The sequence below is a fragment of the Artibeus jamaicensis genome, unplaced genomic scaffold, assembly GCF_021234435.1.
Source record: "Artibeus jamaicensis isolate MK-2021 breed Jamaican fruit bat unplaced genomic scaffold, CSHL_Jam_final contig_465, whole genome shotgun sequence".
Lineage (NCBI taxonomy): Eukaryota > Metazoa > Chordata > Mammalia > Chiroptera > Phyllostomidae > Artibeus > Artibeus jamaicensis.
This window is the reverse complement of record NW_026521843.1, coordinates 34,611,154-35,187,869: the sequence shown is the minus strand read 5'-3', so window position 1 is coordinate 35,187,869 and position 576,716 is coordinate 34,611,154. Positions and strand designations below refer to the sequence as shown.

General features: G+C 39.1%; 9 protein-coding genes and 1 pseudogene across 20 annotated transcripts; 3 read left to right on the top strand and 7 right to left on the bottom strand.

Annotated features, from left to right (window-relative positions):
* Positions 1–71,266: 71,266 nt before the first annotated feature.
* On the bottom strand, positions 71,267–100,636 carry CUNH2orf73 (chromosome unknown C2orf73 homolog). The gene is made up of 5 exons (XM_037158440.2): positions 100,380–100,636; positions 96,702–96,909; positions 88,382–88,535; positions 72,474–72,589; positions 71,267–71,678 (listed from the first exon to the last, which is right to left on the bottom strand). The coding sequence occupies exons 1-5, from the start codon at positions 100,403–100,405 to the stop codon at positions 71,364–71,366; spliced, it is 819 nt and encodes a 272-aa protein (XP_037014335.2). The 5' UTR covers positions 100,406–100,636; the 3' UTR covers positions 71,267–71,363.
* A 17,657-nt stretch (positions 100,637–118,293) lies between these two features.
* On the bottom strand, positions 118,294–330,738 carry ACYP2 (acylphosphatase 2). 2 transcript variants are annotated; one of them, XM_037158443.2, is made up of 6 exons: positions 330,649–330,738; positions 322,973–323,052; positions 321,112–321,175; positions 223,553–223,569; positions 221,991–222,100; positions 118,294–119,127 (listed from the first exon to the last, which is right to left on the bottom strand). In XM_037158443.2, exons 3-6 carry the CDS (start codon positions 321,128–321,130, stop codon positions 119,013–119,015), a joined length of 261 nt encoding a protein of 86 aa, XP_037014338.1. In that variant the 5' UTR covers positions 321,131–321,175; positions 322,973–323,052; positions 330,649–330,738; the 3' UTR covers positions 118,294–119,012. The 2 variants fall into 2 exon arrangements, with proteins under 2 accessions (XP_037014338.1, XP_037014336.2); XM_037158441.2 differs by lacking the exons at positions 321,112–321,175; positions 322,973–323,052; positions 330,649–330,738 and adding an exon at positions 234,025–234,346.
* LOC119058944 (eukaryotic translation initiation factor 1A, X-chromosomal-like) lies at positions 244,541–244,990 on the bottom strand. The gene is made up of 2 exons (XM_037158445.2): positions 244,787–244,990; positions 244,541–244,735 (listed from the first exon to the last, which is right to left on the bottom strand). The coding sequence occupies exons 1-2, from the start codon at positions 244,988–244,990 to the stop codon at positions 244,541–244,543; spliced, it is 399 nt and encodes a 132-aa protein (XP_037014340.2).
* Positions 330,739–331,215: 477 nt separating the features above from the next.
* Positions 331,216–429,594, top strand: PSME4 (proteasome activator subunit 4). Of its 3 annotated transcripts, none has more exons than XM_037158439.2 (47): positions 331,216–331,477; positions 354,677–354,817; positions 355,434–355,550; positions 367,966–368,010; positions 369,871–370,020; positions 371,192–371,255; positions 371,832–371,906; positions 373,037–373,159; positions 374,926–375,018; positions 375,566–375,831; positions 378,152–378,338; positions 379,277–379,366; positions 380,079–380,143; positions 380,418–380,568; positions 383,129–383,227; positions 383,456–383,525; positions 385,009–385,076; positions 385,725–385,940; positions 386,499–386,656; positions 388,105–388,200; positions 396,165–396,220; positions 397,055–397,111; positions 397,327–397,382; positions 397,474–397,572; positions 398,998–399,060; positions 399,194–399,289; positions 400,253–400,384; positions 404,426–404,635; positions 405,634–405,770; positions 406,476–406,529; positions 406,828–406,957; positions 407,591–407,672; positions 409,012–409,165; positions 409,732–409,801; positions 410,711–410,836; positions 411,563–411,715; positions 413,630–413,734; positions 414,303–414,394; positions 415,422–415,553; positions 415,901–416,109; positions 417,829–417,914; positions 419,586–419,714; positions 420,615–420,770; positions 422,404–422,566; positions 426,015–426,148; positions 427,265–427,403; positions 428,137–429,594. In XM_037158439.2, exons 1-46 carry the CDS (start codon positions 331,248–331,250, stop codon positions 427,397–427,399), a joined length of 5,520 nt encoding a protein of 1,839 aa, XP_037014334.2. In that variant the 5' UTR covers positions 331,216–331,247; the 3' UTR covers positions 427,400–427,403; positions 428,137–429,594. The 3 variants fall into 3 exon arrangements, with proteins under 3 accessions (XP_037014334.2, XP_037014333.2, XP_053522854.1); XM_037158438.2 differs by having other exon boundaries at positions 422,404–422,578; XM_053666879.1 differs by lacking the exon at positions 367,966–368,010 and having other exon boundaries at positions 422,404–422,578.
* Positions 429,595–432,625: 3,031 nt separating this feature from the next.
* Positions 432,626–439,682, top strand: GPR75 (G protein-coupled receptor 75). 4 transcript variants are annotated; one of them, XM_053667107.1, is made up of 4 exons: positions 432,626–432,890; positions 435,383–435,937; positions 437,291–437,536; positions 437,622–439,682. In XM_053667107.1, exons 2-4 carry the CDS (start codon positions 435,844–435,846, stop codon positions 439,031–439,033), a joined length of 1,752 nt encoding a protein of 583 aa, XP_053523082.1. In that variant the 5' UTR covers positions 432,626–432,890; positions 435,383–435,843; the 3' UTR covers positions 439,034–439,682. The 4 variants fall into 4 exon arrangements, with proteins under 4 accessions (XP_053523082.1, XP_053523083.1, XP_053523084.1 ...); XM_053667108.1 differs by lacking the exon at positions 435,383–435,937 and having other exon boundaries at positions 432,627–432,890; XM_053667109.1 differs by lacking the exons at positions 435,383–435,937; positions 437,291–437,536 and having other exon boundaries at positions 432,629–432,890.
* A 20,094-nt stretch (positions 439,683–459,776) lies between these two features.
* ERLEC1 (endoplasmic reticulum lectin 1) lies at positions 459,777–486,555 on the bottom strand. Its single transcript, XM_037158452.2, has 14 exons — positions 486,241–486,555; positions 480,813–480,917; positions 479,318–479,398; positions 478,700–478,777; positions 478,494–478,557; positions 477,776–477,810; positions 475,232–475,455; positions 475,012–475,141; positions 470,129–470,290; positions 469,478–469,537; positions 465,359–465,483; positions 463,939–464,016; positions 463,283–463,358; positions 459,777–460,671 (listed from the first exon to the last, which is right to left on the bottom strand). Exons 1-14 carry the CDS (start codon positions 486,400–486,402, stop codon positions 460,600–460,602), a joined length of 1,452 nt encoding a protein of 483 aa, XP_037014347.1. The 5' UTR covers positions 486,403–486,555; the 3' UTR covers positions 459,777–460,599.
* Positions 486,556–486,569: 14 nt separating this feature from the next.
* Positions 486,570–576,390, top strand: ASB3 (ankyrin repeat and SOCS box containing 3). Of its 5 annotated transcripts, XR_005084338.2 has the most exons (12): positions 486,701–486,864; positions 499,472–499,516; positions 504,817–505,025; positions 515,203–515,361; positions 536,950–537,062; positions 538,202–538,337; positions 542,552–542,729; positions 544,787–544,984; positions 555,960–556,217; positions 560,324–560,457; positions 574,441–574,583; positions 574,693–574,781. XR_005084338.2 is itself a non-coding variant. In XM_037158451.2 (11 exons), exons 3-11 carry the CDS (start codon positions 504,830–504,832, stop codon positions 574,896–574,898), a joined length of 1,578 nt encoding a protein of 525 aa, XP_037014346.2. In that variant the 5' UTR covers positions 486,570–486,787; positions 499,472–499,516; positions 504,817–504,829; the 3' UTR covers positions 574,899–576,390. The 5 variants fall into 5 exon arrangements, 4 of the variants coding, with proteins under 4 accessions (XP_037014346.2, XP_037014343.2, XP_037014344.2 ...); XM_037158451.2 differs by lacking the exon at positions 574,441–574,583 and having other exon boundaries at positions 486,570–486,787; positions 574,693–576,390; XM_037158448.2 differs by lacking the exon at positions 574,441–574,583 and having other exon boundaries at positions 574,693–576,390.
* Positions 487,762–500,828, bottom strand: CHAC2 (ChaC glutathione specific gamma-glutamylcyclotransferase 2). 2 transcript variants are annotated; one of them, XM_037158454.2, is made up of 3 exons: positions 500,609–500,828; positions 495,717–495,752; positions 487,762–490,903 (listed from the first exon to the last, which is right to left on the bottom strand). In XM_037158454.2, exons 1-3 carry the CDS (start codon positions 500,741–500,743, stop codon positions 490,520–490,522), a joined length of 555 nt encoding a protein of 184 aa, XP_037014349.2. In that variant the 5' UTR covers positions 500,744–500,828; the 3' UTR covers positions 487,762–490,519. The 2 variants fall into 2 exon arrangements, with proteins under 2 accessions (XP_037014349.2, XP_037014350.2); XM_037158455.2 differs by lacking the exon at positions 495,717–495,752.
* Positions 517,122–517,387, bottom strand: LOC119058951 (guanine nucleotide-binding protein G(I)/G(S)/G(O) subunit gamma-10-like; annotated as a pseudogene).
* Positions 539,513–540,540, bottom strand: LOC119058948 (glyceraldehyde-3-phosphate dehydrogenase-like). The gene is given in 2 exon segments (XM_053667110.1): positions 539,513–540,000; positions 540,003–540,540. Coding segments are annotated over 2 exon segments (942 nt in total). The 5' UTR covers positions 540,472–540,540; the 3' UTR covers positions 539,513–539,527.
* Positions 576,391–576,716: the final 326 nt, after the last annotated feature.

The following is a 576,716-nucleotide window of genomic DNA, read 5'->3' as shown; positions in this document are numbered from 1 at the left end:
GCCAGGCCTGGGCAGAGAATGTATCAACTCTCTCTAGAGGAGTAGACACAGGAACAGCAACCCCCTGTCCAGCCACAATAGTTTATTGTATCTCTTTTTCATCCCTGCATCCACCCTTCTCTACATCCCCACTCTCTTCCACCCCATATGTCTGGGCAGGCAGCCCTACAGTTCCTCTCATTTGAAGCACTGGCTTAACTGTTTGCTTCCAAACTGAAAACATCTGATTGGCTCAGCTTGAGTCAGGTGTCTATGTCCAGCCCAATCAGCTGCGGCTCAAGAGGATGGGTGGAGTCAGCAACAGTACAAATAAGCCTGCAGGTTGGATCCTTAGGATGGAGTGTATGAGAGGTTCTAATTCAACAGGAGGTAAGCAAGTGCCCTGAAGGTAGGTCTAGTCACTACCCAGTTTGTACACATATTTAATATTTAAAATAGAATATTACCTCTTTACCTTTGCCTTAACTTTTTTGAATGATGAACGGTTTGGGCTCAGGTTTCACATCTGTGCTTGTTCTGTTGAAAATAGTTCACCCTCATTTACCAGAAATCATCATCATGGCAATATCCTTATCAGCCTCCCTCTCCTCATTAATACCTTTTCTGGCTTTCTAATATGGAGCCATACCTACAGCCAAAGCTCAGTAGTAGGAAGAATCATGGTTGAGAATCCAGTATGATCACTACTTAGCTCTTTACCTGGTTTAAGCCTATTTGGAACTTGCATAGAAAATGACTATTGTCAACTTAGTTCACTTTTAGGCTCCAGGCCCAAACACAGCTCTCACTGAATTTACTTGGCTTGTCTAATATGTAAAACAATAGGCTATTCTACACTCTGAAATATCATAAACCTCTCAGTTCATAAATCCCAGACTGGGATATCTGAGGAATTTTTGGCAGATCCACCAAGAAACATGGCCAATCTAGATGTTAGGGGAATTTCTTGAGTTTCAAGCCAAGCAAGGACATTAACACTTCGCCCATATTCCAGAGGAATGCAATCATTTTGTACAGTTGGACAGTCTTTAGAGAATGGAAATATTGCTATTATGTATTTTAAGAAACGTGCATTTTCTTTCCCTGACACTTGTGTTCATGAAGAACAAAGCAGTCATTGCAAATTCAACTTGGGTCCTGGCTTACTCCGTGCAGCCAGATTAGATTAATTTTCTTTAAACTTCTTCTTGCTAGAATGACTAAAGGAAAATTCTGTACTGAAATCAAGATGCGAACTCGAGTTCATTAATTCCTTCCTTCATTCATTTTCTCCCATCCAAGTACTAACCAGACCCGACCCTGCTTAGCTTCCGAGATCAGACGAGATGGTATGGGTGGTATGGCTGTAGACCCTTCATTCATTTTCTGTTTGGGGCACAGCACTAGATACTTGTGTGCCCTGAGATAAAGGGCACAGTCTTTTCCCTCATCACATCGCAGTCCAGCAGCGAAGATAGATCAAAAACCAGAAAAGACAGTGCAGTGGGCTGAGGGCGCTAAGTACACATGGCTAAGGGATGACAAAGCAGAGGCTCCTGACTCAGCCTGGGTTGGGTGGGTGAGGAAAAACTTCCCGATGGAATATAAAACCTGAGCTGACTTTCAAGGTTTGAAAAGGAGTTAACCAGGTAGATGAAATTGATGAAATGGGAAGGGTGATCAGGCACAGGGAGAATGTAAAAGAGCATGATGCCTTATGGGTACTGACTATGGCTTATTTTGGGTGGAGTTTAGGCTAGGAGTATTATGGATAGGGCTGGAAAGGTCGGCCTGGGATGCCCCGGGGTCACAAAGGACTTTAGGCCAGGCCGAAGTATGGGGACCTTATTCTGGGGTGATATGGAGTCTTCAGAATATTTCATTTTTAAGAAAAACTTTTATTGAAGTGTAAAATATATGCAGAAATGTGCACATACGATAAATATTCAGCTTAATGAATTTTCATGAACTGAACACAGCCGCATAGCCTGAAACTAAACCGGAATGTAACAAGAACCCCTAAAGCCCAGGCTTGTTCCCTCCCAGTCACTACTCCCCTCTCCAGGGGGGACCACCAGCCTGGCTTTGTTCTGCCTGTTGTTATTGCTTTTTTAAACACTATTTAAGTGGATTTTCAAAGTATGGACTCTTTTGTGTCTGGCTTACATCAACAAGCATTATGTTTCTGAGAATCATCCATGCCATCATGTGGAGATATGGTTTATTCAATCTCATGCTTGTCTAATCTATGCATGAATTTGCCATAATTTATTTATCCTTTCCGTCAACACTGGAGCTCCTTCCAGTCCGAGGCTCTTACAAATAGTGCAGTTGTGGGCATACATGTCTTTTGGGGAGTGTATATATGCGTGTCCGCTGGATAGGATACCTAGGAGTGGAATCCCTGGGCCCAAAACTAAGTGTATGTTCAAGTTTATTGGATCCTGCCAGTTTTACAAAGTCGTTGGACTAATTTGGAGTCTCGGCAGTGGTGCATGAGAACATTCCAGTTGTTCCAGTTTCCAGCAATTAGCATTGTTTGTCTTTGTCAATCTAGCCATTCTGGTGCGTGTGTGGTTGCTGCAGACTGAATTGCACCTCACCCCCTCAGATTCACATGCTGAAGCCCTAACCCTACACGTGACTGACTGCGTTTAGAGTTAGAACCTTTACAGAAGTTATTAAAGTCAAATAAGGTCCTGAAAGTGGGGCCTTAATTTGATAGAATTAGGTGTCCATATAGGATGGGGCAAAGATAGGTTACAGCTGAGTACATGAAACAGAATTTATTCTTATACTATTATGTATTAACTTGTAATTTTCCATTTGGACAGCTGTAAACCTACTTTTGCTCCTCCCTGTATAAGAAGAGGAAGAGATATATTTCTCTCCCCCCACCTTCTCACTCTCTCCCTTCCCCACTCCACTCCACTCACAGACAGAGGGATGGCCATGTGAAGACGCAGAGAAAAGACAGCCATCTGCAGGTCAGAAAGAGGTTCCTTACCAGAAACCAGCCCTACTGGCACCTTGATGGTGAACTTCCAGCCTCCAGACTGTGAGAAAATAAATGTTTCTTGTTTCAGCCCCCCAGTCCGTGGTATCTGGTAATGGCACCCTAAGCAGACTAATAGAGTAGACTCGCACTGTAGTTTTAATTTGTATATTACTCCTCAAATACAAGAGGGAAGTTACCAGATTTGCACTCTAGCTGCAGGACCAGAAACAAGGAGACTGATGAGAAAGCTAAAGAAATAATCTAGGCAAGAGTTTGAGAGCCTGAACAAACTCGGGCCAGTTGGGTTGGATAGAAGGGGTTTTCTTATTGGGTAAATAAGAAAAAGGCAGATTTAGCGAATTAATTAAATATGGGAATGTAAAGGAGAGGGAAGTGCCAACTTAGTATTTTGTCTAAGAGAGGCCCTGGAGTCAGACTATGTAGATTCAAACCCCGGCCCTATCATTTACTGGCTGTGTAACCTTGAGCTACATATTTTGCTATACTAAACTTCCATGACCTCAACTATAAATTAATGAATTAAAAAAATAACTTCCTTCTAAAGTTACTAAATGAGGTCATGTAAAGTATCTATTTGTAAAAAATTAATATAAATACCAAATATATTTGATTCAGCCTTGACTAAAATTAGAGCTAAAACCAGAGGCTAAAATTCATTTATTATTAAAATATTCTATTTTTTATTATACTTGCATGAATGAAAAAATTGAAGTCTGATGAGCACTTGCTTTCTATTATTTTCTTTGTGAGTACATACAATTGTTGAATACATATAAAGGTTGTACCCTATTCTAAAGGCAGTATCTTAGTGATGTCAAAATGCACTTTACTGAGGATGACAACAAGATTATATCTTTCCGTTTTCTTCACCCATATTAAGCTGAAGAAAAGTATAGGAGAAAATAGAAAGTCCTCAAAGCCGGTCTTTTGCTCAGTTCAGGGCAAGGGATTAATAAATCAAAGGACTTGTTAAGTGACTTTGTGACGGATCTTTACGTGGTAGGTCAGGGCACAGAGAATGACTCCCCATTTTCAGGCTGAGGTGTCAGGCTAGAAGGTTTGATGCACATGGAAATAAGGGTGACCTAAGGGAGTACCCTGGCCCCACTAGCTGTAACTGCAACACAATACTTCTCCCTTGGTAGACCTGAGCCCCTGCAGCAGAGAGCCTGCGTGGAACTGCTTGCTGGGAACCAGCTCCTGTCAGAGTGTCCCGTCAGTTATTTCTGAGAGTGTCTTGGAACGCCTCTCACTGGAGCTGCAGGAAAGTCCCTCGGGTTCTTCTCCAGCCTGCTAATTTTGTTGCTTGGCTGCCGCTATTGCTACTGTCATTGACCTTCGGAGATCCCCACTCCATTCAGCTCACTTATGAGTGACCACTGCCTGTGGGTCTCCATTCCAGCCTCGGAAATGGGCTGTCCACTCTCGAGACTAGTCAGGGTCCACAATTGCTGCCCCAGTGCAGCATCTCGGGAAACTGGCCCCTTTTCTGCCTTTTCAGCCTCCATATTGCTGCTAAATCAGAAAGTTGGTGTTACCATTCACCATTTCCACATACTATTAGCAGTTCCTCTGCTAGGACGACTCTACGCTTCTCCACATCTCAGAGTCAGACTTAGCTGGTCTTAAGTCCTAGACCTTTTCTGTAGTTCAAAGCATTCTCCGCCTCCCATTCCTTGTCCTAAGAGAAATCACTTCACAGGACGATAGAGCAGAAACATACATTCTCTGCCGGGAAACACTCCATCCCACACACCAGCAGATGGTCTTGTTCCATTGCTCCAAAACTAACATGTATTCTGCTACGATGAATCTTATAGCAAAAATGTTGGGATTCTTTGCAACCTTTTTATTAAAATTCAAATAAATTAAGATTACTGAGTTTATCTTCCTCTGCTTGCCGTAACCAAGGGAAATGGGAGGGTCTGGGAGGCTTTTTGTTTTCAAGACGTTTCCAGGAGGAGCATGTTGGGTGGACGGCCTCTGGATGCTCGATACCAACTTTTTTTGTTTGTGCTGAGCACCCAAAAAACCCCTGACTGCTTATTGCATCAAAAGGTAAGATTTTTGGATCTGTGTTCTGAATCACAAATACTATACAGTGTTTATTTAAAACATGGTAATTTCTATTAAAACTAAGTAGGAAGAATAACTTTGCTCTTATTGGGAAGTCAAAGCCAGCCACGAGTATTATTTTCCACTTCAGCTCTTCGGGGGACCCCTTGTTCACAGTATCAACTTACTGAACAAGCCTCATTTCCCGACTGCTGTTCAAAAGCTCAAGAGACACCCCCGTGGCTTAGGGAGTGAGCAGGAGAAAATCTACTCCTTTCCTTCATTAGAGGGAGTGAGGGTAAGGGGAGGGCACTGCTAATTGAGTTCTCTTATTGTTTGATTTGAGTGGATTATGTGGCTGCACCCTGCAGAGCTAGAGTTCTGAATGGGAACCATGATGAGTCCTCTTATTATTGTTGTTTATCTGGTGAGCCAACAGTGAGCCCCTGCTTACCACCCTCCAGGAACCTGCAGGTCAGTGAAATGGCAGAACACTTAGTCCTTATTGTTACTCACTTACATGTATGACTGCAGTCACCCAATGCTCCCTCTGGGCCCGGAATTAATAATTTCCTAAAATGGCATCTCCCGGGCTGTGACACTCGTCCCAGCCTCCCCTCGTCCCCCTCCTTCGGCAGACACTGGCTGGCTCCTGCCCTCTGAGCTCAGACTCACTCTCTCCTTCTCCCTTTACAGCTTCACTTCCAATTGCTGTCATTTGCATCCTGCCAGTTCTCCATAACCAGACTTTCCTCTTCCTGTGAAGTAAGTCATCTGAGGAAATTATTCACATTTCCATTTTTTAAACTTTATTTGCCTTCTCGCATGGGTATTATTCCTGAATAAATTGGTTCAGCAGTGAAAGTGAGTAACACTCGGTATCCCCTGCCTCACTTGGCTTTGTGTTCTGATTTCTCCAGTAGACTAAACATTTTTTCCAATTGGCTCTGTTATTTGTGCCTTTTATCTTATTTCTTGAAAATATTTATTTTCAAAATAATTCACAGTAAAATAAGGAAATTCTACTTTGTATTCTGTGTAACATAACCATGACACTAGATGTCATCATCATTAGTATGCACCAATTTACATATTGAAATGTTTTAATTCACCAGTTTCTTCCTTAGTACTGTATACACACACACACCCATATACACAAATACTTGCTTATTTCTTTCAGATAACTTACCTTTTTTTGTATGCCTACTCTTATAATTAGTTAGTGTGTAGGAAAAATTCCAAGTAGCATGTTAATGCCAGGTTTTTGAGGTCACCTACTCACCTACACACTACACTAACCTACTGGGGAATATTTATTGGAGAGCTTTACTTGGCTATAGATGTTTAGAGAAGTACAGACTTGGGAAACTTGACTATAATTGCTCATTGACCTTGAACCAGTCACCTAAGTCAGTGGTTCCCCACAATGTCAGTATTGTCGTCTCCAAAGGGCCTTGGTGCAATGGGAGAAATAAAGTCAACATAGGAAGTTTCCATAAAACCAAGTTAATTTGATTTTTTAAGACCATGAAATTTTTTAAGACCAGATATTTTATACTTTTTGGACATTAAATTTCCTTTATTTTATGACATGATGGTGATGGTGATAGTAGACAATAAATTTTCCCCTAATATCTTTACTTGACAAAATAAAATAAAATGATTGTTTTTTGCTCAGATTCTGGATACTCAGGGATTACTGGCATCTCAAACCTGGAAAGTGACTCCTTCCTAACGTTTTTGAATTTGCTTATTTCCCTCCTACTACCCACCATCCTCATCCTCTGCCCTCCTCACCATCCCAACGGCATTTACTACCCCCAAGTAAATTTTGAAGTTCAAGGTCCGGTGGAGAAAAGAGAACATGAAGTTTTCAGAGATGCTGGGTCTGCTCAAATTCCAAGACAGATTCAACCCAGTCTTCCTCCACCTAATCAGTGTAGAGTAAATTAAATGATTTCCCATTAACCAGATGAGTGAACTGTCAAACATTCCAGCCATCCCTGTTTTAGACCATTGCTGTCTTTAAAGCATGTTCTTTTTTTCTTCATGGGTTTGAAAAGCATTTAGAGAAGCAGCACATTTTTACATTGCTCTTTGCTGGGGTAATGGCTGTGGAGACAGCCTGCAAACTGTGGAAGCCTGCCGCAGAGAATGGACTTACATGCTTTTGTATTATAGTCTTTATTGTTGTTGTTCTATCTTTGTACATCATTGGAGCAAAGGCATAAGACAGAACAAAAAACATTGGATTGGAATTTGGGAAAACCGAATTCTACTCCAAACTCTGAGCAAAACAAAATCTCCTTGAATTTCAAAACTCCTCAAATAAATGTGTTAGCTTCTAATATGTTAAAGTATAATTTTCTTTTTTTTTTTTTTCAAATATTGACAACCTTCTTTTCTTTTTTTTTTTTTTTTTAAGATTTTATTTATTTATCTTTAGAGGGGAAGGGACAGAGAGAGGGAGAGAAACATCAATGTATGGTTGCCTTTTGTGCATCCCCTGCTGGGATCTGGCCTGCAGGGAACCAGCCTGCAACCCAGGCATGTGCCCTGACTGGGAATCGAACCGCGATTGTCTGGTTCGCAGGCCCGCACTCAATCCACTGAGCTACACCAGCCAGGGCAAAGTATAATTTTCAAAAGGGTAAAAATCATATCTCTCAGGTGAACTTAATATGAATATATAGCAAAGATTTTATTTATTGAGGAGAATTTTAGGATGTTAAAACCAGTCCAAAGAGCGCTAGAGATTGTGTGTCTGTGTCTCTATGTGTTTGTGTGTGTATTATTGAATTTAAAAAAAATTATAAGCTTGGCAAGTTAGATAAATAAAACTGACTAATGTTAAACAGGGCAATACAATTGTAGTCTTTACACTTGTGTACTCTCTCTTGGACAGAAATTACTTGCTTATTCACCAGGCAAAAGTTTTCAGGTCAGCCTCTGCACCTACAGAGTCGTAAAGGAAGTAGAAAACCAAGGCTGGCACAGGACTAAAAGAAGGTGCGGTAATCTTTTCTGCCCATTTTCTGCCAAACGGCAGACCATTTTTCTGATAATATATATGAAAATAATATTGGTTAGCATTTCTTGAGCACTTACTATGTGCTGGGGAACACTTGACATGTATTTCCTTTTTAGATACTCAGCACAACTGTACAAGGCAGACACAGTTTGTAAATCCCCATGTTAGGGGACAGAGAATTGAAGCTCAGGATGGTTAATTAACCAGCCTAAAGTCACATAGCCCATAGGTGGCAGTGAAGCAATCAAACTGGGGTTTTATTCCTAAATCTTAGTTTTAACTCCTACCTAGTATAACTGTTATAATTAAGGGTCAAAAAGATGAATGAATGCTATAAAGATCATGAGTGTGCTATAAAATAAAAAGCATAATTGTTGAATCTAGATCCTTACTGATGACTAAGGCTGTAAAAGTTTTGCCAGCCCAGTGCAGAGGGAGACACGTTAATTATGGAAAAGGTCTGTTGTACCTAGAATGCCTCTGAGATTTTATCTTAAATCTCTTATTGAATTGAGTAGTTTTCTTAACTCAGCCTACTTTTTCTTTCCTCCTTTTTTTGGACAGTGGATTGAGACGTCTCTTAGCCCATTTCTACTAAGTGGGTGGAGAAGAGTCTCCACACTGAGACCTCTCCTCATCTCCCTCTGTGTTTGCTTTTCTCCACCCAGTCGAGTGGAAAGAACACAGGTCTCAGAACTGCAGAGGCCTGAGCCTGAATTTCAGCACCAGGATTAACTCAGTGAGGCTCTGAGTAAGCTACTAAGCTGAGCTTGTCTCGGAGCCTATGTGACTGCATCAGAATCCCTTGGGGGGAGAGGGGTATTGCTTATTCCACATGCAGGAGAAGGTCCTGAAGAATCTGAAATTTTAGGTCCTAGTTGGTGAAACAGCAATATTGGTACCTACCTCGTAGGTGGTTTTGAACATTGATACCTAGTAGGACATCAGCAATGTTAGTTCCATTCTTCCCATCTTATTTCCATTTTCTTAATAATTTGCCATTCTCCTCCTGTCCCTCCCTGTTTGTTTTCTTCCTTCCATTTCCCTTTTTCCTCTTCCTGCGCACGCACCCCCTCCTCTCCAGTCCCCTTCCTTTCTTTCCTTTCTCCTCTCACCACCATCTGTTCCCTTTCTTCCCTCCTCTTGTCCCCACCCCTTAGGAACTTCTGGGGCCTTTTTCTATTCCAACTCCCACTTTATTAATGAGAGAACTGAGAACAGAGGGATACACCCATACCCACATATTCACTGCTCCCACTAACACATCACCCGGCAGCCTCTGTGTCTGAGCTTTCAACACCACGTTATAACTCTTCCCTTTCTCACTTCGCAGTGAATCAGGAGACTGGGAGAAACAGGGCCATGAATCACTGCTGTGGTTTGTGAAGAGTGAGGTAAATTCTTCTAACCACCGAGACCGCTAACGAGGAGTGGCGCGGGGACAAAAAGGTCAAACTTCACCAGCAAATGTGCAGTGTTCTCCTGAGCTACTCAGGAAATCACACCAGACGCAAATTGCAAGGAAACTCATCTGTGGTCATTTCCAGAGACGTGCGGCTTTTACACTCAATGTCCCTGGGAAAGGAACAACACAGTGTCCTGCAGGAGATAAGACTGGAGAGGAAGAGAGATAATGAACTTGGTGAAGGTGGCCAGAGACTAAGCCAGCACACTAAGCATACCTCCTGTGAAGGCCAGAGCGGAAAATGAAAACGCACCCCCAGATTTCCCTTGCATGTGTTGGTCCGGGAGGGGGTGCTTCCTGCCCCGCCCTCGCGCTCTCGTGGTGCCGGTTTTCACTGGCCCCTTGTTCTGGGCTCTAGATACCAAGGAGGGAAACTGGGAGGTGGGAGCTAAGACGGAGCCCACCTCAGGGAGGGCATTCAAGTTAGAATAGTTACCTTGAAAGCCCCACAGAGCAAGCTACCTGTTCTAACAGATATTTTACACGGGTCTGTGTTTAATTCCCTGTGTTATCTCTGAGACTTTGGCAGGATGGTGCGGACGAGTGTTCAGTTACGTGCACTCTGGGAAGGGCCAGTATCCACACTGGGGCCAGAGCAGTGAATAGTTGTTGCCCCTGCTTATGCAGGCCTGGGAGGACCGCAGGGATTTGGGAGGCTTCTCAAAGGGCAAGGTGGGGGACAGGCGAGTCTTACAGGCACAGCAGGCAGAGTAGTGGTTGCCAGAGGCTGGGAGGAACGGGATGTGACTGCCAGTAGGTAGAAAATGTTCCGGAATTAGAGAGTGGTATTGTTGCACAATTTTGTAAATATATTAAAGGCATTGGCTTGTATACTTTAAATGGGTGCCCTTTATAGCATGTGAATTATATTTCAATAAAAATTTTTTTGAGGAAAAGAGAAAGCAAAGGTGAATTTGGGAGCAATGCTTAGGTTTGTCAAGGCCAGCTACTTCTCCCCATGTATCCTGCCTGCAAATCATAAATATTTGAAAGTGTCATATACTTTCCATAATTTTCATTCTCATGGTGGGATAAAGGTCCTCTGTGTATCACAATTCACAAGGTGACCTTTCCAATGTTGGTGATTTAGGAATGTTCCATTTTTGGCTACTGTAGAGCTCTCTTTCCACTCACTCTGCCACAAATCCTCGTTATCCACAAACTTCCTTCCGGAATTTCCATTCCCACAGTGCGGGACTACACACTGTTCCTGTTTTAACTCTCTGTGCCTTTTCCTCGTAAGCCCCCCGTTGTCCCCTCAGCCAGCCTTCTCTCTGCTCACCCTCCCCCATTGCCAAATCTGGCTCATCTGGCTTCATCTATGTTTTTATTGCTGGACTTACTGCACTATTTTGTTATGTTTTTATTTACCTACCTAACTCCTCTGCCAGACTGTGAGGCCCCTGAGGTCAGATACAGTGTCTTTTTAATTTCTGATTCCCTGTTGCCTCTGCTCGGCAGGTGGAAGGTGTGAAATATATGCTAATTGAATTTCATTGAATTGCCAAGACTCTGAAGAATGGTGCGGAGTGTGTCCCTTTGCTTCTGTTGAATTATTCTCCTTAGTGCTAGTTGCAAAAACTGGAATTACTGGGTCAAAAGGCAGGGATGTCTCTCCATGCTTGCCATAGTGCTCTCTCAAAGGTAGCACTAATTCGTAGCTTCCTCTGAAATGAATGAACGTGCCAATATCACTGCCACCTTGCCCGCCCATCATTTAAAACAATGCTAATTTAGTAGGTGTCGAATGACATTTCAAGGCTGCTTTAATTTGCAATTCTTTGATCACTCCCAGGGCAGAAGATTTTCTCAGGTGTTTATTTACTGTTTCTTTTTGTCCTTGGGGGCACTGTTCGTTCATATTCTTGGCCCATTCATATATCAGAGTAAAGAAATATTGCTAATACATTTGAATAAAATCCCATTTTATTTATGATGTTATAGTCTGTCATGTTTGATATATATTTTTAATATTCTATGTTTTGTTTTCTTATGTTTTACTGTTTTTTATTGTACAGAAGAAAAATTTATGTATATATTTACCTATCTCTTTTTTTATGATTCCTTATAAAGTGTCAAGAAAAAAAATGTTCTTCCTCACAAATCTGCTAAATCTGTTATTCAATATTCTGTAATTTTCTCATAATAAAATATTAACTCATTAATCCATTTGGAATATATGGAGTACTTAGCTATTTTTTCAAATGGATATCTCTTATCAAATGTGCCTTATATGAGTTACAATTGTGTGACTCCAAATAGCAGTGGCTAAGTACGTAGGGGTTTATTCTTCCCACTTACAAGAAGTCCAGAGGTCGGTAGCTGCCCTGACGTGTACCTGTGGGGTTTTAATTTACAGGGTGCCAGTGACGACATGGAGAGATCAATGCCACTGAAAGAAGAATTTAGTACCTCCGTGTCCTGACTGAAGAGGGCCCGCTGTGCCACCTGGGACCACAGGAGACATGTCGGGTGGTGGTCAGAGCCCGAGTTAGGGAAAACCTAGGTCCGAGTCCTGATTGGTGTTTCCAGGGAAAGGCAAAGGCAAGGCAGGGCAGACTGAACGGTTGAGGATTGGCTAGTTTGACTGGCTCTGGTGGGCGCTGGGCTGCGGGGTGATCCCTAGTTGTCTGGTACCCGGCCCTGATGTGATGCTGATGTGATTTAGGGCAGCGGAGTTATTGCCTTGGTGTGTGACAGTTAGGTAAAGGGGGTGGTTGGCTTTTGTGTGAGAAGTTCACTTCCCAAGTGAGTAGTTTACCATCTTTCAGTGCTGACTAGCTGTGGGAGGGCGGTCTCTCCCTGGACAGCAAGTTCTTAAAGATATCAGAAACGTCATAAGGTACAGAAAATTTGAAAACAGATTAATGATTAATATAGTAGCTTCTGGCATCTTTTCAGTGTCTCAGTGATGTTGGGGCTGGAAACTCTGAAATTTTCTTGGCCTTTCCTTATGCTTATGGCCTCATGGTTCCAAGGTGGCTCCTGTTCAAAGTAAGTGTGTCCTGGCTGGTGTGGCTCAGTGGATTGAGTGCCAGCTGATAACCAAAATGTCACCAGTTTGATTCCCAGTCAGGTCACATGCCTGGGTTGCGGGCCAGGTCCCCAGTTGGGGACATGTGAGGCAACTGATCGATGTTTCTCTCACACATTGATGTTTCTCTCCCTGTCTTTCTCCTTCCCTTCTCTCTAAAAAAAAAAAGTAAATAAATAAAATCTTTAAAAAAATGTTAGTGTTTCTTTTCCAGGCCTTCCTCTCTATCGGTTCTCTCTCTTTTCCACATCTTTCTCACCTCTGAACCAGTAGCTGTGGCTGGGGGTGTAAGAACGGGCATGGAATTGTGCTAGTTAGCTTAGACTTGAGTTGGGGGGTTAGTACGGTTCCCCCCAAAACACATGAGCTTCATGTAGAAGGTTTAGGTATCCCCCCTCCCCAACCTCCTCTACCATATCAGGTCAGTCACCAAGAATTGGACCATGGACGTTGAGAAGGCAACCACACAGTCTACCAAGCCTCAGACACCACTGTTTCCAGGACGCCTGCCCTGCAACCCTAAGCCCAGGGTCCAAGTCCTTTTTATGTGCTCCTCTAACATAGGAGATCACACCCCAGTAGATCTGCCTGTTTACCTATAGGACCAAAAGGGGGAAAAATGTATTCATAGTCCCTTGGCATCTTCCAGAGAGGAGATTTCTCATTAATAGGAGGAACTTTGACCTTTGAGATGTAAGATTGAAGTGGTCTGATAAGGAAGGAAGAGTCATACAGTGTCCTGCAGGGCAGACACTGGGCCAGAAGCCTGTCACTGGACTGGGAGACTGGTGGTGGAGAGGACAAAGATGCTAACAGGGACTTTCGGAGAGGAAGTCTCTGTGTCGTGAAGTATAAACCCTCTCCTGGGCATCCTTCAGTTAAAATACCCTTTTCTTCCTGGCCTAAGAGAGTGAATTTACTTTGGGAGGATGAAGAAAGGGCAAAGGTTTGCATTCAAAGTGGCAAGGCAAGAATGAGGGTGGGCTTTGGGACATCGTGACATTTGAGTTTTGCCCCTTTGTACTCCTCCCTGGACTCCAGGTTCCACGAGGGCAGGGGCCTGCTCTTCCTTGTTCACCTCTTCCTTGTTCAGTGACCAGTGCACAGCAGCTTAGTAAGTATTGGTGAATGAATGAATGAATGAATGAATGAATGAACTTGCTAAAATCAGAGAAACCTCTGTCAAATCCTAAGTATACCATTTTATCATCAGTAGAATGGGGAAAACAATAATGACCTTGTAACCTTTTGTGAGATATAAGTCTATTTAATAACCACAATTACCATTGTTACCTCTTTCCAAATTCTACCAGCTAACCTACAAATACTACTACTAATGACAACAGCTAACATTTATTGAACATTTTCTTTGAGCAAGACCTCTTGGTAAGCACTTCACTTGTGTTACTTCCTTTCATTTTAACCCTCCCAACCACCCTGTAATTACCCAGATGTCAGCTATTCCTCCAGAACATCCCACATGCCCACCATCCAATAATATCTGCTGTCACTCACAGCACCAAAATCTGCATAGGAAAAGAACGACTCCTTTGTGGCTCCATTATTTGCTACTCCACTCCCTGGAGATACACAGCGCAGTTGCTCTAACAAGATTAGATAAAATGTAAGTGACTGGCAGTTTACATTCAATAATGAAATGTGATAGATTCATGGTTGTTGTAGCAACGAAACCCACATGACCTGAGAGGCAGACAGGGCCTAAGCCTGTGGTCACTAGTGATGAGAAAAGTTGAGGGTGGATTTATGAGCTTCAGGAACTGGGCTTTACTTTCTGGCAGGCTCTATTCCTGGAAACAGCTGAAAATACTGAGGGCTAAATTCAGACTCCTGGATGAGTCTAAAAAACTGCCTGGTGAACAGGAGGAGAGGAAAAAGGGACCTTGTTCCTGTTCATATAGGTCCTCTTGGTATACGGAGTTTGTCCAGAAAAAGTCCAGCCAGTGTTAACATACCAAGAATGGTGTGCACAACTTGGATGAAACCTGGCAGCCAAGGAGAGCGGACTAGAATGCACATGTGTGAACAATGACAACTTCACAGTACTAGTCGGGGGGGGCAGTAGATTCTGTTCAGTGGGCATACTGTGTGGTCATCATATTAAAAAATGACTGAGTGAGTAGAACAACAAATCTGCATCAAATTTTGTGTTAAGCCTGAGCGTTCCTTTGCAGAAACCACAGAGGAGTGTTCAAGGCTGCAGCTATGAACAGCTGGTGATTGGCAGCTTTATCATGACAATGCACCCACTCATGCACCACATCTCATGCAGAGTTTTTTTGGCAAAACATCAAATCACCCAGGTGACTCAGCTCCCCTGTAGCCCATATTTTGTGCCCAGTGACTTCTGGCTTTTCCCAAAACTAAAATCACCTTTGAAAGGAAAGAGCTTTTAGACCATTGATGAGATTCAGGAAAATATGATGGGGCAGCTAATGATGATTGGGAGAACCATGTGAGGTACCAAGGTGCCTACTTTGAAGGGGACTGAGGTGTCATTGTCCTATGTACAATGTTTCTTGTATCTTGCATCTTCTCAATAAAGGTCTCTTAATTTTCATAGTATATGGCTGGACACCTTCTGGACAGACCTTGTGTTAACATGTCGAGATGTTAGTTTTCTCATTTATAGAATAGGAATAATATTATCTGATTCCTCATTTCCCAAAGGAATATGTGGGCGTTCAATGAAGGGATGCTCAGAATTTCTCTGTGGAAAAATGCTACAGGAATACCAATTATTTCAGTAAGTAAGTATATAGGAGCTCCAGGCACACTCTAAGCTGTTGAAGGGAAGACAACACCCATTTAAGATGACTTTTCCATGAGTTTCAGATCTGCGTTGTACACTGAAATCTCCGAAGTTATACATTTACAATTCTACACACATATGTAGTGTGTATATAATGTATAATAGATATACTCTTGCTGTCCTGGGTGCTCTTAGATGCAGAATCGTGTGTTCATTGCTGTTCTTAACTCCTTAGATTTCTGACTTTTCAGAAAATAACAAGTGATCAATTTGACATATTGTCATTTGCTTTACAAGTCAAAGGGACTGCTCAAACCTTAAAGCAGCTGGTAAAAAAATAAAATGACACAAAAAGCTGACTTTAAGGATTTCAAATCCTCTAGACTAAAATAACTCCACTGTGCAGGAAAAGTGGTTTAATCATAAGCAGTAGAAGATTTTAATCAAGAGTCTAATGGGCCCTGGCTGGTATGGCTCAGTGGATTGAGCGCTGACCTGCGAACCAAAGAGTCACTGGTTTGATTCCCAGTCAGGGCACATGCCTGGGTTGTGGGCCAGGCTCCCGGTTAGGGGTGTGTGAGAGGCAACCGATTCATGTATCTCTTACACATGGATGTTTCTCTCCCTCTCCTTCTCCCTTTCCTCTCCTCCCCTCTCTGTAAGAGTAAATAAATAAAATCTTTAAAAAAAATAATGGGACAGTTCCAGGGACACAGCAGTGAGGTCATCTCCAGATGTGCACCTGTGGAAGCTTTGACTACCTGAGTCCTCTTTACTGGGGCCCAGGTGTAGGAGGTTGTAGTAGCTGGAGAAACTTCTGGGGTGTCCTGGGCAGAGGTGGATCACAGTTGTCCTCCCCTTGGAACGGCAAGGGAGCCTACATCACACAGAGCTGTATGGGCCCGTGTAGACCCTATGGGAGCAGCCACCCTCTGTGACACTGTGGCAGCTTCTTGGGGGCTGGTCCAGCTCTCTGCTTCCCTAGCTCCTACACCAGGTCCCATGTGGGGTCCAGGCAGTGGTTTGGCTACTACCCAGGGCAGCAGCAGACCAACCCTGGGGTTCTCCAAGGACACCTACACCTTTTGTATCAGGGCATGGCAGAGAAAAAATAATGTCTGATGAGTTAAAAAGTTACTCAAGCCTTCATGCCTGAAGACCCCTGGGCTAGCCTAAAATCAGGAGCTATAGTGGATATAAGCCAACAATACAGCAATACCTGAACATTCACTGGTAAGAAAAGAAGATACTTTTGTTAACATTTCTGAAATTTTGCTGGAAGCTTCACGTGTCAGATCTTGGACAAAACTCTCACTTTTGCACTTATGTTGAACCTCGATTGGGTGACTTTGATTGAAATTAGTTGGGCCTTCTTGGTGTTTTTCATCATATCAAATATTGTTCATATTAGAGAAGGCATATGGTAAGATAATTTGCAATATTTAGCTCTCTGAAAGTGCCTACCACATTTTAGATGATTTACAATTTTCAAACATTTAACATTCTTGGTTATATAATGAACATTTGTCTTTTACTCTTTTTCATATGCTCTGAAATAAACCATTTTTTCTAAAAAAAAAAAGACTGATCATGATATAATGATGATGATAATGACTGTCATTAGGTTTTGGTGGTTAAAAGGAACAAGCTTCAGTTACCTAAAATGAGTCCACTGACATGGGAGTCTCTGTTTTCTAGCCATGAGCTTTGTTGTAACTGCTTCTAAAAGTTTTATTTATTTATTTACTTTTAGAGAGGGGTGAGGAGAAAGAGAGGGAAAATAACACCATGTGTTGTAATGACAAGGAATTACGGCAACTGTAAAAGCTGCTACCAGCCGATTGGTCCTTCTTTACATAAAGACAGATCTACATGTTGTCAACATAGCACTTTGAAATAGTCCAGGGAGAGATGGTTGCTGGAATTGTTTTCAGTGGCTTTTTATGCATCTTAGGCATTTGGGAGTTTCCCAAGTGCATAATTGCGATCAATTCTTAGCCTTCATCTTGCTAGACATTTTGGGAGCATTCGAGTGGTTAACTGAAACAGTGCTTGAACAGTTTCCTCATCTGGCTTCCAGGGCCCTGGACCCACTAGGTTTTCTTCCCCCTTCTCTGGCCACTCCTTCTTATGACCTTTGCTGGGTCCTCCTCATCTCCCCTCGTCTCCCTTGTGAAACAGCCTCTCCCCTTCTCCGCCTGTGCTCCCTTGGTGATCTCATTCAGGCTTGTGGCTCCAACTACTATCTATATGCTGGTGATTCTAAAATTAAACCTCCAATCCGGCTCCTGCTCTAAATTCCAGACTAATATATTCAACTGCCAACTCAACATCTTCACTTGAACAACTAATCTTATGCACTTATGCACAACTAATCTTATGAACTTCTGATTTTCATCTCCAAGCCTGCCCCTCCCCCAGTGTTCCAAAATGCAGTTAAAGGCACTACAGATTCACTTGGCCAAGAACCAAGGAGTCATCCTGGATTCCTTCCCACCCCCCTTACATGCCACTTTTTACGTGTCATCAGCAAATTCTGTTAGCTCTAGCCTGAAAAGGTACCCAGAATCTGATAGCTGTGCACCAGCTCCATCACCTCTACCTTAGCCCAAACCCCTGGCACCTCTCACCTAGACTACTGCAATAACCTGCAACTGGTCTCAGCTTTCATGCTTGCATCCAACATCCACAGCCGATCTAATCTCCAAACAGCAACTTGTGATTCCTTTAAAATGTAAGTCATTGCAAACCCAACTACCTTCCCTCCAACTAGGGACACAATCCCAAGTTCTTACCTTGGCCTGTGAGAGCCTGTGGGATCCTGCTTCCAGGTTTCTCTCCCTCACTCCAGCCACACCAGACTGGTCCTTTTTTCAGCACATCCAGCATGCTCATGCCTTAACACCTCTTCACCTCCTCCCCACTCAGTCCAGAAAACCATCCCCCCAGATATCTGCATGTCTCATTTCCCCACTTCATCGAGGTTCCATTCGAAAGTCACCTCATCAGAGAAGTCTTCTCGGACCTGCTATTTGAGAGAGAGGCTCCTTCTTCCACACATTCTCTTATTTTTTCATAACAGGTAACCTTCCTTCCTGGTTTAGGACTTGGTCTGTTGTGTTTAACGCTGCACCCATTGCTTACAACAATGCTTGGTACACAGGAGGTGCTCAATAACTGTGCAATGAATGAATAAATCAATATAGTTACAAATGCACATTTTAGGACATGAATAGATAATTCACTCAGGAAGAAACAGTAACAGTAAGAAAACACCTTGGAATAACAATCAGAGGAACAATCTGTTCTTCCTTCTGCCTTGCTTCAGGGGCTCATGTGAACCAGCCGCTGGCGGGCTCTTGTTTCCTGTATCCTGTCTGCTCAGTCAGCGTGCTGCTTCATGCTCTGATCTCTCTGTGCACTCCCCACACTGTGGCTGCACCGTGGCTGCAGATGCACCTCTGCAGTCCTGTCTCAGGCTCTCCACATTCTGTTGACCTGTTGGGGCCCTTTTCTCCACTCACACCCCTGTGCCAGTAATATCAAAGATTAACACATTAAAAGTAAAGTAACAGATTGCTTTATGCTCATTATTAAAGCCATACATTTTAAATTTATAGTTAGAAAAAACATAGGGAGAATATAAAAATCTCTCTCACTCTTCGGAGATACCTTCCAAATGACTATTAACATTTTCTGCATCTGTTGATATGATCAAGTGATTCTTGTTTTTGCTTTTGTTTATGTGATGTATTTCATTTACTGATTTGCGAATATTGTACCATCCTTGCACCCCTGAGATGAATCCCACTTGGTCATGGTGTATGATATTTTTAATGTATTGCTAGGTGCAGTTCGCCAATATTTTGTTGAGGATTTTAGTGTCTATGTTCATCAGCGATATTAACCTGAAGTTTTCTTTCTTTGTTGTGTGTTTATCTGCTTTTAGGATTAGGGTGGTGCTGGCTTCATAAAAAGAGTTTGGGAGTCTTCCATCATTTTGGATTTTTGGGAATAGTCTGTGAAGGATAGGGGTTAGCTCTTCCTTAAATGCTTTGTAGAATTCTCCTGTGAAACCATCTGGCCCAGGGCTTTTGTGTGACGGGAGTTTTTTGATTACTGCTTCAATTTTGTCTGCTGTTGTTGGTCTGTTCAGGCTTTCTGCTTCTTCTTCATTCTGTTTCGGAAGATTATATTTTTCTAGAAATTCATCCATTTCACCTAAGTTTTCAAATTTCTTGGCATACAGTTCTTCATAGTAATTTCTTACAATCCTTTGTATTTCTGTGGTGTCAGTTGTAATCTCCCTCTTTCATTTCTCATTGCATTTATTTGGGTCCTCTTTTTTTCTTGATGAGCCTGCCTAAAGGCTTGTCGATTTTGTTTATCTTTTTGAAGAATCAGCTCCTGAATTCATTGATCCTTAGAATTGTGCTTTTAGTCTCTATGTCATTTAATTCTGCTCTGATCTTGGTTATTTCCTTCCTTCTACTTGCTCTGGGCTGTCTTTATTGTTGTTCCTCCAGTTCTTGCCAGCGTAGGGTTAGGTTGTTTGTTTGAAATGTTTCTATCTTCTTTAGGTAGGCCTGTATTGCTATGAACTTCCCTCTCAGGACTGCCTTGGCTGTGTTCCATAAGTTTTGGGTTGTTGTGAGATTATTTTCATTTGTTTCCAGAAACTTTTTGATTTCTTCCCTAATCTCATTCTTGTCCCATTCATTGTTTAATAGCATGCTATTCAATCTCCATGATTTTGAGTGTTTTGGGTTTTTTTCCTTGGAGTTGGTTTCTAGTTTCAGTCTCTTGTGATTGGAGAAAATGCTTGATATGATTTCAATTTTCTTGAATTTGTTGAGGCTCGTTTTGTGTCCTATCATGTGGTCTATCTTTGAAAATGTTCCATGTGCATTTGAAAAGAATGTGTATTTAGCTTCTTTTGGATGAAGGGCTCTATATATATATCAGTTAAGTCCATTTCATCTAGGGCGTTGTTCAATGCCATAATATATTTGTTGATATTTTGTTTGGAAGATCTGTCCATTTTGACAATGGGGTGTTAAAATCCCTTAGTATAATTGTGTTGCTGTCAATATCTTCCTTAAAGTCCTCCAAGATTTTTTTAATGTATTTGGGTGCTCCTGTGTTGGGTGCATATATATTTACCAAGTTTGTGTCTTCGTAGTGGATTCTTCCCTTCGGTATTATTAAGTGACCTTCTGGGTCTCTCTCTATGGCCCTTTTTGTGAAGTCTATTTTGTCTGATATGAGTATTGCTGTTCTGGCTTCTTTTCCCTGTCCATTTGCTTGAAAAATTTGTTTCCAGCTCTTCACTTTCAAAATGACTATTAACATTTTAGATTAACTCAGCTTCAGGTAAGAAACTTTCTTGCCCCAGCTATGGTCATATGAGATCCACCTTGTCTGGTTTAGTCCTTTGGTCTCCCAGATAGGATAAAGAAAAATAATGGAAATAATATACAATGAAGCATGTTATAATTGGTGAATCAACAAAAAGAAAAAAAGAAGCATGTATAGAATGACTGGTACCATGTTAGTGAGGTTGTGGTTTTTTAATCTGTATATCACTAATAACATATTAAACTACAACAGTATTCTGGTTGCATGATACTATGACAATATTTTGTTATAAAAATATTCATAGCTTTTTTACATTTAAAATAATCTACTGGCAGAAAAAACTTACATGCAAAAAGATATTATTATAGATAACCTATTTTAGCCAAAATATGGAAAATCATTTCTGAGTTTAATAATGGAGAAATAGTTAAGTAAATTGTGGTGTGTAAATCTTAATGAAAATTACATTTCCATTAAAAATTAAAATTATGAACAATATATACAAAATAATTATGATGTAATATTAAATAAAAACAAAATCAGATTTTAAAATAGGTAAAAATATTTATGAATATGGACAATGGAAAGTGAGTAGAAGAGAATACCCCCCCAAAAAGAAAGTACTGTTTGTATATATTTACTGCTATCATTGTTTGATATATATCTTTTGTTTTATTACACAAGGCCACAGCGAGGAAATAAAAATATGTAATCAGTGGTTCCTCTGTAGCAAAGATGGATGGCCATGGTGTGCCTAACAACTATTCCCAACACCCTCCCTCTTTGCCAGTCTCCCACACAAAAGGTTGAAAATGCTGAACTGGATGTCCCAGCCCCCTTTGTGGCCAGCGCTTGCCATGTGACCCATTCCTAGACAGTGAAATCCAAGGGTAAGCCTTTGGGGTGCTGCTGCAAAAACATTTCTTCCCTGATAAAGAAGTGAGGCCCATGAACAAAATCCTTTTTGCCTTTGCCATTTTGCTCTGACTTTGTACTTATGAGGACTGATTCTGGAAGCTGTGACCACCATCTGGCAATATTACCAGCACTCTGAGTAGGGCATGGAGGGATGATAGAAAAGACCCTAATACTAGACAACATCACTGAGTCACTGAACAAACTCAAGGACAGACTGTCTCAAGAATTTGTTCTTTCAAAGATTTTATTTATCTATCTATCTATCTATCTATCTATCTATCTATCTATTTATTCATATTTTTTTAGAGAGGGGGGAAGGAGGGACAAAGCGAGGGAGAGAAGTATCAAAGCACAAGAGAAATATAAATTGGTTGCCTTTCACATCTCCAGCTGGAGATTTGACCTGCACCCCAGGCATTTGCCCTGACTGGGAATTGAACCAGCAACTTTTTGGCTCTCAGGCCAGTGCTTAATCCACTGGGCCATATCAGTCAGGGCAGTCTCAAGAATTCGTGATAACAAAACAATAAATGTCCTTTTGTTTTGAACCACTATTAGGTTTTTTAGGTTTTCTGTTATTTGCAGCTCAATGCATTCTAACTGATACATATTCTTTAAAAAATACTTTATGTATTTATTCTTAGACAGAAGAGAAGGGTGGGAGAAAGAGAAGAGAAACATCTATGTTTGATTGCCTCTCATGTGCCCCCTACTAAGGACCTGGCCTGCAACTCAGGCATGTGCCCTGGCTGGGAGTTGAACTGGTGATCCTTTGGTGCACAGGCAGACACTCAATCCACTGAGCCACATCAGCCAGAGGTAACTGATACACATTCTCATTGATACAGCTAGGCAAAAATAAGATTCATTGGCACACAGAGGTATTCCTAGTGTATAGGAATGAAACAGTGACAGGAAACATCACAACAAATGTACAGTAATTTAAAAGAACGTCACACTTTAGCCTTGGCTGGGTAGCTCAGTTGGTTAAAGCATCTTCCCTATAGGCCAAGGTTGTCCATTCACTGTCCAGTCAGGGAACATACAAGAAACAGCAATAAAAGTGTAATTAAATGGAACAACAAATTGATGCTTCTCTCTCCCTCTCTCTCTAAAATCAATAGATAAAAAAGAGTTTAAATGAATGTCACCCTTTTACAGAAGGGAGTAAAAAACCAAAAATACATTAAGTACTTATTTGTTGTAAGTTTCCCTGGATCTATTAATATCCTTGGTAGAAAAAACATTATTTAATATTTTTTGGGTTAAATAAGACAAGAATCTGGACATCTTTTCTGATATGTATGTGTTGGGAAGCAGCCAATTAGGACATCATATTGTGGTTGTTTTCTTCCTCTTGACAGCCTCTCATTTCTGTCATCCGCGTGGAACACTTCTACACTATGTAAGGTGGGGTCCCTGGGGTCTGAGGATGTGCTACCTGGGGGGTGAGAATGTGACTCCTTTATGGACCTGGTGTCTGGAGTCCCTTCAACTCATCCTCCATCTCTCCTCAACACAAACCTGGTTTTGAAGATGATAATGAGTTTCTGAGAAGGGAATCGATTGCCTAAAAACTAGAGAAGTTGGTGACAAAATACCTTGTTATAAATGAACGCTTTATTAGAAACACAGTTCTCACTTATCTTAGTTTTTCTAAGTGGCGAATGACACAGCAAGTTAGCTGACTCTTAGTTTAAACAGGAAAGCTGAGAGAATGGACTCTGCGCTTATTGTCAATGAGGTGGGGAATCCTTGGTTTCATATAGGCAGTGAGAGTGGATTTTAAATAGCACGTAAGTGGTAAGAGTGAAGAAACTGGCTGTGCCCCACCGTGTTATTAAATGACGGGGGGCAGGGATGAAGTGACCACAACACGTGTCATCCCTGTGGTCACTGGCGTTGGTCTGGATGCTTGGGTTGGCTGGGGGGTAGGGGCCGAGACAGGCTGAGGAGCCTCTTTCACCCTTTCGTGCTTCATGAAGTTCCCTCCTGAACCTGCCTGGGGAAAGGGGTTTGCTCTCAGTTCAGATCCCAATTATCTGCCTTAATAGCAAACCCTTTCCAAAGTGTCTTCTACAAATGTCTGTCTATTTTGTGTTTGTTTTCCCACATAACAAGAAACCCAGGAGCAGGCCGATGCTTCATTAGCTCAGCTGATGGACATTACCACCAGGCACTTGGTCTCTCTGTCTGTGTGTCTGCTGCTCCACCCTTAATGCACCAGTTGCCACCCTCGGCTCTTCCAGATCACAAGATGGCTATGTCTCCATCATTTCCAATCCAAGGCCTGAAGAGAGGAGTGGGAGCACAGGCCACTACTAGCTATATACACTTTTAAAATCTGGAAAGCAGGAAAATTCAAGAGGCTTCTGTTTATGTTACTGGTCCAAATTGTGTCACATGGCCACCCAGGTGCTTGAACTTATGCAAAGTGAGTGCAGCATAATTTAGCCAAAGTGTAAAGATGATAAAGGTAGTAAGACCACTCCAAAATTACTTCAAGAATGGACATTTGGAGTTGACAAAACACGAGTCTTCAATATTGCACTGAGTGAAAAACAAACTGCAGAGGAGAGAAAGATTTCTAAAAACCTCTTTCCCTTCCTCTCATAAAAAGAACATTGGCAATCGCCATTGTCAAGCAGCTGTGTTTGGAAACTGCTCTTATTCATCTAAGTTTGGGGTTATTTAAGATCTTGTACAAGTCATGACCCGTATACCTAAGTCTGATCCAAAAGAAACTCTCATGTTAAAAGAAAAAAAAAAAAGGCATCAGATTCAGGAAGAGTTCAGCCATGGGAACAATGCCGAGATTTCCTAAAGCGTTTCTCAGATCTCACCAGCTCTGTGCATAAACATGCATGTAACCAAAATGTAGTTTTGCGGCTTCCGGGCAGCTCTCGTAATTTAAAACACATCCTTTAAAATCAACACACCCACCCATGTAGAAGAGTCAAATAAATTCTCACTGCTTGGCTGGCCAAGATCATTGTTTTTCCTACGAAGGCTTCTTCTTAACATGTCCTGTAAATGTGGGGAGGCTGACTGGGCAGATCAGGGGGTCCTGGTGGGCCCTGAACTGCCCAGCTCTAACGGAAGACTGGCAGCAGGCACTCCCAAAGGTGAAGGTTGTGCCCTGGCCACTCGGTGTTCATTAACCCATCCGGAGGTTGTTCACATCAGAGAACCTAAAGCCAAGTTGCTGAAAAACCTTAAACTGCTCTGAGCACGAGAAGGAAAGCAGATGATACTCTTGGTTCAAATTCCAGGTGTTTGGCTGAAATAGAAATGGTGTAAGTGTGATTGGGGGTTCCCCATCCAGGTGAGACTAAGGGATAGGTAACCTTGACCTTAACAGTTGTAGTCTAAATTCTGTTTCCTTTAATTGCCAAAGTGGACTCAACCAAGTCAAGTTAATGTATCCATCAGAGTTTTGCCACAGAAGCACAGTCTCTAGGGTGACACCATAAGGAACCTATTTTAGGGATTTGACCTTATTCACTTGTGGGAACTGATGAAACAGTCTCTGGAACTTGAAGTTCGTAGGCAAGCAGTCGGGAAGGAAGTGGGGGAAATGAAGACACACGTGTGAGGATGAGGCAGAAGCTGAAAGGATGTCTGGGCCTTGAATTGGACTCTCAGCTACCTACAAGTGTCCAGGTCTATGAGGCAGGTGACCTGCAGGATCAGCTGGTGACTCTGTCCCATGGAAAAGAGTGTACCTGGCCTTGGAGCCAGAGAAGCTGACATAGGAAACCTGGTGGGACCTGGAGGAGCTCACACCAACCAGAAGAGCCACCAGATCTGCAATGACATGAGTGGCATTTGTGCCCCATGCCAGTAGCGTCCTTTGAGCACAAAAAAATTATGGCAGCCTCGTTTCTGCCTTCTGAATCTCAAACAAAATTTCTCTTCTGACCCAAGCCAAAGGTGCACAAAGCAGAATTCTGGGAAATGTAGTTCCAGCTTAGCTAAATTGACATACCACAAATCCACCCTAAGGGGAAGAAGGCAGCTGGGTAGACTGCAGAAACATTAGTATCCTGCTAATGTTTCCAGACAGAAAACTGGTTGTACTTTATGGTCAAGTAACCAAATTAATTGAGGGTGGGAAAAGGCGAGCATTTTCACGTTACATGACAAAAACAATCTGAGACGGAGCTTATAAAAGCTAAAAGTCCAGCATAAATTATTCAAATTATCAAAAAGATACTGAGAAAACGAATAGACACCTTGAGTAGAATAAGTGTTAAATGCAATTGAATGGTCCCAAGGAAGGAATGAGCATCCTTGAGGGGTCTTTAGTAGCAATAGTAGAAGCAGCTTCAGGGGAGAGCTTCACCCACACCCCTTGGAGTAAGGAGCAGAGATGTATGCGCAGGAATTGAAACCAGGGAGTTATTTTCATAGTTTCCCTATGCAGGAAAGAGACTCAGCACTCCTAGTCAACTCGTCAACAATCTGTGTCTCTAGAGAGGGAGTCTCTGCTAAATACTTCAAGGGGTAAGCTGGGGCAGTGTACCCTGATTCATGATTGGCCAGTCTTGTCACATGATCAGCAGTTGGGGGGCCCAGTGGTGGGTTTCTGACTGGCCTCCTAGAGTTCTTTTTTTTTTAAAATCCTCACCCAAGGACATTTTCATTTGCCTTTTTAGAGAGTAAGAGGAAAGGAGAGAGGGAGAGAGAGACATAGATGCACTGGTTGGTAGCCTCGGTGCACATCCGGACCAGGAATCCACGCCGGGGCCTAGGATCGCGCACTCCCAAACCTGGGGTGGCACGTGCCTATTCCCAGACTGGGACGAACCCACAACCTAGGTTTGTGTCCCGACCGGGAATTGAACCCTAAATCTTTTGGTTATGGGAGGACATTTCAACCATTGAGCTGCACCGGCCTCCTAGAATTCTTAACACACACTCTCTCTCAGTCTCTCTCCCTCCCTCCACCCTCTGATTTCTTAACCTCCATAATTTTCTCTAACGGGAAACTAGAGTCTTGAGTCACATTCAGATGTGTAGCATGAACCACCCATTCACTTTTAAGAAGAAATAAGGCAGTTCTTTAGAACCAATACTGTGATAACTGCTAGCGACAGACATTCTGAAATGTTTCAGAGACATATGGAAGATGTATATTTAGCTACAGAGGCTGATGTTATTTGCAACTGTCACTTTTTCTATACATCATTAGGCTGTGCGTACTGCTAATTGCATATGTACAGTCACCCTCAAGTGCACGTACCCATGACCTCCTGCCCTTGTTATAAATATTTCAGATCCACGAGCTTCTCATCTGCAAAAACGACTGTGATTCATCCTTTCCTCCCTGGGCTGCAAACCAGGTTGCTCCTAACAACTTGAATAGAAAGCCAAGGCCTATTATATAATTTTTTATAATAATATTTTAAGGGGAGTGGAATTTAATTAATATAAATCGCATAAAATGTGAATAATGACTTCTCATTTAAAAGGGAAATTAATGCCATGACAATTTTAACTAAGAGGAAATATATATATATATGTATATTTTTTAAATATACATATATATATATTGTAAAAAGATAGGCACCTTGTTGACCCTATAAAGAAACAAAAATTTCTCCCCGATATCCTGCATTACCTCCTCTGAGATCATTGTTTGTTTCAATGTTCAACCAGAGCTAGCTCTCTACATTTACTAGGTGTTAAATGTTATTTATATCGACTGTTTGTCAGTTCTGTAACTTCTGACCCATGCAAACTGGAAACATCTTCAGAGCACAAAACATGTATCAATTATTGAACATCTCAATGACATAAAAATATTGAAATATTAATACACAGACTGTAGTGCTTAACCCAAATATCCCATGGGTTATTTCAAGACCTAATATAGCTCAAATCAATTTCTATCCAGGGATATACATGGTCACCCTTCTAAGATTCAACATTTTTTGACATTAAAAATAGAATTTTAAATAAGAAATGGAGGCTTGTAACTGCATAAGGTCTCTAACTTGAAAGGGATTAAGATATATCAAGTTTCATCTGAAATGGAAGGTTTCTTATATGGGCCAAAGAGCCGAACAAACCTGCCATTTGGTAGGAGCGGCTCACTCCCAGGACAGCTTCCTTTCCGGGGCAGAACACCCACGGCTCCCCTGGTGTGAAGGAGCCCACAACGGAGGTCAGCCGCAGACCGCATAACTGCCCACTGCCTTCAGAAACCGAGTCAGGGGGCTACAGGTGTGTTTTTCTGATGAAAATATAACATTTGAAATTTCACACATAGGGTTTAAAATATGGCGCTCTTTCATTGGATTATGGAGTCAAAACACAAATGCACCGAGGCACCCAAGTCCAGGGTGCCTTCACATGTAAACAAGACAGAATGTCGTTGCCTGTCAAGCCCTTTATTTTGAAACACAAGTGTCAATTTTAAAAAACCAGTTTTATTGTATTCAGGTGATTGCATGATATGTTAGTGTTTAAGATGAGATTTTTGTCCAGTAAAGAGTCAAGTGTTTTTTTTTTTTCTTTTTTAAAATACTTTATTTTTAGAGAGAGGGGAAGGGAGAGAAACGTCCATGTGTGGTTGCCTCCCATGTGGCCCCCACTGGGGACCCAGCCTGCAGCCCAAGCATGTGCCCTGAATGGGAACCAAACCAGTGACCCTTTGGTTCACAGGCCTGTGCTCAATCCACTGAGCTACACTGGCCAGGGCAAGAGTCAGGATTTTTAATGAAACTAAATCTGAAGTAGTATTTGAGACTAAAATAATAAGCATATTTAGATGTTTTGAAAAATCTTTCCCCTTTATGTAGTGTTATAAATAACATTTGCAACTGCACTGCTTTCTTTGTGCACAATAAAAAAAAAGACTGATTTAAGAAAAAAGTGGGGGGAGCGGGGGTAGGTAAAGGCTGTAGAGAGTGGATGTGGTCAGATGAGGGGACTACTGTGCTACTGCGTCTCCAGAGGTAACTTCCTGGTGACCTTTATTCTTTGGAAGAAGTTCTTTGATAACAACAGGCTTGTCTTCCTTCCCTCTACTCTTTTCCTTCCTCCCAGCAACCAAACGGAAAGGCCCTTTGAATGAACACTTCCCCTCTCACCTTTAGATGCCACCACCTGGACAGGTGACGCCCCCTGTTCCTTTTCCTTTTTCCCTAGCTCCCTCCGAAGAACACGGATGCAGTTATGGGTAAATTGTTCATTTTCAAATCCATGGCAACTTAGTTTAATAAAATAAAACAGATTCCTTTCCGGGTAAAAGCAAGGCCCTCACTGAGTCTGTGAGCAACTCAACCTCTTTCGGGCAGCTACGCTGACTCAGAAGGCATCCCGGTGCCCCTGTGAACTTGGAAGGCAATGCAGCCCGGAAAATCCATGCCCGTGTAGCTGGTGCTCTTCAGCATTGTACTCTCTGCAGTACCCTTGGCCCCGAGAGGCTTGAAGAGCATGGACTATTCCTGTCGATGCCTTAAGGGGGAGCAGGACAAGGTATGAAACATTCCCACCACCCCAGAAGCTTCCCTGAAGACACCATTTTTGATGGCCTCAGACACCAAATGGGCTCTGGGTAGCTCCAAAACTAACCAGAGGCCTCCAGTTTCAGAGAGAATCACAGCAAAATGGTGTGATACTGGCAACCCCCATCCTCAGCAAAGGATCACTAGCTACAGAAGAAGATTAAGCCTCCCCTGTCCCTCCGGAAGCCTCTTACAACTTTCTGAGAAGCAAGGGGGAGGCAGTGCCAGAGCCAGGTCCCATCCCCCATACCACACACACACACACACACACACACACACACAGAGCACACTCCAAGCCTACTCTGGAGAAGAGCTTTGAATCCCTTATGAGATTTGTTTGGACAAATTTTTTTTGTTTACTGCAAGTGACCCAAGAGACGTCAAATATGCCTAAAATGACAGTAAGGGATGGAAAGGATGATTTGACAAGACAGGGTTGAAAGTGGTGATTAAAAATATATATATATATATAGCCATTTTCTGACCTGGCTGGTGTGACTCAGTGTGTTGAGTGCTGGCCTGCAAATCAAAGGGTCACGGGTTCAATTCCCAGTCAGGGCACGTGCTTGGGATGCAGGCCAGGTCCCCAGTAGAGGGCATGCACCAGGGTCAACCACGCATTGATGTTTCTCTCTCTTTCTCCCTTCCCCTCTCTCTCAAAATAAGTAAATAAAATCTTTAAAAAATAAGAATAATGCAAACATACTATTAAAAATATATAAAGCAATTTTTAAATATTTTCTTCAGGTGGAGGCTCCTCAAATAAACTGGTTTTCTAAACATATAATAGCTTAGTTTCTGCCATTTTTAAATGTAGAGATAAAACAACACCATAGAGAGAAAAAGAGATGGACAAAAAAGCTTAAACTTTTTTCGTTCTCTCCCTGAGGTTGTTTCGCCTGTCTGCGAAAAGGAACATCGCAGCAGCCTGGGGTCACCGGGCACAGGGCGAGGATTCGGGAGACCGGGTCCGAGGCTCCGGCAACAACGAAGCTGCAGCTGCTACAAACCCACTGCCTCCCCTCCCTCGGTTTCCTCCTCCATCAGACCGCCCCACAGCACTGGTTCCCCAGCTGCTTCCAATTTCCCCTTGACTTGCTTGTGAATGACTCATAACCTGATCTTTTATAGGGGCCCGAGCATTTGAAACACATCAAATGTAGCTTAAATATAACTCAAATAGTTATCCCAAATAAAACACCAATCATATAAGTAAAGAAATTCCTTCACTGCAGGGTTTGTATGTTCCTCTGGAAGTCAGATTACATCTCTCCCATGGTCCAAAGTGAACTTACCGAGTGCACATTGATGACGCTACAGGAGCCTGATGTAATTGATGGCTGTGCAGGGGTCACCTGGGACCCCTGGAGTCTCCACCCCATCTGCAAGTGCATCCCACCCCCCAGCAGCAGGCTTCTCTGCCCCAGCTGTTTGACATCTCAGCATTAAAGCCCGACAGAGAAAACACACCCAGGCACCTACTGCAGGAGACGCTCATGGCTTTTTTTTCTCTTAAAAAGTTTTTAAAAAGTTAATTACTATTTCAGATGAACAATAAGGTAAAGGTAAAAACATAACAGCACACATTGACCTATACCCAAGTTTTTAAGTTGTTAACCCTTGACCACATTTGCTTCAGATAAAAAACAATAAAAAAGGCCCGCCAAGATGGAGGTGCCTTGCCACTTCCATCACGTAAGACCTTTCACTTCCTCACGCAACCGAAAGAAGAATAACAACCAATCTGAAGTCAATAAACAACCAAAAGCGCCAGAAAATCAAACTGCATGGAACTCTGACAACAAAGGAATTAAAGAAAAAGTCAACCAGAACAACCAGACCAGTAAGGCAGCGGACTGAGCTGGCTGACTCAGAAAAATAGTGGTGACGCGGCCTACCATGGGATGAGGGCTGAGCGCTGAGCTTGGCGGGCTGCACACGAGGGGCTGACTTAAGGGGATTCAGAGGTGGCTGTGGTCTATGGAGGTTGTGGCCATAGGAGAAGCTCCGAGTCTCACCCGAGAGTCTGTGGAAAAGTGCGCTAGAGCTGAGGAGGCAAGCTGCACTCTTCCCTCTCTGGCCCCTCCCCCAGAGGCGTGGCAACACAACAAAGAGGGCTGCCCCGCCCTGGTGAACACCTAAGGCCCTGCCCCCTTACAACTCAGCTTCGCTGGTACAAAGAAATAGGGCCCAAATGAAAGAACAGAGTAGAGCCTCAGAAAGAGAGCTAAGTGAGGAGGACATTGCCAACCTGTCTGATGGAGAATTTAAAGTCCTGGTAATCAAAATGCTCACAGATCTGATTGAGCTTGGTCAAAAAGTAAAAAAAACAAATGAAGGATACCCAAAGTGAAGAAAAGCAGAATATTCAGGGAACCAACAGTGACTGGAAGGAAACCAGGACTCAAAGCAACAATTTGGAACAAAGGGAAAAAATAAACATCCATCCAGAACAAAATGAAGAGACAAGGATTCAAAAAAGTGAAGAGACTCTTATAAACCTCTGGGACAACCAGAAACATTCCAATATCTGAATTACAGGGGTGCCAGAAGGAAAAGGGAAAGACCAAGAAATTGAAAACTTACTTCAGCAAATAATGAAGGAAAATTTCTCCAGTCTGGTGAAGGAAATAGATTCCAGGAAGTCCAGGAAGCTCAGAGAGTCCCCAAAAAGTTGGACCTAAAGAGGAACACACCGAGACACATCATCATTAAGTTACCCAAGATTAAATATAAACAGAGATCCTAAAAGAAGCAAGAGAAAAGGAGAGGATTACCTACAAAGGAGCTCCCATTAGACTATCATCTGATTCCTCAAAAGAAACCTTGCAGGCAAGAAGGGGCTGGAAAGAAGTATTCCAAGTCATGAAAGGCAAGGACCTACATCCAAGATTGCTCTATCCAGCAAAGCTTTCATTTAGAATGGAAGGGCAGATAAAGTGCTTTCCAGATAAGATCGAGTTAAAGGAGTTCATGATCACCAAGCCCTTATTATATGAAATGTTAAAGGGACTTATCTAAGAAAAAGAAGATAAAAAATATGGACAGTAAAATGACAACAAACTCCCAACTATCAACAAATGAGCCTAAAAGAAAAGAAAAACATTGAAAACAAAAACTAAGCAAACAATCAGGCAGGAAAAGAATCAGAGAAATGGACATCACACAGGGAGTTCAGTGGGGCAGGGAAGGGAGGAATGGGGGGAAGGTACAGGGAAGGAGAAGCATGGTTAGTAGGTATAAGGTAGATGGGGAGAGATAAAAATGTTGTGGGAAACAGAGGGCTCGAACTTGTACAACATGTGGACGTGAACTAAGGGGGTGTGGAATGCTGGAGGGTTGGTGGGGCAGGACAGAGGGGGGATAGAGGAGGAAAAATTGGGAAAACTGTAATAGCATAATCAATTAAAATATTTTAAAAAAACAACAAAAAGGAAGGAAGGAAAACATTTTAGTTGCAGTTGAGATGCCTCCCCAGTCTAAACTGAGAAGATATGTCCTCTTCCTAAAGGTAATAACTTCTCTTATTGTTCATGTGCAGTCTTCCTTCTCTCATGTTTTTATCAGCATCCCACACATTTGTTTGTGTGTTTTACATAAAAGGTATCATACTGAAAACAACTTTTATAACTTGCACTTTTCATTCAACACTATGTTTTAGATGAATCTGTGTTGGAATGTGTAGCTGTTGTTTTTTATACATTTTAGCTGCATGTGCATTTCATTGGACAATGGTGAGACCACGATGATCTGTTCCACTGTTGGAGAATGGAAACCTCTCCAACCTGTTCACATTACAAACAGTGCTGCAACAGACACCTGCGTATACCTCCTGTATGGAGTGGCAAGTACCTGGAGGGAAAATCAAGTCCTTGAAGGGTGCGCACACCTTCTACACTAGAGGATAATGCAAAATTGCTCTTCTAAGTGGTTGTGCGAGTTTACACCCCATCTGTCATGTATCAGAGTTCTTGCTGCTCAACATCCTCGCTAACTATTAGTGTTACCGAGCTTCTGGATTTTAATCATTCCGATAAGTGTGAAATGGTAGCTACCATTTATGCTTATAATAGGCATTTTCCTGACTGCTGGAGAAGGTGGGGATTTTTTTCATGTGTTTCTTGGTCTTTAGAGGCTCCTCTTTCATTAACCATTTAGATCCTTTGCTTTTTTTTTTTTTTTGCGTTGGGTTGTTGCCTTTTTCCTATTGATTTGTATTCCCTGATGTTTGGGGATAATCATCCTTTCATGGTTGAAAATATGAGTTGCAAGTATGTCTGTGTGGCTGCCCCTCTTGTTGGAGTGGTAGCAACTGAGGCTTGGGTTTGGAGCTGGGGATGGAGAGGAAGAGTTAGTTTTTCACTTGGCTTTGGCTCTGGCTCTTCAGCTGCCTACAGAGGGTCCATTAGGTCCAGCCTTGCTCACTGCAGTGCTGCAGTGAGATTGGGGGCTGAAGCTCCTGCAAAGGTTACTTGTTTTGTTTTCTCCTCTGTGTACCGCATGGGGGGGGGGGGCACATATAAGGAAGGGATTAGGATCCCAATGATCAGAGACCTATCGCCGCTACTGTACATTCAATTCACCTGGGAACTTCTAAAAGTATTGTGGATAAACTGGCCTTACTCCAGGACAATTAAATCAGAATTTCTGAGGGTGGATTTCAGGTATCAATATTTTACAACTTTACAGGTGATTTTAAGGTGCAGCCAGGGTGTCGAGCCTCTGCTTTAGACTAACACCCTCTTCACCATGTCCCGTGATTATTTCCAACACTTTGAACTTTAAATCAAAAGCCTGAGGATTAAGGCTTATTAATTAACTATGGGGAGAGGTTAAGAGTTCTAAGATATAGAATAACAGCACATGTATTTTTAAAAGGCCAAGAGACTGATCACCATGTGATTACAACAAAGCTTTCAAACTACTTGCAATGTTAAGGTCAACAAGCTAAGGAGTCTGTATTCCCACTCTCCACCCACTCCATTATTTGATCTTCTTTGTTTTGGCCTTCTCAGAAGACAAAGATGCTCAGTCTGTAACATTTTGGCAGCTGGCAGGGTGGTCCCTGGAGCCTGAAGGCTTCCTTTTTCTAAGGGTTGCAATGGTGACCCTGGGTGACTCACAGTATATTTCTGTCCTGATTACTCCCCTCTCTATTTTTCAGTTGATTACCCCCCCCACACACACACACCACCCCACTCAGGATCTTTTCTGCTATGTTGTGCTGCATTTTAGTTCCACAAAGGAGCCTCTGGCACTGACCACCTTAGATCCCATTCTCCAGGGCATCTGTGAGCCTTCCTTGGCTTTGAAGCCTTCCTGGAGGTTACACCAAATGTTTCCCTTGTACGTCTCAGGAGAGAAGAGAGGTTCTTGGAAGATGCTGGGTCTCAGAGGACGAACTGTTTCCAGATTTCCCTTTCGCATTGGCAGACTGTTCAAATGCAATCCCAGGAACCCTTGGAGTACACGAACAGAAGGTAACTGGACTATTTTCAAAAGGACACGTGACTAAACTCTTAAAAGAAAATGCCTGCTGAAAAGAGTCACTAGATTCTTTTTTACTATTGTCTATTTTACTGTTAGAAACTCACTAATCAATTACGGAAGGCCAGAAATTTCACTGTACCCATCTGCCGGGTCTATACTGACTTCATGGTTCATTCTTCACCATTCCTACCTCAATAGCATTAGTTTATTTTTTTATTTTGATTTAATCTTTATTGTATTTTTTTCCATGATCATTTAGTCCCCTTAAGCCCCCTGCCCCCAGCAATCAGGACATTGTCGTCCACGTCCAGGAGTCCTTTCCCCCTTTTTTTTTTTTTTTTTAGAAACTTTTTTTAAATTAATTTTTTATTGATTATGCCATTACAGTTGTTCTATTCCCCCCTTCATTCCCCTCCACCATACACCCCCATCCCCACCATTACCCCCCTTTAGTTTATGACCATATGTCTCAAGTTCTTTAGATTCTATATTTCCCATACTATTCTTGCCCCCCCATCTATTTTCTATCTACTGTCCATGCTACTTATTTTCTGTACCTTCTCCCCCCCTTCTCCTCCTCTCACTCCCCCTGTTGCTAACCCTCCTTGAGATCTTCATTTCTATGTTTCCACTCCTGATCTAGCTGTCCTTTTAGTTTGCTTTTGTTTTAGGTGTGGTTGTTAATAACTGTGAGTTTGCTGTCCTTTCACTGTTCATGTTTTTTTAACTTCTTTTTCTTAGGTAAGTCCCTTTAACATTTCATATAATAAGGGCTTGGTGATGGTGAACTCCTTGAATTTGATCTTATCTGAGAAGCACTTTATCTGCCCTTCCACTCTAAATGAAAGCTTTGCTGGATAGAGCAATCTTGGATGTAGGGCTTTGGATTTCATGACTTGGAATACCTCTTTCCAGCCCCTTCTTGCCTGTAAGGTCTCTTTTGAGAAATCTGCTGACAGTCTGATGGGTACTCCTTTGTAGGTGACTGTCCCCTTATCTCTTGCTGCTTCTAGGATTCTCTCCTTCATTTTAATCTTGGCTAATGTAATTATGATGTGCCTTGGTGTGTTCCTTCTTGGGGCCAACTTCTTTGGGACTCTCTGAGCTTCCTGGACTTCCTAGAAGTCTATTTCCTTTGCCAGGTTAGGGAAATTCTCCTTTTTTATTTGTTCAAATAAGTTTTCCGCTGGTGGCTGTTCCTTTTCCCCTTCTGGTACCCCTATAATTTGGATGTTGGAGCGTTTAAAGATGTCCTGGAGGTTCTTATGCCTCTCCTCATTTTTTTTTTTGAATTCTTGGTTCTTCATTCTTTTCTGTTTGGCCATTATTTGCTTTCTTCTGGTCCATTCCACTGATTTAAGTCCCAGTTTCCTTTTCATCGCTATTGGTTTCCTGTGCAATTCCATTCATTTCAATTAGTTTCACCTTCATATGTTTGTCTAATTTGTGGCTATAATCAACCAGTTCTGTGAGGATCCTGATCACCAGTGTTTTAAACTGTGCATCTGAGAGTTTTGCTATTTCTTCATGGCTTAGATTTATAGGCTCTGGGGCTTTGAGATCTTCTTGAGCCATTTTCGGTCTGTTCTCACCCGTTGAGTATGAGGAGCGGAGCCTTGGACTCCCAGGTGCTGGGTTGTGACTCTGTATGTGGGGGCGTGGTCAGAGCAGGGAAATGGCAGCCCCCTCTGCTGTCTCTCACAGCTGGGTGAGGAGCAGCGTCTTAGGTGGTTCACCAGGGCTGGGCCACTCAGAGTTGCTGGGTTATGACTCTGTATGTGGAGGCAGGGTCAGAGCGGAAATGGCGGTGCCCTCCGCTGCTGTTTACCGCAGGGACCCGCTGGGTCCCGTCTAATCGCCCACTCCCTCGCTTGTCTATCCGTGCACGAATGCACAACCACAGCCAACCCGCAGCCCTGCTCCCTCACTGTTTCCCCGCGGTCGCTCGCTCGGTCACTCACCAGGTCCAACCCTGTGCCTAGATTCCGTGCGCCTGAGTCCGTCTGACCGAGTTTTCCTGTGCAACCCCGCTCTGCCAGCTGCTGGTTTCCCCCCTTACCGGTCAGACTGAAGAATTTGTTGTTATCAGACTTCCAGAAAGTTCAATTTTCTGTGTTCTGGCTGTGTTTTCTGTTGCTATTATTTAATTGTCTCTAAACTTGGTTGTGTGCGAAAGCACGGCGTCTCCACCTACGCCTCCATCTTGGCGGAAGTCCTTCTTTTCCCTTTTAACAGCGTTCATTTAAAACTTCACCTACAGCGATGCTATTCAGCCTCTTCTGTGAGCCTTTCCTCTTCCCTTGCTTTCCATTTCATCTCTTAATTTTTTATTTTCTCGAAAAACTGTTGTCCTTTATCTCATGCTATTTGCTTGCTTTGAGGTTTGGGTTTCTTTCAAAACCAGTTTTTACAGGACTCCCTTCAGAGGGCTTACCCACCCTGTAAGCAGTGGTGTTACCTCAGAGGGAGTGAGCGGGAAGGGGACAAGAGCATTCACCTTTTCTTTATAAAAATAGCTTTCTTAAAATAGACACATTTTACTTTAGCAAAAAGAGTTTTAAATGCTGTCACAAATAAAACTTTTAAAAAGTGCACCCCTCATTGGAATTTAGCAACCCCACCCTGTGCACAATTTGTGATATGTGTACATATACATATACATATATAAGTGCATTCATGTTTGTAAAGCGTTTAGGACACTGCCCAGCACATAGTAAATAAAGAAAAAGAAATATGTGTGCCATCATTTAACAAAAGCAGTATTTGCATTAGGCCTGTAAGCGAAAAGAAATTCCGAGTTCAGGGTGAGATTACAGTGCTCAGACCAGCGTGGAATGTATTGCATTGCGGATGGGTAACTTCTGTTTGCTTTGTTCTCATTTGAGAAACTGGAATGAGTTACAGTTAAGGAGCATGCTGAGGTTTAATTCGTTCCATAGTTCCAAAGTGACACAATGCATGATTTAAAGCCAGATAGCCTGTCCAAACTTTTAGTCCTCAGTGGAATTGTCTGTCTTTGATTGATTACATAGGACCAGGGGTTCCGAACACCTACTGTGACTGACCCAGGGCTGAATGTGCCCAGGCGGATGGTTTGCTGCATTCCCATTATTTTTCTGGTTCCAGTCAAAGCCCTTGGATTCGAGTAGCTGTGGGATGGATCTGGAACTCCTTGGCTGCTGCTGGACCTGGCGTCCACTGCTATGGCCCCAGATGGTCTGGGCTATTTCCAGGCCAGATCAGGGCAACCTGAACCCTGGTCATATGGTCAACTGACATGGGCTGTGGGCCTGATCCATGCTTCGGTCACCTATGGAACTGCAGCTGGGCTCTGAGCTAGGCACCGTGCAGGGTGGGAAGTGCGCTCAACCAGGAGCAGTCACAGCCGGCATGGCCTGCGACAGTCCTTCTCAGACTCCTGCCCAGCAGGGAGCTCAGGCTGGGCCTGCTCTGACTTCAGCTCAGTGGGTGCTGCTGCCCCTGGCTCAGCTTTGCTTTTGGCTCAGTTGAGTTGACGTCAGTGCCGCTCTCCCAACTTAAAGTTTTCCTTGAAGGCAATCAAAAATTGGAGAGAATTTCATTTGCAATATAATTTTTTTTGCAAATATATCTTTCTAATCTTAGTACTTTGTAGCAGTATTTCTTTTTTTATTAGAAAAAAATTTCTTAATTATAATCAACCAAAAAAGCTTATGCAGTGTTTACCTTGGTGGTTGGCAATGCTGCTCTTGCTTGCTTTTTTTTTTTTTAAGTGTAACTTGCTTTCACTGGAACGGGAAATTCCGCAGGGACTTATGAAAAAGTACAGGGGCTTCTTTTGTGTTCTTAGGCACTAATTCAAAGAATTCAATTGCTCATGGATCAATAATGCTACAACTTTTATAACTTCTGAGAGAATTCATCCTGCTGGGCTTTCTTTAAGTTTAAGGGAGAATATTTTTATGAGGCTTACTTTAGTGGGGAAGAATTAAGTGTGGATTCATGATTGCTTAGGGAGGGATAGTTCTGGAACTTTCCAAATGACTCCATTCAGAGTGAGAAGCCAAGTCCAGCCCCCGGGACTACACACGCATGTCCTTCTGGCTATTCTAGCTGTGGAGGGACGTCCGGGAGCACCTCCTGTCCGGAGACAACTGGTGAGGGCGGGGGCCAGTCAGTAACATAAAGTGAAAGTTTCGTGTGCTCTTGCCAGCCTTGTCCCAGGCCTGAGTTCTCACCGGGTTCCTTTAGCCTCCTGCCGCCCCTTGAATCAGTGCCCTGTGAGGCTGTGGCTTCCCAAAGGGACAGGAGTTTATTTATAGTGACTGCAAAAACAATCAGCCAGGCTGGAAATTAATTGTATGCACGTTTAATATATAAAATAGCTAAACATTTCAACTTCATTCTCATTTCATCTCAGTTCTTCAAAGACATTTCCTGGCCAAAATATCGATTGTAATATCCAGACATGGCCTGGGCACTGCTCTCTCAACTGTCTTTATTAAGGACAGATGTGCTTGTGGTGGAAGAGTGATTTCTCTTACGGGCTGTGTTCATCTGATAGCATAGCAGAGACTCAACATATATTTGCTAAATAAATGAGCAAAGAATAAGGGATGGGTTCAATTCCACGGCAAAGCATTTACCAAGTACCTTGTATGTCCAGGGAGAACGAACACAGGCAGCTGCTCCCCAGTCTGGCCAATGTCACCCTCACACTAGGGGGGTCATCCAAACAACTAAGATGTGATTCCCCTCTCTCCCCCACCTAACCAGGTGTTCTGTGAGCACAGCTTAGGGTGAGTTTCTGTGTATTTACAATGGAATCACATACCTGCATCAGGGTTACTCAGCTTGGGCACCACTGGCATTTTGGACCAGATAATTCTTTGCTGTGGGGCCTGTCCCGGGATGTTTCACAGCCTCCCCGGCCTCTCTCCACCAGATGCTGGCTGGCTACCCGCTGCCCAAGTCAGAACAATGAGAAATGTATTTGGACATTGCGGCATGTCCTCTGCGGGGAAAACCGCCCTGTGTTGGAAACCAGGAATCTATACAAAAGAATAATATATGGTTATACCATGTTAAACAATCCTAAAATTACAAAAAGTCTCAATAACCCCCCTTTTCCCTCTTCAGTGAAGGTGTTCTGTAATATTCTGTTCCAAGGAACACACATTGAATGCACTTTTCTCTGAGAAGCAAGGCTTTGTTTATGGGAACAATAAGTGTTTTAGGGCAGAGATATGTACTTCAAAAAACTTACAAAAATAATATTTTATTTCTTTTGAAATAGAGTAACAGAAAAAGGAAGAACCAAATGGTCACAATCCTCATTCTGATTAACTCTAACATTATAAAGGTGAAATGATCAGTACAGGTGGCAAAAAAATTAACAGAAGAAGGTAAAAATAGACAACAAACTTCTCCCTCCTTCTGCTCCAGTCCCCCTTCCCCGCCGCAAAGCTAAGTACTTCCAATACTTTTTATTTCCTTAGAAACAGTTTGCAGTCTGAAAAGTTTATGCTTTTCCTTTGGAGGAATTGAAAGAGACACAGGTGTGAACTTGAGGTGGAAACAGGGCGGAGACTTGAAGCTCAGCCAGTTCTGAACAAGGCAGAAAGGAAAACCTGGGCTTTACTTTCATGAAAAGAGTCTGAGGCTATTCATTACTTATCTCTCCTCCCTCAGAAGGGATAGTCTTCCTTTTCTCAGGGTGCCCTGGCTGCATATTTTGGAAATTTAGCTGTTTTTAGTTTAAATCTGATAGCGTTTTCACTCACAGAGCCAGCTCGCTGAGACTGTTCTCTTGGCAGAGAGTTCTGTCCCCATCTTTGTTAAGGCTGACCTGTCGCGGGGGTGCCAGAGACTCATTTAATGCCCTTTTCCCTCAGCACACAGGGCACCCACTCTTTCACTGCATTATCGTGCTGTTCTGGAGTGAACAATTCGGCCTTTGTTGTGCCGCTGAGGTTCCCGGCCAGGCCCTCTGAATGGATGCAGGTTTCTGGCGAGATGGGCACCCAGGGTACAGTAGTTACTGTCCTCTCCTCAAAAGGTGCCCGTGGATTCCAGCAGCTTCGCTTAATGAGTCGGCTCCTCACAAAAGTCCTGAATTTGTTTGATGTCTTAAAGCACTCTCAGCTCTTTTTCTGAAAATACAGACATTATGAAGAATTCTCTAAGCATGCTTTCCATCCAGTGAATGAATCTCTTTATATGTCCCAGCTGCTAGCACCCGAAAGTTCAGATGCATATGAGTCAAAAGGGGCATTTGTAGGAGGAAGAGAATATTCCAGGACAACAGTGTTTTGATTATTTGTGAACTTTCATGACATTTCCCATTGTAACATATTACCATTTGTTCACTCACTTATTCATGCAGTCACAGACATTAATTAAACAACAACTGTATGCGAGAGACTTGGCTGGGCGCTGTGTGGGACCCAGGGATCGCAGGCGGGAGCAGATCAGGGCGGCTCTGAGCTTGAATCTGGGGATCAAAACACTTCTCAGCTTTGCCCTTCTGGGCTATGTAATCTTGGGCAAGTCACTTAACCTCTCTCCATCTCAGATTTCACAGCTGAAAAATCAGAAAAATAATAGAATCAACTTTACAGGATTATGGTGAGAATTAATTGAGATATGCTGGCAAAGCCTGTGCTACAAAGCATATTCTAATCACGATTTTGATGTTTACTTAAAAAAGAAAGCAACTTGTAGACTAAATGAAAAACAGGTATTTATGCAGTAATTCTATCTTATGTGGTAAAGAATAAGTGCTACGAGAAATAAAAAGGAGGGTGTATGAATAGAGTAAGTGGCACTAGCTACTATAATAAATAAGCCCCAAGCCTGTGGTACAGCACAATAGGAATGTTTTCCCAGCATGAAATTGGACATGCAAGTGATTTGGGCATCCTGGCTCCTTCCAACTTGTGGCCTTTGAGAGCTTCAGAATCGTTCACCTCAAGGTGCATGAGTAGACAAAAGGAGAGTATGTGTGCAATGGTGCTGGGGATGTTATATATAACTAGGCCTAGATATTAGTTATCTACTGTGTGACAAATTGCCCAAATTTAGAAGCTTAAAACAACTCAGTTTCTTTGGATCAGGAATTGTAGAGCACTTAGCTGGGTGGGGCTGGCTTTGGGTCTCTCATGGGGCTGCAATCAAGATTTGGCTGGGCTGCAGTTATCTGAAGACTTGAATGAGGTTGGAGCAACCTCTTCCAAGACAGCTCATTCACATGGCTTTTGGCAGAAGGCCTCACTCAGCTTTTCGCTGGCTGTCGGCCGAAGGCCTCAGTTTCTTGCCTGTGGAGCTCTGCGTTGGGCTGTTTGAGTATCTTTACAATATGGCAGGGGCTTCCTGCAGAGCCAGGGATCTGGGAGAGAGAGAGAAAGAGTAAGGAGGAGGCTCTAATGCCTGTTGTGATCTAGCCTCAGAAGTCACATGCTGCCACTCCTGTTATATTTGTTCATAGAAGAGAATCGCTGTGTCCGAGCTACATTCAAGGGACAGAAAATAAGTTCTAATCCTTCCCTTCCTCCTTCCTTCCTTCCTTCCTTCCTTCCTTCCTTCCTTCCTTCCTTCCTTCCTTCCTTCCTTCCTTCCTTCCTTCCTTCCTTCCCTTTTCCTTGTAGAGAAAGAGGAAGGGAAGGAGAAAGAGAGGGAGAGAAACATTGATGTGAGAGAGAGGTATCGATCGGCTGCCTTTCCAAACACACCCTGACCAGGACCAAACCTGCCACCCAGGCACTCGCCCTGACTGGGAATCAAAGTGGCAACCCTTTACTTTTTGGGACAATGCCTAACCAACCAAGCCATGCCGGCCAGGACTCAGCTCCAAGTTTTGAAAGGACAATTGTCAAAGAATTTGAGGACCAAATATATATTGAGTACAGAGCTCTTGAAACCCTTGGAATTTCTTAAGTTATAAGCAGATAATGGCAAACGGAGTGTTTTTGGTTATTTATAAGAAGCCCCTGTCAACCACACTTGAGTTTATTTTGATGAGGTGACTTTTGGAAAGCCCCTAAGGATGGGGGGAGGCTGGTTGCCACAGAAACCAACCACGTGATTAGAGAGCTGGAGGTTTCAGCCTCATTCTTTGCAACCTCCAGTGAGGAGAGAGGGACTAGAGGTTGAGCTAATTACCAGTCATGCCTACATGATGAAGCCTCCATAAAGATCCATATGATTTGGGGTTCAGAGGGCTTCCTGCTTGGTGAACACATCCATGTACCAGGAGGGTGGTGCGCCCCAACTTCCTGGGGACAGAAAATCCTGTGCTTGAGACCTTTCTGGACCTTGCCCTGGGCATCTCTTCACCTGGTTGTTTATATCCTTTATAAGATAATAAACTGGCAAATGTAAGTAAGTGTTCCCCTGAGTTCTATGAAAAGTTCTAGCAAATTATTGAACCCCAGAAAGGAGGGGTCATGAGGACCTTGATTTATAGCCAGCTTGTCAGAAGTGTGGGTGACGACCTGGGATGTGCAGTTGGCGGCCTAGTGGAACAGGGCCCTCAGCTTGTGGGAGCGCAGTGCTGATGCCAAGTAGACAGTGTCAGAACTGGATCCAACGTGGGACGTCCAGCTGGTGTTGGAGATTGATAAGTGGGGGGGAACCCCACATGGTGGTCACAGATGTGAGCAGAGAAGGAGAGGCAAATAGGTTTTTCCTTCATAGGTTCTGATTCCTCCTTTGCTCTTCACTAGCTGTGTACCTGGGGCAATTTACTTAGCCGCTCTGGGTCTCAGTCTCCTCATCTCTGCAATGGGAACAATAATAGTCCTCTCAGTGGTATTGGGAGGGTTTGAGAAAACGTGCGTAAAATATGTAGGACAGTGAATGGTAACTCCAGTGATCAATGGAGCCTGTTTGTGGTGAATGAAGAAATGAGCCGAGACAGTTCTTAAAACTTGCTCAAAGTTATATAGGGAGGTAGTTAGGATTTGGATTGGAATCTCATGCCAGAACCAGTATGAATAAAGGCACAGAGGTCAGAAATATTACCTGGGTCTGGGACAGAGGTGGCAGAGGAAGGTCTGGGCAGAGAGGGGTGGGCCAACACCAGCCCAAGAAAGTAAGAGAGGAGCTGGAGCTTGAGGCAGTGGAGAGGATCTTCACAACGAGGGCAGGGTGGTGGTTTACGCAAACACATTCTGAGATTCAGTTGCAATCAAATGAACGATAAAATTAACACAACAGACTTTGAATCAGGACTAGGAATAGTCACTCGGCCACCAAGCTCCGTGGAGAAAGATCTACTCAAAAGCACCCAGAGGCTTTTCTCATGATTCTCAACCTGTAGTCAGGGAAACAAGGGGACTAAAAAAAGGTGTCACCAAAGAAACGCTGTTTTGACAATATCTATAAAAGAAAGAAGGAAACCATCTATGTGTTCCAGGCCACATTCCCATGGTAGTTCATGTCTATGTGGGTGATCACACCCACACAGCCCGGGTGTAATTGTGTGTGTGTCAGGGCCGGTGTGGAGGACCCACACCTTGTTCATGTGCTCCTGCAGTTGAGAGAGGGGTGTAAGTACATGGGTCCCCTGTGGTGTCCCACAGGTGGCTGAGAAATTCCCAGGGGCTTTATTTTCTTTCTGAAAACTCCCAAATTTACACTGAAGCCCAAACTTCTTTTCTGAGCTTCTGACCTAAATCTGACCTGCTTAGCAGACATTTTTATTTGGATGTCACATAGAGATCTCACACTTCACATCCAAGTCCAAAATCATGATTAAGAACATATTCCTTGTTAAACTATTTTAACCTAATTTTCAGCTTTTTAGTAAATGACACATCTATCCAGGTATTCAATCCCAAAATCTGGTCACTGTTTTTGTTCCACCCCCTGCCTCATGAAGTCCTATGGTTTTAATATGCCAGATGGAAGGAGCAGTCTTTTTATAACCTAACCTCAGAAGTAATGTATCATCACTTTCTGTGGTGTTTTTTTCACTAAACATAAGTCACTAATCCAGACCATACTCAAGGAAAGGGGATTCCACACTTGGGGACCATCCTAGAGGCTGCCCACGACACTCCACACTTGGGGACCATCCTAGAGGCTGCCCACGACACTCCACCGCTGTTGGGCAGGCGTGGCGACACTGCTCTCATCCTCCCGCAATGCTCCAAGCCTCACCAGGAGTGTCTCTTCTTACGTTGCCACATGGCCTAGTGGAAGCAGTTATCAATGTTTCTTGTGGATTCCAGTGCTTGGCTTAAGGCCTAGCAAGGACCAGCTGATCTGTACTGAATTGTGTGTCTCTAAGGCATGGCCAGAGTGTATAAACAGTGCTGAAGGTTGGAACTAAACTGAGTTGCTTTTTGAGATTTTAGCCTTATGGCTAGTGAGCTGTGGAGTGTCATCCCAGAGGTCAGTTTGGGACAATATAGAAAATATTGGCTGGAACCTGGGATCTCGAATGCATGCAAATGGAAGCTGGTCTGAATAGGAGTATGGTAGTACTGAATAGGCAGTATGTTGTCATGGAAAGAACTGAGGTACATGGGTCAGATGGACTTGCTTTGGAAGCCATCCTCAGTTCTAACTCATCGTAGGGTCTTGGGTAATTTGTCTCCTCAATATGGTAGTGTCTGAGACTTATCAGTGAAAGAAAATAATAAAATCTACCTTTAGTGGTGTTATGAGAATAAACACACATACCTGGTATATGAGGGACACACGACACATTTCTCTTCCCTTTTTTCTAAGAGTCTCAAACTTTAGAGTAGATAAGAGTCACCTGGGAGATGCTGGTCGGGCCTTATGCCCAAGAATCTGCTCCACTAGCTTGTACGTGGTGCCCAGGAATTTGAATACTCAGTCAGGGCCACAGGTGAACTGATGAGGTGATCATACAACCACACTTTGGAAAACACTGTCCTACAGGAATTCGGAACTGCAGAAGAAGTAGAAATCAAAAATAAGGTCTCAAATGAGTATCAGGGGTCCTTTCCTGGCTATTCGATTTCCCAAGGAGATGAGGAGGGGTTCTTAGGAGCAGCCAGATTACTCCTAGAGATGTCAGTCCCAGGTACCTGAAGCCAATAAACCCCATTTATAGCAGAAGCCTTGGTTTTAAGTTGAATCAATGTGATCTTATTGTGTAAGGTCAGATGAGGACACTGAGGGCCACAGAAGTTGTACTTTGTCCAAATCCATAGTTGTTCATTCATTTGTTGATTCTTTGATTCATTTATTCATTTATGAATTGAATTGCCTGTTGCATGAAGTTACATAAAAGTACAATACATGTTTTCTTGCCTCAGAAACAGATGCTAAATATGACTGTTTGAATTTCTACAAGGGACAACAGTACAGAATGAGGACAAACCAAGCAGTGTCAATAACAAGTTCTATAGCTATGGGAATTCAGGAGGTCTGCATCCAGCAAGGTTTCCCAGAGCCTGCGGGAAACTGGCTGGGATTTGAAAAGGAGCTTGAATCTGAACAGACAGAGCAAGGGAGGGGCACTCCAGCTTCCCCTTCATTGAACGCTGCTATGTTATTTATTGTTTTGCAAGTTGTCATATATTCTTTAGTCGGTTTTTAGATGTGTTACTAAGTTTTCTAGTTGTTCAAACCAGCACCTTGCATTATATGATTAATTATAATATACTTTATTTCCTGGAAAAGCTGGGCACTTCTTTTCTAGACAGGATTTTGTTTTGTTTTGGGTTTTTTTTTTTTTGGTGATTTCATTTGTGTATTTACCCCAATATACTTTAAAACAAATTTCTGATGTTCAAAAAAATTCCATCCTCATGAGAAAAGGGTGTGATTTGATTAAGTCATTAAGGAAGAATTCAGATTGCTGCAATCCCTAGTTTTCCAATTTAAAACAGTAAAAACTCCTTTCAGGCTCACTCAGGTGCAGGCCTAGTGCCCTGGGTAGGCTTGTGCAGCTGCAAAGCCCTGCGAGGCGGAGAGTTTTCCCAGGAAGGAGCAGTGCTGGTTTTCCAACCTTGGCGACTCAGAGGAGCATTATTGTCACAAAACCAGGACAGTTCTATGTCTAGAATCTTCTACTCCACAATGGCAACTCTAACTGGCAAGATTAAACTACAGACCGTTGCCAGGCAGCAGAATGATAAAGTCAGTGTTTCTCCCAGTCTGGTTCCCGAATCAGGTAAAAAAGAAAAGGAGAGCAGGGCCCGCCTGCCTAGTCCTGCAGCTCTCTCCAAACAGCTCCAGCGAGTGACTGGGCGGCCGGTTCTGTGGAGCTGCTTGTTAAAGAGAAAGGTGCTGATAGGCATTTAGCTTTTGTAACAGGACAAGTGATTTACATATGTCAGTCCTTCGACCGCACACCTGCTCTGAGTTTGTATATGTTCTCTCCCTCTTTCATCACTTTGTTTTTACAACAATCTTGTAGGTAATGTTATTATATAATATGTAATATAAAACATAGTAAATAGAGAGTCAAAGGTTAATTCATTTGCACATGGACACACAGCAGTCACTGATCCATTTGACTTGAACATCCAGGCCTTTCCTCACCTACCATACTGTCCAGCACCAACACCAGCACCAGCACCAGCCCAAGGAGGTGTGAATACAGACACAGACATCAACATACAGATGCCTCCTAACTACATACAAACAGACATATATATTGTCCAAAGCGTAGGGACATTTGCATTTCCATTACGGAAATAATGGCTGCGATTTTTCCAGGGAAAAAATATCTGTAACATCTTGCAGCGTGGCCGTGTCCAGGAGTGCTGGAGCCGGCTTGTATTGGCTTGCAAGAGCTAGTTGTTAAAATTTCAGGAATTTGGGAGCCAGTTGTTATACACAGTCATTATTATAAATTAAATTATATAAATTTAGGATTAAATAAATCATATTAAAAAGAAATATCATACATGCAACTCATCACTTCTTATTTATTTTATTACACTTTACTTTTACCTTTGCTCTTGAGGTTGGAGGTACTATATGATAGTATGCTATTGTGCATGTCTCTTTCCAGCTGGCATTCGGTAACATTGTTTCAGTATCTGAAATTGGCCGTGGAGTTGTAGCTATACTGTAGAAATTGGTCATTATTACAAAGTAGGGCATAGCTTCTCCAGGAGAGCTGGGTTTCAAACATTTACCAATGCATTACTGGGCAGTATCTAAATACCCTAAATCAGGGTATACACAGTCCACACAGAAAAATGAATATCTTCTGTAAGCCCAAGAGTTTATCCACTCAGCAGAGGCTTACCCAGAAGAGCAGAAACCAGGAAAATAGGAGGTATGTTGGAATACCGGTCAAATGAGTAGGAAAGACTCCTGACATCAGAAGAACACCCTGTCATTCACAAAACTGAGGCACGCAGACTCTGTGTGAGCTGCACCCTGGTCCTGGAAGGTAGCGAGTGTCTTTGCCCTCAAGGAAGACCAAACCTAGTTTCTTGTGGTCATAGTGCCAGGCTGATAGAAGCCGGGGAGTGTGCCTAATGTTTTTTTTCCAGAATCCTTTGTGCTTTCTGGGCCTCCATGCTGGTGGCCACACAGTGCTAGCTGTGGCTGGGAAGGCGTGTGAACACATTCACAGCAGGTCACGCTCGGGGCCTGGCGTCCTGCTGGCTTCCTTTAATGTGCTTTGAGTGCCTCCCGACTCTGGCACTGCCGGCACTGCCAGCCCTTCGCCCCCATGAGTGCACTGACTGACACTGCAAGACTGGCACCAATGGTCTGGTTTACCTCCATGGGGATGGAATGTGTGAAAATGAGGAAGACAAAATAATTGGGAAAAGGGTCAGGAACAAAACTCAAAATCACATCTCTCTATTCTAATGCCAAGAGGAGGGGTCATAAAGTGACCTTGAGATTTCAAGGTAAATACGGTCTATTAAGGATCCTCATAGCTTGGTGAGTTGATGCTCATGGAAGTTGTATAGTGAAGATTTCTTTAGATCTCTCTTCTTCAATTGTTTGTTAAAGATTTAAAAAGCAATTCATGTCACTGTAAAACTTTGAAGCAATATTCAAGCATGTAAAGCTAAAAAGCGACTTACCCCTGTAGGCCTGCTCTCTGGGGACAACCACACTGTGGCGGGTGTCCTGTCAGAACTTGATCTGTGCACGTGTGCACACACACTTATCTGCATCTCTAAAAATACGTAGGTGAAATCCTGGATCATGCTGTCATTACCGGTAGTTTCGTGTCTTGCTCTGTTCACAGTTACCTTGGAGAAGGTCTAGCTCATACTTTGAAAGTATAATAGAGAATACCATTGTGCAGATGTTCCTTCAATTATTTGCAAATAAAATAATGTAGTAAATAAGCATCCATGTAAATACATTCTTGCACAGTTATTTCTGTAGAATAACCATTAAGAAATAAAATGATAGGATAAAGATGACTGTGCATCTACAATTTCGATAACTTTTGTTGAGTTGCCCTTTAAAAGAGTTGTACCTATTTATACACCTACAACATTAAAGTACCTATTTCTGCCCTCATCCTGACCAATACTGAATATGAGCAATCTTACATTTCGGCCCATCTCAGGTGAACACTTGTATCTTGTTCTTATTTTGCGATTATCTGACATTGTTACTTTTTTTGTATTTCTTCTTTGAATTGCCTATTCATGCCCTTTGCTCATTTTCCAATTAACTCAAGTTTATTTAACAAATTTGTATGAGGTCTTCATATAAAGCCTTTTATATCTTTATATATTTAAGATATCACTATTTCATTACATGCTACAAATATTTTCTCTCATTCATAGGCTCTTTTATGGCTAAATCTGACCTGTTCCTTCATGGCTTCTGAGTTTGGGGGTCTTCTTCTGGATATTTTTAAATGCTGGTAAGGCGATTGGAAAGTCGTAGGGAGAAAAAAAGTCTTAGAAGTTTGATCAATGCTATACAAAGATAGCCAGCACTTAATACTTCACTAGATATTCTATTATATAAGGAAGCAAAACAAAAATATTTCTTCAATAAGATTAATAAATGTTTTTTACAGATGAAAGATGAAAATGCAGGGCAGAGAACCGCATAGCTTTCCATGAAGCCTTCTGTGAGGCCCAAACAGGAGATGGAAAGGGTGTCTTGACATGTATTTCCATTTGCCCTGGAGTCAAAATTTCGCACCGGCTTAATCTGTCTCTGTCTGCCACGTAGAGAGAGTAGAAAGAGACTCTGAAACCGGCCACGTACTCTGTGTTTGAAAAGTGAGCACCACTCTCCAGCTCAGGCTCATCCCAGCTTTCGTCTCCTGCTCATGTGTTGGAAAACATGTGTAACATTTCTCCAAAGGGACCAGAGTGTGATCTGGTTCATGTTTAAGTTCTTTAACTGGAAACAAACTACCGTATTTTGTTGTGTATAATGGGGTTCTGTGTATAATGTGCACCCCTGTTTTTAGCCCAGACTTTCAGAAAACAATCATTGTAATATTTCAATTTAATCATTTATTTATGTTTAGAAACACTCAATTATTGTGTTTAGGAGTATTATTTTGCATATGAATATTGTTATTGCCTTCTAGAGTTATGCTTTTAATGCACAAGCATAAATAAAATAATTAAAAACACTTATATAGATATGGAATTAGTACTACCCATGTATAATGCACATCCATATATTTCCCTCAAAAATTTGAGCAAAAAAAGCGTACATTATACATGGCAAAATGTGGTATGCTGTTATTTTGGGAAGAATTAGTTATTCTGTTAAAAACTTAGGGTATATCCATTGGTTCTCTAAGCATTAATTTGCCTTTAATTAAAATATTAAAATTGTTATGCTTCTTTTGCCCTGAGATAATTTTTCTTTTTACTTTAAATGCCACAAATGACCTAAGGAACTGTGAATGTCCAAACGATTATTAAATATTATTCCTCAGCTAGAGAACTCAAATTTTATGACTCAAAATACTTTGTTTTAAATAGGACTCCTGGTACATGGGTATATAGTTGCTTAAAATATCTCATAATAGAATGAGACAAAAAAAGACTTCCATTTTTAGCATTTTAAGAATATATGAATGGCAAAACAATGCTCAGATAAAACTGTACATCCAGTTACTATGGACACCACTGAGGGTAAGAGAGAAAGGAGCATTGCAGGAGGCATGTTGCAGAGCAAGACGCAGGCTAAGATGATTGGAAAGGAGGCAAGAAACAATACGTCTGTTCCCAGAAATCCATATGCCATTGCCCAGGCAAGGGGCAATAATGAAAGTGAACTTGCTATCTAACACCCAATAATAAATATGACCTCATGGGCATTCCTGAGACTTGATGCAGAGACTTAAGGATGGAATAGGAGTGAAAGAATAGACTTTGTCCAAGAAAAAGAAACTATTGGGAAGATGAATGTATGAGTAAAAATTTAAAAACTCAGAACAGTGCTATGTGGAGACTGCCTGGGTACACACAGAAATAGAGAGGGTCAGAAGCAGCACAGAGGTGGCCAGCACGCTGACCTGCCTGACTTATTAGACTTCCACTGTTCGACCATTACGCTGACTCTCTAGCCCAAGACACAGTTGTAAGTCACAGATGCCACCTAAATTCTTTGTGGAGAGGTGACCTCTTGGGGACTCTACTTTAAGAAGACAAACTGTTGGGCTGGCCAAAAAGTCTGTATTTTTTTTCCATATAATAAAAGGCACATTTTTCATTTCCACCAGTAACTTCATTTACTTGGATATTTTGAGTATGTGGGCTCTGTCCTATGTGGTATAGCATTGATTGTTCTCAGTGTTTCGATTTGATTGCTATCAACTTCAGCTGGTCTATGAGACTGAAGCTTGGAGCTTCATTCAGTGAGAAATCTCTAGCGCAAAATTTGCGAACCACTTCTGACGTGTTTGATCAGTCACAGCATCTTCTCTATACACTGCACAAATCTTCTGTGTTTCAGTGGCATTTTTACCTTTCTTGAAATAATGACACATAATATGCTGAAAATGTTGTGCATTTTCTTTTATCTTCAATATTAAAACGGCTACACAAAAATTCACCAATTTTGATTGTTTTTTTAAAAATGCATGTTGATATGACAGCTCTTACAACACAATCTAACAAAATTGTCTCAAATGAAGTTAAAGACAACTAAGTGCTACTAGAACCATCTTCCAGAAAAACCAAACAAATTTTGGTCAACCCGGTATATTAAGACGATGATTGTTCTGTGATTTAAGGCAGCAGCAGTGCAGACCTGAGAAACACTGACTATATACTGTGTGTCAGACAGGCTACACAGCAGGCTACACGGTAGGCCCTGCAGACGCCAGGCGTGAGACAAACAACCACAGCGACACGCAAACTGGGAAACAAAGGAAGGTGCAGGGAGCAGCAGTTGGCTCTGACTGGGGTTGGTGGAGGCAGAGTCTGAGCTGGGCTGTGGAGGAATGAGAAAATGTTCCAGACGGGGGTGGGGGTGTGTGAGGGCCAGGCAGTCCAGGCCGGGGGCACAGCATGGACAAAGGCACAGCAGCCCAAATGTGCCTGGCATGTTCCGGAAAGAGTGGGTAGCTCCAGGTACGAGCACGGGGCTCTGGCCTGGAAGCATGGCTGCTGGAGAGAGGCCCCCTGACTGTGAAGGTCTGTAGGTCCTTCTGGCAGCAGTGGGGAGCCTGTAGAGAGTTTTCAGCAAGACTGACACTCATCAGACATAGGCGAGTCTGCACAGACTGATTCCAGCAGCAGTGAAGAGAAGGGACGGTAGGGTGTGGGAAGCTAGCGGCAGGCAGGTCAGTGAGGAGACCGTCGCCTGTAGATGAGGGGAGTGCTGAGGTCCTGCACTCATACGGCAGAGGCAACGGACACAGGAAACAGGAAACAGATGGACAAAATAAATCTTGGTGACTAATTGAGATGGAACATGAAAGTTTCTGATCCATTGGGTGACCTATGATGTCATTAACCAAAAGGCAGAAATATAGCAGGGGGAACATAGGAGGCAGGGATGGGTCTGGCTTGGGACATGTGAATATTCCCGTTATCTATTGCAGTTCAGTAAACAACCCCACATTTAGTGGCAAACAATAGCCATTTTATTATGAAGTGGGTGGGGCGCATCTCTGCCTCCCAGTGGAAAGTCTCCCCTGGAAGGACCGGGGATGACTCATGACGCTGGGCCTGGAGGAGCAGGACCTGCAGGAGCCTCTTCCAGGGAGACTTTCTCACTCCTGTGTCTGGCACCTGGTGAAGAAGCCTGGGTGGCTGGGCCCGGCCAGGACTGTGGGCTGAGACACCTGTATGTGCCCTTCCCTTCATGGCTGCCCCACAGAAGTCAAACTTCTCAAATGGAGGCTTAGCACCAGTGAACAATGGGCTTTTATGATGTCACATTGGACATCTGATGTCATCTTCAGCCTTGGTCTAGTGCGACTACTCACAAAGCTCCCCCAGATTCAAGGGGAGGGAGACACAGACTCTTCTGTCCGTAGGAGCAAGGCCAGAGCGTTTCAGGCCATGCTGGACAACCACCGCGGTAAGTTTGAGGGGAAAAAAACAAGAGGGCAAATGTGAGACACCAGTTGATGCCGAGGACCTCAGCAACTGATTAAATATTAGGTACAGGGGAAAGGAAGCCTCGAAGATGAATATACACATTAATATTGCTCATGTTATAATATCATTACCAGGCTAAGAGGGAAGACTTGGAGTCTTCAGACAGCCTGGATTGGAATACTGGCTCCATTGCATACAGATGGTTTGACCATAGGCAAGTTAGTTACTATCTCTGGGCCCCATTTTTCTTACCTGTTGCCCCATTTTAGTGGGTATAACATCAGTAACCTAGCTCACAGGGCCGTTGAGGGTTTTAGTTAAGACACCCGATGTTCAAAGAACAGCACCAAGCACACAGCACCCTCAGTGCATGCCAGCAGCTCTTACTGTTTACGAAGCATTGTTTCCACATGTATTATCTAATTTATTTCTCACTAACACCGCCCGATGATGTAGTTGTCCATATTATCATCCTTTAACAGACGAAGGAACATGACCCTGAGTGGTTAAGTAACATTATCAAGGTCACACAGCTGGAAAGTGACAGAGCTGGAGCTCGCAGACCTGCTTTCCTGCTTCCCCAGAGCCGGCTCTTCCCACGGCAGCACAGCTGCTCCCAGGGCAGGAGCACACTCAGGCCCCCTCCTGCGCCCACCCACGGTGTGGGATTAGCTGCCTGGCAAAGCTGCTGTGTTTCTGGCGCTGATGTCGCCCTTCTGGGAGATGCCCCCGCGGCTGCATCGGCCCTCGCCCGCCACTGGCATGTCTGAAATTCACTAGAAGCAAGAAGCAGACAACTGTGACAGCAGGTGTGATTCCTGCGGACACCCAGCTGCCCCGCTTGAAGTCTCCAGACTGTTGCTTGTGCTCCGGAGTGGGGGTGGGGCAGGGTATAGCCCTTGTCCCAGAGCCAGTCAGCACCCAGGACTGGACACATCAAGGGCTGGTGCGCTCCCTCCGCATCCAGCACCAGAACCGATGCCGGGCCCAGATGTTCCTGCCCTCTTTCCTGACTGGACTGGAAGGCCCGGATGGCTGCTGGGAGAGTTCTGAATGAAGACAGGCCAGCCTTCTGCCCCCCAAATCCAGTACAAGCCAGCAGCCTGGGGAAGGCTGTCAGTCCCCAGAAGTGGTACTCGCAGGTTGGGCCTCTCACTCCACGGCTCTTGCCATGGTTAGCACTTTTCCCTGTCTCAACCCGCCCCATCCTCCATTCTGGGGACTCCTCATTGAACAAGGAAATACTCAGAACAGTGACAGGTTTTTTTCTTCCTCTTTGAACAGCCTAAAACATTGACCCCTCTGTGAGAAAATGAGTCAACCAACCCAAGCCCCTGAAACTGCCTGGAAAGGAACAAGGTCTCCTGCTTTCTGTTAAAGGTCACGGTCTAGGCCCTAAGGAATTTTTTCTGAATTACAAAGCAGGAACAGATCAAATGCCTGCCATAACACACTTCAGAAAACAAGGAGCAACCAGAAGTTCCCATTCATCTAAGGAATCCTTGAAAATCCTGCCTTGGGTGGAGCGACATTTGGTAACAATAAAAAGTTCACTTGGCGGGTGGCCCTGGGCGTGGCCAAAGCTCCGGGTAGACTGTCCCCTCCAGGGAGCGAGTCTCCCCTCTCAGGGCCTTCAGGAAGTTCCCAAGAATGTCAGGAACCCCGTCTGGTGTGGGTGGGTTCCAGCCCGCCTGCCTCCCGGGCTTCCTCTCCACCCACATCACAAAGGAAGGGGCCTCTGAACCAGAACCTTCTTTTTCTAAAGACCAGTGGGGCTGCTTCACCTTTCCCCCAGCTGAAGCCCACTGGGGTTAGTTAAGGAAGCCGCACCAGGCAGAACCGCTAACAGATGTGTGTGTGTGTGTGTGTGTGTGTGTGTGTTTCCAAGAAGCATTTAGTTTCCTGCCCAAGTCAGATTCTGAGAGGTGGGATCCTGGACCGCAAAGCCAAAAAATGTCTCCTCAGCTGTCAGGTCTGAGTTAACAAACCTGCCACTCCCCTTTACATTTTTTGAAGCACTAAATTAACAACTAATATGTGTCATGTTCTTTCAAAGGAATATGCAGAGTACTTTTTATTATTCACATCTCACCATTTGCTCACCATTCTTGTAGAGGTGGTAGGAAATTTTACCTCCTTTCTCTCTGCCTCATCTGAAAATGTAATTTTGACTTTTTTGGGGGGGATAACTGGAAGCACTGAAATATAACATAGGATGAAAGTAGGAATAGAATTACTATTTTTGTACTGTGAATTTACTGGCAATAATGGCAGAAACAAGATGAAGACAGGAACGTCCCCACTTGGTGATTCTGTGGTGGGATGAATTCACATTCACTGTGCTCGGTGAATTCTCTGAGCAATTCTAACAACTGTGGTGCAGTTAGTGTGGGAGAAACGTCAGCAGGACGTTGACTTAGAAACTACCCTGTGGCCTGGGAAGAAAAATTTTAATATATGTATATACTTATAAAATATGTTTTACACTTATAATACTATATGTGAATATAATTATATTGAAATCTAAACATGTAAAATATAAATATGTATTATAAAATAAATGCATTTGGACAAAGCCAAGGCAGGGTAGGATTGAGGGTGGGAGGTGGGGATGGGTGGGGTGGGGGATGGTGATGGGGGAGAGTGGAGACAACTGAGCTAGAACAACAATAAAATTTTTTAAAAGAACAAAGAGACAGAAAGAAAGGGAGAGAAACATTGATGTGAGAGAGAAGCATCAATTGGTTGCCTCTCACAAGCACAAAAATAAAGAAAAAATTAAATAAACGCATTTGGTAATATTCTTCTTTCTCCCTTTAAAACCTTCCTTTCCTAAAGCATGGAAGTGGTCTAGTTATTTAAACAAACACTTTTATCTGCTCATTAAAATTTTCATAGGATCATGACTTCAAAGATGAGATAATGAAACTGCACATCTGTATGTTGCTTTATAAATTTAAAGCATTTTCAAATCAGTTCTCTTCTCCAGTTTGATCCTTAAGACCACCTGTGACTTAGAGCGGAATAGAATCGTTCTCGCTTCATGGATTAGAAAACTGATGTTTATATAGATGAGATGACCTGTCTGGAGGATGGAAACTAGATTTTTTCAGTATTTGGCTCAGTGTTTGGTCCAAGCTGCCAGAGATTTTCAGCATTTTTTTTTTTAGCCTCCTGAGAGGGGATTACTATTAGATGATACAAGTCAATATGTCTGTAAGTCTAGGCTCATTTCACTTCAGACAGACAAACACATGCACATACACACTGCCCATGGGAAGTCTCGAAAGTTTTCTCTGTCAGTTTGATTTTATTTTTCGGTAGGCTGACGTTGTAAGTGCCTTTTTTTTGAGAGGAATGTTATTCCGTGCCCTGGTGTGATGGTTGAGGTCTCCTGAGGCCAGGTGTGCTTCATGTGCACCAAGTGTGCAGTGCAGAGGCGAGTGAGGGGCTTTAGGGTCATTGGACAGCTCCCGGGGAGGCCGGGCCTGGTTTTCAGAGGACTCAGGTTTTCCAAGAAGGGTGGTATTAATTGAGCCATCCTATTAGACTCGAGTTGGAATTAGTAGTTCCAGGTAAGGCAAGGGTACATCAAAGCAGGGTGTAACATGGTTAAGGAAAAGCCCCCAAGTTCACTCCCGGTGCTCTCCTGACCAGGTCCTACATGTAGGAGACAAAGGGGGTAATAGACAAGAGGTGTAACCCACTTCCGTGGGAGAACCCCTCCCTTGTGGGTCCCCCTCCCAGCTGGGAGGCCAGTGTGTGCTGGGAGGCTTAGGGGGTGGACGCCTGGGGCCTAAGGTCTTAACCTGACAGCAGTGGTATTTTATTTGTTGAGCCCAGTATTTACAATATTTCTGAACTACAGTATCTTTAGGAGGAGCCTGGATTCCATTGTCTGTTATGGGTTCAAGCACCACCTATTGCCTTTCTTTAATAAACAACTTTATATGATATACAAATTCACATTCAATAAAAATTTACCATTAATTACAGAGCAATTTCATCACCTCAGCAATAAACTTTGAACCCATTAGCAGTTACTCCCCACTCCCCATATCCTGCATCCAGGCCTCCAGCCACTGCTAATTTACTTTTTGTCTCTATGGATTTGCCTATATTGGACATTTTTACTCTATATGGAATTACACAACTTCTGGCCTTTGGCATCTGGCTTCTTTCACTTAACATAATATTTTTTTAACATTTATCCATGTAGTAGCCTGTATCCATACTTCGTTCCTTTTCATGCCTGAATAATATTCCATTGGATGGATATACTGCCTTTTGTTCATTCACCCATAAATTGATAGACACTTGAGTTGTTTCCACCTCCTGCCTATTATGAACCAGGCTGCTATCACATTCACGTATCTGTGAGTGGGAGTGCCTGGTCATATGGTAACTCTATGGTCAACTTTACTTTTTAAGGAATTGCAGAAATGTTCTAAAGTGGCTGCTCTATTTTATAATCCTACCAGAAATGAATGAAGGTTCCAATTTTTCTGCATCCTCAATAACACTCTTGTCCTCTTTTTGATTTTGCCATCCTGGTGGTTGTGAACTGATACTTCATTGTGAGTTTGGTTTACATTTCCCTCATCCCCATGATGTTGAGAATCTTTTCATGTGTCTATTTGCCATTTATATAGCTCCCTTGAAGAAGGGTTTATTCAAATCCTCTGCCCATTTTTTTTAATTGGGTATTTCTTATGGTGTATAATTCTTTTAAATTAAGTTTATTGGGGGCAACATTGGTTAATAACAGTATATAAGTTTCAGGGGTACAATTCTGTAGTATGCCATTTGTGTATTGCAATTCTGCGCTCATTACCCAAGTCTAGTCCCCTTCCGTCACCACATATTTGATCCTCTTTACCCTCTTTACTGTTCCCCTAAACCCCTTCCCCTCTGGTGACTACCATACTATTGTCTATGCCCATGAGTTTGTTTGCTTGTTGATTTCTGTTTTATATCTCACATATGAGTGACATCATATGGCCCACATTCTTTTCTGTTTGACTTATTTCATTTAACATGGTACCCTTGAGACCCATTCATGTTGTCACAAATGGCAGTACTTTATTATTTTTATGGCTGCATAGTATTCTGATCTATATATGTACACCTCTTCTTTATCCAATCATCCATCGAAGGATACTTATATTTTTTCTATGTCTTGGCTATCACGAATAATGCTGCAACGAACATATCTTACAAATAAGTGTTACAAATTTTTCCGGTAGATACCCAGAAGATGGATTCCTGTGTCAGACGGTAGCTCTAGTCTTAATTTTTAAGGAACCTCCATACAGTTTTTCACAGAGGCTGCACCAATTTAATTCCCACCAGCAGTATATGAGGCTTCCTTTTCCTCCACATCCTCACCAAGTTGTTTGTTATCTTATTGAGAATAGCAAATCTAACAGGTATGAAGTGATACCTCATTGTGGTTTTAATTTGCAGTTCCCTTACAGCTAGTGAAGTTAAGCATCTTTTCACGTATCTGTTGGCTGGCTGTATGTCTTCTTGAGAAAAGTACCTGTTTTAAGTCTCCTGAATTAGGCTTTTTTTCCCCTTAGTTCAGTTTATGAGATGTTTATATGTTTTAGATACAAATCTCTTACATGTTTGCAAATATTTTCTGTATTGGTTTGACTTTTCACATTTTTACAGTGTTTCCTAAAGCACAAGTTTTTAATTTTGTTGAAGTCCAACTTATCTATGTTTTCCTTTGTGTGTGTGTATTTTGGGTGTCATATATAAGAGACCATTACCTAATCCAAGGTGCTAAAGATTTATACTTATTTTTTTTTAAGACTTTTATAGTTTTCACTCTTACATTTAGGTCCATCTTGAATTGATTTTTGTTTGATGTAAAGAAGAGGTCCAACTTTATTATTTTGCATGTGGTTACCCAGTTATCTAGCCCCGTTGTTGAAAAGACCATTCTTTCCCCATTGAATTGGCTTGGCAGTATTGTTGAAAATCAGTTGAGCAGAGTTGTATGAGTTTACTTCTGGAATCTTAATTCAATTCCATTGATCTATATGTTTATTCTTATATCAGTATCACACTGTTTTGATTAACTGTAGCTTTGTAGTATGTTTTGAAATTGTGAACTGTGAGTCCTCCAAATTTGTTCTTCTTTTTCAAGATTGTTTGTCTATTCTGAGCTCATAGTATTTCCACATGAATTTTAGGATCAGCTTCCATTTCTGAAAAAAAAAAAAAAAAAAAAGGCACCTGGGATTTTTGGTAGATCTTGTGTTGACCCCCTAGATCAGTTTGGGGAGTGTTGCCGTTTTAGCAATATAAATTATTCTAACCATGAATATGTAATAGCTTTCCATTTATTTACATAGTCTTTAATTTCTTTTAACAATATTTTGTAGTTATCAGCGTGAAATTATTATACTTTTTTGTTAAATTAATTCCTAAGTATTTTACCTATTTTTGAGTGAACATCACAAAGTTAAAACACAACAAAGCTCACTGTTCTCCCAGAGATTCAGCCATTTTTTATCGAATCAATGTTCTTCCAATTGTTGGAAGTCTTTGGTTAATTCCCAGAGTTCTGAAAGTTGCTTTTGACAACTTTTTTCCAGTGTTCTAATTTCCTTTATGGAAGACTGGATTTGCAAAAGTCTTCTTTACTCTGACATACCAGGCACCAGAACTGCTTTATTTTTATTTATTTATTTTTAAAGATTTTATTTATTTATCTTTAGAGGGGACGGGAAGGAGAGAGGGAGAGAAATATCAATGTATGGTTGCCTCTCGTGCATCCCCTGCTGGGAACTGGCCTGCAACCCAGGCATGTGCCCTGACTGGGAATTGAACCTCGATCTTTTGGTTTGTAGGCTCAATCCACTGAGCTACACCAGCCAGGGCTGAACTGCTTTATTTTTATTCCACTGCCTTTTTTCTACCCGTGGTCTTCACATACTTGCCTGGTCTCTAAGGACATTTGAGTTTAAGCTAAGATATGGAGCAGGGGTGTCAGACTCATTTTCGCTGGGGCCACATCAGCTTCGTGGTTGCCTTCAAAGTGCCAGATATAATTTTAGGACAGTGTAAATGTAACTACTTCTGAACAGGTAAGCAGGAGCTCAGCACTGCTGCTGGGTAGAAACAAGATTCCAGGCCTGATAAAACAAGGTTCGGCCTCCGGGCCTTGTGTTTGCCACCTGTGATATAGAGGCAGGTTACTGGCAAACAAAAAGTTGTGCAGAGAAGTCCCTTGGGAGTTCATCTTGGTGGCTGTCAAGGTTATATTAACAGACAGATATACTGAGCAAATATCCCCATCGCTGAAGCCACAGGTGTTAGAAATTGTTCCTCAGTGATTGGAAATGAGAAAGTAATGAAGTGTCCAATAATGAAGCATATTTTTCATGTTCCTTGGTAGAGGCTCAACCCAAGAGGACCATCCATACACCCCAAATGTATGGATGACAAATGCATTTCAAGTGTCACCTTTAATCAATTCTTAGTTTTAACCTGGAGCTCAGTGTTAAGAAAATCCCTCGATACATAGGCCTTAGTGGCAGTCACCATATGGGTCAGGGCCAGCCAGCAAATCGTGGCCACTCACAGGGGTGCATGAGGGGAGTTTAATAAGGGAATTACTTAGGAAGCTATGGGAAGAGTTAGGTCAATAAGGGAGGGGGTTATACCATCGGCCAGAAATACTGATTACCAGTCTGAGGCTTAAATGTACTTTATTAGGATTGATTAAATAAATGAGAATTTCAGTGATTAATGTAGTTAGTTCTTCTTTTGGCCCTTTCATAGTACCAAAACTGAGATTAATTATAGTAGAATCAATACTTTGTCCTTAATTTTTTCAGAATTTCTTGATTGAAAATACTTGGGAACATTTTTAGAACTAAACGAATGCAATTTATTATTAATCTCTCCTATCAACTATTTCAACTCCATCTAATATAATGAGAGAGTTCACATTTCCCAGGAGTTTCACTATGTACTTCATTGTCTTGTTTAATCCTCACAGCAAATAAATCAGCATTGCAAAGTCTGAGAGTCTCCACGACTGCCCTCATTCTGACACCAACTGTAAATTCAAGGGCCCCCAAGAGGACCCTCAGGTTTGATAATTTGCTAAAAGGACTCACAGAACTCACTTGAAGCTCTTACACTCAGGGTGATGATGAATTACAGCGGAAGGACCCATGTTCAAATCAGCCAAGGCACGAGGCACACGAGGCAGCGTCCAGGAGAGCTCCAAGCGTGAGCTCCCATTTGTCCTCTCCCGGTGGAGCTGTAGACAGTGCGCACCTCCCTCAGTAATATGTGATGATGCACATGGAATATTGCCAGCCAGGATGCTTACCTGAGTTTTGGTGTCTAGAGTTGTTACTGAACTTAACCATATCATCACGGTTGACCGTCTGCATGGCCACCTTAGTCTCTCTCCTCTCCAGAGGTCAAACTAATACTGTGTGGCCAAGACCCCCCACAATAAATCACGCTGTTAGCATAGACCAGCTGGCATGGCCTAAGGCCCCCAGGTAAACAAAGATACTCTTATCAGGCAGGATATTCCAAGGTCTTAGAAATCACCTTACAGGAGCCAAGGGCAGAGGCCAGGCCCCTCTTTGAGCAAGGTTAATCCTTCACTATACAAGAGTGTGTTGGGGTTGTAGAGGCCCAGTATAAATCCTACAGGCAGGCAGACTTCTAATAGGGATTTCCTTTTGTTCTTGTTGCTCAGTGACATTTTTAGTGTATGTAGGAATTACTACACACAAAATTGTATATATTGGACATCATGGGCTAAGGGCAGTTTGACTACAGGCTGACCCTTAAACATACCTTCTATGTCCAATCCAGCCACAAGAAAAAAAAACACTTAAGCTGCTGTTGCTATAAAGAAACAAACAAAAACCAAAAGCACCTGGAAAATGAAATTGTTTTTATAGAACTTAACTAGAAATGTAATTTCTGTGAGAGCTACCATTAAGATTCTAGCCATGAAAATCACATTAGGTCATACTCAACTCGTTTGCTTGTGATTGTGAAACAAAGAGCTAAGATCCCTGGGGAACATTTTTGGGTGTCTCCTTCTAGTGCAAAGTGAACTAGAGACTGAGGAAATCATGTGACCTATGAGGTTATTTCAGAGGAAAACATTAAGCATCCTCCAACTACAGAATGAAACCAGATAGTTGACAGCATCGTTTGAAGAAACTGCTGTAATGAGGATATGCACTCTTCCCAAGGCATTCGGCGTGGTTATCCACCTTTGACTTTGGTGGGGTGGGAGCAGCTCTGGGCTCTGCCTTCCTGGCTGGAGTATTGTAGATCATCTTGATATAATCTATCAACCCAAAGCATTCTCTCCATAAATCTTAGTACATTAGCAATGAATTTCTGTAGTGGAAAGGCTTTTTTCTTCTTCTTTTTTTTTACATTTTGATTTATGGCATGCCCTTGGCTGGGGCCATGTTGCTGGGAGAACAGTGACTCTCACTAATCATTGCATGCAGCCTGTTCTTGCATCATGACTACAAATGTCCGACAAAATATTCTGTTACCAATAAATATGTTTTATTTGACACATTAGTAAGTGCCCTTGTGAATTTTCTTTTTCAGAAAAAAAAAAAGCACAACTTTTGTTGCACAATAAATCGAACCAATGGCTTCCAGACTTTGTGACTTCATTTACCAGGAAAATCATCAAAATTTTTTTGGGAACTGACAGAATTGTCAAATGCTTTCTTTTGCCAAAGGAAGACACTAGAAGGAAAAAATGTCCTGATATCTAAAATCAGAATCAATTCACACACAAAAAAATGTTTTTTGTAGGTTAAAACTTAATTTGATCAATGTGATTTGTCTTGTTTTCTGCTTATATCCTTTAATTTCTCCTTAGGTCCAATATCAGTATTCTAAATGACATCTTCTAGTAGTTATTTCAAGGAGATTTGTGAGTAACCAACTCTTAGTCATGGAAACAGGAGAGCATAATCATGAACACCATGGAGTCTGGAGCAGAACGCCTGTGCTTGACCTTGGGCAAGTTACCGAACCTCCCTGTATCTTAGTGCCATAATCTCTAATATGCTAATATTAATAGGATCTTTCCCACAGGGTAGTTATCAGGCATCTCAGAGGGTGGGGATTAGCACTGTGAGTTAAAATACACAAAGCACTTATAACAGTGTCTGGTAAAATTGTATTATATAAGCACTTGCTATTGCTGTTAATCTATGTATGTCAGAAAAAATGTCCATATTTTGTTCTCATTGTTGAATTATAGTTCAATTAAACATGAAAGTCTGTGTTGACCGTTTTTGCTTTTAGCATCTTTAAGATATTACTCTACTCTCGGTTTAGACTTCCGCCAAGATGGAGGCGTAGGTGGAAGCACTGCGCCTTCATGCACAACCAAGTTTAAAAAGAACAAAGTTTAAAAACAACAAACAACAAAGCAACAAAAACACAGCCAAACCACAGAAAATTGAACTACACAGAAGTCTGACAACAACAAATCCTTCAGCCAAACCGGTAAGAGGGGCAGAGCCAGCAGCAGAGTGGGGTCAGGCAGGAAAGATCCACCAGACCGACCTGGGTGTGCGACCCAGGTGCACCAGCAGCCATGGGCAGATCCCAGGTGTGGAGAAGCAGGCGGACTCACTGAGGGCACAAGGCGGTGGACCCACTGAGGGCTGATCACAGTCACACATTTGAGAGCAGATAAACCGGTGAAGGAGCTAGCAGTGAGACAGACTGCGCAGGCCCCAGTGGCAGGAAGCAGCAGAGGGAACTGCTATTGCCCCTCTCTGACCCAGCCCCCATATACAGTGTCACAAACCAGCAACCTGGGTCCCCCGCCCTAGTGAACATCTAAGGCTCCGCTCCTCATACTTAACAGGCCCAAACAGATCAAAACATGGCTCAAGAACAACTCAGAGCCCCAGAGCCCATAAATCTAAGCAATGAAGAAATAGCCAAACTTTCAGATGCACAGTTCAAAACACTGGTGATCAGGATGCTCACAGAACTGGTTGATTTTAGTCACAAATTAGAGGAACATATGAAGGCTAAACTAATTGAAATGAATGGCAATCCACAGGAAACCAATAGTAATGGAAAGGAATCTGGGACTCAAATCAAAGGAGTGGACCAGAAGGAGGAAAAAAAATGACCAAACAGAAAAGGATGAAGAAACAAGAATTCAAAAAAAGGAGGAGAGGCTTAGGAACCTTCAGGACATCTTTAAACGTTCCAACATCCGAATTATAGGTGTACCAGAAGGGGAAGAGGGAGAGCAAAAAGTGGAAAAGTTATCTGAACAAATAATAAAGGAGAACTTCCCCAATCTGGCAAAGGCAATAGACTTCCAGGAAGTCTAGGAAGCTCAGAAAGTCCCAAAGAAGTTGGACCCAGGAAGAAACACACCAAGGGACATCATAATTACATTAGCCAAGATTAAAATGAAGGAGAGAATCCTAGAAGCAGCAAGGGATAAGGGGACAGTCACCTACAAAGGAGTTCCCATCAGACTGTCAGCTGATTTCTCAAAAGAGACCTTACAGGCAAGAAGGGGCTGGAAAGAAATATTCCAAGTCATGAAATCCAAAGACCTACATCCAAGATTGATCTATCTAGCAAAGCTTTCATTTAGAATAAAAAGGCAGTTAAAGTGCTTCTCAGATAAGATCAAATTTAAGAAGTTCATCATGACCAAGCCCTTATTATATGAAATGTTTAAGAGACTTACCTAAGAAAAAGAAGATAAAAAAGATGAACAGTGAAAGGACAGCAAACTCACAGTTATTAAGAACCACACCTAAAACAAAAGCAAACTATGAGGACAGCTAGATCAGGAGCAGAATCATAGAAATGAAGATCTCATGGAGGGTTAGCAACAGGGGAGTGGGAGAAGGAGAAGCGGGGAGAAGGTGCAGAGAATAAGTAGCATAGATGGTAGTAGAAAATAGATAGAAGGGAGGGCAAGAATAGTAGGGGAAATATAGAATCTAAAGAACTTGAGACACGTGGTCATAAACTAAAGGGGGGATGGTGGGGGAGGGGTGTGCAGGGTGGAGGGGAATGAAGGGGGAAATAGAACAACTATAATGGCATAATTAATAAAATATATTTAAAAAAAAGACATTACTCCACTCTCTTCTTGAATCTGTTGTTGAGAAGTCTGCTGCCATTATGATTATCTTTCCAAGTAGAAAGCTTTCTCTCGGATTTGCTTAAGAGGTTTTTCTCTTTTCATTTGATTATCTGTGGTTTCACTATTGTTGTTCATGTGTGGATTTAATCTAATTTTTCTAGTTCAGAATTCACTTGGCTCCTTCAAACTGAAGATTCATATTTTTCTTTAATCCTAGAAAATTCTCAATCACTGTGTACTTTAGCATCAGGGCCTGCTGCAAATGATTGAAAAAAAAAACAACACACCTCTTTAAACCAGAGTGGTTTACCCAAGACAGTTTCTTTCTTCCATAAATTAAGCAATCTAGGTGGTGTTTAATAACATCAGGGGCTCAGGGACCCTTCTATTTTATTGGCCTACCACTCTTAGCAAGTAAATTTCTGCTCGAATAATGTCATCTCAATTCCAGTCACTAGAAAAAGTACAGGGAAGGGCCGACCTGCTCCCTTCTGGAAGTTGTGCAGACTGCTCTGGTTATCCCATGTAACAGAGTCATTTGGTCAAGCCACCTTGAAGGGAAGCAGGAGATCATGTTTTTATTTGAGGCAGCCAATTCCCAGTTGGAAATGGGTGATTCTATAATAAGTCAGAGGGAGAGATTTGTTATTGGTGACAAGTAGTAATCTCTGTTATAGCTATTTTTATTTCACATTTCTCCCCTTCATATTCCTTCCATTATATCCATGGGACTCTTAGTAGCAATCTATTCTTAGTGTCTCTTCTTTTTAGGATTTCTTTTTATCTTTTTGTGTTGTATGTTCTGAGATTTCTCCACCTCTGTCTTCCAATTTGCAGATTTTCTCTTAAGCAATATATTGTCTGACTTAAGTTTTTAAAAAACTATATATTTTTTATCTCTAGATTTCTTATAGCACCCCCCATATGCCTATTTTCATGGTATTCTGGCTTTTCAACATAGTTTTTGTTCTTTTATGTCTTGAATCTTTTGATGCCTGTTTACATTATAGTCTATTTGCCCCATTGCCTGTAATTCTTGGGGCATGAATTCTGCTAACTCCCTTCTAAAAGTTTTTCTTCTCGCATATGTGTGTGTGCAACTATATATGGCATCTCATCATGGTGTGTCTCCATGGGGCTCACGCACCCAGGGTTATAAAATGTTTCTTACTATAGGCAGTTTCGTATTTACCAGGGCCCTTCATGTTTCCCTGGTTCAATGGTTTTTCTATTGCTTGTCTGGCTTGGCAACTGGTGCTACTCATGAAGGCACATTTGACTCCCACTCCTGTGTACGGTTTGGGAGGTGTGTCGTCTGAGTGGTCATCAGTTCGCTTCCTCCCCAAATTCTCAGGCTAATGGCAGGGGACCTTCTAGAGTCCTTCGCACAGCAGCAAAGCTCTTCTGGCATCCTGGCTCTCTGTTCAGCTCCAGCTCCAGGGCACATGGGGCCTCATCTCCCCTTCCAGCTCAGCTACTGAAACCCCTGCCTCTAAGTTCAACTTCAGATTCCATTTCTCCAGTTGCCTGTTCAGCCTCACCTCTTGTTCACCACTTTAGTGTTCTCTTCATTTATGGCACTCAAGGATTTCAGTTTCTTATTTTAGTGCTTACCTGTGCATTTCAAATGTTTTTGTTATATTTTAATGAACAGTTATCTGTGTTAGGAATGACAGGTGCTTCCCAAATGTATTTAGTCCTTTATAGTGTTAAGAAGTATAACGAGGAGCAACATAAGTCCCCAAAAGAGTAAAATGATAATGTCTCAATAAAAGTGTTAGAATTATTTTCCTGATACTTCTTATACTGGCCTTGCCTTTTCATTTGTAATAGGCCAGCACTGTCCCATTGGTTGACATTTGGAAATACAAGTAAATTGTATTGTATAGGCATTGAGAAAGTAGTTCTGGTCCTGGTTTTACTGCTTGCTAACTGCAAACTTGGGGAAATCACTGAAGTTCTCTGAGTCTACATTTACTATAAAATTGGGATATTATTATTATTTGCTCTGTTCATAGGCTTATTATAAGCATCAAATGAGATAGATAACAGATTTGAAAATGGTTTAAAACTTAAAACATCACACAAATTTATGGTACTAGTAATAGCAATGTTAAGGGTTGAGAACCATTAGCACATTCATTAAGGTATTCTTAAAAATATTACATTAAATGAAAGATCATGTTTTTTGTATGGTTTGGCAAGCTGGCAAAAATTCTGTATCTTGGTAAAGCTATTATTCTATTAAAATACCTAATAAGGGCATTACTGTACTTGAAAAACATTTTTCTTGTGAAATTTAAGAGCACTATCTGTACTGACAGGCCATTATAACTCCAATGGACTATGAATTCATCATAGAGAGATAGACCCTCAGCAGTTAAAAACAGAGACTTGAACCTGGAAGTCATCATCGCATTTTGTTGTTATGTGTTTTCTCAAACAATGGATACTGAAAGTTTTATTACTATTTTGTGAGAGACCATAAATATTTTTTTTAATGCAGAAAAGATGTCCTTTTTTTTGAAGATGTGGAGAACCACCAACGTAGCCTGTGGTAGTGACCCACTCACTAGGCTATTTGGTGCCAGATCCTTTATCTCTCACTCAAACATATTTTCTGAGAAAAAGGTCAGTTCTCAGTGATGTTTGTCAGTAAACTGGGAGGCCCACTGCAGAGATTTACTTACTGATGGTGGAAGTATGAAGTTTGCCAATGGTTTACTTAAAAGGAAACTAGAGATTGACTCAAAATGGCAGGCTCACATCTACTGCTTATTGCCCACTAAATCCCAAGAAAATACCTGTGGATAGATATAGATAATAAAAGATTTTAGTAGCAGTGAGAAACAGGGAAACTCATTATCAGAAGAAATGCATTTTTAACTAATTAAATAGTCATTACAAGTACAAATAAGTGCAGGAACAAAACTAAAGGAAACGACCTGAACCGTGCAGAGGCGGCTGCCGTGGAAGTGGCCTTAGGAACTGTGGGCTGAGAGTCAATGGGTATCACAAAGTAGAAGGGACTAGGGGCACTTATCAGTTTGAGAAATTAGGGAACAGTATGTGGAACAGCAAATCAGACATCCCCTCCCTGCACTGCTTGTGCCGAGCACTGGGCAGCCATGGTGGGAACTGAATCATCTCTGGGTCTGAAAAAGCAAGGCGGGGCCTGGGTTGCTGGGACCTCCAGGAGGACCAGAGACCCCATCAGACAAATCATCCTCAGGTCCCGTCTGACTGCATATCCCTACCCTGTCCTAAAGTCAGGCCGTAATGGACAGAAACAGCTTGTACTGACAGGGATCTCGAAATCTCATAATCAAAGAAGAGTATACAACCAAGAATCACTGAACATTGAAGAAAAAGGTACAATACCAAGAAAGTGAGGCATTGCACTAAACGAATAAAACTTAATAGACTTCAGAGAGGAAACAAAAGACTTACAATATTCTAAAGGGTTAGGAGGGGCTGTCATATCTATATTATAGGAAAGGTCTTATGTATTTAAGAAGCATGCATCAGGACTTCTGATGCATGCTTCTTAAATAGAAGCACAGATCTTGGAAATTAAGATAGAATACTAAAATTTTATAAATTTCAATAGATAGTCTGGCATAGTAATGGACATGGCTGGAAAGAAAATTAGTAGAAAGCTAGCGTCAAGGGGTTGTTGCATTATTTAGTGATAAAGAACCAGGAGAAGGATAATGAGAGAAAAGTTGAGAGGCATAGAAGCTAAATCTCAGTTTTCCACCATTTAGCCAGTAGCTGTTCAAGAAGGAAAGAAGAGAGAGAATGGAAGGGATGGAAATAACTGAAAAGGCTGGAGAATAAAATTTTCCAGAGTGGGAGAAAGACAAGAATCTTCAAACTGCACGTGTTTGAATTCCTCCACTTTTGAGGTTTGAATCATCCTCTTGGTTGTATTGCAAACTCTTGCTCTGTTTGATCTTCTCTGTGTGATTTGTAATTTTCATTTGTAATTTTGTTCGTGACCTTATCTTTAATAGGGACTGTTTTTTCTCTGGGTTGTGGAAATAGAGTTTTGCAGTTGTATTGTTGAGCACTTTAGTGTTATCACCAGCAGGATTTTTATGTTGATTTTGTGTCCAATGAGATGTCCTGCATATAAATTCAAATTCCAACTGGAACATGGCACAACCTTGAGACTGTACTTTCTAACAAAAATTTTATTCACTGACTATAGTTCCAGGCAGAGGCAAACTTCCTTGCTGTCTGCCTGGTTGTGTGAGTGGAGTTCTTCTAGTCTGCCTTGTACCTATAGGCCAGCTACTTGAGGGATCTAGCTTCATGCAGGTTTCAACTCCAACTCTCTACTTCGGATGTCAAAAGTTTCCTTTGATGTTCCAGTGCAGATTAAAACTCAAATTCCTAGCCTTTAAGACCTCTCTCTCAATCTGCTAATGACTGTTACACCCTTTCTACACATGCACTGAAGTTTGCATTCTTATTGCTCCGATTATAGAGTATATCTATATCGTGGAATATACTATGCAGGCATTAAAATAATAAGGTGGTCTACATGTGTTGGCAAGGAAAGATCTTCAAGATATATGCTGACATACAAGTAAGTTCTCTATTTTGGAACATGAGGACTTCTCTGTTTTGTGAGCTCGGCTACATATTTGTTTGTTGTTTCTCCCCCCCACCCCAGTACTTCAAGGTGTTTGTAATGAAAGGGGTTCACTGTTATTCTGTTATGTAAGAACTGATGACCCCAACACACAAATGTATAATAATGGTATTTGTTTGTCACCTGTTAAAATTTTTGTAGTGGAGGAAAAAGAGATACAGGTACACCTGTAGTCTCATTGACAGTACAAACAATACTGTGTAACTATTGTTTGTACTGTCAATAAGTGTGGTACTGTCAATATACGTAACTAATAGTGTGGTATATTTCTGTGGACATTTGGGGGGACTTGTAAATACTCTTTTGGCAGCAGAGGGATACTTCACCTACTTCTACTTGTGTGCAACATGTAGTTTCTCATAGACACATTCTGGCACACCATAAGTACCAAACAGAATAGCTGGTAGAATTAACCACACTCAACTCACTCAAAATAGCAAAAGTTGAGTCAGTGCCAGAAATGATCTAAGTAATAGAGAACACAATTTAGAAAATATTTTGATAATTTAAGTACCCATATGTCTTTGGATTGAGTGTGCATATAAGTGTGTATGTTTTTTACTGGAAGAATGTCCTAAGATTTTCATATTCTTAATTACATACAGAGGGATTCAGAGTTTTAGAAGAAAGAGGATATGTTAAATTTACAGAACATTCTCCTTAAATTGAAATTTAACTATAGTAATAGTCATGATGTGATTACATGGGTCACTGATAGATCAGTGTGTGCATAATCTCATGCTCAATAAAATTATGAGGTCACTATCATTCTAATTTTACAGGTGAGGAAACCAAAGTCTAGACAGGCTAAGTAATTTACCCAAGGTCACACAGCTCATACATGGCAGAGCCGAAATTTCAACCCAGGTTTGTTTGATTCCAGAGCCATAACTAGTGACTGTCTAAAGGGCCTGTCTCCTAAAAGGTTAATAATATTTATTCATAAATAAATATTTACCAGCCAAACCCTGACTGGTATGGCTCAGTTGGCTAGGTGTCATCCCACAAAACAACGAGTCTCTGGGATTCCTGGTCAGGGTACGTGCCGGGACTGCAGGTTTGTTCCCCGGTCAGGGCGCCTAGGAGAGGCAACCAATTGATATTTCTTGCGTTGATGTTTCTCTCCCTCTCTTGCCTGCCACCCTTTCTCCCTCTCTAAAAAAAAATAAAATCTTTAAAAAACAGTATAATATAAAAATACGTCTCATAATTGACAACCCATTGTAGACCATTCTTAAAATTTTGGTATGTTGCAACTGCCTCTTTTTATATTCCCATTTATATAAATTGTATGTTCTGAAGTTATTGTTAAGAGAAGAAGCAAATGCAAGGGCCTATATGATGACTGTAAAATTTCTCTACATTCCAAGGATTGTATCTTTATCTGAAGAAGATAATTTATCCCTACTTTTTATTGGTGGACTTGAGGGATTGTGCCTGGTGATTTCAAACAACTGCAGCTGCTGGAAAGACGCCTGCAATCCTCTCCCTTCTCTCAGGACTTCTGGGGCGTGCCTTGGCTGCCTCTCTGACGCCTGTTTCTGATAAGTGAGTTTTAGTCTCTAACAGCTCTTGGGGATTTTGTCGGCAGGGGCAGAGGCCCGGTGAGATCATTCTGCTTTCTGCTGAATTTCCTTTCTCTGTTGTTTTGGACTGTTCTGATGAGCATGACCCTGGAGCATTCAGTGATACCTCTGTTCCCTTAGGGACTCTTGGCCTACTCCCTGGTTTTATCTCTCTCTGAATGAAGACTCCATGTCGCTGGAAAGGAAAACAAAGTTGACATTAACCAGGGAGCATGAGTTGCTGGAAATACGAATGAGTTCATGTGTTAGATCAAGACCTGGTGATTCAGACACTGAGGTCTCTGCTTCTTCGCTGGCCGTTACCTTAGTCCATGATATTTACTGGTGAAACTTTTAAATGAATTATAAAGTAGGGTGCACCAGAAAATGAACAGGAAGGGAAAAGCAGAAAGTCAGAGATGCAGTGTCTCACTATCTCACATTCTCAACTCAGCCGTCATATGTGCTGTGTGAGACTATCCCTATCAATGTTCACGTCTTCCTGTCTGGGTTGTGCAATGGATACAATAGAAACTACAGTCCACAGACCCGAGGATTGATGAGTGCATCCCCAATGTCTACTAGTTCCAACAAAAGACTTAGTTACAGTGAATATGAAAACAAACATTCGTAGCTGGGAAAAATCCAGCAGTTGACTACTACATTTCTGTTTGATCCCCCTGCAGTGCACACATGAGCATATCAAAAGTTATCAAACTGCAGCTTTGCTTGTACTGAAAGTGAATGATTTTAATCATTTAAACCACACACCAAATGCTGTGATTTAAAGTTATGATCCAAAATTAAGGAAAATCATTCCTTAGTTTTAACTATGACACAGTTGAGATTTTTGTCTTCCTAGTAACCATATTAACTTGTTTAAATAGAGTCTGAGAAAGGTGATTATGGCTTGAAAAGGCTTAAATTTAGTTCTCATGTAAATATATCTCTTCCTAAAGTATTAAATAATTGATTCTAAATATGGTCTCACCTTGCCCCTGATAGGCTCATTGGGAGTTTTCCGGGCATCATATTGATGTATAAAAGAGATGCATTCTGTAAAATCCTTTTGAAGTTCTGCAGATGTATCAGGACAGGCAAGTGGAACTAAGAAAAAAACTAGATTTGTCAAGTCTGGACAGAAATTACATTTGTGGGTGGATATAAAATTAGCATTCATAATATTCATGCTTCATCAAAAAGTGCTAATAAAACTAAGTTCCTTTAAGCATGCAAGTCACTTACATATATCTAAATAATAAATGCAATAGATTCAGCATTTTTTCTCTATGAAAGGAACTAAATTAAACCCATCAGATTAGCCCCACATGTGCAATTACTAGGAATTAAAAAAATTAATATTAATGCTTTAAAAATCTGTTAGGTATACTTCTTGCACAGATACTAACCAAAGATTTCAAAAAAGCATAAGTACAATATATTTTTCAACTTAGTTTTACTCCTGGAAAAGCTATGAAAAATGTATGCATATGTTGTTCCCAGCTAACACCAACAGAGCAAACTGCAAGACCCTGTGGCTGCTGCAGTTGAAAACCTAATTCTTTTCATTTCTCACTGACAGAATCTCAGAAAATTTGTAAGAGTATTAAACCAAGACTTAAATAATCAACCTGTATGATGGGCACATAGGTATTTTTATATTGGTCTCTCTACTCTATATTTAGTATTTTAAGTAATCTTTAAAGATTTTATTTAGTTTTAGACAGAGGGGGAGGGAGACAGAAAGACAAAGAGTAACAGTGATGTGCGAGAGGAACATTAATTGGTTGCCTCTTGCACATCCCCAGCCGGGAACCTGGCCTGCAACCCTGGCACATGCCCTGATGGGAAATCGAATTGGGACCTCTTAGTTTGTGGGATGATGTTCAACCCAGTGAGCCACACTAGTCAGAGCTAGTATTTCAAATAATTTTTAAAACTCACTTTATTCTTAGCATACAAGGTTATGTAAGAAGTCAGGATAATTCCTAATTTAGTAGCATAAAATTCTACCAAGCCAAAATTTGGAAATTCCCCATTTTATAAAGAATGTGTATATAACTACTGGCTGGTGTGGCTCAGTGGTTGAGTTCTGGCTTGCGAATCAAGGGGTCACTGGCTCAATTTCTGGTCTAGGGCACATGCCTGCCTTGTTAGCAAGGTGTCCAGCTGGGGACACATGAGAGGTGGCCTCGCCTTGAAGTTTCTCTCATTCTTTCTCCCTCCCTTCCCCTCTCTAAAAAATAAATAAAATCTCTAAAAAAATATGTACATAAGACCTTCTGTACACCTACCATATCTATGAAATGATAAGAAACAGGCAGGAGTGGTTTTGTATGGAGGGAGAATTAGCTGAGTGAATGATAGACGTGGATTCACTTTCACTGTATATCCTATTGTAACATTTGAATTTTGTACTGTGTGCATGAATTAACTGTTAAATATAAGATTAAAAAATTTTAAATCATGTCTTTAAATTCGGGAGGATATACATGAGGGAAAATATGTTGGTAAATGCACATTTATTAAGCATTCATCAAGTCAGGATTCAACCGCTGATATAAACTAATGTGAGCAACACTGATGAGTGGTCAGATACGTACATGGCATATGAAATGACAATCTTTTCCCAGTCAGTTGGTAAAAAAACAAAATGCTAGTTGGTAACACGTTCTTGATTTCTAATTGAGATCAGATATTCAAAACTTATTTCCTACTTAATCATTACATTTCTTTTCAGATTCGCTAGCACACAAAAGAACAATAGGTGCCAAAGATTTAATAGAAATTTGTGGAAAATTATAATATTGAAAAATTCTAACCATAACTATTTTTTTCCATCAATTGGGAAAAAGACTCCCAGTTTCTGGGTGAATGCCTTGGTCCAGCTCACAGAACATCAGTGTTTTCAGAAACACGGTTTGATAACCTTTTAAGTAACATAAAGCGGCTCTAAACTGAGGCATTAATCAGGAAGGGGTAATGAAGTCCCCAAGCCTGGGCTTTCACCACAAAGGGGAAGCTGTGGAAGGGAGAAGCATGAACCTGAGGAACTACCCAAATCTGTGAGGCGTTAGTGAACTGCTATAAAGGTTGGAGGCAGCTTGCAGGAGGGTAGGGAGGTCACGTGCAGCCAACAGAGAATAGGTTGGGGAAAGCTTCTGAAACCTGCTCTTGACTTTTCCACACATTGTCTTGGGGAGATTACTGCTTGCCGCAGGGCTGCAGAAACTGGCAGAAACTGGCAGAAACTGGCAGAAACTGTCTAGCCATCTGTTATCAATTCAGTAACATCAGAACGCACAGAAGTCCCTTTGGGTAAGAAGGTGATAAAAAAAAAAGGTGTGTGCTGCCCTTTAGGGGTTTCCTCCACCATCCCCCTAGCAACCATCAGTGCTGGGGGGTGAAAAATGCCAAGAGACGTCCTTCTCTCAGTGACGCTTCTTTTAAGAGTGTAAAGGGGAAAGAAGCAGAGTCCTGACTTGACGACTGGTCTAGAGCAGTGACAACAATTGGAGATGGTCAGCACCGTTTCATGGGGACTGATGCTCTCCAGCCCAACCCTTATTTTCTTTCCTGAAATTCAATGGGAGGCACACAAGCCTCCCTTGTATTTAGTCTTTGCCTGCACAGGGCTGCTGATTTCCCTCGGGGAACCTGACCAACAGATTGGGTCTCTGGGCCACACTGGAAGAAGAAGAGTTGTCTTGGGTCACACATTAAACATGCAAATGCTAACAAAAATGAAAAAACTGATGAGCAAATTTAAAAAAGGGTTTTAAGTAAATTTATGATTTTGTGTTGAGCTTCATTCATAGACAGCCTGGGCTGCGGGTTGGACACCCCAGACTATAAAAGAAAGACAACAAAATTTAAAATATATACTATGGGAAGCAGTATTACTAGAATCTGTAGACTAAGAATTAAAATAAGCATAACAAATATCCTCAAAGATATAGAAGGTATTATTATGAAGCAAGAATTAGTCATCATAAAAAATTATGTGAAATATTAGAAATAAAAATAATTAAAATAAAAAAGATGAGATAAATAACATGATTCATGAAGTAGAAAATCAGATTAAGAAGCTCTCCCAAAAGGCGGCAGGAAAGTATAGAGAAATAAAAATATATAGTAGAAGCTAAGAGACACGGACGGTACAAGTACCAATGCTAGAATTCAGGAGACTTAGAAGAAGAAATAGAGAGAAGGAAATACTTGAAGAAATAATGATAACTATCCAAGAATTAAAGTTCAAAAACCCCAGACTGAAAAGGCTCACAGATTACCACATGTAGCAGGGCCAGGAGTAAGTGAGGCAGTGGGATGCAAAATTTAAGGGGTGCTAGCATAATCCTGGGAAATGGGAGCCTTTTTAAATTTTGCACCCTAGCCTTCTTATTTGCCTCACTCTCTTCCCAATCCTGCAGGGTAGATAAGGAAAAACTTCTAAGACATTTATAGAGAAATTTAAGGTCATAATTCTAAATGTCTTCGAAGAGGAGAGGTAGGTTACCAACAAAGAAGCAGCATATTTATATCAAATTTCAAAATATTGGATATAATGATAACTGATTTAATATTTTTAAAATATTAAAGGGAAAAGAAATTTAAACCTAGAATTATTATACCCAACTAGACTGTCATTTAACTCTGAAGCCACAATAAAAAATATTGGGAGGTAAAGAAGACCTCAAAATATTTATTCCCTAAAACACTCCTACTTTGAAAAACTCCTAGAGAAAGAACTCAAGAACAGAAATAAATCAAGGAGGGTGCCTGAGGTTTATAGAAGAAAATACATTTTTTTGTCTCCTTAAAAAGACAAAGACTTAAGAATAGAAAAATAAGTATCACACTCGTAACACTCAGAACTAAAACTCTGCTGTTTAACATATTAATGGAGATCCTGATGAATACTATTTAAAAAAGAAAAAAGTAGTATAATTATTGTAAAGGAAAAAGAAAAAGCTCCTTATTTGTAGGTGATTACAATTACCTGAATAGAAAAACCAGGAGAATCAATAAATGATGAGAATAAGGCTGTGGCAAGGTAAGCAGTAAGTGTATAAAAATTGAAAGTATTTGGTATAATAACAGTAACCTACTAGAAAACAAAATGAAAAATAAGATACATTCTCTGTAGGAACAGAATCAATATAGTATAAAGTTTCTAGAAATTAAAAAAAAATTCAGAAGATCGCTATAGAAAATACTGTAAAGTTTTAACTTAAACAAATAAAGTGGAACTAAATAGACATTTCACACACTTAGATAGAAGGGAATATAGTATGTTACCACAAAGGTGACGATTTTTCCTAAATTAATCTATAATGTCAATACAACCCAATCAAAGGATCCAGCTGGATACTTTGAGGAATGTCATGAATTCCAAAGTTTAAATGGAAAAACAAAGGTCCATAAATAGAGGGGTCAACTCTGAAAAGGAAGAGGAAAGAATGGAAACTTTCCCTGGTAGCTATTAAGACAAACAAAAAATCCATATAATGGGAACAATTCAATACTAACCAATTGAAAACTAACCTAAGGAACAGAGCTCGGAGATAAACCCATTTATATAGTGAACCCTAAGATACAATTAAGGAGGTCCCACAAGTCAACGACAGGAGTACAGATTATTTAGTAATTGGTGTCCAGAAAACTTCACTCCATGGAGAAAAATGGAAAAGTTCCCCTATTTAATACCACATGTAAAGGTGGAATCTAGGGTTGAAAACATAATTTTGGAAGGTAAAATTATAAAGTTAAGAGAATAAAATATAGGAGAATATTTTTGTGACCCAAGTGTAGGAAAACATCATAAGCAACCAGTGCACAACTCGTAGATGAAAACTTGATAAACTTGATTACATCAAAATTTAGGATTTCTGTTCAATGAACAACACCATGGGCAAAGCTATTCGAGAGATAGTAGATTGTAAGTATTTGTAACATAAAAATGTAAAGGGATAGGACTTCATGCATTTCATTCATTCAAGAGAGCAATTTAAAGATGTTTTCAGACACATGTAAGGAGTGGGCCATTCCTAGACTCTCACAGAAAGAACCATGTGAGGACATGACAGAGTCCCTCATGTTGGCGGCCCCAGTGAACCAGGCACCCCAGTATTCACATCCTTGAACAGTCACCTCCTTGTTAATAGGAACTGGCCTTGTGATTAGCTTTAGTGAATAGGATCTGGCAGAAGTAGCATGGTGCCAGCTCCAGGTATAAACCTTAAGAAAGCCTTAAATCTTCTGATTTTTCATTTTTGGGAGTCCTGAGCTACCAGGAAAGAAGTCCAGCTACCCTGCTGGAGAAATCACATGGAGAGACCACAAGGGGATGGAGAGGTCTAATCATTCCAGTGCCCTTATCTGAGTCCAGTCCTCAGACTACCTGCCTATTGAATGCAGCCATGTGAACACCCACTGGCCATGTAACAGGGTGCAGCCAAGAGGGGGGCCCCGAAAAAGGGATTTGGAATGGGGTTCAGAACTCAAGGTGTTCAGGAAATATTAGAAAGACATATAAGATGTCCTCACTCCTTCCCCCCCAACAGGTATGAGTTGGGGTAAGAGACACAAGGAGCAGGGCCATTGAGAGCTATTTTGTACAGCAACAGATTTGCAGCTAACCTCTGGCATGGTCATTTAACATCTATAATCATTAACTGGTTGCCTAGATATGTTAAATAGCTGTGGCCATGCTCTGAGCCAAGTGGATGGAAGTGACTTCTACCCAAGATGAATCTGGATGCAGGTCCCCTGAGTTACAGTGCCTGGGTGAGAGCTTGGAGATGATTGGCTCCATGACATGGGGCCACACCTACCCAGACTCATGATGGCAGCCCTGTAAACTTGGAATAATACAGGAATGCTGGCAGGTATAATTGATTGTAGGAGGAGTGGGAAATGGGGGTACAGAAGAAGATTGGTGCTGGGATTTAAACCCAGACATGGCAGCCATGTAAGAGACAGCCATGCACTTTTGGCGAGAATGGGGATCCCTGCAGCTTGGGTGGAGAGAATTGGCTTTAGCAGAGAACCGCCACTTGGCTTTGGCAGAGTGGTGACAACCCCCCTTCCTTGCAGCTTTGGTGGAGAGAAGAAAAGCATGCAACTTTGGCCAGAGTAGAAACCCCCACAACTTTGGTAGAAGAGGACCACACGGCTTTGGGGTGCTCCCTTTGGCCCCATGGCCTGGGAAGCAGGAGACACTTTGCCTGGAAGAAGGGCGAAAAAACTCTTGCCAGTAGGCCATGAGAGAGTGGCACATGGCTTTGGATTAATTAGAGATCCTGCCTGGACAGCAACACAGCTGATGGTACTGGCAATCTGAATCATGGACGCCTACTTCTTTTCTGGAGTTACGGTACCCCAAATTAGGGCAAGGGGATAAGGAAGCACTGTCGACATCTGTTGGTATCTAAAAAGGACTTTGATATTTTGACGAGGATGTTAGGTCACACTTTAAGTCTGTATAACTTTAAATAAACATTTCATTTTCACAAATCTCCGGCATTGAGAGATGTCTTTCTTAAGGCGGTGGGCAATGCAAACCTGGTAGGGGGTCCTTTCGTTAATAGCATATTGTGACCCGCCTTTGGCCTTTGGCCTCTGTTCTGTAACAGCCAGACCAGCCGCAGAACTGCCCAGCTGAGCCCAGCTCAGATGGCAGAATCATGAGCAAATAAGGTGGTTGTTCTTTTAAGCGACTAAATTTTGGAGTGCTTTATTATGCAGATAACAGATATTTCAGAAGGAGGTCAATTAAATCAATTTAAATGAATCATCTTTCATATAGTACTGATCTAGAACCTCTCAAAATCTCAAAAATAATAATTTAAAAAAATTTCTTCAGGTGGACCAATAAAAGGAGAAGAAGGGTAATGTGAGATATTATAGAAAGAAATTTTTCCCCAGACATTATGCCTGTCAAAATTAGACATAACTGCCATGTTCACTTATGCAAATATACAAGACTTTTAAAGAAGCCCACAGTAGTGAAGAACATCTATGTGAGAAAACATCTCTGGGACTGGCATAAGAACAGACGCATAGGTCAATGGAACAGAATAGAGAGCCCAGAACAAACCCATGTCTTTATGGTCAATTAATATTTGACAAAGGAGACAGAAGCATAAAATGGAGTAAAAATAGCCTCTTCAACAAATGGTGTTGGGAGATCTGGACAGCTATGTGCAAAAAAAATGAAACTCAACCACCAACTTACACCATACACAAAAATAAACCCCAAATGGATAAAAGACTTAAATATAAGTCATGATACCATAAAAGTCCTAGAGGAGAACAGAGGCAGGAAAATCTCAGGTATTCCTTGCAGCAATATTTTCACTGATATGTCCCCTAGAGCAAGGGATATACAGGAAAAAATAAACAAATGGTACTTCATCAAAATAAAAAGCTTAGGCACAGCCGAAGAAAACATGAACAAAATGAAAAGGGAACCAACCATATGGGAAAAAAATTTGCAAATGATATCTCAGACAAGGGTTTGATCTTCAAAATATATAAAGAACTCACATGACTCTACACCAGGAAGACAAACAAACCAATTCAAAAGTGGGCAAAGAACCTGAACAAACACTTCTCCAAGGAGGACATACAAAGGGCCCAGAGACATATGAAAGGATGCTCAGCATCACTAGCCATCAGAAAGATGCAAATTAAAACCACAATGAGATACCACTTCACACTTTTCAGAATGACCGTCATAAACAAATCAAAAAACAAGTGCTAACAAGGTTGTGGAGAAAAGGGAACCCTAGTGTGCTGTTGTTGGGAATGCAGACTGGTGCAGCCACTGTGGAAAGCAGTATGGAATTTCCTCAGAAAACTAAAAATGGAACTGCCTTTTGACCCAGCAATTCCACTGCTGGGACTATACCCTAAGAACCCTGGAAAACCAATCCAAAAGAACCCATGCACCCCAATGTTTACAGCAGCACAGTTTATAATAGCCAAGTGCTAGAAGCAACCTAAGTGCCTATCAGTAAATGAGTAGATCAAAAACCTGTGGTACATCTATATGACGAAACACTACACAGCAGAAAGAAAGAAGGAGCTTCTATCCTTTTCAACAGCATGGATGAAACTGGAGAGCATTATGCTAAGTGAAATAAGCCAGGTGGTAAGGGACAAATACCATATGATCTCACCTATAAGTGGAGCCTAATCAACAAAACAAACAAGCAAAATATAACCAGAGACATTGAAATTAAGAACAAACTAACAGTAATCAGAGGGGAGGGGGGAGGAGGATAGTGGGAAAAAGAAGGGGAAGGGTTTAAAAGGATCATGTATAAAGGACCCATGGAAAAGCCAAAGGGGAGAAGGATGGAGGGTGGTAGGTGGTGGTAGAAAAATGGAGTCAACTGTACTTGAACAACAATAAAGTAAATTTAAAAAATCAATATTAAAAAAAATCAAAGAAGATATTCAAGTTCTTAGTGGTTACTCTACCTAAGAATTCAAATCAGACCCAAGCTAATTACTTAAAAGAAGCCTTGTTAGTTGAAACTTACAAAAAATAAGGCAAAGTCTATGAAGAATGTTTGAAATCCACTGTTTCTTAGAAACTTGATCTAATTAAAATAGGAATTTTTCTAAACAAGAATACAACAAACAAGTTGGCATCTAGCCATCTATAGCTTATTAGCAAAGCCAAGATTATTCCAATACACAACTAACTGCTTGCCTTGAAGGAAACTTAGTCTTTACTCTGAGAAATTTTCTTAACATTTTGTTTGTGTCTACTTAAGAAATATGAGTAATATTTGTCTATTAGAAAGCCCATTTCTCTAAATAATATTATTTTAACCTTACATAAAAAGATTATTAATGTAAAAATAATAGTACAGGTGAATATCAAAATATAGTGGAAAAAAGCCAAAAACTTGAAAATAACTACAGCAAGTATATGTTATATTACCCCTTGGTGCAGAAAAAGCAACACAAACTAAAACCTTATTTTATAAAATTATTTTTGCCAGTGTACCTGGATTTGAAATTCAAAAGAATGTTCAAATATCAAGTGTTGATAAACAGCCAAAGTCTCATTTCGATACGAAATGCATCCCTCACAAACCAGATCAGCCTTTCCCGTGTATAAAGTTGTATGATGTAAAACCCAAAGTGAATTCTTATTCTTACAGGGACTCAGATATGGTGGAGCATCGTCACTTGTTGGACCAACTGTGGATGGCAGCCAGGAAACTGCGTGGTGGTGTAAGGCACAAAGGGCACTTTCACGGTCAGCACAAGATGGCATTGCTGAAATGCCAAGGGCCAGGCGTAATTAAGTGGGCTGATGGAGCGGGAAGACTATGAGATGACTTTTAATTGACATTAGTGCACATTTATATACACATTTTCTATGTCTGCATGCATAATCTGGCATATAGAGACTAGTTTATATACATATTCCAAAAATTACATAGAAATATTCTTTTCAAATCATTTTCATCTAATGTACAAATACCATCTAAAATATGAATAATTGCAGGCCTGTATTGGTGTGCTTGTTAAATTACATTATGACTTAAAAATAATCTGTTGGACAATATGTAATTGTTAAACTAATCAATAAATGTTGCTTGAGTCTGGACATTGTGCTAGGACCTGGGATACAGTAATGATCTAGGCAATAAGAAATACCAACAAAATAACAACCAGGGACAGAAGGAGAGGGACAGAAGGAGGGAGAAGAAAGGAGGGTAGGAGAGAAGGCAAGTGGAGGGAGAAAAGAAGATGCCTACACCAGGTTCCCAAAGCTAGACTCTAACTCAATATTTAACTTAGTACAATGCAATAATTAATAGTAATAGCAACCATTGTTGCCCACTGTGTACTAAGCATGGTAGCAGGCACTTTATTTCTCACAACAGTGAGAAGTAACTGGAAGATCTAAAAGAGGAGAGTGGTATCATTTATGTTTTTAAAAGATCCTTCTGATGATGGTGTAGAAAACAAATTACAGAGAAGAAAGGACAGAAGCAGGAGAGCAGTGGCTGCACTACATTGGTAAGATTTGGGATATATTTTGAAAATTGAGGTGTCAAGGTTTGCTGATGGGACTTCTGGCCAAGATGGAGGCATAGGTAGACACACTGCACCTCCTCGCACAACCAAAAGAAGGACAACAATAATTTAAAAATAAAAAACAACCAGAACTGACAGAAAACCGAACTGTACGGAAGTCCAACAACCAAGGAGATAAAGAAGACACATTCATCCAGACCAGTAAAAGCGGCGGAGACAGGCAGCTGGGTGGAGAGGACTCACGGCAACTTGGCAGCTGGCAGACCTTGGGCACGCAAGGTGGTGGCTGGTGACCTCGAGAGGCTGCTGATTGTGGAGTGGGTGGGGCCTGGTTCACAATGTGGCTGGCAAATTGGGAGGTCCCACATTCATGCGCAGCTAAACCAGGCAAAACTGGGGAGCAAGACAGGCCACACAACCCAGGGCTCCAGCACGGGGAAATAAAGCCTCAAAATATTGATTGAAAACACCTGTGGGGGCTGAGGTGCTGGGAGGAACTCCTAGCCTCACTGGAGAGTTTGTTGGAGAGACCCACAGGGTCCTAGAATGTACACAAACCCACCCATGCGAGAATCAGCACCAGAAGGGCCCAATTAGCTTGTGGGTAGTGGGGGAAATGACTGAAATCTGGCAGAGAGTAGAGTAACCACCATTGTTCCCTCTCAGACCCCTCCCCGCCCCCCGTGACAAAGCAGCAACGTGGGTTGCCCCATCCTGGTGAACTCCTAAGGCTCCGCCCCTCACTATATAACAGGTGCATCAAGACAAAAAAAATGGCCCAAATGAAAGAACAGATGAAAGCTTCGGAAAAAATACAACTAAGCGATGAAGAGATAGCCAACCTGTCAGATGCACAGTTCGAAACACTGGTGATCAGGATGTTCACAGAATTGGTTGAATTTGGTTGTAAATTAGATGAAAAAAAATGAAGGCTATGATAAGTGAAATAAAGAAAAATGTACAGGGAACCAACAATGATGGGAAGGAAACTGGGACTCAAATCAATGGAGTGGACCAGAAGGAAGAAAGAAACAACCAAATAGAAAAGAATGAAGAAACAAGAATTCAAAAAAAATGAGGAGAGGCTTAGGAACCTCCAGGACATTTTTAAATGTTCCAACATCCAAATTATAGGGGTACCAGAAGGGGAAGAGGAAGAGCAACAAGTGGAAAAGTTATCTAAACAAATAATAAAGGAGAACTTCCCCATTCTGGCAAAAGAAATACACTTCCAGGAAGTCCACGAAGCTCAGAGTCCCAAAGAAGTTGGCCCCAAGAAGGAACACACCAAGGCACATCATAATTACATTAGCCAAGATTGAAATGAAGAAGAGAATTCTAGAAGCAGCAAGTCAAAAGGAGACAGTTACCTACAAAGGAGTTCCCATCAGACTGTCAGCTGATTTCTCAAAAGAGACCTTCCAGGCAAGAAGGGGCTGGAAAGAAGTATTCCAAGTCATGAAATCCAAAGCCCTACATCCAAGATTGCTCTATCCAGCAAAGCTTTCATTTAGAATGGAAGGGTAGATAAAGTGCTTCTCCGATAAAGTCAAGTTCAAGGAGTTCATCATCACCAAGCCCTTATTATATGAAATGTTAAAGGCACTTATCTAAGAAAAAGAAGATAAAAAAATGTACAGTAAAATGACAGCAAACTTACAATTATTAACAACCACACCGAAAACAAAAACAAAAACAAATCAAGCAAACAGCTAGAACCACAGAAGTGGAGATCATATGGAGGGTTATCAACAGGGGAGGGGGAGAGAGGGAGAAAAAGTAGAGAATAAATAGCACAGATGGTAGGTAGAAAATAGACAGGGGGAGGGCAAGAATAGTATGGGAAATTTAGATGCCAAAGAACTTACAAGTATGACACATGGATATGAACTAAAGGTGGGGAATGTGGGTGGGAGGGGTGTGCAGGGTGAAGGGGAGTGAGGGGGGAAATGGAACAACTGTAATAGCATAATTAATAAAGTATTTAAAAATTGCTGATGGATTGATGTGGATCATAGGAGTTTTAGAATGACTTCTAGATCAAAACTTGAGCATCTGAAGGAATAGAAGTGGTATTTATTGAGATAGGGAGGGATAGTAGAGGAAGGTTTGGATGGGGGAAATGAGATTTTCTGTTCTATCCATGCTAAATTTGAAAAGGAGATTAGATATCCAAAAAGAGATGTTAAGTAGGTAGGTGAATACATAGTCTTGAAGTTTAGTGAAGAGACCAGGACTAAAGCGAAAATTGGTTCTTATATTCGTTCCTTGGACTCTTACTATTCTGTTCCTTATTTCATCTGCTTTGGATAGTGTCTCGAGTGGGCATGTCAAATGGTATCAGCACTCTGGTCTTCTACTTCTCATCTTGTCACCTGTATATCCACTTTCTTGTCAAGGCTGGTAACATAATTATGTTCTGTAACCATATTCAAATTTTCTATAACGTGTTTATAGATTGAGGCTAAAAGTTGATACCTGCTAAAGAGCAGTTACAATATAATTGAATTTTGTTCACTTATGGTCCAACTATTGTTCCAGGACTATGTTTCTTTCTCAGCGTCTAATGCCCAGTGCCACTGGAAAAAAGAATCTAGTGTCCATGTCAAATAAATCCTCTCTGGTAGGTAAAAACATCGAGAACATTGAAGATGTCAACTACATTGTGCTCTTGTCTCAGTGCTGCTTGATTCCATATTCATTCTTATTCCTTAGATGGTGACTTTTCTTTCTCTTTATGGCATCTTCTCTTTATAATTGTTATTTTGCTATTTCATTGTGATAGCTGGATATTTTTTCTCCTTCATACTCTGAAGCACTCAGTCGATCCTTTTAATGCCCCTTTTATTTTTTTTAAATTGTATTTTTCCACTACCATTTATCTCCCTTACACCCTGCCCTTCCCCATCCCAAACAACCACACTGTCCATGTCCTTGAGTCCTTTATCACCTCTCTTTTATATTGAGTAACTTTCTTACTATTATTCTAGAAGCTGTGTAGAGCACTGATTATTACAGCTATTGGAGTCAGACTGACTTCAAACACCAATTTTTTGCTGTGTATCTTTGGGCAAGTTACTTATATTCTGTGCTTGCTTTTTATCTGAAAAGTGAGACTATTAATTGTGTTACTATACTATTCCATAGTGTTTGTGTCAGAATCAAATGAGTCAATATTTAGAAAGCTCCGTAAAAGCCCCGGCAAATGATAGGTTCTCAGGGAATGTGTGGTATTGTCACCACAGCCTGGTGCTGTTCGGGAACAGCCAGTGGGGTCCTATCACACACTGCCCACAGGCAGAAACTCTGGAGACAGAGTCTGGTGGGAAGGAAGAGGCATCTTTTATTTAGAGTATATACAGTTTGAAATAATGGCAGGTTTCTGCCTCAAAGGCCCCAAAGAAAATTACCCTGCCACCCTCTGCCCGCTCAGTTCAAGGATGCACCAGGAAGCTCTCCTCCCATCCAAAGTACCATCCTTTTTATTCTCCGGAGTCTGTGCACCCAGGCCCAGGACTCCTACTGGCAGGATGCTCTCCTTTTTCTCCTGCCGCTGCTAATCCCACCCGTTAGTGTGGTGGGGTTACTGTGGTGGGTCCGAGGCCCCGCCTGGGCAGGAGCAGGCTGAGCGGCAGCGATGGAGGATGCTGCCGTTGTCTGGACCCTGGCTGGAGGATTGTGCGAGCGGCATAGGGGCACTGCCTTCATGCCTTCCTGGCAGTTAGCCACTGATCTGCAGGGAGAAGCGCAGCGCCAGCTGCTGACAGGCCCACATTGCAGGCAAGAGGGTGGCCACTACTGATGGGACTCCGCCACGGAGAAGCACGCAGGTGGTGGAGCGGTGGCCACCACTGATGGCTTCCATCGGTTCCCTGCACAGAGGAGAGCTACGGGGCTTGTGGGCCCAGCCCAGCCGCCTCCTAGTACACTCTGGCCCGAACCTCCGAACCTCCCCTCTTCCAGCCTAGCATCTTCAGTGCTCCTGCTAGGGCAGGTCCTGCAGCACCTGGGGAGGGGCGTGGGGAGGGGCGTGGGGAGTGCTACCAGATGACGAGGCTCCTCCAAGGCCCACCGGTTCAGGAGCCCGAGCCCCTAGCCACCCATCAGCCAGCTAGGGGAGGGGAGTGCAGAAGCATGCGTTTTCTGTGCACTTGCTTTTAAAGACCCCATTATTCTTCCTGCAGTGGAAGCAGCTGGGAGGGTACGTCCCTCCCATTCAATCACCTCCCTAGCACCAAGAGTCAACCCATTGTGCTTCTTTTCTGCGGAGTCCTGTGTGCGTTGATTATCCTGGTCGCTGCAGCAATATATGCATGCGCTCACTGGCCTGGCACTTCACCCTTCCCCATTTCCGGCGTTGGGCTCCCCTGTTATGACATTGGTAATGTCTAACCTTCAATTTTTACTCTTTATTCCTGGAGCTCTGGAGAAGTTGGATCTTCCAAACTTCTTGAAGAATCAAACTGATTCTTCTCTTCTGGAGAATCATTTTATTCTCCATTTTGCTTTTATCATTTCATATTTTCTTGCTTTTTGTTGTCATTCTTTTATGCTCTGTGATATTCAAGTAACCCTCTGATCCTCCCCACCTCGTTTCCCTTCTGTTATGCCTGTTGATTGAGCCTAAAGCTACTGTGGGATTTTGTCAGGTGGATTGGCTCATGTTTACTGCATCTGCTATATATTTTAGGCTAATGCTCCTTTGCTCTCTTTTATCTATTATCAGGCTTTCATTATTCCCACATTCCAGAAGATTCTTCCTTACATTCTCTTTATTTTTGTGGGTCAGTTGATTTTTTATCATTCTGTAGGCTCTTGGGAGGCCAAGGATTTAGATATAGTCGTAACTCCGTACTCCTTGGCCTCAGAATTTGTCAAACTCTACTCATCGCATTTTGATGAGGGGGAAAAAAAAGTTTCAGCATTCCTTGGGACTCATTGCACTTGCTAGAACTTGTGAGTCACACCATTGCCCAGCAAGAGTAAATACTTCATTGTTGGGAACTCATCGGTTTGGCGCTTGTCAAGAGTTTCAGAATGAATTAACAATGAGGATGGAGGTACTACTGTATTTGTATTCTGTTTACCATCCTAAATCAGAAGAGGAAACATTACCACCTTTCTATCTAAGCCAGAGGCCATTGTTACAGGTTATCTGACAGCCCTCTCCCTTAAATACCGCCGGTTAAGGTGGTCATCGTACTGAATATGACCACCTTAATGTTGTGTTTTGTGGGTTATCAGGCATGTGAGATGATATCCTGAAAAATAGTGAAGTGGTCAGTAAGTGGGAACCAGCATTCTTTACTCCTCTTCCTGGAAATTTATTATGTTTATGCTTAGAATAAGGGTTTGTAGTCAAATTTATATATATGCGTGTATACATGTTTATATATATATATATATCCATTTAACTGTATACATTCAGTTTTTGCAAAGTTACTTGACCACTTCCCGTTTTTTCGAGCATCTATAAACATAAGAAAGAACTAGTACCCCTCTGATTGCACTTTGAGAAATACTGCCCTATAGTATTGCCTACTGTTTTAATAGTTACAATTTTTTAAATTTGGTGGCCATAGAGAACAGAATGCTACTAAGTTTCTGACATGGAAGGTGGTGTTTAATGATCAGTACAATTTTCTTATATTAAATGTGTTTGGAGATAAGCTGTGCCCAGGAAGGGATGAAGAATAAACTTGTCAAGGGCTGCACTTGTATAGTTTCAACTCCTGTAATGAAGAAAAATTTTCAGGAGCTGCTGGCAGGTCTCACACACCTTAAGTGATAGGAGTAACCTGAGATGATAGAGAGGTTTCACCACGGCTAACTCACCTATTCCACATGAAGGCTTTTGCAACTTGCTGTGTTTGACTGGCAAAACCAATGGACATGCTGGTTTTCGAAAGTCAGTCCTCTGGGTGCTCTTAGTATCATAAGGTGGTTGGAAGTGATGTTCTAGTCCTTTATCATATGACCACCAGTCACCCTGTGTGAAAAGAAGATGAAAACACCAAATTGGACACTGTAGGACATTTCTGTGTGCTGTTTAATGTCTTTGAATGTTCTGTAATTCGATTCAGCAAGTCCTGGATATTCTGAAACTAAGTTCTAAAATCCAGGAACATATTTTCACATATTTTGTAAGACATCTGAAAATGAAATATATATATATTTAGTTAAAATACAGATGCTAAATTCTTAAACTACCTTCTATTAACAGATGGAGTTATAAAAATCATGTTATATTTCTCTTTTACACAATTTTGTTATATATGTACGCATGTATGCATATATATTAAATAAGATTTAATCTAAAAATTATGTTTCATACTTTTTATTATGACAATATAGATAATGTATTATTGTCCAAAATGGTGGTTTTTCAAGGTTTTAGTCCATGCCCCACACCGTGAAATACATTTTATATTGTTACGCAAGTAGCACACAAGGCATACACATGCATAGAACTCGAACAGTATCAGAAAAACAATACTTATTCCTACTACATGCAGTGCAGTTAGCTATTTTTCTATTTTATTTCATTACTTTTGCCTTCTATTTTATTTTACAATGCCTGTTGTAACCCACAGGGTTTTTGGGCGGGGGACGGATTCTGTTGGAGCAAGAAAATAATGAAAGACTAAAAATTTGGAGAAGTACATTCTTCAGAGCTTAACGTCAGAGCTGTTCAACTTTAGGTTCTTTGTTAAGGGAAATTCTCTTCACACTGAGAAAGATGGGAAGAACATGCACACATGAAGAGAGACCTCACTTTGCAACTTTAAATGAGTGCCAGCTGTGGGGACAATGACAAATCGTAACCAGAAGTAACAAATAAATTTGCAGAGATCAAAGAAATTTCAGAAGCAGGGAATTTTGGAGAATAGGAGCGACCAGCTGCCTCTGTTTTCAGAACGGGTTAAAAGGTGAGTTACAATAAATAAAAACTACTTGATGTAGATCCTAGGAGTCCTAGAGCAGAGTACTAGACAGGTGGTGCCTTCTCACTATCTGGCGGACAGTGAGAAGGTTTTACTGCTGTCAGCGTGCCTGGTTCTTGCAGCCCCATGATTACGACAGTGCTCATTACACCCAGAGGTCTAGCATGCATAGGCCTGCTCTCATGCTAACCAGAATTCCACCAGGTAGGAGAACCCCCTTGACAGATGAGGAAACTGCTGGCAGATGAAGTAACTTCCCCGAGGTCCATCACCAGCAGGCAGGAAAGCTGCCACAGCGCACACCCGCCCACGGACACCTCTGATTTCCACACCACATTGCTGTGTCAAATCTGCTATGGAATGCAAAGCCAGACGAGGACAAACTTACTTAAATTACATCAAAAGTAAAAATAAAGGGGTGGGTGGGGGGAAAAGGCAGAAAACTGTAATTGAACAGTTAAATAAAATATACATTAAAAAGTTTAAAAAAATAAAAATCAATAAAAGGGTGCCAAGTGAGTATCCTCAGAAGGATCTCCTGCGATAATGTTTTAAGGACTTGCACTTTCTATCATCTTCTTTTGTTGATTGGAAACCTTTTTGGCTAATAACTAGTAACTGGGAAAAAGGAGTCTGGGATAAGTGAACCACTAGGAACTGCCTGGCAGACATCAATTTCTTTTTCCTCAAACAGGAGTGTAATGCAAAAACTATCTTCAAAGCAGATACCGATTCGATTTTCGAGAATTCTTTTGAATTTAGAATTTCACCAAAATGGTCTCTTTAATTTCACAAAGGAAAGTAATGAACACTTTTTCCTAAATGTCATTGATGACTTTAAGACCCCACAGTTGGTGCCTGATTGTGCTGTAAATCGGGTGGATTTTCATTTCAACAGGATGAACTCCTACCGTTCAGAACATGTCATTTCTATTTCTGGGTACGGTGCCCTTGTCCCTGAAAAGTCTGGGTTGTCCCTGGAACAGTGAGAGCATGCTTGCAACCCTGCACACGTGCTTGCCTTTTTGGTCCGAGCAGTTGCTTATAAGAGATTATAAGATTAAAGATATAGGTGGAGGCTCGTTTTCCCTTCACCTCGTTCTAAAAAGAAAGGCTAAAAATTTATTATTCTGTCTACCATTTGTCTAGGCTTTAGGGGTCAGACAACACTGGCAGATGGTAGAGGGGATTTTGTCTAAAAAGGATTGTTGTTCTCAGTTCAAAACTTTGAACCAGCCCTGGCTGATGTGGCTCAGTGGGTTGAGCACCAGACTGCTAACCAAAGGTCACCAGTTTGATTCCTGGTCAGGGCATATGCCTGGGTTGCGGGCCAGGTCCCTAGGTGGGGGCATGTGAGAGGCTACCATTGATGTTTCCCTCCCTCTCTCTTTACCTTCCCCTCTATCTAAATAAAATCTTTAAAAAATACATAGAAATAAATACAGTCTTTAAAGCAACCAAACAAAAGAGACTTCGGACCCAAAGATAGAAGGAAGCCCTCTTCCCTTCCAGCCCAAGGCCTGTCTCCTTTCCTGCCCCAGGACGACAGTCTTTGAGGTTCCATGGTGGGGCGATGCCAGGAGATTCCTGATGATGAGGCTCCCACGAACCCCTGGCCCCTGGAAGGCCCGACAACCATTGCACAATAAACCTGTTAGTCAAATTTGGAATCCACTGTGAAGCGGTCTCTGTGTTAACATTTGTGTTATCTGTAAGCCTTCAGAAATGCGTTAGTAGACATTGCTTATTTTCCATTCTTTGGGAAATTAAGGGAGAATCCTCAGGAGATAAGTAGGAAAAGAAAGTGAGACATCCTGGAGAAACCAGTTGAAAGAAACCAGAGGTGGTAAGCTGAGGCCTACAGTAGCAGCCACAGTGAGCCAAGACGGCTGCTGGTGGTGGCAAGTGTGGGACCTAAAATCACACTGGGATAGGTTCCTAGGAAAATGAGGACTTTTTAAAAATCATTTTCTAGTTTTCAATTACAGTTGATATACAATATTATATTAGTTTCAGGTGTGTACCCCAGTGACTGCATGTATAACTTACTAAGTGATCATCCTGATTAACCTTGTACCTATCTGACACCATACACAGGTATTAGAATATTGACTATATTCCCTCTGTTGTACTCTATGTCCCTATGACTATTCCATAACAACCAATTTGCGGTTCTTAATCCCTTCACCTTTTGTGCCCATCCCTATAGCCACCCCCTCCATCTGGCGAGTGTTAATTAAAGTGTTCTCTGTATCTATGAGTCTGTTTCTGTTCTGCTTATTTGTTTCTTTTGTGCTTAGATTCAATTGTTGATAACTATGTATTTTTTGCCATTGTTCACATTTTAATCTTTTTTTCTTCTTAAATAAGACTCTTTAATATTTTATATAATATTGATTTGGTGGTAATGAACTCCTTTAGCTTTTTCTTGACTGGGAATCTTTTTATACATCCTTCCAAATAGAGCTTTGCTGGGTAGCCAAATAATAAGCTTGGCTGTGGGTTCTTGCTTTCATTACTTTGAATATCTGTTGCCGATCCCTTCTGGTGTGCCAAGTTTTTGTTGGGAAATCAGATGACAGTCTTATGGGAGCTTCCTTGTAGGTAACTTATTTTCTCTTGATGCTTTTAAGATTCTTTGGCTTTAACCTTGTGCATTTTAATTATGATATGTCTTGGAGTGGGCCTCTGTGGGTGCATCTTGTTTGGGACTCAGCACATCCTGGACATGTCTATTTCCCTCACCAGGTTAGGGAAGTTTTCTGTCATTATTTTTCAAATAGGTTTTCAATGCCTTGCTTTTTCTCTTTTCCTTCTGGTGCCCCCATGATGCTAATATTGGTATGCTAGAAGTTGTCGCAGAGACTTTTTACACCATCCTCGTTTTTAAGAATTCTTTTTTTCTTTATGCTGTTCTGATTATGTGTTTTTTGCTTCCTTATATTCCAAATCACTGTTTTGATTCTACTGGCTTCATCTACTCTGCTGTTGATTCCATGTAAATTATTCTCCATTTCACTTACTGTATCTTTCATTTCTGACTGGATCTTTTTTATGCCGTTGAGGTCTTCACTAAGTTCTTTGAGCATTTTTATAACCAGTGTTTTGCACTCTGCCTCTAATTGATTGTGCGTCTCCATTTTTTATTTCTTTTTCTGCACTTTTTTTTTCATTTGTCTTCTCATTTTGGCAGCCTCCCTGTTTTTGTTTTTATGTGTTAAGTAGAGCTGGTATGTCTCCCAGTCTTTGTAGAGTGGCTTAATGCAGTAGGTGTCTTGTAGGGTCCAGTGGCACAGCCTCCCCATTCACCTGAGCTGGACACTCCAGGTATGCCCCTGTCTCTCGTGTACACCATTCTGTTGTAGTTGAGCCTTGATTATGTTAGCACATCAATATGAGGGACTGCCCCCGGCTGATAGGCTATCAGCACTGGCTGTGACCACTGTGGAGGATAAGCTGTGCAGGGGCCCACCCCACAGAGCAGTACTTACTTCAGTGGGGCTCTGGTGCTCACTGAGTCTGTCCCCTGAGTGTGTCACTTGTGGAGGTGGTTGGGTGGTACTGTGACATGGTCTGAAGATGTCCACTGGGTGCTTTGGCTTTGGGGCCTCCCAGGAGGTGCCGGCTAAGGTCAGCTGTTACCTGTTTTCTGCCTTGGGCCAGCTGGCATGAGCTACAAAGCGATTTGTAGATGACTGCTACTTGTGCAGGACTGGGAGGTGCTCAGGAGAGGCTAAGCGCAAAGGAAGCCCAAGGCCGGCTGCTGCTAGTGCTGGGCCTGGGGCCACTTCGAGAAAGGTATAAAGCCAGATAGATGCTGCTTGTTTGGGAGATTTTAGAAAAGTCTGAAGCATGAACCAAGACAGGCCATTCTTATGGAAAAGCCACTGGAAATAATGTGGGTGGGCCCACAAGTTGGGTGGGTGGAGCATGGCCTCAGAATCACAGGGGTGAGTGAATAGTGATAGGTTGATGGAGACTCAGATATGGCTTCTGCCTTCCAGCTCTGAGGGAGAAGGGCTCAGAAATGGAAGAATGGCCTCCACCAGCACTTCTGGTAGAAATTTGCCCTTCCAGCCCTTCCCCCGAGGCCAGACAATTCAGTTCCTCCCTGTATGTCCCTGGTGCCTTTCAAGATGCTGCCCCAGCACTAGAGCTCAGAGGTAGTGAGTCTGAGTAAGTCTGTGTGCAGGCCCTTTAAAAGAGGCTGCCTGGAACTTCAGAGCCCTCCTCACTCAGCCACAGTCCCCGCTTGTTTTTATTACAACAAGTTATGAGGATGTCTCCTAACGCTACAACCCTGGGGCAGGTAACCTGGTGTGAGGCTGGGACCCCTTGCTCTAACATGGTACATGGGGGAACTCTGCAGCTGAGATAGCCCTCCTGATTTTTATCCAACATACATGGTGTAGGACTAGCCTGTTTTGCGTCTCAGCCCTTTCTACCAATCATGTGGCTCCTTCTTTATATCCTTAGTTGTGAGACTTCTGCTCAGCTAGAACCCACCACTTTGGGTGGTTCTGAATGATGGTTTTTCTACAGTTTACTCATAGTTTTGATGTGGTTATAGGAGGATTCAAGAACTGAATTTACCTGTGCCGCTATATTGATTGGAAATACGGACTTTCAATAACACCTTACACAGAGGCAATCACATCTGACTAGTTGAGCTTAGTGGCTTTAAAAATTGAAGTGCTGTCTGTCACAAGGACTCGAGTTACATTCTATCCGAGGTCATCTCTAGTGTGCTGTGGGTACCAGAAGGAGTGCTGAAAACTACCTCTTTGTAAGCCATTCGTAATGTCTCCAGTAAGTTATTCCTAAATTGTGTTCTGTGGAACATTAGTTCTGCAGCATATTAATAGGTGCTACGTAAAAGAGGTGTCTATAGTTAAATACATTTAACTATATGATTTCTTCCCAAATACATTTGGGAAGAATTGAGATAAGGAAAATTAATCAAGCTTATCAGGATTTCTCAGAACCATTATATACTAATGTGAATTGTGAAGCTCTCGGAAGGGTAGATAAAAATACAACTTTTTGAAAATATTATGTGACTTTTGAATTTATTTTTTGAGCACATAAGCAAGGTCTAGTGCTCTGAAAAGTATACTGCTGGGAAAAAAACACTTTGGAAAATAGTGTCTCTTAAAATACCTTTATTTAAATTGGTGTTTTAAATATTGATAACTAAAAGATAACTAAACTCGTTTTCATTGGAAGTGAATGAGCTAAAGACACCTTTTTACGTCTGCTAACACCCCCAATTTTATGTCTCTAGGTAGAACTGTATAACTGATTACCTTATTTAAAAATTTTGTAAATAAATAAAATCAACCATCTGGTGTTCTAAAGATATTATCTTAGCAAAATCCTTTAAGATACCAAATATGTCTATTTAAATATTTAGGCAACTTCAGTTTAATTACACTTATTTTAAAGCTAGTATTACCATAAATCAGTTCCTTTTTTCTAAAACTCAAGCTAACTTTTAAAAAGAAACCTATCATCTACAATAAAAGAACAAAGTTTTGAAGTATGTGAAATGAGCACTTTATTACTCCACAGATACTTGGAAGTGAGTACTTTTAAGGGCTTTTATTGTTGTTTTACTTTCTAAATATGAACATTCTCTTCACTCCATACCCGAGTCAAACATGCTTTTAACCCAGAGGCATCTTCGGTCTTCCTTTGTAACTTCTTATTTCCGTCTACTCTCAGCCTCTTACCCACCCTTTTACTTCATTTTAGACCTACCCATACCATCTCTTAAAGGTCTCTGACTTCTTTAGCTTTTATCACTAGTGAAGATTCTACGGCTACTCTGTCACCCAGTCTTACTGGCCGAAGCTCTGAACACTTTTGTTTATTTATTTATTTTTCCTGTTTTGATTCTTACATCAGCCTCTTTTCTGTATAGACTTATTTCCCCAATGTAGACATAGTCTATCAATTTCTTTTAAATCCCAGACTAGTTTTTATGAAATAAAATAGTCTTAAAACTGCCCTCGTAAAAAGGTTTACTACATGACAAGAACAGATGATGTTATTATTGTAAAGAGAACCCTCTAAAAGCATCTCCAATTAAATATTAAGTTAAAGCACAGCTAAACCTAACTCAAAACTATGCCCAGCCTGACATGGCAAAAGGAACCACTGGGGCCAGGATCGAGTTAAGGATCTTGAGAAGGGGAGACTATCGCATTACCTGGGCGGGTCTAATGTAATCACGAGGGGCCTTAGAAGAGGGTAGGCAGGAGAGGCAGAGAGAGATTTGAAGATGCTTTGCTGCTGGCTCAGACCAGGAAGGGTCAGGAGCCAAGGAGTGCAGGGAAGCCTCTGGAAGCTGGAAACAGATTGTCCCTTAGAGGCCCCAGAAGGGGCCCACTCTGCCAATAGCCAATGAGACTGACTTTTCCAAGCTCCAGGGCTGCAAGAGAATAAATTTGTGTTGCTTTAAGCTATTGTTTAAATTTGTGGTAATTTGTAACAGCTGCAATAGGAAACTAATACAGTAAATTATCACAACAAATGTGACTTTAAGAAAAAGAAGATAATGGAATATATTTAGTATAATAGTGAATAAAAGTGCGGCTTGGCTAAAGCAACAGTCCTGGGTTGGAGACAGGACTATGACATTTGCTTGCTATGTAATCTCAGACATCTTAATTTACTGTTCTGGAATATGTTATCATCTGTAAAGTATTTCCAATAATACCTCCTAGAAATTATTGTGCAGATTCAAAGATATAACTTATATAAAACACTTAGCTCATTCCTAACACTTCATATATTCTCAATAAGTGGTAGCTATTATTTTATAGAAAGTATCTGAATTACTGAGTATCATGGAAAATTTTTATGTTAGAATATGTAAAAAAATACAGTAGATTTTTTCAGTAACCTCCAAGCATATTATGGTGGCTATATTTATATATGGAAGGAATCCAAATAATCATTTTTCTAGAATGAATACAGAATATATCTATGAAATACATATGGAATATATGCAATTACATGCATATGTGTATATATGTATTTATATATACACATAGTTGTATGTGAAAATTATTTCTGAGAATAGTTCCAGGTTACTGCTTTTAACTATTGGATTATAAAAATGACTAGTCTGAAATATGTCACATCTTTTAAGCAAAACAGCTTCTGAATCTAAATCTCTCTTTGTATATAAGGAACATCTGTCTGACCTGATTTTCAGACCCTTTCTGGGGCTCCATGTAGGGAACTGGATCGTTGTATGTTCTTGCGTTTGTGTCAATGAATTTAGCATAATATACGCGTCCTCTCCTGACAGGTTTTGATCGTGGTGTACTTGCTGCAGGTTCTTTTTCATGTTTGAATTCTTGGTTTTTTTCAGTCACATACACTATACCAGGATCTTCTATTGTATGTGGTCTGAAAAACAGAATTAAACAGTACATTATCCCCAGTCGGCATTCCAGTCCTGAGAGTCACGACTGCACAGGGCATCTTCCTGCCCTGAGTCATCTGAGATAAAAGTGTTTGTGTTGACAGTTACTCAGGGCAGGCTGCCGTGCAGGGTACAGACTCTCACTGCTTGGAGGAAAGGAGAAGTGAATGGATCACGCTTACAAATCGTGTTTGCGGTATTCTTCATGTGGCAGTCACATAATCTTAACTCGTCTTTAAAAGTTAGTTACCTAGTTGATTCAGCTATCTGGAAAAGGACAACTATTTAATTTTAAAAGCTCCCCTGGCAAACTTATAAAGCTACCGAATGACCACTACTATTTATCAAGAAAAGACCACTATGCGCAGGTCAGAACAATTCAATTTCTTATCTTTTTTTGCTTTTAGCAATGACACTAGAACAAAAAAATGAAAGCTGCTGAATTCTTTAAAATGTTAAAGAAATGCTTACAAATACACAGTGTATGGAATTTTTCTCCTTTTAAAAAAAGGAGTAATAGACATTGTGAATGGGAGTATTTTAAATGTCCTATACTTGAAAAGTAAAGGCAGGAATGAAATATATGAATTAGGAAACTTTTACATAGAAGCTTTTAAAATCAAAGCCCTGACCCATGAAAGGTGAGTGAATGTGAGTCCAATTTATAGGGAAAGGGAATGATTCTGTTTAGCATAATACATGGCCCTTAACATGTAATCCCTACCTTTCTTCAAACCAAAGCCAGTTCTGTCCCCTTCATCAAGTCCTTTTTTAAATTAAAAGCCTTAAATGGCTTCCCATCGCATTTACGGGGAAATGCTGCCTTCTCATCACAGGGTGACCCTGCTTCAGCTAATGTCTTCAGTTGTACGCGGGCCCCTCTCCCTCACTCCTCCAGCCACGCCCGCCGCTTCGTTCAGCACCAGTCCCTGTCCTCTCAGGCACTTGCACACACTGCCTTCCCCTGCCTGGACTGGCCCGTTCCCAGTGCCCTGAGCAGCTAGTTCACTAACATCGACACCGCAGTTTAAAAGTCATCTCAGGGACCTCTCCTGGGTTTCCCCTTTCTGATCTCACGTAGTCTCCATTTTAGTATTTCCTGCATTTCTTTCAGAACACCACAATTAGACATTTATATACCTACTTTTTGCTTGCTTGTTTTAGGTAAGCACTAATCAGTAAGTTCCATAAGGCAAAGATTGTATTTCTCTCATCATTAGGTACCCACCATCTAGAGCCATTATGTATTTATATCCAGAGCCATTATAATATTTACTATCACTAGTGAATCTCCCGGAATTGTTTGTACTCTGGCTTTGTTTTAGCTGGACACCCTCAGCCCCTACTCTAAAGCACACATGGACGACATTCAGTTCCCATGGAATTTAGTTCCCTGCATCCCAACAAAAATTACTCTGTAAAGAATTTGAAAAACAAATTACTGGCAAAGTGTAAAGAATTTCTAAGGCTTTTTCTATCACCTTTTCAGAGATATAATTGTTTATTTAAAGACTGTGATTGATTCAACTCTGTTTTTCTGACATTAGTTTTTTTTTCAAATGCTTCTCATAGTTATAACCCAGCAATACACTTGGACTGGAATCGGGTCCTTGGAGGAAAGGACTGTGGCTACCTGCTTGCATTCATAAGCACTCATCAATTAAGTACTCATGGTGTATAACTATACATAAACGGGAAATATATTATTCCACAGTAATCTTTTACTGGAAAGAAAAGACAGTTAAAACACTAATGGACTGGAAGTAAATCAGACCTGGGCTGGAATTGCAGCCCTGCCATTTACCCTCTGAGCCTTGGTTTCCTCATTTGCAGAATAAAAACAATGATACCTGCTGCAAGAGGTGTATGAATAACATTGAATAACTCATTTCTTCAACAGATAGTTATTGAGGTATGAGTTTTGAGGCACCGAAGATACAGGAGTGAGCAAACAAAAATTCCTGCCTTCACAGAGCTTACATTCTAGTGGGGAAGGCAGATCAGAAATAGTAAGTAAAACATGTGCAGGCAGACCTCGGAGATGGTGCCTGTTTGATTCCAGAGCATCACAATAAAGCAAGTATCACGATGAAACAAGCATCTCAATAAAGATAGTGTAATCTTTTTGCTGGTGGAAGGTGTTGCTTCAATGTGCACGGAGTGCAACATCTGTGGAGTGCAATGAGGCGGAGCAGAATGAAGTGAGGTGTGCCTGCATTCTGTTACATGGTGCCGAGTGCTGAGGACGGCAACAAGGCAGGGAATGGGGGAAAAGGTGTGCACAACTGTGGGAGGTGGGTCGCACTTCAGATAAGGTGACAATTGAAAATGATAGGTGGATACTGGGGCAGAGAATTGCAGCAGAGTGAACTATTATGGCCAGAGCTCCACAGCAGAAGTGTACCTGTCCTCAGAATGGTGCCTCTCAAAAGCGTGGTCTTCAGTGTAGCAACATTGGCATCAACCATCAGCTTGTTAGAAATACAATTCATAGGTCCCATCCTAACCTACTAAAAACATAATCTCTGGGGCAGGTTCCCAGGAAACGGTTCTAGCCACTCTCCAGGCGATTCTTACATACGCGAGAACCACTGATGTAACAAAAATATAGGCTTTGGAAGCGGTTACTACTGGCTCCACGTCACAACGAGCTTGATTCAACCGTTCTTAAAATTGAGGGCACATCAGAATCACCTGGAGGCCATGACCAAACCCAGATTATGGTACCCCACTCTCAGTTTTGGGTTCGGTAAATCCAAGCTGGGGAACTTGCAGGAGGTGCATACCTAGGAAGTTCCCGGTTGGTGCTGGTCTGGGACGACACCCCGACAGTTGCTGACAGCAAGGCAGCCTGTGTGCTGGTGCAGAGTGGAGTCAGAGGGCAAGTAGAAGCTGAGGCCAAGTCAGGGAAAAGGGGCACGGTGCGTAGGCCCCTAACCATGTCGGAGCCTTAGCTTTCACTCTGCAGTGGCCAATGGAGTGATCTAACTTGTGCTATAAAAAGACCACTCTGAAGGCTGTGTTGAGAAGCTGCAGAGAAACCAGGCGAGCAAGCAAGTAGTATGCAAGTAAGAGACGCTAGTGCTTGGACCAGGGTGGGGATGGTAGTGTAAGGCATGAACCATGGTGGGTTCTGGATAAAATAAAAGGTAAAGCCTCCAGAATTTGCTAACAAATTAGATGTGGTGTGTGAGGAGGAGTGCGAGATTCGAGATGACCAAGAATTTTAGGCTAGACAATACCTGTAACGGCCCTGACATACAGTAGATACCCAGTAAACTGCGTTTTAAAAGGTTATCTCTGTAAGTCCTCAACTACTAGAAATGAGAGGGAAGAGGGGGATCGGAAGAGGAACAGCCCTGAGGACCCACCCCTCAGTTTTCACTCAACCTTCTTTCCCAGAGGAAAATACTGGTTTGGAAGGAGAACTAGAAAACCAAAGCCCAGCACTTACTGCTGCTTATCATCCTTTCCCTCCATGGGTTCCTAAGACCTGACACGAGGCAGCGAAGAGCCTCAAGGATGACCAGGGACTAAACCCGGCCAGGAAACGGGCGCCCGGGGAATCTCGATTGTGACTCATGCGTTGCTAAGCGACAGCGGCCCACGGGAGATTGGCCTAGGAAAGCAGTTAGGGGGCGGGCGGAGCACGCAGGCGCAGTTGCCGGCTCTGGCTCCAAGGTTAGCTGGCTCCTCTGTGCTGTGCTGTGCAGCGAGGCGGGCGGGGGCAGCTGACCGGATCTCTCGGCTTCCTTTCCAGATCTGCCCTAAGCTGGACACCCTGTGTTTGAACTTGGCCTTTCTGTTATCTGGACGGGAAGGGTATTTATCAGGGCCCACCTCATCCTTGGGGATCAGCGAGGGGCCATTCTGGAGCCTCTCTGTGGCCCTCAGCCCTAGCCTCTGGGGGCAGCGCTGGCTAGTGTCCCAGTCCCCCGCAGCGCCCAAACACTGGAGCCTGGCAGGATGTCGCCCAATGCTGCCCGCAGCTGCGGGAGCTGACTGCAAAAGTGCAAGCAAGGCAGAAGAGAAACTTGTTTTCCCGTGAATCATTAAGCGCTGTGCAAGTCAGGATTCGCTGCTCCTGGGGGGCCTAGTCTTTGCAGGAGAACACTTGGCTGTCACAGTTCCCGATTTCTGACAAATCCTCCTTCCCCGGCCCTGCGGCAAGCATTGAAACAGCCAGGGAACACTCAGGTCTTGCAAATAAGACTCCCCGTGGTGTGTGCATCTGCTCCAACCCGAGCCCGGTTCAGAATCTGGCCAACGGGACTGGAGGCTCAGGCAGAGGGTTGGTGCTTGTTCGTCCAAAAGAGCCTGCTCCGGGGAAAAGCAGTTGATGACTTGCGTCCACCTTCTGGTCCTGGAATTTCTTACCTCATTTCAACATTGCCTCCCCATTTCCACTCCCTGAGCCAAATGTCTTTGGCATCAACTCATGCATTTCCCTGGATAATGGGAGAAGAAAAATCTGTATTGAGTTGAATTTCTGCTATGTATGGGCTACGCGTGTGCGGATGTTTGTAACCCGGATTCAGTATTCGTTTCATTTACCTTAACAAAATGTGGGAGAGTGGAGGTTGGTCATAGGACTCATTGTACATATGTGAGAAGTCCTATGAAGAAGAAGAGTACATGATAACTAGTTACCTGTACTCCTGAGGTGGAATGTGTGTGAATATGTGGTTATGTATATGTGTGTTCGGTGGGTAAGGAGTGGGTGGGTGAATACATAGGAAGACTGTCTTAAACACCACATATAGTCATCTCTCAGTGTCCCTGGGGCAGTAGTTCCAGGACCTCCGCAGATACCAAAGTCTGTGAATACTTAAGTAAGTCCCTTATATAAAATGGCATCGTATTTGCCTATAACCTCTCACATCTTCCCAGATGCTTAAAATCACTTCTAGATTACTTACAACACCTAATACAATGTAAATACAATGTAAATAGTTGTTATTCTGCATTGTTTAGGGAATAATGACAAGAAAAGATCTACATGTTCAGGACAGATGCAGCCTTCATGGCCTAACTACATAGTGCACACCAGCAAAACATTTTTCAAAAATATTTTTTGTAGGAACAAATATAAAGGACACATGGACAAAAACAAGGGCGGGGGATAGAAATGGGAGGGAGGTGGGGAGGGCTGGGATAGGAGTAAAAGGCAGAAAACTGTATCTGAATAACAATTAAAATTAAAAACATTTTTGTCTGCAGTTGGTTGAATTCTTGGATGAGAAGCCAGAACATATGGAGGGCCGACTGTCCTTACCTGGTTTTGTCCTAACCATCACGCGGTGCCTGGGGGCATGTGCCTTGGTCGTCCTCAGTGTTTGGGTCCTGACTCTGACACTTTGGAGCTGGTTCTCTTGGGCAAACGATCCAACCTCTGTGAGCCTCAAGTTCTTCATCCACAAAACAGGAAGAGTACCTGAGGTGTTGTGAGGTGTAGATGATTTAATACAGGCAGAGTATTGAAAGGAATGCCAGACACCTAGTAATTTCTTGACCAAATTCCTTGGTTATTATTAGCTACTAATTTATTGAGCCATTTGGTCTGCATATTTTACCACATGTCTTAAGGCTTAATCAGCAGTCTCATCATTCCCTTTATTTCTATTCCAACCTTTACCAATCTCTTAAGCTCCCCAAAACACTCATTATCAGGGACACCACCAAATGCTTGATAAGAAGAAATGAGGACTTTTCTCAACTTTCTCCCTCTTAAAACCAGCTCGCCTGCAGCCATACAGAATGAGAGTTGTTCATGTCTACTTTGAGTCATGGAGTATTACTCTAAAATATAAATATATTTATGTCAATCTCTTTCCCACAGTTCATATACATATATGTGAGGCAGTTCATATATGTATATATTTATTAAAGGACATAAGGAGCATTAAAAAATTATGCCTATCACAATTGTGACCACAAGGAAGTCACAATTTCAATATGGGCACAAGTCAGATATACCGCAAAAAATTCTGAGCAGCAATAATACTTAAGAGCATCATATTATTGATAGTCACAAGTACTAAATTTCAGTAATGATAATACAGTATTATAAAGATAAGCCAATTATTTATTATTGGTACATCCTCTGCAAAATAATGTAGATTTTACAGTAAGTACTGACTTTGTATTGGATAGAAAAAGCCCTGGACTTTAGTTAGTTTTTTTCACTACTGGCTAGCTCATCTGACCTGGGAGAGATGTTTCCACCCCTCTGCCATAGATTCTCACTTGTAAAAAGAAATATTAGATCACTTTATGATCACATTCAGCTGCACAATACATTGATTCTATTGGAAAATTTATCACTGAAAATCAGAGAACAAACTAGTCTAGATAATACATGCATTTTCTCATTTGTGTTAGGTAATTTGGATACTTGTCAGCAAAGAGTAATTCAAAGTACAATAGTTTACTGATGATATTGGGCAAATTAAAAACATTGGTGCTGTGTGAGCTAGAACACCATATGGGAGGAAATACAATAGGATATAAATTGCTCATTGAAGATGTTATAGATACAGAAAATTTCACCACTTTGTTTTTGAACCATAGGAAAATGCCCCAAATAATGAGTGCTATGGCTGTACAACCTGCTAGGAAAGCTGAGGCCCCCAAGATCCAGCTTCCTCTCTGTCATTCCTTCAGTGAAATACTTGTGGTACAGGTGAGGATCTCAAGAATTTAGCATAAACCAAAACTATCTTTAATTTCTTTTTTAAAGAATTTATTCGCCTGGTACACATGTAATCTTTACATGTATTATAAAGATTAAATGAGAAAATGCATGCAGAAAACTTATCCTGCACATGGTAAACACTTATTAAGAGCTGGCTATTAGTATTCTTCCTGTTATAATTAGTAGAGTAAAAGTTCAAGTACACTCATTAGATTGTTTTTATTTTATTGCCTTAGATTATAACATTTTTTCCAATTAAAATATACTTTAGTAGGCAATAAGAATGAGAAATGTTAGTGTTAGATTTGCCCATCATCGAAGATGGGTAGATTCAAAAGAATTAGATATGAAAGGAACCCCAAATTTTCTTCTGGTTCAAAGCCGAGTGGTTTATATCACACTTTTAAGAGAGAGAGAGACATTACAAAACAAATAAGCATGTTTTGCATCTCCTAAGAGATAAAGTCTTTAATATAAACCGTACAGATCACTTCTGATAATATGTGATCCTGGATAGTATATTTACATTTGTTCATATGGATGTATAAATGAATGTTTTTAATTTATGAAGTCTTTTGCAATAACTGACACAATTAGAGTCAGTCTGGGTTACTCCAAAACCATTGTTAGAAACCTCTAGTTTTGCAATTCACCTAGTTGAAGGAAGAAGCCTATACTTTATGAATTTGGAGCGTTCTAGCCACCTCTATAATCTCATGACTCAAAGTTCATCTTGAAATAACCCAATTATGCTCACCTGTTTAGAAGCTATATGACCACAGGAGGAATGAAAAGTGGGTTTTAGGTGGTGAGGACAGTGAAGGGCGATAGTGGTGTCCTACACTCTTACACAAAATGCTCATGTAGTACAGATGGGTCGAATGAATAGCTACGGGCATGTAGCTTCTTGAGGAAGGAATTACAAAATGCGAGATTGTTGGAGTGTTGCCATTCTTAAAAGGTTAGATGTCACTAGTTTGGTTTGTCTAGTTTTGATGGTTTTCTTTATCTTCTAGCAACTTTCTAAGGCTATTTTCCTTGTTCATTAGAAGAATTCCAGGTCTATGTGACCACCTCCCTTGCAGGCCATTACCACATCTTATTATCTAATTACATAGAAATCCAACCTGAGTATCTTGTCTGCTCTGGCCTAATCTCACTGCACCATGAGACTTTTGGTTCATTCATTTGAGCTTCCTAGCACCTAGAAAAGCACCTTACAAGTAATAGCCCCTATTAATGAGATTGACCTAGAAAAATTCAATATATCCTCCAAAATATATACAACTTTTAATTTTTAAGTGTTTTTGGTGGGCTTAGACAATAATCATTCAATAAATTCCTTAGAGAATCTCCACAATTTAAAAATGGTAATTAAACCTTCATTTTAAGCTAAGCAATTAAGTTCTTTAACTGTGACGGTACAAATTGCCATACCTGTACTTTCTCCAGGGCAGAAGAACTTAATAGTTATTGAATCTGTGGCACAGACCTGAGTTTAAATCCTAGCTTTGTTATTAAAGCTCTGAGACTCTAGAAAAGTTATTTATATTTTTTGAGCTTTAGATTTTGGATACATTTCTTGCTAAGCTTTAAAAACATAAATGAATAAGACACAATAAAAGTAGGGATAAAGGAACTTACCTTGTAGGGTTGTTGATTAAATAACACACGTGTAAAGCACCAGACACAAAGTAGGCACTCAGTAAGTATGTCCCCCACTCTGCCCCACCCTTACGCATTGTCAAAGCACCCAGCTAGAGTGCGGTGCAGCTAGGATTTATTGTTAGCTCCATTTCTCTCTCTCTCTCTTTTTTTTTATACCTCATTGCCTCTAAATCTAGTTTCTCCACCTTTTTAAACCATGGCAATAAAAATTAAATGTAAGTTTCTAAATTTAAGGCCCTCCTAATATCAACTAGACTGGAAAGATTAGGAACACTATGGTAGAAGAGTAGGTAAAATAACAAGAAAAACTAAAATTGGCTCAAGTTATGAGCCCATGGCAAGTGAAAGCTTTTGAAGACAGGAAGGCTGTGATGCACAGGAGAACAAGATAACCATTCAGCGATGGCGGGGTGGGGGTGACTGAGTGTGTGAAAAGTCAAAGTTCTGCACTGCCTACTTGCAAAGTGTCACCACACACGTTGCATTCTGACAAATGTGCAGCAGTTAGAGCTGTCAATTAGGTTCCACAGTTGGTAAAACACAAACAGTGGCAATCAAGAATAAGCAACGGAAATCACCACCATTTGGACTCATGACCTTACAGAGCGCCACAATTTGAGACGATGCTAATGAACTGCCCAACAGCGGTCGTTCTTTTGATATGAATGGGTAGATCTATGATGCATTTAGTAATGCTTTCTTTTTGGAACAAAAGGGAAGAGTTAGGAGATGACTTGAGAAAAATGAAGGTTTTGACCTAAAAGGAAATCACAATTGGGGTTTTAAACAGAATAGTGCAGCACTTTTAATTAATAAGGGTCAGTTGAGCTCACCTCAAATAACTCCTAGACCTATGTCATTCTTATCAAAATGGTATGTATGGCACATGAACATTTTACAAGTCATCGCTACTTTTAAACTATCATTTTAACCTATCCCTTTCCCCTAGTGTAATTATAATGGTATTATGTGCTTCAGGTTATGGTTAATTATTTCGGTATTTATAAGCTTTTCAAAAGTTTGGAAACAGCCATGTTTTTTATCCTCTTATTGTAAGCCCAGGAGCAAACTATTTACTTGATTTCAGTTTCCTTTTCCTTCATTCTTTGCCAAATTCTGAGGCTTTAATAATGGGTTGTAAGATTCAGGAAAAGAGATTTTACAGAATTTTCCTTTATTGTAAGAGAAGGTAGGCAACATTGGAAATAAATCTGGCATTTCTGCGATTTTTTGCCAGGTAGAGAATAGATACAGGAAGTACCACAGTCTTTACTTCATCTGGATCACGACTAGTCACCCTTGTGGGCAATGCGGGGCCTTGTGAGCTCTTGTTGCAGGAAGGGGTTTCCACAGTGAGCACGAACCCAGGCTCTGGTCTTGGAAAGCTAGACTGGGCGAATCTGACCCCTCTGAGCCCCTGTTCCTTTGTCTGTGCACTGTGATGCTAATATCTCTCCTACTTGCCTCAGCAGGGTTAAAGGAGCAGTTACACAGGAGAGAGCTTTGTTGAACTGCCCTTTGTTAAATGCATCAGCTGGGCCTAGCTGGGTCCTGACATCACCTTCCTGGGGTAGTTTCATAGTACATGGCAACTCCAGCTTATACTTTGCATCAGCCTCTTGTGCAAAACTTTTCACCAGTTTATCTGCGCGCGAATGTGTGACCACGATCAGCCCTCAGTGGGTCCACCCGCTTTTCCACACCTGGGATACGCCCACAGCTCCTGGCCCACCTGGGTCGAATGCCTGGGTCAGTCTGGTGGATCTTTTCTGTCTGGCCCCGCTGTGCTGCTGGCTCTGCCCCTTTTACCGGTTTGGCTGAAGGGTTTGTTGTTGTCAGACTTCTGTGTAGTTCAATTTTTTGTGGTTTGGCTGCATTTTTGTTGCTAAAACTTTGTTTTTATACTTAGTTGTGTGAGAAGGCGCAGTGCTTCCACCTATGTCTCCATCTTGGCGGAAGTCCTGTATCCTCTTTAAACTTTTTATGTTTACCTTCGCTAAGAAAAAAATTTTTATACTGTTTAACTTAGATCCATTATGTTCCTCTTTCTGAACTGAATTCTGTATAGTTAGGATCAAAATTTTGCTTCTCATTCAGATTTGAAGGGACTTGTAGCACAGGCAACACCCCCTGGAGCTGAAACCACTTCTTAGTGACATGCCTTGCAGCAAGTTTTATCTTTCTGAAACCTTAATGTCCTCATCTGTAAAGAGGTAATGATTATTGCACCTGCTTTTCTTAATGGAGTTTTTGTGAGGCTAAAATGGGATGGTCCATAAGACTCCCTGGCATGACAGGTACTCAGTCACTTGTTATATATCAGCATTAATCAGAATATACACATCTGAAAAGCTGAGATTGTTTCATATGCGTCTGTGTGCCCAGCCCAGGGCACAGTGATTGGCATCTGGCAGATTCGCAGCACGTTTCCTGAATGAATGACAAAAGCATCTGGGCATTTTTATTTAGTCCCTGCTCTTTGCCTGCCAGCCCATGGGTTTTTCCCTGATTCTGGAACTTTTCACTGACAGCTACAGAGAGACTGGACTCACTGAGGTGTCCTGTGACCTTATTGTTTAGACAAGGAAGACTTTGTGCTTTTCATCAGACTGCATATCTTTCCTCAGGTAGTTTTTCAGCCCTCTCTGGCTTTGGACTCCATACTCTCAAAAGGCATAAGTCTCAGTCTTAACACTGGCTCTGTGGGCCTCACAGCTCTACAGTTTGGCTCCTCTAGTCCAAACAGTCTGTTTGTCCTATATTGCTCTGTTTGCAGATACGGTTTATACTTACGTGAACTGCTTTCCCTCCCATTTGGAGGAAGGAATTTATTTTTGCCTTAGTTCTTGGAAGGCAGCTCTGCTCACCACTGTACTCCCAACGCCAATTCGCTTTACTTCTTGGGTTAGAAGAAACCGTTGCTTCATTTCTGGCATCTCTCTGTCCACCCACTTTCACTGCATTGGAAAAAAACTTGTTTGGCAGACTCTCAGAAGTGGGCACTGATAAGGGTCATTGCACTGAAGAGAGGGCTCATTGCATTAAAGGTTAGGGGTGTGCACACCCCTGCTCTATCTCAGCTGGCCTCGCCATCTCAACCCCCTCTGTTCTACCTGCAGCTGGATGGAGTCGTTGGGCCGATCATCCATGGCCATGCAGCTATTTGGAAAAAGGGTACAGAGTTTAAGGCATGGTGTATAGGAAGTAAGAAGGCTCACATTGGCCTCCCACCCTAACTCAGTTTATGTAATTAGCTCTTGAGTTCTCCATTGTTAGGCTGGAGCCTTGTTCAGTTGGTGAAATCGGTACTTTGCTATGTTGGCTATCATTTCTTGTCTATGTGCTCCTTCTGCAGAGAATCCCGGAACAGGATCAAAGCCACATATAACACCATATCCTTGACACCATTCTCTTCCAGGGGTGTCCAACCTGCGGCCTGCAGGCCACATGCAGCCCAGGATGGCTGTGAGGGTGACCCAACACAGAATTGTAAATTTACTTAAAACCTTTTATTTACTTATCAGTTTAAGTAAATAAACCTCAACCAACACTGTGTATATTTAATGTGGCCCAAGACAACTCTTCTTCTTCCCATGTGGCCCAGAGACATCCAAAGTTTGGACACTCCTGAGAGAACACCCTACTTTGCAAAACCTTGATAGCCAGCCACTATAAGGATCTTTTTCTAGAAAATGGACCTTATACAGTGTTGAGAGATATGGCCTATTCTAACCCCCACCTATTCACCCTGCTGATGAGGGAGAGGTTCCTGCCCAGGATTACGGGGGTGGCGGGACAAAGGACACCCGACACCGAGCAGAGGTGACTGGCAGCAGTTTATCAGCCACATACAGCCCCAGCCGAGGGCAGTAGGACACCATGCTACGTAGGGCCACACAAGAACAGAGTGAACAACCAGAAAATTTAAAGGCTTCTCAGTGTCTAGAGGATGAGGTCACTCCTGCTTTCCCCTGGAGGATGTTATTGGCTTGTCTGAATAATTTTGCAGGCTGTCAGGGAAATGGAAACTTGCTATTTAGGGATAAGCAGGAAGTGCGTCTGGTCCCTTAGAAGGAGGGTGGTTAGGCTAGGAGATCTTTCCTGTGGATGTGAGTGGAGAAGAGAACGGACCGTTGGAGCCAGGCCTGAATTTTAGGACTAACGCAATACATCCTACAGTACCATGACATCATTTGCTTATTACCTTGGAATTTTACTCTAGATTTGTGTCTGAATGTCTTGTTTCCTTGTCAAATTGTGGGCTACTCAGGGACGGCCAGCACTTAAAAAACAATGCACATGTTGGCCGGGGGAAAAAAAGGGTTTGCATTAAAATGATCTCTTTTGTCATATCTCCAAGTGATGTTGTCAAATTTAGTAATGCAAATACCATTTAGCACACCCAAATTTTGTCTTCGGACAATGTTAATGTTTTACGTTTAGCCAAACGTTTACTTCTAAAGGATGTGCTGGTCGAATTTAAGCTTGTGTTAGTGCAGAGTCTCAGCTGAGGGCTGCTGGAGAGGCCACTCGTGCACTGGCTGCCGAGTTGCAGCCCCGCGACGCGCTGCATACCAACAGCTCTAAACTTTCAGGGTTGCCCACATTTGATGACATTTGAAAATAGCTAATGTCTTTCCCCCACTGTTTCCAAACAATGGGTGAAACAATGAAATGAATGGGACGTTGACATTCTCTTTAAAATCAGAGTTAAGCTTCAACCCAAATACCAGAATGCTGATGTCTCAGATGCATTGTTCAGACTGCACATTGTAGGCACTCACGGGGCCCAGGAAGAGGCTTACTGTGGCTAAATGGACGCAAACTGATATGAAAGCAGGATGATGAGAAGGTCACTGAGAGATGGGAAGAATTTACAGTACAGTCTCTCAATTTTCCAAAACTCTAATTTAAATATTATACTCAACTTAGGTCCATTAAACTCATTTTGTTTTGTTTTACCAAAATATTTGTTAAATTGTATGAAACTATAAATTCAAAGCTCTTTCCTTTTTAAAATTATACAGTTAAGCAAATGACTGAAAGTTTCAACATTTAACCGATTTTTATATTTTCAGAGTAATCCATGATATCTCTGAGATGGAATGCCTTGTCTTGTACTTCTTACAGATAATCCTGTCTAGTCATCACAGTGTTGACAAAATGTTACTGTTGTGAAGAAACCATTGGTTTCCCTTGAACGTGAAAATTTAAAGCTAATTTCCTTAAATTAAAACGAGGTTTCCATTGGTGCACTCTGTTGACACAGAAATTTCTATCCAGAGAAAAGCACAACTTTTCAGGATTAAGTGCTAATTCAGTTTCTATACTATTGGATTTTAATTCTAAACATTTTCTGGTGGCTCTGACCAATGTGGCTCAGTCGGTTGCGACATCGTCCTGTAAACCAAAAGGTTGTGGGTTTGATTCCCAGTCAGGGCTTGTTTCTCTCCCTCTCTAACTCCCTCCATTTCTCTCCAAGATCAGTGGGCATGTCCTTGGGTAAGGAGAAAAGTAAATAAATAAAAATAAAAATAAAAGTTTTCTGGTGAAATTACCACCTCTCATGTTAGATATTAGGAATTTAATATGTTCATATTGCTATGTTTTTAAAATATTATAAAAAGAATATACATTTACTATGTAAAAGTTTGGTGAACAAAGATATAAATAAAACAAAATTTTACCAGCTAGAGACAAATACTGTTCAATCTCAGTGGTGTTTCCATTTTCCTCTGTGAATCTAAAGCTGTGCCAGCCAATATGGTAGCCACCGGCCACATGGACCTTTGCCTCCCTAAACAGCACTTTCCACCTCAGACACAGTTTGGATTCCCCTTTCCTGCTCCTGCAGCCTAGAAATTGCCTCTGAGCAGAAAAATGGAGCAATTACAGAGCTCACTTCATTTGTTTCCATTTTTTAAGGCATCAGGGTCCTGTACTACCTGGTGTCCAATGCCTGAAAACAGTTGTTCATTTATTTTGTCCTGGGTTCTAGCTATTTACCGTGGGAGGTTAAGCCCAGTGCTTGTCATGGATGACAGTGGAAAATTTTTGTCACCTTACATGTCTCTTATAATCAGCATGTGTTTAGATTATAGGAGGAATTTCACATACACTTTGCACAAAGTATGCACGCTTCAGATGCAAATGCATAAAGGTAAAGTAGACATACCACACTGGCTTGACAGAAGTAATGAAGAGAAAAGCAAAGACATTTGAGTTAAGCATTTATAGAAATATACAAAAGAAGAGTCCAGATATTCAGAGTCTTTGTTGTTGCTTGTTTTTGTTCACTTCGTTAAGACAGAATTCTTCTCAAAAGATGTCTTAGGGAGCATCCTGATCATATGAAAGAGATGAGAACAGGCTACTCTGACCAGAGCAGGGAGGAGGGCCATCCCCTGCCCCTTTCTCATGGCCCTTCTGCAGCTACCCTGCTGCTGCCTCTTAGGAGGTGTCTGGTTTCCTATAATCCTGCAGAAGTCCTGATTCGATCCAAATTCTTTTTTGTTTTTATTTCCCAACCAAAAGTTAAGATTTATAGTCTGAAATTCGAATTAAATAGAGAGCCAGTATGTGTTTTGATTTTGCATTGCATATCTTTTGGTTGAGTTGTCCACTTATTTATCTGCAGGCTCAGTAGGTACTCAGTTCAAATTCAGTTCATGAGCTTGAGTTGGATTTGGATTTTTTTGACTTTGCAGTCGAGGACACCAAGGCACACAGCAAATTAATGGGTGGGCTGGGCCCAGAATGCAGGTCTTCTGACTCCTAGACCAGAACTTTTTCTACCACACTGCGCTGCCTATTTTAAGTTCTTGAAGTTAGTTCCAGACATGAAACTCTCTTCCTTTTAACCAGGTAGTGAACATTCTACATTAATAGAGGTCATGGAGAGCTACTGTATGAAATAGATTTGTGGACTATATGCTTCCAAATACAAGCTAATTTTTGGAAGTGGATTATGTTTTTCTGTCATTAATTATGAGTATAGAGATACATGTTTCCAAAAAATTTCTTTGGTAGACAAAGTTTAAAATATCTAGTTGTAAAAACAGTGACCAGTTTCAAGCCAGGTCAAACTCACAATTCTCCTCATTCCCTCCTATACCCACCCCTGCGTCCCCACCCCATTAGTTCCCTCCTTCAGTGCTTAGTGAGCACAGCACCTACCTGGGAAGCACAAATATTCTTCAGGTGGCAGGGTATTCCCAGTCTCAGATGACACCTGGACTGCTGCTTCTGGACCTTAGAAGCCCGTACCCTTCCTAACAAAAACCTCACGTCTCTTGCACACCCTGTTGCTTCTGTGCGCCTGACCTGGGAGAGAGTCTGTCATTTGCATATTCCCTCCAGCCAAGAAATTTCTACTGAGCATTACTTCCTGAGTCAGGTTTTTAAAAAAAATAGGTTTTCATTAAAATTTTTTTTAAATAAAAAAATCTTTCAATTACAGTTGACATATAATATCATGTTAGTGTCAGGAATACAACATAGTGACGAGATATTTATATAACTATGAAAAGCAATCACCCTGATAAGTCTAGTACCCACATGACACCACAGAGTTACTACAATGCTATTGACTATAGTCCTAGGCTGTAGTTTATATCCCGTGATTGTTTTTATAACTGGCAATTTGTGTTTCTTAATCGCTACACCTTCTCCCCAATCCTCTCAACTCCCCTCCCATCTGGCAACCATCAGTCTTTTCTCTGTATCTATGTTTCTGTCTTGTTTGTTTATTTAGTTTTTTAGATTCCACATATAAGTGAAACTGTATGGTATTTGTCCTCCTCTGTATGACTTATTTCACTTAGCAGAATGCCCTCTAGGTCCATCCATGTCATCACAAATGGCAAGATTTCATTCTTTTTCATGATGGAGTAATATTCCACTGTGTAAGTGTACGACATCTTCTTCATCCAACTGTCTATCAGTGGGCACTGAGGTTGCTTCCATATCTTGGCTATTGTAAATAACGCTGCAGTAAACATAGAGGTGCATCTTCCTTTTGAATTAATGTTTGGATTTTTTTGGAATCAATACCCAGAAGTGGAATTGCTGGGTCATATTAGTTCTATTTCTACTTTTTTGAGAAACCTCCACACTGTTTTCCACAATGGCTGTACCTGTTTACATTCCCACCAGCAGTCTACGAGGTTCTCCTCCCTCCATGTCCTCGCCAGCACTTGTTTGTTGGTTTGTTAAGGATATTCTGACAAGTACGAGGCAATATCTCATCGTGGTTTTAATTTGACATTTCTCTGATTATTAGTGATGTTGAGCATCTTTTCATCTCTTTATTGGCCACATGTGAAACCTCTTTGGAGAAATGTCTGTTCAGGTCATCTGCCCATCTTTTAAAATTAGATTGTTTGGGGTTTCATTTTTTCTTCGTGTGTGTGCGTGTGCATGTGCGTGTACGCATGTGTTAAGTTATATAGATTCCTTATATATTTTGGGTATTAATTCTTATTGAATTTATCATTGGCAAATATATTCTCCCTTCCAGTAGGTTCTTTTCATTTTGTTGATGGTTGTCTTTGCTGTGTAAAAACATTTTAGTTTAATATAGTCCCATTTTTTTGTTTCCTTTGCCCAAGGAGACATACAAAAAAAATAGTACTAAGAGCTATGTCAAAGAGCATACTGCCTATTTTCTTCTAGGAGTTTTATGATTTTAGGTCTTATATCTGTGTCAAGTTTATTCTTGTATAAGAGAAAGTGATCCAGTTTTTTCCAATACCATTTATTTAAAAGACTGTCTTTACTCTGCTGTATAGTCTTGCCTCCTTTGTTATGGATTAATTGACCATACATATAGGCAAGTGTTTGTTTCTGGGCTTTCTAGTCTGTTACTCTCATCTACATACCTGTTTTAGTGCCAGTTTTAAAGGCAGTCATTATTATATAAATATGAGAAATGATGATCATACTTCCGTAATTCTGGTATGCTGCTTCCAGAGACGGGTGTGGGCGTGTCCAGTGTGCAGACTCCTGGTCAATGGTCACCGAAGTAGATGCCACCTTTTGCTTAATATTATTTTTTTAATGTCTAATTCTGATGAAACTAAATGTATCAAAATTATGTACATTAAAAGTTATTTGTGTAATTTCCATATGAAGTTTGATGTATTAATGTTAAAATGTAAAATTTTAAGGATTGGTTTTTTTCTCTTGCTTTCTACCCATTCATGAACAGGACCTACTTTTAATCATCATTTACCATCCATTATTCATCCAGTAATAGAATTTAGTTATCTATGAATCATTAAGCAGCCCTGACTGATGCGGTTGTTTGTGCAGTTAGAAGACTGTGCCAGCCAAGTGTGATTTCCTTATAAGAGCTGGGGAGGGCGCTGTTAGAGACGTCGGGGTAATACAAAGCAACTGTTGGCACATCTGTGATCACAGTTTTTCTAAAATCACTTAGCCTTTTTAATGTATAAAGAGACACATTTTTTTCCAAACTTGAGTGTGCAAGAAATGTCTGTTTTCTCTAAATCAAGTTGAGCCTGCTTCAAGCCCCCTGTCTGGGAGGTAGAGAGTTAAATCTGTCACTCTGGTACTTTGCACCCTCTCTCGGGAGGCCATGTAAAGGTCTGTATGCAGAAAGAACATTCAGGAAAAACTTCTCTGGTCTCCAGTACATACCAGTTACCATGACTACTGTCCAAACCACCATGGTCCTTTGTAACCAGACACTTTGCAGCACTTTTGGGAGCAGGAATCTGGCTAGAGCCAGGAGTCCCTGGGGCTGGGATCCTGCTTTCCTTCATGTACCACAGCTGCTCCTGTCTCAGGTTTAACCCTCCCCCAGACATGCAGCTGAGGAGAAAGGCACGGGTTTCCATTGCTTGGAAATCCATGGCCTTTGGTCCCTTTCCAAAGTTTAGGACAATATCCCTGTTTCTTTGGCTCTTGTCTCTTCTCTTTTACCTGCTAAAGGCCTGTATTTGCCTTTCGTCTCAACTCACAACATAATGAATGCCCTCTTTAAACTAAACCTTGGGGAGGACTTCCGCCACAGTGGAGGCATAGGTGGAGACTCTGTGCTTTCTCACACAACCAAGTTTAGAGACAACAAAATATTAGCAACAGAAAACATAGCCAGAACACAGAAAATTGAACTTTTTGGAAGTCTGATAACAACAAATTCTTCAGCCTGACCGGTAAGAGGGGCAAAACCAGCAGCTGGTGGAGCAGGGTTGCACAGGAAAACTAGGTCAGACGGACTCAGGCACGCGGATCCCAGGCGGGAGGTTGCAAAGGGCTGACCCAGTGAGCGACCAGCGGATCCGGCAAGGGTGAAGGGCGGCGGGTTGACTGGGCTGGTGCATTCCTGCGCAGATAGATTGGTGAGGGAGTGGGCAGTGAGAGGGACTGAGCGGGTTCCAGCTTCTGGAGGCAGCAGAGACGGCTGCCATTTCCTGGCTCTGACCCTGCCCCCACATACAGCGTCACAACCCAGTGACCCCGCCCTGGAGGCCCCGCCCCATCCCTAAGGCTCTGCTCCTCATACTTAATGGGCGCAAACAAACCAAAAATGGCTCAAGAAGATCTCAAAGCCCCAGAGCCCATAAATCTAAGTGATGAAGAAAGAACAAAACTTTCAGATACACAGTTCAAAACACTGGTGATCAGGATGCTCACAGAAATGGTCGATTTTAGTCACAAATTAGAGGAACATATGAAGGCTAAACTAATTGAAATGAATGGAAATGCACAGGAAACCAATAGTAATGGAAAGGAAACTGAGACTCAAATCAAAGGAGTGGACCAGAAAGAGGATAAAAATGACCAAACAGAAAAGGATGAAGAAACAAGAATTCAAAAAAAATGAGGAGAGGCTTAGGAACCTTCAGGACATCTTTAAACGTTCCAACATCCAAATTACAGGGGTACCAGAAGGGGAAGAGGAACAGCCACCAGTGGAAAACTTATTTGAACAAATAATAAAGGAGAATTTCCCCAATCTGGCAAAGGAAATAGACTTCCAGGAAATCCAGGAAGCTCAGAGAGTCCCAAAGAAGTTGGACCCCAAAAGAAACACACCAATGCACATCATCATTACATTAGCCAAGATTAAAATGAAAGACAGATTCCTAGAAGCAGCAAGAGATAAGGGGACAGTCACCTACAAAGGAGTTCCCATCAGACTGTCAGCGGATTTCTCAAAAGAGACCTTACAGGCAAGAAGGGGCTGGAAAGAAGTATTCCAAGTCATGAAATCCAAAGACCTACAACTAAGATTGCTCTATCCAGCAAAACTTTCATTTAGAATGAAAGGGCAGATAAAGTGCTTCTCAGATAAGATCAAATTCAAGGAGTTCATCATCACCAAGCCCTTATTATATGAAATGTTAAAGGGACTTACCTAAGAAAAAGAAGATAAAAAAGATGAACAGTGAAAGGACAGCAAACTCACAGTTATTAAGAACCACACCTAAAACAAAAGCAAACTAAGAGGATAGCTAGATCAGGAGCAGAACCATAGAAATGAAGAACTCAGGGAGGGTTAGCAACAGGGGAGTAGGAGAAGGAGAAGGGGGGAGAAGGTACAGAAAATAAGTAGCATAGACAGTAGATAGAAAATACATAGGGGGGAGGGTAAGAATAGTAGGGGAAATACAGAATCTAAAGAATTTGAGACACATGTTCATGAACTAAAGGGGGAAATGGTGGGGGAGGGGTATGCAGGGTGGAGGGGGAAGGGAGGGGGGAATAGAGCAAATGTAATGGCATAATCAATAAAAAAATAAATTAAAAAAAAAGAAAAAGAAGATAAAAAATGAACAGTGAAAGGTCAGCAAATGCAGAGTTATTAACAACCACATCTAAAACAAAAGCAAGCTAAAAGGACAGTTAGATCAGGAGCAGAACCATAGAAATGAAGATCTCATGGAGGGTTAGCAACAAGGGAGTGGGAGGAAAAGGGGGGAGAAGGTACAGAAAATAAGTAGCATAGAGGGTAGGTAGAAAATAGATAGGGGGAGGACAAGAATAGTATGGGAAATATAGAATCCAAAGAACTTGAGACACATGGTCATAAACTAAAGGGAGGAATGGTAGGGGTGGGGGGGTGCAGGGTGGAGGGTGGAGGGGAATGAAGGGGGGAATAGAACAACTGTAATGGCATAATCAATAAAATAAAAATAAAAAACCAAATAAAGTGAAAATGGAAGAGCAAAAAAAAAAAAAAACCAAGTAAAAAAAAACAACTAAACCTTGGAAGGCAAGTTGTCTTCAGGGTGTCTGGCACCACAACCCTCCCCAGGTTAGGGAACACAGACTTGTCTGCCTCCCGTGAACCAGGACTGGGGAATTGCACGGGTGCAAATGGGTGTCGCGGTCAGTTCTCTGTGTAATATTTGGCACACGTCATACTTAATATGATAATGGTACTAAAGAAATGGGAAAGCTCTATTCCCTTAAGTGTATTTGAAAAGTATTAAAAACACCTTTGTCATCCCCTAATGTTGTTGTCTTATATATATATTTGATATCAATATTACCATCATCCACAGAGTTAGCCTTCCAAACGAACAAAGTCGGCCAGCCCTTCATCTCCTCTTCTCAGTTCTGATCTTGCAGCAGGTGGAGGACAGAGGTCTGAATTCTTTCTCCATGCCCTGCAGTGTAGCACTGGAAACTTCTTTGGTAGATAGGATGGTGGTTTCTAACCTGTATTCCTAAGGAACTCGAGATTGTCCAGAGGACGAGATGCAAGAGAAAAATGAGACCAGGTGTGCAGGGTTCCAGGCATGCTGTCCCCATTTCACTCATGCTGGTTGTGCTTTTTCACTTTCTTTATGTATTAAATTCCTGGTAGAATTTTATTTTAATGAAGGATATATGCAATTTCATACATCCATTTGAAATCCGCCAGTATTTTGAGCTAAAGTCCTTCCTTTTTCAATAGTGTGATTCTATCATATGGCAATGACACTTCACCTTAAAATACTCTGTTGCTTAAAAATCATTTGTACAATAGGCCAAGTTTAGGGGATAATATGATTTATTTAGACTATCCATTGGTTCCTTTTCTGGTTAAAGGATACCCATCAAGGATGGTTGTTGATACAAATCTTGCTGCTTGTTCTGCTGAATTGTGGGTTCCCTTCAGTTGACATCCCTTCTCCGTTCACTATACAGAACAGTAAGCTCACAGAATGCATTAGGGAGCTCAACCCAAGTACTGAATCATGTTCTCAGTCAGAATTCAAAAATTTAACTCTTTATCGATGTTATTTTATGATTATACTAATCATTATATACATTTATATCTAACTACTGGTTCTTTTTGAGTAATTAAAATTACTCAATAACAAATGATCTGGAAGGTTTTAGAGTTCCATTCAGACTGCAGTACCTAAAATAATTTTTAAATGGCTAATTTTACTTAATTATGTATAGCCTAGCCAAATAACATGTATAACTTTCATTAGAATTAGTTTCCATGAAACAAGTTTAAATTAACTATTCATATTAAATATGTTTGATAACATTTTTTATTTTAGGACACTTATTTTTTGGTTGTTAAGAACACAGTTGAATGAAGCTATTTCAGGCTCAGACATTTGAGTAATACATCTAATGTTGCAGCTTTCAGAACAGAGTCCCTTTTTTCACCCTGCTCTGCTACTACTGCCCTAGTACACAGACCTAAGAATGTGTGGTGTCTACTCTGCAGGCTGAACACTATGATTTTTATTCCTATTAGTATCGAATACTGAAATTAGAATAGTCCAGCTTAGAGATGGTTTTTTCGTTAGAAAAGTTCGTGCGGTCAATGCGAGAACTGGGACTTCCAACCTTGCTCAGCCAGGACTTCCTGCAAAACACAAACAGATAAATGCAAATGAGCATGTAAAGTGTGATTCCACAGTGGGAGTTACTTACTTTTACTAAGTAACTTTTGCATATAATGGAAAATAAGAATTTTTTATACTGCATACATCACATATGTATTAGAATACCACAGAGTCTACTATATAATTACATATGGACAAAACAAAGCTAATACCAAATTAAATACAGTCAACCAGTGTTTTTGAAGTTATTTCACCCCTCTTAAAACATCCAAGGCCATTATTACTTAGCTCTTGAGCTACAGAAGAGGATTAAAATATTTTTACAAAGAAGTAGTAAAAATATTCTACCATTATTTTATTATCCAGCACATGGTAGGTATGGCAGCATGGAGGGAGGAAGGGAGGACGAGAAGGGGAAAGAATGGATGAAATCATTAAGAATGTGATTTTCCATAAACATTAAAATTAGATAAATGTTTTTTCTTATTTATCAAAAACATTTCTTACCACATAGTAGCAAATTGGCTGCATTTAAGGGACAAGTTAAATGTTCTGAAACTGTTTTTCTGTTCATATAGTGCAATGGTTTTTCTTAATTTATTAGCAGTATCCATGTGTTTAATTTACGCATTTGGGTACTCACCCAAGATGCTTCCTATATAATCAAGGCTTATTGTAACACAGTTGACAACTCAGATAGTAGTTGGGAAGACAGATGGAATGGGACTGCAGGTTAATAATACGAGGCCATTTCACACCAGTGGTGGCAGTTACCCCAGCTTTCACAGAAACATCCCGTGACTTTCCTCCTGTCTCCAAAGTTCTTTCAGGTTGTGAAACTTGTGCTGTGTAAGCTGTGCAATATCATATTAATGATCTCATGGAATTTAAAACACTTTCTAGGCTAAAGTCTGACTAGCTGAAAATTACTGCTCGGCAAGAGAAGAATTCTAATGCTTCAAATTGCCATTGTGCTGGGTAACTCTCTCTCCAGTTCTTCTTTGTAATAGTTTTACTGGGAAAGGCGAATTTTTCCCTTCCTGCTTTTTTGGAAGCCAAGCCACGAGCACAGTGGCACATGTTCTTTACCTCATTTAATTGAAATCTTAAGAAGTGGAAATTGCATGTGTTGAAGAATAAAATCAGTTATCATGAAAAGAAGCTGATGACTTCAATTATACAAGTCGGATCTCCTTACAACCTTCTAGAGAAGAAAAGCCAGAGATAACAGAAGCTAACACTTACTATGAACCAACGCCCAGCACCTTGCTAAGTTCTTTCCCTATACTGTTTCTCTTAGTCCACACATTAACCCTGTGAGTTGTAGTCTATTATGACTCCTAGATTATTGATGAGGAAAGAGACACAGAGAAGAGTTAAGTCACTAGTACAGGGTATTACCGTAGTTTACAGGGTGGTGATGGCGAGGGATGAGATTCTGGATGAGTTTTGAAGGTACAGTCAAAAGATTTGCTGAAGGATTGTGGTGAGAAAGGGAGGGGACTAAAGGATGATGTCAGGGGTATACATCTGAAAAACTACCTGGATGGTGCTGTCACTCACTGAGACGGAGAGGCTATGAGAAGAGCAGATGGAGGGAAGAGCAGTTCAGTTTCGAGATGGAAGTCTGAGGTCTCTATTAGACAGCTAAACAAGATGTTGACCGTGCAGGTGAATCTATGGGTGTGGCTGGAGCGGATAAAGTTTAGAATTTGTTGGCAGATAAAACTGAAAGCTGTAAGACTGCATGGGATCACCAAGAAAATGAATATAGATAGAAAAGGGAAGAGGTCCAATGACTGACTTCACCTTAGATCTACCCTGTGTTAAGAGCTCAGGAAGAAGAGAAAGAACCAGAAAAAAGAGAGGAAAGCATCCAGTGAGGTAGGAGAAAAGCTGGGACAGCCTCATGTCCTGAGTCAAATGAAGCCCTCTGGGGGCAGGGAGGGGGCCATCGGGCGAGTGAATGCTGCTGCCCGCTGGTCAAGTAAGGTGAGGACTGAGAACTGGCCACCGGAGTGCACTGGTGGCCCTGACAAGAGCAGTTTGGTGATTGAAGGCCATATTTGAATAGGCTCAAGAGAGAATGAAAAGAGGAAATGGAATCAGTGATGGATAGTGAGTCTAGGAGCTGCAAGGAACTACTCCACCAGACCCGATATTTCAATGTATTTAACTAGTTGAGAGCCTGACTGCCTACCTCAGCTGGCCTTCCACACCGCTGAGAACCTCAGCAGCCAGACCTGTGGCCAAGGCGGCATCTATGCCCTGGTGGGGGCGGAATGGTCGTGCTGTTAGTTGATTCGGCTCCATTTACACCCTGTGTGTTTGTGTGTGTCAGAGGAGGGCCACTTTGTGCTGTGGCTCCCCACACACCACCCCTGGTGCTAGGAACCATCTTGCCTGACCTGCCTGCTCACTTAGGAGTGTTCTGGTCACCAGTCACTTGGCGAGCCCTATGACCTCAGTCTTCATGTGCTGCTCCTGCAATCGGCCTGTGACGGGTGTGGTTCAGGTCTGGTGATGGCAGGACAGTTCTTCTAAGCAGAAAAGAGCTAGTCACAAAATTTCATGCAAATTTATATCTGATTACTGAGGATTGGATACACACACACACACACACACACACACACACACACACACACCCTTAGTGTAGAGAAAAACCACATAATCAATCATGACCAGCTAATTCAATTACACACATATTTAAGTGGCGTTGAATGCAAGGTATATTCTAGATACTGGCATTTCTTCCCTCAGTTACTTACCATCTACTAGAAGAGTTTAGAGACTAATAAAAGTAACTAATAATAAGGCAGGATGTGATGTCCAATGTGATTTTTATATAAAGTGGGGGAGGAATTGAGGCTAACTTCTGCCCAAGTCACTCAGGGATGTCTTTGTGGTAGCAATGGCATTTCAGCTAGGTTTTAAAGAAAATACCATTGAGTTTTTCAAATCTTAGAATGGGGAATAGTAATTTAAGCATGCCAGGAAACCAAGAAGAATAGGAAGAATATTGATAACATTAACTAATTAAAAAATGTAAAACTTTTAAACGGTCAAAAAATGTCTCAAGCTGAGCCAAAACAAAGAGCAAACTGGAAAACTTATTTGCGATTTTCTTACTATGTGAAGAGCACTTAAACATCAGTATGTAACCGTGGGAGGCAAGGAAAGGAGACAGGACAGGACAGAGGGGGAAGCTGGGCAGAGACGTCGCCTCCACGTAGCCCTCAGCCAACACAGCGGAGCTCTGACGCTGGAACGCCCTTCAAAGCTGTCCAGAGTTGAGGCGAGAGGGCTGGGTCTGCGTATCCCCCCACGAACCAGTCTGTGGAGAAAAGCCGCTCAGAGAAGGAGGTGTGACCTTTAGTGCTTCCTTCTGCTGAGGCCGTTCTGGACTGAGGGCCACGTTCCAGCAGCACCTGCAGCATCTGGGGAAGAAACCCTTCAGTCCTGAAAGGCAATCTGAGTCCACTGCACACGTTCTCACACGTGGGCAAAGGGAATGAACTGAAGATGTAAGACGAGGGAAAGGCAGTTGGTGTGATGCAGTCCCAGGACAACGGGACACACCTAATCTGTACAGAAGAGAAGGCAACGGGGTCAAAATAATTGGAGAGCAATTTGGATATGAAAAGGCATTCACAGGTGATGGCCTCCGTTTTCTGAGTAAAATAAGAGGTAAGGTAATTTACTGAGGTGGAGATAGAGTTGAGGAGTTAAAGAAAAGGTGTTAATAATTGCCATAGGAGTTAACAAATGTTGACTGAAATAAAAGAATTAATAAAGAGCAATGAGGGCCCTGGAGGTTAGACTGGATGGCCCGGGGCCACCAACATGCCTGCCTGCAGTGCCCTGTGCTTCCCCATGGGCCTGTCTCGCAAGGGTGGTCCATGCTTGTGGGGAAAGGGGTCAATGCCTGGGCCAAAGGCTTCTCAATAAGGACCGTCCCCCAAGGGACAGACTGAAGAATTCGCTCAGATGTTTCCTGGAGTGAGCAATGGAATGTGGGGTCCCCATGTGGAATGGACTCGACTTTGGCCAGCTACACAGCTGTGGTCTTGTTTATCAGGGTGAGTTGAATGAACCATTTGAGTGGGGAGCCTCCGATTTGGGTATTTTTATATCATTTTTCTGGGACTAGTCAGATCCTCCAGGGAAGACATATCCAATATTCTGCCTAGAGTGCATAAACCTGGCTTTGCATGTTCTGGGACGCTGGGAAGGTTAAGTCCTCAACATTCGGTGTGTAACCTTTCTCTGAATCCCTTTGTTCTCAGCACCATAGCTTTTTTCCAGCTGTGCTAGAAGACCTCTCCAGAACATGAAACACTGGCTTCTGCTGGGTGTGCGGGACAGCTGCTCCCCAGTGTGGGGTTGGGGGAGGGAACTGCTCATTAAACAGATTTTCAATCAGTCCTATTTTTAACCCTACCTTTCTACCCACTTCCATCTGCCTTGTTGCAGGGGTGGGGCAGGGATTCATTGTGTTAAATGGGCCATTTCTCTGCTCCCATCCACCCAAGTCTTGATATTCAGGTCTGCATTACCACTAGCTCACCTGCTTTCTAATTTCCAGAGTTTTGTTCCTGTAGCTTTCTTTCCCATTCTTTGTTCTTGTGGTTTTTACTCATACTTGGGTGGAGTTTAGGGGGAAGCAGGTGAATGTATATGTTTAAAATGGCAACACCTTTAACTAAAAGTATGGCTTTATTCTTTATATTTAAATCTTCAATCCATCTGAAGTGTGATTGCATTTATGAAAAAAAGATGTTGTAATTTCGAGTGGCTAGGTATTTTCACCAGCACAACTATTACTGTATACTAAATCTGTGTATAATTCTATTTGGCTCCATTGATATCTTTGGTTAATCCATAAACTAGTTCCCAGCTACTTTAATTATTATAGTATTAGACTACATTTTAATGTCCAGCAGTCCTTACACTGCTCCCCCTACCTCATTAGTCTTCTATTTCTAAATATCCTTGTTTGTCCTACACTGTCTACTAGATTTTGGCATAATTGTGTCCAATCCCATCAAATCCCCTTTGAATCTTAATATAATTCAGAGAGATCTGACATTCTAACAAACATTTAACCTTGTAATCAAGAGTAACAATTTTCTCTACTTTAAGTCTTTATGTTTCTTATTAAAATTTTGTACTTCGCTTATTTCAGGTCCTGTATATTTCTTGATAAGTTTATACTTAGATATATTCTATTTTTCTTGCTACATTGAACAAGATGTTTTTTAATCATCATGTTCTTAAACTGGCATATAGGGAAACTAGTGATCTCTTACACTGCAAACAGATGCCTTACTGAACTTTCTTAGTTGTATAACAGTTTCTCTTCAGGGCTCCTAGGCAAACCACTTTTTGTATTTTTCCTGAATTCATCACATCAGTCAATTGTTATCACATTGCCAGGATAATTTCAAATTGCTCTTTATTTTAGGCTGTCTAACAACATTGACCACTTACATGTCTTTCAGAGAACTGCCACAGTAACTATGCAGAGAAAGCAACATTAACAGTGTTCGCTCAGCCCAGGGGTCAGTCAGCATGACCATAATACACCACTCTGGCTCCAGCATAATTTATGTATTCATTTAATAGACTCAGTAAATATTAAATGGATGGATGGATGGGCGAATCATTGGGTTGGCCAAAAAGTCTGTTCAGTTTTTTCCATAAAATAAAAGACACATTTTTTTTTATTTTCACCAATAACTTTATTGATTTGGATATTTTGAGTATGTCAGCTATCTGCCACTATTGGCTTCTAGTGGGTAGAGGCCAGGGGTGCTGCTAAACATCTTCCAATGCATAAGACAGACCCACAGCAAAGAATTATTTGACCAAAATATCAATAGTACCAAGAAACTTTGCAAATCACTTTTAACACATTTGATCAGTACCTGCTTCTTCTCTGTAAACTGTACAATTTTTTTTGCTTTCAGTTGCATTTTTATCTTTCTTGAAATAATAAAGCATAGTAGGCTGAGAATGTTGTGTTTCTTCTATCTTCAATATTAAAATGGCTTCACAAAAATTCACCAATTTTGATAAGTTTTTTTAAATGCACACTGATATGACAGCAGTCATAATAAGATCTAACAAAATTGTTTCAACTGAAGTTAAAGACAGTTAAGTGCTACTAGAACCATCATACAGAAAAAATGTTATGGACTTTTTGGCCAACCTAATATATTTTCTTAAAAGAGACTGATGTCTAGTATTTATGCTGTAAATCTGAATCTGCTTTGTATGCATATTATCTTTCAGGTATTTTTACTTAAGAAACATGATCCACTGTTAGGTTTTAAAAATATATGAAAGTTCAACTAATAAAAATAAACAAATAAGAATGTAAATTTAAAATTCTATTGACGGACATCATGTTACCTGATAACCCTTTAATATATTTTAAATGTCTAACATAGAGATTTTGAAAATTAAATCAATTTTTACTAAGTCTATTTTATTCCCTTACCAAAATCATATTGTCTTTTCTGATTATACAGAAATAATATAAGAAGAATTTCATTATGGATGCATTTCTTACATGTTTAACGAAGATTCTACACAGCTGTGAAAATAATTTTTTATGGAATGCTAAACGACAATGATCTTGCATGTATTACTTTTAAGTATTCTTCAGGCCATCTCTGCATTAAAGAATGAGTAAAGCACGGACTTGATAAATGTTAAATGACCACGGAAAAATCTCTGTGTGTTTAATAAACTAACTGGGCTGTGTTTCTCTGTTTCTGTTCAGGCAGTCACCAGCTATACTGGTCCCCTCAGGGTCCCCACAGCATTCGAATCCTCTGGTGCAGATGGCACACATTTAGCTATCAAGTACATTAAGTGCCACTCATTTATGGCCTTGGCAGCCAGCAATGAGGCCATCTGTGGCCTTCCGAAACGCACGCAGGTTGCTGCCCTCCCAGGGCCCTTTTCTCAGACCCCCCTGGATCTAAAGAGGGGCCCGCCCTCCACCTGTTGTGTGCGTCATGGAAATGATCACATTCTATAATTGCTGCATTTGTGTGTGCACTGTGTGCCCACTCCACATCAAAGTTCTAAGAGGGCAGGTTTAGAGTCTTAGTCATTATTTATCCCGAACGTCTATCACTATGCCCAGGGATAGTGGGCACTCAGTGAATAAATACTGAATGAATGAATCTTTGTCACCTGCCTGCCTTCCCTGAGCGTGACCTTTCAACTCTAATTTTACCTCATATGAAACAAAACACTTCTGGGCGGTTTTTTTACACTCTTTGAAAAGGTAAAGAAATGGTTGCTGTTATTACAGAAAATTGTTTACTCATGACAACTCCTATGAAATAACACAAGTAATGACTGTATTTGTCCCCTTATAGGAAGTTGGAGGCCTATATATCTGACCTCACACCTGAATATAAGCATGTGGACCAAGTTTACACATAGAATTGGTTCTAGTTTACACATAGAATTGATTTTTGTCAGCCCCCAAATTGTACTGTATTTATTGCGATTGTAAGTTTACTTATTATATTAACAAGCATGATCAGGGTATGACAACACCAGAGGGGGCCAAGCCCATCCTGCAAAGCTAGTCACATGACACGCTGGCAGCTGAGTCAAGTTCAGTGCATGGTTGTTTGTGTAGGTTCAGACATACTGTGATGATCAAATAAAAAGCCTTAGACACTTTTCTTACTATCCCAAAGATGTAAAATTATATATTACTATATTTGCTGTGTTAATTCAGGATTTGAAAGTTTAAAAAAAAGAATCCTTTCTTCCAACATAATGTTACATGAAAGCTTAATACTTAGAGGGGCAGAGAAGTGCTTCTTTGAAGCAAGGGGATGGTGGGAGGGCAGGGCAGCGCTCTCCCAGCTGCAGCTCCAGCCCCTCTGGGGAATCCCAAAGGCGCTGAAGAGCTCCGCTGGAAAACTGCCCTATCAACCCATCACTGAGCAAGGCTGCTGGGGAGTGGAACACATGGAGAATCCACCATATGTAGAGGTGGAAATCAACACAGGACTGTCTTTTGTATAATTTAAGTCAGTTAGTGTTTCCTACAAAATGTAGTAGGCTCCTGAGGCGATATAAAATATTCCATTGAAGTAATATCCTTCTCTGAAACAAAGAGGTGAAATTAAAGCACTAGAAAGCCACTATTAATAATTCATAGCAGATCTATTTCCTGGGACTGAAGTGGAGCAGCATAAATCCTTTCGGATATCTCTGCAGCACCAGCATAAAACGTAGAGCATAGCAAGAAAGCAGACAGTAGAAAAAGACAGCTAATGAATTAAAAGCTGACGTGGTGCATGCTGGAAAATATTGAGTTGCCTGCCCAGATCAAGCTTTCAAACTAGCATTAATAATGGAAGAGTTGTATGTAATATTTTTGCTATTCTCCTTTCTTTAGCAAGTTTCCTTATTCACTTACATGTGGGCAAATAATACCATATACTTTTTAAAAATCAAGATAAGCATTTTAATGGTATTTTAATAATGTCTAAATTTTCTGTCAGGTGCATAGCCCATGATTAGTGAAGAGTTCAATGGTTATCGAGGGTGATCCAGGACATGCATATCAAACCTGAGACCAGATTCCTCATCTTGAAGATGGGGATAATAATGCTCACCTCACTGAGTTACTGAGAGGATTAAAGAGAATGTATGTAAATTACTTAATGTGCCCGACACACAGTAGGTCTTTAAGATCCGTTATTACAGTATTCTCTGCCTTTACCTAAGCTGATGAACAATCTGTTTTTGCAAGATCTGTGACCCGCAAATCACACACTTGTAGTGCAATTCCACTAAGTGATGCCTCTTGGTCTTGGTGGAGGGACTTCTCGGCTGCAGTGGGAAATGGTATGCCATTGACCTCAGTTGGGAGAGAGTCTGGAAGAGCTACCCCAGGATTCTGAGACCCAGCTGGCCGAATCAAAGGACCTGCGAGCAGAGAAGGCAGAAGAAGTAAGGGCAGGACTGAAGCCTCTAGCTTCTCTGCCACCCCCGTTTCTGTATCAACAAAGTGACAGATACACTCTTCTTTATGCTTTGTTTACAAAGTGGAAAGAAGTCAGATGCTGGCACAGTGGTAACGTAAGTGGACTCTGGGATCATTCAGCTTGGGTGTGTATCTAGCTACCAGTTATTAACTGGTCATCATGGGCAAGTTTCTTAAACTCAGTGCCTCACCTGTAAAACGGAGGGATGCTGCCCATCTCCTGGAGGTGTTACGAAGGTTAAATGAGATCATCTGTGTAAAGTGTTTAACACTGTCTAGAAAATAGTAAACCCTCAATTTTGCCATTGTATCAGTCAGGGTGCAGGTAATGAAAACCACCCCAGCTGTTTTAAAATGCAGTTTAACATAGGAAACTAGGTCCTTACGAACACAGTGGAATGGCTGGAAGAAGAGATTTATATGGGCCCTGTTGGAGCAACTCTGTAGAACTGGCTGCTAATGTATCAAATGTTAAGACTGTGATTCTCATGCAAATAAGACATGTGTCAAAGATTTTAATTCAATGCATTAACTACTAAAGGAACCTAAATTCTCTGGTTCAGAGAATTTAGATACACACACACAGCTGTATGCATGCATTATACATACATACAATCAGGAATGCTAAACTCAACTTGCTAATAGATGTAGTACATCCATACAGAATCTGAAAATTCCTGAAAGTTCCAGTAGACAACACTCAGATACTCCCTGAAGGATACCCTGTAATCTCTATTTGCAAGCCTTAGACAATTTTTTTTTCTGATAGGTCCATTAAGGGAACTGCTGGGAATCAGGAGGGTGCCACCCAAATCACTGCATTTATGAACATGCTGCCCAAACTGCACTTTGAGCAGCAAGAATTCCTCACCCAAATTGTTGGCTCCAGAGCCACGTAATGTCTGCCAGACCCTCGTGCCAGCTAAATGGATAACTCAGGTAACTGCTACTTCTCTCCCCATTTCAGTTCCAAATTTCACAGGAGGACTTCTCAGTGATGAAACCTGAACCATATTTGAAACTCTAGCTGCAAGGGAATCAGGAAAAGAGTTCTCTAGCTCTCCGGAGTCTGCAGTGAAGAAAAGGTGGCAGGAAGAGCTTGGAACAGGGGTTGAGCAAGACAGTGAACCTTGTCTACCATTGCAATTAGTCACTTAACAGAACTTCTTGAAATTCTACACTACAGTATACAGAAGATTAGAAATGTTTTTTGCTGGTCTGCCTCATAACAACACTTTTATGGACTCTGTCAGATCTTGAATTCTTTTCAGCCCCAGAACAGAAATCCCAAGGAACACCAACCTTGAAGGATCAGGTGGAAAAGTAGAAGCAGACAGGGGACAGGTGGAAAGACTGATCAGAGAACAGGGAGATGACCACAGAGTGTGGTGTTAGGAAAACGAAGGGCCCAGAGTATTTTAAGGAGAGAGCAGTCAACTTCCAAATGCTGATGAGACCCAAGTACAACATGAACTGAAAAGTGCACTGGGGACCTTAGCAGGATCAGCTTCAGTGAAGTGGGGAGAGTGGAAGACAGATGAGAATGATTTTAGGAGCGAGGGGGAAGTGAGTGAATGGAGATGGAAAGAACAGATCACTCTTTGGCTGTCTGACTGAAGGAGAGAGGAGACACTAAGCAGCTTTATACGTCTTTAAGGTTCTGTTCTTGGCAAGTCACGCCTGGCTTGATTCAGAATCCAATGCCTTCCAGTATTTATGAGCACCTTGCCTCACAAGAACAATATTTGAGAAAGAATGCTTTAAGGATGCATAGTCTAAGATGTTTTCTATTCCAGATATGTTAAAATCTGCTCCTACACGAAGCCAAATGAAAAGGAGTTGGCCGGACTCCCCTGTATGTTCCACCCTTCTCTGACCCCTTCCACCTGCTCCCAAAATGCTCATAAGCAAATTGAGTTTTTGGGGTGAGGCCATTAGCAGATAGTTTAGAGCCAAAGTGTGACCCACCCTGAACGGAGGTCATTATTTTAGACTTTTTTAAAAGCCCTGTTCCTGGCTCTATTTTATCTCCCACCCTTGTTGTTGTTGCTATTTTAATCCTTTTTAGCTTTATGGTTACCCTCTCCTGTCACAGTTTTACATTTCCTTGTACATCACTTTAAATTCAGTTGGCAGTGAAGAGAGATATACACCCACAAAGCTGTGAGGTTATTTTTTTCCTTCTCGCTGATTCTGTTTCTTTGATTTTATAGTGGAAATTATTAGGAGGAGGGATAGGGATATATTTTTGGAGTTCTGCTTTACAACAGACTTTCCTAGACACTTTTTCCATTAACGTGAGGCGTGCATTGTTCTGAGGTCATACAAACATGTATCGTCAGGCTGCCATTCTGTCTACAGCTTTGAACTTTGGGGCTTAAAGCTCTCAGCTGCAGCCCTTGGGCGAAAGCTATTTCAGGCTGGACCACTCTCAGAGGAGCAGCACTGGGGCTCCAGCTACCTCTGCCTGTGCTGAGGGAGGGCCCTGTGCAGCACCTTCCAGAGGCTGCTGGGGAGGGAGGCTCCCAGGCCGGCCAGGCTAGTCCCGTGGAAGCCCAGCAGACAGCTCCATGCATGGGCTTTAAAGACAAATTCGTAAATTTGTCTCTCTCTGACAACCACTTTGAAAATAATTTGTGCAGAATTAAATCAAAAAAATTCACTAGGTGGAAAATCAGAAAAAAATTTTAATGTGTCGAAGACTGTTGGGCTGTGTTTTAAAGGGACTGTCTGTGACAGTGCACATCATACTACAAGTTGATAACCCTGATGAGGGGAGCTCTCGGCAAGCCTTTAAATATCTGACAAGAATTCAGAATAGTGAAACTCTTCTTCCTGGGTGAGTCTTATGGTTAGGAAAATATCTTTTCAACGGCCAAGTTTTTGGTTTTTTGAAATTATTTTTAGATTCTCATTTCTCCTAGGGAGGGTGTTTTACCTTTAAATTCAAGTATGACTCAGGTCACAGGGAGGCTCATGGCAGGAGTGATAGGAGGTGAGAATGCCATTGTAACGTTTCCGTTCCTGAGTGGTCATCTGCAACTGGTACTTGAATATTACCCTCCGAATATTTTTTCGGCAGTAGTGTGTTCAATGCTCATAAATTTCAGTCTGTTATACAAATAGAGATTCGAAAAATACCCATTTCCTATCAAAATGTTTTTCTTTTTGTACTCATAAAAAAACATGTTTGCTCATTTCCTTCTTTTCCAAAAGTAAAGAACAAAATAGAAGGCAAAGAAACAAGTCTGAGCCTTTCTAATATTAATGATATTTTTGGAGGTGGTTAAAAAAGTTATTGCTAAATCCCGATAAACATGTTTCTGCCCAAACTTTGAAACCAAAAATTGAGGGTACTGTTGTTACCCTAATAACGAAAATTTAAATAGTGTGTGCTTGTTGATTGACTTAAAACTGTTGTATTTTTCATAAAGAAATTGAATTTAGTAACAGCTTGATGAATTTCAGGCAGATAAAAATATCATCCATATATTGAAGCTGCCTGTCTAGTGGGAGGTGACAAAGTAAAAGAGGGATGGATCAGAGGCTGAAAGGCGGGAGAATAAAAGATTTAATTGAAGAGGTTGAGAGACATGTAGTGATCTACTCTAAGAAAAATTATTCATAATTGTAATATTGTATTCTAAGATATGTTCAATTTCTCTGACACCAATAAAATGACCAGAGAAAGTATAGTTACCAGAATCAAAATGCAATTTAATTAATTCTATCACATCTCCTCCTTTTGAATTGAAAGCTACTTCTATAGTAGATAGATGGGGTCATGTTTAGTTTTCCAAACAACTTTCAGCAAAGGCTGCTCAAACTAGGCTTACAAACTCACTAGAGTGGTACGTTTGCATTTGAATAGAATTAAGTCTGCCCTGACTGGTGTAGCTCAGTGGGTTGGGGGGCATCCAGCAGACCTAAGGGTGGCTGGTTCATTTCCTGGTCCAGGGTACATTCCTGGGTTCCAGGAGAGGTCCCCATTTAGGGGTGTGTGAGAAGCAATCAACAGATTGTTTCTCTTGCACACTAATGTTTCTCTCCCTTTCTTTCTCCCTCCCTCCCCCTCTCTCTTAAATAAATATTTTTTTAAAAGTCTGAGGTCTCAGAAGTTACAGTGATGAAGTTAAAGCCAGAAGATGGGTCCTACTGTGGAAGAAATTGAACTCCCTGACATTGGTTCTAGAAAGTGCTGTTTGGACCTGGTAATCAGCGGGACAATGACTCATGTTTGGGAGCCTCTCCTAATTACACACTATTTCCTGCCTTAGCTAAACTTGCATCAAAGAAGGAAAGAAACTAGCAGCTTCCTGTAGAAGTCCTATGAGGCATCATTACATTGGTGGTCTTCAGTGGTCTAGGAAATTGATCTTAAAAGCTTTCTATGCAATGATCAAGTTTAGGGGAACGAATGCATGCTAACCGAATTCATAGGAGATCAATATATAAAATGGAATACCATTTACATTGGGCACTGTACTTGTCAAGTATAGCATCCATCTGTTTATACAAGAACACCCCAATTGAGGAAGAGAACTGAGATGGAATTGCATTAGATTGCTCTTTCTCCAGCCTACACGTATTTGGCCTAGAAGATAGGTAATGATAGTAACTACCGCCCTAGAAAACACTGAAGAAGTGGTAATATGGATTGCCTCTACAAGCTCTACACTAACCACTGCTTTTTACTTAATGCATCATTACGTCAGACAGGTCAATGAGGATATGTTTTTGTTTTGTTCTGTTTTGTTTTACGGTTGCTTTGTTCCTGTCCTGTCTCTGGATTATACTGAAACACATTGCAGTCTGTTCTCGTTTCTAGGGCAAAGACATGGAAAAGCCTATCACTAATTGTACCATATTACAAACCACGTCTTAAGGAAGTGTGTTTTGAAAGAAGTTACTTTATTTGCTTCAATTTTGGAAGGAAACACTTCTGATATCTTCCCTAGATTAGGAAAAGGTGAAGGAACTTAATCCCTTTCTAACTAGTGGCCACAAGAGCAGTAGGTGACTTCAAAAATGCCCCGTTCAAGATGGCACAGTAGGTAAACTCTGTGCTCACCTCCTCCCGCGACCATATCAACATTACAACGGAATTACAGAACCATCATTGAGAACCACCTGAAGACCAGCTGAACTAAAAGTAGTATAGCTAAGGGTATAAAGAAGCTGCCACATTGAGACTGGTAGGAGAGGCAGAGACACAGAATGGGCAGATCTGCATGGTGCAGTGTATAAAAATCAGGAGGAATATCTCCACTGCTGAGGTTCCTATTTAAGAGTGAGGGGGCCCAGTCCCACAATAGGCCCCTCAGACTGGGATACAAGGCCAAGAAGAGGAGTTGGCACATCTGTCTGTGAAAGCCAGTGGACAGATTGCGTCTGAGTGAGATGGAAGACTTCTGGAGTCCTATGCAGCCTCTTCAAGGGCCCATGCACAGACTTGCTCACTCACACTCTCCCTAAGCTCCAGTGAAGGGACAACAGCTCGAAAGTGCCAGAGACACATGGGAAGGAATTAAATTGATCACATCCAGAGTGAATGCTGGAGGAGCAGGGATTGGGGCACTCTCTTTGGGATGGAAGCATTGGTAGGCACTATTGCTCCTTTGTTGAGCCTGCCCCCAACCCCAACACACACGGCCAGCAGGTACAGAGGGGCACCAAATCTGTGCTCTCCAATTAACGTAACACCATTTACCCTGCCCTAGTGATTCCTTGAGATCCAGTCCCACCTAACTGTCACTCTCTTTCAAACTCATTCCAGCAGCTTTTCTACACAATTAGCCTGCCTTGGCTCATGATGTGGACTCTCCTAAAATCTCTTAAAGGCCCACAAACCTCAAACAAGCAGTGGCTGGTGCTGCTGTGCTTTGTACCTCTAACTAAGTGGCCTCAAGCCTGGCATAAACAGCAACTGGTCTCAGCTTGCATTGTAATTCTTATCAGGTAGTCCCAACCTGACATAAGTGGTCACCTGTCTTGGATTGGGACATAGCATCAACTAAGCAGACACAGCCTAGCACAAGTGGCAGCTGGCCTCAGTTCACATCATGGTGCCTACCAAAGGGTCCAAGCTAAGCACAAGTGGCAATCTGCTGCAGATCACTTTGTATTCAGTAGTTCTTACTAGGTGGCACCAAGCTGGGCACAAACTATAGCCACTTGTCCTATACTAGATCCCCTTCCAAGAGGCTCCAGAACCAATACACCTGGTAGTTGGCTTTAGAACACACCATAGCACCAACCATCTCCACAAATGACACATTAATTATTCAGCTGGCACCAGAGCCCCCACTAAAGTGACTTCTCCTCTGTAAGGTCAGCCCAAACACAACGGCTCATCTGTCGTGCTCACAGACAGCTCTCACAGCCAGTCTGCCTGAGGGTCAGTCCCACCCACTGACATGCCAACAGCAACCAAGGATCAACTGCAACAGGAAGGCACACAACCCACACAGGAACACTCCTGGAGCACCTGGCTCAGGTGACCAGAGAGACTGTGCCACAGGGACCCACAGAACACCTACTCTATAAGGCCATTCTGCCAAGAGTGGGAGACAAAGAAGAGCAACCTGATACGTAGAAACAAACACAGGGAGGCTGCCAAAATGAGGAGATAAAAAAAAGAAAAAAAACATGTGGCAAATGAAAGAACAAGACAAATCTCCAAAACAGAACTAAACAAAATGGACACGAACAATCTATCAGATATGGAGTTCAAAACACTGGTTGTAAGAATGCTCAGTGAAATTAGGGGAAGAATAGATGAACTCAAATCTTCAATAAAAAAGAAAAACCATAAAAAATGAAGTATAAAATAACTGAAATGAGAAATATGTTAAGGGGAACAACAGCAGATTAGATGAAGCAGAGGATCCAATCAGCAATCTATAAGACAAGTTAGCAGGAAACAGCCAACCATAACAAAAAAAGAAAAGATAATTTTAAAAAATGAGGATAGTTTAAAGGACCCAAGTACAACAATGGAACAGAACAGAGAGCCCAGAAACAAACCCATGCCTATATGTTCAATTACTCTATGACAAAGAGACAAGAATATATAATGGAGTAAAGACAGACTCTTGAATAAATGGTGTTGGGGAAACTGGACAGATACATGCCAAAAAAAACCTCAACAACTCCCAAATAGACAACTTTCTTTGTTGTCCCCAACAAATGGACAACACCATCTACAAAAATAAAATCAAACTGGATTAAAATGTTAAACATAAGACTGAAAACATAAAGCTTCTAGAATAAATTACAGGCAGCAGACTCCTTAACATTGCTCTTAGTAATTTTTTTATATATCTTCTTGGCCATGGGAAATAAGAAAAATAAACAAATGGGATTGTGTATAACTAAAAAGTTTTGTACAGCGAAGGAAACCACTAACAAAATTAAAAGACAACCTACCAAATGGGAGAATATATTCATCAATGATACACCCAGTAAATGGTTAATAGCCAAAATATACAAGGAACTAATACAAAAACCAAACAATCAGATTAAAAAATAGATAAAGGACATGGACAGGCATTTTCTAAAGCAGCCATACAGATGGCCAAATACACATATGAAAAGATATTCAACATCACTAATCAGAATAATGCAAATCAAAACCACAATGAGATATCACCTCACACCTGTCAGAATGGCTATCATCAATAAATCAACAGGCAAGTGTTGGTGAGGACATGGAGAAAAGGAAACCCTTGTACACTGTTGGCAGGTTTATAAATTGGTACAGACAATATGAAGAACAGTGTGGAGGTTCCTCAAAAACTTAAAAATAGAACTATCATATGACTCAGCAATTCTACTTCTGGGTATTTATCTGAAAAAATCCAGAACACTAATTTGAAAACATATGGCAACAACTTAAGTGCCAAGGATGAATGAATAAAGAAGATACAGTATACATATACATATACACAATAGAGTATTTTTCAGCCAAAAAAAAGAATGAAATCTGGTCATTTGCAATAACATGGATGGACCGAGAGGGTATTATGCTAAGTAAAATAAGTCAAACACAAGAACACAAATACTGTATGATTTCACTTTTATGTGGATTTTAAACAACAAAATAAATGAACAGATGAAACAGAAACAGGCTCATAGATACAAAGATCAAACTGATGACTGCCAGATAGGAAGGGGGTTGGGGAAATGGGTGAAAAGCTGAAGCAATTAAGAAGTACAAATTGCCCATTCTAAACATAGTTATGGGAGCCCTTGCTGGGTAGCTCAGTTGGTTACAGCCTTATCCTGATATACCAGGTTGTGGGTTCCATTCTTGGTCAGAGCACATATAAGAAGCAACCAATGAATGAATAAATAAGTGTGGAACAACAAATTGATGGTTCTTTTTCTCTCTCTCTCCTCCCACCTCTAAAAATCAATAATTTAAAAAAAAAGTAAAAATAGTCATGGGGATGTAAAGTACCACATAGGGAGTACGGTTAATATTTTAATAACTATGTATGGTGTCAGTTGGGTACTAGACTTATCAGGATGGTCATTATTTAAGTTATATAAATGTCTAATCACCATGATGTATACCTGAAACTAATATGATGTCTGGTGTAGTTGAAAAAAATTTAAAGAGTATATGTAAAAAAGAAAAGATCGTCACCAATCTGGTTTTCTAATCCACCAAATGCTCACTCCCAGTGGCCTCCCTGGGAGTGACTAGCTCAGTGTAGCTGGTTAACCTCTTGAAGGCAAGTCAAATGATTTGGTCTGTTACTAAGGAAGTAAGTATTTACTCAGCGCTTTTTCTTAAACATTCCTTCAGATATATTGGGGCGGAGGAGGCATGTGACCTAACCTAAGACCAAATCAGGCAGAACTATGCTCCAGCTCAGAATTAATTTCTTGAAAGGTGACCACAAACAGGGTGACCTGCTTAAAGCAGAGCAAGAAAAAGGCTGGAGCTGGTAGAGGACACAGCAGAAGGTCAGGGCAGGAGTTGGGAATTGTCTGAAAATGCCAGTGCTGGTTTTTAGTTCTCTGTCACCCCAGATGGTAGTTTGTTGGTCACTTATTGTTTTAGTTGTTTTATTTAAAGCCCCTGACCACCCCCACCCCAACAGACATGGGAGTTGTATTCTCTGATGGATTTGGAAAACTTGGATATTCTTCTGTTGTCTTTTGTAAGAGATTTTTATTTACTATTTAAGTCAAATTTTTGAAGCAAAAATACTCAAATTAACATACACTTTATTTCCAACAGAACTGGGGTCTCCTAGGTAATGAATTATAAATAAAACCAATCAAATGAAGAGCACTGGTCACATAAGCTCCTGTGTGGGACGTAGGATATAAATAAATCAATGTATAAATGAAAATAAACAGTAATTAAACTTGCAAATGATGTTGATTGTTTCTGTTACAACTCATTCATTCTAAAGAAGACAATGATTAGATGATGAGGTATAATTACTGTTTTTATAACTTTCTTATTCAAACAAATTTCATTGAATTTGTACAATGGAAAAAAGTGGAAATTGGTAAAATATTTTCTACAAACATCCAATTTCTACATTACTTCAATCTGTACTTAACTCCTTAGAAAATGACCCCACAATCAAGCTCTCCCTGGTTTTCTCACCAGGAGTTACAACACTTTCCTTTACCAGAATATGGTTTTGAGTTTGGCTTTTTAATTTTACTTCATAATACCAGGGCCTAGAATTGACTTTCACATCACAAAAAATTGAGCACAAAAACTCTAGCTCTGGTGATTTCTGTCAATGATATCTTTGCTCCTCTAATTCCAAGGAGATGGGGAGCCTTAACCAACTGAAGTCTCGTCTAGGCCCTGGCATCAGCCCGTCCTCCTGCTTCCTGAGCGTCCTCAGGCTAATAACTTGCACCTCTCAGCCTGTTGACTGAGACACTGGTATGCACATAACACCCATTGACAGTGCCTAGTACTTGTGCGCCCCTGACTTGCTTTGTCCATGGCACTTAATTTGATAGATTGAATTAAGTAAGCTACTTAAATATGATCCAGCAATCCCATTTATGGGCATTTCTCCAAGAGGATTAAAATCGAGATCTCGAAGAGACAGATGCCTGCACTGTCACGCTCACCGCGGCACCATCCGCAGTAGTCAGGACAGGGAAACAACCCAAATGTCTCCTGACAGATGAACGGATGAAGGGAATGTGGTGGGCTGCTCGCTGTCAGAAACTGGAGGAAAAAGGAAAGGGAGAGTTGCTAATTAACTGGCGTAAAGGTTGTTGAGCAACATGAACACGTTCTACGGATCCGCTGTACAACACGGTGCTCATGCAGTCGTCCCGCCTTCCCCACAGTGTTGCTTCTCTCCATTTGCTTCCCTTGGTTTCAGTTGCTGGTGCTTCAGTTACCCCGGGTCAACTGCTGCCCGAAAATATTAAACAAAAAGAAAATCCAGAAATAAGGAATTCATAAGCTTTAAGTTGCACACTGTTCTCAGCAGCGTGATGAGATCTCGCTCCATCTCGCCCAGGATGTTAATGACCCCGCTGTCCAGCACAGACATGCACTCCATGTGCTCTCTGCCAGTGAGTCACTTAGTGACACCTCAGTCATCACATCGCCTGTCATTCTATCACAGCGCTTAGTAATGGCCACAAAGCACAAGAACAGTGATGCTGGCGACTGAACATGCCAAAGAGAAGCCATAAAGTGCCCCTTTGAAATGAAAAGGTTAAAGTTCTTGCTAATACAAAAAAACCCATCTTATGTGGAGATATACAGTAATAACAAATCTTCGATCCATTAAATGTCCAATAATTATGGACTGGTTAAATAAGTTACCATATTTCCATATGAAGGAACAATAGATAACCAGTAAAAGTATGAAAATTAATTTTTCCTAATATATAAATGTTTCTAATAAGGTGTTAACCTTTTAAAGAGCAAGTTACAAAACAAGATTCTCCTATGACCTCACTTTCGTAAGAAGATACATATGTGTGTGTACATATGTACATATATGTATACATAGAGAGAAATATTTGAAAGCTATGCATCAAAGTGGTAATAGGGGTTATCTCTTGAAATGTGGGTAGTTTTCTTTCTTTGCTATTTTCAAATGTCTCCAATAAATATGTGTCGATTTTAAATGAGTAAAAGATTACGAAATTGTTTGAGGAAATGCCTAAGGGAACAAAAACAAATGTTCTCCTTTTGTCTTTCTGTTTGAAATAATGACTGAAACATAGAGAGATATAAAATTTGACTTCTGTGATCAAATTCATTACCATGAATGCCAAAATTGTATTAACAACATCTCTTGCTGGTAGGTAAAGCCATCCAGAAGTAAATACTATCTAGTATTTTATCAATAGCATCAAGCTTTTTCAGTGGGTTTTGTAACTCCAACATGGTAATGCAAAGAGTGATTTTTTCCCCCGTGCATAAGTTTTATATATTGAAAACTGTTAGACAAACATATCACGTGCAATTAATAAAGGAGAACGGTGGCCAAAATACCTGAACTAAGAACATTTAAGACACTAAACAAGTTGAGTGGGAGACTCTTATGGATTAAGATAGGTTATTGGGGCTGTGGCTGGACGGTGAAGGATCTTGCACAGCTTGTAGGATCTGGACTTGCTCTGTAAAGACACAGACCAAGCTGTATTTCAGAATGAAAATTCAAGGTGTCCATAAAGGATAGATTAGAAGAAATAAAAATTAAAAACAGAGTACATTTTTATTTTGGGCATTTATAATTATAATTTCTTTAAAGAAGTTTTTCCTAACAAAAAAGAAAGGATGAATGTTTAAGTTTTTACTTCAATTTTATTCCAAAAAAAGGATATATATGATATAAACACATAAAACCCATATCAACTATGTAAGCTGCTATAATATATACACTATAGTTAGGGATATATTTAATGTTGCATTGTATTACTTAACTAAATATTAACTTACAAAAATTACATTAAATTAGAACTTATTTTGTCTTTAACAATTATACAAATCCATTAGGCAAATCAAGCAGAGCTTAGATACTCATTATAAAACCCTACATGCTGACATCCAAATTCACCTACACAAGATTCACTTAATATGTTGGATTCTATAAACCTGCTTACCATATTTTGCCATATAGAAAGCATACTTTTTACCCAAATGTTTGAGGGAAAAATAAGGATGCACATTATACATGAGTAGTACCTGAAATACCTTGTATCTGTTCTTGTGTTTTGTAATTATTTGTTATGTAAAACTTCTTGTACTATAATATGTTAAAAAATAAATGCTAAAATTCCTTTATAATACAAAAATCAAGTATCTAAATATAAATAAATATACAATTGAGTTAAAAATTAAAACAAAAGTATTATTTCCTGAAAGTTTGGACCAAAAACGTGGGTGTGCATTATATATGAGAGTGCATTATATATGGCAAAATATGGTCATTTTTTAGAGCTTAACATTCCTTAGAAAGGGGACTGTTAAATTCAAGGCTGGTCTGCACTGAAAGCTATTGGTTTCTCCCTGCGACAGTCTCAGGAAGCACGTTGCAGGGTTGCAGAAATAAAGCCCTAGAAGATTGCCCTATTCCTATCTTATTCCAAGACTTTGGGGAAAATGTTAAAAAATGGTTTTCTTTCCTAATCTAACACCAGAAGCTAGTAATAGTTAAGCAGTACTAGTATCCTTTCAAAATTAAAAACTATTCATACTTAGGAGATTTTCACCTCTGTCAAACAGACCCTCAGAGCTAGTCCCTACTTTCCTATGGCTGGGAGGGACGCAGTGAGATACATGATGGATAATGAGATCCTAGCAGTCAGATGTTCTTGGGTTTAGTTCACTGGTCTGGCTCACTAAAAGTGAGAACAGAGTTGAACTCATACAATTTAAGGGCTTACATAAATTTAACATTAGTAAATACAGAAGAGTAGCCTAGTACAATCATCCAGTAGAGCTGGATCATTTTAACTCAGGGTCAAAATAAACTTCGTTGGAGCATTTACTAAGACCATGGTTATTTAGGCGAGGAAGTGTTTTCTTCTTTCATATTTTACCTTGCACAGAACTTCAAAATAATATTAGGAAGCCTGAAACACGATCTACAGAATTCAGAACCATCTCAGTTCTGTACATTCTTCACAAACTAAAATAACACTGAGAATGCAAGAATTATCCACACTAAGAATAACCAAAATTTAATTAACATGTTTTCCTTTTCCTGTTCTGAGACAATAAAGCTAACTGCTATCACAAAGTGGTTTAAAAAATTGGAAGTCAGGACATTTTGTGACTTGATTGCCTGTTTCTCTTGTTGAAACTGAATGCAGATGTGGGATTTAGTTGAAGGCGGGTAAAGCACCACTGGTGGCCTTCCTGTAGCAGCAGGAAACACCCTGCACTGTGTCCATCTCAGAGAAACTGATTTTGGTTTATGTAATGTTTTCGTTTCCTGCAAATACCGTGGCTCACAAAAACAGTGTGGGTCCTTATGGCATCCCCTATCCAAGCTGCCTTTTACATAAAAATTGTAAGTTTGAGTAATTTTCAACAATAAAAAAGGCAATGTTTAACTTCTCCCTGTATTTTTCTTTCAGTTTCAGAAAACAATAATTTTATAGTTTCAATATGATTAATTAAATTATTAAAATAAAGCAGTGTGGGGCATATAAAAATTAATGTATTACATAAGTGTCATGACATTAGAAAAATAATATTTAATAATTGCCTCATTATAGTTTAATAATTGCCAGGATAACTACCTAACACTAAACACACACACACAAAGTGATTTATATTAGCTCTTATTCCACATAGCAGAGTAAGTCTCAGTGAATTAAGGAGTGAAATATTTTTTTTAATTCTTAGCAAAGCTGGAGAAAAAAGAATCAATTGTTTATGAAATCTTTAGAGGGACAGTATCTTTGAGAGGCTAATGGCAATAATGGAAATCACAAAGGGAAACATAAATAGCTCAAAAGCATCAAGAAAATAATGTAACATAAAAAAACTAACAAAAATTAAAAGAAGAGAAACACAATTAGGAAACAGCTATATTATTATCATGACAGAAAAGAAGTTAGTATACATACTATATAACAAACTTATTGGAGAAATCATGCTACCTGATATCAAACTATACTTACAAGGCCATGGTAGTCAAAACAGCATGGTACTGGCATAAAACAGATAAATAGGTCAATGGAACAGAATAGAGAGCCTAGAAATAAACCCATGCCTTTATGGTTAATTAGTGTTTGTTTGACAAAGGAGACATGAACATACAATGGGGTAAAGGCAGCCTATTCAATAATGGGAAAATTGCACAGATACATGCAAAAAATGAAACTAGACCACCTCCTTACACCATACACAATAATAAAAACCAAAACCAATGAAAGATTTAAATGTAAGACTCAAAACCATGAAAACTCTGGAAGAAAACAGTAAAATCTCAGACATTTCTCAGAGCTTATTTTTTCTGATATGTCTCCTTGAGCAAGTGAAACAAAAGAAAAGTTAAACAAATGGAATTACATCAAATTAAAAAGGTTTTGCACAGCAAAGGAAATCATCAATGAAATAAAAGGACAGCCCACTGAATGGGAGAACATACTCATTTTTATATCTGATATGGGCTAATATCCAAAATTTATAAAGAATTTACAAAACTCAACATCAAAAAAAAAACAAACCAAAAAACAAACAACCCAATTAAAAAATGAGCAAAGGACCTGAATAGACACTTCTCCAAAGAGGACATACAGAGGGCCAATAGACATATGAAAAGATGCTCAACATCATTAATCATGAGAGAAATGCAAATTAAAAACACATAAGATATCACTTCATACCTGTCAGAATGGCTAGTATCAATAATTGAACAAACAAGTGCGGGTGAGAATGTGGAGAAAGCAGAACCCTTCTGCACGACTGGTGGAAATGCAGATTGATGCAGCCACTGGAGAAAGTAGTATGGAATTACCTCAACAAAATGAAAAGTGGAACTGCCTTATGATCCAGTAATTTCACTTCTGGGGATTTATCTGAAGAAATCTGAAACACTAATTCAAAAGAATACAAGCACTCCTATGTTCACTGTAGCGTTATTTACACCAGCCAAGATTTGGAAGCAACCCAAGTGTCCATAAGTAGATGAAGAGACAAAACAGCTATATTACATTTACACAATGGAATACTACTCAGCTGTAAAGAGAAGAAGAAAATTTTACCATTTGCGACAGCGTGGATGGATCTGGAGAGCATTATGCCAAGTGAAATAAGCCAGTCAGAGACAGACAAATGCCATAGGATGTCACTCACATGTGGAATCTAGTGAACAGACTAAACTAACCAGCAAAACAGAGACAGAATCATAGATAGAGAGCAGGCCGACAGCTCTGGGGCCAGGTAACAGATGGAGGACAGATCCAGCAAAAAAAAAAAAAAAAAGTACTAATGGACATGGACAGCAGTGTGGTGATTGAGAGGGGAAGGGGTGGTGGAGGCTGAGGAGAGTACAGTGGAGATAACTGGTGACAGAAGGAGATTTTACTTTGGTTGGTGATCACACAATACAGTGTACAGATGATATATTATAGAATTGTACACCTAAAACCTCTATAATTTTATTAATCAATGTCACCCCAATAAATTCAATAAAAAAATCAAATGGGACTTCCTCAAACTAAGAAGCTTCCACCCAGTAAGGAAACCATCAACAAAACAAAGAGACAATCTACTGAATGGGGGAATATATTTGCAAATAATATATCTGATAGAGTATTGATATCCCAAGTATATAAGAAACACATACAATTTAGTAACTAAAAAAACAGACAATCTGGAACTTCTGGCCAAGATGGAGGCATAGTAGACACACTGTGCCTCCTCACACAACCAAAATTAAGAACAACAAAAATCTAGAAACAAAAAACCAACCAGATCTGACAGAAAAGTGAACTGTACAGAAGTCTGACAACCATTCATCCAGACCAGTAAGAGGGGCAAAATCGGCAGCTGGCAGAGAGGGGTCATGGCAGGAAAAGGTGGTGGCTGGTGGGTCGCGCAGGCAGCAGCGGGCAGACCCAATGAGGGCACAAGGCGCTAGCTGACCACAGACACACATTCACATGCAGATAAACCAGATGAAAACGGGCAAAGAGACAGACTGCGCAACCCAGGGCCCCAGACCCCGGAAATAAAGCCTAAAAGCACCGATAGAAAACACTTGTGGGGGGTGAGGTGCTGGGAGAGACTCCCAGCCTCACAGGAGAGTTCGTTGGAGAGACCCACAGGGTCCTAGAACATACACAAGCCCACCCACCTGGGAACCAGCACAGTTTGCTTGTGGAAAGTGGAAGAGGCAACCGAAATTCGACAGAGAGCTGAACAAATGCCATAGCTCCCTCTCTGACCCTGCCCCCACATGCAGCGTCACAACCCAGAAACTGGGATGCCCTGCCCTGGTGAACAACTAAGGCTCCACCCCTCACTAGTAACAGGTACGACCAGACCCCTCCCCCAAAATGTCTCAAACAGAAGAACAGATCAAACCCCAGAGCCAATACATCTAAGTGACAAAGAGATAGCCAACCTATCAGATGCATAGTTCAAAGCACTGGTGATCAGGATGCTCACAGAATTGGTTGATTTTGGTTGCAAATTAGATGAAAAAAATGAAGGCTACACTAAGTGAAATGAAGGAAAATGCACAGGAAACCAATAATGAAGGGAAGGAAACTGGGACTCAAATCAATGGAGTGGACCAGAAGGAAGAAAGAAACATCCAACCAGAAAAGAATGAAAAAACAAGAATTCAAAAAAATGAGAAGCTTAGGAACCTCCAGGACATCTTTAAATGTTCCAAGATCTGAATTACAGGGGTACCAGAAGGGGAAGAGGAAGAGCAACAAGTGGAAAACTTATTTGAACAAATAAGGAAGGAGAACTTCCTCATTCTGGCAAAGGAAATAGACTTCCAGGAAGTCCAGGAAGCTCAGAGAGTCCCAAAGAAGTTGGACCCAAGAAGGAACACACCAAGGCACATCATCATTACATTAGCCAAGATTGAAATGAAGAAGAGAATTCTAGAAGCAACAAGTCAAAAGGAGAGAGTTACCTACAAAGGAGTTCCCATCAGACTGTCAGCTGATTTCTCAAAAGACACCTTACAGGTAAGAAGGGGCTGGAAAGAAGTATTCCAAGTCATGAAATCCAAAGACCTACAACCAAGATTACTCTATCCAGAAAAACTTTCATTTAAAATGGAAGGGCAAATAAAGTGCTTCTCAGATAAGGTCAAATTCAAGAAGTTCATCATCACCAAGCCCTTATTATATGAAATATTAAAGGGATTTATCTAAGAAAAAGAAGATAAAAAACATGAGCAGTGAAAGGACAGCAAACTCACAGTTATTAACAACCATGCCTAAAACAAAAGCAAACTAAGCAGACAGCTAGATCAGGAGCGGAACCATAGAAATGAAGATCAAATGGAATATTAGCAACAGGGGAGTGGGAGGAGGAGAGATGGGGAAAAGGTACAGAGATTAAGTAGCATAGATGGTAGGTGGAAAATAGACAGGGGGAGGGCAAGAATAGCATGGGAAATGTAGAAGCTAAAGAACCTATGACACATGGACATGAACTAAAGGGGGGGAATGTGGGTGGGAGGGGGTGTGCAGGGTGGAGGGGAATAAAGCGGGGGAAATAGGACACATGTAATAGCATAATCAATAAAATATATAAAAATAGACAATCTGATCAAAACATGGGCAGAGGACATGAAAAGACATTTCTCCAAAAAAGACAGAGGGCTAACAGATAAATGAAAAGGTGCTTGACATCACTAGTCACCAGGAAAACACAAGTCAAAACCACAATAAGACACCACCTCACACCTGTCAAGGTAGCTATTATCAAAATCAACCAGCACCGTGTTGGTAAAGGGGCCCTTGTACACTGTTGATGGGACTGCTGACTGGTACAGCTACTACAGAAAACAGTGTGAAGATGCCTCAGAATACAAAAAACAGATCTAACATACAACCCAGCAATTCCACTTCTGGGTATTTATCAAAAAACAAACAAACAAAAACCCAAACATTAATTTGAAAAGGTATGTGCACCCCCATGTTCACTGCAGCACTACTTACAATAGTCAAGATATGGAAGCATCCTTAGGGCCCATCGACAGGTGAATAAAGAAGATTACGTATATGGAATACTATGCAACAAGAAAAAAATAAAATAACCTTTTATAATAGCATGCATAGACCTAGAGGGTATTATGCTAATGAAATAAACCCGACAGAGAAAGACAAGTACTGTACAGTTTCACTTATATTTGGAATCTAAACAAAACAAAAACAGACTCATAGAAACGGAGACCAAAGGGATGGTTATCAGAAAAAGGGGGGTAAGTGGATGGGTGAAACGGTAAGGGAGAATATAGTCACTAATGGTGTGATAAACACTGTGACAGATGATCACTAGAATGAGTAAGGCAGTCCCACTGTAAGGTATAGAAATGTCAAATAACTATACTGTACACCTGAAACTAATATAACTAATGTAATACCGTCTCCCAACTATACTTAAGTAAAAAAAAAAATTCTTAAAGGAAAGTTCCCTTATTTTTCTGGCTTGTGTTTGCCTTTTTAAAGATGCCTTGAATCCTCTATGGAATAAAATCATGTGTAAATAAATACACCAAATTCCTTAATCATCACACCTGACAATTTTCATTTACTAAAATTAGAGAAAATATAAATTGGAAAACACACTTATTCAGTCCTGGCTCCATGACTTCATAGTCCACAACCTCATGTCAACTACTGAAGTCTGCAATGATCAAAATCGAATTACACAAGTGTTTGATATAGTTCATATTGAACTTTTGAAATGAAAATGAATCTGAGTTGAAGAGTTCAGGTAGGGAGGAAGGGCGGTTTAAAGATTCAATGTTGCGGCTCGGACTCCCAGTAAGCACGGTGGGCAGGAAGGAAATCAGTGCTTTCCGTATCGTCTTGGCAGTGTCAGTGAGTTTTTGTATATGTTTTTTTAAGCACTCCTTGAAATCAAAAGGTGTAATATGAGCATGACTTGTACTTTATTTGAATTTGTTTGAATTTCAACAGCTATCAACAGTACTTGAAGATGAATAGGGCCCCGATTCCCAAGAAGCACAGTATTTTAAATCTATTTTAGATGCTGAAATAAGAACTGATTCCAGGAAGACAGCCCTGATCCCTTTCCCCAGCTGCAGAAATCACTCCTTTCGTTGCCCCCCTGCACGGAAAGATGTTCTTTTGCCAACAATCATTTCACCATTGTAACCCACAAATGGGAAAACAAACTGTTGGCTCCTCTTCAGAAAGCTTATTTTCACACCACCCTGAAAACCAAGTAGATAAATAAGAAAACCACAGAGTTCTTTTAATTCCTGTCTCATTTTACAAAATGATTTTTAATATTGTTATTACTTCAGCGAGCTTATAAAACAGGGCTTATCTATTAATAATTAAGTCACTATTACCTTCTCCAAAATAACTAATTTATTCAATGTCCTAGGACTGTTTCCCCTTCATCCCTGCCAGCTTCTTAGGACTTTGCTCCATTGGTTAATTCCCATTTTGCCTAAATCAATTCATTCTCCTTCCCTCTGGTTTCAACCCTTCACTTTACAACGCACAAACTTCTCGCACTGGAAAGTGAAAACCTCTAACTCGAATTCACTTCTAGCTATTATGCTTATTTCTTCCCTTCACACCCAAGCTCCCAGAGCTGATGAATCCCTATTAAGTCAAACAGAAACTCTGACTTTGCTTACAGACATAACGACAATGACTTTATTAGGAGCCTCGCTGTGCCAGGCACTCTTATAGGCCTTAATTTTTTTTGATTAAACAGTGCGTGAATAATTCATATTCATTATAACAAATTAAATAACACAGAAATGGATAAAGACAGTGTCAGTGCCTCTCCCTCCCAAGCTGCATAGCTTATTGAATTGTTACAATCACCATAAGAGATAAGAATTATTGACCCCATTTTATGGATGAGAAAACTGAGCCTGAGAAAGGTTCAGGGTATATGCCCTGCAGTGTTTAAGAGGAAGACCTTTTGGTCTGATTGTCTCAGTTCATTTTTTCACTTGGCCATTCACTATGTGTCTGTCCATGAGCAACTTATTTCTGAACCGCAGTTTTCATATCTGTAAAACAGGGCTAATGAGAGTAAGGTGTTCATAGGGTGTAGCGAAGATGTAATGTGCCAAACGTAACAATATTGCTGTTTCTGAAGAAAAAAAATCAAAAATATATTATTTTAAATGACAGCTGAAAAGAAAATACTATGAATTAGGGCCAAACCCTGTTCACCATTCTGCCACTACTGTAGAATCTGAGTTTTTAAAGCAGCTGGAAAAATTTACTCCAGAATATGCTCTTATTGCAATGATGATACTATCAGTACACTTTATTTTTTTAAGATCACACTATTTTTTAAAAAGATCTAATAATAGTATTTCAGTTCTTCATGATTAACTAAATTTCATTCATTTGCTATAGTATCAATTTCAATATTTAACAATTGAATCTCAATTATGCTAGAATGAGTATGCATGTTTAACATTTAGATGTTGTAAACGTACTTTACATAATGTTTTGTACTATATTTAAAAATTTTTGTAACGGGTCTGTGTAACCCGGGATGACTAGGTCACCCCTGCTGCCCGGTGTGGCCACCCCAGGGCAGCCCACCCCCTGACACCCTCTGCAGACACGTGGCCTCTTACTATTTCCAGTACATCACAAGGTATATTTGCTCTGCATGAGCGCTATGTTAGAAGAAGATGGTTAAGTAATAGGTATTAACTTTCCCCGGGTAAATCATTACATATACCCTGGTAACTCAAATATTTCCTTCCCACTTCTCTACAAGCTCTTCCTCAGAGGCGACAGAAATGACTGCTGGGTAAAGCTAATTCTTGGTTAGTTCTTCAAAGCCTCTTTTCTGGCCATTCCCTTTCCAAACACAGTTTAATGGACTTTCTATGGGAAATGGAGGAAATTAAGAGTACCTGTCCTCTTGTCTACCAACATTCTTTCCAATTTTTCCAAAGAACACATGAAAAGGTTCTCAATTTGTTAGACCTTAGGTAAATGCAGTTAAAACCAACATCTGATAGCAACACACACCCACTAGAGTGGTGGAAATAAGAATGGGAGAGACCACGGTGAGAGACTCTGCTGAGATTTGAAGAACAGACGTCACTGGGATATTGAAGGGTGGATGTTGTGAGGCCTGAGGGTGACTGGCACCGAGGCTGGTTTGTGTGAGTCCACCTTTTGTGAGGAAAATGGACACTAAGCAATCACTGCCCACTGTTGGTGGTCAGAATGCTACCAGCACAAGCATCTTGGAGGGAGTCCAAAGAATCCTTCTTCCTCACACCCACCACCTCGTGACTCCTGACCATCCCCTAGGAGACCCAGACACATACCAGTGTCAGAAACTCTAAGAGGAAACAGAGGAGACACAGGTGATAACAGAGACAGCTAAGGGCAGTTTGGGGACTGTCACATGTCCCCTGCTCCAGCTTCCTGAAGAGGGGTGTGCCCCAGAATCCCAAGGACTGTGACCATACACCCCAGATCCTAGGTGGTGGGGGTCACAGTCATGCAGTGGCCAAAGCAGGGCAGGAGGAGGCCCCACCACGCACAGGGGGCCTGGAAGCAGCCTTTGCCTCTGCAACAACTGACAGGAGCCTGAAAAACGGCTTTCAGCTGAGGAGCCATGCAGCCCTCTTGGGGAGAAGGCCCTAGAAGCCTTGGCACAGATTGGGGTCTGGGATGATGGCTGGGGCAAAGGCCAAGGACGCAAAGATGGAAAGGTACACCATCTCAACAGCAGTAGATGAGGAGGAGGGCCGAGGTGGTGGAGGTGAAGCCGGCAGCTGAAGAAATGGAAGGGGTGGGGGAAACAGTGGTAAGAGAGGTGCAGAATGAGGGACGAAGGACGAGGCAGGGCCCAGGTTCCTGAATGTGTATCTCCACATGAAGCCTCTGGAAGCCAGCCAGCTGGCCCTGGACAGCGTGACTGCTCAGGCTGACAGGGCCTTCCTCCAGCTAAAGCACAAGCTTGGGCCAGGCGCCAGTAGTACCTAGAGTGAGGAACTATATCACTCAGAATATCACTGGCTTCTGGGTGACGGCCTTCCAGAACCACACACATCTATCTGTTCGCCCTGATTTAGAGACTGAGGTACATAACCAGTTTGGAGGTGAAGGTGCTCAGACATCCAAGAACTAGCTGCAAGTTCGAGTTCTTTTTTTTGAAGAAACTCACACCTCAGAAACAAGTTGACCATCAAAGAATATGAGGTCAGAATCCCCAGTCAAGTGGTGTCTCTTTCCACTCTGATCATATGGCACCTGGGCTGTGAACCCCAGCCCTTCATTAGCAGGAACTGAGATGTCACCTGTAGCTTCTTCACTTCTTCGCCTGGTTTTCAGACCACAGCCTTCCAGATATGACAGAATTGCTGAGATTATCAAAGAGGACGTCTGGCCAAATCTACTAATTGGGTCACAATTCTCTAAGCCAAACAGGATGACTATGATTGCACTGCCTTTTTCTGCACAGCTTGGTCTGTTTGTTCCCAAGGCCTCTAGTCTGGGTTCTACCACCTATGTTTAAAAACCTGTTTTACTCACTCTGTTCTGCACATGGCCTGTGGACAACTACTGGGTGTTAATAAAGTCAAGGGAGACCAGCAGCGGTCCACGTGGTCTATGTGATTTATGCAACTCCTTTGCTCTTCCTGCTCCTCTGGTCACCTGTCGCTCTGCCTGCTACTGGCTATGCCTCCACCCCTTAGGCGACTGCTGGCTAGATGAACATTTTCAAGTCTATTGTCAGCTCCATTTTCTGGTTTTGGTAGACAAGGATCTCCAGAACTGGTGATGGACCCAGGTTTCCTGCAAGCACATAAAAGACCTTGTATTCCTCCCATAAAAGATCTCAACTCCTCCCCACCATTACCACCACCATCACCTGGGAGCCTGTGAGGAAGGGATACTTACTCTGTCAGATGGCAATGGGGGGAGAAACACTTCTCTCAGGATCGTAATGAGAGAGCTGAAGGTGGCTGAAGAGTTAACTATGTTGTGTAGAGAAGGGTTCTTTTACAAAAAAAAAAAGGCAATTTTGGATATTTTCTCTCTTGTTTTCATAGACCTTATATATGTGGAAGATTAACACTGAGCCATCATTTCACTAGGATTTAGTATAATCCTTTTACTTTCTGTGTTTCTGCTTATAGGAAAGATTCAGCTGCATCAATTTTCTTTTGCTTTCATTTGGGAATATTTGGAAGAATATAAGTCTCTTTCCTGTACAATAGAGACTTATGCAAATATTCATAAGAGTTTTCAACTTGTTTCTGTTAAAACTACCTTTAGGAGACTTCTAGTCAAGATGGAGGTGTAGGTAGACATGCTTTGCCTCCTCATGCAACCACAGAGAGAATTACAAATAAACTTCAAAACAATACCAGAACTGTCAGAAAATCAAACTGTATGGAGGTCTGACAACCCAGGATTTAAAGAAGCCACATTCATCCAGACAGGTAGGAGGGGTGGACACATGGAGTTAGGCAGAGAGGTGAGGAGACACGATGTGGTATGGAGAGGCAGCAGCAGCTGAATGGGTGGTTCCACACTCATATGTGGTGGGTAAAAATCAGGAGGGACACCTTGAAAGTGAGCAATCCCAGCCCCAGGCCAGACTGCACAGCCCAGGGTCTCAGCGCTGGGAAGATAAATTCCCGTAACTTCTGGCTGTAAAAATCAGTGGGGGTTAGTGTATTAGAAGAAACTGCTGGATTTTCAGAAGACTCCTCTTAAAGGGGCCGCATGGTCTTAGAACATACACATACCCACCCACTCTGGGATTCAGCACCAGGGCAGCAGCTGGAAGGGTGCCAGTCGCATATGGGAAATAGGTGAAGTAACTGGAAACAGGGAGAGTGCTGGGCAAACTTCAGGAAGGCAGGCAGCAACACTGTCCCATCTCTGAGCCCTCCCCACACACAGAGCCACAAAGTGGTGAAATGGGTTGCCGTATCCTGGCCAATATGTAAGGCTCCACTGCACACAGTTTACAGGTGCCTCTTCTACAATAGGCCACACGACTAAGACTGGGAGTCAGAGCAGCTCTACCTAATACATAGAAACAAACGCAGGGAGGCTGACCAATTGAGGAAACAAAGACATGTGGTCCAAATGAAAGAACAGAACAAAACCCCAGAAAAAAATTAAACAAAGTGGGGAAAACCAACCTATCTGATGCAGGGTTCAAAACTACTGGTGATTAGGATGCTCAAGAACTCACTGAGCATGGCAATAACATAAAGGGAGAAATGAAGGTTACACTAAGTGAAATAAAGAAAAATCTACAGGGAACCAACAGTAAAGGTCAGGAAGCCAGGATTCAAATCAACTATTTGGAATATAAGAAAGAAATAATCATTCAGCCAGAATAGAAAGAAAAAACAAGAATTCAAAAAAAATGAGGACAGCATAAGAAGCCTCTAGGGTATTTCCAAAAGTACCAACATCCAAATCACAGGGATACCAGAAGAAGGAGAAGAGAAAGAAATTGAAAACTTATTTGAAAACATAATGAAAGAAAACTTCCTTAATTTGATGAAGGAAATAGACACACAAGTCCAGGAAGCACAGAAGAATCCCAAGCAATTTGGACACAAAGAGGACCACACTAAAACACATTATAATTTAAATGCTGAAGGTTAAAGATAAAGAGAGAATCTTAAAAGCAGCAAGAGAAAAGCAGAGAGCTACCTACAAAGGAGTTTCCACAAGACTGTCAGCTGATTTCTCAAAAGAAACTTTGCAGGCAAGAAGGCACTGGCAAGAAATATTCAAAGTGATGAAAAGCAAGGACCTACAACCTAGATTACTCTATTCAGCAAAGTTATCATTTAGTGGGCAAATTTGGGAAGAGCAAATAAAAGTGCTTCCCAGACAGGGTCAAGTGAAAGGAGTTCATCATCACCAAGCCCTTATTAAATGAAATGTTAAAGGGATTTGTCTAAGAAAAAGATCAAAACTATGAACATTAAAATGGCAATAAATTCACAACAATCAACAACTGAATCTAAAACAACAAACTAAGCAAACAAGCAGAACAGAAACAGAATCGTAGATATGGAGATCATTTGGAGGGTTATCAGCTGGGAGAAGGAAAAGGGAGAATGGGGGAAAAGGTGCAGGAATTAAGAAGCATAATTTGTAGGCACAAAACAGACAGGTGGTTGTTAAAAATACTGTAGGAAATAGAGGGGCCAAAGAACCTATACGCATGACCCACCCACAGACAGGACCTAAGGGTGGGGATTGCTGGAGGAAAGGGGGTTACTGGGTAGAGGGGGGCAAAGAAGGAAAACTGGGACAACTGTAATAGCGCAATCAATTATATACATATTTAAACTATCTTTAGAAATATAATTCAAATAACCTGGTCTTGTTAGACTGAAGACTTTGGAAAACATTTTCATGGAAAAATAACACAAAAAATTTGGGGCTCTAATTGCCTTGACAATTCACTCTTTTCCTAAAGAGCAAAAGTACTTGTGATATTCTTATGTAAAATTGGAAGTGTACCATTGGCATATTCATCTTTCCCTATAGGCACAGTAGTAAAATAAAAGCATGTCAGTCTGAATAAAGAACCTAAAAAGACAGAAAACAACAAGGGTGAAGAAGCACACAAAGAAACCCGAGAGCTGCCCTGGCTGGTGTAGCTCAGTGGATTGAGCGCGGGCCTGCGAACCAGACAATCGCGGTTCGATTCCCAGGCAGGGCACATACTGGGGTTGCAGGCCAGTTCCCTGCAGGCCAGTTCCCAGCAGGGGATGCATGAAAGGCAACCATACATTGATGTTTCTCTCTCTCTCTCCTTTCCTTCCCCTCTGAAGATAAATCTTAAAAAAAAAAAGAAAGAAAAGAAACCCGAGAGCTCACACACCACTGGTGGGAGAATAGCTTGGTACAAACTTTAGGACACTGTCTGTCAGTATTTGTGCACACCCTCTGATCCAGCTCTGGGAATATACCTGAGAGAAACACATATATTCACAAGGACATGAATAAAATGTTTACAATTCTAATAGGTAACACTGGAAACTGCCCCAACAGCCATCACTGGTAGAAAAAATAAACAAGTTTCTAAATATTCACAGCATGGGATATGAGAAGTAAAGAACGATGCAATATGACTCTCACAAATGTGATGCCCGACATAAGAATGCTTGCTATATAATTCCATTTCTACATGAAGCTTAAGAAATGGTTGCCCTGATCTATGGGGTAGAAGCTTGAATAGCGATTACAACCAAGAGCAGCAAAGGGTGTGCGATCTTACCCTACTTACAAACTAACAGGTTAGCCTGCCCCTGTCACAGATGCTGAGTCAGAGATAAAGGACCACACGACGCAACAGCCAGTGGCAGTACTTGCAGCAGCTTCTTGACCCCTAATTCCTAATTCTGCAATTCTAATTCCTGACCCTAATTCTTGACCCCTATGTGACCCCTGCACACACAGTGGATTGCATTCTGGGAGAGGAACCCTGGGTTTTGGGAACCTGAATCTTTTGTAACGAAAGGAAAGTAAGCATACCTGCCCTTTGCTGTGATGGGAGGCATTATGTTTATTACACTGAATAGTATAAATATATACTTTGCTCCAAAGAAGCACAGTCTCTTTTTTCCAAGGCTATAAGCAAACCTGCCCTTTGCTCTGGAGGGAAACAGTGTCTCTGTCTTCCAAGGCTACTCACAGATGTCCTTGGAAAGGTTTTCTAAACAAAGGCAGTTGCAGTCTCTGCTCGTGGGCTGGGCAGAAACATCAGAGACCCACCAGAACTACCTCCCAGCAGTTTGGGGGGCGGGTACCTGTTTACTGGTAGGGAGTGTGAGGGTTGATTCTGGGGGGCTGGTAATGTTCTGTGTCTTCATCTGGGTGCTGGATACAAGGGGATATATAATTTGTGAAATACTTCTGTATGTGCATTATATGTTAATAAAATATGCTTAAGAAAAACAGAAATTACAAAGAAACCCAAAATAACTGAAGAAAATTTTAAAAACAAAAAATCCATTATTTTTCTGGAACCTCTATGCTAGAAAATGACTGGCCAATTTCAAAATATGTTTGAAAAATTTTCAGGTAGGCCCTGAGTCCATATATGAGAATTCTAATAGGAATATTTATTATGCCACATTCAAATGGCTAAAGTCCATTTTCTGAGAATAAAAGATACTCAGTTATCTGGGTGTGGGCCATCAACTTTTCGACTTTAGTGCTCCTGCTCATTTTATCAACAGGCCTTTATCTGAATTTTTTAGTTATAAACAGTTCATTAATGGTTTATAATGAACTGTTTATAATGGCTTACAATGGCTCATTTTCAAAGTTCAGTTCTTCCGGCCAAATAAAGGGTAAAACCACATACTATTTAGCTCTGTTGTCCAGCAAGGACGGTGCTGTTCTGAGCACTGGCCCCACGGTGTAGCATGCGCTTTTTAAGATGGCACATACCAAAGCTTCGAATCTTTTCCTTTGAGGCCTCCCACTTTGAAGTATAAATATTTCTCATGATAATTAAGAGTTAAAAGAAGAATTTCAAACTGTGCAGTTGGGACACAGCACTGAAGACTGCAGTATTAATAGCAACAAAATCTGTAAAACTTCTGTAATGAAATCATTTCATTTGGGCTTATTTGAGCAAAATCTTCCCATTTCTGTATATAGCAAGGTATTTGGGGACAACACACATAATGCAGTGTTGAAAATGCAGGGTGTCTTTTTTTTTACATAAAGATATAAAAGCAATTAGAAAAAGATTAACTTATTACTTTTGAAACATAAGGCAGATTATAATTATACTTTTTATAATTCCTACTATCAATTTATATAGTGCATTATAATTTAATTTAATTTATTTTTATACAAAACCCAGCTTAAAAAAATATTTTGTGTATTTATTTTTAGAGACAGGGAAAGGGAAGGAGAAAGACTGGGAGAGAAACATCAATGTGTGGTTGCCTCTCATGTGCCCCTGGTTGGGACCTGGTCTGCAACCTGGGCATGAGCCCTGACTGGGAATCAAACCAGCAACTCTTTGGATCACAGGCCCACACTCATTCCACTGAACTACACCAGCCAGGGCTAGTCCGTTATCATTTTAAATGGTGTCCAAATACACAGCTTGCCCTGTAGTTTCCAGTGGTATTGATAAAAGCGTAAGAAATACAGGACACTTTGTTTTATATAAAGGGGCCCACAATCCAAGTTTTCAGTCTGTTGTACCAAGATAGATGAAGACAGCACAGGTGGTAGGGGAGGTTTTCAATTTTAGCATTAAACCAGAGTCTAGAGCATTAAGCTAACAGCACTCCGACTTACAAGTAGGGCACCGGGGTTTTCGGAGGGCTCTGCCACAGTCTATGGCCTCTTAAACCATTGCAAACCATCAAATTCCAGACAGTTTTCCTTGTCTTTTGGGGTTTTATAAAATGAGTTTATTTATTTAGACAGAGGGGAAGGGAGGGAGAAAGAGAGGGAGAGAAACATCCATGTGTGGTTGCCTCTCTTGCACTCCCTCCTGAGGACCCAGCCCCCAGCCGACGCATGTGCGTTGACTGGGAATCAAACTGGCAACCCTTGGGTTCACAGGCCCACACTCATTCCACGGAGCCACACCAGCCAGGGCCTCATCTTTTTAAAGCAGGTTTGAAACATCACTTCTTCTAAATCTGTATTTACCTACCGCTTAAATATAAGCTTTCCACAAGGTTCTGTGGCCTCCACTGGCTTGCTTTCTCTGTACTCTTCCTGGGTGACCTTAGCCACTTCCAGAGCTTTTGCCATCCCCTTTGAGACACAACTCTTCAACTGGGGTCTCGGATCCTGACTCCAGTCAGGGTCTGACACGTCCATTCTGGAAGCACAGTTTCCAGAATTGCTCTCCTCCACATCCATATTCATTTCTACATCTCTGCTCTATCTACATTGCTAGAAATTTCCAGACTGCCCTTCCTGCATCTGGTCTTTCAACCCTTCAAAACTGTTCACAAAATGATCAAGTCTCTTTTGCACATATATCCTTGTCAACACACCACTGTCTGCTGGGGAAAAATCCAGACATCCTAGTATTGCATTCAGTATCAGCTACAGCCAAGCCCCTGCCTAACATTCTGGCCCAAGTTCACTCGTCACACCCTTCTATTTATTCCTCAAGCAACCACTGTACTGTTCTGCCTTTGTTCACAATGTTCTCTCGTCTTGGATTCTGTTCCCCACATCCTCACCTATGGAAATGCTACCATTCCTTCTGAAGCCAATTTAAATGCCAGCCCCTCTAAATAACCTGCAAAACCGCCTACCTCCCATAGCGTACACTTTGTAGCATTTATTTCATGTAAATTTATATTGAAGTCCTTTCATGTTAGTAGTTTGTAAATATCTTTGTCACTCAACTGTAGGTTATTTAAGAGCTGAGACATCCTTTAGTTATCTTTTTCTTCGATGATAAATAAGACACAGTCTCTGTCCTCAAGTGGCCTTGAGTCAAGCATAGGATGCTATGGGACAACCTGAGGGTTGGGGTACCGGGAAAGGCTCTGATACTATTATAAGAGGTAGCTTTTCAGTCCCTTTCCAGACCCCATACTAGACTGTAAGCTTCTTGAGAGTAGCTTTCCCTTTATGTATCTTTCCCTCTATGTATCTCTAGGACATTAGTATTGTATCTAGCACAAAGGAGACACCCCCTGATTACTTAATGAATGTATAGATAAAAGATGCCCAGTACTTTATATCTCTAAACATATAGAGTAGGAATCATATTAGTCTTTTGTAGTACTTTTGTATTTCACTTATTAGATGGTCAGTAAATAATAATTGTCCGATGAAAACCTAATTTAAAAAGTTAACATTGAGGTTTTAGAGCAGTGTTCATCGACATGGCTGCCCACGTAAGTCCTAAGAAAGAAGAGCCAGTACGGACTTCAGTCAAATCCTACAAGCACCTTGGTTCTGTCTCTCAGCAAGGAGGACATGCAGACAAGTGGGCTGTTTTGCAATTACAGATCTGAATTGCATCAAAACTGTGGTATTTGCTCATTAATCTCTAAATTCGTATAAGAAAAAACACAGTTGTTACAGTCCTTAAAAATAGGCTGTACTAATGATAGTTTTATTCAGTAAGACCCAACGGCACAGCACCACTGCTGAGCACTTTACGTACAGTAGTCTCTCAGCTCTCACACAACTGTACATTTTGCGGATGAGGAAGGTGAGACTGTGCTGAGGTGATGTTACTTGTATCCAGTCACTAAGCCAGGCAGCGAGGCCAGGATTCAAACCCAAGCCTGACTCCAAAGTCTAGTAACTATACATGAATAGAAACACCACCTCTCATTTTGCAGTAGAAAATTATTAATCAAAATAATTTGCCCAGTGGCTTAGATCATTTCCAGTTGTATATAAACTTTCATAGCATATAAAACTTTGACTAGTTTTGATGTTTATTAATTAAAGTTATGACACAAAGAATAAGTGCAAAAGATGACACAAAATCAGAAGTGCAGCACCAATATGTAGTTGCTTATGTTTTCCCTTTAAATATTATGAACACGACCTAATTTCTTTTGTGATCCAAATACCACCCACTATACTCTGGTTTCTCTTTGGAACGTACACATCTTCCGCCTTTTACCAAATACCACACAGATGAGGGTGAGATGCAGTGGTGCGGCGGCAGCACATTTGCAGGTGTCCAGTGGCTCCAGCAAGGTTGCTTCTGCTTTAATCCCAGAAGTCAGGCGGCAGAAGACATTGCACTTCATCCAGAAAGACCAAATGGCATGGGGCTTCTGGGGTGGAGAAGGGATTATGTCACTGTCTAGAAATCTTTGATAAACGGGGCTCCTCACGGCGGCCAGCTGGGGGAAGAATGCACAGGCAAGCAGCACATGTGAGGTGCCAGAAGTGGGACGGGAGGAGGAGGATAAAACGGGGAAATCTCAAGGAGAATGCACAATGGAAGAGAAACATAGTTGTAAGAGAAATGTTCAATGTTAGGTTTGTATCCCCAAGGGAATACTAAAAGAGGGTGATTGTTTTTGTTTTTTTTTTAGTCCCTGCTTGTTTTCTAAAATAATTTTGTGACTTCTGGGGGGAATTGCAATCTTCCTGTGGTTGGAATTTATTACTCCAGATGGGAGGGGGGTGGACTAAAAAGTGTTAGGTTTCCTTTCTGAGCTTTGATCCTGTCATTCCAGGGAGGCTGCAGACACCCCTGGGGCTTCACTATTATTTAGAAATAGGGTTCAACTCAATAAAGGAGAGATAGATGGATGCCTTCTTAACTTGATAAAATACATCTTAGTCCTAGAGTGACCACCGCTCTTATTGGAGCAGCAGTAGGCAACAATCCCAGTAAAGTTGGGAACAAAGAAAAATGCTCACTTGTCACCATTGCTACTTAACAGTAATGGTTGCTAGACAACACAATTAATAACGGAAAGAAACTAGAGGTTCAGAAATTTACAGGAGACAATAAAAGTATTACAATTTGTGATTGCTATGGAAAACCTGAGATATGCAAGTGAAAATGTGGTACAAACAGTAAGAAAATTTAGTAAAGTAGAATGATATGAAATTACTATATAGCAATACATTTTGGATGAAAAAACATAGTGAGTAAGGAGATGAAGTGAGGGATGAATCCATTTACAATAGCAACAACCAAAGATGAAATATCTTAAGAAAAAAATCTTAGAAATATGTTAAATTTATGAATATAATTTTAAAGCATTCCCAAAGGACACAAAGACTTGTACAAAGGGAAAGGCAGACTGAGTTCTTATATAGCAAGCTTCAACCTCATAAAATTGTCAGTTCCTCCTAAGCTAATTTAGAATTTTATTGTAATTACAAAAACAAAGCCAAAAATTGAAGAAGAGATGGAGGAGAGAATTAGACAAGTAAATTCTAAACCACATATCAAAATGTACACAAACCAAGAATTTCAAGAGAACCTCCAAAAAAAGAGAATAGAAATGGAGAATAGAGGGGATTATTCCTAATGCTCATGATAAAATAACATGAAGCAACAATAATTAAAAGCATAGTCCTGACCCAAGAATAGACAGATGAATAAATGGAACAGAACAAGAAGTCTAGAAATAGACCCCAGAGCTTCCAGAATTTTGCGTCTGATAAATGTGGCATCTGAAATTAGTGAAGAAAAGATGGACAACTCAAGAATTGTCTTAGACAACTGGAGAGACATTTTTAATAATATTAAGTTGGATTCATGCCTTATGCTGTATGCTGGGTAAATTCCAAAGGAGCAAAGATTTAAAGTTAAAATATGAAATCATAAAAATACTAGAAGAATGCAAGGGATAATGAACTTGCAGGGTGGTGGTGGTGGTGAGGAGGCCTTTCTATTTAAAATCTGGAAGCATAAAGGAAGAGATTGGTAAATACAAATACATGGAAAATTTTTTAACTATACATGGTATGAAAAATCCCATAGAAGGGTCAAAGGAAAACTGACAAACTGGGAATACATAAATTCACATCAAGCAAATTCTTAGGATGGTGAAAAAGGAGGTGTACTTAGGGCTGCAACTCACTGTTCCAGGGATTTGCCAAAAAAGGACATTAACTTAAGATTATTTATTTTACCTAAAGTACCACGTACATGTTTACTTTGTCAATTATAACTCTGCTTTCCACTGTAATGAAGGACAGCAATAACTGCCATGCCCCCAGGACAAAATGAGCAAGACAAGTCTGAAACCGTCTCCCAGGGTATCAGTGACGAGCAGGGTCAGCTCAGCATTATTAAGTTCTGGAAGGCTGTTCTGTTGACCAGGCTGGTTGTTCTCCTCTTGTTGGATGCTGCGTTGCACTCACTGCAGACTGCAGTGACTGCACCATGAAGTCATTTCTACAGTGGAGTGCACAGGTGTGCACAGATTAACTCGAATGCCGAGAATATGGCAAACCCACCGCTACCTTCACGAAGCATGTAACAGTCACGCTGTCCACACTTTCATTGGGCCCGGCATAGCTAATTCCTTCCACATACTATTACTTCATTAGAAATGGTTTCATTTCTGTTCACGGCAACATATTTGATGAATAAATCTGGTACCACTGGGATATGGTTGCTCCCTTCAACAAGAACTTTATTTGATCATTCAAGAGAAGAACATGACTACCTCTGGCTTCTCCAAACATAGATAAATATCTCAGAGAGGAAAAAAACTGCAAAAGTTTTTGGCAATCTCTTCCCCTGACTTCAGATAGAAACAACACAACACTATCAGAGGTTTTGATTAAAGAAGTTGGAGAGAATGCCCAGAGTTACTGTACCTTTTCAGTGACCTTTTTTTCAAGTTAAGCCTACCTCCTGAGCACCTGAGTACATATTTCACATACTTTTCTTTAGTAGAAAGTTTCCTTTCTTAGGTTCTATATCACACTTAAAGCAGCTGGAAATTTTACAATGTCTGAGAACACACTTTGTTATAAGACCGCTATTTTCATGGAAATTTGGATAAGGATCAGCTGGCATATATTATACTTCCCCATGATATGCCTAAATTAGAGAGTAATTCAACTTTTACCATAGTGCAACTGACTTAATTTCAGAAATGTTTTACATGGCTTGTCATTCACAAGCACTGGAGGAGAGGATGGGGTACTCCACTATGGTGGTCAGTCCTTGCTCCAAATGTGAGAAGACCAGACCCTTCGGACCGTGTCTATGACAGCTGGTCTCCAGCTAACCAAATGGAGAGAAAAGCACACAAAGGCTGCCTGACTATAAGTGCAGATGTTACCAAGAAAAAGAAAATGTTACTAAACCTCAGTGAGAAGAGAGATTCATCTTTGCACCTAAACGTTTTCTCTCTGGAATTACTAAAATGAAATAAAATGCTAAATCTGGGTTACATGTCAAAGGTGAAAGGGATCTTATTTTGCAGCATAAGCCACTGAATCCAGAAAAACATACTCGAGGCCAGACTGTTAGATAATAGAAGACCCAGGTGTAGCACCCAGGTTTCTGACTCCATGTCACTGTCCTCTTCACCTCGTCTGCTGAAGAGCTGCTTGTCTGGTTAGAGAACTGCTGTTTTGTGTAATGATAACCAGCAAGTCTTGATTTTAGAGACTGGGGGGGGGGAGGAAAGAGAGAGAGAGAGGTGACAGGACAGAGAGAATGGAAGAGCTACCCGCTGCCCCACTCACGCATTTATTCATCGGTTGATTCGTGTATGTGCTCTGACTAGGGATCGAACCCGTAACCTCAGCGTACAGGGAAGGTGCTCTAACCTGAGTTACCCCTCCAGGGTGAGAGTTGCTCTTTTAAAATGCTCGCTTTGTACTATAAGCCTCAGTCTCGAGAATTTCGCCATTGGAATGCTAAGACAGGGGATACTACGATGATGCACTTCTTAGGACCAAAATAAAAATGGCAAGATGAAAAGCCGGAGGAAAAGTTACTGACTTTTGGAGGAGTTCTAAACTGGAGACAGCCTTTTCGATGTACTAGTCAGAAAAAGAAACATCTCCAGAGTGAAGAAGAGTGAGTTCCCCAGGCCACGAAAGTTTGATGTGTTACTCTTTGGAACAAGGCAATTTTCGTTTTTGATTCACGGCTTGCCAAGAAAGTTTCAGCACAGATGCAGACTGATTCCTGAATAAGGTACATTTTCCACTCTAATTTAATAAAGTGATATCTAGTTTATTTATTGCTACCTTCTCACTTAAGGAATTATGATTTCATGCCTCATCTGAAATTTAGTTTCTAAAAATGCAACACTGAGATCATGGTGACCCTTCCTCCCTCTTCCCTGGTCACCTGGGGGCACCCTCTGTCCTGCCTGCCTTCCTTACAGCAACCCCAGACCCCTCTCCTCCATCCCTGTGGTCACGCAGGGAGGACCACACCTTCCCTCTCCACCATCCACATGGTCACACAGGGAGGACCACACGTTTGTCCTCCTTCTGAGGAGACACTCCCACGTCTAATGATGGAACCCTCAGCCCTGGACCACTGGAGTCACGCACGCTTCCTTCTAGGGAACACCCTAACTTTTTAATTGGAGAGTACATGTACAATGTTTGTTATACTTTAAATTTAGGGATTACTTATAAAGTCCTTAGTTCTTGTAAGAGATGAATCCTAAAAACAAAGAAATAAATGGATTCATATGTAAATATACGACATTTAGAAAATACTTACTAGTATCTTCTTCCCTACTCTACCATGAAAACAGCACGTTTGGCTCTTCGGGGAGCCATGACTGAGCCCCTCTACTTAGAGTCTGTTGGCCATACCACCCTCCTAGGCCACCATGGGTGGTAAAGTGAGAATCTCATTAAATTTTAGTTCAGCTGTGGTAATGCTGTGCCCCGTATAACCTTGGTAGCTTAGATGGCATCCTGGGGTTTCTTAGTCATTATGTGCTCAGTGTTTCTAACAGAGACATATGGTACAGCCTCAAATCCTCCTCTGGTTCACATCAGACGCTAACGATCCTATTTCAGGGCTGAGGAATGGGAGGAGCAATGGGTGGTGGATGCTTTCCCCCTCAACTTTTCCAGGAAGCATTTAGTTACATCGTTAGCTTTATTCTAGACAAGAAAACACACGGGCAGTAGGCAGAGGTTCTGAGTTGATGACTTTATCTGTCTTACTCTGTCTAAAAGAGTAAGACAGAGCCATCCTTGCTCTCTCTATAGGTAGTGAAATGTTACAATGTGGCATCTTTCCTTTCAGGCAGAATCCCTCAGAGACACTGCTATAAAAGCCGCACAGCCCATGAACATCAGGAAGGCAGGCTGATGACCTCTGGCAATCTAGCAAAATGTAGTTGGTGCCAGGGAGGCAAATGCTTCCCTATTAGGAAACCCAAGTCTCTCCAGCTTTGACTTATATTACAGATGCTTTCTGAGTGACTATAATAACTGCATATTGTGTGTAGGTCTAGGCATTATAGGTGGATTTGTGATTTATTTAGGGAAAGAAATTTATGAAACACATTTAGATGATCAGAGTTAGGCTTTTACCCATAAAAATGATGTATTCATGTGAATTGCTAAATAGCCACACACTAGATAGATATCCATTCAAACAACTGAAATAAACCAGGCAGTACCCAGGTGCTGGCCAATTTCGCCTTTGTACTTAACAAGCACTCACAATATTTTGCAAAAATAATCTAATAAATTTGTACGTGCAGTCATTGGAATTATACCTGATAAAAACACTGAAAGAGTACTGAATGCATATATTCATTAATTCACTGGGAAATAATGCATCTTATTTTGTAGGTGCTATGGACTCAGTTATGAAGTTGAAGCCCCAACTCCAATGTGACGACATTAGAAGATGTGGCCTTTGGGAGATAATTAGGTTCAGATCAACCTCATGAGTGTGGGGCCCTTCTGACGGGGTTAGTGCCCATGTAAGAAGAGAAGTGACACCAGAGCACTCTGTGCCATGTGAGGACACAGCAGGAAGGCAGCACCTGCAAGCCAGGAAGGGGGTCCTCACCAGAACCTGACCATGCTGGTGGCCAGCTCTCAGATTTCCAGCCTCTAGAACTAGAAAAAGATAAATGTCTGCTGTTTAAGACACCCAGTCTATTATATTTGGTTATGGCAATCCAAGCCGACTAATGCAGTAGCTTTAATTTTTTTAAATTAAAATTAAATGTCTTTTACCATTTATGAAGCACATGTCTAAACTAAACAATGCGATGCCAGTTAAACTAATGAAAGCAATATTTTCAAACATATTAATGTTTCATTTTGCTACTTTAGATAACAAGGGTGGATAAAAATGTGATCAGTGATGCCATCTTTACATACAGAAGAACAAAATATAGACAATAAAAATTAAAAGCCTTTGTTTATTTCTCCTTATCTTCTTTGTTCATTTTCTATAGAGAACTCTATCTTCCTGTATCCATCACCTGTTAGTGACTCATTCATTCATCCCACAAATTACCATTAAGCACCAAACTCTGGAGCAGGCACTATTCCAGGGGCTGGGTTAGAGCTGTGAGCAAAAATTTCTCTTCCTTCATGGAGCTTATATTCTAATAGAGGGAGACAGATAATAAGCAAATAAAAATTAAATATATTCTGTGCCATATTTTAGTAAGCGCCATGAAGAAACATAAAACCAGGTAAAGGTCTAGAGTACGATGGGGAGAGGAGGCATGTGGGTAATAATTTTGAAAAAGTGATGAGGAAAAGCATCTCTGGTAGGGCCACACTAGAGCAGAGACCTGACTCACGTAAGGGAATGAGACTTGAGCATGTCTGAAAATGGTATCCCCGGCTAAGGAATCAGTACTTTCAAAGGCCCTTAGACAGGAGCATGCCTGGCTTGTTAGTTAGCAAGGTCGTTAGAAACGAGTAAGGGAACATGACAGAGTGCGGCAGGAGACGGGATCGACAGGTTACCAGGGACACAGTTACGTGTGCCCAGAAAGTTAGATATGAGAAAGTCCCCAGAAGAGGGTAAAGAGAGGATGAGCAAGCAGCAATACTCAAGATAACAACTGAGACTTCCCCAAATTGACAAAAGTCATTGATTCTGGTAGCTCTGTGAACCTAAAGCGAGATAAAAAGAAAAGCCCACTATGGCTCATCATAATAAAAAGGTTGAAAATCAGAGTTAAAAGAGAGTATCAAAAGTTAAAGAAAAAGATTAACATCAAAGGAGAAAATATTAGATTGGCAGCTGGCTTCTCAAAAGAATTAAGAGAACCAGAAGAAAATGGGATGGCATCTTCAAAGTGCTGAAAGAATATAACCATGAACCTAGAATTCCCTACCAGTGAAGTTACACCTCAATAACGAAGGGGAAAACAGACATTTTTCAGGGGGAATCTGTAGAGTTTTTCACCAAAAGTCTGAGGAAAATATTAAAGGGATTCAGTTCCCAGATGGGAGCTCAAAGATGCAAGAAAGAATAAAGGACAAAAAGCAAAAACATATGGATAAATCTAAATTAATTTTAACTGAGTATAGCAATTGTTATAATAATTTATTAAGTATATTGAAAATGAAAATGCATATAAATTATATTTGTACTGAAGGAGACTTTAAAGGAAAAGCCATTACTAAAAAGACATAGGAATACTTCAAAATGACAAAAGTTTAAGTTCTTTAATAAAAGATAATAATTCTACTTTTTATGTCCTTAATAACATAGTCCAAAATTATATACTAATCAAATATTGATAAAAACAAAATGGAGAAATAAAAAATCAGAGAGAATTTAACATACCTCTTTTAGGTATGACAGAAAAAATAATTTTAAAAGATATAAAATATTTGAACAATACAATTCATATATTTGACCTAATAGTCACACATAAAACAGTGAACACTGTATCCCGAAACTGTAGAATATGCATTGTTTTCAAATATGCATGGGTCATTATAAAAATCAATCAAATGTAAAAGCAAATAGCTGCAAATTCTGGTAAATCAAATTCATACAAAGTATGAATTTTTCTAATTCACCAAGAAATTAGACTAGAAATCAGTATTAAAATTAGCTTAGAATGCTTATAAATTAAGAACCATACTTCCTAACAACTCATGGGTCAAAGAAGAAATCACAATGGAAATTAGAACATATTTAGATGTGAATGTTCTGAAAATTTATGAGATGTAGTAAATGCATTTTAAGAGGAAAATTCATCTCCCCAAATACATATAATAAAGAAAAAAGTTGTAAGGCAATGAACTAAACATCTATAAAAAAGTTATAAAATAACTTAAATCTAAAGAAACTAAAAGGACAAACATTAAAAAATAAAAACAGCAACAAGTAAAATAGAAAACAAACATACAATAGAGAAGATCAATAAAGCTAAAACCTGGTACTACAACCACCTGCACTGCTCCCTCACCGTGGAGAATAATATGGAAATGCAGAGCAAGCTTAAATAACCAATATCAGGAATAAAAGAGAATACCATTACCATTATAGAGCCTATAGATGTTAAAAGATAAAAGAATATTATAAAAAACTTTACATCAATAAATTGCACATTTGTAAAAAACACCAAGTTTTATGCTTAATATGTGCATACTATGTATCTGTTATATTTTAATAAAAAGTCAAGAATATATGCACCTTACAAAATTCTGTAGCACAAGAAGAAAAAATTTGAGAACAATTCTGTATCTATTTTAAAATTGAATCAATAATTAAAAACCTTCCCACAAAGAAAATTCCAGGTCCAGTTGGTTTTTTGCTTGTTGATTTAAATGAACTAACATCTACCTTAAACAAATTCATCTAGAAAATAGAAGAGAATGGAGAACACCCTCCAGCACATGTTATCAGGCCAACATAACCTTGTAGTCGAAGTATGACAGGGCATTAGTAGAAAGAAAAAAATGCAGTCCAGTCACATTTATAAAGCTAGATGCCAAAATTCTAGGCAAAATGTTAGGTAAATGAATACAGAAATATGTCAGAAAGAGAGCTAATATGCAACAATTAAGGTGAGTTTATTTCAGAAATGGAAGGTTAGTTTAACATTCACGAACGTAGTCAGTAATGTAGGTGATCTATAGTGACAGCAGTAGACCAGCGGCTGCCTGGGGCCTGTGTGGAGGGGAGGGTGGGGGGTGAGCAGCTGCAGAGAGGACTGCAGGGGAGCAGGAGGAAGTTCTTGGGGGGAGGGGGGTGTGTTCATAACTTTGAGTTCAGTGGTGGTTTCACGGGTACACACATACTGGTACGTGACAATGATCAAACTATACTACAAATATGTGCAGCTTGTTGCATACTATCATACCTCATCAAAGTTTTTAAAAAATAGGTATAATCTACTATATTTACAGAAGAAAGAATCCACATGATTACCTCAACAGATTTAAACAAAATATTTGATGCAAGTCAACTTCCATTCAGGATTAAAAAAAAATAACTCTTGGTTAACTACGAAGGTAATTCCCTTAAACTGATAAAGAATATCTTTTTTAAAACCCCTATAGCAAAAATATCTTAATTCAAGGTAAAACATTGAAAATTTCCCATATGAGACTGGGAACAAGACAAAGATGCCTTCCTGGTACCACTTCACCTCCTGCTCCATTATGCCCCTGCGTGATCGGGGTGACATTGACCGTGACATCAGGTATAGGTTTGAACTAAGCAGATTAACACCATTCCCTGTGTTCAGTGTATGATTCAGGAAAGGGCACGGATAAACCAGTCAATGCACTCCAATACCCTGCTCCCAGCGATTGTGGCAACAGCGACACAGTATTTAAATTGGTCCAGTCAAAGGAAGCCAAGAGTTTTGTCTGGGAGGACAGAAGCTCCCCATTCCCCTGGGGAGTGCAGCACAAGGATGTCATGTCGGTAACTGCTGCGGCCACCTCTAATCAATGAGGGGAGCCACGGATGAAGAGTGCAAACAATCAGAGAAATAGAGCCCCATGAAGAATTACTCAGTTGTGTGTATGAAAAAAGAGTCCATTTATTTTTCGAGCCAGGGCAGTTCTGATTCTCTGATATTAGCAACCCAAAGCGTCCTAACTAATTTGCTGCAAAAAGTACCATAATTAGTGCAAAGCAGTGGATAGAATAAAGGAGACAAGAGTATAAAGAATATATGTTCTAAAGGAAAATAGAGATAGTCAAAAGTCATGGTAGAAAGTCGGAGACCAAAAACGTCCTGAAAGGACTGTTATAATTAAATGAAATACTGTATGGAAATCCCTTAGCACAGAGTCAGAGGCACACCGAACTATCATCAACTGCAGACAGCAAGAGCTAATGGCGCAGCAGGCTGTGTGCAGGCGGGAACCAACAAGCTACGTTTGTGAATGTTAAAAGAATTTTCTTATTATTTGAAATTATGAAACTCTCTTGAGCAGATAGTCTGGAAGTTCAGGTGCCAATTAGTGAGAACAGTTAGCTTTTACTGAAAACCAACATTTGCAACTTTATATACATTTGTTTTTCATAATGACCCTGGGAGATAGGCATAATCCAAAACTGACAGAGAAGGAAATACATTCAGAGACTCAGCAGCATTTAAATGGGGACAGCTGGGCTTTGACCACGGGCCCCGCCCCAAGCCCATGCTCATGCTCAGGCTACCTCTGGAATGATGTGAGACGAGACTCAAAGGTACACATGAATTATATCAATTGAAATAATTCACATGTCTGAAAGTAATTGCAGTTTGTGGGTGCACCCTATATTTTAGCAATTTTTCTTTTGCAGATATCAGATCCATTTCATAATAATAAAGCGATTTACTGGTCAGAACATGACAAGCGCACAGATTCAGCAAGATAAATATTTGGGGGTAGAAAATACCCTGTATTATGTCAGTCATTTGGAGAACAGCTTCCTAGCACAAGTGGAACTAATCTGGATTCTTAAAAACATTTTGGGGAGATTTTTAAGCAGCATTTATAACTAGATTGAGGAAAGCATGAACGCTAGAAAGAACAGATAATTGTACAGTCTTTGGAGCTATTATAAGGGGAAATATGGAGCCAGTTGGATAAACACTACATGAGAGAAAAAATTAAATTTTTAAAAATTATTTTCTTCCACAGAATAGAGGACTAGACTAGCAAATAAAAACTATTTAAATGATTCTCTTAAGTACTGCTATCTTGAAGATTTATCTTTTAAGGATACAAATCAAGAGCTCCTCAAATCATATATATTCTCCAAAAGTTAATAACACAGAATAAAGTGATATGAATTAAATAACAATTTCATATCTAATTATTTTTCCTAGTAACATTCTAAACAGCTTAGTGAAGTCTACAATCAGTGTATTATATAACGTATTATTTTTTATTTTTTAAAGAAAGATTTTTAAAAAGACTTTATTTATCTACTTTTAGAGAGAAGAGAAAGGAGGCAGAAAGAGAAGGAGAGAAACGTGATGTGTGAGAGAAACAGCAAAGAGTTGCCTCTCCCAGGCCCCCAACTGGAGACCTGGCCCACAACCCGGGCATGCCTTCTGACCGGGAATCGAACCAGCAACCTCTCCACCCACAGGCCAGCGCTCAATTCACTGAGACACACCAGCCAGGGTGCATTATGTTTTTTAAAAAGTAAGAGAATAACAACTTAATCTGGGCAATAAGATATATAATGAAAGGATGCTACTGAATTTTGTAATGACACTATGAAAATTCATCTGCCATTCCACAGTCTTTGGATATCTAATGACAGTGTTATATGATGCCATCTCCCATAGAAGCAGGCGCTGCCGTGGTGAAAAAACAGTGTTAGTAAAATTAGTAAAATTTGACTCTCGCCTGGAACTGTAATGGCCTACCTGGCTCGGTGCCCTTGCTTCTCTTTCCCTCCAAGCCGAATCTACTAAATGAACCCTGACTTATAGCTATGCCTCTGATTCTGGGGCCAACTCCAGCCCTCGGCAGGGGGGAATAACATAAGAAATCCTTTGTGGAGACATCCCTGCCTCTGCCCCGAACTACTGTTCCTCTGACTTCACTCCAGTCCACTGTTCTGGGTTCCTTGCCTTGTATAATTTCCAGTGGCTGGGTTTCTTACTGTGAAGTCTCAATCTCCTGGTTAGGGCTCCCTAATACCTAAGAGGACATTCCAACAATATCCAATACCCAATTCCTGTTGGAATAAACCGTTTTTTGTTAGGACTACCTTGTTATTTGGGCCATTCCTAAATTATTTAGAACTTGGACTCTGTTGGCACCAGATTCCCCACCAGTCCACACCACCCCCTCCCCAACACCACCTGTGAGTGAATCTACTTTCCAGATTCATGGAAGGCAGTGTGGCACAGTGGTTGAGAGCGTTGTTTCTGCAATCAGGGTCCCTGGGTCTGAAAGACAGCCCAGCTACGAATGACTCTGAGTGACACTCTTAACCTCTGTATAACTTGATTTCTTCATCTCCAAGATGGATACAAAGATAGCACCTACCTCCCATATAAGTAATCTATAGATAACACATAATACTGTGTCTAGTAAATAATGAACACTCCATAAACGTTAGCTGTTGCTGTTATTATGGTTTCCATCTTCCCGTCTAGAGAATAATAGGCTGCATTACTATCTTTAGACCCAGCTTAAGGTTTAAGATTTGCCTGATCCCATATGTCTATGAATTTCTGATGTACTTCCATACTTGTATGTGAAGTATTCCCTCCTAATGTATAGTAAATGTGATCACTTTCCCAAAAGAAAATATTAAGGGACTGAAAATCATTACTTGTGTCTGTCTCCCCTCCCCTCCCCTCCCCTCCCCTCCCCTCCCCTCCCCTCCCCTCCCCTCCCCTCCCCTCCCCTCCCCTCCCTCCCTCCCCTCCCCTCCCCTCCCCTCCCCTCCCCTCCTCTCCTCCTCTTCCCTTTCCAAGACCTGTTCATAGTTCTCTAAATCTATGAGATGCTATTTTATAGCCACTCTACCATCATGGCTTGTCTTGAAGAGCAGCTAGGATTTAGCTTTCTGAGCAGATGATTTGAAAGTTTTACAAAATCAAGCCAAATATTGGTACTTTTGAGTACCAGCCTGGTTCATTCCTACAAGGCTGCTTAGATCTTCAACCCTGAAAATTTAAAGCTGTAACCAGATGTAGAATTTTGTTCCCTTTCCACAGTTTCAAATATTTGTGGAATTTTTTTAAAACACAAATAAATATAAATACTTGTTAAATATGAATAAGAATAAAAATGATATAGCATTCATTTACATGATTTGCTCTTATTTTAAGCAACACCGGTACCAGTATTCACACACATAAAAATACCTCAAGTTGAAAGTCTTAAAATATCACCATTTATTTCTAATATTTTAAGGCTTTATCACAAAGAACATAACATGTGTGACACCTTCGGAAGCAGGGGGACAGAACTGGTGTGTATATTTTAAAAGTCAAGTAAAAAAGATTAGAGAGAGAAAAGTGAGTGACTAACTCCAAACTCTTGAAAGGAAGAGCTGAACAAGAATCCCAATCCCAAAATACCTAATACTTAGCTAAAATGCCTTTGGAAATACTTTTTTTAAAATGTATTTTATTGATTATGCCATTACAATCATCCCATTTCCCCCCTTCATTCCCCTCCAACCTGCACACCCCACTTATTCCCCCCCTTTAGTTCATGTCCATGTGTCACAAGTTCTTTAGCTTCTACATTTCCCACACTATTCTTGCCCCCCCCCATCTATTTTCTACCTACAATCTATGCTACTTATTCTCTGTACCTTCTCCCCCCTTCTCCTCCGTCCACTCCCCTGTTACTAACCCTCCATGTGATCTCCATTTCTGTGGTTCTGTTCCTGTTCTAGTTGTTTCCTTAGTTTGTTTTTGTTTTGGGTATGGTTGTTAATAACTGGGAGTTTGTTGTCGCTTTACTATACATGTTTTTTATCTTTTTTTCTTAGATAAGTCCCTTTAACATTTCATATAGTAAGGACTTGGTGAGGATGAACTCCTTGAATTTGATCTTATCTGAGAAGTACTTTATCTGCCCTTTCATTCTATATGAAAGCTTTGCTGGATAGAGTAATCTTGGATGTAGGTCTTTGGATTTCATGACTTGGAATGCTTCTTTCCAGCCCCTTCTTGCCTGTAAGGTCTCTTTTGAGAAATCCGCTGACAGTCTGATGGGAACTCCTTTGTAGGTGACTGTCCCCTTAGCTCTTGCTGCTTCTAGGATTCTCTCCTTCATTTTAATCTTGGCTAATGTAATTATGATGTGCCTTGGTGTGTTCCTCCTTGGGTATGACTTCTTTGGAACTCTGAGCTTCCTGGAAGTCTATTTCCTCTGCCAGATTGGGGAAGTTCTCCTTTATTATTTGTTCAAATAAGTTCTCCACTTGTGGCTGTTCCTCTCCCCCTTCTGGTACCCCTATAATTTGGATGTTGGAACGTTTAAAGATGTCCTAGAGGTTCCTAAGCCTCTCCTCATTTTTTTTTGAATTCTTATTTCTTCATTCTTTTCTGGTTGGATGTTTCTTTCTTCCTTCTGGTCCACTCCATTGATTTGAGTCCCAGTTTCCCTCCATCACTGTTCTTACTCATTCTCCGAGAAAAGACACTCTAAACACACATTGGTATTAAGGCTGGATTTAAAACTGAATGTATCTCTAAAGGTCCAATTTGGAACCCGAAGTAGCCAACTTCCAAATTCAACTCACATTCAACATTTGTACCTCCTAGCTCTCAGAAAGCTCTTCAGATACTATGTATCTTTAGCAAAATAACAAGCTTTTACCTAATTTCATAGACTCAGACAGCTTTTTATTATTCCAGGCAAAGGTATTAATAAAAATCCTAAATTGTTTTAGAAAAACTTTATCACATTTCTTCAAGCATCAAAATGAGTGTGCCACTAAGATTTAGCCTGGGTAATAGGAATGCTGTGTAATTTTCAATGTCATTTCTGAAACTCTAACCCAGGAATAACTTTTATACTGTGCTTCTATAGTTTCCTAAGTGTTGATTCACTGTACGTGGTGGGGATGAGGGCTTCAAGGAGGGCGTAGCTGCTGCCAAATCTCAGCCTGGGCAAGAAAATCGAATAGTAAAAGCCTCTGTGTCCCACTGCCGGGGCCGGACTCCGTCACCTCTTCTAGCATTCGCTTCTCGGTTTCACGTAGGGATTGATTACACAAACTCCTCTTGGGACCCGCGGCCTGTGAATTACCCTGCTGTTGCTTTACGGGCGCGTGTCACAGAATGCACATTCACAGCCGTCTAAAATCAACACTTCTTTCCTATCAGAAATGGCTCCACTCTTTTCCTGACATCAATACATTACTGAAAGTTCTGTACTGTAAATTCTTTGTCCTTCCTGACTCTGCCCTTTCTTGCTACCCCAGCCAGTAATCACAACAAATTGTCAGAGGAAGCTGCAGTCTCACAAATTCCAGACGCTCAACATTTTTGAAAGATGGGTCCAGACTGATCTAGGAAAATCCGTTTTTACTCACTTGGGTATTGAAATATTTTGTTTTTAATTCTGAACATGGGGCTGGCTACCACGTCCCAAAACATCCAGCATGTCACATGAATTTACAATGACAGTGAATGGTTGGGCCACACTGGTGCCGCTGTGGGATTTCTGCAGTAAATACAAGTAATTAAGACCAGCCTGTTTGTTATACAAGACTTCATTTTTTCACAAACTTTCCCGTATTTTCTCTAAATATTTAAGTTAAAGTAGGCACCCAAGCAGCAGCTCCACTGGGGTAAAACATGAGGTAGACGCAGCAGGGACTTCAGTTCAACACCAGACTGCCCTCCACGCCCTGGGTTTCCTGCAGTTTTTCATCTTGGGTTAGAGTTCTTATATTTCTTGGCATCTTCTAGAATGTCTCCCCTCTCTGTTGTCCAATGTATTCAGAAAATAAATGTGCATTTTATTATTTGTCTAAGAAAGAAATAAAGAGGAAAGAAATGCTTAAGACCTTAAAGAGTCACAAAAGATTACCACTAATTGGGAATAATCTTTGTCATTGGGTCCTTATTAGTATAATTAATATAATATCCACTTACTTCCTTTAAAAACTGTCCAATAGAAAGATTAGTAGTAATTTAACTTTTGAATACAAGAGAGAAAGTTAAAAATGATGCCGAAATATTTGGTGTCCCACAACAGAAACACAAACACGTAATTGGTTAGAACCTCATTGTGATAATAATGTTCCTAAAACCTGAAAAGTACATATAAAAACCTGAAATATGACAAAACTGTAAAGAAGAGGCAATCCTATCACTCCTCATCTATTAAAAGAAAAAAAAGTGTTATTAGAGAAGTTTGTAACCAACCTTTTAAAATGCCCTTAATATTTTTCTTGTCTGTGTGATTTCAACAGTCAAAATTATGGTGGTTTGTTTTTAAATCATCCTATTTAATCATGGAAAAAACATGCAAGACCCGGTCACAATCACCAGCTTCTTTTCTGCTCTAATCCCACTCCTCCACCCTTTCCCACCCTGCTCAAGGCGGAGACACGCAGCTGTGTTGTCCACCGCTGTGTCAGGAACTGCAAGAGAGCAAGCACCATACTCGTCACTATGTGTATTGCTAGTAACTAACACGGTGCCCAGCACACTGCAGACATTCAACTGTTACCTGAAAGGATTGGAACCGCCATTGACAGGTCCAGTTCAAGAGCCCTGTCTCTGCTGTGCACTCAGGCTGGTAGTCCCTTCCCTGGCCATCTTTCAACCCTCTGGGATTTGAGGACTATCCAGTTCAACCACAAGCAGGAATGGGTTTGAGAGCCAACTTCCTTCTCCTCCATCCCACCTACGTTTTTGCCCCACAAACACAATCTCTAATGTCTGAAGCCACTACTGTACAATACAAAGTACTTTCACGGATGTTTTTATCTGACCCTCACAACCACCTTTGGAGTCAGGTAAGGCAAACATAATACTCATTTAACAGATAAGGAATGAGAGGCTTAGGCTGGTTAAAGAATTTCGTCAGGGTCACATGAACAGATGATGCTCTTTTCACAATCTTAGTATTAAGACCAGACTAACAGTAACAACACCAGTAATACGAGCGTTTCCATGTGGAAACTGGGGACCACCCACTTCCAAATGCCTTTTACATTCAGGATCTGCTTTGTCTTTCACTCACTCTCTTCCATATATCACTGCTCACATATTTGAGACATGCCCAATGCAATGCTTGAATAAAGATAATATTTGTTAAATAAAAAACAGCACCACTGTACTCATGGAATGTAAGAAAACATGAGCTCCTCCAAACACTACGAGGGCAGTATCTTTGGGAAGCTTTTTCTTAAAGGAACTAATGTCTGCCAAATTACTAGGAAAACTGCCTCCCAAATTAAAGATGAACCAATTAAAATTATATTAGAAATGAGTGAGCATTAAAGTTCTTTTAGTCAACTGGTTTCCAGGCCTCTCCCTTTAAAAATAATTCTGACAGGAATTAAAATTTTAGTGGCAAATCATGCAAGACAGGTCAGTAGTCTGGGTTCAACTAGAAGCAGAAAGCAGTTCTGCAACCATTTCTAGCAGTGTTGTAGAAGCTAGCACTTCAGACCATTTAAATTTATACTGCTATCTAAATTCTAGGTCATAAACAAACCAAGCTCTCAAATTCGTGAAGTTCTCTCTGAATAGCTAATAGGAAAAGTGGTCTGGAAAAAGTCCAGAAGAAGCTTACACCCAGATTCATTCTGTAATTTTTATAAATTACATTTTTGGAAAGAGGTAGGAAGTAAGTAAAATTATAAAGATAGGCTTTTTCTTAGTTATGTATTTTATTCCTAATGTAAGAAGAGTAGCTTTTTCTTATATTAGAGATTTTCAATTCTCACCATTTAATTTTAATTGAACAAAACTGTTGATGTTGAAAATTCAATGAAATTCAATTTAAAAATTTAAAATTCAGCTGTCAGACTAATAGGACTGGTTCCAACTTTTGCCATTTTCCCAAGATAAGCTCACTGTTTTGCTTCCAATGAGACAGAGACAGAAAGGCACACACTGATTCTCCGGCTTTGGGGTTGAGATGGGGCTCTCAGCGCCATGGTACCTGGGCTGTCAAAGGCTTCAAAGGAAGAGGAAAGCGATTCCACAGAACAGAAGCAGAATTTAGGGATGGGGCAGTTAACAGAGAAGGCTGAGAGGAAAAGGGTAGTGGAAACCTTGTGTTTTGCATAGGGATCCTTACAAAAACTCGAAATGCTTGGTCGAGGTGTGTGCTGTAAAAAACCTGAAGGGTAGAGCTTTACACCAGACTGACAGCGAAAATCAAGGCGGCCTCCAAAGACACAGGAGGGGACCATGCAATGTAAGGCTTAGGAATTAGAAGTAGTGGGGAGAACTCTAGACTTTCATGGGTTAAAAACCAATAGTATCCAGAGTGTCTACTGTCTACTACAACACATTTCTGAAAGAAAAGGCAATTCCTGGAGAAATCTGGGCTATATGATTCATTAGGGATAGCCCACCAACACAAAGGTTAGATAAATCGATTTGTAAATTCTGTTTTCTCTGACCTCCACCACCCTTCCAAACATGAACATGCTTAGAAGTAAGACGGACCTCAAGTCTAACCCTAGCTCTGCCCTTTCCCAGCTGTTGAGACTTGAGCTAGTCACATAGCTTTTCTAAGCCTTACTTTCTTTTCAACAAAAATAAAATAATACACACTTTGTGGTAGCTGGCATATAGTAAGTGCTCAGTAAACATGTGTTAACTGACAAGTTAGTTCTGAAAATTAGATGTGATGTGGATGCCATGTGATACGTTAGCCATGGCTCCTATGCCATTCCATTGTATGATTAAAGTACCAATCAGGTTAATTTTTTTAAAAAGCACTCCAACAACTTATTCCTCAAGTATTCATTTCAGGTATTTTACTCAATAAAACCTGCAACGCCTACTAGCCAAAAGAAACTCTCAGTTAATTAGTGTAGTGTGCTATTACTTTTCATCTAATAAAGCAATAAAGCAGGGAGTTAAGAGTTTAATGATGTATAATTATGCTTTTTCTTACATGAAAATATAGAAACCTATTAGTTTTTACATTAGTCAGCTATTGCCATAACAATCCCATAGAGCAAAGCATCCCAAACTCATGGCTTATCACGAACACTTATTCTCATGCAGATGGGTCTGTATGCTGACTGAAGTCTGGCGTGGGTAGGCAGGGCTCGGGGGAGGGGTGGCTCTGCTTCACGCTGAGGGTTTGGCTCAAGGTTCACTCCACCTGTGTTCACTCTGGGACATAAGCTGATGGGGCAGCAGCCGCCCAGGAAAAGTTCTTCTGCCAAATTACCAGACTGCAAAAACAAAGGTAAACCATGCAAGTGTATTTGAGGCTCTATGCCATATCCACTAACATTCCACTGACCAAAGCAGTCTCATGGCCAAACCATCAGCAGGATGGGGGCTGAACAATAATCAGAAAGTACCTAGCAATCAGTACTAAACTTTTAACTAGTTGGATGTAATTGCATTATATCCACACAGAGTTAAATTCACATTATCAGACTCTGAAAGGAAAGATCTTGTGGTAATTAAGGAAGAGATTCTGGAGAGATGAGGCACTAATAGAGATGAAAATTCTAACATTCCAGTTATTAAATAAAAGAGGTAACTCAGCCTTTAGATATTTATTTATAATTATTAGGAAATAACTTCAAGCATGTTTTACATGTTTTAATTGAATCAGACTGCCTTGTTAATCAAACTGCTATATCAAACCATCAAAGTAACTGATATTATTAAAATAAAAAGTAAGAAATCTTTGCTATTTTGTGAGATTTTTTACTTGAATGAACATCTGTCATTTAAAAAATGTGTAAGTAAGCCCTGGCTGGTGTAGCTCAGTGGATTGAGCACGGGCCTGTGAACCAAAGGGTCACTGGTTTGATTCCCAGTCAGGGCACATGCCTGGGTTGCAGGCCAGGTCCCCAGTAGGGGACACAGGAGAGGCAACCACATGTTGATGTCTGTCTCCCTCTCTTTCTCCTTCCTGTCCCCTCTCTAAAAATAAATAAATAAAATATATTTTTAAAAATGTGTAAGTGTATCTAGGGAAAGCTCTAAGATACCTCACCTACTTAAAAGAAACTTTTCAAAATGCATTAAGATTGACATCAAAAGGAAATGAAAACATTAAGACAATGTAAGCACTTTGAAGCTTAAACATTTTCAACAAATTTGAAATTCTACATTGAGAAAACAATAGACAACAAAAGCACATTTAGTCAAAAGAGCACCAGTCTGTTTTCGATCATCTTATAAATTATTCAGTGAAAGCTTAGAGAAATAATTTTAATTAAGAAAGATTACTGTTGGATATTAATGATAAAATATACTGACAGTATATAAAATCTATGTGGTGATCACAGAAACAAAGATTTCCTTAGCAATATAAACAAATAAGTTCAACAGAAAATTTGATTTCTGGAGCTCCATTGTTCTGTAACTCAGAACCTCAATTATAAGAATATCATTTATCTATTTTAAATACTGGAGACCACTTAGGACCAGTTGCTTTGGTAAAAACTTTATGAATTATCTTAACTACTGGGTAGAGGGTACAGCATTAGATATTAATTCCAATGAACTAATCTGTGAATTAGCATATTATTGTTAAATCTAACATATTATCATTTCTATTTTACGTTTTCATAGTCTACCTCTTTGCAGGAACCTGCAGTACATCTGCTGATCTGAACAAGTCTCAAATCCAACTCACTGCAGTGGCATTCAAAACCCTCCATTATGTTGTCCCAACTTACTTGCTATTGTCCCAGGAGAACATTACTCTTGCTAAGATGCTCTAGTGATTCAAAAACGTATCCTAAGCATGTTATTCCTCAATTGCAAAATGTAAGCATCCAGTCCCTCCGTACAATATTTGACCCATTTTTAAGGCTCTGCTCAAGCCCTCCCTCTCCCACTGAAGATTTCCTAGTTGACCCCAATCTACCAGGCAGCTCTTCTACCTCTAATCTTTGATAGCATGTACTGTGTGAATTTATCACAGTTATTTTTATTTCTAACATTATTTGGATTGTTGAACTTTGCACATGTATCTTATCATCCCCTTGTAGATTCTTATGGCTTTACATGTAAATTCCATATCCAAGATTGCCCATCCAAGACTCATTCTCCCTTGGTGTGTTAGGAATACAATCCAAATTTTGCTTACATGGCCATGCACCCAGTTAAAAATACCCACCTTCCAAAATTCCCTGGCACACAGAAATGCCCATGTGACACTAGTTCTGACTAAAGAGGTAAGAACAGCAGAATATTTGCAGAGACCTTCAGAAAAGCTACTGATTTCCCAATAGAAAGAAACTGAAAGATGAATATAGTGCTTGGAAGAAGAGTCTCACATGATCAGGACGAAAGCCATATATTAAGGACAAAAAAACCTGGGAAATTGATGGCATCATCACATCTCTGTACCAGCCCTAGACTGTCTACTTCCAGACTTGTTTTCTTTTGAGAAAAAATAACTCCTGTTTGATTAAACTACTTTAATTAGATTTCCATTACATACAGCAAAATGGCAATCCTAAGTAACATGTGCTACTCACAACACTATTGTGAATAAACTTTTTGTAAGAGGCTGGGGTGTACCCCCCAACCCGAGGAATACCGCTTTCTGCATATGTTAGTTTTTACCCAGGATTTAAGAGAAAAGGAGGTGTGTTAACATGGTTCTCTGTTGGCAGATTAAATTTTATTTCTTGATTTGAAACTAAGTTTCTCGGCATCTTTGCTTCTGCTTTATTCCCCAACTTCAAAGTTCAAACGAAGTTCAATCTGGAGATGGCTTAAACAGCAAGGAGCAAGCAGGAAAGGGAACCTCTTTTGTAATAGCCGCAACCCTGAATTTTCATTGTTTTCCATTTTTGTCTAAACTGTCAGTTTCTGTAGACACAAGACAACATTGATGTCGGAAGCTTAACAAATGGCAAATGAAGAAATGAACAACTGCAGGTCATTTTCTCAACTTATTTTACTCCAATCCGGTTCAAAGAAAATGCATCTGAACAAAGTCTTAATATAGATATTTCAACTAAAAGAAGTAGTATATTTGAAATCTGTATAATTTTGTTAACCAGTGTCACACTAACAAATTCAATAAAAAAAAGAAGTGTATTTCATGTTGACTGAAAAAATCATCACAACTGATTAATAATTATTAATATCCTTGGAAACCAGCCTCTGGAGGAGGCTCTCTAAATGGTAAGTACTAATTCTAAGATGACATGAACGGTATATCAAATTTGCCAAAGAAGATAAACATGAGCAACTTTTATCTCCTATCCGTAAAAATCATTAACTATAACATAATGAAAATATCAATCTAAAACAAGAGTCAAAAAACAATATGGAATTAAAATATGCCATATATTAAAAAGCAGCATTAAAAGCCATCATGTAAATATATTTTAAAAATCTATTAGTTCACAAAAATAGAAAGATTCCCTACCTCCCCCAAATATCATATTTTAAGAAAACAGATTTTTAAAAAAAATTTCTGGGTGGTTCTAACCTAGAAGCCAGCAAACATTCCTAGCTGGCTTCTGATGAAATACAGAAGAACTGATGAAATACATCTGCAAAAATAAACAGCCTGAAAAAGCTGAGCTTGCCAAAATAAATAAAAAATAAAGTGTTTGTCATTTCCTCAATACTTTTTTTTAATAAAGGAGAGATGGAGAAAAGCTAATAAAGTTCTTGAGATCACTTCATTGAACATATATGACCACCACAGACACACGATCATACAACAGGGTATCAGAACACCATCTGACAAATAACTAATCCTATAAAGTCTGATTTATGACACAGAATATTGCCCAATACTGAATGTAAGTAACAATTTTTCTTCTTTTTCTCCCCTATAACAGGGACCTATGCGGAGTCCTGGAAAAATATCTCACTTTCCTTCCAAAGTCTGGACGTAAATTCTTATCAGCAGGCTGTCTAATGAGTTAAGTCAATCACTAAGCCACTATTTCAATTTGTGCTCCTGCAGCAAAGAAGCTTTGGAGCTAAGAAAGTAATTTCTGTTGTAACCTGCTATTCTGGACAAAAACTCATTTCCTGCTCAACCCTAGGGGTCATACAAGGATGTTAAGCTAATGGAAAGTCATGTCGAGCACAAGCTTCCACAATTAAAAGACACGCAAATATGCACACACATATGTGCACGGGCACACATATACTAACACAACTCTAGGATTTAAAAAGTAAATTGTAATAACCTTATGAAAGAAAATACAGATGAAGACTCACATAAACTGAAAATAAGAAATACAAGATTGAGGACGGTGTGTTATTAACATCAGGATCAGAACTGAGAGCCGGAGGGAGGGAGGACAGAGAAAGGGGGAGTGAGAGACACACTGCAGGGCTGTAGGGGGAAGGTAACTAAAAAGTTTTCTTTTAACTTGGAGAGCAAAAAAAAAAAGGAATTAAAGGGTAAGGGGGCAACGAGAAGACATCCAAGCTTGGTATCTCCTTGAACTGGAAGCCTACACAAAACAAATGAGGAACATAAGCCAGAACACACATTTTACAAATTTGTGTGAGGTCCTGGAACATTCTGTGTTATAACAATTTTAGGATTTTAGAAATTCCACAGGATAGCAAGTTGATTAGCCTTCTCTCTTTAATCTACATTTTGGCCAGTATTCTAATTATGTGTTCAGGATTGCCCAATATCGGATGCAGACAAAAATCTTGAACGTTTCAAAGAACAAACTGAAACAATATTATTACAGGAAACTGACCAAAAAAAATATTATGAAAAATCCAGATTGACAAAAAGTATGGTAATGGTTTATACGTATCATGTCCTACACATTCAACTTGGAGTACTATGATATAAAGTAACATCTTTACTACTGCAGAGTTGTACTAAATATTAAAGCCAAGCTACCAAAAACCTAGCAACCATTATCTTTAATTCAGGCCGGGCCTCCATTGATACAAATGTATGCAAGATGCTGGTGATGACTCACTTAACATGTCAACTTGGCTAGACTACAGTGCTCAGTTGTTGGCCAAATACTAATCTAGACATTGCTGTAGAGGTGTTTCAGAGATATGATCAACATTTACAATCAGCAGTCTTCAAATAAACAGATTATCTTCCGTAATGTGGGTAACCTCATCCAATCAGTTGCAGGTCTTAAAAGGAAAGACTGAAGATTCCAAGCCAAGGAGGAATTTTGCCTTCAAACTGCACTTTAGAAATTCTGCCCGAGTTTTCAGCCTTCAGACTCAAGACTGCACCATCAGCTCCTACCTGAACTTCCAGCTTGTCCTACAGATTTAGAACTTGCCCACTGCCACAGTGATAAACCAATCTCTCTCTATCTCCACCTCTACCTATGTATAGAATGTATATGTGCATATATATAACTTAATGAATTTAAATGTATACACATAAGTAATGCATATACATACTATTGGTTCTGCTTCTTGGGAGAATTCTGATGAATGCTCACAACCATAACAAAAATTAAATGTATTGTTTTTATCTTAATATTACTCAAATTTTATAACTTGAGGAAAACATTTGCTATCATCAAATTTACACAGTTTTCAAATCACTTAAAAAATCTGTGTTAGAACACAGAGTGCCTTTAAATGTTCCCTCGATGGTTTATAGCTTTTATTACACATATTAAAAGTTTACAAATGGACTGCACCCCGTGTGGGAACATGAATCTGCATTTCTAAAGTATAGTTTAGAGCACATAAGTAAATTTTATTTACTCTGTAACTATGGAAAAGGTGACAATGAGGATTTGATTAAAGTGGAGTAAGTGGCACACCTGTTCCAGGAAACAAAGAAGAGACAGTGACGCCGTGGAGACTTTGTGTAATGCTAACGGGCGCCTGGTACAAACGAAGGGTGACAGCTGCGAAACTGTAAGACTCAGGTCTGCCAAAGCATAAAGGATAAATTACCTTGTTTTCAAAGTGCCTCTTAGTATATTAGTTTTGAATCAAACACAATAGAGATATCACTAATTATATCTTCAGCAAAATGACAGGCAACCAAATTAAGTAAAAACTTAAAATAGTGCGTTTTGGATAGAAACATTTTAGAAACAGTGTAGGACTTGTTAAAAAAATCTTTTTCATTGGATAGAAAAACAATACAAAGTTATTCTCTATGCAAAGCCAGCAAACAGTAAATAAGAGATTTAATTGCAGTTCATGACATGGGCCTTTAATTCACAACATCATCCAGTATAAATATTTAAGAAAATGATTAGCAGGCAAATACATTACAATGACATTTTGAGCCCAAAGTCCCAAACTTAATAGTCCAATGCTTTCAGTGATAGGAGAGTTAACCATAATGTAGAAAATGCCAGGTGCCTGCCCCGTCACAAGGTAAGTTTACATTAAAACAGAGTAACTGCATTACATCCCAACAGAACATGTCAGCCCCAGGCTGAATTCAACACACAGCTGCCAGTTTGTGATCCTTGAACTAGACTACAGAAGTAAATTAGAAAAGTAAATACTGAGTTGCCCCAAAAGTTCAATTTAGTTTTTTTTTCGTACAATGGCTTTAGTAGTGCTTGGTTGTCTTTAACTTCATTTGAAACAATTTTGTTAGACTGTATTGTGACAGCTGTCATATAATTGTGCATTTCAAAAAAAACTGATCAAAACTGGTGAAGTTTTGTGCAGTCATTTTAATATCGAAGATAGAAGAAGATATGTAATATTTTTGGCTTATTTCAAGAAAGGTAAGAATGCAACTGAAACACGAAAAAAATTTGTGCAGTATATGGAGAAGGTACAGTGACTAATGGAACGTGTCAAAAGTGGTTTGCAAAGCTTCTTGGTACTACTGACATTTTGGCCAAACAATTCTTTGCTGTGGGACTGTCTTATCCATGGAAGATTTTTAGTAGCACCCCTGGCTTCTACCCACTAGAAGCCAATAGAGGGAGAAAGATGACATACTCAAAATATTCAAATCAATAAAGTTATTGGTAAAAATGAAAAATAGATCTTTTATTTTACAGAAAAAAATAAACGGACTTTTTGGCCAACCCAATACATGAATTAGTAAAAGAGAAGATAGCCATAAATATCTGGAAAATATCCAAACTCTAAAAAGGGGTTTGTGTTTGATAAATACATTACTCATAATTATTGGTATATATTTAACCCTAAAGCAAAGCCTGTATCACATGAAAAGTTCAAAATTAGCAGCAGATGAGTATCCATAACCCAATTATGTGAGACCTGCTGGTAAATCTGTACAGATTAAAGTCTCTAGGGAGAAAGTTAAACTTTGAGGAGTGGAGGAGAATTTCAGGAAAAGGGATTTAGGAAAGGAGGGAAATTACTTGGAAGAGATCACTGAAAAGGAGATACCAGGTGAGGTAAACCCAGTCACCACGGAAGGAGTGTTGAGACATGGGTCCCCACTGTCTCACGAGCCCGTGTGAGACAAAAGCAACCCACGTCAACAACTGCCACCTGATCTGGGAAGAGCCATCAACTTAAGCCACCTCAAGAAATGGGTGAAGACTAGGTGTGCATACGAGTGGGTGGGGGGAGGAGATATATAGGAGGGTGTGCAAAGGTTTAGTGAGAAACCAAGGACAGTGACAAAAAACAGCAGGCCTCTGTGTCAAGAATTGAGCCTTCTCTTCCTCACAGATGGCCTATCTGCTTATCTCTGGGTATCATCTCTTCAATGCAACTTGCCTCCTGTGGTTCTTCAGCTTCATTTTGACAAAAAAGGTCTCTCTAGGACCAGATGCTGCCTGACAATTTTTTTTAGCTCAGCTCCCACAGGTTAATAGCAGTATCTACCTAGGCCCAACAGACTTCGCCCAACAGATTTCACCCACCACACTTACAAGTTGCTTGGGAGAACACACTCCCTAGCCTTAGACAGCAAAGAAGCTTCAGAGACATCTAAGGGACTTAGCCATTCACACTAGGGAAACCAAAATAGACAGAATAGGCAGCTTCTACCAAGATCAAGTTAATGGAAAAAACAATTAAAATGTAATAACGTTTAAGGGGATACCTATAGAAAATAACCATGGAAATTGGGGGGGAGCAGTGTAAAAGACACATGAAATCTGAGCTTAAAATAAAGGGTGCAAAATGGCTAATATTGAAAACAAAACTAGTAAACTGGGAGATAAAGCAATAATTACAAAGAAATGTAAATTACTGGTGAAACTATGAGGCATGGATGACAAATACAGGAAGCCTAATACACAAATAGCAGGACTTACTGAAAGAAAGAACAGAAGCAACGATCAAACAGGAAAACTTCTGAGCTGAAGAAAGAACTTAGTTTTCAGATCAAAGGAGTTCACCGAATGCCCATCAGTTATAATGGGGAAAAAATACACACAACTGAGATATTATGATGATGTTTTTGAACTCCAAGAATACAAATCCAGTCTTATAGACTTTAAGAGAGTGCAAACAGGATATTTTAAAAGGCAAAATAATCAGACTGACAATGGGTCTTTCATACACCATACTAGAACCTGAAAGATGTATATAGACTTTACAGATAAAAGGACTATATTCTAGGAATCCTGTCTCCAGGCAAGATATAATGCTTAACTTGAATGAGAGAAATTTCAAATTTATAAGGATTCAGGAAGTGAATCACACATTTGCCCTTTTTAAAAGGAAAGGGGAATATCAGAAGAGTACTCCAAGCTCAAAATATTTTTTAAAAAATCAGTCAACATAATAAACCATATTAATGGAAAGAAGGAAAAACAAACTATCTGACCAATTCAACAGATGCAGAAAAACAAACATATGACATATTCTAGCACCCTTTCATGATTTAAAACCATTCGACATAGGAATAAAAAGGAATTTCCTGAACCTAACAAAGGACATCTATGAGAAACCCACAGTGAGCATCATACTTAATGATGAAAGAGTGAAAGATTTCCTTTTAAAATCAGAAACAAGACAAGGATGTCCACAGCTCTGTTCAACATTGTACTAGAGGTTCTAGCCAGAGCAATTAGGCAAGAAAAAGAAATAAAGGGCATCAAGATTGGAAAGGAAGAAGTGAAATTATCCTACTTGTGGATGACATAGTCTTGAATATAGACAATCCTAAAGAATCCACTAAAACTATTAAAACTAATAAATGGGTTCAGTAAGGTTGTAGAATGAAAGATCAAATACAAAAATCAATTGTATTTCTACATACCAACAGTGAAAATTTTGAAATTAACCAAATAATTCCATTCACAATAGAATCAAAAGGAGTAAAATACATAGGAATAAATTTAACAAAAGTGCAAGACTATGTACAAGAAACTACCATATTGTTGAAAAAATTAAAGAAGACATAATAAATGGAAAGACATAAGACCTATATAAATGTTCATGTATTAGAAGATTTAATATTGTGCAAAAGATATTAGAAGATTTAACATCGATTGGGATATTGATACTCACAAAATTGACCTACATTTTCAAAGAAACCCTTATTAAAATCCCTTTTTTGCAGAAAGGGAAAAGCTGATTCTAAAATTCATATGAAATTGCAAGGGGTTGTGAATAGCCAAAAAAAATCTTGAAAAAGATTAATTTGAGGAGATTCACACTTTCCAACTTCAAAACTTCTTACGTTTTGAAGTTTATAGTAATCAGGACTGTTTGGCACTGGCATGTGGACGGATACACAGGTTGACAGAATAGAATTAAAACTTTAGAAAGATGCCTATATTTCATTTTCTACAAGGGTACCAAGATTATACAATGGAGGAAGAACAGTCTCTTCAACAAATGGTGCTGAGACAACTGGATATCTAACTGCAAAAGATTAAAGTGGAACTCCTAACCTTACACCATAAGTAGAAGTTAACTCAGAATGGATCAAAGACCTGAATATAAGAGCTTAAAATATAAAACCCTTAGAAGAAAAAAAATAGTTGTAAATCTTTGTAAATTTGGATTAAGCTCTTACATATGACACCAAAAACACAAATAAAAAAAAAACATGGACATCATCAAATTTAAGAACTTTTGTTCTTCGAAGGATACCATCAATAAAGTGAAAAGAACCCACAGAAAGAGGGAACATTTTTACAAGTTCAATGTTGATGTAGGGGTCTACTATCCAGAATATATAAAGAGCTCTTACAACTCAACAATAAAAAAATAAATGACCCTATTTTTTTAACGAGCAGAGGATTCAAACAGAATTTCTCCAAAGAGTATATACAAGTGGCTAATAAACACATGATAAAATATTCAACATCATTAACCATCAGAGAAATGAAAATCAAAACCACAATGAGATGCCATTTCATACGCACTAGGATAGCTGTAATTAAAAAGACAATCACTCTTGTACACTGCTTTGTAAAATGGTGCCGTTACTTTGGGAAACAATTTGGATTCACAGCAGAATGTTCAACATGAAGTTACCAAATAACCCAGCAATTCCAGTCCTAGGAATATACCCAAGAGACTTAAAAACATACGTCTACAGAACCACGTACATAAACATTCATATCATTATTCGTAATAGCCCAAAGTAGAAACAACACAAATGTCCATCAGCGTGAATGGATAAACAAAATGTAGTATAGCTTCACAGTGAAATATTTTTCAGCCATAAAGAGGAATGAAGTACTGATGTGTGCTACAACATGGACGAACCCCGAAAACATGTTAAGTGGAAGAAGCTAGATCCTAAAGGGCATATTCTGCATGATACCATTTATATGAAATCTAATGTTACCTCGGTACTTGTCAGCTTCAGAACTCATCTAACCTGGCACTCATCACATTTTGACAAGATAAAAATTTTTCAGCACTCAGTGCTTGCTTGCAATTCGTTGCCCTTGCTAGAACTTGTATGAAACATGACATCACCCCACAAGAGAAAATGCTTCATCAGTGGTCACCTGGAACGAGTTAATGAGTACTGAGCTACCAGTGTATTCGGAATAGGTATATCATAGAGACAAAAAGTAGGTAGGTGACTGTCAGGAATTGAAGGTACAGGGGAAGGGGGAGTGACCACTAATAGATACACAGTTTCTTTTGGGGATGATGAAAATATTATGGAATTAGATAGTTATAATGGTTGCACTGTGACTATACTAAAAACCATTAAATTGTTCTTTTAATGGCAACAGAAGAGTCAGAGATTTGAAGCATGAAAAGGATTCAATGCAGGATTGCTGACTTAAAGATGGATGGAGTCCTGTGGCTCCTAGGAGCTGAAAGTGACCCCAGAAAACAGCCAGCAAGAAAGCGAAGACCCCAGCCCTACAACCACAAGGAATGAGATTCTGCCAACAACCTGAGCAGGTGAAGGTGTATTTTTCCAGCGCCCCCAGATGAGCACTGGCCCAGTCAACACCTTGTTTCTGGCCTCGTGATCCATATAAGCAAAGAACCCAGCAAAGCCATGTTAGATATCTGGCCTACAAAAGTGTGAGCTAATAAATGAGTTTTGTTTTAAGCCTCTAAGTTTGTAGTACTTTGTTAAACAGTGATTAAAAACAAACACACTCCCCAAGGAAAGAGTGTTCAGTCTTTATGAATATTGTTCACCCCTTCCATCAGTGAAGGGAAGAGGGGGTTAATGCTCCTGGGGTTAATGAATGGGAGAGTCAGGGCCCAAGCAGCCCTAAGGTAACCAGCTCCCAGCTCAGCATCAAGAGCTTACTGGCTTTTCTTCCTTCCCCGATTCCCTCTCCCTTCTCCATCACTCTGCTTCCTGCAATCAGCTCCCAAATAAACTGCCCAAACCTGGGTCTCACATTCTGCTCTCAGGGGAATCCAAGGTAAAATAATCTTTAAGCCTCACTTTCCTCATCTGCAACATGGAAGTCATAATACTATCTAATATCATTAGCATCTTCTAATTTGGTGTTGTAATTAGGTGCAAATCAGGTATTATGTGTAAACTTCAACAAATAAAACTATTGGGTTGGCCAGAAAGTAAAACTTCGAAAAATACTATTGGGTTGGCCAGAAAGTCCACTTTTTTTGTTTGTTTGTTTTGTTTCTGTGAAATAAGACACATATTTTCATTTTCACCAATAACTTTGTTGATTTGGATATTTTGAGTATGTCGGCTATCTCCTGCATGATAGAACACTGATTGTTTTCAACTAATTCTCAACTAATGTCTTGATTTGATCGCTATTAATTTTAACTGGTCTAACTGTGGAGAAATCTTCCAACATGAAACTTTGCAAATCACTTTTGACACATTTGATCCGTCATAGCACCTTTTCCATATACTGCACAAATTTTATTTGCATTTTAGTTGTGTTTTTACCATTCTTGAAATTATAAAGCATAATATGCCAAAAATGTCCCATATTTTCTTGTCTTTAATATTAGAATGGCTACACAAAAACTCACAAATTTTGATCCTTTTTAAAAAATGCATGATGATATGACAGCTGTCACACAATCTAACAAAGTTGTTTTGAATGAAATTAAAGACAACCAAGCACTACTAGAGCCACCATATGGAAAAAAAACCAAACAACTTTTTAGCCAATCCAATACTTTGTTCACAACACCAACTCTGACTAACAATCTAGAGCAATATACTTTAAAGAAAATCAAATGGGCAATTTAAATAAATATGGGATTATGTCTAGCACGGTGCTTCTTATGGGAGCCATTTCGGCCCCCAGGGACATGCAGTGATGTGTGAAGACATCACTTGCCACAACTGCAGTTGCCGCTGGCATTTAGTGGATAACGGCCAGGGATGCTGCTAACACCCGAGCGCACAGGACAGCCCCCACAATGAAGACTCATCCGGCCAAATGCCAACAGTGCCACGGTTGATAAACCCTGTCTAGCACAATATCCTGATTAAGATAGGTGCCTAATAAATACTTATCTAATATAATTCATCAAACTTTAAATAATTTTTTTTGAAATAATCACATCAATAGAAAAAAAAAGTGTTTAGAATAGCTGTTTAGGTTGATCTCAGATATGGAGCCCTAGGAAACATACCTCCTGGCTCACTTGGGAAAAGATGATCAAACTTAAAAAATAAAATGGGTTAAATATGAAGGTGTGGCAGAAGTTTCTAGATGCTCATATAATGCACATTTAGCCCCTTTCCATTAGTAATAGAACCTCAGTCTTAATTGACATGACAATGTTCTTGGCTAAAAGAATTTATTTAACATCCTTTTTGCGATGGATGAAGCACAAGTCACTGGATGGAGCTCCTACGAAAATGCTTCAGAGGCAGCTGACCCAGCCAGGAAGCATACCCTTGCCTTTGTTGCTTCTCTCTTCTTGCTTTCTGGGCTGTGGATGTTACATAGAGGCAAATATGAAGTGACCTGGAGAATGGAGTCTGGGATCCTGGTAACCAAGGATCTAGCTGCGCGTGAGCCTTGAACTGCATTATCTTTAGACAAAATAAACCTTTATTTTGATTCAGACAATTTTACTTGGGGTTTCTGTGGCATGCAGCTAAACCTATTCCTAACACTGACTCAAGAGATTCAATCTATCAACAACAGTTGTGAAAGATGACTGAATGTCAGAAGAGATACATCTAAAATATCATCTCTCAGTTAATTTACCATGTCAAAGAAAGAAGTCTGGACATCCGAGAAGGTCTGCTGAGGTACAGGAGGCTGGCTGAAGTGGGCTATGGCTGGCACTGCTCTCCCTCCAGGCTGGAAGCACTTGCTAACCCTTCGCCCTGACAGCAGCCACAGTCCCAAAGGAGCTAACAAGGCTAACAGAAGAGCAACGACAGCCTGCAGGCAGATGCACGCGATGTTCTGGGAGGACCAAATCCCGCCACTAAGAACTTCCCTGAAAACAGGAGAGTGATGCAGTTTAATTACTGAGTCGTGAGCTGTCTGTTCTGACCTGGTTTGAGGACGTCTCAAAAACAAGCAAATGTATACGGTTCTCTTTTGCTACTTCCATGTGAATATCCATTATCAGAAAACAAAATATCCTAAAATAGCTCCTAGAGTTTTCACGAGTAATACCAACTCAGTATTTACAGCTTAAGTAATATCACAGTCAGCTGACCATCCACTGGGTGGACAGCATTTTAATAAAGTTCAGGAAAGGTTTATAAAAGAAGTTTACTTAGTGTTAACCTAAAGAGTCTTCATATCTAGTAGAATATATCAAACATTATGCTTACAAAGAAATTGACTGTAACATGACAAAGCAATGGGAAAAAATATTACTAGAACTTACAAATGGGTTAAATATAAGAAGAGAAGAACAACATTAAGTGTTGAGAAAATAAGTCTTTGATGTTGACATCATCTATTACTCTACAGATAGGATTTGTACTATATGTTTATATAATATACTGTAATAACAGATTTCCTGATAAAAGAAAAATATCCACCAATCAGTACATTTAGGTTTTTAATAGCATGCCTCATGGATGAAAAAGCTGGGTTGGACAAAAGTTTAATTTAATAAGGGTGTATAGTTAATATTTTTCATTTCCAATTATAGCTGTCTTACCACCCATAGAATTGACTAAAACCCACTCACTATGCAGTGTTCCTGAAAGAAGAAGCTGATGGGCTGAAAGATGATCAGTCTTGAGATTTCACATATCATGCCTATCAAAAACTCTGGTGTTAATCTTTTGAACACAGTAAAAATAAAACCAAATAAGGGAATATTTTACTCTATAGTTGACAGTTTACCTTTTGACCATAAATGTTGATTATGGTATCCTTTGGCATATAAGGTTTTAAATACCTTAAAACCTCCTACACGTCCTTCACATTTTGTTTGATTTTCAGTTTAAAAGGTCCTTACTAACTAACTCCAAGGTTTGAGATCTGTAGACTCTTTTAGTTCTTTAACGGTTTAATCTTATGCATTCAACTCCTAATCCAGGTAAGATTTACTCGGTAAAAGGGAGAAAACTAATGTTATGTTTTCATATAGTTACCAATGGTCTCAGCATTGTTTATTAAAACAGTACAACTTAATCACATAGTAAGTACATGTATGAGGGTCTGTTTCCGAACTTTCTATTGCATTTCACTACCTTATCTGGCCTAATGCCTGTATTTGTATTAGCATTACACTGCTAAAATTACTGTAGGACCTAAAATGTTTCATTCTTCAAGATGTTTTAAAAGCATTTTTTCATTGCTTTTAAAAAAAATCCCTTCGCAATAATGATTACCATATTAGTTAACATGCTCTAGGCTGCAAAACACTGAAAGCCCCAAAGAGATCTAAGCAATAAAGAAACTGATTGGCTTTCCTATGAGTCCAAAGGTAGATCAAATTTCGGGGGTGCTTGAAACAATAGCCCACTGATGTCATTAATAACCCCTCTATTTCTGTCTCTCATCCTCCAACTCTGCCATCCAATGTCAAGTTCACCCTTCAGAGAGGTCCCCTCATGGGTGTAGGATGGCTGCCAGAGGCAACCTGGACCACTGAATCCTCACTCACATCTAGCAGCACAAGAGAAGGCACCAGAAAATGATTTGTGTGTCATCAACCTGAATTCTGTCATCATCACCTTTTTAAATCAGTCACAACCAAGAAAAATAAAATCAAAATGATTTTGCTTGGGTTAATCAGGGGCACCCACAGACCTGAAATGGGATAGATGTTGGGAGGCAATCATAATTTCTAATACAATTGCAAGTGCTGTAAATGCATTAATTAATTTGAAATGAATTGATATCTTTATAATACTGAGTCTTTTTATCCAAGGAATAGCACCTCTCCCCATTTATTCAAGTTCTCTGGTTTTCTAACACATATTTTAGTAAGGGCTTATAGTTTTCTTCACATATATTCTGTACATATATCTATACCACAAGTCTATTTAATTTTAGATAATATTTATTGCCTGGTTTAGGATTTCTGTTAAAACTAGCTTAAGCGAGTAAGAAAGTTTACTGGTTTGTATAACTGAGAAGCCCTAGGCAGCACTGCCCGCAGACCCCAGCAAGAGCCCGGCTGCCCCGGGCCCACACTTCACAGGGCCACCACTTACACAGACACAATTACATAAATTCATTAAGGAATGCACGCATGCCTCTGTTACCCAGGATGTGGCACTTGGAACTGAAAAACGCAGGCGCTGGTCCTGAGCTTTATGTAGCCTAACTCATAGCTGGGTCCAGGGGTCAAAGGATGCTGTCAGGGTAGGATGGCTACGGATAGTCCAGTCATATCCCAGCCTAGCAACTCCAGTAAAAAGTGTGCTTCTTTCTCTAAGTGTTTATTAGCCGTGCTTGGATCACACGCTTATGCCCCAGATGAAATCATGGCACCCAGGGAACGTGCGGCCATCACCAGACCAGCATCATCTTATACCCTCCCCCTGAATCTGGGAGTTGGTAGGGGCACATGGAATGGAGGGAGGTGTTTTCCTAAAGAAAAGATAAGAAATCTCTTGTCACTAATGAATAAATAACTCAAGGAACATGCTCTACCCATAACATAGCAATAATTTTAAAAAGTATTGAGAGTTTTGAATGGCATAATAAATACTTTGCTGTGCCATGATAAAAATCAGTACAACATTACACAAATGCTCCAACAATAGGGAATTAGTTGAAGAAACATGGTAAGTCTATGTGATAGGATATTACATGGCCAACAAAAATCACATTTAGAATACTGAAGTAGAAATGCTCTCAGCTCATCTTCGTCAGTCACGGTCCTCCCAGGCACACTCAAAAGGGACGACTGGGCAGGGATAAAGGAACCAAGGGGAGATGGAGTGCTTCCTTTCCCTGGAGTCAGGGGGCATGCCACCGTGGCCACTGAGATACCAGTTCACAACGGCTGACTCTGGCAGACAAAATTACAACCAAGTTTTTTGCCCTTGAGGGTAATATTCTTTGTCTACATGTTCTAAAATGAGTATTGTATTAATTAGGATAGAGAGCAGTTCAGATACAATAGCAGAGAGACTTGTGGATTTTTTTGGACTATAAGATGCACTTTCCTCCCCCACACAATTTGGGGGGAAAATGGGGGTGCATCTTATAGTCCAAATGTAGCTTATCTAGCTCACTGGGGTGGGGCATGGTGGCCTATGTTATTTATGTTATTAAATATTTTACCATATTTTTGCTTCAAAAAAATTTTCCCTCCTCTAAAACCTAGGTGTATCTTATTGTCCAGTGAGTCTTACAGTCAAAAAAATTGGGGAAATAGAGGCTTAATTGAATTACAGTTTATTTCCCTGTCCTACAAATTTCTGGACAAGCTAATATGATGACTTGACAGCCATCCTGGGCACCCGGTTCTTCTATCTGGTTGCTCTGCCACCCTATATGTATGTATGGCTCCTACCTCATGGTCCAAGAGGGCTGCTCCAGCTCCTGGCTTCACATTGACATTCCAGCAGACTGGAGGCAAGAAGGTAGTGGAGGGCACAATCCAGGTATAACCCATGTACTGCACACTCTGTTTTCCTACACATCTCATTGGCCAATTTATTCCTATGGCCACATTAACTTTAAGGAGATTGACAAATACAGTCTTATGAAAGGGGGCCATGTGTACAGGTCAAGTTCAGAGCTTCTATCACTAAAGGGAACATTTGGACATCAGGACACAATTGGCAATCTGTATCACAATATGTATGAGTTTGATAATAAATAAATTTACAGTAACAAAAAAGGAAATAAGGGTTGTTGTTGTTAGTGGTGGTGATCTGCCTACTCCCAGAAGATGGAGAACAAATTTTTCTCTTCTCTTAAAATTCTTGAAAATTCTCAGTGGGGTTCAGATATATGTGACAGAGGTCAGTGCCCTTGGCGACACACTCCATAGAATGGTGTCAGGACTGAAGTCAGAGGCTACTCTTACAGCATGTGCCGGTCTTTCAATACAGTCAGCGTAACATCAAGTAGGTGCCAGGCAGTTTAATGCCAAGAGTAATCAGGTACTCTGCTGTTGAGAATCACAGTCCAAGAGTGATCAATTGGCATTATTTTATATTGAAAAAGGCAACATTCCAGAGGCAGCCTCTACAAATCCTGCTGTCACTCAGATCAACAGATGACACCTGGCTATCAAGTATGCTATTTTATTAAAAATTCATCTTTAGCCCTGCCTGGTATGGCCCAGTGGATTGAGTGCTGGCCTGAGAATCGAAAGGTCAGCAGTTCGGTTCCCGGTCAGGCGACACGCCTGGGTTGCAGGCCAGGTCTCCAGAAGGGGGTGTGTGAGGGGCAACCACACACTGATGTTTCTCCCCCTCTCTTTCTCCCTCCCTTCCCCTCTATCTAAAAATAAATAAATAAAATCTTAAAAAATTCGTCTTTATTGGTGCGCTAGTAACTTGTTAATCAGCATGCTAAATGTTCAAAATGGATTATCACTGGTGAAATTAAAAGGCATTCTAAATATATAGATTGAATCAGTTTACAGATATTCTCCAATCCTTGCACAAACATAGTATAAGAATTTGGCAAATTACAGCATGGACTATTACAGATGACATCAGGGATTTGAGTCTCTAATTGGTCCCAAAATAACTACTGGTTTCAAAGGAGTTTTGACCGTATGACCTTTCTTGCCCTAAGAACGCCGTGTCTGTCTTTAATGAATTCTGCATATAAGGTGAAGTTGAAGCACTTTACAGAATCCAGCACTGAGAGTCCACTGGATTTACAGAAAGTTTGAATGAACTGATTTGGTCCACTTGCTAATGAGTGGTTGGTTAACTGATGTCTGAATTTTGTTTGAACCTTGATTTCATTATTTCCTGGTCACAAGTTGATGAGAGAGTAGCTAACCACACCACTTCAAACTTCTTTCATAGCTATTTTTATTCACCAAAAAGAACCTAAGATTTATGCACGTCTAAATTGGTTTAGTCTCAATTTCAATCTGTTAGTCGGGCCAAGTACAGAGATATCAAAAGACAATACTATCCTTATCCTTCCAGAGTAATCTATATATTCAGGATTGATTTATAGAAATATTTTCCCACTCTATTTTTAGAAATAAATATATTGATTCATCCATGTCAAATTCCTCCCTATCACTCTACTTTATTATTCATCCACAACAACATCCTGCAGTAAGTGCCAGCTAATCAATGTTCTTCATCGTGGTTCACTGAACTGCAGCCCGCAGGACAAACCTGCTGTTTTTATACAGCTCACAAGCTGAAAGTGGCTTATGTTATATAATGACTAGAAAAAGTGAAAATGACACTATTAATAACACATAAAAACTATGTGAAATTCAGATTTCAGTGTCCATAAACAGTTTTATCGGGACACAGCGTCTTCTGTTTACATATTATCTACGGACAAGGTTGTGCTGAGTGGCAGAGGCAAGTAGTTTTGACAGAGGCTGTTTGGCCAACAAAGCCTAAAATATTTGCTATCTGGTCCTTCATCTTAAAAAGGAAAAGGGGCTGAATCCCTTCTCCTGATGATGGAAGAGATCAATGAACAAGTCAGGAAATAGACACAGTTCTTGTGGAGCACAGATTTTGGAGGGAGATAGAGAATAAATAAGTATGAAAGTATCCTATGGCAACAAGCGCTACGGTTAAAAATAAGGTGACATGACAGGGAGTGACACTAGACCTTCTCCAATGGAGGGAGAAAGAGCACCCTCTCTGAGGAAGTGATATTTGAGTGGGAAACTGAATGACAAGGCAACAGCCACATGAAGATGGATGGTGACTTCCCAAGCTCAGAATGTTTGGGAGGAAGAGGAGGCCAGTGGAGCAGGTGCATGGCAGTGGCAGAGAGAAGCAGAAGAGTATGTGAACTCCTCATGCCACCACAGATGGTCAGGGCCAGTAAAGGTTGCCCTGGAACTTGGTGACAGCAGCGGAAGAGTCATTAATAACCACATGGTCTATGTGAAAGACATCAGAAGGGAAGGCAGGCTGAGGGACTGTACCATTTCCCTTGGTTTACAACCCCCAAAGAGGTAGCAACTCATCTGTCAAGTTCCCCTCTCCTCCCACTTTTGATCTCTAAAGTCCCTGGGAAAAGACGTGCAGAACCGAGTGGAACTCAATCATGCAAACCCTGCAATGCGCAAAGTCGCCAAGCCACAAGCCATAGACGCGGAGGCTGCGAGGTGACTGCAGTTCACTTTCCCACCACAGCTCCTCTCGTCCTCACCCTGCTTCTACCGCAGATGGAAAAACTCGCTTTGTCTCCTCCAGGCCCCTTCGCTGCGCTGTCCTGGGCTGCACCCGGAGCTGTGCAGCAGTCGGTGTGGCTGACGATGTGCAGAGGCGAGGGAAATCCAACCCAGGCCACCACCTCAGGTACTACTAATGTGTTCACAAAGAAAAGCACGTGACCACACCAAACAACTTCCATTTCAGATCCTCGAAATCTGTGTTTAGCAAAAAAACAAAAAAAAAAACCCAAAAAACCTTCATTTTAAAAAACTGTGCTTAAAGCACTTCACTTGTGTTATCGCTTTGATAGGACTGAATATATATTTTAATATATAAATATGTATTTATAGATATTTGTAATTGCTTTTGTGTTATACCTTTGCCAGGCTTTAAATATATATAATCTATATTACATATAAGTATATGTTAAATATATATATATATTTTTTATGAGTATGGCTGGAGGAGATACAAAGTTTTAAAACCAATATCCCTATCAGTACAAGCAAAGAACTTAGCACCTTTTTAAAGAAAAACAATTCAAAAGAGGAGAAAGAAATGTAATTAGAAATGTATTAAAGTCTAAAGAACTGTTTTTAGCTTGTTTCCTAAGAAAGCAAAAATAGAACTGACAAGTACAATTTCCAAAGCAGTTTAGATTTACTTACTCTATTATTAAATTTTCCAGTTCATAAATTTTAGAATCACTAATTTAAGGGGTGAAAAAAAGCTCTGACATGAAATAAAATTAAGTTCCCTGTTAATTCTGTTTGAAATCCTTCTTCTAGGGAAAACTGACCTCCATGAACAAAAACTGCCAGGGCTGCCCTTAAACAGATTCGTAATGTATTTGGCAACCAACAACATATTGTAATTCCTACATAACCACACATGCCACCAAAGGTAGCTAAATTTACTTAAGATGTAAATTCAGTCATCAGTAATTAAAACTCTTAGCAGAGAGAAAACAGTTAACTCATTCATTCTTCTATAACATTCCCCTTTTTCCACTTGGGAGGAAATCTGTTACTGAAAACTGAGCTCATCCATTTCCTTATGTTTAAAGCTCTTCTAGGTAGTTTTATGAGATGAAAGGAGCCATATTGGAGGCTGGATAGAGCAGACATCCCAAAGAGCACCGGAAACGTGGGGAAGGCAAGATAACCCAGGAGCCTCCAAGCCACATGGTCAGCCTCACACTGCCCCAATTCTCCACTGAGAAGCTATAAAAGGAGGAGCAGTCAATGGTCAATGTTCCATTCCAGGAGTTTCAGAGCTTCAGGAAAAAGGGTCCAAAGACCAGGTATAGAGAGCGCAGCCCCCTCTCTGTGGGCCTATCCAATCAGAACTTTTCCTTCTCGAATTTCCTACTCTTTACAAAGTCACACTCTCAGTCCCTAACCTCAGACTCTTCACACTCTAACCAGAGACACCAACATGCTTCCAACCATCTAAGAGGTCACGTCTATTCTGTCATAAGTGTTTTAATAAAGTAGAGCAGGATTTAGGGGTGAAAGTTTTCCTATTGCCTAGAAATGACAAACAAGGGTCATTAAGTATCACCAAATTCTAAAAGAAGCAGGGAACAACTGGAGCCAGTTGCCTTCTGGGGGCTTCTCAGGAGGGCAATGAGTAGCTGCACCCCCTTCCAGGCTTTAGAAGAAGATGAGAATGGTGGGCAAGTCATGGGCACTGCAATGGTGGCCTGGTAAGGGCCAGTGTTCTCGGGGACTATGATAGATTGCCTCGCTTAGCAGTGAACGCGCAGTTCTAAGGATATGAACCCAAGGATATGACTGCCGATTCACTTACCCAAAAGTCAGATGTAACTATTCTGTGGAAGCAAGGAAAGTGTAGCATAATTATTTTTAAAAGTTATGCTTTATATAGAGAGGGTACATACAGAGTTACATCTTAGGACAGAGAACTCATCTGTCCTAATAGAAACTCAATAGATTCATCTATTATAACAGAAGATCAATAGAAAATGTCCAAAATGATGATTTTAGAGACACCAGTATATTACTTTGAAATGGGAGGAATGCTCAAAGAAATCACTAAAGTAGTCGTTGATGGATGGAATGGGATGGGATGGGCTGGAGAGGGGTGGCTGCTGGGGCTTTGCTTGTTTGTGTGTTTGTTTAGCACTATGACTTTTTAATCCTCATCCAAGGACATGCTTATTGATTTTAGAGAGCAGGGAATGGACGGAGGGGAGGAGAGAGAGAGAGAGAGAGAGAGAAACATTGATCAGTTGCCTTTTGTATGTGTCCCCACCCAGGACCGCTCATTCAGGACCCAACCAGAACAGAACCCACAACCCAGGCATGTGCCCTGACCAGGAATCCAACCTGCAACCTTTCAGGTCACAGGTCGATGCTCCAACTAAGTGAGCCACACTGACCAGAGCAGCACTGTTTGACTTTTTAAAACACATGCAGGCATTATTTTATTAAAAACAAAATTAACTTATAAAAGCAGAGACACTATTTTCCTGCAGGGAAAACCTAATAATTTTTTGTGGACCTTTCCTGTATGCTGTGTCAACATGTCCACAGTAACATGACTATGGATACGGCTGGTAAATCAAAGCTAGTCTCGAATTCCTACAGGCTGAAGATTGTTTATCAAGTACTCTCATGTGGGGGCCAAATAAAGGTGAGTACGTGTGTCATATGTCAGCAATGCCCATCGATCAGAAACGGAAGTGAGTCAGGCGAGGGGAAGGCTTCCGGGGGCATGCCCCAAAGTCAAACAGAAAAAAAAAGGCAGGAGGTCCCAACACAGTAGAGAAATTACAAGGACCCGGGGACTCCAGAGGAAAAGGGCCATGTGGTTTGGCACAAATGGCGCTGTACATGTTAACTGCCCTGAAAGATTCATCACTGGAATTACAGACTGGAGTTGTTTCAAAGGGTTCACCTCAACTAAATAACTGCTAACTCAGACAGAAAAAAAAAAAAAAGGAAAGAAAGAGTGTAAAAAGAATACCATCTAAAATGGTTTAGGTAAAAAAAAAATTTCTTCTGTAACATTTCTAATTGGCTCTGGGTAGCAAACCCAAGGTTTGCAAACCCCAACAAGTGCACAGAAACGAAAACTGGTGCCAAAAGCAGAGTTTGGCTCATCTCACCAGTGTTCCATTTGGCTGCCCATTTTATATGCTATTCAAGTGACATGCATGTGACACCAATTTTGCCTTTGTCATCCTCAGACACCCAGAAAATGGCAATACTTAAAATTTTATACTTCAATACTTCAAATAGTTATAGCTATAGCCAGACTACAATGAATGTATTATCCATAATACTCATCCTCTAAAGTACTTGTGTCTTATCCATTTTACATTTTTCCAAGAGATGCTTTATATTCATTTCCACAGCTCTTCCTCTTTATTAAATCATTGAGTTTCCTCATTAAATTCAGTGGTTACCATATATATTTTTTAAAATAACTGAGCAATACAAAATAGTTGTTAATTCTACTACACTCATCTAAATATTATCCTAGTAAGTTATCTAAAATTATATTAATAACACTTCCTTTGGTAACATCCAATTACCTTCCACGGCCCCTGACTCAGCAGCAGTCATGCCGTTTTCCTCCTCTGCGGGACACCCGGATGCAGCGGGTCTGCCGCAGTGGTTTGGGTGAGGCCAGTTTCGGGGGACTCAGCGGCAAAGCAGACATTTTGACAAAACCATTTTTGAGAAGTCCACATCGAAATATAGAAACAATTATTACAAACAACAATAACAGTAAAAGTAAAGAAACAGGGTGGAGTGAGGCTCTGGAACAGATGAGTATTTCTTTTTTGCACATTATGTGTTAAGTTGCACATTAAGTTGGCTTGTTATTTAAAATCTGTTAAATGATCCCAGACTCAAAACAACAGCATCAGTGCAGAGCGACCAAAGGCCATTCGGCCATCACTCTGACTCTTCCCAGGCACCTACCACTCAACTCTCTCTCCAATGGATTCTTCATGACAGTCCCAGTGCTGTGAATAAAATTATGGACGTCACAGCACTTTGCCCCCAAACTTCAGTATACAGCTGTGAAAAACAACATTTCCCTAGATAGCTATGATGCTAGTATCAAACCTAACAAACTTAGCACTAATTCCCTAATGTTCTTTAAAGCCCAGGCTATATTCAAATGCCTCGCAACAATACCTCAAATGTCTCTTGCAGCTGGTTTGTCCAAATCAGTGGGCAAAAAAATCAGTGTCTCTATTTGTGACAGAAATATTTTAAAAATGACAACTATGAAAACTAGATGCAGTGTTTATTATACTAGTCTCTCACTTTTCTGTGTATTTATAAATATTATTATATAATACCCAGAAGAATCAGCCTGGCTGGTGATTCTTCACCAGGTCCCCAGTAGGGGGCACATGAGAGGCAATCACACATTGATGTTTCCCTCTCTCTCTCCATCCTATCCCCTCTTTCTAAAAATAAAATAAATAGAATCTTTTAAAAAAGAATTACATCATTATATCTTAGCAAATATGACTATATATGTGAAAGAGAAGTTTCTAAAGTATGCTACTGGGCCCTGCCCTGTTCAATACTGTTATCAATTACTTGGACAATGACATAGAAAGGATGTTTACCGCATTTCTCAGTTGATGAGCCAAGAGGAATATGAACATACTACATAACTGAATCAAAATCCTAAAATATGTTTACCAAACTAAATATAACAAGCACTGGTAAATGAATGAGTAGAGATACACTGGATATGCTTTTTATGTTCAGCAAGAACTGGAAGCAAAAGGCTACCTAAGGGTTACCACCTAGCTTTTGTGATGGCCAGACCAAATGCAAATGCTGAAATTGTTAAAAAGAACACAGCCGCCCCCCACCAACCTGGGAGCTACGTCTCTCAGCTTTGTCAGATGAGGACGACCACAGGCAGCAGGACGGGAAATGGGGAGCTGGGAAATGGAGAGGAAGTGGTATGGAAGGTGGGGGTACAAAAGCCAAATTGCTATAGGATCTTGATTTTAAGTTTCCACTGTTATGGGAAAACTTCAAGATGAGTACAAGCCAGCCTAACCATCTTGCTAGTGAGAAGTTCAGACATCCAATTCGGGCGCTTGGTCTGGCCCATTAGTCAGAGACTACCTAGTCCTGTGTTGGACAGATTTCACAAGGACAGAAGGGGCAGCTGAACTGGAGATGGGGACACAATATGGACAATAATAGAATGTCACAGCATCACAGTGGATGCTGCCCTGACGCAGTGGTGCTGACAAGGGGAACAGAAGGGTCCCAGTTTCTGGAAAGGGTCGAGTCCTTTATGCAGACCCCGAGACCTGTGGGTAGTCCTGCGTGCCTGGCTTCCTCCTGAGCACACAGTCTCTGTTGACTCGTCCATCCACTCTGTGGTCTTGGAAGGCAGAGATTATATCTCTCACCTCTGTATCCACAGTTCTCATGCTCTACTGGCACACAGTAGATAGACAGTCCATGAACATTTATGGCGTAAGTGAATGCTTGCCTACAGGACACATCAGCTCAGGTACTGGAGGCTTGACATGCACCGAGTGCTCTAGGGCAATAACCTGGCCTCAGGACATACACTCCTCTCAGCATCCTTACCCAGCGGACCAGACAGCATGATGTCCATAACTGAGACTGTACCCAGACAGAACGATGACAATGAGGTACCAGTGGATCAGGGTCTAATTTTGATGGGTGACTGCCTAAACTGGAATGTAAAGCTGGGGGAAGTCACAGAAGACAGGCTCACGTGAATGGGTTTTCGTTCAGTAAAGCTTCATGTTTTCTGCAACAAATTAGTCTGGGTGGTTCTGACTAAATACCCTTACATGGGTTTCCAGAATTTTTAGAGAGATAATGTTTTACAAAATGACCAGTAATTGTCAATAAAGAGCCATCTGGATTTCCTGCCACAAGATTCCTACACCCAGGGTCCAAGGTGCACTGACTTTCCCTTGGGGTGGGGTGCAGTGGGGCGGGGTGGGCAGGGAGGGAGACTCTCTGGAAGACTAGTTCAGAGCACTTGTCTGGTACCAAGCCTCCTTTGCAGCCCGAGGCACTGGTGCTCAGATCTGACAGAGCTCTGGGAACCACGTTATTGTGGATGGGCCATGGTGTTGCATAGCACTGCCTTCTTCAAGTGCAGTTTTGTCCTGCCTCAAGTCCTAGAGGACTTTTTCTTGAGAGAAAGAGAAAGAAAGAGAGAGAGAGAAGATACCAGATGACTTTTCAAGTCCCTTCTAAATCTAAAATCTTGGGATGATTGTTTCAACATATTCATGACTGCAGGAAATAAGGCAGAAGATTGTAAAAATGGATATAAAACCAAAAAGAGAAATGTAAATAAAATAATAAACTTCAAGCCACTGGAAAGGCAATACCATTTAACCTACCCAGTCTATACAAGACGGTTAGTTGAAAAGTAAGGCTGTTTGCCGCAAGCAGTACACACCAAAAGGATAGACGCAGAGTCCCCAGGGTCCCTGGTTTCCCTTCACATTAATACCTTTATCTTATCCCTTTATATTTTCAGTTTACAGTGCTCCTTTGCCAAATCTGTTCCTTGTTTTCTGAAATTTTCTTTCTTGCCAAGGCCACCCAACGCAAGGGCCTTCCAACAAGTGGCTCTGCCTCAGTGTGTCATTCCTCATGTTCCACTAACAACTTTTCCTAAGTCAGCACGATTAGGTCATTCACCCACTAGCTCAAAGCCAGGGGCTCCTTGGTACAGAAGGAATTAAGTCAGAACTCATGCCTGGCAGGTAAATCCTTACCAGTCTGGCCTGAGCTCATCCTCCGGCCCTTTCCTCAACAAGAAGTCTGGGCTCTGTGGGGCCTGAGCTGCTCCCCTGTGCCCACATGCACCTTGGCCCGTGCCGCCTTGTCTCTCACGGAGCCCCTGGCCTTTGCTTTCCTCTGAATATCTAAACGCTGCCCACCCTCAAAGCCCAGTCAGACACCAGAGTTTTAACGGCCTCAAGCCAAGAGCTATCCTTTGGTCCTTTGTGGTTCTACCACACTTCTTTACCATCTAATGGAATACTCCCTAGTTTGGTAATTAATTTTCACAGGCATTTTGTTTTCTCAGGTAAACTGTAATTTCAAGATCACAATTTACCTATATTTTAAATTTCCTAAAATTATGCCTAGAACAGTGTTTCTTCACATGGCAGGTGCTTAGTGCATCCTGAACACTCAAGGAATAATTCTAAACATTTATGAACCTTTGTTTTTGCATGAAATTATTTTGTCTGAACATACCACCAAACTTCAGAATTTTCTGTAGCTTCAACACGTTATGAATGAGTTCGTTTCTCAATTAAACAAATAATGGAATCCTCAGGTATGCTCAGTGCTAATTATAATCCAGGGTGTCAGAGACAGATTGTGGCAAACAATACTCTTGCCATTTAGCAAGGGTGAGTCATTTAAAACTAAACAAGAGAGCATTATATTCTGGAAATTGTCTCTTCCCACTGTGATGAAAAGGAAAACCTCATTGACTTTAGGAATACTAAACCAAAGGTATATAATCATAAATCATAGATAATTCTCACATGTGGGCATGGGTATAGACTCAACATGTGCTATTTGCCTGGACGATATCCTACCTACTCAAGAAGTGAACCATGGACAAGCAAAACCCACATCACTTGGGAGTTTACTAACCACACAGACCTTATTAACCAGTGACCTTTTGCTTTGCAGGAGGACACTCAACCAACTCAGCCACACCAGTCAGGGCTCTACCTCAAATGTACTGAATGAGAATTTTACCTCTAAACTAAATCCCTAGCAATTTTTCAAAAACACTCAACAACCCCAAAAGTGGGCATAGCTTATTGCAAAGGATGAGTATTTTTTATGTAGGCGACAGTGAGTACACGATTTTTATCCTTTCAAAATAGCCTATCCCAGTGGTTCGAGCCGGACCCTACCCCCAGGGTTTCCGGTTCAGTGGCTCTGTGGAGGGCCCTGAGAATCTACATGTCTAACAGACTTCCAGGTGATGGTGATGCTGAGGGTCCAGGAACCAACCCCGGGCTTGCACGATCTAAAAATAACATGCTGCACGTTCTGGGAACGCTGCTGCAAGTGCGTTCCCAGTGGAAGAGAGGATCCTGAGCCAGGAAGGAAGAAAGAAAAAGAAAGGGCAGTGAATGTTTCATTTACGTTACAGGAAAGTAGCTGCTACCGCTCCCTGGTACACATGGGGAAAAAATAGCTGAAGCAATTACTATAGTAACAATTATGTCATCTGCAAGGTCTTTCTCTACCAACGTTATTCAGAAAAAGAAAACATATCTTACAGAAATTCTATTTCATCATCAAGACTTACAATAAAAACCATGGGAAACAAATTCCATTTGTCAAAGACGGTAAGGTAACATTACAGATTTAAGACAGATTTGAAAATGACTCTCAGAGGCCTGGATTTGGATTTTTTTGGTCAAGCAATGAAACAAACACAGGAGTTTGTATCTAAAGGACTCTGTAACTAGAAAAAAAGAGCTGAGAAATGTTGATAATACTTATTATAAGTATTTATTTTTTAAAAATCCAAAATAGTTCCTTTTTAAAACACTCAAAATACTAAAACAATTTATAAACCAAAGAGCTCCACCTAGAGTTTGAAAAAGGGGTTATTACTTACATATACAGCACTATTTTATCTGTATCTTACCTGTTACATAAAGATATACACACTTTACATGATCTTCACATGATCTAAAAAGGATAACTTTCTGAAGTGCAAAGCACTGTAACTGAAGGAGAACTGAAATTTTTATAATGCTGCCTCTAAACTATTTTTCTTCTAAAATTTTGGCAGTTTTATTCATTACTGTGAATGACTTATAAGCCATTGTCTTAAGGCAAATTATTAAATTAAGTTGGAATAATATTTGAAGCATCATGGAGAAGACAGCTTAAAAAGTTGATCCTTGCCTGAACTTGCTGTATGTATGACCTTGAGCTTTTCATCAGTAGGGGTTAGACGAGATCAGCGACTCTCAGCCCTGGCTGCACACTGGAATCACCTGGGAGCAATGGAAATCAGTTGATGCCTGGATCTCACTCCTAGAGCTTCTGCTAGTTGTTCTACTGTGGGGCTCAACCTAGCTGCCAGGAAAGTGCCCCAGGTGATTCTAACTGCAGACTGGTTCGTCAGATCAGATGATCTTCAAACCTTCCCCCCAAGTGTCTGTTGTTTAGGCAGGGTGTCCAAACTTTTGACGTTTCTGGGCCACACATTAAATATACAAACACTAATGAAAACAAAAAAATCTCATAATGTTTTAAGTAAATTTATGACTTTGTGTTGGGCAGCATTCATAGCCATCCTGGGCCTCACGTGGCCCGCAGACCACGGTTGGACACCCCTGCCCCAGTCAGCGATTCTTAGGCTTCAGACACTTCAGCCACCTGGAGGGCTTGCTGAACGTCTGGAGTGGGTCCCAAGAATTTTCATTTTTAACAAACGGCAGGTGCTACTGGTGCGGGATCAGACACTTTGAGAGCAACTGTTCTAGAGGAGGACTTCAAAGTTACATCTGCCAAATTGCCAAAATTATTCTTCCTCCACTTTATCAAACCACAGATGGTATTATTCATCTCCCTGATTCCAGTCTCTCTTCCTCCAGTTCCTAGCCCACACTGCAGACACACTTAACCTTAACCCACAAGTCCTGTGCCACTCCTCCTGAAACTCTTCAGTGCCTCCCAAAGCAGACGGAAGAACTAATGCGATACCGTAAAGCTTTTCAGTTTGACTCCAAACTACCTTTTCAGCCTCAATTTCCAGTATTCCTGTCATCTGTCCAGGCTGCAGTCAGTTGTCCCCAAATACACAATGGAAGTTCAGCTCAGTGCCTTTGCACCTGACACCCCCTCCTCCCCAATGCCGTTGTTGTGCCTTCTCTTTCTGACATACACACCACCACTCACTCTGTGTGCCAGGTATTCTGCCAGGCACTGGGAGTTCGAGGAAGAAAGGACAGACAGTCCCTTCCCTAAGGAACCTTGAGAAGTATGGTAGACATTGTTGAGTGGTGAACACGACGCCAGGCAGTCTTAATTACTCCCCACTCCCTTATAGCATTGTATATATTTTTTATTTTCTGTATATTGTGTTTTGATATCTTAACAAAAAACCACCTTCTAGGGAAAGACTGCCTTTTCTGGGTGCTTGCAGTTTCCATAAGATAGTAAAGAGCTCAGGCCTGACCGTGACTTTAATATGCAAACCAATGAATCCAGAGCCCCACCTCCTCTATCAGGCCTGTGAATTCCCAGAGGTAATATTCCTCTCTCTTAAATATGCCAGGGCCAGGTCCCAGGCAACTAGGGACCACCCCTGTGGCCCACAGGCCTCCGGAATTACTCAAACTAGCCCAACCTAAACAGCTGCCCCTGCCCAGCCCTGTCCTGCCTTTCTCCAGAAACTCAGCAAAAGCTCCGGCCTCCCCCTCACTCCCTGCTGACCACCCTGGTGTTCTCCTGTGACCCTGCCTGCCATGCCATGACTTCTGTCTCTAGGACCTGGGAGTATAATAAACTTGTGTTTCCTGAGCTTCACTGTCTCCTCTTGCAGTTGCACCTGACCATCCGATAAAAGAACACAAAACACCTCCCTTACCAGTGGCTGGAAAAGCTGATTACAGCTAGAGAAGGCCAGTAGCCTTGAGCGTGGCTGTGGTGCAGGGAGCGGGAGCACGCGTTTCAGAACCACGGGGGAAAGGACCACAGAATCCTATGTTCCCGGATCCTGACACTGATGATCAGCTGGCCAAGTGCAATGTCCACTGGCCTCCGGTCCCCTTTATATCTGAGAAGAGCAAAGCCCCATCTGCTTAAGCCACTTGTTCATCAGGTTTTCTATATTTACAGCTGAAGGCATTCTCTTGGGGTGGAGGTGGGGGATATTAAGTCTTCACAACAGCTGTGATGAGCGATGTGCAGAAGCAGAGCCCGTGTGCGAGGGTAGAACAGGGCGAGTGGGGACCCATCCCGAGGTCTGGAGAGAGAAACCGGCATCCACTCACTCCAGGCCGCGGGTGGGGTGTCTGTAAAAGTCCTAAGGCAGGAAGAACACCCGTCTGCTGTGTGCAGACACACGCACCCGCCCACTCACATACCCACGCACCACTCCTGGCCTCCACCCTTGTTCGTGCCATCCTGTACCGAATTCACCTGTTCACCCGTTTTTGCCCAGGCAGACTATTTGGACTTTTCACAACCGCTTTAGTCATCTTTGTACCCCAGCACCTAGCAGGGGACATGGGAAGACACACTAAACATGCACTGAATGAAAAAAATGATCATGACAAAATACTTCAATTGTTAAAAGTTTTACCCAGAAGTCATAAGGAGGCCGATTTATGGCTTCTGAGGCTCGAGTCTGCAACCGAGTCCCACCACCACCCCACGCACGCCCTCTTCACGGACTGAAGGAGACGCCCATTCCAACGGGACTCCATTGGGATTAACACATTAGTTGACCTTTGATGAGCCTGAAAGCTTGACAATTTCCTGGTTTTGAGTATTTTTTAAAATCACCAGGAGCTTGACTTTCAGTACAGTGAGAAAGAGCAAAATAGAAAATGCTATTATGTATCAAAATATCTGTATTTGTTTTACAACAGTAGGTTAACGGGTGATTTTATTGTAATTCCCACTTCTTAATTTTTTATAATTGGCTTGATTCACTTAAATAACCTAAGTTGATACAATTATTTATTTACAAAAGTACACAGGAGAACAAAACTTCCTCACCCATGAGTCCTTAGTTTACTCAGTATTAATTTGAAAAATACTTGATGATTTTTTACTGAAAAATGAATCACTGAGTTTTAATGTAAAATACACATAGCCTCTGACCCATGCCCAGAAATCAACACTTCAGAAATACTGGGGAAAGCACACACTTACTGTTAGCATCCTGTTTGCAGGGCAGGGAGGCCGGGCTAGCATTGGTTAGAATTGTTGGCACATGTGCTAATAGACAGCGGGCTGGTTTTAGCTGGTTTTCTTGTTTCCAGGTTCCCCACGCTCATGTTCCCTTATTGTCTGTGCTGGGCACCTGCCCCTGGCCCCAGACTCGATGCGTGGGCAGCCTCCTCTTCACCAGAAGCTCTCAGTCCAGATGTCACCCCCACCCTCAGAAAGCTCTTCCCCGATCATCCCATCTAAAGTAGAAAAACCAACACTCCCCTTCACAGCATTTACCACCATCCGAAAATGCCCAGTTTACTTATGGCTTGTTTGTGGGGCTCCCACAGGAAACTCAGCCTTCTCTCTCCTTCACTGCTGCACCCCAGCACCTAGAACAATGCCTGGTACATGGAATAGGTATCGAATAAATAACTGAATAAGTGAAAAAGATACGTGTGTGCACAAGGATGTTCACTGCAACACACTTCATAATAGCAAAAAAAAAGAAACTGCAACAACTTGAATGTCCAGCAATAGGTAAATACCACATTTTTGGACTGTAAGACACACCCCCTAAATTTTGGGAGAAAACAGGGTGTGTCTTAATAGTCCCAATGTAGCTTGCCTGGCTCACTTTGGGGGGCCAGGGGGGCAGCGGTGGAGCGGGGTCACAGCTTATTAAATATTTTACCACATTTTTTGCTTCAAAAGTTTTTTTCCCTATTTTCCTCCTCTAAAACCTAAGTGTGTATTATGGTCTAGTGCATCTTATAGTCCTAAAAATATGGTAATTAAGTGAATTATGATTTATCCATACAATAGAATACTCTACAGTGACTTAAAGAACATTTACTACCACACACCATGAAGTTTCTTAAAGTTGCAGAAGAATATGTATGGCATAATCCCACCTTTGTAAATGATAAAGAGATAACTATATTAAGTAGATAATAGCTGTGTTTTTTACACAAACAGGATTCTATGTATTTTTAACATATACTCGTTTTTATTTTTCACTTTTATTTTTTAAGATTTTATTTATTTATTTTTAGAGAGAGGGGAAGGAGAAAGACAGGGACAAAAACATTAACGAATAGTTGCCTCTTGTGCGCCCCCACCAGACCAACAACCCAGGCATGTGCCCTGACTGGGAATTGAACCAGTGACCCTTTGGTTCATAGGCTGGTGCTCAATCCACTGAACCACACCAGTCAAGACCATATACATACACATTTTTATACACATAGAAAAAAGTATAGGACTATGATATTATGAGGACAGGCAGGGCTTACATATTGAAATTACATATGGAATTATATTCCATATAATTCTGTAGTGTTTCAATTTTTGGAACAACCATGTAAACCTTTGCAAATTAAAAAATACCATTTATTTTGCAGTGAGCAGACTGAAACAGGTTTCAAGCTTTTGGAAAATTAAGATTAAAAAAATAGTTTGTGCTCACATTCATGTCTTGTAGGCTAACTTTAAGAAACACAAAAGTAAATACTAGAAAGTATATTTTATTTACAGTATCAACTTTTTAAAAAATCCTCAACTGAAGATATGTTTATTGACTTTAGACAGAGAAGACAAGAGAGCGAGAAAGGAGAGAGAGAGACAGAGACAGAGAAAAACATCTATCAGTTGCCTCCATGTGCACCCTGACTGGGAGTTGAACCTTCTGGTGTCCAGGATGGCTCTCCAAGAACTGAGCCACCCGGCCAGGACTACAGTAGCAACTTTTAAAAAGTAATTAATTTAGTAATGGCTGAAACTTGGAAGCCACTAAGATGTCCCTCAGTAGGTGGATGGATAAACTAACTGTGGCACATCCATACACTGGAATATCATTCAGCAAAAAAAAAAAAAAAAAAAAAGGAATGACCCAAACCCATGGAATGCACAACACAAAGAGCAAGCCCTAAGGTAAACCACGGACTTTGGTGACAATGATGTGTCAGTGTAGGCTCATCTTGGTTTAGAAAAAAGGACTGTCCTGGTCAGTGATGCCGATAATGGGAAGCTATGAATGTGGGGGTCGGGGGTGTATGGGAAATCTCTGTACCTTCCTCTCTATTTGACTGTAAACCTGAAACTGCTCTAAAAGACCTAACTCTTTCTGAAGAAAAGAGAAATATTAGGCGAGAGAAAAGTAAATGTTCCAAGCTACACAATAATCATCTAACCAAAATCCATTTTTGAAATAATTTTTTAAAGCTATCAAGTTGCCAAAAGTCATAGAGGAATCTTAAGGGCATATTTACTTCTAAGTAAAAAAAAAAAATTGTTTGTGCTCACATTTGTGTATTGTAGGCTAAATTTTCAGATGGTCTAAAGAAGCCCATCTGAAAAGGCAATATAACTGTATGATTCCAAATATATGACATTCTGGAAAAGGCAAAACTACTGAAACAGTGAAAACATTAGTGGTTGCTAGGAGTTGGCGGGGAGGGAGGAGGGATGAACAGGCGGAGCACGGGGGGGGCGGTTAGGACAGTGGAACTGATCTGTATGGAACTGTGATGGTGGACACAACACATTATATATCTGCCCAAACCCACAGAATGTACAACTCAAAGAATGAGTCCTAATGTAAACTATGGACTTTTATTGATAATAGTAATCAATATTACTGATTACTTATTCAATGCCCCTTAGAGGGTTCATCAGTTGTAACAAACACACCACATTAATGCATGACATTGTAATAGATGGTAAGGGAGGAGAAGCCAAGTGTGAGGGGGTATATGAGAACTCTCTGTACTTTCCTCTTAATTTTTCTCTAAACCTAAAACTGCTCTAAAAAAAAATCAATTCTAAGACATGGCTCCTGCAGTACGGGGGATGACTCAGCACAGGGATCCTGGAGGCTGTTCCCTCAGTTCTCTCCCCAGAGCCACCAACCCAGACTCTCTTCAGGTGTCTCTAGTCCACTCTGCCCTCCCTCTGCCAGCACCCAGGACACCAAGTTACTATAAGTCCATGTGGTTTCTCATGGATACTGTTTCTGCAGTTTTCATTGCTGCCATATTTTATTTCCATTGGTGGAGAGGGAACAAAAATGACTGGGAAAGCACCAGTGCTGACACAGATACTGAGAATACAAGCCTCGAAAAGAGAAACAGTGAGCAACGAGAAGCTTAAATGTCTCTGTAGAGCCACCCTCCCAAGTTGCAGAATGACCTTGGACTCTAAAACCCCTCTATCCAGCTTTAACCAGCAGCAAAGGACCTATGCAGGCTCTCGCCACCTTTCAGCAGCCCCCAAAAAGAGAGACAACAAACCAGAGCCGGCCAAGAAAACCATCAAACCACTGATGCCTCCAAGGATGACACTAGACAACTGATACCCTCTAAGGACTTTGAGTCCACCCAAACATGCACGTGGATGGCCACCAGAAAGGCCACCCTCCAAATGTCATTGCTTGCCCTGAAGGTGAATGAAGTGACAATTTCCTCCCTAGAGGTCCCTCATTCTGAAACACGACCCAAAAGGACTTCCACTATTGAATCCCCCCCAGAATCACCTCTTACCATGTTTTCTACCACACCCATCAAGTCCTTCCCCTTAGGGCTGTCTTCAGAGAAGAATTAGCCCCCTCTTGCCCCCTTCTTCTGCCTCCTTCCTGTGCTAGTTTACTGACAGTAGAATTGTTCTAGAAAGGAGTGCAGAAGAGCCATTAAGAGTCTGGGATGATGTTCTGGTCTAGCCTCTTTATAACGGACGGAATTCCAGCGTGTTGGCAAGGCAAAAACAGCAGTCGTGGCCTTGGAGCTGGAGCTCATTGTTCTCCGGATGATTCAGGGTTTGCCTCCTCCTAACCCTTCATAGTGCTCCCTGCTAATGGAGCAGCCGTGCAAGACATGGGCATGCAAATAAAAGCAACCTTTCAGGAAAAAAATTAATTCTAGTAATTTTTTAAAGCAATTGCTGCTGCATTATGCATTTCTTTTATTAAATATGATTGTCTTAACTACATATTTCCAATATAAACTTCAAAGCAAAAACTGTGATAAACATATACTCCAAAAGAAAATAAATGACTCGTTATTTGAGGTCTAAAACCTGATGGTAGAATTCCAACTGTACTACAGATATTTGTTATGTTTCTAGTTTACCATTAGAGTAATTTGTGTTAATTAGGTTATACCAAAATTTTTTCCAAGCTTATGGCTCCTCCATGAATTTCTATCCTCCTGTAAAATGTACAAGTCTTCCGTATTTCAATAGAACATCCACTGGAAAACGCACCCACAAACAGCACATCCACTGAATGCCTTCTTAATAACCCTGGCTATTTGTGTAAAGAAGGACCTTATGAATAAGGTATAAAATATTAGTAAAGTGCTTTGAGATACTTAGATTTAAAATGTTAGGAAAAAACTAGCAACTCTTGTTACATAGAAATTCATGCCACTAATGGTCTGCCGGAGAAAAGTTATTTTTAAAAATATTAAATAACTTTGAATCTCGGACTACTGAATTTTTCACAAAATCCATTGCTTCATTCCAAACCACTAGTGCAACAGCTGGAAATTAAAAACAATGGCATTTCATAGTGAAAGCAGAAAGCTGTTAAAATTTCACATTTTACACAAATGCTAAATATCTGTGGAAGATAATAAATAATAAATATAATAATATTGGTGACTATGTCTATCCCACTACTAACTCTTAAGCTGTGAACACATAGCTGGTCACCTACACTAGCGATAATCCAGTGAGTTAGATCTTCTACGAACTCTTGACTTGTCTGAAATCTACCGCAGGGGTTGGCAAACTTTTTCCATAAAGCGCCAGACAGTAAACATTTTAAGCTTTGTGGCCATGGGTTGCAGCTACTCAACTCTGCCACTGCAACACAAAAGCAACAACGGATAAAACAGGAATGAGTGGGTGTGGCTGTGTAAACCTTCATTTACAAAACTGGCAATCAGCCAGATCTGGCTCAAGGGCTGTCAGTTTGCCAACCTCTGACAGACCACTCTTAATTCTTGATAGAATTCTACCATTAGATACATCGGATGCCTTCACAGGAAAATTCTTTACCAAGTGAACTGAAATAAGCGAATCCGCTCATTGCTACATCCAAAATTATTCCCTCTGGAACACAGAACATCTATCCTTTCCCACATATCGGCCCTTCAAATAGTGGAAGTAAACTACCATTATTTCCTCAAATATTCTTTTCTCCGGTCTAAATGTCCACAACGCCTCCAAGCACTCCTTGTATTATGACATATTTGATCATCCTCTTATACATCACACCCCAGTCTGTGAATGATGCTTTGACGAACAGAGTACAGACACCTGACATGTGGTTTTAAAAATACGTAGCAATCAAGACATAATTTGAATTTTAGAACTTGGCTCCCTGTCTCCAAATACAAATGTTTTTAGTTTTTATTTTTTGTGTTCCTTTTTATTTTTTATTTTTGCAAAATTGCCATTTAGTCTTCATGAAAAATATATTTTTGCAAATTTATCCAAAGGTTTATGCTCAGTGTCATAACTCTTTACAAGAAATAGAAAATATTTTTATTTAATTTTGAAAAGGAAAAAAGTAGGTTTAATAAAACAATAGATTCAAAATTGTTTCTATACATCAAAAAATTTGGCAGAACTTACCTCTACAATTCAAATCACATAATGCAAACCGCTAAAGAAGGCCATCAGTCATCGTTTCTGAGAAGGAGAAGCACAGACAGGGAAGAAAATACACACACGCCCTGCATGCGTCCTTGGGGGCTGCAGGCTCGTTGGCAAAACCAGAGCAGGGCAGCTGTGACCGCAGCCAAGCCGCCTCTAACTGATGGTCCCTGAATTCCACATTTCACTAACTTGGGAAGAAACCACACCTGTATTTTTAAAGACAGTTTAACTCTGATTTCTGTGACTTATTGTCACAGCATGCTACTGGAAGAAAATAAAGCAATATTTATACAGCTACAAATGTGCCATATTTAGTCTGGCCTTACAAATGATTCCTGCAACTTCTCTTACTCTGGCTTAATTTTTTGATAGTTCATACCATAAACACTTTTAAAAGGGGGGTGTTTTTTTTTTTTTTTTGGAAAAGGAAGAGAAAGAAAAGAATTGAGAACTTGTTTAAAGTGGAATTAAAAAAAAAAAAAGGGGAGGGTGAAAAAAAAAGGGATAAATTAAAAATAAAAAAATTTTTAAAAAAAGGTTTTTTTTTTTTGTCCTGGGTGCTTATTTTTTTGTGGGATGGGGTGTTTTTTTCTAAGGAAATACCCTTAATTGGGGTTTTGGTTTTATTTTTTTCTTAGTGCAATGGGAACTTGCCTTTAAGATTCTGAATGGGAGATTATTTCTGGCACAGAATTTTATAACTCAAACAATCAAAGATGAGGGTCAATGAAGGCAGACAAAAATAGTTTTTTTTTCTCTCATGCATCTTTTCCTGGGAAGTTTAGAGAATTATGTTTCAACAAAACAAGGGAGTGAATCAGGAAATGTGAAAACACACGACTGGGGAAACAGAACGCACTCTGGCTGTGGAGCAGCCTTTAGCCCGAGACTGTGAGGCCAGCAGGCTCCCAGTGAAAGCGGAGCTGCTCCAGAATGCACTTCGACATTCGGAGTGAGGTCTGCCGCGGGGCTTAGAAAAGCATATTGATAGGTATACCGAGTTTCTGATAGAGAAAAACAGTAAAGCATTAGATAAGAACAATGTCAAATTGCCATTTTATAGATAAAAATTTTGTGAAATATTAGCAATTTCATATTGTTCAAGCTAACTTACAGGTGAATAATATGATGAAGAAAATTTGCTTTAAATGCTCTAATAATAACAACAAAACATTGAAGGAATATGTAAAACAAGATAGTCAGAAAATAATTGTTATTAAAACTGGGTCAGAGACACATGAGGTTCATCATCCTGCTTTCTCGGTTAGTGTACACATTTGAACTTCCACTGTAAAACCTGTAAAGCAGAAAAATCACCACAACAAGAAGGTAAGTCTGGATCTATTTCCCAGTCCTCGTGGGGGAGGCACAGAACCTGCTCCCCTCCTGTGGGCACAGCCAGGGCCACCCCTCAAGGGAGACTGTCTAGATCTGTCTTCCCCGTCCCAGCAGCCCTGCCCTCTGAGCTTGGTCCTGCAGTGGGGACAGCTGGCTGCACCCAGCTGGAACTGCTGGTGTTCTCTTCTGGGGGGAGCTAGGGTTAGAGACTCCAGCAGAGACTGACTGGTCTCTGGAGTAGGGGCCACATGCTCCCCATTGGGTGCCTGCCATGCTGCCTCCAGGTAGGGGACCACTAGCCCCGTCTTCCCGGCCCAGTCAGGCTGCTCTACCAAGTCTGTGCTGTGCGGAAGGGGAACTGGGGTGCAGCCAGCTTAAGCCCACCCCACAGTCTTTCTTCAAAGGGCTCTGGAGGAAGTCCAGGCAACACCAGGGGTGGCAGAATAGTTAACAGACAGACACAGATCTGAGAGAGCCTTGAACCTTTTATTGATCTGCCCCCAGCTCAGAGCTGTAGGAAGCTGACCCTTGAACACAGCTTGGCCCCTCTCAGACTCACCCAGGGCCAGTGGACACAGCCACAGGTCAGCTAATAATACCACGGTAGCTCCAGACAGGTAGCTAAGGCCAGTTACACACAGCGTCTGACACTGACCTGTACCAGAACCCGTCCAAGTGGTCCCAGAAGCAGCAAAACCAGTGGTGGGCTTCCAACCTCACCAGAGCTCGACCCAGCTAGCCACACAAATGGCACAGCCAAAGAAGAACTCCCACAGGTACCAGAACCTGCTGGAGACAACTCTGCCTGGGGAGGGGCAGCCCCTGAGCAGCGTACTTGGGCGATGAATGCGTGATGCAGTATGCAGGTGATGTTTTGTTTGAAATCTGTGTGGTTTTGTTAACCAACATCACCCCAACAAACTAAAAAAAACAGTAGTTCCAATATTACTCAAATTATTCCCAAATGAAGAAAATGACAAACTTCCTTAACACATTTTATGAAGGCAGATTTTAACACCAAAACTACTATAGTAACCCCCAAAGAAGGAAACCATGTAATAAATATAGATGGGAAAACTAAATAAAATATTGGCAATGATTCAAAAGACTAATATACTGTGACTAGTCGCAGCTTAATTCAAGGAATGCAAGAGTGAAATTCAATGTGATGAAGAATATTTACCAAAATTAACAGTAAACATCATGTTACTTGTGAAATAAAAAAATCATTTAAAATGAAATCAGAAACCAGACGGGATTTGCACTATTGCTATTGTTACTATACGTTGTCTTGATGAGTCCAGCAAATGAAATAAACAATGAAAAAAGATACCCTATTTTTGCTAATTACATAATTGTATATGTAAAAACCGAATAGACTATAGTTTACAAAGAAAAAGCCCTCGTAGAATTAATGAGAATATCTGATAAGGTACTCTATGATATAAAATAAATATACAAAAGTCATACAATTTCTCTATTCTAGAACAAGTATACAGAAACAGAAAAAGTATTCCATACATGATAGTAAAAAAGGAAATAAAATATCGTGATGGACTGAAAGTTTGCATGGTCCCCAAAATTCATACATTCATATCTAGTTGCCAATTGGTATTTGAGAATGGGGTCTCTTGGAGACATTAGGTCATAACAGTGGACCATTGTGAATGGGATTAGTGCCCTTATAAGAAGAGGCCAGACAGACAGTAGCTCTCTTTCTGCCATGTGAGGATACAATGAGAAGTTGACCTTTGCAGCCCAGCAGAGGACCCTCCCCAGAACCTGATCAGGCTGGCACCCTGACCTCAGACTTCTCTTGTTTATAAATTTCTATTGTTCACAAACCAAACTGACTAAAACCATTGTTAGCAGCCCAAACTGACTCAGACAAATACATAGTAAGAGACTCAGCAAGACAAGCATATGATTACAACTATCAAATCAGGCCCTGCCTGGTGTAGCTCAGTGGATTGAGTGCAGACTACGAACCAAAGGGTTGTAGGTTTGATTCCCAGTCAGGGCACATGCCTTGGTTTTGGGCCAGGTCCCTAGTGGGGGCCATGTGAGAGGCAACCCTACATTAATGTTTCTCTCCTTCTTTCTCCCTCTCTTCCTCTCTGTCAAAAAAATAAATAAAATCTCTAAAAAAAAGGCAACTATAAAATCATATTAAAGGGTAAGTTTAAAAATCTGTACCAATGAAAAAGCATCCATATTCTTAGATAGGAAGATTTAATATCAAGTCTCTTAATATTATAAAAAATGTAGAACTAAAAAGTAAGTAAAATATAAGTTCCTAAGAGAAAAAAGTAACATTGCAGAAAAGCTGAGGAAATCTGAATGAAGTACGGATGCTAGTTAATACTAATGCATCAACACAGATTCATTAACTGTGACATGTATCACACCTAACGTAAAACGTTAACAGGGAAACTAGGTGAAGAGTATGTGGAAACTCTTCGTCTATCTTCACAATTTTTCTGTAAATCTAAACTTGGAAAAATAAAGTTTATTTTTTAAATTATTTTATTTTTTATTGTTGTTCAAGTACAGTTGTCTCTAACCCCCCCACTTTATTTTAAAAAAATACATTTGTAAGACAATTAAGATTTTAAAAATTGAATATAATTCCAAGTAAATGGATAAAAGTATCTTAAAGTTTAGAGAGAAAATTAATACCCAGTAAAACAAATACATGAATGAAAAGGAAAGGAAATATACTAGAGAGACACTTTAATTAAATCAATATGGAGTATTAGTCTAGGAATATATAAGTAGATCAATCAGTAGAACAGAGAATCCAGAAGTAAAATCCAGTTGATATAAGATTTTAATATATGACAAAAATGTATTTCAATTCAATGGGAAAATAGTGATTATTTAATAAATGGTGCTGGCACAACTGGCTATCCATCTGGTAGAATACAGTCCGTTCCCAATCTCATATTAAAAAATAAAAATTCCAGACGGAGTAAATAAGTAATGTAATAAATAAAGCATCTAAAAGTTGGTAGATAACAACACTTACAGTCTGTTTATTAGCCAGAAAAAAAAGAGAACCATATTTGAGTTTATAAAAATTAAAAATGCAAATTACGGTAAAAAATCATATATCACTGTACCTCAATCAGATAAAAAGAAAATTAGAGAGCAGTAATACCAATGACTGACAGGATAAAGAGAAAAAAATGTAATTTGTTTATAATTCTTTGGAAAGCAGTCTGACAAATATTTTCAAATTAATAGCACACAGACAATCCAACCAAGTCACATTCCTGGGAATCTATCCCCTAAAAGGAAAATTGACAACAAAATGTCTATTATGGCATTGCTCTTAGTGCAAAAACAGCAAAACACCATGCAACAAAATGAGTTCCCAGCAACAAGGTAATGAATAATGGTCCATCTATGCCGTGGAACATGAAGCAGCCGTTAAAAAGAATAAATTAGAGCTATGCCATTAGACTTGGAGGAATGTTTATGGATGTATTTTTGAATGATAACAGTGAGGTACAGAAAAGTGCATACACCATAAGCCCATTTTTAAAAAGCAAACATTGATCACCACACCAAACTGTATGTGTCCCGAGTGTGCGCGTGTGCATGAAAGATGAACGCGGAGACAAATATAGAAGGAATGCACCAGGTTGCTAACACAGGTTACTGGTGGTATGAGGGGGGCAGGGCTGTGCAGGGGGTGGAAAGAAAAAGTGGGCAGAATGTATGGTATGACTGCACTGATGTTAATCAAAAACCTGCTACAGTATGGACTAGGATATAACATGACTGGCGTGAGTGTCCCTCCCTCCTCCACAGAGTCCCCACTCTCAGTCCCCCTCCGAGTCATCTGGCATTTTCTTATGCATTGAACTATTGGTCTGGTACAACATTAAGTCTCACTTTTCACTATTTTTTTCTTTTCGCATGTTGCAACAATCCTACCGAAAATATTGTTTCCCATTAACATTTTATGAAGTTGAATTTTTGAACCCACTTTTCAAGCTGGGGTGCAGTTTTACACACAAGCACAAGTAAGTACCTACACATAAAGAAATTAGACAGAACAAGGAGTTAATAGTTATATATTTACTGATTGTTGACCGTCCATCAAATTACAAAACTGGTTACAGAAAAATATGCATAAAGTACTCTATTTCAATAAAAACCAGCAAAACCCTAATTATAAATGTATGCTTAAGTACATTTAAATGAAACAGAAAGCTTTGAAAAGTTGGCACAAGTTACACAAAGGGAGAGAAGCGGAGGGGAAGGGGTAGATTCTAGTTTTGCTTTTATATCTCCCTGCATCTTATTACTTCACATATTATAATAGACAAAAAAGTATGGTTTTAAAATCTGAAACATTAAGTAGTGAAAACAAAAATAAATGGCAAACAATAAAGCAAAATGAATTGGGTATTAATTAGTATCTACCTCATAAGATGCTTGTAAAGATTACATGAAATAATTTATGAAATATAAATGTTTAGCATATAGCCTATTATATTGCTTATGCTCAATAAATGTTAGCTTTTTTTTTAAAAGACTACCGATAGCAGTGGGATTTACAAACCTGAAAAGATAAGGCCTTTGAAAATGACAGGGCACTTATTTCTGTATTTCTGAATCTGGTGTCCTTTGGTGTGCAATGCCTCATACCATGGTAACTATACAGCTCATTAAACACACTTTCACTGACAGTAAAAATAAAATTACAATTAGTAAAAAAAAAAAATCTTTAAACAATAAAAAGGAGATGAAAATCTTTTTGCGTTGAAGACTAAAAGTAGCAAGAACCATCCTAAGATGTACGCTTCTGTCTCAACCACTTCAGATGAAAACATGTGGACCCTGGATACTTCCCCGCAGGTTAGAGGGGAATTGAAACACATTTCATAGAGATTGGAGACTGATGCCATTTCTCATTTTGAGGGTCTGACCTGTGGGAAATCCATTCCCAAATGCAGAAATTCCATTCCCAGTTCTGAGAATTTCTTTGCTGGTCTGCCTAAAAGCATGTTAGTTTAGTTATAATCTACAAACTGAATTTGGTACATCAACACGATTCCTGTTACCCAATGAAATATTCAAATAAGTTCATAAATCACATGAGTGTGTTATTAGTCTTGCTACTTACATGGAATTGACTTTCTCTTCTGGGCCTTGCACTTGGCCTGTCACAGTGCCTTGGCTAGTGTTCTTCACCCAGCCAACCACTCCTATTTTCTTAGCCTCGCCTTCCGTGTACTGGTTTCAGGAGGGAAAAAAAGAGGAAAAGAAAGTCCACCATCAAAAGTTTGAATTTACAATATACTTGATTCTAATATTTAAAAAGTGCTAGGCTGATAATTTTTTTCTTTAAAACATAGTCTATCCCAAAAAATCGTGTAGCTGGCCTACAGTAAGTCCTCTATTTACAAGAACCTTTGCTTAAGTGAAATGTTTTCTTAAATTCTACTTTCAGTAAAGACAAGCATGTTGCAAGAAAATAAAGTGATATTGGGAATTACTTCAAAAAACAGTTTCCATGATGGGTTTTGGGATCCATAAAATTCAGTCGCATTGCCTTTACCTCAGCTAATACTACATTACATAGTTAATTTAGGTTCCAAATGATGCTCACTCTGAAATTCTCAATCACTGCTGAAAAATATCCAGTTATGATCAACAGAAAGTACTGGATAAAAGTAGTTTTCTGTTCACTCTGGATTTACCATGCAAATGTTGTATTTCTCTACAGGTAACTTTATTCCTCCTATTATTCTTAATATTTGTTTGTTTTTGTTTTTTTTTTATTTCTTTTCCTGGTTCCAAACTGTCATGCTATTGGCAAGTAAAAATCTAGCAATGTTTTGATTTTCAGTTGCAGTAAATACATCATATTAAAATTCTTGTGGACCCAGTTGACCAGACCTTTTTAAAAACACACTCTTCTGTCTGGAAGCCAGGGTGACCAAGATCTCTACACTCCACGTTCCACACAACATGAAGCAACACAGAGACAGTTACACATGGGATGGCTGCAGCTAGGGCTGAGGTATAAGCCGGTTCTGATAATGAGTCAAGCTCTAGGTCATAATGGGAAGGGGGACAATCTGTAGAGGATGCAACTATCTCATAGCTGGGAACACGGTAGAGCGCCCAGAGGTTAGAACAGAGACCTAGGCTATGACTGACAGCTCAGACAGTAAGTGAAAATACAAGCCACATTTAACCTTTAGAAAAGGAGTATGTTAACAAAATCAAAACTTTAAAGGCAACAAGGAGTTTTAACCTCTAAAACTCTGGGAACCACTGCCTTCCTCAGCATGAGCATTTTTCGTTATGCAATTTGAGACACATACGCTCATGGAGAGGATTTCTTCCATCCAAAACAAGATCCCGTATTTTGTATTCAACATACCTAATCAAAATGTTCAATTTGATTACCTCAAAAGAGGTATTTTGAAATTCATAGGCAACATTAGTAAAGGCTAGGAAGGCTGTAATGTTTTTTTAATGGACTATTTTGTAAAGGCAGTGCTAATAAAAATCTCAGCCAGTAATTTGTATTTGAGGAAGTACAAATATGCTCTTATTTACTGTCAAAGATGGGAAATAAGCAGTAGACTAGTGTAAGTAGAAAAATGCTCTATCTTTGTGATTAGAAATAACTGTGGGAGAAAAATGGCAAAAAAATAACAGATTGTATTGACTTACCATTCTGAAGCACACACCTGTATAAAAGAATGATGAAAAACAGTCAGCTTGTTACCTCTAAAAATTTTTATATTTCCTAACTTAATTTTCATCTGTTGTACTAAGTACTAAGTAAGTAAAAGGGACAGAAGTTTTACTATTTGAATATATTCAAAAAACATTTTTAACATTATCTTCCCTTAAAATAAAAAGAGAAAGGAAAAATTACTTTTGGAGAAAATTAGTAATCTGAATATTTCATTTTATTTGAATATTTTATTCAAAGTATAATAAAATATCAAACTTTATATTTATTCTATTGCAGCGATTTTCAACCAGTATGCTGCAAGAATTTTTAAAGCGTGCAATACGTGACTATTAAGTCAGGGGTGCTGACTTTTTTTCCCTTAGATTGTGAAAGGAAATACACCAGAAAGCCACTTTAATTAAGTCAGTAAAGAGTATTACTGTATTATGCCATGTATAATGAGTTTCCATGTGTAATGCACACCCACAGTTCTGGTCCAAGCTTTCAGGAAAAAAGTCTTTCCTTTTAATTTTTTAATTCAATGATTTATTTATTTATATTTAGAAACAAGACCAATTATCATATTCCGGGGCATTATTTTGCATATGGATAATGTTATTGCTTTCTAGAGATATTTAATGCATAGACATAAGCAAAAGAATTAAAAACATTTATATACATACAGAATTAGTACATCCTTATTAGCACATCCTTATTTTCCCTCAAAAATTTGGAAAAAAGAGTGTGCATTATACACAGCAAAATAAGGTAGTCTAGGAATATTTAAGTAGATCAATCAGTGGAACAGAGAATCCAGAAGTAAAATCCAGTTGATATGAGATTTTAATATATGACAAAAATATATTTGAATTCAATGGGAAAATAGTGATTATTTAATAAACAGTGTTGGCACAACTGGCTATCCATCTGGTAGAATACAGTCAGTCCCCAATCTGATATTATAAAATAAAAAGCAAATTCTAGATGGAGTAAATAAGGAATGTAATAAATAAAGCATCGAAAAGTTACAACACTCATTAAAATGACAACTTATTTGAGTTGTAATTACATTAAAATTACAACTTATTTGAGTAGAACAACCATCAGTCAGAACCATAAGAAATCGAGTTGAATGAAAGTGTGACAACTATGAAATTAAAGAAACCACATCCATACAGGCTGGTAGGAGGGGCAGAGACAACGAATGGGCAGGTCCCACATCTACATGTGGCGGATAAAAATTCAAGAGGGATATCTCAGGAGTGAGGAGTCCCAGCCCCACACAGGTCCCACCACCCAGAGTACCAGTTCCAGCAAGACAAGTCACCATAATTTCTGGCTGTAAAAACCAGAAGAAATGAGTTGGTGGAAGAAACTCCTGGAAGTCCCAAGCAGTTCCCCTTAAAGAGCCCACACACACTTATGCAGGCTCACTCCTCTAGGCTCCAGCACCAGCACAGCAGCCTGAAATGCACCAGTGGCATACAGGAAAGAAGTGAAGTATCTGGCATCAAGATGGGAACTGGGGGACAGCTTTCTCCCAGACAAAAAGGCAGACAGAGGTCACTGTCCCTTTTCTGAACCCTCCCCCAACAGAGTCACAGAGTCCTCAAGCAAGTGCCAGATCTGCGACTCCATCAACCTGGCTAACACTGTTTGCCCCGCCCTGGAGGTCCCCTGAGACTCCATCCCACCCAATTTACAGGCCCACCCAAGCTGTTAACAGAGACTTTTCCATATGAATGGCTAGTCTTGGCTCATGCTTCACAACTTTCAAACTCCTAGCAAACAAGCAATAGCTGGCCTTAGTAAGCCTCCTCCCACCATACCTCTTGCTAAGTGGCCCCAGGCCTGGCACCAGCAGCAGCCAGGCTAGATTCACAGCTTGGCTTCACCTCAGAATCTCCAAGCCCAGCACAAGCAGCAGCCATCTCAGATTGCTTTATGCAAGGTGGCCCTGGGCAGAACACAGGTAAAGGCTGACCTTGGCCTGTACCACCCAGGAAACCCCAGAGCCAGTGTACCCAGTGGACAGCTACAGACTACATAGGAGTGGCACCACCCTGTCCTGCACAGCTGATCCTTCACAAAGGGCAGAGGTTGGTGGTCGGTGGTCACAGCCAGTCCTTATAGCTGACTAGCCTGGATAAATCCCTCCCATTGATCTGCCAACAGCAACCAAAGCTCAACTACAAGAGGAAGGTGTGCTCAGTCCACATAAAGGACACAGCTCGAGTACCCACTTTGGGTGATAGGGGAGGCTGTAGCACTGGACCACACAGGACACCAATTATATTAGGTCACCTATCAAGACACGGAGCCAAAATGTCTCTACGTAATACATAGAAGCAAACACAGGGAGGCTGCCAAAATGAGGAGACAAAGAAACATGGCCCAAATGAAAGAAGAGATCAAAACTAGAAAAAGAGCTAAACAAAATGGAGACAAGCAATTTATCAGATGTAGAGTTCAAAATACTGGTTACTGAGATGCTCAAGGAACTTAGCAAGGACCTCAACAGCATAAAAAAGATCTAGTCAGAAACGAAAGATACACTAATTGAAATAAACAACAATTTACAGGGATACAACAGTAGACTGGATAAAGCCAAGAACCTAACCAATGACTTGGAACATAAGGAAGTAAAAAAACAACCAATCAGAACAACAAGAAAAAAAAAGAATCCCAAAATATGAAGTTAGTGTAGGCAGCCTCTGGAATAATTTAAAGCATTCCACACATTCATATCATAGGGGTACCAGAAGGATAAAAGAAAGAAAGAATTAGAAATCTATTTGAAAAAAATAATGAAAGAAAAATTCCCTAAATGTGGTGAAGGAAATAGACATGCAAGTCCAGGAAGAACAGAGAGTCACAAACAAGGAATGCAAAGAGGCCCATTGAAGACACACCATAATTCCAATGCCAAAGGTTAAAGATAAGGAGAGAATCTTAAAAGCACCAAAAGAAAAGCAGTTAGTTACCTACTGGGGAGGTCCCATAAAACTATCAGCTGATTTCTCAAACTTTGTAGACTAGGAGAGATTGGCAAGAAGTATTCAAAGTTATGAAATACTGGGACCTACAGCCAAGATTGCTCTACCCAGCAAAAATATAATTTAGAATTGAAGGGCAAATAAAGAGCTTCCCAGACAATAAAAAACTAAAGGAGTTCATCATCGCCAAACCATTATTATATGAAATGTTAAAGGGAATTTTAAGAAAAAAGATTAAAGCTATCAACAGTAAAATAACAGTAAACTCACAAATATCAACAACTGAATCTAAAAACCAACCTGAGCAAACAAAGAACAAAGACAGAATCATGGATACAGAGAGTGTTTTGATGAATGCCAGACAGAAGGGGAATGTGGGAGAGTGGGTGAAGAGGTGAGGGGATTAAGAAGTACAAATAGGTAGTTACAGAATAGCCATGGGGATTTAAAGTCCAGTATAGGAAATGGAGTAGCCAAAGAACTGATACACATGACCCATGGACATGAACAATGGTGTGGGATTTCCTGCGGCTGTGGAGAGGTGCTGGGAGGTGGGGGTGGGAAATATTGGGTCAATTGTAATGGCATGATCAATAAAATATTTATTAAAAAGTCAGAAGAAAACCTAGAAAAACCACACTTACAGCCTGTTTAGTAATCAAAATTATAACTATTTTTTGTCATACTGGCAAAAATATTTTTTGGCATGCCTCAGAATTTGTAATTAGTTTATGTATTCCATGAGATGATAAAGCTTGAAAATCGCTGTTCTATTTTAAAATGCTAAATGAAATAAAATGCTTATTACAAGGACAGTTGAGTATACTCGACATATAAAATTTACCTAACCACAGCTTTTAGAATCTGTTCTTTAAATACAAGAACTAAATCCAACTTTAAGCATAATAAGACACTTCTGTTTTAATTTTAATTCCACATTCTGGGAAAGGCAAAACTACAGGTACAAGAAGCTAATCAGCGGCTGCCAAGGCCTGGGAGAGGAGAGGAGTGCCACAGTCACCGGGAGTCTGGGGGACGATGGCGCTGTTCTGCATTTCAGCTGTGGTGGTGACGACATGACTCTGCAGTTTTCAAAACTCCTTGAACTGCACACTAAAAAGGGTGAATGTTACTGAGTTTAAATTATACTTCATTTGAAAAATAAATTAGAAGAAAAAACTCAGGACATCACAGGGGATAAATCAGCCAAAAAATATTGCTTCTGTTAATAGCAATTGCACCTGGTGAAGAAAATACAGAAGAAGGAATCAGAGGGTTAGGTAATCTTACGTACTTCTGTAAGTGGATTTATAGTAATAAGAGGTATCATTTGTTTCCTGACGATAGTGTATCATGGTACCAAATGAAGAAACACAGTAAAGCTATAAAAACAGGATAATATCACAAGTGGAATTCTTACAGCACCATAAAAATACCTGATGAGTGGAAGTATAGATCTGAAGGGGAATCAGAAAGGCAATCTGTGATATGGACAAAGGGAGAGACACTAGCTTGCAGACATGAAAGAAAGTGGCAGAAAATTCTGGAAAAATGTGTTAAGCCAGACCATGCAGAAAGAGAAACCTGGAAGAGACACCAACCCCTGCGGTTGGTGCTCAAGGAAAGACGTGAGCACACTGTGCTGCTTAGTCGAGGCTCCATCAGCTGCACCAGGACCTCACTCAGTGGAAAGACAGTCCGTGAGAAACTCTGAGGTCAGTAGGCAATCACAATTTGCAAAGGCAACCACACTTTAAATCTACAAAGAAATATTGGTATTTGACAAAAGCATATCTTGAATTTTAAACGTCAGCCTCCTGTCATGTAAAATCAGATTTCCCTGTTGTAACACACCCCTTCACCCTGGGACCTGGCTGCACGCGTCAGCTTTGAATGCAGAATGTCATCCAGTCCCCAGCTGACAAAGCAGCCCTTGATGAATCTAAACATCTTCAGTGGTTAGGAAGGACTTACTTATAGGGAATGAAATTCTGCCTCGCTTTAACTTTTCTCCAGCCATCCAGCGTCTGCCCCTGGAGCCACTCACAAAACAGCATCTTTCAAACAGCTAGAGTGGCTTCCACCCCTGTTTTTTCTCCAAGCCAACTATCCCCAAGCACTTTAATTTGAGACCCTTTTGATGTGCCACCAGAAGCACAACCTGTAGAGGATATAAAAACAGGCCACCAGCTTGACCTTCAAAATACTATCCTTACTGTCTAATAAGAGACATAGATGTAAGTATGTAAATAACTGCAGTGGAAAGCAAGTACAAATAAGAAGTAGAACAGAAGTATAAGTGAAATGCTACAGGAACAAGGATGAAAAAAGGAATTAGAAGCTACCGAAACTAAATAAACTTGAATTTCTAAAGCACAGGTAAACCAACAGATTGCCACAATCCACTTCCACGGGTGTCATTAATATTCACCTGAGAGCTGGTAAAACATCAAAGAATCCATACACAGCTTAACCATTTTCCCTTTCAAACTTTCAGAATGTATTATTCTAGATGTAGCTGTAACAAAACATTACAAATCATGCCGTAGTTACAAATGCTCTTAAAATACAGGTGGTCGGCCCCCTGACACTCATCTGAAAGGCCCAAAGCAACAGAATTTGGTGGGGCAAAAACATGGAGCTCCTAAAAATGTGGAGATTAAAAAGTAGAGGATGGAGAGGGAGGGAAAAAAAGAGTAACTTCACAGGGAGAAAGCTGACAAACTGGATCTCAGCCAGGTGATCAAGGTCAACAACATTAGTGGTAAGTCACTGATAGTATGTGTCCTTTCGATATGGTGGGATGAAAGTAGCACCTTACCTCTGTGGTCTTCCTCCCAATAACCCATAAGGCTAGTCTTAGCATGACAATAATATCAGACAAATCCCAACTGGGGAGCATTCTACAAAGCCCCTAACCTCAAAGTACTTCTCAAAATCGTATAGGAAACAAAGGTAAGTCTGAGAAACTGTCACAGCCTAAAGGAGTCTAAGGGGACAAGATGACTAATTGTCATGTGCTATCCTGGAAGAAGTCTAGAATAGAAAAAGAACTTTAGGTTAAAAACTAAGGAAATCTGTACAAAAGTATAAACTTTAGTTAACAATGATGTATCGATATTGGCTCACAAATGTATCATACTTATATAAGATGTTAACAATCGGGGAAACTGGATGTGGGTATACAGGAACTCTTTCCAACTTTTCTATGAATCTAAAAGTATCCTAAAATTGAGAAAAATATTTAAAAGCAAAGCAGAAAAAGAGAAGCAGCGACAGAAAGTACCAGCATCTCAAGGTTTGAAATGTAGGTTCTGCAGACGGACCTGAGAGACGAAGCCACTCTTTGCAATATGATTTCTATAAATGTATTTTCCTGAATTTCAAACAACTGACTTATAAACTAATTCTTGGAATCCAATGTGTTTGTAAATTAGGGTGTGTGTATCTGAGAACAAAGCAGGTGCATCTGATCCCTAGAACATACCAACTGCCATTATGTCACCAAGGATGTTTAAAATGCAAACATTCTAAATGGAAATATAACAGCACCCCTTTGTTCTAGCTGGGAAATATTTTGTCACAAATTTTATGAAGCCAATTTAATTTATTGATCAATTTTCCAGGACAGGAGGGTTAAATCATTTCCATGTTTGTTTTTATGTCATTAAAACCATTTTCACTGGGAATATTTCCCATCTAAATATTTTTATGGTAATTTTATTTATCACTTCATATTTTGTCCATATTAAATGTTGCCAGTTATAACTTCTTCCATTATAAATTTACTTAGTCATTAATTTTAACAAGCCAGTTTCACTATTTTATTATTCCATACTTTTAAATTAAAAGTTAATCTTACAATGTTCTCTGTAATTATTAACCATTTTATAGTGTTAAAATTAAAATGTTCATTTTTGGCTATTCAGTGTACATTATTTCTACACAATCATTATGAGTCGGCTAAAACACTAATGGCTTGTGTTTAGGCAACACACAGAAAAACAGTGCGATACAGACTGATGCACAGAAATAGTGAGACATTGTGAGCAAGTGACAGTCAGCGGCTGCACTGTTTCAAGTGTGCTGTTTACTGACCATGTCAAACTTCCTTGGAACCAAAAGCACCATAAAATTGTCTTCAGGGTCATTCATCTAAGGAACAGTCCCAGTGGCTGGGTCCAAATGTCCTGGGCTGGTGTATATATGTATTCAGTGCGTAAGTCAAGAGGAAGGCAAAAGTAAAAGGGGGAAGGGGGAAAGAATATTGAGAGGAGAATCGATACAGTGATGAAGAGCATGGGCTCTGGTATCAAGAGTACCAAGGTTCAAATCCCAGCACTGCCATTTAACTCACTGTATAACCTGGGAAAGTCACTCTCTATGGCTCAATTTCTCCACCTGTTAAATGAGGAAATGGTTGAGGCTACAGGGTTGAGGATTAAATACTTGTGAGACAATGCATGTAAAATATAGAGCACAGAACGTGGCACATCCTAAATTCTCAGCAAATTATACACACACACACACACACATACATGTGCAAATATGTGATTAAGAATTTGTCCCACCAACTATTACCATAGTTGGTTAGCTAATTATTGATAAGAGAGGGAAGCAAAAGGGAATTAGACATCGAGCTTAATAAGCTGGGAGCATAAGCCTCCTTTGCTTAACCACGAAGCTACAGCTTCCAACCCCAGGGGATCATAGCGCTGCTCCACCGAGGGAATTTGCGCTCCACCCTTTCCCCCTCTGGTACCAGAGTGTTGGGGGTGTCGGGGAAGGTGCTGGATCATAGAGGCCTGTCAGTCTAACTAGGGGGTGTAAACCTATCAAAAGCCTGAGAAAGCTTGGGAAGTTGTTTCTTTTGCAAAAGCACCTGGTCCATCCGGAACCCAAGCTAACACAATCCCAGGGTAATAAAGAAGCGTGCGCTTGCGCACCCACTCCATCTCTCACTCTCAGGACCTGCACTCACCCGCTCATTCTCCAATTCTCTCTTGCCCAAGAGCACGCAACCACGCGGGTCTAGCAACTACTGGGGCCTGTGGCAGATGGACCTGAGAGACGAACCCACTCTTTGTGGGCTCCCAAATGACTAAGCTTTCACATAAAGCAGAGACTCTGGACCCTGGCTTTTGTTTTGGCCTTGCTGAAGACCGTTTGAACTTTTTTAATGGCAGGACGGAGGGAGATAGGAAATTAGAAACACAGGGGCAGCTTCTAGTTCCTCAGGTGTGAACCATCTTGCCACACCACAATCTCCCCTTTGTGGGTCCTTGGGATGCTTTCCACATGATCCCATGGAAGAGCCTTATTTCCACTGACAGCAATACTATGCCTTGATAAATCAATAGCATGTGTGTACTTTCTTTCACTTTACATACTGCAAATTACAGGACTTATTGCCCTAAAGCTCATTTTCTTAAATGCCACTGTTTACATATATTACTTTTACCTTTCCTGTATTTGTACTGTTGCCCAAAATTGATTTTCATAAACCATGTGACCCACAAGTGCAATTACAGAATTAAAATCAATATAAACATACTATGTATTCACAGAAAACATTGCATAATGAAAAAGTGAAAGTTTCAGAGTTAGAGAGATGCAGGATCAAATCCAATTTGTCAGTTTAGGGCTTGTCCAAGTTACTGAACCTCCCTCTACCTGTTTTTTCATTGTTAAAACGGGAGTAAGATATATTGTTGAAAAATTATGATAAGGATTAAATAAATAAAAGATGTTTGGCACATGGAATATTCCCAGTAAATATGTGTGTCACACACGCATACACACACACACACACCCTTAACCACTGCCATCTCTGCCCAGTGGACCAAATATTTTGTCAATCTTTGCCACCATTTTCATATATTATGTGCAATATTTTTCAGTGACATATTGTAGCAGTTTTCAATCCAGAGCACCATACTCCTGGTGTACCCAAAGACTTTCTACAGAGTGCAAACCATGGATAATTTTAAGGGAATCGGTTTCCAGATCCTCAACTTCCATATGTATTCTTTTCTAAAACTGACTGTCTGAGAAGGCACCCTACCCTCCGGCTCCACCTCCCTTCTCATACTCACTCCTTGAAAGAAACATCCGTCTCTCTACAAAAGATATCATCTCATCCATCCTTAATCTTACCCTAATACATTGCCTCAAATCGTAAAAACCTCTAGAGTCCAAAATAAAAGGATACTTCAATGCTTCCTCTAATCAAGATTTCTCCTTACAAAAGAATTTTTCAATACAAATTGACTTTTTAATTTAATAATATTTATACTTTTAAAAGTGCTCATTATTTTCATCAATTGCATTCTAATAATAATTGCAATACTAACTCAAGCCAGAAAAAAGTAATAGAGCTTTATGGACAAAGGAAATCAAGAAAATATATTACATTGCACTGGCTGGTGTAGCTCAGTGGATTGAACTCAGGCCTGCGAACCAAACAATCACGGTTCAATTCCCAGTCAGGGCATATGCCTGGGTTGCAGGCCAGTTCCCAGCAGGGGATGAGCAAAGGGCAACTGTACATTGATGTTTCTCTCCCTTTCTCCTTCCCTTCCCCTCTAAAGATAAATAAATAAATTAAAAAAAGAAAATATATCACACCTATATATGTGTATACATACACACATACATATTGTACATACATATTGCAGAAAGTTTGACAGATTATCACTGAGACACTCTCAAGCATAACAGTGGGATCAAACTGTGGGGAAAATGAATTGGAAATCACATTTCAAAAGGAAAAGATATGATGTTAAATTTCCCAAATGTTAAAAAGCTTTATTTTAAACGAAATAGTATTAAATCACTACTATATTTATATTCCCTGGCATAAATTTCAGTGATTTAACATTTTAATTTGGAAATATCAAGTTACAATAAGCCAGACATTACATCCTTTGCAACTATTTAAATTAACGATGAAACAAAAATTAGATAACATTTTAAGAATTCTTCTAAAAGTTACAGATCTCTCTCTCTATATATATATATATGCATGCATATGCTCTCCAACAGAGTGAACCCTGAAACATCATATGGGTGTCTTTCCTGAAGCTCAGGTTAAGCCTAGTATTTTCTAGGGCAAGTAACAGGATAACTAGTTTAAGGACCCTCCTTTTCCTACCCAACTTCATTTTTTCCCTTTCAGTCTGCCTGCCCCATTACTAGTAAGTCCATTCGCGATGCCCAGAAGTACCTCCCTTCTCTCTGCCCCCTCCCCTTTTCCTCCCCAGTCTCCGCTCATTCCCGCCCCACACCAGCCACGGTCTCCGGCGCATGCGCTTTTCGCCTTCTTCCCCTCCTGCTGTGTCATGGCCCAGCGGAAGTCCCAGCCACTCCTGGGAAGGGGATCCTTAAGATGGGAAGGTCCTCTCCCAGTTTTGTCCCCTTTCTCCCTAACACCGCTTTGGTCTCCCACACTGGGGGGTGGGGTCCCCTACCCTGCACTCTCCCGAACACCTCGTAGTCCACGGATTTGAGGGACCCTGCGGTAGACATGGCGGCGAGCCCTCTGCCGAGGAGACGGAGCGAGGTTCGAGGCGCGGCAACTGCGGTGGCCGAGAGGAGGAGGGGGCACATGGGGCCGCTCGGCGCACCCCGCGTCTGTCACCGGCCCGGGACGCGCGCGCGCCGGGGTCACGCGTTGGAAGGCGACAAATGAGACTGCGGGGCCTGGGAGCGAAGGCGGCCGGGGACACCCGGAGGGAAGAGGCCGCGCGCCGCGGTGCCCGAGGCCTCCGTCTCCGCCCCGCCCTCTGGTGGGACCGGGCTGGCTTCCCCGGGAGGACGCGCTCGCCCGGTGGCGCTCTTTTCTCAATGTTTGTAAATAAAAGCCCAGTCCGGTCCCCACATGTGTCAGTAGTTCTGTACCCAAAAATGAGTTCTTTTGAAATGAAGGATCTGCTAGCCTGGTGGTGAAGAGTGTTTGGTTAGTGACTGCCAAATCTATCGGGATTTTTTTTTTTTTAAGGTTTTGTTTATTTTTAGAGAAAGGGAGGGAGGGAGGAAGAAAGGGTGAGAAACACCAATGTGTGGATGCCTCTCATGCACCCTCTACCGGGGACCTGGCCCGAAACCCAGGCATGTGCCCTGACTGGTCTGCCGGGATTTTCAGCCAATTCTCAAGGTGATGTCTGCTCTTCTACAACAATTCAGAAAGTCACTGGGCTTGAATCCATCTTCTACATGGATTCTGGTATATTCTGGTTTAAAATCTAAACCCTTTCCTGTCTGCGAATTTAAAGATCACAAGATTGATTCCCAGTCAGGGCACGAGCCTGGGCCCGGGCCAGGTCCCCAGTAGGGGGTGCTGAGAAGCAACTGATTGACGTATTTCTCTCACACATCCCTGTTTCTCTCCCTCTCTTTGTCTTTCTCCCTCCCTTCCCCTCTCTCTGAAAATAAATAAAATCTTTAAAAATAAAACCTAAACCCTTTTATGCCAGTGGAAACAGAAAAAAATTATCTCCTGTTCACTAGTATAACATTGTTATAGTTTTGATTACTATTCAGCAACATCCTAATTGACTAGAAGGTTAAAACGATTTATGCTTAGAAAATTTTACTTCCTGGTAAACTAATATAAAGTTTTAATTTAAAGCAACTCACCACTCCAAAGAATCTGGATACAGCTATTGATAATCTGCTGCCTTCTAGAATTCCAAATCCTTTTACTCATGAGAATTTGCATTTCTCAACATATTTGTTGGCTTCAGTACCTTTACATATGTCTCTGCATCTGGCCATAGAGTTAAAATAATCCTCTGCAATCTGATTCGATATTATGTGCCAATTGCATTAGAGGACACCGAAAATCATCTAAAACTATGTTAGAATGTGGTTAAATTATTTTAAAGTAAAATATATCTTGGAAGTGCTAATTTAGATAATTTCATGTAATGAGTTTCCTGGTCTATTATGGAGACCTCACAATTTATGTCTTCCGCTCATCTCCCTTCCAGTTCATTCCACTGGGACTCTAGAATCAACACAGATGTTATGTCATTCTTTTCAATAGTATATCTTCAAAGTCTCTCTATACTGCATTCCAAATAAAATCAAACGTCTTCAGCCTCCATTAACCTCTGATTACCTGCTTCTCCCCATCTTATTTGTTTTAGGTACCCTATAGTCAAGACACTTTGAACTATTCTGCTCTCTGAACACACCCTTATTTTTTAAAAATATTTGTTTATGGATCTACTTTATCTAAATACCTCCTCCTACTCCCAAATCTTCCTCTATCCCATTCACTGGCCTGTGCAAGTACTGGATTTCATCCTAATTATTAATGTCTTTCTCACTAGTACTCTGTCTTCCAAGAAGTAATATCTCAGATTGGATTGAGGTCCTGTCACTGTATGTCACTGGCTGGAAAAGTTGACATTTTCCTTTTCTTAATCAATCTTTGACTTTTCTCCACATTTACCCAAGGGTACCCCTGTCAATTGTTATGTAGCTTTATTGTAATTTCAGAGGTGCTATAGCAACAACTAACATTTGCTTAGCTAAAAAAATTTACTGTGTCTGCCAACACCACTATATTAGCAAAGAGAAATTATGTACCATTTAAGCATGGATTGCCGACAATATGTGATTTTTAAGAGTTTAGGAATTTTAAGCAAATGTTACTAATATTTAAGCTAATTTTAAATAATAGAAACATCTACTTATAATTAAGGGATTTTTAAAATAGAAGGAAAAATTATTTATTAACCTAAAATAACCATCATTTTTTTAGAACACTTCCTATATATTTTTAAGTAGTTAATATCATAGTATACTCTTCACTTTGGCTTTGTTTGTTCTTTTTATGAGGCCAGGATTATCCTAATTCTAAAACTAGATAAGACTACAAGAAGAAAAAGAAAAGTATATGCCAGTATCACTGATGAACATAGATACTAAAATCCTCAACAAATTATTAGCAAACTGAATACAGCAATACATCAAAAAGATCATATACCCTGATCAAGTGGGATTTATTCCAGGGATGCAAGGTTGGTACAGAATTCGCAAAATTGATTTACCAAATAAAGAACATGGAGGATAAAAACCACATTATCATATTAACAAATGCAGAAAAAGCATTTGATAAAATCCAGCACCCATTTATGATAAAAAACTTTAGCCAAAGTGGTAATACAGGAAACATATCTAAACATAATAAAGGCCATATATGACACACTCACTGCCAGCAGCATATTCAACGGCAAAAACTATAAATGTTCCTTTTAAGAGCAGGAATAAGACAGGGATGTTTGCTTTCACCTTTCCTATTCTTCATAGTACTAGAAGTCCTAGCCACAGCAATCAGACAAGAAGAAAAAATAAAAGGCACCCAAACTGGAAAGGAAAAAATAAAACTGTCATTTTTGGCAGATGACATGATATTGTGTATAAGTTTAAAACCCTAAAGCTTCCACCAAGAAACAATTAGGCCTGATAAATGAATTCAGTAAAGTAGAGGATACAAAATTAATATTCAGAAGTCAATTGCATTTTTATATGCCAATAATGAACTAACAGAAAAGGAAATTAAGAAAACAGCCCCATTCATAATTGCTTCAAAAAGAATAAAATATCTAGGAATAAATCTAAACAAGGATGTAGAAGACCTGTACACAGCAAATTATGACACTGAAGAAATAAACTGAAGATACAAGTAAGTGGAAGCACATACCATGGTCATGGATAGGAAGAATTAACATCATGAGAATGCCCACACTACCCAAAGCATCTATAGATTCAATGCACTTCCTATCAAGATCCCAATGATGTATTTCACAGAAGTAGAACAAATATTTCAAAAACTCATACGGAACCACAAAAGGCCCCACTTAGCAACAGCAATCCTGATAAAGTACAATAAAGTTGGAGGAATCATGCTACCTAATATCAATAAGGCCATAGTGATCCAAACCTCATGGTACTGACATAAAAACAGACACACAGATCAATGGAACAGAATAGAGAGCCCAAAAATAAACCTACACCTTTATAATCAATTAATATTTGACAGAAGCAAGCATATATCCAATACTAAAGTTAGTTTATTCAATAAATGGTGTTGGAAAAATTGGATACATACAGAAAAACGAAACTAGACTGCTTTCTTACATCACACAAAAGAATAAATTCAAAATATATTAAAGTCTTAAATGTTAGACATGAAGCCATAAAATCCTAGATGAAAACATAGGTGGTCAGATCTCAGACATGGCTCTAGCAATATTTTTTCTAATACATCTCCTCAAGCAAGGGAAACAAAAGAAAAAATAAACAACTGGGACTATATCAAACTAAAAACTTTCTGACGTCAAACTAAAAGTTTCTGCTCAGCAAAGGAAATCATAAAAATATGAAAATATAACCCACTGAATGAGAGAACATACTCACCAATACATCTGACAAGGAGTTAATACCTAAAATTGATAAAGAACTTATAAAACCCAACACCAAAAAACCCCCAAACAATCCAATTTAAAAATGTGCAAAACAGCTGAATAGACACTTCTCCAAATAGGACATAGAGATATACAGTAGACATATGAAAAGGTGCTCAATGTCACTAATCATCAGACAAATGCAATTTAAAACCACAATGAGATATCTCCTCACCCCAGTCAGAATGACTATGATCAATAAATCAATAAATCTAGGGTATTCCACACTCTAGTAGTGAGGAAACAGTAGGGGAAAACATCACTGTGCTTAGTACTGAGTGCTTTAGAAAACATGAAATAGCCCTGGCTGGTGAGGCTCAGTGGACTGAGCGCCGATCTGCAAACTGAAAAGTCACTGGTTTGATTCCCAATCAGGGCATATGCCTGGGTTGCGGGCCTGATCTCTCTTTGTTTCTTTCTCCTTCCTTGTCCCTCTCTCTAAAAATAAATAAATAATCATAAAAACAAAGAAAACATGAAATATGTAAGTCTTCTTGAGCAAGACAAAGTTAAAGTTTAGATAAAGAGGAGACGATCAGAGATACCACTGATGGGACATATCATAGAGGCAACAGAGGGCAAAGCTATGTTTTGAACAGAGTGCACCCAGGCTCTGAGCTATGGCATCAAGATAGGGAAGGGGAGAAAGGGACAGGCACAGACTCAGAAAAAAGTAGGCAATTCAGGCCCTTCCCTTCCTAATATCCCCAAGCACAGGCTTAGCTAGTCTCAGATTTGCTTTTCTTATGGAATTAAGAAGTCTCTCGGGAAGACATTCCTTTGATTCCTCCTTAGTACACAGACACAGAAACTCACACACACACACACACACACACACACACACACACACTCTCTCTCTCTCTCTCTCTCTCTTAGTCTCTGAAAGGCACAGATCATATTTACTCTCAGATCTGGGCTAGTGTGGTGTCAGGGTCCTCCTGTCTTTAAAATAACTCATCTATTCTTTGTAACTACATGTAGTGGTAGATGTTAACTAAATTTATTGTGGTAATCATTTTTCAATATATGTAAGTCAAGTCATTATGCTATATACCTTAAACTTACACAGAGCTATATATCATATCTCAATAAAATGAAAAATGAAAATTTTTTCCCATTGGCCTTTAATGAGTGTCAGCCTGGATTACACCAATTGGTATTAAAAAGCAGCTTTGCTAGGTTGACGTAATGCAACTTTCCCTATCCCCTGTCAAATTGCTGATGAATATTTAAAAAAAAGAAAAGAAAAGAAAAAAAGAAGCCCTGGCTGTTGTGGCTCTGTGGATTGAACACTATCCTGCAAATCAACGAGTCAGCGATTAGATTCCCAGTCAGGGCACATGCCTGGGTTGCAGGCCAGGTCCCCAGTGGGGGGCATGTAAGAGACAACCACACATTGATGTTTCTTTCTCTCTCTACCTCCCTCCCTTCCCCCTCTAAAAATAAATAAAACCTTTAAAAAATAAAAAATAAAAGGAAGAAGACATTTCTGATTTTTAGTGGGTTTTTTAAACCTTATAGAGTGATCAAATATTGGATAATTGGTAACTATTTTGTAAAAAATTCTCTTAAATCCCATTAAGAAATCAACTTGTAGAGTACCTGAGAAATAGCAGCAAAAGTGGAAGCAGGAGAATGAAATAAAATTAAATCATTCAAAATTAACTGAATTGTAACCAAAGTGACTTCTGAAAAGATAGGGTGAAGTGAAAAGCTTGACTTGTTCTGGGACTCAAAGGTTTATAAAGGATGATGGGAACAGACTTTCAGCTCAATCAGTCTTCCCTGAAAAATCAGGAAATAAAAAAAACAACTACTGCTCATCTATTTCATGATGGCTTTGTTGGAAAACTGGATTGGTATAAACTTAAAACATCCATATAAATCTCTTTCTAGCTTCCTTTCCTTGTTCTTTAGGGTTGGAGAGTTTAAAGCTACATACCCCAGACATTTCTGCAATTAGGATTTGTTACGTGATAGAGATTGTGCCATCAGAAGGACATGTGGAGGGAGAGCGTGAGTCAGGCAGAGCTATCTGTTGCTCGTTCTGTGATAGCACAGTTATGGTGGAGCGTAGTTTTTTTTCTTTGGCATTGATAGTTGAGGTAACTGTGACTGTAGCTTCTTGGGCACCAAGAGGCAGGGTGCACATTGCTTTATGAGTTAATATGTTAATACTGGCAGTTGTGGTGGGTTCTGGAGTGGCAACTTTCTGGAGGTGGCAGTTTGCAGACCATGGGAGCTTCCTAATGGCAGCAGGGGAGACATAGTTCTAAACCAGCAGCTTCCCAATTCCGCACATTGTGATTGAAGAAGAATCAGTAGCTCCCTTGGTGGCCCAGTTCTGCAGTGAGAGTTGATCAACTCTGGCTGTACACTGGAATCACCAGGGGAGCTTCTTAACTGTACACATATACATGCCCAAAGGTTTTGATTCAAAATGTAAATTCCAGAATCAATATTCTTGAAAGCAACCCAGATGCCTGTGATACTAGAAGCTAAAGTTGAGAACCACTGACCTAGGGACTCTTCCATCAGCTTCTACAATAACTGCACAAGCCATTTAATACTAAATATTAAATCCAATTCTGTGTAAACTGTCTAGAATGGATTATTTTTTTCTATAACCCATTCTTGGCCAATGCAATGCCTCAGGGCAAAATCTTCCCAATCAGAGTAAACCAAAGCTTAAACAAAGTGAAAGTTCACATATCTCATCTCCTACTGTCAATAAAGGAGCCATAAAATGTTCAGTGCTTACAAAGAAAAGAAAGATTTTAAGAAAAAAAAAAAAAACTAAGCTAAAAATAGTAATAAAACTAAGCCTAGAGTTTTGAAAAGTAAGTTTTTGTCAAGAAACTAGAGCATAAAAGCTTAGGTAACATATTCTGTAAATCAGTTACATCATGCTTATTTATTTTTGTTTGCTTGCATTGCAGCTCTGTTTTATTTTGAAAAAAATAATGAAATACTAACATTCAAAATAACCCTTTCCATGCCCTGTTTAAATGAACCATAATTTCTGGTCCATTGCTGCCACCTACCAACTATTCAAGGCAAGGCAGGTCATGTGAATGTGATCACTATTCCATTTTCCAGGAATGTTGCCAGTACTGCCTACATTTTCTCTTATTTCAGTGTCATACTGAGAAAATATGCATACTAGGAGCTCCAGTGGCATAATTGGTTACTTATATACAAAAATATATGTACTTTGAGGTGCATGCTAAGCCCTTAAATGGTAAGTGATTGAAGTGTTAGGGCTCTTCACTCAACAGATTACCTAAATACAAAGTTATCTTGACTGACCATCAGTTACTGTTAAATAAGGATGGGATAGGAAATGCAACACAAGAAAATTCATTCAGCAAATGTTGATTGAACTCCTACTACGTAGTAGGCATCATGGGTTACAGAATACTCATCTACATCCTTTAAAATTAGCCTTCTTTAAAGGTCATGGGTTTTAGAGATATCTTATTCTATAAATAAAATGACTACATGGCTATAAAAAACTTTTTGGATTATGGAAAGATTTCATCTAGAATTATTTACTTTTCACTTCCATTTATAAAAATCTTGGCTTAAAAAGGTTGACAATAATGATTGTAATAGTGTCACTAATTCAGTACTTTCAACATATTTTGCTGATTGAATATATGTGGTTTCCTTTTGTGTCAGTGAATGGTACACTAACTTATACTTGTAGTCGCATTTTACAATTATAGACACTTTTGTATACCAGCTCTCATTTGACATTCATAGTAACCCTGTGAACTAATTAGGGCAGGTTCACATAGATACAGATAGATATATCACATAGATATAGCTCCCTATGCTATCTATATTTTAGAAGCAAGAAAACTGCCTCCAAACATTTAAAGGATTGCCCAAAGTCACCCAGGTAAAATTTGGATTTGTTTTCACCACTCTACCTTCTGCTCACTCATTCAGTAAATATTATTTCAGTGCTTAGTGCGTGGTATGTGTAGGTACTGAAGAGAAGGTGGTGTCTAATTTAGAGACAGGGTGGGATAGAGCATAGAGAGATTGTCATGGAAGGTCCCTGAGGAAGTAACATCTGAAAGACGTATAGGAATGAGCCAGGAAGAAAAGTGGGAGAATTTAATCCAGGCACAGAGAAGTTCATAGAGAATGCCTGAGCTTCCCAAACAGGAGGAATTGAAAGAAGGCCATTGTGGCCGAAGCATTGTTAAAAGGGGGAAGGTGATATTAATGCAGCTTTCAGTCCAGGCAAGAAGAAACAGACGTGCCAGGCTTATACACAAGCCCCGGTAAGGAGTCCGGTCTCTGTTCTAAGTACAGCGGAAGGCAGTGAAAAGTGCTTGGGCTCTCTGCCCTCTGCTACATGTCAGGGAATCTCCTGAGTGGGGGACAAATCAGCACACACTGTTCAACTCACTTCAGGGCATTTCCCTTCTCTCCCAGATCTCAGCACATCAAGTCCTGGATGCTTTGGTTCCTTTCCAGTTTCTTCAAATACTTGGAGTTTTGGTTTGGTTTGGTTTCATCCAGTTTCCCCCGCCACATTTGGGCACATTTACTTCTTATTCTTAGAGTTAATAATGTACATATTCTGGCCTCAGATTCTAACTCCAGAGTTTTCAGTTAGGAGGTAAAATTATAGCAATGTGAGATAGAACCCTATGAAGAATTATTCTCCTTTATATTTGTTATATATATTATTAAAACCAGGTAAAGATGTATCTCCTTCACATTAATTTTCTCTGCTGGGAAAAGAAAAACCTCTAGAGAAAAAAAAGGTGATGTTTCAAAACCTATTTGATGAATCTTTTTTTTTATTGTTGTTCAAGTACAGTTGTCTCCATCCCCCCCCCGCCCCGCCCACCCTGCCCACAAGTGACTGGGAAAGAGGTGAAAGCCAAACAAGCAGCATCGTTCCCTCTCTGAACCCTTTCCCACATACAGTGCTACAAAGTGATGAAATGGTTCTCCTGCCCTGGTGAATACTTAAGATTCTGCCCCTTACAAGGTAACAGGCCTGTCAAGTCAGGGAGTCAAAGCAGCTCTACCTAATACACAGAAACAAACACAGGAAGGCAGTCAAATTAAGGAGACAAAGAAGTATGGCCCAAATGAAAGAACAGATCAAAACTCCAGAAAAAGAATTAAACGAAATGGAGATAGTCAACTTATCAGATGCAGAGTTCAAAACACTGATAATAAGGATGCTCAGAAAACTTGTTGAGTACAGCAAATGCATAGGGAAGAAATGAAGGCTACACTAAGTGAAATAAAGAAAAAACCACAGGGAACCAACAGTGAAGGGAAGGAAGCTGGGGTTTAAATCAATGATTTGGAACATAAGGAAGAAATAAAGTCAACCAGTACAAAATGAACAAACAAGAATTCAAAAAAAATTAAGGAGAGAATAAGAAGACTCTGGCACATTACCAAACACGCCAACCTCTGAATCATAGGAGTGCCAGAAGAAGAAAAGGAAGAGCAAGAAATTGAAAACTTATTTGAAAAAATAATGAAAGAAAACTTCCCTAATTTGGTGAAGAAAATAGACATATAAATCCAGGAAGCACAGAGAGTCCCAAACAAGTTAGACCAAAAGAGGATCACACCAAGACACATCATAATTAAAATACAAAGGTTAAAGTCAAAGAATCTTAAAAGCGGCAAGAGAAAGGCAGAGTTACCTACAAAGGAGTTTCCATAAGACTAATACCTGATTTCTCAAAAGAAATTTTGCAGGCAAGAAGAGACTAGCAAGAAATATTCAAAGAGATGAAAAGCAAGGACATACATCCAAGATTACTCTACCCAGCAAAGCTATCATGTAGAATGGAAGGGCAGATAAAATGCTTCCCAAACAAGGTAAAGCTAAAAGAGTTCATCATCCTCAATCTCTTATTATATGGAATGTTAAAGGTACTTAAGAAAAAGAAGATCAAAACTATGAACTAAAACAACAATACACTCACAACTGTCAAAAACTGAATCTAAAAAACAAAAAAAACTAAGCAAACAACTAGAACAGGAACAGAATCATAGAAATGCAAATCACATGGAGGGTCATCAGCAGGGAGGGGGAAAGGGGAGAATGGGGGAAAATGTACAGGGCCTGAGCAGTATGGTAGGTACCAAATAGACAGTGGAAGGTTAAGAACAGTATAGGAAATGAAGTAGCCAAAGAACTTAAATGCATGACCCATGGACATGAACTAAGGGGGGGATTGCTGAAAGTAAGAGGGTACTTGGTGGAGGGGGACAAAGGGGAAAAAATTGGGACAATTGTAATAGCATAATCGATAAAATATACTTTTAAAAAAGAAATATACAAATACTTTAAAATAATAAAAATAAATAGGTATGCCTTAACAAACTGCATTCATGTGAAGTTTTAGTCTTCTTAACAGGTGATGGCCAAAATCCAAACTGTAGAATAATACTCAAAAACTTTAAGTTCAATTTAGATATCAATAACAGGTCTCCATTTTAATAAGGCCTTTGAAGTGTATTACAGTTTCAGAGCTTCAACAAGATCATCAATGTCTTCATCATCATCTCCAATATCATCAAACTGGATTTCATCATCTCCAGGACCAAATGTATCTGTTTCATTGATTTTAGCATGTTCTGGCAGCTCACCATATGCTTTCAGACTTCTAGCTTCATCCGCATTGTACTTTAAAATCACATCAGCTTTGTTATCCTGATAGTCTCGCAGACCAACCAATATAATGTCTGAAGTATTTATCCAAACCTTTTTTCTCAATTTTCCTCTGATATGGCATAACCTCTTTACACCATCAAAGCACATTGCTTCTAATCGTCCATTCCCCAACATTTTGATGACCTGAGCATACTCTTGTCCGTCTTCTTTAAAGACTAATTCTCTTTTTTCAGATTCATTCTCATTCTTACCTCTCCGCCTGTTTTTACCTCCTTTACCCTTATTCTTGGGCATGGCTGTGCTGACGGCTTCCTGGCATTTCCCACTCTGGTCCAGTGGTTCATGCGCAACGGCGCAACTGCGCCGCCTCCAGAGACGACACAATCTCAGAAGTCGTGCACAGGGGCACTGTTGCGACTGAGTTCTAGGGCGATGCGTAGGCAACCACACTCCTGGATAAGCAAATAGGGCTGCTGCCGCTGGCATCGCAGCTCTCGCCAGTTTTGATGGCTGTCCTCAGCGGCTGGCTTGCCTGTTACAAGCTAAACTGAAGCAAGTCTTTGAAGACTATGTCATTACGCCTCATCACCTCAACTCTCTCACTTCCTTTATGTCCTTTACTCATCTGAGGACCATGACTAATCCTTCAACGAGAAAATAAAATCCACAAACCCTCCTGCTAACTTGCAGCAGGTAAGGCAGGTCAGAGCTCTCATCAGTTCTACAGGTGCAGGGGAACAAAAATTGCAGTTGGAGAAAAACGCAGCGAGCACTGCAGAAGTGAGCCTTATATTTCCTTTGGCGTTTGCCCTTGGGACATTTATGAAGCCTTTAACTGTGTGAAGGTGAGAAGGTTAAGACATCATCTGCTAAAAAAGATAAGCAGAGCTTTTATTTTTTATTTTATTTTTCCCACGAAGGAAGAAGGGCCCTGACACACTCCAGACTTCCGTGGCTACTCCACTACAGCGATTGGGATGAACACGGTGTCTAAGCCAGGCCGGACAAAGGTTCCTTACATCCTTTGCTGGAACCATCAGAATGAGGTACTTCCTTAAAGGCTCATGAGACTTCTGTGTCATTTTTAAGCCTGGGCTGCCAGGAACCATTTTGCTTACTGGTGGAGAAAGCTTGCCTGAGAATAAAGACTAAAAGGAGGTGAACCAGCCAAAAGATAAAAATCAAGTTCTGATGACATTGTTTGAGCATGTAGATCTAGCTATTCCTGAAAGTAAATGCTCTTCCCTAGATTTTTCAGTTTCGTGAGCCAATTTATTCACATATTTTGCTTAAGTCAGCTGCAGCTGGGTTTCTACCATGGGCTCTGATAAATGTAGAATTAAATCAAGGAAGCTTCCTGAACTGAAATTACATAAGCCTAGAGCTGCCTGCACCCATCTCTTCCTCCTTAAAAAACAAAACAAAACAGAAACCTGCAATAGAAGAATAAGAATGTCACATTCTCTGACATCGATTGAATTCCTGAATCAAGTCAGCCAAGGAGGCCAGCATCCAGATGAATGAGACAATAAATCCCCTATTTTGCTTAAGCTGGCTTGTATTAAATCTATGTCATTGAAACCAAGAGTCCTCACTCTCTTTTTTGTATTTATTTGTATTTGTTCTAATACATATCTTATTTGTATTTTTCTAATATAAATGAGATCAATTTTCCTAAAATAAAAAATAATAATTTTATTATTATTGATGATATGCCAAAATAGGGACTTTCACACACTGCTGATATTTGGATACAAACATTTTATAGAGTAATTTGACTATAGACCTCAAAAATCTTAAAAATTACAAATACTAGGAGGAAGAAGAGAGGGATAAATAGGTAGAGCACAGGGATTTTTAGGGCCATAGAAAAATTTGTATAATACTATGAGAGTGACTACATGGCATTACATGTCCAAATCCATGGAGCCATCTGTGGATTCTTTGGAGGCCCTTTGGGGCCTTCTGTCCACCTAGTTCCCTTACTCACCCCAAAGTACTTGGGCACTTTTGGGGTGAGCAATGGTATTCTGGAGTCACCCTGCCCTAGTGGGTCACCCTGTTTGGGAGATTACTTCCATGAAGGCTTAAGCCCAAGTACATTGCTAAAAATCCCCAAGACCCCCTAGGACCTACAGAGTTCAAACTGCTTGGCCTGTTAGTCAAGGCTTCCATTATGTGGTTTAAATGGACTGCTCCAGGCTCACTTCCCATTCATAAGGGACTGTTCTTTATATTTTGAAAATATTAGCTCTGTTCCTCTATCATTGCTCAAAAATTGTCCTTATGTAGGCTGAGGCTGGGATGGTCCATTCAAACCACACGCCCATATATATCATTCCTGATGTGGACCAAATAAAAGGCAAGTTAAAATGCAATGTGATTTACAATTGGCAAGAATGTAAAAAAATGCAGAATATGTTTTAGAGACATAGCAACACAAGAGACATTCTCTTGCAACTAAATACAGGGGTTCTTACACTGACCCCAAAAAGAGGAAACCAAAGGGTAGTTTTTGGCTCTGCAGGGAGCTAAATCTGAAAAGCCACAGGCACATAAAATAGTCATTTATTAGTTTTTACAGTTTTGGAATAAACTCACAGACAGATCACAGAAGACTGAATGGTGATTACAGAAGAGAGTATGTCATCCACCGGGAGCACAGAAAACTAAAGTTGCTGCTGACAGAGGTTGGGAAGAACAAGGGAACAAAGAGCAGGCGAAGGGGACCGTCTGAGCTAAAAAGGCCCTCCACAAGAGATGCTCTCTTGGTTGGTGAAATAACAGATAGAGGCTCCAGGATACTGTCTGAAATCAAAGAGGCAACGGTAGGTAAAGCAGAGATTAATGACAAAATTATCTTGGGAGGAGAGAAACAGAAGAAGACAGCTAAATTTGCACTCATCAGGATATCTAAATGAAGAAATAGCACATTCAGAAATTTCAAGGTAATCACAAAAAAAGCTAAAAACAGAAACTGTTCAAAGTAGTTTCCTCTGGAGAATAAGTTAAAAGGACGCCAAGAGGAAGTAATCAGTCAAATCCAAAATATGGGACATTCCACAAGACAACTGACCTAGTTTAACAAATCAATGGCATGGGGTGGAAAAGTAAGTTACAGAGTAAATAACACTTAGGAGAGAAAACAATCTAATTAAATGTGGAAACTTCATTTGGGATCCTTATTAGAACAATTTTGAAACATTCAGAAAACTTTGATTATGAATTAGATATAACATGATATAAGAAACTTCATTTTGTTAGGTATAATAATGGCATGGAGATTAGGTTTTCAAATATCTTTTGTAGGGAAGTATTTCCAGGCAAAATAATATGATGTCTGGGACTCGCTTTCAAAATACTGCAGTGCCAACCCTTCCTACACCCAAAATATAGGGGGAAAGAGAAATAAGACTGGCCAAATGTTGAAAACGATGAGAGATGGGTTCATGGAGCTTGCCGTACCATTCTCTCTGCTGATCAAAGAGGGAGGATTTAGCTCATTTGAATTGTCCTAATAATGTCTTAGGTTAGATTCCTCAAGACACTGACTCCGAGGCAAAGACTTGCACGAGGAAGCTTTCGAAACAACCCTGGAGGAGTGAAAGCAGCAGGATTGAGCTGTGGTTGATGCTGACCTGCTCCGCAGGTGAGACAGAAGCCTCAGCACCACCACCCCCACCTCAACCTCCACAGTTTTCCTGAAATGAGACGAGGGCCTGGACCTTTATACCCCACTATCTGCTAGTCACTGGGTACAAGCCGAGGAACATAAAATTAGGCAAAATATCTCTTGTCAGCTGAGGACAATTCCAGAAAAAGGACCCAGAGTTAAATTGTCAGCACCCAGTACTTCTGGCAACTGGAGAATGAACATATTGGTTCTGAAGTAGGAATCTGAGCAGAGCATTCTATGAAAAGATAAAATTGACAAACCTCTAGCTAGACTCACTAAGAAAAAAAGAGAGAAGACTCAAATAAAATCAGAAATAAAGCAGGAGAAGTTACATTGAACACCACAGAAATACAAAGGGTTATACAAGAATATTGTGTAAGGCTAAATGCCACCAAATTGAATAACCTAGAAGAAACTGACAAATTCTTAGATGCATACAACCTTCCTATACTAAATCATGAAGAACTGAAAAACCTAAATAGACCCATCACTAGTAATGAAATTGAAATAGAAATAATCAAAGGCCACCTAAAAAACAAAAGTCCAGAACCAGATGGCATCATCAATGAATACTACCAAATATTCAAAGATTTAATACAATCCTTCTCAATTCCTTCTAAAAAATTGAAGAGGAAGGAATACTTCTCAACTCATTTTATGAGGCCAACATTACTCTGATACCAAAACCAGGCAAGGACATCACACACACAAAAATTACAGACCAGTATCTTTCATGAATAAAGATGTAAAAATCCTAAACAAAATATGAGCAAATTGAATACAGCAACATATTAAAAGGATCATATATCACGATCAAATAGGATTTATTCCAGGGACTCAAGAACGCTTCCACAGTCACACACCAATAAATATGATATACCACAGTAACAAAATGAAAGATGAAAATCATATGATCATCTCAAGAAATGCAGAAAAGCATTTGGCAAGATACACTAACATTTATGAAAAAACACTAACATGGTTATAGAAGGAAAGTAACTCAACATAATAAAGGCAATATATAACATACCCTCAGCTAACATCATACTCAAAGGTGAAAAACTGGAAGCTTTTCCTCTAAGATCGGGAACAAGACAAGGATGCTCATACTCACCACAGTTATTCAATGTGTAACCAGAAGTCTCAGCCAGAACAATTAGGCAAGAAGAAGAAACAAAAAGCACCCAGACTGGGAAGAAAGAAGTAAAGCTACCACTATTTAATGATGACATAATTTTATTTCTAACCCTAAAGACTCCGCCAAAAAAAAACAATTAGAGACAATACATAAGTACAGTAAAGTTACAGGCTATAAAATCAATATACAAAATCTGTTGTGTTTCTACACTAACAACCAAATATCAGAAAGAGAAGTGAAGAAAACAATCTTGCCCTGGCCTAGATGGCTCAGTTGGTTGGAATATTGTCAACAGAAAGGTCACAAGTTTGATTCCTGGTCAGGGCACATACCCAGGTTACTGTCTCAATCCCTGGAATGGGGTGCATATGAGAAGGCAACCAATCAATGTTCCTCTCTTTCTCTCTCTCCCTTTCTCTCTCCCCCTTTCTAAAAATAACAAAAAACAAAAACAAACAAACAAGATCATCTCATTTACAATCACAACACAAAGAATAAAATACCTAAAAATAAATTTAACAAAAGAGGTGAAGGACTTATACACTGAAAACTATAAGACATTGGTGAAAGAAATGAGGAAGACCTGAAGAAATGGAAAGATATTCTATGCTCCTAGATTGGAAGAATTACAATTGTTAAGATGTCCATATCACCTAAAGCAATTTACAGATTTAGTGCAATTCCTATAAAAATCCCAATGATATTTTTCCCAGAAATAACACAAAAAATTATTAAATTTGTATGGAACCATAAAAGACCCTGAATAGCCAAAGCATCTCAGAGAAAAAAAGAACAAAACTGGTAATATCATACTCCCTGACTTCAAACTTTACTACAAACCTTCAATAATCAAAACAGTATGGTATTGGCAGAAAAGTATACACACAGACAAATAGAACAGAATTGAGAGTCCAGAAATAAACCAACACGTACATGGACAACTAATATTTGACAAAGGAGTCAATAATATATAATGGAAAAAGGAAAGTCTCTTCAATAAATGGTATTGGGAAGATTGGACAGTCATGTACAAAAGAATGAAACTAGACTATTTTACACCCCACATGAAAATCAATTTAAAATGGATCAGAAACTTGAATATAAGACCTGGAACAAAAAAAAAAACATAAAACAAAACATAGGTACTAAACTTATGAACCTTGGTCTTGGGTGGGGGAGGTTGTGAACTTGACCCCAAAGGCAAGGGAAGTAAAAGCAAAAATAAATGAATAGGATTACATCAAACTAACAGGCTTCTGCTAAGCAAAAGAAATAATCAACAAAACAAAAACAGCCAATTGAATGGGAGAAGATATCTGCAAACAATTCATCCAATAATGGGCCAAAATATATAAGGAACTCATATATCTCAACAACAGTAACAAAAATCTAATTAAAAATGAACAGAAAACCTGAATAACACTTTTTCAAGGAAGACATACAGATGGTCAACAGACATAAAAAGATGTTCAATATCTTTAAATATTATGGAAATACAAATCAAAACCACAATGAGATATCATTTTACACCATTCAAAGTGGCTATTATCAAGAAGACAAAAAAAGTGTTGGAAAGGATGTGGAGGAAAGGGAACCCTCATACACTGTTAGTGAGAATGTAAATTAATGCAGTCACTATGGGAAAAGGTAAGGAAGTTTCTCAGAAAATTGAGAATAGAGCTACTACATAATCTAGTAATTCTTCTAATTATTTACCTGAAAAATAGGAAAGTACTTATTCATAAAGATGTATGTACCCCTATGTTCATTTCAGACTTATTTACAATAGCCAAGACATGGATACAACCTTAGGGTCAATTGACAGATGATTGGATAAAGAAGATGTGATACACACACACACACACACACACACACACACACACAACAGGATATTTCTCAGCCACTAAAAGATGAAATTTTGCCATTTGCAACAACATGGGTAGATCTTGAGAGTATTATGTATGCCAAGTGAAACAAGTCAGATGCAAAAGTACAAAAGTTGTACTTTTCAATCAGATGTGGCATATAAAACTAAAGGTAACAAACAAATAAAAACACTCATAGAGTCCTGACTGGTGTAACTCAGTGGATTGAGTGCAGGCCTGTGAAGTAAAGGGTCACCGGTTCGATTCCCAGTCAGGGCACACGTCTGGGTTGCGGGCCAGGTCCCCGGTAGGGAACACATGCGAGGCAACCACACATTGAAGTTTCTCTCCTACTCTTTCTCCTCCCTTTCCCCCCTCTCTAAAAATAAATAAATAAATATTAAACAAAAACACTCATAGATGGTTCACCAGGGCGGGGCCACTCAGGTCGCTGGGTTGTGACGCTGTACGTGAAGGCGGGGTCAGAGCAGGGAAATGGCGGCGCCCTCTGCTGCCGCTCGCCGTGGGGCCTACTCAGTCCCGTAGTCTCACTGACCATTCCCTCGCTTGTCTATCTGCGCACAAAAGCGCGACCACAGTCAACCGGCAGCCCTGCTCCCTCCCTGTTTCCCCGAGGTCGCTCGCTGAGTCGCTCACTAGGTCCAACCCTGTGCCTGGATTCCGTGCGCCTGAGTCCATCTGACCGAGTTTTCCGGTGCAACCCCGCTCCGACAGCCGCTGATTTCACCCCTCTTACCGGTCAGGCTGAAGAATTTGTTGTTATCAGACTTCCGAAAAGTTCAATTTTCCGTGTTCTGGCTGTGTTTTCTATTGCTAATATTTAGTTGTCTCTAAACTTGGTTGTGTGAGAAAGCACGGTGTCTCCACCTATGCCTCCATCTTGGCGGAAGTCACAAAAACACTCATAGATACTGATTAACAGAATGGTGGTCTCCATTCTGAGGAAAGAAGGTGGGGGGAGGCAAAGTGGGCAAAGAGGGTCAAATGTATGGTGACGGAAACTAGAGTTCAGGGGGCAGCACAAATAGAGGACACAGATGTCAGATTATAATCTTGTATGCCTGAAATTACGTATTGTTATTAACCCAGGTTACCCCAATAAGTTTAATTTTTAAAAAATGGGAACGCAGTTTAGGAAACACTGATTTCATCAATTTTCCTACAGCAGTTTGCAATTATTTCAAATTCCTAGCAAATGTTCCTGCACACTCACAAGTGTATACACACAAATGTACACACACACACCTTGTCTCTCCAATCAGAATCTCCCAGGATGGATTTCCTGCTCTCTGGTCCAACAACTTGCTCTTTGAAACTAAGGAAGGGGACCTGTTTCTCACACCAGAGTGATAGTAAATAATTCATAAAATATAGAAAAGAGAAACATACTAATCTCCTAAACACCTTACCTTGTCTGGATAATACTTTGCGCTTAACTGCCCTCCTCCCAAGTCCACCTGTGAGAGCACTGAGCCAGTGGAACAGCCATCCCAGGTCCTTCCCATCACTGACTCTCCGCCCCTTTGCTTTCTAGTTTTCAGAGGAAAAACCTAGCTTTCAGCCTGGACTAATGTCTGCACCACCAGATCCCTGCTACAGAGGCCTGTACAACGTCAGCCTTTCAGGTCTGCAGAAAACAGACAAGTGATTCAAAGAGACTTCTACAGTCACCAGAGGTGAGTACATATTCTTTTCCTATATTTTTCTCAATATTTTACTTTGAATATTTTCAAAACTTCCAAAAACTGAAAAGAATGGTACAATGAACACCCCCACATTCTTCACTGAGAATATTAATTCTCGATATTAACTTTTGCTGTAATTGCTTATCTCTGCCTCTCATATCTATCTCTGTCTCTCTTCATTTTTTTTATCAATTTATTTTTTTTATTGATTATGCCATTACATTTGCTCTATTCCCCCCTCCCTTCCCCTCCACCCTGCATACCCCTCCCCCACCATTTCCCCCTTTAGTTCATGAACATGTGTCTCAAATTCTTTAGATTCTGTATTTCCCCTACTATTCTTACCCTCCCCCCCTATCTATTTTCTATCTACTGTCTATGCTACTTATTTTCTGTACCTTCTCCCCCCTTCCCCTCCTCCCACTCCCCCTGTTGCTAACCCTCCCTGAGATCTTCATTTCTATGGTTCTGCTCCTGATCTAGCTATCCTCTTAGTTTGCTTTTGTTTTAGGTGTGGTTCTTAATAACTGTGAGTTTGCTGTCCTTTCACTGTTCATATTTTTTATTTTCTTTTTCTTAGGTAAGTCCCTTTAACATTTCATATAATAAGGGCTTGGTGATGATGAACTCCTTGAATTTGGTCTTATCTGAGAAGCACTTTAACTGTCCTTCCATTCTAAATGAAAGTTTTGCTGGGTAGAGCGATCTTGGTTGTAGATCTTTGGTTTTCATGACTTGGAATACCTCTTTCCAGACCCTTCTTGACTGGAAGGTCTCTTTTGAGAAATCAGCTGACAGTCTGATGGGAACTCCTTTGTAGGTGACTGTCCCCTTAGCTCTTGCTGCTTCTAGGATTCTCTCCTTCTTTTTAATCTTGGCTAATGTAATGATGATGTGCCTTGGTGTGTTCCTTCTTGAGTCCAACTTCTTTGGGACTCTCTGAGCTTCCTGGATTTCTCAGAAGTCTATTTCCTTTGCCATCTTGGGGAAATTCTCCTTTATTATTTGTTCAAATAATTTTTCAACTGGTGGTTGTGCCTTTCCCCCTTCTGGTACCCCTATAATTCGGATGTTGGAACGTCTAAAGATGTCCTGGAGGTTCCTAAGCTTCTCCTCATTTTTCTGAATTCTTATTTCTTCATTCCTTTCTGTTTGATCATTTTTTTCTTCCTTCTGGTTCTCTCCCTTGATTTGAGTCCCAATTTTCTTTCCATTACTATTGGTATCTTTTGTATCCCCATTCATTTCAATTAATTTAGCTTCCATATGTTTCTCTAATTTGTGACTAAAGTCAACCAGTTCTGTAAGGATCCTTATAACCAGTGTTTTGAACTGTGCATCTGAAAGACTGGCTATTTCTTCATCACTTAGGTCTATCGGTTCTGGGGCTCTGAGTTGTCCTAGAGCCATTTTTGGTCTATTCGTGCTGTTAAGTGAGCGTAGCGAAGCCTTAGTTGTTTACCAGGACGGGGCGACCCAGGTCGCTGGTTTGTGACGCTGTATGTGGGGGCGGGGTCAGAGAGGGAGCAATGGCGTTCCTCTCCGCTAGCCCAGCGCATCCAGTCACTCACACGCCTCGGGCTTGTTTATCCGATCCTAATTGTGTGAGCCAGCTGCACCGCGCGGTTTTCCCTTCTCACTGGTTTCTCCGCACGTAAATGCGCGTGACCGACTGACCCTCCGCGCCTCTTCCCTGTGCGCTCCGGCAGCCAGCTGGCTGGCGATCAGCGCCCTCGATTGCCTGCGCGCACCGCGCACCGCCCCGGGAATTTTTTCTTGCTAACCTGCTCCGCTGCTGGCCTCGCTCCTCGTACCGGTCCAGCCGAGTATCTAGTTGTCCTTTGGACTCCGTATTGTCGATTTTCCGTGTGGCTTGGTTGTGACTGCTGTTAAAAATAGTTGTTCTTAGATTTGGTTGTGCACAGAGGCGAGGTGGATCCTCCATCTACGTCTCCATCTTGGCGGAAGTCCTCTCTCTTCATTTTTTTTTAATGAAAGCAAGTGTGGACAAGAGAAAATTGTACCTTCAAAATGTCATATTCCTCAACATTCATCTACATAATCACAATATTATCATATCCAAGAAAGCTGACATAGATTTAATAGTGTCATTTAATATAGAGACTTTATTTAAATTTTCCCAGTGAGGGATTCTCTGAGCACCAGCCTCTGGGGCTTTTTTTTCCTCTGGCTGGACTCAGATGGGAGGAAGAGGGCAGTGCAAGGCAAGCAACCGACTGTGTGATAAGGCGCCCCCCCCAGCAGAAAGTGGAGCCCATTTTTGCTGACTCTTAAAGTGTTTCTTTCCAAATAAGTATTACTATTAAATGGTTAAGAGTAGTCAAACATCCTGCTTAAATGATTGTTACCTTTACTTGTATTTTTAATCAGTAAAAAAATCAAACCTGAATTATTTTTAAGGTAAGAATAAACCAAATTTCTACTTCTTAAGCAGTCCTTAATGGATGTACTTTCCAGGCTCTTATGGATGCTGACATATAAATCATTCTTGTATTTTTATAGCCAGGGATCCTTATTCATCAGGTCCACTTTTCACCTAGAAGGTAGAATTTGTTTTTTGTTTTTTAAAGGTGGTTTTGCCTGGAATCCAGGAGGTTGTGAGACCTCATTTTAATCAGATTGGGCCCCTTTTCCAGGAGGGTGTGGGGTCTATGATTATCAGCAGGATGCTGGGGCCTCGGGTCAGCTCCTCCCCAGCAGGCCAGACCCCCTAATGCGCCTGTGGAGAGAATCAGCCTCCGCAGCAAGTGTTGGGCTCTTTTCATCCCCAGGGTCACCACTACTCTTCCCTACCACTCTGTTTACTTCGCTCCACCAATGGGTGTTCTCTATAAACTTAGGACTATTATCTCTCTCTTTTTAAAAAGATTTTATTTATTTACTTTTAGGGAGAAGGGGAGAAATGGAGAGAGATAGGGAGAGAAACATCAGTGTGCAAAAGGTGCATCGATCAGTTGCTTCTCACACAGCCCCAAGCAGGGACCTGGGCCACAACCCAGGCATGTTGCCCTGACTGGGAAGCAAACCAGTGACCTTTTGGTTCACAGGATGATGCTCAGCCACTGAGACACACCAGCCAGGGCTAACAACCCACTGGGACTTGTCCCAGCCAAACATTCCAGGTCAGCTGTGGAATTTTAAATCTTCATGGCTCAAAAACAAATGTAACCAGACCAAAAGGAAGAGAGGTGTGCTGCCTTCCGACTGTCAAATGTAATGGAAAAGGAAGATAATGCATTAAGCCTCACATGGCTTGTCTTTGCTGTGCTCTCGGTCTGGGAAGCTAATGTGCTCACTGGTCAGTCTTTGACAGAGACATCATTCTCAAATTGATCCGTGGCTTCAGGTGGCAGGCTAATATTTGTATTAGCTTCAATAACCATAGGAACAGATCCCGTTGCCGGGAAGACATGGGCAGCTGTTGCCTTGACAACAGCTGGGAGATTCTAGTTCCCTCCATAATTTCCCTAAGAAGATAGTGATTACTTACCAGCCCTACCAAGGAACTTGGGTTTTGCCTACAAGATAAGGATTATTAACCCATTAACTCAATTACTGAAAGTTTGTGAGTACTAGAAAATTTCACCTAGATTCAGATTACAAATTATATAAAACAAGATTAAAGACATGAAAGGCCAGCTTGATAGCCCTGGTCATGGGAGACGTAGGAAGGACTTGGTGAGACCCAGGAAATGTAGAAATGTGCTCAGTGGCCTCTGAGGATGTGTCCGTAAACCTCCCCCTTGAAGACTGGGCCTTACTGGCTCCCAGAAGGAACTCTATGGAGATGTAATACGGGAAACCTTCAGGCACCTGGCCCCATTGGAAGTCATATGATAGAGTCTGTGAAGCAGAAAAGGACAGTGACCGTGAGAAAATTTTAGCCCTACTTCAAATCAGCATCTGAAGAAGAAAACTCTTCCTGGAGTAAAACAGTGGGAATACAGTGTGTGTGGACAAGTCTTCGTGCATCGCCCATCCCATAGAAGGCACGCCAGCTGTCACACTGGACACAGGCAGTTTGCATTATTCTAAGTACAGAGAGAAGTCATGTAAAAGTAACATGTGTGGCAGTGCCTTTGGTTATCTCAAGTGTTTTGAAAATCATGGAAGAAATCACAGTGGAGAGAACACATACAAACGGAGGGAAGGTGGGAAAGCTTTCTTGTGGCGCCGAACCCTTCAGAGACACAAGATGACCCAGGTGCAGATGGTTCTTATAAATGTAAAGTGTGTGGGAAAACCTTTAGTTCCTCAACTTCACTTGAAACATGTGAAAGAACCCACCCTGGAGAGAAGCTCTATCAGTGTGAAAAGTGCAGTAAAGCGTTAGACCCAGTCCTCTTCAAAGACATGAAGGAACTCACAGTGCAGAGAAACCCTATGGCTGTGAGGAGTGTGGAAAGGCCTTCAGTAGCCAGTTCCTTACAGCCACATGAAAGGCTCGCACTGGAGAGAGACCCTAGGGACATAAGGAACGTAGAAAAGCATTCAGACGCTGCAGTTCCTTACCAAGACATAAAAGCTCTCACACTGGAGAGAAAATGTGTGGATATAAAAAATGTGGTAAAGCATTCAAGTATTCCAGTAGTCTTGAATACATGAAAGAATTCTCAGTAGAGAGAAATCCTATGAGTGGAAGGAGGGTGGAAAAGCCTTCTGATATCGTAGTTCCTTATAAACAAGGGAAAGGGCTCAGAAGAGAAATCCTATGAATGTAAACACTGCAGCAAACCCTCTATTTCTGACAGAAGCACTTGAAGACACATGAAAACGCAGACTTGAAATATACCTTATCAGTGTTAGGAATGTGGGACAGGATACACTTACCTTAGTTCACACCACAGTCATGAAAGAACTCACGCTGCTGAGAATGTTAATAGGTGCCTTGTGTATAAGTGCCCTTAATATATTCTGTTAATTGACCCCCCAAAAAGACATGAAAGGCCATGATAATATAGAATGTTAGATTTACAAATTGGTTATTGGGGGTAGAAGCATCTTATTTTAAGAAGGTAATTTTACTATAAAAGAACTGTTCACATGTACAATTATGTATTCTGACATAAAAACAGGAACAATGAAAACTTACATATATTTTAAAATTTAGCTCTATCACTAGAGACCCTCTAAAGTCATAGCCCTTACCGAGCTGGTGATGCACCTGTTGGATCAGGATTAGCAATCAGGGAGAACAGTTTCACACTGAGTAGAGAAGAGTTCAAGTTTGGGGAAGGGTTTGTGAGGCCCTTGTGGTCCCATCTGTGAAGCAAGCAGAGACTTGACAAGTGCTTGTGCATTAAGGCTTGTTCTTGCTTACGGCGCTTGAAACAGTGATGGCCCAAGAAGAAGTCCAGGCAAGCTTCCTGGCAGATGAGAAGCACGTGGTCTAATCATCCCTGGTGCTCAGCTGATAGCTGGCCCATTGCCAGCCATCACAGTGAGACCTTCCCATCATCCAGTGGCCAGTCAACTGGCCAGTTGATCACCCGCCAACTCGTGAAATCAGCTGAGTTAACTCACAATAGAACCGCCCCACTGATCGGATCATCAGAAGTCTGAAAGTATAAGCAAATACCTACTCAAAAAAGAAACTCTCTCCTGTAGGGTATATACTTAATGATGCAGCATGTATGACAAAAATGCACCAGGCTTTTTTTTATGGGAATCATTCCAGATGGAATTTATCAGTATTCCTGTGCTTTTATGGTGAAAGCTACAGCAGTATAATAAACAGAACTGAGGGAACCTCCATGTATGTAGCCCCCACCAGAATTTGCTATCAGTGAGGGTAGCATAAATTCATAATCTGCCACTACAAAAAGGACATCGAGGACAACTGTTAACCACATATGATCAACTCAGTATAAAGTTTTACACTTTGAGATTGAAGATTTAAGAGTGTTATTGTTCAAGGAAATTTGGAGTGTCCTGAGATCTTATAAATCACGTATGAGGTGTGACAGAAGATTTTTCACATTTGAAAAATCAGAATTTCCATGGCATTACAAAAATGTTGTAAAACTAAAATAAACTCTTTTAGGTTATCGAAATAAAACCAAACACATCTTGATCAATCATGGAAAAGGAAACACTGGACTTCCTTCAAGATTACAAAACTCTCTAATGTTATTTTCTTATGAAGACATTAAAAAAAACCATGCATCCCCAAAAGTAGGAGGAACATACCAGGAAGATGTGTCAGGCAGGTAATAAAACAAAAATATTGCTGATTTGGGGATATTTGAGACATTTTTCATCAAAGTTTGTGGTTTGGTATGATTTCTCATGCTAATTAAATATTCACATTTGAACTTAATTTTGCATTTGTAACCTTGTACTCTTTTTCATAAAGAGAACTTTTCAAATTGTATAAGACTAAAAATGCTCCAAATCTAAACCTGGGTTGGCCTTAGTCAGATTTCAAGGTTTTTTTGATGGGACTCCCTTGGGTCCATCATCAAAGATTTCCTTCCTTTCCGTCTCTGCTCTGACATCTACAGTGTCAGCGTCATCCTGCTGCTGGCTTCCTTTGTTGTGACAAAATGTCCATAGCAGTTTCACCACTCCAACCCAGAAGGTTTTTCCTTTGTCCTTTTCAGAGAAATTAAAAACCTTTGAGAACGGAATCCCGAGTTATTAGCCTAAACTAGTCACTGGCCCCACATCAGTCACTAGTTGGCTTAGGGTTGGATTACCTAAACAATGTAGTACATTAAGGTGATGGAATTACTGGAACGAGGTCCATTGCCATGCAGATCCTCTTGGCTGGTGCATAGTGAAGGTGAAAAGGAGGCTGGGGAGACAAGTACCATGTCCAGTGGAAGACATGGGAAGGGTGAGATGCTTATTCATTTATTTAAAGCCATCTCCTTAGAACACATGGACTCAATCCTATATCAAGTGTCAGAAATCAGAAAGACAAAGATGAATGAGAATTAGATACTTCCCATCACTTCCTAACTGGAGCAGGCTCTTTATTTTATTTTAAAGACTTATTTATTTTTACATAGAGGGGAAGGGAAGGAGAAAGAGAGGGAGAGAAACATCAATGTGTAGTTGCCTCTTGCAAGACCCACGCTGGGGAGCTGGCCCACAACTCAGGCATGTGCCCTGACTGGGAATCAAACCTGTGACCCTTTGGTTCACAGTTGGGTGCTCAATCCACTGAGCCATACCAGCCAAGGCCAGGCTCTTTATTTTAGAAGACTGTTTCAAGTTTGGGATATTTGATTCTAATACTACAAAATGAATTTAGAATCTACAATAAATTCCATGTTTAAGTCTCTACATATCTGTAAATATTTAACACATGCCTACTGCCTACTCATCATGGAGAGAAATACAAAATTTAGGTTCTGACATCATGAGTTAAAAAGCTTGTTGAAATATCTTAAGTGAAAAATTAAAATGATAAAATGTCTAAATAGCTAAAATAATTAATACCTGTTCAAGACAGCAATGGAAGAGATGATCCAAGATAGTATAGAGAATTGTATAGGCAATAAAGCTACAGAGGTTTAAAAGAATTTCATATGTATAATTATATATTTTATATTAAATATAATATAAATATATATGTGGAAGCTATTACTTCTTACTGAAAAAGGCTGGCATTATCCTAAAGTGTATACTTGAACTTTCAGTTTCCATTGGGGTTTGTTATCAATAATTACTTTCAGTCTGCATGATAAGTAGAAAGCAGATACCACTATGCACTTTGGATTGTAGCATGACTCTCAGTATTCAATTCTTTCGGAGGACAACAAACTTCCCTGTGTCAAAGATGAGACAGAAAGTGCAAAAGATACTACTGAAGTAGGCTGAGGGGCGGGGTGTGCAACACAGTCCTCATCTAGCATTTCGTGACTTTGTCTCTTAGTCTCTAGAGAGGGTGAAGTGGTACACTGGAAAGAATATCAGTCCAGGAGCCAGAAGACTTGGTTTCTATTGCTCGTCCTGCTGCTAATGTATCTGACACCTTGGGATACCTGTCACTCTTCCCTTACAACCCATTTATCTGTATAGTTACCACTTTCTCTGCTCAGAACCTTTTCTTCCTTGTATTGGCTGGGTTTGTGCTTTGTTGATAACAATTTGCCCTCCTCCGGCAGCCATGCTGCAATGTTCCATGCACTGGACATTGTTTAACCTCCATCACTAGCTCTGCATTTAGCCTTTGGAGTCATTCATTGCACAACTATTTTTTGAGTACCTATTGTGTAACAAGCCCAGGGTTAGGGATAAAATGTTGAGCAAAAAATGTTTGCCCTTATGGAGCAAACAGTATATGGATTCACTAAGGAATCATAAACTCAGGTCTTTTATCCTTTAAATTCTTAGGTGAGTTAAATTAGCTTAGGTGAATCTAGGACTTCTTCCAACTCTTAAAGTCTCTTATTCTGCTTTGGCTTTGATCTATTTTGTGAAAATGCATCTTAAATTTTAACGAGAAAGAAAACCAGGATATAGAATACAAGTGTATTAAAAGTAACTCACTGTGAGGATAGGTTGTATTAGTTTTATATACAAAAAAAGCATATTATTGAAAATCTGAATCTTACATATATGTGTGTGCTTAATAAAATTAAATGCTGTTTTATTTACAAATAACACTTATCTGGAAGACCCTGGAAACCTAGATTAACAGTCAGAGTTAAATAGAAATCATTTATAGAAATAGAGACATCTTTATGTTCACAAAGGTAGAATTACTAAGACAACTTTCGGGACTCAGTATAAGCAACTGCTCAGTGCTGTCCTTTTCACGCTCCGTGGGGCCCTCATCCAACCACTCACTGTGAGCCACATCTACTTCAGCCCTAGTCAGATGTCCGCTGTGCCCTCGCTCTCCCCTCGTTGCCCTTCTCCAGGCTCACCAGTCCTTCAAAGTCCCTTCTCCGAGGCACATTGGTCTTCTCTTCCTACTGGTTTTGGAAAGTAAAATTAAACTTAAACTTTTCAGTTGAGTTTCTATATGATCTACTGACCCTCTTATCTAGTTAATATTTTCTGATTCGTTACATGCAAAATAGCCATTTTTAATTTTTTTAGTACATTACTGACTGGGTAGACTATTTAGGCAGGGCCTGGGACCAAGGGACAGGAACCTGGCTTCTAGCCCTGTCTCCACCACAAACTAGCAGTGTGATCTTCCTTGACCCTCCCAGCCTCTCTGAGCCACCACTCTGCGATCTGTGAAATAAAGAACTCAGACCGGATATATTATTTTTCCACTGCTCATTATACAAATGATAAGAGCATATATTCTTCATATCAATATTTTATATAATACAGATAAGTTCAAAGTCCCCTTTGAACTTCCCCTATTTCCTCAATTTCTGTTCCCTTTTAATCTCTCCATTATTGATAAATCTCTCCATTTATTTGATAAATCTTCTTCTAGAACTCTTTGCATTTATGCAAGTTCCCTACCAGGTTTAATATTTTACTAATATAAAACTAAGCAGCCTTTATGTGAAGAAACAAGAGCTGAACTTGTGTTCAAAAGTATGATTTTCCATATGGGAACATTTTCATTTTTGGGCCCTAGTGAATATTTAAGAAGGAATGTTAACTCTAAAATCAAAACACTTTTAAAATGCAAAACTCACAATCTGCTATAAGGAACTCACAAAACATGAATGTTAATAAAAAGGAGAAATGTCAACATGAATGACATTTTAAAACTGTTAGTTTTGTAAAAAGTTTTAAAAAAAGGAAACTTGTAGATATAAATGTCATTTTATTATCAAAAATTATTTTTATCATCTCCATTGTTAACTCTATTACAGTCTAGTCAGTCTATTAGCCACCACTGCCCATTGAACTTTTATTGTGAACACCAAGCTATATCTAAAACTGTTTCTTTGGCAAATTAACACTGCCATTTCCTAAACTTATCCAATCTCTGGGACCAACAAGAAAAGGAGAATAGGCCTTCTGATCATTAATTTCATGTGTCGACTTGACTGGCCCACAGCACTCAGATATGTGGTCAAACATTGCTCTGAATGTATCTGTGAGGGTGTTTTTGGATGAGAGATTAAGATTTAAACTGTTGGACTTTGAGTGAAGCTGATCACTCTCCATAATGTTGGTGAGAGCTTCATTCAATCAGCTGAAAGCGTAGATAGAACAAAAGATTAACCTTCTAACAAGGGAATTACGCAGCAGATGGCCTTCAGACTTGAACTTCAGTGTCTACTGCTGCCTGGGTCTCCAGCCTGTTGGCTCACTCTACAGATTAAGGACTTGCCAGCCTCCATAATTGTGTGAGCCAATTCCTTAAATAAATAAATAAATAAATAAATAAATAAATAAATAAATAAATAAATAAACCCTGTTGGTTTTCTTTCTTTGGAGAACCCTAATACATATGCTTTCTCTGTCATATGTCTCACTGTCTCTCTTTCTTACTTTTTATGTATATATAGACCCCATTTTATACATAAATCACATATTATATGATTCACCCATTTAAGGTATACAATGATTCAGATGATTTTCAGTGCATTCATAGAGTTGTACCCCAATCACCATAAACAACTTTAGAACATGTTCAAACTTAAACTCCGTGTCCATCGACACTCACTTTCCACTTACCCCTCCTTCCCCAGGCCTGGCAACCCCAATGCAGCTTTCATCTTAGTAGATTTGCCCACTCTGGACATTGCATATAACCAGAATCCTACAACATGCGGTCTTTCGTTCTGGCTTCTTTGACCATTCATAGTGTTTGTTTTCAAGGATACCTAATTTGATGCATATATCAACACTGCATTCCTTTCATTTCTAAACAATATTCTACTGGATTGGTATACCACATTTGATCGATCCTTCATCAGTTGATATGTTTTGGATTGTTTCTAATTCTTGGTTATTGTAACTAATGTTGCTATAAATATTTGTATACAAGTTTTGCATGGACATGCATTTCCATTTCTTTTGGATATACAGTAAATCTTCAGTAACCATTATCAATAGGTTCTGCAACGTTAAGTGAAATGTCATATGACACCAATTTTGCCATAGGCTAACTGATATAAACAAGAGTTAAGTTCCTATGATATCTCATCAATGTTACAACAAAATGACGCTTAATGAAGCCACCTTAGAAGAGGATCTGCTCTAACTTTATTTTTAGACTTTTGAGAAACTGCCAGAGTACAGAAGGAGGTTGCACTATTTCACACTCCCAGCAGCAATGTATGAGAGTTCCGATTTCCCTACATCCATGCCAATAATTGTTATTGTCTGTCATTTTGATTATAGCCTCCTGATGGCTGTGAATGGCATCTAATTGCAGTTTTGAGATTTATTTTCCTGATGACTAATTACTATGAGAATCTTCTCATGTATTTTTCTTGTCATTTGTAAATCTTCTTTTGAAAAATGTCTATTCAGATCTTAGTCCACTTTTTAAATTGGGTTATTTTCCCTTTTATTACTGAATTTTAATATTTTAGATATGAGTTATTTGCCTTTTTACTATTGAGTTGTAGTATTTTAGATACAAGTTCCTCAGATGCAATTTTCTCCCATTCCCTAGGTTGTCTTTTCATTTTTTGGTGTCTTCTAAAGCACGTATGTTTTTAATTTTCATGAAATATGTTATATTTCTTTCTTTATTTTATTGTTTGTGCTTCTGGTGTCATATCTAAGAAACCATTGCTTATTCCAAGGTAGCAAAAATTCACATTTATGTTCTTTTCCAAAGTTTTATACTTTCAGTTGTGATAGTTAAGTCTTCGACCCACTTTAAATTAATTTTGTACATGGTGTGAGGTAGGGGTCCAACTTCCTTCTTTTGTATGTAGACATCCAGCTGTCCTGGCTCCATTTGTTGAAAGACTATTCTTTCCCCCATTCAACTGTTTTAGGATTCTTGTTAAAAATCAATTGATCATAAATGTAAAAGTTTATTTATGAAATCTGAATTCTATTCCATTGGTCTGTATCTCTAGACCTTTGTCAGTTTAACACAATCTTGATTAATGTAACATTGTATTAAGTCTTGAAATCAGGAAATGTGAGTCTTCAACTTTGTTCAAGATTGTTTGGGTCCTTGCAATTCAATATGAATTTTAGGATCGGCTTCAATTTTCATATTTAAAAAGACTGCTGGAATTTTAATAGGAATTACATTAGATCTGTAGATCAATTTGGAAAGTATTGCCATCTTTCTGATCCATGAACATGGAATATCTTTCCATTTATTTAGAGCTCCTTTAATTCTGTCAATAATGTATTATAGCTGTCAATGTAGAAATTTGCACTCCTTTTGTTAAATTTATTCCTAAGTAAATTTATTCTTTTTAATCTATTATAATTAAATTACTCTCTTAGTATCATTTTTGGATTGTTTATTGCTAGTGTATAGAAATACAATAGATATTTTCATACTGATTTTCTATACTGCAAAGATGACAAATTTCTTTATTAGTTCTAAGAATTCTTTGAAGATTCCTTTACATTTTCTACATACAAGATTACATCATCTGTAAACAGAGACCATTTCACTTCTTCCCTCCCAATTTGGATGATTCTTATTTCTTTTTCTGCCTAATATTGCTGGCTAGAAGTAGTGAGAATGGACATCTTTGCCTTGTTCCTAATCTTAAGGTAAAGCTTTCAGTTTTTCACCATTAAGTATAATACAACTGGAGTTTTTGTAGATGCCTTTTATTAGGTTGAGAAAATTCCCTTCTAGTCCTAGTTTATTGAGTGGTTTTATTATACAGGGTGTTGTATTTTTTGTCAAGTAAAGAATCATTTTAAAAAATTACTTGAATTCTATTTTTGCTTAGATATCACTCAAAATTAGAGTATAGTTTGTAAAGTAACTAGAGTTTTAAAGGTGGGGGATAGACCTCTGGAATCCAGAGGATTTAACCAGTAAAGTCTCCACCAGTCTGGAATAGTATATGTTAAATTATTCTGGTGTTGAGGATACACAAAAGAGCTCAATAAATGGGATAAGATCCCAAGTTTTTTTCAGTTCAGAGGCTAGTGCTCAACCCACTGAGCTGCACCAGTCAGGGCTCTAGATCCCAGTTTTTTGATGCACAGTTTATACTGAAGAGGAGCAGCAGCAAATACAACACTTATTCTCATGAAATCACTTAACTTGTGTTTGACTTAGTTTTCAAGCACTGCAATGATTTAACTCTGATTAGGATTTCAGCATCCTCATCCCAAGACATTGTGTCAGTTATGACTGGACACTTGCAGAGCAGATTCCAAATGTATTTTTTAAAGAAGTAAAGCATCTTGAATTTTAACTTATCCCACAGAAGTATTCTAAATTAATTTTTCTCCTTATAGTCTGCTCTGTCTTTTATTAAAGTCTGCATATTTGAGTGACCAATGTTTTTAAACACATGTAACTTGCTAACTATAATTATGCCATTCACATAGCTAGATTAAAATTTTTACTGGCAAAAAAAATATTCACTGGCCCACTTACATATTTATCCAGTAATCACCCTCATTGTGCTTCTAAATATAATGGCAACACATGAATTTTTTCATTTATCCCATATTTTGCTTCATTTTGGCAGTGTAAGACATTTAAAGTTCTTGGGGAAGTAGTAGGTGGGGAACACCAGGCAAATTATCCCCGTACCTGACAAAACTGAATCACACTGTCCCTTGCTGTGCTTATTTGTATACCTCATCCTACTGGTTACTGTTATTGAGCATATTTTGATGCTGACCATTTAGTATCAGGAATTCTATAGTCTGGCAATGGCAAATATAGCTAAATGGAATTCCAAATCAGAATTCAGTTGATTTCCAACTTCTGAAAGTCCATGTGACTCTGGACTAGGGCCTACATCTTGGCAATTCCTATACTTCCTGGACAAATGCAACTCATGTTGATTAATGAGGAAATGAAAGGTCACTTATGTGTTTACAATATAAAACAAATCATATGATTGACTTAATGAGAATTGCCATTTTGCATACTTCTATAGCTAATAAGAAGAACCACTATTATTTTTTTAAAGATTTTATTTATTTATTTTTAGAGAGAGACAAAGAGAGGCAGAAAAGGAGAGAAACATCAATGTGTGGTTGCCTCTCAGGTGCTCCTAATTGGAGGACCTGGCCCTGCAACCCAGGCATGTGCCTCGACTGGGAATCGAACCAGCTACCCTTTGTTTCACAGGCTAGCACTCAGTCCACTGAGCCATGTCAGCCAGGGCAGAAAAACCATTATTAAACATCACATTTATTTTCCTCATTTTAAGTATTTATAGATATTTTTGACAAGGTTGAACAGATTACTCCTGATCCTCAGTGTATGCTATCTATCAACATTTGTTCAATTGTTCTCACTAACTCAGTTAGTTGTTTTCTTCACAAAACAAAACAAAAAGTAACAAAACTCTCTCTAATAAGAAATGTATTTCTACTCAATAAAACTGGTCAGGTTTGCTTTAAAAAAATACATGGCTGTATTTTATGCTCTCTTTATATATTATAAATAATGTTTTATAAATTAAACCAATAAGAATATTTAACATAAAATTTTATTATATCACCTAAAAGGGCTGTGCCAATAAATACATGTACCAGCAGCCTCTTTCTCAAATAGCCTGTATAACATTACTTATTTTATTAACTACAACTAAGTAATGTTTTAGTTAAGATACTTTGGGCACATGTAACAGAAAATGTTAGTGCTAGCTTTTCCAAAAACAATAAGAGAGGATTTATTATAAGGACACAAACATCTCAAAGAATCCAATGCAAGAATTCAACCAGGCCTCAGAAAAGAACTGGAAGTAAAAACTAAAAAAGCCACCAGAATCCAGGGAGTTGTCTTCTTTGAACCTAGTTTATCCTCCTCTTTCTGCAGAATAGCTTTCCCTTCTCTGTTCACATAGGAGGGAGGCAACGGCCATGCCCAAACTCAGGGCCATGCAAACCTAATTCCTCTCTCAAATTCAACAAAACGATGTTTTCTCAGAATAAAGTGACTAAAGAAGCAGAGAAAAGCCCAAGAGTTTTAAAGAAATAAATGTTTCTCCACTTAGAAATACCAGTTACAGTATAAGAGTAAGTGAAACCAGCTTAATGACATTCAACAGGACAACTTCCATGCCAAAATATACCTGTTGATTGAAGTGTCACATCAAATAATGTGCGGTCATGCTCCCTTCCTTGATGTTTCACTTAGATCCTGAGTCGCCAAACAGAGCTAAAAATACTCATTGCTTAAGGTAAGCAGAGCGCTTAGTCTAATAATAAAACAATTTGTGCTTACAACCCGTGTTTGAAAGAGGCAAACAATTTAAATGTTAAAGAGTCACTGAGCTAATAATTATCTGTCGTTTTGTTAAGTTTTACTTTCCCCTGAGGGTTTGCTAGTCCACTATCTGAACATATCAGTAAGTATGAGACGTCTTGCATAGAAAAAATCATTTTCAGATACAAATTCAAAGTTGAGATTTTTTAAAAAAGAATTTTAGGTACAGTTACAATACAGTCCCCCCTTAGGGATGAATAGTTGCTAGACTGGGCTCTAGGAATGCCTGAAATCTAATTTTTTCCCCAGCAGATGACAATTCATGTTAAGTAGGCATTCTCTAAATATATTCTTCTAGTCTAATCTTTCAATATTATCTGCTAAATTTAACCACGGATGCTTCGGTTACATTTTTTTCCATAAATGGTGTTAAACAAAAGTATTCTAAAGGGGGAACATGCACAGTGAAAGGTAGAATTAAACCCTAATTATATTTCTGATTCTCTCTCTGACATTGGAGAACTTACTATTTTAGCTTTTTGTTCTGTAAATTTTATACAACAGCAACGCCTCACAGCACTGCTGTGAGAAGAAAATAAAATGTGAAAACTGAACAAATATACAAATTGCTGTGATGGTTGGTGCTGCTGTTGGTAATATTTCTCTGGTTAGAGGAACACAGATATCGTTTGCCCCAGACCTGAGTTTCAGAAATTCAACCATTAGGGCAAGAACATTAATAATAATACATACATTTGTATAGTGCTTTATTGTTCATAAATAGTTTGTGTAAATGTTGCTCATTTAACCCTCACAAATTATATAACAAAGCTGTTACCGTCCAAGGCAACCGAGACTGAGATGTCACGTGATTTGCCCAAGTTCATTCAACTGGTGGTAACTCAGGATTCAAAGCTCAATTCAAACCATGTCTTTTGGATGTTAGGTCACAGTATAAGTGCTGATCACAGTGGACTTTTGGCAATAATTCATTCAACCGAGGGTATACAAACAAGCCCAGAAAGATATTTAAATAATGTCTTTAAATAGAAAACAAAATTTATAATTTTCTCATGAATGGAAATGCTGTATATCACTTTCTAATTACAGTCCATTAAATGTTTTATTCACCAGTTATGTGTAAAAACCAAAACGCATGCACAACAGATGGCAGCCCAAATCTGGCCTCTCTAAAATTGCTTTCCTCCTACTCATAGGAGCCCAAGTACGTACTGACATTAGTGTTGCAAATGAATCCTCGACACTAAATACAGTTTCACAGTGTGACTCAGAGACCAACTATATTTCTCCTCATTGGTGAGAGCCAAACATTGAAACATGGACTGGCCCTGGCTAGGCAGTTACAATGGTTAGAGCATATGCCAAGGTTGCAGGTTCAATCTCCAGTCAGGACAGATATAGGAAGCCATCAATGAATGCATGGATAAGTAAAACGACAAATTTCTCTCTGTCTTTCTCTGTCTTTGTCTCTGTCTCTCTCGCTCTCCCTTCCCATCTCTCTCTAAAATCAATTTAAAAATTAAAAAAATTAAAGGAAACATGGGCTGAATTCAGAGTCGATCTGAAGGCAATTTTCAACTTGTCATCTAACTCCAACAAGTTTTTGCCTGTAAATAAACCACAGAAGGATGGAAAAATCCATTCAATCACCCATTAAGTCCTTGACAGCAATCAAGGCTTTAAACAAAGTAGTTAAATTTATGTAGTCAACACCAATTCAGGAGGCAGAAAACTGAGGACAAAGCTTGATGCCTCTATTTTCCTTTAGCCCCGCCCCACATTCCAATCACAGCAACTGCACTTATGAACAATCCTTGCACCCATGCCCTTCTCTCTGCCCCTTCGTCCAGCCAGCGTCATCTAGTTCTCAGTCACCGGGCATGTAATCCAGACCCTCCTCGTTGCTGTCTGAGAAAGTGCCCCAAAACTCAGACTTCATCCTGTCACCATGACCACTCCACTCCTGCTGCTTAAAAGCCTTAAATGGCTTCCCTTCATTCCTGTGACAAAGGTCAAAACACTTAGCGTGGTCATTAAGGCATAATGGCCTTAAGGCTTAGTTACCACAGTATACTTAGTAATCCAGGTTCTTCGTTTCCAACAATAAAAATTGACTCTGGCTGATTTAAAGAGCAAAGAAATAGATCTTAAATTATGGCCACTAGAAAGAAATTGATTCTGGCCCACTCAGGCAAGAAAGATGTTTATAAAAGGATGTGAGCTGCCAGGACAGCTGGGGGCCAAAGTGAGGAAATGGATGCCACAGCTAGCAGTGCCAATGCCCTGGAAACCAGGTGCCACTGCTGGAGACACTGCCATACCTGCCCAGAATGGAATTCTCCACTGTTCCCCTTCAGGATCCAGATCACATACGTAATTGGCTGAGGCTAGGTCATGTGGTCACACCTAATCACCTGGAGCTGAGCTTCTATAATGGGAGGCCAGCCAACCTCCCAACACTCCTAAAGTGAGGAATTCCCCAAATACAAGAGGGAGTTTCAAATGCTGAGCAACCAAAACAGAGAGAAAGAAAGAGAACCATCTACTACAGCCTGTGACCTATAGATTTGGCCCTTGCCTCCCCTCTAGAATCATCTCACCCTCTTCCTCTCTATGTAACAGCTACAAGTCCTTCCTTCAACCACTTCCCCTATAGGGCTTTTCCCTCTGGTTTGAATGCTCCCTTCTCGACCAGCAGCCCCTCCCCGCTCTGATCTAGGCTGTGTAATGGCCCAGGTACTGTTAGAAAAAGGATAGCAGATTCATGGGTGAGTTGAATGAGGGGGCCACTTACAAAGGTGTGGGACCTGTTAGCCAACCAGTTGTAGTGCAGCATCCTGGACTAGTGACAGCAGGAAACACTACACGGGTAAGAGATGGGGGTTCTTGGAACCCAGAAGAATGGCTGTGGCTTTCAGCAAAGAAAAGAAGTCAATCTATACAGGCAAGGAGTGAAGGAGTACATGGCCTGATTTCACTCAGCTCCCACCCTCTAACCTCCTACTGATGCTTGTTATTGGCCAAACCCAAGCTGGGTGCAGAGGAACAAGTTGCCTGTCGATGGAGGCCTGTAGAGCAACCTCCCGGAGCGCAGCTCAGGGCCCAGAAAGATGGAGGGTGGAATCTGAAAGGGCTCGTGCAAAAAATCCAGTGAAGTCGGCGTCCTTTGTTTTAGGTTCCTTTGCTTAACAGTACTTATCTCTATTTTCACTATACAACAATAAGTTGTGTTTTTTTTATTGTTGTTAATAGGTATTAGTAATCATTTTAAATTCCTCAAGATGAGAGATTGTAAATTCTTTAAGGCCTATCATTGCTCACCAGCGTTTCTCTGGGCACTGGCATAGTACACAGAGAAGGGCCTCAAAAAATAATTCCTAAGTTAATGAAAGAATCTTCAATGTGGAATATTACGCTTTAAATAGCTTAATACTTGAGACTATTTTAATAATTAAAGTAGGGAAATTATGCCTTCCTGGTCAGACAGGGTCTTTCCCAGTTTCTTCTTTGTCCAGCTAGTGAAATGCCCTGTGATCATAAAATATCTGAGGCCCTGCCCAGATTGAGCTATAGTTCTAATAATTCACTTTTATTTTGCCCAAAGTTTCTTCTGCTCAGTTAATTTTTCTAGGTGATTTTTTGAGAGCTCCCTCTATGGCATATGTGCAGAAAGCGAATGTTCTCAGGTTCATGATAAACAGAAAGTTTAACCTTCAATGCACAGCAAGTAATTCAGTCTAAACGTTTTTGCCTTTGTGCTGTATTAAAATATGCCTTGAACCGGGCATAATGCCACATGGTGAATAACATATGGTACCCAGTAGTCCCTATTTATATGGAAAGTATGCTAATGATATCCTGTAGAGGAAGTAAAAGTGGAACCAGATTTACTTTTTCTATATAGGTTTATCTGGATTCAGCATCTAAAAATACTGATTTTCAAACATCACAGAAGGAATAATAGGAGGCTGAACAGAGATGGCTGGTGTGCAAGTTCAGTTAGAAAATAATTCACCAGAGAAAGACAGAAGTGACCCATGATCTGGCTGGTCAGAGTCAAAGTAATGTTAAGGGCTAATGAGTTTCGTGAAGTCCCTGAGCCTTATCAAACGGTCCTTCAATGCTCAGTTCTATCCCAGGTTCAAGGGACTCCTGCTGATCTGTGGGAAGCAAAATCAGTACTCCTCAGATGTTATTTCCAATAGTGGATTGTGTTTGTTTGTTTTTTGGACTGTGTTTTACTGGCCAGAGCTCTATCAGGCCTAATGGCCCCTGTTTATAACAAACATTTTGCAATGCCTCCTCTGCTATCCTGAAATTAAATTCCTAAGTAATATAATTTACCCAAAGCACTTTAAACCAAAATAATGATCTAACTATAAAACAAATAATAATAAAACACACATAATAAAGTAACATAACCCTGGCTGGTATGGCTCGGTGGGTTGAGTATCAGCCTGGGAACTGAAAGTTCACTGGTTCAATTTCCCATTCACAGCACATGCTTGGGTTGCGGGTCAGGTCCCCAGTTGGGGGCCTGTTAGAAGCAACCAATCCATGTTTTTCTCACACATCAATGTTTCCCTCTTTCTCCCTTCCTTCCCCTCTCTCTAAAAAATAAATAAAATCTTAAAAATAAATGAACTAATATATATTAGTTTATACATAAATATAAAGAATATAAATATAAATCAGGCTATAAACACTTAGGCCCTTAGAGGCTCAGACCTATGGGCACCCCACTGTGAATCCAACACCCCCAAACTTGGTCACGGACCGAGGAGGATGCACATGCCAGGAACACTGTCGTCGGAGGGATGGGTTTTCAAAATAATGAACTCTTCCTAGGAATGATCCCCAGTAAACCAGTAAACAATGAATAATCTTGTCTTGGCTCACATGGTAGTTACATTTCTAGAACGTTTAGTGATCTTAAAATACGTAAAAACTACTTAGAACTTTATATAAAATGAAGTTGGGTTCTAGGCACAGATAATTATAAATGAGTTTTACACCTACATGAAACTCCTGTAAGACATTCAAAAGTCTCATTCAATTCATAGAACAATTTTTTGATTTATGGGTTTGTGTGGTACAGTGCAGAACATGTAGTATCTCTGGTTCCAGCCCACTAACTGCCAGAGCACTCTCCACTCATTTTAACAAGCCAAAACAAGTCTACAAGTTTTGAAAGTGCCCCATGGGCAAACAGTATCTCCTCTGTTGAAAACTGCTGGGGTGAAGGATTTGGTAATCAGTGCTCTGACTATGATAGTATCACTGTGATGTTATCAGTATGTGACATTCTAAACCTTCCTATGGCTAGTACAATTCTTTCCAGCAGGCCAGAAACAAGATCCTTTTAACTTAAAAAAACAAAAAAGTTTATGAGAAGGATACTGGAACAGCTCACCCAGCTGAAGGGAGAGCTAAACAAGTGTATCTTTTATGATCAAGTTCCACTAAACAAGATAGAACACCCATAATAACAGTGGCTTAAACAAGAGAGAAATTCCATTCTCTCTCACATAGACTGAGCCTGGAGGCAAGAAGTCTAGAGTTGGTACAGCAGCTCTGCTCCATGCAGTACCTAGGACCCAAGTTCATTCAGCTCATTGGACACACCTTAGAACTTGGCCCTGGTCCTCATGCTCCAAATTGGCAGCAGAATGCAAGAAGGATGGAGAACCAGGGAAAACACAACTATATTCTAAGGAAGGTTAGAAGCTGTCATAATGCAATTCCACTTATACCTCATTGTCCAAAATTTAGTCACATGGCCATACCTAGCTGCAGGAAGGCTGAGAAAGTGTTTATTCTGGGTGGTCATGTGACAAGCTGAAACTTCCATGACTGAAGAAGAGACTGGAAATTGGATGATAAACCAATAATCAATGCCTCACTTGGGAAAAGGGAGAACCAGGGCAGCTCTGTGGTCTCAGCTGACAGCATAGTTTGTGCATCTTCAGTGTCAGTAACATTAGGGGTTTACGACTAGGCTGTGCTGTAATCCTGTGGTGCTCTTGGCTGTTTAGACTTCCCTGTTGCAGTTGGCTAAACAATCCCCAAAGACATCTATGTCTTGTTCCTGGAACTTGTGAATATGTTACCTTCCATGGTAAAAGGAACTACGAGGGCATGATCAGATTCTGGGTGCTGAGATGCCGAGATTATCCAGGACTATGGGATGTGCTAAGTCATGTCCAGAGTGCTTTTAGGAGGGAGGCAGGAGACCAGCGGGAGAGGAGGTGTGTTGTTGACATGAGCAAGAGGGTGGGAGGACAGGAGGAAGGGGAAGCCTCTAGAAACTAGAAAAACACAGGAAAACAGTTTTTTCCCCCTAAAGCTGCCAGAAAGAATGGATCTTGATTTTCTACTTCTGACATTCAGAACTGTAAGAAAATAAATGTGTCTTGTTTTGAACCACTACACTTGTGGTAATTTGATAACTATTTTTTGAGCCTGATTCTAAAACATTCTCATAAATTTCGTGAACTCCCAATAAACATGGTCCCTGTAACTCCCTTTCCTGCTAAAGCTAATCTGAGTTGCTTCCTATTATGTCCAATGAAGGACCCAGCCTGGTGTAGACCATCCCTCTGGGGGCTACCAGTAGGAAAAGCCAGCACTTCCGCAGCTTTTGTCTCAATCGTTTGTTTCTGCTCAGCAGTCATATTCCCATGAATACACAGCCCTGGCTGGTGTGGCTCAGTGGATTGAGTGCTGGTCTATGAACCAAAGTGTCGCTGGTTCGATTCCCATCCAGGGCATGTGCCTAGGTTGTGGGCCAGGTCCCCAGTTGGGGGTGTGCAAGAGGCAACCACACGTTAATGTTTCTCTCCCTGTCTTCCTCCCGCCCTTCCCCTCTCTCTAAAAATAAATAAATAAATAAAAATCTTTAATTAGGAAAAAAACTTTCCAGATTAGATCCCTTGCCCGTTCTTCTGGTCAGGAGACTGAGGTCCTGGAGTGGCAACCCCACCAGAACAACAAGGACTGGGGAAGGGGTGCTTCACTCAAAGTAATAAGCCAAGTGCTTTCACCAGAGTAAGAAAATAATACTGGCCAGTCAAAACCAACATATTTTTATAATTTAATATTTCAGAGACTTATCCATGAGCCAGATGGCCAAAATAAAAAACCAGTAAGGGACTTCCACTTAAATATGGCAAATTAACTAGATGTTATCTCCTCTTTTTCTGAAAGTCCATACATACAAAACAAAATTTAAAAAAAAAGTTTAAACCTTCAAGGCAAATAGAAAATGAATAATTACAGACAAAAACAACAAATTTTTGGAAGCCAGGAAACAGATGGAAGAATGATAACAGATATTGCTGAGCCCCCCCCAAAAAAAGCTAAAAGCTAAGTATTTAAAGAGGAGGACACTAAGAAGCAGGGAGCCAATCTACCTTGCAGATATTCAGAAAATACAAGGACTTAGAAGCATGAGTACTCCCTGTGCATAAAAAAGAAGCATTTGTGTCTCATTGTTAAATGTGGGTGAACAGAGAATTTGATAAAATTCTGTCTTGTAAATACATAATATGTTTCAACAAATTAGCATACTCCACTTACTCTGAAGAAAATTGTTAGATTATTAAAAATATACTATGAACCAAAGCATTGCCTATTTGATTCCCAGTCAGGGCACAAACCTGGGTTGCAGGCCAGGTCCCCAGTAGGTGGTGCACTAGAGGCAACCACATACTGATGTTTCACTTTCCCTCTTTCTCCCTCCCTTCCCCTCTCTCTAAAAATAAATGAATGAAATCTTTAAAAAATAAAGTAAAATTAATTAATTAATAAAAATAAAAATAAACAAAAATATAAGTAGACAACCAATGACTATGGGATATTTTGAGGTCATTCTCTAACATCAACAACAAATCCTATAGGAAACAAAGATAATGAAAGAAATAGAACAAAACTTTATTAAAAACTGTAATTGATATCATCAAACAGAAAAACTTATTATATTTATGAAACAAGAGGAAATGATTGTTTTAAGAAAGGAATAATCAGAACAAGAAAATGTTTATGTAAATTGAAAACAAGATCTTGAAATAAACAAAACCGTTCAATAAAAGGGTTAAAAGAGAAAAGCGAGGAAATGCCCCAGAATATAAAATCAAGAGATAAAAGAGATGGGAAACAAGAGGGGAAAAATAAGGTGCTTAAAGGATCATTCCAGAATTTCCAAAATCTGATCGATAGGATTTACAGAAAAAAAAAAAAAAAGGGGGATGTCTTGGCTAGTGTGGCTCAGTGGATTAAGTGCCAGCCTGAGAACGAATGGGTCACCAGTTCAATTCCCAGTCAGGGCACATGCCTGGGTTGCAGGCCAGGTCCCCAGTTGGGAGCATGTGAAAGGCAACCAGACACTGAGGTTTCTCTCCCTCTGTTTCTCCCTCCCTTCCCCACTTTCTAAAAATAAATAAATAAAATCTTAAATATATATATTTATTGAAAAGGCCAGATTCATTTTAATAGATTAGTCAAAGAAAGGATATGAGAGGCAATAACCTGATGACTGGCAAATTCTCCTTCTGGCTGAAGCCCTCCATACAGTCAGACTGCCCCAGGGGATTGCTCTCTCTGCTGTCCCAGTGTACCAACTACTTCTATCAACTTTCCAATAATTCTGATCTTCAAACCCAGCCCCTCGGGCCATTTACAGTTGGAGATCTCAGAAATCTCACTACAGCCTCCGCTGAGAGTGAGCCAGTAAAGCCCTCTGGTGGAAGACACAGTACTGCATGGCTTTCAAGGATTTGATAAGAGCTATCAAGTCGAATTAGAGATTACAGAGGCAATTTTTAGTGGTGGGGTTATTTTGTATGGCACTGGGGTGGTATATAATGGTGGTATATAAAATAGTTATGCATTTTTCAAAATGAATAGAACTATACATTACAGAGTGAACTTTTTTCAATTACACTTTTGTTATGTTTTTTGAAAGGGAAAGGCATGGGGAAAGGGAGAGAAATGTCAATGTGAGAGAGAAACATTGATTAGTTGCCTTCCAGTTGCACCCCAACCGGGGATGAACCCACATTGTAGGCATGTGTCTTGATCAGGAATTGAATCAGCATCTTTCAGTTTGTGGAACAACTCCCAGAAAACTGAGTCACACCGGCCAGGGCTTCGATTAGTTCTCTTTCAATATTAGTTTGTATTGGTTTCAGGTATATGGTATAGTGGTTAGACAATCATACACTTTACAAAGTGTTCCCCCCTGATATTTACAGTACCCACCCAGCACCAGATATATTGGGATGGCCAGGAAGGCCGTTAAGTTTTTCCATAAAATAAGATACATTATTCATTTTAACCAATAACTTTATTGATTTGGATATTTTGAGTATGTCGGCTCTCTCCCGCTATTGGCTTCTAGTGGGCAGAGGCCAGGGGTGCTGCTAAACATCTTCCAATGCATAAGACAACCCCACAGCAAATAATTATTTGGCCAAAATGTAACTAGTACCGAGAAACTTTGCAAACCACTTTTAGCACATTCAGTTGGTCATAGCACTTTCCCCATACACTGTACAAATGTTTTTCTGCATTTCAGTTGTTTTTACCTTTTTTGAAATAAAAAAGCATAATATGCCAAAAATGTTGCATATTTTCTCCCATCTTCAATATTAAAATAGCTATACAAAATTCACCGATTTTTATAAGTTTTTTAATGCATGCTGATATGACAGATGTCACAATACAATCTAACAAAATTGTTTTGAATGAAATTAAAGATAACTAAGCACTACTATAGCCATCTTAAAGGAAAAAATGAATGAACTTTGTGGCCAACCCGATACTTATCACAATATTATTGACTATTTTCTTTTTACTGTACAGAGTAAACTTTATGTGTACAAATATTTTTTAAATCAAGAGATGATAGAATAGTCTAGAATACAATGCAGATGGTGGGAAATGACTCTAATTTATTACAAATGCATGACATAATGTTGTTGAAAGGGGTGGGGATGGACCTGACCTAAAGTAATTTTGAAAATGGTATGTAAGGGAAAACTGTAAAGCTATAGATAAAAATAATTGCACATAAACACTGTATTCTAGTCTATAAATTAGTTTCTTACAGAGCTCAATCAGCTTAAGAATTCTAAAAGTACTTTACATTCATACTAGGGTTGAACAAATGATAAATAATATACAGGGTCCGGCAGAAGTAAGGCCTCCTTCAGGGTGGTTGGTCGGGTACGTGAATGTCTCACATGAGATGTACAGCAATTTGAACACTTCACCTAGAGTGTCACATGGTGTGCTTGAGTGTGAAATTGTTATGTTACAAAATTACATGCTTATGCTTTTGTAATAAAAGATTTTGTAATAAAAAGGGGCATTATTTGTGCCAGACCCTGTCTAATAGAAGCCAGTTTTTTCACAATGAGGAAAGGTTTACAAATAAACAAGGGGAGACGCTAGAAAACCCCTGAGATACAGTGTTAGAGTTGGGGACATCAGTCTTAACTCACATTGGGGTTAACATGTATTAGACAGATAGATAGATAGATAGATAGATAGATAATCATAGATACATGTGTAGACATGGGGATATGGGGATACACACATGCATTTCCTAGCTCTGCCCACTCAGAGAGCCTGGGAGCAGTGTCCCCTCAAAAACAATAAATGTCCCAGGGCCCAGATCTCAGTTCCAAAAACCATTCTCCAACAGAAGGTGCCGAGGCTCCTTAGAGAAATGGCAGATTCTATGTCTCCGGCAGGGAAATGCAAAATGGGACTGGAGGAAGGTTACTGTAGTGCCAGAAAGAAAGGAAGTGCTCAGAAAACAAAAGGAACCCAGGAGTCCATCTGATATCATTGAAAGAGTAGTTAGTGGTTGATTCTTGGGAGTTAGAAGCAGTAGAGGGGCAAAGACAATAGTTTGTTGTCAAAGACCTTAAAAAATAAGTTGACACTTTTAAACCATGTTCATATATCTTTGAAAGAGAGAAAGATAAATTTAAAAGAGCAAACAAAAAAAAGAAAAATGTGCCCTGGCTGGTGTAGCTCAGTGGATTGAGCATGGGCCTATAAAGCAAAGGGTCACTGGTTTGATCCCCAGTCAGGGCACATGCCTGGGTTGCAGGCCAGGTCCCCAGTGGGGGACACATGGGGGGGCAACCACACATTGATGTTTCTGTCCCACTCTTTCTCCTTCCCTTCCCCTCTCTCTAAAAATAAATTTTAAAATATTTTTTAAAAAGAAAGAAAAATATGATGGTAACAAGGGAGGATTTTGACAAGAGGAGGTTTTATTTGCTTGGTTAGTTTGATTTTTCTGTTTTATTTAAATGCAGCTAGGAGGGAGACAATGGAGGGAGAGGAGGAAACTACAGGAAAGAAAAAGGAATGATTGCGAAAGGCATTGGTCGGGGAGGCGAGGCAATCTTATAGTTTGGTGGGAGGGTTTACAAAGGACGAGGGTGGCCCTGGTTGCTCATCATTTCTAACATACAACAGGACATCGGTGCATGCGAGATCTCAAAAAGCCTGTCCTGGTCCCCTTTCCTTTTTGTTGAGTCCTGAGGTACACCCATCCTTCTCTGCTGTGGGGTGTCTCTCATAAACCCCAAAGATACAATACCTAGAAATCGCAGGGGCAGGTCTGTCACTTCCTCTGTGTCTAAACTAACTATCTATAAATAATATGTGAGTGTACTTGATACCACTGTATACTCAAAAAGGACTGGAATGGTATGGTAATTTTATGCTATGTAGGTTTTACCACAATAACAAATATTTAAAAAAACGGGGTATAAAATAAGGGCAAGTTATCCCTAAATCCATAACCCTGAATTTATCAGATTGTCTTTAATGATGTAAGTGATGGAATGAAACTCAAGGTTAAATGTTGACAGAGAGGTGGAAGACCAACTTTACCCGCACACGCAACTGTGGAACTAGCCTTGGTTGGGAGAAAGAACTCACTTCCCACATCTCGGGGGCAATTATGTCTCCTTAGCACCTGAAGAATTTTCTTCCAGAACTGTGACTCACCTTTTGTGGGGACAGTTGGTTATCACAGATGACAGCTGAGGTATTTCCATTAAGTAAAATGGTCATTGCATATTAACACATTTAAAACTTTTTTCAAAAACCTATTTCACATTTTAAAAATGTGTTTTCAACTTCAAAAATAACTTTAAAAGGATAAATGCTGCCAAAGACTACTTTTAATTATAGTAATAAGCAAGGAACTAATAAGGGGTATTCAGTCAAAATGGAAGAAAAGACTTCCACTTGACCTTAATCCACATTTCATTCTTCACTGAGCCCAAACCATATTTTAATACAATACCATCGATTTATTTGTGACAAGGTGTTAATTAGTATGGAGTCCTAGCAAAAGGGGTCTGGTGCTCTGTTTTGATATGCAATTTCTTTGGTTGGGAATATCGCACTAAATAATGGCATGGCAAGTAAAACGACTAAGCAGGCCCACGCAGTGAGAGAAGTGTTTTCAATAGCAAGTTGCCTTTATATGGGCATATTTCTACATTCTAAAATAAGGTCTCTATTATCTTGGTTAGAGTTCAACTCTTTTAAATCTATAAGAAATATGCAACGCATGTGTGTGATGATTCACAAATTAGAAATAACACCTACTCTACTTCAGTTCTGGCACAAAATGTGTCAGCGAAGCCTGCAATTAGGAAAATTATCTTCGCCCGTCTTGCCACAAGGACGTCAATATACAAGGCAGAGCAGAGAGGTGCTAGCAAAGCAGAGTTTAGAAAATAGTTCTACTCCTGCTCTGGCTGTGTCTTGGCACGTTTGCCATGTCATCTAGATCTTTGTCATTGACAATGACACTAATGATATCCACCGAATGCTGCTCTGTTCTTTTAGTGGGCACAGCAGTCCTGTGAGATAGGTACTGTTATACATCCAATTTTACAGATGGAGAGAGGTTAAACATGTTCCCAAGATCATACAGCTAGCCAGCGGTAGAGCTGGGATTTGAATCCAACTCTCCCAGACCCAGAGGGTCACGCCCCTGAGCAGGACTGGCTACATCATTCAAAGGGCCCGATGCAAAATGAAATGTGAGAGCTTTTGTTCAAAAATTATTAATGATTTCAAGTGGTGACAGGGCACTAAACCGAGCACAGGACCCTAGTCACTCAGGGTGTGCACCCGTGAAGCTGGCCCTGCTCATAAGCATACACTTGTATCGCTTCCCTCCACCATATTCGTCACCCCTATGCCTCAGCATAATTCAGTGACTACTTTGTCCAAGCCACAACTCCACTCTGCAAGGTCCCTCATTGATTTGTGGGAGACTCCCATTCTGCCTGGGCACAAACAACATTTATTACACAGGCAATCCCTTTACTTGCTGAGATTTCATACTATGCTCAACAGCAAAAAGCATCCCATAATTTTATGTTTTGAATATCCCTAAGACTTCCCTTTTAATTAGTCTGTTTTCCTCTTTAAAAAACATAATGGCTGTAGCCATTTCCCACTGCAATTTTAGGCATAGAACATCATAGTGTCACTCATTGCTCCTTCCTGCTGTGACTATTTGCAGTTGCTTCGTCCTAATGATGGGAAAAGGCCTCAGATCCTTGTAATTGTAGGACCTGATTAACGAACTCTGTCTGTCAGGATCTTCTTTTGAAGATCTTTCCAAACCTTTCATCTGGCACCTTCATTCAAGTGGAATGTCTAAAGCGTGGTGGATGGCGTGTATTAGTGTAAACCTTTAACTATCCAACACAGTCCCTGAGAACAAAGGGAGTCTGTTTGCAGTGGGTATAGAGTAATTGGGACATGAAGTTTACGTCTCTAGGGTCAAGAAGGGGCTGAGTGCATATATCTGTGTGTGTGTGTGTTGGGGAGTTCAAGGTGGAAGACAGACACAGAAAGCATAATTGCCTTTGGTGGGGATTACCAGGTAATTGGATGCCTAGCCCCAGGCTCTCCCATCCTCACATCCTTTTTATTGTGATTTCCTTTTCCACAACAAATTGTAGCGCTTCCTATCTTTAATTTCTTCCTGATATGGGGCAAGGAGCTAGAAATCACAGGCAACTGCCAGCTGAGACTTCACACTTTAGGATTTAAGTGTGGGTTCCTGGGATCACTGCCTTCTTACCTTTTATGGATAAAGTTGGATGAGATTATAAATACTTTGCAAACTTACCATGAAAAGGATAAGGCAAAAGCAAGTATCTAGGACAGTAGTTCTCAATAGTATCGAACCCACTGCCCTTTTTTAATTGTATAATGAAACATCCCCTTCAGTGTCCTGAAGTAGAATTCACTTATGATATAATCTACCCACATACACACAAAAAATTTAAATTAACATAAGTCTCCAAGTAAAATATAAAGGAGAAATAAAATTAGAGTTAAGATTTATGTTCCAATAATTATAAATAGGTTTTTCACCCATATCAGTGCCCTGACAGATATTTGGAATTTGGGCAGGACAGTTCTCTGTTCTGTGGAATCGTTCCACACTTCTGTCAACCCTGGCCGCTGGCCACCAAACACCAGTCAGCAGCCTTGAACGTTGTGATAACTAAAAATGCTCCCACAATTCCCAGAACACATCCTGAAAGGTGAAAACCACTGGTCTTGGTAAGAGAGCCTGTGTACTGGATCCCTTTGGCTTTTCCCTGGGTTAGGATTTCCAGGTATCAGGATAAGATATACTCGTCATATGCCCAGGCTAAGAGTTCCAGGGCCTGGCAATCCTGACTCAACAAGCATGCATTTTCTATTTGTATACAACTATTTTTAGGCCAACAGTTTTAAAATAGCACACACACTAAGGTCCTTGACCACATGGAGTCATGAGGCTTTGGTCAGGGAGTGGCCCTGCTGTGCACAGACTGATAGTTATATAGAGTGAAGTAGAATAAGCATTTATCTTGTGCCACATTTAAGATGTAGGAAGATGGAAATGATGGGTGTGTTAACATGGTAAGTTGCTAAAAATAGGCTAGTAGGCTTTCCATGTTGTTTCCTGGTCCTCACTGGCCCTCAACCTGGATTAAAGGAGAGACTGAATTGTAAACATTTTTTCCCTGGCCAAGGACAGGTACTAGTATTTGTCTCTCCTTTGGCCTGCTGAATATGAAATGGAGCCAAACAGAGACCCAAAGGGAATGAGTCCCCTCACCATCATGCCCTGTGACACACACCCCTAATTAAGATCAACTGAAACATTTATCAGACACTTATAAAGAGTCTGAGTCCCTGGCCAAAAAGAAAAAGGAAAGAAAAGTATGTCATGGAAACTTCTGTGAATCACACTCCAGGATGTACCAGAGGTCAGTGTTTTGCTGCCAGAATAAGCTAATATTTGAATGGAAGGTAAGTAAACAATCTGAAGAAAAACTTAAACATCAAAATCCCTCTGCACCATGACCTATGATATAACATTCGCCCCTTTGTAATTATTCTCATCCAAAAGTACATTTACTAGCTTAACTCCAAGCATGGTTTCTGGGTGGTACAGTTCTTATGTGGGCCATTTAAAATAATGTGCGTTAACTTAATGGATGGGAGAGAAAAATTTATTCCAAATGGGAAAATCATCCATTCATGTATATATTCATTTGATCACTTACTCAGCTTAAATTAATTTATACTACGTTGCCTGTGCCCTCAGCCCCCTCACCCCTAATACTTGGAGATCTAGTGACTTAGAGTCTAGTGACTCATGCTGAGGGAACGTACTTTAAATTATGACCATGAACCTTGAGCAGGCCCTTATTGCTGCTGGCAATCGTACTGTACTTCACTGGTCCTTTTATTCTCTCACTCTCCCAGGTGGGATTTCATACCTTCTCTGTCCACAGACCTTGAATGCTCACTCACCACCTGTTTTCACTCTCTGTTGATGGCCTTGTGTGCTATTTCACTGAGGAATGAATTAGAAGATACCTCCCATGAACACCCACCACCTGCATCAGTGCCCACGTCCTGGGTTTTTTCCCATGGCTGCAGATGAACTCTGTGGCCTAAGAAAAGGCCACTTACTCTACTACAAGTAGCAGGTATAAAAGACGCCTCTTATTCTGGTCCATTCAAGGACGTCACTTTAGCAATTCACCTCATAATTCTTCCCTTTTTACTGGAACTTTTTCATCAATCTACAGATATTATTTCTCCCATCTTTGAAAAACACTCTCTTGCCCCCCACTATCTCCTCCAGATACTACCTTCATTTCTTTCTTTTCTAGAGCTTGTCTGTATTTGTCATTTCCAGCATCGCCCTTCTCATTCTCTCTTAAACCTAGTAGAGTCAGGTTTATTTGATCTGTTCCAATTAAATTGCCCTTGACAAGGTTCCCTCGACCTCCCTGTTGCTAAAGCCAATGGCCAAGCTATAAGCTTCATCTTACTCGATCAGTTAGCAGACTGTGATCACTCTCTCTTACTCAAACCACTTTTCCATTTGGCTTCCAGAAGCAGACTTACCTGGCCTGCATCTTACCTCTCCAGCAGCTTCCTCTCAATATCCTTTGCTGGGTTCTCTGTATCTCTCTGATTTCCAAATCTTGCACTATTCTAAGATTCAGTCCTTGGGCCTCTTCTCTTTTGTATCTTCACTCCTTTGGTGATCTCATCTAGTCTCATGGCTTTAAACACCATCTACTTATGCATTGTCCAGCCTGCATTTCACCCCTGAAATCACCCTGAACTCCAGGCTCACATATCCAGCTATTTCCTTAATAGCTGCACATGGAAGACTAACAGACATCTCAAATTTAATGAGTCCAAAACTGAACTGATCTTCTCTTGCTGCTGCCCTCCCACCAAACTATTTCTCTTCTACTCTTCCCCAGGTGCTCAGGCCAGACCTTTCAAGTCATCCTTGATGCCTCTCTTTCTCTCACACCTCAGATCTGATCTGTCAGCTTAACTTTAACACATGCCCAGAATGTGACCACTTTCCTCACTCCCAACCCCACCACCACCATCTCTCACCTAAATTAGTGCAGAAGCCTCCAAACTAGTCTCCCAGTTTCCATCCTTGACAACTTGCAGACTCTTCTCAACACAGAGGTCAGAGTGGTGTTGTTAAAACAAAATCATAGAGAGTCACTCCTTTGCCACACAACCCTCCATGGGTATTTTTAGTAAAAGATCACGTCCCAAAATTCTTTTAAAGCCATGCATGCTCTGTTCTCTGCCCCTTGCCTCTCCAACTTCACCCCTTGCTTCTTTCTCCATTGCCTGTTCCATTGCAGCAGCACACTCCTCACCCTTTGCTGTGGCTGGAAACTCCCAAGCTGTTCCCGGGATGTTCTTCCTCCAGACACAACTCACTCACCTCCTTCCCTCAGATGGCACCTTCTCAGGGATCACTTCCCTGTTTCCCCATCTGTGATTGTTCATTTTATGTATCAGCTTGGCTGGGCCATGGTGCACCGAGACCTTGGTCAAATATTATTCTGGATGTATCTGTGAGGATCTCGTTCTGGATGAATTAATGTGAACTGGTAGACTGCAAAAAAAAAATCGCCCTCCTACATGTGGGTGGGCCTCAACCTAACATTTGAAGGCCTAAATATTTAGAACAAAAAGGCGGGAGTGAGAGGGAACTTCACCTGCCCGGCTGTGGGAGCCTCTGCCTTTTCCTGCTGTTGGCCTGGAACTTATGTTATCGGCTCTCCCGGTTCTCAGGCCTTCAGACTCGGACTGCAGCTCCTGCAGGCCTGCTGGGTCTTCAGCTTGCTGGCTGCAGAGCTTGGGACTGCTTAGCTTGTATAATCACGGGAGCTAATTTTGATTCTTTATTATACATTATATATTTATACAGATAAATGTATCTGACATGTCGCCCATTGGTTCTGTTTCTCTGAAGAACCCTGACTGATGCATCAGAACTGCAGCTCCCAAGTACCCCCGTTTCCCTTCCCTGCTTTATTATTTTTTGTAGAATTTATTGCCGTCTATCAGAACATAGACTTATTTTACTTTTTTTAGTTTGCCTTTATATGCCAATCAGAATGTCAGCTCCTCGAGAGAAGGGTTTTGTCTGCTTTATTCATTGTTGTATCTTAGCATCTAGAAGGGTATCTGGCATATATGAAGTATTGGATAAGTTGAATGAATGAATGCCTACCATTAGGTATGCAAAGCATGAGCTTTAGGTGCTAGAGAAACAGAGATGAATCGAGTTACCATACTTAACCCTCAGTACTTCTGGTTCTTCATTTGTAAAACCGAGGTAACAATACACCTCAGGGGACTGTTATGGGGATTAAACGACTGAACATTTACATAGTGCTTGGAATAGGGCCTAGTATAGTAGAGTAGTAAGTAAACTAAATTTTTATATATGCCTTCAAGAAGCTCACATGTAGTAGAGAGGAAAACATATCTGCAAAAAAGTAGAGTGACAGTGGTAGCATAGAAGATGGGAAGGGTCAATTTCCCCTTAGGGTCAAGGAAGCCTTCACAGAGTGGGTGGTATACAGAGCCAGCAGAAGTAACGAGTGTGGTTGGTAGGGTATGTGAGTGTCTCGCACGAGATGGACAGCAATTTGAACGTTTCACCTAAAGTGTCATATGGTGTGCTTGAGTGTGATAGTGTTATGTCACAGAATTACATGCTTACAACTTTGTAATAAAAGATTTTATAATTAAAAAAAGGTGGGGGCATTACTTGTGCCAGACCCTGTGTAATGTAAATCTTGGAGAATGAAGAAGTATTTACTAGGCCAACGAAGGGCATTCCAGGCTGAGCACACAGAGGAAATGCTTGAATCAGGAGATTCAGAGGTAAAAATAAAACTGTCCTCCCACCTTCCAGAAAGTGATGATCCAGAGTTGTCTCAATAAATCCAGCTTGGTTTTCCTATTTTATGCTTTAATTTCTTTTTTATATAAGGGAAGGTGTTGGTAACACCGAATATTAAATTGTAGTCTTTATTGTGTAGGAGAGCAAGTTTTGGAAATTTTTACATCCTGGGGAAATGTTTCTCCCACTCTGTTTGATGCATTTGATGAAAAGAATCTGCTAGTATTGAGTCACTTTAATATTTTTGAAAGAATCTTCAAGTTTCTTATAGTTTATTGATACTTCTAATACCTTATCTGCTGACATGATCATTGATAAATATTTTGTTTAGAAGTGTTATATTAGAATTCATTTGTTTAGAAAATGACTTATTTTAATTTTACTATATGCTTTATTCATTAATTTTATTACTTAACTAAAAATAGGCCTTATTTATTGTTACATTGTTAGGAATATTATCACTATTTTATTTTATTTTAAATTGGTGAATTTTTGTGCAGCCATTTTATTTATTTTTCTTTTTAAATATTTTATTTTTTAAAGAGAGAAGAAGAGAGGGAGAAAGAGGGAGAGGCCCTGGCTGGTGTGGCTTGGTGGATTGAACACTGGCCTGTGAACCAAAAGGTCACCAGTTCGATTCTTAGGGCATATGCCTGGGTTGCAGGCCAGGTCCCCAGCTGAGGGCATGCAAGAGGCAACCAGTCAATGTTTCTCTCCCATTCTTTCTCCAACCCTTACCCTCTCTCTGAAAATAAATAAATAAAATAGTAAAAAAGTAAAAAAGAAGGAGAGAAACATCGCTCAGTTGCCTCTTGCATGTCTCCAACCAGGGATGTGGCCCACAAAGCAGGCACGTGCACCTACTGGAAATCAAACCAGTGACATTCCAGTTCGCAGACTGGTGCTCAACCCACTGAGACATACCAGCCAGGGCTATTATCACTAGTTTAAAAGTAAAACAGCCCTAATGTCCATTTAACTGTTTCCCAAGAGACTTTTTTTCTACATTAAAAACAATGTTACATAGGGACACTATACCTTTGACTAAGTCCTTTTAAGTGAATGACTTAGAAATCTGTGAAAAGACACCTTGCAGGGAAGTGGTCAAGGGCTGTCCAGGAAAGGCCGCAAGACCTGCGTGGTATGCACTGAGCCCCACAGTTAGATCTGGCCACTTTTCAGGGTCTGGTCCAGATCTGTGTCCTGAGTGCAAGCCTCGAGAGATTGGCTCAGGCACAAGAGACAGAAGTAGACATCCAAATGCCACTTGATTCATTTACAATGAGAAGTTGAACTCTCACATGGACCAGAAAACTCTCATTGGCGTAATTAGCATATTTTCTCCTTTAAGTCAAGGCAAAGAGCGGCAAATTCATACTCAGAAAGTACTTACTAATTTGCCTTAAGAAATCTCTGCCATGGAGACAGAAACCTTAATTTCTGTATGACGTATGCATTTTCTCCTTAGAGACAGCCTAAACAGGAGTCCAGTCCTAATCAGAATGTTGGTCAGTAATAAGAATAAAGATTGGTTATCGAACATACAGAACTGGACCAAAAGACTCTGTGGCAGATGGAATACAAGCCTCCAAAGACGTGCACACCCTAATACTCAGAATCTGTGAATATGTTACCTTACATGGCAAGAGGGACTTTGCAGTTCTGATTATATTAAGGATCTTGAGAAGATTTTCCTGGATTATCCACATGAGCCCAATATAATCACAAGCATACTCATAAGAGAGAGGCAAGATGGTAAAAGGTGCTAAGAGAGTAAGTGATGGCAAAAAAACAAGAGATTTGAGTGACACCAGGAGGTATCTATGAGCCAAAGAATACAGGAAGCCTCTATAAGCTGAAAAGTCAAGGAAATGTATTTCCTCCGAAGCCTCCAGAAGGAACACAGCACTGATTTTACCTTAGTAAGACTCCTGACCTCCAGAACTATAATAGAATAAATCTGTATGATATTATGCCTTTAGGTATGGTAATTAATTATAGCATACCCCCCCAAAAAAAACTAATATTGACTCTGAGGCATTTTAGGATTAGCTTCAGAAGTGAGCTAGGATTAGATTCAGCGGTGACTGGTAAAACTCCCTAAATATCAGTACCTTGAACAAGATATAAGGTCTGTCCAGAAAGTATCCTGCCATGTAATATGAAAAAGAGAGACATTTATTGAAGAAGATACAAGATATGAGAAGCACTGTACATAGGACAATTACACCTCAGTTCCCTTCAGAGTAGGCACCTTGAGACCTCACACAGTTCTCCCAGTTGCCATCAGCTGCCCATCATATTTTCCTGAATCTCATTGGCAGTATGAAAGCTCTTTCCTTTTAAAGATGATTTTAGTTTTGAGAAAAGCTAGAAGTCCCAGGGCACCAAATCTGGGCTGTAATGGGGCTGAGTCACCTGGATGATTTGATGTTTCACAAAAAAAAGTTCTGTGTGAGATGTGATGCATGAGTGGGCACGTTGTTGTGATGAAGCTGCCAATCACCAGATGCCTACAGCTGCGGCCTTCTGGATCATCCCAATAGTTTCCTTGGAGGTGCCTTCAAGCTTAATGCAAAATTTGATGCAGGTTTGTTGCTCTATTCACTTAGTCATTTTGAATGTGATGGCCACACAATACACATGCTCACTCAACAGCATCTACTACCCTCACTGATTAGTACAGTGAGGTTGTCATCATTCACATATGCACATTCCAGTCTACTTGCCTTGGCTGCCAGGTTACACCAATGTCACGTAAACCATTCCTGTTATATTAACAATGTCTGGACTTTTTCTGGACAGACCTTGCATATATTAACAAGTTATTAGCTCTCATAAAAACAAAGTCCTGATTAAACAATCTGAGACTGCTATAGCTGATTCAGCATCACCAGATACCCAGGCTCCCTTTATCTTATTGCTCTGCCATCCTTAACGCATGATTTCAACATCATGGTTCAAGAAGCTGCTTCATCTCCCACCATCACATACACATTCTAACCAGCAGGAAGGAAAAGAAAGTAAAGGAAAGCATGTCCTTTTCTTCTAAGGAAACTTACTGAAGTTGCAAATACCATGTTAGCTTGCATCCCGTAGACAAACATGTAGCCACAACTAGTTTCAAAGGAAAACAGGAAATATGGTCCTTATTCTGGGTGACTTTGTACCCAGTGAAAAAGAAAGGGTCCTATTCCCAAGGAAAAGAAAGAGGAAATATCAGGTGCTGCTTATAATACCTGCCACAGCATCAATTTCACTGGATATTATATTATTAAAAAATCAAACTCCTCAATAATCCATTAGCTATCACCCCTGTACTCATCTTTACCAGAACCAGAAACATGCAGGCTAAGACTTCCTTTCCTCTCCTCTGAGCTTAGATGGGTAATGCCACTTTGTCCGTATGTCTCTTTATCTAGGAATAGAAGGCTAATCAATCCTTTTTTGACTGATATCTTTAGAAATATTAATATATCTTCAATCGGGTTATTGACATTTTAGCTGGTCCAAGTCAGTCTGCCATTATCCTACAGTTTATTCTCAGAGGTCAGTCTTATTTCCTCATTAACAACTCCTTGGAAGGTACTACTTTATGGCCCCGAAGAACTGTAACAAATTCTAAAGGGGAAACATCTGCCATGAGTTAAAGCCTGTTGCCAACATATGAGTTTCACTCTTTTCTATGGTCATTAATCATGGTTAGCCATTCCAATCATAGAATTATCTAAAAATAGTCCCAAGTGAAGCAAAATGTGATCATGTAGGTTTGACCAAAAAGTCCATTTAGTTTTGTCAGTAAAATTAAAAAACACATTTTTCATTTTCACCAATAACTTTATTGATTTGGATATTTTGAGTGTGTCAGCTATCTCCTGCCATTGGCTTCTAGTGGGTAGAGGCCAGGGGGGGCTGATAAACATCTTCCATGCTTAAGACAGCCCCATGGCTAAGAATTATTTGTCCAAAATGTAAATAGTACCAAGAAACTTCGCACACCACTTTAGACTCATTCCATCAGTCATAGCACCTTCTCCATATACTGCACAAATCTTTTCTTGCATTTCAGTTGTGTTTTTAACTTTCTTGAAATAATAAAGCATAACATGCCAAAAATATTGTGTCTATTCTTCCATCTTCAGTATTAAACCATTCACGTAAACCATAAACTGTTGCACAAAAATTCACTAATTTTGAAAAGCTTTTAAAAAATGCATGCTGATATGACAGCTGTCACAATACAATCCTATAAAATTATTTTAAATGAAGTTAAAGACAACCAAGCATTACTAGAGCCATTGTATGGGAAAAACTAGATGAACTTTTTGGCAAGCCAATAGATGGCTGAATATAAATCCAATAACTCTACTTGAAAGACAATTGTGCAACTTGCTTTTGAAATTCTTTTTAGCTCCAGTTAGGGCTGGTCTAACAAGTAGGTGAAAGTGAATATCTATGCTCAGGGAATTACAACATGGTGTGTGTAATTAATGTCCTCGTTTTTCTAAAGAAGAAACTGAGACCTAGAGAAATTAAGCAATTTGCCCAAAGTTAGGGCTATTAAATGAGAGTGAGAATTGAAACCTCTTAAGCACAGTCTGGCCTCTTAACCACTACATTATTGATATTATTTGATATCAACATAGGGAATGTTTCCTCTGTAAAATATTTGGCCATTATTTTTCAAAATGCCTGAAATTCAAACGTTCTATTGGTCTGAAAAGCAAGTATACTAGGAAAAGAAAAGTAAACTCTTTAGAGAACCCTGGGGAAGGAAATCATCATGTTCTTTCTATTTCTATGATCAATACTTTGTATTTCAGGCCAACATTACTTCTCACCTGGATTACTGCAATACCCATCTGTGGTAGGCAGTTAGACAGACATAAGCAGGGCAAGGATGATGGCCCGGTTATAGAAGGTCACCAGGACAGAAAGCCCTTCTTGCCTAGCAAGAAGCAAAACTGGGAAAACAAGGACCCGACCCTCAGGGTGACCTTTCCTTCCTTAGTATATCACCAGTTATGTGGTTTAAAACTCTTGACTATCACTGGTCATGCAGTTTGGACCCTCACCTGACCTTTCATATTACTGGTCATGAGGTTCAGACCTTCCTCTGACCTTTCCTTCCCTGGAGTGTTGGTATTGATATGATAGACCCCCTTAGAAGAGTAACCAAGGGCAGGAGAATAGCCTCATATGATCCCCATACAAGCCCTTGCACGACCACTCCTCAAACATTAAGCCCTAGAGATAACATCTAGACTCAGTTGTGTTTCAGCTCCAGGTGCAGAAAAGCAGCAAAACCAGACAAGCAAGGTTATGGCTGACATGAGGACCAGCTGCAATGACTCATGACCCCTTATCCTGGTGCTAACCAATCAGTAGAGACCATAACCCTGAAAGGACACACCTGGAAAACTGATGAATATTCTATTGGGATCCTCCACTGAGACCTCCAGGTAAATACCCTCAAGATGAGGACCCAGTACAGCTCTCCCTACAGAGCACACCAGTGCCTTTCCCATACCCTTCCTTAGGCATTTTCCCCTTGCCTTCTCTCTCTCCTAAGCTCCAAGTACCCTTCTTTTGCCTCTGTAACTTGTTCCCTGAGCCTACGCTGCTCAGCTGGCTCACTTTTTCACTGTTCATTTCTTCTACCTCTGTGACTTTCTAAGTAAATTTTTGCTTGTATCTGAGTCTTGTCTCTGAATTCTTTCTTAGTCAGAATTCAAGTACTGAGATTGCTGCACTGAGGTTGGGTCTGACTCCACTAGTCTAACACCTGGTGCCATTTTTGCCATGACCTAATACATCCAACTGGTTTCCATACTCCCAGGATAACTCCTTCCAATCTGTTCACCACATCAAAGCTGGAATGATCTTCCCAAAATGCAGATCTGATCATGGCATTGCCCTACTTAAGCCCTTTCAGGGACTCTTCATTGCCTTTAGCTTGGTCTACACCAGTGGTTCTCAACATCTTAGGCAAAATTTTATATAACAAATAATTTTCATCATTCTCCTCCCACCTTGGTATCTTGAAAGGAAATTCATAGAAAAAGTAAACTACCTGCAGTCACAGTTTTAAATAAATAAAAGTAATTAACATAAACAATATTAGTTTAATTTAAAATATGTTTGGCCATGATTACATTAGTAGCAAAACACACCCTACAATATGTTTTAAACTCACATTTTATTTATTTATTTTTAGAGAGAGGGGAAGGAAGGAGAAAGAGAGGAAAAGAAATATCAAGTAGTTTCCTCTCGCACACCCCCAACTGGGGACCTGGTCTGCAACCCAGGCATGTGCCCTGTCAGCAATCAAACCAGCAGCCTTTTGGTTCACAGGCTGAAGCTCAATCTACTGAACTACACTAGCCAGGGCCAAACTCGACAAATTTGGGGATAGTGGAGATAGTACTGTCCTCCCTCTTCCCCCAAACCCTACGAGATAACTGCTGGTCTCAACTCTTTCATGTGACTTGCAAAGTTTTTATACTCAGGACTCTCGCTCACTTTCCCAGCTAATAGTCTGGCTGAGCAGCTTACCTTTAATTCTCTTATACTACCAGAATACCCAATACATACAATGGTCTCTCACTTACTGGTTTTTGTAGAAGCCACTTTTCCTGCCTGGCATTCTTCCTTATCTTCTCTACAGCTCTATCTGGCTAATACCTTCTCATTCAAGTCTCTACTTAGAAGTAATTTCCTCCAAGAAGCCTTCTCTGACACACCAATAAGATGTGGCATCCTCCCAGAGTCCTGAAATTTTTTTGATTATAGCACACATTGCATTGCAATGCAATTTTCCCTTTACATCTCTGGCCATCCCCTAGATGCCGAGTTTCTTAGGGCATAGAATGTATTGTAGTAACTGTTATAGCCAGAATGGTTGGCACAGACTTGGCATTCATAATAACTTGTTGAAGGAAAAGGAAGCTGAAGAGCATAAAAGACTAACTTAAATGAACTGTCTTGTATTTCTTCTGAAGGACACTATGGAAAAGAAAATAACGAGGTTGCAATTCCAAAATATATCTCTTTGGGATAAGGATTATTTTGAGCTACAGGCCATCTAAATGCAGCAGATTCAGGAAAATTCTATCTCCCCCTCAACTGCCTAAATTTATATTAGAAAGGGGGCCTGCACTGGGAAGAGAGCTGTTACCAAAGATACCTTTCTACCTAATAAACTTGTCTACATAACAGGGCAATCTCTGTTTTCCAAACATCTCCTCTGCCTTCCTCTAAATGGCCTTCCTCTCCTTTGTGTCCCTAGACACCCACCCTTTTCCTTAGCTCAGGATGACATATAAGCCTCAATCACCTAGCTGGCCTTGGGTCTCATATTTTTATGGGGCTCCCATAGGTACATAATTAATTTTGTTTTTCCTCTTTTTAATATGTCTTATATCAATTTAATTATTCGATCACCCAAAGAACATAAAAGGATAGAAGGAAATTGTCTCCCTCACAACTGTCTTCACAGAATAGTCTGTGAGCAGTTTATTAAATGGTGAACTATTTATTAAAATTTGCTCTCCTGGCTGGTGTGGCTCAGTGGATTGAGTGCAGGCCTGAGGACCAAAGGGTCATTGGTCTGATTCCCAGTCAGGGCACATGCCTGGATTTTGGGCCAGGTTCCCCATAGGGGGTGCGTGAGAGGCAACCACACATTGATGTTTCGCACCCTCTATTTCTCCCTCCTTTCCCCTCTGTCTAAAAATAAATAAAATCTTTTAAAAAACATTTGCTCAGCCCTGGCCGGGTAGGGTCAGTTGGTTGGACCATCATCCTGATAGACCAAGGTTTCAGGTTCAACACACAGCCAGGGCATATACAAGAATCAACTAATGAATGCGTAAGGAAGTAGAACAAATCCATGTCTATCCCTCTCTGTCTCTTTCTCTCCCTACTTCCTCTCTCTCTCTAAGATCAATAAATTTTAAAATATCAAAATTTTCTAAAGTGGTCCAATGAAATTTAGGATTATATATCTCATAACAGTACAACCCAGCAATAAAATAAAAAGTTTCATCAAACAACTTCTTTTGTACTCTCTGACTCTAGATAAGGCTCAACTTACTTGTCCAATTGTTTTCAAATTGTATAAAAATTTTTATTCAGGATTAATTTTAAAAGAAGGCAGAGTAATTAATAAAGATAAGCCAACTAATTTTTTATTTGAAATTGTCCCATTGGGAATGTATATGTTTATTTTGCAATACTACCATTTTTCACACATTTCTGGGAACCCCACTTTGGTAACTTGAGCCTTTTTATGAACTTCCTAATAAAATTAGTGTGGTTATTTTAAATATATCTACGTTTATTTAGGACAAAATGGTATCAGAACATGTGATCATCAATGTATTTATTATTCTTTAACTCAAATGACTTGGTATTTTTGAAAAATCAAGTCTACCTTAGTGAACTAAAATTTGCCATTATAAATGCTACTCAAAAAAACTTTCCATGTCCTAAAATAAAAAAACAAAATAAGAGCTCCAAAATAATTTTAGACCAGGAATAGGCACACTTTTTCTGTAAAGACCGAGACAGTAAACATTGTAGGCATGGTAGATCAGGTGGATTCCCTCATAACTAATCCACTCTCCTGTTGTAGTGTGAAAACAACCATTGACTATACTTAAAAAATGATCTTACTTGTATTCCAATAAAATCTAATTTCAAAAACAGTCTGTGAAGCACCTGTGGACTGCAGGCCCTAGTTTGCCAACCCATTTTAGGTAATTAAAGAATAATCGAAATAACCAGATAGTCTCTAATGTGATAGCAATTACCAGGATATATAATTTTTGACTTAAAAAGTTTTTTGACCCACTGTTTTATAATCATTAGTAAGGTATTTTGCAAACTTTGTTTAAAGCATTATTTTTTAATAGAATTTGAGGAAAGTATTGATACTTCATCTCTCAGAGGGGAAGCAATTACAACCTAACTACAGTTTTACCAATTAATCAACAGGAGGTATATTTTTATTTTTAGCATAACCATTACAAATAAAAGCATAGCTCTGGCTGGTGTAGCTAGTGGATTGAGCACAGGCCCGCCAACCAAAGCATTGCTGGTTCGATTCCCAGTCAGGGCACATGCCTGGGTTGCAGGCCAGGTCCCCAGAACGGAGTGCAACCACACATTGATGTTTCTCTCCCTCTTTTTCTCCTTCCCTTCTCCTCTCTCTAAAAATAAATAAATAAAATCTCTAATAAATAAATAAATAAAACATTAAAAAAATAAAAGCACAATTTATCATCTCACTGGTCCAAGAGTATTATTGTAGACTCCATTCTTTAGGAAGTAAACTGAGGTCAGCTCACTTAGTATCAGTATAATCTTTGTAAAAAAGGGGAAAAATCAAGATAACACACAGCATATCCAGAAAACTTCAATGGCAAAAAGATAATGTGACGAACAATTTTGGGGGAAATATCAGTTTATTCAAAACATCAAAAAGAACACAAAACAAAAGCAACCAAACAGAGTATTTCTATCATTCCTTGCCAATTTCACTGTCATAAGTAAACAAAACATATTTCCTTGGCTTTAACAAATTTTTAAAAATAATACTAAAATCTTCTCTCATATAAAGATTGGTGTTTACAAATGCTTGATATGGAAAGCAAAAACCCAGAACAGTTCTGTTTAACAAGTGTGCCATCTTTGTTCATTTAAAAACATTTCTTTGAATTAATTATTACAAATTTCACACTTTCAAAAGAAAAGAAATACCAAAAGGAATGTGAATGAATGTTTCATACTTATTGGGCTCTCTTTCCCGTTTGATATTTTCCTCCCCACTGCACTACTAATTCTCAAATAAAGTTCTTGAAGCAGCAGATTCAACATCTTTGGGGAATCTGTTAGAAATGTAAATCCTTGGGCCTTATTCCAGACTTCCTGATCAGAAACTCTGGGAGTGTGTGTTATTGATGCACACACAGGTTTGAGGACCACTGGTCTACATCCAGGTAGATGTCTGTGTAACTACCACAACAGAAAAAGAACCATACTCTTCATTGCTGGGGCCTGTACAGGCCCATATGGAGTCTCCTCACCTTTCCCATACTCCACTAGCACAGATCCAAAGGATGGGTCAGTGAAGATGGTTATCAAATGGAAAGCCACACCCACTCATAATGAACTGCTACTCCTGCTCATCATCAATCACCTAACCCACATGCAGCTCAACATAGCAGCACAGGAAGCATCTATACTTCCTTACTCAGCTAAAGCTCAAGGACCAATTGTGTGTGATGGGGATGAGGAGGAATATAATTTTAACAAAAGGAATTACAGAGCAATTAGCTCTGTGTATATACATATATATAACATCAACTGCAATAATCTCATATGTCTATCTTTAAAAGATCCATTAGAACCTTCATTTATAGAATACATCTTTCTATTTGGCTAGCCAAAAATTTTTGTTTAGTTTTTCTGTACAATGGCTCTAGTAGTGCTTAGTTGTCTTTGACTTCATTTGAAACAATTTTGTTAGAATGTATTATGACAGTTGTCATACCAGTGAGCATTGAAAAAAATCACATCAAAATTGGAGGGAGAAAGAACATATGTTGGGTCCTTCATCTTAAGGGTTTTTAGCTGTTTCCAAAGACAGGGATTTTAGGGGAGGTCTCAGGAAAGGATCTCAATAGAATATTCATCAGCTTTTCCAGGTACATCTTTTGAGGATCTGGTCTCTACTGATTTGTCAGTGATGGGCTAGGGGATCATTAGTCTTTGTAGCTGGTCCTGATGTCACCATGGCATTGTTTCATCTGGTTTTGCTGCTTTTCCGAGCCTGGAGCTGGAACACAACTGAGGCCATGTTATTTCTAGTTTGACCAAAACTCCATCTCTGTGATCAACAAACTCAAGTCTTTGTTCCTAAAATTATTTGATGTGGGTCAGAACCTCCTAGTCCTGAGGGCAATATGAGGGTATTCTCCCACCTGTTGTTCCTCCCCCAAGGAGATCTACCATATGACTAGTGATATGCCAGGGGAAAAGAGGACAGGGGGGGAGCTGAACCACATGACCAGTGATGTGAAAGGTCAGTGGTTCTAAACCACATGACCAGTGCTACGGGAGGAAAGGTCATCCTGGGAGCGAGGTCCCACCCTATAATACTTGAGTTTGCAGTTTTGCGGCTCATTGCTAGGCACCTGGGGTTTTCCACCCTGCTGACCTTTGATACCTGGACTATCATGCCTACTCTGCTCATGCCTGACTGCCTAACGCATGAGCACACAGCTTTCCATTTCTTTCTGTTTCGCCTTAACCCCTGCTTGGTCAAAGAAATTAGAGCCCTAGAAATTGACAAGTCTCTTCCAAATTAAAATAAACAAACAAACAAATAAATAAAATTTAACCAATGGATCAAAACACAAGTTATATGCACTGTATTGTGAGAAGTATTTGTGAGGGGGAGCGGCTACAAATTAGGGGGAAAAAAGACACTGGGAAAGCCAGGGAAGCAGCAGGAACCTCTGAGCAGATGTGGAAACTGAACTGGTCTTTGAAGGAGGTTATATACACAGATATGGGAAAGAAAATTCCACACAGACAGATGCCATGACCAAAGACCCTGAATACACTTGGCACATTTGGAAAATAATTGAGTAGTTTGAGTAGACCAATTTTTCTAGAGTAGAACATTCATACAGAAAAGATTAAAGAGGTCAATTAGGTCTATTTTACTTTAGCCTTAAATGTCAGGCTAGGAGATCTGACTTGTTCTGAGAGCAATAGGGAACAACTTAAAATGCTAGGGACACGACAGAAGCAGTATTTTAGGAAGGCTGAACTGACTAAGTCTGTAGAGGAAATTACAGTTGGATTCCTCAAGCAGCTGTGTTCATATAAGATCACCTGAGATCGCCAGATTCCAATTCCATAGCTCTTGGCTGCAGGTGAGATTCTGCATTCCTGACATATTTCCCAGTGATGCCCAGACTGCTGGCCCCCAGACAGACTTTGAGTAGGGAAGATTAGGGTGTGGTTCTAAATTCATCCATTGAGCCATAATATTGAAACAAAGAGAAAGCATGTCATAAAGAAAACAAATAATTTTTTTACAAATGCATTATTCTAATGTTCACTTGTTTGCAAGGGAACAGACATTTCTCACTCAACCAGCTGAAAAGGAAGGCTCTAAAAAAGGAACATGGCAGAACCCTACAGAAAGAAATGCAGACAGTTTGGTAGAATGTGACCAGCACATGGAAGGCACCAACACTGTTCCTGCCATCTAGCTGATTATATGCTTTCCTGTCTCCTTCTGCTTCCCTCTCTGTTTACTCATCAGTTTGCCCACTAGGACTGACTTAGAATAACTTCCACTTCAAGCACTGACTACCTTCTTACTGAAGGCTCTTAAGTGTCAGTTCAGGTTCTCAGAAAAGAACACAGAATAAACCAGTTTTTGGATTAGCCCTCAGGGTAAGGAGTCCATCTCTGGTTCAATCATCTGTTACCTTGACAGAGTCTTCATATGATGTTTCAGGGACTGTGAGTGAAATGAAGAAGTAGAGTTGGAAACAGCAGGCAAATTGACCAATGGATCTGCTGAAATGACTGGTGGGAGAGACCCTCAGGTCCAATGGAGGCCTCTATACAGATGTCTAGTACTTGCTCTGCTCTAAAAGGCAGGTGCTCTTCTGAACATGTTAAAACCTCGAGAAACTAGTTCTGCCAGCCTTAAGCTTTCGTTCACTTCCAGACTACATACACTGCCAAAAAATTCAGAGGCTGAAGAAGCAGGCAATCAAGTCTGTTCCCAGCTTTGCTGTGCATTCCCCTCTGGCCCCCGCATGTACAAGAGACTGAAGTGTGGAACTCATATCTCTCAAGTGAAGGGGTTTTCAAGAGAATCACTTAGAGCACTTGACCTGTGTCCTCTGAAATTTGGGGGGACATAGGAAATGGTATCTCACTTTGAAAAGTCTAGAAGTGAAAGGCTGTGGCTACATCAGCCAGAGATGGCAGAGCAGCAGAAGGGAGAGAAAGATGAAGGAAAAAGAGATGCAGCGTCCGGAGGAAACTGCACTCACAGCAGCTGTGGAGGGAGGGGGGAACCGGACAAAGTGGAGTCCTGTAGGGGCAGACTGGCTGTTTTAAAGGGTCCCTGCCCCTTTGAAGAGCAACACCATTTCAATCTTCTAACATGGACTAGACTTTTTACTAAGAATTACCAGAAAGGGAGGTGATGTGCCCAAGATTTTATACAAGGTGTGGGGAAGGGTGAATCTTCAGAGCTGGTTTAAATGCACAATGGGAGTTGGGTGGAGGGGTCCCACCCACACCCTGCTGAGTCCAACCTGTTCTTTAAACAAGCTACAGATGCAAAATTATGTCACTCCAATGGTGTTCGCAGATTCTAGGCGCCGTTTGATTGGAAAATAGTCTAGTGGCCTGAAAACAGAACTTGGAGTTAAAAATTTGTTTTGCAACTCCTGTTTCTTTCTCGAGATAAAACTGTGCTTAATTTGAGATTTAGAACCCAACAAAAAGCTCGCTAGAAGCTCCAATAAAGAAGATCCTTAGGAAAGGGACTTATGAACCAAGAAAGAATAACAGAAGGAAAGAGAGAGATAAAAATTCTCACTTCTGTAAGAGCCACAGGAGGTTTCCTACTGAAAATTTATGACAGAATGGAGAATGGAGAAGCTAGCTGAATAGTATCACCTGAAGTAAGTCCTCACTTAACATAGTTTTTGCAATTTAGCTTTGGAGTTAAGTTCCTATGGCATCTCATCGATGTTGTAACAAAACATTATTCGAGGGCCTGTATTTTGAGATCATCAGGTAAAATAAGCAGGACCATAGCCACACCTTTATCTTGGACACAGGAGCCCAGAAGCTGAGGAGGGAGGTCAGCTATACAAACTGAAAGGTTTCCATTCCCCAGTGAGCCCCATCCTTGATGGATTCCAGTAAACTTCTCAGATTCCATTTTAACTACAGATTTTTATCCAGTGTCCCAGTGTATCACTTTGTTTACTAAACATTTCTGATTTTTCATGCTAAATGCTAAGTTAATTCATTCAAAAAATTTTTCTTACAGAGCCTTCTCTGTGTCTGGCACTGTTCAATAAACTTCTCGTGACACTTATATCTGAGTGTGTTGCAGTGCCAGTAATAATACATTCATTCAAATATATCAGATGGCCCTAAGTGTCTATCACTGTATAAAGAAGTGGTACATATATGTATAATGGAACATTACTCAGCCATAAAAAGAATGAAATCTTGCCATTTGCAAAAGACAAATACTATACAATTTCGCTTCTATGTGATATCTAAAAAAAAAACCCAAACAAACAAAACAAACTCATAAATACAAAAAATAAATTGATAGTTCCCAGATGGGAACAGGGTTGAAGAGATTAATAAGTACAAATTGCTAGTTATTTTTTCTAAGGATTTTATTTATTTATTTTTAGAGAGAGGGGAAGGGAGGAAGAGAGGGAGAGAAACACCAATGTGTAGTTGCCTCTCGTGTGCCCCTACTGGGGACCTGGCCCACAACCCAGGCGTGTGCCCTGACTGGGAATCGCACAGGCAACCCTTTGGTTCGCAGACTAGCACTCAATCCACTGAGCCACACCAGCCAGGGCCATATTGCCAGTTATGAAAAAAGTCATGAGGATGTAAAGGATACCATACACAGGTAACATAGTCAAGACGATTGTGATAACTATGCTTGGTGTCAGGGGTACACTTGACACTAAACTAATTGGGGTGATCACATCACAAGGTATATATGTCTAATTACTATGTTGTACACCTAAAACTAATATAATATTGTATGTCAACTATAATTGAAAAATAATTTTTTAATTTAAAATAAATAAAAACTAGAAAAAATAGATGATGGTAAATGTTATATATTTATTTTACTTGTTTTAAAGATTTTATTTCTTTTATTTTCAGAGAGAGGAAAAAGGAGGGAGAAAGACAGGGAGAGGGACATCAATGTACGAGAGAAATGATTGGTCGTCTCTCACACACCCTCAGCTGGGGACCTGAATCGAACCAGCAAACTTTTCAGTTTGTAGGCTGGCACTCAATCCACTGAGACACACCAGCCAGGGTGGTCCACGTTACATTTTTTTAAACGGCAGAGGGAAGAAATAGAGATTCTGTGGGGAAGTGTGTGGGACTTAAAATAGAGGGTTAGAGAAGGCCTTTTTGAGAAGTCAACATTGTGGGCAGAGACTTGAGAGAGGTGGGGGCCCATGCCACGCAGACACACGTGGGGAAAGCACGCTGGACAAAGACAACACACGTCCTGAGATGAGCACATGTTGGCGTTTTCAAGGGACAACAAAGAGTTGGTGTGGCAGAGGGAGAAGGCAGGGGTGACAGGTGAGGTCAGAGAGGGAAGAAGGGCCAGATCACTTCCGGCCTTGAAGACTACTGTGAGGACTTGGGCTTTTACTCTGAATGAGATATGAAACCATTCAAGCGATAGGGAGTGATATGATCTGACTTATTTCAATAGTACATCATGGCTACTGGTTGAAAAGATGATAAGGAGCAGAGTGCCAGGGGTGGCTGACCAGCCGGGGGCCCTTGAAACAGCCCAGGCCACAGACAATGGAGGCAACGACTGTGGGTCAGGGTGGTGGCAGGGGAAATAAAGTTGGGAAAAGTAATCGGATTCTGATAAATTTCTCTCTGAGTGCCATACTCACAGGTACAGGGCTGTGCTTTTGATTGGCATGGAGAAAACAGAAAGGCAAACGCAAAACAAAGATAAATTCAACAACCAATCTATCAAGGGGAATTTGACTATTTATTTCAGGAGTCCCTTAATATCTTTTCAACTAGTACCCAGAATGATCCTATTGAATTATATTAGATGAGTAAGTATCCTGAAGGTATCATTCAAGTACAAAAATGTTCAGGCATTGATATTCTGAAAACTAGAAAAGCCTTAAAACCATTTTAACTCAAACCAAATGCTCTGAAAGTGTTTATGAACTTGATGTCTTATTTAAGGAGAGCGTCCTAAAAGAAAAAAATAGAGATTAGATTTTTAAAAAACACACCAAAGGAAATACAAATTGAAAATATACCTAGATGTCACAATGTGTCACATTATCCTGATATTTCCAATAAAGATCTAATATCAAAAGTATCAAAACTTATTGCTAAGTGATATAGACCATTTTCCAATGAAGAAAGACCAGTCAATAGAAATAAAAAATGACTCCAAAAAAGCAAAATATAGCATTAAATACATGTGACTTTAAAATAAATTAAGAACTGCATAGCAGAGGTCTCCCCCTAATGCTATTCTTTGAGAGAGAGAGAGAGAGAAACTACAAAAATGTTATGTATTCATGAAGGATAACATAACACAAAGCTGAGAAGGGAGGAAGCAGGAGACATTTTTGAAATGTCATCAGACAATGCCACTGATTATTATTTCTTCCAGGAAACAGCACAAGAGGGAATGTTTCATTCAAGAATATTGAAGAAAATAAAAATTACATTTCAATGGGGCATATGTCAGCTACATCAAAAATTTTTAATGAAAAACAGAAAAGCAGCTTCTGGGAATAGAAGTGTTGTATTTTTATCCTGGGAATAAAAGTTTGTTATACTATGTATAGTCTAATAATACATGATTACTTAGGTATTTAATAGCTTGTCTTTGTTAAAATAACACAAACAACATTTAATCATTTACTGAGACCTTTTGTTTGACGTCACCAACCAGCCATGGTTATAAGCGATGCAACATGTCTTTTAGCCTTTGTTCCTCACCTTTCTCCTAAGTACAATCAAGGGAGGTTGTTGGAGAGAGAGAAGAAGAAAGAGCAAGAAGAGGAGAGAGAGCGGGTGGAATATTTTGACCTTGGTAGTTGCATGGCTTTTAACAGCTGTGGTCTGGAGAAGAGGCTGTACGCCTCAGAGCATCTGGTTCTCCAACCATGAAGAGGAACTGCAGTTTATGGAACTTGACCCACAGGGAAGTGGGTGTTTTTATAAAGGCAGGCCTCAGCAAGGGCTCGGGGAGCCACAAGACCTTTGGTTTAGGCACCAGACCTGTGAGCGGTCTCCACATCCTCTGACTGGGGAGGCCAACCAAACAGGCAAACACTGCACTTGAAAAGGCTAGACAGTGGCAAGATTCAATTCCTTTAAACAAGTGTTGCTTTTTAACTATATTCTCTGGATGCCTTTCAAAAAATACCAAGTTCTAACTTTCAATTGTTTTTTTTAAGATTGTATTTATTTTGGGGGGAGAGAGAAAGGGAGAGAAACAACTGTGTGCGAGAGAAAACATGAATTGGTTGCTGAGAGAAACATCTATTGGTTGCCTTTCACATGCCCCCAGAAAGGGACCTGGCCCACACCCTGACTGGGAATTAAACCAGTTGCAGGCTGGTGCTCACCCCACTGAGACACGCCAGCCAGAGCCTAACTTTCAATTATTACTGGCATTCAGAGTAAAGGACAAAATTTAAGGGACTAAACTTCAGTGCACTTGGTTTGTGAACTAAGGATTCACAAACATGAACTAAGGAATAGTAAATACTTTCAAGAATTACTGGCAACTTGGTGGTTATAGATGAGCACGCAGAAGTTTCTGTATCCCATGGAATCATGCCAGGGAAGCTTATGAAGTTCAAAAACAGAGAAAATGGTGTCTCATGGGGCACCTAGCAAAGGTATTGATCTTCGTAGAGTCCAGGTCCTGGGGGTGCAGGCTTTAGAAACAGGAACAGCAGTTTTGAAATCAGCAACTGCTGGTTTTCCAACTGAAACAAATTGAAAATACAATGAGAAACCTATGCTAGTCTCAGCAAATAAGGAATAGAAGAGAATTTTATCAACTTGATGAAGAACATCTACAAAAAACCTATATGTAATATTATACTTAAAGGTGAGAAACTAGAAACTTTCCCACTAAGATCAGGAAAAAGGCAAGGATGTTGTTTCCTCACGCACTCCTTTTCGACATTTTACTGGAAGTTCTAGCTAATGGAATAAGACAATAAAATAAAATATATACATATTGGGAAGAAAGAAGTAAAACCCTTCATTCACAGATGACATGATTGTCCATGCAGAAAGTCTAAAAGAATTGCCAAAAACTGTCTAGAAACTGATAAGCAATTATAGCAAAGTGGCAGGATACAAAGTTAATATATAAGTCAATTGACTTTCTATTTACAACAACTTGATATAAATAACAATTTCATTTATTAATTAGCCTCTAAAATTTTAAATACTTAGATATAAAAACTAACAAAAACATGTACAAAATCGATATAAGGAGAACCAAAAAACTCTGACAAAAAATAAAAGAACTAAATTAATGAAAGATATACTATGTTCATTGGCAGGAAGTCCCAATATTGTCAAGATGTCAGGTCTTCCCAAATTGATCTATGGATTCAATGCCACCTAGATCCAAATCCCAGCAAGTTATTTTGTGGGTATTTACAAACTGATTCTAAAATTTATATAAACAGGCAAATAGACCCAGAATAGTGAACACAATGCTGAAGGAGGAGAACAAAATCAGAGGACTGACACTAACCACTTTAAAGACTTAATATAAAGCCAGAGTAATCAAGACTGTGCAGCACTGGCAAAAGAATAGAAAAATATATCAGTAAAACAGAATAGAGAAACCAGAAACAGACCCACACAAATAGAGTCAACTGATCTTTGACAAAGGAGCAAAAACAATGCAATAAAGAAAAATAATCTGTTTTTAAAATGCTGCTAGAACTGGGTATCCACACGAAAAAAGTGATTCTAGACACAGATTTATACCTTTCACAAAAACTAACTCAAAATGGATTATGACTTTAAAGCTAACTCAAAATGGATGACCACTTAAGTGTAAAATGAAAATGTATAAAACTCTTAGGAAATAACATAGAGGAAAACCTAGATGGCCTGGAGTATGGGGACTTTTTAGATTCAACACCAAAGGCATGATCCATGAAAGAAGTAATTGATAAGCTGGCCTTTATTAAAATTTAAAATTTCTGTTCTGTGCTATACACTTTGAAGAGAATGTAAAAACAAGCCACAGATTGGGAGAAAATTTTTGCAAAAAGATGTATCTGATAAAAGACTGTTATCCACAATATACAAAGAAGTCATAAAACTCAATGATGAAGAAGAAATCAACCTGATTAAAACTGGGCAAAAGACCTAAACAGACACTTTACTAAGGGAAACAAACAGATGGTAAATAAGGTTGTGAAAAGATGCTGAACATAATATATCATTAGGGAATTGTGAATTAAAACCATGAGATACCACTACATGTCTATTAAATTAGATCTATTTATTGATTATGGCCAAAATCCAAAACACCAGTGACACCAAATGAGGATGAGGATTGGGGTAACAGAAACTCTCATTTGTTGCTGGTGGAAATGTAGGATGGTACAGGCATCCTGGAAGACAGCTTAGCAGTTTCTCACAGAACTAAATAAATTCTATCATATGATTTAGTGGTTGCACTTTGTATTGGTATTTACCAAAGGAGTTGAAAACTTAAGTCCACACAAAACCTGCACACAGATATTTATAGCAGCTTTATTCATCATTACCAAAACTTGGAATCAAGCAAGATGTTCTTCAGTAGGTGAATGGATAAACAAACTGTGATACATGTAGTCAATGGAATATTATTCAACACTAAAAAATAAATGAGCTATTAAAACATTTAAAAATATGGGGAAAGCTTAAATACATAACACTAGGTGTAAGAAACCCACCTGAAAATGCTACATATTGAATGACTCACACTATGACACTATGGAAGAGGCAAAATTATGGAGACAGTGAAAAGAACAAATGGTTGCCAAAGATTACTATTACAGTATCATACAAAGTGTTTCACTTCTCTAAAAACATTTGGCCATTCATCCTTCTCCTCTCTCTAAATACATACCATTATACATTTTCCAAATCCATTAGGGCAGGGGTGTCGGACTCATTTTCACCGGGGGCCACATCAGCCTCACAATTGCTTTCAAAGGGCTGAATGTAATTTCAACTCCTTAACTGGTAAGGAGTAGTTACATTTATACTGTTTATACAGTCCTAAAATTATATCAGTCCTTTGAAGGCAACTTCAAGGCTGATATGGCCCCTGGTGAAAATGAGTTTGACATCCCTGCATTAGAGTTTTACAAACTCACTCTTTGCCAAGAGTAAATCCTAAGGTAAAATACGGACTTTGGTCATAATGATGTATCATTGTAGGTTTGTGTATTGTAACAAATGTACCACTCTGGTATGGAATATTGTTAGCAGGCTAGGTTGTGCATGTGAGGGGTCAGTGGGTATATGGGAACTCTCTGTACTTCCCACTCAATTTTTAAAATTTTATTTTATTGATTATGCTATTACAGTTGTCTTAATTCTTCTTCTTATGCCCCCTACCACCCAGCTCCCCTCCCTACTCCTTCAGGCAACCCCCACACAGTTGATTATGCACATGGGTCATACATATATGGTCTTTGGCTACTTTATTTCCTATGGCTGTACTTTAAATTCTCATGACTATTCTGTAACTTTTTGTACCAATTTGCACTTCTTAATCCATCAACTTTTACCCATCCACCTGACACCCCTCCACATCTGACAACAATCAACAAATTCTCTATATCTAAGATTCTGTTTCTGTTCTGCTTGTTTTTTTCAGATTCAATTGTTGATAGGTATGTATTTATTGCCATTTTATTGTTCATGCTTTTTTCTTCTTCTTAAAGAAAATCTATTAACATTTCATATAATATTGGTTTAGTGGTGATGAACTCATTTAGCTCTCCCTTGTCTAGGAAGTTCTTTATCTGCCCTTCAATTCTAGATGTAGTTTTGCTGGGTAGAGTTATATTGGTTTGTGGGTCCTTGCTTCTTATCACTTTGAATATTTCATGCAAACCCCTTCTAGTTTGCAAAATTTCTTTTGAGAAATCAGTTGACAATCTTGTGGGAGCTCCCTCATAGATAACTACTTTTATCATTCTCTCTCTATATTTATTTTTTAAAGATTTTATTTATTTATTTTTAGACAGAGGGGAAAGGAGGGAGAAAGAGAAGGAGAGAAACAATTTGTAGTTGCCTCTCATGTACCCCCAACTGGAGACCTGGTCTGTAACCCAGGCATATGCCCTGACTGGGAATTGAACTAGCAACTCTTTGGTTTGCAGGCCAGTGCTCAATCCACTGAGCCACACCAGCCAGGGCCATTCTCTCTTTATATTTAACACTTGGCATTTTAATTATGATGTGTCTTGGTGTGGGCCTCTTTGGGTCCATCTTTTTCAGGACTCTCTCCACTTGTATGCCTATTTCCTTCACCATGTTAGGGGAGTTTTCTTTCCTAATTTTTTCAAATAGGCTTCCGGTTTCTTGATCTCTCTCTTACTCTTCTGGCACCCCCATGTAAATGTGGGAACACTTGAAGTTGTCCCAGGGGCTCCTTACACTATCCTCATTTTTTAAATTCTTTTTTCTTCTTGCTGTTCTGAATGGTTGTCTTTGCTTCCTTATGTTCCAAAACACTGATTTGTTCCTCGGCTTCATCCACTGTTGATTCCCTGTAAATTGTTCTTTGTTTTAATTAGTGTATCCTTCATTTCTGCTCAAGTTCATTGAGCAACCTTATAACCAGTGTTTTGAGCTCTGCCTCTGATAGATTGCTGATCTCCATTTCATTTAGCTCTTTTTTTTGGTGTTTCGTTCTGTTCTTTCATTTGGGCCATGTTTCTTTGCCTCCTCATCTTGGCAGCCTCCCTGTGTTTGTTTCTATGTATTAGGTAGAGCTGCTACAACTCTCAGGCTTGGGAGAGTGGTAGGTGTCCTGTAGGGTCCAGTGGCACAGTCTGTGCATTTACTCAGGCTGGGTACCAAATATCTACTGTGTGGGCTGTGTACACCCTCCTCCTGTTGTAATTGGGCCTTGACTGCTGTTGGCAATCCAAGGCCAGCCACTGCCTATGTTCTGTCTGGTATCACATAGCATCGGCTGCAAAGTGATCTGCAGATGGCTGGTACTTGTGCTGGGCTTAAATGAGCCCCAGCGAGGCCAAGCTGTGAACCCAGGCCAGCTCCTGCTAGTGCCAGGCCTGGAGCAACTTATCGAGAGGTACTAGGCTTGCTAAAGCTAGATGCTTCTTGTTTGAGAGAATTTAGGAAAATCTGAAGCATGGGCCAAGATAACTCACTCCTATGGAAAAGCCACTGGAAACAGCATGGGTGGGCCAGAAAGTTGGGTGGGGCTGGGACTCAGGAAATCACCAGGGTGAGCCAGCTTGATGGTCTCAGATATGGCACCTCCTGCTGGCTCTGTGGCTCTGTTGGGGCAGGGCTCAGAAAGAATAGTGGGCTCGGCCAGTACTTCTGTCCAGAAGCAACCTGTTCCCCAGCTGTCTTCCTGATGCCCACAATTCATTTCCTTCCCATATGTCTCTAATGCCTTTCAGTCTGCTGCTCCTAAGTCTGTGCATGGGCCCTCTAACAGTAACTGCCAGAGAGTCCAGAAGTTTCTATCTTCCACAGCCTCAATCCCTGCTGGTTTTTATAGCCAGAAGTTATGGAGACTTCTCTTTCTAGCACTGGAAACCTGGACGAGGATTCTTCTCTCCTGAGATATCCCTCCTAATTTTCATCTACATGCATGGATGTGAAACCAGCCCATTCCACATCTCCATTCGTCCTACCAGTCTTGGCGTGGTTTCTTCAATTCTATAGTTGTAGGATTTCCATTCAGCTTGATTGCTGACAGCTCTGAATGCTCACTGTTCTACAGCTTAGTTGCAATTTCGACATGGTTGTGTGAGGAGGCAAGCCATGTTTATGTACACTGCCATCTTGTCTGAAAGTCCCCACTCAATTTTGCTATAAACTTAACATTGCTCTAAAAAAGAAGATATTAAAAAAAATTTTAAGCTATGCTAAGAGGGATGTTTTCTTGGCTTAACAGAGGGTAATTTTGTTTATTTATTTTATTCTTGTTTATTTTTCAATTACAGATGCCATTTAATATTATTTTATAGTAGTTTCAGGTGTATAGCATAGTGGTTAGACATTTATATAATTTACAAAGTTACCCCTCTGGTAAGTCTTATGCCCACACGGCACCAAACACAGTCAATACAATATTATTGTATTGACTATATTCCTTATGCTGTTGTATACTATAACTGCCAATTTGTACTTTTTAATCCTTTCATAACAGAGGGTAATTAAAAAAAAAAGATTCTCAGGTCTCATCTCGGATCTACTGAATCATTTTCTTTTTTTAAAATTTATTTATTTTAATTGTTGTTCAAGTAGTTTTCTGTCTTTTACTCCCGAATCATTTCTTTAGAAATAGAACATAGGAATCAGCTTTTTTAAAATAAGCAGCAAGGTGATTATTTTTTATTTAAATATTTTATTATTTATGCTATTACAGTTGTCCCAATTTTCTACCTCCCCCCCACCCAGCCCATCCCCCACTTCTGTAGTCAATCTCCACAATGCTGTCCATGTCCATGGGTCATGTATATGTTTTTTGACTAATTCCTTTGCTTTCTATGAACCAGTCCCCACCACTCTTCTCCCCTCTTACAGCTGTCAGTCTGTTCCATGTTACTATGCCTCTGATTCTATTTTGCTTGTTAGTTTATTTTGTTCATTGGATTCTACTTATAAATGAGGTCATATGCTATTTGTCTTTCCCCAACCGGCTTATTTCACTTAGTGTAATAGTTTCCACTTCCATCTGTATTGTTGCAAAAGGCGAGTCCCTTTTTTTTTAAATTGCCATGTAGTGTTCCATTGTATAAATGTACCACAGTTTTTTAATCCACTCACTTATTTACTGGCACTTATGCTGTTTCCAAATCTTGGCTATTGTAAACAGCACTGCTATGAACATAGGGGTGCATATATTCTTTTAAATTGGTGTTTCAGGATTCTTAGGGTATGGTATATTCCCAGCAGTGGAATTACTGAGTCAAAACACAGTTTCATTTTTAATTTTTTGAAGAAATTCCATGCTTTTTTTCTACAAAACAGCATGGAATTTCAGTACCATGGTGGTACCAATTTGCATTCCTACACAGTGCACTAGGATTCCCTTTTCTCCACATCCTTGCCAATACTTATTGTTGATTTATTAATGATAGCTATTTTGGCAGGTGTGAGGTGATATCATTTTAGTTTGCATCTCTCTGATGACTAGTTATGTTGAGCATTTTTTCATTTGTCTAGGAACCATGTGTATGTCCTCCTTGGAGAAGTGTTTATTCAGGTCCTTTGCCCATTTTTAATTGGATTTTTTATCTTTCCCCAAGTGATTATTTTGATCAGGCAAGTTTGGGAAACACTAACTTCAGTTATTCTATAGCTGAAAGCAGTCACAGCAGCTGATGGCCAAAGACTAAATTTGTTGGCTTACAAGATGTAACACAAGTAGAATTAGTAGATAGAGCTCTTCCTAAATGTAGCACTGAAGGTAAGAATTTGTCCTTCCATGCTTCCTTTGAAGTTAGAAGGCCACACAACATGCTTTGGCCAGTGGAATGTGAATGGAAGCCATGTTAGTGGAAGAAATGTGCTACCTCTCAGCAGAAATTTAAAGAGTCAAGGTATAACTTGTCACATTCCCTTGTCCTTTTCGGGATGATCATGGACAAACCTATGAATATTCTATCATCCTAATTCCTTAAGTTAATACAATGTGGAAAGAACTCTGTTCCAATCCAAGATAGATGTGTAGTATGAATGTTGTTGTTTCAAGCCACTAAGATTTTCAGCTTCTTTGTTATTGCAACATAATAGCCTGTGTCCTGATAGTCTTTTTGTTTTGTTTTTTTCTCTAAGAGAGAAAGACATCTATTTGTTGTTCCACTCATTTATGCATTCATTGGTTGATTCTTGTATGTGCCCTGACCAGGGATCTAACCTCGACCTTGGCACATCAGGACAATGTTCTAACCAACTGAGAGACGTGGCGTCGTGGGCCTGATATGGTCTTCAAACTCACAAGGGTGTCCAACTCATGGCCCACAGGCTGCATGCAGCCCCGGATGGCTATGAATGCAGCCCAGTACAAAATCATAAATTTACTTAAAGCCTTTTTTTGCTCATCAGTTTTTATTAGTATTTGTATATTTAATGTGTGGCCCAAAACAACTCTTCTTCTTCCAGTGTGGCCCGGAGACACCAAAAGGTTGGGCATCCCCGCTACAAATTTCTAGATTTTGCAAGAAACAACACAATCTCAAATGCTGCTTAAAAGTAGGAGTTAACATGGATAAGTAAATTTTTCCACTAGAAAAGAAAAATTCAAAGTGTCAAATTTAACACCTCCTAATTAAGTTTACGTTTACAGGAAATAGATTCTAGATCCTTTATGTCAGGTTAACCATCTTGGTAAAGAAAATACTCAGAATTTTTTTCCCTCTCACCCTGACTTCAAAGTCTCTGACCTGGTATTTGACAACAGTAATCAATAGACTTTGGGAGCATAATCTTGCCTGAAATAACTACACTTGAGATTGGTGAATAGATTTTCCTAAATTTAATGGGTGTGGAGACACTCCTGTAATAATTTGTGTCTTATTACAAGAAACTCAAGAAGAGACTTGATATTATTTCTCTCTAAACTACAAGTCCTCACAAAAAAATTTCAACCCCATTTAATTTTTAAGAACCTCTCTAATAAAGAGCGTGTGAAATATGAAGTGAGAAGGATGAATTTTGGACATTAATTTCTTTGAAGTTAAAAATCTCCAGGGCAAGAGAATTTGATTTCAAACATTAATTTCCTCGGACTTTAATTTGTAAGGGGTTTTAATCTTTAGACTTTAAATTTCCCTGGGAATCGATAATGGAAGAGAATTTATGGTCAGATTTGGAGGGTCTCTGTATTAAGTGCATTTTACTATCAAAGTATTGTAGTGGTACCAAGTGGGCTCATAGCAAGCGCATATTGTCTTATATGTGAGATCAGACAATGATAATGAACGTAATTGGTACGGAAAATAGACCAAATAATAAATTTCCAGGTTTAGAATTTCCATAATTAGTATACTATTTTTGGTAGTTATAACACATGGCCTGTTTTGTGTCCTGTTTTAGCAACTTCTCTCTCATGCAAGGCTTAGTCCTAGGAGGGAGTTCAGGTTGGTATTGAAGTTCACAGAACCTAGAGCACTCTAGCACTATCTGCTCGTCCCATAGCTCCCTGTGTTCACCTGAGAAATGGAGCCCACAAACTCCTCCCCCATTTTGACTGCTACCCTCAGATGAACTCTCTATACTTCAATCCCACATGTCTTTGGGGGCTTCTTTTGGTAAGGTGTTTTATTTTGGATTGGCTCCTTCTACCTCCTCCCACAGATAATTTTGTTGCTATCATGTGTACCCACATGTATATATTTGCGAGTTCATACTTTGCTACCAAAAGATGTTATTGATGTTAATGGGTTTTAGCTTTTTCTATGTAACTTGCTTTGTTTTTGTAGGAAAATAAGGGAATATTAAAAAACAATGTCATTTCGAACTCCCCAGAATTCTCTTTGTTTTCTTGATCCCTTCATGTAGCAAAGATAATTATATGCCCACTAACTTCATTTTCATATTTCTACATTCCCTACCCCCAATTAAGTGTGACCATGTGACGAGGTCTAGCTAATGAAACATGAGTGGAGGTAACAGGTGTTACTTCATAGTCATGGCAGTGAGATCCCTGGGCATCACTCCTTCATCTCTCTTTCTGCCTCTCTCTTCAGCCCAAAGCCTGAAGCAGCCTGGGTCAATGGATCTCAGGATAGAGGATAGTTATCTACTGCATGGTTTGCAGTAGCAAGAAATAAACTCATGTTTTAAGTCATGATTCTTTGGAGGTTGTTGCTACAGCATAACACAACTCCCCGGACACTTCTCCACCTACTTTCTCTATTAACTCTCCTTATTTCACCTCTTCCTCTGCCAATATATTCAAGTATCTCCTATTCAAAGAGCCTTCCCTTGAGTCTACTGTTTCTCAAATTATCATATATGCCTCCCCATTCACTGATACATTTCTGGAAGGAAAATCTATATTTGCTACCTCCACTTCCTCAGCACCCACTCACTCCTTAAATCCTGAGGCTGTGGCATCTGCTTTCATCAGTCTTCAGAAATTATTATTTTTATAGTATATTTTATTGATTATGCCATTACAGTTGACCCATTTCCCCCCCTTCATTCCCCTCAACCCTGCATACCCCCTCCCACCCACATTCCCCCATTTTAGTTCATGTCCATGTGTCTTAAGTTCTTTAGCTTCTACATTTCCCACACTACTCTTGCCCTCCCCCTATTTTCTCCCCACCGTCTATGCTACTTATTCTCTGTACCTTCTCCCCCTCTCCCACCACCCTGTTGCTAACCGTCCATGTGATCTCTATTTTTGTGGCTCTGCTCCTGATCTAGCTGTCTGCTTAGTTTGCTTTTGTTTTGTTTGTGGTTGTTAATAACTGTGAGTTTGCTGTCCTCTCACTGTTCATCTTTTTTATCTTCTTTTTCTTAGATAAATCCCTTTAACATTTCATATAATAAGGGCTTGGTGATGATGAACTCCTTGAACTTGACCAAATCTGAGAAGCACTTTATCTGCCCTTCCATTCTAAATGAAAGCTTTGCTGAATAGAGCAATCTTGGATGTAGGTCCTTGCCTTTCATGACTTGGAATACTTCTTTCCTGTAAGGTCTCCAGCCCCTTCTTGCCTGTAAGGTCTCTTTTGAGAAATCAGCTGACAGTCTGATGGGAACTATTTTGTAGGTGACTGTCCCCTTATCTCTTGCTGCTTCTAGAATTATCTTCTTCATTTCAATCTTGGGTAATGTAATTATGATATGTCTTGGTGTGTTCCTCCCTGGATCCACCTTCTTTGGGACTCTCTGAGGTTCCTGGGCTTCTAGGAAGTCTATTTCCTTTGCCAGATTGGGGAAGTTCTCCTTCCTTATTTGTTCAAATAAGTTTTCCACTTGTTGCTCTTCCTGTTCACCTTCTGGTAACCCTATCATTCAGATGTTGGAACGTTTAAAGTTGTCCTGGAGGTTCCTAAGCCTCTCATTTTTTTTTTTTTTTAATTCTTGTTTCTTCATTCTTTTCTGTTTGGTCATTTTTTCCTCCTTCTGGTCCACTCCTTTGATTTGAGTCCCAGTTTCCTTTCCATCACTATTGGTTTCCTGTGCATTTCCCTTCATTTCAATTAGTTTAGCCTTCATATGTTCCTCTAATTTGTGACTAAAATCAACCAGTTCTGTGAGCATCCTGATCACCAGTGTTTTGAACTGTGCATCTAATAGGTTGGCTATCTCTTGGTTGCTCAGAAGTATTGGCTCTGGGGCTTCGATTTATTCTTCCATTTGAGCCACAATTTTTTGACCAGGTCGTGACTGTTACATACGAGTGGCAGAGCCTTACGTGTTCGCCAGGGTGGGGCAACCCAGTCACTGAGTTGTGATACTGTATGTGGGGGCAGAGTCAGAGAGGGAATAATAGCACTTGCTCCGCTTTGTCTCTCGGACTTCAGTCCCCTCTGCCGCTTCCCACAAGCAAACTGGGCCCTTCTGGTGCTGGTTCCCTGGTGGGTGGGTGGGCTTGTGTACGTTCTAGGACCCTGTGGGTCTCTCCAATGAACTCTCCTGTGAGGCTGGGAGTCTCTCCCAGCACCTTTTCAATTGGTGGTTTTAGGCTTTATTTCTGGGCGCTGGGGCCACAGGTTGCGCAGTCTGTCTTGCTGCCCTTTTTTACCTAGTTTATCTGCACGCAAATGTGTGACTGCGATTAGCCAAATGCCTTTCGTGCTCTGCTCCTGCTGCCTGCACTCCCAGGTCTGGCAGCCACCACCTTTTCCTGCTGCAACCCCTCTGCTGGCTCCCAACTCTGCCCCTCTTACCGGTCTGACTGAATGGTTGTCGGACTTCCGTACAGTTCAATTTTCTGTCTGTTCTGGTCGTTTTTTGTTTCTAAATCTTTGTTGTCCTTAATTTTGGTTGTATGAGGAGGCACAGTGTTTCCGCCTACCCCTCCATCTTGGCTGGAAGTCCAGAAATTATTTTTTTAAGATTACCAATGATTTCCTACTTGCCCAATCACACTCAATCCTGTCTTCTCTGGTCAAGTGGTTTTAAACCTTTTTTTATCATCACAGCCCCTTTGGAAATCAGATTAAAAACTATGGATCTTATTCTAGAAAAATTGCATATACATGCATGTAAACTTTTCACAAATGTTAAAGAGATTTTTTGCAAATGAAAATGGTGAGACCTTTCTGTCTGAAACTAAATCCTTGTCTCACCTCTCTCCCCTTCCTAATGGTTCACAGGAAGGATCACATACCCCTTATGTTGAAACAACCAGTTATTTGCTCTCCTGCCACCTTGAACGAAAGAAAATTATGTTTTTGCCAGTGATTTATCCATGCAAAACCCATCACCCTTTTCTGGGTCTGAAACTGCTGTCTTTAAAAAGTGCCATCTCACTGAGCTTTATTCAGTTAGTGCCAGAGAAATCTTGATTAATTTATATACAAAACTTTTTAAAGTCTGATGTTATTTCGAAACTTTGCTTCTTTGGGGTTGGGGCACACTGGCCATCCTTCTGGCTATGAGACCTCTCTACCCTTTGGGCTGGCAGTGTGCTGATCTCTAAGTTTCTTTCCTTACCCAATCCTCTCCTTCTGGTGAGGTTTCTGTGAGGTCTATTAGGTGCACATCCAGCAGCTTATTGGCTTAAAATGTCCTCTTGTTTGGTGTGGTCTCTTTGGGAGCCAATTGGGAGAAAGAGAAACCAAAAGTGCAAATATTTTGCTACTGAAAATTGACAGATATCTTTTTAGTTCACAGGCCGGGACTCAATCCACTGAGCCACACAAGCCAGGGCAACAAATGTCCTTTTAAAATAAAGAACCAGCCCTTCAAAAAAAAAAAACATTAGTTTTTTGATCATCACACTCTTAAAGCCCATCCATAGATAGCCTAAACATCTCTGTACTTTGAGTAAAGAATTCTGCCCTGGTGTGCACCTAAGAAACAGAAAGTGGTCATCCATTCCCACAAAACCATCGCACAAAGCATTCTTTTACTTCCTGATGTGTTTTCCTATGTCACCCTGAAGTTTCTTCTCTTTATTCTTTTTAAAATTCATTCATTCATTCATTCATTCATTTATAGAGAGGATGGAAGGCAGGAAGAAAGAGAGGTAAAGAAACATCAGTATGTGAAACATGGATGGGTTGCCTCTCACATACACACCCCAACCCAGGACCCAGCGCACAACCTAGGCATGTGCCCTGACTGGGATTTGAACTGGTGATTTTTTAGTTCGCAGGCCAGCACTCAATCCAGTGAGCCACACTAGCCGGGGCTCTCGCTTAATTTTTATATTACCATCTATTTCCTCCTTTATCTCTCTGCAATCAATGATAGAGTACTTACAGAGTTAAAAAAAAAAAGTGTGCTCCTCTTTTCCGAAAGGAAGTGACAGTATAGCTGAGAAAGAGGCATGCTCACATTAAAATTTGAGTAATAATATAAATAAGCGGAAGACACACAGAACTATTTCTAAGGAAGGGCCAGATATTGCTTTCTGTAAGATAGGAAATGTAAACTGGGCCTTGAAAGATGTGCTGGGCTTTTGATAGGTACTTAGGGAAAAGGGTGTGATAAATGGAATAGAGAGTACTGTGTGTGCAACAAAATATATGTAAGTATAATTGAAATGTTGAAGTAGGTCCCACATAGATTGACCAGAGAGAACACAAAGTTAGATAAAAACGGAACAATAGGTTAGGATCAGTCTCGTGTTAGCCTTGAGTACCAGGTTAGAGTGGGCTTTAGTAAGTGGACTTAGGGAGACATTGAATATCTTTTTCTTTATTGTTTACATTACAGATGTCCCCATTTTTCCCCTTTGCCCACTTTCAGGGGCCCTTTGCCGCCTCCTTCCCTCTGGCCATCGCTGCACTGTTGTCTGTGTCTACAGGTTATGCATAAGTGTTCTTTGGTTGATCCCTTCACCTTCTTTCATACAGTCCCCATCACCCTCTTTCCACTACCTTCTGACAGCTGTCTGTTCTGTGTGTCCATGCCTCTATTTTGTTCATTGGTTTATTTTGTTCATTAGATTCTACATATAAGTGAGAACATACGGTATTTGTCTTTCACCAACTGGCTTATTTCACTTAGCACAACAATCTCCAGGTCCATCCATATTGTCACAAAAGGTAAGGGTTCCTTCTTTTTTTACAGCCATGACACTAAATATTTTTTAACAAAGGACTGATGGGATAAAATGATCTTTTAGGAGACTAATCTGTTAAAGAGTTCAAAAGATAGCTAAACGACTGACCAAAAGGAGGAGAATTAGGAGACTCTGACAATCCATAATCTAAATTATGAACTCAGAACTGAACTGTTTTGAGGAAAGTGACATTAGCGTGAAGGTGCCTGGCTTGGATCTCCCTTCAGCTGGCAGAATGCAGCTAATAATAGCTAATAATAGCCTCCAGCTGCAGCACCTTTGGGACCTACCACAGTGGAATTCAAACTGATGTCACCATTGTCCCATGAAGCCCCCACCTGTGACTGAGCACGGCAATGTTACTAGGGTCTAGCCATTTCTACCCAGTGTAGGACTTCTCAAACAGGCAACCTTGGCTCCAGAGTGTCCCACTGGAGTGGCTGGCTTAGACTTCCCTGGGTCCACATCAGTCTGAGGCTCTCCCTGTCCAATCCTGTTTTCTCCCTTTTCTTTTCTTTTTCTTTTGAATCATAAACATTTTTTATTGATTATGCCATTACAGTTGTTCTATTCCCCCCTTCGTTCCCCTCCATTCTACCCCCCTGTCCCCACCATTACCCCCCTTTAGTTTATGACCACGTGTCTCAAGTTCTTCAGATTCTATATTTCCCAAACTATTGTTGCCTCCCCATCTATTTTCTACCTACCCTCTATGCTACTTATTTTCTGTACCTTCGCCCCCCTTCTCCTCCTCCCACTCCCCTGTTGCTAACCCTCCTTGAGATCTTCATTTCTATGTTTCCACTCCTGATCTAGCTGTCCTTCCTTTTCTTTCACAGGTGACAGATGAGCATCGAGGCCTGTAAAGCTTTCCTCACTTAATCTTCTGTCCTCCTTCTTTACTTCTCATAGGTGTCCCATCACACTCTCCCACTTAGGAAAAAACTTTGGAAATACACGAAAAGTTACACATTATAAAACTTATACAAGTAAAAATGAAATTGATAGTACTGAACTAGTAAGGACATATTCTAACTTTATTTCATACACCAGAAAACTAAGAAATGTGATAATAATGACCTTTTATTGAGAAAAACACCAAGGTCACTGAGACACGAATGAGTTTTCTACATCCTGAAATCTTTTTTCGCTTGAGATTAAATACAAAACTAAAGTAGCTATTTGGACACGTCTTTATTTAGGGGAACCAATTTACTTTAAAGAGAACGTTTTCATCTCACAACTGAAAGCAATAATGGGATAAATGGGAGGGGTGAGCAGGGGTGAGTGCAGAGACTAGAACTGCAGCTGGAGTTCAGCAAATATTAGAGTCCGTGTACACACTAAAAATGTCTCTCTGAGAGCAAAGATTCTTGGAGCTTCTTTGAAATATTCTTTATGTCTTGTGCTCATGAGACACTTTTGTGAAAATGGGAAGATGTTCCTGCCATGACAGTGTTGAAAAAAAATGTAAATAAAAAGAACTGTCACACAATACACCAACTCGATATTCAGAATGTAACAGAAACTCTACATGACAGAATAACACTATCAACTGAACATAACCACTCTTCCTGTTTTCTTTGGTGGGGGAAGTTTAGTATAATGTTAAAGGTATATTTTGTGTGTATGTTAGCTTCAGGAGATTATTTGGTCATTGAGTTTCAGCTGTTCAATTGTTAACACCTAAGTAGTTTCGAGCTAATAAAAACTATTTGGTTAAAGGCCTAATCATTTCATTACTATTTTTAACTGCTACCCAATACAAGTTTCCCTTTGAAGATGACCTTGGTAGACATTGAAACATTTCAATGATAAAAATTCAAACTGTTCCCTCTCACTAATAAAACATTTGGAATATAATTCTATAGTCCTCTGTAACCCCTAGTATGACCCCTTCCCTGCCAGTGTTCTATCTTATGCATTTGCTTTCCCAAATTATTTTCCTCCTTACTCTACAAATTCCCAACTTTCTACTTTTTTCTCCCATCTTTTCACAACCCTCTACTCTCAATTAAGGACACTGCCTCACACTTCTCTGAGGAAAGAGAAGCTGTTGGAAGTTGTTCATCTTCCCGTTCCCAAATCTATGATTCTACCCGCACCTGCACATTTTCTACTTCTATCGCCCCCTACCCGCGCCCCCCCCATTTCAATACAGGGAGTGTCTCTTCTCCCATAACTTTATTCCTGCTCTGGACCCAATCCCTCTTTCTCCACATCATCATCTCTTCCTTTCTAATTATTCTGATCCCAAACAAACATGCGCTAATATCTCTCATCTATAAAAACCCTTTTCTTGAGTTACATCCTCTTTAAGCTATGTTTCCTTCTTTGCTTCCACTCACAGAAAAGTTGAAATATCCTGCCTGTAGATGCTCTACGCTCTCTCACCAAGTCCCTCTTGAATCCCCCCCAATTCAGCTACCTTAACCCACTCTGCATCTGAAATTGTTCCTGCTGAGGTCAACAATAATCTCTACAAGGTGGGGCAAAAGTAGGTTTACAGTTGTGAGTGTGTAAAACAGAGTTTATTCTTGCATTATTATTTTCCATAAGAACAACTATAAATCTACTTTTGCTCCAGCCTGTATATTGCCAAATCCATCAGCTACTTTGGCTCTTACCTTGATTCTTCAGCAGCATCTCTCTCCCTGAAAATATTCTCCACTCGGCTTCTGTGATGGCACTCTGTGCAGAAGAGTTAAGATAGCAGGTCTGAGATTGTTATTTTTCAAAGGAGCTTACAACATTGGCCCTTAGCCAGTGTTTGGGAGGGCCAAACACTCCTGAAAAGGAGTGTTCAGGAGTGTTCCATTGTCCCCTAATCGATAAGAATGTGTGTAGACTATATAAACAATGTAGTTTATGCTAAACACCAGCTTTCCTTCTGGGAATCTGGAATTTTATAGGCAGAGGGTGCCTACGTGACTAGACCCCTCTGCACTCCCCCTGCCCCCCAAATCCTTGAACACTGAGTCTCTAACGAGCTTCTCTGGGCAGACATCACAATTATGTTGCTGCAATTTCATTCCTGGGGGAAGAGTACGCTCTGCATGACCCCTCATGGGACAAAGAGGATATAAGGAAGCTGCTCATGGATTCCTCCAGACTTCACCAGTGTTTTCAGTCCAGTGCTATGTTTACTATACATTACTGTGATAAATCTTAGCTGTGAGTACAATTACATGAGATTCCAGTGAATCTCCTAGTGAATATCTGAACACAGAGCTGGTTTTGATCTGTTAATTTTTGAACCAAAATTAATCTGTTAGGGTTTTCCTTTTCTCATACTGTTGGTTTCTTCTGCTCTGTCCCACTTGCAGGCCTCAAGGTTTTGCTGTCTTCTCTTCTTTACACTCTTTTTTAGTATACTGATTTAATTTAGTCCCTGAACACTAATATAATATCATCTATATGCTGATAACTTCCAAATATATATCTCCACTAACTCTGAAAACTGATATCCAGAAGACTACTCAGATCTTCACTTAGGATCTTGTAGTATTTTTTTTTTTGGTAAGATTTTTTCCATCTATGTTCAAATGGGATTAGTCTAAAATTTCCTCACTCAGTTTTGGGGTCAAGTTTAAATTAGCTCTAGTTCCTAACTGCCAACTAACTACCAAGGCATCTTTTTTTTTAAGTTTTCATCATTTACCACTGAAACACCTCACTGTTCACTACTGGTTGTCCCTTCAATATACTGTTTATTTTTGTTACAACAATGACAGTGATGTCCAGAGTTATCTTTGTAAAGGCTCTGCATTTCATGCCATGCCTCAGTGCCTATAGCATAAATCACAAAGGCCTTAGGAAGGCATGTATGACCATCTGTAATCTGGTCTTGGCTTACCTTGTTGTCTTTTCTCTCGACATTATTCACCTCTCTGTGCTCTTACCATACTGTACTCATTGCTTCCTGGCCTAACCGGGCCCACTGAAAACTCCAGAGCTTTCCACATACTGGTGCCTCTACCTGGGGTATATATATTCACATGACTTCAAGACTTCAAGACCCCAAGACCCAGATGGAAATGAAGAGGGGGAAAAAAAAAGACTTCAGGACTTCGAGACCCTAACGGCACCCCTTCAGCTTCTCCCAAGTATTTGGTGACAGCCCACAGCACTGTATTCACATAACTGAAATAGCTTTTAGAATAAAATCTAAAATTCTTAACCCAACTTATATGACACAATATGATCTAACTCTGCTTACCTTCTCAGCCTTATCTGCCACTCTCACCCCCCCCCCCCCCCGCCCCCCAGCACATAGGTCTTTTCAGAGCTTCTCAAACAAGCCAAGTTCTTTCCCCACCTCAAGCCTTCACTCTTACTGTTTTCCTAGATGGATCATTTTTCATTCTCCTTTTCAATAGATCATTTATCAAATGCAACTTCCTTAAAAAAAGTCTTTCTAGGTCCTCCTGTTCTACACAGTCAGAGCACTGTTTATCCTATTAAAGGATTTAATGAGATTATAAATACCTGAAGAATGAATCATTTGATGTCTGCCTGCTCCAGTAGACAATGAGCTCCATGATACCAGGAATTACAGTGAAATGGATCTTTTAGAAAAATAAATATTTGGTTAACTTTTAAGTTGTTTGTATTTGTAGCATATAAATCTGTTCTCACCTTGAACCTGTCTACATTTTATTTATATACACATACAAAATTTGTGTGAATGGTTTGTTAAATAGAAATTGTGTAAACTAGGAAAAAAAAGCCAGGTTGTATGTTTGGATTAAAGCATTACTAAAACAGGGACAACAAAAGCCTCACGGTAGAACGATGACTTGACAGAGCTAGCTTAAGAGAGGCTAAAGTTTAGAGCCAAGAGTGACTATAAAAACATAAGCCCTTATCCTCCAAAACTGATGGAATTATTGGATAAGGCACTCAATTTTTCAGTCTGTGTATGAGAGCTTGAATTATAGTAAATTCTCAGTGTCTTCAACAGGTTGTGCCTTTAAGTACACCAAAGTGTTAAAAAAATAATTTTATCATAGGCTAATTGATATGGACAAGAGTTGAGTTCCCATGGCACCTCATCAACATTATAACTAAGTAACACTGTGGACTTGCTGTAGTTTTATCTAGTGATCTTAAGGTAGGAAGATTCCAAATGACAGTCAGTTACAATTTTATGTTTACTTGTCTGTCAGTCCGTTAGACAGTGAACTCTTTGTGGAGAAGAACTATGTCCTTCATTTTATGATCTCCAAGTTGGCACTCAGAGATAGTCAATACATATTTACAGAATTAATAGATATATAATTCACTGTGGAGAAGTAGGGATTTGGTATATTATCCCTCTATGAGTCTGTAAATTTCAAAATGGATTCTGTTACTACAAAGAAATTATTTCAAAATGTAGCATTTCAAGCAATAGACAAAGTATGAGTGTCTTGCTGGCTATTCAAATTATTCATGCAGACAACCCCATTCTCTGCCTATGAACAAGGCCTATTCTTTTTATAAATATAAAAACTGGAGGTAGGTGGAGAGGGTGTACATGCTCTTTGTGCATTGGTTATTATCTCTCCACTGACTCTATTGTTACTTTTTCCATCTACCATTGTAAAAAGAAAATCTCTTTATAGTTGATTTTGAGGGAAGCTGTGACCTCCTACATTATTCACAGCTTGTCAAAGAAGAAACACAAAGAACTTCAGTAGTGCTGAAAAGTACATTTTGCATTTAAGTATTCAATAGGTGTTTGAAAAGTAATAAATAATAAATTATGTTTTAATCATTAAATAAAGATAGCTTGGTGGGTAGGCAGCACTGGTGGCCACCTATGTGACATGACAATGCAAAAAAACCTCTTAGTAGCCTGCAATTACCCCCTTTTGATCCCAAAGATGTCTGATGTTTAATATTTTAGAGTTAGAATTTCATTCCTGAAGGGTCTTCCAGTTTCAGCAGCATGGGAGCCTGAACAAATATAGGAAACTCTTATAAAGGAAAGCTTCGTTAAACCTAACAACAACAAACGAGAACCACAGATGAGCTCACACATCTTTGTGGGCATAGCTATTGGATCTGGAATTAGCAAGTAAGTTGGGTTTTAATATCTACTCAGAGACAGAAGTTGAAGCCTTGGACCTAAGAGAGTTGGAAGTAAAATAATGCATAAAAACAGAACTTTCCAAGGGTTGAATTCCAAGCCTGTAACTTGCAAAGGTTAAAAATCCAAATTTACACTAAATTAAAAGTGAACATAAATATTGATTGGTATTGGACCGGGTATAAGGAAGCGCGCGCGCACACACACACACACACACACACAAAATTGCTCTGGGTCACATGGGATTCCCACAAAATAAAAAAGGTAATTGAAGATGATCTCATAATATAACAAATTATAAAACATGCCCTGGTTGGTGTGGCTTAGTGGATTCAGTGCCCGCCTGTGAGCCAAAAGGTTGCTGGTTCAACTCCCAGTCAGGGCACATGCCTGGGCTGTGGGCCAGGTTCCCAGCTGGGAGCATGTGAGAGGTAACCAATTGTTGCCTCTCTTCCTCTCTCCCTCCCTTTCCTTCTTTCTAAAAATAAATAAATAAATCTTTAAATAAAAGAAAAGAAAAAATAAAAAGTCATAAAACATAAGGAAATGATCCACCATGAGCAAAGGTCAACAAGCACATAGCAACCCTAAGAATTTGAGATATTGGAAAGTATGTCCAAAATATGATTCTCTGAAATAATTAAGTATTTCTAAAAGGATTAAAAATTCATTGGGACCATAAAGAATAAAACTCGATGATAAGTATAATAAGCAGATTTGTCAAAGAACTAAATGGAACTTCTAAAATTAAAAATATAATCCTTGGAATTAGAAGATCAATGGTCAGTAAAACAGCAGATCGGATAGATGCAGATGAACAAAAAATTCTCAGAAGCAGAAATAGATCTGATAAAGTTATACAGAATGAGGTAGAAAGACAAAGACTTGGAAAATATAATGAACAAACATAAAGATTAACATGGAGAACAGTATGGTGATTGCTGGGGGGGTATATGGAGACTAAATGGTAATGGAATGGTAAAAATATAATAAAGATTAGATTAAAAAATATATAAAGATTAGAATGAGAAGGTACACATGTCTAATGGGAATTCTATAAGGAGAGAAAGAAAATCGTGAAAAGATAATGGATAAAAATTTTGTATGACTGATAAATTACATAAATCTTTTTTAAAAAAACACAAATTCCCAGGAAAATTAATAAAAAGAAGCCCCCATCAAGTTACATTGTAGTGAAATGGCAAAATACCTAACAGAGAGAAAAACTATAAAATAATAATAGAAAAATTCATTGCTTTATCTGTGATTTCTTGTTAAAAATTGAACTCCATGTACTTTACTTCAAATGAAGTGAAGTGGATACCGCGACTGGATAAAAAGGCTTTTGGGATTAAATATGCAAGACTTAAAAATCACATGGGAACTAGAAAAAAGGTCCTCATTTCTCAGATACTATATTCTGGTGTCTTTAATAATTGTAATGGCAAGAGTCTGGATATTTGATTATACTAGAATGACTCATTTTTTAAAATTATGCTTTTAAAGATTATGGTTGGGCAACAGAGATTCATCCACTTGCCAATATACCCCCATCCTTAAATATATCATATACAGAAAAAGAGTAAGGGAGTCTAAGACATGAAACTAACAACCTGCCATTTTGTTCTCTGCTAATAAGTGGATTATCAAGTAGTGAGCCAATAAGTACATCAAAGACATAAATATTTGATTGATAATTATCCCTGCCAATTCCTCCAGCTTGAGAAGACACCTCTCTTTCAGAATATTTTCCACGAAGGGAGTGTACTTTCTGGGTGTTCCAAGAAGGGTAATTACAGTCAGCTTCTTCCAGGGGTCTGATAAGAAGCCACTTTCTCCTGTTAAGGTCTGACTGAAAGGATAATGGGCTGTTACCTTTGGCAGAGAATCCTGAGCTCTACGAGACAGAAAATGCTTGGGAGTTGGTCTGAGGAGAAAAAATCCCAGATTTTGGGTTACTGTCTTTAAGGATGAGCAGACTACATTATACACAGAAACTTAAGGTCTCCCAGCTTTCCCATTTGAAGGGGTTTTGTGGAGGAAAAGGGTGCACATACAAAACCTGACAAACTCAGGGGTGGCCTGCATGGTGGCCTCACAAACTCAGAGACCTAAAGTAACCACAAAGGATGGTCTGAAATTAAAACTTATTAACTGAAAGAAGGGGGGGCAGTCATTTCTGTAAGCTAGAATCTTCCATGATAATGTCAATCTTTACCTTAATTGGGCTTATTGTATTTTTGTATCTATGATAACACACCTTGGGAATGTCAGATAACTTCCCTTTTTTCCAAACCCCTGAAGCACAACCACCACACCAGAGCAGAGACCACAAACCCCCTCACTGTTATTGTTATCATGTAATTGGTGACTGTCACTATCCTGTACCCACCTATGTAAAAGATGTGCCTATCATTTTACTTTTTGTCCAAATCCGGAGGTTTCCCCACTTTGCTATCTCCAGCCTCCCTTAGCTAAAGACAATGGATTTCATGTAACCCCCCTATGCCTCCTCTTTTGACTGTAATGTATAAAATAAGGCTGCAAAACTGTCATTTTCCAGGGCATTTTCTCAATCCATTGCAGTTTTGCCTCCTGGCAATTGCCATCAGTTTGGCTCAAATAAACTTGTAAAATTCTTACGTTCTGATATTTCTTACGTTGACAGTTTCAGTAGTGTTTTCTACTAAACTTCACATGGAATAACAGAAAGATACTTCGTCTGTTTTGCTCCGATTAATTCTTCTTTTCCAGCTCAGACATCCACTCCCAGGAAACTTGAGATCACCTGCAAGTGCTTTTTTGAAATAGTAAATTTCAAGCATCCTTCTCCTTCTAGATTCCTGCTCAGGCTAATCCTTTCATATTGCTCTCGTACTTTCATCAGGATCTGAGGACCTTGACCTCTCTACCCTCTGCCTATCTGCCCTCTTCTCTCTCCATTTTGACTTTGAGGGGAACAAAGTTTGCCACCCCAAAACATGCCTTTTAGGGGTACTGATTATTTTTTAAGAAACAAAAGATTCCAGAAAAACCTTTGACCTTCCCCCTAATTGCTTAAAAAAATTTAGATAGAGGACCTGATCCAAGAAGAGTCCTTTCTATGTCTTATTATTAAAGACGGCCCAGCAATCATGTTTACCGAAAGTTTGCTTTTTCCATCTCCATGTAAATTGCCTTCTTCCCCTTTGTAGCCTTAAACCACAACTTCCCTCCCCTGCACAGTCCAAAATGGCATATAAACCTGAAATGCCCAATTTCTCTTGGAGTCCGCTATTCTTATGAAACCCCTATGTGCATACATAATACATTTGGTTATTTCTTCCTGTTAATCTGTCGCATGTCAATTTAATTATTAGACCAGCCAGAACTTAAAAGAGTAGAAGGAAAATTACTTTCCTTCCTTACAGTTTCAGACAACTTAGACATTAACCACTTTTTTTCAAATATTCTCAACTCAATTATCTCTATTTAGAGAACAGAATCCAATGGGATAATGTAGATAAAGCACTGGCTGAGAGAAACACTCAGCAAATGGTAGCTAACATCACTGCCATCACCACCACCGACATATATAGCATTCTCTTACTCCTTTGTCATTCTATCATACCAGCTTGTATGTACAGAATCCTGGGCTGCTTAACATTATTGGAGAAAAATGTTAACTAAATTGTGTAGACAGATGATAGTGAATTCATGCTTCCAAGCCTTAAGTGCTAAGCAATCTTGTTTCGTTAATCAGTTTTCTGAATTTTTTTAAAAGCTCAAGAGAAAGATTAAAAAAAGATTTTATTTATTTTTTTAGAGGGGAAAGGAGGGAGAAAGAGAGGGAGAGAAACAGATTGGTTGCCTCTTGCATGCCCCCAACTAGGGGACCTGGCCCACAACCCAGGCAGGTGCCCTAACCAGGAATCAAACTGGTGAATTTCTAGTCAGCCACACCAGCCAGGTCATTTTTTGGAATTTTGAGACTACTCTAAACAAACCTTCCAATCCCCTCAAATCCCATACCTATCCCTTCCTCCCATCATTCTCATTCTGTTGCTTCACAGGAAAAAAACCCCAAAACCAACACCAGGAATCATCGGAAATAACTTCTCAAACTTCCAGCCACCAAATCTGCAAACCTCTCTTCATTTGTACCTATTCCTATGCCCACCCCGCTTCTTGCTTTCCTCTCAGACTATGGAAGTGATCTGGTTAAATGCTAAGGGCCAGACTCCACATTCTCTTCCCTTCTCTGTCATCCTCACCCACATATCTTCAATCTCTCTCTCCATTGGCTCCTTCTCATTATTATTTAAACAAATTGAAATATATATCAACTTCAAAGATTCCTTTTGATTCCAGCTACCCACTTATCTCTTTTCTCCTTACCCAAATTTTTAAAACCAGTGTCCACATTAGCTACCTCTATTTATTTACTTCCCATTTGTCCATTGTCATTGTAATCTGGTTTCCACTCCTACACTCCACTGAAACTGTTCTTATCTGCTTTATCAATATTCCAAGGAACTCTTCTCAGTTCTCATTTCATCTTGCACCTTTTGTTTGGTTGATGACTTCCTCTGTTTGAGACACTGTTGTAAGGAATACCCACTTTCCTGGACCTCCTCTTATCTCCCGGACTGCTTTCTCGTCTTCTTTGTGGTCTTTCTCCTCTTTCTCTGTCCCCAACTATGGAGTTCCTCAGAGTTTGGTCCAGGGCCTTAATCTTTCCACACAGTTAAATCCATTGAACAAGGAGGCCATTAGACTGAGGCGGCATGATTGCTTTGGCAGCCTGCTTAAGCAAACTAGGCGTGTCTCAAGGTTATGAAATGTAAATGTTAAGGACAATCATAAACAGATTCCTAGGCTTGAAGTTACAGCCATCAAATAGTTTCCTTTCTTTGCTTCTATACCTTCTCTATTGTGTATGTCTTTCTCCTGGCTCCTGTCAGTGGAGCACCCTTGACCACTTATGGTTTGGTGCTGCCCAACTGGAATCAATTTTTGGTCACACAAACTCTTCAAAATTTTAATGCCTCAGTTCACCCTTTAATAATACTTTATGTCTCATTCCTTCCAATCCACCTATATGCTAATCTATATCCCAGTTTAAATTACCCCCCTCATCCATATGTCAAAATATGTATTAGCCATCCATCCCTTAGGCATTCTGCCTCCAAACCTGTTTCTGTAGTGTTCTCTATCTCAGCTTCAGTGAAAGGCTTCGCTACTTACCCACCTTCCCAAACCAGAAATTTGACATCATTCTGTCCCTGCCCTCTCTTTTTCACTTAACAATCAGTTATCAAGCCCAGGCCATTCTACGTGCTGAAATAGCTTTAAAGTCACTTCAACTGACACCTGGGTCATCATGTGACATCTTCGAGAATCCTCCAGTGTCCAATCTTGTCTGCTCTAAACCACTGTCTTACAAAGCCAGAGTGATTCTTCAAACAAATGTAAATTATATCATGCTCTTGCCTAATGCTTGAACTCTTTCAGTTTCTTGTTGCCTTTAGGATAAAGCTCTGAAGTCCCTAACATTTCCTTCTCAGTCTCAATTCTCTACTCCCTTTTCTTGCAAGTAATTAATCTTCAGCCATTCTGACCTTCTTTGAATTCCTAGACTGCCTGCTTCAAGCCTCTGAGGTGTTCCGTCAGGTGAAATATTTTTTTCTCTTTTTCTAACCATCTCTGCACTTAACTCTTAAATTCAATTAATATATCAGTTCTAGTAAAGTACCTGACACTCTCAAACGCACCCCACCCCAGTTTGAACACCTCTTTAGGTGTTCGCAAGGCATCTTGTACTTATCTAGCAATTACGAATATTGTCTTGTAATTGCTTATTCCCCAGTGTATTTAGTTTGTTTGACTAAATTCCGGGGGGGGGGGGGCAGAAATCTGCTGCTCCTAAACTTTCTGTCTCCAAGGCCAAGAAGAAGTCCCAGACACACAAAATATTTCAACTACTTGAATGAGTAACTATTCTCTTCTTTGGAACGAGAGAGGCTAATAAAACACCAGAAAGATGAGGGCTTAAAGCGGGAGAGTAAAAAAAAAAAATCTACAAATAACATATGGGATGGATACAGAGTACCTAGGCTTTTCCACAGACTGGGCGTGGGGGACTAGGCCGACTGCCTCCCCGAAGGCCACGGCGACTCCGGGCACTGGAGGGGCAGACACCGGGAGTGCGCAACCGCAGGCAAGGAAGGACAATAGCTTGGAATTCGGCCTCGTGTTTCCGGTGGGGCAGCCTGGCGCTCCGCCGGTGAGGCGGAGGGTGGAGGCTCCGAGCTCGGCCCGCGGCGGGGACGACTACGACGGCTAGGACAGCGCTGCTTAGGGAGCTCCCGCCCTAGCCTCCAGCACCTCCGCCACCTCCCTCGCCCCGCCCCACCCCGCCCCGCCCCGGAAGTGGCTTGAGGCTTGTCCGGAACCTCCGTGCCGGCGGCTGCAGCGTCACTAGCCGAGCTGGTGCCGAGCGAGCAGAGCGGCTTCTGCCGCCACCAACGAACCGGGACCGCGCGGTGCCAGCAGCGTGCCAGCCAGGGGAGGGGGCCCAGCGGTCCGGCCGAGGGCGACCGGCCGACGGCGGCCGCAGGGCGACGACGACGCGAAGGAGGCGGAGCCCGGAGAGGGGTGGGGGCCGGGGAGGGTTCGGGTGGGAGGGGGTGGAGGGGTGTCCCAGGGCTCATGGAGCCGGTGGAGCTGGCGGGCGGCGGTGACCCCCCGGAGCCAGGCGGGAGTCCTCGGCCCTTCGTCGCGCAGAAGGAGATTGTCTACAACAAGCTGCTGCCCTACGCCGAGCGGCTGGACGCCGAGTCTGACTCGCAGTTGGCCCAGATCAAAAGCAACCTGGGCCGGGCCGTGCAACTCCAAGAGCTGTGGCCCGGGGGCCTCTTCTGGACCAGAAAACTCTCCACGTAAGTGGGACCGGGCCTGCGGGATGGGTCAGGGGCAAAGGCTCAGAGGAAGGGTGTTCGGGGCGGGGGGCGGCTGGCTCTTTGTCCACTTCTGATGGCTGGACCCCCGACTCTGCCGGTTCTCGAGCTGGTGGTCCCCGTGCGGTAGTTCCAGGGTCGCCACAGAAAGAAGCTAACGAAAGCACTAAAGCCTCCTCCCTACCACTTTCCTACGGGACCTCCCCGGTTTTCAGTCCTCTAAGTCCTCCCTTGTTGCTTTTCCATAAGGGTTCGGAGTGTTGTCTTCCGACATGCGGGGTCAAGAAGGAAAGAGATAAGCGGTTCCCCAAAGGTTCTCCTTGGATCTGTGCTCGTGTGGGAAGGGGTACAGAGGATTCACCTTTGGGGGAGCAACTCCTGACTTCTGGTTCCTCCGGTTCTTCTATTTAATGATCCTTCGTAGCTCTCCATTCGCGTCTCGTAACTTTCTTTCTGAGGCCGTAGGGAACTTACAGGTTCTGCTTTTTTGGGCCTGCTCAGTCTTTGTGGATTTTATTGAAAAGATTGGTTTAAAATCAGCCTTTAGCACACTTGGGCTGTATACTAGAGGTTAATGTCGAGATATTGAAACTTAGACTTAGGGCAAGTATATATTCTCCTGTTTGGAAATGTACGATAGTAAGGAAAATAGAGAACAGAGTTGTCAGGTTGTCTTGGACGTTATTAGTATTGGGCGTGAGGTAATTTTGGGCCGCTGGCATGAATGTAAATTACCGAACTAAGCTTCAGGAGTTACAGTCTTCTTTTGTTGTTGTTGTTATTTTGCATAACCTGGCTGCAAACTAGTGCAACTGAAATTAGGGGAAAACGAGTAAAAGACAGTTGAGGGGAGCGGGGAGTTAGAGACTGTTTGCTCGATGGGCATCTTCACTGTGTCCGAAGAACTTTTTTAAAAAGAATTTTGCTGTGTCTTGTTAACTGTACACGATATCTGGTAACCTTGGATGTTTATGCTTTGAGCTATGAATGGGTGAACACATAAGACATCAGTCACTTATCCACTGTTTATCCAAATTTGCTGAGTGAACTGGGTGATGACTCAGGGTTTTGTAATGCAATAGTCAGTCTTAACACTTCCTCACAGGATGATTCTTATGTGCCTATTATTAGGGAGCCTCTGACAAATTTCTCATCTCCACTTGGCGGTGGTGGTTGGAGTAATGACCTCTAATTAAAAAGCAAAACTAAAACACTTAATTTGCCCTTTTCAAAGAATGACCATAAAATGTCAAGGTTAACCGCTCTCCTGGAGAGTAAAGTTTGTGGTATTCAGATCCATAGGAGGTTTGTGTGTGTGTGTGTGGGGGGAATGCAACAGGGAGAAGAATCACTTTTAGTCAAAACAGAAGAATGTTTTATGAATGATTAAAATTAACACAATTTTTCAAGTGAGCCTCCTAGGTGTTTGTGTTACTCAAGCACAGTAAAAATAAAGTTATTCAGTTCCAGTAATTCCTCACTTTAATCTCTTGGATTAGATTTGCCAGAGAAGAACCATTTAGGGAGACACAAACAGCTCCTTTTAGATGCACAGTATGTGAATATACCAATGTGTGAGTACATATCTGACTTGGATTTAAAAATCTAAAATCTAGGCCCTGGCTGGTGTAGCTCAGTGGGTTGAGCACAAGCCTTCGGAACAAAGGATCACAGTTCGATTCCCAGTCAGGACAAATGCCTAGATTGCAGGCCAGTTCCCAGTGGGGCATGCACAAGAGGCAACCATACATTGATATTTCTCTCCTTCCCTTCCCCTCTGAAGATAAATAAATTTTAAAAAAATCTAAAATCTAGATGGACATAGTTAAGCATTGTTTGTTTACATTTACTGTTACTAAGCTTGGCAAAGTATCACATAAGGTGTTTTTCTTTCTTTTTTAATTTTTGGCTTAAGTGTAAGCAGTTTTTACCTAGGAAGGGCTAAAAATGCATTTGACACAGTCCTTGGTGCTTAGGGCAAGATTGCAGTTATATGGCTTAATAACCTGTAAAACCATTTATATGTAAATAGGCAGCAAGAAATGTTTCAGAAGGAATTTTATTTGGGGGCACTGGTTAAATGCTGCAAACTGATTCTTGGGATTATGCTATGAGATACTTTGAACTTGGTGGGACATGTTGTGATCTTGGGTGTATTTTTTTCTACTCAGTCACGTTAAGGTGACCTGTTTATATTTGTTTGTGCTTGTTTATTAAGCCTTGGTGTATTGCATAAGTTTACATTTAAATGATGCCAGGGTGTGTGCTGATAGCTATCAGTTACATGAGTAGTGGTCATATTTAGCACTTTGTAGAAGAGTGGAAAGTAGTAGTAAAAATAAAATCTCATTTTCCCACTAGCTCTGTGGCTGGAAATTACTTTAATCATGTGTTTCAGTATTCTTGGGAGAGAAATGGGGGGGTTGGACTAAATAATTCCTGAGAAACATTCTTGCTCTGGTATTTTATGATTTTAATTTTTTATCCTATGAAGCCTCAAATAAGTCAGTGTATATCTTACCACAAGGACTGGGCAGGTTGTAAAGTATCGGGCACGTTCCTGAAGAAGTGCTGTTGTAAGGAATGTAAGTGCTGTTCACAGGCACTGGGACTGGACCCCTGACCAAAAGTGGACACCCCCCCCCCCCCAGTCTAGGTGTCTCCTGGCTCGGGTTGGGCGGGGGTGGGGGGGTGGAGTCCTGGTTTGAGAAGCACCCAGGATCCCCTTTATTGACTTTTTACTTCACTATTAGTTATCATAGCTCTGTTTGAGTCTACTTTGAGACTTGTCAGTCTCTGTAAAGAAAGGTTACTTATGTGTATTTAAAAAATTGGTCCTGTGATGCAGCCCAATTTCTCTTGTGCAGACGGTTTAAAGTGTTAGAACTTGTTTAAGGAAAGTCGTGTGACATAACATAGCACAGGACCATTTTCTAAGAAGCACAGAAACAGAAGAGAGGAACAAACTAGTGGTCTTTATTTTTACTTTTTTTGCTCTTTTTTTATTGTTGTTAGAGTACAGTTGTCCCCATTTCCCCCCATCTACCCCCATCTACCCCCTTTTGGCTTCTTGGCGACCCTTCCCCAAACTAGTGGTCTTTAGAAAACAGCAGTAAAGACAGCTCACGGACACTAAGTGAAAAGTGTTGGTGGAAACTGGTATGGCCAGTGTAGAGAATGGAATTGAAGAAAGGTAATCCTGAAATTTGCTTTTTCTCCCTTACCCTTCCGGACCTGTCCTGAGAGCCACTGAAGTCTAGTTTATCTATACCCGGCCTTGCCACCAGCATTATCATCTCGGCCTTGCTTAACTAACTTTTGTAGCTTTCAAGTCCTCTTTTGGAAAGTGGGAGTGTAGACTATTAGTGGTTTTTCAAACTTAAAAATTTAGCAGTGGACTATTTTATAAAATAAAAATCTTAAACACAGAATTGGACTCCTCAGGCTATAATAGTATTGAATTTTTTCTTTGTGACACTTCATTGAACTCCTGATGCCTACTTAGGGCTCCAAAACATATTGTTTGAAAAATCATCACTGAAGTAGTCTCTAAGGGCCTTTCTAGCTTCCTTGCTGTTATTTGAAATTGGTCTGGAGGAAGGGCAAAAGGAGGGTCAGTAAGTGAATGGGCTACTGTTTTCTACAGGTTTACCCCATTCATGATCATATCTTTCTTTCACAGATTTTTGATTTTAGTGAAGTGAGCTGGGTGTATTACCAATTTAGATGCCTTGTTTGTTACAACAAAAATGTTATATTCTGTGCTGTTTTGTAATGAAATGACTGTGTTATGCTGAGGAATCATCTCATCTGCTAATGAAATCATAGCTCCCTTGTTTTATTATTAAGAATAGTATGTAGTCTTCTTCCAGGACAGAAATTGGATTATCCTAATCAAAGCCACATAATGTATTAAATTTAATCAAGATATGAGTTATCTCATACACAGACTGGCTCTTGTGGAAAATAATAATGTGAAAACAGGAGCACCCAAATTCATATCATGTGTTTTGAGGAAGAAAGTAGAAAGTGCTAACTACTGAATCTCAGTTGCTTGGTAACATGTACTTAATAGAGTATCTAACGTTTGAGTGTTGAAATGGTGAAGTACATGATAAATACTGGGTGGGCCAAAAAATCCCTTACGTTTTTTCTGTGCAGTGTCTCTAGTAGTGCTTACTTGTCTTTAACTTTATTTGAAAAACAATTTTGTTAGATTGTATTGTGACAGCTGTCAGTCACTTCAGCGTGCATTTAAAAAAAAACTTCAAAATTGGCAAATTTTCGTGCAGCTATTTTAATATTGAAGATGGAAAAATATATGCAGCATTTTTGGTGTATTGCACTTTATTATATCAAGATCGGTAAATGCAGCTGAAAGGCAGAAAAGATTTGTGCTATGTGTGGAGGAGGTGCTGTGACTGATGTAATGTGTCAGAAGTGGTTTGGGAAGTGTCTTGGTACTGTTGTCATTTTGGCCGAATAGCTCTTCGCTGTGGGGCTGTCTTGTGCATTGGAAGATGTTTAGCAGCTCCCCTGCCCTTTACTCACTAGAAACCAATAGTGGGAGATGGCTGATGTACTCAAATTATCTAAATCAATAAAGTTATTGGTGAAAATGAAAAATATGTCTTTATTGAAAAAAACTAAATGGACTTTTTGGCCAATACCATACAAGTGCTTTTTATTTGTAAAAGAATCTTGAAATCTTGACACATTACTTCATTCATTACGGAAAACCAGTTAGAAAAAGTAGTAGAAAAGGTTTTACCTTTAATCAATAACCACATTCAAAGTGGGAACCAAAATTGCTTTGCAGTGAGGAAGTTGATTTTTCCATAGGAAGAAAATAGAATAAGTGAATTTAAGTGATTTTGAGGACATACATTTTTTCTTTTAAAGATTTTATTTATTTATTTTTAGAGAAAGGGGAAGGGAGGGAGGAAGAGAGGGAGAGAAACATCAATGTGTGGTTGCCTCTTGCATGCCCCCTGCTGGGGACCTGGGCTGCAACCCAGGCATGTGCCCTGACCAGGAATTGACCCCCTGGTTCAGAGTCTGGCACTCAGTCCACTGAGTCACACCAGCCAGGGTGATTTTGGGAACATAAGTTTTTCTGACTAAGTTGTATAATAGCATACACAATCAGCTATTCTTCACATTAGATTTTTAAAAATTTTTTTATTTTTAAAGCAGTTTTAGGTTCAGAGCAAACTTAAGCAGAAAGTACAGAGTTTTCATGTATTTACTACCCCACACAAGCACACATTTGATATGTCATAGCAGTGTCCTACTTGAGGCCCCTCCCATTTTCCGGGGACCGCCTGGTCATTCTTTTAAAACACCAATTCCATGTACCCATCACCCATCGTCAACATTTATCAACTCACTGGCTTATTGTGTTGTTCTTACCACCACTGCACCTTCTTTTGCTTCATTCATAAGTGCTTCCAGTATGAATCTTTAAGAGAAAAGGAACTGGACCAAAAAAGTCAATACCAATACTGTATAATATTGAAAAAAATATTAGCAGTGACCCACTGTCACTTTGAGCAACCTCATGAAGTTCTTTTTTGCAAAATTTGTGATTTTACTTCTGGGTTTCCATTTCATTTATATTGCTTTGTCTAAGGTTTACTATGAACAGACTTCATGGACATGTTTTAAAAATAGCTTATTAAGCCCTGACTGGTGTGAGTGGGTGGATTGAACACCAGCCTGAGAACTGAAAGGTCGCCAGTTCTATCCCAGTCAGGGCACATGCCTGGGTTGTGGGCCAGGGCCCTGGTTGGAGGTGTATAGAAGCAACCAGTGGATGTAGATCAGTGTATCTCTCACACATTGCTGTTTCTTTCCCTCTCTTTCTCCCTTCCCCTCTCTCCACAAGTAAGTAAATAAACTCTGTTGAAAAATAGCTTATTAATGAACATTTTGATACTACAACATTAATCTTTCCTCTTCCCTTAACTTTGAAGACGTAGAATAAGTCCTGGGCTAACAAGGACTCCCTTGGATTATCTCCATTTTAGAAATGAAGACACTGATGTTTGTAGGTTAATAGTTGCATTCAAAGTAGTAACGTCAGGAGTCTTGTTTGAACAGAGTATTTTCTGAGTGCCTTTTATAGACGGCACTTTTTGGCACTTGGGCTCTGTTGGTGTAGAGTTTTGCCCTCGGGGAAGTTCCAGTGTGCTCTTTCTCTTAGGCACATTTTTGTTTATTTGGGACAGACTAGGTGAGATGTATAACTCCATCAGGAAATTTGGGAAAAGAAAATATGAGTTCTAAGTTCATTGGTTTTAAAAAAATTCTCATTCTGACCGTTGTATTTTAAAACCCTACATTAAGAAAGGCAGAAAAATAATTAGTAAAACTGCCATTAGTTGTTCTTCTGAGATCCGAATATATCATCTGAAAAGTTTTCCCAAGTGGCCTTGCAGTATTGCGAAATAAAATTTTTTGAAGGGAAATAATGGCAGATTTTTTAAGGGACATTGATTTATTAGTAAATACATGCACAACGGGTAAGCCTGTCCTTGTTGTGGAACCTGTGTGTTTCCTTTTTTTCCCTAGTGAGACTCATTTCTAGTGAATCCTCTCCCACTTTAACACAAAATCCAAATCTGTTTCCCTCTAATCTTTCTAGAAAACTAGATTAAAAAATCTCAGTCATATATGTAAACAGCAAGCTGAGAACGTGGTAATAAAAGTAACAGGGAGCAAACAATAAAAAACCTTTACATTCATTAAGATCACCACTGGAATGTTAAAAGCAGTACATACTATAAATATTCTCACTTGGAATCTTGAGGTTGCTTACTTCCATATTTGGCCTAGGCTCAGCATTTCTTCCCTTTTAGTGCACTCTCTCTCAATCTCTTGTTCATGCTTTTCTATTCCTGTGTACACATCTATCTCCCCTCTGCTGTGAGCTTTCTTGAGGTCGGTGTCTTTCGTGTTTACCTCTCCTTTCCTCCATTCCCAGCATTTAGTACAGTGGTACATACTTTCATAGGTACTCGGTAATATTAGAATCGACTCTTGTTATTTGAAAACTAAAGCATTATGCTGGTCTAAGGATTTTGTTACTTTGTCAGTCAAAATGGAGAAATGAATCTGGGATGAGCTCTATTTTAATACTGGGTTCAAGAGAATATATATATTTAACCAAAGTAGTGGCCGGAAGCATTTTGGTTAAGGAAGAAGTTGTATTTCATAACAAATCCAAAGTTAATTAGAGAAGAAAGCAGACTACATCGGTTATATCAGGGAGTTTGAGATTTCATTAAAAAATAACTATAATATTGTATGGTTAAATATTAGTATTCAAATGTAGTTAGATGAACCATAAATTTTTGGTAGTGGTCATTACCTTTTAATGCTACTTTGGGTGATTCATAATACCTAGACCCCAAATTTTAGAGTTTAAAAATATGAGAAAGGCTTTTTCCCTTCCTTAAATAACATTGGTTAAAAATGTATTGATTTTACACACACACACACACACACACACAAACACACACACGGTTTTCATCCCACTTACTTATGCATTCCTTCTGTTGCTTCTTGTATGTGCCCTGACTGGGCATCAACCTGTTGGGATGGTGCTGACCAGCCGAGCGACCCGGCCAGGGCAAGGCTTTGTCCCCTTCTAAGAAAAAACACTGTTGCAGCTGTGAAATGGGTTTGAGAGTAGTATTGTAGTTCAGATAAATTGGAGATTGCTTAAGAATTGTTAAACATGCTTCGTAATCTTCTAATGGTAGACGGTCTAAATGGAATGTATTAATAACTTCTGAGCTGTCGGTGTGGGTGTGTCATTTTATTTCCTGACAATTTTCTTTTTCAAGCAAAGGATGAAGTGGTTTTTAAGAGCTAGAAATTTTATGAAGGCAGCCTTTTGCACGTGAAAGTTTGTAGTTTGGGCAGATTCCTGAAAAGTTTACTTGTGATAGTTTGTGTTCTGCAAGAAGGAAGGTTACTTGAGATCCCAATAAATAAAATGTCAAATTCTGTCAACAAATCCCAAACAGAAGTCCCAATTATGTGTATGGCAGGAGGAAAATCACTGCTTAACAAATTGAGGAATGATTACAAATGTAGTCTTTTTAAAAATTCATAATTTAACAGACAAAATATCATAAGGCTTTCACTTTGTGTTTTGTTTGCCTGCTTGGTTGCTTGTTTGTGGGATCTCATGGTTTTTATTTCTATGTTCATTTGTAAGTGTTTAATAGAGAACTTCACAAATTGTGGGTTATGACGAAAGGGTAAATCATTTAGTAGATCTTGACCAGTTGTTTTGGGGGAGGGTTGTTTGTTGATTGGTAAACTAAATTAGAGTTATTAGAGTGAGTTTGGAAATAATAAGGAGGAATGTTTATGACTGTTGTTTCAGTTCTGTATATCTCTCCGTGTATACTGGATTATATATAACTGTAGTTCGTAGCCAAACAACATGAAAGCTACTGATTTTACAGGTTTCTTTCAGATCATATCATCAACACCTATTTATTAAGCTATAAAGATACAAGGGACGAAAAAATGAAAAGTTGTGACAGTTTAAAAATATCAGTAACCTTCCTTGGTCGAGTTGCTCAGTTGGTTGGAGCATCATCCCGTACACCAAAAGGTTGGGGGTTTGATTCTGGTCGGGACCCACATCTAGGTTGTGGGTTTGATCCCTGGTGGGGGTACGTGAGGTAGCCAACAGATTAATGATCCCCTCCCCTCCCCTCCCCTCCCCCTTTCCTCTCAAAAGTCAGTGAACGTATCCAGGTGAGGAGATACATATATACACACACATATATGTGTCAGTAACCTGAGTGATCTTACAAGAGCACATTATTATAGATGTTACTTACCATAGGTTGAGGGTTCAGGATGTACTTGCACTATGCTAAGGCTTTACATGCATTATTTAATTTAATTTTCACGAACAACCCTATGAACTGTAGGCATGTTTATTATCCCAATTTTACCACTGAAGAAGTGAGACTTAAGAGAGGTTAGATGTCAGCAGATTTGCCTGATGACCACAGGGCTCTTGCTCTTAACCACATGTCCAGAGGAATGAAAACCCCTGGGCTTTGCAGCCTAGAAAGACTGTACTGGGAAGGAGGACTGCAGCTGAGCCTGGAGGTAGCATTTGGTTGGTTAAGGAGCAGTTTGGAGAAAGCCACTTACTGTAGGGGAATGGAGATGTGAGCAGATCGACTACAGCTGTTAAAGTCTGTACTCAGCATTCTATTGAATTAGTTAATCAGTTACCTGTCTCCCTGTCTAAGCTGTATGCTCAGGGGCAATTTCTTACTTATTTTTATGTTTCCATTGCTTGTTGCCATGGCTGGGTCTTAAGTGACACTCTGAAAAGCAAGTCAAGAAATGAATGCCCATTATCCATGTCTCAAGGGGAAAAGATGAGCCATCATCATTAGGTGTTAGTAGTGAATGACTTTTACTCTAGAAATTGTCATGTCGATTTTAATGTCATGAAGAATATAAGTCTGAAATACAACGTGCTGAAATTCCAAGTGAGCACTGTTTAACCTGTGGTGGATGTATGAGGTTTGTTCGGAAAATGTCTGGTCATTGTTAATATAACAAGAATGTTTTGTGTGACATTGATGTTACCTGGCAGCCAAGGAGAGTGGACTGGAATGCACGTGTGTGAACAATGAAGACTTCACTGTGCTAGACAGTGGGGGCGGTAGACACCATTGAGTGAGCATGTGTACTGTGTGGCCATCACATTCAAAATGACTGAGCGAACAGACCAATGAATCTGCGTGAAACTTTGTGTTAAGCTTGAACCTTCCTCTGTTGAAACTATTGGGATGATTCAGAAGGCAGCAGCTATGGATAGCTGGTGATTGACATCTTCATCATGACAATGAGCTGCTCACGCATCACATCTTGTGCAGAGTTTTTCTTCGAAACATCAAATTACCCGGGTGCTGAGTTACCCCCTGCAGCCCAGATTTGGTACCCTGCTGTTTCTGTTTTTTCCCAAAACTAAAATCACCCTCGAAAAGGGAAAAGATTGTAGACCATCCATGAGATTCAGCAAAGTATGATGAGGCAGCTGATGGCAATTGAAACTGTGTGAGGTCCTCAGGCACCTACTTTGAAGGGGACTGAGGTGTCATTGTCCTGTGTGCAGTGTTTCTTGTATCTTCAGTAAATGTCTCCATTTTTCATATTACATGGCTGGATACCTTCTGGACAGACCTAGTATACATACCTCAGATCTCTTATCTAATGTGAGGTCTTTCATTAGCAATATTGTACTTAATAAAGATGCTAAATCTAGACTTCCGCCAAGGTGGAGGCGTAGGTGGAAGCACTGCGCCTTCTCCCACAACTAAGTTTAAAAACAACAAAGTTTTAGCAACGAAAACTCAGCCAAACCACAGAAAATTGAACTACATGGAAGTTGGACAACAACGAACCCTTCAGCCAAACTGGTAAGAGGGGCAGAGCCAGCAGCAGAGCAGGGTCAGGCAGGAAAGATCCACCGGACTGACTCAGGTGAACAACCCAGGTGCACCAGCAGCCATGGGCGGATCCCAGGTGTGGCGAAGCAGGCGGACCCACTGAGGGCTGATCCCGGTCACACATTCACACGCAGATATAAACCCATGAAGGAGCTAGCAGTGAGACGGACTACGCAGGCCCCAGTGGCAGGAAGCAGCAGAGGGAACTGCCATTGTCCCTCTCTGACCCCGCCCCCACATACAGCGTCACAAACCAGCGACCTGGGGGGCCCCTCCTTGGAGAACACCTAAGGCTCCACCCTCATACGTAATAGGCGCGACCTGACCAAAACATTATGGCTCAAGCAGAAAAAAAGCTCAAAGCCCCAGAGCCAATAAATCTAAGTGACCAAGAGATAGCTAACCTTTCAGATGCACAGTTCAAAACACTGGTGATCAGGATGCTCACAGAACTGGTTGATTATAGTCACAAATTAGAGGAACATATGAAGGCTAAACTAATTGAAATGAAGGGAAATGCACAGGAAACCAATAGTGGTGGAAAGGAAACTGGGATTCAAATCAAAGGAGTGGACCAGAAGGAGGAAAAAAAATGACCAAACAGAAAAGGATTGAAGAAACAAGAATCCAAAAAAATGAGGAGAGGCTTAGGAACCTTCAGGACATCTTTAAACGTTCCAACATCTGAATTATAGGGGTACCAGAAGGGGAACAGGAAGAGCAACAAGTGGAAAACTTATTCGAACAAATAATAAAGGAGAATTTCCCCAATCTGGCAAAGGAAATAGACTTCCAGGAAATCCGGGAAGCTCAGAGAGTCCCAAAGAAGTTGGACCCAAGAAGGAACACACCAAGGCACATCATCATTACATTAGCCAAGATTAAAATGAAGGAGAGAATCCTAGAAGCAGCAAGAGATAAGGGGACAGTCACCTACAAAGGAGTTCCCATCAGACTATCAGCGGATTTCTCAAAAGAGACCTTCCAGTCAAGAAGGGGCTGGAAAGAAATATTCCAAGTCATGAAATCCAAAGACCTACAACCAAGATTGATCTATCCAGCAAAGCTTTCATTTAGAATGGAAGGGCAGATAAAGTGCTTCTCAGATTTGGTCAAGTTCAAGGAGTTCATCATCACCAAGCCCTTATATGAAATGTTAAAGGGATTTACCTAAGAAAAAGAAGATAAAAAAGATGAACAGTGAAAGGACAGCAAACTCACAGTTATTAAGAACCACACCTAAAACAAAAGCAAACTAAGAGGACGGCTAGATCAGGAGCAGAACCATAGAAATGGAGATCACATGGAGGGTTAGCAACAGGGGAGTGGGAGAAGGAGAAGGGGGGAGAAGGTACAGAAAATAAGTAGTATAGACGGTAGGTAGAAAATAGATAGAAGGGAGGGCAAGAATAGTAGGGGAAATACAGAATCTAAAGAACTTGCGACATGTGGTCATAAAGTAAAGGGGGGTGGGGGAGGGGTGTGCAGGGTGGAGGGAAATGAAGGGGGGAAATAGAACAACTGTAATGGTATAATTAATAAAATATATTTTAAAAAAGATGCTAAATCTGTTTTTAGTGTGTTTTAGAAATGTACGCTTAATAATTTAAAGCCAGTTTGCTTAATTTGGTCAGATATTTATTGTTAATTTGAAGGGCTTTTGTCTACTTTAAAAAAAATTAGCTCTGGTGAGCCATTTGTAAGTATTAAAGCATACTATACTCCTCAAGGTATACTTGTATATTCAATAAGTTGAAAATAATGTTTCTCAGAATGTCTTTCTTATTTTATCTCTGGTTAAGAGGTAAGGATTGAATAGGTGTTATGGAGGGTTGGTCCCTGCCACTTAGTATTTTTCAGTAATCTAAAGAAATACAGTGATATATACATACATATCTGTAGTATGAGACAGTATATGAAAAATACCCCAAGTTTGGTACAGCTGTTAAGGGGCAGAGACAACAGAGATAACACTTTCGTTTGGGAATGAAGGAAGACTTCAGGAAGAGGAAGTCTTAAAGATTTCTAAGACTTCTATAGATTGTCTTCTTCTGTAGATTGATTTATAAGAATATGAACAAATAATTCACAAGAAAAGAAATACATAGTAAACAAACACCTTAAGATATATTTTACATCATAACTAATGCAATGTAAATTGAAACAAATTGCATTAGTATTACATTTTTAATGATTGGAATAGATTTTAAAAAGCATGTATCATGCCCTAGTCAGTCTGCTAAGGGGCAATAGTTCTCAAATGTGGTGAGACATCTGGGAAGCTTATAAAAAAACAGCTGGTACCTGCAGCCCCCCCACCCCACCCCATTCTAGAGCAATTAAATTGAATGTCTTTCATGTATGTTAATCAGTTACCCATCACCATAGCCTTGTGAGGACACCCACCCAGGTTTTACATACATATACACACATACATATATACATACATACGTATATCTATATGATTAAATGATTTGTCCAAGAGACTTAACATAGAGCAGTTTGAATTCTCAGCAGTCTTCAGAACCATAACATAGAGCAGTTTGAATTCTCAGCAGTCTTCAGAACCATGCTCCTCCTGCTTGCTTGGCTAATATGTTGAAATCAATAAATTTGTCCAAAATTGATTATAATGTCCACAGTTGCAGAGAAGCTAGAATGGAAACATAAGACATCCTCCATATTAGGTAGAAATTAAATTGCCTTTGTTCTATACCAGCAGTCACTTGGAATTAATATCCTTTATTATTGTTTGTTTGTGGTAGTGCATCCCCTTTATCGATCCTCGGCTTGACCTCTTTGGAGAGGAAATAGGGGAAGAAGAAACGTTGTCTTGGTTGTGTCTTCTGGCCACAGAGTTCCCCGTTCTTGCTCCGTTCCTCTACCTGAAGGTGTCTCCTGTCCTCTTGCCCCAAATGTTCAGATTATCTTGATCTTGGGTTTCCTGTTCAGAGTGATGACAGCTGTCTAATCTTTTAAGATTCAGTTCAGTGATCACTGTATATGGTGAAACGTTGCTTCACAATAAAGAATCCTAAAACTCTATTAATACTTCATTTTTTCCCCTTACTTGCCCTTGTGTCCGGTCTCCTCACATCTGATTTGTGAGTTGTTGGTCTACAGGAACTGTTTGAATCATAACTTTCATTGTGTACATGTCATTTGCTTTAGAAATGCTTTTTGAAAAGAAGAGAGGTGGATTTACGAAAAACACTTGATTTTAAGCATTCACTCTTTGGCAGTGAGAACTGTTATCTGTATCTTTTGTATTATGTGTAATGATGAAGGACTTAGTCCTGTAATAAAGTCAAAGTAATTAATTTCATCCGATCCTCTAATTTTCTCTGCTAATTTTGCCTTTTTTTATTGCTTATTTTTTCTGTTTGGTGGCACCTTAGGAACAGAAAGAAAAGACTAGAACTGATATAGTTACAGCAGAAGTGTTATTTGTTTTGGCAGAGGGATGATGTGCAGTTGCTGTTTGAAATTAAAATTTGGAGTTGTGTAGAGATTTCACTGGTCATGGTAGTATTCCTTACTGTAAAATATTTATCATTTAGTCCTAATTGTCAGGTATTAAGGCATTAAAAATATTCTCGTTTCACCATTAAGTCAAATATTTTACATTTTAGTCTTTTATTGTTTTAAAATGTAATTTCTGCACATTTCTTCTAGAGAAATTTCTTTTTTGTTAGTATTATGAATGAATGGAACAATATTCCTTCAACCATCACTAGTTATTTATTTACTTACTTACTTGTTTTTAATGTTGGTGCCATACAGGCTGCTGTATGGCACCAACATTTAAAGCTGCTGCTTTAAAAAAAACACTGTAGATTTTCTTACATAGTCTAAAAGGTTGGTTTTTTTTTTCAGTTGGTTGCTTCAATGTTTAGATATAATTATAGCATTGACACCATACTATTCTACCTTTCCTAAAACAGTTACCTTTATTTTTGTTTCCTAGTTTACCAGTAGTGTAGATTCAGAAATAATGCCAAATAATAACAGTAAGAATAGTCGTTCTCCTGGACCCGATTTCAAAGGAAGTGCCTCTTGGAGGGGGAGTGCCTTAAGTCTGGGTGTGGGCTATTTAACTGATATTCATGTATGTATTGTAAAATGATTTGGTTTCTTTTAGTTACACTTTAGTCTTTTCTAATTTACATTTTATTATAATCAGACTATTTGACTGTAATAACGTTCACATGTTAGAATTAAGTGAGGTTTTCTTTGTGACTAGTTTAAGACCGCCCCACAGAAAGAAGAGTGAAAAGAGGGCATTGTTTTTGTAAGCTTGCATTAAAAAAGAAAGCAAACCATTGTATTTATTTATTTTTACAGAGAGAGGAAGGGACGAGAGGGAGAGAAACACCCTTGTGTGAAACATCTATTGGCTGCCTCTCGCACTTCCCCAACCCAGAACCTGGTACGCAGCCCAGGCACGTGGCCTGACCGTGGCCTGACCGGGAATTGAACCAGCAGCCTTTTGGTTTGTGGGATGATGCCTAACCACTGAGCTATATCATTCAGGGCTATAACCTACCATTTTTATTTTTGTCTTTTAAAGTCAATTTTATTAATGATGAACTTCAGTCAAACTCAAACTGAGATGTTAGACATAGTAATAGATTTTGTTGCTGTTATTTTGCACATAAAGTTTCATTTTCTTTTTCAAGACTCGTTAATAGGTGGTATTGTATGCTTTTATTAGGAGATGCATAATTCCTGGTTCTGTGTGTGTGTGTGTGTGTGTGTGTGTGTGAGATTAGTTGCCGTCCTCCACGCATTAGAAATTGCAAAATGGTGATACATTTCATCCTTATTAGCTTAAGTTCTCTAGAGAACTTTTCCTCACCAAATATTATTTATCCTGAGGTACAGTCCCTCTATGAGGGGCATGACGGATGCTTGAGTTCTCTTAATTTACCGGTATTTAAGATAATGCCTTGGTTCTTAGCATTCTTCAAAAGTGAGATTTGTGGGGTTTTCTTTTGTGCGTGTGTGTGTTTATAGTTTTTAGTATCATTATGAACTTAATGGATTTGAACATCCATTACTGTCGATTGTTGTGATTCATACTCCAGTGGTATCATTTTTGGCTAGTGAGAACCATACAGCTTGACTCCTGTGCTCTACTAAATAGAACTTTAGTAGTCTTTGACAAGGGGTATTTTTATTTAACATAAGTGCATTGGAGTCTAAAGGCATAAACTGCATTTTAACAAACCATTCTTTTATTGGCGTGTTTGTTCCCTTTTCCCCCCAAGAAATTTTTATTGCAAATGTGCATTGAAAAACTTTTTGCTATTTTGACTTTGATATTCTGAATTTTTTACTTGTTTAGGACTAATTGCTTGATAGGTGGAGCTTAAGAAAAATCATCCATAAATACTTTTAAGTGCTTGCAATGAGAAATTGTTATTTTTTATTTTTAAATAATTTTTCTAAAGATTTTATTTAATTTTAGAGAGGAGAAGGGAGGGAGAAAGATGGGGAGAGAAACACTAATGTGTGGGAAACACTGATCTGTTGCCTCTTGCACGCCCCCAACTGTGAACCTGAGCCACAACTCAGGCGTGTGCCTTGACCAGGGATTAAACCAGCGATTTTTCACTTTTGGGGACAATGCCCAAGCCACTGAGCCACTCTGGTCAGGGCAAAACAAAAAATCTGGTATTTAAATTATCAAGTCAAAATACCTTCTTTGTGTTTTGAGTAGAACTACCCCCAATAAAGTATTTGCTTAATCACTACTAGGTGACTTGCATGTTTTATGGTTACAAATAGTCTTTTTTTTAAAGATTTGTTTATTCTTAGAGGAGAAGAGAGGGAGAGAAACATTGAAGTGTACAGGAGAGAGAGAGATTAGTTGTCTCTGACGTGCCTGCAAGCGGGAACCCGGCCCCAGAACCCAGGCAATGCCCTGACTGGGAATCGAACCGGCGACCCTTCAGTTTGCAGACCTGCATTTTAATCCACCGAGCCACAGCAGCCAGGGTTAATTGCAGATAGTTTTAATGTTCCTCTGAAATTATGTTAATTTCACTTTATTGACAGATATAGATGGATTAGAAACCCAGTGATTACCTTGAAGAAAAACAGCTGGTGAAAATAAAGCTTGTATTGAAAACCAGTATTTTTAGACCCTAGCCAATCTCTAACTCTTAGTCTATTCAACAGTATTGCATAATTTTATATTTTACTTTAAATTTCCTTGTAATATATAGCAAACTATCAAGAGGTGTAGTAGAACCTTGGCCTGGTGGCTCAGTTGGTTGGAGCCTCATCCTGCTCACAAAAAAGGTTCAGGGTTCATTTCTCTGCAAGGGCACACACCTCGGTTCCCGGTTCGGAGCTTGTACAGGAGGCAGTGGGTCTGATTGATGTGTTTTTCACATCGATGTCTGTCTGTCTTTCCCCGCCTTCTCGCTCTAAAATTGACAAATGTTTCCTTGGGTGAGGATTAAAAAAAGATATAGTAGAAAAAAAGTTGACATTATTGTACATTTTCTTAAATAATTACTGTCCCTGGCACTCCACAGTCCTCTTTGCTTGAGATGAAAATATTTGAATAATTATAAGGTTGTCAGGAGGAAGCAGTTGAAAAGTGCTTTTGTACAATATTACCTTTTACTGTTATTTTTCCCCCTCTGTGGGAGGATGGAACATAATGACTTGTCATCTATATATTCTGGATAGTTTAAGAAATAGTCTCTTCAAAAGTTCAATCATGACTGTTACCAAGGTTTCCAGGGTATTTTGAGACATCTAGTAGTAATTCTTTGTACTAAAATATAATATGAAAATTAATTGGAAAAAAGAAACGAACAAAGTATGCTTTAAAGTAGGATTTCTGAACATAAATATATAGAAAAACCAACTGGAATGGTTTTGAAAAATGAAAATTCCTAGTCTTTTAAATATTTTTTAGATTTTATTTATTTTTAGAGAGAGGGCAGGGGAAGGAGAAAGAGAGGAAGAGAAACATTAATATGTGGTTGCCTTTCACACACTGCCTACTGGGGCCCTGGCCTGCAACCCAGGCATGTGCCCCAACTGGAAATCAAACTGGCGACCCCTTTGTTGGCAGGTTCCACTTGGCACTCAATCCACTGAGCCACACCAGCCAGGGCAGAAAATTCTTAGTCTTCACTGTCAGTATTTTGTTGATAAATTCCCCCCTTTAAGAAACAGTTTTATTAAATATAATACTCTCAGTATTTTTGATGGACTATATTTAAGATGGAGCTGATGAATATGCATTTTAAATAGTCAAATGTCTAATAGACATTTACTAGGTAGTAATATCAAGCAGTTTTTCCCACCTTAACATATGAAATGTCCTGTTCTCCACATTCTCTTTCACCCAGGCTTGGTATTGTTAGGCTTTAAGTTTTAGCCAGTCTTAGGAGAGTGAGGTGGGACCTTTCTGGTGTTTTAATTTGCTTTTACTGTTGAGTATAGATGTCGAGTATCCTTTCACATCCCGTTAGTCATCTGGATGTTTTCCTTTACAGAGTGCCTGCCTGAGTCTTTTGCCCAATTTTTATTTGGGTGTCTTTTTCTTACTGATTTGAAGGAATTTTTAATATAATTTGTCTCTGGGTCTTTTGTCAGATATATGTATTCCAAATATCTGACTGAGCTTTTCACTTTTAATGGTGTTCTGTGGTGAACAGATGTTCTTAATTTTAATGAAGACCAATTATAATTTTTCCCCCAGTACTTTTTGTACTCTTCAGAAGAAATCTTGGACTGCGTTTTGAGAAATGCTGAAAGCAGAATTACTTTCTAGTTGGCAAGAACTATTTACTGGTTGACGGGGAAATAAAATGTTTTTGAACAATTTCCCTAAAAATCTCTAATTTTGTCAGCAGTTCTAGCTCTTCTAGAAATCTTTCGGTCTCTTCATTAGTATTAAATTTGCGGCTTTGAAGTTTATTTCAGTGGTTTTAGAGCAGTGTTTCTTTAATTTATCCTTGTAAATGTCCCAGCCATTGGGGAAAGTGAACGTACAGCCCTGAGGGCTTCTGGAGTTCTGGCAAGGCCTGAAGTAGCTGTCGAAATCAGGAAATGCTTTGAACTTTTCTGCTTTATCTTTAAAGTGTGTACCTGGTTCAAAAGATACACTTGGAAGTAGCATTTAAATGCTTCCTAGCTTTTACGTTGAAGGTGGCATTAGGAGGAGTCTGTATCATGTCTATTCAGTAACTCGAAGAGCCTCTACCAGTCCTGGCTGGTGTGGCTCAGTGGATTGAATGCTAGCCTGCGAACCAAAGGGTAACATGTTCAATTCCCAGTCAGGGCACATGCCTGGGATGTGGGCCCGGTCCCAGAAGGGGGCATGTGAGAGGCAACCACACATTGAAGCTTAGCTCCCTCTCTTTTCTCCCTCCCTTCCCCTCTGTCTAAAAATAAATAGAATCTTAAAAAAAAAAAAAAAAAAGAACCTCTAGCAAGCCTGGGCTTATGGTATCTCTGTCTGCCTTCACTAATCCATTTGCATTAGCAGCCCAGGGTGGTTATGAAACTTTTACAAGTAGTTGGTAGAGGCAGAAGAACACCTCAGGTTTTATGGTTCTGCCTCCCATGCTGTCCCCTCACTGATTCATACTGAGGTGTAATCACGGGATTGTACCCTGAAGTGACAGAAAGGAGCTGAATAAATAGTCAGCAGCCTGAGAAAATTAAAAAGTGCTATTAGTGGACAAAGATTTTTAAGGAATTTCTGGAATGTGGAAAACATTAGGTATCCTCATTTTAGAATTAGTCATGTTTTTAATTTGAAATTAGTTGTTGGGTAAGCGCAAAAGATCATATAGAAAGTATTAGTACTATCTTTTCTGTTTATTTATGTATTTACTTGTCTGTAAAATGGTCTTCCTCAAAGGAGTTTATAATTTTAAGTATCCAGTAATTTGTTCTAAATAACTTTTGGTTTCTTAAGCTTTAGTTATTTCTGAATCCTTAAATATGCTGTGATTAGTCATTCATGCTTTTTGGAATAAATTTGCTTATAGCTGATGGTTTTGATTACATTAGTTCTCTAAAGCTAAAAAACTGAAAATGTATAATTTTGAGGCAAAATACTACATTATTTTTTAAATATTTAATTTATTTATCTTTAGAGGGGCAGGGAAGGAGAGAGGGAGAGAAATATCAGTGTATGGTTGCCTCTCATGCATCCCCTGCTGGGACCTGGCCTGCAACCCTGACTGGGAATCGAACCATGGTTGTTTGGTTCACAGGCCCATGCTCAAAAAATACTACATTATTTTTTATAGTAACTTTATTATAGTCATGAATAACTCTTGGAAACAAATGGTTCCTGTTTTGTGAGTTGCTGTGTTGTTGCAGGGTTCCGAGTAAGACATACACATTCGTAAAAGATTTCTTGTGATTAAAACAGACGTAGGCTTATATATCTGTACTCTTTTGTTCTATCTTATTTTTTAAAAATATTTTATTGATTATGCTATTAGTTGTCCCATTTTCTTCCCTTAACTTCCCTCCACCCTGCACACCCCCTCCCACCCACATTCCCCCCTTTAGTGGGGAATGCACATTCCCCACTGTGTCATAGGTTCTTTGTGTCATAAGTTCTTTGGCTTCTACATTTCTCATACGATTCTTCCCCTCCCCCTGTCTATTTTCTACTTACCATCTATGCTATTTATTCTCTGTACCTTCTCCCTTCTTCCTCCTCCTCCCACTCCCCTGTTGCTAACCCTCCCATGTGATCTCCATTTCTGTGGTTCAGCTCTTGTTCTAGTTGTTGGCTTAGTTTGTTTTTGCTTTTGTTTAGTTGTGGTTGTTAATAACTGAGTTTGCAGTCTTTTCACTGTTCATATTTTTTAACTTCTTTTTTTAAATAAGTCCCTTTAACATTTCATATAATAAGGGCTTGGTGATGATGAACTCCTTGAACTTGACCAAATCTGAGAAGCACTTTATCTGCCCTTCCATTCTAAATGAAAGCTTTGCTGGATAGAGCAATCTTGGATGTAGGTCCTTGCCTTTCATGACTTGGAATACTTCTTTCCAGCCCCTTCTTGCCTGCAAGGTCTCTTTTGAGAAATCAGTTGACAGTCTGATGGGTACTCCTTTGTAGGTAACTGTCTCCTTATCTCTTGCTTCTTCTAGGATTCTCTACTTCATTTTAATCTTGGCTAATGTAATTATGATGTGCCTTGGTGTGTTCCTTCTTGGGTCCAACTTCTTTGGGACTCTCTGAGCTTCCTGGATTTCCTGGAAGTCTATTTCCTTTGCCGTATTGGGGAAGTTCTCCTTCCTTATTTGTTCAAATAAGTTTTCCACTTGTTGCTCTTCCTGTTCCCCTTCTGGTACCCCTATAATTTGGATGTTGGAACGTTTAAAGATGTCCTGGAGGTTCCTAAGCCTCTCCTAATTTTTTTTGAAATCTTGTTCCTTCCTTCTTTTCTGTTTGGTTGTTTCTTTCTTCTGGTCCACTCCATTGATTTGAGTGTCAGTTTTCTTCCCATCACTGTTGGTTCCCTGTGCATTTTTCTTCATTTCACTTAGTGTAGCCTTTGTTTTTTCATCTAATTTGCAACAAAATCAACCAGTTCAGTGAGCATCCTGATCACCAGTGTTTTGAACTATGCATCTGATAGGTTGGTTGTTTCTTGGTCCCTTAAAAGTACTGGCTCTGGGGCTTTGATTTGTTCTTCCGTTTGAGTCATAATTTTTTGGTCAGGTTGTGGCTGTTACATATGAGGGGCGGAGCCTTAGGTGTTCACCAGGGCGGGGCTACCCAGTTGCTGGGTTGTGACTCTGTATGTGGGGGTGGGGTCAGAGAGGGAATAATGTTACTGGGTCTGTTCTCTCTCGGATTTTGGTCCTCTCTGCCGCTTCCCACAAGCAAACTGGGCCCTTCTGGTGCTGGTTCCCGGGTAGGTGGGCTTGTGTACATTCTAGGACCCTGTGGGTTTCTCCAACAAACTCTCTTGTGAGCCTGGGAGTGTCTTCTGGCACCTCACCCCCCACAAGTGTTTTCAGTTGGTGCTTTTAGGCTCTATTTCCTGGTGACAGGGACCTGGGTTGTGTAGTCTGTCTCTCTGCCCGTTCTCCCCTGGTTTATCTGCCTGTGAATGTGCAACCGTGGTTTGGCGGCCACCTTGTGTGCCTCACTGGGTCTGTTCTTTTCCTCCCTGTGCGCCTGGTCTGCCACCGCTTTTTCCTTCCTCGACCCCTTTCTGCCAGCCGCTGACTCTGCCCTACCAGTGTGGAGGAATGGTTGTCGGACTTCCGTACAGCTCAGTTTTCTGTGTGTTGGTTGTGGTTTTTTACTTTGTTTCTAAATTTTTGTTGTCCTTAATTTTGGTTGTGGGGGGAGGCACAGTATGTCTACCCATGCCTCCATCTTGGTCAGAAGTCTCTCATAAAATCTGTATGACCAAAGTCTGTAAGTTTAGTGCCTGTGTTTTCTTCTGTGTACTTTATTATTTCAGATGTTGTGTTTAGTTCTTTGATCCATTTTGAATTTTTGTACATGGGGGGGACACACATTTTTTAATGTGGCAAGATGCAGATTTACTCTCTCACCAGTTTTTAAGTGTGTAGTACAGTATTGTTAACAACATGTACATTGTTGTTCAAAGGATTGAGAACTTTTCCACCTTGCAGAACTGAAATTCTGTATACTTGTTGAACAGTTTCCCACTTCCTCTTCTGTTCCAGCCCCTGGCAATTGCCACTTTCTCTTCCTTTGAGTTTGATTATTTCTTTAAAAGTTTTTATTATGTTTTTTAGAGACAGGAGAAGGGAGGAAGAAAGAGAGGGAGGGAAATATCGGTCGGTTGTGTCTTGCACAACTCCAACCCAGGACCTGGCCTACAACCCAAGGCCTGTGCCCTGACCAGAAATTGAACTCATAACCTTTTGGTTTTGCTGGGACACCCAACCCACTGAGCCACACCATTCAGGGCTTACTACTTTATTATTATTATTGTTTACAAAAGGTTTTATTTATTTATTTTTAGAGAGGGAAAAAGAGAGAGAAACATAAATGTGTAGTTGCCTCTTGCACACCCCCTACTGGGGTCCTCGCCTGCACCTCAGGCATGTGTCCTGAGTTGGAATCGAACCTATGACCCTTTGGTTCACAGGCCAGCACTCAGTTTCCTGGGCCACACTAGCCAGGGCATCAGGGCTTATTACTTTAAATACCACACTTAAGTAGACTCATATTTGTCTTTTTATGACTGGCTTATTTCACTTCTTAGCATAATGTCTATAAGGTTCATTTGTATTGTAGCATATGACAGAAATTTCCTCTTTTCAAAGGCTGAATAATATTTCATTGTGTATATACATACCACATTTTTAAAATATTTTATTTATTTATCTTTAGAGAGGAAGGGAAGGAGAGAAGGAGAGAAATACCAATGTGTGGTTGCCTGTCATGAGTCCCCTGCTGGGAACTGGCCTGCAACCTAGGCATGTGCCCTGACTGGGAATCGAACCGCGATCGTGTGGTTCGCAGGCCCGTGCTCAATCCACTGAGCTACACCAGCCAGGGCTACATACCACATTTTAAAAATCCATTCATCTGTTGATAGACATTTATGTTGCTTCACATGGATGTTGTGAACAGTGTACAAGGAACATGGGCGTGTCACCATTCCTATTTTTAAAGGCTATATTGATTCTTTTCTTGCAGATATATTCGACTTTATGGAAGAAAATTTAGCAAAGAAGATCATGTTCTTTTTATCAAGTTATTGTATGAGCTGGTATCAATTCCAAAACTGGAAATCAGCATGATGCAGGGATTTGCTCGTCTCTTGATCAACTTGTTAAAGTAAGTCAGTTTTCCTATGATTTTTGCTAAGATTACTTTGTGTGGTTTTTTTTTCAAGGTTTTAGGGAATGAGAACTAGGTGTTCTTTTGATAAGAAGACCATGCCCAAAATTGCCAGTTTAGAAAAAGATTGCAAAAAACTTTTTACGATGAAATCATGTGTGTTAACCTTTTCATTCCAATTTCATCTTCATGAAGCCTTTGCTTCTCAAGGACACATTAAACTATATGTTCCATACATAGGTTGTGAGGTCTGTGAAGACAGGGATAATTTATTTTATTGCTTATCCCAAAAGCATGCAGCACAGTGCTGGAAACTTTACTCCTTAGATAGATAGTATGGGAAAGTGTGAAACTCATCCACAGTAATAGTGGTACAAATTTAGATGTCCCTCTTTACCAGGTGCTCTTTGAGGTTTGAACAGCCGCAAGAATTTAGTACATTGTTCTTCCTGCTACCTGTCATGTTCTGCCAGTGAGCAGGCTGTGGATGAGGAGAAGCAAAACCCACTGTGATGACAGCAACATTTAACAACTGTCCTCCCCGAATAGTATGTGTAATATACACACACCTGCACACTCATACATACATATGTGTTTACTTTCCTCTAATTAGGAAAAAGGAACTTCTTTCCAGACACGATTTGGAGTTACCTTGGAGACCACTTTATGACATGGTGGAAAGAATATTATATTCTAAGACGGAGCACCTAGGATTAAATTGGTTTCCTAAGTAAGTATTTTCATTTAAAGAACTTCTTTGGGAGCACTTGGGGGCTTTTAGGGGTTTGATTATAATTGAGAAATACTGGGTTATGTAAGATAAACAAACAAATGTACAATTTAATGTACTCCTTTCTGTGTAACTTAACTCCTAAAACAGTTTTAGCCTTCTTTAAATTGTATCTGAAGCTGTACTTAAGAATTTCCCATCAAGATTTTTCTAACAGCACCATACTGTCATTAAAAGTAATATACATTTGACATTCTTTATAATACATCTACATGCTTTAATTCTTCAAGTAAAATGAATGCTTCAAGAAGAGGAGCTTTGCATATTCCAGGGGCACACGGTTTCACTTAAAAAAGCATCAGTTTTAGTGTTAGATTATCCTGAGAGCACAAACTATTCAAATGTACAGTCCTTGGATTATTTACTTTCTAGTAATGTTTAGACATAACTGAGCTTACAAATCTGTGGCTGATTATGGCTTCTTGTATGTGCTCTTGACTCAGATCTCTAATTTCGGTATGTTTTGTATTCTGAATTTATGGAGTAAAATAGGATAATCTGCCCTTTTTGGTTAGTAGTGATTTCAGACTTGACTGCAAAGTATCCTTTTCCCCTGTTAACAGGGTTTGTCCATTTGTGATGTAGCTATTAATTGCTCAGTGTTGCTCAAACATGCTCAATCTTAGCATGTTTGTCTTAAAATACTCATGTTATTTGAAAGTGATGTTTATTTTTAGAAAATTTTTCCTTTAGCTATTTGCCTCATTATCTAGAGTTGTCATATGCCCATATATATACTTATTCCTCAAGAGCTCCATTTTATATTCCTGTATTATTTTCTTTTTTCTCTTTTGTAAATTGTCGTTATTAAAGATTTCTGTGGTTTCTTTCTCAATCTTAGACATGTTTATTTTACTACTACTTGTAGCTTTCCCAGTTCACCAGTTCAGTTAATTAATCCATGATTAATCCTCAGGCTTCACTTAAGTGAGCTGGGTTTTTTTTTCATAGAATTTTTTGAAAATCACAGCAGATGGCAGACTTTAAGAGATTTTCAGGTCATAGTTAGTAGTGAAATTATGTAAATGGAAAGAGTAAAAAAGAATATGACTATAGTTGATCCTGAATTTAGGCCTTAATTGGCTTTTGGAGAGTGCTCACCAGTCATGTATTTCCTTAAGGTTTCATGTGTTAAAACCAGAAAACCCATTTTTGAACCATAACAAACAGAAAATTCATCATGAAACTAAATGGTACAATCACAAGTACATTTTAATAATATACATTTATTTATTTATTTTTAGAGTGGAAGGGAAGGGAGGAAGAGGGAGAGATACATCAATGTGTGGTTGCCTCTCATGTGCCCCCTACTGGGGGCCTGGCTTGCAACCCAGGAACTGGTGACCGACCGCTTGGTGCTGAACCCACTGAGCTTCACCAGTCAGGGCTATAAAATATATTATGAAAATTTAAAAAATTAATGTAAAAACGTTGTAAAGATTCCTTATGAGTTTTATTTCTGCTTGTTTATTAGGTTTATTATATGAGCTCATTGAAGTTAGAATTAAGAACATCATTTCATAAATTTATGGATCTTTAAACTGTGCTCAAAATTAGTTATGCTTTATTTATTAATTTGTTTTATTGATTGATTGATTGATTGAGGGGAAGGGAGGGAGAAAGAGAGGTAGAGAAACATCAATGTATGGTTGCGTTTCATATGGCCCTCACTGGGGACCTGGCCTGCAACCTGAACATGTGCCCTGACTGGGAATGGAACTGGCGACCCTTTGATTCTCAGCCCGTGCTCAATCCACTGAGCTACACTAGCCAGGGCAGTTCTGTATCTTTCTGGAATTTCTCTGGCTGATTCAAGTTCTGTCTGGTCATTAACAAATATCTCTGGCTTTCTTCTTCAAGTAATACCAGCTGTTTCCTGGAAATATTGTTAGATGTTATAAGTGTCAGTCAGTGCTTATAGTTCATCCCCTGATTGTAGATACTAGGCTTAGGACAGTGTCTTTGCCTGAAGCTTCGTGTCATCCTTGCCCTTGGGAAAACCTCTTTCTTAAACATTTTACCATGGACATTTCTGGTTTTTTGAAGAGAAATTGTGTCTTTACCAAAATTATCATTTGGTTTAAAGCAGTGATTCTCAACTCTTAACATACTCAGCATCTCCTTTTCTATTTTGTAGTTAACTATTTAAAAATGAAATTCATAAGTAGTATAACCTCATTATCTACACTCAGTGACAAAAATAGATATAAATGTTTAAACCATAGAAGAGAAATAATAGGAAAGTATTTTTTCAAAAAAATAAAAAAATATATTTAATTGATTATGCTATTACAGCTATCCTAATTTGTCCCCTTTTACCCCCCTCCTCCCAGTACTTTCACTCCCTCCAGTAACTCCCCCACTTAGTTCATGTTCATGGGTCATGCGTTTAAGTTCTTTGGCTTCTCCATTTCCTACACTATTCCTAACCTCCCCCTGTCTATTTTGTACCTACCAATTTTTTAAAAAATATATTTTATTGATTATGTCATTACAGTTGTCCTATTCCCCTTCTTCATTCCCCTCCACCCTGCACACCCCTCCCCCACCATTCCCCCCTTTCATTTATGTCCACATATCACAAGTTCTTTAGATTCTATATTTCCCATACTATGCTTGCCCTCCCCTCTGTCTATTTTCTACCTACCGTCTATGCTATTTATTCTCTATACCTTCTTCCCCTTTCTCCTTCTCCCACTCCCCTGTTGCTAACCCTCCATGTGATCTCCATTTCTATTGGTTCTGCTCCTGATCTAGCTGTCCTCTTAGTTTGCTTTTGTTTTAGGTGTGGTTGTTAATAACTGTGAGTTTGCTGTCCTTTCACTGTTCATGTTTTTTATCTTCTTTTTCTTAGGTAAGTCTCTTTAACATTTCATATAATAAGGGCTTGGTGATGATGAACTCCTTGAACTTGACCAAATCTGAGAAGCACTTTATCTGCCCTTCCATTCTAAATGAAAGCTTTGCTGGGTAGATCAATCTTGGTTGTAGGTCTTTGGATTTCATGACTTGGAATATTTCTTTCCAGCCCCTTCTTGACTGGAAGGTCTCTTTTGAGAAATCTGCTGACAGTTTGATGGGAACTCCTTTGTAGGTGACTGTCCCCTTATCTCTTGCTGCTTCTAGGAGTCTCTCTTTCATTTTAATCTTGGCTAATGTAATAATGATGTGCCTTGGTGTGTTCCTTCTTGGGTCCAACTTCTTTGGGACTCTCTGAGATTCCTGGATTTCCTGGATGTCTATTTCCTTTGCCAGAACGGGGAAGTTCTCCTTTATTATTTGTTCAGATAAGTTTTTCACTCATGGCTGTTCCTCTTACCTTTCTGGTACCCCTATAATTTAGATGTTGGAACGTTTAAAGATGTCCTGGAGGTTCCTAAGCCTCTCCTCATTTTTTTGAATTCTTGTTTCTTCATTCTTTCCTGTTTGGTCAATTTTTTCCTCCTTCTGGTCCACTCCTTTGATTTGAGTCCCAGTTTCCTTTCCACCACTATTGGTTTCCTGTGCATTTCCCTTCATTTCAATTAGTTTAGCCTTCATATGTTCCTCTAATTTGTGACTAAAATCAACCAGTTCTTTGAGCATCCTGATCACCAGTGTTTTGAACTGTGCATCTGAAAGGTTAGCTATCTCTTGGTCACTTAGATTTATTGGCTCTGGGGCTTTGAGCTTTTTTTCTGCTTGAGCCATAATGTTTTGGTCAGGTCGCGCCTATTACGTATGAGGGCGGAGCCTTAGGTGTTCTCCAGGGAGGGGCCCCCCAGGTCGCTGGTTTGTGACGCTGTATGTGGGGGCGGGGTCAGAGAGGGGCAATGGTGTTTGTTCCACTCTCTCTCAGATTTCTGTCCCCTTTGCCATTTCCCACAAGGAAATTGGGCCCTTCTGGTGCTGGTTCCCAGGTGTGTGGGCTTGTGCACCCTCCAGGACCCTGTAGGTCTCTCCAACAAACTGTCAGCCGGGGAGCTTCTCCTGGCATCTCAACCCCGGAATTTTTTTCAATTGGTGCTTTCAGGCTCTAATTCCTGTCACTGGGACCCTGGCCTGAGCGGTCTGTCTCACTGCTCGCTCTTTGGCTTGGTTTATCTGGGTGCGAATGTGTGACTGCGGTCAGCCTGCCGTCTTGCACCCTCACTGGGTCTGCCTGTTGCCACCCCACGCCTGCGATCTGCCAACCTCTGTACCTGGGCTCCTGGGTCCGTCAGGCTGATCTTTGCCGCCTGACCCGCTCCACTGCTGACTGTGCCCCTCTTACCGGTCTGGATGAACGGTTTGTTGTTGTTGGACTTGCCTACAGTTCAATTTTCTGTGTTTTGCTGCGTTTTTGTTACTAAAACTTTGTTGTCTTTAAAGTTGGTTGTATGAGGAGGCACAGTGTTTCCACCTATGCCTCCATCTTGGCTGGTAGGAAAGTATTTTACAAACAGGAAAGTGTGGGGCAAAAGTAGGTTACAATTGTGAGTACATGAAACACAAGGGTTTATTCTTGTACTATTATTTATTAATTATTGTATTATTTTCCATACAAAAAGTGTAGACCTACTTTTGCTCCACTCTGTATAAAACATGCAGACATTGTTACACTAAAAGACACTAAGTGTGGTATTCTGATTTTCCATCCACTTATATGTTGAATAAGTTTGGAGTTAAAAGAAAAAGGTTAGAACACATGTTGTATAAGTACAAGAAAATGAAAGAACAGCATTATGAGTGGACATTGCAATAAAATCTAGTGCTAGGATAAAGAATGACATGATTTAATTAAATATGATGGTATTGGAAACTAACTTGAATTTCAGACTACTGAACTGAGAAAAAAGAAGTTTGATATTCTTATGGATCAGCTGGCCTTGATTATAACAGTGTCAGAATAATTTTTTGTGTAATGATGTTGGATAGTGTAGTTATTTTGTATCACAAAACATTTTTGAACATTATTACATGTGAGGAATTGGAGGCAAAGGATGAATTGGGAAAAGGTTCGTTAATATATGAAACTATAAGGAATTTATGCAGTAGATTTCTGGGGAGGATATCAGAGTAAGATTGAAAACTAATAGGCAAGGCCAGAATAAATAAATAATGTCAATATATAATTTTCACAACATAAATTGCCTGTTGGATAATACAAAAAAGGATTACAGTAACACATCATTTTAGCAAATAATTATTAATGAAATTCTGTGACATCCTTGTGTTTTGTGTCTCTGCTAATTGCCAGTGTGATGACACTTGGTTCTAAGATTATTCAAACCGTCTTTAGTCTCGGTTCCATATTTGCATGCAGCAGCTGCATGTTGAGGGCATAGAGTGTTGACACATCAGGGGGTACAGTTGGAATTGCCATGGTGATGTGATTTTTTTCTTTTTTTTCCAGGAATAACCTTAGGTAAAATTTTCAACAAAGTAAAATATATAGCCTCACTCAATTTACCTACCTGTTTGTTGTATTTCCGGGAGAATCTAAATGTTTAAAGCAGTTAACTTTTAGGTTAAAAAAATTTTTAACCCTTATGCCCATGAAATGGGGGGACACGTGAAAGTCTTGCAACAATTTTTTACTTTGACTGGCTGGCTGTTCCACGAATGGCAGGATAGCTAATGTACCTGGCTTCTGATCACTAAAGGTTCATCGAACCTTCCCCAGTTATTGTGATAATTAAAAATGCCCCATCCATTTCCAAAATGCTTCTTACATATGTTTCAAAGCTGTAGTTTTCCCTCTTTTTACCTTGCATCTATACTATCAAAAGTTTTCTTTCATTAATCAGTCTCTCCTGTTTTCTTATTACTGGGCCAGCAGTCTTTGCTTTTTTTTTTTCTCCCCTGTTTTCAAATCTCTGAGGTCCAGGTCTTCTAGTGTCCAAAACACTGTTTTATTTTCTTCTGTACCAGTGATTCTCAGACTATCTGCTTAAAATCTCCTTCCCTTTCTCCAAGGCTCTCAGGTATTTCCTGAAGAGATTTAGTATGAGAAATTTCTTGGAAGTTTCACATTTTACTTACACATTTATATCTACATTAAGTTTATTAAGTAGTGTTTCCATAAGTAAAAATTCTTCCTTATATATTTGTTGACAAAAAATGATGCTGCAGACAGATGAACCATATTGGTCCAGTGGCTTGTAGTACTCACACCCAGGACTGTGTACCACCTCTAAGCAGAGTACACACTGAAATGGAGCTCTGTTCTTGTAGCCTCTTTTGAAAAATGGTAGTGTGTTCCAGTTGGAAGGGGTCAGAAAGAACACTGGGGATCCGGAACTGCTTTTGAGGGGGCTCTTCCTTAAAATATTTGTCAGGACTGTAATTTATTCCTTACTTATTTTCTATAATTTTCCGTAATCTTTTTTACTATTACATATTTTTACATATTCTCCTTTTCAAAGGATTACCTTATTTCCATTCTGATCTCTCTGTATAAATTTAGATTTTCAGATTCTTTGACTCTTGGGCTTTCTTCACATTTGCCTTGATTTTAAAGTTAGAGGAACTTAATAGTCCTGGTTCTTAAGCAGAAATGTTAGAGAAACCAGTTGGAGAGTTATATGATCGTACTTTGGTTTTGCTTTATATTGTCCTCTGTCTACTAAATTTGTAAGAGGGAATCCACAGTGTGGTGATTGTAGGGTGGTAGGCAGAGGTGGGTGGAGGTGAAAGAGCGTGCGGAGATAAATAGTGATGGAAAAATTAACTTTAACTTAAAAATATTAACAGTTAAAACATTTGCAAACTTATTTTCTATTTAAGATTGAATTTAGAACACTAGTATAGCAAGTGTTTTTAGTCAAGGGGTAAAATTAATGACGTACAAGCATTTTATTTCAGAAAACTCTTTAAAGAGCCCTTTTAATATGGCATGCTTTTGAATTTGGTATTTTGGGTATTTTCATCTTGGATATATTCTGGCACATTTTCAAACAGTTTTGTTAGCTGACTGCCTGTGTTTGTACTATTTTTAGAATACTATTTTTATCATCAAAAGTGAAAGATTGCTTCATTTGTTAACTGTTTGTCTTTCAATTCTTAAATTCATGTGCCTTAATATATTTGTTGTTATTGAAACCACTGCTTTAGAGTGTCATGCATTGCAACCTGATTTTAAAAAAGCAGTTATATTGTTCAGAGCAAGGATTATTAACCTTTCTTCTCTTTCATCTTTTCTGGTATCTTCCTCTCTCTCCCTCCCTTCTTCCTCCTGTCTTTCAGTCCTTTGCTTCAGGGGCAAGGACCCCTTTCACTCTCCTCTGCATGTACTTTCACTGGAGAAACAATTTAGGTTTGTTTGTTTTTTAATGGAAAAATCAAAATTGAAAAGGAGTGCTACGTAGTTGTGAACTTACACTAGCAACATAAGAATTGCTTATTGTTTACTTTTTGAAAGAAGCATTTAAATTTTATGAGCATGGTTTTATTTCGTAAAACAATGTCCTGTGTCCTTAATTGGAGTAGCATATTGCAAGTTACAAATGTAGGCAGCATGCTCATGAAGGGTATTGCTGATATCAAAATGTGGAGGGAATTATGCATTGATCAGCTTTCACAAAACGGGCCTGGGCAGTTCACATTTGAATTATGTGTATAAATTTCTTTATTTGGTGTTATCACTACCAATTTTGTTTTTCTGAGTTGTTTAGTGTTAAAGATTTACGTATTGCATCATAAGTAGTTTGGGTTTGGATAACTTATTTTACTTTTACAAACTAAATTTTTTAGTACGTCTATATACTTTTAAGTATATATTAATATATTTTAAAGTGTATCTGTTTTTCTTTCATATATATTCTAAGGGCATCATATAGTATTAAACCTTCCTTTTTGATATTAATTTGCTTCTGGGGAAATTGGTATTTCCCTTTTCTGGTACTTGTTCTTCGTGGCATTTGAATTGGTGCTCTTATCCTCAAGACAGTTAAATCTTTTGGTCCCCTTCAGCACATTGAAATTACATGTTCTTAACCGCTGTTGGGGATTTCTTGATGTATGTGGCCACATTTTTCTAAACTTAAGTTTAGAAATTGGGAATGATCTCTAGCACAGAATGATGAAAGGATGTAAGTAATTTCTGAGGAGCTGTTGAAGTTTTCAAATAGTTTTCAGTTTTGTTAATGAACAGTGATTACTGATATGGTATTTGCAGTATTTTTTAACATGGTATTTGAGGAACATTCTATGTGCTTTTTAAAAAATTCTTTTACTTTTATTTGGAAATTAGAGGCTCGTAGTTGATCTTTATCGCTGACTTTGACAGTGTTTCTTCCAAAAGTTGTCTCTCTGCCACAGTGATCTTTCCTTGGACACTGTTCTTTTTAAAACTGTTTCTTCTTCCTTTTTAAAGAAATTTTAGCCCTGGCTAGCGTAGCTCAGTTCGCATGGGCCTGCGAACCACATGATCGTGGTTCGATTTCCAGGCAGGGCACATGCCTGGGTTGCAGGCCAGTTCCCAGCAGGGGACTCATGAGAGACAACCATACATTGGTATTTCTCTCATTCTCTTCCTCTCTAAAGATAAATAAGTAAAATCTTTAAAAATTTATTTTTAGAGGGAGAGGATGGGAGGGAGAAAGAGGAGGAGAGAAACATCAATGTGTGGTTGACCTGGCCCCCAACCCAGGCATGTGCCCTGACTGGGAATTGCACCAGCAACTCTTTGGTTTGCAGTCCAGTGCTCACTCCACTGAGCCACACCAGCCAGGGCTTAAAGCAGTTTTAAAAAACGTTTTAGTTTGGTTGGTCAGGCTTGCTATCACTTACAGCAATTTTGCATATTCTTTTTATATGAGTGGTCAAGATTACGACAACTTCACACTTAACCACAGAGGCATACTTTAAAAAGGGGAGATAATGAAAAACCAATGTTAATGCTACGTCATTGATGGAGGTGTTATACTTTATTTGTACCTTTGTTATGGTAAAATTATCTTGACCCTCATTTGTGTGAAGTGGCTGTGAAAAATGACTATTGCTTATTTAACTAAAATATTAGCTCTGAAAAGATTACATGTAAGATGAATAGTGTTTGACTGATGGTGGAGTTGTTTAGATTTAGAAAAAGGGAAAATTAAGTGCCTTTGGATGAAGTGTTAAGTGCATTCTTAAGAAAAAAATACTATGTAAGCAGCTATTACCATTAAATTAGAAGGAAGTTACAGCATAGGTGTATAGAGTATACCAAGGTTACAGTCTCCCCCTGCGCCCCCTTTTTTAATGAAAAAGCAAATGTGAGTTCTGAAATTAAATTTTAAGTCAAGAATTATCAAGTAAAGCTGAAGTTACTTAGGGTTATGGGCAGTCCACACTGCCCTCATCTTGAGCATATCATTTGCTGTACATTTCTTTGGATTAGAAGTGAATATTGACCTGATAGTTAGGTGAGGGAGGGGGGTAGGAAGCATAAACATTTAGGTTTGTATAAGTCTACTGTCTCAGTAATTGGAGTAACTGGAGATTAAGGCTTTTGGCTTTCCTCAGGCCTCTCTGCCCCCTATTTGGCATTTGCTTTATTAATATCATCATAGGGGATCATAAAGAATGTCATCATAAGGTAATCGCAGCCCAGAGAGGAAAACTGACAGAGTCATTTGTTGAATCTGGGTCAAGAGCTCAAGAACTGGGACAAGAACTTAGTCTCTGCCCTAATAAGTACTCTGGCAGTTGGGGAAGGATTTTCCTATTTTGATACAATTTCCTAAGTAATAAATTAATAGCTACCCAGAGACAGGAGAATAGATATAAAAACAGAATGAGTGCAAAAATTTAGTTCTTAAGGAAAATGAAAATGTAATTTATTTTGGCTAAGTATGAAATAATTGTAGTTATGGTTTTTTGTGATTAATTCTGAGCCAGATAACTGCTTTCTTTATATTATCTCATTTTTTATAACAGCCTTATGAGAGGTAGGTATTACCACTCTTATAGATGGAAAAACTCAGGCTGTAATATTGTACTAGTAAGTAAGTGGCAGAACTAGTGTTCAAATACAGATGTCTGGCTGTAAGCCCAAGATGTGAACCATTACATAATTAATGTACCATGGCTTTCTTTTCAACTTAACATACCTTTATGAAGAAGAAATAGGGTATGAGAGAATCCATTCAAAACATAGTCCATCTGTAGATCCTGGTTGGCTTTTAAGAAAGTGTTTTTATTTGTTATTACTGTAGTGTGACAAATTTCCGGCAATTGGAAAAGTATGTAGTAATTACTCCCTCTAAAAACTAGTAAAAATATAGTCTAGTAGCATCTAGCCTTAACCTTTTATTTTATTTTTAAACAGAAACATTGTTTACTTCATCTTGAGAGATTACAAGAATCACAAAAGGTCACTATACAGATATCACAGGTTAGAGAGATTGTACTCTTTTCTGGATAAAGAGCTTATGTCCAAGGGGTTGAAATTGACTTTATTTAGATGAACTAAATCACATCCCCACATATCCTAGTCCTCTAACGAGTCAATCGGGAGCTATCTTAACCTCTTGTACTTCTGAAGAGTGAAGGGAACTGGAGAAACAGAGTTAGCTGTGCAGCCTTTTGTGACTGGCTTTCTAGAACCATTTTTTAGATTATATGAAGGTTTATTGGTAGAATACAAAAGTTACCCGTGAACATAGAAGGTTTTCTGTGTAATAAATCAGTTGCCAGAGAAACAATAAAATGAATAAAAATTTAACATGGACACAAACTTTAGGAACTGTAGAATTATGTATCTTCTGCTTATATTCTTGGACAGAAAGTTTATTATTTTAGAGTTTTCTTTTTTAAATCTGTGTCTGTTTAAGTTGGTCTGTTATTTATTTTGGAATGAGATTTCTCTCTTAACATTGCCTGTTAATTCTTTGATTTGTTTCCAAACTAAAAGACCGAAAGATCTGTGGTCTTTATTGCCCCGACAGAATATGTGTATTGAGCATTGTATGTAAGTAAAAAAAGAAAGAAAGTATAAATGGAGATGAATATATAGTCTTATTATGAGGACTTTGGCAATGCCCAGAGGAAAAAATAATTGTAATGGTCATTGTCCTCAGGGAAATGTAGTTGGAGAGAAGCTTGACTTTTTTAAACCAGGCAACTTAGATGTTCTCCAAACTAAAATCTGTGTTTCTGAATTGCTCAGCTTTTTTTGTGAGGGAAAGTAGAATATCTCTCCGATAGTCAGAGAGAATGCTCCATGACTGTTCTCTGGCTGTATGGCCATCTTTTTATTTTTGAAATAGCTCATGAGTTGTGGCCAGGTTTCCTCTTCAGTTGGTTGTTTGCTGAGTAGTTTGGAAATTAAAGAGTATTCCTCCTACTTCAAGTAATTTAGTTTTCACTCTTGGTTATATGATGGATTGATTACTTGTGCTGAGTTTAGTTTTTGTTATCCCTTGAAATTTCTTTGCAGATTTGTTCTTAAGCTTTCAGAGAAATTTGGTAGACTTCTGTATTTAAGAACTTTAAGGAGCTTAAGAACTTTAAGGAGGTGTCAGGTTGAAGCACTGCCTGAAAGTTACCCCTTTCCTCCATAATGTCTTTCTGGAGACTTATTTTTAGTTGTACATCTCATACTGTATGTAGTTGCACATTTATTTTAAAATTCCAGTTCAAATCACCTACTGCCACTTTGTTTTATGAATTCCATTTGACCTTTTTTTGACTGTGTTCTAGTTAATATTTTAAAAATTCCTTTCTGGTCATGTGAGTTTAAACTAATATTAAAACTAGCATGTTTATTATAAATTAATATACAAATATTTGTTGTTTTCCATATTCACTTGAACCACCTACAAGGTGGAGAATAAGTTACAGCTTTTAATGTTACTCAACAAACATTTTAAGGAGTCCGAAAGGTGGCTGTTGCTGTTTTGATCATTGTTGCTAGCAATAAGGTGCCCTGCAGGGTTATAGAACTCGCATTAGTTGGTTACAGAAAAGTCGTTTCTGGCAGTTGTTGATAGAAGCACACCAAATTTTGTCTGTTCTTAGTTTTGATGTAAAATAACTTTAATAAAATTTTTAAATTAATATTTGAAGTTTTAAGCTACTGAGCATATTTCTTGATGTGTTGCTAAGTATGGTTGGTCATTGCTGCTGACTTTGTAAAGATTGAAAATGACTTGTTCTTTTCCTAGTTTTCTTCTTTTTAGTTCACAGCAGAGAATGAGCAAATGAGAGCAAAGGAAAGAGCAGTTTATGGAGTGTAGGTAGTTAGTTAATCTTTACACTTCTGTCTGTATGAAAGAGAAGGATTAGCTGTTGCATGTATACAGAGAACAGCTAAATTATGAGCATATCTTAGAGAGACTTTTTAATAATTGAATTAAAGGAATTCTTTAAATACACCAAACTAATTCATTAAATGGCTTTTCTCCCCCAGTTCTGTAGAAAATGTTCTCAAAACACTCGTGAAAAGCTGCCGCCCGTAAGTAGTTTCTCAATTTCCAAAGCCTCTTGTCATTTCTATGGGATCTTCCCTAGTTTTAGTATGTTTTGAAGAGGGAGGAAAAGTAGAAGTAGTTTCTCATGTTGTGATGTTAGTCACTGGGCACAACATGTTATCTTTAAGTCTTGAACTGAAATTTTCAGGTTTTAGTTTTAAATTTAGAAATTTTTCAGTGGTGTGGGTGTCAGTCACCCATTATAAAGTAAGGATGCCATAATTTATGTATAATTTGCTTTATTTTAAAGATTTTTCTAGATTATTGTTACTAAGATTAAAAATGTTTTTCAAAATGAGCATCGTAGGGGTATTCCATTAAAAGCAAGTAATAACAAGTAAGTGGTCCATACACTCTTTCTAGTATGTTTTCTTTCAGTAGAATATTTTACTTAAACTATCCCATACTCTGATGTTTAAAGATGAATATGCATAGAATTTAGTTTTAAGTAATTAAAGTGTAGTTCTTTGGACCTGAAATATTTTCTGATTTCTTATTTATTAGGCTGTTTTAAAGCTGCTTATTCTGCTGTGGATACAGGGAATTCTTTTGAATGGAAATCCCTATGTTTATCATCTGCTGTAATAAAGCGTTAAAGTTATTTTATAAGTCATATACTTGCTGCTGATCTACTATACTATTCAGCCTTGGGTAAATGCATTGTCAGCATATAAAATGTCTCCCTTTTAGGAGGCTTAAGATGTAACTTGAGTCATAAACCACCAGTGAGCAATGCCATTGTGTACTAGGCAGTTACTCTCTCAGCCTGTGTTTCCTCACTAAGAAACTTGATCATCACTGAGGTGCTCATTGGTTCCTAGGTTGTGGGGTACATTCATAGAACACCCAAGCTTTTATTTTAGATTACTAGGCAAATAGTTGACTCTGAAAAATCAGAAAAGGGAGTTGATGTGTGAAATCTTTGAAGGCAGAACATGTTATGCTTTCCTTTTTTAATTCCGACCTATTGTACAATGACCTAGCATGATGAGCTCAACAGAAGTATTCCGAGAAATGTAGTTTTATTTTTAACATCAAGTAATGAAGTGTGAGTCTAATGAATACAGATTTATAAAAAATGTAAGGGATTTGAAAGGGTTTTTCTAACTTTTTGGCCATACCCAAATCAGAATCATATATATATATCAAATCAGAATCATATATATGTTGTTGTTATTTTAAACCACTTAATGGGTATTTGAAATATTACACATGGGTCTTCCCTCCATTTTCCTTTGTTTTATGTGTATGTATGCATGTGTGTGTGTCCATTTTAGATTTTAATTTTGTAAATCTTTAGCTCGTAGCTCAAGGACACCCCTACACATTTCATAGAATTGTACAATGTCAGAGTGGGACCAGATCCTCTAGTCCAGTCCTGTCTTCTGTACAGGACTTTGTGGTCCAGGGAGGGTAAATGAAGTGTCTTTCTCACTTCACTGATTATCCAGTTTTTAAAAAATACATAGACTGGATTTATATACACAAGAGTCTTTTCTATTGCAATTACATAGTACACAGGATGAAAAAAAATACAACCATGTTTAAATTTGTAGGTGAGTTGAATGATTTTATATTTTATCTGAGTTTTATCAACTTTGTAGCCTTTCTCTAAATCCTATAGACAAGAAAATTTACCTTATCCTGTGTGTTGGGTATTTAATGTAGAGTTGTTAGAATGTTTCCTGTAGGCTAACATGACATTCCTAGTGTGGTGCATTTTATGAAAGCCACCCCTCCTCTTTTTAAAAAAAATTTTTTTGGTCAGTCATGTATTGATGTTGTAGAGCTTTTAGCAATGATCAGATACATGAAAACCTTTTTTTTTTTTTTTTTATTATTAGGTATTTTCCAGCAGATGCAACAGCTGAGATGCTAGAAGAATGGAGGCCTTTAATGTGCCCTTTTGATGTAACAATGCAAAAGGCCATCACATATTTTGAAATATTTCTTCCTACCTCCCTTCCTCCAGAACTTCATCATAAAGGTTTTAAGTAAGTGTTTATATCTCTTAAGAAATTCTAGAATATAGCAGGAAATACCGATATAGGCAAACTAGTAAAGCAATACAATAGTCGTATTACAGATTTTTCTTTACAATAGTAGATAAAGGAAAATTTACTAACTCAACCCTTATGTTTATACTTGAAGTGTATGAAGGCTAAAACAGTTAAATATAAGATTATAAATAGAGAATAATGCTTATATGTCAGGCCAAATAACATGAGGGCTTTAATTTAAGAAATCAAGAGAGAAAGAATAATAAATTTTAAAAGGAGTGGAAGGCGTTAATAAATAGGCAGTGATAGAATGTGAAGTTGCATAGAGTTTAGGGGAAGGAAAGGGTTTTCCTAAAACTTGGTTTTAACTCTCATCACAAGCCAATTTCTCTTGGGTCCTTTTTATAATTTTCTTGGCAGTCTTTGTACCATTTTTAGGAACTACAGTGAAAAAATATTTTAGACTGTACTTTTAAGAAAAAAAAAAGAAAAAAGACTAAAAGGATAATGGGTTGTGGGTTTATGCTTAATTTTCCTCCCCCTCTCCCATTTTCTATTTTATTTCTGTCAAGTCAGAAATTTTGTGGATAGCTGTATATTTGTGAAAATTTAATTTTAATTTAAAAATCCTAAAATGTCTTAGTTTCTTTGACATTTTTAAAGATTGGTTAATAATATTAAGAAAATGTTTGCCCCCTATGTTCTTTTCTATTTCTTTGTGATCGTCTCTTCCACTGTAATTTAGTTGCACCTAGCGCTCTGTGGCTCATTTCTTTTGTGGAGTGTTTACTGTAGTGCTAGTTAATGGGTTGTTAAAACAAGGTAAAAGAGAGTTACAAGAACAGTTAGTAACAGGAAAAAATTTAATGAGTAAGGCAGGAAGAGGAAGGAGAAACTTATAAACAGTATTAGGAGTGGACAGTAATTACTTAACAGTGAAGTAGAAATATTAGGAAATAATTTTTTTACAGCCTAAGTAAATTGGAAGGGGAATATTCAGACAAAAGTAATCCTTTGTTATATTTGGTTTGTAACTTTCAGTATTATTTTTCTAGGTTGTGTAGTTATCAGTAAGAATAATAGATTAAAATGTACAGAGGCTACCTGGCCTTGAACCATATTCTGTAATTCACTTGCTACTCATAACAACATTTTTCTTCTCCAGACTTTGGTTTGATGAATTAATGGGCCTTTGGGTTTCAGTGCAAAATCTCCCACAGTGGGAGGGGGTGAGTATCCCATTTTTCCTCCTATACTTTATGGTTTGGAAATACAATCATTTGATAAGTAACTTTAGTTCTCTAGAATTGGCTGTCAGCAATGTTGTAATCAATTTTTAACATTTTATTTGCTGTAATCTAACAGAAGCAGACATTTCTTTATTTTGATTTTGTTAATATGTAGAAGTATATGAAGGTAATGGGAAATGCATGAAACCGTAAGACCCTGTTTGTTTCCTTTTGTATCCTCACTGGCCCGGTGCTAGACGCGCAGTGGATGTTTTCTGTATGCCTATTGGGTTAAAATTTATTTTCCAGTTTGCACTGTGGATAATGCTTTATCATTATCCTTCTATAAGTATTTCAACTGCTATTGATTTTAAGTGGGTAACAGGTATCAGAACGTAAATTTAGAGATTAAAAAAACTAAGTTATAAAGCATATGTTAAATCAAATTATGCTAACACTGATTGCTGAAAAGAACATATGAATAAGAATATGACTATGCCACTTAAAAACAGACTATGCCACTTAAAAACAGCAACAAATGTAGTTACTTATCTTTCTTTCTTTGTTTACTTTCAGCAACTAGTAAACCTCTTTGCACGATTGGCTACAGATAATATAGGGTACATAGATTGGGATCCATATGTACCAAAGGTAATTAATAACATCTGAACATACAACATACAATAGCACTGCCATCACTTTTATGTCTTTAAGAGGAAGTATATTTTGTATGCTAATTCCTAGCTCCACATAAAACATTTTTAGAGCATCAATACAAGCATAACCTACAGGGTGGATCCTTTATTTACAGAAAGTAGTTGGGTCATATCAAGATACTAAAAATGTGTGATTTTTATTTTACCTATGTAGGACACGAACTATAAGTTTCAGAATGAGTAATACAGAAAATACAGGGTGTTAGACATTCATACTTTCCAACAAAATTTTGTATATGGTATTTGATTGCTATTCTAGAGTCTTTTCTACTGTTAGGTCACATTATGTATTTCCCTAGGTTAAATGAAGTTAGAATGCCTCTAGGTGCAATGTTTTTAACATTGCATCTTCTGTATTATTTCACCTGCAGTAGAATCACTAGTGGTGCTTCAGGAGGGCTGGAGTGGGGCATCCAGGTCATTCTGATGAACGCAGTGACAATAGGGTAGGGCTGGGGACCAGCAGAGGGCAGGTGCTCTGTTTGCTCTGCCTGTGCTGTCTTCCTCTGTTGCTGGCCAATAGACACTATGGAGAAGTAGTTTCCACCCATCTTTAGGGCCCCTATCTGTTAGTAATGACAGGTTTAAAATATAAATTTAATTATATTAAAATATAATTATTAAGTAACAGATTAAAGTGTAAATTCTTGGAGGGGGGGGAGTCAGGTCAGTTAAAATTTAAAGAGGGAAAGGCATTCACCCAAAGATATTTGTATTTTGTGCCATTTAGAGAGGGAGAAAGGAGTCAAAACATTTTATGTTTAAATTTAGGTACCTATGTTTTGCCTTTTTATGTTTTACTATATCTCATTTGTTTGTTTTTTGGGTACATGCATAGAGCTGCTTTATATCCACATGCCCATGACCTCAAAGTGTCATTTTAAAAAGGATAGATATTTTAATATAATTTTTAAAGAATAAAACAGATTACTAAGCAGTATATAACTTGCTTCAAAACTGATCAAATGAGGATATATCTAATAGCACCAATATACAACATTTAAGTTATTTAAGGAAAGTTACTTGGTAACTGTATATATTTTTAATTCTTTTTTTTTTTTAAAGATATTTACAAGAATTCTGAGAAGTTTGAACCTCCCAGTGGGAAGCAGTCAAGTTTTAGTCCCAAGATTTTTAACAAATGCTTATGACATAGGACATGCCGTGCTATGGATCACTGCTATGATGGTTTGTAATGCATTGTATTTGTTTTATGCAGTTCTGTAAATTTTGTGTTAACTGTACAAAAATTTATATAGAATCATGTTGGTCTCCATCAGTGGCTTCGTTGGTCACTTGGTTCTTGGATATTTTCACTCCAGAAGGTAGTCATATGTACTGTTTATAAATGTCCATAACTAATGGATCTTAAAGTTAGAATCAAAGTTTAGAGTTTTGAGAAATTCGGAGTGTCTGTAACAGTTTTATAGATCAGGAACCAGACTCATAGATAACAGGGCACTCCCAAAGTCAGGTTGAGAATGATAAAGGTGGGATTAGAATTTAGGGCTCTGTATGTGCTCAGTATGAACATGTTCAGTGTAAATGTTCACATGAAATATTACACTAAGTTCTAAGCTTACTAACAAAGTAATCTAGTGAAAGGAAAAGCGTGAAGGATTATTTTACTGACAGCACTGAAAGAAATATATATCATGCTTGGATTTCAACATCATTCAAATAAGATTATAAGAACAAAATTGTCACTCATGTTGCTTCTACAGATGTCTTTTTCTTGAATTTTTTATTCTGTGTTTGATACTTTCTTCTAGATTATGTTGTTTGGTTGGTTGTTTTGTGTTAGTTGTTTCTGTGGAAAAATGGCAAAATGGTTGTGAGAGTTTAGTTCTTAAACTTTATTATAAGATTAAAAGAAAATTTAAGTTTCCTGTTTGTGTTTCATTATTAAACGGGGGGAAATCCCATTTTCTATAGGATATTATATAAGAAAATGATATAAACTCTTGGATGTATACTATCTTACATAAACAATGAGTTGGAACTCATTTTTTAGGAGCTGCTGAATCGGATGGTGATTATTATCAGCCTCATTTTAGTTAAAATTGCTGTTTTTCTAACACAGTTCTTATTGGCAGCTGTTGTTTTAAATATGAATATTGAATATACTAAAAATCAATGATAATTCTTATGTTAGAATTTTAAACATTTTACTGCAGAGTTGTTATGGTCTCCTAGCAGTTGCCCTGTTCTAGAATGGGAAACATGAATGTGGATTCATCTCACTAGGAGAACAGGTTCCTGGAGCAGCTGACATTCTACCTTCATCTGGGCAGTTTCTTGAAAGAAGATCAGCTTGAGGCAGATAGGACGTTTCAAGACCTCTGTCCCCAGGGCTGTTCGACTTGATAAAAAAGAACACTAGGTTTTTGTTTTTTTCCCCCAAGTCTTGTTGTTTGATTTGTTTTGTTTTGGCAGTTTTAGATTAAGAAAGAAATTTTTCTGTTGAGTCAAAATGTCAGATATAACCGGTTTAGTCATTTGAACATTTACATTTAGAAGTAATAGTAAAATATTTTAATGCACTCATGTAAATCTCACCTCATATCCTGCAGTGAGGTATTCACTTCTTAATTCACTTAGGGAATGTTTATTATGCCTGATATTAGCACTGTTGGTTATTTTAAGATGGTAATCTTAGTGATGAAAGATATTTGATTGCCTAAGAATAAAAGATACTGTTACCCTAAATTGAAAAATGTCTTTTTTAAAATTGGGTTTCAGTAAGTTGTCCTTATTTTTAGTAGACTGTTTGAAATCATATATATGAAATTCATTGAGTAATGGTTTTTACTCCTATTTAGAGGTGGAATTGATTTTTGTCAGCAGGATGAGTATGAACCACATTAGAGATTTACACATAGGCTTGGGCCTAATAACCTTTCCAGTTTTATAGTATGTGGTTACTGACCTTTTTTACTCTTACATCTGAACAGGGTGGACCAAGTAAGCTAGTGCAAAAACACTTGTCTGGTTTGTTTAACAGCATCACATCTTTTTATCATCCTTCAAATAATGGGCGCTGGCTGGTGAGTATGTTCATTTTTTTACTCTTAGGTTTTGGAATTTTTTGAGGTAGGGTCACATGTAACTATTACCTATTATGTACCCTGTAAGGCATTTTCTATTCTTCAGATAAGCTTTATAATTAAGTTACTGTGTTCATAGGACATGTGAATAAACTAATATAATACTGGTGGTGTTAACTGGTGACAAAATGCCACATTCTGGCAACAGAATTGTACTAAAAAATGCCGTCAAAGCATGACTCATCTTTTCAGTTTTATTTGTGTCATTTTTTTAAGTTGTCCAGTTAAAATGGCAGATTAATTTGGTACTGGAAGTTAAAATTGAAGTTTGAAACATATTTGTATTGATTACTGTCAGTAGTTAATTGATAAGAGTATTCTGTCTAGATATACTGTGCAGGTCTTTATAATAACACTGTGATAGACCTCTGTCTCCAGGGCTGGGGGACAGCCATTATGTTGAAAGTCTTTGTGGGGTACAGAGGAACCATGAATATCTATCTGGGACATAGAAGCTACCTCAGACTTTTTGTTTCTGTGTCCCCAGAACAAGTTAATGAAACTACTTCAGCGGTTGCCAAACAGTGTTGTTCGAAGATTGCATCGTGAAAGATATAAGAAGCCTTCTTGGTTAACTCCTGTGCCTGATAGCCATAAGCTTACTGATCAAGATGTTACAGACTTTGTACAATGCATTATTCAACCTGTCCTCTTGGCTATGTTTAGCAAAACCGGTAGTTTAGAAGCAGCCCAGGCTCTGCAGAATCTTGCACTCATGAGACCTGAGTTAGTAATACCCCCTGTACTTGAAAGGTAAGCATATTTACACGTTTGTTGAAGCCTCAGTGGTGGCTACAATTATTCTGGTTATCTCTTCCCTCTACTCTTCTGCTTGGTTTTCTTTGCTGTGGCTTCTGTATGGCTGTGTTGGTACTTACACATTTTCCAGGAGGAGAAGCAACATATTTTAACCTAATAATTGGTGACTTCATAAAGGTTTATTGGAGAGTAAAAGTTGACATAATATGGATAAAATAAGTATTTTGTGTTTGCACATTTTAGTTACTCAAGGTTTTGCTCATAATTAAGCTCTGGCTGGTTTCGTCAAAATGTAATTGTCACAAAATACTGAGAACATGACAGTGAGAATGATTTTGGATTTCGTGTTATTTCTTAGAACCAATGACATAAGAAGGATTTGGTTGTCTTTATTATTTTCACACCTTATATAATCTTATGTGGGTTGTTTCCACAAAGTAGACTTTACTGCATTCATTTTGTTTTTTATGTTGAAACAGTACAAAAGAGTTCTCCATTTGCCTACTCACTCATACAACAGGCCTGATGTGCCTTCCAAGAGAGTTATTCAGTTGTTTTGAGTGTTTTGAGAGCAGTTTCTTTCAACTTACTGTTATTCCTCTGGTGCCTCAACCTGAGCTTTCTGATTTCTTTCTAAATGTCTTTGTCAAAGGTAGAAGTTTAGTTTTAGAGTTCAGAAGGATCTAACAGATTGAGTTCCATCAAACTCAGATTTGTCCATGGTCGGTCATGGGAGAATGCAAATGACAGTTTTCTGACTCATGGTTGAGATGGCATAATTGGCCACACTTTCTTGGAGAAGGGTATCCTGTTAAAGATCTTAACCAAAATGGTGCTCCATTAAATTTGAGTTGTTTATACTCTCTTGCACTGCCCTCATTGCTGTAAATATTCCAGTTGTGCCTTGCTTTCTCAGCCTGTCCTAATTTTGCATGCACATCTTAGGGTGTGCATGCAAAACTCTCCTCACACACATGACTTAGTTATGAAATGGAGGGAAAAGTTAGGCAGTTTCTACTCTGATTTCAGCCCTCAATATTTTTGCTACTTGGCCTCCATGTGGTAGGAGAAGCTAACAGTCAGCGACAGTCTCATGATGCTCCATTGAGAGAGGAGGGACTTCAGTTGCTTACATGGTTAAAATTTTGAAGTTTGAGGAGTTTTGCTGTTTCTTTATCTTTGTTTTGCCTTATGTCAGTATTTTCCAATTGATGATTGATTAATAGATGCATTTTTATGAGACTGAAGCACTACCTACTGTGCTAATGAGGTACCTAGAATAGAAATGATTTAAGAAGAAACAATTTATTTAGTTCTCAGTTTTGGCACAGAGTTAATATCAGCATATTTAGCAATGTATGCTTCACCAAGGTAAACACTTAATTGACAAAACTGACACTACAGTGTTATTTTTTTATTCAGTTTTAATTCTGTTCTGTTTAGAAGTGGCATGACTACCTTTTTGAATTTTTTCCTTTAAAAATGCAAAATGTTTTAAAAAGTAAAAATGTAAAAAAACGTTTCAGTCATTCAGTTTTACATTTCCTAAAAACAGCCTTTGTTAAAGAGTTTGGTTTGATTTCTTTGTTTTAAAATAAGGATAGGCTTTGTTCTTTTTAATTCAAGTTATAAAGCCTCCCTTGTTTCCTACTTACGATGAAATTTTTCTTATATATCTTTATATTTAAAGAATTTCAAACAAGTTCATTTTAGATTTTTTCTCCCTATAGGATAGATTCATACAGTTAAATTACAGAGTCAAAGAGTGACTTGAGTGTCCTTGGGGCTTATATACTTAGTAATCAAAGATTGCATTTATCTTACTCCTCTCAATTTGTTCACTTTAATGTCAGGGATATTTTCAAATATTTCTGATAGTCGATTTCCGAGTTTAAAATACTAGTCCTTTTAAAAGTATAAAATAGAAGTTTCAGCCTTTTAGTAACGTTGTTTTACCTGTAAAAAGAGAAGAGTAGTTTGTACCTGTTATTCCCGAATTCTAGTAGTGACCATCCTGTTAGAATGTGAAAGTAGATCAGGATGTTTGAAATAATGCAGAATCTATTGGTTTATGTCCCTTTTCACTGGGGAATTTGCATGAACAAGGGTGGTGAGATGTCAGGGGCTGGGGGAAACATGCACCTTTCCTTTACTTTATTTGTGTGATTCTGGTAACTTTGAGAGCAAATGCTCAAAATATCTTCTAGCTACAAACCTTTTAGCCAAAATACATTTTGTGAATTTATTGTACTTAATGTATCATGTATGGTTATCTGCGATGGAAATTTTTTAAAAGTCTGTTTTCAAATTATAGAACATATCCTGCACTAGAGACTTTAACAGAACCTCACCAGCTCACAGCCACTTTAAGTTGTGTAATTGGAGTGGCCCGCAGTTTGGTATCGGGGGGCAAATGGTTTCCTGAAGGTCCAACACATATGCTACCTCTGCTGATGAGAGCGTTGCCTGGGGTGGATCCAAATGACTTCAGTAAATGCATGGTGAGCATATTTATGATTCTGTTTGGTAGCTAAGTGATAACTGTGTAAGTGGATATTCTGTTTAATTTTTTTTCAAATGCCCTTTAGAACAAAGTACAATATAAAATGGTAACAGAATTATATCTGCAGATGCCTAAGTTTAGGTCTGTGGATGGTTAGTCGATCTCTAACATCTTCCTTCATAAGTAACTTGCGATTACCTTTATTCATTTAATGACCATTTGATGTTTTAAAGCTCATTATATAGGGTCTGGCAGAAGTAAGGCCTTGCTTGAGTGTGGTTGGTAGAGGAAGAATATGGGTGTAGCAGTTTATCATTTTAATTTGAACATTTCACCTAAAACGTTATATGGTGTGCTGGAGTGTGATATTGTTATGTTACAGAATTGCATGCTTATGATTTTGTAATAAGAAAGCAGTGTTATTTGTGCTGGACTTTGTATATTTACTATTTTCCTTAAGCAGAGACATTAAAAATTATAGCATATGATCATTTGCACGTACCTTCATCTTCAGTGGTGACAAGAGAGCATCATACAAGTTACTAGGTATAGAACGCCAGATCCTGGTTATACACACATCTCCTGACATTGCTCATCTTCCCTTCTCTCTAGTTTCTGCATTAGCTAATTTACCCTTCGTTACAGTTACATTTTTAGGAGGGAGGCAAAGTAACCTCTCAGTGACAAAAGATTGGAGAACTTTGTGCTTAAATCTAATAAATAACTATAGGAAAATAAATGTAGTATACTTTCATTACTGAAGTAACAGCTCGTTCAGTTTGAGGAACCTTAAAATGTTCAATTTTAAGTGAAAAATTTCCAGAAACATTGTTGTGGGACTCCTTTAAGATAATTTATTTGGGTAAATTACAATATGCTTGTTTTTTTGAACTAGAACTATATAATTAATGTTAAATTTGTTGCATCTTCCCACAGATTACATTCCAGTTCATAGCAACGTTTTCCACTCTGGTGCCTTTAGTAGATTGTTCATCTGTACTACAAGAAAGACATGACCTCACAGAGGTAAGGATGCTTCCTGGTTGTAAAGGAATTGCTTAACTGAGCTCTAAATTTTTATTGTCTTTGCATAGCAATATTTGCTAGTTTCAAAGCAACTTTGGATAGGTGCCAACAAATTAAAATGACTGTTTCTTTGTGGCTACATTATACAAGTGGAAGGGTGTGTCTTTGCTATTTTGACATCCAGAGGTGTATTTCAGTTTGTCACTTTTTAATGTTTTGTTAAGCAAAGATAGTGCTGTTTTGTTTTTTCATTTTTCTTATGTTAGTAATAAGTCTATTGAGGGGATTGTCATCTAATGAAGAGAGATTTTCTTTATTACTTTCTGGTTCTTCTACAACTATTTTCTTTATTGTGGGCATATTACTATCCAGATCTACCACACAAACATTTAATTGTATCATTTAGATGTTTAAGTAGGGAGGAATAAGCCTTTATACATACACCAGAACCTTGCAACAGTTTTGAGAAATGTAATTGATAATAAAAATGGCTGCTTGACTTCTCGTTTGGTCCTTACAAAATACGTTAATACTTTGGTTCCTGGAAAGTAGTAGATGGGTTATTCTAAATTGATATGTGATTATGGTGTTATTTCTCACAGTACACAACATAATAATTTAGTGTTATGTCTATATAATAGACCATATTTGAGTTTTGTTCAGAGAAAAAATCAAAGGCTATTTTTAATTTTTCTCCACATTAATGTTATAGGTGGAACGAGAACTGTGTTCAGCCACCGCTGAATTTGAGGATTTTGTCTTACAGTTTATGGACAGGTGAGTATGTACTTCAGACTGGCCCTTTATCCGAATCCAAACCCATGATTGTTCTGTCCCGGCAGCTTCAGTCTCTCCCTTCACTGGCATGCTCTAACACCCGCCCGGGGGCCGTGCTTCTGAAGTTGTGACAGGACACTTGATAGGTGAGCCCTGGACAAATTCAGGAGCTGCCGCTTGAACATTTATAACAGTAGAGGTTTGTCCAGTCATTAAAAATGTTAAACCAGTTTTTAGTTGCTAAAATTATGCTTGCTTTCTTTGCATTATTTAGATGCTTTGGACTTATAGAAAGCAGCACATTGGAGCAAACAAGGGAAGAGACAGAAACGGAGAAGATGACTCACCTGGAGAGTTTAGTGGAGTTGGGTCTGTCTTCTACATTCAGTACAATCCTCACGCAGTGTTCCAAAGAAATATTCATGGTAAGAATGCATCGCTACAGAAAATTAAATTACAATCTTGTGATTTTATTCAAAGTTATAAAAATAAGCTACTTTAAGTGTGTATATCAATGCCACTTTACCCTGTCTTTTCATGCTAAAATTTGGAACAGATACACAATTGATGCTCATTATTCACAAACTCCATACTTGCAGATTACCTACTGGCTAAAATTTATTTGTAATCCCTAAGTGAATACTTGCATTGTTTTTGTGCAGACATGTAAAAATGGTAAACGTTTGAATTGGACATGTTTCTGGCTGGGGTTGAATAGGTGATTCTCTGCCTTTCTGTTTCAGTTCTAATACTGTAAATGTGTTCTCTTTGTATCTGTCTAGTGCCAGGTTTTTTTTACATCTTACGTGTTTTTGTTGGTGATTTTGCTGCTTTTTTAAAATGGCCTAAAGAGCAATGCTGAAGCCATGTCTAGTGTTCTAAGCATAAGAGAGTTGTGATGTATCAGATGGAGAAAATACCATGTTTTAGATGAGCTTTGTTCAGGCATGAGTTATAGTGCTGTTGACTTTTGACTTTTGTGCTAGTGAATCAAGAATACATATTAAATAAATTGTCTTTTCTATTTTATCTATTTATTTTTAGAGAGAGGGTAAGGGAGGAAGAAAGAGAGTGAGAGAAACATTGGTGTGTGAGTGATACATTAATCAATTGCCTCTCACATACCCCTAACTGAGGGCCTGGCCTGCAACCCAGGCATGTGCCCTGAGTGGGAATTGAACCACCGACCCTTCAGCTTGCAGGCCAGCACTCAGTTCACTGAGCCACATCAGCCAGGGCTAAATAAGGTGTCTGGAAACAGAGACATATTAACACAAAATTCACCATTTGATGAAAATATACCCAGAACCTTGTAGGAACTTAATTCTGTATTTCCCCTAGGAATAAAGGTTTTACTAGCTAGCAAATTAGTATTTAGTAATTCAGAGCTCTCATCAGCTTTATAGAACATAACTACTACAAACAGCAAGGATTAACTGTAGCATTTATTTTTGTAAGATTTTATTTATTTACTTTTAGAGAGAGGTGAAGGGAGAGAGAAAGAGAAGGAGAGATACACCAGTGTGTGAGAGATGTATTGATTGGTTGCCTTTCATGCCCCCAACTGGGGACTTGGCCCAAACCCAGGCATGTTCCCCAACTGGTACTCTAACCAGTGACCCCTCAGTTCACAGGCCAGCGCTCAATCCATTGAGTCACACCAGCCAGGGCTAACTGTAGTTTTAAAGTTTACGATTAAATACAATTTGGGAGAATAGTTTTAGAAATTGTTTATGCCATAACATGATAGAAATTAAATTCTAATTATAAAAATCTAGCTCTGGCTGGTGTAGTTCAGTGGACTGAGTGCAGACCTGTGAACCAAAGGGTCGACAGTTCAATTACCAGTCGGGTACATGCCTGGGTTGTAAGCCAGCTCCGCGGTAGGGGGACACATGGGAAGCAGCCACATATTAATGTTTCTCTCCCTCTTTTCTCCCTCCCTTCCCTTCTCTCTAAAAATAAATAAATAAAATCTTTTAAAAAGTATGGCAAATTATGATGAATGAGAACGTTTGTTGTCATGTTGCATTTTGTCAACATTCACTTGATATTGGTTGATACCTGTTGTATACAGTGTGGTCTTTAAAACTACGCTTCATTGCACTGGCTGGTGTGGCTCAGTGGACTGAGTGCCAGGCTGCAGACTGAAGGGTCGCTGCTTTGATTCCCAGGCAGGGCACGTGCCTGGGTTGCAGGGCTGGGTCCCCAGTGGAGGATGTACAAGAGGAAACCACTCACTGGTGTTTCTCTCCCTCTCTTTTCTCCTTCCCTTTCCCTCTCTCTAAAAATAAATTAAATCTTTAAAGAGAAAACCAAACTGTACTGTATTTTCATTTCTGTTTCTTTTCCCTTCATCTGAGATCATCATTGTTGATTTTGTTTATACTAGTAAAAAGCTAACCTGTTTTAGAGCTTCATGAAATACTCACCAAGATTATATGAGTATAAATAAGTTAACATAAATCTTCTATTTAATCAAAATATTTTAAAGGGAGTTTATAATTTTGAACATTGTTAATCTTTGTATAGAGCTTTCTTTCATTCAGCATTTAAAATTCTGTGACTTGATTGTAAAACTAAGACTGCTTCAAATCTTTTGGATTAGAGATAAATGTTTATAGTTTGTTGTTGTCAGAATGACAAAATGTATATATTGGATAGTCTAAAAAATTCTTTTCTTGTATTGAACTAGCCAGCAAGGTAATTGTATTTGCTTCCAGAAATTGTAATTTTGTGTTTGGTGTTTCTGTAGCAAACAAAGTCTTATGTCTCAGATATTTTGTTCATGTTAGGGTCTTGTGCAAAGATTGTTCACAGACATGAATGTAACATAATTAAGCAAATCCATATAAATTCTGATGGCTAAAAATTTCCTACTTGGTTACTTTTAATACAATCTGAGCATCATTTAAAAAATGTGTTATGTTTCATTTTCTTTAAAATGCTGATTAGACATTTTCATTTTTTATATACCTGAACCAGGTGGCCCTTCAGAAGGTTTTTAATTTTTCTATATCACATATATTTGAAACAAGAGTAGCAGGCCGTATGGTGGCAGACATGTGCCGTGCTGCTGTGAAGGTGAGTGGGGGTTTTGGGACTGATGAATTAATGAATGAGTATCCAACAGGTTATGTGATTAATTATTTTAGATGTGCTCGTTATACTTATAATACATCATTCTTTCAGTAGCTGCTTATGGCCTTTATTTGCCACTAAAAATAGTGCTAGTGTGAATTTTGTGACCGTTAATATTTGTACTTTTCAAAAAAAACAAAAAACAAACCTAACTTAAATAAATGTTTTCAGTGCTGCCCAGAGGAATCTTTGAAGCTGTTTGTTCCCCACTGCTGCAGCGTTATAACTCAGCTTACAACGAGTAAGTCATAAGAGTATCATTCTGTATTTATAGCTTCAGATAAATTTTTTCCTTGGTCTCTAGGACTCTGTTGATGAAAACAGTTTCTTTAAGTTACGGAATATTTTAATTTTGCAGTTTTGGGGGAAATCGCTCAAAATAAGGTATCACCATATTGACAGGTAGCATAGAAATTTGACTTTACTAAATGAATATTTTCATACATATGAGACCCAGTCAGAGGTTGCCATAAAAAAATACCAGTTATTTTGTGTTATGTGCAGGGTCAGACATTTTGGCTGGTGTGTTTGTTTTCTTAAAAAGTGAGTTTTCCCCTCTTCTGGTTCAAGTTCAGCTTACTGATGAAGGGATTGAAAAGTCTCCCTAAGAAGGATTTACAGGAACTAGTATAAAGGACACATGGACAAGAACTAAGGGGGGGTGGAAATGGAAGGAAGGTGGGGAGCACTGGGGGGGTGGGCTGGGCTGGGAGTAAAAGACAGAAAACTGTACTTAAACAATAATAAAATAAAATAAATAAATAAAAGATTATGCATTATTACATAGATAATGTTATCTTCTAAGACTTTGAATTTGCATAAAATGTTAAAATGTACAGGTATAAGTAATCATCAAATTAAGAGGCAAATTGAAGGATTCATGTTTGCCTTGAGTTTTAAATTCAACTTCACAAATGGGATCAAGAAAAAATTATACTCAAGCCTATGTAGTACATTCATGTACAATATATTTAAAATCAGTTAAACTCAGAAAAACTGCCTTTTGACCCAGCAGTTCCACTGATGGGATTATACTGTAAGAACCCTGAAACACCAATTCAAAAGAACCTATGCAGCCCAGTGTTCATAGCTGCACAGATTACAATAGCTAAATGCTGGAATCAACCCAAGTGCCCATCAGTAAATGAATGGATCCAAAAACTATGGTACATTTACACAGTGGAATTCTATGCAGCAGAAAGAAAGGAGCTCCTCCCCTTTGCAACAGCATGGATGGAACTGGAGAGCATTATGCTAAGTGAAATAAGCCAGGCCATGAAAGACAAATACCATATGATCTCGCCTACAAGTGGAACCTAATCAACAAAACAAACATGCAAGCAAAATATAAGCAGCGATAGTGAAATTAAGAACAAACGGACAGTAACGAGATGGGAAGTGGGAGGAGATAATGGGGAACAATGGGGAGGGGTTTTCAGGAGTATGTATAAAGGACACATTGACAAAACCAAAGGGGGGTAGATTGGAGGTGGGAGATGGGGATGGCTTGGGCGGGTGGAGACAACTGTACTTGAACAACAAATTTAAAAATACTGAAAAGAAATAAAATAAAATAATAAAAAATGAAAAAGAAAAAAGGAAAAGTCTCCCTAAAAGACACTTTTTCAGTTATTAGATATGTTAAATGTAAATATTTTTTAAAGGATTAATTTAGTTGGATACATGATTTTTTTGCCCCTCTGATGCCATTTTGCCTTTCTTAGATGATGATGTATTAAATGAAGAAGAGCTAGACAAGGAGTTACTCTGGAATCTTCAGCTTTTGTCTGAGGTATTGTAAATATTTGGAATAAAAAATATTACTATAGAAATGTTGGCTTACTATTAGGGTTTCTTTTTCGCAAACTTGACATTAAAACATGAAAAGTCATAACCTTTAAATATTTCTTGATATGGCTGCAGCAAGTTGGATAATGTCACTTTCTTATTATCAGAATAATATAATTGTTGATTACTTTATGTTCAGTTCTGGACTTTTTACTGATTAATTCTAGTATAGGTAACTCATTAACTGAAAAGTGTTTTGGATTTGGGAATCCTTTTTTTCTCTATATTCTAAATTTGGCCATTAATCAAATTTCAGGGTTTTTTTGTTGTTGTTTTTTATGGGTTAGTTCAGGAACCAAAGAACAAAGAAAATTAAGTTAATTTTGCCTCTTAGAGGAAATAGACACTTTTGAGGAGGATGGTACTATGCCATGACACATGAGGGCCCAGACTCACAGATGTGTTTTGATCTTAGAAAACAATAAATTGTTAGAATATAATTAAAATGAAAGCCCTAAAATAAATTAAATTATTTTAAGAAAAAACAGTTACTATTTTGGCTACTTTAGTGGCCGAACATTCACCTTTACATTAATTATTGATTTTTTATCTTTTAACCCACGTATCTTCAACTCTTTCTTCCTTTTTTTAGATTACTCGAGTAGATGGGAAGAAGTTGCTTCTTTATAGGGAGCAACTTGTAAAGATTCTCCAGAGAACCCTACATTTAACCTGTAAGCAGGGTTACACTCTGTCCTGTAACCTTTTGCATCACCTTCTTCGTTCTACTACACTGATCTACCCTACAGAATACTGCAGCGTGCCAGGTGGCTTTGACAAGCAACCTTCTGACTACTTTCCTATCAAGGCAAGCATTTTCAATGATTGAGGATTCAGGGATAGAGTCATGTTTTTTTCCGTGCTGTGTATGAAGGTGTCACTTCTTTATTTTTTAAAGTATATTTTGAAAACTTACTGAATTGTTTGTTTTGAAGATCTAATTGGCTTTATTAAGTGATTCCTGAATGAGACAGCATCCCTTCCAGCAACTGGAAGGGCACTTCCTGGAATGTTTCCAAGTTCCAGCATAGTGCTGGAGTTAATGCTAGTTTTCTTCTTTCCTGTTTTTGAGTGCAATGGCTCGTTATGCCATATCTAATCTCTGTAATGCCACATCATTTTATTGGGGAACATAGTGGACTCACGTAAACTTACTGTTACTCTCATAAGTAAACTAATATTTGAGGACTTCTTCAGGGAAGCCTTTTTCAAGAGTTATTTAATGAAGGGATAATATGTTTTCATGCCCTTTTTTGCTACCTTAGATTTGGAATACTCATACATATTCTTTATAACATTGTAAATTATGTATATATGTTCTTTTGTCAACTTCTCAATCTGTTGGACAAATTCTGTTCTTTTCTAGGACTGGGGTAAACCTGGGGACCTTTGGAACCTGGGCATCCAATGGCATGTTCCTTCTTCCGATGAAGTAGCTTTCGCTTTCTATCTGTTGGACTCTTTTCTCCAACCTGAACTTGTCAAACTCCAGCTTTGTGGGGATGGAGAACTCGAAATGTCTAGGTTAGCTTTTTTTAAAAATAATATTTGGTGTTTGTTTTATGGTTGCAGACTAAAAAATCATTTTTGTGCCTCTCCTATGTCATATCTGATGTGTTCATGGTGAGTGTGTTTTGAACATCTCCATAAGTGGAATTAGAAAACAGTTTAAGACAGCATTGTGTAACAGAAATTTTGTCGTATCATTTAAACAGTTCAAATGGGAAAACAGGGTTTTTCCTAGTTTTTAGTGCTTTCTCCTTGGCGGTTTCACTTGTGCATCTCCCAGGATGTGTGTAGGTGTTGCCCCCTTTGAAATGGAATTCCCGCTCTTCTAGATTCAGCTTAGATTTACTGGGCTGTATCTTCTTAGTAATTCATGTTATTGACATGAATATTACTTAACAGAAAAAGCATTATGATGTAATTTTTTTTTCTCCTAGGGGCTTTTATAAGAAACAGTTAGAGCCTAATTTGAGGTCATTAGACTTGTATAGTTTAGATCTTTAAAAGTGCATAAAAATAATAGTAAGAAAATTACTATGTCGAATATGAAATTTTAATAGCAAATTCAGTAGAAATGAAGAAGGAAGAAGAAGTATGATTGACTTAAGGTCAGCTGTGTACTGCAAAACTGCCTTTTGAAGTAAACATTTAGCTAGTTCATTTTTTTTAAAGACTTTATTTATTTTTCTTTAGAGGGGAAGGGAAGGAAAGAGGGAGAGAAATATCAATGTACGGTTGCCTCTCATGTGTCCTTTGCTGGGAACTGGCCTGCAACCCAGGCATGTGTCCTGACTGGGAATCGAACTGCCATCCTTTTGTTCACAGGCCCATTCTCAATCCACTGAGCTATACCTGCCAGGGCATAGCTAGTCCATTTTTAATAGATGGGATATGCGGGGATATCTGTAAAAATGTTTTCCATTTTTGTTAGTTGTAGTGATCTGTAGGTAAACATGTGATTACATTCAGAATTATTTCATAAAGGGTATTTAGTTGTTACTTGTGATTATTTAGAACTTGTTTAAATATGAACAGATTTTTTTTTTGATTAATTGATTGATTGATTGATTTTTAGAAAGAGGGGAAGGGGGGAGAAAGAGAGGGAGAGAAACATCAATGTGGGGTTGCCTTTCATGTGGCCTCTACTGGGGACATGGCCTGCAACCCAGGCATGTGCCCTGACTGGGAATTGAACCAGTGACCCTTTAGTTCACAGGCCACACTCAATCCACTGAGCTACACCAGCCAGGGCTGAACAGGTCTCTTATCATCAGTAAATAGTTATTTAACTACTGTACCTTGTATTATTAAGTGCTTAAATTGTGACGTTTGCTATTTTTTTTTTTGCCTTAATTTTGTGTATCTCCACTTGATAAAGCTTTTGTACTTCACCCTAGATTCTTGGCTTTTTCTTAAGGAGGGATTTGGAGTCTTCTGAAATATGGAAATACCCTTTTCTTTTCCAGAGATGATGTTCTGCAGAGTCTGACTATAGTGCACAACTGTTTAATTGGCTCAGGAAACCTCTTACCTCCATTGAAAGGAGAGCCAGTCACTAACTTGTAAGTAAAAATAATTACTTTACATATTTTGCTGTTTTTCCATTTTGCATATATTAAGTCTTAGTCACATAATGAGTCCCTGGTTTTGTATTTATTGGTGGTGTTTCTGTATTACTGTAACTTTTTTTACATTGTTAGGCAAGAAATATCTGAGTCACAATCTATGAACTTAAAGGCTTACTCAGTTCTTCATATGGTGCCAGGACAACTTTCATTGTAAATAAATTTTAAAATATGAATTTGGAGGTATTGAAGTTCATCTGTTAGTGTATTGAGTTAATTAAGATAAATATTCCTTGTTAAAAAGGAAAGAAAAATACTAGTTTGTTTGCAATCAATGTTGGTTAAAGATTTGGTAGCAAAAAAAGTGGGGTGTTTTTTAATAAAAATTTGTTCGAAGTTATTCATTATGATTTTGAGCTTTTTAAATCTAAAGAGTAGCTCTTATTAATTTAAGTGCTTTTCAGAGTATTATTATTTTGTCTTGATTTAGTCCATTGTCAATGCTACCATTTAAGTTGAAAAAATTGAACAGAAATCAGCAATGTGTAACTGTACCCCTCTTAGTAAGTAGATACTTGCTAGTTGCAGTGTATCATTGTAGATTGTTTTCTGTCAACATCGACATCTCATTGCTCAGCAATATAAGGAAAGTTACATAAAAATGAGTAAGTAATCCCTGCCCCCTGGAAAAACACAAAGCAGAGAATTATTTGTGGATTTTGCAACAAAAAATATTAAAAAGCTTCAAGGATTTGTTTTTAAATGTGGCTTGTCTTCCCTATATTTTGCATGGCATTATTTAGAATCATACTTTTTCATAATTCCCACTTATTTCAATCTAAAAACTGTTTCTAGGCATTGAACTTTAGATTGCTTATTAGGTTTAAGATGGAGAGTAGGGTTATTCCAGGTAAGGAAATCTGTTTTCAGTTTACCTAGGATTTTGCTGAATTCTTTAAAAACTTTTGTTTTTTGTTAGTTTTATAGTTTGATATAAGCAATTTTACCACGATTTATTTTTGTTAAGAGAGATTGATTTTAAACAATATTTTTTAAGTGAGACCTACAAAACTGGTTTCGATTTTGCTGCTGATCTTAACAATGTAATACATTGAGAATTAACTTTTTTATGGCATGCTAAAAAGTGATTTCATACTTAATTTATTACATTAGTAAATTTAGTTGTGCTTGAACATGTCAACAGTGAGAAGTATGGTCATTTAGTCCCAACAATTTATTTAAGGGCAAAAGCATGTATAATTTATATATGTGATTTTATATATATATATATATATATATATATATCCTGACTTGAGGACATGCTTATTGATTTTAGAGAAAGGGAAAGGGTGTGGGGGAGAAACATCGACTGGTTGCTTTCCGTGTATGCCTGACCTGAGACCGGAGCCTGTAACCCAGGCATGTGCTCTGACCAGTGACCAAACCCATGACCCCTTAGTTTAAGGGATGACACTCAACCAACTAAGCCACACTGGCCAGGGCGAGAAGGTTTATAGTATTGAGTGAGCATTAGTATGCACTCCTTGAAGGGTCAGCTCAAGGGGCTTAGAGGTTGTTTGTTGCAGTTCATATCAGCATGTCCCCCTTTTACACCATATATACTCTTAATAGGGAATTGAAGCAGTCTTTATCTTTTGAAATAAATGTGCATCAGGACAAAATTGCCATATATTTTATAAGTATAAACCAACTAGGTTTATAATAATGAAATGCATTTTCAAGAAGTAAAAGAATACCGTGTAATAATTTTATGGATGTGATGGAATATAATTGTTTGTTAGCTTTTGTTACTGTACATTATAAGCTATTAAGTTGGTCCTGAATATTCTTTATAGATTTTTTTTCCAGAAAATTTGAAGATTAAAGGTAATTTAGAATGAAAAGTTTTACTTCAGAATTTTCACTTTTGGTGTGAAAATTTAATATAATGAAATATAATGCTGAAATATAATGCTGTAATAATATAATGCTGTAATTTAATATAATAAAATATAATGCTGAAATATAATTACTGTAAACATAATGTTTATGCTTTTAAATATATTTTAAAATGTATGTATAAAATGTTTTTTATATCGGGGTGGGGAAAAGTAGTTTTGCAATTGTGAATATGCAAAACAGTTTATTTTGTATTATTAATTGTATTTTTCATACAGACAACTGTAAATCTACTTTTGCCAACCCCTGTATATTTAAAAATACATAACAAGATAAAATATAAAATGGTAAAAATGTCAATCTTTCTAATCATTGACTAATACACGTTTTCAGGGTTCTTCATAGTTACATATAGGTAATGTTTATACGAAGCGGAATTAGGATGGATGAGCAAGAAGCCCTTTGCCTTTGAGTTGCCAAAACAAGTTTACATGGTCTTTCTTGGGCTTTTAACCAGTTCTTAACAGAATCCTTTCCTTTGAAACTAATTTCTAACTGGTATCATCTTCATCTGAAATTTTAATTTGTTTGGTAATGTGTGCCTTATTATATTTATTTTCTTTAACATTTTGACTGTTTTGACTGATAGTAATTAGTTCTCAACCATAGTATCAACCAAAGTAAGGTCAACTTTTTAAATTTCTGAAATGCTTCTTTAATAAGTCAGTTGTCAAAATCCTCCAAATGTAAATTGATTTTAAAAAATTAGATTATTTAAATGAATGGTGCCATTGTTTTATGATATTAAATCATGCTGCCTGATGCGAAGAAAGAATATCTATAGCACAATTATTAATTAAATTATCAGCAGCAGGTCAGTTTGAAACTAGTAGATGGAAAGAAAACTCTTCGGACATTAGGTATTTCATGGGAAGCCAAGTAGAATGTACCGGGTCGGGGAGAAAAGGAAATGTGTAAAGGTAACACACGCTTGTGTGTAACGCCTAAGATGCCTGAGGGGAGTCACTCTTGTTCATAACATGGTTGTCTTTGTATTATGGGACATTATGGATTTTCTGAAACACCCAAGCAGTTTTTGGACGCACATGACAACTCAAGCAATTTTTTAAAAAATTTTAAGAGATTGTATTTGTTTATTTAGAGAGAGGCGCGGGGAGGGAAAAGGAGAGGGAGAGGAACACTGGTGATTGAGAGATACTTCAGTTGGTTGCCTCTTGCATACCTCCTGCTGGGGGCCTGGCCCAGGCATGTGCCCTGACCTGGTACCGAACCAGTGACCTTTTGGTTCGCAGACCTGCACAGCACTCTGTCCACTGAGCCATACCAGCCAGGGCTCAAATAATTTTCTAAATTTAAACAGACATTTTTATTTTCTTACATAGGTCTCAATTAGGTAAAATATTCTAGCTGTCTTAATTTTTTTTTTTTATTTTTGGTTAAACCATTCATTATTAAGTTTGCCTTGAGCATGTATTAGCAGTATCTGTCTTCTGGAAAATTGCAGTAATGAAAAACTGGAGGCTTAGTTCTGAGTATAAGAAAATCTCAGTTTCTAATAGAGTATATGTGATGGTCTTAAAATTTCATTGTTCAGGGAAATGACTAATAAATGTGAAAATCAATTTTCTGTGCTAAATAATTAAAGACTGACAAAAAATCAAAAGCTTAGGTGAGTTGATTATCCTAATAAGGATAAACTAAATAATACACCTAGTGGTATGTGCATTGTAATTTTTGGCCTGTAGCAGTGGAGGGGGTCACTAAATACCTTGTACATGCTGTACATTTTACTGTTTCAAATGATGGGTAAAATAAGTTCCCTTTAGGTGATTAAGGGTAATTAATTTTTTTAATTTAGTACAATTTTAATTTTTAACAGTTTTGTTAGATACTAAGTCTTCTTAAGTAATCTTAAAATGGAATATCTGTTTTTCTCTTGGAACCTTTAGGTAATGATGTAACAAATATTTGCAGTATAGTTTATACTCATAGTTCTACCTTTATAGATGTGGAAGTTGGAGTATGTCTTTCCAGGGTTACAGGAATTTGGGGCACTTGTCTTTAATCTGCAAATCGTCATTAGTTTCTCCTTTTGCAGTCCACTCATAATCTTCCATGGTCTAACCAGTTATCACATAAAGCAAAAACCTAACATCTATAAAAACAGGGTTACTCGAGGTAGAGGAGTCCTCATTTTTCATCTCAAATATTTCTTCTTTACTTTGTGCCCCCTTTTCTCTGATAGATCTGTTAAGTCATTCTTAGGATCTCAGCTTTTACTAACTTTTCATTCAAGAAAAACTCATACTTAGGGTCTAGGAGTTGAGACCATTTCAGTAATATGTGAAAGGATGTGTTGTTATGCGATGAGGGGCAGGGCTAGCTAACCTCTCTTGGCACCTCCAGGGAACTACCCAGCTCTGCTGGGGGAGCCGCACACAGAAAAGGAAACAGTTACTACTCCACGGTGAGTAATCCTGTTTTCTCCTTATTTCACCTTCTGACTGTTTTCATTGATTTTTAAAAGCTCGTGTGTCAGACGTGGAAATAGTTCTTATGCTCAGCATTAAGTTTAAACCTAGCACTATGTAAAATTTCTCTCTCTCTACTTAAGCCACCTTTTGTGTACATGGTAGACTAAGAGTCAGGTTTTCATTTGTGTTTATTGCTATTTTGATGCCTAGGATTGAATTGCATACCAGAACACAGAAATAGGCCTAATAACTCTTGTAAAACACTCATAATCTTGAAAGAAAAAGTATCTTAGTGGCTTGGTTTTATGCTGATGTTTGTTTTCACTTGGGAGGGAAGGGATTATTGGAAGGGGTACCCTGTTCTCTCTTAAAGACAGGAATAGTTATTACTGTTTGCAGTTCTTTCCTGACGATTAACTTAGCCTTCATTTGCATATTTGACTTGTATATTTTGTTTTTATACTATTAGTCATTTCTTCTTTTTTCACCATCCTTTTCCACCAGTGATTGTTTTCAGTTCTACTCTATCAAATCTAAAGAAGATTGCCATCTAGTGGTGCAAATAACATAGTTGTGGAAAACTTAACAGGTGTTCACCACCCCACCCCCACCTCCAGTGGCACACGTGCTGATCAGGTTTTGTCATAAGTTAGGTGGTCTGGTACTATTTAGTTGCCATGAAGCTGATTTAACATTATTATTTTTAGGTGGTGTTATTCATAATATGCTGTTGAAGTTAGGTGTTCAAATTTTATTTAGTTTCTTTGTCAAATTATATTAATGTGACTGCAAAGAGATAAAATGATAAAATCTTAATTAGGTCATGAATTTTATTTTTTTAAAGATCAGAAGAAATAATTTGGTATAAATATGTATTTCCACTTGGTGAGAAACAGTATAAAACTCGTCATTCCAAATGTAGTTTAATAAATTTGTTAGTTAAGAAGAGATCAATTAAAGCTGAATGTTGGGTAAATAAGCATTAAAGGGATTCGCGATGGGTAAGAACAAATAAAACTGTACCATATGTCTAACCAGGTACCTTCTATACACTTGAGTTATGGTAGGTGTATTTTAGTTCAAGTTTTAAAAATAAAATCCTAAGTCAATTTTATTTAAATGTATTACCTAATACTTTAAAATCCCATGTAGGCTGATATTTAAAAATAATTATAATAACTGATAATCTTTCTTTAAATTTTTTGTAGGAAACAATTTAGAGTGATACGTGAATTTTAAAAATTAGTATTAGGGCTTTTAGATGAGACTTGTTTTTAAATGTGATTACAAAGTAATTAGTGCTACTGGGTCTGAAATGCATACAAGAAAAGCATTTCAAATTCCCAGTTGATATGTTTTTCTTTTTTTGTTTGGTAGGTTTTTCCCTCCTTTGGATACACTAAAAGTTGTTAAGAAGTTTGCTATAGAGATGGCTTTTTATATTATTTGAAAGAGTAATTTTGTGATAATTAAAATGCATTCTTGGTTTAATATTATTTAGTACTAGATATGAAATGGGTAAGGTACAGTTGTATTCCTGCTTTAGTGAATTACTTATATTTATAGTGGCAGTGAGGAGATATGTCCTGTCACGTGACAGCTCAAGACAAGCACTTCCCCGTCCTCTACCCAGGGAGACGTCAGGTTGGGAGTGGATAACAAACAGTCTTATGCTTTGTGCCTGTTAAACTTGAGCCCGACCTTTTTCCTCTTTGCTGGTGAAATCTAATTTCAGTAGACACATTGGACTCCTTGAAGTTCATTGTAAATGAATCTGATTTTATTTTTACTGACTAGAGTTTGGATACATACATATTTTTCTAGCATACACGATTAAAAAAAACTAATTTATTTATTTATTTTTAGCGAGAAGGGAGGGAGGGAGAAAGAAAGAGAGGGAAACACTGATGTTTGCGAGAAACAATGGTATGTTGCCTCTTGCACGCCCCCATGCGGGACCTGCCCACAGCCCTCCCCACAGCCCAGGCATATGCCCTGACTGGGAATCAGACCCGTGGCCTTTGTGTTTGCAGGATGATTCCCAACCTGCTGAGCCACACCAGTCAGGGCCGTCATACACAATTTTACAGAATGCTCAAGCTTGCAAGCTGTTGTCAAAGGTTGGAGCTTTATAGAATGAAAATCAGGTTTTAAGAATTAGAATTTGAACTCTAACGTCTCTGAGAAGTAATTAGCATTTTATATTCTAAACTATTTCCATTCTTTGTTTTGTTTATAGTCTGTAGGCTTGGTTTTGAAACTTGAGGTGGTATATTTCCATCCTAGGCACTAGATTGTGGGTTGGGAGATGTAGTTAAATAATTGGCATTTTAGTAATCTTAGTATTATTACCATTTAGATAAAATCCAGAATTTAAACTATGAAATATTACAGTAAAGATAACTTAATTCAGCTTAAAAATGCAATAGAGGTGGGGGCATGTTGATTTTAAAGGTGTTTTCTTTATTACAAGGCTGTGTAATTCATGAGTGATGAAATGATATATAAAATTTCTGTTTATTAATAATTAGCCCTGTATTAGCTATGCTGGCCCCATGTTTTCTTGGCATTTGTGCCTGTTTGTCCTTAAAAAAGTATTATCTCTTTGTTTATAAAAAGTTATTGAATCAACTCGCTTATTTTGACATAAAATGTTGAAAGCTAGTATATTATTCAATGAAGAAAACTTAGATTTTAGTTATAAAGGTTCATATTTCCCAGTAAAACCTGTTCATATGTTTAAGATTTTCTTTACTTATTTTCAGAGAGAGGGGAAGGGAGGGAGAAAGAGAGAAACATCAAAGACCAAGAGAAACATGGATTGATTGCCAGGCATGTCCCCTGACCGGGAATCAAACCAGCAACCTTCTGGCTCACTCGCTGGTGCTAGTGCTCAATCCATGGAGCCACACCAGCCAGGGCCGAAACCTGTTCTTAAATACCCAAAAAGTGACCTTTAACCATTTACTGGGTTTATCTAGCTTGGTTTATTGTAATAACATATTTCTTTGTGACAGATCTTTAGGAATTACAGTATCTTTTATATCTGAACATCTTCAGAAGTAGTGACATTTTTCTGCAGAGAGATGGGTTTGGAGAGATGGGTTTGGCTGGTTTTAAAAGAAAGGATGATTATCTAAAGAAGCTTGTTTGCTATGCTATATATTTTACAATGAAATTTGAGGGTTTTTGGTAACTAGTTTTAATCTTTACTATGCCATTACAAATCTGACTTTGTGTAAATGTTTATCATCAGACTTAAGCTTTTACACTTGAATATAGAATGTCAGTACTTTGCTCATTTTTGCAGTGAGTTTCTCCCCTAAACTCATTAAGTGCAATTAACATTTTCTTTAAAGATGAATAACATTGTCCTTACTGATGAAACAAATAGCATTAATCCTCAGAAGGATAGAGTAAAGAATTGGACTGTGGAACATGGGAATTCTGTGTTTGTTAAAAGAACATCATCTTTGTTGTGATTTAACATTCTAGCAATGATATTTTCCCTTTTAATCCTTCTTGTTGGTATTATTAATAAATACAAGCACTCTTGTTTTTATACAGGGTACCAACTATGGTGTCCTTGGAAGAAACAAAATTGTATACTGGACTGGAATATGGTACGTGAATCCTAATCTCAGTAAATCTGTGCATGTTATTTTGTCAATTACTTTACAAGTGTTAAAATGGAATAATTTTGTAGTTACAATTTTCATAGTCTTTGTATATATAAAAATGAATATTAATTACAGAATTGTGTTTTTTTCTTTTTCTAGAGAAACTAGAAAATTATTACATAAAGAACAGCCAGTAAAAGATAGATATTGGGTCAATAAATAAGTGTTTGGATGTTTTTTATGTGTAGAGGCAGACTTTCATATATTGTAATATTTATATTTAGAATTGTGTTAGAATTGATACATTACACTTGATATGAGTGGGAATATTATAACATTTATTTGTATTTTTCTCATAGTTCAATTTTATATACATGGGTAAAACATTTTATTTTTTTAATTTAATGTTCTGAATCTGACATTAATAGAAATTTGACACACTTTCTTATTGCTGGATTAACACTGGAGTTAGTTGCATACATTAATTGCTAGAGTGTAATTTGAACTTGCTTGATTTAGGTCACCCATAGTTAATTAGAGAATTCTATGCACTTATGGTCTCTAATTAGTGAATAGAGCCTTTGAAATATTGGCAAAGATGGATTTTTTGTCCTCCCACCTTCTTTTCTGTCCAATACAGTTTTATAAGCAGATCATTGTAAATGAGAAGACTATTCTGTATCATGTCTAGCCACTAATCCAACTATGATAAAGGCCGATCTGTTTGTTTTTTTCCTGAATATATTATGTTCTTGACACAAACTGTTGATGTAAACCTCAGAGGTATGAAAGCATTTCATTGTGTCTAAAATAAATTCTCTCATTTTTCTAAAATAGATCTATCTAGAGAGAACCACCGAGAAGCAATTGCTAGGGTCATAAGGAAACTTCTTAGTAAGTACATATATGCATTTAACTTATTTTCATTAATAAATAGGAATATGATTCTGTGGCATATGTGTTTTCACTTAATATGTTTTATTCTAAATGGTGAGAATATCAGGCAGTGTTTTTTCCCCCCTCAGCCAATCGATTTTAATTAATGGATTAGGAGTACTGTAGTAATTCAAAGTATTTCAACCAAAATTCTACTTCTTCTCCTGTTGTAGACCACATACTTAACAATTCAGAAGATGATACGAAGTCCTTGTTTCTTATAATAAAGGTACATTTGTTATCTAGTAGTTTCATAGTTACTAATATGACTGGTTGATGTGATGATTTACAAATACAAAATTTGAACTTCTTTGACACAGATTATTGGAGACCTTTTGCAATTCCAAGGATCTCACAAGCATGAATTTGACTCCCGTTGGAAAAGCTTTAACCTAGTAAAGAAATCAATGGAAAATCGGGTCAGTATTTTCACCTACAACTCTAATTTTCTTTAAAGGTGTGTAATATTGATATAATCACCTCATCTAGCAGTTACTCAGCATGGGGAGGAAGTTTTCATAAGCAAAAGTAGTAGATTTTCAAATATTATATCATAGTATAGTCAGAAAGGTCCTAGGAAAAAAATGTATTTTTCTAATACAAACTCTTCTAATATCATTTTCCATGATAGCCTCTGAACTCTCAGAGGAAATTTGGACTGTGATGATGTGGTACCATCTTTCAGGTTGGCTTGTAAGAACCAGAACTACTGAGTAAAAGAAAGGAGCAGCGGTCCAAAGGCATGAATTTAAAGCATGGGACTTTCTGTAGATTTAAGGAAAATATCTCTTATGTTGTATTTGTGCTTCAGGAGAAGTCAGAACAAGTTTCTCCAGGGGCATGGTAGAAAGAATACTCGAGTCAGCAATTTGATGTTTTGGGCAGTTTTCTTTGTAGGAGATTTTTGTCGACATTGAGTCTAAAAATATGTGAGTTCCTTGTTTAGGCAGGAGGGTGCTAGGCAGGGAATGGCATCCAGGAGATTTTACACACACGGCGTGCTTTAGGAAACGGGCTGTAGGGAGGAGTGGTAGGTGGTAAACCCGGTCATTTATAGCTGTGTCTCCAGAAAATACTTCCGTTTTATATTCAGTTGGGTGTCGTTAAAGGTTCTTACTTGCATCTGACCTGAATATTGGAGAGAGCAGTATTTAATTCAGTGACTTTTGAAAAGCTCCGTAACCAGTATGAAAAGTAAGCAGAGGGAGATTGAGACAGGCAGAAAGGAAGGTGGTGAAAGTCTAACAGCCTGAATCAAGGCATGGGCATTGGGGTGGAGATAAGGTGTTTTGCAAAAAAAGGAATTGTGGAGACTTGATGACCAATGTAACTGGTAGAAGACTGAGAGGGAGGGAGAGCTTAAATGATAACTTTCAGAAAAATAAAATGATAACTTTCAAAAAAATAAAAGATTACTTTTGTAGTAATCATACACAGTTACCTAGAAAGTGTACCTAAAAATGTAACAGAGTCGAGGAATGTTCTTTGTAGGTTATTTGTGTACTTTGAATAAGAACCAACTCCATTACTTTCCCAGGCATGGATTTATTCATAGATTATCAGAAAAATAGGTTGTTGGGCGAGCCAATTAAAGGGGATATATCTAGTATTAGACATAACATTTATTGAAATAGTGTATTTTAATATAAAGCCTGATGGTGTATCGAAATAGTGTATTTTAATATAAAGCCTGATGGCCTTAGAATAAATGAAATATTTCCACTGCCCACCAGCCTACCATGACCTTCTTTGGACTGATTTTTCATTAAGGGATTCAGGACAATCCACTGTTGAAGTTATATAGGAAAAATGTTGAATGAAGTGTTTGTTACTTTGTCTTTCAGCTCCATGGGAAAAAACAACATATCAGAGCACTACTGATTGACAGAGTAATGTTGCAGCATGAGGTAAATACCTTTTTACATGATGACTTTGTTAAATAGTTTTCTAGACAAATATTTAATTATTCATGTTACTTCATAATTAAATGAACTTTTAGTACAAAGTTTGAGGTTTGATTTACATTGTTTCTTTTCATAGCTACGAACACTAACTGTTGAGGGTTGTGAATACAAAAAAGTACACCAAGATATGATCAGAGATCTTCTTCGTTTATCTACAAGTTCATATAGTCAGGTAAGGCGAGTCTAAACGCTGCCCTTGCTAACTCTCCCATTTTATAACTGCAGTCTGAATACCCCCAGTTTAACAAGGGAGTTTAAATTTATTGGCATAGAAAACATCTTTTAAATTGAAAATATATTCAAGCTAATTTTAGTAGTCTTTTAAAAATAATATTTATTTTTGCTGTTTGTAATTGCTTCTCAAATTTTTAAAGAAATTACTTGAAGTTGAGTAATGCTAGTGTAATATTGCTTCCATTTAATGAAATCACATCATGAAGGCTGTGTAATTCCTTCTAGGTGTTATTATTAAGCTTGGGTTTCAGAAAGCTGCTACTATGTCATTTGGGGGTCTGCCCTTTAAAGTAGCATAGGACAAGGAGATGACCTGATACATTCAAGCACAGAGAACTAGAAAAAGTGGAGATTTATGTATCACCAATTATTCTGTGTTTATAACGTAATGTAAATTGGGAAACTGATCTCTAACCCAGAGATTTCACCTGCAGTGATCTTTAAAAGAGTTTAAAATATGTAGTGTGTTGCTTTTAGTATAATCAGTTCTTATTTATTATTTCATGTGTTATAAATTTATACTGAATCATTTCTGTTCAAAATATGTGAGCAATACTTAAGGTTTGTACTGAAAAAAGGTAAATTCTCTGTTTTGAAGAAAGTCTTCTCCTCAAGAGTAACTCAAAATAAGTTTAATATTCTGCCAATTATGTTAATGATCACATGCATGTTGGTCCCATTCAGTCTCTTCCTAATGTAACCTAAACTGTGGCTACAGTTGGTGGTAACGCTTTCCTTCTGATAAGACGAGAAATTTTGTGTTTTTGATAAAGCATTGCTTTGATATATTTTCTGTTATTACAACATTTAAAATATTACTTTTTTATCATTAATCATTTAGAAGTTTTTGTAGTTTGTCTACCATTGAACAAAAGTCCTCTGTTCATAATACTTTCTCCAGGTCAGAAATAAGGCTCAGCAGACATTTTTCGCTGCCTTGGGAGTATATAACTTCTGTTGCAGAGATATCATTCCCTTGGTTTTGGAGTTCTTACGACCTGATAGACAAGATGTCACACAACAGCAGTTCAAGGTACAGGATTTTTGTTTTGTTTTACTATGAGAATTTTCAAGCATACAGAAAAGTTGAAATTCTGCAGTAAATTATCCATACGTGCAGCATTCGGGTTCTTTCTTTTTTTTTTTTTTAAATTTTATTTAGTTATTTTTCAAGTACAGTTTTTTGTCTATTTCTCCCATCCCAGCCCCCCCTGCCCCGTCTCCCCACCGCCCTCCTATTTCCTCCCCCCCCACCCCCAGTCCTCATTCCTGTGTCTTTCATACTTGTTCCTCAAAATCCCTCCCCATTTTCCCCTTAAATTCCCTTCCCTCTCCCCATCTGGTCGCTGCCCACTTGTTCTCTATTTCAGTGTCTTTGTTTTTATTTTGTTTGCTTGTTTGTTTTGTTGTTTAGCTTCCTGTTAAAGGTGAGATCATATGGTATTTGTCTTTCAATGCCTGGCCTATTTCACTCAGCATAATGCTTTCCAGTTCCATCCATGTTGTTGCAAAGACAAACACTTCGAAAATTTATATGGAACCATAAACGAGCCCGAATAGCAGCCGCTCTTTTGAGAAAGAAGAACAAAGTAGGAGGGATCACAATACCTGATATCAAACTGTATTACAAAGCCACTGTAATCAAAACAGCCTGGTACTGGCATAAAAACAGGCACGTAGACCAATGGAACAGAACAGAGAGCCCAGAAATCGACTCAACTCTCTACAGTCAATTAATATTTGACAAAGGGGGCAGTAACATAAAATGGAGTAAAGATAGCCTCTTCAACAAATGGTGTTGGGAGAACTGGACAGCTACGTGCAAAAAAATGAAACTTGAGCACCAACTTACACCATACACCAAAATAAATTCAAGGTAGATAAAAGACTTAAATATAAGCCGTGACACCATTAAAGTCCTAGAGGAGAACATTGGCAAGAAAATCTCAGATATTCCACGCAGCAACATTTTTACCGATACGTCCCCTAGATCAAGGAATATAAAGGAAAGAATAAACAAATGGGATCTCATCAAAATAAAAAGCTTCTGCATGGCTAAAGAAAACAGTATTAAATTAAAAAGTCAACCAACTGTATGGGAAAACGTATTTGCCAATGATACCTCAGACAAAGGTTTAATCTCCAAAATATACAAAGAACTTACACGACTCCACTCTAGGAAGACATCGAACCCAATTAAAAAATGGGAAAAGGACTTGAACAGACACTTCTGTAAAGAGGACATACAGAATATCCAGAGACACATGAAGAGATGCTCAATGTCGTTAGCTATCAGAGAGATGCAAATTAAAACCACAATGAGATACCACTTTACACCAGTCAGGATGGCTATCATAAACAAAGCAACAAACAACAAATGTTGGAGAGGGTGTGGGGAAAAGGGGACCTTAGTTCACTGTTGGTGGGATTGCAGACTGGTACAACCATTACGGAAAACAGTATGGAATTTTCTCAGAAAAATAAAAATCGACCTGCCTTTTGACCCAGCAATTCCACTGCTAGGATTATATCCCAAGAACCTAAAACATCAATTTCAAAGAACCTATGCACCCCAATGTTCATAGCAGCACAATTTACAATAGCCAAGAGTTGGAAGCAACCTAGGTGCCCGTCAGTAAATGAATGGATCAAAAAATTGTGGTACATATACACAATGGAATTCTATGCAGCAGAGAGAAAGAAGGAGCTACTACCCTTTGCAACAACATGGTTCTTTTTTTTTTTTTAAACCATTTTGCTGTATTTGCTTTATCACATATCTCTCCACCTCTTCATCCATCCTTTTATGTATTTGAAAGTCAGTTGAAGACATCAGTACACTTCATAGGTATAGTGTTTTTTTCCTTCCTAATTATTTTATTTACATATGTTTTTGATCAGTATTATGATGGAGAATGTAGGATGTAACTTGAGTTGAGCACCAGAGGATAAGTGTGCTGGCTGGCATGTGAGAGAATGGGGTGAAAGACCAAAAACTGTTTAGGGTAATGGTAACCAGCATGGAGGGTGTGAAACTTAGTAAGTGTGAATAACTGTGTGATAAGAGCAGAGAAGGAAGGAAATAGCACCAGCTAAGGAAAATACTATCTCATAGGGATGCAATATAGAGTGTAGGTGGAATACAGTGATTGCTATATCATCAGATAGAATTGGGTTGACTGCAAATGATTTACGAGGGAGAATTAATATGAACTGGTGGTTGAGTATGAGGGGACTGATAAAAGAAGCTATGAAAATTGTTACGTTTCTGAGTTGTACAACTGGTTGTTGGGTACATTAGAGAAAGGGAGAATAGATTATAAATTAGTTTGTTTGGGCATGTTTAATTTGAAGTAGTTTCTATAAACAAAGAGGCAGTTTCAAGTAGGCAGGCATGTTAGTGTGGAGTTTAAAGATAATGTTTCAGTTTGTGTTGGTGGCCTCTTTAGACATGGGTAAGAGAGCCAAGGAGGAGAACGAGAGGAGGACCTCGAGGTAGGTGTTGAGAATACTTCATTAGGGGGCTGAGAAGGAAAAGGTCAGAAATGCATCAAGAGGTGAGGAGGAGGGGTTGCAGCCCTGACTGGTGTGGCTCAGTGGGTTGGGCTTCATCCCTCAAAGTGAAAGGTCACCAGTTCAATTCCCAGTCATGCCACATGCCTGCGTTGTGGGCCAGGCCCCTGCTTCAGGGTGTGGGAGAGGCAGCACATCAGTGTTTCTCTCCCACATCGATGTGTCTCTCCCTCTCTTTCTCTGTTCCGCTCTCTGTAAAAATAAAATAAAATCTTTAAAAAAATTATTTATTTTTAGAGAAAAAGAGAGAAACATCAGTGTGTGGTTACCTCTCGTGTGCCAACCAGGGCAAAATAAAATCTTTTTTAAAAAAGAAAGAAATGAGGAGAGTAGTGTTACAGAAGATAAGAACATAATCTTTCCAGGAGGAAGAAGATTCAGTCAGCACTGTCAGTTGCTCTCTGGGAAGAGTTAAGATGAGAGCTTAACATGTTCCTTGAAGTTAGCCTATGAGGATAGGTCAACAAACTATAGCTTTGGCTCAGTTGCTGGCCTTTGTAAATGAAGTTTTATTGGAACATAGCCACGTCTATTCCTTTATGTATTATTGTCCGTGGCCATTTTCATGCTACAGTGACAGAGATGAGTAGTTGCAACAGAGACTTATATGGCCAACTCTTTACTACCTGACCCTTTATTGGAAAAGTTTGCTGTCCCCTAATGTGTAGGTATAATTCAAGAATGTGTTAGAAGGTCTAACTCACTGGGAGGTATGTTATTGATCTAATTGAGAGCATTTTAAATGGACAAAATTGGGTAGGTCAAGTAATATCTAAAATGTTTTATTAGACCAGGAAAACTGAGCTTACCAGTGACCCTATAAGAGCCTGATAAGAGGAGTAGAGCATTGGGTAGGTAAGAAGCCAGTCTGGAATTTAGTTAGGGTGAATTTTGTTTTGGAATTTAATTTCTTGAACAGGAAATAAATAAAATATTCTGGTAGTACTAATTGCTCTTTTCATTAAAAAGGGACGCCTACTTTCATCAGAATCATTCTGATTAATTGAACCCTTATGAGTAGAAAATGCACAGTATAAATAAGTAACCTCATTTTTGTATACTTACGAAATAACACAAGATAAGGAAAATACTATCTCATAGGGATGAGATAGATGTTAACTACTATTTTAGACAGTTTTCCAAACACTATGCCTTATAATACAAAGAGTGGCACAGTTCATGACATTTGTGATGTAGTTATAGTACAGGAGAATTGGAATGAAAGCTATCTATTAAAAACATCCTTTCCTTTTTCTGTTATCTTTAGCCATTCTTGGAGCTAACCCTGTATTAAATGATTAAGAGAAAATATTGCTGGATGACAATTATGTCAAGTTCAAACTTGTAAAAGGAACATGTTAAACAAGTGAACCTAATTTATTAAATAGTATTGAACACTTTAAGTAATCGATGTTTAGTAAATTTAAAAACATCACGTAGGTGAGTTGGCTACAATAAACAATGCTTCTTAGTTCACATATTAATCATTTTTTTCCTGCAGGGTGCCTTGTATTGTCTCCTTGGAAATCACAGTGGTGTGTGCCTGGCAAACCTTCACGATTGGGACTGTATTGTACAGACTTGGCCAGCAATTGTTTCCTCTGGTCTTAGCAAAGCAATGTCCCTGGAAAAGCCATCCATAGTGAGGCTGTTTGATGATCTCGCAGAAAAGATTCACCGGCAATATGAAACAATTGGCTTGGACTTCACAGTAAGCATAGCAGTTTTGTAACTCAGATTTTAGTGGAAATACTGCCTTGTTTCAATGCTTTTAATTTTCATGTCTTTTTTTGGTAATAATATTTTTGATATTTAATTCTCATTGTTTCAAGCATTTGTTTTCTGTTTCCTTTGTGATCATTACTGTAGACAGCAGGGTACAGTTGGAGGTTGGAGGATGGCCAGGAGCTAGCTAGGTGGTTTTTTTCCAGTGAGCCACAAAGAGTTACTACATTGTTGTATTTACTATTATTTCCTGTATGTCTGTGGCCTCTGTGAGAATTGGTGATGTTTTAGCCAAAGTTGCAGAATATTGGCCATAGGGTTCATAATTTATAGTGAAGAAAATGAAAGTGAAATGATTTGACAAATGAAACAGGAGAGAATGTCTGGTCCATTGGTGCTCAGATGGAGAGAGGTAGCAGCCAGTTTTCAGATGCACACTTACCCATCAGCACTGGGGATGGCTCAGAGTGGGGTGAGTGCATTCAAATGCCCCACTTGTCTGTGGTGGTTATTGTGTTGGACATCCATCCTCTGGTTTCAGAATCACTGGTCTAAATGTATGCCTTTTCTAGAAAACAGTTTTTGCTATTTGCACCTGTTTTTAAATGAGGCCTTCTTAAAATTTGTTTTAATTGAAATGTGATTCATATTCCAAAAAATTCACCATTTTAATGTGTTAGGTGTTTATATCATCACAAAAGGTTATTCACAGAGCTGTGTACCTACCACTGTTCTGATTCCAGAACACTTTAACAGTCAAGGAGAAGCCCTGTGTCCAGCAGCAGCAGTGACCCCCAGATCTCCCATACCCTCAGTCCCGGGACACCACTCCTCTACTTTCTTTCTCTGTGAATTTACTTATTTTGGACATTTCATGTAAATGGTCTCTGGCTTCTTTCACTTAGCATAATGTTGTCAAGATTCATCCATGTTGTAGTATGTGTCAGTACTTCATTTTTTCCCCTGGCTTTTCTTTTTAATAAGATTCCAAACTCATGTGTCCGAATAGCAGAATTACTTCAGCAATCAAAAAACCCCTCTACCAACCAGATAATGCCTAGCTCAGAAGAAATAAAAGAAGGACTTAAACGCCAACAAGAAAAGAGTGCTGATGCCCTAAGGTAATTGTAAGTGCCTACTCATCAAAGTAGATTACATTTAGATAGTTGGTTTTAAATATCCCCAAAATATAGTGAACCATAACTATGCAATAGAATTTACATGTTGAATCTGAAAAAATACAGAAATGTTAGGAAGTAATCATTGCGAAGATCCCTTGTTGTCACTTTTAGCTGTGGAGATTTTTAAGTACGCATATCAGTCAGATTTATACAGATTTGGTATCAAGATATTAATAAACTTTTTAGATTTTTTGGAACCAAAGCATTTCAGTGCTTCAGTGATAAAACTCAGGGGCCTTCCTATCTTGACTTGTTTCTTTGGTTTATGAATATGCTTATCAATTTTTTCCTCACGTCTATATAAAAATAATAAACTTTTATATAGTAGTCTACCTTATATATTCTTGGAGTGCCATATAGGCAGACCATTCCCAACTAATTGATTACTGCTCACAAATTTACTTTTGAAAAGCCCACTCAGGGACAGTTGAGATGCTCAGTGTACCTAGCACTTTTTTTGTTTTCTTTGTATCCTTCACATTCTTTTCCTGCTGTCTCTGTTCATCCATCTGCTTTTTCTCTAGTTAGCTTCTCACCAGTAAGAGAGGGTGAATCTGGCCAGAATTTGAATTTATATTACTTTGTCTGATGTTCATCTTAATGTTGTATTAAAACAATGCATCACCTGAATTTTTTTTTTTTAAGGAACTATGAAAATTTGGTAGACACTTTGCTAGATGGTGTGGAGCAGAGAAATCTGTAAGTACAAGAAAAAAATTTTTTAATTCCCAAAGCTTTTATTCCAAATATTATAGGAGATTTTTGTTCTGGAGGCCATGAAAGACTATATCACAATATACTATGGTATGATTAATGAATATACAAGATTAAGAGGCAAGCTTGGGGCTAGCGATAGGAGTGATATTCTTCAAGATACCTGTTTTAATTCTTATGAAACTTAAAAATATTTCAAGTATAGTTTCTCTTTCCTTTTTTTTTTAAAGTGGTTTTATGAGCAATGTGTTTTGTAATTTTGTTTTCCCTCTCCCCTTTTCAGGCCCTGGAAATTTGAACATATAGGCATTGGTCTTCTGTCTCTACTCCTGAGAGATGACCGAGTGTTACCTCTTCGTGCCATACATTTTTTTATTGAGAATCTCAACCATGATGCAATTGTAGTTCGAAAGGTAGATACTTTATTTTAGTTAAATATTGGGTTTGAGATTTTTTATGTCACCTGAAGCCTTTAAATTCTTCACAGGTAAGACCCACTTAATATCTTGAGGTCTACCTCTACTGGTTGAGAGATGGTAGTTCATGTAACAAATATGGGGACGTGTTCAGACACTGTACATTTCAGCACTGGGGCTATAACAGGGAACAGATTTATAGGTTAATGGACAAGGTTGACTTTGAGAAATTAATTATCAGTATGAAGTGTTTCAGAAAGGGGAAGATACCTGAGGATACAGTTTTTACTTTACTCACAAAGCCTTAAAAGTGTACAAGATGGGGCTGAACTAGGCTGGTGCATAGGAGAAAGACCCTTAAGAAATGTTTAGGCTGAGATTTGAAGAATGAGCATGTAACGGTTTAACAGTGAAAAGGTCTAGCACGGATGAAGGTTCCAGAGTAAGAGCTGAGAAGGACTCCTTCCAGTCAGATTCAGTGCTCGCTTGACTGAGCCACCCGGTGTCACTGGACGAGGTGTTTCTCTGCTTTTGAAAGAAGCAGAATCCAGCTGATGCTTTGATTCAGGTGGGCAAGCATGTAAGGGATTTAAAATGTTGATACATCTACCTTACCCATTTGTTTTCTAGATGGCAATCTCAGCTGTTGCTGGTATTCTTAAGCAGCTAAAAAGAACCCATAAAAAGTTGACCATCAACCCCTATGAAATTGGTAAGTACTGCCAAATGTAATTAATAGTTCTTAGGAGACTTGGAAAGTTTCTCTGAAAGTATAAATCATAGTTCTTGATCTTAATTCTTTTTCTATACAAATTATAGAGATATAAAAGTATGAAATGTAAAGAAAAACAGTTGGCTTAGTAAAAACTAGTGATAAAAAAGTATAAGAATAGATTGACCCATCCTGGCTGGTGTAGCTCAATGGATTGAGTGCGGTCCTGCAAACCAGAGGATTGCGGTTCGATTCCCAGTCACGGCATATGCCTGGGTTGCAGGCCAGTTCCTAGCAGGGGATGCATGAGAGGCAACCGTACATTGATATTTCTCTCCCTTTCTCCTTCCCTTCCCCTTTAAAGATTAAAAAAAATAGATTGACCCTTTATGTCTTCATAATACACATACCTTTTGTATATCTGGGCAAAAATGTCATTTACTTATTTATTTTGCCACTATTTATCAAACTATTTCAAAGACTTAAATACCATCATCATTAATATTAATATATCAATATGTTAAATTTCTATCTGGGTCATAGGATTAGGGACAATAGGATTAGGATTAGTTTTCTTCATAACTCACAGTATTTAGACTTTTTGAATAATAACCTAATACAATCAGAAGAAATAATAAAGTAATTTGATTTTGGGGGAGAAAAATGTTTTTATCCCTTTGGTTAAAGGAATTTTTTAATCTCTGATAACTCCTGTGATATTCAAACAGCGGTGTTTAGTTCTCCCCCACCAGTTCCTTCTTACTCTGGGGGAGGGTGGTACAGCCCATACTGCTGTCTTCGTACAGTAAAATGACGTTAACTACGCGAGGGAAGGCTTTCATTACTTCCCTGCTACTAATGTCTTATCCTCACTGAAACACGCTTGTAAGCCCTTATTATGGATATTTAATGGTTCCAAACAAGAAAGTTGCATGAGTGTGCATGTAAAGACAGACCGGCAAAGTACACATGATGAAATGTTAAATTTTGTAGCATCTGCAGGAAGAACATATGGGGGGACTTCTTTGAGCTCTGTAAGTCTGGCATTAGTTCAAACCTAAAAAGTTGTAACAAAATTAATCCTTTTAATTCTGGTGAAAGAAATAAAGGGGTTCACACGTGATTTACTTTCTCCAAATAACAATCCAAACAGTATTTACTGGATAATCTTTTCCCCTTCAGTTTGAAATGCCTCGTATACAGACGGTCAGTCTTGCCTTGAGCCCATTTGGAGAGTCCTGTTATAAAGACAGTCATACTAATCCTGTTGGTTAAAAGTTGAGAATAATGATCACATGGCTGTTTTTAAGTTCGTCAAATATAATTATCTTTTCCTTAGGTGGATACCCTAAACCCACCCAGATTCTCGCTGGTGATAGGCCTGATAATCATTGGTTGCATTATGATAGCAAAAGCATACCAACAACTAAAAAAGAATGGGAGTCAGTTTGCTTTGTGGAGAAAACTCACTGGGGATACTACACCTGGCCACAGTAAGTTATATCTCGCCATGTACCTTATTATTAAACAGGTTATCTTTGATATAATTGTTTTATCATCTTTGTATTCCTGGAGGATGTTCAGAAGCATTAGAAGCAGTTAGAAGGGACTCTGTCACCAAAAATACACACTTTTGAGTTTTTTTCTTTTTCACTCTTTTTCTTTGGCTCTTGCCAATGCTATGCCTTGGTCCTGTCTCTTTTCTTGTTTTTTGTTTTTTGTTTTTTCCACCGAAACCCTTGGACTTGTAGTCCTACCATTATATGTTAAGGTGTTTGTTAATAGCTGCCCTAAATTACGTTCCTACTGCTTAGTACTAAACATGTCTAAACCAGCCCAGAGAAATACTTAATTATCTCTTATTGTTGACTCCAGTAATTTGTCATGAGGACACAGTGATCCGATAGATTTTTGAGGCCAAGACTGTTCGTGGTGTACTCTCACCCCAAACTTAGCATCTAATTAGAGTTCATTAAAAGTACCTTCTAATGCTTTTATCTCCATGAAGCTCTAGTATTTTTTTCTATGTGCGTTACAAATATAAACTCTTACTATGTAGGAATATGGTTGTTTATGCTGGTGTGGAAGAGCAGCCCAAGCTTGGCAGAAGCAGGGAGGATTTGACAGAGGTAAGCATTCCATTTTCACCACGTGTAAACACTTACAGTTGTTCAAATGCATCTTAGTTTTAGCCAGGTTCATTTTAAACTCAGTTCATGTTTTCCCCCCGATTTGTGTATTTCAGTATTGCCCTGGGTTAAATATTGGTAAACGTGTACTCCCTTCTCTGCCCCTGCCTCCCTCTTGTCCTCCCCATTCTAGCACAGCCAGTTGTCTGGTCTCCCGGTGTCTGGGGTTTTCTCTGAAGCTACTTCCCCACTCGGCACTCACTTGGGCTCCACTTTATGTAGTGATGTGCTGTGTCTTACACCGTTTCTGTCTGCCAGCAAGCTTCTTGAAGGCAAAGAATGACTGGCTTTTAGGGTGTTTATTGCGTATAAATGTTGGGTACCCAGTAAATAAATGTTTTTTGATTTAAGTTGAAACTCCTTAGTCTTCCTGAAACATTTTATCATTTTGAAAGTTGATTTAAAGACTTCTAATATTATGTCTTCCTCGGTTAAGTTACTGGTGTTGTAGCTTCATGTTCTAATTGTGAACAGAGTTTGCTTTTTAGCCTCTGATATTTTGTAGATAATGTACTGGGGTTTGGTTTGTGGTTTGGGGACATTTGTAAATCACACATGAGATGGTGCCATAGCTCTGCGTCTTCATTCCTGAGCAGAAGATTGTGGGTTTGGGAAATGGAGTCTGAACTGAAAGATCTGAAGGGAACTTTCAGCTGTTCTTATGGATCCGGCAGTTTTAGGAAGTAATAGTATATTGGTTTTATAAAACTTGTGAGCACTAAAAATTCTTTAGAACCATAATAGCCTACTGTTGAGTATTAAAACTTTACAGATGAATTTTAATGTTTTCAGAATTATGTTTTTAAATACATTTTAAACACTGAATGTTGTTCTTTTTTAACTTTATAGGCAGAACAGATTATATTTGATCATTTTTCTGATCCTAAGTTTGTTGAACAGTTAATTACTTTTCTATCTTTAGAAGACAGAAAAGGAAAAGATAAATTTAATCCTCGACGTTTTTGCCTCTTTAAGGTAACTGTGTTCTTTATATACCTTCTTTATAAAGCTTAATGATTGTCAGTTTGTAGGTTTATGTATTTTAAAGTATTTGCATTGAAAGTTTGAATTTATGCCCTTGCCAGTGTGGCTCAGTGGATTGAATACTGGCCCGCAAACCAAAGGGTCACTGGTTTGATTCCCAGTCAGGACACATGCCTGGGTTGCGGGCCAGGTCCCCGGTAGGGGACACACGAGAGGCAACCACACATTGATTCTCTTCCTTTCCCTCTATCTAAAAATAGTTAAATAAAATCATTTAAAAAAACTTTCAATTTAGTCATTTGTTATTTTCATTTAAAATGACTCTAGAAGTTATGCCAGTCATAGTGATTGTGGCTTAATGTCCTAGAACTCTTTGCTTAAACAACTTTATAGTATTTATCTTTAATAATTATAATTAACAGTTTAAGCAAACAAAATACCCCAGCAAACTATATTCATTTGGTTTTTTAAGGTACGTGTGATATTTTTAAGGTAGAAAGATTTATTAATGTCTATGTTGTTGATTAACAATAGCTTTAAGATAAAATGGTAAGAATACTGCCATTTTACATATCACAGTAAAATATAAACTTTTGGAGGAGAGAACTGTTGGGTTTTAAAAACACAGTAGCAATATAGTAAACAAATGCAAGCATAATTATAATGGACACGATAGTCATTTAAGTACTGAGGAACTTTCATTTTTTGTTTTTACAGGGTATATTCAGAAATTTTGATGATGCTTTTTTGCCAGTTCTGAAGCCCCATTTAGAACGCTTGGTTGCAGATTCACATGAAAGTACCCAGCGATGTGTTGCAGAAATTATAGCTGGTTTAATCAGAGGTTCTAAACATTGGACATTTGAAAAGGTGATGTATTTGTACAGCACATTCTCCGTTAAAGCTACATTTTCCATTTATGCAGTAATTCCCAACATAGTAGGTATTAATACTTAAAGTATGAAATGTTCAATTCCATATTGCTTTTGAATATAGGTCACAAACCACTGATACATAGGCAATATTCAGTATCTTCTAAATTTTGGATTATTTGCCAACATTAGGGGGAAAAATCAGGATATGTCATATAAAAAGATTTTGGTTTCTCTTGAAAAATAGGAAGATCCTAGAACCCCGGTCCCACGTTATACACTTTGTCTGTTGGCTGGTGCTGCTCACGGGCTTCCGCCTTCCCGGGGTGCTCCCCGGCTTCTCCTCAAATCCCTTCTCTTAGCCTCCTTGCTCACCTGCATTGCAAACTTGGTCTTGTGGGCAGTTCGAATTTGACACACACAGACCCATTTTTTCGGGGGCGGGCATCCTTCTTTTTAAAAAAGTTAGTTTTATATATTGGCCCAAAGGTTAGTTTCCTAGCAAAATGCACTAGACTGAAAATAACCTTGTGAAATGATCAGAATGCTTGAACATAGGGTAGGCCACCATTTCTTCAAAGAGAAGACAAGTAATTGTTTTGGGCCAACTTAATTACACATACTTTTAGGAGGTCTATGGACACTGTTTAATATATTAGTTATGTGTATTCAAATCTCTTATTAAATAAAAGTGTCTGTTAATTTTATTTAAACATGTCACACATACCCTTGTCTTCTTGTCTTTTTTTTTAAAGTTTTTTCTTTTCCAGAACACATATCCTTTCCTTGTAAATGAAGATATAGCTCTAAAAGTTATTTTTGGTTTTTTAATCAATGCCTAGTGATACCACTGGAAACTTTATCCCAAGCCCTCCCTCCCCATTTGTTCTGTATGTGAGAGAAACATTGATCAGTTGCCTCTTGCCTGCCCCTGCCTGGGGACTGAACTCGCAACCCAGGCACGTGCCCTGACTAGGAGTCAAACCATCACCCTTTCAGTTCATGGGATGGTGCCCAGCCCCCTGAGCCATACTGGTCAGGGCTCTGTGTGAGCCCTTTTTACTAACGTGCAGTCCGTGGACCTGCAGCATGGGCCTCACTCAGGAGCTTATTGGAAAAGTAGGATCTCAGGCCCTACCCTGATCTAATGAATCAACTCGCCTTTTGTCAAGGTGATTTGGATTCCTATTAAACTGTGAGAAGCATCTAGACACATATTTGCAGTCTCTGAATAACTGAACATTTTTATAAGGCTATTATTGACAGCAATCCAAAACTTGAAATTTGAAGATTATGCTACAGGTGAATACTAAGTTGTATTAAAATGGCATTGCTTCCTAAATTAGAATCAATCAAATAGCCTCAATAAGCATGCAAAATTTTGAAATGATGCAGGTTTTTTCTAACCCAGTATACTCTATTATTTAAAATTGTAGCTGGCTGATATAGCTTAGTGGAATGAACACTGGCCTGTGAGCCAAAAGGTCACCCTTTGGGTTCCCACTCAGGGCACATGCTTGGGTTGTGGGCCAGGCCTGCCCAGTAGGGGGTGCAAGAGAGGCAACCACACATTGATGTATCTCTTCCCTGTCTTTCTCCTTCTCTTTTCCCATTCTCTAAAGATAGATAAATAAAATTTAAAAAAAATTTAAAGAGAATTCTTAGTAGCATGACATTCTAAGGAATCATACAAAGTGTCCCCTCTTTTCTGAATAAGTTTTTTGGAAAAATTCACATTATATCTTGGTATGTCTGATGAAAATATAGCGTACTTTCCTGGGTTGCTTGAGTGTTCTAAGAAGTAATTTAAATGCAGTTTTTGTGTTTGTATGTGTTTGTTTCCTGGAAAAGATAGTTGACAAAATATGTTCTAATTATCATGAACTTTTCCCCATGTATTTTGTTTGAGTAGGTGGAGAAGCTTTGGGAACTTCTGTGCCCCCTGCTTCGAACAGCATTGTCCAACATCACGGTAGAAACTTACAACGACTGGGGAACTTGCATAGCAACGTCCTGTGTGAGTTCTCCTGCTTGCTTTTGTGTCTAACTCACCTATTCAAACATTATACTCTGTCTCAAAATCTGAAACCTCATTACACGTCTCGAATCATGAAATTTTATTCATAGTTGTGTCTTAACACAATTGGAAATGTATCTGTTCAGTCTTTCAAATAAGCCTTGAGTGATAACCTTAACAGGTTATTATATCTTCTTGGCCATGGTTTTCACCATGTTTTAGATTAGGTGATAAGTCAAATCATGTGTAACTTACGTATAGTAAAAGCCAGGTGATACAGGGTTATTGGTGTTATTTTTAATGCTAAGTAAATCCATAGGTCATATACTTTGATTTAAGGAAAATCTACTTAGCTAACAATTTTCTCACTGTTAATCTTTATATATGAGCTATGATAACATATTTAGATTTGACTCACTTGTGAGGTTTAATTTGATTTTCTTCCTCTGTGCCTATATTTATTTACATATGTATTTATATATAACACTTATTTTTCTAAAATAACAGAATTTGACTTAGTTATAGAATTATAGACCCCTGTTTTAACTGTTTCATGTTTTCAACACAGGAGAGCAGAGATCCTCGGAAACTTCATTGGCTGTTTGAGCTGCTGTTGGAGTCACCATTGAGTGGTGAAGGCGGGTCCTTTGTAGATGCATGGTAAATACAAAGAAACTTATGTAGTTACCAGAATACAACAAAACTTAACATGTTTGTGCTTGATGTGTGAATGGAAGTGAACTGCCTGTGCTCATGAAGGCTAGATAATGTCACTACAGTTAAACTTTGAATAATACAGTTCAAACTGTGCCGGTCCACTTACGTGCAGATTTTTTTCAATACATATGCAGTCAGTCTTCCATACCCCAGCTCTAGCACCCAGGAATTCAGCCCACTTTGGTTCAAAAAAGGAATTCATGGACGCAGAGGGCCAACTCTGTGCTTTGTTGTACATTGTTTTATATTGGGGTGTTGAACATCTGCCGATTATGGCATCCACAGGAGAGTCCCGGAACCAGTCACCCTGCAGATGCTGAGGGACAACTGAAATTTGGGGGGGGTGTCAGAAGTTGTGTGGGGATTTTTAACTGTCCAGAGGTCATGCTGTTTAAGGGTCAACTGTACTGTGAGATAGGATGTGATCTATTTCAGTACAACCTAATACTAAGTAGAGTTACTTCTTAATTGGAAACAAGTAAGAGAAATGGAAACCAGTAAGTTAGATTCAGCCTTCTCCACTTTTGTATCAGGACTGCCTTTTTGTCCCAGGACAACGTTAACTTCTTGTCACAGCTTCTCATTGTTCACTCTTTCTTATTAGGAAAAGTATATTTGGTCCAGTATAAGGAGCTGGGAAAAAATAGTGCATAAGAGAAAGAATTCTAGATAATCCTGTTAACAAGAAGAATAATTATTTAATTCTTGAGGAAGATTCCTATGCTTAGAGAATAATTATTTAATTCTTGAGGAAGATTCCTATGCTTAGAGATTAATTCATTTTTCTTTTGGTATGATAATAGAGATAAAATGATAATACAGAGAAAATGAGGCAGGGAAAATGAAATCTTCATAAAGGTTTTCATTATTAGGTGAGAAAATGTACACTTTTCAGTGGATGCAGACATTGTTCGTCTGTACTGTCAGTATGTAAAGACCCTGATACAGCTCTCCTGTGCTTTCGTTTTAGTCGACTCTATGTACTGCAAGGCGGCCTTGCCCAGCAGGAGTGGAGAGTGCCGGAGCTGTTGCACAGACTGTTGAAGTACTTGGAACCCAAACTCACCCAGGTTTACAAAAATGTCAGGGAGAGAATCGGGAGGTAGGTACTATTTTTTCTGTGGTTCGGTATACCTCTCGAGCTTTTTTTAATTAAATTTTAATATTTAATGATGCCCCGGTTGTGTTTAGTATTGAGTTTCATGCTGTCCCCTTCCTCAAATTTTGTTCTGTATTGTGGCAACTAGACAAGAGGCTCCGAATGTCACACAGGATGGCAGTGTGCTGGAAAGCCAGAGTCGTCACACCCCAGTTTTTATTGTCTCAGAAGTGCAGGCGCAGGCACAGAAGACCCTCTCCAGGAATTGTCTTGGTTGGGTTATAACTTCTGAACCCGAGTTGTATTGAGAACGTGGGATCTCTTCCTACAATACATATTTTCTTTTCCAGTGTGCTGACCTACATATTCATGATAGATGTTTCTTTGCCAAACACCGCGCCAACTACATCCCCTCGTGTCCCTGAGTTTACTGCTCGAATTCTAGAGAAATTGAAACCCCTCATGGATGTGGATGAAGAAATTCAGAACCATGTTATGGAAGAAAATGGAATTGGGGAAGAAGATGAACGAACTCAGGGCATTAAACTCTTAAAAACTAGTGAGTAGCAAGTTAGTAGAAACTCGCTTAAAATAAACATTTATTTATATTTTCCTAGGGCCTTTTTCTCCCTTTTTTTATTATGATAAAATGTACTTAATGTAAAGTAATACAGTGGCATCGCATGCATTCGCGTTGGTGTGCGGCCGTCCCCATCTGGCTTTAGTGCTCTTTCCACCTTACAGAACCGAAACTGTGCCCAGGAAGCAGCAACTCTTTCTCCCCGGGCTGCAGCCCCTGGCCGGCTCCGTTTTACTTCCGTCTCTGTGCTGGTGCCTGGTCTAGGCACCTCATATAAGTGGAATCGTGCATGTCTTCTTTTTTCAGTTTGCACAGTGTTTTCAAAATGTTTCTTCCTATGTTGGTGGGCTCTGTTATTTGCACGTTTTTGCTTTTGTAATACAGCTGTGAGCTTTGGTGTGGAAGTATCTGAGTCTGTGCTTTCAATTCTTGTGTATAAATTGCTAGGCCATATGGTAATTCTGTGTTTTAACTTTTTGAGGAGTGACCAAGCTATTTTCTGTGGTGGCTGCACCGTTTTACATACCAGCCGTGCAGCAAGGTCCGTTTCTTTCACGTCTCGGCCAACCCTTGTTTTCATGACCACAGCTGTCCTATTTGGTGTGAAGAAGGTATCTCATGCTTTCGATTAGCATGTCTCTAATGATTAGTTATTGAACATCTTTTCATTTGCTAATTTTCCATTTTTGTATCTTCCTGGGGAAAGCCTAGTCAAGTCTTTTGCCTGTTTTTGAATTAGGTTTTATGTTGTTTAGGGGTAGTTGTTTATATGTTCTGGATGTCAGTCTCGTATTTGATAAATGATTTTCAAATATTCTCGCATTTTGTGGATTGTCTTTTAACTCTCTTGACGGTGTCCTTTGATGAGCAAGCGTTTTGTTTTTATAAAGCCTAATTTATCAGTTTTTTCCCTTTATGCTTTTTTTTTTTACTTTTGGTATCAAAAAATTATTGCTATATCCAATGTCATAAAGTTTTACCCTTAGCTTCTCTTCTAAGAGTTTTATCCCTTATGTTTGGGTCTTCCATTCGCTCTAGTTTTTGTGAATGGTATAAGATAAGAGATCAGCTTCATTGTTTTTGCTCATGGATGTCCAGTTTCTTAGAACCATTTGTTGAAAAGACTTTCACTTCTCCATTGAATAGTCTTGGCACTCTTGAAAATTAATTGGCCAAATGTGTGAACGTTTATTCCTAGGCTCTCTAGTCTGTTTCATTGGTCTGTTTGTCCTTATGTCAGTACCATACAGTTTTGATTACTATAGCTTTGCAGTAAGTTTTGAAATCTGGAAGTATGTGCCCTCCAACTTAGTTCTTTTTCAAAATTATCTTGGTAGTATGTGGTGTACTATTGTTTTTGTATCTAAAAGTTTTTGAAGGATTCTAAATATAAACAACTGAGTCATTATTTTTGCTACCTTGGGATTATTGAAGACTAGTTTTATTTGGTAGACTTGTTAATTTGCTGATTCATTCTTTGAGAGTTGCTTCAGCATTCTAGATTAGTTAACACCTTTTATTGTGAGCCCTGTCATACTGCTGATTGGTGTCTAATTCATGAAGTAACATACAGCTGTATGTTTATTAACACTGAAGCACTGTCAGGGTGGCTGTCTGACCCTAGCATTACAGTTCTCCTCCACTCTGTGGTGTCTGCTTGGATAACAAGACTGACTCTGCGTATTCATTTCCAAATAGTACTGAAATGGCTAATGGCGAGTGCAGGAAGATCCTTCTCCACAGCAGTCACGGAACAACTTCAACTTTTACCTTTGTTTTTTAAGGTACGTTTACGGCTAAAAGTAAGAATGCATTCCCTTTTGACCTTCAAAGAGGATTTATACCTAACATCTGAGGGTTGATAGGTTTTCAAGCTGTGTTGTATGATTTGGTTGTGTCTTAGAGAAATAGGATAGCCACCGGAAGATCATTAGGTGATAGTAGTTCAATATTTGTTGAAATAATTTTTGTAATATTAGGTAAGAGTAGGATCTTGATAAGGTGAAAAGTTTATAGCCCAAACCTTATTTCACTGATAGGCAATTTCCAAGTAATAGTTAGAAAAATACTAATAGCTAAAAAGAAAAGCCACAATGAAATTTTTCAGTATAGCTGTTTCTGACTTTTGAACACAGTGTGTAATGAACCTGAAGATCAAAATGGTTGGTATATTTATTTTACAGTGCTAAATGGCACTCTAATTAGTTCTAGCAAATAACTATGGGAAGTCACTTTAGGTATATCTGGTAATCGTATAATGACATTGAAATTTTATTTGATGAACGGTATAACCTGAGGTGGTTTTAATTACTCATCTAGTCAGAGGATGAAGGTAATAAAACTGAGATAGAAAAAAGGGCTCAGGAGGATCCCATCTGAAGTTTGGGTAAAGATCAGGGCCTTTGTCAGATAGTAAGGCTTTGGTTAACTTCCATTTGTTATGGGCATGCAGTGAAATTCCATACTACTAAGCTTTGAATATTTTATGTAAATTGATATTATCCTTGGTGTGTTAGAGAAGAATAATTTCTTTTTGGAAATCTATACTTCAAAACAAGAAAATATACTTAAAATATTTTACAGGATACTTATTTAAGAGTTGGAGACAAATAAAATAAGGTAGAATGAATGTACCTAGTTTTATGAATTTGTCTTTTGGACCCAAAAGCAAAATTAAATGACAGAAAAAGGCAAAATTAAATAAACAAACCATACCCTACTGTGTATCTGTTTGGTAGGGTCAGTACACAGAGCAGTGACTTTTAAAAACTTAGAAATTCATACATACCTTATAGATGATATCCTTACTAATATTATTGGAGTAAAATTACTATGTGTATTGTATAGTAAAGAATAACAATTGTCGGTAGGAACCAATATTTTTATCATGAAAGACAAGAGAGAGATATAAAAAATCCAAGTTGTTTAGTAAATCCCTGTAATCCTAAATTTGAAACTGTGGTTTTGATCTCATGATCCATTTCTAGTTAGAAAATATGCTTGTTTGCTAGCGGTGTCCACTGAAAAAGCCCAGGACTGCTCATCAGCCTACTAGCAGTCAGTACTCCTAGTGCCCAGACTGCCGTTTCTGAGTGTCATCTCCCACGAGAAGAACCAGGGTTGGCTGGAGAAATGGCCGATTTCAGGTTTAGACCAAGAAATGTGTAGGATAAACCTAGGGCATCTTGTCATACTGGAAACCAAGGATGCTACAATTGTGTTAAAGGACCCAGGAGCCAGTTTTAGCATCAGTGAAAACAATAACTACAGTGGATCAAAGCCCTTGAATTTGTTGAAATCATTCGTTCATAATGATACTTTTTTTTTTTTAAATCACTGTTCACTTTGGGAGGCTAGGAGGGAAATCATTCTGAGTGAGGGGATGGTTGGTTGCCTTTGTACTTATTAGCTATTATTTTTTTCAGTTTATGTCTTTGGCTTGTTTTATTCTCTAGATTGCCCCAGTAGAAAATGACAATAGCTACGATGAACTGAAAAGAGATGCAAAGTTATGTTTATCACTAATGTCTCAGGGGTTGCTTTACCCTCATCAAGTGCCTTTGGTACTTAAGGTGCTAAAACAAGTAAGTGTGTAACATATATATCTTTTGGTTGGAATTTTGGCTTATTATTCTAAGAATTTCACAAAATCAACTGCAGTGCACAGTAGTACCTGGTACTTGTTTTCTTTTTGAGTTTTTTTTTTTTTGGTTGAGAGGACACATGTGTAGACCAAAGAACAGACCTAGGTTCTCTGTCTAGCCCTGTCACTAATTTCTATGACCTTGGGCAGGTCACCGAACCCCAAGTCTTTGTATACACATAAAGAGTTCATATTGAAGCACCTAGGGTACAAAGTGCTCATGAGCGAAGGGGATGGTCATTTTCTTTTATCATTTTCCCATTATTTTATTCACTTAAATTCCTGGCTGATGGTAGAAAGGCGTAGGTGATTTTATATTTTCTGGCAGCATTTTTAGTAAACTGTGTGCTCAGCTTTATTCAGGTCATACATGTGTTATATAATGTAAAAAAAGAACCATATTCCCATGGTTTTCCGATTTTTTAAGTTTGAATAACACTGGAAAAAATGTTTTAACAGCTCAAAATTTGGGTATTCTTTTTGTAGTGGAATTTGGTAGTTCTCAATTTTTTGGTTTTCAGTGCCCCACTACTATAAAAAATAAATAATGTGCAGCTCTTGGAGGAGTGAGTCTTTAATTATAAATCATTTTTCTCTTCTAAAATTGACTTGTACTTGCATGTTCCTTTCCTTTTACTCTCAACCATTCATATATCCTGAATACCTTTACCTGAAATAGCTCATACAACCCTTCATTTAGAAGGGAGTATAAGGTGAGCTTGCTCTAACTCTCCCTGTAAAATAGAAGTTTTTGGAGGATTGTGTGATTTGTGGGTAATTTCAGTGTCTATCTCATTCTCTTGTCAGCACTGTTTTCACTGTTTCTCCTTCTCGTTCACAGACGGCAAGAAGCAGTTCTTGGCATGCGAGGTACACAGTACTGACCTACCTCCAGACCATGGTGTTTTATAACCTCTTTATTTTCCTCAACAATGAAGATGCCGTCAAAGACATCAGGTGGCTGGTTTTAAGTCTTCTGGAGGATGAACAGCTAGAGGTAAAATTAAGTTAAAGCAAATCAAAATATAATAAATTTAAAGAAAGCATCATGGCTCCTTTTAAGTAGTATTTACACGTTGATAAGATGTGTTCCATTAAGTTGATAAGACGTGTTCCATTAAGTTGATAAGACGTGTTCCATTAAAGTGTATATTTTAAAAGTGACTTTCATTTTAACCCAGCCCCACAGGATTAGTTTTGATATTCTAATTGTGATTTCCTGTAGTACAAATGGTAACAAACGTTGGGCAGTTCTTGTCCTGAACCAGAGTTTTTTATGTGAACCAGAGTTTTCTTATCTGTGAAATTGCATGTGATAATACTCTGTGTATCTTGCCAGTTTTTAAAGGACTTATAAAAATGGGCATGATAGTAGTTTCAAGAGAATGAAAAATCTACCTGTAAATGCTATCGTCCAGTAAACTGATGATAGAATCGTTGTCCCCTCTTACTTTCTTTGGTAGAGAAATTAAAACAACTTTTGTGGTAGGACTACATTAAAGTTTTGTATAAAAAGGTATATTTATTAGTTGAAATAGCCTAATGTAAGAATAGCATGTTGTGATAAATGTGGAATAAGATAACTTCCAAAATTGGCTTTAGGTTAAGAAAATGCAATTGAAAATTTTACTTATTTTGTTTTGTGGGCTTAATGGGTTTTCCATGTAGTGGAGCACTCCCAGTTACTGTGTACTGTATTTGAGAGCACAGAACAGAGAGTGTATCTGTAGGACATCGGGAGTAGACGTTTCTCCATCTCCCTGATGAGCCTGTTCATTCTGCAGTCCAGCTTCCTTAAGTTCTTTGAGCAAACAGCGTCTCCCAGGGTGTCCACCCTGTAACCATGGGCCGCACGCGTCCCAGGGTGGCTGTGAGTATGGCCAATACAAAATTGCAAATTGAAACTTTTTCTGTTTTTAACTAAAGAATGGAAACGGGAAGGTGGAAACTCGAAAGTCAGTGTTTCACAACTTCAAAGACTATAGCACTTGCATTAAAATGTAACATTTTCTGGACCTTGTTTTACAGCGTTTTATATATTATTTTTATATTTTCGTTTAAGTAGTTGGCTTAAACACAGTTGTTGCCATAAACATAACCACGACGTTTATTAAAACGTGATGCTGAATATCAATAATAGTTCAATACAGCTATTTATGGTAATAGTGGGGGGAAAAACTTTAAGAAATGTTTAAAGAAAGCTTTCAGTAGGAAAATATTTTATGGAGAAGTTTAATTTTATGTGAAACAACTAAACATTTACCCGAATGTAGTGGCTTTCTTCCACTTTGAAGCTATAGCTCCTTTACAGTGTGATAAAATCTCTATTAATATTATTAAAAACTATGGTGACAGATGGGTACTAGCTTTATCAGGGTGATCGCTCCATAAGTTACATAAATCATAAATGTCTAATCACTGGGTTGTATATCTGAAATTGATACAAAATTGTGTGTCTGCTATAAATGAAAAATAAAAATTATTTAAAAAAATCTTTATTAAGAAACTGCAAAAGAATATTTATACAGATGCCAAGGACATTGCCCCCCGCAGTTCCCATACCACTCTCTAGTCTCTGCCATTCCACCAGGTTTGGGACCTCAGCTCTAATACAGTGATTGTCTCTGCAGGTTCGAGAGATGGCTGCAACCACCTTAAGTGGTCTGTTGCAATGTAACTTCCTTACCATAGACAGTCCTATGCAGATTCATTTTGAACAACTTTGCAAAACAAAACTACCGAAGAAAAGAAAGCGAGACCCTCGCTTCGTAGGAGATACGATTCCTTCTGCAGGTAACAATACTGGTAGGAAACACCATATTCTTTTGGGAGTTAACCAGGCTTACTCAACAAATATTTATTGAATAATTGTATGTGCCCTAGAGCTGTGCTAGGTACTGGGAATAATTGTCTGTGTTTTTGAGGAGCTTTATGTATAGAAGGCAAGTCCTGGTATGTAAAAGCTCAAATTGAGATAGAAACTGAGAAACCTGTACACTAACATAAACAAGAGAATCAGATCAATTACAATGTTGCATTCAAAGAAAAACTTAAATGTGATTGCAAAGAAGAATCTGATCTTGCCATAAATAACTACAGTCATAAGAATAATGGAAAATAAAGATTATTAGTAAGTAGGAAGCTTACTCAATTTGCAGTAAGTGCTTCAAATATGAAACTCTTAAGTGCTGATTATAGTAGGCATTTAATGATGTCATATAGTTACCTAATAGCAACTTCCAAAAATATTTCAATGTATGTTCTAGTTTCTTTGCTTGAGAACTATATGTATTAATAATTAAGTAGCCTAGTAGTTTAAGGTCTTTATTATATTACTAATGGCATTCTTTACAATTCTGATGACTCGAAATTCCCTTTTTCTTTCTCTTTTTAAAATATATTTTGTTGATTATGCTATACAGGTGTCCCATTTCCCCCCACTTTATTCCCTTCTGTCCTACACTCGCCCTCCAATCTGCCTTAGTTCATGTCCATGGGTCATACATATAAGTGCTTTGGCTTCTTCATTTCCCATACTGTTCTTAACCGCCCCCTGTCTACTTTGTGCTTATCAGTTATGCTTCTTATTCCCTGTACCTTTCCCCCCACTCTCTCCCTTCCCCCTCCCCACTATAATAGTGGGGAAAAGTATACATACCTACGCCTCCATCTTGGCCAGAAGTCCAGATTCCCTTTTTCTTAACTTCAGTTTCTTATCCCTGCGATCTCCATTTTTCTGATTTTGTTCCTGTTCTAGTTGCTGGCTTAGTTCATTATTGTTTTTGTTTTTTTAGGTTTGGTTGCTAATAATTGTGAGTTTGTTGTCATTTTTCACTGTTTGTATTTTTTATCTCTTAGATAAGTCCTTTTAACATTTCATATAGTAAGGGCTTGGTGATGATGAACTCCTTTAACTTGACCTTATCTGGGAAGCACTTATCTGCCCTTCCATTCCAAATGATAGCTTTGCTGGATAGAGCAATCTTGGTTGTAGGTCTTTGGTTTTCATGGCTTGGAATACTTCTTTCCAGCCCATTCTTGCCTGTAAGGTCTCTTTTGAGAAATCAGCTGACAGTCTGATAGGAACTCCTTTGTCGATAACTGTTTCCTTTTCTCTTGCTGCTTATAAGATTCTCTCCTTTAATCTTGGGTAATGTCACCTTTTCCTCTGTTTTTCGACCATATTCAACCATTTTTGTGAGTGTCTTCATCAGTCAGTTCTGATTTTGGAGCTTTGATCTGTTCTTTCATTTGGGCCATTTTGTTTGTCTTGGCACAACTTTTACATAATAAGGGGCGAAGCCTTAAGTATTCGCCATGGTGGGGCAACCCACGTTGCTGTGTTGTGGTGCTGTATGTGGGGGAGGAGTCTGAGAGGGAACGATGATGCTGCTTGCCTAGGCTATCACTTACTTCCCCCACTACCCACAAGCAAATTAGACTCTTGTGCTGATTATTGGGTGGGTGGGCTTGTGTATATTCTTAGACCCTGTGGGTCTCTCCAGTGTAGTCTCCTATGAGGCTGGGAGTTTCTCCCACTGCTGCCTCAGCCCCCACAGGTTTCTCAGTTAGAGGTTTGGAGGTTTCTGTTTTCCTGCGCTGTAGCTCCGGGTTGCAGTCTTTCTCGCTCCCTAGTTCTTCCCAGCTATCCGCACACAAATGTGGGGTTGCCTCCTACTGATCTGGGTGAATGTTTCTTCTTTAACTTCTTGGTTGTTGGACTACCATGTAGTTTGATTTTCTGTCAGTTCTGGTTATTTTTTGTTTTTAAATTGGTTGTTTCCTTCTTTTGGTTGTATGAGGAGGAAAAGTATACATACCTACACCTCCATCTTGGCCAGAAGTCCAGATTCCCTTTTTCTTAACTTCAGTTTCTTATCCCCACCATGTTTCATGTATACCACATAATATATTTATAAATACATAAATACACACATTTTTATTAAAATATAATGAAAATCAGAAAACAGTTTAATATAACCTACATTGCTAAAAAAAAGTGTAGACCCTGTGGAATACAGATACATTGCAGTTCTGTTTTGAGTTTGTTTACCTAATGAATAGAGAGGTAATTGTATCCTGAAAAGAGGGGTTCAGTTTTTATTGGAATTTGTTTTAAGATCAGGGATTACGCTTTTGCATATGATGTGAACCAATCACTAAAGCCGTTATTTTGTTAGTTTCAGCAAATCTATGACACGTTTCTGACCTAGATATAATCATGCTGTCATTGACAGACAGCTATAGGATGTCTTTAGTTCAGCCTCAGACTCATGTTTTTGATGTACGAGGTCTGTCCAGAAGAAGTCCAGCCATTGTTAATATAACAAAAACAGTTTGCCCAATGTTGATGTAGCCTAGCAGCCAAGGAGAGTGGACTGGAATGTGCATGCATGAACAATGACAACTTCTCTGTACTAATCAGCGGGGGTGGTAGATGCCATTGAGTGAGCATGTGGACTGTGTGGTTATCACATTCAAAATGACTGAGTGAGCAGAGCAATGAATCTGCATCAAATTTTGCATTAAGCTTGAACGTTCCTCTGCAGAAACTATTCAGATGATTCAGAGGCTGCAACTATGGGCTGCTGGTGATGGGTAGCTTCATCACAACAACCTGCCTGCTCATGCATCACGCCTTGTACAGAGTTTTTTGGCAAAATATTAAATCACCCAGGCAACTCAGTCTCCCACCAGCCCAGACATGGCGTCCTGTGACTTTTTTCCTAAAACTAAGATCTCCTTTGAAAGGGAAGAGATTTCAGACCATCAGTGAGATTCAGGAAAATACGATGAGGCAGCTGATGGCGATTGGGAGAACTGTGTAAGGTCCCAAGGTGCCTATTTTGAAGGGGACTGAGGTATCATTGTCCTATGTATGTTTCTGGTATCTTCTTCAGTAAATGTGTCTCTTTCATATTACATGGCTGGCCCTGGCTGGTGTGGCTCAATGCATTGAGTGCAGCCTGCAAACCAAAGGGAGCTGGTTTGATTCCCAGTCAGGGCATATGCCTGGGTTGCAAGTCAGGTACCCAGTAAGGGGCATGTGAGAGGCAATCATACATATTACATGGCTGGATACCTTCTCGACAGACCTCGGGTGTGCTTAAAGATTCAATTTAAATGCAGAAATTTACACACCAAAAACAACTAACATAATCTGAAACTAATTTTATTTCACTGTACCATGTACAGTGGAGTCCTATAAATATTTGCACATATATTGCTGTTTCCTTTGCAGACTTGGTCAAACGCCATGCTGGGGTGCTAGGACTTGGTGCATGTGTTCTTTCCAGTCCTTACGATGTTCCTACCTGGATGCCCCAGCTCCTCATGAATCTGAGTGCACATCTGAATGATCCCCAGCCTATTGAGGTAAAAGTTTTCCTTGTTAGTTTCTTTGCATACGTATTAGCAGTGATGTTTTGTAACACACTATACTGATCATTTCTGATACACTCTGGACTGTTTATCAGTAATTATTAAAGTCTTGCAGCAACTTTGCTCCTGAGTATATTTAAGGTCTTTTGGGAGCAAGGAAATTACTGTAACTTCTGTCCTTCCCAGTCCAATGAAATTGTTATTGTCAGTGACAGCGTTGTCAATGTTGTCAGTACAGTCTATTTTACTAGCATGTTACAGAAGGGGATCCCCAAAAACCCAGAATTTATTTATGAAATGTTGTATATTTATTCTTACATATTAAACTTCAGTCACCTTTTGAACTCATCGATTTTGATGCCTTTTAGTGCTTCTGCTGTTATTTGTTTTGCCTCTGCCACATCAGCAAAATGTTTCCCTTTGAGGACTTTTTTTCATTCGTGAAACAAAAAAAGTCTCTTGGCAAGATTGGGTGAATAGGAAGGGTAGGGTACAGGGGTCGTGCCATTTTTTGTCAAAAACTGCTGAACATTTACCGTGCAGTAGGCAGATGTGCTTGTAAACCACCCCTTATAAAATGGGCAACCTTGTTGAGTCGTCAAAAAAAATTCACTACAGCCAAACGCAGTCTCTCACAACACCACCAGTCGGTACACATGGGTTCCTAGAACAATCACCTAGTCAGGGAAGCCTGTACTACTAGGGTCTGCCAGAAGAGAATTCTTTTTGGGGGGGTCCTTCCTTGTATCTGTGAAGTATCTAATTAGGAGGTAATATGAAACAGGAAATTATGGTGGTATTATTTAGTGAACACCTATGTTCCTAAATTAAACAACTCAAATGCTTTTGTCCTTTTCACCTTAATTAGTAGATACTAGATATATATTGGAACTGGTTCAATAATGTTTAAGTTTCTGTAGCTTGTCCAGGTGATTGTAAAGTGAGCTTGTTGGCTTTGTGAAGTAAGATTGGCCTGTTGGCTCTGGAGCATTTAGTGAGCAGTGAGCTCTGAAGTCTAGAGTGTATGTTACTTGGCTGCAGGTCTCCTGAATGTAACCCTAGATGTTCGGTGAGATCAAAATAAATGTCTGTGGGTTGCCCACTCTACAGATGACTGTAAAGAAGACCTTATCTAATTTCCGAAGGACACACCATGACAACTGGCAGGAACACAAGCAGCAGTTCACGGATGACCAGCTGCTCGTCCTCACCGACCTCCTCGTGTCACCTTGCTATTATGCGTAGAAGGGTAAGTCGGCCAAGGCTGCGTTTACAGGAGTCTGACGTGTCGGGCAGGTGTCATCGGGTCGATGTTTGAGAAGTGGGTGTTCTGAGTGTTTTCTTTCTGCTGGTAGTCTTAGGTGTCATTGTTTAGCTAAAGTATAATTTTTGCTATGGCCAGTGGAAGTAAGTTCCCAGAGAATCTTTGCATGCTTTTCTGCTTCAGGTATTGGTCAGAGTAGGCTTAGTGGCATGGAAGTGGTTAGACAAAAGAAGTATTATTCTTAGTTGCCTCCTGAGTGAGGGGCCTGGGCACTTCGGGTTGCCCTGAGGACTCTAGGTTCTATGTTGCAGTGAGAACATTTCATCTGGATTTCTTTTTTTAAAAAAGATTTTGTTTATTTATTTATTTGATAGAGGGGAGGGCAGAAGAGAGGGAGAGAAACATTGATGTGTGAGAGATCAATTGGTTTCCTCTCCCACACCTCTGACTGGGGACCTGGCCCATAACCCAAGCATGTGCCCCAACTGGGAATCAAACCAGAGACCTTTAGGTTCCCAGGCCGGTGCTCAGTCCACTGAGCCACACCAACCAGGACTGCATCTGGATTCTCAAGAATTTATTTTATTTTATTTTTTTTGAAGAGAGAGGACCTAGAAGCCTTTCTGCGGGGATAGGAAGAATAGAGAGATTTGCTTACAGGGCCTTTAGAGTTAGATGTCCTGTTGCCTGACTGAAATTTTTTTCCTCCCTGATACAGATTAATCCTCACTTCAAGCTCTTGTCAATCAAAAATTCCAGATCCTCAGGTACCATCTGCGGTGGCTCTGCAGGTTTTAAAACTCTACCTTTGTTGAGCTCTCATCATTTTGGTGGTTTCTGTGTTTGGTCTTGAGTCTGCATTCCACAGGTTAACAGCTGCCATTTGGTTTCCTAATTTGTCCGGAACTGTTTCCAGAATATTGATTTTTTTTTTTTTTTTTGCTTTGAGGCATCTGACAAAGCCACAGTGTCTCAGACTAGAAATAATTACCCACTATAATCATGGCATCGAAGACGAAACAGAGTCTAGGAACTCGTTACGAAACCGTTTACTTGGATTGGAGAATGCCCAGCTGTTAATACGGGTCCTGTCATTTCATTCATCTCAAAATATTTGAATTCTTTCCAAATGGCTGTTGGTTTAGGTGGTAGTGGGGCTGTGGGCCGTAAAGCTGAAGCCCGGAGAGCCATGGAGAGGGGAGAGAGGACGAGTCTGGACCCTCACGAAGGGCCTGAGGGGTTGCCCGACAAGACACAGACGTGGCGTCCGCGTCCACCATGCTTCCCACAGACTGGAGTTTTTGGTGCTGAGTGGAAGAGCAATTGCTGAAAAACTGGGGGTTTGGCGAATAAATTTTTTGAATGATTGTCGTGTGTGTGCACAATGTGTGATTTTGAAAATAAACATCAGCAACAACAAAAACCCTGACTGGTTGACTTTTACCTGTATTCTTTACAAATATTGTTTGACTCTTCTTCGAAAACTGTTACACTTAATGGGAAACTGCTGTTTTGGGGGGAATTCTGTCATTTTTTTTGCCTGCAGAATCGTTGAGAGACTAAGAAGTCTTGGTATTTAATTGACTTGTTTAATAAATGTTATATAGATGTAAAAGACTGTATAAACTGTAGAGATAGTATTAGCCAGACTTTGTACAAATGCAACCTTTTACACGGCACCATTGTGTAATTAATTTGTAAAGATTCCCATTAGCTCTTTATTATAGTGATTTTTGGCTTTTGTACCAATTGAATGCCACTTTTTGCGTTTTTAAATTATTTTCATGTTATAGAAGCTGAGGTGTGGGGCTTTGTTTGAGTTCATTTAATGTTAGAATGTCTGAATTTTTATGTAACTTTTTTGTGTGCATCACTGAATGCAAACGTCACGTGTTTGCCTTTGACAAGTTTATAGAATGCAAGGTATCTTCTAGGTTAAAGTGATTGGCAAGTTGGTGAAAGTCATCTTGCAACACACTCTGTACAGTCTTCCTTAAAGGAACACTACAGTATATTTTTATTATCTGCTTGCTCCATGACTCAATGCAGACCTAAGCACAGCACTGGTCCTGGTACAGTGTCAGCATACACAGGCATAATCCCTGTATAGAGTAGTGCCAAACCAATGATTTCATTGTTTAATTAGTTTAAAACCCAATAAATGGATTGTTTTTAACACCTGGCTTTTGTCTTCATTAAGTGGAGAGAACAGTCTTGCAGGCAGTGACTCCAGTGCATTCCTTTTGCATCCATAGATCTGGACCTCTGAGTTCATGGCCCTCCCCAAAATGAACACCACGGTAGCTCTTTTAGATAGTGGCTATTTCCATTTAAATTGAACTGCAAATTCATTTCCTCAGTCTCACTAGACACATCTGAAGTGCTTATTAGCCACCTCATGGCTGGTGGTTTACACCACTGAATAACATGAATGTCACCAGAAAGTTCTGTTGGACAGCATTGATCTAGATGATTGATGTGATAAGAATCATGTGGGGGGGTTGCAAAAATGTGAATTTAATTCATGCTCCCAGCTCATGGTATTGATGTCTTTTCCTGAGACCACACTTAGAGCTGTGAGGCTTTATGTCGGCCACTTCCGCTTTTTCCAAGCTGAAATGAAACCATGCCTGAGCAACATTCCTAAAGTGGAACTTTAAAAAAGTACAAGACACTGTGTTCCTCTGGCTGAGACTCAACATCAGCATCTTTGTATAAAGCTCCATAATGCTCATTTGAGCAGCCAAGATTGAGAGCCACTGGTGAGGACTAAGGCCCACAATAAACCAGAATGGTGCAAATCTGAGTTTCCAACACGTGTGCCCTGTGTGATTCTGCTCCCAGGTTTAAACAGTGCTTATTACCTTGACACTTCAATCTGGTTAAACTGTGAATTATTTAATTCCCTTTTTACCGGTCAGCTTAAAAATGAAAGGGAGGAGGGAAAGAACAGGGGCAGATGACTACTGTTGTCCACGTCCTTGAGTGTATGTTGCATTGAAAACAGTGGTGAGCAGAGCAGGAGCAGTGCTAAGTGCAGTGAGTGGCGGAAGGTGAGAAAAAGGCCCGCGTCCTTGAGGTAAGAGCCACAGCAACCTTTGTTTCTGAATTGTATCTTTTAAATAAAGACTTAACAAAGTGTGTTTCAAAATTGAGGAGGAAAATTTACCAACCTGTTAATGTGAATGAATAAATGTTAGTGTCAAAAAAAAAAAAACATTGTAAACAGGTTGAGAAAGCTGCTTTCAAATATTCGGAAGGGCACTGTCAGCCCCTGAGGTTGGAGGCCACTTTTGGTAACTAGCAGTATGGCCAGAAAGAACCGGTGAGAAATTTTGTTGTATTGAAACAAATTAACTTTTCCTACATGGTCTTCATAGATATTTTCATGGACAAGGATCACTTCTCTTGTTAACATAATTGTGAGTATTCCCGCATTGTTGGACATAAAGGTGGTTTTCCGTTTTCTTTACTACAAATTACACTGCAATGAACATTTTCATACCTTCATCCTTAAAACTTCTTCAGGTATCTTGGTATATTCCAAGGACTGGGATTTTTAGGTCAAGAATCTAAACTCGTAAAAGTGGCTGTGGTAATGCTTTCCTCCAAGTGCACATTGGTCAACCTGCGTTGCCAATGACACTGTGTTAGAATGCTGGTTTCCCTGCAAATTAGCCCATTCATATTTCAGTGTGTGATAGCCAGCCCTGCTTGGGGTTGACTACTGAGCCAGTGTTCTTTTCAATTTGACACAGTTGTCTGGTACATAAAGTAGCGGTAGCATTGCTGATGATACTAAGCAGTTCTAGAACTTAGGTAGTTGCTGATTTCCTCATTCAGATCTCTAGAATCCTTCACAACCTGTAAGTTGTTTTTCTTTTTTCCTTTTCCCCCCAGTGTGACATAATTTCTCCCACAGGTGTAAATCTGCTGCATTCCTGCCCTAACCTGTTACAATCTCCTGGCATGGCCAAGTGCCTGGAAATGAGCTGGCAATTACACACAGTAGCTAATTCATATGGAGAGGGTTATAATTTGGAGTTTCCATTCTCAGTACCGTCTTCCTGCCATCATTTCTAGGGCCCCAGGTCACCATTCATGACAACCTAGAATAGAACTGCTGCATTGCAAGAGTTTGGGGGTGGAGTATTACATGGGAGCTGATGGGATATTTTTCTTCAGAAGTAAGTTCATTTCTAAACAACTCTGGGAGCATGGTCACCTGGACTGAATGTCTACTCCATAAATTATCCAGCCCTTTTTGTTTCAATGAAAGCATAGGAGAACTAGGATAGATAAGTGATAGGCATAGATCAAGTTTTCTGGTGCTTGTCACCAACAGTTTAGCCAAAATAGGATTTCAACAGCAATAGTCTCACTAAGTATTCCACTTGAATTAATTTTCTGGTTTTCTGGCGCCGGGGTGAAGGCAAGGACGTTCAAATAGCACTCTCATTTTTTAAATACTACCCGTCCAGAGGTTAGTAAGGTCCCAGTTATTCAGAATAGCCAACATAGAGGGATGTTACTTGATGGCTCAGACTAAAATGAAACCCTCTTTGTAAGTTCATTGTTTTGGATGCGTGGGCGCTGGCAGAGCAAGCGGCTGGTAGTTTCGGTTTTCCGTCCTTGCTCACTAAAAATGTGCCCCGCCGCGTGCCTGCCGCCACTGCTTTCCATGGTTTTTAACATTTCACATTCACGTCCACGATTTCTTGGCTTGGTTGTTTACGTGGGTAGTTTCTTTTTGCTTTGCGGTCGTTTTCTGGTAACTCCCCTTGCTGAGCTCCTTTAGTAAACTCAATACTTTCAGAGGGCGGAGAGAAAAAAAAATCTTTTATATAAAGTTGGCTTGATTCAAATTGTTACTATGGCTTGATTCTCAAATTCTAACCTTCAAAGGACGAAACTGGACAATGATGCCAATTTAGGAGAAAACGTACTGAGCCCCGAGAGGCGCACTGGCGGCCCTGGAAGCCCAGGGACGCCCCCAGGCCAGGCCGGGGGCAGACAAGGGCCACTACTGCGGATAATGCGGGTGCCATCGGTCTGAGGTCGAGACCCCGGGGTCGCTGTGGGCCCCCACCCTCCCCCTCTTTCTACCCCGTCCACCTGCCCTTCCCGTCGGTCAGCCTCAGCCTGTATCAAGGAGCCTGGGCTCTCGACGGCGAGCCTCGCGCCCGTGCAGAACCGGGAGCGGCCGGCCCCCCAACGCACGACGTGCCGCGAGGTGCTGAGCCCGCGACTGCAGGCGGGGCCCCGGCCTGGGAGTCGGGCGCAGGGGGCGGCGCCCTCCGCGGCTCCGTGACTGCGCCTCTGCGCCCCCGGCTCTTCGCGGCGCCCGGGATGCGCGGAGGCGGCGGCGATGGCGACGGTACCTCGGGCCCTGCCTCCTCCCGGGCGGCGCTCGGAGCTGGGGTCCGAGCTGCGAGATGAAGGAGGAGGGGCGCCGCTGCAGCCACCGGGCAGGTGAGAGGCCGCGGGCCCCTGCAGGGAGCGTCTCCGCAGGGACAGGGAGGGTCGGGGCCCGGGAAAGCCGGGGGTGGTTAGCGAAGAGTGCGGTGCGCTGGCCCAGGCCTGGCAGCTCCGCACCTGCAGTCCTGGCGCAGCTGGGGGCGGGGGGCAGCCATGGCCCCTGCCCGCCCTTCTGCCAGGCCCGCTGTGGCCGTGGAACTCCTTCCCCACCGGCCATGGCCTGGCTGAGACCTCCTCTCCCCACCAGCCCTCTCGGGAGTCTTGCAAGCTTCCTGGCCCGGCCTAGGCCCTCCTTACCTAACTCACCCCGGGAGCTCCTTCCCGTCGTCAGTCCCTGGCAGGGGCCGGCGCCCCACCCCATCTCCATTGCATACCTAGACTGGGGTGGGGGTGGGGGGTGCTCCACAGCCTCCCCACGCCCCTCAGCCACTGACCCCACCCCACCCGCTGCTCCGGGCCTTCCAGAGGTAGTTCTGCTGGAGACGAAGAGCTTGAACTCTGAAATAAGGTAAATATTGCTCGAATCTTAGTGACCTTGGGCAAGTCATCCAACTTCCCTGAGGTTTTCCGGATCAGTGTAAATACAATGGGATAATGATACAATGTGTGAGGGGTAGACTCGGAAAATGCCCGTCCTTGAGAAACGAAAGGCATTCTGAGTTAAAAAATGCATCTAGGTCCCGAGTTGACTCGGGAAAGCTCATATAAAATGTAATAATGTACTAACATATTAAGACAACACACTAAATTACCAGACTCTTCACACGTCTTAAGGTGAAATCACTGTCACAGTACAATAAATTTATATTTACAATTCCTTGTTTACTAGTTACTTTAAGATCCCGCCTCTTCAGTTGTAACAAGATGCACGTGTTATGAATTCAGTCCGTGTTTTTGTAGCTAATATGCCTGCTTAAGACAGGTGTTCCAACTTAAAATTTTTCTGGGTTTGTGATATTAATCACGTTGTTCTCCAGGACCTATTTATGGTCCTAGAGATAAAGAGTAGCTTGTATGCTGTCATTGAAAAAAGTTAGTAATATTTAATATTTAGTCACAGCAGATAGCTACTCACTTACCTCCTCCTCACATCAAGGAGTTTTGTATTTCTGTCTTGACAGCTTTGTTCCAAATTGTGATCTCAGCCTCCTCTTTCTTGCAGTCCCGAAGTTAGTCCGAGGACCTAGGGTTACTTACCCTCCATTTCCTTTATTTCTCCTCAACCTTCTCTGCCAAAACCTTTACTTCTATTCTGTCTTCTGCTTTCCCTCCTTTTTCTCTTCAGCCTCTGATCGCTAACTTTTCCCCCCAAATTATCCCAATAGGAGTGATTTATCATTACTTTATACCAGAACCCTAATTATCAACTTTGACAAAAATGTATACAGAAGTATGTTTAGTGTGTGTATTCAAACTTTGGGTTCCAAGAACTTTGACTTGGGAAGAGATTGCAATAGCTACTGGGTAGAATTATATTGAGAATGAAATAAAGTTTGATAACTTGTGGGAAGCGTCCAGTATAAGCGCCTGGCAGTTAATCAGCACCCAATAAATTATTCCTGCTGCGACAGTCTTCTGATCTGGGTCCTTCCCTTAACCTCTTTGCCGTTCTGTTTTGCCTCGTGGTGAAGTGTGGGTTTTAGAGAGTGACTGCCTGTTTCAGATTCATGCTTTACCACTTGAAGTTGGGCGTTGCCTCTCCGACTCAGTTTCTTCATCCATAGAATGGAGATAAGTTAGAGTAGCTGTCTCAGAGTTGTGAGGAGTCAATACTCCGGCGCTAAGAAGAGTGGGCGGCACATCATGAGCACTCAGCGAAGTTCACACACTAGTAATGATGCTGATCGTTGCATTCCTGACCTCGCAGTCTCTGTTAGTTTGTAATCCATTAGGAAAACGTTTAGTTGATGAAAAAATGATAACTGCACAGAAAGTGCAGTTTGCCCCTCATCTGCTCCAAATCTTCTTTCCCCCTGCCTCTTACCTTTGACTAATATTGGTTTGTCATTTCATTTTCCTTTTGACAACTCCAGTTCCAAACATCTCCTAGCTGGGGGGTCCTCAAAACTTTCCCCCCTCCACTTCTTCAGTATTGTCCACTTACTCAGTGTTTCTCTTAGCATCCTGATTCCAGATTCTTCACCCTTCCGATTTCCCCCAAACTACATCCCTGCTTCCCTCTTCACCCTTGCTCCTCTCCCTGTTTCCAAAGAGGAAACCACTGGCGTTGGGGTCGGGGGTGGGGAGGAGAGTTTGTAATAAACATTAGTATTGCCTCTCTGTCCTTCCTGTCTCTTCACATTGGGTTTTCTCTTCCACTTCTCTTTTCATCAGTTAATCCCAATCCTCTAATTAACAATAAAAAAACACAGTAAAAGGGTATCTTTTTCACCATGTATCAAAAAAGTGTTCAGAAACTACCACAATCTTAAAGTGAAAACAATAAGCTGCCCATTATTATTATTTTTAAATTTCTAATCATTAAGGAACCAAAGGCCAGGAGTTGCATTCTGCTCTCTCACGGAACTTTTGTAAGGAAAGTACAGAAAAGCCAGCCTCACTTCCCAGAGGAGACATTCATCCTGCTGCCATGACCCATCCCAGCCGACCACTGTGAACATAGAAGACATCATCATCTCCCTTCGTGAAGGACACCAGTCAGTTACGTGGGCATCCCCAGGACGGCAGTTCTGTCTGATAGTCACTGGCACAGCCATGCCCGTTACGGAAGGCTGAGCGGCTTCTAACACTGGGTGGTCCGCAGCTGCTTCTTGGAGCCCCCAGTAACCCCTCACTGACCCAGCCCCTTCCTCTGCATCCCATGATCCAATAACCCAAAGGGTTAACCTCTGGCAGAGCTGGAGGCCTCAGCTTGAGCTGGTGGTTAAATATTCTGAACATCAACCCTGGACCTCCCCGGTGCTACTGGCTGTTCCTAAAATGCTGGATGAGAGCAGATACCTTTCAGTTGTCAAGAGCACTGCATCAGGCTCCAAGGAAGAACTTCAGCTGTCCCACTTGGAAGTATCTTTGGGAACAGGGTGGGTGCCAAGCCACTTAGGGCTTTTGGATTTGGAATAACAGAAGGTTTGTGTGAGTGTACTTTAAATCTCATTGCAAAATAGCGGGAGAAGGGTTACAAAAATAAAGGAGCAAGAGGGAAACAAGTTCTTTCTTTAAAGCAGAGGCTGTCTTACTTTTTTACCCACAGCAGCTGGCATAAAGCTTGTGTGCAGTGTGCGCAGCGTGGTCGGTGTAAACTGCAGGAGTGCGTGCGTGCGTGAGTGGGTGCGTGCGTGAGTGGGTGGGTGCCTCCTGCTTCATCATGATGCTTTCATTGGAAGAATGATAGCTCACATTTATATGGCAGTTTAAGGTTTACCAAGTGGTGCTTTGCACCTTGTAAATCTCAACTATAATTCTGATACTCTTCATTACTTTCATTTTTTCCCTTCAAATGTGGTCCTACACAAAGTGTTTTTTTCCAAAGGAGTGTATGGAGTTAGCCAAGAAATCACAAACAGGGAAGAGATTGTAAATAAAGGCAATTAAAGGGTTCTTCTTCAGGAAAGAAATGGGACTTGTTAGTTATGTAAAGGGCCACAGTGCACTTCAGCAGTACCTCTGCTCATATTTTCGGCACATGCTGTTCAGCCCAGCCCTGCTACAGAGACCTGTCCCCTGCCCTCACCTCCCCCGCCCCCACCCCCAGCTCCTCTTCGTCAGGACTCCGTCAGCCTCTCTCAGCCTCTACCCCGCTTGGATCAGGTTCCTCTTCTCACTTCCATAGCACTCTGCTGTCCTCTGGTTTACCCCATTAGGCTGTAATTATGCAGTTGGGTTGGTCTCCAACTAGATTGTCATCTCTTTGTCCAGGAGGTTTTGGTCTTGTGTCTCCAGTGTCTGGTACCAGAGTGTTTCTGAAAGTAACCTCTGGCCCGGACTGGTGTGGCTGGGTGGGTTGGGCCCCATCCCGCACCGCCGGTCCAATTCCCCATCAGGGCGCACAGCTGGGTTGCAGTTCCAGTCCCGGTGCTCATGAGAGGCAACCGAATGATGTTTCTCTCCCTCCCTTTCTCCCTCCCTTCCTCTCTCTCTCAAAATAAAATTAAATCTTTTAACAGATCATTAAAAAAGTAAGAGTAAAATCTGGACACCCTTTAATCAGAATCTCAGTGGGTGAGGCCCAGGAATCTACTTTTTTATCTGCTCTCTAGGTGATGCTTAAAACTGGTTGGAAAACCACTGTGTCCTAAAACCTCAAATTAGCTGGATAATTGTATTTGGAGGTGTGTGTGTCTTTTCCGTGTTGGGCTTTCTGTGCACCGGGTCAGAGCTGACAAACACTCGTGGTTTTCTCAAAAATCATGCGATCACTCTACTTTCTGTTTCAGGACATGCGTCTCCATGTGCAGGCTTTTCTGCCTTGGGTCTCTTTTGTCATGTATCACTCACCTGTGAGTCTGAGGCCCTGACTCCCTTCCCACAGAAGGAAGAGACCTTTCTCTCCGAAGATGAACTCAACGGACCGTCTCCAGGACGCCCCCAACACCACCTTGCTCCCCGAGCCTCACTTCCCTGGGGGGAACCGCACCGCTCTGCAGGCGGACCCCCAGGGTCTCACCCACACGGCCACTTTGGTAACCTGTACTTTTCTACTCGCAGTCATCTTCTGCCTGGGCTCTTACGGCAACTTCATTGTCTTCTTGTCCTTCTTTGATCCAGCCTTCAGGAAATTCAGAACCAACTTTGATTTCATGATCCTGAACCTGTCCTTCTGCGACCTCTTCATCTGTGGAGTGACGGCCCCCATGTTCACTTTTGTGTTATTCTTCAGCTCAGTCGGTAGCATCCCGGATGCTTTCTGCTTCACCTTCCACCTCACCAGTTCTGGCTTCATCCTCATGTCCCTCAAGACAGTGGCCGTGATCGCCCTGCACCGCCTCCGCATGGTGCTGGGGAAACAGCCGAACCACTTGGCCTCCTTTCCCTGCACCTTGCTCCTCACAGTGCTTCTCTGGGCCACCAGTTTCACCCTCGCCACCTTGGCCACCCTGAAAACCAGCAAGTCCCACCTCTGCCTTCCCATGTCCAGTCTGATTGCCGGAGAAGGGAAAGCCGTTCTGTCTCTCTACGTGGTCGACTTCACCTTTTGTGTTGCCGTAGTGTCTGTCTCTTACATCATGATTGCTCAGACGCTGTGGAAAAATGCCCAAGTCAGAAAGTGCCCCCCTGTAATCACGGTGGACGCTTCCAGGCCACAGCCCTTCGCGGGGGCGCCTGTGAAGGGAGGTGGAGATCCCGCCCACTGCACCATGCCAGCCCTCTACAGGAACCAGAATTACAACAAACTGCAGCACCTGCAGACGCATGGCTACACCAAGAGCCCTAACCTGCTGCCAACTCCTGCAGCCAGCCGGCTCCAGCTGGTCTCAGCTGTCAATCTCTCCACGGCTAAGGATTCCAAAGCGGTGGTCACCTGCGTGATCATCGTGCTGTCTGTCCTGGTGTGCTGTCTTCCACTGGGGATTTCCTTGGTGCAGGTGGTTCTGTCCAGAAGTGGGAGCTTCGTCCTTTACCAGTTTGAACTGTTTGGATTCACCCTTATATTTTTCAAGTCAGGATTAAACCCTTTTATATATTCTCGGAACAGCGCGGGGCTGAGAAGGAAAGTGCTCTGGTGCCTCCAGTACGTAGGCCTGGGTTTTTTCTGCTGCAGACAGAAGACTCGTCTTCGAGCCATGGGCAAAGGGAACCTCGAAGTCAACAGAAACAAATCCTCCCATCATGAAACAAACTCCGCCTACATGTTGTCCCCAAAGCCCCAGAAGAAATTTGTGGACCAGGCTTGTGGCCCAAGTCAGTCGAAGGAAAGTGTGGTCAGTCCCAAGCTCTCGGCTGGACATCAATACTGTGGTCAGAGCAGCTCAACGCCGGTCAACACGCGGATGGAGCCGTACTACAGTGTCTACAACAGCAGCCCGTCCCGGGAAGAGAGCGCCCCCTGTCGCGCACAGCCGGTAAACTCCTTTGGATTTGCCAGCTCCTATATTGCCATGCGTTACCACACCACCAATGACTTAATGCAAGAATATGACAGCACTTCCGCCAGGCAGATTCCAGTCCCCTCTGTTTAGAGTCACAGAGACTGGAGGATCTTGTGTAAACTTTTTTTGTTTCTGATAGTAATTGATTTTTTTCACTTTTGTGAGACCAGTAGTAGAACAAAACAAAGATTCAACTAAACATTCGGCGTTTACTATTTTCTTTGGTCTGAGGTACTAGCATCTATTATTGGTTTGCTTTGTGCTTTCTTGATACTCTAAGATTTAATGTAAAAGTTTATTATTTAGATTTGTACCCCGACCTGTGTTCCAATCTTTTATACTAAACTTTTAAATAGATGCTCTGCATCTGTTTAAAGGGATGACTCATGCTGCTATGTTAAAGTAGAAGGTGAACTGACAGCGATCATCTGAGTGTTGTAGTCCTTCCAGGTATATGTGAGCTGGTGTTTCAAAGAATGGAAGGGTCTGATCTTTGCTGAGATGTTATTTTTATGAATTGAATTACAAATGTTGATTCTTTGAAGTACTGAAATGGGGAAAATACACTTTTTTGTTAGCACACTTATTTGAATAAATAATACATTGTTAAAGCAGAAAATCAGAAATTTATTATCTGTAATGATCTTTATCAAAAATACACAGGTATGAGGGACTTTCATAAGGCAGTCAACCAAGAATAGAGTATTATGATTTTTATTATTTCTTACTAGAGACATTGCTCAGTCGAGTAGCTGTTCAGCTCTTTTAAAAAGGAAGATGCGGAGAAGTGGGAGGAGACCGCAGCGTGGCTCCGATCCCCTGGTTCTCCACATACGGTTCTACTTGCCATTTTGCACAAGAGATTGCTGAGAAAATTCAACAACCAAGCCAGTAAGAGAGAAATGGTGGAAATACAACCAGGGTCCAGCCTGATGACAAGGGGCCAAGTGAGGCGTCCCAAACTCTTGGCTCTTTCAGGAGCCGGAGGAGACCAAAGGCTTGGGTTTTGACGAAATCCAGCAATGGCAGCAGAAAATCATCCAAGGACAGGACACAGGCCTTGATGCCCTTTCTTCTGTCATCATTCGCCAGGAGGAAATGCGGCAAGAGATTGGGAATGAGCTGGATGAGAAAAATGAGATGATTGATGACCTCGCCAACCTGGTGGAAAACAGACGAGTAGATTCGCACCAGGCATGTGAACATGGTGGACAGAAAGTCAGCATCTCATGGGATGATAATGGTGATTTAACTGCTGCTGGCAGCTGTCAATGTCATTGCGGTCTGGCCTGCCAAGTAGTGGCAATAAAGGGACCAGCAGCTGTGACCTGCTGGTGAAGGAGGAATGCTCAGCACTGTTTTGGTACATGAAACCTGCTTCAATAAATTCCCTCAAAGCTTGGGGCCAGGGGGAAGATGTGTGTCTGTGGTAAAAGCGATCATTCTATTTCAGAATGGTCATGCCCAGGAATCCGAGTGAAGAAGACTGCCCCCTTGGAAGAGGTGTGCTGTTCTGGGGAGAGTCAGGGCTGCAAGGGTCCACCTCAGCCAGATGCTCTTACGTGGAAAGAAACCTCGATTGTTGTGTGTTGGACGATCTTTGTCATTTCCCAAGAAGGGTTAAGGATGAGAATGGGAGAATGGGAATGTTTCAGTTTATACTTTCCTTCTGTGTGAGAATGGCTTCTTAACAATCTGACAAAAAGTTTCCAAGTAACTATTCAGAAATATTTTTTGTCTTATCTATAATTGTGGTGGAAAAATTCTTACCTATTTTTAAACGATATTATGTTAGTTCCCTCCCATCAATCTTAAACTGGAGATGAGCAGTAAGGAAAAATAGATTAAGTATTTCTACACCTAAAACTAATTTTATTATATACTCTGTGATTTCTAGCATAACAACTGTAAATTCATATTTTTATGTAAACATATTTTTATTCTACAGTTAGCATTTGAATTGCACTTGTTATAGTTTTGGAACAATAACTGCTAGACACAAGATGAGCATCAAGAAACAAAATCTATCTTTATAAATTGTATTCAAGAACCGTTATTGCAGATTGGGAAGGCATTTTTATTCCTGTGGATGAAAGAGCGGCAGTTTACAGCGCCCCCTGCAGGCTGTTCCCAAGCATAGAGGCCGTAAGAGGCACGGAGAAGACTTGGGAGCCGCTCAGCCTCCTCTCGCAGCTCTTACCTTTCAGTGTCGGCCAGTCATTTCTGTTTCTGAAATTGATGTATGAGATGTGGGTTTAATTTTTTTAATTTACCTTTTAGGGCTCTCCTCTTACCTTCTTTCTTTATTTTTGTTATTCAATTTTATAATAAAAGAAAATATCCACTCTTTTTTTTTTTGGTAATTGAATGCTATTTTTGGAAGTTACTATGACCTATTTCAATTGTGCTTTTCTATTTTTACTATAATTCTGTTTTCATTTATTAATGCTCTCATGAGATAGGTTAGTGTATTATCTCTTTTTTGAACACAGAAGTATGAGCTCTAGTATCTTCTCCCAAGAACATTTGAAGAATTGTGGCAATTTAGAAATCAGACTTTCTCTAAAATAAGAGCCTGGTGTTTATCCCGATAAGCCAGATGGCTTCATAATTAATAATATTAAGAAGATATTTCATACTTTTAAAGGCATGTGTTTCTTTTGTGGCCAGGCATTTCAAATGTGATTCAATAGAAGATTTTTTTAAAGTAATTTCTACTTGTAAAATTAAAGATGACAGGTTTCCTGTGTGACCTTTGAGCTGACTCATTTTGGGAGGGTATAGATTGTAGTGTAAAGAAAACTAAGTATGTGCATATGAGGCCTCCAGTCTCTTTATGCTCATCAATGATGAATTACTGATGAATGACTGATTTCATTTGCATGGAGTACATGTGGGCTAGGTTCTTAGCCCTCCTCCATGTCTGCATCTGCAGATATAGGTCTACAGATACAACTTCTCTCTCCATAAGGGCTAAAATGAGAACTAAAAGTAATGAGAATTCAGTGGAGTACGACTAATTATCAGGGAATATTAATCGGTTCTCTTAATGCTTTACTGTGATGCAAATCATGTGTATATTTCAAGCATTTTATAATTGTTCTGATGTTAACCATTAGGCCAGATTTGTATTTCTGATGCTTTTAATGTTCTTTTAAAATAATGTTTGGAAAATAAAAATACTGAAAATTCTAACATTTTGGAGTATCAGATGGCCATATTATGAGTTTTCTGTTCAATTATTTGAAAACTAACAGAATAACAGTGATCATTATTGCACAAGGGAGAATATATTGAAGCTCAGAGACAGTTATTTTCCTTAAGAGATGAAATAAATTGACATTTTGTAGCATGTGTAAATGTTGAGACTAAGAATAACTTCAGCCCTGGCTGGTATGGCTCAGTGAATTGAGTGCCAGCCTGTGAACCCAAGGGTCACCGGTTCAATTCCCAGTCAGGGCATATGCCTGGGTTGCGGGCCAGGTCTCTAGTTGGGGGGCGTGCAAGAGGTAACCACACATCAGTGTTTCTCTCCCTTTCTCTCTCCCTTCCCCTCTCTCTAAAAATAAATAAATACAAAGGGTAATTATTTATTAAACTAAGTTTCTCAACCGATAGGAAAAGTCCTGAGTAAACATTTCAAAAAACCTCTTTAAAACAGATTAAAATCTGGAAAAATATACAGAGTTTTAGAATTTGTAGTTTATCAATCAGAGTTTGGTTTGGAGAATCAGAAAATATTAACTGAAGCAGAAAAGGATTGACCACAGGAAATTAGATGTGTACGCACTCATCAGAAGAAGTTCAGGCCCCTGCGACTTGTTTCCAGGAAAGACTGCACAATAAGCACTGCCGTCTGATGAGCCAGGAGAGCTCCCACTTCTGCTACAACCAGGAAGGGAGGAAGTCCCTCAGCCTCCCTGGACTTTGCCTTCAAGGGCACCCTGTTGAAGTAGTCATGCCGCCACCTCCACAGCTAACCCTCCTGACATCTCCAAAGCAAGTGGCTGAAGCAAAGCACTGCTGCAGAAAAAGTTTGGCGGGATGCATTGAGTTGGTGGAACCCAGTTTGTGTTTATAGCCCTACCTTCCTGCAACCCTGGAAACTAGTTACACTACAAAGGCAAACTAAAAGGAAATTTGCAAGATGCTGAGTCGCGATCTCTGTCCACAGTGGGCCACCTTTTTGGTCCTCAACATTTGTATTCATACCTTCAGCCATTCTCCCACTTGAAACAACACAACTTCTCTCATTTAAACAGAAACATGCCTTCTTTCCTGCAGCCTGGCTGCTTTTATTGTTGTCTATATCTTTCGTGTTTTGCAGTTTTAATATGATATGTTTCTTTTTATGTATGTTAAGATTTGCTGGACTCCTTGAGCCTGTGTCCTCATGTCTTTCATCTGTTCTGGACAATTATCTTTTCAAATACTGTTTGCGTCTCATTTTCTCTACACTCACCTTGGATTTCCTGCCCCCCATGTCTTTGTTTTTCTGTTGTACAGTCGTGCACCGTATAATGACATTTTGGTCAAAGACAGACCACATGCACAATGGTGGGCCCATCAGATCATAATGGAGCTGAAAACTTCCTAGTGATGTAACCATTATAAGGTCATTGCGAACCCCATTACTCATGTGTTTGTGGTGATGCTGTCAACAAACCTGCACTGCCAGTCATAGAAAAATATAGCACATACAGTTGTGTACAGTACATACTACTTGATAATAAACTGATTTATATATTTTCTGATTTATGTATTTACTATACTTTTTATTATATTAGAGTGTCCTCTTTCCACTTATGAAAAAAGTTTGTCGTAAAACTGTGCTGTGTTATACTGGCCACAGTCTCAAACATCTTGTGTTTACTGTGAGTTTTGACTGCATCATTTTCTCTTGTGCTTGATTTAATCTCATGTTATTTTGTTCATCACGGCCCCTAAGTGTGCAAGATCCACTGCTAATGTTGCTAGTGAGAGGCCACGTTGGGTGACTGACCTATAACCAAAATTAAAAATGATCAAGGTGGTAAGTGAGCTTGCCAGGCAGGCGTGTCCCATTCCTCCAGAGCTACAACCCGAAGGATGGGAACGGAGTGACAGAAGCTGCGGAAGGATCTGCCTCACTGGAGGTGAGTAGACTAACGAAAATCTGGGAAGGCCTCTGTCAGACAGAGAGGAGCTTCTGATGACCTGGAGTGAAGGCCAGACACAGAAGTGTGTCCCTCTCAGCACTACGATGATCCTGGCCAAAGCAGAAGTTTGTCATCTTCAGAGAAAAGGCTAGATGCAACTATGGTGTTGAACTTACTGCTAGGTCTGGGTGGTTTAAATGAATCAAGGGTTGTTACTCATCACATAATGTGGAAGTGAGTGGTGAGTATGCAAGTTCTAGATAGGCCGATTGTGGAAGAAAATTACTTGCCAGTGCAGATGAAGCTTCTCTGTTCTGGAAACTGATGCCTGAAAAGACAGCCAAATCAATGCTGGTTGGAGGTTTTTGAGGACAGGACCAGAGTCTTGCTTGAGAGCAGTGTTGCAGGCTATCAATGGACTCCCTCCGTGATCCGGCACAGTGAGAACCCCAGGCCTTCACGCACATCAGGAAGTACACACTGCCAGTGCACTACAGGGGCAATGAGAAGTCGTGGATGGCCCAGCTCCTCTTCCAAGACGCCCTCCTGAATTGCTTTGCCAGGGAGATGGAGAAGTACTGTTTGAAGAGTAACATACCTTACAAGATTCTGCTTATTGTTGATAATGCTCCCAGACATCCTCCTTTTATTGGTGTGTTTCATCCCAAAATCAAAGTGGTGTTTCTTCCTTCAAACACCACCTCTTTGATCCAACCAATGGATCAAGAGCAGCTCTTTAGCCCTGACTGGTGGGCTCAGTGGGTTGGGTGTCAAACTGAAGGGTCGCCAATTTGATTTCCAGTCAGGTCCGTGCCTGGGTTGCGGGCCAGATCTTTGATGGGGGACATGCAAGAGGCAAACCATACATCTTTCTCTCGCACATTAATATTTCTCTTCTTCTTTCTCCCTTCCCTTCTCCAAAAATAAGTAAATAAATATTTTAAAATAAAAGAGAAAGGGAGTTACAGTAGGTTTGAAGACTTGCTATCTAAGAAGGACCTTTGTCCAGGCTATTGCTGCAGCTGAGGAAGAGACTGATGCAATCCTGGAGCAGTTACAGCATTTGCATCAAGAACGTTGCTTGAGTTTGGGGCAGTGTCACCAAAGAGTGTATGAATGGCATCTGGAAGAAGACTCTCGAGAGTTTGGTCCAATGACCTCAAAGAATTTGCCAAGGATGAGCAGTTTTCAAAAATCAACAAGGTTGTGGTTGAGATAGCAAACAAGATGAGCTGCTTTTAACCTGGGTGTGGGTAAGGACAGCACCGAAGGGCTCCCAGACGTGGTCCTGAGGAATTGACTAATGAGTTGTTGGAACAGGAGCACACAGCTGAAGAAGAGGCAAGAGAAAAGGAAGACTCAGAAGAAAAAGAACTGTCCCCCGCCCACCAACAATGGACAGAAAAGGGTTTAGCAGAAGCTTTTGCAGAACTCAACAAATTCCTTGAAAAGTTTGAAAACGTGGACCCTGAAAACAAAAGATTTTCCTTAACAGAGTTAATAAAGTGTTCATGGTGCATTATCTGCTTATAAGCAAATCTAGGATGCAAATAAAACAAACCAAGCAAACTGTCGTGGACATATTTCTGCAAACATGACTCCTTTGGCAGAGCCTCAGGCAGGTCCTTCAGGTCCCAGAAGAAGGCCTTGTCATCATAGGAGATGACAGCGCCAGGTGTGTTACTGCCCAGAATGACCTTCCGGTGGGACATGCTGTGGAGGTGGAGGACAGTGATATCGGTGACCCTGAGTGGGTCCAGGCTAATGTGTATATTTCTTAATTTTTAATTAAAACATTTATCAAGTAAAATTAGAAAAAAAGAATAAAAAATGTTTTTGTACAGCTGTACCTTGTGTTTGTGTTTTAGGCTAAGTGTTATTGCAAAAGGGGTGTTTTTTTTTTTAAAGTTAAAAAAAGTTTAAAGTTTCTAAGTAAAAATGTTACCAGTAAGCTAAGGTTAATTTATTATTTAAAAAAAAAGGAAAACTATTTAAAAGTAAAGTTAGTGTAGCCTAAGTGCTACGTTTATAAAGTCTGCAGTGGTGTATAGCAGTGTCCCAACCTTCTTCACCTTCACTCTCTGCCACTAACTCCCCTAGAGTAACTTCCAGTCCTGCAAACTCCATTCATGCAAGTGTAGCATTTTTAACGTTTTATACCACATTTTTTACTGTAATTTTTCTATGTTTAGATACACAAACACTTTGTTGTGTTATAGCTGCCGACAATATTCATTGTACAGTAACATGCTGTACAAGTGTGTAGCCTAAGACTGATAGGCCACACACACCACATAGCCTGTGTGTGTAGCACGCTGCACCGTGTGGGTCTGTGTAAGCGCACTCCGTGGAGTGTGCAGTGATGAAATCGCCTAGCAACTCATTTCTCCGAATGCACGTATCCCTGTCATGAAGATGCCTGGCTGTATTCTGAATGGTTTTTTCCAATTTACCTTCCAGTTCATGAGTTCTCTCCTTACCTAAATTCAATCTGTTAAAATTGATCAGTAACTCTCTAATGTTAACTAGTATTACTATTTTTTCTTTCTAGAGATTTTATTTGATTATTTTTTAAAAACCCTGTTAAATTATAATTTTAATAGTTTTTAGTTTCTACATATATTTAAAAGTGAACTGTTTATTTCTTAAACAGTAGTTTTCTAAAATAACTTTGATAATTCAATATTTTATTTTATTTTTTTATTTTTTATTTTTTTAAAGATTTTATTTATTTATCTTTAGAGGGGAAGGGAAGGAGAGAGGGAGAGAAACATCAATGTATGGTTGCCTTTCGTGCGTCCCCTGCTGGGAACTGGCCTGCAGGGAACCTGCCTGCAACCCTGGCATGTGCCCTGACTGGGAATCGAACTGCAATTGTCTGGTTCGCAGGTCAATATTTTATTTTTTAATAAGCCTCTGGTCATTATCTTTGTTGGTCCTCCCTCATGGTGCCTTGTTTCCTTCATGCTTTGTTTGTTTTATTCTGAGCTGCTAATTTTCCCTGATACATTTTCTGTGAAAGTTCTTGCCCCTTGTTGAGAACATGGCTTTAAATGAAGGTGTGTTCCTCCAGAAAAAATTCACACCTACTTCTTTCTTCCAGGCATCTAAGTGTATTACCAATCCAACTCTGATTTAAATTGAACTTGAAGTGTTTTGAAACTACCTAGGTTATATGAGGGGTGCTTAGCTACAGGGTCCAGCACAAATAACACCACTTTTTATTATAATATCATAAGCATGTAATTCTGTAACATAACAATATCACATTGAAGCACTCCACATGACATTTTAAGTGAAATGTTCAAATTAAAACTATAAATTATTACACCCGTATTATTACCCTAGTAACCACACTCAAGCAGACGTTACTTCTGCTGAACCCTGTACAAGGCCGTAAGCTTGTGGAGACAACCTATAAGGGATTTTTCCCCCCATTTCCCTGTTAACTTCCAAAACAACTTTTCTTGAGGTCCTCTAGAAATTGAGTAGCTTAGAGTGGGGTAAGTTTTCTTCTTTATCTCTGCCCTGAGGATGCAGATCTTTGGGGATCCCAGTTTTATGGGGAGTGGATCTCCTTTTAAGAGGAGGCGGGGGTCATCAAATTTGAAGTTCAGTTTCTCTAGGTTTGGCAAATGCCTTCTGCGCAAAAGTACCCACCATTGTTCACTTACCTCTTAATGTTCTTATTTTCTCTACTTCTGCTTTGTAATCTCTTACTTCCTTATTGGCTCTTTGGTGCTTTTAAAGAACACTTTGGAGGAGGTTCTGAAGTTGAAATGTTTATTGTTAACTAAATCAAAGCAGCATGGTCATTACTATCAAACTCCCACCCAAACTGCTCCATTTAATAATGATAGTATCTACATTTATTGGCATATGCATCACTACGTAGCAGGCACCTTACCTTGTGAGGCAGGTGCTATAATTATTCCCCATTTACGTGTAAGGAAACCGGGGGTCTGGAAAACTTATGCAGCCTGGTGCAAGTCATACGCTATCGTGTTCTCTCATCTTTTTTGGCCATAATCCACTGTAAGAAGAGCACTTTGTAACAACTCATTTCATTTACACTTAACAATAGTTTCATCAAATAGTTCTTACTGAAGGCAGCACACTCCGCACTCTGATGTTTATGGGATTGGAAGCCCATCGTTACAACCTCTTTTACCCATAATTCCCTCACTGAAGGCCTTAATTCCAAACACAGTCATCTTGGAGGTTAGAATTTCCAGTACGAATTTTGGTGGGGGAACACGACTCAGTCTATAACAATTATACATGTAGTTTTTACTGGCTGTCTCCCGCACTGGAATACTGCTCTCATAGGGTAAACACTCTCTATTTGGTTCAGCACCAAATCTCTTGTACCTACCTATCTGTCCTTGGCCCTAGTGGGCTTTGGGCAGGTAACTGCTGAATAAATGAATCAAATAATAAATGATTGAATACATGAGGCCTGGAAATAATTCCAACCCAAATCTCTGGCTGGCTGGCTTATAATTTCCCCATGTTTTCCACTTTTTCAATCCCTCCCTGTAATCTGCAGGACTCTAATGAAAGGGGCTGTGGGTCTTGATTTAGGAGGACGACGAGGCCCGTTGTCTGTTTCCTCGGAGCATCTTTCCCCAAGGGACCACCTGGCTGCCCAGGAGCTGCCAGCCGGCCCACATTCTTTCTCATTGGAAACCCTCGGCTCATTCGGCAGCCTGAGGACTCTGACAATGAAAGCACCGTGTTCAGCAGCCACAGGAGTTAAAGGAGAACAGGGGTAACTGGTTCTGGCAGGGAGGGGAGGGAGGATGCCAGTTACTTTTAAAGTATATGGCACTTTGAACAGAGGTACAGATGTAGTGAAATTTTGCTTTCTGTAAGAGAGAGGTAACAGGCGATCTCTTTAGGTCCAGTACCTTTGATATCAATTTTACCAAAGTAAAGATATCACTTCGTGGCTTATGGACAAATAATTGCATTTTCCTTCCTCTGACCCAGTAAGCAGATAATTTTGCCTTTTTAAAACTGCACTTAACTGGTGCCAAGATAGGTTCGGTTTGTTTCTCTGAGTTCCACTTGTGTGCAGTTTGCCCCTTTGACGCTTCCCGGAACCTTCGGCTGCCTGTCTTGGGCATGCTGATGAGCGGGAGATCCTTCAATCGCCTCCCAATGTGGGAATCTTGATTTTCATGCAAAGCCTGATGTTTCTGCAAAATGCAGCTTGTTCAGAGGCCAGATAGACCTTAAAAAGTGGAGCAATTCACAAAGAGTGCTTTATGCCTGTTTTTCTGTGGCTAGGATCGGTTTTATAACCTCTGTAAATGCTTCAGGTTCAACACATGCCACGTCCGATATTAGCAAGGGCTAATGAGAGCTTTTTGCTCATTTGTTTGACATTAGCAAAAAAGAATGTCAAAGAAATGGTAAGAGCTGATTTTATTAATATTGCTCTGAGGAAAGATATGACTGGGCATTGTGTTCTTCACAGAGACCATAATGCTAAACTCTGCTGGTACCTGAGAACTGGAATGTTTCAGTTCATGGAGCTGGAGATTGATTTGAGTCCCAGTTTCCTTCCCATCACTGTTGGTTCCCTGTAGTTTTCCTTTATTTCACTTTGCATAGCCTTCACTTTTTCCTCTATTTTGCAACCATACTCAACCAATTCTGCCAGCATCCTGATTACCAGTGTTTTTAATTCTACACCTGATAGGTTGGCTATCTCTTCATTGCTTAGTTCTATTTTTGGAGCTTTGATCTCTTCTTTCATTTGGGCCATATATATATTTTTTGTCTCTGAGGGCCTGTTACATAGTAAGTAGCAGAGCCTTAGGTCTGTCACCAGGGTGTGGCAAGCCACACTGCTGTGTTGTGGCACTGTATGTGGGGGAGGGGTCCGAGAGGAAACAATAGCACTTGCTCCACTCTTTGCTGGATTTCATTCATTTCCCCCGATACCCACAAGCAAATTGCGCCCTTCTGGTGCTGATTCTTGGGCGGGTGGTTTTGTGTACATTCCAGGACACTGTGGGTCTCCCTGATGAATTCTCCTGTAAGGCTGGGAGTTTCTCCTGCTGCCGCAACCCCCACGGGTTTCTGCAGTCAGAGGTTTTGAAGCTTTATTTCCCTGCTCTGGAACCCAGGGTTGTGCAGTCTGTCTTGCTCCTTAGTTGTTCCTCCTGGTTTATCAGCAGGCAAATGTGAGACCACCCACTCAGCCAGCTGCTGCCTTGCCCCAGGTCCTCTCCACCCAGCTGCCTCCGCCCCTCCTACCAGTCTGGATGGATGTTTCTTTAACTCCATGGTTGTCAGACTTCTGTACAGTTTGATTTTCTGGCACTTCTGGGGTTTTTTTGTTTTTAAATTTGTTGTTGTCCTTCTTTTGGTTGTGCAAGGAGGCACAATGTGTCTACCTATGCCTCCCTCTTGGCTGGAAGTCCCTTAGACACTGTACTCTTGTTAGGGAGAAGCAACATACAGAACCATACATGCAAAAGTGGTGCTAAATGAGCAAAAAAATTTACATAATGTAGCACAAAATCTGACTGAAAATAAATGCTGATGAAGCAAGTTAATAATTCTAGTGCTTTTTCTTTCCTAACCATTGTAAAACTGAGAAAAATAATTTTTCCCTCAAGAACCAAACAGTGAAAAATAAGGACTGGTAGGAAACCATGGGAATTGGGGCAGTTGGGGGAGGTTTTATATGGTGTGGGTAGAAGATGAGGGTTCATGTATTTATTCAGGAAATATTTGTTGAGGGTTAATGTTATATGAGGTCTGAGGAGAAACAAAAATAAGATATATTCTTTACTCCAGTAAATAAAAGATGAAGGAATTGTATCATTAAATCATAAATACAATCTGGGCCTAGATAAATGGCCAATGCGCTTGTGTTGTCCACCGTCACAAAAGGGCTCTCAAAGAAAGGAGGGCTTGGTGGCATTTAACTAGGCCAGAAGTCCCAAGTGGCAATTTAACCATACTAGTAAATTTCCATTTACCAGGTTAAGAAACGTGAGTGGTGTTTCAAGATAAGAATAATATATGGGAAAATATGCATGTCCTGTGTTACCAGGACAAAAATTAGGCCTCTTTCACATTTTGCAAGGCATTTTGCTGAGTGCTTCAGTGTGGTCTGTCGGGTGGGTGAGGATAACAGGGAGTGGTCCATGGAGTGGAAGACGTTTCTGTGAACAGAGAGCACTATAGTTTAGTATTTACAAACGTGGACTTCAGAATCTGAATCGATTCAAATGCTGGCTCAGCCACATGTACTTTATTTGGTTCAACTCTTTGAGCCTCGTTTTCCTTATCTGTGAGTTAAAGGTAGTAAACCTGCCTCATAGGATTGTGACCACAGGGTCTGAAGTGTTTAGCATAGCGCTTAGTATTTAATAAATGTTTGATAAGAGGCAGATTATCAAAGGCAGAGTCTGAGGCAGCCTGTCATCTGAAATTCAAGGAATATTGACTCCAGATTTTCACAACGGGCTTTGGTGCTGAAATACTTTCTTGGGGCTTTTCCAACAAATGATTTATGTCAGATAGCTTAAGAATATTAATAACTGTAAGTAATTAATCCAAAGTAAGTAAAAAAACTAATCCAAGGGAAAAACAACTTCCAGTTTTCTTCACCAGTTATTAACATTTTCTAATCTATAGGATTGTATTTGGAGCTCTGGTAGAATTCTCAAATGGTAAATTAGTTTTAGCACTAATTTAGGACTTAAGGGCCACTGGTGACTAACTTGCAAACTAGTATTTTATTGAGGACAGAGGGGCTGTTAGAACCAAGCAAAGTTCACTATTTTTAGCTATAGTACTGAGTAAATTGAGTGAGTACAGGAGATTTTACTTACTGGATCTTAATTTCTAAGTTGCTAGACTTTCAAGGAAGTTTGATTTTTAGTATTATTATATGTTTACAAAATAAAAATTGTTTCTACTTCAGGAAAATATACTAGAAGCTACATTTTTCTTTTTATATATTTTATTGATTATGCCATTATAGTTGTCCCATTTCCCCCTTCATTCCCCTCCACCCTGCACACCCGCTCCCCCATCCCCACCTTAGTTCATGTCCATGTGTCATAAGTTCCTTAGTTTGTACATTTTCTATACTATTGTTGCCCTCCCCCCGTCTGTTTTCTACCTACTGTCTATGCTACTTATTCTCTGTACCTTCTCCCCCCTTCTCCTCCCACTCCCCTGTTGCTAATCCCCCATGTGATCTCCATTCTGTGGTTCTGCTCCTGATCTAGTTGTTTGCTTAGTTTGCTTTTGTTTTAGTTGTGGTCGTTAATAACTGTGAGTTTGCTGTCTTTTCACTGTTCATATTTTTTAAAATACTCCTTTTTAAAAATAAGTCCCTTTAACATTTCATATAATAAGGGCTTGGTGATGATGAACTCCTTGAACTTGACCTTATCTGAGAAGCACTTTATTTGCCCTTCCATTCTAAATAAAAGCTTTGCTGGATAGAACAATTTTGGATGTAGGTCCTTGCCTTTCATGACTTGGAATACTTCTTTCCAGCCCCTCCTTGCCTGATCTCTTTTCAGAAATCAGCTGACAGTCTGATGGGAACTCCTTTGTAGGGACTGTCCCCTTGTCTCTTGCTGCTTCTAGAATTCTCTCCTTCATTTTAATCTTGGCTAATATAATTGTGATGTGCCTTGGTGTGTTCCTCTTTGGGTCCACCTTTTTTGGGACTCTCTAAGCTTCCTGGACTTTCTGGAAGTCTATTTCCTTTGCCAGATTGGGGAAGTTCTCCTTTATTTTTATTCAAATAACTTTTCCACTTGTTGCTCTTTCTCTTCCCCTTCTGGAAGCCCTATAATTTGGATGTTGGAATGTTTAAAGATGTCCTGGAGGTTCCTAAGCCTCTCCTCATTTTTTTGAATTCTTGTTCCTTCCTTCTTTTCTATTTGGTTGTTTCTTTCTTCCTTTTGGTCCACTCCCTTGATCTGAGTCCCAGTTTTCTTCCCATCACTATTAGTTCCCTGTGCATTTTCCTTCATTTCACTTGGTGTAGCCTTCATTTTTTAATCTAATTTGTGACTAAAATCATCCATTTCTGTGAGCATCTTGACCACCAGTGTTTTGAACTGTGCATCTGATAGGTTGGCTATCTCTTGGTTGCTTAGAACTATTGGCTCTGAGGCTTTGAGCTGTTCTGCTTGAGCCATAATGTTTTGGTCTGTTTGCACCTGTTATGTATGAGGGGCAGAGCCTTGGGTGTTCACCAAGGTGGGGCAACCCAGTCCCTGGGTTGTGACACTGTATATGGGAGCGGGGTCAGAGAGGGAGCAATGGCATTTGTTCTGCTCTCTCTCAGATTTCAGTCCCCTCTGCTGCTTCCCACAAGCAAATTGGGCCCTTCTGGTGCTGGTTCCCAGGTGGGTGAGCTGTGTATGTTCTAGGACCCTCTGAGTCTCTCCAACAAACTCTCCTGTGAGGCTGAGAGTCTCTTCTGGCACCTCAACCCCTGAAAGTTTTTCCAATTGGTGCTTTTAGGCTTTAATTCCCATTGCTGGCTGGGGCCCTGAGTTGTGTGGTCTGTCTCACTGTCTGTTTTTTTTGTCTGGTTTATCTGCACATGAATGTGTGACTGCGGTCAGCCAGCCACCTTGTGCCCACTGGGTCTGCCCATTGCCACCCCACACCTGGGATCTGCCAACTGCTGCCTGTGCGCCTGGGTTGGTCTGTCAGCTACCGCTTTTTCCTGCCACGACCCCTCTTGGCTGGCCACCGACTCCGCCCTTCTTACCGGTCTGGATGAATGGTTCATTGTTGTCGGACTTTGGTACAATTCAATTTTGTTTGTTTTGGTTGTGTTTTTGTTTCTAAATTTTGTTGTCCTTAAATTTGGTTGTGCGAGGAGGTACAGTATTTCCACCTATGCCTCCATCTTGGCCAGGAGTCCTTTTTTTTTTTTTTTAAAGATCTTATTTATTTATTTTTAGAGAAGCAGGGATGGAGAGAAACATTGGCTGGTTGCCTCTTGAACAACCAGGGACCTGGCCCACAACTCAGGCATGTGCCCTGACCAGGAACCAAACTGGCAATCTTCCAGTTCCCAGGCCAGCGCTCAATCCACTGAGCCATGCCGGCCAGGGCTATATTTTTTTCCTTAAACTCAAGGCAAAGCACAATTTAGACTATCAAAAGGTACTGGGGAGCAATGGAATAGATTTGAAATGCATAATGTAGTAGCATGACTACATGAGATGCTCTGCACCATTTTGGTTTTACAAACGTCTTCAGTAGTTGAGTGGCTACCATTTCCTAAAGTTTTGCCCAATTTACTTGCTTTTGGTGAACTCTTTTGTTTCAAATATTAAAAAAAAACCCTAAAATGCTTAAAAATGATCAGATTGGTGTAGAGACAAATATTATGAGTCCTATATTTCATTTCTTTATATATTTTCCTTATTTTGTAAGTTTTGAGACCGTGAGGCTTACCATTATTTTCTCTAAGTGGTGAAGAGTATAATTCCAGTACTCTTCTAAATGTAATGTCTTCTAATTGCCAGTGAAAAAAACATGCTCATTCTTCCTCATCACTATGTTGTTTCCAATAGAGAAGCCTTAAGGATACCAGGCTCACAGTGATTGGAGCCATGGCTGGTGAAAGTAACCTATTAACCTTTACCCTTAATTCTGCCTAATCTGAGGGTCTGTCCAGAAAGTATCCAGCCACGTACTATGAAAGAGACACATTTAGTGAAGATACAAAAAAGACATCGTACACAGGACAATGATGCTTCCGTTCCCTTGAAAGTAGGCACCTTGGGACTTCACATAGTTCTCCCTATCGCCATCCACTGCCCCATTGTATTTTTCTGAATCTCACTGATGGTCTGAAAGCTCTCCCCTTTCAATGGTGACTTTAGTTTTGGGAAAAGCCAGAAGTCGCAGGGCACAAAATCTGGACTGTAGTGGGGCTGAGTCACCTGGGTGATTTGATGTTTCATCAAATATTGTATGAGGTGAGGCATGACTGGGTGTGTTGTCATGATGAAGCTGCCAATCACCAGTTGCCCATAGCTGCAAATAGTTTCTGCAAGAAATGTTCAAGCTTAATGCAAAGTTTGATGTAGATTCACTGCACTACTTGCTAAGCCATTTTGAATGTGACAGCCACACAGTGCACATGCTCACTCAATGGCATCTACCACTCCCACTGACTAGTACAGAGAAGTCATCACTGCTCACGCATAGGCATTACAGTCCACTCTCCTTGGCTGCCAGGTTACACCAATGCTGCACAAACTTGTTCTCATCATATTAACGTGGCTGGACCTTTTTCCAGACACACCTCGAATACCTAACAATATGTAGTCTTGATGCTAATATGTTTTCTGAGAGGCAGTAGAGGCATTTAGTGAATGCTATAATATGGTGAAAATGAATAACAGTGATGGCATCCCTATCAACTCTTCTACACATGTATTGCCCACTGTTTCCTCATATTGTTTTTATGACATGAAACGTGATGTATGAATGACTGTATGCAACAGTGTCAGTCTACCTATTAGATATTAATGAAACTTAATTGTCTTTGGCAGGTAAAAAAATTAGTAGAATTTCAAATATTTTCTTCCCACAATCCACTGGGTCCTTTTGCCTGCTGCGCGACCTACTTTGAGACTATCAGCATGTAAAATAAAGCATGCCCGATGGCATGTACTGGTCCATGGTTTTTCCACCACCCCATGCCCAACAACAGAAAAAAACTAAGAAATGGATTTCATTTTAAGCCATGTCACCAAGGCAACATATTGAAAACTTTTTGCATAACAGCTCCTAATAACATATAGCATCTATATATGATAGTTCTGTTTCTATGTTCAAATGGAAATCAAGCATTAATAAATAAAATTACCCAAGGAGGGCCAGGAAGACTTTAAAATTAGATTCTAAGTATAGCTGATACTTCATTTTCACTTGAAACTCTGATTGAATACCCCACTCATTCAAAATTTAAATCATTAAAAAAAATTCCCAGTTTAGCTTTTTGTTAGATTTTTAGTGCTACTGAGTTGGTCATTTGGCTTGTGTATCAGGATGTTTAAGCATCGTCAGAAATCAGGTCAGGCCTTTACTGATTACACTGACGGAAAAGTGGTTCACCAGGGTCTATACACAAAGCTTCCTATTCAGTTTAGCTGAGATTTGTTGTGCTTTGTTGCCAAATTCCTGTTAATCAAGGCGGTAAGGATATAAACTAGAGCTGGCCTATAGGCCCCATCTAGTGGTGTCTTGAAGAAAAGCAGGTAAAGCTAAAAAAAGGTTCATGTCACAGTCTTCCTGTAAATATAAGCTACTATTTATTTCCCCGAAACCCTAATCAGAATTAGTATGCATGAAATTGCTAAAAGTGAAGTTCCTATGTCTGTGATTCTCATTCACTGAAGAATTTACTTAAAACAAAGAGAACCGAGACTTCCGCCAAGATGGAGGCATAGGTGGATGTGCCGTGCCTTCTCACACAACCAAGTTTAGAGACAACTAAATATTAGCAACAGAAAACACAGCCAGAACACGGAAAATTGAACTTTTCGGAAGTCCGTTAACAACAAATTCTTCAGCCTGACCGGTAAGGGGTGAAACCAGTGGCTTGTGAAGCGGGGTTGCACAGGAAAGCTCGAATCCAGGCGCAGGGTTGGACCTAGTGAGCGACCGAGCGAGCGACCCCGGGGAGACAGGGGGGGGGGGGAGCGGGGAGCGGTGCTGCGTGTTGACTGTTATCGCGCATTTGTGTGTGGGTGGACAGGCAAGGGTGGAGCCCGGCAGGTCCCCGCGGCACGCAGCAGTGGAGCGCGCCGCCATCTCCCTGCTCTGACCCCACCTCCACATACAGCCTCATAACCCAGCGACTCTGAGTGGCCAGGCCCTGGTGAACCACCTAAGGCTCTGCTACTCACCCAGCGGCTCAAAACAGCAGAGGGCGCCACCATTTCCCCCGCTCTGACCCCGCCCCCACATACAGCATCAAAACCCAGTGACCTGGGAGTCCAAGGCTCCACTCCTCACACTTAAAGGGCACGAACAGACCAAAAATGTCGCAAGAAGATCTCAAAGCCCCAGAGCCCATAGGTCTAAGCGATGAAGAAATAGCAAAACTCTCAGACGCACAGTTTAAAACACTGGTCATCAGGATCCTCACAGAACTGGTTGATTATAGCCACAAATTAGACAAATATATGAAGGCGAAACTAATTGAAATGAATGGAATTGCACAGGACACCAATAGCAATGAAAAGGAAACTGGGACTCAAATCAATGGAGTGGACCAGAAGAAAGCAAATAATGGCCAAACAGAAAAGAGTCAAGAAGCAAGAATTCAAAGAAATGAGGAGAGTCTTAGGAACGTCCAGGACATCTTTAAACGCTCCAACATCCGAATTATAGGGGTACCAGAAGGGGGAAAGGCACAGCCACTAGTGGAAAACGTATTTGAACAAATAATAAAGGAGAATTTCCCCAATCTGGCAAAGGAAATAGACTTCCAGGAAATCCAGGAAGCTCAGAGAGTCCCAAAGAAGTTGGACCCAAGAAGGAACACACCAAGGCACATCATAATTACATTAGCCAAAATTAAAATGGAGAGAATCCTAGAAGCAGCAAGAGCTAAGGGGACAGTCACCTACAAAGGAGTCCCCATCAGACTGTCAGCTGATTTCTCAAAAGAGACCTTACAGGCAAGAAGGGGCTGGAAAGAGGTATTCCAAGTCATGAAATCCAAAGACCTACAACCAAGATTGCTCTATCCAGCAAAACTTTCATTTAGAATGGAAGGACAGATAAGGTGCTTCTCAGATAAGATCAAATTCAAGGAGTTCTTCATCACCAAGCCCTTATTATATGAAATATTAAAGGGACTTATCTAAGAAAAAGAAGTTAAAGAAACATGAACAGTGAAAGGACAACAAACTCACAGTTATTAACAACCACACCTAAAACAAAAGCAAACTAAAAGGACAGCTAGATCAGGAGTGGAAACATAGAAATGTAGATCTCAAGGAGGGTTAGCAACAGGGGAGTGAGAGGAGGAGAAGGGGGAAGAAGGTACAGAAAATAAGTAGCATAGACAGTAGATAGAAAATAGAAAGGGGGGCAAGAATAGCATGGGAAATATAGAATCTAAAGGACTTGAGACACATGGTCATAAACTAAAGGGGGGTAATGGTGGGGATGGGGGGTAGGGTGGAGGGGAATGAAAGGGGGAATAGAACAACTGTAACAGCATAATCAATAAAAAGTTAAAAAAAAATAAAATAAAGAGAACCACTGAGGAAGCACATTTAAAATGCAGATTCCTAGGCTCTGCCCTAAAGAATCTGGTTAGGTTGGTCTGGGATAGCACCCACCTTAGTAGAATCTCCACTCTGAAAAACACTTCTTGAAGTGCATTAGGCATATTATAGCTGAGTCACTTCCCATCTATTGGGAAGTCAGCCTACTTACGTACACAGCAGAACGGCTGCACAGTAAAGGTAGCAGCAAACAATTTAGAGATCAAATGAGACTTTATAGACTACTGACAGGGGACCCAGGGTTTAGAAGTGGTATGGACAGACCTGGCATAGCCCCTCCCTCAAAGACGCTGAAGCTCTTAGCCAAGACAGAAGGCTGACTTATTTTTTTAAAAACCTTTTTATTATGAAATAATTAGAACTTGGATTTTCATGATTTTCTGAGGTAAACTATTCTAACACAGATGTTTACATATTCCTCCCCCCCCCACTCTTATAAGAGAAAGCATTTGGCCTAAATATTTTCAAATTGTCTTCTGGCACTAACCTTTTTCAATTTGAATTCCTTCCCCTCCTATACCTATAATCTAAATGTGAGGTTAATTCTATTTATCTTAATTCATTGGTATAATAAATGTGACTCAATAACTTATTAAATACATACATTTTAATGGCCTTGGTCTCTTATCCTATTATGTTAATAGAAGACAAGAGCAGTATTAGAAAATAAACTCTTATTGGGAACCTGGTATCAAGTACTGGGGCTAGGCTATTTTTTTTAAAGACTTTGTTTATTTTTAGAGAGAGGGAAAGGGAGGGAGACAGAGAGGAATACGAACATTGATGTGTGAGAGAAACATTGACCTGCTGCCTCTCACACATCCCCCAAACCAGGGACCTAGTTCCCATGTCCCTATTGGGCCTATGACCAAGGCATGTGCCCTGACTAGGAATTGAACCAGTGACCTTTTGGTCTGCAGGATGACACCCAACCCACTGAGCCACACGGGTCAGGGCCAGGCTTTTTATATACAGTAAAATTAATGCACTGATACAAGCACCTTATGAAGTAAGTAGTCTCTCTACAAAAGAGGAAGGCAGGCCCAAAGAGGTTAACCGACTTGTCTAGAATCACACAACCAGTAAGTTAAAGGCAGTATCTAGACTTAGGTTTGCATTCAAAGTCCATGCTTTTTCTGTATGTCCTGTTTCCTACTAAAATCTACAAATAGCCCTCCAATAGCCAAACTGTATTAACTGTTTCTCAAACTAAAATATCTTTGGCCAGAATTACTGAAAAGGAGGAAGAGTATTTTATGGCCACTGTTCTGTTCTTATTTAGATATGTATGTCTAAAATACAACAGGATAAATTTGTGTGCCACAGGGTAGTAGACAAAAGAAATGAAATGATCTGCCATTGACTACATGACAACACTGCTTGTGGACATTTTATTCACTTTAAAATAAATACAGTGCTGTCAAACTGTCCAGAACTGAACTCTGTGGTACATGGGAGGCAGGAATGAAGGAGAGCCGCACAGAATGTTTTGTTAGAGTGAATCATTCAAGTCAAGACAGAAGGATCGCCGACTGTACACTTGGAACATACTTAGGGAAAACACATTCGTATCAAGGAGAAACAGATAAAAGTTCGGAGACAAGAGCAACCTATTACCAACAGGAGTTTCTTAGGATTAACAGAAGTGGAGAAAACTTACATGTGAGGCTCCATGTGCCCAGCTTTTAGCTCAATACCTAGTAGAGGGAGGTTGCAAAATAAAATTGGCTGAAAGGATTTCAGTCACTAGAATACATATTTTACATGGTCTCCCATTTAAACAACCTCCTATCAATTTCTTTATTATCTTTGCTTCATCCACTAGTCATATATACTATAATTTACATAATAAATCTATTATTTAAAAACTTTCAGTAGGTATAACAATTATGGCATTTCATTAGGCTGAACTCTAAATTGCTTGGATATTTATTTAGGAATCATATTATCCAAGCATAGGATAAAACACAATCAGTTTGTAAGACACAACAAAAATGATAAATGCGAGACAAATGCCCGCCTTAGACGTTTATCAATAATCTCTTATATACACATATATATTCACAAAGTGACTGAGAGTCCTTTCACACGATCCTTTAGATGAGGTCCAGTGGTGGAGAACTCTATAATAAGACACATGGTCAGACAGAAATCATCAAGACTTTCAATGATCTTTTCTTTCCCCAAACTTTATTGTCCTTTAGTTTGGGAGAGAAAGAAGTCCATTTTCATCTGCCGTATCTAAGATTTTACAGATCACTGGAGATTCAACCTAAAGAACAACAACAATAAAATCATCAAAAAGTTGCTAAGCTGAATACTTTCTTCATTCAATATTATTCTGCTGAATGAATACATATATATAAATGTGTTAAATGTATTCAAGTCTTGTTTTGGATAAACCATCCAATGTTATTTCTACAAATTGAGCTTTTTGAAAACAATCTTTTGTCATCCATATAAAATACCAAAAAGGTAGAGATTTTTTATCCGTAAATTAAAGAGATGAGGAGAAAAAGGAGTAAAGGACAATATTAAAAAAATTATACTAAATATGATGGAGGAAATAATGAAAAAGCAAAATAACACATACGGATAGATGGGGAATTTTAGTACAGAAAAGCAAGCCATAAAAAATTAAATGAAAATGCTAGAAGTAAAAAAAAAAAAAAAACAAACCCACAGCAGAAATTCATTTAAAGAGCTGGATGGGATACAGCATAGGAAGGAATCACCGCACATGGAATCAGTTCAGCCCAGTGGAAATGACCCAAATTAAAACCAAGAGTGAGAATAAAAGAAAGAGTATCTGAGATTTTGAGACAACTTAAACTAACATGTTTAATTGGAATCCCAGAAATAGAAAGAGGGTCAGGTAGAAGAAATCTTTGAGGAGATAATGTGGAAAATTTTCCCAAAATGTATGAATTACATCAATCCACAAAGCCAAGAAGCCCTGTGAATTCTAACCAAAACAAGCATAAAGAAAACCACTCTTAAGCATCACATAATCAAAGGTAGAACTATACAGTTCCCAGAGGAAAACATAGGAAAGTATGTTTGTGACTTTGGGGTGGCAAAATTCCTTAGGAAAAAAGCATTAGCAATAAAAGGGAAAAAATTGAGGAAAGAAACTTTATCCAAAAAACTTTTACTCATGAAAATACATTAAAAAATGAATAGGGAAGCCACAGGCTGGGGGGAAAATGTGCAATATAAATATAAAGAATTCATGTCCAGAACATACGTGAATTTCTAGAAATAAATAATAAGACAAACAACAAAAATAAAAATGGGTAAAAGACTGACAAAGACTCCCTTCTTGACCAAAAAACCATCATCAAGCAGGCTCCCGAGCCCTCTTTCCAACCAGGCCTCTTTTTGTCCTTGGGCCTGCTGAGTGCAGCTGTAGCAAAAAATCCTGATATGTCAGTTTAGAGAGGAACCCTCACCCTTAAAGTCTAAGCACGTTCCGTAGTGAACAAATTCCTCATCTCTTGCCTTAGATATTGGATTGTCCTGGCTGGCCTTCAGCAATGATCCTGTCAAGTCAGTTTAGCAAGAATCTCCTCCTCTTAACATCTTCTCTTAGTCATTTTCCATTCACTGGCCAGCCTGTTCCTCCCTGTTTCTGCTTCTTGGCTATACTCACCCAGCTGCCTTTACTGTATCTAGAATTGAACTGGATCTCTTTCACTTATTGTGACAGTCTAGACACCTGCTACAAAGTCCCAAATGAGTCTTCCTACTGTTTTAGTCTGTGTCAGTATAATTTTTTTTCTTTAAAAAGTCTTGGTTAGCCAAATCCTTACCCTCCTTTCTTGACCTTAGGGGATATAGCTGTTTCTTGTCCTATTCAAGTTGCTGCAGCAGGGGTCAGGTGAGGTCAGGACTGTAGCTGCTAACTGGGGCCTATTTCTATTTTTATTTTGTATTTCTGGTCTGAAAAAAAACCTAACATTTAATAAAGGGAACTGACACTAGGAAAAAAAGACTTGGTTGGACACTTTGCAAAAGAGGATATATAAAATAATCACATGAAAAGGTGCTCAATACCATTTTTCATATAAAAAATGCAAATTAAAACTACTCAAATGGCTAAAATCAAAAGACTGACAATACCAAATGTTGACAGTGAGAATGTGGAGCAACTGAACTCTCATGCATTGCTGACAGAAATGTGAAACAGCACGACTACTTGGAGAAGTGTTTGGTAAAAGTTAAACATGTATCTAATCTGTGATTCAGCAATTCCACTCCCAGGTAGTTAACAAAGGAGATGAAAACATACGACCACAAAAAGACTTGTAGAAAAATGTTCATAGCATCCTTATTCATATAATCAAAAATGAGAAAGATCCCAAATATTCATCTACAGGAGAATGGATAAGTGAATGTGGCATACTTACACAAAAGAATATTATTCAATTATAAAGACAACAAAGCACTGATACATACAATATGACTGAGTCTGAAAGACGGGCTGAGTTAGAGGCCAGGCATGAAAAAATTTCTGTGCTATATAATTCCATTCATACAAAATAAAAGGCAAAAACTGCTCTATGGTATCAAAAATCAGAAAGGGGTATCTTTGGGGATTCAGTAGTATAGACAGGGAAGGGGTTACAAGAAAATTTTCCGCAGTGACAGATACTTTGTTTGGGGTGAGAGTTACATGGGTATATGAAATTGTCAAAATTCATCTAACTCAACATTTAAAATCTTTGTATTTAATTTTATGCATATTATACCCCAATCAAATGGTAACAGCTTTTATAGAAGTAGTACTACATTTTAAGGACTAATAAGGTCTTTCCAGATTCAATGCTAAAAACTAAAATGTGGTCCCAAGCTGAATCCTTAAGTATTATTTTTTTACTTACCCCAAGGATATACTGACAGGAGTGAGGCTCTAGCATATATACAGTAACAGCATGAGGAGAATCTGATTCTTTGCACCTAAAACATAGAGTACTTTGAGGTGCTGCCCCAAACATACAAAATTATTATTATGTTTTAAAATTTTTTAAACAATTTTATTTTTTATAAAGGGGAAGGGAGGGAGAAAGAGAGGGAGAGAAACATCAGTGTATAGCTGCCTCTCCCATGCCCCGCTCCCCCCACTGGGGACCTGGCCTGCAACCCAGGCATGTGCCCTGACTGGGAATTGAACCAGCGACCCCCTGCTTTGCAGGCTGGCACTCAATCCACTGAGCCACACCAGCCAGGACCATACAAAATTATTTTAAACTGTCTTCCTCTTAAGTGCTAAAAATCCCACAAAGTGACCCCGTGTAATTTAATAAAGAATTGAATGTAGTTTATTATCATTTATAATTTAATAATTATTATAAACAACTTGTGAATAAATAATTATATTACTGAAATTAATTTTAACAGACTTAGAATAAAATAATCTTATAATAAATTATTATGAATACAACTATTCATAATTATACTGTATATTTATAAAAACTTTTGCTTAAAGGAAGCAGTTTAAAGAGAACAGCAGAAAGCACAATTTGACAGTCCAACTTACTTTAGTTTTACAGTCACCTGTCTTGGTTTGTCAGTTATATCACAAATATCTCCATTCCCATAAAAATGTGACACCATCCTGAATCAGAAAAACACAGACACCTTACTAACTAAAATTTCCAGCAATTTAGAGTCATTGTGATGGGTAAGGAGATAAGATGGTTAGAGGGTCAGTTTTGCATTAGTTAAAAAATCTGCCTATAAAACATTCTTTAAAAATACATATTTTATGGCTACATCAGAGTCTTTCAGATTCTATAAAGAGAATATAGAATTGAGATACTTCATAATGGTTTAATAATAATGATCTTCATTTTGCATATTTATCTGCATAGGAATAGTTAAAATTAAATTGGTTTTAAAAACATTGTTCTTTTAAAATGAACCATCTCTCCACAAGCTATTTTCACATGAAAAACATACAAACGTAAGAAAAATCCTTCTGTTTAGTATATTCTAATTTATCTAATACTTAAGTGCCAACCTCTTAATATTGCTAACTTTGATTTTGGTTAGCCCAAGAAGTCAGCACCTTCTAAAAACAGTCTCTCATTTCATCTGTACTAGGAAGAATAAAGTGAACACCCAGGAAGGGGAAGAAAGATGTATAGTTAAAAATTCACTGGGCAAAAGACAACTAGAAAAGCTAAAGCTTAGTTACTGTTGGGAAACAAGAGATTAATTAATTTACTTTAGCTATAGCAAGATATACCTATAGAGACCAAAAGGGATGAGACAATTTTTTTAAAAGCCACTGTCCAACTAATTTTCAACCATTACCTCAGAAAAATTAAGTAACAAAGGGAAACGCTAGAATATATTTAAATAGAACCAAATAACTTGAAGGGGTAAAGATTGTATATGAAAGAGGCAAATGCTCCATAACAGCCTCAGACCTAAGGCCTGGGAACAGAGCCATTGTTAACTAACATCACGGCCATTCTTACTGCCGTGACACCACCCACTGTGAAAGGAAGCAGCCACAGTTTACTGCATGCTATCGCTAGGCACTGTGCTTTACCTGAATTACCTTATTTAAATGTCACAATAACAGTATGAGACAAATACTACTAGAGAAGAAAAGTGAGGCTTGACCAAGATAGTATATGGACTCATTACTATCATTACTGTATGTATGTGTCCTGCCTGGGAACTGAACCCACAATCTTGGCGTGACAGGACGGTATTCTAACCAACTGAGATGCCTGGCTGGGGAAAGAGACAGAATTTGAATCCAGAGTGGTGGACTTCAGTGAGCTGCTTTAACTACTACACTAAGTTATTTCCCCACAAAAAGAAAACTACCCTAATGTCCCTGAAAAAAACTGATCAGAGATTGTATGTGTTTAAATTTTGTTTTTCAATATTCCGAGTTTCAAATATTCTATTGATAGATCCAAAGGCAAATAAAGTTAATTTACCTGACTGACTGGGTACCATCGTCCTGCAGGTGATAGGCTCTAGCAGTATTCTTTTTAGCCCATTCAATATGCTCCTCTTGGTTCCACGTTCCGACAACCACAGAAGTTTTCCCACTATCCTTGTCCTAATAAATGAAAAAATATTTGTGATAAGATATGCACGCTTGACAGCATCAAGTAGACATTAATGCGAGTGGCCTACAAGCTACAGTCCCTATCCTCATATTCACACCGGATATCTATGTTTAGAGGTAATAATGTTTTATCAATCTTGACCAGTAGAAATTTGAGCTTGTTGTCTTTATTCCTTGTTTCTTTTTAAAAAAGATTTATTTATTTATTTATTTATTTATTTATTTATTTATTTATTTATTTATAGAGAGAGGGGAAGGAGAAAGAGAGGGAGAGAAACATCAATGTGCAGTTGCCTCTCACGTGACTCCCACTGGGGACCTGGCCTGCAACCTGGGCATGTGCCCCGACTGGGAATTGAACTAGTGACCTTTTGGTTCACAGCCCACGCTCAATCCAATGAGCCACACCAGCCAGGGCTATTTCTTGTTTCTCTAGAAAATGAAACTACGTTCTAGTCAGACTAGCTTCAGACACAGTTCTTTTTAACTCTTCTATTTCTTTCCTTTCCCACATCTATCAGTCCTGTCATTTTTTTTCCTACAGATGCTCTCAGATTCAGACTCTTCCTTTCCATTCCCACTGTCAACATTTCCTGCCTGCCAACCAAGAGTTTGCTCTCTTATACCTAGATGATACAACCATGTACCACTGTGATTCTTAGTGAAATTTTTGGCTTCTATCACCCTGAGCCGCACTGCGGCCACGCGTAGCCTACCTTCATCTTACTTCTACTCTTTCAAACGCAGACCTTCAAACTCTACTACTCTTCACACTCCTCCTTTGACACCACACTCATTTCTGCACCAAGACTGATCAGAAACCCCCCGTCCCATTCTGCTTTTATTATTTTTAAAACACTATGTGTTGTCTTATATGTGGACTTCATTCCCTCTCCTTCCTTTTCCTTCCTCTAGTCCCGTCCCTTCCTGTCTTCCTTCCTTTCCTTCTTTCTACTTTATGCTGGGCACTAATATACATCTGATTAAAATTAAAAACCCTTACAGTGGCAAACGAAACAGGCATGGCTCCTGCCCTAGTGGAGCTCGCTGCCTGATGGGAGAGGGAGCCATCAGACATCCTTTTAGCAAGTGGGCTGTACATTCAGAGAGAGACATGGATTAAGAGGTTGGAGATGGAGCAAGACTGCCTGGGTCTGAATTCTACTCTTACCATTTACTTCCTATATGATTTTAGGCAAGTTACTAAATCTTTGCTTTTGTTTCCTCATCCTGGAATAACAGTATTTACCTTTTACAGTTGTTATGAGCATTAAATGAGTTAATATATGTGAAGTGCTTAGAACAGTGCCTGGTATACAGTATATAGTGAGCACTGTATTTGTTAGCTGCTATTATTTTTAAAGATTTTTCATTTATTTATTTTTAGAGAGGAAGGGAAGGAGAGAGAGGGAGAGAAATATTAATGCATGGTCGCCTCTCGTGCGTCCCCTGCTGGGAACTGGCCCGTGACTCAGGCATGTGCCCTGACTGGGAATTGAACTGTGATCCTTTAGTTCACAGGCCCATGCTCAATCCACTGAGCTACACCAGCCAGGGCAGCTGCTATTATTTTTATATTTCCCAATGCTCCAGCAGAGTTCCTCCAAAAGTTCTAGGTTATATGACCTTGACCAAAATAAGGCAGATAAAAACCTAGTGTAGGCAAGTGTATGGGAAAACAGACATTGTTAATGGGAATGTAAAGTGGTCCAACCCATTGGAAGACAACTGTTCAGTATGCATGTACTTTGCCCTAGCAAATACATTGCTAGACATGTGCCCAATGAATATACATGCAAATGCTCACCAATACAACTATTTAAAACTGCTAAGATGGCATCACAGCAAAACTGGGAACAACTTAGAGGTCTATCAGTAGAGATCTGGCTAAACACATCGTGGGTACAGATATAACCCTCTGTAGCTGCTGAAAAGATCAGCTATTGCTGACAAGCAAAGATCTCCAAGATACTAAATTAAAATATTAATTGAAGAGTAGTGAAGAGTACTTAGTAGACATTTTTTGCATAAATCAAAAGGTTACACCAACACTTACATACATGCATTTTTTTTTCTTGTGGAGGGTTAACTAAGAAAAAGTTAAGTCATTTTTGGGAAATAGAACAATGGTAAAGAATTTTACTTTTCATTCTAAATTTCTGGCATATATTCCTTTAATTAAAAAAAGCTTTTGAGTATTATCTGAACTATAGTTAGATGATATGTGTACTTTTTCATTTTTCTGTATGAATAAATGTTAGTAAAAATAAAACATCTACAAAGCAGCAAAAATAAATGGAAAGAATAGTGAAATTAAACTTCTCAGGTTTAAGTGAAGAAAAAAATGTCCTAGTTTACCAATGCTTCATAAATTTGGAATGATTTAAATGTTCAAGTTGAGTTTATTATTTTTCCTGGTATGATCCTCTTGGAGTTTAAAATTGGCTTAAAACATCTCAAGAAGCCAAAGCCTTTTAAAAACAGCCAGGTCAATATTTATTAGTGTTTGTCTTCAACATGTAGTAGTTTAACTTATGAAAGTATAACTATGACAAAATTATTGGTGCTTAAACTTCAGAATTTAAGCAGCTCGGCTGAAGTGTGGGAGAATATGCTAATTTATGAAATTATAAATAAAAGGGAGAATAAAAAAACCAATGTATGTAATCTTAAAACTTATTTTATTTTAAACTTGGTATAATATGGTACCTTCTTTTGGCTGAGAAACTTGTTGTATGTACCCTGTTTTACAAACTCTAGTGGTAATGTACTATCTTACCATTCGCTTTCTTAATTTAAAGATGAATTATAGCTGAATAACATAACTTTTCAGTAACAAAAAAATGAAATTTTGCTATCTGTGACAATGTGGATGAACCTAGAGGAGCAGTTTTCAAAATTTTTCATCTCACGGTATACTCAAACTAACTACTAAAATTGTGTGGCATACCAAAAAAACACATTATATTTTTTGCCAATCAGACAAAAAACAGGTATAATTTTAATTCATTCACACCTGATGGTTATTGTTGGTTTGGCTGTTGCCATTTTCTAATTTGACAACCTAAGGGAAAAGAGGTCCGTGCCCCTGATTAAATAGTCAGGTGTTGCAAGCTTTAAAAACTCTTGCAGCTCTCCAGTGTGCCTCTTGTGACATACCGGTTGGAAACTGCTGACTTGGAGGGTAGAGGGTGTGATGTTAAGTGAAATAAGTCAGACAGAGAAATACTATATGATTTCACTGATATGTGCAATCTAAAACAACAAAAGGAATAAAACAAAACAGAAACTGACCCACAGATATAGACAAAAAGGCAAAAAGGAGGTAATGAGGAGATGGGAATAAAATGTTACACAAAAAAATTACAAGAGAACACTGATTTCCTCTTTATTTACAGAATTGGTGTTGGAGGAACCCCAGCTAGACAAACTCTCAGTTTAGGGGTTCTCCCAGTGGTGTTAAAAGATGGTGACCAGAAGAGTGAGATGTTAATTTGGCAGATCACCTTAATTAATTTTTGAATGTTGAAAGGCAGGTCTGGTACTTAGTTTAAGGTTTTGAGTGCAATGGTTATGAGCCAGAGAATAAATTAGTATGATTTTGGATGCTAGCAGCTGGTGAAGAGAGAACAGATAGCAGGGACGCCCAAAAAGGAAAGTTGGACTGAAAGGAAAAAAGACAAAGGTGAATTATAACAATGACTAATTTTTCTGTCAGAGCTTAAGAGTTAGCCATACTAGATTTTTCTTTCAGGCTCATAGTAATATAAGAATCTGAGTAGCTAATACACAATGTTACTTTAAGATGACTGACTGAATTAAACACCAAGTTTTACATTTTCCTGAATTTAAATAGTTCAGTGAATATTTCCATATGAAAATCATGTCATAATTTAAATAACGCTCTCCCCCATTTTTTTTCTACAAAAGATTTTTAAAACTTTAATCCATCTATTGGTAGATTGGTATACATGCTGTTCTATACCTCATGGTATTGATGTACGTGTTTGCCATAGCAGAATTCGTATTTCCACCAGCCAACACCCTACAAGAAAGACAACAGATTAAGTTATATGCAGAGAAGGCAGGACTGGGGCCTGTCTCAATATTGCCGTACAGTAGCAACAGAAATACATATAATTTAAAAAACCAGTAACAGCAGTTAATATGATTAAAAATTAAAAAAATTACTGACATGAAACAGATTAATACAGAGAACAACTTCTGTATATCTGTGATAAAGTAAAAATTCCATTTGTAAGTAAGTGTATTTCTCACTGGAGCTATTAGTCAGAGGCAACATTTACCTGTGTAAATGTTAACTTGAGTTTTAAATGTGATTGCTATACAATCACTGATGCCCATTCTAGCAATCAACCAGAACTACAAGTGTCTTAGTTATACACATTATCTGTCAAATACAGGTCAAATTTTAATTTGTGAGTAAAGATTATAATAATGGCTATGGATTAGAGCACGGTAAGAAGCAGAGAGAAAACGTCCACTGGGAAGCTTCCAGATACTTGTCATTTCTCTACAGACCAAAACCTTTTTCAATGCTGTTAATGCCCCTTGATTAACAACACACAAAGGAACACTGTAAACTAAATATTTAAATGGAAGGTTCACTTCTCACCCCATGAAAGCAGTAAGAGCCACTAAGAAACTCTTTTATGAGTTGGTCATCTGTCAATTTGGATATGTGGGTTGTTCCAACAGTGAGCATCAGCTGAGAACCAACTGCAATGGGTTTGTGGATTGCTGGGAATCTCTCTTCTTTAGTTGACTGCAGATCTTCCTAAAATTAAATACATATGTTTAAGGCCTTCTTTGCCACACTTGTTTTTTTCAGTTATGACTTAAGTTATTATTTTTACAATGTAGAAACTTGGAAAATAAAATTTACCCATAATATATATTTTTAAAAATGAATTTTGCAATGCTTAGTAGTATAGAGAAAGCTCTAGAAAAATGCAGTCCCACTTGTATGGGAACCCCTTCCATTGCAGAGATAATTTCCATGTCACATATTTTGTCTCATTACTTTTAAGTACTTTGCTATTTGTTACATTTTGTGTCTCTGCATTTAGCATTAAAAATGTGGTTACTGTGGGTAAAGAAAGGATAATAAGCAAGGAAAAGAGAAACTGAGAGCAAATATGAATATTAGCTATAATTATTCAAATGTAGCAGAGCTTGGAGGAACCTGAGATTTAGTAAAGGAACATACTAACTAAAAAGCATGCAGAAACCCGCAGATTCATAAAGGTAGCAGTGATTCAAATAGACTCTGACAATGAACTGAAACACAATGAATTGAAACATAAAGACTTCACAAAGAGAAAACCCTCGTTTAACTCATAAGATAGAAATAACAATTTGTGATTTATGTGAATGTCTGTGTATGTGTTTTTTGTGTGTGTGCATAATAAGCATGTGAACCTTTGGAAGAGGTAAGAACAAAGATGTGAGAAAGGTATGATTATTTACAGGTAAAGAGATAAGCAGGTACTATGTCGTGAAAAACTATATAATCATAAGAAGTTTGGACATTATCTTACAGGCTTCAGGCAAAGATGTGGAGTGGTCAGGTTTTTAAGCAATCACTGGAGCAGAGGCAGAGAAGTAAGAGCAAGACCAAGTCAGGAGGTGGGGCACCAACTAAGGAGCTGCAGTAACGCAGGCCGGAGATGACGAGAAGTAAAAGGGAGGGGATGACGCAAGAGGGGTGGCGAGAAGAGGACAGTTCCGAAAGAGGGTAATAAGTTAACATTTGGTAGTTAGCTGGGTACTGACAGTGAGTGAAGAGAAAATGAATCTAGACGAAAACTGAAGAAGTGAGGGTACCAATTATAACTGAATAAAATTAAAAAAAAAAAAACAAATGGTAAAAGGTTTCCAGAAAAAGTTCAGCGGACATGATCTCTCCTTTTTCACCAGCTGTAGGTGCCATTGACCAACTGTGGTTCTGTCCTACTTCAGCTTGGAGAAGTCACTGAAGAGTCCCTGGAAACTAATCGTCTTTCTCTCTCTCCTCCAACATTAAGAACAAAGATTGCCAAGATTGTTTATTTTTTAAAAGGACCTTGAATTTTATGTATAACTGTTTGTATATTCAGAGACTGCTATGCTCTGACACTGTTTTAAGTGCTGAGTACTAAAAGTGAAACAGAGCAACTGCTCCTAAGAAGCTGAAGTCTAATAGTCTGAACTAATTACTTAGAATACATGGGACCCATAGCAGTTAGTGAAGAAAAACACTATGGTGAAACCTGAAACTGAGATAAAAGGACAGGAAGTAGGAAGAATAAAAGTATGACTATCTATATTATTGCTTCTTTGTGGAGAGAACATCTATTATTTTTTTACTCTTATCTGAGGATGCACTTACCGATTTTAGAGAGAGGGGAGAGGAAGGAGAGAGGGAGAGAAACATCGATGTGAAAGAGAAATACTGATCAGTTGCCTCTTGCATGTGCCCCAACTAGGGACAGAACCTGCAATCCAGACATGTATCCTGACGTGGAATTGAACTCCCAACCTTTCAGTTTACCCACTGAACCACACTGGTGCCAGGGCAATATTTATTGTTTTTGAGAAAAATTATTCCAATAAAAACAAGATTATAGTAGTATTTTTTTAAAAAGATTTTATTGACTTAGAGAGAGGGGAAGGCAGAGAGAAAGAGCAACATCAGGTTGCCTCTCACACATGCCCCCAACTGGGAACCTGGCTTGCAACCCAGGCATGTGCCCTGACTGGGAATTGAACCTGTGACTTTTTAGTTTACAGGCTGGCACTCAGTTCACTGAGCCACACCAACCAGGGCTGATTAGTAGTTTTTGTACTAAGGTTTAAAAATTCATTAAAGGGGCTCTTAAAAGTTCCAGTAATCTCCCAATTAAAGTAATCTAATAACAGAGGCAGAACATTAAACCAGAATTCTGTTAGCCAGATTTGTATTTTTGCATAAAAAAGATAAAAATTATTTAATCTTTATAATAAAGCTTGATCCACACTTAAAAGGCAAATCACAAGCCAAATAACAACCTTTAAAAGAAAAGTTATATGTAACACACTAGATTTATTTAAAAAATGGTTCTGAAGTAAACATGACCGATTTTAAGTGACTACTTATCCTATAGTATTACCTAAGATCTTCATATACAACATGGACTCTAAAGATCCTAAGTGCTTTGAAAGCATTATCTATAGCTTTTTAAAAATAGTTTTTCTCAATTGGAAGATCAAACACATTAAAGAAAAGTAAATTGGCACTTTTTCATTGAAGAGTAATTATAGTTACGTCCTGGCTGGTGTGGCTCAAGGGACTGAGTGGGCTGTGAACCAGGAGGTCGCCAGTTCGATTCCCAGTCAGGGCACACGCCTGGGTTGCGGGCCAGGTCCACAGTGGGGGAGTGTGTGAGAGTTAAAAACACACTGATGTTTCTCTCCCTCTCTTTCTCCCTCCCTCCCTCGTTCTAACAATAAATAAATAAATCTTTTAAAAAGTTATTACAGTTGGCATTTGTGAAGCATTTTGATAAATATGAAGTTCCTATCAGTATTTAAATCACTACCAAGAAGACTAGAAAAAATTCCATTTCCAATCTTTTAATATAGCACTTCAAGTCACATGTAGATTAATGTTAAGGTAATTTTCCCTCTTATCAGAATGGCAGCGTTCACAACATCCACAGAGTCTGACAATACTTCTGTAACAAGGACTCAAGAGGGAAGGGAGAAACAGGCCTTGCAGCTAAATGTTAGTTATTTCAAAGGCTGCGGAGTACTCACGGCACACCAGGTATCATGCAAGGAGCTGGAAAACCCAAAGTAATGAGAGCATAGTTTACTCTTTATCTATTTCAACCTAAGAACTATATGGAAAATTAGCAATTTTAGCTATGGAAGGCTACAATGGAGGATGAAATAAAAGACAAGACCATGGAAAGGAAACATCTACCTCTCCCTGAAATAACACATTAGAAGTCCTGCCTCATTTGCAAAGAAGTGACACTGGAAGCATGTCTTCAAGCTGAAGAAGTAGAAGTTTATCAGGTGTAGGGGATGGAGGGCAGAAGGCAACAGAAGAATGGAAACAGTATATAGAAAGGCAAGGAGGTTAGAAAAAATGTGGTATTTTTAGAAAATTCTAAATTGTTCAAATAGCTAAGATAAAGGGAATGGTGATGGGAAATGAGGCTGAAGCCCAATCACAAAAGTGCTTGCACTCCCCCTTGATAAAGTCATCGTACAAGCAATGACTTTATCCTGAGGTACAGTTTATGTTAACTTTCAAAGGCTTAAATATGTAAACAAAGGTTCATTACAGAAAGAGCATTTCATCAGCTGTGTGGAAAGTATTAGAAAGGGGATGTGTGAGGAGGCTTATTATTGGTCTTAGGAGATGATGAAGTCCTGAATTAATGACAGGGTAGATTCGGAGAGCCTTTAGAAGATAACATCAATAGCTCTTAGTAAGTGATTAGAGTTAGCGATGATGAATGAACAGATAGGTAAGAAAGATTACTTTGGCTTCTGACTTAGCAATTGGGTTGAGCATAGTGCTTTAAAAGCAACAGGGAAGACAAGAAAAGAGAAACAGAGAATGAGCTTGAGATTTTGAAAATGTATCTTTTGGCAGATGACGGAAAGGGAGGACAGCCCATCAAAAGGAAGCAGCGGCACAGAGAGAAGCGGTTAAGACAGGCTCCGAATCAGAGTGTTTTGATTCTAATCTGTAACCCCTCTGATCACTCCCCCTCCCAAACCTCAAGTCTTAGTCTGTTAAGGAGGATAATAATAGTATATCTTCTAGGATGTTGTGAGCAGGCAGAAATTGCTGTTAAGACTCAATACACGTTAATTACTGTGACTGTGGTTTGAGTTCAGGTAAAAGGTAAATGTAGATAGATGTATATTCAGAACTCGTGGGCATACAAATGGAAGTTGAAAGAGTGGGCATGAACGAGCTCACTTAAGGGACTATGGATGGAACTGTGGGGAATGTCAACATTTTAAGGGCAGGAAGTAGAGAAAAACCAGTTACAGAGGAGAGAAGAACTATAGACATGTAGAGAGAGTGACCTGAAGTAAAGGGAGGAGAAAAAGTTCAAGCTTCAAATATTCGGTGTTTTATGCTACTAAGATGAAGTTATGTATATACCCAGTGAATTATAATGAAAAGAATGCTGAGATGGGTCGTAGTCTATTATTTCAAGAGGTTTGCTTAGCTCAGAAGTCCAGTCAACTACTTAAAATTTAAGGTTATCTAGAATAAATAGGATGTCAAACTTTAAAATATTATAAAATCAGAAGTGTCAGAGTGTTAAAATAGTTTCTGAGAAGTACTAGATTAAGAAAAAGACTTAAAACCAATAAAAAGAACTAGAATTTAGAACTCTGAGTCAGGAAAGCAAATTACTACTATACTAAAGAAATCACTGAAATATTGATATATACTCTATAAACTGGAAAAGGAAGCACTGAGAAAATACTGTTAGATGATTCTCCTACCTCTTTACTTCTCCTAAAAGGCACCCTTAGAATTTCTTCCTGCTGTTCCAATTGTCTCAGGGTGAGGGGTTTAAATGGTGATCCTGGCAGTGATTGGCAAAATATATCATTCACAGGAGATGCTCTGAATCTGTTCAGTAAGAACAAAGCACTAAAGTTATACATGTGGCAACTTTAAAGCATGCACATTTCATGTTTAAATATGAAATTCACATCCTACCTATATTTAGGATGATTGCACAAGAGTGGTGTCAAAATGATAACTTCATATTCACAAGTTGTAACTTCAGCTACTGAGAGAATTTCATGCTTCGATTCAGGATGACATATGTACATCACAGTACTTGATCTGGGCCGGTTCCGTTTCAAACTACAAGGTGTACCATTTCCCATTCCCACTGGATAGTAGGGTGTCATCTGACCTTCGATATTTTTAGTGGGAATCTTAAAAAAAAAGAGTATAAGACAGACTTTTCATTAGAAATGGTGGTAGGACTGAGGATGGGAGAAGCACTTATTTTGAAAGGAAGACAACTATATTTATAAACTAACATTTATGTATTTTTGTAAGTTCTCCCTCTAATATTCTTTTGATTCATGAGTTCTTATTTGAGAAAATGTGTAGTTTCAGAGCCTGTTTAATATAGCAAAAAAAAAAAAAAGATATTTTTAGCTCTGGCTGGTGTAGCTCAGTGGATTGAGCACGGGCCTGTGAAGCAAAGTGTTGCTGGTTCGATTCCCAGTCCAGGCACATGTGGGCCAGGTCCCCAGTAGGGGACACATGAGAGGCAACCACACATTGATGTTTCTCTCCCTCTCTTTCTCCTTCCCGTCCCCTCTCTCTAAAAATAAATAAATAAAATGTTTTTTAAAAAGATATTTTTATTTGGTAGTAAAATTAAGGTGGTTAAGTAAGAGTACAATTATATAAAAGGCTATAATATGATGATTAATATGACTTATTTTTAATAGCTCTAAAGAAAGAGACTAACACAAAACATAGAAACTTACTATGTTGAGTTGGTCAGAGCTTTCTTCACTAAACAATCAGCACATGGCTGTGTTAGAGTTTAGATTCTACAGTTGTACAGTCTGATTTGTCAAAATGTAGAGTTAAATAATAAAACACTGTCTTCTAAAATGGGAGTCTACTGTACTGGTTCATTAATCTGCTTATTCTATTTCCCTGTTTTTAATATTAATAGACATATTCTTCAGCATATAAACTCACATGAATCTATTAAAGCCAGCAAAAGACAAATGGAGAAATTTTCATGGGCTGGGGGAACAAAAGAGATGACCTCAGAAGACAAAGATTATTAGAAAGTTATGTCCCATACTATATGTAAACACAAGAAAAACCCAATTAAGGGCTTCAAAAAATCTCATTAATAATACCTCCCAACAAGCCCTTTGGAGGCAAAGAGCTCATCTTGTACCCTGTCAGTGCATATCCAAATAGGCAACAAATAAATATTTACAGGGATAAATATTTTGAGATTTCTTATATGCTATTTTCATGCTAGTGTCTGGAATTAGAAAGTCCTGGGTTCAAACTGAAGCTCTGAATTTACTAGCTTAATAACTTTGACTAAATTCCAGTTTTTGTCATTTGTAAAAATAGAGTAATAATATACAGGGTGGGGAAAAAGCAGGTTTACAGTTGTTCATATGGAAAATAAGACAATAATGAATAAATAATAATACAAGAATAAACTCTGTGTTATGGGCACGCACAACTGTAAACCTACTTTTCCCCAATCAGTATGCTCAAAGGTTGTGGGGAGAATTAAGCATTACCTTTTATTACATGCCTGGCACAGCACCTGGCTTATGAAATGGGGCTCAATAAATGTTAGTTTTCTTCCCTTACCTTTTTCTTTCTCTCCCTTTATCATTTCACACTTTGAATTCTATCTTGCTATCCTCTAGAGTCACAGTAAATAAATATTTTAGGTAGTTTGTAAAATTAAAATCTTTTAAAATAGCCATGCTATGTGTGTCTATAATCAGTTTTGTCAGTGCCCCCTAAAGCCATCCCTTTAAGTTATAGGCATCCCTTTTAAGTAATTTTTAAAAGCCTGCTGCCATTTCACTTTACTTCTGATAAGAGTACCATTCTGATATGAAGCTGTTTAGAGAAATATCCTCTATCAATAAGTTACTCTGGAAATTCTTACGATTCAAGCATTCCTTGAATTATAGGGACATTTCAAAATTGTGATTAAACATCCTAAGGAATCATTCTTTTTAAATAATCTTAGCATTAAAGTATGCATTCATATTCAATAAACATTTATGAGCTGTCTGTTATGTCTGATACTCTGCTTTGTACTACAGGGGGTAAAAAGATAAAAGACAGTCCCTGTTTGTAAGATTCTTGAAGTCTGGTAGTTTGTTGTTTACATATATAGTTTTCTCTGTTTTACCCACACGAGATAGGGACCAAACAAAAATGCTGTTATTATCATTGTTTCCATGGTTAAAGAGAGGGAAGCATTGCTAAGCACAGAGGTGATATGATGCTGTTACAGAAACTTTTCCACTCATGCTTTTGGTAAGGTTGCTTAGTTTTGTATGACATAAAAGTTACTTAAAATCATAGTGTAACTTTTCTCAGAAAAACCTAGCATATTGCAAATTTCTCTTCTCCAGTCTTTTGAGATATCTGATATAGTTAAAGAACACAAGACTATGTTCTGTCAATTAAGTTGTATAAATTCATGCCTCCCAGATGTTAATACAAAAACCATTTGTCACTTGCCTCTTTTGATTTTTCCTTTTCTTCTGCTTCTTGTTCTATGAAATAATATGAAAGAAAGTAAATGTAAAGACTGACCAGTGATTTTACATATAAGAAACAAGTGACTAAGTTTTCAATCAATTCTGTCATCTTAAACTTTTTTCCAAAGTAGACTCCAAAAATGCATGTACTTTTTATCTTACTAGTCTTAGCAAGTTTTCCTTGAAATGGTTTTGTGTCAAAGAACCATCATTATTTAATCTTTACCTAGGAAATACTCTATTTGACACATAAAACCTGGCTGCCACAGCAGTATATTTTGAAGTACTTTTATCTCAGAGAAAGTTTAATCCTAAATTAGTTAATCAATTTGAATAGAGATTTGTAAAAAATTTCATAATTTGAGGGATACATCAATATGTCTGTTTCAATATATAAAACTTTGTTTAAACCAACCAAGACCAAGCATTATATAAATACAACACTAACATGTATATCTTATCAGATTTTTAAAAAAGTATTAATAGGTAAAAAAAAAAAAGCATGTTTGTTAAAGCAGAAAATAATGAAAATATCTTTTTAAAAAAGTTTTCTAAGAAATGTTCAGAAATCAATCTTAGTGCTTTAAAATTAAGAGTCCACAACAAAATTTTTCAAATTCCGTTTTGAACATTTACTGTATATGAAATTACTGTATATGCATTTACTGCATTACAATCAAGTCATTATAGAAACAAACCTTTTTCAGATAGAAGGTTCTTTGCCAACATATTCCCAAGGTAGTACTCATGAATATTTACTTTCTATATTTAAAAAGAAAACAAAAATATAGTTGAGATTTTGCAAATGCATTTTTCAAGAATACAGATTTAAAACCGTTAATCTCATTATTAGAGCTCTCATTTTATAATGTTCCATACTTTGTATTTTGAAGAAAAATGATACCTGACCACTTTCTTTCTCTTCATGGTACTGCCGAATATGTTTTCCGTGACATACTTCGTAAGTCCAATAAGACTCAATCTAAGAAAGATGGATGTATTTAAATGAACAAAAGCTGTATAACTCAACTGAGTTATTTTTTGATACTTTAGGAAGATGAGTAGATTGCCCCCAAGATTTACAGTAAGCTTTCAATAAATGAAACATATTTATTACTCAGAAAAATATGAAATTTTTGGTCTACTCATTGTTTTCACTAATTAGATATATGTGAAAATTCTGTGAAGAAAACAGGTCTAGAATAATCACCTAACTTAGGGGTTATTTTCCACATAACTTAACAATAATAATTAGTATTTTGAATTAAAATTGTATATAACTTCTTTTGATTTGAAAAACATTCAAAAACAGTTTGGTGAATATTACTTGATATTGGTATTATTGGGTGCTTGCCACATATACTATAACAGGAATTGAAATTAACGAAATACTGCTAAGCAATTGCTTAGATTTACAACCAAAAATTTGATACAACATAAAAGAAATGGAGAATTATTTTCAAGGGTCTATTGGCTACTGGAAATTTATTTTCTAGTTATCAAGTGAACATAAAATACATACTCTGTAGGAACAACTGCTTTGTTTAAATAGTGGCTCCAATAGCTCTCTTGGATTAGGGCCTTTATAATCCTTTTCTTCTTCCTATGAAAGAACTAGAGTTTAATACTTAGAATTATTCTAGAACTTCACCCAACTGTGCTGTTCGGTTATTAACTCATTGGTCAAATCACAAATGCTTGGAAATAAAAAGGGAAAAAAAAGTCAAAACCTTTAGTAATAATCTATGGTATACCATTTCTTTCAAAAGAAATGAAGTGGAAAATATGGAGCCATGGAATAATCTTCCATTCTTTCTTCTCTTAAGGTTTGAGGATTAGTTTCCTAACAATTCTTGTAAACCTATTTCAGAATTTTTAAATGCTTGCATCCAAACAAATTCTAGCTATAAAAGCCTCAGAATAGTTGAATCTTATAGCATATACTGGAAAATTTTAAGGCACTTCTTAGTTTTCTATGTATTTTCACATTTCAGATTGCCAAATGAAAGACAAATATATTCATATGTGTGTTGTGTGCGACTGTGTGTGAGTGGTTTGTGTCTTAAGTAGGTTTAAAATGAAATTAAACCACTGTTTTTCACAGATTTCAAATCTGAACAAAAACTAAGAAAGCACTCACTGAGTTTTATATTTCCATCTCACAGATCATGAAAACATTACATAATTAGCTCAATACATTTATTGAGTGGAGGAAATAGTTTCAAATCTTTTCAAGGTTCCGTGGCTAACTATAGCCTATACCTCAGCCTCCTGGCTCCTAGGCTGATGTCCTTTCCATTTTACCATGCTGCCTCTCCTGTTTCATCTTGAAAGAAGTCATTGCCTTAAAGGATGGATAAGAGGCAGTTAGTTAGGGCATTTTAGGAGGAAGAAATGGGCATGAGCTAAGGCAGTGAGAAAGCATAAGGTACCTATAGATTTATTAGCAATTCTTTATTAAAATGTCACATATACATTAAAATTTATATCTTGTGTCAAAACTCTCCTTTTTCTTAAGTGTCAGTGTAATTCTTCATTGAGAATTGCAGGTTTTTTTAAAAAAAGATTTTATTTATTTAATTTTAGAAAGGGGTAGGGAGGGAGTAAGAGAGGGAAAGAAACATTGACATGTGTGAGACATACACTGATCAGATGCCTCTCACATGCCCACAACTGGGGATCTGGCCTGAAACCCAGGCATGTGCCCTGACTGGGAAATGAACCAGTGACTTTGGTTCACAGGCGGGCAAAAGCCACACCAGCCAGGGCCAAAACTCTCATTTCTATAAAAGAAAGCAAGAGTGGAGTTACGTTTTCATTTGAAACATCAATAATTCGTGGCTAATTTTTCCAAGTTGAACTCTAAAATCAAGGACTTCAGGAAAATAGTGATTACTATTTTTATGGTAAAACAGCACGATTGAAAACCTGTGATTCAATTTTAAAGTATGTAGTTGCAATGTTTTAAATAAATGGCTTTGGTGACAGGAATTATCAATATACTTATAAAAACATACCTCATCCCCACCTGTCACAAGAGGAAGAATGCATTTATATTTTTCTTTATGTGTGGTTGTCATGATGACATAATTATCTTCTTTATAAAAAACTCCAGTTGTAGGCTAGAGATAGAACAAAAAACACACATTACTTTCTCTGGTTAAATTGTATTACATTGCATAACTTATAGTCCTAAGTCAAACTAATTCATCACTTCAACGGATGATTTTTAAACACATTTTCAAAGGAAAAGGGAAAAGAGTGTATGTATTTTTTAATGACAAAATGATGACAAACTTCATTTTGGTGTTACAATATAACAGAAAAAATATATAGTTTGGAGTATAAAGAAAGTAGTAGCAATGCAACAGACTGAAGTTAAAAATATGGATTAAAAAGCATTAAGAGGCAAGAAATGTTCATAAATACATCATCGCTAAGTACTTTTACTGCTGCTAACAATTACCACCTAAATGTAAGAATCTACAACACTTTACAAATGAACTCCCAACTGTACTGCATGGGATATAATTTTTCATATTTGGATAACATATGGGTAAATCTAAAAGAAAAATCACTGTGAATTATCTGTGATGAGGGTTTTTTTTTTTAAAGTATATATCATGGGCCAGCAAACCTTTTCTATAAAGGGCCAGACAGTAAAATATTTTAGGCTTTGTAGGCTGCATGGTCTCTGTCACCACTATTCAACTCTGCCACTGTAGTAAGCAAGTGCATAGGCAATATACAAGCAAATAGGAATGATTATGTTACAAAAACATTTTCTTTATGAAAACAGGTGGTGGGCCAGACCAAAGGTATAAAGTACCAAATTCTGGTATATATCAATGAAATCATCCTTAAAGCTTTCCACGAAGCCAGATTATTTCACAAATCAAATATAAATCAATGTAATTCAAATGAATATTTCAATTAATATAACATTATTTAAAAAGGTATCTGTGATAGCAAATGTGTCAATAACTAGTAAGGCAGAGATTTCAGACTATGATATGAATTCTGTGATAATTCAATTTTATTTTTTCTCTTCTTACAGTACTATGAAACCACTATACTATTTGGCTATTCCTAGCAAGGAAAGAACCACTCTTATTAAGTACCTTTGTTCTTTTCTCAATTTCAAAAAAACAACTCTTAACCTATGTCCTCCTAAACACAAATGCAAATTAGGGCAATGTTTTCCCAAGACAATAAATCAAAACAAAAAAATAGTAGTAAATATGAGCTGTATTAACTAACCAATGTATCACTTTAAGTCTTTTACATTTTATTAACTCACTGATCCTCAAAACAAGTATTCTACCCATCTTACAGAAAAGGAAACTAAAGCCCAGAGTTTAATTTGTCCAAGGTAACACAGTTAGAGAAGCAGCACAATCCAGAGATGAAACCAAGTAGACTGCTTTCATATTCTGTGCTCTTAACTGTTTTAATATATTTGAATTAGCTTTTGTTAACATTTTCTTAGATTACAGAGTCCTGGATTATGGCCGATAATCCTTTTTAAAAAAACTAAGTTTATTGGAGTGACATTGGTTAGTAAGATGATACAGGTTTCAAGTGTACATTTCTTTTTTTAAAAGAATATTTTATTTATTTATTTTTAGAGAGAGGGAGGGGAAGGAGAAAGAGAGGGAGAGAAAATCAATGTGTGGTTATCTCTCATGTGGCCCTACTGGGCACCTGACCTGCAACTGAGGCATGTGCCCTGACAGGGAATTGAACTGGTGACCCTTTGGTTTGCAGGACTGTGCTCAATCACTGAGCTACACCAGCCAGGGCTCAAGTGTCCATTTCTATGATACATGATCAGTATACTGCATTGTGTTTTCACCACAAAGTCAAATCATCTTCTGTCACCATATATTTGGCCCCCTTTATCCTTTACTACCACCCCAAGGTTCCTTTTTTAAAAGATTATTGTAAGTGAAGAGAGGAATCACAAAGATTTGAAAGTGAGAGTTTCAAAGTAAAATTTATGATCAAGGAACCTTTAGAAACATTTATTTAGTTGAGCTAATAAACTGCTGTAACATTTATAATGTTTTTTAATGTTTTCTGATATATTCAAAAACCACGATGCTGAATTCTGCAAAACATGACTCACATTCACTTATCAATGGATGGTCTGAAGGCTTGTAAAATCATTGCTGTACTGTAGTGAAGGTAGATACTAGGACTCATATATGTATTTATATCCCCATTTGTGAAGTCGCTACAACTTTAATGTTCAGAGTTGAATTCTATAGCAACATCGACTTCGACTTATTTGCCAACATGTTCACCAGAATGCTAACAATGAAAAAAAGAACAGCTTGTTTGGAACCACAGCAAAGAAAGAAAGATGATTCTTTTTTTTTGTAATAAACACTACTCTTATGTTTTATGTTTATATGATAAAGAAACTCACTTCTCTGCCTATTGCTTTTTAAGCGGTAAAGAGACATGGAAGTCACCACTATTTTTGTGTGAAGATGCAAAGATTTGGTTTTCATTAGTTTAGGAAGCGCTGCTTTCCTCATCAATAAAATATACCAAATAAAAATTTTCAATCTGAAAACACTGAAATAGTGAGCAACTTATTGGGATCATAAAATAAATTTTGTAATAAATTTTACCCTACTTTTTTGTAATAGAAATTACCGGGAAAAAGTAACCTTTTTAACCTCTTGTGATTTTCTAAGTTAAAAAAATTTTTTGATCTACTACTAAAATGCTTCCTTCTGATTTTGTGAAAGGTATATAAGAAAATGAAATATAGTAAGTTCTCAATGAAAAGAATTAGATAGTGTAAAAAACTTGTTTTATGTAACATAAACCTTAAAGTGTTTTAAGTGTAAGAAGTAATATTAGTGATTTGATAAAAATTGGATTTTAATATAATGACACTAAACAAAGAGGGCTTGGTACTTTAAGGTTAAGAAACTTTACAAATATCTTGGCAGTGGAGAAATCCCTAATGTTTGCCATGAATCTGCAGGAGTTAAGATAGTTAGAGGATGAGAGACAAAAGTATCCCAGAAGCAGCTGTAAAACCAACTCAATGGCACAGCCGGTCAGCATGCATAACCTGCTTGCAACATCAGAGCTGGTCACCTCTTTCCAAGCACGGGGTTTGGGGAAAGTTTTTGAATGGGAATACATTTCTATATTAACGATAGAAGTAAGTAAAATTAGACTTATTTTTTTATTTTGTAGTTCTATTTTGGTGAAACCCATCCTCTGTGAAGTAATGAATAACTGAACATTTTAATGACCTGGAAATATTTCTGAAGGAAAATGTAAACACAAAAATAAATTTTAATGCTAAAAACCAGTAAAGAATATAATTCTTAATTAATATAAACATTTTAAAAACCACAATTTTTTGGTGTTTAATACTGTTTCTCAATATATTTGAAATCAAAATTGTAAAAAGTATGTATTTTTATACATATATGAATGGGAAGAAGATTTAAAGCACAAAATTTTTTTAAGCCTAAAAATATTTCAGATCTAACCGAGTCCATTCCAATTTTAGAGGGCAGAGAGATAGAGTCCCTCTCCCTAGTTCATACAGCTGCTTAGTTTTATATAAATGTCAACCAACACACACATAAAACAAAACAAAGCAAAACAAAACAAATGACAGTGCCAGGTGAGGAGGGCTGTAGTTTCAATTATATAAAATATGAAAAGGAAGACTTAAGACTATAAAAATATTTTTTAAAAATCAAAAGACCAATGATAATGTCTCTAGGGGCTTATTTTTGGCAAGAGGGCCACAGACCTTTTGCCAGCTCATAGAAAAGTGTCTAGATTTTTCCGGAAGTAACTCAAACTAAAAGAAAAAAAATCTCTTGAGTCTTCAAATGAGCCTACCTTAGATTATGTTGCATTGCCAAAGTATTTAAAAGCAAATTGCAAAATAAAATTGACAGATATGTGAAAAGCTGGTATACCATAACCTCCTTTTAGCGGGCAAGCAGCAGTGCCAGAAAGAAAAGTGAACAATAATTTGATACTAACCTCTAAAAAGGCTAGTTTAAGCATCCACTTACAGGTCGGGAAGTTTGCAGGGCTGTATATCAGCATGAGTTTTTAAATTAAAAAAAAAAAACACAGGTGCAAGAATTAAAAAATTTAATGATCACATTCTTTAAACATTTGACATGTTCATTCCAAGTGTGCTCTTTGGAAACAATAACCCCAACCCTGCTAAAATTATATCTGACTTACAAGTGTTATATAAGTATTTAAATATACTATCAATATTCCATGGCATTAACCCAAAGATAAACCTGGGTCCCCAGAGAAATATTTACTTAGATAAATTTGAACTACCAGAATGGGAGAACTGAAAGCAAGAGGGTGGGGTGGGGGAGAAACAAACCAAACCAGGTGTGAACTATTACAAACACTAACATTTGCAAACAAAAAGCAGTTGTGGTGATGACTCATCCTTTATCCTGATCTAAATTGTTCTGACACGATGGTATCACTTACTCATGTTTCAATGAACTGGTAATAGAACATACTAAAATAGTTTCACATGAAATGACAATAGGTAATTGGAATAAGAATTTTAAAGTTTTGCATTCTCCAGGACTTAATTTGAAAAAAAATGAATTAATCACTGCACGGTAAGTATCATATAAGACCACAATTTTTATTGGTCTAGAGTGGACAGGAAGACTTTTCAGCAGTCGACTCCCCAAAGTGAAGGACTGCAGATTTTCGTTACTGACGTTATAAATATGTTCTTCACTGTAGGAAAACTGAGCATAAAATCTCGTGTTCTGTGGTCTTAACAGTCGTAATAAATCAGAACTGTAAAAGATGTTCTGCATAGAGTGTCAGTAACATTTCAGGCCAAATAGCCCTTTCAAAAACAACTTTTAAGGGAAAAGAGCTGTGCATACATGTACGTGTGCATATGCCAGAGAGACAACGAATATGATGGGGCTAGGGAACTCACATCTGCCCTGCCTACACACACACTCGATGTATGTGTGTGTGGGCAGGGCAGTGTGTAATACCGAAGGAGAGAAGGCTGCAGGTGGTAGGAGAGCCGCAATTGACTTTCCAAAGAGAAGATAAAAGTGCACGCCTGACGTGGTTCTAAGAAAACTTCTTCCACAGGGAAGGAGTGTTGGTAAGCAAGTCTAGTGAGACATCTAAAAATGGGGTGGGGGAGCAGGTGACTGTTGGATCCCCAATGCTTAGCATGAAGGACACATCCACGTATTGTGTTAGATAAACACTTGCTGTATGAATGAATGAACGCGAGATAAATGAAGTTTTGAAGTGGGGAAGGAAACATGCGCCTGCACAAGTGGTTCTGGCCGGGGGGGGGGGTGTGAAGCGTAGAATACCGAGGGAAGGGGCCGAACCCTTAGTGCCGGGAGGAAAAGAGGCGGCTACGGGGTTTGCGAGGGCACTGACCAGAGAGAACTCGGTGCCGGGCCAGTTGACTCGGAAAGGGATGTCATCGCTGAGTTGGGGGAGCGCTCGGCCGCCGCCGGACGCCTCTAGGAGGCCGCAGAGGACCAATAACACGGGTCCTCCCGGGACCAGACTCCGCGCGCCGCCGCCTCCTTCCTCCATCCTCCACCGCCGATTTCTCCAGCCACCGACACAAGCTCCTCTGCTACAGAGGAGAGGAGGGGGAGGAGGAGGAGGAGGAGGCGGCGGGACTACTAAAATGTCCAGGCAACCCGGAGCCCAACAGTCGCCACGTCTCCTTCCGGAGAGCCCAGCAACACCGCCCTTGCCCCTTTGGGCCACCCGGCACAGCTTCCGGGGCAGGCGGCATATCAACATCCGGGGCCACCGAGGCCCCTACGGAAGCCGGGACACCGGCGGGGCTTTGCTTGTTTCTCACAACTGCAGTTTCGCCGGGCAATCGGGCTTCGCTTTCTCCCGCCAAGGGATTCTTAGACCCGGCCTGGGACCAGTCTTTTCGGCGGAGAAGTGGGGGCACGAGAAGCCGGTGAGTCCGGGAGAAGGTGACGCGGCTCTGCAGCGGGTGGCAGCAGTTTGACCCACACTAGAGCGAGAAGAAAGAATGTGAGTAGGGCAGGAGCTAGTCTTTTTCGAGAAGATTCGTAGTAGCACTAAGTGAGAAGTGATAGTTCAGACTGCTCTTCACTCGTGCTGCTTTTCTTTTTCCCTCTCTCTGCCTGTAGCACCCGCACGTTTCATCTTTCTGGCTTCTGGCATTAACCCGTCTCTCCGCCTCTTCTGTGGTGGGTGGTGGTTGGTCTCTGTACTTGGCACCTATGGCTAACGCGGGCAATTTGCTTAGTCTCTGCAGAGACTGGATTAGGGGATGCCTGAGTTGAAGAAACCTGTCACAATGTAAGAATACTGTAATTCTCTGAGGTTGGCATGGACGGAACCTCTCACTGTCCCCACATTTTTACCCCACGTGGGGGTCTTCTTTCATCCCATAGATGAAGCGTTGAATTGTTTTATTAAAGAAGCCAAGTTTCCTTAACGTGAGCTTCAGCGCCAGGTTAGTGTGAGGTTATGAATTATGTGAGGTCAACACGTCTGCATTCAAAATAAGACAAAAAGTTTTGGATTTTCCTCCTCATCTTTAATTTAAAAAAACCTCATTGTTGCCCATGTCGGGTATCTCGGTTAGAGCGCATCTGGGTACGCCACAGTGCCACAGTTGCGGGTTAGATCTGGTCAGGGCACCTACAAGAATCAACCAATGAATGCATGAATGAGTGGAACAAGTCTGTGTTTCTCTGTCTCCTTTAGAGATTTGTATTACAAGTGCCTTTTCTCAATGTAGGGTTTGCACACATATTTGAATTCTTTTTAAAAAGAATTACTTTATTGTTGTCATATTTGAATTCGTAATACATAACACCTAACTATTTGTATTGGGTTAGCCAAAAGGTCTTTAGTTTTTTTCCTTAAAATAAAAGACACATTTCTCATTTTCACCACTACTTTATTGATTTAGATATTTTGAGTATGTCTGCAACTCCCTCTATTGGCTTCTAGTGGGTAGAAGCCTGGAGTGCTGCTAAACATTCATCAATGCACAGGGCAGCCCCACAACAAAGAATTATTTGGTCAACATGTCAGTAGTACCATAATTTTGCAAACCACTTGTGACACCTTTGATTAGTCACAGCGCCTTCTCCATACACTGCACAAATCTTTTTCTGCATTTCGGTTGTGTTTTTACTTTTCTTGAAATAATAAAGCATAATAGGACGAAAAGGTTGCATATCGTCTTCCATCTTCAGTATTAAAATGGCTGCATAAAAATCCACCACTTTTATGTTTTTTTAAATGCACACTGACAGCTGTCACAGCACAGTCTTAACAAACTTGTTTCCAATGAAGTTAAAGGCAGCTAAGCCCTGTTAGAACCATCATATGGAAGAAAAATGTAATGGGCTTTTTGACCTCTTTAATATTCTGAGAAATGAGAGCCTCAGTTTTGTGTGTGTTATTAGGTTACAATGAGAATGTTTTGAAAGTGAGTTCTAGGGGCAGTGAAGAGAGACAGTTTTGCTAACAAAAGTAAGCTCTTATGATTGTTTTTGTTATATGTCTCTGTTATGATTCTTTCCGTTTTGGAGTCTCCAAATTGTAGCTTCTCTTTAATTCAGTATTGTTTAACTTCTCCATTTTTGTCACATTTTACCCTATTCAATGAAAATAAATATCCGTGTTCCTAGTCCTTTTGGTACAGGGCCTCCCGATGAATGTCGATGGTATACCACATTATGTTAATATATTTTATCTAATTTATAACTGGAAGCTGGAAAGGAATATACATGGGGATCACAAAGTAATCCCTCCCCCTTGATGTTTTGTTAACAGTTATAAGTGATATGGTAGAATCACTGGGGAGTCGCCAGCTCCTTTGGACCTAGGTTTGTTTGTAAAATAAAAGGCTAAATCTTTGAATTCACCTATGTGATTGTGAATTACAGCATGTGAATACTGGATAGGTCCATTATATTTGAGGGAGTGGCTACCACAGTTACCTCTAACATCTTTATGTAACAAATTATATACTATTTCACTATACAAAACAATCTTTTACACCTCCTGAAGATTCAGGGTAGTGAAGATGGTTAAGGTCAGGTGGTTTTTGAAATATATTGTAGAAAGATCTTGTGCTTGAGTCAGAGAAACCTGGATTTCTGCTACTTATTAGTACTTGTATGCAGGTTACTATGAAACAAGCTTACAGGCATTTTATTGAGAAAATGCTTCCATATGTAAGGTGCCTGGAATATCCTGTTTAGATATTCATTATTGAATGTTAGTACTTTTCTTGTTGCACAGGACACGTGAAAAGTCTTCTGGAAAACTAATGTTGAAAATGTTGGGAAACATTTAAAAAGCTATATAGATGAGTAAATTACAAAGTAAGATGTTAATAAATAGAAAAACATGAAAAGGACTACTGTTCCTACTATGTAGGACAGCTTTATTTTTATTCTGTATTTAGTTATGCCTGGGTTTGGAGAATTTTTATTAAGTTTCTTTTAGATTTATAGGATACTGAAATTCTTTTCATATTGAAAGATTTTTAGAGACTGAATGAGGAAGAAATCACTTATAATTAGAAGTAATCTGATTAGTTTGAATCAGGGCTAATTCTACACGAATTAATAATGTCTATGGATAATTCTTGCTTGAGTGGCATCATCAACACTATTCAGTGGCTACCTTTGTTTAGGCTACAAGACAGGAGGGAAAAAAAGCTGTGTAGCACATGACCTAGCAAATGATCAGGTCATGCCATTTCTTACCTAAAAAATTTACAATTCTAAAAGCCATTTCAAACACCAGACCTTCACTTTATATGTTTATTTGTCGTATCAGAACCCCAAAAAAAAGAAAGAAAAAAGAAAACCCATCTTTAAAAAAATTTCAGTATAAGATTAATACAAAGTAAATGACAGACTACATTCCTAGTGGATTTATGTTATGTAATTTGTGCTTTTTAGCTGAATGAGTTTTTTTTTCTGTGTAGTAAAATACATTTATTCAAAAAGGAGAAGTATAGTACATTATAATTCCAAGGAAATTTTTATATTAAAAATACAAATTTTTGGCTTAAATTGGAAAGGGTATTATTTAATACCTCAACAAGGAATTCACAATCAAGACTGAAATTTTACAACAATAAAATAATTTTAAAAAAGACTGAAATCTTATCTATCTTACTATATATTTCTAATTACACATTATTTTAAGCTTGTATATTTTTAAACCATGGTTATAGAATTATTGTATAGGAATATATTAAGTGTATACCTTCTTGTATGTTGTGGACCAATTTTAGTGTAATTCTCTATAACTTCAAAATAGTACTGTGATATGAAACAAAATTGTTTTTACTCTGAGAAAAAAATAAGTTGTGAATTGAGTCTTTCATTGTATTTCTTTTTTAAGGAACTCACTTCTTACTAGCAATTGTTCATTGTCATATAGTTATGGAATCATTATATTATTAAAACTTGAATTTTTTCTTTAATTATACCCTAATATTTTGAATACATATGCATTTCAGGACATTTGCAATTAAACTACAGATTGTGATGATATCTTGACTGCAACATTAAAAATAAATGACATCTTCCAAGTAAATACGTTTCCAAATCATACTGTCATTGTACAGTGAAACTATTCTCTGAAGACTGAAAGTTCTGCTTCTCTGGAAAAATCAATGATCAGGTCTTCATAAGCAACTGAAGTTCTGTTTTTCTTCTAAACGTTCTTTTACTAATTTTTCCAAAGAGAAAAGATGCTCGTCAGCTTCTTCTGGCACAAGATTCCTAATAGAATTTGCAAGTTCAAAAAGATATTCTGTATTTCTTCCACTTGGACCAGCTGCATTAAAAATTTGTTCAGCAATGTCTTCCAGAGGTGCAGGGCCAAGATAATTAGGATTATCACATGTTCCAATATATAGCAACACACTGAATGGTTTTGTAGTGGGATCTTTTGGGTAAAAAGTGACTGTCGTGGTCCTATAGCCTCCTTTCTCTCTGAAGTCAAGGTATGCTTTCACTTCTTCTTCCTTTCCTACTGGCAGTTTGTAAGCAACACCCCATACACAACCCTATTGAAGAATGAAAAGAATACATTATTTATCATTTACAGTGGTAAATGCAGGTGAAAATATGTTGTGATGTAAGAAAATATCTTGAATATTCTTAGAAATCAATGCAATTCTCTTTACTTAGTGCATTGAAGAGGTACATACTAAATAATACAGGAAATCATTTAAAATTTTTCAACCAGAAAAAATTATTTCCTTGCAAACCAGGACATTTATTTTTGTTTAAATTTATGAAAGTAGTCTTTTATTTAATGAGTCGGGAATTAAAAAATAACTGATCTTGATCATTAAAACTATAGTTCTAAAAATTTAAATCCATAGGCTCTGCACTAATGGTATAGGGCAGTAGTTTCTAAACTGCTGCATGGAGTGTTATAGCCACCCTGAAGTCTACCTCAAAGGCTGTCTGGATATGATTTTTGGGCTGCTGGCACCAATGGTTTGGATACCCCGATCCCCTCCAGCTAGGAGCTGAGCATCGCTTATCTTTTTACATATTAGGTGTTCCTTTTTTTTTTTTTTTTTTTGCAGAAAGGGTTCTATGTTTTAAAAGTTCTCAAGTAATCAACTATTTAAGGCCATAGCAGTTTCATATTATTGGTTCATTTTTTCAGTGCCTAAGCTTTCAAATATCCTTTGTAAATGTCTCTATCCAGAGTACTACATGACAACCTCTTTTTGTCAAGCGACCCCCAAGAACAAAGTGTCAGTAAGATGCAAGTATTTTTTTTAGTATTAATAAAATGCCTGTGGGAAGACTAAAAGCTGATAGAATCAAGGTGTTGGCATAGGTAAAATGGCTAGCCTCCTCACACAACCACGTCAAAATTACAACTAAAATATAGAACAACCATCAACTCAAAACTATCAGAAATTGAGTTGAATGGAAGCCTGACAACTAAGGAATTAAAGAAATCACATCTGTCAAGACTGGTAGTGGGGTGGAGACGTGGAATTGGCTGGTCCCACATTCACCTGTGGTGGATGAAAATTTGGGAGGAATATCTTGGGAGCAAGAAGTCCCAGCCCCACAGTAGATCCGCTAGTGCAGGGTTCTAGTGCTAGGAAGGTAAGTCCCCATAATTTCTGGCTGCAAAAACTTCAACAGGGATTGAGTCAATGAAAGAAACTTCTGGAGTCCCAAGCAGTTCCTCTTAAAGAACCCACACACAGACTTAGTCAGACTTACTCACTCTGAACTCCAGCAATGAGGCAACAGCTTGAAAGGCACCAGTAGAATACAGGGAGGGACCGAAGTATCTGGCATCAAGGCAAGAGCTGGGGGATAGCTTTGTCTCAGGCAGAAAAGTGGGTAGAGGCATTGCTCCTTTTCTGAACCCTCCCCACACAGAGCCACAGAGCTGACAGGCGGGTGCCATATCTGAGACTCCATCAACTTGATTACCACTGTCTGACCTGTGCTGGAGATCCCCTGAGACTCTGGTCCCACCCAACTTAAGGGCCCACCCAAGCAGTTAATAATGACTTTTTCATATGAATGGCTGATCTTGGCTCATGCTTCATAACTTCCAAAATCCTATCAAACAAGCAACAGTTTGCCTCAGTGAGCTCCCAGCCCCTGAACCTCTTGTGAAGTGGTCCTAGTCACTGCACTAGCAGCAGCCAGCCTAGATTCACAGCTTGGCTTCACCTCTGAATCTCCAAGCCCAGCACAAGCAGCAGCCGTCTCTGATTGCTTTATAGCTCATGCAGGGTGGCCCTGGGCAGAACACAGGTGGGAGCTGACTTTGGTCTGCACCATATGGGAAACCCCAGAGCCTGCACACCCAGTGGACAGCTACAGACTATGTCCGAGCACCACCACCCTGTCCTTCACAGCTGATCCTCCACAAAGGGCAGAGGTTGGTGGCCACAGCCAGTCCTTGCAGCTGACTAGCCTGAGTAAATCCCTCCCATTGATCTGCTAACAGCAATCAAAGCTCAACTACAGATGGAATGTGTACTCACCACACGAAGGGTGCACCTTGAGTACCCAATTTGGGTGATAGTGGAGGCAGTGCCACTGGACCCTACAGAACACCTGCTACATTAGGCCATGCTCCCAAGACTGGGAGTCATAGCAGCTCTACCTAATATTTAGAAACAAACACAGGGAAACTGCCAAAATGAGGAGACAAAGAAAGATGGCCTAAATGAAAGAACAGATCAAAACTCTAAAAAAATAACTAAATGAAATGGAGATAAGCAATCTATCAGATGCAGAGTTCAAAACACTGGTTATAACGATGCTCAAGGAACTTAGTGCGGACCTCAGAAGCATAAAAAAGATCCAGTCAGAAACGAAGGATACACTAATTGAAATAAAGAACAATTTACAGGAAAATATCAGTACCGTGGATGAAACTGAGAATCAAATCACTAATTTGGAAAATAAGGAAGCAGAAAACAAGCCATCATAGCAACAAGAAGAAAAAAGTATCCAATTAAACAGAGATAGCGTAAGTAGTAGCCTCAGGGACAACTTCAAGCATTTCAACATTCACTCATAGGTGTGCTAGAAGGAGAAGAGAAGGAGCAAGAAATTGGAAATCTATTTGAAAAAATAATGAAAGAAAACTTCCCTAATTTGGTGAAGGAAATAGACATGCAAATCCAGGAAGCACAGTGAGTCCCAAACAAGATGGATGCAGAGGCCCACTCCAAGATGCATCATAATTAAACTGTCAAATGTTTAAGACAGTGAGTGAATCTTAAAGGCAGCAAGAGAAAAGCAGTTAGTTACCTATGGGGGAAGTTCCCATAAGATTGTCAGCTGATTTTGCAAAAGAAAATTTGCGGGCTAGAAGGCATTGATTCAAAGTCATGAAAAGTAAAGACCTACAACCAAGATTACTGTACCCAGCAAAGCTATCATTTACAATCAAAGGCAGATAAAGAGATTCCCAGACTTCCCAAAAATAAATAAATAAAGGAGTTCACCAAATAAATAATGGTTCTCCAAACCATTATTATATAAAATGTTAAAGGGACTTATTTCAGAAAAAGATGATCAAAACTATGAACAATAAAATGGCAATAAATACATATCTACTAACAATTGAATCTAAAGTACTAAGCAAACAAGAAGAACAGAGATAGAATCATGGATGTGGAGAATGTTTTGATGGTTGCCAGATGTGAGGTGGTATGGGGGAATGGGTGAAGGGGTGAGGGGATTAAGAAGTACAGATGTAGTTACATAATATCCATGGGGATGTAAAATATATAGGAAATGAAGTAGCCAAAAAACTTACACACATGACCTATGTACATGAACAATGGTGGGCTGACTGCCTGAGGGAGTAGGGGCTGTTGGGTGAAGGGGGCAAATGGAGTAAATTGGGATAACTAACAGCATAATCAATAAAACATTATTAAAAAATAAAAATACATCTGATACAAGCAAGACTTACAGTTTGTAATATGGATTTTCCAGTTTCTTGACAAAATTTATTTATTAAACTTTACATTGCTAAAGCATCTTGAGTGAATTAACATTCTGTAGAAACAGTACCATTTATTAACTTTTTAATTAAGAGATAGTTACTAGTTTAAAGCCATTTCTATAATGTAAATTATGAAGGCATTTCATAATTTTACCATTAATCATGGGCTGTTGCTAGCTGCTGATTTATGTATATCACAGCCCTTTCCAAATTTAAAACTTTTAACTTCACAGTATAAAACTTTAAATCTATACCTCAATTAAATGACTGAAAATATTTAAGAAACAGAAGACTGTTGAGAAAATAAGACTTTTCTAGTGCTTCCAACCTGTTAAAAAACCTGTTGTGCTATTGTTAAATTTAGACAATAAAGCAGGTAATCTCTCCTACTTGGGCTTTTTGCTGAAAATATTAGAGTCCTAGTAAATGTATGGAGAGCTTTAAGGCTTCCATTTGATTCTTTTTTTTTTTCTTTCTAAAGAGGTTCCTACAGCCTAGTTATATAGAGTTACTCATCTTTCTCCCCATTTGTCTTTCAGCTTTTTAAAATATATTTTATTAATTATGCTATTACAGTTGTCCCATTTCGCCCCTTTATTCCTGTCTGCCCTGCACTCCCCCCACTTGCATCTCCCCTCCTTAGTTCATGTCCATGGGTTGTACATAAAAGTTCTTTGGCTTCTCCATTTCCTTATGGATACTATCCTTAACCTCCCCTGGTCTATTTTGAACCTACCCCCTTATGCTTCTTACTTCCTGTACTTTTTCCTCCATTCTCCCCTTGCTCCCTCCCTGTGATCTCCATTTCTGTGAATCTGTTCCTATTCTAGTTGTTTGCTTAGTTTGTTTTTCTTTTTGTTTGGTCCAGTTGCTGGTGTGAGTTTGTTGTCATTTTGCTGTTCATATTTTTTATCATCTTCTTTTTCTTAGATAATTTAACTCTTATGTTGTCAGACTTTCACACAGTTTGAATTTCCGGCAGTTTGGGTTATTTTTTGTTTTTAAATTTGTTGTCCTTTTGGTTGTGCGAGGAAACAAAGTGTATCTACCTATGCCTCCTCTTGGCCGGAAGTCTCAGGTCCCATTTGATTCTTGGTTAGTAGTCGGGCTGGACCTATTCATGTCACAGAGGAATGCAAAATAGTCAACAAACTCATTAAGAAAAATAAATGGGACTACATGCCATTTGGTTTTCTTTTGTTGTTCTGCATTCCAACTGTTTCTAGCAGGTGAATACAGAGAGGAATTCTAGATCTAGTTCAGTTCAAATCATCTATAATGACCTAATACAATTCCATTTTTTACTAAAACTGAGAAACATCTCAACAACTTATATGATTAAAGGCTATAAAAAAATTATACCATACCCCAGAGTCTTCAACAAGAGTCACAACTCTTCCAGGCTGTTTTAAAAAAAGTAAAAAAAACAATTTTTTTTCCTGAATCAAAGTTCATCAACTAACCAGACATTAGCAATTTATTATTGACATGCAATATTTCAACTTCATTTGCTCATACTAAAAGCTCTTATGTTTTTGATGTGAATTAAGTAAAAGAATCTATTTTATCTAAACTATTTTGGTTTTCTAAGTCATTCTCTTCAACTTGTATGTATTAGGTATATTTTAATTTGACTTAAAATGGATATATTAAAAAACACACCTGTGACTAATGCTCATCTGAAATGAAAGGCAGAAGGAAGAGGCAGTTATAAATAAAAATATATGAAATTTATTAGGGAACAAAACATGGCACTCCAAGGTGCTTTTTATAAGGAAGTGTTTCTTAAACTCAAGATCAAAATTGGAGGGCTCGATAAACATATTGCTAGGTCACACTCTCAGAGTTTCTGACTTGTATAATTGCTACCTGGTGCCAAAGGTTATGTGTGTACTGATATGTCAACATCATTAGTAAGAGTGTTGAATTATAAACCACAATTTTACTTACTTGATGCACATTGTCTAGCATATAGCCTAAATCTTTAAGATTATTGGTGTCATCCTTGTTGCTGTTTCCTTCTAGTCTTTGTCTACTTGTATAGATAATTTGTAATCATGGAATATATGACATTTTTGGATTTTGTTTATTTCCCTGTTAGTCTTCTTATACATTTTAATACTTGTGTAACATTCTGTAATCAATGAAGTATAAACATTACTGTGTTTATATTAGGACATTTAGATTTGATTTGTTTTCTACTTGAGATAATGTTACAATGACAGTGCATATAGTGTTGTGGGTCATGTGGGTACTGCCATAATAGTTCCCATTTCTAAGTGAATTCGCTATTTCTAAGTGAATACACACTCTGTGTTGTAGAGAAGATAAAACGTTGATTCTTACTTCCAAGAGCTTATACTGGAATAAGAAGTGGACATGAGAAATAGGTAGAGAATACTTAATGGCTAAGATGTATGATATTAAGTGCAGTAAGAATTCTGAGTCTGCTATTGAGGAGTGAGGGCCTAGAGGCAGAATTATACCAGGCCAAGTGTCTGACTTTAGCTAAGGGTCCCCCATGTAGGGAAGAGGATTCAGAAAGATAACTGCAGAAATAGGACACAGGTCAGCTTTGAAAAGCCAAGAGTAGAGTTGAAATTAGGGGCCAGTGGGAAATAAGTTGCTGAAATTTGGGAGAAAAAGGAAATAAGGAGCCACTCTAGAACTTAGTAGGAGGTGACTCACATGATAAAAGAAGTGTTGTGGGAAGATCATCGTGGTAAAGTGTGTAGTATGGGGAGTAGAGTGGGAAGGAGGTGGACTCTCAGTAAGAAATGTAGTGGTGACAGTGCTGTGCTGCACCCTTCCTTGCCTCCTTTTACCTCCAACCAAGGCACCAGTACTTGATAGCTGTTTTCTGGTAATCTGCGTTTGGTTTCTTTTTCATCCTTCAGGGGCTTTCTTAGGGATCTCACTTCTTGCTTCTAGTTTTGCTTCCCTTCATTCTGTTCTCTACTTGGGCCTAGAATAACTTCTCAGTGCAAAAACCGGGCCACTCCTGTGCTCTGAATTTTTTGGGGTTATTTTCTACAGGATAAAATACAGATTCCTTAGCATGAGTTAACCACAAACCTTATTTCTTACACACTGTTCTCAAGCTATACTGAATCATTTATAACTTTTACAAACATTCATACTTTTGGATGTACCAGCACCCAGTGTGGAATGCCCTTTCTTCTTTTATATTTCTGTGATATTCTCCTGCCACTTTCTCCATAAAGGCTTGGCTGACTCCCCAGACGACTGCATAGTAGCTCCTTCTCCTAAACTCTCATTATACCTTTTATTATTTTCCTTTATAGTAGTACCCAAGTATTGTTCTTTGCATAGGTATCCCCCACTTATATGTAAGCGCTCAATAGTAATTTTTGAAAGGAAGAGGAGGGTAGTAGAATCTTGGACTTAGGTGGTGGCAGTTGAAACAGAACAGTTTTATATGGGGAGTCATCTTAAGGAAAAAAATTAATGGATCCCTGTGACTGCTTATGGATATAAGACATGGACCGCTTGCAATACTGACATATTTATAAGGAAATATTTTCTAAAACTTGTTTTTTTCTCCCTAAAATGTACATATGTTATTGGGAAACAATGTGAATTTGTAAATGCACTAAATTGCTTTTTTGGGAGATTGAAACTGAAGGAGGGGTCTCTCCCGCTGACTGGAGTTGGAGGATCTTTTCCGGTTCCACTGTGCATCGTGCTGCGTGCTTTCATTGGGTAATGAGTAATGTTGCCAATCCAGAAAAGTTAGAGGTTTAGAAAGTGCTCATGATTAGCTTGTGTTAAATGTTTCCTCTTTTTTGAAATTTATTTTTATTTTCTCTGATGTGAAAACAATTTCCCATTTAAATAAATCTTTAATTTGATGAGAAATTGCCGGTTTGTTATGTATGAGATGCTTGATTAAACTTAGTAAAAGATTAAAGTTTAATGAAGCCAGAAAGAAAGCATATATTAATAAAGCAAGTAGGTTCATTATTTTTTCCCCACAAATAACACATTGCAGTATGTGGAAAGCAGTTTAATGTTTGTTTAATGATGTTGCCTTTAATACATAGTAACGGCTGAGGAGGAGCATGTGTTGCTGTAGAAACGTAGTGTGGTGCAGCATCCATACTTTTCTTTTAATTTGCAGGATATTTCTGCAGGCTTTTGTATTCTTGTTTATCAGACAGTTAATATTTACCTAAGGCTGGTGATCCATTATAGTGAAAAATGTGAAGTAAATTATGTTTTTTCCATTTTTTAAACAGAGCATTATACTTAGAAAATGTTTAGTACTTAGACTTTCCTTTAATTTGCTATGATGGGTTGTTTAAATAAAAGTAGGTGTAAAAGTATTACATTTAAAAACAATTGCAGTTGTTCTCCCTAACTTTCCTGCCTTATATTTTAGTAAATTTAAGTAAAAAGAGAGATACTGCCTTCTTTTAGAGAACCATGTTGTATTGACTTGGCAATTTCTTATCAGTCTGTTCTCACACTGTACATATCTTGATGTCCTCTGTAACAAACTTGTACATTTTGGTTGAGACTGGAGTAGGGAAATATGCTATTATAACCTTGTATGTAAATATTTAATACTTGGTCATTAAGCCCTGACTGGTGTGACTTGGTTGGGCATTGTCCTGCAAAGTGAAGGGTAAGTTTGCTCAGGCCACGTGCCTTAGTTGTGAGTTCAGTCCCCAGTTCAGGCTAGGAGCTCATACCAGAAGCATCTGATCAATGGTTCTCTCTCACATTGATGTTTCTCTTCTTTTTCTCCCTCCCTTCCCCTCGCTCTAAAAATAAATAAATCTTTAAGAAAAATAATTAAAAGTGGAGGCTAGGCTAAGGCTTTTCTTCCCAGAATGGCAATATTAGTGTTCATGCCCGATAATTCAAGACATTTTATTTAACTTAGTTCCTTGAAGTCTTAAATATTGTTTTTTAACATTCTTAGAGATACTTTGGCCATGAAGTTTTTCTGCTGGCCTATAAATGTGCATTTGCTCTAAGTCACTCCCCTGTTTTCAAGCCATCTATTTACCTTAAAGCCCAACTCTAGTTGAGACAAAATAGCTTCTGACTCAGGTTCTTTTTGTGATTTTAACCCTATGTCTCTTTTTATGAGCAGGTGCAAACTACTGGATGGCCTTTCTCACTTCCTACTTCCACAGCTGTAGGTATTTCTTTGGAATTAACCCTAATCTCTTTCTTCAACTGATTTCTGGCATTTTAGATATTGTGCTTTTGGGCCAATATTAATCACTTAAAAAACAGTAATTGAACTCATATAACTTTTGGAGTATTTACAGAACATAAGCAATAAAAAATGTTAAACTCTTTGAAAAGTTATGAGGTTAATTAAAACAAGTGGTTGAATTATGCAAATTGTTAGTTACCCCAAACTAAATGTTACTTATGGATTATTTGCTTTACAGCCACTACAAGGCTGATTTCCATAAGCAGAGAGCTGCGACTAATATTCTGTACAAATAGATTGACATGAGTGTCTTTGAGTGATTGACTGAAAAATGGATCAAAGAACTTACATTTCACATTTATAATTTAAAGAAGAGCCATTGAGAAACATTAAAATAATGCTGGATATAGTAATGGATACTGTGTACTCAGGTAACAAACCAGGAGCTCTTTAGTGTAACTTTGCTAGTACAGTACCTGACCGTCAGAGCATTCAAAGTTTCATAATAACCCCAGGTAATTTTGGAAAATATTTTTCTGACTGCAGGTGTCATAAAATAAACCTTTGGAAAGATACTAAAGAAAACTCAGAAATAACTTACACGTTTAAATTCAAACCAATGAAAGTCTGTCAAATGCAGAAATGCTAATGGATTTAATTGCTAAAAAGCTGAATCTGCAAGTTGATATTAGTATTTCAACTCAAAGATTGATCTTCCCGCTTGCTTTTTTTTTCTTTCTTTTTTTTTTTTTTTGCAGAGGTTGCCAAGACAGGGGGTCCCTTGTCTGCACGTCAGCTTTGTGCGAGCTTCTGTGCTTGTGCCCTCGTTTCTTGTCTGCGCCAGAAACTAACCGCTAGAGTCTCATAGATTTGGAAGGAGTACTCTAGGTTTGGGAGAGGTGGGAGTCAGGTAGCTGAGGAAGATCCATAGATGTAACAGCATTATCCCTAAGCCGCATACTTGGCCTTGGAAAGCTTTAGGGTGTGGGTCCCGCAGAGATAGATGGGCAAGCGGTGGCGAACAGCGTTCGGGGGACAATAAGTGTAGGGCACTGGCTGGCAGCTCACCTTGCCGGGGACTCCACGGTGGTCTGTACTGCCTTGCCAGAAGCGCCTGCTGTAGCCTGTGATGTATCCGACCAGCTTGTCCTGATACGGGAAATCCACCTTCCAGATTAGGGACCCGTAACCAAAAACCCACATTTTTGCCTGCACTTTTGCTGCAACAGTGGTGGAGTGCCGTCGGGTCCTTGGCTAGTCCAAGGCGAGTTACCGGCTGAGGAGGGCGCAGGCGCGCGTTAGGCGCAAAGCCTGGCTGGTGGCGCAAAATACACTGGGACATGAAGTTCGATGTGCGTTCTCGGCTCTATCTTGGTCAACGTTATTATTTTATTTTCTTCCTTAGGGTAGCAGGTAGCATTGACCTTCAGCATGCTAAGCAAAAATTGTCCTGCTGCCTCCGTAAACCACCTTTAAACCTTCCTCTAGTGCGTGAGTGCAGAGGACTACAGTACCCACAATCCTTGTCTGGGGTTTGTGGCTCTGGGGTTGGAACCGTCAGCTTTTATAAACTGGGGTAGGGGAAGGGAAAGGGCAAGGGCAAGGGCAGGAGTCCTGGATGTGCTCTGGATACCGAGAAGAGATAATATGTGTATGGCAGTTGGCACGTAGAACAACTTTTTGTCCTGCTTTAAAAACGGGATTTCTGCTCTTATAACAGCAGCCATAGGAACGCAAGCTGGGAATGCAATCCATATTTGACTTTATTACACTTTTAAAAATCATCTGCTTTTCAAATAAAAACAGGAAGTTTATTACAGAAGTTTTATTCTTGCCCAAGAGCTATTAATACATCAAAATTTTCTTATATATTTAAATTTTACGTGAAAAACAGCCTTATACGTCTTCAGTATTCTCAGCAGCTTCCTCAGAAAAGAGTAGGCAAAGGTTCTCAGCTCATATACAGGCTTTGGAAGCTATCAGGGGAACGTCCTGAAACTGTATACAATATTTGGGGTCTACATGCATTTTTCTGAGAAGAAACTTTATAAGCCTTCATGAGTTCTCCCAGCAGGACAAGGGTCCTAAAAAATGTTACAATCTGCTGGTTAGAGCTAATACCACTACTCTGTTTCTGTATGTGAAAGTAAAAGCCTTACCAAACAATGGTTCTTTTTTGAGGATTTCTAACTATTTCATGGTCTTTAGCTTATTAAAAAAATGAGGTAACACCCAGGTTCAAAAAGTATTATTTGTGCTCTTAAGAAATCACCAGGAAACTGCTACAAAGAGAAACTGAGTTTAAGAATAACCACGTGTTTTTATATTTTGTCTTAAGTTGTAGTTTCACATTGCTTAAGATGGTTAGTTTTCCTCCACCTCCCATAACTTTTTTGAAAAATTTCAAACATACAGAAAAGTTGAACATTAGGGGGTGAAGGGATAGAACAAAAAGGGAAAAGGACTCATGGACGTGGACGAGTGTGGTGGTTGCGGTGGGGAGAGGACTGTCTGGGTTAAATGGTAATTGAAAAAATACAATAAAAATTAAAAAATATTTCCAACATACAGAAAAGTTGGAGGAAAAAAAGTGTAGTGATCATTTATATATACCATCAATGTGGGTCCAATAATGTTTTTACCATAGTTTTGTTTTTTTTCTCTGTATGTACTCTTTAATCTAAAACATTTGAGGTAATTTGTATGCGTTACGATTTTTCATTGCTAAATACAAGAATAAAGACATTCTCCTAATAACCACAGTGCCATTCATTATCACTCTAGGAAAATTAAGTAATTACATCATCAAATGTCTATTTTATATTCAGATTTCCTTAATTATCTCAAAATTGCTTTTGTAGCTGTTTTTTCACCGATCCAGGATCCATTTGAGGTTTACACATGTGGTTGCTTGTACTGTTTTAGTCTAGAACAGCGGAAAGTTCTTATGAAGGGAGATCTTATAAGCAGTTTATGTTAGCCAGTTGGTATTAAGGGTCGAAGGGAATGATCCTGCTATTACAGGATTACTTTTGACGTCTCCTTTCCATAAGAAGCTCAAAGATATTGCCCAGTTGTGATATTTTTCCAGATTATTGCCTATGCGCCTGGATCCGTTAACATTGTTCCTGACCATGAGAAAAGTCAGTCAGATTTTGAAAACTATGCATACCTGTTTCTGCTTGAATGCTGTTTTTACTGTCTTTGCAGTAGGGTTGTTATTTCTGTTTGTGTTTTTCCTGCACAGAAAGTGTTTTTTTCTTGTGTTAGATAAATATGCTTATAAATTGCTTTAAAGTGTGTGTGTGCACATGTGTGTATAACTTGGGTGTAGTGGCTATGGCTAGAAATTAGCATGGTTGGAAAAAAGTATAGGTTAACATTCAAGATTCTCCACAGGTTGGCTTCAGTTATCTCTGTAATCTCATTTTCTTACTGTTCTTTGTTTGCCTAATCCTCCTTACAAAGGGAAAAAATTGTCCCCCTGATTTACCGTCCTTTACTCAGCCTTGCTCGTTCGTCTGTACGTTTGGTTATGTCTTTCCTCCTGCCTGGTGTCAGACCCTCCCTATCTTGTTCTTAGCCCCACTCATGTCCCGTCAGCAAGTTGAAGTAGTTCTCTCTTTTTTGTCTGCTGTGGTTCTTTGTGCTTCTCTTATGGCACTTTCTGCTTTTTTTATTTTGAATAACATGTATTTATTATTTCTGTGAGACTGTATATATAACTGAATCTACATGTTATCTTTATATCCTTTTCATTGCTAATCATCTAGTTGGTGCTCAGTAAATAACTTAACTGAATAATTAAATGTTTTTATAATAAATATCTTTACTAATAATGGTCCAGTTGATCTGATTAAATTAATCCATAGCTAACCTTAGCTGTTTGGCTCATTGTAGAATCAACTTCTGCAGTTATAGCTTTATTTTTTTTAAAGATTTTATTTATCCTTAGAGGGGAAGGGAAGGAGAGGGGGAGAGAAACATCAGTGTGTGGTTGCCTCCTGTGCGTCCCCCACTGGGAACTGGCCTGCAACCCAGGCATGTGCCCTGACTGGGAATCGAACCGCGATTGTCTGGTTCGCAGGTTCGCGCTCAATCCACTGAGCTACACCAGCCAGGGCTATAGCTTTATATTTAAATGTGACCATGGATAAGTTTAAATTTAATGTGGGAAATATTGTGTGCTTTTTTTAAACCTCTTCCCTCAAACCTTCCTTTTCTGGATAAATTTATAATGTGGTTCTAGAAAGTTTTTCACCTGTATCAGACTAGACATGTTGGTGTTTTTTTAATTACCTCCTATGATGATTAGAAAACTAAGAGGAAGGATGAGATCAGAGTGTTACTGAGAGAGTCTACCCCATGGGAGCTAACTACTCGCCTAAGAACCCTGAATCTGAGCCCGGTCCACCACATGGTGTGACTAACAAGAAACTGCCTCTGCCAGAGTCGAGTACTGAGAGTTACATTGTACCCTTACTTGAAACGAAGTTGAGGAAGAGGGCACTATGCCATGAAATTTCTGGGCTGGTGTGGGAAAGGCGTACTCATCTTTTTATGGTGTTCTTTATGTGTTTTAATACATTCAGTTAGCGGGACTGTTTCATCAAAGAAAGAGAACCTGAGTGTTTAGCTCCTTCTGAAAAGGACCACATGGGGCAGAAAAACTAGATTTACTACTTATCTTTGTTCTTTTTAAATCCTTACCCGAGGATATGTTTTTGATTGGGGGAGCGGGGAGAAACTGAGCCAGCCAATCAGGGCTGTCTTTGTTCTTTTCAATAAAATGTCCTTCGTTTCTTTTCTAGCCTTATTAGGTTTAGCATTTTGCTGTAAAGGGCTATAAATTAATTCTTGAGGCTGATGGTCATTAAATGACCATCTCTGTATGCATTTGGGATTAATTTGCAGGCATTAGCTCTCTCTCTCTCATTAACAGTTCTAATGAGTACATTTAAGGGGGATATGAGCAGGAGCAGACGCCTGCATGAAGGAGCTGCTCAGACAGCACTGCCAGAGAAAGAATGACAGAACACTTAAAATTCCCTTGATATCTTTGTTAAGAACATGCCAAGGAATTTTAGTTCCCCAGAGAGACTCCCCGGGTTAGACTCTAGCAGAGGCTCAGGCGGGACGGGTCTATTTCTCCATCTCACGCTCTTCTTCAGCAGTCATTTGAGAGATGCTGGACAGGCCCACTTCGATCTGTTAATCTCTAGGAGTTTAGTGTTGTTTTATTGACTCTAGTGTTTTCTTTCTGCCTTGTTTTGTAGACTGGTCAAAAGAATGGATTTTACAGAGGCTTACTCTGACACATGCTCCATGGTTGGACTTGCTGCCAGGGAAGGCAATGTTAAAGTCTTAAGGAAACTGCTCAAAAAGGGACTGAGCGTTGATGTTGCTGATAATAGGGGATGGATGCCAATTCACGAAGCAGCTTATCACAACTCTGTAGAATGTTTGCGGATGTTAATTCATGCAGGTAAAGTAAATTCAGGGTATGGGAGGGTGAGCCTGCTAGCCGGATTAATAAAAACAGAACAATGGCAATACATGACATTTCTGTTTGCCCTTCTGTAACCATAAGATAATGGCCTGTGTGTTATTAAGAATGATAGGGTTGCAACCTTGGGTTGTGTGTGTCCCAGCTGGACATCTGTAAACGTCCTTTGTATGGATGGAAGTATGTGTACCTGACACATTTTTGTTGTCTGAGCCAGGGTTAAGCATTTGCTGTTACTAGTCGTGGTTATTCCTTTTTCTAAACAAAAGGGCGGTGTTATTGATATTGAGGATGTGAGTATTTTGCTTGAATCAATCTCTTTTTTTTAATGGTTTACAGTGTTCTTAATTTTGGGAATCTTTCCAATTAACTTTGATTTTGTATTCACTGAGAACAATCAGAAAACCGGACAGACAAGGTCCCTGCCTTTATGGTGCTGACATTCCTGTCAGGAAAACAGACAGTAAATAACTAGACAGTTCACCAAGATAATTTCAAAAGTAAAAGTGTTGTGGAAGAAAAATAAAACAGAGTAATGGGACAGAGAGAACTCATGTTCTCCTGTCCATTTCCAAGGCTGTATTAGTTGACTTCATGCTTGTAACTCGAGATAAGTTATGTGGGAGTATTTATACCACAGAAACCAGCCAAGGCCACAAACCAGTGCTATAACTGGGCTTTTTTCTCCTTTCCCGAGCAAGTTAGACATTTGCCAGCACACTAATGAGTGAAAGGCTCAGGGAATGAGCCTAAGTGGGAGATTCTGACACGTAGGAGACAGGATGGGAAGGGAATTAATGGTGGTGACAGAGCACTGCTTTGTAACAGCCGCCATACTAGATGCTTGATTTACATTATTTATCTAATATATACAAAACTGTTCTCGAGGCAATATTATTCTCATTTTATTGGTGAAAAAACCCAAGGCTCAGAGAAGTTGACTTGTCATAGGTCATGTAATAAACTAGGATATTTGATGAATCATCCCATTCATTATTAAATGATTTACTAACTAAAGGTCACTTAAAATCTTATAATTAATTATAGCATATCACTAACAAATATTTTAATTTGGCAAATATATTACCTCATAGTACTTCTTTAAAAAACCCTCACCCGAGGATATGTTTAAGGATTTGAGGGAGAGAGGAACATCCATTGGTTGCCTCCTGTGCACGCCTTCTTGTAGGGAAAGCAACAGAGAGGGCGGTAGTGATGGGCCAGTACAGATACAGGAGGCCTCCTCGGGGCTTCCCACGTATTAATTAAGGAGGGCGGTTTATCATTGGAACTTCCAAAACCGATTTCTGTTTGGTCCTGAAAACTTTCTTAAAAAGGTATTTTGGAGACTACTCCAAATTGATAACAACTGCGACAATACATAAATACTGTAATTCTGTTGAGTCTCCTTAAGGGTTGCCAGCTATTTTACCGTTTTACTGTTAAGGAACCTGCATCTCAGAGAGTTTAAGTAATCTGCCCAAAGGATCATCCAGACCATAACCAGCAGAGTGAGAGTGTAGCTCAGATCTTCCAACTTCAAATCCATTGCTTTTGCTAGACCATGTTAGCTCTTAGTTCAGTGGTTTTACAGTTAGCTAAATAGATCTATTTTTTGTATAGGTAAAAACCTTTTAATATCTCAATTAAGTAGTAGTAAATTTTTTTTAATGTTTTTCATTCTGAGTGAGAAGTGTCTTTTCCTTTCTTTGCTTCCTAGATAATTGTACAGGAGGGTTTTTTTCCCTTTCCTAAGATGTGTGTGTATGCATATCACTAAGGGAGGCCCTCACTGAGGTGGGAATTAAACACCTTTGCTCTCGGGGGAGTATCTACTACATACATTATTTGGAATTCTGATATTAGGAACATATCTTCTCTTCCACTTATTTATTCATTCATTTCTTATCTGCATGGACTCATGGGTATTTTCTATATTGGGTGATAATCCAATATAATGCTATTTATTTTGTTGCTCATATTGTTCTGCCTTTGTTACTGGGTGTTCATATTGGCTCCTGTGTTTCTTTGACATGCTCCCATTTTTTGTTTTTTGAACGCTTTAATTTTCTGGACCTGCAAGATACTCTAGGCTCGTTTTGTATATTGTGTGTGCCAACCCTAGAATTAGCCATTCTCCTAGGAGATCTGGTTCCTTTTATTGGAGAATGGTATTCAAAACCAACATCTGGGTAGTGGGTATGTTCATTGCTATTTGTATGTTATTGCTTTTTAGCTTTTCAGCAGACAGAGCTAGGAGATACGTATTATAACCCCTATGTATCCACATACCTGTTAGTATTTCTTTACCTATCCATCTGTCTCTGTATTAAAGGTACATACTGATACAAGGTACAAACATGAGTTCATACTGATATCTGGGCTCTAATCCAGTATCAGATGGTTTATTGTAGTCTTCTACCTTCCTCTGAAACCTCCCTCACCAACAGGGAGAAACCTGGCTCTTACTATCAACCATCCACATATCAATTCATTAAGTCTTATTGTACATAGACAGTGGTTTCAGAATTGTTAATCTGTACCCGTGTAAGACACACCTTCACCAGGTAGACTGTAGTGTTTCTGTACAGCTCCTTTGGTCATTAGCCTTACTTTTCCTATTCATATAACATCATTTTCCAAAGTTACTTAGGCCAGTCAGTATCTTTTTTCTTCACTCCCTCTTGAGGTCCTGTAGTACTCTGTAATCCGGTTAAATGCTTTTATCAGTCTATATTCTCTCCTAGGAAGCCGCCACTGCCATCTCCTGGTTGATTTCTTAAAAATCTTAAAGTTTTGTGGGTATCTGAATGAAGGTCAGCTTCTGACTAGTTTGGGAAACACTGTTTTGTGATATGAACTTAAAAAATGTAACTATCTAGCTTGTCATTTAGTCCTGTATTCTGTAAAGTTTGAGGCTCTTTTCTTTTATGCTCGCAAACTGTTATTTGAATATTATTATGGCTTAATCTGCCAATTTTATCAATAAATTACAATAACAAGAATTACTTAAAAACATGATTATTTTAGTCAGGAACATTGATTTTATTTTTTAAAATTTAATTTTCAATTACAGTTTATATACATTACTATTTTGTATTAGACTCAGGGGTACAACATGGTGACTGGAAAATCATTTACTTTACAAAGTGTTTTCCCCGATATTGCCAGCACCCACTGGGCACCATGTGTAGTTATTACAATAATATAAACTATGTTCTCTCTGCTATACTTTATATCCGTGTGACTATTTTGTAACTACCACTTTGTACTTCTTAATTCCTTCACTTTTTTAACCCAGTCACCCAACCCCTTCCTCTACCTAGCAACCATCAGTCTCTGTTCTCTGTATCCATGAGTCTGTTTCAATAGTTTCTTTGTTTATTATGTTCTTTAGATTCCACATATAAGAGAAATCAAATGCTATTTGTCTTTCTCTGACTTATTTCACTTAGCACGATACTCTCTTGGTCCATTCATACTGTTGCATATGATAAGATTGCATTCTTTTTTCTGAGTAATATTCCATCCTATATAGGAACCATCACTTTTTATCCACTTATCCTATTGATGGGTACTTGGGTTGCTTCTATATCTTGGCTATTATAAATAATACTGCAATGAACATAGGGGTACGTGTGTTCTTTCCTGGGTTTCTTCCGACATACATCCAGAAGTGGTGTCTCTGGGTCATAAGGCAGTTCTATTTTGAATTTTTTAAGGACCCTCCATACTGTTTTCCATAATAGCTGCACCATCAGCAGTTTCACCAACAGTGCCTGACAGTTCCCTTTTCTTTACATCCTTGTTGATACTTGTTTGTTGATTTATTGATGTAACCATTTTGGCAGGTGTGAAGTGATATCTCATTGGGATTTTAATTTGCATTTCCCTAGTGATTGGTGACGTTGAGATTCTTTTCATATATGTATTAGCCATCTGTATGTCCTCTTTGGAGAAGTGTCTATTCAAGTCCTTTGCCCATTTTTTAAGTGGATTTTTTTTATACTGACTTGTCCAAGTTCTTTTTTTTTTTTTTAAAGATTTTATTTATTTATCTTTAGAGGGGAAGGGAAGGAGAGAGGGAGAGAATATCAATGTATGGTTGCCTCTTGTGGGTCCCTTGCTGGGAACTGGCCTGCAACCCAGGCATGTACCCTGTCTGGGAATCAAACTGTCATCCTCTGGTTCAAAGGCCCGAGCTCAATCCATTGAGCCACACCAGCCAGGACGAGTTGTCCAAGTTCTTTATAAATTTTGGGTATAAACTCCTTATCAGGTGCATCTTTGGTGAATATGTTCTCCTGTTGAGTGGGTTGTCTTTTCATTTTGTTGATGATTTCCTTTGCTGTTCAAAAGCTTTGATTTTGTCCCATTTATTTATTTTTCTTTTGTTTCCTTTGCCTGAAGAAATATACCAGAAAAATATTGCTGTGAGAGATACCTGAGATTTTACTGCTTGTATTTTCTAGGAGTTTTATGGTTTCGAGTCTTACATTTAAGTCTTTAATCCATTTTGAGTTTATTGTATATGGTATAAGAAGGTTTTCTAGTTCATTTTTCTGTATGTATGTGCCCAGTTTTTCCAACACCATTTATTGAATAGACCGTCTTTATCCCATTGTATATTCTTGCCTCCTTTGTCAAATATTAATTGACCATATAGGCATAGATTTTTTGTAAGTTCTTTATTCTGTTTCATTGACCAGTATGTCTGTTTTTATACTATCTTGATTACTGTGGTCTTATTGTGTAGTTTGAAATCAGATAGTGTAATGCCTAGGAGCATTAATTTTAATTACGGTTTTCCAGAAAATATTATTTAAAGTATTAAACATTTTTTCTGTTATTACAGCTCTCAGAAATGCCTTCACCATTCACCTTACAAAGCTGTCCTTCTATTGTTGGAATAGAGGTTTATTGTTTTGGAAGCAAAGATAAGAAAATCACTTCTCAGTATTACTGATTTTTTTTATAAGATGCACCGTATCATAAGATGCACCTAGGTTTTAGAGGAGGAAAATAGGAAAAAAATTTTTGAAGCAAAAAATGTGGTAAAATATTTAATAACATTAATAACATGGGCCGCCAGCCCCACCCCCCGCAAGCCAGGTAAGCTACATTTGGACTGTAAGATGCACCCCCATTTCCCCCAAATTTGGGGGGGTGCATCTTATAGTTCAAAAAATACGGTATCTTTTGCTGTGGAGTTACAAAATTTTAATGTAAACATTATTTACATAATTTGAAAGTTACCAGAACATTGAGATTTTTATTAACAAATAAACTTCAGAAATTTTAAAGTAAATGAAGTTTTAAGTTCCTTATAAATTATATACTACTGTTTGATTTCTTTGGAGTTCATTTTATTATTTTGCAGTGCAGTCTTCCTTAACTAATAGACTGTAGTCTTATGTTAGACAGGGAAGGTTTTTTTGGGTTATATTTTGTTTTGTTTTTTACATTACATCCTCATGACTTACTTATTTTATAACTGAAAGTTTGTATCTCCATCCCCTTCACCTATTTTGCCCACCCCCAATCCCTCTTCCTTCAGGCAATCAGTAATTTGTTCTTTGTGTTAATAAATTCTATTTTGTTTGTTCATTTGTTTTGTTTTTAATTAATTTATTTTTTATTGATTATGCCATTACAGTTGTTCTATTCCCCCCTTCATTCCCCTCCACCCTACTTCCCCATCCCCATTACCCTCCCCTTTAGTTTATGACCAGTGTGTCTCAAGTTCTTTAGATTCTGTATTTCCCATACTATTCTTGGCCCTCCATCTATTTTCTCCATCTATTTTCTTTTGTCTATGCTACTTATTTTCTGTACCTTCTCCCCCCTTCTCCTTTTCCCACTCCCCTGTTGCTAACCCTCCTTGAAATCTTCATTTCTATGTTTCCACTCCTGATCTAGCTGTCCTTTTGGTTTGCTTTTGTTTTAGGTGTGGTTGTTAATAACTGTGAGTTTGCTGTCCTTTCACTGTTCATGTTTTTTTAACTTCTTTTTCTTAGATAAGTCCCTTTAACATTTCATATAATAAGGGCTTGGTGCTGATGAACTCCTTGAATTTGATCTTATCTGAGAAGCACTTTATTTGTCCTTCCATTCTAAATGAAAGTTTTGCTGGATAGAGCAATCTTGGTTGTAGGTCTTTAGATTTCATGACTTGGTATACCTCTTTCCAGCCCCTTCTTGCCTGGAAGGTCTCTTTTGAGAAATCCGCTGATAGTCTGATGGGAACTCCTTTGTAGGTGACTGTCCCCTTAGCTCTTGCTGCTTCTAGGATTCTCGCCTTCATTTTAATCTTGGCTACTGTAATGATGATGTGCCTTGGTGTGTTTCTTCTTGGGTCCAACTTCTTTGGGACTCTCTGACCTTCCTGGATTTCCTGGAAGTCTGTTTCCTTTGCCAGATTGGGGCAGTTCTCCTTTATTATTTGTTCAAATAAGTTTTCCACTCGTGGCTGTTCCTTTCCCCCTTCTGGTACCCCTATAATTCGGATGTTGGAGCGTTTAAAGATGTCCTGGAGGTTCCTAAGACTCTCCTCATTTTTTTGAATTCTTGCTTCTTCACTCTTTTCTGTTTGGCCATTATTTGCTTTCTTCTGGTCCACTCCATTGATTTGAGTCCCAGTTTCCTTTTCATTGCTATTGGTTTCCTGTGCAATTCCATTCATTTCAATTAGTTTTGCCTTCATATATTTGTCTAATTTGTGGCTATAATCAACCAGTTCTGTGAGGATCCTGATGACCAGTGTTTTAAACTGTGCGTCTGAGAGTTTTGCTATTTCTTCATCGCTTAGACCTATAGGCTCTGGGGCTTTGAGTTCTTCTTGAGCCATTTTTGGTCTGTTCGTGCCCTTTAAGTGTGAGGAGCGGAGCCTTGGACTCCCAGGTCACTGGGTTTTGATGCTGTATGTGGGGGCGGGGTCAGAGCGGGGAAATGGTGGCGCCCTCTGCTGTTTTGAGCCGCTGGGTGAGTAGCAGAGCCTTAGGTGGTTCACCAGGGCCTGGCCACTCAGAGTCGCTGGGTTATGAGGCTGTATGTGGAGGTGGGGTCAGAGCAGGGAAATGGCGGAGCCCTCCGCTCCCGCTTGCCGCAGGGACCCGCTGGGTCCCGGTCCAATTGCCCACTCCCTCGCTTGTCAACCGGCAGCCCTGCTCCCTCCCTGTCTCCCCGGCGGTAGCTCGGTCGCTCGCTCGGTCGCTCACTAGGTCCAACCCTGCGCCTGGATTCTGCGCGCCTGAGTCCGTCTGACCTAGTTTTCCTGTGCAACCCCGCTCCACCAGCTGCTGGTTTCGCCCCTTACTGGTCAGGATGAAGAATTTGTTGTTAACAGACTTCTGAAAAGTTCAATTTTCCGTGTTCTGGCTGTGTTTTCTGTTGCTAATATTTAGTTGTCTCTAAACTTGGTTGTGTGAGAAGGTACTGCGTCTCCACCGATGCCTCCATCTTGGTGGAAGTCCCTGTTTTGTTTTTAAGATTTTACTTGTAAGTAAAATCGTATGGTGTTTCCCTGTCCGACTTATTTTACTTAGAATAACACGCTCAAGGTCCATTTATGTTATCCCAAGTGGCAAGGTTTCATTCTTTCTTATGGCTGAGTGGAATAACACTGTGTGTATGGGGTGCGTGTAGTACATCTGTGCCACATCTTCATTACCTATTCAGTGGACACTTGGGTTGTTTCCATATCCTGCTGCTGTAAATATGCTGCAGTGCACATAAGGGTGCATATATTTTTGAATTAATGTTTTTGTTTTCTTTCGATATATACCCAGAAGTGCAGTGTTTTTTTTTAATGTATTTCATTGATTATGCTATTACAGTTGTCCCATTTCCCCCACTTCACTCCCCTCTGTCCTGCATACCCCCTCCCGCCCATATTCCCCCCCCCCTTTAGTTCATGTCCATGGGTTGTACATGTAAGTTCTTTGGCTTCTACATTTCCCGTACTATTCTTGCCCTCCCCCTTTCTATTTTCTACCTACCATCTGTGCTACTTATTCTCTGTACGTTTTCCCCTTATCTCTCCCTCACACTCCCCTGTTGATAACCTTCTATGTGATCTCCATTTCTGTGGTTCTGTTCCTGTTCCAGTTGTTTGCTTAGTTTATTTTTGTTTTTGTTTTAGGTGTGGTTGTTAATAATTGTGAATTTGCTGTCATTTTTTTGTTCGTATTTTTGATCTTCTTTGTCTTAGATAAGTCCCTTTAACATTTCATATAATAAGGGCTTAGTGGTGATAAACTCCTTGAACTTGACCAAATCTGAGAAGCACTTTATCTGCCCTTCCATTCTAAATGAAAGCTTTGCTGGCTGGATACAGCAATCTTGAATGTAAGTCCTTGCCTTTCATGACTTGGAATACTTCTTTCCAGCCCCTTCTTGCCTGGAAGGTCTCTTTTGAGAAATCAGCTGACAGTCTGATGGGAACTTTTTTGTAGATGACTGTCCCCTTATCTCTTGCTGCTTCTAGAATTCTCTCCTTCATTTTAATCTTGGCTAATGTAATTGTGATGTCCGTTGGTATGTTCCTCCTCGAGTCCAACTTCTTTGGGACTCTCTGAACTTCCTGGACTTCCTGGAAGTTTATTGCCTTTGTCAGATTGAGGAAGTTCTCCTTTATTATTTGTTCAAGTAACTTTTCTACTTGTTGCTCTTCCTTTCCTCCTTTTGGTACCCCTATAATTCAGATGTTGGAACGTTTAAAGATGTCCTGGAGGTTCCTAAGACTCTCCTAATTTTTTTGAATTCTTGTTTCTTCATTCTGTTCTGGTTGAATGAATGTTTATTTCTTCCTTCTGATCCACACCATTGATTTGAATCCCACTTTCCTTTCCATCACTATTGGTTCCCTGTACATTTTTCTTTATTTCACTTAGTGTAGCCTTCATTTTTTCATCTAATTTGTGACCAAATTCAACCAATTTTTGTGAACATCCCGATTACCAGTGGTTTGAACTGTTCATCTGATAGGTTAGTTATCTCTTCATTGCTTAGTTGTATTTTTTCTGAAGCTTTGATCTGTTGTTTAGTTTGGGCCATTTTTTTTGTCTTGATGCGCCTGTTAGTAGTGAGGTATGGAGCCTTAGTTGCCAGGGTGGGGCAACCCACATTGCTGCAACGTGATGCCGTATGTGGGGGAGGGGTCCGAAAGGGAACAATGGCACTTGCCCCACTGCCAGATTTCAGTCACTTCCCCTGCCCCCACAAGCAAAGTGGGTCCTTCTGGTGCTGATTCCCATGTGAGTGGGTTTGTGTTCATTCTAGGACCCTGTGGGTCTTTCCAACAAACTGTCCTGTGAGGCTGGGAGTTTCTCCCATTGCCTCAATCCCTACCAGTGTTTTTAATCAGTGGTTTGAGGCCTTATTACCCCTTACTGGGGCCCTGGGTTGGCAGTTTATTTTGCTTCCCAGCTGTTCCTCCCGGTTTATCTGCGCTCAAATGTGGGATTGCCCAGTCTGCAATCTGCCACCTCTCTGGGTCTGCCAGCCTGGTCCTCCAGCTGCCTATCTCCACCCTTCCTATGGTTTGGATGAATATGTCTTCTTTAACCCCTTGATTGTCAGACTTTCATACAGTTCAATTTTCTATCAGTTCTGGTTGTTTTTTGTTCTTAAATTGTTGTTGTCCTTCTTTTGGTTGTGTGAGGAGGCACAGTGTGTCTACCTGTGCCTCCATCTTGGCTGGAAGTCCAGAAGTGGAGTGTTTTAAACTATCTAATGTTTCTAGTTGAATAGCAAGAAGTAATGCTAGAGATGAGACCATTTCTTTCATAGATATATAGAAGTAAAAAACTCAAATTTGTCAAGACTTCAATAAATCTTGCTTACGCAAATCTTTGGTGCTGCATTCTCTTCAGATTTTGCTTTTGTGTTACCTTTCAACTCCTGCTGCTTCCTTTCCCTTGCCCTCCAAAAATTAGAGAAGGAGAAATGAGTGTGTGGGCAGAATTTTTGTGTTAAGAATATCAGAGAGCTGTTCACACCATGACCCCTGTAGAACATTTTTTTTTTATTTTTCAGGTTGTTTTAAACTACGAGACCTCCTATTTATAATTATGCTTTAATATTTCTTGAAATCTTTGCTTTTTAATTCCAAGAATTAAAATTGATATCTTCTAATTTACGGTTTTTCATTTCATAGATTCATCTGAAAACTACATTAGGACAAAGACGTTTGAGGGCTTCTCTGCATTACATTTTGCTGCAAGTCGAGGGCATTGGAAAGTGGTGCAGATTCTTTTAGAAGCTGGGGCAGATCCTAATGCAACCACTTTAGAGGAAACCACGCCACTGTTTGTAGGTGAGATACACTATTTATGGTACAGGCACAACTTTTTATTTATTTATTTATTTTTCTGAAGGAACTAAGGTTAATCCCCCTCTCACCATGGTGTTATACTTAAAGTATGTTCTTAAGCAAATATAATACTACCACTTCTTTGATTCAGAAATCAAAAAGGTATTTTTAAAGGCTGCTTCCTTGTTTTTCACCCTTAGGTGATAGCATCTGGGAATATTTTTAAATGTTTATATAAAGTTGTAAAATCTATTCTGAATTGTCATTGTCATTATTGTTCTTAGTGTTGTTCTGAGGACCAGGTAGAGTATTTTATGTTTGCTTTTTGCTTTTTCTTAGCATTAATGTATTAAGATTTTATGAAAGAAATTGCCAGCCAATCCTTTAATTCCAGTTAATTTGTTGCCTATATGAATCACTATTCAGACTTCTTCAATTATGGGCATTTTTTTAATTCCTTGAGGATGAAAGCCAGGTCCTATAGGGCACATTTCTAGTACCTCTCTCTTTTTTCCCTTCCCTCCCCGTGATTTTGTCTTCAGGGACATTAAATTGAGTGGAAGATGAGAAAATTAGAATAAAATATTTGTTGAGAGTTAGTACACATGAACCAGTTTTAGTTCTGCCATATGTAACTTGTACGTTCATGTATTTACTGAATGTTCCAATGTCCTTACTTGGGCGATGAGAGTAATTGTACCTATGTAGTCTTTGTTGGGCTGATAATAAAATGAGATATGCATGAAAGTACTTTTTTCCTCATAAACTTAAAAATATAGATTTTAAAAATTTATATACAGTGAACTTTATTCTTTTTAGTGTACAGTTCTATGGTTTTTATGTATGTATAAAATTGTGTAAAGGCAACAACAATTAAGACACAAAACAATTACATCATCTCCCAAATTCTATCATACTGCCTATTTTAATCAACATTTCCTGCGTCCCCTTACCCTTGACAACTACTTGTCTGTTTTCTTTCCTGTAGTTTGCTTTTTTGCAGAATGTCATAAATACATGTAGAATATTATAACATATGTAATCTCTGAGACTAACTTCTTTCACTTAGCAATGATCTTGATATTCACATTGTTGCATATATCATTGATTTACTAGGTGATAGGCATTTGAATTGTTTTCAGTCTTTGGTAATTATGGGTAAATTACTGCAAACATTTGAGTGTAGGTTTTGTTTGAATGTAAGTTTTTGTTTCTCTTGGATTAATACTTAGCATTTGTTGGGCCATGTGGTCAGTGTATGTTTAACTTTGGAAAACAATTTGGAAGTTCCTTTTTTTTCTACTGTCATAGAAAATGATAAATTAAGCAGAAATTTTATTTCTAAGCTCTTTGAAGATTAGTACAAACACAGTAAAGTATACTGTTAAGTGTCTCAAATTAAAGGTACATCATCAAAGTAAACATGACATTAAGAATTCATTCAGGTTGTAAGATTTCCATGTGACTTTGTTTTTAATCATTTGCAGTGTTCTGTAAGTCATATTTTAAAAGTTTTTAAAGACATGAAATACTGTATTTTTTTAAAAGTACCACCACAAGTATAAAATAGAGGAATTTAAGAAGACAAAGATCAGGTCTGCTTCTTATACAGAATGGGGAGATCTAATACATGACACATTAATCATTCCTAACAAGTTTGGTTAGAAACACCTTCTGTATTTAGTGTTAAAAATAAAACAGTCTTCTCACTTACAAAAATCAAGACAACATCAAGAAAAATGTTTTCTTGAGTCTCGAGGCAGTCATTTATCACTTTGTGCCTGAAGGTGTTCCTTGGTGAACTTCTTTCCATTGTTCAGGGTGTCCAGTGTCCTGTTCAAAGCACGGGATCTGGGCTCCCTGAAAGCGGTTGCTTCCTGCTTACATGCCTATCAGCAGGGCATCCTTGCAGGCAGTGTTGTTGAAGCCCTGTAGCCACCTGAGAGACCTTGATCCTCTCTATGGCGGCCTCCAGCTTGAGCTGCTCCACCAGGCACTGTAGGGCATTCGCGCTGGCTCCAGAAGACATTCTGGTGGGTGCTGCCATTTGGAAGTTTCTTATAAAGTGACTAGTGACTATCATTTTGCATTCCCTCCAGTAATGTTTGAGGGTTTCAGTTGCCCCACATTTTCACCAAAACTTGGTATTGACACTTTTTTTCCTTTGGCTTTTATATTTTAATTTTTAACAGGGATTTGAATAAGTGGTATCTCATTATGGTTTTAATTTGCTTTTTTTTCTGATAGCTGATGATGTTGAGCATCTTTTCATGTGATTATTTGCCATCCTTCCTTTTCTCCCCGATTAGTCTTGTGTTTAGATATTTTGTTTTGAAGTAATTTCAGATTTACAGAAGTGTTCGATAATACTGCTAAAGGATTCTTAGATACCTTTCACCCAAATATTGTTCTTTTGCCATATTCACTTTATCATTTGATTTCTCTATGCTATTTATCCATGTGATATTTAACCCTTTGAGATTAAACTGTAGGTATAATTCTTCTCACAAATACTTCAGTGTGAACTTCATAAAAGTAATGAAATTCACATATAACGGCCATGATCAAAATCAGGAAGTTAACACTGATGCAGTATCTTATGTACACTTCTTACACAGTTTTGCCAATTGTACCACCAATGTCTTTTATAGCGAAAGGCCATTATTCACTATCCTACCCATGATCGTTTGTTACATTTAGTTCTTAAGACTTTTTAGCCTACTGTAATTTTGAAGTTTTTCAGTCTTTATCTTTTATAATTTAAAAACTTTTGAAGAGTTTAGGCCATTTAGTTTTAGAGTCTCTTTCAATTTGGGTTTTCTGATGTTTTTTCATGCTAGAGTTCAGGTTATGCATTCCTGGCAGGAATACCACAAAGTGAAATGATATCTTAGTGCATCTTATCAGGAAGAATATGACCCATTACTGGTAATGTTAATATATAAAAGTATTTTGAATATGTGAAGTGTATCACTATGAAGATATTTTATAGAAGTCTTGATGTAATATGGTTTGAGTTTTCCACAGGGGAGATTGCTTTTTTATATAGAATTTCTTTTTTCCCCCACATCCAACTCGTGTTGGATATTCTGTACAACATAGTAAGCTTTCACTGAGGCCTAGCAATATGCAGTCTCTATTCTAGTCGCTGTCTTTAAGAAATCCATAGAGAAGTGAATATAATGATTTCAGTCCTGTAAAAAGACAGAGAAATATTCAAGATATTAAAGGGGGGGAAAATAAGTCATCCTGGATGACAGAGGAAGACATCATGTGCCTCTAGAGTGCTGTATTAATTACAACAATAATGGTTTTTGAGTAGAGCATATACCAAGCCCTGTGTCAGGTATTTTACATGGATTAGCTCATTCAATTTGCACCACGATTCTCTGAGGTACATGCACTTATTATTTCCCTTTTACAGATGGAGGAAATTGTAGAAGCACTGCATTTAGGATCAGACAAGGTGTATTTGAGTCTTGATCCTGCTATTGTCTGTGTGTTATTTAGATAGCATTACCTGATTTGATTCACTGAACCATTAATAGATGTTTGTTGATAAAAGGGTTTTTGATGAACATATGTTAGAAAATACTATGTACTATATTCCCTAATATAGGAAAACAAAAACATTAGCCTTCTGGCTTAATGTGTTCACCCAGTCTGAAGTATCTTCTGTACTGTTATTTTATATTAGTATGTTTATAGCTCTTATCACTGACTGCAGTTATTTTATATATTAGCTCTTTTGTTTATTGACTATCCTTTCCTAGAAGGAAATGTTCCATGAGAACAGACATTTTATTTATTTTACTATCATAACTCTCAAACCCAGATCATTGCCTGGTATGTGGTATGCATTCAGTAAATTATTTGTTGAATGAAAGAATGAAGGTCTCGGAAGAGGCCTCTTATAAAACACGTGTAAAAAAAATAAATAAAACAACACTTGTCCTGACTCTAACCCATTGTTTTGAAATGTATTTGACCATAATGTTGTTTTTCTTTGTTAAACACAAAGAACAGTAATATTTCATGGGACCGTTTGAAAAATGCTACTTTGGTCACTTATTTTATTACTTTCAAAATGTAATAGTCCCACTTATGAAATTTAGTATTGTTTACTTATATAGGTATATGGAGAAACTTAGAGATTCAGAGTTTTTAGTGATTTATATTTTATAATATAGTTAACTTGTAATTTTTTTATGTTAAGGAAGAGTTGCTAATGTAATTCAAACCCATGAATGACCTTTAATTACTTATTTTTAATAGTAGGATTTATTTAGTTGTTTCTTTGGCAGCAAACTTACCATTCTAGTTGTTTTTGCAATGGTTAATAAAAAATAATTTGACTCAAGCAGGGTGTTTAAACCAAGGAGATATAGTCATATAGTACTTTTACATATGCAAGTATTGCATCAATTATATCAGGTCCTTGTTTGGAAGTAGTAGATCAGAGTATTCTTTTAAATGGAAAAGTACTGTCTTAGTTTTTGCAAGAAGATAATGTCAAAGAATGGACAGATGGCTTTTTAGTTAGGTTATCTGGGCTCTGTTGTGTGCTCTGTCCATAAATAATATGGCAAACTTTAGCAATTTACTTTGCTTCCTGTGTCTTTCTACTCTTTTAAATAACCATAGTGATCCATGTTTTAATCTATAATGGAAGAGGGTCTTTTGTTAAACAAAATCCAGAACACTTCAAGGTTTGCAAAACTGTAGGTGATAATCTGTACATGAGAAAGATTGGCTAGACCAAGCAGACTTAAAATGAGAAAAGGAGACTGCCCCTCTATCATAGCTTCCTTCCCCGTCTGTAGATATCTTCTTTGCTGAAACCTTGGTCTGTGTTGTCCCCTTTCCCTGCACATGAAGCTGTATTCACGTGCATGTTGTAGTACCTGTCCCAGTGGCCCACTTACTACCTAGACTGTTGCTAGGAGCTATAAATATAAAACCAGAGGATCAAGGGATAAAAAATGAGTACAAAACTATGGAAACTTGCCAGATGACTGGAAGAGTCACTGACATCAGTGACAAGTGATTATGATTGAACTGAAAGTTAAATGCAAAGTTAAAACATTTACTGCTCCACAGTTTATAATCGCAATATTTTCCCCTGTACACAATTCATCAGGATTTTCATAAAAATGAGTTCAGAAGGGAACTCTTTAGTTTGATGGCAGTCAAGCCCCACAAAAAAAGGGAATTTCAGGAAACTACTTATTTTTCCACATGAAAGTTATCCTTTAAGAATATTTTTTGATTAGCATGCAATTTAAAGCTTATGTTTTAATAAGGAGCCTGCCCCCTTATTTATTTTGCCCTCATCTCCTCTTTTTCACACTTTCTTTTCCTTATAAATGCAAGTATAGTAAATATTTTAAGGATAAATTTGTAAAATTGCTTTGGCAATAAGAATATCCTTATTTATAAATATAGCAGATTTTAAGTGAAAATCCAGCTAATTATATAGGAAATAGATTTTCCTCTTTATTTTGCTGTGTATAAAACAACACTGATAAATTGGAGGCTCAAATTCAATCCAATGTGACTTCATAAAACAATTTCTGTGGGAACTGCACAGCATGCAGTTCTGGCTTTTGATGGATTATTTTTCATTTTTTGTTCTTCTGAGTCTCTGCTTATTCTGTGTAACCTTCAATGTTAAACATAGCAGTAATGTTTAATGAGAACAAAGTGTTTTATAAACAGTGTTATGTGAGACTTCCTATTTCAGTATTTAACTATAAAAATGTGTTATACTTCAGCTCATGTGGCATATCCTTTAACTCTTACTCTGCTGACGTGTTCCAGAAGTGAACAAACCACCATCTATTCTACTTTTCACTATTTTCTGGTGAAATAGTCATTTATAGTATTGTTTTTGGAGGTACTAGGAATTTGGGGGTTTAGCATTTTTAATGTATATTATATCAAACTTTAACTTTGGAGTGATTTAGTTTTAGATTTTTAGTGGAAAGACAGATCATCTTAAGGATTGTAACATAAGCTTTTTACTTGAGGTCATATTCTTGAAAATACAGGTTTGAGTTTGTCTGGATCAAAAGTATAGCATTCAATACAAGTTACATTTTTAAAGTGTTTTATGTTTTATTTACTTTTATCTATTCTATATGGTTTTATGTTTCTTGATGTAACTTTTTATTATTTTGTATTGTACTTTTCTATGTTTTAAGACTATGTTTTTGTTCCTTAATATAAGCAGTTAGAAAACCAAGATATTTACTATCTTTCTTATATTTACCTTCATACAATTAAATATATTTATACAGTCATTTTATTAGTCATGTTTGATTGATAGGTTTAAATTTGTAGCTTTTAAAGATGAGGAAATCAGTTTCTTTACTTTGTTGTTATGTAATTATTTTTCTTCCCCTTTCCAACTTTTGTTAGTTGTGTTATATATGCATTGTCAGTGGAGTTAAAATTTGGCATCCTGTTCTGGCATTTTAATTCCTTCTTTTCATTTTATTCTTAGCTGTATGGTTAAATAGTTCTGAAGTTTACCACCAGTTATTTTGCCATGACTTTTCCAGCCTTGCTTGGTTAACTAAATTCTTCCTTTAGTAGAGATCTCTAAAAGAACCTATGGAAATAATATTCTCTGAGTGCTTGCCTCTTTATAATTGAATAATGATTTTATATTTGGTTTTATACAGAAGTTTGATTAGGTATATAATTTTTAATGGTAATATATTATGTTTTAAAAATAAAGTTTAAGACCAACCTAATTTGCTTCTTTTTGTGTGTGTGTGACAGTATTTTCCATATCTGTTCTGTATCATTTTTCTCTGAGACATGGTACACCCTCTCAATATATAGATTCAGATTTTCTTTATTTTACTAAATCTTTTCTGGAATTATATCTTTACATATTTGTTCTGTTATTATGAAGATCTTCTTGGGCTCTAGTTATTCATATGCTGGATATCCCTCTGTTTTTCATATCTGCTATGTTTTAAAGATTTTATTTATTTATCTTTAGAGAGGAAGGGGAGGAGAGAAGGAGAGAAATTTCAATGTGTGGTTGCCTCTCGTGAGTCCCCCGCTGGGAACTAGCCTGCAACCCAGGCATGTGCCCTGACTGGGAATCAAACCGTGATCGTGTGGTTCACAGGCCCGCGCTCAGTGCACTGAGCTACACCAGCCACGGCGTATCTGCTATTTTTTCTCTAATCTTCTTTGTCTTTATTTTCACTTTAATGTCCTGTTTTTTTTTAAATCTTCTTTGTTTCTTTTTGGAAATGTCTATTCTTTCCAGTATTTCTTCCAGTTCCAGTCGCAGGCCTGTGATCGTTATGTTTTCTCCGGGTCTGTCTAAAGTTGTCCATTGTTTTCTGTCCTGCAGTTGCCTGTTACTCGAGCACTTATGTATCCCAGTGTTGTGCTGTTTTTCACTAACTTAATATTTTTCTTTTAAAGGTGCATAGCAGAAGGTTGAGCCACAATTTTTATTCCCTTTGTGGCATTGTCTTTATGATAAGAGGTTTTTTGGGGGGTCTACTAATAGTTTTTCCAATAAATTTTTCTCCCTTCCTCTTTATACCTTCGTATAGATGATATACTTGTTCCTTTGTGAGGACTCATCAGGAAACATGAGTTTGTGCTCACTCAGCTATTTTCAGATTTTATTTTCATATTTATTTATTTATTTCTATCCTCACCTGAGGACATTTCTTTTTAACATCGATGAGAGACTGGGGACTAAACCTACAGTCTAGGCATGTGTGTGCCTTGATTAGGAATCGAACCCGCAACCTTTTGGCTTTTGGGACGATGCTCCAGGCAACTCGGCCATTCTAGCCAGGGCTATTTTCGGGTCGTAAGTGGTTGGGAGCTACTTTTCCTTTTGACTCAGGGTTTTTGGGTGTGAGTTTATTTAGCCAGTATCTTTCACCAGTCAGTGGGCATAGGCAGCTGTGGGCTTTGCAGTGCAGCTTCCCTTCTGTAGTAGCAGAGACCAGCTAGCTACTCTTGCAAGTATAGCTTCTTTGTGTGATCCTTTGTTTAGACTCTGCTCTTCTGACTTTCATACTAAAATTGGATCCAGAGTTCTGCTGTCAGCCCATGAGTGTATCCTTTGCTGAGAATTTAAGTTTCGTATTTTAGAGGGATCCTCTCACCTTTGAGAAGTTTACTTTGTTGGCTCTTTCTGAGACATCCGGCTGAGATAACTTCCCACCCCTTCCTCCCTCGAGTACCCAGGATTGACCTCCATTCTTTTTTTTTTAAATATATTTTATTGATTATGCCATTACATTTGTTCTATTTCCCCCTTCATTCCCCTCCACCCTGCACACTCCCTCCCCCACCATTTCCCCCTTTAGTTTATGACCACGTGTCTCAAGTTCTTTAGATTCTATATTTCCTATACTGTTCTTGCCCTCCTCCCTCGTACGTAACAGGCACGAACAGATCAAAACATGGCTCAAGAGCCACTCAGAGCCCCAGAGACGATAAATCTAAGCAATGAAGAAATAGCCAAACTTTCAGATGCACAGTTCAAAACACTGGTGATCAGGATGCTCACAGAACTGGTTGATTATAGTCACAAATTAGAGGAACATATGAAGGCTAAACTAATTGAAATGAATGGAAATGCACAGGAAACCAATAGTAATAGAAAGGAAACTGGGACTCAAATCAAAGGAGTGGACCAGAAAAAGGAAAAAAATGACCAAACAGTAAAGGATGAAGAAACAAGAATTCAAAAAAATGAGGAGAGGCTTAGGAACCTTTAGGACATCTTTAAACATTCCAACATCCAAATTATAGGGGTACCAGAAGGGGAAGAGGAACAGCCACAAGTGGAAAACTTATTTGAATAAGTAATAAAGGAGAATTTCCCAAATTTGGCAAAGGAAATAGACTTCCAGGAAATCCAGGAAGCTCAGAGAGTCCCAAAGAAGTTGGACCCAAGAAGGAACACACCAAGGCACATAATTACATTAGCCAAGATTAAAATGAAAGAGAGAATTCTAGAAGCAGCAAGAGCTAAGGGGACAGTCACCTACAAAGGAGTTCCCATCAGACTGTCAGCTGATTTCTAAAAAGAGACCTTCCAGGCAAGAAGGGGCTGGAAAGAAGTATTCCAAGTCATGAAATCCAAAGTTCTTTTACCTATTTTCTATCTGTAGTTTTAGCTGGATCCTAGTTTTGCTAGTAATGGAGAGGGTGTTTTTATTTCTTCTTCGCTGATTTTGGGTTAATTACTTTTGGATGCTTTCTAAGAAGAATATGGGGGAATGCTTACTTTATGCCACAATATTAAAATTGGAAGTCCATATTAATTTTAAAGTAAAACAATTCTTGATGTCGGTATTTTCCAATAATTTAATATTCTAGTATATGGTAGAAATAGACCTAGATGATTTCCTCCTCACCACCATCCCACCCCATCAGTGCAGTCCTTGTTCCTGTTAGGTATTATAGAGCAGTGCTACTCAAAATGTCAGTGTATTGATATGAGGGGCTTGAGCCAGAATGTAAATCAGTGTACCGCTTCCTTCATCAAAGAAGTCATGTTTCAAGAAAAATGTCAGCTGACCTAAACAGTGTGCTCAGGGACATAATTGATTTACCTTCTGTTCAAAATGTCTTACCTCATTGAGGACTGGTAACAGTTTGCAGATTGACAGCCAGTCTATGAACGATATTGAGTAGCACTGCTGTACAACTTGTGTGGCCATCAAACTGGATCATTGCATAGTTAATTCAGTTGTCTCTTCATTCTTCATAATAATTATTGCTGCTGGCCAATTATGTGATTATCACTGGTTAGTATGAGTGAAGTAGAGGTGTTGCTCTTTTTTAAATAGGAGTATGGGGATGAAGGATAGTTTGCCATGTACTTTTTCCTGATAGGGATTGCTCAGTGTAATTATTTATTTCTGTAAGTTATATTATAGGGATCATACCTACAGAGGTGGCTCCTGTTAAGAGAATACTGCTATGTGAATGCTTAAAAAAATGGGAATGGATAATTACAGAAAGGTTCCTGATGTCTAATTAGCCATTAGACTTTCCTCTGTCAGAAGCCATGAATCACGCCATGTTGTCTGTGGCAACAGGTAGAATTGGATTGGGGTGTTTGCCACACCTTTTTGTCACATTCCTACCCTAATGAATTTTGGACATGAGGTCATGTTTTTTTTCTGTCGGTATACATCTTTTAAGATTGTTAGTCAATAGACAGACATGAGGTACTTTATAAGAAAGAAATGTAACTTTTTATTATAATCTTAGAAAAAAATTAAGTATCAGTGAAATACTGTATTTTAGATTAAAGATTCATGGCCAAGATTCATTATAGGAGTCTATCTGAATATATAGAATGGTTTGAAATTTCATATACATCCTCAGTGGAAAAGCTCTACTTTATAAACATTCTGATTATAAACTTTAATTTTGAAATGAGTAACTACGGGCAGCCCTGTGTACCTAGTGGCATTCTTTAACTAATTCTGCATCCTTGCTAGTCATTTTGCCACAGGGTTGCAACTAATGTATTCTGTCATTGGAGTTCATGTAGTACTTTAGTAGTTCTACATGAACTACATGTCTTGGATATGGGTAAAGTATTAGGAAATTATAAACTCTGAAGTCACATAGAATAAATTAGTAGTACTGGCAAAAAAAATTGCAGTCTGGTTTCTTTTCTAGTGCCACCAGATGTCAGTATAACCATAGCACCAGAGAAGTATTGCTGTAGATAAATGGCTTATGAACATTCTTTTTGCTTCATGAAGGAGCTAGGGAAAAAAGTTTTAGTGCAAAGATTACTTTATTGTTGAATTGTATAGCAAAATGAAAACCATAATGGAGAATAGAGTACATGTAGAACTTAGAAAGCATAGATACAGTTAAATGTTCATATAGAAATCAAATATACTAATCGAATATATAGGTGATCTCTGACATTCACCAAAATCAGCACCTGGCAGCTATAACTAGAGTGGTTGAACAACGTGTGGTTAAACTGTTCACTACGGCCTCACTGTGATGATTGCCATTAGAATTGCTATCAAAATCGGAGCCTAAACATGAGTGTATTTCTACCTATAGATGTAAAACTCAGCTTAGTGTGATTTGCATTTGGTACAGAACTTTTCTACAGTAGTTTCCTAGAACACATAATCACATCAGGCATTTTTCCAAAAGAATGTTCAGTAGGATAATTAACTTTTAAAAGTCTTTGTTTTTAAAAAATATTTTTTAATGAATGTGCCGTTAAGTAATAATCATTGTTTATTACATATGTGTATAGGTCTGCCATATCTGTCCCAGATGGGAATCCTACATTGAGTCTATGCCTTTATGAAGTCTTCATGCAGGCTTGTGACAAATACTCAGTATGTTGTACGCCTCAACTGGGTTGGAGTTTGGTTAGAAGTATTGTGTGGGTCAGAGGCTGTTTCTAGTTTTTAAAATTTCTTTTCAAATATATTTTGTTACAATATACTTTCCCAAATTACTTTTTTTTCTTTTTCCTTCTAATTCAGAGAATGGAAAAACTTGCTTCTTCAAAAATATAAAACGCCCCTGTAGAAATTATTGCAGGATATTCTCATGTCATTCTTGCCATCTTAGATTTTTGCTCATACAGGTTACATCATATTAATGACCTGTTGTGAGAGGCAGTGCCCCTACCTCAGTGCCCCTCAGCACTTTTGATTTTTCTCTTCCATTGTCTCAGCGGGAGTTGTATACACAATACCTGTTTGGATTGAAGGGGGGAAAGCCTTTCTGCCATCTCTGTGTATCTAAGACATTTTAAGATCTGCCTTCCAAAGTGGGGTATTTTATTTCATCCTTATTTATCCTCGGGCTCTGGTGTCTATTGAATGCCAGTGTAATACCACATCCTATGATTCTGCTTTCTTTTTCTCTCTGGGAATCCACAGTACTTTTCTAGGTTCTAGCATTACTCATTTCCTTTATTTCCTTGAACGCTAACTAGTGGCCTGGCTCCCAGTCCCTGCTGCCAGGCAAGTAGCGTGGAGGAAGATATGCCTAGATTCTAAGTTAAATTCCAATTTAGTTAAATTTTAAACTCTAGGCCAGTGCTGTCCAGTAGACCTTGGAAATGTCCTACATCTACTGCCCAGTAGGATAGTCATTAGTAATGTTTGGCTCTTGAGTACTTTAAGTATGGCTAGTTTGATTGAGGTACTAAAATTTTAATTTTATTTAATTTAAATGAATTTAAATTAAAATAGCTACATGTGGCTAGTTACTTCTCTGTTGGTGAGTGCAGCTCCTCATACATCTTTAATGGTGCAGTTGTCCTCTTCTGTCTTTGAAGCATATGTCTCCTGTGCCCTAACATGCAATACTAGGGGTGGGTCCCACAGGAGAGACAAGGGAGCAAAACCACCAGCTTTAGCCAATCAGCTTTGCTTGTCAGTGGGATGGTAAAAGTTGTTGCTGAATTTGCATCTGCTACTGATTAGGTGATCATAAGGGTTCTACCCTTGATTCCTGTTTTCAAGGCCTTCCTGTCTAATTGGGGATAGTATAATAACTAGCATTCAAGGCAAACTATAAGTTTTATAAAAGGCACAAAGTGCTATGAAGGTTAGTCTGTTCTAATTACTGTTTTCTTGTTGTAGGTTCATCTACTTCCTTGTCACCTCTCTCTTTCCCTATTTCTTTAGGTTTCAAAGCATTTAAAATTAATGTGACGTTAAAATACTATGTTGAGAAAGTAGGAGAGTGTTCAGTTAGATTTTTCTTCTGATATGTTTAAAAAAATTTGCATTTATACACTTTAGGAAGATTTCAGATACTCAGGGTTTTTGGAATTCCTATTTCAAATTCTCTTTAGAATTGGTGGTAGCCTTTTTTAAAAATACTTCATGGACAGTTTGAAAGTATAGAGGAAAATGTAATAAATTGCCATGTACCTAACACTCAGGGCCAATCTTATTTATTATACTTCTACACACTGTCTCCACTCATTATTTTATTTTATCTTTTAAAGATTTTATTTATTTTTATAGAGGGGAAGGGAAGGGAGAAGAGAGGGAGAGAAACATCAGTGTGTGGTTGCCTCTTGAGCGCCCCCTACTGGGGAATCTGGCCTGCAATTCAGGGATGTGCCCTGACTGGGAATTGAACTGGTGACCCTTTGGTTCTCAGGCCGGCACTTAATCCACTGAGCCACACCAGCCAGGGCTCCACTCATTATTTTAAAGGAAAAGTTCATCGTATTTGAATATTTAAAACACAAATATTTGTGTATGTATCTTCAAAGGATAAAAATGTTTAAAAACAATTTTTTTCCTCACCTGAGGACATTTTTTTCATTGCTTTCAAAGCAGAAATATTGATGCCAGAGAGAAGCATTGGTCAGTGGCCTCCAGGATGTGCTTGAACTGGGGATCAAACCCACAACCTTGGGTGGTGCCCTGACCAGGAATCAAACCCTCAACTCTTTGGTCATGGGATGACGCTCCAACCAACTGAGCCACACTGGCCAGGGCATGATTTAAAAATAAAAACACCAGGTGCTTTTTCAAAAGAACCAGTCAGTTTCCTAAACTTGCACAGATTTTAGATGGTTTACATCCCCTAGTTAGACTGACAGGCCTCCATGGTTCAGCACCTCCCCCTGAACCCCCCAACAATCTGGTGGCCAGAGGTGGGGGGCGGGGGGAGGGAGGAGTGTTGATTCCCTTGGCAGTGCTGTGGTTCCCTGGAGTGTGTGAAGCTGTAGCTTCCTGGTGAAGCAAGCAGGTTTATGCTCCCAGTGTATTAAACTAATGTCTAATTCCCCTTTTCTCCTTTCTCATCAGTGATTATGATGGTAACAAAACCAGTGTAGTTCTCTGATTTTCTCGGATCTGTAAGTCAATATGGCTTTTGTTTTTTGTTTATAGAATCAAATTTTGGAAAATTCCAGCCATTATTTCTTGAAGTATATTTTTTTCTGTCCTATTATCACTCTTCTTCTGGAATTTGAATTATATGTTGTTGGACTGTTTGATGCTGTCCCAAGGTCTGAACAGTTGATATTTTCCTTCAGACTTTCTTCCTCAGTTCTTTAGATAGAAGGCTTTATACTGATGTCTTTAAGTTCACAGACTCTTCTGCCATCCCTAGTTTTCTTTTCTTTCGTTTTTTTCAACTCTAGAATTTTCATTTTATTCTTTTTAAGAAAAATAGCTTCATTTCTCTGAGGAGATTCTTTATATTTACCTGTCTTTATACCATGTATATTAGAAATAAAAATTTTGAATGTATTTTCCTTAAAATTTTAAAGCACATTTATAATAGCTGCTTTAGTTAATCTGCTAAATTCAGTATATGGGCCATCTTGGGGTCAGTTTCTTTTGACTATTCTCTGACTTACATACTGGATATTGTGGATAGTATATGACAGGGATTTGAATTCTATTCTGTTCATCTGAGAAATCTTGATTTTTTTTCTTAACAGGTGGATTATTTACTGGTCTATCACCTTGAAATTGTTTAGGCTTGGTTTTATGCTTTGTTAGACTCGATCTGTGGAGAGCTTGAGGTGTTTCCCGAGCCTATTTATCTTGGGGGGGACACATCTCTCAACCTCTGCCTCCTTCCTGATCTTTCAGACTTAGAGCAGATCTAGAGTTGGTTGTTGATGAGGTCCTGTGGTTTCACTGCTCTGACCTGGACAGAACTTCTAAAAGTGCCATTGCCTCTCAGCGCTGTTTGACCTCTCGTTATCTCTGTTTCGTTTTGAGCTCTTTAGCGGTTCTCTTGTAGGCTTCCATCTTGCATTACACATGTACAGCCCAGATCACAGCCAAGGATTTTTGGAGAACTTCCACACTGGGGCCCTCCCCTTTGCATAATTCTGTTTTCCCTGGGGCCTTGCTCCACAGATTTCAACTGCTTAAACTTTATTCCTGTCTCCTTAGCTCAGTGGACTGCTGGACTCTGCTTGGAGTATTTCCTCTGCTTGAAGTACTCTTTCCTCAACTTTAACCTTGCTCTGCTTAGATTTTAGCTTACTATACCCTAATCAAGAAGTATCCCCAGGCAGAGAGCTGAGACGATCATAGGGCTCACCTTAAGTGTTTTCCTTCTCTCAGGAATCAGTCTTTTGCCTGCTGTTTGATGACAGAAAAAGTTGTCTCTCTATATTTTCTCCACTCTCAACAATAGTTTATGGTGGGATGGCTAGTTTAGTACCATTTATATTGTTATACCCAGTAGTGTAATTCCAAAGCCTATTCAGTTTGGAGAGGAAATATATTTTTAAAAAGAAAGAAATATTATTTTTCTTTAGACTTTTTTCCATTCACCTGGTCAACAATGATTTATTGCTTGTCTTCTGTCTGTGACTAGCACTGGGCATATAAGGGTTTCTTTTCTCAGGAAGTAAACTTCTTAGTAGATTAGATGGTCAACAAACAGGAAGTTTGAATCTATTTTTTAAAAATAAACTTTTATTGATGCATAACACACATTGTTATGGTATGATTCCTGCGTTGTGGTAACTCGTTACTTAAGGACAAAGGAGGTTAATCCCCCTCTTCCAAAGGAGAGGCTTTGGCTGTAGGCGTAACCTCTTAATACAGTTTGGTAAACCGCTATTTTTAATGTGTTAAACCACTTCTTAATTATTAACTATTAAATTTGCGTTATTTTGAAATAATTAGAAAAAGCTATAAAAGTGTTACTTCTCATGTATGGTTTCACTAGAGATGCAGAATTCAGTTATCTTAATGTATTTGTGATAATAAAAGTAAAAACAATTTTTATCTTTGACTTCTATAGTATATTTAATAATCAAAACAAGTTTTTTCAAGTTCTCTTTTTTCAACTTTCGTTTTTATAAGATTAGCCTAACTTATGAAAAATAAAGTTACCTTCTCTCTGCTTCATATATCACCTTTGACAACCTGATAATCTTCAACTCAGGGTCTGGCTATAGAATAATTTTTGCCAGCAATCACTGATAAATGATACATGAATTGGATATGAAACAGATTTTCTCCCTTTTCTATCATGACCTCTATCAAAAATTAGATTGACTTTAGATTGATTATACGAAAATAACAGCTTGAAAACTGTTGTTTTTTTCCTAGTAAAATGCCCTTGAATGTTAACTTAGAAATAAGATTTATTAAAGTTCTTCTGTAGTGGTAGTGTCTCAACCATAGTGGTTACATTTCAGAAACCTCCCAGAGTAAGAGAATTCTTCATTAAAGAACTTCTGACACTTCTTATGGGGAAAATAAGCTTTAGTATAAATTCAATATATAAAATTAATAGAATATCAATGGCATGTTACCATCTTTACTAATAATGAGTACATTTATTATTTATTTCATACTTTTAAGTACCATATTTTCCCATGTATAATGTGTACTCACATTCTTGGCCTAAACTTTCAGGAAAATAAAATCTTTCATTTTAATTTTTTATTTTAAGTCTTTATTTATTTATATTTAGGAACAAAACCCATTATTGTATTCCAGGATATTATTTTGCATATGGATATTGTTATTGCTTTCTAGAGTTATACCTTTACTGCATAAGCATAAATAAAATAATTTAAAACATTTATATAGATATGGAATTAGTACTACCCATGTATTATGAGCATCCTTATTTCTCCTTAAAAAATTCGGGCAAAAAAATGTGCATTATACATGGCAAAATACAGTATTTTATTTTCTTATTATTGTAATAATATTAGCATTTTTCAAGTGTGTCCATTTATCCAAATGTTTAGTACCTTTCTAATTTTTGATTTGTTGATCCCTGCTTCCTACTATAATAGAAGATGTAGAATAACTGTCTGCTTGAAGTAAAAGAAAAAATCTTACTTGTTTTTCCCTTCATGTCACCAAGCAAATGAAAGCAGACTTTATACACATCTCTGCTCTCTTTCTTTTATAGATGCTGATATTTACCCAGACTTGTAATTCTAAGGAGTCATTGCTATAGCCTGACACTGTGTTCACAGTATACCTTATTTACTTATATGTGTATGTGAGTGTGTGTGTACTTAATTAAGTACTATGAAGCTCTTTTCTGGTATTGTGTTTTTTACTGTCACCTTCATAGCAGAAAGTTTTGTGGTAGATAACATTCTGGAAGTGTTTAGCCCTGCTTGTTTGTTCTATTAACTGAATACCATTATACCTGTGTTCACCTTCACTAGGTAGGGTTTGGAAACTGTTAAATGTACATGATATTAGACTGCACATATCTTGTGCTAATATTAAATTATATGTACAAGTAATTTACTTTTATGTATATGTATATAAATAAAATTAAGATTTTATTTATATATGTGTATATAAATGAAAGATTGCATGTACATATAATTTAATGTCATATATATGTGTATATATATAAGTAAAAGAAACTAGTACTTTGGTGAGATTAGTAAAAAGGCACATGATTTTTAGATAGCTAAAGGCATACACACTGTCCTTTGAAGGACCTACTTTACTAGCAACTTGGGAGCCATTAGTTTTTTTAGAAATATATTTTATTTTTTAAACTAAGCGTGTTGGCGCCCTGGCTGGTGTGGCTTAGTGGACTGAGTGCTGACCTGTGAACCATGCAGTCTCTGGTTCGATTCCCAGTCAGGGCACGTGCCTGGGTTGTGGGCTGGGTCCCCAGTGCGGAGTGCATGGTACAAAACCATACACTGCTGTTTCTCTCGCTCTCTTTCTCTGTCCCTTCCTCTCTCTAAAAATAAAATCTTTGAACATAAGTAAATAAATAAATAAAGTGTATTGGGGTGACATTAGTTAGTAACATTACATACTTTCAAGTGTATAATTCAATAATAATATATCATCTGCATGTTGTATTGTATGCTTACCACCCAGTCTAGTCTCCCTCCATCACCGTAAATTTTTGTCTCCTTTACCCTCTTTACCTGGCCCCCCGTAACCACCCTTCTGTTGTCTGTGCCTGAGTTTGTTTATTGCTTTCTGTTTTATATCCTTCATATGAATGAAATCACATGGTTCTGCTTTTTTACTTTTTTTATGTTTTATGGTTGTGCATGTACAGTTGTCTCCATTTTCCTGCCACCACTTCCCTGGACCCCAGCTCCCACCCTCAATTCTTGCCCGCTTTGGCTTTGTCCATGGATCCTTTATACATGTCCTTTGACGACCCTTGCCCTTCTTTCCTCCATTATCCCTCCTCCGCCATCCCTCTGGTTATTGGTTCTTGTTCTTTTCCATCTTCTTTTGCTTAAGTATGATACTCTCAAGATCCCTCCATGCTGTTGCAAATGGCAGTATTTCATCCTTTCTTGTGGCTGAGTAGTATTCCTTTGTGTATATGTACCACATCCTCTTTATCTAGTCATCACTGAAAAGTAATAATGGGGCTGTTTTGATGTCTTGGCCACCATGCATAATTCTGCAGTGAACATAGGAGTGCACACGAAGCCTGTCCGGAAGGTATCCAGCCACGTAATATGAAAGAAACATTTGTTGAAGAAGATACAAGATACAAGAAACACTGTACATAGGACAATGACACCTCAGTTTCCTTCAAAGTAGGCACCTTGGGACCTCACATAGTTCTCCCAGTTGCCATCAGTTGCCTTGTCATATTTTCCTGAATCTCATTCATGGTCCAAAATCTCTTCCCTTTCAAAGGTGATTTTAGTTTTGAGAAAAGCCAGAAGTTGCAGGGCACCAGATCAGGGCTGTAATGGGGCTGAGTCACCTGGGTGATTTGATGTTTCACCAAATCTGCATGAGACATGTTGCACGTGTGGGCGTGTTGTCATGATGAAACTGCCAATCACCAATCGCCCATAGCTGCGGCCTTCTGAATCATCTGAATAGTTTCCACAGAGGAATATTCAAGCTTAATGCAAAATTTAGTGCAAATTCATTGTTCTACTCGCTCATTTTGAATGCGACAGCTACATAGTATAGTACACATGCTCACTCAACAGCATCTACTTCTCCCCATTGACTAGTGCAGTGAAATCGTCATTGTTCACCCACGTGTGTTCCAGCCCACTCTCCTTGGCTGCCGGCTTATGTCAGTGTTGTGCAAACTGTTCTTGTTGTACTAACAATGGCTGGACATTTTCCAGACAGACCTCGTATATCCATCCTTATGAATAACGTTTTCAAATTTTGGGGGTAGATACCCTGAAGAGGGTTGTCGGGTCACATGGTAACTGTATTCTTAATTTTTGGAGGAACCTGCATACTGTTTTCCAAGGTGGAAGTCTTTAGGTTCAGTTACTATAGTCAAGTTAAATGCTTTTCTTTAGTAACAAAAAAGCATTTTCTGCTGTTTATCTGCAGCACCCTTTTAGTTCAAATAAGCAAAGTTTACTGTTTTTTTTTCTTTAAAATTTTCTCAAAACAAAATTAAATTTTATTTTAATAGGTCTCAAAATTCTGTGATAGAATTTTGGTCAACTTGTTTCCATTAAAATTCTGATTTTAAAAACTAATAATTAAAAAAACTGCCACACACACAAAAAAAAACAAGTGGTCTACAAAACATTCTCCTTTCCTGAAGGTTTTATGATGAATTGTAATCATTTACCAGTCTTTTACTATTAAACTTAAATGGCCAAGTGAGACAAACATTCTGAGGTCATTCTCCCATCACTGATTAGGACTGGGGCGGCAGGTGCTGAGGATAATATTCATTTAGCCTTCTGAGCTTTCCAGGCAGACTTGGTGACTTTGTCAGTTCCAGCTGCCTTCTTGTCCTCTGCTTTTGATGACTCCAACAGCAAATGTCTCCTGTCACGGACAGCAAAGCAGACCAGAGAAGGATAGTCAGAGCTCTCAACACACATTAGCTTGCCAGGAACCATATTAACGATAGCAGCATTGCCAGATCTCAAAAACTTTGGGCCGTCTTCCAGCTTTTTTTCAGAACGATGATGAATCTTCTTCAGCTCAGCGAATTTGTGAGTAATGTGAGCCGTGTGACAATCCGGAACAGGCGCATATCCTGCACTGATTTGGCCTGGATGGTTGAGTATAATCACCTGAGCATTGAAGCCAGCAGCCTCCACTGGTTGGTCATTTTTGCTGTCACCAGCCACATTGCCACAACAAACATCTTTGACAGATATGTTCTTGACATTAAAGCCCGCATCGTCCTCAGGAAGAGCTTTGCTCAAAGCTTCATGGTGCATTTCAACAGACTTTACTTCAGTTGTAACGTTGATTGGAGCAAAGGCGACCACCATGCCATGTTTGAGAATACCAGTCTCCACTCAGGGACAGTAACAATACCAATGATTTTGTAGACATCCTGGAGGGACGGATGCAGGGGCTTGTCAGTTGGACAAGTTGCTGTCAGGATGCAATCAGAGCTTTAAGCATTGTGTTTCCACTGGCATTGCTATCTTTATGGGCAACTTTCGATCCCTTGAGCCAAGGTATGTTAAACACTTGGTTTCAGCATGTTGTCGGCATTCCAACCAGAAATTGGTACAAGTGCTACTTGTGTCTGGGTTGTAGCTAATTTTCTTAATGTAGGTGCTGACTTATTTACCAGTTTCCTCTTCTGGCCATTGGACAGCTCAGGGGAATCCATTTAGTTAACACCAACAATCAGCTATTTCATGCCCAGTGTGTAAGCCAGAAGGGCATGCTATTGGGTCTGCTCATTCTTGGAGATCCCTGCTTCAAATTCACCAACAGCAGCAATAATCAGGACAGCACATTCAGCCTGAGATGTTTTTGATAAAGTCTCTGTGTCCTGGGGCATCCATGATGGTCACGCAATACTTGCTGGTCTTGAATTTCCAAAGGGAGATACCAGTGATGATTCCACGCTCACATTCAGCTTTTAGTTTACCCAAGACCTAGACATACTTGGAGCTTTTCCCCATCTCAGCAGCCTCCTTCTCCATTTTTTTGATGGTTATTTTGTCGATCCCATCACATCTGTAGATCAGATGGCCAGCAGTGGTGGACTCGCTGGAATCTGTGTGTCCAATGACCCCAGGGTTGATGTGAGCTTTCCCTTTTCCCATTTTGGCTCTGATTAAGTGGCAGTTTTTGCAACACATGTGTTCTGGTGTTTTTAACACCAGAAAAAGCTGTATTTTTATTTTTAACAATGATTGCTGTGTATGGCAAAAAAATATCTAAGGTACAGAACTTACAGTTATTTCTCATTCAGTTGCCAGTGACTATTGTCATTTTTGATTAAATGATAATGATAGGAAACCTTTCAATCATTTTGAGAATCTCTTCTAACCTGTTTGCCCCATTCTCCTTTCAGTTGCATTTTTAACAAAATAGAAACATATTGTCTCCATTACCAGAGACAATAAATGTTTGCTTCTTGCTTTCCCCCCTCTCTATCTTTTAAAACACAACTGTAAATAATCTTTATGTGTACAGACAGGATATGTATATTAATGGGTTTGGGCTAAGAAAATTGTGATAAATATTTCGGCATTGCATAGGGCATGTGTGTTTTGATTTGTTGATAGGAATGATCACAGCATTGTGAGTTGCAAGGTGAGGAAGTGAAGAGAACATCACCAAAATATCTAGTCTTACAAACATGCCTTTCTACTGACAAATTCTTTCGACTCCTATGTTGCAGCTGTTGAGAATGGACGGATAGACGTGTTAAGGCTGTTGCTTCGACATGGAGCAAATGTTAATGGGTCCCATTCTCTGTGTGGATGGAATGCCTTGCACCAGGCTACTTTTCAGGTAACTTCTGAATTTATTATTTCATATTCCTGTAAATTGTGTGCTTTGCCCTTTTAAAGTGACAGTTCTATACAGTTTTTGCTTCCTACTTGGCTGTGATTTATGATGGTTAGTACAGTGCAGAAAAGGCAGTCTAAATGCTAATGACCACTCTGAATAAGCCAACTGCTCTGGTAGTTTCAGCAGCTTTGGGACAGGGGTTATCTAAGTTTTTCAGATGTTGATAGCATAGTTAAGAGACCTTCAGAATACTTGGGATATAAATTGATAAGGAGCAATGGCTTATTTTAAGTATAGCAGTGTTTAGAAACTATGATAACTCCTCAGTGCTTGGTCTAGCAAGCTAATTTTATAAGGATTATATTTCCTAGAGATCAGTATTTATCTGTTTGTTTAATGGGCTTGCTAAAGGTGTAGAATAATTTGATCATTTAATATTGGGTTGGCTAAAAAGTGTGTTTAGTTTTTTTCCATAAAATAAAAGACACCTTATTCATTTTCACAATAACTTTATTGATTTGGATATTTTGAGTGTGTCAGCTCTCTCCTGCTATTGGCTTCTAGAGGATTGAGGCCAGGGGTTCTGCTAAACATCTTTCAATGCATAAGATGCCCCACAGCAAAGAATTATTTGGCCAAAATATCAATAGTACCAAGAAACTTCTCAAACCATGTTTGATATTCATTCAATCATAGCACCTTCATATATTGTACAAATCTTTTTTTTTTGCATTTTAGTTGTGTTTTTACCTTTTTTGAAGTAATAAAGTATAATACACTTTTCAGTATAATACACAAGATTTTCATCTTGTGTATTTTCTTCCACCTTCAATACTAAAATAGCTGCAAAAAATTCACCAATTTTGAAAAGTTTTTTAAATGCATGCTGATATGACAGCTGTCACAATACAATCTAACAAAATTGTTTTGAATGAAGTTAAAGATAGCTAAGTGCTACTCGAGCTATGGTACGGAAAAAAACAACTGATTTTTTTTGCCAATCCAATACAACCTTCCCATCCAACTTTTTAAAAAAGGTTTTTCCTTTAGTGAGGAGAAAAAAACAAAACACAGTAAGGAAAGAGGTACTTTCTATTTTCTTTGTTTTATCTTATTTAAAATATGAATCTGTGCTTCAGGAAAATGCTGAAATCATAAAATTGCTCCTTAAAAGAGGAGCAAACAAGGAATGCCAGGATGACTTCGGAATCACACCTTTATTTGTGGCTGCTCAGTATGGCAAGCTGGAAAGTTTGAGTATACTTATTTCCTCGGGTAAGATTAATCCATTCGCCTTTGCACTGTTATGATCATGAGTGTTGACTGTGTCCTCCTAGGAAGAAGAATTCTTGACCAGATGTAAATCAGGTCGTGAAATTTATGGTTTTATGTTGGTGGTAAATAAGACTACATACAAGTTGATTTATAAGTCTGGTTACTAAGTGTCAATTACAAACATAATGTAATGTACAGCTACTAATTTATCTGGAGAGAAAAATAATGATCCATCACTAAAGCAGGTTTATTGGAAGCTGAATGATGGGGCTGTCTTTTCTTAGAGGGACCTGAGCAGTTCCAACTTTCTAGGGTAGAAGACTATTTTAGGATTGATTAAGTTTATTAGATAGCTATTTTTTTTATATTAAGTCTTTGAGTTGTATGTTTTGATCAATTGCATGATTATTTACATGGGTTTATTTCAAAGAATGTTTATACTTTTTTATGTTAATAGCAACATAAACCTGCTAAAAAGTTCTCCATGACAACCATTATACATTCAGCAGTGTCAGAGAAGATGGGTTGTAGTGGCTTTCTTAACTTTGTGTGACATTTGTGACCAGAAGCGTACGTTATGTAAGGGCTTTAAAATTTCTCCAAACACCTCACATGCCCCACATGAGTGCTAACCTGCCGAAGCGTGGATGGTGAAGAGCAGAAGGGAAATACACCAGGTTTGTCATCAGACAAATTAAATTTTTTTATTACATTTAATATAAAAATTATAAATACCTATCCTTTTCATATACCCCCTACAATACCTAGGCTTCTAATAAATTACTTCCAAATATATAAAAGAAAGTATTTACATAACAGGGCACATATTTCCTTATTTTTAATTTCTCTTTACAAACATTCAAGTACTCAAGTTGAAGTAGGAAGCAAAAGAAACAGTCATTAAGTTCCAAATTAAGATACCTGTTATAGACAGGAGTCTGTAAGTCTTTCGCTGAGGGGAATCTCCAAAATCATTTGTTTAGACATGTGGTTTTTTTTGTTTTGGGTGCAATGAATTTTATTGATGGTACATGACAAGGCAGGGCTCCCTAAGCCCCTCCCCTCTTCAGGGGGTCTCGGATGGAAACTGGAGGTCAGAATTCTCAGTGTGTTGGGGGATCAGTTTGGGTCAAGGACTCCCCAGCAGGTGAGGGTCTCTTCCTGTCTCGGGCTGGTGGTCCATGGGGCTCTTACTCCTTGGAGGCCATGTGGACCACAAGGTCCACCACCCTGTTGCTGTAACCAAATTCATTGTCATACCAGGAAATGAGCTTGACAAAGTGGTCATTGAGGGCAATGCCAGCTCCAGCATCGAAGGTGGAGGAGTGGGTGTCACTGTTAAAGTCGCAGGAGACAACCTGGTCCTTGGTATAGCCCAGGATGCCCTTGAGGGGGCCCTCCGATGCCTGCTTCACTATCTTCTTGATGTCATCGTATTTGGCAGCTTTCTCCAGGCGGCAGGTCAGATCCACAACTGACACATTGGGGGTGGGGACATGGAAGGCCATGCCAGTGAGCTTCCCGTTCAGCTCAGGGATGACCTTGCCCACAGCCTTGGCAGCACCAGTGGAAGCAGGGATGATGTTCTGGGTGGCAGTGATGGCATGGACTGTGGTCATGAGTCCCTCCACGATGCCAGAGTTGTCATGGATGACCTTGGCCGGGGGGCCAAGCAGTTGGTGGTGCAGGAGGCATTGCTGACAATCTTCATGGAGTTGTCATACTTGTCCTGGTTCACACCTATCACAAACATGGGGGCATCTGCAGAAGGGGCGGAGATGATGACCCTCTTGGCTCCACCCTTCAAGTGAGCCACAGCCTTCTCCATGGTGATGAGGACACCAGTGGACTCCACAACATATTCAGCACCAGCATCACCCCATTTGATGTTGGTGGGATCTTGCTCCTGGAAGATGGAGATGGACTTTCCATTGATGACAAGCTTCCCATTCTCAGCCTTGACTTTGCCTTTGAACTTGCCATGCGTGGAATTATACTGGAACATGTAGACCATGTAGTTGAGGTCAATGAAAGGGTCATCGATGGCCACAACATCCACTTTGCCAGAGTAAAAGGCAGCCCTGGTGACCAGGCACCCAATACGGCCAAATCCGTTCACTCCGATCTTCACCATCGTGTCTCAGGGTTGAGGCTTCTGGCACTGTGCAGGAAGACACGGCTGTCTGTTGAACAGGAGGAGCAGAGAGCCTAGACATGTGTTTTTGTTTTAAGAATCCCAGGTCCCGAGTGTTTGTCTTGCCAAAGATCTGAAGAATACCTCTTGGCAGAATCAGGACTTGGACCCAAGCCTTCCACCTCTCATCTTCCTTCTTCTACATTGTGCCTTCCTGTTCTAGTTCATTTTAAAGCTTCCAGTCCCATAAATTGCAATTATTAGTGTGTAACTAATATGTAGAATAAAATGGGTTAGACTGCACTTTAACGACTCTCCTTATGCGAAGCCTGTCTCCTGGGATGTTAAGCACCTGTTGTTTTGTTTTGTTCTTTTTTTCCCCTTCTCTTCTCTCTTGATAATTATGAACATCAAGTTGAAAAAAGGTATATAGGTGTGTTTATAATGTGATTATTCATGTTTCTTGGCCCTTAAAATGACATTACTTTCAGTGAATTATGTCATTCTTTTCCAACTTTTCCACCTGTAGTCTTATAGGGACTGGGTTTCTTATTCTCTGATACTTTGAAATTGTCAATCAAAATGAAACATTGCTTGAAAAAGAAAGTTAAATAGACCTTTTTTCTTGACTTAATATTTCCTCAGTGTAATAGTCTCTGCTTCTTTCTGAGGCTGATAGTAGGTGAAGCATCCACCCTTGTATTAAGATTGTACTTGTCGAGACATGAATGTCCAGTTGGAAAGTTGACCCATTTAAGTGGGTCCATAAAGTCATTCATGTTTTCCATAGTTTTTACCCATCTCATGGCTTTGGTTTATTAAAGGTGTATTTATGGAACATCCTCTTAAATAAAAAGTAGTTCTTCCCTTTTGATAATGATGATTTTACCATTGAGATATACTCCAGAAATTTAAAAATTCTCCTTATTGTGTAATAACATCATAGTTAGCATATTTAACACATTGCTTGTCAGAAAAGTTTGGGGAAGTCTCAGTTATTTTCAAACCTTTACAAATATTGAGGTTACTTTCAACTTTGTATCTTTATATACTTGTGTCTGTAACCTAAATAATTAATTAGATTTATGATTTTAAAAATTCAGCTCAGAACCCACTTAAATAAACTTTTTTCCTTTTATTATAGGCTCTGTCATGCATTGGCCATGAGGAAAAGAATGCAGTAGTCAATACGAGTGTAGTCAGTATGAGTTTTAAGGCATAGCCCCTATGTGTATCATATCTTCTTCATAACACTTAGCTTGAATTGATTAGTGGCATCCTCAAAGGTTCATAATTTAGTTTTTTTCTTACATTTTCAGTAATTATCAGAAAGGTTATCTATATTTGATGGTTTTCTTTTTACCTTTTTAAATGATTATTTATTGGAGCCAAAAAAGTGCTTTTTGAAAGAGGGGTTAGAATGAAATGAATCCTTCATTGACCAAGACTTTTGTTTTAACTCAAAAATGAATTCTAAAATATTAAGGACTTGTTTTCTTGCCAACAAAAAAGCAAAAACAATTTAAATGATTACCAACAAGTTAGGTAAGTCAGTGTGCTTATACAGCAGTATCCACTAAGGAGAGGAAACTCTTGTACAGTTGACCCTTGACTGATGTGGGGATTGGGGCTCTAACACCACCCTCTCCACACAGAGCTGCAAACCTGCATGTAACTTTGACTCCCTCCCAACTTAACTACTAAGAGCCTACTGTTGGCCAACAGCCTTATAGATAACATGAATGGCCGATTAACACTTTTTTTTGTTTTATGTATTATACATTGTATTCTTATAATAAACTAAGTTAGAGAAAAGAAATGTTATTAAGAAAATGAAGAGAGAATACATTGACCATGCTGTGTATTTATTGGTAGTATAACTTTACATCATCTGTTTACAAGGTGGAAGAAAGTCCTCATATAATTGGATCCGTGCAGTGCAAACCTGTATTGTTCAAAGGTCATCTGTACTGTGAAACTCTTTTAAGGAAGCTGTTTTGAAATTTATGTTCATTATTATTTTTTTTTAACCCCATAAATGAGGATAGGATCATCTGTTAAATGTCTTATTTTGTATTAGGTGCAAACGTCAATTGTCAAGCCTTGGACAAAGCTACTCCCTTGTTCATTGCTGCTCAAGAGGGCCACACCGAGTGTGTGGAGCTTTTGCTGTCCAGTGGGGCCGATCCTAATCTCTACTGTAATGAGGACAATTGGCAGTTACCTATTCATGCAGCTTCACAGATGGGCCATACAGAGTAAGTGTTAAAAACGGAAAATTAAAATAGTTTCATAATTGAAAGGTAATAAGGATTAAGTGTTCTGGGTCAGCCCTATTACCTCCAGACAAAATCCTTGGTATTCCCTTCTCTACCAAACTGCTGAGTGACTAGATCCACCCCTGCCTCTGTACTCCGTGCTGTCCCCAGTTCCTCTTAGTCATACACTTTTCCAGTGTAAGGCAGGCATTGTCTGGAAATGGGACAAGCCCAGGGGCTTTCTCTGGGTGTTAAGTCTTCTCCCTGATTTCTCAAGCTATGGCCATACTCTTACACTATTCTCCAGTTTTGTCCCAGGCATCTTTAGTTAGCTGTCTGATGGTCTTATTACCTATTTATCTTACTTCTGTGATTCCAGAAAGCTTTTGAGTTTGTGACTTCTATTGGAGTCAGTCTTTTATGTGGTTTGTGTAGGTCTTCTGTTTTGAACCCTTTGATTAGACTTCTGCTTATCTAATCTCAAGTCCAAACCAGGACTTTTCCCTGCTTATGTTACTCCTCCTTAGCCAGTTCTCATGAAACTTTTGGTATTGAGAGAGAGAGAGAGAGAGAGAGAGAGAGAGAGAGAGAGAGAGAGAGAGAAGATGGTTGGAAACCCTTGAAATTGGGGGTTCCAGGAATCTTGGAAGCTAATAATCTGGTTATACCTATTAGAATACAGTCATTTATCTTATCATAAATTGGCAATGAATGAGTTTCAAAAATATATGATTAAAGTCTTTAGAGTTACAATTCTACAATAATAACTTCATAGCTATTGTTAGTTTTATTTAACTAAAAAATTGTAGTGAAATTGTCATTAGTGTTTGTTGAGTAGGAAAGCAGATTCTGCAATTTGGTTATTTTGACACTAGGTGGCATCGTATTTTACCGTTTGCTTAAAGAAACTTGTAAGCATCTTTGTGCCTCCTAGGTGAGTATTTCTCTGACCCATTAACAAAATTAAATACGTTTAAGAAGATGTTTAAATAAATTCTTCATTTTAACACAATATTTGGGTTTTAAAATTTGGTATCTTTCTTAATTTTCAGTTGTTTATTTAAACATAAATCTTAGGTATAAGCATACAACATAAACCTCAGATCTTTAAATCTGAGCTTTAAATTGATACCAAAACCCTCTTGGGAATTTGTCCTCATTCACTCTCAGTGTTGAGAATTCTGTTTGTCCCTGATGATTTCTTCCACAGACTACTTCTAATCTCTGTAAGTGTAAGCTCTCCTTTAACAACTATTATCATCTTAGGCCTACCTTAAATAAATAAGGAAAAGTATCAGAGAGAAAGAACATACTTCGGAGTAGCCCTACCTTTCTTTTTCAGGAAAGGGGGGGGATTTCCTGGATTTCATTATCTCTAGTTTTATTTTTAATTTTAGAAAAGTAGACTAGTCCTTTCTCTGCAGCTGACTGCTGGATGTAAGTTTACAAATAATAGAAGAACTTCTGTTTTAATGATTTTTTAAAGCACTTTTTCTGCTTATCAACCAATTTTCTTTATAAATCTTCAGTGTTTAAAGAGCTCATATTTTTTTTCAGAGAATATTTGAGCAGAAATTCTGATTTCTTGCTGATGGAAATACTATTCATTTCATGTTACTTACCATTAAAAAATAAAACTTTAGTTTCTACTTTAAGAAGGAAAATAACTTGTTTCTTGATACAAGTTTATATGTACTACAATGAAATTTGAAATAATTGATTAGATCCTAAAATATCTAACATGAAATATGAATTTTGAGGAGTAGGATCATGATGGCACGGTAATTACTGAAAAAATAAGAAAGAACACCCTGTTACCTATTTACCTATAAGAACACTATTCTGTTTCAAATCAATTTAAAGATCTTTGTATTGAGCAACAATAATAAGTGTAACATTTTGGAGTATATAGCCTGTAATAATTTAATGTAGGTAGAAGCTATGCTGAAGACAGACTTTTATTCTGTGTCTATCAGTAGGTGACTCCCAATGTATGCTGTGGCCTATATTATGTGCCTATAAACACATTAAGTGCTTTCACATTTGTGTCCTTGCAGAATCTTGGACTTGCTTATACCACGTACAAGCCGGGTCTGTGACACTGGGCCAGACAAAGTGAGCCCTGTCTACTCAGCAGTGTTTGGAGGACATGAGGACTGCTTGGAAATGTTGCTGCGGCGCGGCTACAGCCCAGATGCCCAGATGTGCCTCGTCTTTGGATTCAGTTCTCCACTGTGTATGGCTTTCCAAAAAGAGTATGTCTATTTGCTATATTTTTATTCTTTTTTCTATATGGAGATGGTTTTCTAACTGTTGACTTTCTTTTATGATGAAGCTCGATGTGTCTTAGGCTCAACTGTTAAAAACAAAAACCAGACAAACAGAAAAAAACCTTCTATGATGTACCTTGTTCAGTCCAAATACAGTAAAAATGCAGTGATAATGTCAGATTTTTTTCCCCTTCCCTCTTTGGATATGGAAAATAAATGAGAGAGAGCGAGAGGAGAAAGAGAGGGAGAAAAACATCAGTCTTTCACTCTCCAGACTGGGGACCTGGCCTGCCACCCAGCCATGTGCCTTGGCTGGGAATTGAACCAGTGATCTTTCAGTTTGCTGGCCAGCATTCAGTCCAGTGAACCACACTAGCCAGGGGTGGATTATATTTTTAGTGTAGCAATTTTAAAGACTACTTTAATTATATTTTAAAAATTCAGGAATTCTCTGATATCCTTGGTCTCCAAAACAGTTTATGAATTAAAACAAACTTCCAGTTGTGAGATGAATAAGGTCTGAGGACCTGAGTGTAACATGGTGACCTAAAGTTGATAACACCGTATGGTATAACTGACATTTGCTGAGAGAGTACAACTCAAGTTCTTTCCCCTCTCCCTAAAGAAGTAAATTCAATGGAGGGAATTTTTTAACAATGTATACATTTATGGAATCATCATTTTGTACACTTTAAATATCTGTCACTCTTATTTGTCAAGTATACCCCCAATAAAGCTGGGAGGAAAAATGGAAAATGACTGTATCAAATAAAATGTTGACTATGTTTCAGGTTATTTACTAATTGAAATTTGTACTTATAAGACTTGTTATAAACCTAAAGATAAGTTTTGTAGATATTATTGTATTTGGCATGTAGCATTGTCTATGTGAGTCAGAATAATTAAATTAAAATTTCTTAAAAATATCTGACGACTTGCCATGATCCTTAAGGTAGAAGAAATGAATTACTGATGTTTTATTAGCTTCTGGCCGATGCTCGTATATTAAGACTCCTAAAGTTTTAAAATATACAGTAAGAATGTAAGAAAAGCCATGTTAAGTAATATCTGTGGTTCATCCAATAGTGGATCACAGTAATGGGGTAAGTTGTACAGATAGATGCTTTTGTTTTTAATGACACAAAAGAGGTTGCAGTCATACCTCAAATTGCATTGGTTTTTCTGAATTCATTATTTGCTATCTATGATTTAATTTGAATACTTATCAGAAACTTATTTACCAAGATTTTGAGTCTACCACCTCTTTGCTATGTAGAATAGTTCATTTTATGTATTTTGAATTTAAGTTTTCAAGTATATTTTATAGTCTGAATATTTGGGTTTTTGCTTAATCTGAGTCTCTGAGACCTACTCTATGCACAACTTTCATGATTTCATAGACGTTTGTTTCAAGTTTTTTCTTTCCAAACCCTTTAGTGTACCCTCAGTAAGACTGCATTGATGACTTTAGTTGTTTCAGTTGTTTTTCTCCATTCATATCTAACTCCCTTATATTTTATTATTAGGTCAGTTGAACTGGCCTTTTAAAGATTAGATCAGAACATGATGATTTTGGATAGTTTGTAGATGGTTTTTTTTTTAACCTTTATCTTACTTTTTGGAGAAATACTATTATTAGCCTTTCTGCCTCATCATCTTATTAGAGTATAACATATAACATATAATATAGTGCTCCTGTTAACCCTGGAACACCTTAAAATTAATGTTTTTCTGGCCTGAAGAGTTAGGTAACCAGAACCATGTGGGACAGAGAACGCGAGGGGACCCTGGGGAAGAAGAGGACCGGAGTAGGCGGTCATCTCATTCTGTGTACAAACCTGCATACGTCCTGAGCTCATGCCAGGCTTTGAATGTGCAGACCCAAATTGTTGAAAACAAGTTTGAAACTACCACCCAAGTCTCAGGTTAACCCTCCGAGTGGTGTATTTCATGGGACCAGTTCCAGAGCAGTATAGCAACCCCTTTAAGAACCAAGCTGACATTGGAGTCACTGTCTACAGAAGGTGAAACAGAAACTGCAGTCTGGCCTCTCTGTGCGTCCTACAGTGGGGTCCATAGAGCATTGTCCTGGATTGCTGTCATAACTTAAAGGGAAACGTCACCAAATCTGGAGCCCTTGATGTCCTGCATTTGAAGAAGGCAGGATGTCCGCAAATTCCTTGCTTTAGGAGCCCACTTAGGTGTCACACAACTGGACTTAAAAATGGAACATACATTTACCAAAAGAATAGTGATGGCATCTGCATCATAGATTTTAAGAGAACCTGGGGAGAAGCTTCTGTTGGCTGCTTGTGCCATTGTGACCATTGAAAATCTGGCAGATGTCAATGTTGTATCAGCCAGAAGTACTCACCAGTGAACTGTGCTGAAGTTGGCTGCTGCCACTTGGGCTTCACTTTGGAACCTTCCCTGTCAGATCCAGGAGCCGGGACTTCTGGTGGTTACTGATCCCAGGGCTGACCACCAGCTTCTCACAGACATTTTATGTTAATCTACCTACTATTCTCTGTATGACACAGACTTTCCTCTGCTCCACGTGGACACTGCCATCCCATGCACCAAGGGGCTCTCTCAGTGGGTCTCTCAAGGGATACTGGCCCAGAAAGTTCTGTGCATGTGTAGTGTTGTCTCCCATGAGCACCCATGGGAGGTCATGCCACAGCTCTGCTTCTACAGAGATCCTGAAGAGATTGAAAAATAATGGCAGGCTGGTGCTAGCAAGGCTGTGACCAAGGAGGAATTTCAGGGTGAATGGACTGCTCCAGCTCCTGAGTTTATTGCTGTTCAGCCTGAGTTCTGAGACTGGTTGGAAGGCACACAGGTGTTCCTTGTGCCTGTTCAGCAGTTTCCTACTGAACATGGGGGTGCTCAGCCTGCCACTAAAGACTGGTCTGTAGCCCCCACTCAGTGCTCAGGCCACTGAATGGGTAGGGCTAACCACTGAGTGGTCTTAAGCTGTTTTTCCACAAACTCATAAACAAAATGGAAGTAAAGTTGATGGAAATTAAGCAGCTTCTAAAAAAATAATTGCAGTGTGAACCTAACTAGGTTATATGCCTATTCAAATAAATAAAGCAACAAAAATCAATATTCTTTAAAGGATTGTAAGAGGACCCAGAGTCTGTACAACATTAACATTCACAATGTTCAGTATACATTCTAAAATTACTTGGCATGTGAAGAACCAGTCAAATATGACCACTTCTCAAGGGAAAAGACAGTTAGTAGGCACCAACCCTGAGATGATACAGATGTTGGAAATATCAAATATTGAAAACAACTATTAAAATTATTCTCTATGAGGCCAACACACTTGAAGTAAATAGAAATTCTTAGCTGAGAAATAAAAACTATAAAAAGGAATCAAACAGCAATTTTATAACTGAAAAATAGTTAAAATGCAAAATTTATTGCATTAGCTCCATAGCAGAGTAGAAATGACAGAATCAGTTAACTTGAAGATAGACCAATAAAATTATCCAGACTGAAGAATAGAGTTCAGAAAAAAAAATATTGGGAAAACAAAACAAGACAGAAAAGGAACAGAGCCCCAGGGACCTGAGGGACAACATGAATGGGTTGACATTCATATTCTTCAAGTTCAGAAGGATAAGAGAGAGAGATTGGCACAGAAAAATTGTGTAAACTAATAATGTCCAAAAACTTCCCAACACTGAATGAAGATGTAAATTTACAGATTTAGTAAACTTAGTAAACTGATGCAGGATGAAGCCAAAGAAAAGCATATTCAAAATAATCAAACTTGAAAACCAAAAGTAAAGAAGCAAGCAATGTGGTGTATAGCAGTTCTTGGTCACAGACATGAGCTATCAACTTTTGTTTTTTGCTGTTCTTGGAAATTTTGCTCTGTGAAGTGGCCCTATGGAATGTGATTGAAATCTGGTTCGTTGGCTTAGAAGGGCTTATCAGCGGTTTTCTTCCATGTGGGAACTTGTAATTGGACCAAATGTATTCTTAATTAGTAAGGTAGTTTTTCAGTTTTTCAGAAATCATTGGGAGATATTATTTGTTAGCCTGTAGGGAAAAAACTAAAACATCAAGATAACTGTTTCATAGAATACCTTCTCCTAGGCTTTCTAATTGACTTTTCATTTGCCTGGGATCCATGGAAAAAGACTTCATTTTTGTACATCTTTGCCATTTGTTAACTACTTTGTGGGGAATTTAACTGAAGGGAAATCTTTTCCCAGGGTCAAATCCGAAAGATGGTAGTATCATAATCACAAGTGCTTGCATTTAATGTGTACATACAAAGGGATTGACATAAGTGTAGTACATAGCACATAGCAGAAGAAGAATATCCAGGTACTTTTCTTCTTTCTGCTACCCTTTATTTATCTAGAAAACAATATACATTAAAATTTTAGTGTCTATACTACATTGATATTAGCTAGTGTCTGCTTATTAGTTTGCATTCAGTCACCGTACATGTGATGTGAAGATCATTTGATTATTTTGGGACTCTGTATAAAATTTTACTGGTCAAAGAAGAAAACTGATGGTGTCCTAGTAGGTTTTGTTTAGTATATCAAGGGGATAATATAGCTGGGTGTCTGGGGGAAAAATCAAAATTGAAAAATTTATTAATTTTTTCAGTAAGTGTGCCTCTTAAAGTTTGGATTCTCTGCAGCAGTGATTTTCAGCTTTATTCATCTCATGGCACACATACACTAATTACTAAAATTCTGCAGCATACCAAAAATATACTCTATTTTTTGCCAATCTGACAAAAAAAGTAGGTATAATTTTTATTCATTCACACTGGATGGCTATTGTTGTCTTTTTTTTATTTGACTATCTAAGGGAAAAGAGGTCAGTGTCTCTCACTAAATAGTAAGGTACTACATGTTTTAAAAATTCTTATGTCACACTGGTTGAAAATTGCTGCTGTATAGTGTCATACCTAAATTAATTAAATTAAGTAGAATTCCTGTTTAAAAAGCAAGTATAATTTAATGTAATTGTTTTTTAAAACAACTATCCTGTTCTATTGCTCCCTAATGAAATAGTACATGAATTTTCTGTATTCCATTTAGCAATTATTAATGAGGATTGAGCTTTAGTCATAAAAATGGTACTAGGGAAATTCAAAAACTTCAGTTTTTAAAATTAATTATTAGCAAGTTTGGAGAGAATTGGAAATAGATAATGAGGTAAGTTTAGTGGTATAAATTTTAAAATTTTTATAGCAACAGTATGTTATTACAGTAATTTTGGTGTGAGATTGTTGTATAAAATGACTTGATCAACATTTATCTCATTTAGGTGTTAATGAGTTAACAACTTCAGTTTCCTCACTTGTGTGTATGTGTTTTTTGGCACTTCTCTGAGATCTGGATATTTAACGTCTGTGGCTCTTCTGGCACTATTGGCCTATTGTGTTGTAGTGAACTTCTGTCTCTTTCATAAATGGTACAATTTTAATATCAAATGGTAATGAAAATAATAAGTATAAATAATGGCTCTGTGTTTTACACTTTTCCTTCTTCATTGTTCTATTCAGCTGATTTAACTTTAACTCAGGATTAGCCTCCTGAAAGGTTTGTGCTGGGTATGCCTTTGAGAAGGATGAGCTTCCCTTTGAAGCAGTGACCTTTTGCTTTTCTCACCACCCTGAGGAACAATGGTAAGGTGTCTCCTCCACCACCAGACAAAGCAGTCTTTGTCCCTTGGGGCCAAAAAGTTAACAGCTACAGTGACATGAAAGTCAGTCTTTTAAGGGCACAGTTGAGTAATTCAACTGAAATGAGAAAATACAAGAAAGTAAAGACTCCTTTAACTGAAACGTGTGAAAGAGGAGGGAAGTTGAGAAATTTCAGAACAATTTGAACAAATATTAATGTTTTTTATATATGACTGAAGGAAGAGTTCATGGCTTCTTTGACCTGATTTTGTATTTTGAATTGATACTGATCATTGTTAGCCTGTTCTGTAGAAATTGTTGTATTTTTCCTTATCATCACATCACACATAGGTACATCTGATAAGATCTAATGGCTTTATTTTGTTTTCAACAAATGGCTGAAAGCCATTCAATAAAGCTTTCTTTATGATCTTTGATCATTCAGCTAATAAGTTGGTTAGATTACTTTTTTTGGCTAATTAAACACAAAATGCTCCAGATGTTTGCCCATTTCTGTTTGTTTAAAATAAATCTTGTTAGATTTAATAAATCTTGTTAAAATAAGTCATGTGGAGCCCTGGCAGGTGTGGCTCAGTGGATTGAGCGCAGGCCTGCGAACCAGACAATCGCGGTTCGATTCCCAGTCAGGGCACATACTGGGGTTGCAGGCCAGTTCCCTGCAGGCCAGTTCCCAGCAGGGGATGCATGAAAGGCAACCATACATTGATGTTTCTCTCTCTCTCTCTCCTTCCCTTCCCCTCTAAAGATAAATAAATAAATAAATAAATCTTAAAAAATAAAATAAAATAAGTCATGTTGGATCTTCTTTCACTGTGCTTCCTTTGATCTGGGCACTGTTTCTGTGCGCATTTTCTGTGCACATTTTTTAACTTCAAACAGCAGAATAAAGAAAAAGGTACAGGCCCAAAGATAAAGTTTAGACATGTCTATTTTAGCTTTTAAATTTCTCCACTTTCTCAGTTATTTGTTGATTTTTCACTGTTTATATAACATGCAGTCTGTTAATGTGTCACATTTACTTGTTGATGTTTATATTAAGTAGATCAGCAGACTTTTGGTCCAATCCAAAATGTCCATGATTAGAAAACAGCCATGGGTTCAGCTAGCCCATAATGTTTATTTTTACTTTTGGTTTCAGACATAAAAAATACTACCATGTTTTACTGTGTTGTGATGGTATTGTCAATAATAATTTTTCTTGCTTTGGTAGCCTAACTGGTAATGGCTCATGGGGTATGGTAGATGGGTGGATCAAGTGTCTCTTTGGGCATTCTGGTACAGGACCAATGATATCAGGGACCTTTTGGCATGGACCAAATGTTTTTTGGACTTTTTTTGCTCCTGTTTTGATACAGGACCAAATATTAAGGACAGGACCACATGTCCTACAATGGTTAAATAGGATGCACTGTTTCTTTTTAAACTTTAGGACTTGAAGAATTTTTTTGATTCTTCATCAAGATTTAAGAGAAAATTTGTTTCATAAGAAGACAATGTTTACAGTCTTAAGGGAAATGCATATATATGTTCATGGAATTTATCATTTAATCAAAGGTTATCTATGCCCTAGGGTCTCCTGTTGCTCAGTAACATGTCTTGTCATTTGGATCACTGACGTTGCTTGTGTTCCTGGAGCTTGCACATGAATTTGAGACCTTCAGCCTTCCCAGAAGCTCAGGGCATGCCAACAAAGTTTTATGATTCTTCAGTTTATTTTATGTTTACTATCCAACATATAGTGGGTTGTTTTGTTGGAAATGGGTTAATATTGTAGCACTAGACAGTTTTATAAGTCTTAGGAGTGTGCTTTTTGTCTCTTCTAACACAAGCCTAATTGGAAGACGTTTAAAGCTGGATTTTCCCAAATGTGTTTTTTTAGAATACTAATTCTATAGATTGTTCATAGATACTACAAGGGGTGAAATAGTTAAGTTTGGAAAACATAGGGTTAAGTAATGTTTAAAGGTTAAGAAATAGATTTCTTTCTTGAAGGGCTTCTAAGGATTTTTTTTTAATGGTGGTGGTTTGTGAATTATTAAGAGGGGAATAAATCTACAAAAGTTTGAAAAGTTTGGGAACATAGGATGAACTTAAGTTTATAATAATTATACTATTGTTCCCATGCTTGTAGACTTTTTGGGCACTTTATACTCTGTATTATACTTATTTGAGGTTAATGATTGTATCCTTTGCTTTAATTTTAACCTACATCTCAGAGGTCTCTGGAGGCTGAAGAAAAATGTTTTAGCATATAATTTGAATATGTACTAGAATGCTGTGTAAAAATATGTTTATCTTATATTTTCTTTTTCAGACTCTGTACTACAGGGTTTCTTAGATATTTTCATTTCAGGGCCTTTTTTTTATATGGATTATTTTCAGGGACTAATGTTTCATGTAACATTCCTTAGCAAACATAGGTCCGGCCATAAAGTATTCCTCAATTTGACTATTTCATGAAAGTGTTCCGTTTTCATAGCGAGGGGAGATATTTCACACATTTGCTGTGTTATATTCATTTAGATTTTGGTTTGACATTATTATAACTCTACTAGTCACTAGTTCTGTAACAAAGCTTTCTTTAATTTTTGCTTCTAGAATAGAGATAACAATAGAATTTGATTCTCAGGGTAGTTGTGAGGATTAAGGCATATCTTCCATGTAAAAAATTTAACACGGTGCCTGTTACAGAATAAATACCGAAAGTTTGTTTTAGGGAATTGTATATCTGTATATTCCTTTTACACTTTAGAGATTGATGGTTTATCTCTTGGCCTTTTTCTTAACATTTTTTTAGCATGAGTCACATGTCTGAGTACTATTTTGAAATTTTCATAAGAAAGTCTCTTGGTTTTGTAGTTCTTTTTTTTTTAAATGGGAGATCTGTAACATTTAATTTGATACGTGTATTTATGGCTCACATTTACCTTTGTATTCTATAGCAAAAGTATGCCCTCTTTAAGAGTTATTGGTGGTTGCAAAGTACTAAAGATGGCTTCCAAGGGAAGAATTGAGCCAGTCCCTGAGCTGCACATGTAAACACACATACCTGGAAAGTTGCCAGGCTTCTTGAGAATGATGTATCACATTTGTAACAAGTCAGTGTCTTGAGCTTTTCTCACAGTTTGCCTGCATATTTTTAAAAAATATGTTCAACAGTCCATATATAGTTTGTTCTATAGTAGATCCAGCAAGTAATGATAATTGCAGGCAAAATAATGAGAACCTAATGGGGTCGAAGTGGTTGGAATAAATTGATGATAACTGTTTAGAACTGTAAGTCAGAAGTCTATCCGTTAACATTTCTTGCAGTGCAGAACTGCTGGCCACAAAGTCTCTCAGCTTTCCTGTGTCTGAAAACAGCCAGAGGAACATATGAAAACATACAGGACTGTTTCTCAAGAACAGTGACCTAATGATGAACTTCTTATCTGGAACAAATAGCAAGATACTAGACAGACAACAACTTTATTAATTTTTATAAAGAAGTTTTAGAATATAGACTTTTAAATTGCTGTGAAGATAATTAAAAGTAAAGAAAATATTGTTTAATCTTTTAACTAAAGAAAAGAATCACAAATTGGGGTATAAATGAAATAGATTTATAAAAATATGTATGGGTTAAGTGACATTTTACTAATGTTTATAGTGCTTTAACTGCTTTAAAACCTTGATTTAAAGTTCTGTATTAAGTCCTCAGAAGTAGCTGGTCTCACCTGAGAGTGGTTTAAACATGTTGTATTGGTTTTACCTACAGTGCCTCTTATTTAGGTTCTATAACACTATGGTTAAATATTTTTATTTGTTTAAAATAACATTAATGTCAGTTTCAAAAGGAGAATATTTTTATTTTTGCATATTTTTCACAGTTTAGTAAACATATGTGTTTATTGGGCTTTATAACAGTTAAAATTATATCATAAACAGTTTTTTAAGTGGTATACAACCATCATAGTTGCAGTTTTTGATAAGTAAATCATATTTTGTACTTACCCTCTCTTCTGTTATTCAACATTTAGGCAATGTCTTTCTTTTTAAAGTCTGTTACAGATAATACTATGGTTAACATTTGTATAAATAGAATACAATTTAAAAAAATTTTACCTCCTGGATTAAGTCCCATGATTTATTTTTATTATATTTTATTTTAGTTTATATGGTATTTTACTGCACATATCATTTATTTTACAAATACTTATGGTACATAGGGTTAATTCGGTGCAGTAATTACTGGTTACTTAACCAGAAAGGTTAAGTAACTCAATCAGAGTCACAAGTGGCTGAGCAGACTAGCTCTGGGGTCTGTACTCTTACAACTTTGCTATTATACTTTTTTTTCCTACATCTTGCCAGTTCACTCTCTCAAAAAAGGATCACACTTATTTTTAATCAGTTTAACCGCAACTTTTCAGTATTGAATGATAAAATATTTAAAAAATAACTAGTTTAATAGGTACAATGTGGTATACTTTTATTCTATAAAAGTACTTGAGAAAGTAGATTAATTTAGAAATAAAGCTATAAGTGAAATTTTTGTTCATGAAAAAAAGCTTTTCTATATGATTATTTGTTACCATTAGACATTTGAAAGTAAAGGGGACATTGTCTAAGGTTATTGCCAAAGGAAATGGTATTTTGGAGATTGCTAAAGGCAGATTGAGTCATCTGTCTCTAGAGATGGATCATAGTGTTTAATAACTTCGTTTAACAAGGAGTTTGTAGTAGAGATACTTGTACAAAAATTCAAATTGAGAAGAGCTTTGTGTATGTCAATGATAATTTTTAAAATTATTTAAGGTGAACGTTTAGAATTCTAAGGGCACTTCCTGTTCATAGTTGAAAATTTAAAACCATGCAGGAGTGTAAATGAAAAAGTAAAACCCTCTGCCCTGGCTGGAGCTCGGTTGGTTGGAGCAGCATCCTGGAACGCCAAGGTTGTGGATGGGTCGGTCTCCTGTGCTCCCTGCCCCCACCCCCCGATCAGGGCACATACAGTAGTCAACCAGTGAGCGCATAAATAAGTGGAACAACATATTGATGTTTCTCTCTCTCTTTCTAAAAGTCCAAAAGAAAGAAAAAAGAAAGAAAAAAGTGAAACCCTCCCTTCCCTCCTAGTCTCTAGTCTCAAAATCTACTAGAAATGTAAAAACCATCTACTATCCTGTCGGCTGTTCTTATTATGCAGCTGTAACTATTATTAATTATTTGTAACATTTATTCTTATTTATTTTTTATGTAAAAGTCTAATTTCTTTCTTTTCTTTTTGTGGTGGAGCTGTGAATTCTTTGGAATTGTGAATATTCTTTTGAAATACGGAGTCCAGCTGAATGAACTTCATTTGGCATACTGCCTGAAGTATGAGAAGTTTTCGGTATTTCGTTACTTTTTAAAGAAAGGCTGCCCGTTGGCATCATGGAACCATACATCTGAATTTATAAATCATGCAATTAAAGCACAGGCAAAATACAAAGAATGGTTGCCATCTCTCCTACTTGCTGGATTTGACCCACTGAATCTTCTATGCAATTCTTGGTAAGCAATCCTACAATAGTGGACCTTGCCTTTTTGAATGGATATATGCCCTTTAAATTCCCCCAATTTCTTGAGACCTCATTTTGGGATGAGGGTGTGTGTGTATGTGTGTGCGTGTGTCTATTAGACTATGATGGCTGGATTGGGGGGCTGCTAATGGTGAGATTGAATGTAAGGACAGATTCTTGCCAAAAGGTAGGAGGTAACTGGAAGGGAGTAGAAAGGGACAGATGCTAGTAAACTTCTGAGAAGTACTGTATATCTCTTCTACTTAGGCCATCTCTCATGCTTCTATTAAAATGTCCCTGACAGAAAGGTGTAGCTGCTTTGGAGATTTCTGTTATCCCTTAGTCGACTAGATCAAGCACTTCTGTTATGCAGCATCTTGTTTATTCAAACTTTGTCTCCCTTAACAACTACTAATTTCTGAAGTAGCTGAGGATATAACTTGTTTTCCTCAGGTAGTTTCTTAGAACGGTAGCCTCTGTGAGTGATTATTTTGAAGGCTGGGTTAGGATTTTTCTTGGGCAAGAAGAAGAAAACTGTTTCTACAGCCTCCAGCCTTTGCAAAGTCTAGTCGGGGCTGAGGAGGTGCTTGTAGAGCGAGAGAACTCTTTTGGCCAGATAATTCAAGTAAATGAGAAAATAGAGTAAAAGTCTCCAGGGAAATAGAGGAGAGGATATTTTATAAGTTTCAATAAATCATTATAAAAGGCTTAATTTCTGTGCTTCAAAATCTACCATTTACTAAAGTAATGTTTAGACTAATACTGAGATTTTGCATGTCGGCAGAAAAGTGTTTTGGTATGTTGTTACTTATTTTTTCAAATGAGAGCCCCTTGGGGTTCATGCAGGTGACCAAATGGTCTCTGCTTGTAAGTTTAGTTTGGATCGCTGGAGACTCCATTTTCCACCTGGTGGCTTCTCCATCTGTATGTGAAGCACAGACCTTCTTTTGGCAGTATCCTAGCATTTCATCTTTTTATTATGTCTGCCCTTATAAATAATTCAGCAATTTTCACTAAGCAGGGTTTTATGCTTAGGGATGCAGTAAGTGATTTGAGGAATGTAGAAGTAAAGGCAAAGTTCAGACACACCCTTTCATTTCTGCTTTATTTTTGTGTGTGTATAACAGGTTGAGTTTTTTATTGTATTTACTCCATTCTCCAACAGCCGATTAATACATAGTTATCTGTTAAATGCTCATTGTTTCAATTTCCTCTATACCTTTTTAATACATTTTCACAAAACTTTGTATTTTCAAGATAACTGAATGAAATATAAAGATTATTGACAGTTTATTGGGGAATCTCTGATATTTAAAAGTTATTTGTATACGTATATTAGTCTTAACAGATATACACTCACACATGCGACTAAGATTTCAACACTCACTAATGAAATGCTATATCTAGCTATTAATAACGCTGTGTAAGCATCCTTAACATTTTACTTAACGAATTTTATTTTGCGTCTGGGCTCCTGACAGCTAGCAGCAGTTGCTCCGCACCATTCTAGGATTCACCCACTGACTACAGCTGGAAATCCAGCCCAACACCACGTTGGGTAGCGGTTGGCAGCCTTGATAGTGTGCTGTCTTCCCTCTCTTCCCTCCCTTGGTGCTTGTCCCCAAGGCACCCACGTTCTCTCCGCCTCGCTCTTTGTGGTCGGCTATTGAAGCTGCTCACTCCACTCCATATTGCTGGCCCACCACTTTCAGTTTTCTGGTTTCAAGCATATTTATTTCTCGTTTCTAGTTTATTTCTTTAACCAGCACCTGGAATACTACCTGACACATGGTAGCACTATTTTAAATTCTTTACTGTACTAACTTGTTTACTAAGAAATACGATAGATACTATTATTTTTATTTTACAAAAAGAGGGAATTGAGGCATAGCGATTAACATACTTACCCAAGTTTACACAGCTAGTGATGGGACTTAGATTTGAACCCAGGTTGTCTTGTAGTGTGACTCAAATCTGCCTTTCTGACCACTGTGCTATATAGTTGTATCACTTAATTTTGGGTATCTTAATCCCTTGCCTAACCTGTTGCTCTGTGTCAATTTATCTTGTTCCTTTCAACTCTTAAATTAGTAAGAACCTATACAGGGAAAAAAATTAAATATTGCCTTTTTTTCCATTCCTCTTCAGCCATTAATTACATGGACTGCTGGGAGGAGAGGGATTTATTTAGCTTTATTCTCCTAGAAGGCTTTGTAAAATTGACTCTCCCATACCAGTTCTGATAGAGATTTTCTCCCTCAATGTGAGTAGTGTGTTTGAGAATTTTTGTGGTAATAAGCCACTAAATATAGTGTGAGTGGTATTTATTGCATAGATTAGGATAGAAAAGAGTTAAGAACCAATAAACTACAAATTATTTTGAAGTAAATTGTAAAATTTACAGCTTTCTGGATTGAGAATGCCAATCGTATATAGTTTACTCGGAAGGGGTGACTTTAGTCACTTTATATTCATTAGAAAAATACAGTAGAAAATTTCACTTTAGCAGTATGCTTATCATGGTCAAATTTTTGCTCACTGTTCTTTTACTGAATGGGCAAAGCCACTGTTTACACTGAATATGATAAATGTTTTGCTTTCTTTGATCAAATTTACATTCATAGAGCTGTTATAAGAAAAATTGCCCCATAAAAATTCAGTGTGCTGTTAAAGTGGATTTTGGTTATATCTTATTTATATCACATGTATGTCTGTTGCTTAATCTTTGTCATGTAAATTATAAATGGCTTTTCTAGCTTTTTTTGTCTTGGATGTTCTTTAAAAATGTATCTGGCTGAATAATTTGCCTATCACAACATAATCTACAAAGTAGAAATATTTTTCAACTTTAAATGCAAAACTGAATGAGGGTGCCCCCTGCTGAATGTAACGAGTACCATGTTTTGCTGTGTATAATGCACACCCATGTTTTTTGCCCTTTCAGGAAAAAAAATCTTTTGTTTTAAATTTTTAAGTCATTTTTTTACTTATTTATATTTAGATAATTGTTTTTGTACTATAAAGGAATTTTAGCATTTATTTTTTAATATATGATAGTACAAGAAATTTTCTGTAACAAATAATTACAAAACGCAGTGTGCTTTTTCCTCAGACAGTGTGATGGTAGGGAGCTTCTAACTGAGTTACAAGACAGGTAATCTTGTTAGAACGTGTTGTTCTCTTTAAGCTCTGACTGAATTCCATGTCATCAGGCCTGCTGAAACTTCCAAACCAGCTGTAGTCATAGCAAACATTTATATAACATTTTTGAATTTTAAAGTATGTTTACTATATTTTCTCATATTGTCCCAATTAGTCCCCTGAAATTGGCAGGTTAAGTATTCTCCTCATTTGAGAGGGTTAGGCTCAAGGGCTTAAAGAGTTTCAGCAACATGTTTATAAGTGGAGGTAGTATTAGAAATCAGAACTTTTCTTCTACTAGTGCTTTTCATTAGGATTCAAGTGCTTATAAACTTTGGGGAGGTCTGTTTTGGGTGGGTTGATAGGAAATCTGAAATTATTTTGTAAAAATAGAGGGAAACTGTTTGTCTTGAACAACTTCTTTCAGATCTTAGAGATGAAACCAATTCTGGTACATCATTTAGAGGTGAATGTAAATGTGGAAGGTTCTTAGAGGGGAACAGTTGTACATCTTTGGGAGTTGGGCAGAAACAAGCCATTTTCCCCATGTACTTAGTTTAGGGATGGATTGGGGTGTTTAGGCTTTATCCTTTTGGGACTGTTAAAGCAGAATGGTCCAGTTGGGGGAAGATAATGGCAAATTCCCTGATGACACTGGTGCTGTCTCTGTCTTTTTCCCAGCTGGGGAAGAGGAAGGAAAGTTCCTACGCTCTTTAAGAGTAGAGGTTCCTCTTGTCATCTGTGGAACAAACTACACACGGAGTCAGTTCAGTTTCCTGGAGGAACCCATGGATGCTTATTCGTATTCCCTGAGCTTGCCTCCAGTAACAGGAATATTTTCTATGCCCCAGTTTTGTGTCTGCCTTCCATATTAAGGTGTTGTAAGAATAGATATGTGATGTTTTTAGGACGAATCTCTGTTGTATCTAATGGTGTGTTAATGTCTTGCTAAAACAGGATTGATGCAGTCAGTGAAGACACCCTTATCTTCACTTTGGAGTTTACTAATTGGAGGAGACTTCCTCCAGCTGTTGACAAGATGCTCTCTGCTCGGGCCTCAAACTCCTCTTGGGCTCTACAGCAACATATTGGTAAGAAAGTACAATTTTTAAACATACCTCACTACTTTCTCTTCTGTAGCTGTGTTGTAATTTTAAGAATTGTCAGTGAACATGCTAAATTGGGCATCATTAACATTTTCTTTATGTGGAGGAAGGATAGGATTGTGAGGGGAGATGATAGTAATTTCCTTCCATAAAAATCATACCTGAGTTTATAAGTTTAGCCTAAGGAGCATACAAAGGAAAGGATGTATTTACCGATACTATAACTTTAATGATATCCTTTTATTTTTACTAAGTATCACATAAACAAAAGTGAGTTCTAAAAATCTTGTTAGTGAATATTTAGTTTGTCAGAAAAGGCTAAACTTAATTTTTCCTTTTCATGGTGTGTTTGTATTGGTGTTCTCTTAAATATTTTATCATTTCTAAAGGGAAGTATTATCATGCCTTATTTCTACCTGTCCTTGCTGAATGTATACTGATGTATCAGTATAATATAACTATGGAGGTGAGCTGGGTGAAAATTCTGTGAATTGATCAATATTTTATATGACTGTTTTAAAACAAATTCTCAACTTGCTCTCACTTATTAAGAAGTTTAAGCTAATTAAAAAAAATTAAAGAGCATGCAGTAGAAGATTTTACACAGGGAAACTAGTTTAAACTAAATATATGCAAAGTATTCCTATTGTGTTTTTCAGATTTATTTTCCTTTAACTACATTTTGTTTACCAGATTATGTGTCTTAAGAAAATTATTTCTTCGCCGCTACTTTTACATTAAATGTAACTATGCATAATACACATTGAATAAGCTTTTAACAAGTGAAGTTATGCACGTGTAGAAATGTCTTCTTATTTCTAGGAAAATTATATTTAAGTAAATATTCTCAATAAAAAAACAGGAAAATATGCTCTTGAACTGAGGCTTATTCAAACTGTCAGAGAGGTTATTGTTGTAGAAAAAAGTAATCTGTTTTTAACACAGAAAAAAGGAGTCTCCAAGCCTTTTAGTATAGAATTTGTTGGAAAACTCACTTTCATGTAACTTTTAATGTGGAGAATTGCTCCTGTTTTTACTAATTATGTATCTGCAGCAGTAGAGAACAATTATCTATTCAGAACAGGTATGGGACAGTGGACTTGGGAACAAAAAAGTCAAAAGAGGGAGCATATGCCAAATGGAAAAATTACTGCAGCCTATCAATTAGTAAAGATACGTGAGTGTTTACTCTGAAGACTTTAACATGCAGCAAGTTTGTCCAGATGAAGGTAAAAATTGAGCATGAGTGCATTACGCTGCAATAGACTAACTCCATCGGGGCTTCTTGTTTAATTAGGCACTAGGTAGAGCTTGTGTAGGGTAATAATTATCATCTCTTAAAGAGAATGTTATTTTGGCTGAAGATTTGTGAAAGCCTTTCTCAGAGGCTTTTCTGGTCTGTTTCTCTAACCAAGACCACTCTTGGTTCCAGCCCTATATATCCAGCTGCCTTTTGGATACTTCTGCTTGGTATATCCCACATTTTGATTTATCCAAAATTTGAACTTGTCATTTTTTTCTACAACTCCTGCTGTTTCTTCTGTCTGTTTTCTGGTTAGGAGATGAGATGACTTGGGAGCGCTATTTACTAAGAAAGTGAGTTATCCCTGGCAGCTGTTTGTTTTGTGCATAACAGTGGTGTTCAGCAAGGGTGACTTGGCCTCCTTGCTCTCAAGAGGTACTTGGCAATGTCTGCAAACAGCTGTTGGTGTCTCAGTTGGTAGGGGTGCTGTTGCCGTCTAGGGGGTGGAGGCCAGACGTGCTGCTAAACAGCCCTTGACACCAAAGAATTATCTGGCCTCAAATGTCCATAGTACTAGGTAGGGAAATCCTGATTGACATTTATCGTCCATTCTTAAGGTCTCTTATTTCTATCCTGTAAAGACTTTTAAACCCTGTTTTTACTACAAACTACTTAGGAAAACTGCGTGCTGTCTTCCTAGTCATGTTGGTGTAACAGGACTTCAGTGGCTCCTCGTCTGCAGAGAATGGGAGCAGTTCCAATGCTGGATTTTAGTAAGGCTGGGAGGAATTAGGTTTGTCTTCAAAAAATGTTTTTAAAAAATTTAATCTTTATTTTATATTTTTCCATTACTATTTAGGCCCCTTACGCTCTGCTCCCACACAAAAATCACCACACTGTTGTCCATTTCCACGAGTCCTTTTTCCTTCAGAAACTTTTCTTGCATCAGAAAGGAAATGTGTACCAGGTAGAATTTACTGACTGGTTACAGATTTAATAACAATTATTTTTTATTTTTCAACTCAGTTGACATTCAGACTATTTTCTAATAGTTTCTGGTATACAGCATATTTAATTACCGTTTTTTATCATGTATACTTCTTGTATACCTCTATCATGTATAACTTTTATATACCTCTTAAAACATCAGTTTAACTGCCACATAGCAGTTGACTTAATAAAAAGATTTGCCAGTCACTGGCCAGCTGTCCAAGATCGAGTCTAAGAAATTTAATTTTTATGGATAAAAGCACTGGGCTTTAATTCATCTCGAACCTTTAATGATCACCTATGTACAATTCTATCAATAGTATTATATGGCTCTGGATTCTACAAAGGACCCTAAAAGTGCCCTAAGAAACTCTTGATCTGTTCATTTCAGTGTTCCTCTACTTTGTTCTAAAAAGGAGTTAAGACAGTTTGTAATGTAGACTATCATAAAACAGTACAAGTTAAAAGTATAAGCAAATGAAAAATAAAGGTGGGGATTGATATGAAATGGGGTCAGGAAAAGCACAGCATGTTAATCTGAAACTCGTTAGGCTGTAAATTTGGCTCTAAGTGAACTCTCTAGTCATTGATAGTAGGTTACAGAGTTCTTTTTTTAAAAAAATATTTTATTTATTTTTTTATTTATTTAGACAGAGGGGAAGGGAAGGAGAAAGACAGGGAGAGAAACATGGACGTGTGGTTGCCTCTGAAGCATCTTTCACAGGGGGCCTGGCCTACAATCCAGGCATGTGCCCTGACTGGGGATTGAACCAGCAACCCCTTGGTTTGCAGGCTGGTGCTCAATCCATTGAGCCATACCAGCCAGGGCAGGTTACTGAGTTCTTAAGATAAACCAATGTCATTGCTCAGAAGTAAAGATATTCTCGGATGTTGTAATGATCAGTTTCCTAGACAATATTTTGGCAGTAGCCATGGTTCCTGGGGCTTTATTTTACCCATCTTCAGTGTATGTGGAGTATTGCTATCATACCAAAGTATAATTCAGTACAAACTGTTCTTAAGTGGTCAGTATAGCCTGGTCCAGGTGCTTGGGTGTCTGTTGCTCTAACTTTACCAGGGCTAGGTTTATAACGTCTGGAGGAGTGGATAACTCATGTGCCCTTCAAGCAGTTCTCTCTAAATACTGTCTGTCTCAACTCAGTTTTCAGCAATGGTAGTTAAGACATGAGTTCAGAATTAGACTACCTGAGATGTGTCAGAGTGCAGCTATTTTGTTTTGCAGATTGAGTTGAGAACATGTTGTTAAGAGATAGTTGATTTTCCTGGCTGGCATAGCTCAGTGGATTGAGCATAGGCTGCAAACTAAAGGGTTGCTGGTTCCATTCCCAGTCAGGGCGCATGCCTGGGTTGCAGGCCAGGTCCCTAGTGGGGGCCGTGTGAGAGGCAACCACACATTGATTTAAAAAAAAGGAGAGAGAGATCGTTGATTTTAAGTAGAGGCAAAAGAAAAGTGGAAAGTCAAGCTTCTCTATCTTAGGCTAAGTATTCTGTCGTGGAGCCTAAGAAACATTACTAGGACTCTTTAAATTTGATGGACCGAGGAAGTATCCACGGTTTAACCCACAGTTTCCTTTGAAACTTTGAGTGGTGCTCCTCGTTTTGAGCAGTGCTCCTCTGTCATATGTACTCTTCAAGATAAACCAGCAGTTGTAGTAAGTACATGAAGCTAACTACTCATGGCAACTTATTTTATGAGATTGTTACATTTATAGTTGGTGATTGGGGAATAACTACCAGAAACTGAATTTAGGTGTAGGAGTAGTTGATTTATAATGATTTCTGGTAATAAGAACTAAACCTTTGTCGTATTAAGATACTGGTTTTTAGGATTTATATGTTGTCACAGCACAGCATATCCTGTAACCAAGCTACTGTAACCAAATCCTGTCTCAGAGTCAATGACCAAGGACAGGTTAAGAAAAGCTACATATAATATAGTAGGTAGTGTAATTGGTAATGAGTATTTATGTGACTGCTTTGTGATGGAATAGCTTAACTCAAACCTACCTGTCTCTTATGCGTATTTAAACATGGATTTGCAAAACCCCAACTTGCAGTTTTTAGATAAAATGTTCAGTTAAACTAAAAAGTTTGGTGGGAACTAAGGACATATGGGGAGTAAAGAGTTGCCTTTTTAAAACTAGGATCAATTGTTGTATCTACTCAGGGGCCGTGCTCATAGAATTAATAAAGGTAAATATTTGGTGAGATTCAGAGCCCACTTTCACAAGAGATTTTTAACTCTTAGAGGTATTTCCTCTGGATGCTATTAATCTGAATGAGGCATTATCACTAAGATCCCTATCAGTAAGTACATTTCATCTTTAAAAATGAAACACTGATCTATTTGTAAAGCAGGAAACTTTTTAAAAAAGATTTTAATTATTTTTAGAGAGGGGGAAGTGAGGGAGAAGGGGAGAGAAACATCAATATGAGAAATATCGATTGCTTCTTTCTCAAGTGCGCCCCAACCCCAGCACTTGCTTGGCCAGGAACTGAACCCGCGACCTTTTGCTTTGTGTGATGACACTCTACCAAGTGAGCGATGCCAGTGAGAGTGAGCAGGGAACTTTTGGCCTCACCTCTTAACTGCCAGCCATGCCGGAGGCCTGCACCACTTCAGCGGGGTCATGCTTTCATTACTGGTGTCCTGCAGGCTGCCCTGATTATCAGATTTAAGAGCCAGACTTTGTTTTATTTTTTAATGAAAAATTTATATTTAACATTTTTTTAAGGTTTCATGTGCCCTTTGATAATTTTAGCTTCACACACCCTCTTATTCAAGTGTTTCTTTTATTGGTGGTTGTGGTGGTGTTGGGGAAATCCTTACCAATCTAGGAACGGATTGGTTGCGTGCACATTTGCTAGGACATTTTGCTGTTCAAGCTGTTTTTATGTTGTCAGCAGTCTGTTGGTAGCTAAGAGAGGAGAGTTTGTTGCTCTAGAAATTAAAACAGTTTTTTAAAAGTCTCCAAACTGTTGGGTTACCAGTCCTATTTGAAAGCCCATTTACTGTTCCCAGTTATGTGCTGTGTTGGACATGTGAGCTGGCAGACCCTTGGGGCAGCTACATCCCAATCAGAACAAAAGAAAATTATTTTCCAGATTCCAAATGTCTATTTTAAGGTGGAAAGGCAGTAAGGATAGAGCATTAGCTTCTGGTAACTTTATTTGAGAACATTTAACCACACAGTCTATAATTTCAGTTCTAAATGTGGACCACAGGCAGAAGTTTCAGTAAACAGAAGTTATCATGTAAGTATTTCTATACGTAGGCATTTACTAATCTAGAAGTCTATATCCATAATTTTTTTAGTGAGTGGATTCTTTAATTACATGTTAACTGTGTATCAAATACTGATTCAGAATCTATGAGTGAAACACAAAGTGAATGTAGTTCTTTAACCAGTGCCGTGGCTAAAAGGGAATGATACAGGGTCATGGCAGAATTTTCTTTTTCTTTTTCTTTTTAGGATAAGGGAAGCTGAACATATTTCATAGATCAAGATGTTTCAGTTTTTAAATAAATAAATAGAAGGGAAGGAGGGGAGGGAGGGAGGAAGGGAGGAAATAACCCAGCACACACACAAACATTACAGGTTTGGACACAGGCCCTGACTGGCATGGCTCAGGGGGTTGAGCATCCTCCTGCTAATCAAAAGGTTGGGTTTTCAGTCAGGGCACATGTCCGGGTTGCAGGTGGTCCCTGCTTGGGACATGATGTGAGAGGCATTTGGTTGATGTTTTTCTCGCTCTCTTCCCCTCTCTCTAAAAATAAATAAATGAAATTAGAAAATAAAAAGATTTGGAGATAGCCCTAGCTGGTGTGGCTCAATTGGTTGGGCCTTGTTCTGCAAACCCGGAGTCCCAGGTTTATTCCCGGTCAGGGCACATGACTGGGTTGTGGGTTTGCTCCCTAGCTGGGATGTGTGATCAAGAGGCAACTGATTGGTATTTCTCTCTCACATTGATGTTTCTCTCCCTGTCTTTCTCCCTCCCTTCCCCTATCTCTAGAATCAATAAAAGAAAACAATAAAAAAAGATTTGGAGATGAAAGCAGTAATTCATGCAGTGAAACTTCAGGTCAGAGGGAGAGGTGAACAACCTCAAATAGGTCCATCCTTTTAGGAGAGCAGAGGTGAGGATGGGTGGATATAGGTAAGTTTATAGTTTGAGGGTTGGAAGCTCAGAGAAAGATCCTAGAATACCTTTGGTTTCTACTTTGATTACTTCATTCAAAGTAAATTACTTCATTTTACTTTTATGAAGAAAGGTCTATTTATGAAGAAAGGGACTTGCTAAGAGAGTTGGGTAAGGGACTTGATGATTTAGAATGGTTGTTTTGGGAACCAAATTGGGAAACAGTGAAAAGATTTGCTGAGCAACCCTGTGGGCCTAGAGGACGTGGGAAGTGGTACTAGTTTATGTGGTTATAGAATCACTTTTTTCCCAGCATTCCTTTGCTTTCTCTGTATTGGGGTGCCAAAGGAAAGTGGTTAGGTTGATCTTGGGGGTTGTCAGACCAGGTACAGAATTGAGAGGGTAAAGCAAGATGACAGAAGTGATAGGCCCATAGAATTCAGTCTGGTTAGGAAAAGAAATGAGAAGGGGAAGGGATCTGATAGACCACATGGCGGGAGGAGTCGGGGGATCTGAGGTCTTAATGATACTGAAGCGTGGGTGTAGTGGCAGTGAGGGGGAGCAAACTCTGGGAGGCTTGGAAGGGACATTTGTTGGAATTTAAAGACAGAAACATGGATCTGAAGGTGGTGCAGAAGATCCGTGACAGTGCTAACATTGTTGTCTGAGACCTGTGATAGGTGTGGAAGAATGAGAAATTTCTATTTAAGAATTGGTCAAGGAAGTCATTTCCTTGGGAAGATCAGGCTTCTCTGAGGACAAGGGGTGGAGCGAGTATGTTGTGGACAGTGTTCTAGGTGTAGGCGAATTTGTTAATGGTAGAGTAGGGGTTCCTGAGAACTTTATGGAAAGGTTTTAGAGGGAGTTAAAATTTGCTTTATAATACTGAGCTTAATTTTCCCCTATCAGGCTGCTGTACTCTAGTTCCCTAAACAAGTTAGGGAAATGAAAAATGGATTTTTATTTTCTGAGTGGTTCTGAGACCATGATTTATTCTTTCACTTGATAATCACAGGAAATGCTTATGCTAGATGATTTTACATAGTTTTCAAATATTCCAGACTTTAGAGAGGTATCCTGAAGGTAGGAGAGGTGAAGATGGTATCGTTTATAGTGATTAAGTTCCCTTTCATTTGATCTTTCTTTAATAGTGAGGTTGTATTTGTGAGAATGGCACTTTCTTCCTTTTTTCCCCACCATGGAGTGCACATACCTTGTACCTGTGTATCCATATGGGTTCGGTCAGTGCTTCCCAGAGTGGGGTGCATGGGGGTTGATCATGCAGTCACACTTGTGGTGTGCTTTAGTGTCTTGTAATTCATTGCCATCGTTCAGTGGACCTATGGCTGTGTCATCCAGTTTTATCTTGAGCAATTCTCAAAAATTGGTAAAGCGGCTTAAAAAGATTTCTGCAAAGAAATAGTGTTTTGTGCAGATAATACTTAAGGTACAAGTCCAACTGAACCAACAAAATAATCATAGAGCTGCACTCCTGTTCTTTATCAGATAGCCATGTTATATGCTAAAAATGACAACTAATCTGAGCTGGCAAGAAGTTTAGAAGTATTGAGAAAAATATTTAGAATGTGGTTCACCTTTATTGGTATTAACAGTGAGCCTGACCTGAGGGTGTAGTTGTCTTGAGATACTCAGTAATAAAAAAAAGTCATAATCAGCAAGAGACTATAATCTAAACATCCAGAACATGAAGACAAACTCTGTGCCTTTTTCTATCAATATTTAATTCATATGATGCTCAATTAATTATTTTTATAAAATTTACTAAGCATAATGATAAGTGCTTAGAACTCTTTTTGAGTTTTCTTTATCCAATAGTGACAAGACAAAAAGTCACACACCATGGGGGAAATGTGTTCTCGCTGCCACAGTAAAACTGGCTGAAATAATATGAGCACAGGGTAAAATATGTTCTTTGTTATTAGCAAATATTGTTGAAAGAAGTGTAGAAAATATGCTGAAGAGTTCAAGAAAACAGTTAAAAAATAATGCTGCAGGCAGAAAGTATGATATACTAATTTGGAAGAAGATATGTAATATTTATACATGTCTCAGGTTAGGGTATTTGTTAAGATTTTGTTTCATTGAGAAAGTAGTTACTTCTCTGAGGGCTACTAAAGGAAATATGTATCAGGAAAGATATCTTTGCCACAGTTACAACTTCATAGAAAAAAATTTTTTGGGAAAGCTATGTAAGAATTACTTACATTTCAGTAAATGTAAGGAAGTGGATATAACCTCATACATGAAATGAGTTTATTGCATCATTAATAGGCTAATACAGGAAGCCAGAGGAGTTGAAACCAGAATTGCATGAAATAATAATGTTGTAAATAATTTTATGAAAACATGACCTTTAAAATATATTAGTCTTTTTAGTACTTTATAATGACAGTGGTCATGTTTATACATGCAGAGGCTTGCTCATTATCTTGTGATATATGAGTCCTTGAACTTAAAGATGAATTACGTACTTTTATGAAAATACAGTTGTTCCAATTATCTTAACCTTTTTTTCTTGGTGCTAAATAGCTATCAGTAGTATGAGACCTAGTAAATATTTTCTAAAAGTTTTGCTGATTTAAGGTAAGGATGACATTTTGACTGATTTCTGAAAGCAACTTTGCTATGGGGATATGATTTTGAAATGAGGTTCTGGGAAACATTTCTGCTGTTATTGTTATTTTCTTGCCAAAAAACAGTGTGTGTCACTTAGGAAAACTCATACTGACACATTTAAAATACTTGGAAACAGTTTTCGTGGGTTTCGAATGCTTTTTGTAAAAATGTGAAAAAGGTAAATTCTGCAAAGCTTGTAAGCTTATTGATAGCAGGAAAAATAGAAAGCTATCAGATGAATTTTGATGAAAACTTGCATAATTGATAGATGGGATTAGGATAGTATCTTGCTTAGTTTCAGCTAAGCCATGATATACTCCCATTTTGATCTACATGCTTTTTGTAAGATTTTTTTCCAGCTACATCAGTCCTTAAAACCAAATATCAAAATAAACTGGACCTAGAATCAAATCTTGGAATTGCCAGAACACCGAGACTTAAATTAATAAAGCTTATTCAATCAGTTTATTCTTAAGATATTATTAATATTTTTAGTAAAAACAAAAAGTTTTTTTTTTTTTTTTTAATAATTTTATTTGGTTACTTTTCAAGCACATTTTTTTTTCCCTCTTAAAACTTTAATAAATAAATGAAGTTATTTAAAATGCACGTCTTATTTTATTTTAGCTTATTCTTTTCATTTTGTTTCTGTTATAGTGCAAATAACTTAATAGTATAGACATATCATTTATGTAAGTGAATAGTCACACATTGGGACTATGTACTCAAAGACCTTCCATTAATTGCATGTGCTGTCAGAACATTTGGCAATCACTAGATTAGATATGGTGATCTAATTTTGTAGTTTATAAAATACATTTGTTAAAGTGTTCTAACTTGAACCTCATCAAGACCCTTTTGATGCAGAGAGGTGTCATACCCATTTTATGGGAGAGGAACTGAGGGTCAGCGTGTTTAAGCGACTTGCCCAGTGTCGCACAGTTAGTAGTGGCTCCTCAACTCAAGTACAGGTCTTATTACTGGATGGTGTTCTTTCCACTTACCCCATTTATTGCCATTCTACTGTCATTCTTCAGCTTTTGATTTCGTGCTCTAACCTATTATTTATTTTTCAGAATCCTCAGATAGTTGCCTTTTGTATTTTGTCTAGACTTTCTACTTGTAATCAGTTGGAGAGAGAGGCTGTACAAGTAATTTGAGAAAGATTGGAAACAAAAGGATGGAAGCTGGTCAGAGAGACAGTATATGAATTATTAAGATATAAATTGCAGTAGGTGGCCTGGAATTCAAATGAATGCATGTGATGTGGAAAGCCATATAAAAGAACCATAGGAATGTAGTTCAGGCAGAGAGATCGTTTGAATGTTGGTATGAGGGTGGGCTAGGAACGCCTGGTTGTGGGAAGTATAGATAATGGGTGAGTGTGCTGTACATGGAGTTCAGTGCTCTGCTGAAGTTGGCATTACACGGATGACAGTGTGGTGATTGTGGGTGGGGGAGGTGGAAAGGGTTGTAAGGAAGTTAAATGATGATGGGAAAAAATACAGTCAAGGGAATTTAATTTCCAAAAAAATTGAGGTGTGTATTTTGATTGTTGTTTTGATTTTAATAAAACTTCCTACAACAGGTAGCCTATTTGGATTATTCAGTCAGTACATACAACAGACTGAACAGAATTGAAGAACTCTATAAGAATGAGCATAAAAGATTGCTTGTCTGCTAATAACAGATCTATAGATAAACCAGGTAGGTTTAACATGCTAAATTGAAAATGATTAGGTCAGAAGGTAACTTAAAAGTATAGCAATGATACCTCAGACAAGGGTTTAATCTCCAAATTATATAAAGAAAACTCACATGACTCCACTCTAAGAAGATAAGCAACCCAATTAAAAAATGGGTAAAGGACTTGAACAGGCACTTCTCCAAGGAGGACATACAGAGGGCCCAGAGACACATGAAAAGATGCTCACTATTGCTAGCTATCAGAGAGATGCAAATTAAAACCACAACGAGATATCACTTCACACTGGCTAGAATGGCCATGATAAACGAAGCAACAAACAAGTAAACAAGTGTTGGAGAGGTTGTGAAGAAAAGGGAACCCTAGTGCACTGTTGGTGGGATTGCAGATTGGTGCAGCCACTTTGGAAAACAGTATGGAATTCCCTCAAAAACTAAAAATGAATCTGCCTTTTGACCCAGCACTTCCACTGCTAGGATTATATCCTAAGAACCTTGAAACACCAATCCAGAAGAAGCTATGCACCCCAATGTTCATAGCAGCATAATTTACAATAGCCAAGTACTGGCAGCAACCTAGGTGTCCATCAGTAAATGAATGGATCCCAAAACCATGGTACATTTATACAATGGAATTCTACACAGCAGAGAGGAAGAAGGAGCTTATACCCTTTGTGACAGTATGGATGGAACTGGAGAGCATTATACAAAGTGAAATAAGCCAGGCAGTGAAAGACAAATACCTCATGATCTCACTTTTAATAGGAATCTAATCAAAACAAACAAACAAGCAAAATATAACCAAAGACACTGAAATAGGGAACAGGCTGACAGTGACCAGAGGGGAGAGGGGAGGAAATTTCAGGGGGAAAGTGTGAAGGGTTTGCAAGAACAAGTATAAAGGACACATGGGTAATAACAAGGGTTGGGGGAAAATGGGAGGGAGGTGGGGAGGGTTGGTGGGGGTGGGCTGGGATGGGGAAAAGGCAGAAAACTGTGCTTAAGCAACAATTAAAATAGGAAAAAAGTATAGCATGGTTTCAGACATCATTTTCTAAGCTATGATCAATGCTACAACCCAAGAAGAGAAAGATTTATTTAACAAACTGAAATCTGGTCTTAAAGGAAGTGTGTTTTACAGCTTCTGGGCTTTTTCATACTCTAAAATCGGTGCATGGCTTGATCTTCTCTTAGCCTCGTGGCAACACATCTGGAAATACTACCTACGCATCACTAAAACTTTCATGGGGATTTGGCATGCTTTGAAATACTGTATGTATGATTATAAAATTCTCTTAGATTCAGTGGCATAATAAACTAAGATGTGCTGGTGGGTATATTATTGTCTTCATTAATCTACAGATGAAAGACTTCTTCAGTTCAAATGAATATTGTTCTGACCTCTAATTATTCATCAGTCCAATGATCTATTGTGCTCGTGGGGAAGAAACCAAAATGGTGCAGTTAAAGTTGGAACCAATATTTGAAATAACTATATTCTTTCCTTTTCATCATTATTATTATTAAATGGAAAGATCTGAAAGTTATCGTTTTTAAGATATTAGAGAGTTATTTTAGGCTTATCACAGTTTAGAGCAGCGGTCCCCAGAGTTTTTGGCATCAGGGACCCGTTTCATGGAAGATGGTTTTTCCACAGACCAGGGTGGGGGACAGACCAGGGTGGGGGACAGACCAGGGTGGGGGATGTAGTTTCGGGATGATTCGAACGCATTACATTCAAGCTTACCTCCTGCTGTGTGGCCCAGTTCCTAACAGGCCCAGACTGGTACTGGTCCAAGATCGGAGGTTGGGGACCCCTGGTTTAAAGAACCTTAGACTTGGAGTCAGATCACTTGGATCTGGTGTCAGTTACGTTGTTGATTGACAGTGTCAACATGGGCTGGTCGCTTAAGCTTCCCATAACAAATGTGTGCTGCTCTATACGTAACAGTTGAACATAGTCTACCTACTTGTTGAAGTTGAACCTGCGTACTCCTTCGGAAACCTGGGGGTGGGAGCATTGCAGTTTGGGTACGCTCTCCATGTGCATTCCTGCTGATCCCTCCAGTGCTCACTTTACTTGTGTTTGCCCATCTTAGAAGTGAGAATGATGATTCTTCCTTTAAGTTTCAGAACAGGTAATATTTAAACAGATATGAATGTGAAAACACTGGAAATAGATGTGGCATACATTACGGATGCTGTAGTGTTGTTTACGATGGAGAGTCTATGACTCATGCTTTAAGAAAATAACTCATCTCTTCTTAGACTCAAGTTTTTGTATAAAATCAGATGATTATGCTTTCCTCATTTGGCATTTTGAAAAACTGGTTTGAGGAGGTTCCCAGACTCTTGCATAAACTAAACTTAAACCATATGCTTAAACTAAATTGTGAGATGATAGATTACAGTGGTTTAGAAGGCGTTGAAGGTGTTTGGGAATTAGTATGTCTCAGGCCTTATGGGGTATTAAAGTTTAAGAAATCCTAGACTTGAAGTCAGACCAGCTGATATGGTATCAGCTGGGCTCTTCATACAATTTGCCTTTGCTGCTGTGTTTCTCATCTGTTAATTATGTTACATTTCATGGAGATTTATACAAGGTTTCTTGGACTAATAAAAGGCATTACATTACATTCATATAAAACCACTAGCTGTTTTGAGTACTCTGAATTTCCATGGACATTAATTTCTTTAGTTAACACTTTTCATCATGGAAATTGAAACTGCTATTGTATGACTCTTAATTAAGTGCATGGGGAATATCCTTTAATTGGTAATTAGCTTTTGGCAGCAGTTGTTTTAGCATGTGTGCATGCACACACATGCTTTGGGGTCAGAAGCGCTTGAGTTTGAATCCTAGCTTTACCATGTGCTTGGATCTATGACCTTTGGAAAGTTACTTAAGCCTGTTTTTAAACCTCCATTTTCTTATCTCTGTAAGAGCGTGGTAATATATACCTCATAGGGTAATGAAGATGAAAGGAGAATGTGTATGAAGTATATGGGCATTTGGCATGGTAGTCACTTTCTCTCTGTCAATTTTTAAATTTTATTTTATGTTATGGATAAGAGGTAGAAAGCTTTTGTAAGCTATGCATTTATTTACTTAATGTGGTAGGTCTGGAGACCATTGGCAGAGAAGCAGATTAAAGAGGGTGTAACAAGTTGTTGTGAGCTCTCATTTCTAATGTTAGTTCATCCATTTCTTAAGTAACAACTGGTATTTCCAGATCTTTAGAATTTGAACATTTAATTTTACATGACCCTGGGTATTGACTTTGAGTGTGTGACCAGCAAGTGGAGGGAGCAGAACCAGGTGAAGGCTGTAAAACAAAGTTTATTATGGTCATCCTGGCCCAACTAATCTTTCAAAGTAAGTCCAAGTAACATATCACTCCTCTTTTACTACATAGAGATGGGGGGAAAAGGCATTTACCTTAACACTTGAGTTTTTTCATCTTCCTTTTTTGATGTTTCTCCAGCTGCTGTTCCATCCCTGACCCACCTTTGTCGTTTGGAAATTCGGTCCAGTCTAAAACCAGAACACCTACGATCTGACAGTTTTATCTGTCAGTTGCCGCTTCCCAGAAGCCTACATAATTATTTGCTCTATGCAGAGGTTCTGAGGATGAATGAAGTTCCGGAACTGGCAGTTATTCAAGATGGAGAAATCAGCGAAACTATTTAACATATTTTATGTCTTACTTTGAAAACCACCAAGACTAAGAGCCATGGATTACAAAGTCTTCATGGTTTTATAGTCACAAAAGATGATTTTTGTTTCAGTGGTTGGTTAGGCTTTTTGTGGGAGAGGCATTAGTTTAATGCAACTGGGGGCTTCCTGATCAAAAATACTGTAAACCCCACTTACATTACTTTATTATAGTTTTATCACCAGTACATTTTATGTTGTGATATTTATTTACCTAACCATTTTTTGCCTTTTTCTATTAACGAACTGTGGTTCTGCTTCTAGTGCTGCACGTGGCATATTCCCACTGATGATTCTGTGTTTATCTCATGCTCGTGGCTTAGCATGGACCGCATACAACTTGACTGGAAGCAGACAGAGTGGGGTTGGATCTGTTATTATCATTATTTTATTTCAGGTTGAATATTTCTTGTGTTCCTAACAGAGTTTTTTGTATTTTGTTCTTATTTCTTAATTTAGTCGCTTTTATGAATAGTTGATGTTCATTGGCTTTTCATGGGTAAACTCAGAAGAATTCTTTTAAAAAATATAGAAAATAAATTGTTTTGCTGTTTTTTTTTCTTTTTCAATTCCTTTATACTCTCTTTGGCTAAAAAAGACTCTATTTCTGCAAAGGCAAGAACAGATCTAACTCAAAGATATTCTCAGTTGGAAAGAAAATTACATTGGTATTGGGATAAACGAGCATTTTGCCACGTTTAGAATACTACTCAGGAGACTGGAAGGGGCAGAAAGGCATGCGTCACTGAGTTGCTTAATATCAAATATAAACATTCAGTCTCCATTCGGCCTCCAAATCAGAGGGCAGCTTTGACCCTGTGAAGCAAAATTGCCAATTCTATTAATATTATAGTGTTTTCTTTTTTATTATCTAGACAGGTTAACAAATAGTGCATGAAATTTAGATCTCAGAGTCCTAGGTTAATGAGACTCCGCCTCATTGATTTACAATGGCTCAGTCTGAATCGACAGTCTGAGAGGACTAAACACTGGATCAAATGAACTATAATAAGAGGCTCTGGGGACTAACCTTGAAAGACAAGTTATGAAAGCATTACTATCATGACAGACACCTAGAAATGGCATCCAAAGGAGGGCAAGTCTTCTGTCCTGTTGGGATCCTGTGGCTTAAAGTAGATGGGAGTGGGTCAGCCAGCTCCGTCTCCAGCAGTCCTTGGCTGTTTGATAAATTAACGATGATGGCAGACCAAATGATGGAGGCATCGTTAAAAGCCCGGCTGAAGTCAGTGCTAATTAGAGCTGTGGTTTCTGCCTGTGGAGTAGGGATAGAGATTGAATGTGGGTGTACAGGCAGAAATGGGGAGGATATGGAAAACCAGGTCGAAATGCTGGTACTTAATAAAATTCCAAGAATGTATGTACTGTGTAGTATTTTTAAGATGTTGTAAACTTCATTTTTTCAAACCCAAAGTCTGTGATTTTTAGCATAATCAGTTTTTTTTGTTAGGGCCAAATATAAATAAACTGTTTATATTTGTGTGTGTGAGTCTTTTCATGTGTTTTTGTTCATGTTCAAATATGAAATACAAATTCAACTATCCATAACTTATCATTGAGCTCTTATTCTTAAAAATCTGAAAATTAATATTTCATAGAGATTTAAAAGCCCTTGGTATTAAAACAAATGATTTTACTTGGTATGTATAATGTGTCTTTCAGATATTTTATACTAAAATATTTATGAACTTTATGACCTATAGTCAGTGAGAAAACTTAAAAGCACCTAAAGGTTGGTGAGTTATAGTTACAGTTTCTGATCAAAATGATACATCT

What these genes read in the sequence shown, in the direction of transcription:
- CUNH2orf73 (XM_037158440.2), bottom strand. Translation starts at nt 100,405, where the DNA reads ATGGAGGGAAAGGATGATAAGCAGCA. An exon ending in AGAAAGGGTCTGAAAATCAG is followed by an intron (nt 88,536 to 96,701) that starts GTCAGACAGATG and finishes CTTTTCACACAG; the next exon opens with GGTGACTGGTGGTCATATGA. An exon ending in AAAGCCTTCATGTGGAATAG is followed by an intron (nt 72,590 to 88,381) that starts GTGAGTTAGCCG and finishes TTTTTTTCTTAG; the next exon opens with TTCCACTTGCCTGTCCTGAT.
- ACYP2 (XM_037158441.2), bottom strand. Translation starts at nt 234,163, where the DNA reads ATGTGCCCCCTCCTCCTCTCGGCCACCGCAGTTGCCGCGCCTCGAACC. An exon ending in GAAGAGAAAGTCAATTCCAT is followed by an intron (nt 119,128 to 221,990) that starts GTAAGTAGCAAG and finishes TGTGTTTTGCAG; the next exon opens with GAAGTCCTGGCTGAGCAAGG.
- LOC119058944 (XM_037158445.2), bottom strand. Translation starts at nt 244,990, where the DNA reads ATGCCCAAGAATAAGGGTAAAGGAGGTAAAAACAGGCGGAGAGGTAAG. An exon ending in GAGGAAAATTGAGAAAAAAG is followed by an intron (nt 244,736 to 244,786) that starts GTTTGGATAAAT and finishes CGAGACTATCAG; the next exon opens with GATAACAAAGCTGATGTGAT.
- PSME4 (XM_037158438.2), top strand. Translation starts at nt 331,248, where the DNA reads ATGGAGCCGGTGGAGCTGGCGGGCGGCGGTGACCCCCCGGAGCCAGGC. An exon ending in GGGTCCTTTGTAGATGCATG is followed by an intron (nt 414,395 to 415,421) that starts GTAAATACAAAG and finishes CTTTCGTTTTAG; the next exon opens with TCGACTCTATGTACTGCAAG. An exon ending in CATTAAACTCTTAAAAACTA is followed by an intron (nt 416,110 to 417,828) that starts GTGAGTAGCAAG and finishes ATTTCCAAATAG; the next exon opens with TACTGAAATGGCTAATGGCG.
- GPR75 (XM_053667107.1), top strand. Translation starts at nt 435,844, where the DNA reads ATGAGAGCAGATACCTTTCAGTTGTCAAGAGCACTGCATCAGGCTCCA. An exon ending in GAAGTATCTTTGGGAACAGG is followed by an intron (nt 435,938 to 437,290) that starts GTGGGTGCCAAG and finishes TTTCTGTTTCAG; the next exon opens with GACATGCGTCTCCATGTGCA. An exon ending in TCACCCACACGGCCACTTTG is followed by an intron (nt 437,537 to 437,621) that starts GTAACCTGTACT and finishes TCTTTGATCCAG; the next exon opens with CCTTCAGGAAATTCAGAACC.
- ERLEC1 (XM_037158452.2), bottom strand. Translation starts at nt 486,402, where the DNA reads ATGGAGGAAGGAGGCGGCGGCGCGCGGAGTCTGGTCCCGGGAGGACCC. An exon ending in AAAAGGAAAAATCAAAAGAG is followed by an intron (nt 475,456 to 477,775) that starts GCAAGTGACAAA and finishes TTTTTTTTTAAG; the next exon opens with ATTCCCACTAAAAATATCGA. An exon ending in CTTTTAGGAGAAGTAAAGAG is followed by an intron (nt 470,291 to 475,011) that starts GTAGGAGAATCA and finishes ATTTAATTTTAG; the next exon opens with GAAGATCTGCAGTCAACTAA.
- ASB3 (XM_037158448.2), top strand. An exon ending in CACTTCCTACTTCCACAGCT is followed by an intron (nt 499,517 to 504,816) that starts GTAGGTATTTCT and finishes CTTGTTTTGTAG; the next exon opens with ACTGGTCAAAAGAATGGATT. An exon ending in TGTATGGCTTTCCAAAAAGA is followed by an intron (nt 544,985 to 555,959) that starts GTATGTCTATTT and finishes TTTGTGGTGGAG; the next exon opens with CTGTGAATTCTTTGGAATTG.
- CHAC2 (XM_037158454.2), bottom strand. Translation starts at nt 500,743, where the DNA reads ATGTGGGTTTTTGGTTACGGGTCCCTAATCTGGAAGGTGGATTTCCCG. An exon ending in ACCGTGGAGTCCCCGGCAAG is followed by an intron (nt 495,753 to 500,608) that starts GTGAGCTGCCAG and finishes TTTTTAAAACAG; the next exon opens with CCTGGAAGAGTTGTGACTCT. An exon ending in CTCTTGTTGAAGACTCTGGG is followed by an intron (nt 490,904 to 495,716) that starts GTATGGTATAAT and finishes ATTCTTCAATAG; the next exon opens with GGTTGTGTATGGGGTGTTGC.